Source organism: Neodiprion pinetum, chromosome 2, assembly GCF_021155775.2.
Source record: "Neodiprion pinetum isolate iyNeoPine1 chromosome 2, iyNeoPine1.2, whole genome shotgun sequence".
NCBI lineage: Eukaryota > Metazoa > Arthropoda > Insecta > Hymenoptera > Diprionidae > Neodiprion > Neodiprion pinetum.
The window spans coordinates 13,204,754-13,720,124 of NC_060233.1; the positions used below are offsets into that span (position 1 = coordinate 13,204,754).

Consider the following 515,371-nt stretch of genomic DNA (forward strand, 5'->3'; position numbering starts at 1 on the left):
ACATATTTCCGACTTTTTTCTTTCCGTCAGAGATAAAAATTAGGCTACAGTCCAATGTTTGATTTCATTGGTCAGACTGAGATAGAAGTATGAAAAACAACTTGTCGGTAAGTCAGAAAGGTTTGTACTCCCTTAATCTTGTCAAACTACATACGTATGTACTTCATAGTTTCACCTCCAACTTTCATCGGCTTGTACGCAAACAGAGAAATCTCAACGCATACGGAAACAGCTTACATTTATGCATCTTTCAAATATCGGATAATTACTTTTGAGAAAACTTCAATGTTCGGAAGATGATCATGCTGCAACAATAATTCTGATGAGATCACAACAGTTTTTTTTTTTTTTTCTGCAATTGAAATTAAATACACCGTTATTACAATCATGTGTAATATTCGATAATTTTTCGTAAATAGTTTCCGGGTACCGTGAGTGGATAAGACGAAGATTTAAGGATTTACGCCTGTTGGTGGAAGAACCTGAAACACATCCGGACAGGTAGGGCCGAGCGCGAGTATGAGCAGCGCCACGAGTGGCCAAATTTGTCCCTATCAATGGGACTTGCACCAACGTTATTGACTCTTCAGCCAACGCCAACGTTGACAAGCGGTCTAGTGGTGACTTTCACCATTTTTCCATTAATATGAGTTTAGCCGACAAACCATCACGATAATATAATATAATATAATTAATGATATCGTTTGCAGTTCGTCTGTAGATGATCGTAATGCAGTTAGAATTGTTTGATAGTGAACGGATTTTCTTCAGAAAATAACAAAAAATTCTACTTGTATCTATAGCCGACAATTACATACATAGTTCAATATTTTTAATAAATTCCGTCACATAACGATAGAAAATCGTTTGTAGGGCAATAATTTATTGTTGCAATTGTTTGATAGTTAACCTCTTCTCCTGATTTATTAAAATTATAAAATTGCATTAAAATTGGGCTTATGACGTCATTATTGGTCGTCCGCTACCTGCCGCGTTTTTCGTACGTGATGGTATGTATGGTTCCGGTTATGCCCCTGTCTAACGTGGCCGAACTTATTCTAACCTTTGAGCTGCGCATAATAATGACCATAATGGGCACGGTGTATCCGTAACGCGGAAGGTGGCTGTCGCAGCCCAAAGGTTAGAATAAGTTCGGCCTACGTATAACAGAGACATAATGAAACCATAAAATACCATCCCGTAAAATATCAACAATTGCAGCAATCAAATATTACCCTACGAATAATTCTCTATCGATATGTAACAGAATTTTTTGAAAATATCGAACTTTATATATGATTGTCGGCTAGATACATCTAGACTTTTTTATTATTTTCTTTAAAAAAAAATCGGTTAACCGTGAAACAATTTTAACAGCACTGCAATCATGTACAGAAGAACCGCAAACGATTTCATTAATTATATTGTATTATATTGATGGTTTGAAGGCTAAATTCATACTAATCATTTGCAGAAAAAACAAATATTCGTAATCGGAAAATGCCTTCTTCCGGTGCAAGAAAAGGAAAGGTTAAATTTTGCGCTATAAGTTGTTACAACAAATTGAGATATACTGAGTCGTTGACTGAAGAACGATGGAAGAACATAAAGACGAATACCCCTGGGTAAATTTTTGTGACCAGTTTTCGGCAGGCAAGTGAGCCCAGGTGGGCCAAGGAGCATAGGAGGGTTTTGCTCTATCGACTCTACCTAACGAGCTCGCACCGACATTCGTAGCAGCCAAAGTAGTGTCGGTATGGAAGCTTCAGATTGAGTCCATACAAAGTGAGTACGTAAGACAACTTGTCGACTGCGACTTACAAATATCGATCACCTCGATCATCCCCGGGAGTAGACGGGTAACTGCGTCCACCAACAACCGCCAAGCACCTCCAACGATGGTCAACCACCTCCTCCCACCACCAGCCACCTTCGTCCTCTTCGTTTACCTCGTCGACGTCCTCCTCCTTCGCCCCCACCCTGCGTCATCCTCGTCGTCCTCGTCGTCCTCGTCCTCCTCGACAACCGCCGATCACTTCCAACCACCTCCAAACACCTCCTACCATTTCCGAATACGTCCAACCACCTCCGACTGCCACCGACCACCTTCGTCCTCTTGGTCCCCCTGCTCCACCATGTATTCTATAACATTAATGTTCATAATTATTCCAACAACTTTTCATTTGCTCTCTCGATCTTGAATTTTCGTAGGCATAGAATCGTAACGCTGTTTCAGCTAGTCGCAAGTGAAGTATCGACGTTGGGTAGAGACGGATTGTTTTTCGAAAAGTGTTCGTGTGGAAAAAAATTCAGAGTAACTGTAATACATCACGGATGCGCTAATTTTGATCGAGATGAAATGGATGCTCCATATATGAGACAGTATTTAACGCAATGTCGTGATTTAAAGACCTCAAAAGGTGATTGTCGGCGATTATTTTTTGATAGGGAGAGATAGAACGAAGCTTCTTAAAACTTCAAGTGAATTTTAACACACATCAGAAAGGTACGAGCAAAAATTTTTATCATCCAACTGTCGCAGAACGGCAGCGTTATTAGCGGACCCGTTAACTGAAGAATATATCTTGAGTCAACGGCTGACCATCGAAGGGCCTAGCTTTCTTGTCTGAAGGGTAAAAACTAAAATCATTATACATCATATCATATCATCATACATCATACATCATACATAATCATACATCATACATAGTATGAAAGTTCGAAACCAAAGTTTGGATGTTCGAATCTTCGGATGTTCAGAAAGTGACGTCACCCAAAATTTTTTTCTCCTGACGTCATCGATCTAAAACCAGTTGGCCAAATTCCTCAGTCTGGAAACAACCGCGCAATAGAGCGGACGTATGAGAATCGCGCTCCGCAGATTTCGAGTGCCGGGTTCTCTACCTCCTGGATCCTGCGCTCCGGGTCCGCTTCCTGGTGCAACTCGAGTTCCAGGACAAGCGCTACGTAGTTTTTACGCTCTAGGTCCGCTACCTGGTGAAACTCGACTTCCAGAAGAAGCGTTCCCTAGTTTCTGCGCTCAACGTCCACTAACTGCAGGAACTTGACTTCCAGGACAAGCGCTCGATGGTTCCTGCGCTCCAGGTCCGTTACCTGGAAGGTGAATGCAGCCAGCATCATGTCGAAATGGGTAACTCTCTGATGTTCTGCAATAAGTTCTCAACTCTACCGTTGGAACATCTCAGGGGGCGCAAGCGCACGACGATTTTCGGTTGTCACACCAAAGCCCATTAGGGCAACTGTTTTTATATTCTTCAGTCAACAACTGAGTAAACCGTTGTTTACGGTCCCTAGCGATAGGGTGATTCTCCGTGGGATGATTTAAATCGATTGGTTCATTTCGTGCTATGGCGTAGCCACGGAATCTTATGATAAGCTGAGTCATTGGCGTAGACAAGGGAAAATGCCCATTGGTTGGGGCAAATACGGCCGATTCGGCGCTGTTGTCAGTTTCGCGCCCGGCCAAGCTATGGAGGGGTGAACGGGCTGAGCGATATTGCAGTTTTCGGCAATGACCGGCTTGCCGGTGTTTTATAAAATTTCGTACCAGCGTCGGTAAATGAGATTGACAGTCCTTACCTATCGTTACCCAACGAAGCGATGCTGAACAGGACGCTTATGTTGCCGATGAAGTATATAGGAACTAATTTTAAAATTACTCGCGAGTATGGAGAATTTGAGTTTGAACGAAGCTAGGAAACGAATATAATAACAATTAAGATATCGAAATTACGTCTTATTCACTGAGTTTTTTGTTCGTAAGTTATACAAACAAATTGAAGGGCCATTCATCTTCGGTGCAAGTCGTACAAGTACACTTTCTCACACCAAGCGTAGCTAGCAATTAATCCCTCATCTGATCAATACTTGTATATCAGTGGCTTGAAATTTGTTTAGAAGTACGGGGTATACATATGAGAAAATGTTGATGAGAACTTTGTTTCATTTTGTAGTGTTTAATTTTGGCATTGAAACTATAATAATCCGAGATCGTATCTCTATGTTATTTCGTAATAAAAATTTTAACGAATAAACACTATAATTTTTATACAGAATGTTTCGTTCTTATATTTATCTCACCCAACTATATGTATATACTACCCTAATTAATTCATTTATAGTTTAAACATTTTCTAATTTCTTTCTCCCCTGAAATCCAATCTTGAGCTGCAGAACTCTACGTTATGCGATACAGAATTGGGATTTTAAATTCTCGACTTGCGGGCTTGTTTGTCACATTACGAATAAATTTTTTCCTCTTTGTCTAGTAAACTATTGATGCTGTGTGAATTTAATACAAGTATCAGGAGTTTCTCCAATACACTGTCACAAGTCGCGCGTTTAACATAGATTTAGCAAATTTTGCATCTCTTCGTTGTTTTCCGCTTCTATGAAATTCAGTAAATAGTTTTGGCTAAATAAAATACATATTATAGTGAAACGATTGGCTAAATGTCAACTGTGATAAAAAATTGGTGTAAATAATGAATAACTTCACCATACAATTGATTGTGTAGATCATATCATAATGCGTTTTGTTCAAATAACACAAATGTTTGGCTGTTTACAAATCAAATCCGTTTTAGTAATTTGATATATTACTTTTTTTTCAATATTTTTTGAATATTTTTACTTATTTTATTTAGCAAGCCTTACAAAAGGTAATAATTATATGTAATACATGTACTTGACTTCAATATTTCGGTGTAATTTTGATAAATTATTACCTACTATACAACATTCATTCCATGTTTCATTACTAAACACTATATATGTATGTGTATATATGGGTGTAATTGCATGTATGTGGATAAAATTTTTGTCTTGTTTATACAAAAATTTGAAACGTTTTACGAAATTACAGACGCATCAAAGCTGATTGTGTGATACTTTATTTTTTGTAAAGTTAGTGTCTTCAGAAAATTGCAGTATTTGAATTATACACGCTATTGCGTTTTTTGCCATACAGTTTACATAGCTTACTTTTATTTATTCTATTATTTACAATTCGTGTTTATATGTTAGAGATAATTGAAATTACAATATTATAACATAATTTTTGAATTTCCGTTTTAGTTACTCTGTAAATATTCAATACTTGGATTTCGCAGAATGATTCTTTCTAATACGCAATCAATTAAGGTTTTTCTACAAGTAATATTTGATAAAACGCAATGTATAAGACCGACAAATTTGTCATCCCATTTCATAGGAGTTAAAAATAATAATAATCACCACACCCAAAAAACACCCCTATATATGAAGTAATTATAATATGCTTACAAACTACGATTTGAATTTCATTCATATAATATATGTATATATGTGTATATACATTATACATATACCAGGAATTCTGTTCAGAATTTATATATAAAAATATGTTTACTGTGCAAATAAATTTCCTGTATTTATTATTAACTTTTTTTTATCACACACACACACGCACGCACATATATATATGCATATGTATGTATGTATATTTATAATGTGCGGTAATATTATATGTATGCATAGTGTATGTATATAATTTTTCTGATGTGTCGCATTGTTTTCGGTAGATAATATATACGCAGCATTTATTCATCTGCACATCCATATTAGGTTATGCAACAAACTAAAGTAATAATAACAACAATAATAGTCAAAATAATAATAATAATAATAGTAACAGTAATGATAATAATGACAGTGGAGTTACGTTTTTCTGGCGCATTTAAAATTTCATTCATGTAGTGAGAATTAACGATAATCATGCAATAAAAAATGGTGCAGTAAGCAAGATTGATGTACTAATATTTGAACGGGCTTAATTTAGCTCATATGCTCCGGTTACTCGGTCATGTCTCTTTGTAGGTATCCAAACGTTGTATATCTGTGGTTTTTTTTATACATAACATGCATAGTCCAAACACGTTTATTTGTACATTATAGTTTATAACCATGCGCTGGTGGTAGAAATGTTTCTTTATACCCAACCAATTATTTATAGATTCACACAACATCAAAAATAGATTGTTACACAAGTGTTTTTGTTTGTTTGTTTTTTTTTTGTTTTTTTTTTTTTAGTTTTTTTTTTCTTCAATTACACACCAGTAAACTTATATAATATGTATATTATATTTTAGTACTAAATTCTTACGTATTACATAAATTTTTTTTGTCCAATCTGAATAATGTATCTAATATTTTATGGACGATGCACATTCAATATCATGTATCCAGAGTATTTTTGCATGTCTGATATTTACTTCTAGATCTATTTGCTAATTCGCTCGTTTTCTAGTTCGGAGAATACCTGATCTCAGTGTTCAAATTGCTCGTATCTATTACGCATACCTCCAAAGCTAATAGAATAAATTTATAGACATGTTATCTTGCATGTGTATCGTCTATATTTATATATAAACTATAAACTGTGTATTATGTATAATAGTAATAAAATTAAATGGGTGATGTATTGTTAAACCTACTTTTATGCTCGACTACGCGGCTTCTTGCGTGCCGATGGTTCACTAGTAGTCGACGCCGATGCGATGCCAATAGTACTGGATCCGGCACGTTTCGGACGGCCCAATGTATTCAACGAAGATATGGTCCCAGCAACGTTTGAAGCTGTAGCTGCAAATGGAGAAAGTTGTGAGAAATTATTTACCATTACCTAAATTTCAGCAATATGACTCGATGTGAATATTTTTTTTTTTCTAAACCTCACTTTAAACTTCATGGAATGTATGTATTTGGACATTCCATGCCCAATGAACCAATTCAGGGTGGCCACAATTATTTCTAAAATAAATTTCATGACATTTCTTGATTTCTCAGGACCCAAAATGCAGTTTTTCCATGACATTTTCAATTGACTATTTCGTTCAGATACTTTACTACTCCTACGTTTGATTGAAACACATTACATCTTTCTCTCAGTCTCTTTGTCTCTTTAAAAAAGAATTAATTTAAATAAACATATATTTTTATTTTTTTCCGTGACCACGATTAAAATTTTCTGACATCTCAGGTTTTCCAGGTTTCCCAGATGAGTAGCCACTCTGCAATTTTTACCTTCACCATGTTCAATTTTGCTGACAATTTTTTAGGCGATAAGTCTATTTGAAAATTTGAAACAAGCAGTACTTTGAAAAATTTTGCACCACACTTGTAACTTAATGGTAATTCCATAAAATTTTTTTTAAACAAATACAAGATTTTAGAGATGCATCATCATCTAAACAAATTTCAACCAAATTGAAAAACGTGAAGGAAAAAATTGATTTTTGATATGGAATGCCCCAATATAATAATTATTATCAATATCTTTGAACTTACTGCAGGACTTGGGCTGCTTCCTAGGCAATGTATTCAAGTTATTAATTTCGGATTTAGCTGCAATTTTTTTTGTTTCCGGTTTTTTGTCATCAAGTCTCTTTTTATTGGCACTTAAGGCGGCGGTCGCAATGGTCGTTGGTAATGCGGTTCGCGAACTGCGAGTTGCCGCGCGCTCCGCTCTGTTGTTTGACCCTCCTTTACTAACCGTTTTAGCAACCGCCGCCACTTTTGGGACCGTTAATTTTTTCGCTGCTATGGGTTGTTTTGCAGGCACTTTTTCGTCTTCTTCATCTTCGGGATTATCTTCGGTATCTGTAGACTCTGCTTTGGATGAATACTTTGTTCGACGTTTTAATTTGCTTCCTTTTTTCGTTGTTTTTAGCTGCGATTCGTCTCTGAAGAGAGACAGATCCACTGAAATAAAAATTGCACATTTAAAGTTCAATGTCATATTAAAACTACTATTCCAGTTACACACCAGTTAATTAACCCATTGCTATATTCATAGTTAGGAGTCAAAAATTTTCCTGAAACGTTATTTCGGTATCAAAAGTGGATTAGACCATGATTTAGGATTCTCTGACCACTGACAGAAGAATCTTAAACACAATCAGGCCTGGGGGGTTGACTATTCTATGCTCAGCAAAGGAGGAGTGAAGTGACTGAGTAATATTACTGTTTTCAGTGATTGTTTTTTTTACAGATTACTGAGGTGATTGTCTCAAATGTTAACTCACATCCATCTGGGTGTTCCTCTGTGACTCTGGGCTTCTCGGAAAGACCGGCCTCAACATCTATGGCTCGCTTCAATATGTTCTCCGTTCGTAATAGTTCCATTTTAGTTAATTGATATTTATTCTTATCTACTTTATTCAAATTCAGGTTTGTTAATATACAATCGAATTCTGCAACACAATATAAGACATGTTATGTTTGAAACAGATTAGAACCTGCTATTCGAATGATTTGCGATGGATCATTGTATTATTTGAATCGAAAATTGGGAAAAGAGTAAAAGTAGTTTAACAAAATCTCCAGCAGTGACATTTAGCTATTGATAGTGAACAATCCCTATCATGTCACACACCCGAAATCAAACTGTAACAACTCATTAGTTCTCGTTTTTTCAAAACTGCCATAAAACCTCAGGTAGTACCATTTATACTTTAATTTGAACAGTGTTGATAAGAATTCTTTTTTCCAGATGTTACAGTTTCGTTTTAAGCATGTGACGTGACAGAAGTAAGAGTGGATTTAAATAACACAATCCAATATATCAACAATTTCAGAAAAGGTTTTATAATTAGAACATTCAAAATGAGGGAACTCTGATGTTTTAGATGCGATTCTAATATACGCTTAGACTGATTCATCTTTCAGCTGGCCATCCAATATTCTTAATGAAAGTATCATGCTTTAATTTTCAGTAAAGACATCGACCGTTTCACTTTTCATTTTTTATAGTGAGTATAGTGAAATACTGAGATTATCTCTGAAAAGAAGAAAATCAAATGTTGCATTACCTGTAAAATCATAAAAATCTGGAGAGTAAATCTCTCCGTTATTTTTGTCTTGCGATAACCAACGAATGCGAATCCGCCGGCTCGATTTATAGATATTTTGCATCGCTTGACAAACATAGAAGCTACCTTCGGCATTCCTAACAGCCAGAAATTCATTTCTGAAACACAAAAACAAACTCAAGTTACTATCATTATTCTTTACCAAATATTATAACGTCGTGAATGCATCAACTTACTTATAAAACACAATAAGTTTGTCGTCTGCAGCTTTCGAACTAGGAGATTTGTTGAGCGTTTTAACAATCAGGGCCAATTCTGGTAGTGGACTTTGATAAGGCTGAGTTCTGATGCGATTTCTCTTAGGTTTTCCATGAGCATCCGAGGCTAGCGCAGAACTATTGAGGTCTTTAAGTTCCCGAGGTTTTCTTTTCCTATTTCTGTGCAGTGTCTCAAGTTGCAAATCTGCCTTTGGTGGGCTGTGCGTAATGACTGGAAGTTCTGGCGTTGCCTTAGAACCTTGTGGTGGAACTACGCTACTCGACCGCTGATGGGTTTCTGTGCCACCTTCGATGGTTGTTTTTGATTGTACAGGTGTGTTACTACTTGGCGTGTCTTCGAGCTCTTTCGAACCATTCCGCAAACTCGTCTTCGTCTCTTCAACCTTAACCAGTGGACTCTCTTGTTCACCTGAAATAAAGCAATTGAGTTTTTAAAGATGAATTGGTAGAACTATCTGAATAAAAACTTAGGAAAAGCAAAAAAAAAAAAAAACTGCAGCAATGTTATTTGCACCAATGGTGGTGAACATGATTAAAACAATATACCTTATATGTTACACAAATAATTCTGAATGGATTCAACTAACATAAGCTAGGATATCAAAATTTCAGTAGAAATATTGTAATCAGTTTGTTCAAAATAATTATACTTTGGTGTTTTTTATCCGATTTGAATATTTTTGGGCTTAGTTTGTTCACTGACCAGATCTCTACATGTTGCCTCAAAATCAATCAAAAAATCTTATGTTATAATAAAGTTGTAACATACAAATCTAATTGCTGATGACCATGTGTTATACTGTATCAATAGAAATTTATTTTGATCTAGATCGAAGATAACTATTTGTAGAACTTTTTTTTCGTCAATCCCTGGAAATCTGAACTCTGAGCAAAATACTAAAAATTTCATCATTTTGAACGTTTTTTTGTTACAAAACGTTTTCTCAAATGGTTGATTCTTCAGCTTGAGTTATTTGAATTTTCTTGAATCAATTTCATTGCATAATAGTTGTTTCATTTATGTTGATTATTATTGGCGTAAATAAAATAGCTGGAAATTTGTTCACATAGATTTTAGTTTTAAACTTTCGACTCAGATGGTTCAGCTGATTCATTCTCGATTTTCTGTTACTCCAATGCAAACGGTAAAGAAAACAAAGCTCTTGATCTACGCACTTGGCATGTCGCTGGACGTTACCGCAGATTCAGGAATAGGGTCTGGACACGGTTGTGGCGTAGACTGCGGTGCATTTTCGGTGTTCAGATTATTGTTTTGCTGGTTCGCTTCACTTTGTTTTTTGACAGAGTCACTCTCTTCAGAAATTACAGATTTCTGTGGCTCTGTGCCATTCAGGATAGTCTTTTCTGCGTCTGCCTGTTCCTTTTCACTTATGCGAAGAGGCAGAGTCGGTTGAGGCAAAGGTTTGTGATCCTGAACCAAGCTCAGTGGCTGGCTTGGTGGTGGCTGCAGGTTTGCATAGCTTAGCGTGGCGGTTGGCAGCGGCTTTACCAGATTCGCCTCAGACCCCGTGTTGGTACTGGTTACCACTTTTTGCGCCATCATGTTCATTGGGATGATGGAATGTGTCGACGATGGCGTTGCCTGCATTGACGCTCCTTGCATCGAGGATTTTACTGCCGAAGCACTCATCTTTTCTATTGCACTTTATACGTTCTCCTGTAACACTGTGCAAAAATATAACTTTATCATGTTTTATTCCATGATAACGACGAGTTGCCTTATTATAACGGATGACTTACAATGTTTCAAAATTGGACGCACAATGAGTATGAAATATGCGTTTTATCGTTGCTTTAAAGACCTAAATTGTAAAGTTTATAAGAATAATGATATTTTGTTTTGGTATGGAAGTGGCAATTTAAAAAAATGAATGTAGCAACGGCTTATTTTGAAGAAATTCGATTTTTCTATGCATCTCTTGAGAGTGTTGAAGTGAGTTGATTCTAAGATTACGGGCATGGAGAAAGTTTAATAGAAAAAAAGACGTTTGACGCCGATTGTGCAATGTGGTAAAGATAGTGAAGAGCGTGTCGCATAGCGGGGTTTGATATACGGGTGCTAGATTAACGGATTGGTTGATAGATGTTAATGTAACAGAATGCAGAAGCGGCGGAGAGTCAAGCTTGTGCCGTAAATATAAACATGGGGCTGAGAAAATGGAGTTAACTGTGCATAACAGAAGGAAATAGCGCCTCTTGCCGACATCCGGGAATCTTAAAGGCTGCAGAGTTTGCTTACCGTGCTGTCAGCACAGCAGTAACGGCCGCTTTTCTCGTTATCTATAGTCTTTACGTTCGTGTTTGCATACAACTCTCCATTATAATACAGTTATTATCATTATAAATTAGCGGTGCTGATGATGAGCGGTTACTATTATTGTTTGACACAGCCCAAAACCGTCCAGCACACTTGAATCATATTAACACTTGTAGACTATGCGGTCGGCGTTGTTTCGCGGGAAGGACGATTATAATCCGTTTTGGTGCGATGAAGAAGTATCATAATTATTATTTCACACTACACGAGAAAATGATGGGAAAGAAAAAAATACACACGCACACATGCGCCCGCTAGTCTATAGAACACAAAACACACACGAATCACGTATATAATTGTAAACTATATGCGGAGCTTTAGATGGCGTCGGTTGCATTCAAGGTCGATGAATTTATATACGTGTACGTTAAAAATCATCGCCTGCCCGCCTGCTGCCAAAGTTTACGTAAGATTTGTTGGTCGCCGATATTATGGCATCTCACGTTTGGTAAAGTGCGAAGACTGATATGCTAGACGACGCCAGAGTTGCCATGTAGCGGTGTAGGCGGCGCGTTCCCGTTAGGATAGGTTCAGAGCTCCATAATAATAGTTATGCTTGATCTCCACGCAAGTTTAAACCATGGCTATTTCGGCTCAAGCGTTTACTTTCATTGGCCCCCTGTCCACCTGACTCTTATACCGAAGCAATCTTTCGTTCGAGGCCGCCAATCGCGTTCTGCATTTCAGGAGAAATTCCCCACATATACTTTCCTTACGCTCATTCAACATCCCGCCTCCTCTGCATGCAGAAACTAAACAAAACAAAACACCGCGTGTTCGTAAAGAGTATCGTCAGAGGCATATATGTATCAGAGGGCAGGCACCATGCATCAGATCCTCTCTGCATCAGAGAGAAACATGCATACAGATGTATACCTCCTTAAGCAAGATTCCTACCTACGTTTGCCGTACTGTGCTTCTTTTTGTCTATGACGCAACGGAATTGTCCCTGCAATTGTCCTTACCGGCGCGATACGACGTTTTTCAGTGCCACGGTCTTACATATAGGTCTTGCAACGAACGTGGTGAGGGGTTGTCAGTTCACGTTCGAAACAAAAGTACAACTTGTGGCCACAAGAGCGGCGCTACGAGTTATTCATAAGCTTATTATTATTATTTGGCGGAACCCTAACCAATCTTTTTTATACTCATACACAGATAACCTTACGTTGAATGTCACTCATATGCTATGAATAACTAACAGCGCTGCGTAGTGGCCAGTAGTAGCAAAAAAAAATCTGGACAATAACGCGGCTACCCCCACCACTCAAATTTCAGTTGCTTGCAAGACCTGTATGTAAGACCGTGTCTTCACTGACGCATGAGGTCCCTGGCGGATTTCCGTCGTACTGAGACATAATAATCCAGAGCTCGACACAGGGAGTATGGGGCAGTCGGACCACCTCTTATTAATAAGCCGTAGTCCCATGCCACAATATTTGAAATCGGGATTTCACTGCTGCAGCTAGTCCGTGACTACAGCATTTCATCGTTTCACCGAGGTCTTAGCTCTAGTCTCCATGGTCTTAGCGCACACCACGTGCACTCACTAACCTTACCCGAATCAACGAGATCTCGATCAGACCCGTCCATATATGCTGGTTGACGGCAATGCTGTTAGGTCTAGTAGCTTGTTAATGTGTGAACAAGATTCGTTAATACTGATTAATAATTTTCAAATATAAGTTAAATAAGACGAGACAAGTCAAAGGAAAATGGATAAGAATCATCGACTGTATTTGAGGAATCTTTCCTCAAGTGTGACTAAAAATGTTATAGAGGAACGGTTCAAAAATTATGGAGCCGTTACAAACATTGAGATAAAAGAAAAGGCCAATGCTTTAGGAAACAATGGAAAATTTGCTTTTGTCAATATCGTTACTTCCGATAGAAAGTTGAATGATTGTGCGTATATTTTCCTGTACATTATTACATGTACAATACTTTGCACCATATACTGACATGAAACGCACGATGAAATATGATGAATTTGTCATAGGTTTTCAAGACCTCAAAAATCTCACTATCGACGGTTGCCAGATTCGCATGGAAATGGCCAAAGAGAGCTTTTTAGCTCGATTACAGAGAGAAAGGGAGTCCAGCAAAATGGCTTTACCAGAAAATATTCAGGTTCCGAAACATGTTATTGAACCTATTAACATCGTGCCATTAGGTAAGTCCATCATTCACTATTATCTAGTTTAACTTCTCGAATAGATACAAATATTTGTAGCCCTATTCTATATTCTTATCAAGTTGCCTAATTTATTGTGGGAATATATAGTATTATTATTCGTGACAAATAAACACCAAAAATCATACAGATGTTAAATTAAACCTCAAGAGACAGATTTGACATCTCGTAATCCGTATTAATAATATTGATATAGTAAAGCCAGAGGTTGTCCGTCGCCCCAGCAGAAAGTTCTTCAATATTGATGATCAGGAAGTTTCCAACTTTGACATCACTCACAAATCTATTCCAGAAAAAGTTGTAGATAGTCAACCAAAAGCAATCATGCAACACGAATTTGTAGTACAGAAAAAAATAAACGTATCAGATGAAAAACGTTTAAAATCCCTAGAAGAAAAAAAAAAGGCTTTCAAAATTAAGGAAAATCTTATTCGACAAGCACTGAATTCTGTGGTAATTAATAATCTGAATCATTATTGGTTTAATCTACTTTGGCTAACAGCTACTAAAATAATTAAAAATTTTAATAGGATCAAAAATCAGTTGCTACAAGAAAATTTTTTTCTGACGATTTGGAAAGTTTGAATGAAACCAGTGTAGAACACAAAAAAAAGAAACGTTTATTCAACGATGATGATGAGGATGAAGGAGATGGTGAAATTTTGGAAAACGGTGAATTCAAAATTTCGAAAAATATCAACAAAAAGGTTTGACAGGCATGAAAATAATTATGATAAGTTTATATATACTGTGCATCACTATGTTATTACAAAATTTTTCAGCTTCAAACCCTGCAACAAAATTATGGAAATGATAAACGATTTACTCTAGATGATCGTTTTGTTGAGGTTGAGGATAATGTTGAAGTAAACAACGCAGATTCTTTGTCTGGGCTTAATGGAGAAAGAGACTGGCAATTAGATATTTTGCAAAGTGTTCTAGGGAAACCCATGAGAAGTTCAAGAATTGATGAGACTGCTGATAAAAGGTACGAAAATTGATGTCAACATCTGCATTCAAGCATCTCCCGAAACTGTGATACAGATTTCATATGAATTGAGCTTTCAGAAAAATCGAAACTGAATAAATTTAAATTATTCAGATGAATATTTTCACTAGTATATCAACTATTAAGATCCAAATTTTGTAAGATGCACTTGATTAACCTATATTTTATTTTTGATCAACTTGGCACAAAAAAGAACAGTCTAACCGTTTGAAAGTAGTTTTCGTTCCATTTATATTTCATATGATTAAGCTTACACAAACAGCTGATCACCATTTTACTCGCCATTTTGCTCAGCAACAGCCACACTTTGAATCCCAATAGTATCCGCAATCATTTATGGGTAGCCAGAATCTCTAAAACTGAAATTACTTAAATATTTTAGAAAGAAGGGTATGATCAGATATGATCCAATGAAAAATGAGCATGCTGAGTGTAAAACTCCAATTGTAAAAAGTCGTAATCCCAAGAAAATGAACAAAGCAGACAAAGTTCTGAATGAGAATTTTGACGACCAACAGAAACATCCTGAATTGTCTAAAGACACTTTTTATAATGTGTCTGAAAATTTTGCGGACACACTGAAGCAAGATGAACAGTTTAGCTTGCTGAAAACTTTCCGCGCAGCAAAATCAGGCACAGGTGCGTGGGTAAACTCCTCGGAATGAGATTCGTTTGTGTTGAGACTAGAATTTAGAACTCCTTTCATCTTCAGACGATCCTATAGATGAAGAAATATACGAAGAACGGGAACACAGGTTCAACTTTAGCACGAAAAATCCATTCAAGTATGATTCGTCGGCTGACGAAGGCGAAAATTATGAGGATGAAATTAACAATAAAAGCATTGAGAAAAGTGAAGCGAAAAGCAATTGGAACGATAGATTATTTTTTAACGACAATGATATTCGCTTTGAGGGTGAGTAAAACTCTTCATGAAACATCGAGGGGTTATTGAAAATCTATGTTCCTTTTGACAGTGATGTTGATTGACAATATTCATGTAACTAGAGAATGTATCAGCTTCCATTTCTTTCAGATGCACAAAAATTTTTCGGTAAACAAGCTGAAAAAAATACTGACTTTTCAACTCTTCGAAGAGAACTAAAACAGATCGTACGATCAAAGATTCAAAATAATCTCCGGAAAAAAGTTACGTGGAAGAAAAAAAAGATTAACAAGTCGTAATTGTTACGTTTGATGTGTAAAATATAAACAAAATAGAAATAAAAATTTATGTACTAACAAAATTGAATGTTGTTATTGATGAAAATTATGAATTCAGATTCTATAGAGAAAAATTCGTCGAGGTATTCAGAGATATTCTCTGTGGATTTGTGAGTTTCAAAAGAAACCAAGCGTTCTAAGCTATGTTTCAGTCAGATTGGGCAAACACCTGATCATTTGAGGTGGATTTAATAAGCATCAAGGCACAGGCAATACCGTGCAAAATATTAGACCTCCATTTTCTGACTTTAAATGAGTGTCACATAAAATACGCGATAGAAACCTTTAATTTTCAATTAAAATATGTGATCAAATTAATATAGGATTATCTCAAACCCCGTCACAAATTTCGAGCTATGTTTAAATTCAATTCTACAATTGAATGTTATCGCGAACTGTTTGCATTATATGCTCAGTAGAACGAAATTCATATCGATAATGGAACCAATTATTTAATAATCACAAAGTATGTTCGTGTCGCTCCGCCATCCTCGAAGAAACAGAGTAGCCGAGAACGCGGTAACGACTTTTAAATGAAATATGAGATCGAGGGAGTGTTATTGAAACTAGGGAATAATTACAAGGTTTTAAATTTAGGGTGATTGATGTATTATTTTGCTGTCAGTTACACTTGTATAACTCTTGCTGAAAAAATCCAGACTTGTGATTATTCTCCGGTAAAAACACGGTGACAAGGAAAATTATGTTTGTAAAATAATTAACGGTTGGGACAGGTTTTCTCGGGACATATATTGCCGCTAATGCCGCTAATCCTATTCCCAGTTTTCCTGGTTCACCGATGCACGCGAACGTGACGCATGAAAGGAAGTAGCAAAGCGCAGGAAATCGCGAGGGCAAAGATCAAAAGATTTGAATATTTAATAACCGTGCGTGATCTCGATCATTTATCAAAATTTCATTTTACTTTTCATGCACAACTGGAGAATCTGAGCATCCTTATATATAAAAGATCGATGTTTCAGTCCTCATAGCTTCTAAAGCAACACTTCTCAAAACAGGTATACACCAGTCGTTTCAAGTTGATACGATGAAAAACTTCGCTTACATAATTATTTTAGCCTCATTGGCAACTGCGATCAACGGCAAAGTAAGTTTTTCACACTATTTATTCCTTGCAGTTGTCGAACTGCAAAAGAAATGATCTGATTTTATCCAGAAATGCAGTGCCGTCGCTATTCAACCTCGGAATTTAGATTTGTAATCAAGAAAAAATTGAGATTGAATTATTCGCTATAGTTTCTCCTGCCGAAATCGAGACATTTTGTAAATGTTTTTAATATTTGCCAGACGGATTCAAATCATAAAAATCAACATGGCTTTGTTTTAGCCATATCAGATTTCAAGTCGGCTGAAAAATCACTGTCGGCCCTCGGCAGCTGCCAAGCGGTTAACTTTGCGCCAAAAAAATGATGGCCCGAGTAATTGAAATTTGAAATATCACCTTACAATCAATTGAATTTTAAAAACGGAGAATTTAGCTTGTCTATGAAATTCACTTGCTTCACGCGGCATTGTCGGTTTAAAAACTGAATCTCTCATGGTTCACTCTCATTTCTATAACTGTTAAAATAAATTATAATCATCTATTGCACTACTGAATTGATCCTAAATACAAAATATTCGTTGACATCAGGCAGTTCCTAAGGCTTTGGCTGTGCTTACGAAAGGCTTGCACAGAGAGTGCGCCTCCGAGACAAAAGTTCCAGAAGGTAAAAGTCTCCTATTTCGCTAGTCAGAAACAACGCTGTATCTTTTCAACTTGATGATAATAATATCACTATATGTTACAGCTGTGATTACTAAGGGACAAAACGGAGAATTCTCTGACCAACCGGAGTTCAAGTGCTATCTGAAATGCTTGTTGGCAAAATTAGATTTGGTAGGAATTTTCATTTTCTTCTAGAGTTATAGCCTTCGTAAAAAAAAGAAATCAGTGACCATCGAAGCAAAAAGTGTGTCGGCTAATGTTTGCTGATGCCAAAATTCGGTCGACGGATTTTTCGGTAGTTGGTTCGAATTGCTAAGATTCTTGGTATTCTATTTCAGATATCAGAATCCAGCGAAGTAGATTACGACGGAATGATAAGGATGCTTTCACCAGATATTAAGGAAACTGGCACTAAAATGATCAACGATTGCCGCGGTACAAGTACGTATAGTACGACATTTAATCACAAACCTTGACATCTGTAAATTACTACAATAAAATTCGATTTCTTTTACTTATTTTTTTAAAGCCGGAATGGACAGCTGCGACACTGCTTATAATCTGAACACTTGCTTGTACAACTCAAATCCAGTGGTACGTATGAGACGCAGTTATTTTTAATAGCAAAATCAAATTTCGCTTTATAAAACATTCTATTTTCATTTCAGGAATACTTTCTCGTATAGGAGAAACATATTCGTTTTCGTAGGTATAGAAACTAGATCGTACAGCTGTTGAATAATCTACGATGAGTTCTCGACAATATTGTTCGATTACTTTATGTCAAATAAATATCTGAAATTTCAAGTTTATGTCTTCATTTATATTTGCGCGTCAGGAACACGGATAATTTTTAAACGAATACTCTTTATTCTCGGCAATGAATCATGTATTCGAACCACATTAGTACGGCAAAATGCGGAAAAATTTGCGATGTTCGGGGTTTCCAGTGTATGTGAAACTGCACATTTCACTGATGAACCTCGTTATAAGAATTTCACAAATGTGAGTTAATTTAAAATAACGTTTAATAAAATTTATTTAGACATGGAAAATTTTCAAATACTTGACTAAAATTCGCTCAACAAATTCACAATCAAGTTAGATAATTGCAAAAGAATTCATTTTAGGTAATAAATATTATAAACGTAATATTTGTGAACAGTAATAAGCACTATAGTACATCGTATTTATAAATATAAATATATAATGATTATAATAAATAATTATTAGTATATTTGTATATACTATAGTTTTTGATCTTGTTATATACTTATATATATATAATGTATACGTTAATATTACATAAGTACGTACATGTAAGTACAGAGGGTTAAGTATTAATAGCAGCAATGACACAAAGTGTCTGAAAATCTGAGATGAGGTATATTAAGATAAAAATCGTAATTATATTTATCGATTTGACGAAGAATGAGAAATTAAGAATCGATTTTGAAGACTATAATTTGATTGATCGAACGCCATTTTCGAATCATTTATTGCACTTTCAACGCTGATTACGATCTCAAAAATTGACAAGGAGTTACGCTGTTTCACATCAATACGTTTTCGTCAAGTCAAAATTAAATTTATAGTTAAAATTCAAATTTTGCGGTCAATGCGACACATTTTATCTCTATTTTTCCCGTGATAGTCCCATTACACGTTGGAAGTTTCGCCGGCCATTCAAATATTGCATTGCCTCTGGAAAATGATAGTAAATTTAATAAATATTATGAGTTTATTCCTTTTGACGTACAGAAGAAGATCCAAAAAGGAATATCGATTAATCGTTTGAAACTTACCGTGGTAAGTTCTTGGAAGGACAACTTTACATTTATCATTTATCTGATACGTGTAATGAAACTCGTTTGTGGTAACAACTGCGTCGTTATCGGGTGAATAAACCTCGGCATATACAGCTATCTGCATCAGGTTGTGCTCAGTATATACGACCTGCAAAATAACGTACGATACGGAAAATAATGCGAAAATCAGTTCAATGTCTAGAATGTTCAAGATATTAGGGTATCGATTATTTTGTTCCGAAGATTATACTTACGTTAGAAAACATTTTGATGATAGAACTGACGTCGACAGGCTGATGAAAGACAATGTCACTGATGTGCATCAGTCGTGGCCTTTGTTTGCCGAAAAACAATGCTGATGACCAACTAAGTTCGAGCGCATGTCGCATTAGAAATCCTCCAAATACCTGAGAGATATCATCAGGTTACTCGATATTTTAATTATCTTGATAGTAAAGAATCGAACTGATTCAATGTGCAATGATTATTGGAATCCTCGATACGTGCATGTTTGGATTGTTCAATATGGCGCCGAATTAGGCAATCAGCTGATAGTTTAAGGGCAAATTTTGTAAATACCCCGGCACATAAAACTTTGCGCAAGCTATTGAATACTTATTTTGTGAGTCTGAGTCGATCAAAAGTGAAATATGTGAAAAAAAAACTGGTTCTTAAATTAAATACGACGGCCATGACAGTTGGCGTAGTATGAAGGTAGCTATTAATTTTTTCAAAATAAATTGCATGATATTTCCAAGTTTGCCAGGTCGCAAAACGAAAATTTTCGCACATAATTTACCACAACTTAGTTAGTAGGTGTCCTAATTCGTTCGAATACTTAAGCATCCCTACATTCAAATAAAATTTTTATGTTTTCCTCTTTGGCTCTTCGTCTCTTTGAATAGGAATCAGTTTTTCGTATCAAAAATTTATTTTAATTCGAGTATAAAAAACTTGTTTTTTTCGTGACCACGATTCAAATTCCCTTTAAATTTCAGGTTTTCCATGACCTTTCTGGATGCCATGACATTTACAGGTTTTCCAGGTTAGTACCTTGAGTATGTAATGTGCACCAAATAGCGTTTCCGGAATTTAATGATTCCAGCATATTGGAAAGGAATTGAGTACCTTGTTGTGATAATTTCTATCTTCTGGGTGACTGTAAATCAAATTGCTTATTTCCGAAGATTCCATCCAAACTGAGCCTGGAGGTAAAGTTCGTCTACTGCTCAAATAATGTTTTACATCTATCGTTTTGATGAAAACATCGTGAATAATTTGTTGTTCCTCAACTGTAGGGACCATTTTTATCAATGACTGCGTTTGAACTTCTTGTCTTCGTCTTTTCCTTGCTATTGTTATGACAACATGTCCATTAACGATTAATCCTAATACCTAATCACATCATATCTCTACTTCTGTTCTTTGATAATACCTTCACCACCTTGGAGTATTTGCATTTCATGCTCGGACGCGGGGACCAATTTGTTGACAAACGCTGAACGTGTGTTTAGAGAATTTCTTGCAGCCATTAAAAATAAGGCACGAGTCAATTTGTGCCAATTATTTTGATCCTTTTGCTCCAGCCAGACTACAACTTCCATCGTTGAATTGCCTACCCATGAAACGTGACCAGAAAGTCGAATGTCTCCAGTTGCCTATCATTAATCAATGATAAAGTATAAATTACACAGACTTTGGAAGTCAATATTATCAAGGAAAAAGTAGCAGGATACCTTAGGAATATAGTCTGTAAAGTCAACTTTGTCTACTAGAGCAGTGACCAATACATGAGGTAGAATATCCCCTTCTTTCATCTTTGGATTTAGCAAGTGCTTGCTGGCAATCCAAACTAAAAACACAATCTTAGCATAAAGAGGTTTGATGAAAGATTCCTAATTTGCCTGGAGAAGGAATCAGAAGGCATTGGCGAAGAGATTACCTGCAAACAGGTCCATATCTTCCATGAGCCTCCCTAATCGAACACTCCCCAAAAATGCAACATACTTTTCTTGCAATACTAGATCAGAACTCAATGGTAAAATAGCAGCTGAAAAACTGTCTTGCATTGATCGTGGCGGTAGTTCATCCTGCGACGCTGGTAAAAGTTTCAGCAAGTGTTCACGCGATGGTTGCAATGGTGAATAGCCAACTTTTATTCCCATCAGTTTCATGAGATTCTTTCTCACTGGAATAAAAAGTAATCACTTTGCGAAACTGAGAAAAATTTGATGAGTAGTACAGGGTATGTCTTCAAACAGTGAACTAACGTAGATATCGACTTCACATTGTACTAACCATCTGACATCGTTCCATCGATTGCCTCATGTCCACTAATGTCTGTTTTCCTTTCCTCTAATAAGAACCGGTGAAAACTCGTCAGTGTTTTCCTTCTACAAGGTAAGAAAAGTGGATTGTAGTATTGGATCGCTACTAAACACGACACTAAATTTCTGAACATCTATCGCATAAGCCGTACGAAATGTGCTTTACATTTTTTTTCCACATTAAAATACTCTAAATATATTGAAAAAACTCTTGTGGAATCTAATTTTGTAAGTTGCTACTATTCATATTATATTTATTTTTCAGTGCAAGGGTTATAAAATTGCGAATTCATAATTCTCAGTGATAAAAAAGGAAATGTGACAGATTGGTGCAGAGCCTCATCGCTTTTAACAAATGACGGGAGTATTTGAAGTATATATATATATATATTCTATTGTTTGCAACTATACTATACATATGGGGAGAAGTGTTAAGCCATTCATATTTCGAGTTCAGTACGATTAAAGATGTAGGAGAAGGAATAAAAAAGATTTTAGAACAATATCAGCCTAAATATACTTACAATAATAATGGTTGACGGAGAGTATTTTTCAACAATACACTTAACGCCATGATGGTTCAAGTAACTCTGCAAACAATAATAACCCGATTAACCCTTTTATTGCCAATCTATTTAAATTTGAATTCTGCTCAGCTTGACTATATCAGCATCTTAAAAACAAGTAACGTTGTACACAATTTACAGAAATGTCATGAGCAGAAGTTCAGAATTAATTCATGTGTGTCTGGGGAACGATTCTTTTTTTGGGGTAATTTCAATCAAATTAGTATAAAGAATGTGCATACATGTGCATTAGCTGACATTATATGTTATACAATACAAAATATATGAATGTGAATGCCTACTTATGAAATATGTAGGTTGAACCTCGAGTCAAACAAAATACTACGGCAAAACAAGAATACTGACTTTTACCAGGTATTCTCTGTCATAGATCTAAACTAAGTAATGACATGTATTTCGTTCCATGACGCAACTGATAGCTGTCAATTGCCAAAACCGGTTTTTCGCCCTTGGAGAGCGAAAAACGGAGCTTTGTATACTAATACTTCATCTGAAACCGAGATTTAACTGCAGTAAAATCTTCAACACGCTCTATTGGCTGGTACAACTTGTATTGAGTTAGGAATCGAGTTACCTTGCTACAGGTAATTCCAACGTTTTCCTATGCACTGCGTGCACTGCTGCGTGGCAGACAATCGTACTTTCGAGACCCTAGAATTCCTAACAACTAGACTCCAACAGAATGTTATGGCCACGGTCTTACATACAGGTCTTGCGACTCTGAGTTTCGACGTGGGCCTCTTAACGTGTCAAGCCGCTAGCGTCGCTGCGATCGAGGGATGCCCGGTGCGACAGGGATGACGATTGTCGCGCTCGCGCGTCACATGGGCGTGGAATCCTAACGTCAAAGGCTTATTCAAACATTGTAGGTTATGTTGATGCATCCCTCGATCGCAGCTCCATCTGGATTTTTCTTCAACAGAGGAGCCACTCTCTACCATTGGAATTCTATTGAGTCGCAAGACCCGTATGTAAGACCGTGGTTATGGCTAAGTTCTTTTCTATTTTACTACCGGCAGCGAGGGACGAGTATGGTGGGCACACTGATCAGTGGGTGGGCAGAGGTAAGACGGACTATTGCCGTGTATATAAAGTTTCCGTAGAGTAAATATGAGATAGCGCTGCTGTCGCAAAGGATACATTTGAAAGAAAGAACAAGAATGGTTAAAGCAGGGTAGAATTAAACGGAGAAAGATAGATATCCGCTTTGTCAAGGCGCTATTTTCAAAAAACCTATTAAATGACGTTTTCAACTTAAATAAAGTTATTTGTTCCATTTTTTATAACTATCATTAAAAAATTTGTAATTCAGGATTGGGTATCAATAACGTTTGGTGGCTAGTTTTTAAGTTATATTGAGTATATTTTTATTTCACTATGTTGGCAGTTAACCATGCATTTAGGGTACTTTCATCATCTAATTTACTTATTGCAATTACTTCTATACGTACGTTGCTACTTCCCTTTGACATATTTCACTTCATCTATAACGGCCCACTCAGGTTGAATCCTTATTGTTTATCAGCGCTATTCTGGTGGCTTATTGAACCACTATTTGCTGCTTTGTGGCGGACACTTTTCCAGTTGAAAATCGTCTGATGGTACTGACCTGAATTAGAGCATATACTACTAGACAGCCTTGCGTGTACAGAAAGTGTGGCGGACGAGTGAGATGAAGCACTTATGCCTTGGACAACCTGTCTCTCTCGCCCTACAACCTGGCTGACCGATACGTTTTCTCTTAGCCAATCAAATGCAGAGTAAGAGAGACGGAGTGTCCAGGGTAACCCGGGGATATATATCTCGCTCTTTCATGACTACGGCCACAGTTTTCGCGAGGTTGACGGCATGACTGGCTACCTCCAGTAGTATATGCTCTAAGGTAGTGGCAGCAATGAAAATTGATACATAAAAATAGAAAAAATCGATGAGATTCGTCGCTTCAAAGTATCGATTCTGAATAATCGATGAGCAATTGATTGAAAATATTTTCATTTTGAAAGTAAACATTATTCTAGTTCTATTTACCTGCTTTAAAAGAACTGACAGGAACAAAACACGTTACGACCGAATTAGCGAATGAACATTTTTTGACTGACATTCAACCATGCCAATTCACGCTAACTAATAATTTGATTTTTGCTGAAAGTCTCGTAACTTAAAATTAATATTTAACAAATCCCGATAATCGAAATTTTGAGGTCAGCGTAAGAATCGATTAATTGTACGCGAAAGTGATCGATGCTTTATAAATCGATACAGCATGTCACATCACAATGGCATCACTTAAAACAGTTCAATTGGCAGTGAATGAAATGGAACATGCAAGCTATGCAGTCATGACAGCGTTTATTATATTTAATTATGACTATCTTCCAAGGGCTTTGGTCAACGTCAAAAACAGATACAATAAAACAAGATCTTAAAAAGCATGAATATCGCATTTACAACGTTGACGCCCATGCAAGAAAACAACCAACTTTTAGTAGGCACAGCAAATCAGTCAATTACGAAGAATAAGTCATTCGGATGTTCAGTAATCTCTTAATATTTGGCTAAATTGTCGTTGTTTTTTCTTCGAAATCGTTCTCCGTGGATCAGGTACTTGTAGGAACTATTAAAGTTTGTAGATGGGATTAATCATTTGCAATGACATTAGTGCGTCCAGAATTAATGCTCCTAAATTTCAACGATGATATCAGTGAAGGTGCAATACTATCCAGCTGCATAAATATACCCAAATACTTCTCATCAAGAGCCTTAAACTCGATTGACGCGGAGTTTAGGGTGACGCGAGAAAAGAAATTCGACGGGAAAATCCTGCAATTTGGAGGCTGATCAATGATCGTCTAGTAATAGAATTAGTATACATCAGGATGAAAAAATTAGGCGATAATCGGGGTCGTTCCGAGATTGATTTTTCGCTGACGAGACGAGAAGAAGTCTGCTGGCTAATAAGCTCGGATCGGCTCGGAGCGACTGCACAACTTCCGAAATTACATAAGAGACGGCTGGGAGGCAGCTGCCTTTGGTGGAAGAAAGTCAAACAGATGATTTGAGTCGTCGCCTCTGTCGTCGGGACGGCAACAAAGATGGCGGCCGAGAAGTGATCAGCGATTGTGTTGGGCGCTTTGACGAGTTGCTCGAGCTGTTGGGTAATTGGCTTTCCGTTTTACAATTGTTGGTGCCCCGTCGGATCGAGTCGGCGAATGTAATCACGGTGTTGACGCGAGTTTACGGCCGGAATGAAAGCCATGTGTGTCTTCTATCACCGATAATATGGATCAGGGAGGCAGCAATTCGACCGCGCAAATTTGCGAATCCCCGCCGTCGCCGACCTTGGCCGATTCTGGTCAAACCCCGCTGCATCCACCCGATTCCTCCGCCTCGTCTATCGACGCTGAACCGAAACGGAGGACGAGATCTGGGAACTCTGCCGAAGGGCGGAGATTCGGTGGTGGTTTAGCTGGTCGCCGGAAATGGCCACCGAGAAGGGTGAGCTTTCCCTCCAACGATACGCACCTCGTTACAGGATACCTCGAGCCAGCCAATCCCTGGGAGTGCGGTAAGTGACAATCGTTACTTCACACCTTCGTCCAGGTATCCCCTGATATTGCCAGTTCGAACCGTGTCACTGGTCAAAAATTAATAACAAACCTTCTTTCGACTCCCAGTTGAAAGGAAAGTTTGATAGGGCATGATTGATTCGAATAGAATATTGCAGAATAGAAATCAGAAATCCGATACAGACATCGCTTTGTATCCTGTTTTTGAATCCTCTTCTGCGATATTCTCTAATACCTAATTGTGGTCTATCGAATGCTATTAAACTTTTCCAAGCAGGGACATCCTTTTGTAACATAAAAGTTTTTTAGTACGCTATTGTTTCAAGACACGCATCTAAAAGTAACTACGCTTATCGTCACGAGGATGACTAGTATATTTCCAAATCAATCTTAGCAAATGAATAATGTACATGCAGTTTAAATTGTGTGGTGGGATAGAAAATGTTTCCACTTTGAAAGAGCGTATAATTTACTCACTAGTGGTAATTGTTATTATTGCATCATCAATCGATCATTTTATCGTTGTAAGTAAAATTATTTGTCATTATTATGTGTATAGCATAGCAGAAAATTTGGTTCTATTCAAATCGACAGGAGTTGGAAATTTTTTCAATAGCGATTTTAGCTGCTGAAAGATTACCATAGCCAAACGATTAGCTGTGTAACATTAGAAACCCATTTGGCAAGGCTGCAGCCTATTTATGCGATGTGACATTTGATTTCGATTGTGACATTGCAAGGTGGCCGGAATGGCTCTGCGTACGACATATAAAGATTTTCTTCATCCGCCATTCAAACTCATCCATCACGCCAGATGAACAAATGTGTGTTAGATTCACCTATGAAATAATTTTAATAATATAGTTAATGTAACTCCCAGTATTGTAAGTTTTAATTTATGTCTTTTTAAGTCCTTGATAAAGTTAGTGTGAAATAGGTGTACCTACCTACACATTTTCAACAAAATTCCGAGCGACGAGGCCACTTTTGAAGAAGTTTGAAATATACCTGTCTCCGCTGCACCGATGTGTTCTAATTCGAATCTGTTTCGAGCATTATTACCATTTTTTTCTTTCGCATCAAATCATCGACGACTGTATTAAAGAAAAATTCATTTCACTCACACTGTGTCAGTCAACTGACAAGCTTTTTTATAGCTCGTACTTGCTCGAGGAATGTCTGAGATTTCACAATCAAAATTGTATACTAATTATAAGTCGACACTGCGTCGGTGGTGGTCAGTGCATGTTGCAACCATTATTTATTAGACAAGGCCTTTGAACATTTATCTATTCGCATGATGCTTCACAATTTGTCATAAATTGATACATGTTCTAACTTGTGATGATTTTATTGAACAATGTTTTATATGCATGTTCAGACTTATGTCCAAGTTACACATTTAAAGTAGTTGTCATGTTTACATAAATACATTACGCAGTTATTTTGTACACTATTCAAATTGCATCTATTTTATGCTCTTGTAAAGAACTTCGATCGATCAAGCCTCGTCGAATATTAAACTTGGCACTGACATCAAGTTTCTAGAAAAAATTGGTTCCTAAAGTGTAAACGAATTTTGATGACGTTGAAGTTTATAACGTTAACGTGACGGAAAAAAATTCTTGTAATCAGTATTGTGCAAATTTCAGAATTGTTAAATATATTAAGAACTTGATTTATACAAAAAAAACATACCTACTTAACAATTGTAAAGTATGGCATTTTTCGTCAGCGATTCAGGCATAAATTTCTAAATTTCCAGGTTGACGTAATGAAATTTTTGTTGAAAAAATTGTTATTGCGCAATCTTATGACTTTCAGAAATTCAATAAACTATTAACAAGGATTTGGATCGGGTAAATTACGCTTCTGGTAGCCACAATCCATATATACAAGTCTTGCAGTTGCGAAAATCGTTATTTTTTATTTTATCTGAAAAAACTTGTTTGATGATTTAAACTTCAACTTAGTAAATCAATTCGTGTGAAATTTGTTAGGTTAACACATAGGGAAAATTTTGAAAAAATCGCTATTGCGCAACTTGAATCAAGTCGTTGCGTAGTTTGCACAATTTCTTTTCACGTAATATAAATACAAGTGGCATCCGATTTCGAAGAAAAATAATTGTGTTCGATATGCGGATTTGCAGGTTTGCGAAAACAATTCAAATCCAAAATTGAAAAAAAGAGCGAACGACTGCACAATTAAATGTGACGATCGGTATAAAAAGCTCACAAAATTGGGTAAAAATAACGTGTTTGTGTAAGTTGCTTGTACAGTAAATGTGTGACTCACTGTAAAGTTTATTTATAGTCTCGTTGTGATCTTGCCAAAAGTGATTTTTTGTTTTATGTGCTTATACGAGTTTGTTTTTTACCTGTTTATTAAAAGCCAGTTTGAATTTTTTGCAACAATGCAAACAGTTGTCAAAAAACAAATTCAATAGTATTGTTAACGATAAGCTATCAGAGAGTTAGGTTGTCCCTAATCTGATCAGAAACATTTGTCAATTGAAGGTATGACTAAAGATAGATATTTCAATTTCTTTGCAATGTATTTATAATTTATAGTTCAAACTAACTGGCTAGGATCTTCTATAATTTAAACCAAATTGTGATACTTTAATGACTATGCGAAGTAAATATCGATATCTTGAATGTGCGATTGAACGTCTGACATTGCGAGGAAGCACAAGGAAGTAATGAATAAGCTACGAATTATTCATAAGTTACCAATTTATCGGATTCGTTGAGTGGAACAATATTAGTACGTGGGTGTGAAAGTGACGGCACCGAACATTTTCGACGTACTGTAAGACTGTTTGCATTTCTTGATCAAGAAATACATGTAAATTTTCGAAAATTACTTTTACTCCGCGTAATAAATTTGAGTAGGTATCTGGAAGAATTTTGAAAAAAGAGTTCCGTTCGATAATTGGAATTTGTTTTAAACACAATTCGAAAAATTCACATCTAGTTGCACCGAGTTTCTTGCAGTTCTATGTATACATATATATTTTTCTCACAAAAAAGGTCACTGCTCGTTCTCGCTGATAATGATAATCAGAATGTATCTTGACAACTGCACGGTCCAAAGTTACAAAATCCGACTTCGTAGCATTTCGATAGTCTTGTTATAATATTCTATCCTGTTCGACCTGTTGTTCATATATTGAATAATTAATAAAAGTATCCTAATTGTACTGATAATGAAAAAAGTTATTCGTAAGCTTGAAAAAATTCGAATACATATATTTGGGAATGTATAAACATATATATATATATACGTATACATGTATATATGTATTTATTTATTTATTTATTTATCATAGGAAACAGTTTCAAATAATCTAATACTTTTTAAATTCAGTTAGTCTAAAACTGATCAATCTGGTCAAATTTCATGCCTTATTTCTAGGATCGATCTGTGATTTTTCGAAGCTGTATAGCTGTAAATAGTAATATTAATGTAAGGAAAGATTTATTTGAATTGAAGAAGACTTTTTCAACTATTTTTATGGTATATTATCAACTCTAGTTTAAAAAAATGAAGTGTCTTTGGCATGGATTTGCGTTGAAAAATTTAACGATTCACTGTTCAGTAGGAAAGAAATCATTACATTTATAATATAAACTTGTTTTCGCACTATGAATCAAGTGAGAAGAAATGTTGTAATTTCCAAATATAGTCGCCACACATCTTGGAATTCTATTCTTACATCGATTTACAATGTATATTACATGATTTTCATGATGTAACAATTGCGACGACAAAAGTATAATGCAATCGATATCGGCTATCTCTTTCAATGGGAAATTGTTACACAAGACACTCTTGGAAAGATGGTTGAGGAGATGAAGAGATATTAAACGCGTTGCTGAGAGAAGGAGAGCGAGTAATTTTATTGAATTAAAAAACTGAGGAGATTTTCTCTCTAGCAATAAGCACAGCTGTTCCCTGCCGAGATTGGTAAACATGTTCGACCTCTCTTATCTATGATCGGTAATTTGACTGATATAGTACTAAATGAATGCATACATTATTCGAGTATCGGAGAATAACAACAAACAAACAGGGTTGTTATTGATTAATTTAATCATTCATTTTCTTTCTTTATTTTATGCTTCTTTGCAATGTGTAACTGCTTCAAGACACCAACTTTAATAATATTTTTATATTTGAATCTTTGAACTTGAAAGAAAATGTACTGTATATTTTTCAGATCTTAACAGTCTGATTTGAACCATTCTGCGGATAACGCTTCTGGTGGTTCCGACACAATATATAGACATAAATAATTGTAAATCATCTATGTACGCAATCGGCGCAGGAAGATATAAAAGTTCTAAAGCAGTTGTACAAGAACCGGCGTATCACGTTGATTCATCTCCAACAGTATTTGTGCAATATGATTGAGCTAATCAAGACCGGCTTGCATTCATCTCTAAATTGAAATATTCGTACATGTAATGCTCCGTAAATAAAGTCGAATTATTTTTATGAACTTGAGTTGAATTGAGTTAACACGTTCAATATATTTTACATCCTACTATATTAATCTTATAGCGCATAGTTTAAAAACAATCCTTTACCTCATCAATTTCATTTTAATGTGATATCAACTATAGTAAGTGAATTATCTCCAACGCTGGCGCAATATAATAATGACAACAACAACAACAACAACAATAATAATAATAATAATAATAATAATAATGATGATGAAAATAATCCTAGTCGAAGGACATATGAATAGAAGTTCGTAAGCACATTGATTAATTGGCCACCAGATCAAATTCGTGTAATTATATACGTAGAAAAGAATAAAAATGCAAATGGCTAAAGACAAGAGAACACAAAATAAGCATAATAAAAGTGTACAGTGTACGATGAATGGATTAAAATACATAATTTTTAATTACAGATTCATATTGTGTTTTAATAATCATCCCACTAATCCTTTGACTTATTCCATCATTAATTAAGTTTTATGACATCAATTCCATAAAAGTAGAGGGTTTCTTGAATCTGGTATTTCACACTTATAATTCAGTCTCACTTTTGGAGGGAAAAAAAATTATTTCTCATCTATATTTGGGTACGAAAGACCTGCTTCGAGAGATCCTCACGGTGTGCGAATCATTATGTATGGGTGTAAAATGTATGTAAATTGTAATGCTATCAATGTCATTGAATTTTTCCAATATTCTATTATTTAGGAAAAAAAAAAAAAAAACAAAAAACTGCCCAAATTAGAAAACCTGAAAGTAAGAAAACATACGAAGAACATAACAAATTAGGACGTTTGTATATTTGAATGAGACATGCATAATAATTGTTTACAGCTGAAAATGTGAACCGCGAGGACTTGATATCAACATATAGGAAGTCATGTTTACGGCATAATACGAATCCGCTGGAAAGTGTTTTAGCGCAGCTAGAGGTAATACTATACTCAACAGAAACCATATATTCAATAATTATACGTTACGTCTAACATATTTTGTATTACAATAAGCGAGTCTTACTAAACCTCGAAATACAATTCGACTCTCAAGGCGAGAGTATCGAACATCTGGATTTTTGATTCTTCACAAATTTTTAGGGTCGTTTCCTAGGCTGAAAATACGTAGTTTCATCTAATAAACCTTTCCTCACTCCGCTTGTAATTGATTATATTAGCAGTTTGATGAGTGAAATGGCATAGAAAATTAAACCTGTTATGGTGTTTGCGTTAAATACTAATTTTGATAGTTCTCTATGGATGGAGTATTCCGTAGGATTTCACGGAATCAAGTACAAACAGGTATATTATTTCAGAGTAATAGTGAAATAACTACGAATTTTCGACCGAGCAAAGGAAGGTCCATTAGATGAAACTATGCATCAGGAGCTTCATATTTTGAGGCAAAGAAACACCCCTAGAAGTATTAGTAGAATCCATGATCCGGAAGCCTGGAATTTATGTAATAATTATTGTCGTTTTTGGGAACAGAAGCTGGATATCACAAACGATCGTTGTGAAACGTTGTGCTTACGTGGACAGAAACTTGAACAAAACCAATGCGAATCATTGGAAGAGATTTTGAAAAGGATCCAGTTTAAGAATATAAATTTGGAGGCGACATCGTTGGAGGATGAGGTAAAGTGAAATTGAACAAGGACAAACAACTTGTTTTTTCGTTTTTGCTATGTATCAGATTTAATTTGTACCTTTTATTTCAGAGCGCCGTAGCATTGTTTGATATGATGGAATACTACGAATCGGCAGTCCAACTGAACATTTCGTCTAATAGGTATATAAGTATGCGTGGCTGGCAAGCTTGTTCACATATGATCAAAAAAGTATGTTGTTTAATAAATCATAAGTAGTATTTATAAAGTTTAGTAATAATGAATTCAAGTCGAAGAATATTTCGAAACCAACTGCCAGATATCTCCTCTGGCAAAACTGACATCGTTTTACTCTTTCCGTGTTTAGACCCAATGTCTTGAACAGCTGGAAGCCAAAAATGTTGTTCTGCATGAACACTACATGCCCATACTAAGTAGAGCTTTAAGGATTGCGTCGCACCTGCAAGTTCTCAAATTGGAAAATTGTGCGCTTTCGGGCCGACCGATATGCATTTTAGGTATTTATTTAAAGTATTATTGCCACGTCTGTATTTTGTTTCAAAAACAATTTGTCGATATCAATATGAAATAAAATGTTTATTTCACCGCCGAAAATATGCTGTCGTAATACATTTATATTTTTGTTTCGGCAGTTGCAGCGCTAAAACTGAATACTGGATTGAAGGAATTGTACTTGGCTGATAATGATCTTGAACCACAAGACGCGATGCAGCTAGGATCACTCCTGAGGACCAATAATCACTTACAACTGTTGGACGTTAGGTGTGCATTGTTTTTAAATACGAAAGTGCGAGTGACGGTTGGTAAATACTTACGAGTTTGTGATAATTTAAATTTCTTGCATTATCACAAACGGCCATACTTCATATTTCCGTACACTTGATTCACCGGAGAATTTTAACGTTAATTCATGCGGGTTCGGACTTTAATAAATTGCACAAAATATTTTCTCGACACTGTTTCTGTAATTTTGCGTTACTGTCCCACCAGCAATAACAACATCCAAGATGGCGGTTTGGGCCACATTTCCGATGGTCTAGTCGAACAGCGGCTCGACGACAAGGATGGAAAAGGATTGGGCATTTTGGTACTCTGGAATAATCACATAACCAGAAACGGTTCGCAGCATATTAGTAGAGCAATCGTGAGTACACTCCTATTTTCAATCGACCAGTTTCACTGTTCTTTCCGTGACACGTTAGAAATCTAAAAGTGCCATTTCCTCACTCAGTCGCGGTCCAAAACGCTGGAAATGTTGAACATCGGACAAAACATGCTGACCAACGAATTCCTGCATATAATTAAGGACTCGTTACAACAGAATCGCACTCTTCTAAGATTGGGCATGCAATCCACTCATCTTACCTGCGAGGCTGGTGTCATCTTGTCGGAAATCATCTCCGTGAATCACGTCATACAGGTTCGTTAGCTGTTTCGGAAAATCGGCAATACGTTCGCTTAGACATAAATATTCTTATACTTGTGTGAAAAAAGTCAATCCTTTCCGTCAAGGGGTCGTGCTCAGGCAGATAGCCGCAAAAATGTGATTTTCGGGAACTTTTTTTTTCAACTGTAAGATATTTCTCGGAACATATTCATGTATTTAAACACGTATATTTTAATGAACATGATATGGTCATTCTCTCGGAGATTCTCTGAAAAAGATGTTTTGCAGTGTGCACTGATTTGAAAAAGTATCGAAAAAGATTATATTTTTTGTATTGAATTGTGTACGCCTTGAACGATTATTTTTTCAAAATGTTGATTTGGGACAAAATGGGGGATGCTCCGTGTTGACGTTTCGATTTTCGGTTAAATAAAACCTGGTCTTAGTCAATCGAAAAGAATCTGTGCATCGAAAAAAATCGTTCGCTCAAAAATTGATGTTTCTTAATCTTCTACACGCCTGCAAAATTTAAAGTAAATCGATGCAGTGGTTTCCAAGATATTTGCAAACTGCGATTTGAAAAACATGTTTTAAATTTCACGACTGATATACTGAAATTTTCATGGGATATTCTCCGAATTTTATGGTTTAACAAGAAATGTCAAAATCCAAAAATCGAATTCTTTAACCTTTTGACTCAGCTGACCCCTGATTTGATGGATTATATGGTGAATTTTTTATAGTTTCATAAAACTTGTGTTACAGAGAATCGATTTACGAGATAATCATTTGCAAATCGCTGGACTAATGGCGCTTGCGTTTGCTTTGAAGAAAAATAAAAGTGTAACTCAGATCGACTTGGACGATGAGCCGCGAAAGAAATTGGTAAGTTTATGTGTGAAACTACGAACTGGTCTTTCTCTTTTGCACTCTATTGTCGTTTTGCGAAGCTTCGCGCACATTTTAAGACACTGTTTCAATTAGCGTCTGTAAAGTAAACTTTCGAAGGATTTGAATTTTGTATACTCCAACCTCTTCAGCATAGAAATATGACTTTGAATCAAGCATATCCCTTTAATAAAGTGGGTGGGCTGATAGTTTGTTGTAATATTTGGAATCATCAGAAACTGCGGAACACTGTTTGCTTTTTGACAAAATGTGTCACTTAGAGACGTGTTTATTTCGTAGAAAAAAGTTTCGAATAGCAGTTCACTCGTAAGAGCTAGTATTAAGAATCTGACCTTGCTTACTCGTCTTTCTCATTAGATCGGTCAACTGGACTGAAATTTTTCATTTATAAGAACACACACGCGAATTTTGATGTAACGAAGTGTAAATTTTTTAGCTCTTTCGGGTCTCGTATCTAAACTACCTTAATTAATAGGATTGTGGGATAGGAGTCAAAATGTCAAAAGATTAGAGATTAAAATGGTAACAATATCGAAATTTCAAAAAGGCAAAACTGTTTTACGTAATTTTAAAATGTAGTCATTTGCAATAATATATACAAAAATCAAAGCGCGACAAAGTAAAGTACATACCTAGAAAGCTAAATAAAATACAGAGTCGATAGAATTCCTTCAATAATCCCGACGATTCTATAAGTGCTTTGACTAATTGCAATTTTCTCATTCTTTGTGAGGATCCACACGTTTTGGCCTCCTATAGTTAAAGTCTTCTACATTCTGACTTTTATATATATTTCGACTTTCTACATTTTGATATTCCATGAAATTTATTTTCGCGTCTTTGCAAATTTGATATTGCAACCCTTCCACGCGCATTCTATTTCTACATTTTTACTACCGTCTAGAATAGTGTTTTTGGCTGTAATTTGTGGATAAAACAAACTTTTTCTCCCCAGGACGGAACGGTGGAACAATATCTTGCACTGGTGACTGAGATTCGTGACTACTGCACGCATAACGAGGAGCCTCGGTTAATGGAGGGCAGTATCGAGGAGTCAGAAAGCCCCGAACACCGTGGCCGGCTGTCTAGCATGAGCTCTCGTAAGATCTCGCTGACATGTCAGACCCTGCCGCGGTCACCTCCCCCGATATTCTCCGACGGATCCGGGCCTGGTCGAACCTTGCTAGAGCCAAAACGCACCAGTGGCGGCCGTCTCCGCTCACCCGCACCGAGTCCGATTCCTTCTCCAGTAGCGAGTCCCATTCCCAGTCCGTCCCGGGGCCGTTTCGTGGTCTCGAGGGTATCGGAGAGTTCGCTGAGCTCCACGAACTCTTCGGCGTCCTCTTCCCCCGTGAATCCGCCATCGTCCCGAAGCTCCTCGCCGACCTGTTTCTTCCCCCCCGCGACGCCCGGTGCCTCACGTTTTCGCGTGACGGTCGTCGAAATGGCAAATTCCAAGCCCGCTGCGCCCAAATCCGTGATCACCTCAACTAACACCAACGTTACGGTCGGCTTTCAGTTCAGAGTCGAAACCGGCGTCCGAGCCAATTCCCAGGACAGCGACGATGACGTGTTTAAAACAGACCCAGAAACTAATACGAATAACCCAATTGATACTAAGAACAAACCTGATCTGCATGTCGGTTCCAGTGTCAGTCCCACGTCTGACGATTCAAATCCCGACAATCTCAGCGAGGTAACTGTTAAAATTCAAAAAACTGGAGAGATGCGGTGCGTCGTTAAGGATATCATTCACGACAAGGAACATCCAGACTGCACCGATTCAAATCTTTCGGACATTTCCACGACGCCGAGATGCAAAAACGAAAGTGACGCGTGTGTCTTGGCTGAGGTCAAAAGTGCGGTAAAGGATAACGATGATCATAACGAACTCGATGAGGACAAATCCATTTCGTCGAAAAATGAGAACAACGTTACCTTTTCACGGTCTACAAAAAGTTCGTGCGTTCAAAAGCCGCCGTCCAGTCTGGAAAAATTGTTGGGATTATTCCAACACCCGGGAAGTTTGTTCTCAAGTTCGGCGAACGTTGCGGACAAGCTTGAGATCAAGAATCCGTTACAGAACAAGGTGAACACAGTGATGGCGCTCGGCGATAAATTCCACCAGTATTTGCGGGACGGAAGAGGTAGTAGAGAATGCTCGCCGCAGCCGCCTTTGCAGAGATCGGTTTCCGACGCCCAACAGCCTGCGTCAAAATTGGACCCAGTAAAATCGTCCAGCGTCCCTCAACTCTCCAGTCTCCAGGCATTGACGAGCGTTTTCGCGCCGTCTAATCCCGTGGAGAAGCACGAAAAGGACGGGAGCAAAAACGATATCACGACTTTAGGCAGGAGTGTCGAAAATCCTGAACGATTGGCGCAACAAGTACCTTCGATTGATTTTCAAGATAATTCGTTTAGTAATACAATAATGCCAATGCCCAAGTGCAGGTCCGAAGACAACGAGACATTGAATAGGATAAGTGAACAGCCGTTACCTGAAATTGTGCAATCAAAAGTAATTAACAATATAAATAGAAGTGACGATTTAGGATTATTGAAAGATCTTGCTGTTGAGCCAAATACAATGACAACAATAACAACAACAACAATTTTAGACACTAATGGGATTAATATTGTAAATAGTGTACCAGTGAACATTATGCTGGATAACAAACTGACTATTTGTGTACCTAAGCTAAAAGATATACCTGAGTATTCAGTCCTAGACATAAGTGGAATTGAAGTAGAGCCAGGGGGCGTTAAGGTAGAGCTGGCAGATAACGCCCAGGTTTTAGAGAAAATAATATGTGATAGCAGCACGACAGACAGTATTAACCTGACTAGTGATAGAAATTCTTCTTCTTCTTCACCTCATAATAATATAATATGTGATAAACAGAATGTAGTTAGTGTAGTTAATTTAGGCACGTCGGATGTCCTTGATCATGATGATGACGATGATGGTAACTTACAAGCGCAAATCCAAACATCGCCACCCTCTGAGCACCCACCCACACAAAACATTTCTCCGACACTCTGCAGCGACGCTGATGATGAAGAAATTGCGCTGAATATATGTAAAAATAATGATAGTAGTTATAGTAAGAGTAGCAAAATAGAAGAACCGAAAGACGATCATCGCGTGAACATTAATCTGCTAGAGAATCAAATCGCTAACGCGATTTACACTGATCACAATACAAATACGGGTAGCGAAGATCCTCTAAAAAATACGTCTATTTTACATAATACACGTGCGAACGGTTCGGGGGAAACGAGAAATGCGAATGCTTGCCGTAGGGATGAAGTTATGCATCCTGAGAGTACAATTGTGCACCACGACGAAGACAATAAACTTCGCTCGTCCGCCCCTACGATAAAGACCATAGAGACCATATTCAAAGACAAAGTACACAATATCTCATACGACGACGCGATAAAAAATCTCAACGACATCGTCCTGAATCGAGAGTCATTGAACGCAGTCAGTCGCCTGAAACAGATTCCGGCTTCCCGTTCCGTAGAAAATGACGCTACCAAGCACCAAGTTAGCTCGACCGAAGAGAGCGCCGACGGTTCCGTAGAGTTCGACAGATCGGACGGAGACGAGCTGATATTCAACATGACTGACATTTCCACGGATGTCGCAATGCTTGAAGACCAATTTTTCTCCACGGCGAATCGGTCAAACGACTCGGCGGAAATACGGCAGTCCAATTCCTGCAACGCGAATGCGAACGCGACGGTGAACAAGAACCAACTGAAATCATCAAATTCTTCTCAGGCTGTACAATCGCCGACGAGTTTATTCATCGAAAAATCCAAGGGCGTGCACAGGAACAGCCACGATTCGGGCATCGAGGAGACTAACTTATCCGTGTCAGCCGACAGCATTCCGGAACGCAGCGCGAAGCCACCGTTTCAAGAGAGCACCGAATCCGTGATCGACTCGGAATGGTCTTTCGCTGGCGTCGAATCGGAGGATTCCAGCGCCGATTTGATTAAGGACAAGATGGCGGTATCCGGGGAGATTGATACTGGCAATAACAACAAAGACAGCGGTGATGAAATCAACGAATCGAAGTCTAACGAAGCTTTGATCGGCGGTACTGAGAGCGAGAACGAGTCCATAGAGAAATTGTTGGTCGAAATAAGCTCGGAAGGAAGAGATAATGAGATTTCTGGGTGCTCTGCTGTTGTCTGCTCTATAAGGTGAGTTGATAAGAATTGTCGATCATGACATATGAGCAGTATGCTAAATTCGGGTTTGCAGTGTCAAGGCACAGCCCTCAGAATCAAAAAATTACAATGCACAGCTTTTCATATTTTGTATTCGTACATCCTTTACACCATCTATCAGAACGTATGCATTGACGTCGAAAGGCGCTATCTGGTGGCGGAAAGTATACAAAACTCGGAAACAGTCGTAATTAAATTTCAAAGTCCGTTTCTTTCCTTTTTGTTTTACGGTAAATCATATTATTATGACAAAATAGAAGCTTGACAGCTTGTACCAAGGTTTTTATGCCTTGATATTGGTAGAATTGGCCCAAACGTTCGACTGTTTTTTCGGCGCTATATTACTTAGCCGACTCCATATTTTGGATACCAACGAAACAATTAAAGAAACAGATCTCGAGTTAAGAAATTTCGAAAGTAAACCACATGATCCTAAAACAGTTTTTGAATATCGACTGCTCAAAAATGTTGCTAGATTTTTACGGATTGCCGTAAAAACCCAATACAGGTTAAAATATATCGTCGTTTCCCACTCTTTTTATGATTATAACGCGCGTATTAATGGCGGTATCAATAGGGATTTGTTTAGTCCCGTGAAAAAATTGAAACCAATAATAACAAGAACAAAATATTTTGCTTTGTATATCTTTTATTAATATAATATAGTGTAGTGTTGGAAGCTTATCGTATACATGATATATATAACAAACAGATATTATATTCGGTTTTTTGTTAGCCGTAAGAAAGCTTAAAACTTTTTTTTTTACGCTACCGCTATGTCCCGTTTATTAACACTTATTCCTACTTACTATATTGGCTTATCATTTTTAATAACACCTATGATTGACAATGATGCACGTCCGTTGCAAAATGGAAGTGAAAGTTGTATCTTAAGGTGTTGACATCATTATTATCATTATAAAATAATTTTGCTTTTTCGCTAAAATTAAACATTTGCCATTATCAAATCGTGGAAAAAAATTCGGTCGAATAATTCTACTCATAGTTGCAACTTGTCGATCGTGGGATTGTAAATTTATTCGAAAGAGATCAGATTTAAAAAAAAAAAAACATTACATTACGTTAAACGATAAACGATAACCGATAAAAAACAAAAGATAAAAAATAAAAAATGAAACGCAAAGAAAACAAAAAAGAAAATAATGAATAGATAGAGAAAGAAAGTTAGAGCTAATTTTACGAAAGAAGTGTATTTCAGTGTAGTTATATTAGGGAGGTATTCTAGATATTCGATATTTAATAATTATGAATTTTGTAACGGTTGTTAATAAAGAAGTATTTTAAAGTCTCATATTTTTATTTAATCATCGGTATAATTTTTTTTTTTCTTGAAGTTTTTTTGATTTCCTGTATTACCAACATCGATTTTTTATTGTCCGTGTGTCTTTTTTGACTAATACAAAAATAATAATAACTCTTTCCAATAACCGAGGCTTACTAAAAATCTGTATCAATCTTGCACTGATTCAAATATTCCAACACTACCAATTTACTAAATGTCATAACAAGCAAATCGTTTAATAATTACAAAGAAAGTCTTATGCGGTATAAACAGTCCATTTCATCAAAAAAGTAATACAGTCCAAAGTATTCTCTGTGCGCGATAGTCTTCACAAATTATTATAAATAAAAATATGTATGTCAATAATAAATTCGAAAAATACAGTTTAGTATAGCAAAATAGTTGTAGGCTTGTCACTACTTGATGTGGCAATATAAATATTAGGGTTTTTCACACCTAAAAACATTATTGTATTTCCTAATGGCACATGAAAAAAATGCTTGCTTCTGGTCCAAAAAGAAGCCTCGAAAAGACTGAGCACCGTAGCGCTAGTTTTAGGGTGTGCGAAAACGATCGTTTTAAAAAAGTGAAAAATTGATGTTGGCACCCCTTTAATCAGTTTATCTCTTTCATATTTTACAAAAAAAAAAAACATGCATTTCGGCCCAAAAAGATTGTCTCAATCGCATTGCAAAACCGCTTTTATAGAAGGATCGCAAGAAATGCTGTAATGCCTATATCCGCATTTTTCTGTAATCCGCTTGATAATCTTTCTGTGCCATTATGCATTTTTTTGTAAAATACGAAAGCGATAATGCGTGTTAAGGGGGTACTAATTTCGACTTTGCACTTTTTTAAAAGAATCGCTTTCGCACAACCTAATATTGGTGCTACAGTGCTCAGTTCTTTCGAGCTTCTTTTTAAACCAGAAGCAAGCGTTTTTTTCATGCGCCCGTAGAAGATTCGATAAAATGTTTAATCGTGAAACACTTTAATAAACGTGTAATAAAATTGACCGTTGAAAAGACAAATTTTAGATGACAAAAATTTCCACAGTCACCAATGACGCGGGGAGTGATGATTCCTCGGAGGATACGGAAGAAGTCACAGACGCCGACGATGATATCGAGAATCTGTTCAACTACGACGAGTTTGCGCAAATTAAACGAGAAGTCGAACCCCGTTATCGTCGAGCCGTTAACTGGCGAGTTTGAGCAGCAGCTTTATGTATGTATTGAAAAATCAGCACTATAAATAACAATTTTAAGAATTTGTAATATAGTTTCAATCGTCGGCAGTATAAAGCTATCCAAAATAAATTTTTTCACCAAACTTGCCGACTTAACTGTTTCACCGATTTCGTATTTTTATTTATTTTTTTTGTTATTCACACCGATGTCAATTTCTGACATATACTATATCCTCACCTCTATTGTTGTTATGTACGAGTTATACAAAAATCGCGAGTAGATCTCGTATGTAAAAGTATAATATGTATATAATATAACATTGGAATTAATCATCTTGCCAGAATGTTTTATTTTAATATTTATTACGTTGTATTATGATTATTATTATTATTACGTTGTTGTTTTTCTCTGACAATGGTGGTAGACTGAAATTCACATTATCGAGCCTTTTATATGTACCTACATGGCAACTTCATACAAAGCTACAGATTGAAATTATATTATTTAAAGAATATCTTAATAGGAACGAATGATTTCAGACTAAATACTTTCATCGATGAACTCGAAACACTGTTATGAAATAATCACAAGATAATCTCTTTATCAAAACAAATGAAGATTATGTGCACGTATATGTGACACACAATCCAAGTGAAGTGAGTGAAGAAAAGATCAAATTAAGTCTACCTCGAGTTTTTTATTTTATGGATTTTCGAATTCTTTTTATTTGTTCGAAATTTCGAGAAACCAGTTAAACTTAAAATGTACTTGACTTGTGTATTTTTTTCAGGTTTTGTATATTACCAGTAAAATCTGAGTACTTGCAAAGTTGTTAGACGCATAGAAACTTCAAAAAAATTATTTCCGACAACTTGCATCGAAAGATTATTGAATATGAAATATTTGACCTGAAAAGTTATACTTGAAAAATTCATAATTCGGTTACTTTTCAGATTGAGAAGCTAAAAATTTGTCAGATTTCTTTTATCTTCAGAATTTCTATGAGAAAATTTGATGTGATAAATGTTCCATGTACAAATATGTGCATATGATTAGCTACAATTATGTTTGTAAATACACAAATTGAGTTTCGCAACATTACTTAAGTTTTCATAATATCGAATATAAATTATTCAATTATATAAAACAATGTATATTAAAAAAAAAATAATTAATTCTTAGATCTAAAATTCTTAGTTAATAATTGCAAAAATATTGCGGATAAATCATGCTAGACTAATTATAATTTACAACCCTAATCTGGACCATTTGTTTCATAATGAAATTTCCATTTATACCGCAGCATCTGCTACGTTCGTTTCAGACTGATATTTTCCCTGTCACCCAATACTTTAAGGATTCTTCACGACGATAAAATATCTCAATAGCTGAGAGTGCAAGTTTTGTAAAATATATTAATCATCGCTCTGTCTATAAATCTGAATAATATGTGAACTGTACCTTAGAATAATATGCGGGTCATTAGCGCAATATACCTCGACAATTCGTACGCTTAGCAAATTGGTCATTATGATGTTAGACGGTCAATCATAATATCAACTTGACATTGGTACGTAACATAATTGCTCAATATCTGTGACAACGTAACGGAAGAGAGAATCGATTATTTCACAAGTGAAAAATACATAACATTAGTCATGATTAGTCGTGGTTTTTCATGTACAGTTGAAATCCAACAAATCGACGAACTCCTTCGCGTGGGAAAAATTATGAACCGCGCGAAACGAGCCATATTTAACTTTGAAAGTATTTCTCTTTTCTCTTTTTTTTTTTTTTTTATTTACTGCCAATCAACGCGATGCGTCGAAGTAAGAGCAGCATGCGCGGAATCTTTTGCACTTTGGAATTAGCAAAATTAAACTGAAACGATTAGTCGATGTTCCGACGCCACGCTGCTTAGCCGTGCTGATACGTTGGATTCCGACAATGACTACCGAGGGATCATAAAATTTGTAAAACGAATCTTGAAATAACCGAAATAACCTGTACTTATCCTTGAAAATGTACCTCAAGTTTGCAAATTTGTTGGGTGTATTGCGCTGCGGTACAGGAAATATATTTGGAATAATATAAGAGCTAGTTTAGTGAAAGATATACAAACTGTACCTTACGACTCAACAGTCAAAACAAATAATACTGGTACAATAAAGTACCTCGAAAAAAGTTTATCGAAAATTTCATCAGTTTTAAGTCGGCATTAATTTGTCAGAGTTATAAGTTTACGAAAATTCTATCCGTTGTAAATACTATAATTTTTCAGTATTTCGTTGATACAATTTTAAGAGTTTATTATAGATATTGTTAACATATTTGAAATTGATTTATCTGTACATAATACATAATGATGATAGTAGTAATACATTTACAACAACAATAATAATAACAAAAAAAAAAAAAAAAAGAAAAAAAACCGACAACAACAACAGCAACAATAATAATAGTAGTAGTAGTAGTAGTAGTAGTTGCGGAATGAAAATAATACGTCTTAAAATACTGTAGCATGCAATATTTCTGTAAAAAGTGTAGAAGACAGAACAAATCTCATTATATAGGTATTAAAATATTGACAATTCCAGCATGGAACTATAAATAATGTATGCAGCTATTAGATCGAACACTTATTAGATGTTACATATGTGTTTCAAATGTAATGAAAGAATTTCAAAGGAAGTTTGCAAATTGAAGTAATAGAAAAGTACTATTAAAAAGAAGTGAAAGTAAAAGAGAACCAACATCATCGCGGTAGAAAAAATCCAACTTGGGTGTAAATTCGCACCCCCAACTCATTGATAATGCAAAATTCCCATGAAGAAAAAGTTGAGGGTGCGAATTTACACCTAAGTCGAGGGTTTTTTTTTTTTTTCGTGAAGATGGGGTTTGAGAAATACGAATAATCGACCTGAATTCGAATAAAATAATTACTTGTTAACTAAGCTAAATGAAAAAAAAAAAATAGGACTATTGAAATACATTGGTTGTATAATATTGAGTTTCGGTTTATTTAAATTACAATTCGCCAAACCACTCAGAGTGTAATCGTTGATAGCTCACTTAGGTATGTTAATAAATACCAATTCATGTTACAGCAAGTTCCACGTGTATAAATAGTATTATAAACGTGACGATATTGTTCAATGTTTGAGGAAACTTGAATTTTAGATCAGTGAAAACGTTACTAAAAAATTGACGAGTATAGCATGAAAAATTTCTAGGGAAACGATAAGTATAGTAATAATAATAATAATAATAGTAGTAATAATAACAACAACCACAACAATGATAATATGTTCTAGGAGATACTAATATATACATATATAGCAATCGGTCAATATGTAGAGAAAAAAAAAAAACGTGGGTTATTGGGACGAAATTCACAATTATGCATATATACATTAAATTTGCTGAAAGGAATATTCGCATTACAATTCGTTCTCACGAACTTTCCATGAGACTGACAACGATTGAATTAACGATTTTTTTTTTTTTCATGTGGCTATTGCCAAGGTTTTCTTTGTCCCCTGTTCCGAGCTTGGAAAATTGAGTATATCGATCATTGATCGCTGTCCAGTGAGAAAGGCTGCAGATTGTATGAAATAAGTATAACCCAAACATATGTCGATGATAATTATTCTTGTACACTTGGGCAGATGGATTACTTAATTAATTAATTGGCAAATCAGTTTTCGGAATGATTATCAGGTTATCGTTATTTTTATTATGGTTCTTGACGTGGGAAATTTTTTACCCGAGTCAGACATTCTTCTGGGTATGGAGCATTACACCGCATTGTCTGGTACAACTATTATATATTGTAATTGAGCTCCACCCATTTTGACCTGTGTACGTTTCGTAAGAAACTATTTTATGATATATCATTTTTTTTAAACTTAAAAAAGAATGTCATAAAAACGGTAAAACAATTTTATTGATTAAATACACATGTTATGTGTTAATCGTATTGAGAATATACACTTAAGTTATAAATTCGATGTGTATAAATAACATTATGAAAGAAATTCTATATCATATACTTATACGGTGTTCTAATCCAAAAATTGTACCAATAACGTTATGATATTTGCGTGATTGAATTCGCGGATATGATTAATAAACTTAATTGAATGTTTCATGTGTAATTTTAGACTGAGCGGTGCAAAATCTAATTTATTACAAAGAATATATTAACGTATTTTGCCCTGCTCATTTTTAGTATATAATATCTATTGATAATATATATATATATATACATACACACATACATAAATAGTATATATATACTTATATATATATACACACACACATATATTAGGTACATTTTATACAGTGTACCTCAGATTTTTGGTTATGTATAGCAATTTATATTTCCTATATAAAGAGAATGAATATATAATATTGCCGATGCATTTATTGTCTCAATCATTCGATAAGAACCTTGAAATCTTCATTTTTTACCTTCTTTCGAACTGCTGCTGGTCTTTACGTAATAGGGTAATAAAAACAAAGCTGAATATTTTATGTGACGATTTGTTGATTAGTTGATGTCACCAGTATTCGGGTATAGAAAGCCGTGTGCAAGCTGTTATGTTTTTATTATCCCATATCAAGGTGATTCGTAGTGAAAAAGAGAAGAGAAAAACACTCGCATAATTAAATATGGGTGTTTTCCAGTTTTATATCTTTTCTGCCACCGGATGACGTCTTTCGATAAATTAAATTCCAACATCGCTACTGCCAATTTTGCTACCAAAGTTTATTAACATTTCAAAAGCGCAAAAGAATCTTTTCACAACCAAAGAGCGTACCTGAATTCGTTTAAGAATCAGTTTGTTACTTTTTATTAAGGAATTAGATAAGTGAAACGAACATGATCAACGAAAATTTATTCTACATTTTTAAGCATTAGTAGAATAGTTGATGGTGCGAATATTTGAACCTTCTCTATTCTCCAACTGCTTATTGAACTTGGTGAGCATCTTTTGTTGCTGAAATAATGATATAAATCAAATAGGTATGTAAATTTTGTAAATCTCTAAAATAGCTTTATTTTACATAACTATACAACCCTCGGAACTCACGCACTTCCAAAACATCGTTCTTGAGGTTTTCTCGGCGCTGAGATATGCTGATAGCCTGATCCAATAGTTCTTTATACTGAAATAATCACAAGTTATGAAACTCTAGGACGTGATAGGAAGAAAGCTTGACTAATAATTCAGGCGAATCCGAATTTCACCTCAGACTCTGTCTTCGCTAGGTCGTTCTTCAGCTCCACCATCAGTGTCTGATAGCGATCGCGTATCGATACATTTTTTGTGTCGATGTCACAGAGAATCTTCTCAGCACTCTGTATTCGGCACCTGGACTCCTTAAGCTGTTATTTAGGAAGGTAAAATGTGGCAACCGATCAAAAACTAACAAATTCTGGATTATCAAGGCTTTGATCGGAAAGGAACCCATTCTATCAACTCTTTGTGAGTCCGCGGGATGTTCGACTAAAAAAAAAAAATCCAAACACACTGCCCCGATACTCGGAATATTGAAAGTTTATATTTGACAAATACTGATCCACTGAATCGGCAATACTTACAACATGCTCTTTTTCTGCAAGTGTGTTCGAAAGTTTTTGCAGCGCGTCATCGAAGCTCTTATTCACCTGAAATTTTTCATCATTCAAAGACCAACAACTTCGTACTTGACTCACAAAAGGACAAACGATTAATATGTCGACATGAGAGTATACCAAGAGCGATCGCTAAATCATGTTCTCGACGAAAGGGTCGTTGGTATACATTCTTGTTACATTCTCAGAGACTGGCTGTCTTCGGCCTTTGATCACCGATTCGTAAAAACGGAGAATACCGATTGTGAGTGAATCCGCAGCACGGTAACTGGTGTCGAGAAGGCAATATTTGGTAACGAGGAATAATTGTGCGAAGTGGATTACCTCTCTTTGAACCGATTAACAGTTTTGGAAGATTTGATCAAACGATAGTGGAAACAATACGGCGTGGAAATTAACGAAAAACAAATAGATTTCCAAATAAATCTACATGGATGGCAAGCGTTCGTTGTGAGAGACTTTGACAGTAAAAAATGACTGAATGAAACTGTATTTTCCGCAATTTCCGAACTTGCCAAAGTCCGCCTAATTAACTCATTAATCGGAAATCAAGGTTATTTCAGTGTGTTAGGTTGAATCGAATTCAACGAAATTTCACCGAGTTTCATGTTGTAACTTGGCAGTGACTATAGTCGTAGCGATTTGGAGCTAGACGGAACAGCGTCTGAGTAAATTTATTCCAATATTTTGTAAAAACTTGTTTTGTAACTTTTAAACCGTTGATCCTTTCTTTAAGACCACAAGCATTTGTGTTTCTTTTTACAAAATTGCGTTGATATATTGTATAAATTTACTGATTGAATATTGTCACTGTCCTCGCGAATCCGTGTCCTGTCTGAAGGATCCATTTTCTCTTATATGGCAGTGTACTAACCTCCGGTATAGAGCTCAGATCAGCACTGTCTTCAGGAAGCACCTGAAATTTCGTTGGAAGATTGGTATAAAATGTATTATCGACGAATGGTAATTGCAAGTCAACCCTGATGAAACATCAATTTTCCGTGTTCATATTTTGTTACCTCAATGTCAGCAACATCGACCATGTGACAGTTCAAGGTTAAAGACGTAACCGTGTCAAAACGTGTGGAAGTGGATTATAAAGTCACAAATAAGCAAGACGAACTCAATATCTACAATTATGAAGTAGAAGGTAAAATAACTCACGAATTTTTTCAATTCTTCTTTTTTACTGTTGTACTAAATCATCACAGTGGTTACAGGAATTAATTCATTATTTTCGCACCAATAATCAATTTCTACAATAATTATCTCACCATGACCATAAGGAATGTTGTTATGCAGGAAACTACGAAAACGAAAACCCACAACATTTTGTTGGTTGAAAAAAGTAGGTTAAACTACGTTATAAAAAATTTGAAAAATACTGCTTTAAACTTTGGCGGAATAAAAACAAAAACAAACTGAATTTACGTACGATCGCTATTCAAAATAAAATTTACCATAGAAACAGTCTGTGATCAAAAATACTCAGGAAGGAAAATATTTGCGCCAAGACACGTTCGGTGGTAAGTTAAAATATTTTTAAAAGAACTTGGTAACAGTACATTATGAAACAAGGGAATAGGGTCGAAAATTATTCCTGCTTTCCTGCTCAAGTTGAAGTGGGTGGTTGATTTTTCAATAAATGGTAGAGGAGAAAGGCTTCGGAGTATAATTTTACCCAAGAGAAGCAGCCTCCAATCGACAACCTCGACGACAGTTTCGAAATCGCTTTTACAACATACAGAGAGACGCTACTTAATTTGTACCTGTTTTATCGCGGGCTTGGATTGCTGAGCGACAAGAATCATGTAATGCCAATGAATTTATATTTTGAAAAATAAATTCAGACGCTATTTGATTGAATCAACAGCATTATATGTACATACGTTGACCACACAGACTTTTCAGTTGATTGTACGTTAATGTCGTGATTGCCTATTGCCAGAAACTGATTGTGGAACGATTGGAAACTCCTAACGAGGATGGTCATCGACTACTTGCATGCAGTGCAACGATGCAATTTCGTCAGAATGTGCAAGAATTGACTGATCATTTCTTGAATTCAGGGTTTGTCGATCCTGACACAGCTTGGCCAATTCTAAAGGTAACTTTGCCACGATTTGATTTTCAGAAAATTGACGGAATTAAAGACGAGTTGAAAAGGAAGAATACTTCATAATGTTTAAGGTGACCTATAGATAAAAAATGTATCATGTTGATGGCAAGCCTTTTCGTATCATTTAACGAATAAATTCAACCGAATACATGCTGTTCTGTTTCTTTTTATACCTGCAGGTCATATCATTAATATCCTTAAAATGGTCTCTAAAATTTGAAAAAAAAAAAATCGAAACTTTCAATCCAGTAATCAAATGAGCACATCTCTGATAAGTTGACGTACCTAGTGTTAACGACAGTCCATATCCATCTATGTATTATGTCAAATCGACACATGTCTGCATCTTGTGCATGTGCATTCCATTTTATTGCAATGTTAAGATTATCAAAATCTCCAGACTGTGTGGAAAAAATTAGGTGATTGTTACAGTCTTTATCAAATAACCGGCGTTGGTTATATTCGAGTATATGGTTTTCAGTTACAAACAAACAGAAATTACTTCCTTTCGCCAACGGCCATACCACGTTGAAAGCACCGGTTCTCGTCCGATCACCGAAGTTAAGCAACATTGGGCGCGGTCAGTACTTGGATGGGTGACCGCTTGGGAACACCGCGTGCCGTTGGCATCTTTTTTTCCAAAGTCGCATCCAAGGATTTGCCTAATCTTTTTATCTATTGATTTTTGGAGGTGCATCCATCATTTCGCCAGCTGGCATTTGTTTTTCAATAAACTTCCCAATATGTTATAGGCGTTAAAATTCTTCTTTGTACATACATTAAAGTGTAACCTACCGACAACAATTCACTATGCAACTTAGAAATTACCAGATTTACAATTTACATTCAAACCAATACCAGGAACAATACCCTGACCTACAAAAAATATTAAAATCAACTTCCTTGCTGCCAGGTACATAACTTTTTCGCGAAAAGGAGAAATTAACACGAAGAATATTGAATTACGGACAAAATGAAAAATTCAGAATTGGTTGTAATTGGCGGATCTTTTTAAAAGATGAAGAATGAACCACGGTGGAGGTCGATCTGTATGCTCAAGATAAATAGAGGCGCCTTCGAAGCAAGCAAATATAAATGTTCAGCAATATCGAACCTCTGAGAAAGTCTATTTGATTTAGGGACTTATGTCTTACCATTTCTGAAAGTTTTCCATCCGGCTGCCTGATCAATAATTTTTCCCATAAAACGCGTTAGTACTCAGATTTGATCTTCGCAATGAGAAGAAATCACCGCTGTTAAAGTAATGCAATTATTTGAAATACGGTTCATTAAATATATTCAAAGAAAACTTTCATTGTAAAATTATGCGTTGTTGATTGTTAGGGGTATACAATTCAGTCCAGTTGGCGCAAAAATCTTGTATAAATATACTTTCAGTTGCTGCATAATTGATAATGTTGAATAATTTTGTAACTGTCGTATGTGCTGATTTTCATTAGGACGAGCGACGTTGTATCGTTGACTGAATATACGTAAGGACTGCTAGCTCTATGCGGCTTTTCGTAATCGAAAATGGCCGAAGTTAAAGGTAGAGCATACGGCGCGTTTTTTTTTTACGTGGTATCCCCAGTAGGCCTACTCCACGGAGAATAGTAGCAAGATCGATCTTACGTTCTTCGAAAAATTACAGATAACTTTTTTTCACATGTTGATTATGGTCAATTGCTTTTCCCAGTCAATTTGTACTCGCATATATTCGCAGTTTGTTCGACATTTCTCAGTTCATTTAACCCGCTGACTATTATCGATGAAAGATGATTGTTTCAATTATGGATGAAGGGTGATTGTTTTCATCTTAAAGGCGAACAGCGGTTTGACGTTGGATGTAAAGTAGAGAACCTGGTCAATACGCAAAACAATCAACAACTGAACCAAAATCGAAAGAACGAATCGCTGTAAGACGTTAGCATTTACCTATCGGAAGACGATGCCGAAGTCTTTGAAGAAATGGAAACAAACCGGAGTAGAATAAGGACAACCGTCAAAATATGACAGAACTGTATAATTCTACAGTGAAATACGAACCGAACATGATCTATGGAGCCACTCGAGAAAAAAACTACGACACCAAAACGATCGCAATAAAAGACTGTAAAACCATAAAAAAAAACTACAGCAAAATAACTTTTACCACACTTCGTGATCATGATGATTCTGACCTACATTGCTAAATCTATGTATCGGTGAAATAAGATGAATAACCCTGAACCAGAACTAAACCAGACCTAAGCCTAAAAAATGAAACGTTAATTTTTCAGTATATTCAATGAAACTCGGTTAACTGAAACAGATGAAAATATAATTAGTGAAATATGTTGATACAGACAAAATTAGATAAGTGAGAAATATAAATTTTAACGAAAAAAGAGACGAACAATTAGTTGAAACAGAGAGATGATTTGACTAGCTAAAACAGGTACGAGGTTCGATTCGCTGAAACAGTCAAAAAGTTTGATTAGCGGAACGTACAAAAAGTTTGATTGGCTGAAACAGATAAAAAATTTGTTTAGCTGAAACAGACAAATGTTTTATTAGCTGAAACAGATAAAGATTCGATTAGATGGGTCGGACAAAGGAGTAATTATCTGAAACAAGCAAAAGTTTTATTACCTGAAACAGACGAAGGTATGGTTAACACAATCACATAGATCCATACACTGACAAAAAATGGGTCGAGTCTAACATGATACTCGCTTTAATATTCGTTGTTTCGATTATTAATTGTATTGATGAACGAAAAACATTCTAAATTTTTTGAATCGACGTCTCTTTCTGCTTTGAGTTATCAAAGTGAATATCTTTTTTGACCGAACATTCTATAGCTGTCAAGTGCGTTTGTTAAAAAATTGGTTTCTTTGCCCTGAAACAGAAAATAATACGATCAGTTGAACGAATGTTTCTGTACGTTTCAGATATATTTCATAAATACTTACGCCAAGATTCTCCACTGTCACTATACACTACCGAATTTTTTGTACCTGCGCGTTGAGCTCCGGGTTTCAAATGCCGCGTTTTCTCTCACATCTGAAAAGTATCAAGTCCAGGCGCAAAAGGCGCCGTGGAACTTGAAAACTTTATTATTTGTAAAAAATTGACCGAACAGCTGAAAGATCAGCACATCGAGAGTGCGTAACTCTTTTGTATACCGTTTGCAAAACCGACACGTACAAAAAAGTGTCCGATTCCCGTTATTAATTTACGCGCAAAAGGCTGCGTCCAATTCTCGTGATTAATCTACGCGTAAAAGGCGCGACAGATTAAACTGTAAAAAAATTTTTGTATTATCTGGGATTTGTTCCAAAAATTCTGTAGAAAACCAATCCACATCTGCATCTTTTTGAATCAGATAGATTGCTATGCGGATTGTTGTTCTCAGGTTACAAATCAAATTGAAATCGGGAGGGAGGTTGGAGGGCATGCATTATTGTGTGGCGTGACGGCCGGCGGTCCTCTTCGACGCGAAGTCTTCGAGCTCAGCATCTCTCCACATCTAGCGTACCACGGAACGCGATAGATGGTCCAGAGATGCGTTTTGCCCATTCAGACGATCACAGAGATCAATTGAATAGAATAATGATCGGTAACGATTGAATAATCGAATTGAATAACGATTGAAAAATGGTTGCAGAGTGACAAGAAATGGGAAATTTAATCTCGTTAATATTCAAATGCTTACAAACGGTCCAGAGACTCGAATAAAGAGTCTGTTGGGAAAAAAATGTCTGTGATCGTTTGACGCTGTGGATTACAAAAGTTAGTAACATCACGGTACATCGCGACCTTCCTACCCTTACCTGTTTCCCAACGGAAAAGAGACTCACACATACATGCATAAACCCGGCGACGGATCCCAAAACGTCCACCTACCTACCCGGTTACCTATATTCGATCTAAACGATTCTCCATTTTTTCCAACACACATCATTCATCATCATTTGCGCCGTGGTCGCTGACTTACATTTTCGTTGGTTACCTGTTGGGAGCAAAATGTTTTTGTATCGTAGTCTGCCTACTCGGAATACAGTATCGCGGTTGTATCCCGACAACCCTAATATTGTATGTATTATTTTAATTTTTAATGTTGGCAGACTATCGGTACATTAACCTTTTGTAAAATTGATTAAAAACATCCTGTATGCCAAATAGCATTTTTCTAAACGAGCTAAACCTGCAGTTGATCAATACTTGTTGGCTGTTAAAAGATTGAAAATGATATATATAATAAGATGCAATTTGATTACGTTACGTTATGCCGGACTTTAGAATTTTTTCATTTTAACAGTATTGTGAATAATTGAATACGTTCAAACCTCGGGTGAACCCACCGCTTAAACGACATCATTGGTAAATTCAAGCGTAGATTATTACATCAGTTGCGAAAGACAATTCGATCTCGCGAGTGCCGAGTAAGCGATGGTTACCTGTCGCGATGCTCATTCCACATTTAGCAACGTGCAAAATTTTTGACTTTGAGTAGGCTACGGTGAATTAAATTGCGAAAAGAAATCATTCGACTGGAAGTCAAGCACGTTGTCATAGTGAATGAGCCTATCCATGCAGCTAAGAAATCGAAGATTTGTTCATCAATTGTTACCGCCACGCCACGTGACAGAGGAATCCCAGGGAAATACCCATAACCTTGTTAGATACAACGACTAACAACGACTGTCTTTGTTCGGGAACCCTGGTGGCAGATAGCGAAACTACCTTAGTGTAATTCTGTTACGAGTCTAGTTTCTCAGATGTTAAATCTCTTAACTCTATGGTACTCACTAAGAAAGAAACAAGAAGCCAGAGATTCTCGTTCTCTTCGCCAATTTGTTATTAAGTATTTTGTGTGAAAGACCAAAGATTATAAATAAAGGATTGTTCTGATAAATATATAGAGACCATCATAACCATTACCAATAACAGGTTATGGGCCCAGGTACGAAGAATCATTAAATTTATCCGGATAATAAAACAGACTCACACAAAAATGGCGGAAAGCTCACGTTTTAAGATAGAGAAGCTGAACGGCGAAAATTACGAAGTATGGTGCTATAAATTAGAATTACTTCTCATAAAGGATAAAGTGTGGAACGTAATAAGGGACGATGCACCATCTCCAGTAACAAACGATTGGACAGAACGTGACGATCAAGCTCGTGCAACAATTGGACTTTTAGTCGAAGACAGCCAATTGCACCACGTCAGGAGCGCTACGACAGCGCGTGCAGCTTGGGACTCGTTAAAGAATTATCACCAAAAGGCAACTTTATCCAGCAAAATTTTTCTATTAAAAAGAATTTGTAGATTAACACTAGCGGAAGGTGGTAATATGGAGGACCACATCACCGAAATGTCAAATTTGGTTAATAAGCTGGCCGCGTTGGGAGAAACACTGAAAGATAACCTAGTAGCCGCTATGCTTCTCGGCAGCTTACCAGACTCATACAGTGCATTGATTACAGGCCTGGAGAGCAGATCGGAAAATGAACTCACAATACAGTTGGTAAAAAGTAAACTCATAGATGAATATAAGAGGCGAAAGCAGACAGATACAGATAAAAACAAAAATGAATCGGCAATGAAGATTGACAGCGAACAGCACAAAAGAAAAACCTGTTTTTTCTGTAAAAAGGATGGACATTATAAGAAGGAATGCAGAAAATATAAAGCCTGGAAAGAAAAAAATGAAAAAGCGAAACAAGTCGATGAAAATGAATCATGCTTCATGATGACTACACCCGAAGATCTGGAGATAAATGAGGAATCATGTTTTGGTGCGAGAGGAAGTCAAAAGAAAAATAATACTTGGTTCGTTGATTCAGGTGCAACTAGTCATATGGCAAATTACAAAGAATGTTTCACCGAGTTTAATCCGGGAAGAAAAGGTCATGTGCGCCTGGCTGATGAACAACAGTTATGCGAAATAAAGGGTATCGGAACGAGTATCATAAGATGCAAAACCAATAACAGTAACACATCAAATATGGAAATAAAAAACGTTTTGTACGTACCAGAACTAACGGCAAGTTTATTGTCAGTTAAAAAGTTAGCAGCTGAAGGATATAAATTACTGTTCGAAGACACCGAATGCAACATAATGAAATATGGAAAAATTCAAGCTACAGCTAGTCTATCACCCGAATTATATGAAATCAAGACTGTAGAAAGAACATGCACAACAACAGAAACTGGACACAACGATGACTGCCAACATACTTGGCATAGGCGTTTCGGACACCGAGAAACACGTGCAATTAAGGAACTTGAATCAAAGGGATTAGCAACAAACATAAAAATCAAGGAATGCGGTATACAAGAGATATGCGAGAGCTGCATAAAAGGTAAAATGACTCGGAAACCCTTCCCAAAGGAATCGTACAGTAAAACTGAACAAATATTGGACCTCATACATACCGACGTTTGCGGCCCAATGCAAACTATGACACCAGGTAACAAACGGTATATACTAACAATAATCGATGATTATTCCAGATACACTGAGATATACCTCATGCAATACAAATCAGAAGTAGCCTCGTACCTGAAAGATTTCATCGAAATGACAAAAACAAGGTACCGAGATAAACCGAAGTTTATACGTTCAGATCGAGGAGGAGAATACCTTAACAAAAATTTACAGAACTACCTGAAAAATGAAGGGATTCAAGTGCAATACACAACAGCTTATTCACCCCAACAAAATGGGGTCGCTGAAAGAAAAAACAGAAGTCTTTTGGAAATGGCAAGATGTATGCTGTTTGATGCGAATTTACCAAAGAAATATTGGGGTGAGGCAATTAATACAGCAAATTATTTACAAAACAAGCTGCCATCAAAAGCAATTCACAAGACACCATATGAGTTATGGCACAAGAAAAAACCAGACGTGGGAAACATACATATTTTTGGATGTAAGGCGTATGCACAAGTACCAAAAGAACACAGACAGAAACTAGACGAGAAAGCAGAAGAACTTACATTTGTCGGATACTCTAAGGAGTCTAAAGGTTTTCGTCTACTGGATACAAGAACAGACTGTATAAAAATCAGTCGAGATGTAATATTCTCTGATCATCAATCAAAGATCACTGAAAACAAAACATCGCAAGAAATAATCTTTGCGCCTAAAATATCATCAAATGAAGACAATCAGAGTTGCCTAAAGCTGACACAAAATCAAGGCTTTAGTCACCGGACAAAACACGTAGACACTAAATACCATTACGTAAGGGACTTAAAAGAGAAGGGAATGATGGACTACATTTATTGCCCGACAGAACACATGTTGGCAGATATGTTGACAAAGCCGCTGCAAGCTGTAAAATTAAAAAATATATCTGAAAAATGCGGGTTATCGGATTAGCCAAGACTACATGAAGTATTCGTTGAGGGAGGGTGTTAGATACAACGACTAACAACGACTGTCTTTGTTCGGGAACCCTGGTGGCAGATAGCGAAACTACCTTAGTGTAATTCTGTTACGAGTCTAGTTTCTCAGATGTTAAATCTCTTAACTCTATGGTACTCACTAAGAAAGAAACAAGAAGCCAGAGATTCTCGTTCTCTTCGCCAATTTGTTATTAAGTATTTTGTGTGAAAGACCAAAGATTATAAATAAAGGATTGTTCTGATAAATATATAGAGACCATCATAACCATTACCAATAACAAACCTAACACGTGCAAACTCACCAACGTTGCCGAGAAAAGGTACAGTTACTCGGAAGTCTCTGTTTAATCTGTGAAAAACAAAAAAAAAACACTCGATTAATTTAGCAAATGGCTGTTCAGTTTTCAAATTGATTATTACTGTTGTCCAGTTTCATATTTATGCATTGCATGTTACGCGAGAACAAAAGTTTGGCTTTAAATGCACCACCTTGAATTATCAATTAATAATTAAAATAAGTATTGTTACCCCGACTCTGGCTGCTCCAAACTTGTACATGTAGCACTTCTTGTATCATCTCAGGTTTATTCGTGAAGCGACGCACTTTCACATAATTCAGATCTTCACTAATCTCTTATAATCCAAAAATCCACCCCGCAATAACACTCGATCCTACACTCACTTTTTGTGCTGTAGCTGTCTGTTTGAACTCACTGAATAAACTTGCTAATAATGCAGCTGCGCATTTACCATAAATCAGCCAAAAAAGTAATAATACTGACACACGAAGCACAGAGGCAAAAGTAGACATCACTGAAACCTGAAGTTACACAAAACAGTGGAAAGCCGAGACACGACATTCACCTTCAACGTTCGTAGGATGTTTTCATTTCAATAACTCGGTTTTCTTCACGCTACACGCTGTTCCTCGTGTATTATTCACATAGGTATGAGTATAGCGCAAGTACACTAATTGAATAAGGCGGTCTGAATGTTAAACTGACACATGCTAACGACACGTTGTTCCACTCCGATTGCTCGGAAACGACTGATGGTACGTACGGCGCTCAGAAGAGACTTAAATAAGTTCTGTGAAGGACGGAAGATAACGATACTCCTGCGCTCTCTGTTACTCTTTCCATGGAGTGGGGGTAGCTGCACACGCCTGCCTCGCTGTTTTTCCCCTCTCGTGGCCCCCATTTCATGGGTAGACCGACGGAGAGGGAGGAAAAATTATTATCTTCTGTCCGTAGCTGAAGATATATCCTCAGTCAACGGTTATATCGAATGTGGGCATTTACAGAATAATTTGACAACTTAAAATTGTCGACAAATTTTGCTTTTCATACAGAATTGTTGCACTTGAATCTTCGTATACGTATCGCTACGTTATATATAGTTCAGCTAGAAATTATTAAGACAGTACGAAATATATTTTGAATAATTATAAAATACTAATTAGACCCTCAGGAAAGCAAAAAAGACATCGAAAAGTCCGTCCGACCAAGAGCAGAGGAATTACGAAGGAAATTTTTCGTTTTTCGCCTGTAACTCTTGATCCGTTGCTCGCAGTGTATTCGGACTGCGGGCAATCGATTCCTCTTGCAATATTACGTCGATATAGTGCATGAAAGAATTGATTTCAGCATTTTTCAAAATCGTCAAAATTTTCAGCAAATATCCAAATACGATATCGTATTTCCCACAAATCCCACATTTCCTGCCAATACGTTAAGAGGGAATAATGTGCTACCTTCGTCCCGCTTTTCAGATCAAAAGACTTGACATTATGATTGAGTCGGGAATAATAGATATAATGTGCATAACTTGCAGATGATCGTTCCATAACATCAGACAAATCTTACAAGGAAAAACTGCAATTTGTGAATAAGCAAAACGTGAAATGTTCAAATTTGTTTTTATGGCTAGTTTTTACCTACATACAAATACGCATGTGTGTGAATTCGTCACAATCGTTGCAAAATAATTTATTTTCCAACAAATTCTTAATCCAGTGTTAAAATGTTGAGTCTTGCTGAGAGGTATCTTGAAAATTTCTTATCTTGGGTAGTCGGTCGAAAACAAAAACATCGTAAACATCACGTGTTGATAAGACTTTGATAACTGGCATTCCAGTTATCTAAGAAAATCGTTTCATGGGTTCACTGAATTCCCACGTTCCTGTAAACTCTTCGGCTTCAACCGCTTTATCCCTTCACCAAGAACAAACATACTCGCACCCAAGTAGGGTTGAAAATCGGTAACATTCTGTTGATAAGCTAGAACAAAGTTGCCAGTATCGGCATTCGGGTTCACAGGACGATCTAAAACCACTGAAACGTCAAAGGCATTGTACTAGCAGGTGACAAAAGCCGAAGTTAGAAACATAAGGTACTAATTTTAAATACCTTTGACTAAACTTTCCATGACATCAGGATACAATCTCTCCGTCACTCTAGTACTCGGAGGATGCATTCGTGGATTTGTGTTAATTTCTATTAACCACACTGATAGATCGTTCATTATCATGAAATCTGCACCGTACAGTTCGAAGCTGCACCTACGTTTGTCCATGTGCTTTTGGGCAGCTAACATAGTTGCAATTATTGCCTCGCGTATCTTCGGATAGACTTCATCGTACCAAGGCTCGCCACTGTAGCCAGCTTTCCTGGAATAGATACTATACAAATTGTCCGTATTGCACAAAACATTTCAGAAAAATTTCTATAGTATTTGTGCACTGCTGATGAAACTGCAACGTTACAAGAATATTGCTGGTGTATGTACACAAGCGAATATGAAAACGTTGCTGTAGAGAGTATACGAAAAATTGGAATAATACAGCGCAAGGTATTTGAAATATGAAACTTTGTAAAGTTACGTTACTGCAATGTTTGAGCACTTCCAGTTGCAGAAACATTGCAGCAAAGATTACTGATCGTTCGGTACGATGGTGCCATCCCCTGAATATGGCTTTTAATAACCGGTTTATAGTCATCTGATGTGTATCGCGTTTACTCTTTAGAATTGGTAACATGAATAGGTTGATTTTCTGTCAGGCTAACTTGAGATAGTCGTTGATCTTTTTGCAGTCCCAATCCTTAGCGCGAACGGAGTTCTTCTGTTCTGAGTACTTGCACTGAACAGCGGTATTGCATATATGAACGGCTTCGTGGTAATTCGCAAAACTGAAGGGTCTCGAACTAAAGCGTAAGAAAGACTCCCTAGCAGATGTTAACGATCAAATGTAATATAACTTCAGAGCGAACATAGTAGTGATCTGATTTTTTTTCAAATTACTTGTATATCCAAATGGTCAAAGGGTAACTCTTGGTTACTAAATACCATTGCCGGACATCGAATTTGGTGCATTCGACAAGAAATGGTTTCTCTGAAACGAAGTATGTACTAATTTTTCCAGAAAAATCGTTACCGAAGTAATAGACGATTGAAACAAATAAGATCGCATCGACAATATGAAGACACTGTAGGTACTATTCTAACGTCTGCGATTCCAATGTTCCAGAAGTATTGCCTTGAATCATTACAGGAATACTGCAAGCTTATATGAAAGAGTAGACAACAAAATGTTGCTACAGGGTGTCTGAAACATTGCGAATGCATTGCGCAATATATGTAAAATATTTCAAACAGTGTGAATTTCCTATGGTATAATGTTTCTGTAAGATTGCGTACCGCACACTTATTCTTTTACGAACCAATATATTTCTGCACAACGAAGTAGTCTCTTCCACCGTCGTAAACCCGTTTCATGATATGGCTAAGTTTGTGAGTCATTACAATACCCGTTCCACAACACAAATCACTTGGTTTCAGGATCCAAATATTTCTGTATCCGTTTAGCTCAAATTGTGGATCAATATCTTTGACTTTCTTCAGCACAGCAATTGCAGCTACATACAAAATCTGCAATAAATTGAAAATGATACTCAATCAACCTATTCACCATCATTCGAGCTATGTTGACAAGTTGTATACTGCTTACCTCGATCTCTGGAAAAGGGGGTCCACTCGTCGTTTCAACGAATCCATTTTCCAAATGAACTGCCTTTATGTAATTTTGGATGAATGAATCCCATTCCTGGGACGAAACCGCGGCTTGCGGAACGTCCAAGTACTCGTTGTTAGCCGTAGCAACTAGTTGCTCGCACCGTTTTATGGCGAATTCGATTTGTTGGATAGAAATTGGCGACGAGCCTCGTAAAATGTATTCTACACCCTCTCGAATCTGCTCTACAAACCATTTCAGCAAACTCACCGCTGCCGTCATCCGATAATCTTCGACAAAAGCGTTCTTGTCACGACATGCGTTGTACGTTCTCGGATATTGAACATTTGACACCTTCTCCTCATAATTCCAATGCGTGTCCTCCAATATGGTTGCCATTCCAAGCTGGGCATCGAGAAAAGGATTCAACGTCGTTGAATCTGAATTAGTGATGCTTGCTCTTTCCCATAGTGGTTAGACTTTACGAAGAATGCAGCCACTACGAGTGTTCGATATGTTACTATATTGGTATTACACTTACTTTGGACGTGTAGATGAATGATTTTTGAAATCGATTTAGCAGCGTGCTCTGTTTGATGTTACTATTCCAGTCAGTGAACTCGTTCCGACAGTCCCATATGAAATCGGGTGGTACGTGTCTCAGCATTTGAAAGATTACCATCTTTTCATTGAAACTACCGTCTGGCAGTTGAATACTGCCCAACGAAGGTGCGTCCAAACTAGCGACGCTTCCTACACAATAAGAATGACATCATTGCGTGTTCAACTGATACTGTACCTGCAACTCACCATACGGTACCATTCGTGTCTTCGTAGATTCGTATTTTTGAACCCAACCTCTGGACTTCATTGAAGCTTCCAGATAAGGAATATCACCACGGATTAGGAAAATCTTGTGATTCTAGTGGAAGAATATGCTTCACACGGGTATATTTAGTATAGATAATTATCACGTGCACTGAGTTACCTTGATGGCTTTGGCGACCATTTGCTGAATCTCACTGTAACACTCTTTTCGACTCAGCTCGATTAAGCATGCCGCATTGCACACAATTTTATCACATTGGCTACCAACATTCTGCTCGTAACGCGTGGCAGGGCTGAAAGTATTCGCGGTTTTGGATTTCCCCGGATAGTCGTGGGGATTGAGAATTTTCATCGTATCATCAATCGTCGTTCCAGGATTATTACGAGACATCGTTAATTGAAACGGTTGTTTTAACGGTTTGTTAATGTTCGTGCTGTCCGATCGGTTGGCGGCAGCAGATTTTGGTGTTCTCTTAGGTACTTTTGCAGCCTTCACCAAGCCTTCAATCCCAGAACCGTAGGCAAAAACGTTCGACGTATGAGTTGACGGACCAACCTTGGACTGCCCACGCTGCTTTGTTTCTTTGACTGTTCTTGCATACTTCTGCAAGGGCCGCGGCTGCTTCGTGTTAAAGCCAGAATTCGTTTCCAAGTACCTAGACGAACCGAGGGCCACGTTGGGCTTCAGATCACGAGTTTCTTGCTTCGTTGAGTCTTGTTTAGAAATAGAAATTGGTCGTTTGGTTACGGGCATTGGTGCAGTGAGGTAAAATTCTTTCAGGTTCAGTTTTTTTGGCTGGTTAATCATCGTTGATTCCTGTTCCAAATTTAGATTCGAACGTGTGACATCTTCAGGATAAGTTTTGCGTTCCATGACGGTGAATATATGGGGTCAAGTCTGTTTAATAATTTGAATTTTTATAATTAATACGGAATTTTGGATTCAGGTTACATGACAGAGGTTACGTGTCACCGACATTTTTGAAAACCGTATCGAAAATATTAATCACCCGCAGACAACTTCATCTTCACTCTATGTCTCTGACATCAAAGACTAGTAGATGAAGGTCTGTCGATTTAACTTCATGTCGCATGAATGATATGTGTGTGAGAAAACGCGGGCCATAGAAAAAGTTGAACAAAAGTTGTTTTGTAGATGTTTAAATGATTATTTGTATGCCAAGTAAATAGATTTTTATGTCATGCAAGCAGTTGTATTGATGCGTGAGTTTCCAATGGTTTTGTTCGACTGCAACACAGAGTGTCCTCGAATTCCGAGACATGTCCCTTGACCAAGAACGTTGGTTCCGCGCAGTGGATACCTCTGCTTGTATATGCAAGTGAACTTGCCGTGTGGTGCACGTTTATTTTTACGTCTATCGATGACAACTGTATTGAAAAAACGTGACCTGAATTAGGCAGTGAACAACTTTTCATAAGCGAAAGAAAAATTGAGGTCGTTGTTTCTTTTCGCCTTATAGCAGATCCTTGGTCCTAATTTTTTCTTTCCATCAGCGTGAAATAGAGAAAGTGCTCCTATATTAATGAATTTACCCTTAACAATATCCTCCACAACCTCGGGATATAATTTGCTTGTAACTTCACTACTTGGTGGATAAAGGCGTGGGTTAGTATTAATTTCGATCAGCCAAACCGAAAAATCGTCCATGATTACGAAGTCAGCACCGTAGAGTTGGAAACTATTTTTTTGATTAGCCATATTCTCTTGCGACGCAAGTAATGCTCCAATTAAATTTTGCTTGATTCCTGGTAAAATGATCTTGTCCCAAGCGAACTCTTGACTCGTATCCCTGTGGATGAAATCTGTCAATGTAGTTGTAGCTATAAAAGTAGGCCGTTTCACACCAATCGCGGTAGATGTGTGATGGTAAATTCACGATGACATAAAACTGTGTCTTAACGAAGTAGTACAGATATACTATACTTGAGGTAGTCTTTGAAGTCTTCTAAGTTCCAATGCAACTCTTTAGGAACTCTCGGTTCTTGGTGCTGACATTTTCGATACTTGATTTGAACCATTGTATTGCACAAGTGAATGGATTCATGAAAGTCATCGAGGGTAAAGTCCCGTGATGCAAACCGAATGAGAATATCTCTACAAAATATATATATAATTTGAGAGTAGATAAGATATGAGAGTTCTGCAGCATAATCGCTATACTTTACTGGCTAAGCCAGCTTTCTTTTATTCGTGGAGGCTCGAACGACACTGACGTTCAATCGGTATAGCAGATTTTACTCAATCTGTAAAGCATATCCGATTTAGCCAGCGCTAAAGACCTATCTTGGCCAGTAAGGTAGATGATTAATCAAAAGATATCGCGTATCTTATTAGCTTTCAGTATTAAATATTATCTAGATCGAAAATCTATGATACGTGTTCAAACTCTTACCTGTACATCCAAACGATCAGTGGATGTGTACTTGTAATCAAGAACCATTGTCTGACGTCAATTTTTTTGTTGTAAACTAACAATGGTTTTTCTGAAAACAAGTGATTCTAATGGTTGGGATTTATGATATCACCTTAATCTACTTACCTATATACTTTTGCACGACATACTGCATGCCTTCTCTGGCTGTCAAGCTCAGTTTGTTCAGAATATCTGATAAACGATCTATCAAAACAATTCCTCTCCCTAAACTTTTATCACTTGGTTTTAGTATCCAAATACCTCGCATTCCGTCAAGCTTTTCTTGAAGCCGAAACTTCGACACTGCGGCCAAAATGTTGTCGGCAAACGCTAAGAGTTCCTGCGAAATCATTTTATTATCATCGGATATTGGAGTATCAAGCCTTTGACGGATTCTGAGGAGTTTAATTCACGCATGCATTAATGCTCACATCTATGTCAATTTTTGAATTTTTTTTCAGCATATCGTAACCGTGTATTATCTTGTAATACCAATCTAAAAACTGATCCCAAGTTTCCACTGGCACTTCTCGGTAATCTCGCCTATCGATATCTTCATGTGTATGAACACTATGACGAATCAAGCAACTAAGTTACCGGAGAATAGAAAGTATGCACTTGATTTGGAAGAGTTCGTAGCACCTGATGAATTCGGTACATCGTTCCAGAGCAAAGAGAACAGCCGAGACGGGAACTTTACCATTTTCTATCCAAGCACTCTGAGCCCCAGTAATTTTGGCAATGGATAAGAACCACTTGAGCATTCCTAAGCATGCAGTAATTCGATAATCAGCCATGAAGTCTGACATCTGTGAAGCCTGCTGGAAGTGTGGGGATTGATTTATTTATTCTCGTGCTAATGGACGAAAAGCAAAAAATTTCTTATTACGCGGTATATGTTGTAGCATCGTGGGAACTGTATATTGGAGACGCCAGACTCGTAGAACCAGTAAACATTCTCCAAGTTGCTGCACATGTCAACCTGCGGCGCGCATTGATTGGAGAATAATGATCAAAAGACATTGCATGCATAAAAAGCCTACCTTCGACGTGAAGTAACATCCGGAAAATTTGTTTACCATTGTTCTCTCGTCTACTCTGACTGTAGGCGAGTGTTTACTGGTATACCAAACCAAATTAGTAACGTTATTCCTCAGTAATTTTTCAACTTGTTCCAAGCCACCTTGAAAATGGTGCAAACCCATCTGATGTCAGATGAAATACATTTAAACGTTGATGATATAGACATGAACGCTTTGTTACACTCCTTACCGATGTTGGATTGAGGGGCCATAGACATCATCTTTCGTACAGTTCTTTTTTCCAACCATCCCCTCCCCATCAACGGCTTCCTGAGCAATGGAAAATGTCCGCAAATAACAAACATCTTACGGTCTTGGATGGCCTGGGATAGGAGCCTTGTAATGAAATTCAATCTTGCATCACCATTGGCCAACAACTTCAAGTACTCCTTGAATAAAATACTTCCGTTTCCTGACTTCTCACTGTCTTCTTCACAGCACTCTTGAAAATTCGAATTATGGTAGCTGGTTGTTGTGTGTGCCATGGTACCGGATGTCGTCACACTTTTTCCAGACAGTTGTTCATTTTTCACGCTGCAGAATTCATCTTTGTCGGCGTTGTAGCGTTCGATTTCAGTTTTAGGACATACCTAGAATGAATGTCATTTTCGATCAAGGTCAGTTGAGTAAGTTAGATCTATATCACGTTGTTTACTTTTCCACTCGTCGGTAAGACCCAGCGGTCGTGGTCAGTTTCTAGTTTAGAACTATCGAAAATATACGAAGTCTTTTTTGTAGTAATGCTTTTTGTTGATGAGCATACCTGCCAACCTCGAGAGTGCTGTTTGAGAACGCAGTTGTCTGAAGTTACCGTCACTTGCCATCTACAATTTGTCAATTCCGATAGCGGATTAGTAATACCAGGATCGATTATATATCCACGTTGTGATGTTGATGAAGGAGATGCTTTCACAACCAATTCGTGGCTAATATTTTTTTTGAATAACTGCAATTTGTCGGGATTGTTTCGATTGGTGTTTATCATTTTTAATCAACTTGGAGAAGGTATAAAGAAGCATTGACTATGTGGTAGCAATTTTATGTTCGCATTGACACGAGTTTTTTAAAGTTAATCCAATGACATTTTTTTTTCTTAACCCCTTTCTTACGTCACAAACTTACGCTAAGCCGGAAATGTCGTAGCGGAAGTGATCTCGCATAACGATAATTTACCCACAAGCACAGCTGCTTTCACGTTCATTTAACTCCAACCTCGGTACCGTCAAATGAATACAAGGGTGGCATTGTGATAAAAAAAATGTTAACCGTGAAACAAAAGACAGAAGAAAACAAAGTAATGCTCAGCAGTAATCAGGATCCGTTACCAGTATTAAACGTGACACCCATTTCCAATATCATTTTCGATTAGTTACTTGAAAATTACTGAAATTTTTAGTCTTCTCAGTAAGACACGCACTATCACAAAACGTTTGGGGAGAAATTTTAGGTCAATTTAGATGTTATTATGGAAGAAAATTAAAACGTACACATTCATTTTGGCATTATTCATCTCTTGGAATGGAGTTTCGCGGGCCGCACGAGAATACTGGAAGACATGGAGCTGCAGGCGAAGGTTTTGCCGTTGGAGTGGCCAAGTCCAGCACTCAAGTTCTGAAACGTAGTCCTGAACATGACTTCGAATGCACTTATTTCCGACAGCGATCGAAACGAATTCACACTGCCGTAAGTGTTATGCTCTAAGGAAACTCGGAAGATGGTGAGCGACGTTCATGCCCTGTGTAAATACTACCCACACAAAAATACCCCAGATATCATAACCCCCCAAAAATAACTCACAACAATAACAACCATTGACAAAAAATTAATTAGATTAAATTAAATTTCAAATGCAGTATTAGCAATTAGTAAAAACAATAATTAACAGTAATATTTCTTGTAAATCATATTCTACTTATGATTGTTTAATGCAGAGTTATTTGTGTTCGGATTGTTTTTTTCGAGGGTTATTTTTGGTCAGGTTATTATTGTCATGGGTCATTTCTTTTTGGGGTTATTTTGTTCGGGTTGTTTTTGCTAGGGTCAATTCAGCTCGGGACATTATTTCTGGGGTATTCGGTCCTAGTATCGTCGGAGCCATTTAAAAGAACCTCAAAGCTGTACTTCAATCTTTAACAGGCATCAAATTCTGGTGGGCTCCATCCCGTAGCTATCCGTAAAATATACGAACAATCGGACGAATACACAGACTCGGACAGCGAGCCAGACAACAGTTCAAACGTGGAAAGATGGTTGGAGAGTTTGCCAACGAATGGCTTTGAAGAATCTAGTGCACCAAATTCTGTAGCCTTGGACAGATCGAGGGGGCCGGAGAATGTCGATGAAATCAATGAAGACAGTACGAAAGACCGGGAAGATGATTTGGAGACTTTTTCAAGCATTACTGACAATTCTCGAATAAGCTTAAGGTCAAGAACTGAAGATCCGAAACTTCAAAAACCAGGAGGTACCCTTGAAAAACATTCATTTATCAATCTTGATGAAAGCCCAGCGATGACAGATTGGCTCGTTCAACGAGCACCCAGCCATAAGGTGGGTAAGACTTTACGGATGCGTCGAAAAGTGCCGTTGAATACTGAAGTGGAGGCCGAGGAGACGAGACATTCAACCGCGAAAGGAAAAGGGGATGAAAATATTAGTGCAAATTTACTTCTTAGCGAGATTCGATGCGAGGATAAGCTTAAGCCGAGGAGTTGGAGCAAATTGTCTTTTGAAGAAGAAGACCATGATAAGGTGAGGCTGGAAATTGTTCACGGGACAGAGAAATCAACGCTATGTAAGATAGTTAGGAAATCAGAAATCGTATGGCCGTCTGATGATGCTAAAGACTCGGAAAAACTTCGCAGTAGCAACAGTCTGTTCCGAGTGGGAATAAAGCTCAAAACTATTCCATGCGTGACATTTAAAACGCCATGTTCAAAAATAGTCGAAACGGAAAGTGGCGGCGCTCAATGGTCAAGGCCGAAACAAGTAAGGACTACATGGCGGAATCGTAATCAAAAGCGAGGGAAAAGAATTCTACAAGGACTAAAAAACACTTCCGGTGGAGACCGTCGACAGAATTCATTGCTAAAAACTCGAGAGGTAGTACAGAAAAACCACCGACTTTTCGAAAACATGGTGCAGGTAGGAAATATTACGAACCCTGTGAGACCTCCAAAAAATTTACGAGTCGTGAGATTCCAGGACGAAGTGGCATTCCGAACATCTTCTGAAGTTTGGAAACAAGCGAAAATGCTCAAAGTTGCAAGAAATAAACGGATCTTGCAGACGGTAAAGCAAATCGTAAACAATATTAGAACCGAAGAGCAAAGTCTTAAATCGGCGCCTCGAGATGCATTGGATTTACGAGGAATGAGCGTTGAATGGAAGAAGGATCGTAAAAGATCGATATCGTCAATCGAGAGCAAAACGATCGAAAGAAGGAAGCCAAAATTCACAAATCCCGTTGTCGAGAAATGTTTGGACATAGCAATGGATGTTGCGTTAGACAGATACAAATGTTCTCGAAATACATGGGAAAGCTATATTAAAGAAAAATCGCGCAAAAATACGTCATCAACGGCTTACGAGTCACCACCTGCCAAAAAGCCAAAGCCACAACAGGATTTTTCACTACCGCAAACCTCATGGCAACCTATTTATAATTACTTTTCGTCGTCTCCGTCATATAAATGAACAAAAAAAGGACAACTCTGTAATTTGTAACAAAGCAGATGCAAACCATTTTTAATTATTTACACTCTTGTGAATATTGTAGTCATCATGATTGTGGTCGAAATTTTAAATGTGGAAAAAAAAAATAGAATTAGGTACGAAAATTGGGTGAAATATATAAGACATAATATTCTTTATTGACCAGGGTACATGAATTGAATTAGATAAACTCTGAAATTGGTCAAAGGGAAAGTAATTAGATTGCACATTATTGCTGAAGAGTAGAATAAAGATGATTCTTTCGTCTATTTTGTCAGACCAAGGCCCACGGCGTACATATCAGTGATATTGGACAACACTTTTGTCTTTTTTGAATGACTCTGTTTGCGTTGGCTACTTCTGTTGTGGTTTCTTCCAGATGGTGCTCGTACTATTTTGAGGGGGTGGTTTGGCGCTAACAGGGTAGAGAGAGTCGCTGGTTCCGGTGTATTTGCATTGATTCTCTTGTACTTATTTATCGCACTTTGCATAGCTGCGCTGATAATCTGAGGAGGTTGTAAGTAAAACTCATTACAATGATGCCGGACCTTCCCATTTTACTAACAAGTTCAACAAGTCATACTTCACACTTTCTTCTTCTTTTAAGTGATGAGTTAAGAAATGAGTCTCATCGAACTTCGTGAAATGATAGAATTTACGATCACCATTGTGTAATCGTTGGGAAAAGTTCGGAAATTTGATAAAAACGCTGTAAATATAATGGCAGCAGATTTTCAGTCACTCTGAGGTTATGTAACGCTACTGCATAATTAAATTACATACTTTATGCGTTTTTTCATGAAATTTCTGAATTTTTCATAGCAATCACACAAGCGCGATCATCAACCCTATCATTTTCCAATGCTTGAGGAGATTTTATTTCTGAGGAAAAGTCAAATGTGTAAGATACAATGTTCCGAATTTGTCAGTAAGCCAAGAAGGGCCGACAAGATGCCTGACCTTTTCTTCATGATGTTGTTGCGTCTGTTTTTCCACCCTTGTGGCAGTCGCGACTGTGTTCTGGGGTTGCCTGAGTTCCATTATTGTCGAGATGAGTGTTTGATGGCCGTTTGCAACTGCTTTGGCGGTGTGTTGACTGGACCTTTGCCTTCCAGATTGAGTTGTCGGTGTATTTTTTGTCGCTGATTCCATCTTCGGGTAATTATCCTGAAATTGGTTTGATTAAATCACAACTAGTCATCACATGCAGTCAAACATTTGTCGTGAAAGAGAAATGCAACGACCTGCGGGGGATTTTTGGTCTTAGTGGCTGATGATGATGTCCGGGTGGAACTTTTCGGCCCTGTTTCAGGAATCTTCTGCGGAACGATTGAAGTTTCTGATGCAGTTATGGCCTGTCGCATTTTAGGGGATTCAAGTTTGTAGTAGGCGTAGAATTCTTGATCTAGCTGAATCTCAAGTTCCTCAATGAGGTCTACGATGACTGGACCGATGTAGCTATGAACGGTTGACTTCGAGTGAGTGATACATGTCTGCAAAATATGAAATTTGTCATCAGCCGAGCATTCGAAATTCAAAAAACGAATCGATCGACTTACAGCTGGGGACTTGCTGACAAGACTCAGCTTCGAGTCGTGGCCAGACGTGTTCGGCTTTTTCTCCGTCGAGACGATTCGCGTCCCCTGGAGGGAAAGCGCTGCTCCCAGGTACGGTTGGCAACTGGGCATTCGCTGACGGTAGACCAGTTCGAATTCCCCAGTCTCCGCATTCTTGTCCTCTCGAGTATCTATCACAACTACGTGAAAAATTATTAGGTGCCGACTATTCAACGACAACGTCACTGGAAGTTACCTTTTATGGTGTCCTCCATCACCTGGCGACAAAGCCGCGTCGTCACGCTGGTCGTGTAGCTCATGTCCGGGTGACTGTTGATCTCGATCAGCCAAACTGAGAAGTCCTCCATAACCATGAAATCGGCACCGTAGAGTTCGAAGCTATTTTTCCGCCTGTCCATGGCCTCTTGACTAGCGAGAAGCGACCCCACTAGGCTCTGCTTCATCCCCGGATAGATCAACTCGTCCCACGCGTCGTTGTGACCCTGAGCTCTGTACGGTTAACGTTAATAACTTGCAATTTTACTGACGAAGATCATCAATCGGGGCAAAAAATTAAACGACGGGTTTACTTCAGAAACTGCTTGAATGTCGTTGCATCCCACATGTTGTCCGCTGGCAGGGCAGGATCACGATCAGTGCTGTTCTTGTACTTGCACTGTATCGCATGATTGCAGAGATGGATCGATTCGTGGAAGTCGACAAGGCGAAACTTTTGCGAGCAAAACCGAAGATAGCTTTCCCTGGAAATTTAACTCGACTAACAAATCGTTATGAAAGAAGGTATTACATCCACTCGCACGACAGAATAATTGCTGCTACGCTTATTCTAAGACACGTAAACTACGAGCATGATGTAAACTGGGTTAGAAGATCAACCCGATAAACCGCCACGCTGCACAACTGAGCTTGAAACGGGTAATTTATTGATGGATTGCCGGAAGCCCGACTACTCCATATATATTTCCGTCCTAAATATGTATTCCCAACGCGAATGGATCGAATTTGATGTAGGCTTATACGTATGTGTGCCAGTGGACGAGCGTGCCTACTGGTACTAGGGCGAGTAAGACTATAATTACCCATTGTTTCACAAGAAATCACTAATCGCCGATCTATATTAGGGGATAATGACGCATCTTTAGTTAGGGATGGATTATGTCAAGTTAAATTTCGAGTATAATTGGAGAAACTCTTGTGAAACAGCATGCCGAATACAAAATTACAACCCAACCTGAGAGACAGTCTCACGTAACGGTGCATATTTCGATCGATGAGAATCTGCATGGTGTTTGTATACAATAGTATAGCATTATGAGCGTGTCGTGCACGAATGACATAAAGATACAAGTTCCATAACGTATGGAGATAAACGATACCTGTACATCCATAGGGTGAGGGGTTGAGCACATGTGACGATAAACCATTGCCTGATGTCAAACTTCGTACTGTAGATGAGAAGCGGCCGTTCTGTAACAAGTAGCCAGATATGTTTTGTCAATATTTCATAGTAAAAAATCCAAGGATGGGTAAATATTTTTTCCAAAACCATTACCGATATATTTTTGAACGACGTATCGAGTGTCAGACTTGTTTGCGGGGTTGATCTTGGCCACTACGTCTTCTAATCTGTTCATCAGTGTGATCCCTCGTCCCCGACTTTTGTTTCCCGGTTTCAATATCCAAACGTTCATAATTCCATCCATGTCTAATTGCGGCCAGTATTTACGAATCCGTTTCAATATGTGCCGCGATGCAAGAAAATATTTCTGCAGTTTTACAAAGCATCTTACCTTTATTCTGAATGACTCAATCCACTGACAAAATTTTTCAGTTAATTATAATATATTCCAAACTCACATGAAACGGCACATTGTTACGGACAAAGAGAGCTTGTCCCAAAATAATCTTGTAGTACCAACAGATGAACTGGTCCCATTGATGTGACCAAACGCGTTCGGCCTCTTGGTCAATGTCTTCGTGTGACTGAGCACCTATGTAATTGCTGCATCTTCGGATCGCGAAGTCCAAGGCCTTCAAAGGGATAGTGCCGTTTGGCGATCTCGTTGCGTTTTCTCCCTCGGTATTTATTTTATCTACCAACCATTTCAGAAGGCCGAGACAGGCAGTGAATCTGAACTCAAGTGCGATATTATTAAACCATTATCAGAATTATGTTCAATGAGATTCGAAAGAACTGCCATATGCAATATTGCACAACATTGCAGCAACGTACGTTTTCAAGGTTCAAAGTATTTCAAACACACCACGCAACGTATGCGCAATGTTGCACTCGCAATGAAAAAATATTGTAACAATGTTTCTGCAATATTGCGTGCGCTGTAGACTGGGGGAAAATAAGGTATTAAATTGTTCTAAGACCTGACGGTAAAGCCTCACCTAAAATCCTCGATGAAGGCATGCATTTGATCACCCTGACAAATGTTGTAACATCGTGGAAAGAGGGTGTTTGCCACTCCCGCTTCGTAATACCAGTGCATTTGCCTCACGTTCGAACACAAGCCCACCTGAAGAGTAAATCGTTTAATCCTGAGTCCGAATTTCGTTCGTACATACCGCGGCATTTCCTCTAGCATGCATACCCACCCCAAACCCCCTTTTAAACCTGTCAGAATCGATTAGAACCGCATGCATGCGGCTTGAGGAGGTTTGATTGAATTGTAAAACGCTAATTTCATTATAGCATGAATTTTATCGAGGCTTGAAAGCTCTGAAAAGTCGATTCGAACAAGTGTTAAAGCTATGTATTCTGTCAGTGAAACTTATAACCGAATTTACTTTCGATGTGAAACCGGCGCGACAAAATCTGTTGAAGATTGTCGACTTGTTGTCCTGAGCTGGCCATCCCGGCCATTCTGACCCAGTATTCCAAAGAAAGTCGACCACATGATTGCTCAGCATTTTCGAGATCAGTAGATTCTCACTTTGTTGATCTTTCAAGTCGCCAATCCCTGCTAGAAGCGCAACTGGGTTCGACTCTACACTCAGGTGTTGATCTGCTAAAAGATTTGTTTCGTACGGAATCATTTTAGATTGTAAATTTGTGATGAGTGATTCAACTGCAGGCTCTATTGTTTTGAAAGAGTCATTAGAATATATTCCAACTAATAGTGTTGTTGAAAACAAGGGGCGAGGAGGGTCATAGGGAGGCATACATTATCATACCGAATTCAGGCGTTTTTGAATTTCGATGGACAGTGAGTTACAGTGCCACAAAATTCGAAGAAACAGAATTAGACGCAGTTCTTACCATTACCAGTTTTCCGATAATATTTTTCATACCATCCCCTCTTAAGCATGCACTCACGAATAACCCGCGACCTTCCATAGATCATGAACGTGTGATGCGCCGCAATAGCATCCTTGACAATTTTCTTAATCCGTAAAAATCGTTCCTGAAGTGTCGGGGGAAGGCTGTTAGTCAAATGAACATTGTTTGATGCTGCAGCGCCTTCTGTAAACGAAATTTCAAATACATTAGCCGATGAATAAATATTTCGTAATAGTAAAGCGGCAAAAAGCATTGACAATGAAAAATTCAATACCACTCATGGATTCGGTTCCAGTATTTGGGTCACTAATCGTAGCATCGCTCTTTTCCTGTGTGCTCGAATTTTCATCCTTGTCTTCGCTTTTGGCGTCGCAAGTTTTGTCCGCCGTTTCGATTTGATGCGGATCATCCTTGGCAAATTGCACATCGTAAGCGATCATGTGGCAAATATAGTATTCAGTTTTCTAAGATCAGCAGAAGTCAATCCGCGTCATTGCTCTCCTGTTCTTTTCGAAGAACGCACTCGATATCGAAGGGTAAACTTTTCTATGAATAATTTATGATTCCACGTTTTTCGTCTACTAAAATCTGAATCGGAACCCGCAGAAATTCTTCTGGTTCATGATATTCTAATTCTGGACTGCTCCTGTGTTTGGAAATCTAATTTCGGTTACCCTATAGTGGTTAAAGGTCCTAGTCTAGCATCCCGAAAAAATTACTCATGGCATAGGTACAATTAATACTCCTCGAGCCCAGAATGAAAAATTTTATTCTAAGACTCGAGTTTTTTTCCGACTTAACGTTACTGTAAGCTGCGAGTCATAAATGACTGTTGATTTCATACCCTGAACGATGATCCACTAGCCGCACTTCCGGCTGAACTGATCGCCTCGCCGACCATGTGCTGCAGGGCCGTTGGAATCCAGTAGAATCCCGCAGGCGCGGAAGTACGTTCTTGGCTAGAAATTGAGGACAAGTTGGGTTAGTCGGGTAAGATCGGGTTGGGTGTTTTGTGGGGTGAGGGTAAGGGTCGTCCTTCCACGTACCAGGCGCCTCATGGCTCTCATACATGCCCAGATATCTATGGAAAGACGCTGATTCGAAGGAGGTTAATCAACCCTCTATATACACCTTATCATAGTATACTTTGACCCATTTACTAAAACGAATACCACCTCGGTGCAAATTTCTGGTACTCGAAGCAAATCTATGAAGGTTTCTTTGAAATTCACCGTAAGACTCATTAAAATTCTGTGCATTGGAATTGTTTGGAATGGTCTCAAGGATTTCAGAATTATCAGAAAAACATCAAATACCGCACAGGAAAAATCTAAAATGATTACCTTTCTGGAAAACTCTCGAACATGACCTTAACCTGAATTTTACTTCGAACGGGAAATCTATGCAAAATTCTTTGAACTCGTAGTTTTTGGGATATGTCACAGAATTTTATTCAGAAAAATTTTCATTAGTGTCAAATTTATGTTTCACAAATCACAAACCAGTTTTAGATTTTGTCAATAACACAAAAATTTCAGTGTTCCTAAATAGTTATAAAATAAAATTGTACAATGACTTCTAAGCACAAGTATAACGGTAATAGTCAGAAACTAGTTCATCAATGAATTAAAAAAATCGAAATGAAATGAAGCAAATTTGAAAATTTTGCCAAAGTCAATAACGAATCAGATTTGCGTGAAACTAATTACTAATTCTTGAATAGTCAAAGTCAGATTAGGTCTAATAGAACTTACCATAGAAAATTATTCAATAGGGATGTTAACCACAAAGAGAAGCAGAATGAGAAAATTGCATAAAGCTGCTTTGAGCTGTGTAAAAATTCTTCGAATAAGGATGCCTGTAGTTTGTTTATCATGTATTTAATACTTTGTTTCAATTTTCAAAATATGTGCATGAATAAAAGGAAAAAAAAAGGTTACAAAGAAATCGGTTGATCCAGAAACAGTGGATGGCTTGAATAAACACGTCACGGTCAAATCGCAACATATGAGGAGCCGTGTCAAAAGCATTATCGCGCGCAATTTTGTTTTCACTTTTACAACACTTTGGCAGATAGCAATTTAATGCCTGAGAAAAACGTAATATAAATATTTTCTCCGAGATGTTTTTATTTTCATGTACCTTATATATTGGAGTATGTAATAGTCTAAGCCTTATATACATATACCAAGCATTATCATGCTGTGAAAAATTACCATTAAATAAAATTACGTATATTCCTTCCTTAAATAAAAAAAATGAAAGGTAAATAATTTTAGAATAAGAGTTTAATGTTCAGAAAAAAATGAATAAAAACAACAGTTGGTTGGTAAATAAAAATTAATCAAATCAGCGTGTATCTGAAAGATAATTTTTGCAAGCATATTTTTAATATTTGCTGAGAATATCCAATAAGTGTGGATTTCCTTTTCTTCAGGGGTAGTGAATTCCCCTGTTACGTCAAACAACAATCACTTTCACACCAATCATAATCTCTAAATCTGTTACGTTAGTGAAAATTATACACTTCCAAATACAATGAGCACACTCAATAGCGCGATTTGTATCTTCGCGGCTACAGAGTGCTTTACGCCCCATTCGCTCGCGATGCGCAAATGACGTAACGCACTTGATACCAGCCGTCGGCGGCACCCACTCGCCAAATACAAGGGACGCGCGCCTCTGTTTCGAAATTCTTCGGACAGTGTCATGACATGGTCGGACGTTGTAATTCACACTCTCATGGTGTACAATTTCTCAAGAGTTGTCATGCGATAAACTGGCATTTTCTTTTAGCGCAGGTAAATTACAAGGTTTCTCGAAGGCTCCTCAGGAATCCCTATCCGAAACTGTATACCGCGTTTCTAATTTGAAGTTTTCCCTCGGTTGTTTCTTCTCCTACTTTCTCGAGTAATCATGTATAAGCTAAACTCTCGTTTGCAACAATCTATCATGATTCAATATTTCAAACCGAGTTTTATAAATTGTGGTATGCTACGCTGATAGGACGGCTGATACACACTTCTATCAATGTCACAAGTATGAAACATTATAGGTATGTTGCGTATGTTGAAAACTAGGGAACTTTAATTTGGTGCGCATCACTAGGCACATCTAGTGAAAAACTGTCAGACGTGTTACGAGTGTCACACTCACACCATTCAGCTCGAGGTAATCAAGGCTACAAGAGGCTCTACGGCAGTAAGAAAACATGGCTGAGGCATTTAAGTCAGCCGCGCTGGTTCTTTTTACGGAGAAATGCTTTGAGGAATACTTTGAAGATCTGAATTTTTTCGACCGTAAGTTAAAATAACTGTTTTCTAATTTATTTACGATCTCGCGTTGCCTCACAACGATACTGTAGTATCAATTCAAATCGTGGGATTCTTGGAACTGCTTTGTGACATCGCGCAGCATTGCAGCAGGTCCAACAATCGACACGTGGATGCAAGCTGCGCCTTAATTCATGCGTGAATTTGTAACGTGGTATATTTAAAATGCAGATATAGAAGCATTTGAAACTGCACCTTAATAATCAATTATGTACATCATTTTTCAGCTGAATGCTTCAAATCCACTCTCAGCAGGGGACTGGGCATCGGAATTATAGCAGGATCATTTCTTGGTTAGACTTTTACCACTAGTCTTCTCACTGACAGAGTTATAATAGCTTGAAAATATCATATTTAAGTTAATAACGTTATCGTAACGATTCATTCTGAAGGAAAACCGTTATTTCGCGAGTTTAAAATTGTTTGACATTCAGTAAACCGTAATAAAATAAAAAACTCTTATTTCGTGATCTTTGTTCCATCAAAATCATTGTAAAATTAAGACAATGTGATTTTTCCCCTATGTTTCGTTACGATAATGTTGCTAATTTCAACCTTGTTTAAAAATGGTACCTTTTGCATGCTAATGACTTGGTATTTTTTTTTTTTTTTTTTTGGAAACCACATACACTATTCTTTTACTTATCAGATTGATATTTACAGTTAAATTACCACAGATTGTTAAAATCTCTAACAATAAAAGCGGTCAGGGTATAAACATCTTCAGCGTATTACTAGACCTCTTTGCCATCACCGCTACGGTTGCTTACAGTTTTGTAAACGGATTTCCTTTTAGGTATGGATTTACTTCTCATGCACTTTCACATTAATTCAATCGCACAACCGATGAATTTAACTTTTTTTTTGTCATCCACTTCCACAAAATCACTTGGAACAACTTTCATCTTCCACATTAGTCTCACGATTAATTTTATACTTGCTCTTTGTTGTTCTTATAAGTTATTTACTGCATTGATTCACCTCTAATGTAATAATTTAATATATTCAACATTATATATCACCCACAGTTCTTGGGGAGATGGAGTATCATTGGGTCTACAAACAGCAGCGATTGGTGCTCTGGTGATGCATTATAACGGTGCAACTCAACAAGCGGTTGCATTTGTTATTGGGTATCTAGCAATTGTGTATGCTTTGACAAGTGGCCTAACTTCTGTGAACATTTTGTGGTCCATGCAAGCTGTGAATGTCCCGATCCTCCTTACAAGCAAGGTAATTATTAGGGAGGAATTGTTTGGTAAATCACTTGTGGGAATCTGTAGTCCATGTTAATCAGTGCAGATTGCTCGACAAAATGACTCTATTTTGTTATTCAGTATTGCATGGACAAATCACTTAATATTTTCAGGTGATACAAGCCTATACGAATTACCGTAATGGAAATACAGGACAATTATCTGCGGCCACTTCATTTATGCTGTTCTTCGGTTCTCTCGCTAGAATTTTCACCTCTGTCCAAGAAACCGGCGATTCCATTTTGATTCTCACTTATGTGTGCTCTACAGCTGCCAATGCGCTTATCCTGTCTCAGGTACTTTATTACTGGAACGCTATCATCAAACCAGCTACCAAGAAGAGTAAAAAGACTAAATAAATATGTTACATACAAGAAATGCAGAATGTCAATACTTTTTTTTTTTACATCAGCCAAATGTGTTTAATTAACTGTAATAGTTAATTATCAAATGAACGGTGGTGGTTTATAGTGAATTGTAAAAGCAACAACGCTGGATATGATGAACCATGATTTAGCTGATTATTTTGCTAATGTGATTAAATTAGACTGACTTACGATTAAGCTTAGAATCCATCATGAAAGATTATAATTTGTTAGCCAGATGTCAAACATCATCGAGGCGGGATTTCTTGTTACGCAACAGTTGTATTGATTGATTCACTTATCCTCGATTTCGACGTAGATTTAGATATCTAATTACTTTTGCTATTTCGTAGATTTCATGCCATTTCTTTATTTTTGTGTAAAACCAAATCATTGTAGCATATTTTTATTTAAAACTGCGTATAGGATGTGGCTTTTTTGGCCTTTTTCGGGATTGAGATCGGTAAACTTACGATATTTGGAGATACGAATAAATTTAAGTTTACATCGCAATCGAGTATAGAAAGTTTCCCTTAAAGCTGGCTTAAAGTTACAATAGAAAAAATAATATAATCGAATATTTTGAGTGTGCATAGGAAGCTTTAATATAGACTTTAGATTTTGACAATCGCAATCATTTCACGGCCAAAGGTCAAAGTTCTCAAAGTATTAATCAAATTATCTCATATTTAGATAGGTACGCCGCCGTTAGAACGGTTTTGGGCGCTGAGTCGGGCTTCTCCGCCAGATAAATTAGCGCATTTGTTCAAGTTTGTGTTGATTACTAAAATAATCGACAAAAACAGAGCGATTCAAAATCCTTATGCAAATTCCTGAATATATTCTCCGAAGTATCAAAAGTCGTGTTTGAAGTCAGTTTTCTCGTCGACCATGCACACAACTCCTAACCGCTAGGGCGAATTGGCCAAGAACTATATCTACAAGCTGTATGATTTTGACAGATGTTTTTATCACTCCGGTTCTGGTTGCCAACCCCCTTAATCTTAATTGTATTCTAAACGGCTACCCTGGTCGACTTCGACGTATATATCTCCATACATCAAACAATAAGTCCACGTAGCGTACACGCGAAAAAGGGTTCATTTTACGAATTTATATTACGATTTCGTAGAAAGCATGCCATTTCTTTATTTCTCCGTCAAACGGAAATGTATTGCAGTGTTTCTGTTCAGAATTTCATGCAGAATCGCAACATCAAGCCGCCGTTGACGTTTGCGACACGTCACTTAGATATTTGGAAATATATACGTCAACGTCGAAATGGACCAGGGCATCCCCTTAAATCCAAACGACGCGATTTGGTGGCGGTACATATATTAGATCGTATTTAGTTTAAATAGCGGTTTTTCACGGTACATTTTATTTTACATTAACTTTCATATGACGATGAGAGTCTAATAGCTCATTTGAAGTTTTCTGTGTCTTGATACTTGCTAAATTGACCTAAAACGATCAGCTGATTACACAGTGCGATGCCACATTACAGTAGTCGACCTATTTTAAGAATCCCAATTTACTGGAGTTTACTTCTTAGCTTATCTGCCCCGTAAATCTTAGAACATTCCTTGTTATTAACTATAGAAATATATTGAACTATGACATCACGGTTTCTCCTTTGAATGTACAATAGTAAATAAAGTCCTGCTACAACTTGTAATATATTACTTACCTGAAAATTATTCTTCTAGTCATGACTAATTTTTTTTCTATCGCTACTACACTTTTTCTCGCTTTGTGCAAATTATTCATTTCCATACTTTCCAGGGCTCACGCAGAAATTATAAATAAGTGTAGCACTAATAAAAGGTCCTTAATTGAGTTAGGAGTTAACAAGAGCAAAGAACGTAAATACGGAAAATATTTGATGAAAATGGCAGAATTGAAGTAAGTCCGAATGGTTATTGGGACTAAATATTGCCGGTGTGCAAGAACTTGGTATTACGTGTGATATATATGTTGAGAGGCTTTCAAGTCGTTTTGTTAGATATTTTTTTTAAGTTTTTTTTTTACAATAAATTGTGATTACATAATATGTATATCGTAAATTCTATTCGCCATTTATTATGATAATTGTAATATTACACAGATTTGAATCGTAATTTTGTCAAATGGGTAATTCGACAGGAAAGGAGAAATATACACAAGAAAAAAAATAACGATCAAGTCAGGTTTAGTTGTTTAGTTCTTAAATTCCCGGAAACTCACCATGCTCAATCGGAACTTTTGAAAACTATTTCGATTATTGAAGGGTGTCAATCGATGTGCTAAAAGCTAAAATGACAGAGTTCTAAAATTATTCGAACCGAAGATAAATCCGTGTGATTTCACAAAACTGCCTCGTTTTTGGCAACCTACTCGATAGGTGTATTTGGGTAAAATGACACCGGAATCTCTGCGGAATTAATAAGAAAGATGAAAATCTCAATGACACGAGAAATTGAACAAAATAAAATCACGAACAATGATAGAACCGACAAATAGTGAACGAGTGCAAATTCCAATTAGCCAGGTTAATATTTGATTTCGGTCAAGTTTCGCTGTCTTCGTGTGAAAGGTTCATTCGTCCGTAATGTTTCACTCGAGAAAGCTTCTGAATTGGCGAAACAATATCATTTACCACAAGCAGGCTATTTATCATCGGAATAATCTTGTTGCACTGGAAAAAATTAACGATTCAAAAGAAGAAAAAATAACAATCACAAACAAATCTTTTTCCCGAAAATGAATGACAAGAATAAATCATAAAACTAGAACAGAAAAATGTGATATGACGATTTGGTTACTTTGTTACAATTCGGATTCAATGCAAGGAAATACTTCCTCTATAATAACATAAGAATGTAATATATTTATCGATAATTTACGATTGATATTAAATATCGCAGTAGCGAAAGTGTTTCCCATTCTTTTAGGTATGACGTACAAAATTTAAACAAAATACTTGAGTGTTGAAGAATATGAAATAAGGGAAAAAAATGGACGATGAATGAAGGCAGGAATATTTTCCAGTGTGATTCTGCGTCGTTCGAGTTAAGGTGTGTTTCGCTCACGGTGATTGAACACATGGCAAAGGTGACTAATCGCTTCCTCTGTTGTGTGAGGCTCTCTTGCTCCGCATTGGCAGAATATAGTCAAAAAGAGAGCGAGCGAGAAGGCGGGGTGAGGCGAGGCGGCGGTGGTTACAAGTGTGTCGGTCTGTTGTCTACCAGATCTTGGCTGCAAGGGCTCTCTGCATTAAAACATTCTTGCTTCGTTGCTTCATTCGCTCAATGAAGATATCCTTTCCTTCCAGGCTAGCGTCGCCAGTGGTACCGGGTGGGAAAGCCTCGTCGTCGTCGTCGTCGTTCTGGCAACAAACGATAGTTAGATGATCACTCGGCTGGTAGAGTTCGGATCGCGATGGTAGAGCGCGGAGGCGTTTTTCTCTGCTCTTTACATACTCTGCGAAAGCCTACCTAACCAACCTTGTTGTTAGCTGACTCGCCCCCCTCCCCGTCCCCCCACCTCTCGTAGTCATCATCGTCCCTCTCCTCTCCCTCACTTAGAGGGCCGTCCTGTCTTTTGCTCTGCGGCAAACCAGAGCCCCCGCCACCCTGCTGCTCGCCTCGCTCCCTCTCTCTATCCCGCTGAGAGTCTCTCTCCCGATCCCCGGCCTCGTTCCCGCCCTCGAGCATCTTGTTTATCTTCTCTTTGGCCTCGTCTACCTTTCTCATTGGATCGGGTGAGTAGCTCCTGTCGCTGTATCTATCGCGCGACGATCCTCGCCTGTCCCTGAAGTCTCGTCGGTCCCGGAAGTCCCGGAAGTTTTGTTTACCGTGGAAAAATCGGCCACCCCTGTTTCCTCCACCCCTACCGCGACCACCTCCACGATTGTTGAAGCCCCCGCCTCGCCGGTTTCCGAAACGGTTGTTGTGCTGGTTGTTGTTGTAGAACCTGTTTCTGTTCTGGAAGTTTCCACCACCCCGATGGTTCTGGTTGTTGAAACCCTGGAACCGCGGCTTGTAATAAGTTCCTCTGTTGTTGTACGGCCTGAACTGCCGTTTCCTGTAGTAACCACGGTCGCCCGATCTGCTGCGACTACGACTTCGCGTGTAGGACCGCGAACGCGACCTAGACCTCGATCTGCTGTACGAGCCGGACGGCGAGCGGCTATATTTACGCTCGTAGCTACCGGATCTACGCCCCGAATACGACCTGGACCTCGATCGTCTGCCAGATCGCGACCGCGACGATCCAGAACTTGAACCGCTGCGCGATCGGCTACGTGTGTTCCGCTTGGCGGGGCGGTCGCGGCTTATTCTCTTCGAGTTGTTCCCGTCACCGCCCGTTCCACCACCGCCGCCGCCTCGTCCGAGAGATTCTCGCTTCTTCATGTCGCCGCGCCTCCGGCGGTCGTTTTCACTGTCTGAATCGGTTCTCGGGCCCTTCGCTTGGCTGCTGTGAGTTTTTGCAGCCGGCGGTCGAGGGCCGGGCGGTTCTGGCGGATGGACATTACCGCTGTTTGTTTGACCGATCGGCTGGAACTTACCGCCAAGTGCACCAGAGGAAAATTTACTCGAGGGCAAAGAAGATGGCAGAGTGGACAGTGAGGCCTCTTTATAAGACTGGAATTTGTTTTGGGGCTGGGGCGTCGGGTACTTGACCGGAACCTGTTTGGGCAGTGGCGGTTCCTTTGGCAGCGGAGGCGGCAGTGTTGCCTGAACCAACGGCTGCGTTGTTGCTCTTTTTTCGGCCAATTCACGTTGCATTTGCTTTCTTATGTTCAACGATTTCTCCAGTGCCGCTCTTTGTAACTTTTCTTCGTGCTCGTTATCTCCATCTTCGTCGCTGTCCAGTTTCAGTGGCGGCTTTTTATCCGGCTGAATGTCCTGCCACTTCTGCACGTGCGCCTCTTTTTGTCTGAAAAATACCCCGAAATCTTCACTGTATAGATGCACCAACATTACCATTGGTAAGCAATATTGCTGATACATTGCCGCAATCATAGGAAATTTATCAAACTACGGCTGCACGATATTTGCGATATTGCACGAACTTGTAAAACTCATCTGGAATTCTATTTGAAATTGTGCAAAGTTAAGTTGCGGCAAGGATTCTGCAACAGTGCAGAACATCGCGATATGCATTTAAAATATTTGACACCGTGCAACGTTACGTTGCTGCAATATTCTTGTAATATTGGGTCCCGTGTGGGCGGATCTTTCGAACATTTGACACTCACTTGTTGACGTATCTAGCCGCCTGGGCAGCCTTCCATTTGGCGTTGAGAGCAGCTGTATCCAGCGTTAATTTTGGTTCTGGATGAATCAATTGAGCTTCTTGCTCAAATATATCTGTAATTGGTTTCCTTTGAATATCTGCAACGTCAAAGAGTTCGAAAAAAATGCGGATCAAGTCGATGCTTAATACTGGATTTTCATGAACAGCAAGATACTACGGTTGCATTTTTTTTTTTTTGCGAGTTTTCTACGAATGGGAATGCCCATAAAGCAACGAAGCGTTACTGAGATTCTCTACAAAACGGACTCTAGCACTACCTGGTGCGCGCTAAATGCGAAGTGCCTATTTTCTTGGCATTCGCATTGGCCAAGAACTAAGCAACAAAATACTGAGGCAGCATTTTGTTGCCTCCGAAAATCCAGACCAACGACTATTAAAATGTCTTCACGTTATTTCTATTACCTTTACGTTGTTGCGCAGTCAGCGGAGCCCTTGGCTCTCGTTCATGATAGGCTTTAGCAGCTTCGTCTCTCTCCCTTTCTCGTTCTCTTTCTCTACGAATTTCCTCTTCTCTACGTGTGCTTTCAGCAAGTTTCTCTGCGTTGCTATTGGGAAAAGCTATATCAGTATATCGATTTACACATTCCACCGATTAAAAATTATCAACAATTTTACAAATTCGTTGTGTCGATTTCCGAGTTCCATTCTGTTTGCAGGTAGTAGTAGTAAGTGTACTTCAAAACGTGAATTCTTTGAAATTTGAAGTACAAGTTGTTCCTTTCTTTTGTTTTACGTTTGTGCTCATTTTATACTTTTTTTTTATGCTTTCGAACAAGCCCGTATTTCAATATTGCCTATGAAAAAACAACCGTTTGCAATTGGTGTGGCTGACTTGGATCCATTTTTTGCAGTATTTCTCTTGATAATTGAGAAGACAGAAGCTACTTTTCTCTAAAAACAAAGAGTTTTCACAATAGCTCAATATTGGACGATAGAAACATTATAAAATACAGCATGTAAGGCGGAGAAATAATGTTACCAGATTTCTTGTCGTCACTTTTTACCTTAATCTCAAAATATCGATACCATAAGTTTAGCAAAGTTTTGTCGGACACTTCTTGCATTCATTTCCTCTACCCAAAATTGCACCTCAGTTTATGAGGGAGAAGTTTGGTAAATTCAATTAGCAAAAATCATTCACAAGATCCTGATCAGTTCCTATAAGAAATTATTTGACTGATGCAGATGACATCGAGCTGGAAAATAAAGTGCTCGTAGCGGTGGTGCTGTAAAGTTTTTTTTTAAACCTGCAACTACGTTTTACTACAATATGGTAACCAACGAAATTTGACGAAAAATATTAGTATACTTCACAGTTCCACCATTTTTCACTATCAAAACACAAAACCGCAATATGCGAATTTCTTCAAGATTCATCTGTGAAAGAATATAAAATGCCCCAGATTTCTAGATTAGATTTCCAGATTTTCCAAGACGACGTTGGACAATCATCGGCGATGTTAAGAAGTTAGAGAATTTTGAAACATTTTCTAGCCTAGCACTGTAAAAATAACTGAAAAGGCATGTGTGAATGATCGCGAAAGCCATGCTTCAATAAATCAATAATCAATAATCAATTTCTCACCTCTTCAGTACAGCCGTTTCTTTTTCAACTTTCGCGTAGTAGGCGCTCAGTTTTGATTCAAGTTGTTCTAGATCGGGGAGCGAAGATTTCCGAAGTGCTTCCAAATCGCGTTCGAGTTTATCTTTACTCTTGCGTTTCTTACGCTCTTCCTTCTTCTTTTTCTTTCTAGTTTTCTTATCATCTTTGTCTTTATCCTTTCCCTTCTTCTCTTTCTTCTTCTTTTTCTTCATTTTCTCGCTCTCCGAATGCTTTTTATCTTTCTCCCGTTCTCTCTTCCACCGCGCAGTCTCCTCCAGAAACTTCCGTACCTAATAAAGTAGCATTATTCTCCATGGTTTTTACTACCGAGTTGCATGAAATCCCAGTCAATATCTCAAATTTCATTTATAACTGTACCAATTCCCTCACGGTAAAATATTTCTTAGCATTTTTTGGACAAAATTTGACAAATTCTAGAAACTTCGACTAATTCTAAAACTGATGCAAAACTTTATCAACAGTTTCAGTTATCGGCACACAAGTTTCATGAAAATTTTGGAAGGGTACCTTTTTTTACTTAAATATACATGTAAAATTTTTATTTCTGAAATATTTTTATCATCTACCAAAGTTTATCAAGGTCTCAAGTATCAGTGTCAAAATTAAAGTTTTTCTAGTTTCTCTTAAACTCTTTAAAAAATAGAGTCAGAAGTATTTGTCCACCAAGAAGCATGTGATACTGGTATATTTTATCTTCTGTTAATAATGGCAAACTACAACTTTTTGAATACAAAAATAAGGTTGAGAACTGATTTGAATAAAGTTTTCATGAAATTTGAGGCATACCACTGGAATTTGTACACCTCAAACTACGACATTACCTTGTCTTCGTAGTCAGAGTCATCCTTAGTTTGCTCCAAGAACTTTCGTACTTTGGTTTCATAGTCGTCCGACTTGTCCCGAGAACCTGTATATGGTAAGGTAACTGCGGCATCGTGAGCCGCGGCAATGGCAGCCGGTGGATTATTGTATTGAGCCATGCGTTTGCTAAGCGGCGACAAAGATCCGCGGTGATCTTTCTTGTGCTTTCTTTTGCGACTTGGGGACCTTGATCCAGACCTAGAAGTACCAGACGATGAGGAGCTACTCGAGTCTGAGCTCGAGGAGCTAGACGAGCCACTGGAAGATGAACTGGAGCTTGAACTCCACCTCTGTCTTTTCTTTGACCGGGACTTTCGCTCCTTTTTGCGTTTCTTCTTCTCTTTCGTTTTGTTTTCGGGTACTTCTTCGGTTTCGAAAGTCTTAAACGTGTCCAGAGGATTCAACCCCACTGTCAGTGTTTTGGTTTTTATGTAATCAATGGAATTTCGCGCTTCCTCATGGTAAGGCGCTATTGCCAGACAATTCTCATAGGCCTTTTGAGCTTCTTCGAAATTGTTTTCATCTTCGTAACTCCGACCCAACGCTACGAGTGTTTCGGCCATGTATTTACGGGCGTTCGCATGGGTTTGGTTGAGCTTTAAGGCGGTTTCAAAATCGTCGATTGCTTTCTTAAAGCTTCCACCATTCGCGTACCTGTGGATAAACAAAAAGTGACCATCTGAATTGAGTCAATCCTTTGCAGAAAAGAGTCTAAGCTGTTTGTTCATCAAACTCACAGTGCCCCTCGAGCCACCAGTCCTTCAACGTTTCGGGGATCAACAGTCAAGGCTTTGTTCAAGCATTGGAAAGCTTCGGTGTGACGCCCAGTCTTGAAGTGATCTATGCCTTCAGCGACACTTCGGAATGCCCACTTACTGGCTTGCGTTTGCCGCAACTCATTGGCATATTCAGACTCAGGGAATCTTTCCCTATGTGAAAAAAGCTCGATTGTCAAACTAAATACATCCTGAGGTAGAACCGTTTTTACAAAAGAATAACAATTCGGAATGCTTTTTGAAAATAGTGTCAAAATCACAGGGCTGGTAGCTGTCAAGTCGTTTTAAAAGAGTAAGAAAAAGGACTCTTAGACCTAAAAAAAAGTGACTCAAAAGTGACTGATCAGAATTAATTGTTACACATTAATTGAACGAAGTGTTACCAAAGTGTTATTCATTTCATCAGAAATAGCCCTATTTTCACTTATGTCACTGTACACGGGTGTTCCTTGTTTTTCACGTCTTTTTCTGTTACGAACAAAAATGTATCACTCTACACGATATTTAATAAATGAGTTACAAGTGAACAATAACTCTGATTCATGAACTTATTGTCCTTTCGGGCAAAACATTTCGATATAGAAATAATGAACAATGTGATCATGGTGGATTTTCCTAAATAAAACTGAAACTAATTTTTCTGCTAAAAATACTGTAATACTTAACAAACAGAATCTTGTCTAGTGGATATCGCGTAAGAAGAAAATGGTGCAACCAAATTTTGCCTGCATGAAACTCAATAACGATCGACAAAGTGACTTAAAAGATCATTTATTGGATAAAGTAACAAAAAGTGACTCCGTTGAAAAAAGATGACCAATAGTGAGAAAAGTGACTGGCTACCAGCCCTGAGATCATAGTGTTATGCTCACGCATTCGGTATTATCTACTCAGTAGATAAATTAAACATTGGAATGACGCACATTCATTTAAAATAGTAAGTAAGAAATGAAAATGTAAATTAAAATAAAATAAAAGACAAATTTAAGATTTCAAGAATTCCAGTCTTGAATATTTGAGATTTTGAATGATTTCGTAGTTATGCAAAATATTTCATATATTTTGGGAGACTTTATAAGATGTCACAAATTTGAGGGATTCCATGAAATTCCAAAATTTCCGGAAATTTTAAATGATTTTACAGAATTTCTATATATTCGATCATTCGGGATTCAAGGGTTTCACTGATTTTGATATTTCAAAGATGTCGGGAATTGATGATAATTTGATAGGATTTTAAGGTACTGCAGAAGAGTCGAAAGTGATCTGTTTACACTAGATTTCACGGCTAACCAGCCCCTCGAAAATCTGCGTCTATGGTACAATCTTTTTACTTAATTGAAAGAAATTTTTTTTCGGAAACTTATAAAAACGTTTTACCTGAGTCCAACCATGTTGGAATGATTTTCTTGAGCAAGACCCATCAAGTTGCAAAGATATTTAGTGTTGTTGGGGTTGTTGAAGCCAGTGCTATTCTCCAACATCGCTTCATAACTCTGTCCCTTGTTGTCCATAAATTTCCTAGATCACAAAAACGAGATTCAAAGTTTTATTCGTTTTTGTATGTGTGCGTCAGGAGCCGACCACCAAAGAAAACGGATTTAAATGAAATCTTTCAACAGTTAAACTTCGACATTGGTAACCATATAGACTGAATTGCGTCATCTGCCTCCCAAGGCTCTTGCAATCAACATATCTCCGACCTATTAATCCTTGGTCTTGCATTTTCACAGCCTCCAATTCATTAATTCACTTGCATTTAAGAATCGTTTCGGGTTTTCCGTCCGTTGCTCTTTTTTTTGTATATTCCAGGGCTTGCCCAATAAAATCCAGAGAGTATTTGCACACATGCGAAAGACTTTTCCGTCTTTCTTTCAGTCTATATGCGTTACAAAAATTTTCTATTCCTAACAAACAATAGATTGGTCTCTATTATTGATACGTTACAAATTCCTCAATTACAAATTACAATATATTTCTTCACTTTCTTCAGTTTATTGTATTTTTAACACCTTCCAAACTATGAAGTTCATCGAAAGTACCAAAAAAAGATGCTATTTCTAAATCCGTACCATCAAAAAATCAAAATAGACCGTATAAACACTGAAGGGATTCGATAGAAACATATTACGTTGAAAGTATTAGTGGCTTTTATAATAATCATCATTTCTTAGCTTAGACCTTACAATGGTAGAACCTCATTATAACATGAACTAATGCCTCACCTTTCTCAATGGCTAAGACGATTTATTTATAGGTTTTTGTATCACATTTTTGTAATCATAGTTTTTAATCCTGAACACAAAAGCACACAGCCTATTATCATCAACGATGATATTTGGTTTAGATTTGGTATTTTTTTTTTTTTTTTGTTTCGGTTTGCCTGTTTGTTTGGTGCGATAAAACAAATTGTATAGCCCTATAGGTATAGGAGGTGGTAACCACACCACGAGTATTTTTTGTCGTCCAAGGTTGACCACAAAAAAATTTACTTAGACGTGCAGAACGCTTTTGCCTGTTTTGCGCTTTGTTCAGTGTCAATTTGAATGACATCGGGTTTTTATTTTGTCATTAAAAGCTGTAAGTTTAAATTAGGCATTAATCATTTAAGGTTGTGCGCAGTTTCATTAGGAACTTTTGGAATATAGATGACTAGGGTTCTAGTTGTTTGGTCCCTTTTGGAAATATAATGGACACCTTATTTGTTTTCTTTTGTTTATTTTTACTTCTCTGAAGATAAAAATTAAAATAAATAAATGAATAACGATTTTGTCATAGTCGAAAAATTATGTAGGAGCAGTATAAAAAAAAATGATTTAAACTTGATGTTTTTTCATCATTTTTTTTCCTCTGAGCGAATAATTACCATCAAAAATAGCTGATATTATGAAATTAAACACATAAAAATAAAGCGCGAAAGAATACGAAGAATATTTTGTTTTTCATTTCTACATCAGTCATAATTAATACCTAATCAAAGTTTCTCTTTTAACTCATTGTATATTAATTTATGTAGCGATAATTTAGGTGCAATCAGAAGGTCTACTGCACATAAATTAAGTATAGAATTTTTTTTCAAATACATATAATTGTATATAAATAACTGAAAGTGTGATTATTGAACAAATTAATAAATGTATTTTTTGAAACATGATTGATAGAGTAAAAAACATGTAACAGTGTAATTATAATCAGGGATCAAACAACCACATTTTATGGTTATACCTACCGTATGGTGCTCAGACTATAGCATCTGAGAATCTGCATCTCACACTGGAAATTCAACTTCAAAAGACATTTTGGTGTCATTTGACATAGTCTGGCTGGTGCTTTATCACTTTTTGATAGTAGTAATATATCGCAAACGTAGATAATACAAGTGCGGTAAGACAGAGCCACTTGTCTGAATCATTTGTATCACATTATATATTCATCGTCATACTGACTACCAACACTTTTTATGCAACAGAGAGAGGATCTGGCACCTAGATTCATAAAAACGTGTCAAACGAGTCAAATCTGATTTACCTTCAATGATTAGTTATTTGCAGATTAAGCGCAAGCGGGAATTAATCCCCGCATACATCCTTGTTACATCTCTCAATGCACTCAAAACATCAATTTTTTTTTTTTCACCATCTTTCTTTACATATGTTTATCTGATGAGTATGTTAAGTTAACATGTACCACAGTATTACCTGATAGTATAGTATAAGATTCAGAATATAACGATGGTTTTAATTTGTCTTTGTTTTTCAAAATAAGTATTTTTAGCTACCGAGAACTAAATTATTTTAATCACTCAATGTAAATAGGGAACTGTTGTCAAACTCAAATTTAACTGTGTCGTTATGAAATTTATTCCGAATCAGTTAGGTGGTGATGATTTGGTTGATCCTTGATAAGATTGGCAATAAGGAAATTTTTGTTGCTGCACAAACCCACCATCTTAGTTGAATAATACTTTGTACTAGTATGACATAGAACAAAACTAAATGAAAAGTTCAATTCCACATCTTCATTCTTCATATAATACATTCAGTATCGCATTTTATTATATAAACTCATTGGGATCCTTGAGCGATCTTGCGGTAATGAATGTACAGCAGTAACTGTCACGGCCTTTGTAACGTGGTAGTTGGTAACTTACTTTTTTTTTATCACGGATCAAACTAATTTAAGAAAATGAATGTCCTTGCAGGAATTTTTCTCTACCTTGATATTTGATATATTTGTCTAAAATGATCAGGTAATTTTTCTATCCAACGCCATATTGCCTTGACCAATACCGCATTAAAGATCCCAAATATGGGAGATTCCCAGATTGCCAATCTTGATGGCGAATTCAATGAGTGGATGTGTGATTATTTTGATGGTGAATCGTATTTGTATGACTCAATAGATTGGATAACGTGAATTGTCACAGATGATGTGTGGATCAACAAAACTTTAATTATAAACATATGATGGACAATCAAGAATGGTAGACAAGGTTCAACTCACTTGTAAGCTTCAGGAAGATCATCAGAATGAATAAGGCCCATAGGAGGGTGCGGAGCTTGGGATTCTCGGGCAGGTTCATTCATAACGGCAACGACACGTTCTGCTTCAACGTTAACCTCACTAACTGCGACGCAGACGAGATCGTTGGCCATGTAGCCCCGTGTGACACCTTTCTTGTCCACTGCCGGCACTGTGGCCGTATTCAAAATCAAAGCCTGTCAATAGAGTTTTATCATTAAATATTGAATTGATGGCCATTATAGATGGATGGGCTGGACGGCTGAATCAAGAGCTAAGAAAAAAGAAGAAACAATTATAAAAAATCTCTCGTAATGTTATTAGTACCAAAGATGGTGAACACTAATAAAACAACATCCCTACTATTGTTTCATTTGTGTTCACAATCATTGACATAATAACAATGCTAGAGATGTTTTTTTAATAGTTTTCTCTCTTTTCTTAAATTTTTATAAAGAGACATTAGTCTTTGAAATTTATTTTCCATCCTGTAAAATTTCAACTTCCAGGACTCATTAAAGTTCTTCAGGGTATTCCAGAGAAAATTCAGGGTACATTTCAAAAGAAGATTTCTACCAGGATGAAGGGAAATCCAACATACCTTTACCCCAAGGTCGGTAACCACTCTAGGGCAGTCGCTACAGTTGCAAAGAATTTTAAGCAGAAGACCCGCAGCACTTTTACCCATAACTTGTGAGTAAATAATATCACCGACGGCCAAACTCTAAAAATTGTATAGGAAAAAAAAAAAAAAAATCAATCCATGAAAACATGAATAAGTTACATTTGTAATTTTCTTCCTTAGAGCAAAAATATTTTATTTACCTCTAAAAAATTACGAATCCTCTGCGATTTCTCCATCGTAACGAAAGAATCTAGTCCTGGCATGGTCGCATAATATTCTAAAACAAAAATTTCAACATGTGTCTGACACTAACACGATTCTTCTGTCTTCGTTTGTAATGTATGTATTTATTTATTCATTCGTTCATTATTTATTCATTCAAATATACGAAAAATTCCATTGAACGTATTTTATATTATTCAAACAGTTTTTGTTATTGTCTTAAAACAATTTTAAACTGTTACAACATAAGTTATGAACAATATTAGGCAAAAAAAAAAAAAATTAAATTTGCAACCTGTTTGAAAAAATGAAGTTGTATTCGAGTGAGAAAAATAGCAAAACAATTCAACTATAAATCTGTAACAAGATTTGACTAATTCATCATGCACACATACAGAATGGTTACTTTTATTCTATAAATAGTGATGAAAATTTTCCTACTTTGATATTTACCCTCATCGCCAAAGTCTTGTTTGATTGGTTGAACGGGCTTGTCCAAGTTAGCTTTGTCATAAAGCGCATCCGCCTTCTTAGCAATAAATTGCTGGAGTTTCAATCTTTTACCCCTATCACTAAAACTGTAAACAAAATTTTGGATTTTATAACTCTGAATAGTTAATTGTGTGCTTGTAATTCTTTACTTCCGCATTATTTACCTAAGTGTTTTTTGCCGCTGCTGGTAAATCTCAAAACTAGGTTCCTTAAGATTTAGCAGGGTCAACTCGTTCTCATTCCGCTCTCCTTCCCACACCTTCTGTAACTGCTGCCCATGGTAGTTCAACGCTTGCGCAACTAAGCGCGGCTCCATAGACTCCATAACTGATTCTCAGCCTTGTTGATAAAACCTATAAGACTGCAGTAGAAATAGGTCGAATTTTTTCTTCACCTAGCACCATATTCTTAAGGAAAAAATGTTCATTATAAGTAAGAACTGAAACTATCTCTAGTATTCATACTACTTCTGATAAAAACTACTTGAGAAGTATACGAATGATAAATCTATTGGCCATAATTAATAGTTCTTTGTTTGCCAAAGCGAATTCATCAAACTGGTACTAGTAGCCAAAGCTAGCAACTCCATGACACAAAGTTATACCAGCATCGAATGGTTTAGCTGCTGACTTTGGCTGTTAGTTTCAGCATCGTTAATGTAATATATATTCATTACTCACATTAAGCACAGATTTTTGAAACAATTTTTGAGCCAAAAAACATTGTAACAAGTTATTGTAAAAGCGAGCCCCACAGCTTAATTTTAGTTCTCAATGCTTAATTCTTGAATTTAACAATAGATGGAAATGAAGATAAGAATTGAGCGTACATAATATATACGTAATTATATGCTATGAATATTGTATATGTATAAAACATGTATCATGTTCAGTGAAAGTTATTCGTAAAGGGTCTCAGATACGAGTTAAAATTGAAGTAATTGTGAGAATAGGAGTAATGATGCGTCAATCCATAATTTCGAATCAGTTCATTTGCAAGCCTATGTAGGATGAATGAATTATAAATGAATCAAACGAGTTTAATATCGATTTGTTGATAACAGCAAAATGGTCGTTTCGGTGAGTTTCAGGAACGACGCCATATCGCCTCATGCTGATACTACTTGATGCGGCAACGCGGACAAAAAAAAAAGAAACGGAAACAACCATACGAGATCTTTCACCGATGACTAAAATATCCGAAACATTGCGATTTTGTCTATTTCGTTTTGTTCATAATTAACGTGAAACTCACCTGATGATGAAATATCACTGTACCGGTAGATCAACACTGCGATTAACCACGTACGCTAACGAGCCACCATTTTCATTGGTAGCGAACACATCCACTTGGTCCTCACACACATATACCTCACGTGCAGGCTCCAGTCGGCTGACTACTCGCGTCAAGCCGTGTGTCGGCCCATTTTGTTCACTTTGCAACTGCTAAATAAGGTGCGTTCCGAAACTAGCTGCAGCGTCAAAACTCCCTAGGACAGAGACAGAGCCACCCACGAACTTGGCAGCACAAAAGAGATAAAAGATGGCTGACAACACTGGGAGCTAATTTCGGAACGCATCCGTTAATAGGTTTGTTCGTGCTAGCTACACTTTCTACACTTTCGTGGGGAGTGTACACTTGCGCGTTCGTTTTAGCGGACGTGACGTCGATGGCGCTGTACGTAGCGTGCGCCATTTTCTTGTCCCCACTTCTCTGCACCTTCTACACTATTGCGTTCGCGCTATTTTAGCTACACTCGAGAAGCGAACGTACACTCCCCAGCAATCCCTAGTACACTACCCTAGTTCTTTTTACACTCGTGAGTGTAGAGTGTAGCTAGCACGAACAAACCTAGTGTGTATAACTTGGATCAATTATGATCTGTGGTCTTGCTGCAGTAAACGTATTTGTCGCGTGGTATACATGGTTTTACCCCGTTCATTGGCATACGAGTTTATCGTAATACCGGCGCGGTTGGATCGACTAGAGCACGACTAGAGTGGTTCGAAACTACGCGCACAGCGCTCCGACCTGACATTTTGTACTACAAGTTTTTTGGGGTTAATGGTTCCATGTGTCTTGTGGCAATAATGAGCCTTGTGGTCCGAACTTACATATTTTTATCGATTTGAGTGCACTATAAACAGCAATTCTTTTTTAAATACAGAGAAATAAAATTCGCGCTGCTTAATGTCATAAATTTTTCAATCAATATTCTTATTCATAGTAATTATTGATGTGATAATTGGTAATAATTCATTATGTCTGAGAACACAATGAAAGCCAAACCTGACAAGAGGTGTTCGCCATCGATAAACAGTGACGATGAAACTGAACACGATAAACGTTCGAGGAGAAGTAAACGTAAGAACGATGGTTCAGACTATGAAGATAAGAGTGATCGTCACAGTAGGCGAAAGGAGAAAAGTGATTCTAAATACTACAGGAGCAACAACAGTAGCAGAAATGGCAGAGATAGAGACAGGAGACGACATAGGAATGACAAGGAACGAACTCGTCGAAGTGAAGACGACAGGCAAACAGCCACAGATGAGAATGATAGATCGTATCGAAAGGGTCATGACTCGAATGACAATGGTTCACTACGTAGATATTGGAGCGATCAGTACTGGAACAAGTATCCGACCAATAGACAAGAAAGAATAGGACAGCGTTTTTATGGCGGTCGTCACGAGGAGAGGAATGAATCACCCAAACGTCGCTACGACGATAAAGAAAATGATGAGGATGTCGCATGTGCTGAAAAGAATCAGATCACGGTGGAAAATGAACGAGAAAAAATTACACCAGCGCAAAAGCGAACGGTGGATCTTCTGACATCGAAAACTGGTGGTGCTTACATTCCACCAGCCAAACTCCGCATGATGCAGGCTGAGATCACTGACAAATCGGGAGCTGCATACCAGCGGATATCTTGGGAAGCCTTGAAAAAGTCCATTCATGGATACATTAATAAAGTCAACACCAGCAATATCGGATTAATCACTAGAGAATTGTTACACGAGAACATTGTCAGAGGTCGAGGCCTGTTGGCGAGATCTATTATTCAGGCTCAAGCTGCCTCCCCTACTTTCACACCTATCTATGCAGCACTTACTGCTGTGATCAATTCAAAGGTACATGATTTATATTATTGATGTTGGTTTCCTTTTTTTAATATTATTCTGAAATGCTCACATCATTTCTTTTTCAGTTCCCTAATATTGGTGAATTGTTGCTCAAGCGTCTAGTCATACAGTTCAAGCGTGGATTTCGCCGTAATGATAAAGCTCAGTGCATTTCTTCGGCCACGTTTGTTGCCCATTTGGTCAACCAGCGTGTTGCCCATGAAATCTTAGCTTTGGAAATACTAACTTTACTAGTAGAGACGCCAACTGATGACTCCGTCGAAGTTGCCATCGCATTTTTGAAAGAATGTGGCATGAAACTCACAGAGGTTTCCAAGAAAGGGATCGAGGCAATATTTGAAATGCTTCGCAACATCTTACATGAAGGACAGCTGGATAAAAGAGTAGGTAGAAACACCTGAAATCATAAAACGTTGACATTAGTTTGGTTTCAATATTTTATGATCTATTAAGGATGTTCCATTTTACTTTAATTATGCTGCATAGTTTCTTAATTAAATTTCACCACTGACTTGAACATATTTCAGGTACAATATATGATAGAAGTTATATTCCAAATTAGAAAAGACGGATTTAAAGATCACGAGGCTGTGAATGAAGAGCTTGACCTTGTTGAAGAGGATAACCAGTTTACTCACCTTGTGACTTTGGATGAAGCAACTGACCCTCAAGATGTACTGAGTAAGACTTGCACAAATATATGGCTTGCATTGACTTCATAATTGTCGGCATAGCTATAACATGACATTTCAAAATGTGGCATCTATCAATTTTTTTTTCTCATAGACGTTTTCAAGTTCGATCCGGACTACATTGCAACAGAGGAAAAATATAAAGCATTGAGCAAAGAGATTCTTGATACTGACAGTAGCGGTTCAGATGGTTCTGATGGTGATGAAGAAGATAACTCTTCTGACGAGGAAGATAGTAATATCACAGGTAACTTGTTTTTTCAGATACATGTATTTGTGATGGAATTTGTAATTGTGGAGATGAAGGCGTAATTCCTTCCAAAATATAATATCAGTGACTATTTCCTACCTTATTAAAAGTCCCTCAAATTCTGTAATATTTGATGTAATAAAGTAAAACGGATTCTTTCAGGAGAAGCAAAGGAAGATGTTATAGTCGACAACACTGAAACTAATTTAACAGCGTTGCGCAGAACGATTTATTTAACTATTCATTCTTCTCTCGACTTTGAAGAATGTGCGCACAAATTGATGAAGATGCAGCTGAAGCCTGGGCAAGAAATTGAACTATGTCACATGTTCCTGGACTGTTGCGCAGAGATGAGGACATATGAGAAATTCTTTGGTCTCTTAGCTGGGGTAAGTGCTTCTTAGCGGTTGCTCAATGTTCTGTGAAACATCTGTATTTTGATTGAATGACTTGCTTTTTCAGCGATTTTGCGCGATTAACAAAATCTACGTGACGCCGTTTGAACAAATTTTCATCGATTCGTACGATACAATACATCGTTTGGACACCAACAAACTACGTAACGTGTCCAAATTCTTTGCTCATTTGTTGTTCACTGATTCCATTTCTTGGGAGGTTCTATCTTGCATAAAATTAAATGAAGAAGACACTACCAGCTCTAGTCGTATCTTCATAAAAATTTTATTCCAAGAATTATCCGAGTATATGGGACTTTCAAAATTAAATCAGCGTGTGAAAGATGTGTAAGTAATGTCTTTATTAGATATTGATGTGTTGTACTTCTTCTATTTGAAACTGTTTTTTTGATTCAAAGGACTTTGCAAGGAGCCTTCGAGGGTTTATTTCCACGAGATGATCCAAAGAATACAAGATTTGCTATCAATTTTTTCACTTCCATTGGTCTGGGTGGTCTTACGTAAGTTATATTCATTTTTACTAATTGAAATTCCAACAATATTTTTCTATATGAATGCTGTAATTTCAGGGATGAATTACGAGAACACTTGAAATCGCGTCCGAAACCAGCTGTAGTGCCAGAATTTGTTGAAGACAAAAAAGAGTCGTCTAGTTCCAGCAGTTCATCTTCATCTAGTTCCGAATCCTCGTCGAGTTCATCGTCGTCGTCATCATCATCCGAGACTGCAAGTACGAAATTTTTCATATTTCTAAATAATGATTACAATCGCAAAAATTGCGAATATGTATATTTTTAAAATTTTCCAACTTAAAATTGATTATTTGGGGGATTAGAATTTCATGCCAAAGTCGGTACCTGAAACTGCTAATTTTTTTTTCTGGAAAAACCAGTGGACCACTCGTTTTTTAGTAATTTACAAGTCAGGTAAAGAAATGAAATTTTTTTGTCATTTTTCGTAACTCTTCACTCTTGCTGTAAAAAAGGAAAGAAAAAAAATCTATATTTCCTAGGTTCTTCTGAATCTGACGACCATTGGAAAAAGAAATCTGCGAAAGAAAAAACCCAAAAAAAGAAGAAGAAAAACAAAACGCGAGTGACAAAAAAGAAACTAAAAAACAAATCAATCGTGAAAGATGTTTGGGATATAGAGACTGATAGAAACTGTATTAGCAGCACTCACGAGACAAATGAAGGGCGCAGGAATAGCGATAAAACGCCTAATGATAGATTGAGTCAATCAAAACGATCAACCAAACCAAATCGGCATGGAGAATGGGACAGGGAAAGTGACGATCGGACAAACACGCACAAGGACAAAAATAATAGGCATAGAAGGCATAAGGATTAGTGAATAATGACAGTAATTTTTATAATGTAACAAATAATCACAATATCTCGTTGGCTGTATATTTCGCCTCTAACACATCAACCTACTGGGAATTTATTTGAACAGATATTCTCTATTATGAATAAAAAAAAAAATACCTTGACACTCCTGTTATTTAGTCGATTTCATGGGGTTAATAAACTTTGAATGAATTCAGTTAAATTCAATAAAGGTTAACCCCTCCGGAAATGATCACGTTTCAACTTCTGATTTGTCTCCAAAATCCCAAAATGCAAAAGTTTTAATACACCTCAGGTGTATGGCACACTGAACGACCAAGAGGAGCATGAGTCCTCTTGATAAAGTCTGCTTGGAGGTTACTAACGATTGATGCAACATCTTGCTTGAACCACCTCATCGACTGCTTAACTTGACTACCCTCTTTATCGATTCTATTTTTCTTGCCATACTTGTAATTTTTATTGAATGGCTCAACATATCTGTCGTAAATAACAATTACATGTAAATCATTTAAAGCAAGGAAATCATAAACATATTCAATCTATTTAAAATATCAGTAACGCTATTTTTTGTGGCAATAAAATTCCAACAGAATGCTCACTTTCGATTGATTTGTTCAGAAACATCATAATTATTGTGACTTTTCCTGTAAAGTCGATGGCCAATGCGAGAAGCTAAAATAACTTCAGTCACAGTTTTTCGAGGATTTACCAATTCTGCTGCTGTACCATCTAAAATATTGTGACGCAAATGACTAAATTTTTTTTATTCTAATGTCAGAATTTCCAATAATATATGTAAATGATTTCGAATGCTTATGACTAAAGAAAGTTACTGGACATAGTGCGTTTTCCAAAAATTGTTGTAACAGGGTCAACGCCGTTTGGTAAATTTGATTTTTGGCCTGAAGTTTTACCAACTTCTTTTTTCCAGTAACTGTTCATAGCTGTATCTCTTAGCTCACAGATTAGCAATTGAAACGGTGTCCGTTTAGTCATTTCCAAACAGGTTTTTACCTTGATATAACGGATCAAAAGCTCAGAAAGTTTTCAAAATTCTATAACATATATCACCGATATCAGAGAAAAAGGTCGCTTGGACCAACGTGGTTGGTTTAAATAGAAAAGCTCTCATATCATCGGCGAAGAAGCTGAAGAACATAAATTGCCCTCATACATACTCCAGTGTGAGTGCCGAGGTCAGCAGTACCAATCGGTAATTGATGATTGAAGCCATCGTCTTCTCTTTTATCAGTAATATGCAATTTAGATTTCAACGCATCAATACTGTCTTGGAGTTTGTAATCTTTAAAACACGTTTCCAATCCATCTTCCAAAATCACAGTTCCAGCCTACAGTAAATAAGTATTTAATAAAGCCGCATGACACGTCAAAGATCAGTATTTGAAACGTTGTTTTTTCTTATGGTTATTACAAAATTCCAAGATATTGTTCATGCGGAAAATGAAAAAAGTTCTGCCCTCACAACCAGAATCTGTAATAGGCAATGTCGTTGGCTGAAGATATTTAATTAAGGGCATGTGCATTCGAACATAACTCAGTCGGTAAAAATAGGACTTTATCCGTCTTCAATTGACGGTCATAATGAATATTAAACAAGTGGCAATAAATGTATAAAATTCCAAGAGTTCGTAGTTGACAATACTCGTCACTAATTATCAGGTGAACGTGACACGTTCAATGTTCTGGGCAATAGAACAGGAGTTTTTAGCGAGTTTGAAACAAGGCAAGCAAACGTACAGGCCTTATCTCTGGATGGTAATCCATCTTGGCATAGTGTCCAATCTGCTTTCGCACGTCTTCGTATCGCATCGCTGATATTTCCGTTGCCATTTTCGACTCGGAATCTTATTCCTGTTATTCGGTTATGTTATAAGTTGTTACTGTGCTGAGTAATTTATGTTAACATTTTAATTATTCCACTCTGTGTCATATTATGTATGTTATGCGAGTAGCAATTCGAGTCACATATCCTGGTCGCATCTAATCACCTTACAAACAAAGGAATTCTGGACATTTTCCTAAGGTAATGGTCAAATCCGGTTCATATTAATAATCAACACTGGTTGAAGATATACCGTTGACATTTTAAACCACGTTATAACATGCTTAATTTTATTTCACACCTCATACATAGAGTCCATTCTTACTGTAACACGATCTTACCGTGCAAGTAACAGTTTGATTTATGTCAGATGACGATTGGTAGATTGGCAACGGCCATTTTGACTGAGATGTTCGGGAATAGTAGAGGGTGCGCTGCTCAAGCGAGTGTAAAAGGAAAAGGGAAGTGAAGTTGGAAATATATCACGAAAAATATCCCACAGTTATTAACTCGTTTGCATTCCTTTTTATACGCGGTTTGGAAAAGTATCTTGGGTAATTTGTATGGTTAAAATATTACATTTCTAGTTTGCCCAATATAATAATCACAATCATTATAATCATCTTGTGTCGACGAAATAATAATTATTGTGTGCGTGTGGGTTCTCAGTGTCATTCGTCGTATCCCGTTAACGTAGGTTAGGCCCGAGATAATCTCTCCTACCGTCCGCTCTACGTCGTACATCATTCGCAATTTTTTCCTCTTTTCTTTCCTTTTTTTTTTATTGCACGTATGCGCCAGTTTGCCTGTAAGAATAATAACTCTCCCGTAAGTCAACTGCCAAGCCTGATCGCTAATCAGCGGACTCAAGTCGTTCGCGAAACTATCACGTCAAAGACAACTAGCAACTGTCACGCAATTCCCTACGCGTATTTGTGTGTATTTATCTAGACGGCGAGCATAAACCATACGTCAATCATAGCAAAGGGTACAATGAGCGTGCTTATTTACGTTCATATTATCTATCGCTATCCTGATAGCTGGAATATTAGTCAAGTTGTGCAGTCGGAGACCCGAATATTACATTCGAATGTTTTCCTACTGTCGGTCTGTTGATCCGTTCAGGCAGTGACGCGGCACCGATAACAACACCCATGATTTCGGTCCCTCGCTTGTATCGGCTCGTGTTCTCCTCTCCTCTGGGTAATTGAATATGTGCGTTATATGACGGCAGACCTCTTTTATCATTAACACAGTGGTGACATTCCGCGGGAGGCGGTAACCGTCGCATCAGGCATGTCTGTTGCTCAGTGCTGTATCAATTCGGGTAGTGATCGCAGTGGTTTGAGATCACTCAGTTTTGCGAAATTCGAGGCCAGCTCGCGTGAGTTTAATGTCGCCGGGGAATATGCTCTGACGATATACATGAAAATTAATCACCTCCTCCCTTCTTCCATTGCACACTCTCATTTTACTATCTCTCCTCTTTCTCCCTTCCCCTCTCTCCCTACTTCATTTCCTTTCCACCGTCACTTTTCTCTTCTTTCTTCGTGGCTATTAACTTCCCCCTCTCGCCCTTCTTGAATGGTCGTCATCATGGTAGGTCGTGTATCGTCACCGCGTTCGCGCAATAATACCTTGTTTTCTTCTATTAGTTGTGTTTACTAATGAAATTACAGTATTATGTTATATACTTATATACAATATATACTTGAAGAGTGCGGTTTATATTTAATAATAATAATAATGATAATAATGAACTTACAATCGTTTCTTTTTTTTTCAGTTTCAATTTTTCCATGGTCATTCGATTTCTCCTTTAACAAAAGCGAATATAGTACTCCTGATTTTGGAAGGCTGTTTCCTTTTTTTTTTTTTTGAATGACAGTTCCATATTAGATAAAAGAGATAATGAAATTAATAACAATATTTGTCATCGGATTCATTGCCGTCACCGTCATTGTCTGACGAGTTCAAAGTGCTCTATAAGTAATATTATTATTATTAGGTTGTATTTTTTTCTCTCTTCTGAAAAATTGTTGCTGTTATATTCAGGCCTTGAGTTACTGCTACTCTGTGTATGTTTGTCATAGGTTTACACACTTCACGGTCACTTAATCAGACACATTCTTATCTGGTTTATATTCTGGTATTAATTACGCATCCTTTATTTTTGCAATTCTCCTCTGTCTACACATTTTCAGTTCCTGATAATTGCTAACAAGTGGCGGTGATCGCCTATTGAAGATGCTTTTCATTTCCATTATTCTTCTCACTGATCGGATTAGGCAGAAATAATCTATCCCAGTTTAGAAAAATGTTGATTAAAGCTTCGAATGCTCGATTGAGTTCGACTCTCGTATCAATCCTTCGTCTGCACACCTACGCCACGACTCATCGATTGCATATGGGGCAATCTGACTCCAGACAATATCTGGCTTTGAATATCTCAGTCAGATTTGCATAAATCAAAATGTAACCATCGAAAATCATGCTCGATGTTTATACTACCATTTAGTGCTATTCAAGTACAAAGAAAAAGTTGGGCTCAAATTAACCCCATCTGCAGACGAAAGGTTCAACTGGTATTTTGATTTTAAAAACTTCATTCTTTCCAATTAATATCAATCCACGATTACATTTTTTGCATTGATGAATCTGAATAGTTATCAATTGCGTGATCGATACTGTTTGGAAACTACTATACTTAAGGTTACATCGATCTAACACTATTACAGTAGATGAAATGACAAAGCAATCAATTGATTGACCACTTGAATAATGAAAATCACGTTTAACTTGATGCAGGTCACTATGGCTAGCCGGAGTACGGCCCAAAGGCCAAACGGTTCCACGCAAGGAAAAATTTGTCAGTTTAAATTGGTGTTACTTGGAGAATCTGCAGTAGGCAAATCTAGTCTGGTACTTAGGTTTGTTAAGGGTCAGTTTCATGAATATCAAGAAAGTACGATAGGAGGTGAGTAATAAATCTGGCAGGATTTATATATTGCTTGAAAGTATGACAATGTGCATTTTCAATTTCGGAATTATATGCTTGGACCAATACGTCGATCCGTCGTTTTATCTGGACTTAGGTTATCGTGTTGATTGACCTATGGTGTTTTTGGAATCATGGCTACAGAATGTTTATTTTTTCCGCATAAGCCATTTCACATATTACTACTGCAATAACAAAATATCAATGCGATTTAAATTTTAGGGTGTTTATAATATCCCTAATTTTAACGCTCTGTGACAATTCAAAATGCGTGAAAAATTTCGGAAAAAAGACATTAGGAATTATTTGTTACACCGTTTCGCAAATTATTATTTTTGTTCCGTCAGATCTCAAATGACACGTTTAATTTTCAGCTGCTTTTCTAACACAGACCGTATGTTTGGACGATACGACTGTTAAGTTTGAAATTTGGGACACAGCAGGACAGGAACGCTATCATAGTCTTGCTCCAATGTATTATCGCGGTGCACAGGCAGCTATTGTTGTTTACGATATAACAAATCAGGTATTACTCATGTTTATTAAGAGGATGTCGGACCTTCAAATTCTATCTTTGTTGATAAGATCGCTTCAAACTTTGGAAAACTATATTTGCGCTATGATAACGTGTTCAGTTCTGGAGTCCAGAGTGCTGTAACTGCAAAGCGAGTCACAATCAGCTGCGAGTATATTGACAGTATTTTTTGTCAACTTTCCCCAATCATGAAAGATAATTTTGACCGTATGCGCCATGATTTTCCTAAGTTTAGAGAGATTTTGTAGGTCAGGAGTGGGGAGAACAGTCAAACATGATTTGCTGGATTCGTGGGTAAAACAGGGAGATCTGACATTCTGTTTACTTTTAATTCAATGCGTTTTCAATACAAGATTCGGTATGCCAATTGACTAAATTTTATATCAATATTAGGATACATTCGTACGTGCTACAACGTGGGTGAAGGAACTTCAACGGCAAGCGAGCCCAAACATAGTTATAGCACTCGCAGGTAACAAGTCTGATCTGGGTAACAAAAGAGTCGTCGAGTTCGACGAGGCCCAGACTTACGCAGATGAAAACGGTCTCCTGTTCATGGAGACGTCTGCAAAAACTGCCATGAACGTCAACGATATATTCTTAGCTATCGGTAATTTCATTTCTAATATACCCAAAAATTAGTTGATTTAATCTCCCACCGAGATCGACATTTTTTGACAGTCAACGAAAATTGACGAACCTGCAAGTGACTCTGCTTTGCAAAATGTTTCAGCTAAGAAGCTTCCAAAGAATGAACAAACCGGCAGTGCAGGTACCAGTGGTCAAGGTCGTCGATTAGTTGAAGTAGAAGGACAAAAGACAACCACTAGCAACTGCTGCAAGTGATTTTTCACAAACAGTACGTGTAATGTATGATAATATTAATTTGTTACATATTTTTGTTGTAGCTGTTAGGTTTAATGCCTCTTGGAATCCTACAAAGCAAGCGGAAAATTTATTTGTACATTGCATTTATGTTAACTAGATACATTTTTGTAATATAATTCTTATATTAAGATGGATTTGAACTTGTTCAATCGTGTAACAACAAAGCTTCTTTCTCTCCAATTGAAAAACTTGTAAAATTATCCTCAGTCAAATCTCAATGAATTGCATAGTGAAACAGGTTGTCAAGAATTTATCGCCACAGTGACTATTATTTATAAATGGATAGCGATCAATCTTCAAAAGTAATGAGTGTATTCAAATGGTACTCCTTATATACCATTTATATTGCAGCAGCACCTCGTGAGCTGTCAAGTTTTCATTATTACAAATAAAATTTTAATTCTTCTATGTACAGTTGTTTCAATGGACAATTCCCAGCTTGCTTAAATATTAACATATCTAATCGAGTAAACTTTTTTTTCTTCAAACATCCTATGAACTACTATATAACATGTTTTGCAGAGGGCAAAAACGTTCAAATCCAAATTTTTTTTATCCATTTGCGACGGGGATTTGCGGTAGGCGGAAATATTGTTTTTACTGAAAAATAGATCTATCAGTATATATTACGGTCCTTGTCGGTATTTTCACAAATAAACGGGTACTGTTCAATGTCTCGTAATCGGTAAATTGTTATGGAATACGTGGAATCTACGATTGATGTCTAATTGCAGATATGTACCATATTCAGGAAAGATAAACAAACACACAGCGTGAATGTGTCTGCAAATGAGTGGGATGATAGAAAAAAAAAGAAACAGAAACACGAGGAAATGCTACTAAATTATAAAGAATGGGATGTATAGGCACAGACATTTTTGCTCGAGCGATCAGCGTAGCATGGGTCTCTACTACAACTTTCAGCAACATCCTGCATTGTTGTTTAAGGCTTGAAAGCAGGCGGTGTTTTAATTCCCATTCGTAATACTAGCAGTAATGGGTGGTGTTCGTTATAAATATATAAATATATATAAATAAAATACATTATATAATAATGATAATAAATCATATAGGTGATATGATACATGTAATAAGTAATAGTAATAATAATAATAATATAATTACATAAATGGTAATAACACCGACGACGATTTGGGCACGCAAAATCATGTAAGATAGTGGGGAGCCATTCCTGCTGCTATATAATATATTATTATAAAAAACTTTCTTTATTAGATCGTATCGTATATAACACTTATTATCTATTCTAATATTGATATAAAATATATTGTATATTAATTTGATTGGAAGAAGATAAACATCATGATAAATTATGAATTATTATACGAGGATGAAAATAAACTTGTGAATATAATGATTTTGCAATGCGTGTGTGCTTTTTATCATATACATATATAAAATTATTATTACTATTATATCTATTATGTAGCTCTGAGGATAATTTATTAAAACTTTACACTTAATTATAAACAATATGGTTCTCAGCTAATTACCTTTTTTTCATTTTTCACGTGTTCCAAATTCTTCTTCGAAGCACTCGTTATTTTCACAGTCAAGGTAAAACAAAAAACACTTAGGGCAAATTCTGTCATACTCTAGTTATATAGGCGTCAGCTCTGTAAACATAAGTGTTGTACATGATTGCCATAAAATGCTTACATACAGACGAAATGCGTATATAATTGTATATATTATTCGTAATTTTTCAACATGAGTCGATATATATGCATATAATTCGGCACATATTTACTTCTTTCTTAGATCAGTAAAACGAATATTCGAATTTTTCATTTTTTTCACAATATAAAATACGAAGTTGAATGACACACTGTCGTGTGATATTAAAATACAGGCAGGTACATTTTTTATTACTAATTTTTATTACTAGACTTCAAGCAATATGAAATCGTTTCTTTCCAATACAATAAAGTAGAAATGTATATATTTACATATATAATTATAACTTTCATCTAATAGTTTTTATGTGGAATTATTTTCAACTGTTATGCAAGGTTTAAACCTTCAACGGTTTCTCATTCTTATTCGTCGTTGACTAATACTATAAAAACATGATGTGATCCCAATTCAAAAAATGTTGTAATATATCCAATGTGAATGATGCGTACAGTGGACCATTAAAATGATGGTGTATCCTACAAAGGGACAAATGTATAATATGTATAACGAATTTAATTACATTCACTGATTGATGATTCAATTTGATTGAAAACGAACAAAAATTACATGTATAAAATGGCAGTTTACAGGATCATCACATGATGGGGGTAAATTCATTAGATTAATGTGTAGAAATATGGGAAATTAACAAAGAAAACAGTGTTAAGTTTAGGGAGAATCTGACGTTGATGTGAGTTTTCGTCAAAAAGTTTATAAGTTTGCTTGTCAAAAATGGTTCCCGCTACTTTGGCTCATTGAAGATTATCCAAATTTAATATCACAAATTATAAAATATACGTTGAAGAGCACCAAAACTGTGCAGATGATTATATTAGGATCTTGTTGAATTTATAACACTATTCTATTGGTCACCTACCTTTGCTTGTTCAAAGCATACGATTAGATTTACATTTTTCTTTTAGATTAAAATCTGCGACAAAACAAGTATAAGTTCTCCTAATGATAATATAATATAAATGCTTAGGGTTACATATTTTTTTCCTTTTTTTTTTTTAAATCTTATTATGACAGTTGAATATCACAATGTTGTTTTATTTCTAGGAGCATAAGCTCTTACATATCATATTGGTGGCAGGATGAAGCATGAAGTAAAAGAAAAATTGCTACATAGTTTGCAATGGATGGAAGATTGAAAAGCTGTATAAATGGAGATTCTACACATTCACTTCAGAACGGAATCTAGAGCCGCTGAAAAATGATTAACGAGTTTCAGTCGATATTTCAAATGCAACTTAATCGAATATGCCTATAGGGAATAAATTATACAACCAATTTAGTGCATTTGGGTAGTGGTTCAGGTAACTGGGGTGAAATTGTTACTTGTTCAAAGCAGATTTAACCGCCACAAACGTCGAGAGAGAGAAGGAGAGACAGTTTGAGCATTTTTCCACGTACGCACTTAATTCGTCCAAAGTGTAAGTGTAGAAGCATCATTATATGCCATAATGGTTTTAAGAAAGGATAGCAATGCTACGTCTCGGTCCACCTATACACACATTGTCCAAACTGGACCATTTTTTAATACCCTTACGTAATACTTCTGCCGTTACTTTGTCTTCGTATACCCTGGACATTGCCTCAAGCTTTTGTGCCTTCTCTTTGCTAAGCGGTTCACTAGGGAATGTTAGTTCATTAGCCTCTGCAAGCGTGCGGAGGTCGAAGTAGTATTTTGCGTACACGCTTGAAGGGACATTTATATTAAATTGTAGCATTTCCAGAAACTGCCTTTCCAATTCGTTCCTGCAACAAAATTCAGAAGCTGGTTTTGTTTTGGGAATATATGGACAAATGTTACTCATCGATTTTGTTGAAACTTGTCGTATTTGTAGACTAGTCACAAAGATTCGACATATATTTTTTTATACAGGCAATGGCTCAGTTTAGAGGGTAAAATAAAAAAACAAAATCGCGTACTTATGCATACTCGTGCAAAAACAGATGTTCATTAACCCTTTCGGTACGGACGCATTCTACGTCGCGCCGTCCCCGCTGATCGAGCAGTCGCGGCAGGCGTCCGTACTTGCGGAACAACTGCAAGCACCTGTCAGACGCACAATCCCACGCTATCTTACGCAGAGCTAGTGCAGTCGCTCGTAAAAAAAATGCTTAAAAAATTATAACATAATGTTGGGTTACCATGGTCACCGTTCGTACATAACGAGCGTCAAATGTTGGGTTACCATGGTCACCGCTCGTACAGAGCGAGCGTCAGGCGTTGAGTGACTATAGTCACCCCTCGGACAGAGCGAGCGTCGGGCGTTGGGTGACTACAGTCACCGATAGGGCCGAAAGGGTTAAACGGACGTAAGATTTCACACACTGGTGTGTAAAATTTCATCTTGCGTTCCTGTAACTAAAAATATTATTTCAATTCCTGTAACTAACATATGTAATTCTTTTTCCACCACCTGATTGGAACGTTCGGATTTCAAAGCCTTTGAAGCATGCTGCTTGAAGTGCCTAATTTCCGAATAGTGCGATAAGACAACGGTATATGCACACAACTGAGATGTTCAGTTTTACACACTAGGGTTTTCTTTGGCGCATGTGCTCTTTCAAATAATTCAATATTACACACTGCGTCATTGAGTGTAAATTACCTGATCCCAATTTCACGCACTGTGAGTGGCACCTTTGGTGTTTCTCAAATCTAACTTCCTTTCACAGCTCTTACGAAAGATAACGTATGTCACACGTGCAGATCCGCGATATCTGACTCGTGTTATTACAGCTCTCATACACAGTATCTTGTGTTACAAATGTGAAAACTGGACAATTTCTAAAAAGTGTGAAGTTGGCGGCACGAATCGAAGGCAAGTGCTACGATCGCGTACGTCGAATATTGGAGTGAACATAGCTGCATACAATATACTATCTTTCAATGCCTTAATTTCAAGTTATTCGGCAATTCTTTCACAAGTTGACAAATAATAGGGGCTGTTTCACCCTCAAAGCTGAACCATTGCCAACACGAAAAAATATATACTATATTATTTATAACTGCTCTATTAGTATGCGAAGATTCAGCAAAATCTGCAAGTCACGCTAAGGTAACTTAAGTGGCTCACATCACCTACAGAGTGATTCTAACTTGAAACTTTCAATGTTTTCTTTCAACAATTTGGATTGTAGTGTTTTACTGTGCATTAAATTTAACCACACAAGACTTCGATGAGTTATTAAATGGGAAATATACATCCATGTATTCCATACATGTATGCGTGGGCCAAAACATTAAAGAGAAACTTTCCTGTTATTCCATGTGAAGCAGATCAGTCAACTTCTAGAATTTAATGCATTTTTTCTATTCTATTTCTTAGTGCGAAAAAAATGCCTTTTGCTTCCTTTAAAATTTGATATTATAAACCTTCTATTTTCTGATCCTTCTATATTTTTACCCCTAATATGCACACAAGTATTGTATTTTGCGATGTGATATTTCAGATTTCTAGATTAAACGAATTTATGCATTTAGAATCGAGTAATGTGATGGTATAAGTACGTACATGTCTTCCACAGTGATATCTTTAAGTATTTGACAATAGTCAACGTTCCACACTGCCTGATCATCCCACACCTTGGAAGATAAAAGTATGGCACCAAGTGCGATTCGCTTCCAATTAGCAGGAGTTATGTCAACTTCGGCATAAGTGAGAAGCCGTTCTAGATAAACTAGTGTTATAATAGCACATTCAGCTGTGAGCTGAGCGGCATTAAACAATGTTCTAATAAACTTGTATATTTGCTTATGCTCTGGATTATGTCTGTGATAGTCTTCAGAAACACCATCTCTCTGAAACACAAAATTCAGTTAACACACCTGCAATTTGAATAACCAAATAGATTAGTACTTGTATTAAAAGTACTCATAGCATTGTCTTTCACCGTAAGTGGGTGAAGTTTTTCATCGAATATGTCGATTTGACGTTGCGACGTTCGATTCTTAATGTGATAATATATAGCTAACGCGACACATTTAACGGTATTTTTAAGATTGGGTTGCGAAACGGTACTATCATCAAGATAGATGGTACTACAACTGCTGCTTTTCTTCAACGTCCTTGTGTCAGCAATTTGGTGCTGACTTTTTTTCCTAACCATTCCATCTGCAAAATTGAGAACAATTCAGTGTAGCGACGTACAGATTGACACAGAATTATAGAAAAATAAAACTCACTTTCAATTGCCTGTTTAGATCGCTCCATAAAAATTGTGCCTGCACATGGATGTAGCGATGGGTCCGAGTCCCAATCTTCTGGTTCACGCTCGCTTATATGTTGCAAGTTATTCGCACTGATTTCACCCTCTGGAAGATGTTCCTCTAGCCCTCTGCCTCCGCACTCACGCCCTAATTCCTTCCGCCCTGTTTGAGGGCTTGCGTAAACACAGCAACTATTCTTATTGCCCATAACTTGATAGCTTTCTAATTTTTTAATATCTCACGACGATCTCGACGACCGACGATCTCACGAATATCTCCTTATTCTCTATACCGTTTTCTCTACTCGTTCTTTTCACTCCCTTCACGAAAACATTGAGGAGGTAAATGCTCGTAGCGCACAAGGATTAGACATAATTTGACAAACTAAATCTACATGTCAATTTGACACGATCAGCTGATGCGGGTCGTGGTGATGATGATGGTGACACGGGCGACAAAATACATTCCGTTGATTTTCATCGCGACCACTTACCGAGTCTCGTAATACTTATTTATTCAACGCTCATTGATACTGAGTCCGGTAATTGTCTCAAGACTTCTGTTTGGCACACTTTGGATGAAACGAGCAGAAGTTACAATATAAAAAATATATGTATATATATCGTGTACACACACAGATGTAACCAATTGTAAACGGCTCCAATAACTGTGACACGCCTAACGCTGCTGCGAACACTTGCCGGCAATTTTTGAGGTTGAGTACCTCATCGGATCCTCGCTAGTATCATTTTACTGCGCATAGTAAACACGTTCTCTTAGAACAATATTAAACACCGCTTTTCATGAACCGCGGGGATGCGAATCAGTCTGTATACACAATTTCGACACGGGGGGGAGAGGTTTGTTATCTGCGAAACTTCGACGGCTGTACGAATAGTCTAATAGCATTTTTAACTGGTTGAGTTGAACAGAGTCCGGTCGGTTACTCCCATTTTCGCCGCCATCCTTTATCGAAGTATTGAATAGATGATCTGATTGGATTTGGGCAGCTATTCCGCAGTGAATATATACTTTGTACCAATCAAAACGCTCGGATGAGGGTCATAATCAAGGGTGTATTCCGAAATATACTCGCAGTACTGCAAGTACTAGCAACCGTGTACCGAAATTGCGCGACAGCTTACTGCCGCCTGTCAGTGACGTCATGAAATTTGTGACATTGTTGACTGCGACTGCTGCGGTCTGGGACGTGAGGCAGTTGCAGTACTTGAGAGATAGCCGCGTCCTCGGTGTAGCGTTTATTACATATATGGTAGCGTTCCGATTTTACTGCAACTGGCAACTCGAAGTAAAAATGGAACGCAGTTTGCAGTTGACTGCGTGACGTCACGGTCGGCAGTACTGGAAGTATATTTCGGAATACACCCGAAAGCGAAGAACCGATAAAGCGGACCTGTATCTAACTATCGAGTCTAACTATATGAGTTACTGGAAGTAGTACCTGGTCCACACGCGAAGTTTAACTCGGTAAGTTCAGACAGGCTAAAGTTGTCGTGTAGACGTGCGCACTCATAGCCGCGCGGCGGAGGTTAAACTCATTTCAGAGCCCGATTAAGCCCCCGATATGCTTGGTAATATCGATAGATATGAATAGTATTGGTCGATCATAATTATTTACCAAGGTAAGAAGGTGATAAAAAATAGTGTAAATTTCGATTTGTAAAAAGGTAAGTGATAAAAAAAATTGCCATTTACTTCAAATACATGATTCCATATATTCGTAATCGTATTATAACTTTATTTCGTTTAGCTTTTAGTCGGTCACTAATGATGAATAAGAAATGGTTGCATGGTGCACCGTTATGTTTCTATTATCACTTTAAATCATTTTTTAGATCTACAACAATAAACGACGGCAGAAAGAAAAGGAAGGTTTACGGTAATGATGAAACCCTTTTCTTCTCGGAGTCGATTATTCCGATATCTATCGTTATTTAAGTACAGCGTGTAGACGCAACAAAGTATGCTTGTTGTTTAGTCGGCCAAGTATAGAACAGTTTTGATAAACCGAACTCCTGAGATTTTGGTTACATATAATGTCTATCATATAATATCTTTTTACTGCTTTGAAACTATGTTACTTTATTTTACTGCAATGAGCTGCAATGTTAAACACTCAAGTGGTGAACAGAACGTGACACGCCTTCTACGTATAAGTTATGCAACACTCCTAAATAAACAATAGCATTTCCATTTGATTTAAGGTCGTGTTAGCTATTACAAAGCTTCAAAGAATGCTGTTGATAATCAGACCCTGCCTGTGAATCATGTCAACCTTTGATAAAGCCGTATTTTAGGTGATATAGCGCTTCCTGGAAGCGATGCAAAACAGTACTCATGTCGCATGTCGTACTAAATATATTAAATCATACTATTTTGTACTATAAATTGTTCTATTCCTCGTATTATCAAGAATATTGCTAATAAACCCATAATTGAAACTTACATTTGTTCACGAGTCAGAATTGATGAAGTATATTTTATCCATATAATCATTAATAAATAATTTTCTTTGCATCGATAGTCAATTAATTTCTTTAATTTTTATCATCCTTCTAGTTAAAAAATTTGAAGTAAGGTAAAATCCGTACACTAGAATATTCTGTTTCATTTATGAATCAAATTCCATCAGTTGAATTTACTGGAACATTTTTTCCAAACTGCTTCCATTCAAATATTTTGTGTCAATCTGCAAGGTCTAACTGGTCTAACTTTTCAGTTTGTCCGAAAAAGGTCGGCTCCGCTTCGAAGAGAGAGCTATTGAGTCAGGGATGAAAGCGCATGCGCACTGAGCTTGTTTCTATTAACTTGCCATTGTTAAGCTAACGATAAGAGAGCAAGCAGCATAATCAAAAATTTCTGACGTAGGAGACACAGAGTACCTCCAAGTTGGGCACAATTCAGAACCACAAAAAATTTAAATTAATTTTAAATAAAACTTTATTGTATTTTGAATGGTTTCGAAAATTCTGAGAACTAATTTTTAGTTGAAGATTAAAAGATATGATAATAAGAAACTTCTATAATATCATAACTTTTCGAAATATTTGTGCGAGCTTTCCATAAAATATATATCACTCAGAAAATGGGAAACGTAAATTAAGTTTTAAGTAATTGATATCTCATGATTTTGAATAATCTGTTTGCTTGCATTTTTGTATGAAGCACTAGCGACGTTTATTATGTGTATATTTACGCCCAACCCTACACAGATTCGAAAAATTTCTAAATGACGATTACCTTTTTTGAGCTGCTTACAAGGCATCTCTTTCAGTGATTTCAGTGATCTCTTTCCAACCAGTATAGTGTATGGAGATTTCGACGATGGCTAAGTTAAACGCGGCCTTGGGAACCGTAGTGCCTATTCCAGCATTCAACTCACGCGAAGATTAGATAATTCACCAACGTACAGGATGTTTCAGTAAAATACCGATAACAATCAATAATAAAAGCTTCGAATCTGTTGTTGTTTATTCCTATAGAGATATTTTTGAAACGTACAATTTTTGCTCTTTTAAATAATAGCATCGTGAGATGGATATAGAAAAATTAGTCAACGGGTAGTCCTTACGTAAGTCTTGTCTGTGTAAAATAGATAAATTATAATTTAATGCTGTATTTTCATGAAGACACAATATCATTTTCAATATATATTGTGACATAATATAGTCATACACATAATAAAACCTCACACATTAACGGTAAACCGAAATATGCCAGTAATTCGACAAATATCTAGAGATAGTGACACTTTTGAAACTCGGTGTTTACCTACTCATCGTCAGTCAAAAGTACCTAACTTGTAGTTACGCGTGTGTACATAACATACTATGATGTAGAAAATTAGGCTAATTGTAAAACGGCGTATAACTATAAATATTTATACGTATTAAACTGCAGAGGAGAGATGACCGCCCACAACAATGTAGCCCGATATGAGAATTTCATTGAGCCCACGTGAATGCCTACCAAATAATATGCAATGACGTGATAATAACAATAACAGCGAATTCCAAAATCGTTGATTAATTGAATCGCTCGTTGCTTGTCAATAGTGTACATTTGTTATCTCACAAAGTGGAATAGAATTAATGAAATGGGTTTAAAGTAGATGAAACAAATTTCCACTCAACGTCTTAGTATTATTTCTTTTTTTTTTTTTGTGTTCCGCAAAGACACGATGCTGTGGGTGGGTTTCTTAATGTAAGCACAGCTGCCTGTACGCTTATATTGTACCACCATCGTTGGCCATGAAGTGGCCGGGGGCTCAGCACCAAACGAACTTTCGTATTGGTGCAGAAGGAGAAGAAAATGCTAGGAAACGATTCATTCGTACCTGTGCGACGAGGCCTTAAAGCCGTGTATTACTACCTGAATCACCAACACAAACCGGCAACATCGAGTTACTCGGTATAGTTTGCATTGCGGCAGTCAGTAAAGTCCGAGGCTTCAAGCGATCGACATCAATATGCGGATAATGTCGTAATACGTCGCGTAAAAACTAGTATTTGTACTAATGCGGTGTGACTTCTGATCGGAGGACCAAAAATGGCGTTTTCGTTTACCGCAAATTTGTTATTTTAGTTCGCGCCTTTGTAAATATCTCCTACCGCGGTATAGCGACCTGTTGAATTTGTTATTGTGTGCGGCAGTGTCGTGACAATTATACGCAAGGTGATTATGGTCAAGTTTCACGATGCATCATGCATATTCATGAACATTATACCTACAGCGCATCGAATTAATCTTCCACCTTAAGTCATTTCTATATTGAGTTTATTGTGTACATACTATTATCACCGCCAACCTGCCGATGCTCACTTGTACGTGTATCCGTGTAACCTACGTATTCGTCAGAACACATATGAAAGTCACACCTGGTATGGAGATGAAGAAGCGGAATGACAAGACCGTGTACTGTAAACGGTCCGATACACCCAGTCGGAATGCCGGGGATTTGATATCACAAAAATTAAGCATCGTAGCTTACTCAAAAAATTTGAACAAAAAATTTATTGTACTGGAGAATAATTCGTATTTTGAATCATGCTTGTTTATATTTAGGTACTTGTTTCATTGTGCCATGGGCAATAACAGCTTTGCTAATTTCTATGATTATCAATCGCAATTTTCTCACGGTAATAATAGTGGGGAATAGTAACAATTACAAACGCCCGCAAATTTTCTTCGGGAGAATGCCAAATGAATGAGTGTTGGTTGTTCCGACATATTTTGGTGCGCAGAATACGATTATAGCGTCACGTGTTTTTCGGATTGAAAAATTGCATTTTTTAACTCGTATTATCTTCCAAACCGCTCCACAAAGTAATTTATGTTATGTACCAAGACCTATAGAATGACGTACTGTTTAAAAATAATTTTTATCACGCCTATAAATTTTTTTTATTTTCTATTATAACTCCATCTTTATTTACAATCTGTCTGGGTAGGCAATAGACTGAATTATATATACATCATTAAAGAGTGACATGGAGGTACATCTCCAATGATCAGTACCATTAAACGCTATTTACATATTTTATATTAATCAGACTATTATCAATTAGTTACATTATTGTGCACCTTCGGAATCAATTTATATTTTTATTAAGATGGAGACTTATATTTTTTGAATCTTGAAGCACTAGAGGTTTGTTTTAGTAGTTTTCTAGCATGACGATTTGGATGTTAGTATAATTTATCCTTGTATTTTTTGGAGAAAGTTTGCACTTCTTGTTTCACTGATGATGTATTTGTATCTTTCCTTACGCCTATAAATAGCCATAAAAGCTATTTTTAGCCCGAACATTTGAAATTTTTAACATTAGTCAAGATCTACATATATTTTTTTCCATCTGAGGTAATTCTAACGTGTGGAGGGTATTTTCATTTGACTCAAATAATGGCAAGTGGTGTACTTTGACATAAGAAAACCACATTTTTAACCCCTAGCATTATTGCAATAGATATGCATGCTATTATAATAACATGTCAAAGTATATCACTTAAGCTGCTATTTGAGTCAAATGGAAAATATAAAATTTTCTGCATGAAATATTTTTTTGTGGCTATTTATAGATGTGACAGAATTTAAGAAAAATTGCACGTCATTCTATAGTTCACAACATAAATTATTTTCATCATTCTTTATTAAGCAGTTTTGGATATAATACGAGTAAGACAGTGGAATTTTTGCCAAAAATTTATTTATTTATATATTTTGTATCAATGGGAAAAGCCCAACTACAACGATATAAAAACTATAGTGATCAGCGTGTTTGGTCGCCACTAATAGAAACACAATGAGGAACATAATGCTTTAAATTCTTAGATTCAATTGCGTAAAGCTTCAGTTACATTCCAAATGTATATAGATTTCTTCTTAACATAGTAAAGATTTGGCTTGTAAATATCAAGCCCATCAGCGTGTCTGTTACAAAAATCGGCGAGTCGTATTGATGGTGAAATGAGCAAAAAATTGGTATCCGATAGAGAATGAAAAAATTAATGATTATGATATCTTAAAGATCTATTTGGAATGTGGAAGTTGAATTTTGATAGCACTTTGCTGCAATCGATAAAGTTGTCGAGAAGCTTGCAAGTGAAAATTACATCCTTTCTCTCTGTCTGTTTTATTTGAGGCTAGATATTTTGATAAGTTCCTGGATAATGCTATATTGGCCAATTTTAAAGGCCACATAATGAAGGTATTAGTGGTTAAGTTTCTTTAGATCGTATATGACGTAGTGTAATTTCGGTCTCCAAATCAGAGATCAGAAAGTTAAGACAGGTTAAGTGTATGAGTAATAGAAGCTTCTGAAAGCGTCAAGATTGGTGAATTTCTTTGTAAATCTCTTAATAATGCATATGGTTCTGCAAACTTTAATTTGGATGTGTTCAAAATGAAATTTCAAGGAAAGTTTATTTTGCTTATTGTTATTAAGTTTATTTTTTTATGAAGAAGCATTTTTTACTATTGCACCACAAACCATCACCACAACAAAAATGCAATTTTGTGATGGAAATATTTCGAAAGCCTGACGTGATAAAAAAAAAGCCAACACCATCATATTCACCGTACCAGAATACACTGGAAACACACTAACTCGTCTATTTAGCATTTTCTCAAAACAATATTGCAGGGCTATGTTGTAGATTGATTTTATGATCCGCTATGATGTAAGTCTCCTTCCCATTACAAAACTGCGACAACGTTTAATTGTCTGTAATATCTTTTTTTCTTACCGTGGAAGTAATATGTCAAAGTATTTCAGAAATGGAGTAAAATTTATGTTTTCGATTGATTTTTACAAATTTTGGTAAGATTTTGCCTCACTTAATCACTGCGTTACTATTGTAGTGTCGTATAACTAATGAAACTATCTAAGAACTTCATCATTTTTTCGAATGCACAAGTAGAAACTCGCTTCAATTATTTTTACGACTTATTTGACACCACGAAGACATAGCATTTTGCACATATGAATGTATTTTTAAGATGTCTTTGCATGTGCTGTTGCTATAGAAAATATGCATTCAACGATGGAGCATCTTCGACCGGAACAGCTGGTGGGCCTGGTAGCCCGTTCAGCAGAAGGAACAGCAGCCAAAGGAATGGCAATCAAAGGCCATGAGGATTTGTGGGTTGAAATACAGGCTAATACCTTTAGAAATTGGGTTAACGAACATCTGCGGCATCATCCAGCGACTGCTGACAGCCAGGGAGAAGTCGTCGACCTAGCCGAAGACTTCAGGGATGGAACGCGCCTCTGTGCTCTGGTCGAAATCCTGACTAATAAACGCCTTCCCCGCTGGAATTCACGTCCAGCAAATCAGCACCATCATCTGGAAAACGTTTCTACTGCTTTGCAGGCCATAGAAGCTGACGGCGTCAAGCTCGTTAACATCGGTAATCGGCTTTTGATCTAGCGAAGCGTGTTAGCATCTTTGTTTATGGTCAAAGGAAGTCACTTATGATCATTATTCGTTGTTTATTCATATGACTTTGCACTCTGCATGACGATGTAGCGATGATGGTCATCTCTTAAAAAAGTTCCCTGATGGAACATAATGACAACATTTCGGGTGTATTTTACTGAATTCTTGTTTTGTGCTTCAGGCAACGTCGATATTGTCAATGGAAATTTAAAGCTGATTCTGGGTCTGATATGGTCGCTTATTGTCAGGTACCAAATAGGAAAGTCTAAGTTCCCTCCTAGAAAACTGATGCTGGCTTGGCTCAAGGTCTGTATACATTACTTGCCTACACATTCTAAGTGCAATAATAATGTCATAATCAACTGTGAAATACTTGAATCCACATTGAAAATGATTTGTTGAATCAATCATTGAAAGTTCAAAGACTCGAGTCCAACAATGTCTGATGTTTTGCACGCACAAAAACCTCTTCCAATTATGTCGAAATCTTCTGTACAGCCCATGATCTTTTTAGGCAGTACTACCGGAATGTAGAGTTAACAACTTTACCACTGACTGGAACTCAGGAGTCTATCTCAGCGCCTTGTTGGACTACTGCAAGCCTGGACTATTTCCACACTGGCGACAACTTGATCCGAATGATAAGTAAGCCAATTTTTGGAAAAGCGTATTATTACAAGCCTACATTGAATATATTTGATAGCTGTTTTTAATTTCAACTACTTGTCTTAACTTTCGTCACGGTACGCTAAATTTTTTTGTATTTCAACTAGTGTCTACAACTGCCGAAAAGCAATGGAGATATCAAAACGTGAATTTGGTATTCCAATGGTTTTGGAACCGGAATATCTGGCTTCTCCGTACTTGGACGAACTCTCAGGAATGACGTACTTGTCGTATTTCATGAAAGAAGGTTCACCAGGATTTCATGCCACCTTGAGATGGGTCAATTCTCAGCTACCACATGCTCCTGTCAAGAATTTCACCGTAAGAAATTCATTGAACATGGTTTTATTTTTTGACATGCATCAATTTCTGAAAGCTCATTCATCGATCACTTTCTATAGACCGACTGGAACGACGGTCGAGCGCTTTGCAGTATCGTTAGGAATTTAGGTGGTCCTGTACCAACTTATGACAGACTTGATACTGATCCAAAGTCTTGGGAGCACAATTTACAGCAAGGTAAAATCTTGGTTTTGTTCAATTCTTAAAATCAATGTATTGCGATAGTTCGAAGTAACTTACTATGATTCTTATTACTATATTGACATAGGCATCGAGGGTGGTAAAAAAATAGGTGTGGAGCCCATATTGAAGGCTAAGGACATGGCGGATCAAAATGTCGAACATTTAGGCGTGATGGCATACGCCGCCTACTTCCAATGGGTAAAACCACGTCCCCAAGCAAGTGAGCAAATCGCCGTTCACGTCGACAGCACCTCTGCTAGAGTGCAACAGCCCGTGAGTTAAGAAAATGTGATTGTCGTATGAACACGGTGTTAAGATTTTTCAATTTCAAAATATACGTTACAGGCACATTTTAGATTAGAGTTACTTTCAAAGGAAGTTAACCTCCGCGATGTTCGAGGTGAAATAATCAGTCCTAGTGGACGGTTGGAGTGCAGACTCACATGGAACAATGGTCACGGAAAAGGGACGTTCATTCCAACTGAAGTCGGGATGCACAAGGTATAAGAATATGGAAGATATTGTTCGAATTCGAATACATGGTTTAAATACATTGAATATTCTTGATTACTAATTCACGTATGTTGTGATTCAACTCATTCCTTCCGGTCAGTTGATGGTCTATAACGACGGGGAGTTGGTGAATGGATGTCCGTATTACTTTAGAGTATTGCCTCCCTTGACCAAAATCAAGTCCCCAGGTATGGACCCCTGTGCCATTGGCTCAATAGTAGAAGTTCTGGTGAACAGTTATGGTGAGTTTATTCTGCTTGGTGACGAATATTGGTAATTCATTCCGCGGGTGTTTTACCATTCAACATTCATGAGTGTTCAACGTTTTAAGGTACTAGTCATGATGGCATTGACGTAACTGCTTGGTCTCCAACTGGCCGAGCGCTGCCTTGCCCAGTAAAGGAAAACGACGGTGTTCACACGGCGACTTTTCAACCAGACGAGACTGGAGAATGGAGTATTGCTATTACTCATAAGGGTAATCACATCCAAGGTGGACCATTTACGTGCTTTGTTTTTGACCCAAACGGTGTCAAGGTATGAAGACCTTAGCTAACGATAAGTAAACAATATCAGTTTGAATTATTACATATTTGACCTCTTCACAATTGAAACACAACTTTAATTTCAGCTACTTGACATGGACGGCGCGATGCCAGGTCAACAATTCTCGTTCATCGTGGATGCGCAGGGAACAGGTGGGCTTGGTGACGTCATTATCGATGTGGTCCACGACAAGCAATCAGTTGTATACAGGCTTGAAGAGATCAAACCGATGCAATACAGAGTGACTTTCACTCCACGAGACGCGGGCAAGTACCGGATTTACGTGTACTTCAACGGCACCGATGTTAGAGGGTCGCCGTTTTGTCTACGAGTTGGAACGCAAAGAGGTTCGAGACGCTCAAAGGACTCGACCTCGAGTCTGGAAAAGACAAAGGTATCCTCACTAGAGAGAAGGATGAACGGAATGGGCGTCAACAACGGACAGTCAAGTCCTGTGCAAAAGAATTACTCTCCGAGCCCAACACAAGGCTTTGGCACATTGTTCGGGAAAAACGATTCCAGTAACACTGCATCTTCGGCGTACAAAAGTTCGTCAAATTTCACAAAGGAAAGCAGCAGTTCGATGTATCACACGAGCAGCGCCGCAAATCAGAGCCCAAATTCAACCCTGAGAAATTTGCACAGCCCGTCTTTGCTGAAAGAAGTGAAAGAGGCTTACTCATCAAATTCGATCAATCGATCCCGGTCACCTAATTTCAATTTGACGGTGAATCGGAACTCTCAGAGTCCCAAAGAGTCGAAAGATGTGTTTTCCTTTGGTTCTTTAAATCGATCTCGATCCCCAAAGCCAGCTAGTCCAAATACTACGGCACGGAATTTGCACAGCCCGTTGGTTATCAAAGAGTCCAAGGAGATTTACCAGTCCACTTCTCTCAACCGGTCGGCATCGCCTAATGTCAGTCCCATGACCTTCAGAAATGCAACCCAAAGTCCCGGGAATCGGAGCTTGAGTCCGAGGAATGACAGAGAAATTTATGGCAACCGGAGAGGATCCATGGACAACGGTGTTGTAGATACGACAAGTAATGTTAGAGGTGAGACTTGGTTTAGCTATGGCTTTAGATTTGAAAACCAATCGTTTCGGTGTTTTTTGTTTAGTTTCATCAATGGTGGGTGGAACTTCTCGACGTGACTCGTGGGATGCGATAGCCAAAACAAAATCGTTACTTTCATATGGGAGCCTCGAGTCTTTGGCCAACTTGGCAAATAATTCATCAGCGAATGAGCATACAGTGACCAGTTCGAGGTTCACGAGCAACAACAGCACCAACAATTATAGAACTAAGAATAATTATAGTACCACAAACGTATCGCAAAGCCCGAAGCATTCTGTGAACCACCGCAGCACTCAGCAGCAAAATATACAAACATCCGAATACAACTCGTCTCTCAAATACAACGGTAGTACAAATGGAGGCCAGCAAACACATGGGATTCTCAAAAATAGAGATTACAATGGCTACCAAGGCATCGACACCACCGATGCAACTCACGAACGTCTTGTTGGAAAGAGTGGCTCCGCCTTCAGACCGACCAAGAAAGACAAATTGGTCACTGGTGATGCCCTCAGCATTTTGCCGGTTCGTAGGCCGACGTCTTTCGCTCTGGACTTGAGCATCGATGCTAGTAAAGCAACAGTTCACGTTATTGGTAAGAATTGATTTTTCGCCGTTTTTTGAATCGTTGATTTCTCATTGACTTCGGCTTAATTTCTCATTTCATCCGACAGATCCACACGGCAAAGAGTTGCCGGTGCAGAAATCAGTGCTTCGCGGACAAATTTTCACAATCATTGCCGAGGAAGTGGGCGAACACATTATAGAGGTGCTTGTAAACGGACACCATCTCAATGGTTCTCCTTTTAGGTACATCGATGCGAAGTTACATATTTATTACTCACAGAAAAACTCACTCTTCTGGTATTGACGTAACCAATTGTTCGTTTCCGTTTAGATCTCAAGCGTACAACGCAAGAGCCATTCAAGTTGGGAATATACCTAATGGAGTTGTAGATCAGCCTGTTGAATTCAAAAGTAAGTTTAACAATTTTTCTGTGAAATATTTACATCGTTATAATTCATATATCACTTTAACCTTCTGTGATTTAAATTTTTACGGATTACGCAAGTTCACAATTAAATCGAACACAGCTTGCAATGTTTCCTCAAAAGCAACGTGTTGATTACTTATTTCAGTAAATGGAGCTACAGCTGGTTCTGGAAATCTGGAAATTCTTGTGAACGGTGGCCATGTTACTAGCTTTGTGAGAGCACTTGGTAATCAAAGATTTTTAGCTTCGTTCGTGCCACATGAAGCTGTTACACACTTGGTAGAAATGACGTTCAACGGTGAAACAGTACCTGGTGAGTTTATGCAAATATAATTTTTCTGGATGACTAAATTATATTTAATTACGCAGCCTTGCAAAAATTTTTTGAGAAATTCCTCAATTAATGATTTAGTATATTTTCCACGTATTTTGGTGCACTTAATACGATGGTGTTGCTTGTTTGTTCCAATTACGGTAAGATTTCGAGATATTTCGATCGAAAATTGCACTTCTTGACAAGTATTATCCCCCAAACTGATTTGTAACGTACGGTGAAAAAGAATTATGTTATACGTTATGATCAATAGAATGAGTTACTATTTTTAAAAGAATTTTATCCTGCCCGCAAATGTCCATAAAAAAATTTTTTTAGCCGCATATTTTATATCTTTCGCGTTGGTCAAAATCTCCGTATTTTTCACTATTTTAAACTTTTCATGAAAAACAATTTCAATGTAACAGGTATTTTCATTTGACTCAAATAACAGCTTACAATTAAATGGTATACTGTGACACAAAAAACCTAACTTTTTAACCCTATTATAGCACGCATATCTATTGCAATAATGCTGGGGGTTACCACTCAAACTGTTATTTGAGTCAAATGAAAATATCCGTCTGACATTGAAATTAGCTTGGATGAAACGTTAAGTTTAGGGAATATCGTATATCGAATACGTATATCTCGACAAACGTGAAAAAGTATGAAATTTTAAATATTATTTATGGCTATTTGCAGTGGTGCTAAAATTTTGCTGAAAATCGTATGTAATTCAATAGTATAGGTCATAACACATAGCATACAATTTTTCACTGTACTTTGTGGAACGGTTAGGGAGATAATACAAGTCAATAAGTACAATTATCGTCTAGAGTGCCATTTTTTATTGAAATATCTGATAATACTGATGTGATGAGAAAACGAACAATGCCATTATATTCGGCGCACCAAAATACGTCGGAAATACATTCACTCCCTCATTTAGAAGTTTCGCGAAAATATTTTGCAGAGCTATAGATGGTTGCCTCGTGATTACTTGGTGACAGCTTAACATATTTTTTTTTAAATAATAACATTTACCCAAATGATAAGTGTAAAAAGAAAGAATCTGAGACAAAATGCGCTCTATTTTACACGATGGCATAACAGATTTTTGAAATCTGGCGTGCAACAAGTCAGTGATTCCAGTGATCCTCAAACTGACCGTCCAAGGAGTGTAAAAAACGGCAAACGGAGGGGGGGGGGGGGTCATTTGCCCATTATCTTTACTTGTCGAAGACAGGTATGTATGTATGTACAAACTCGTACCTCCGTTTCCGTCGGGATGCGCTTGCAGCTCATTGACCTCTGATTTCACGCGCGCGCGCAATTGCGTGCTACTGACCCACTCCCAACGAACGAAATCAACCGGCGGACGCCCTAAGTTATTTGTATGTAAGGGATTATTGATTTATCCGGTACGAGGCCTCGAAAGTCAAAGCGTTTTTTTTTCTCGACCTGAAAATCATTTGCCAATGTTCGACGTTCTACAAATCCAATGCGTTTTATCTTCCTGATCATTTCAATTTGAGCGAGCAATTCTAGGAATAACACTTTCGATCAAGCATACCGATTATTTTCTGTGTTATGAAATTGCCTATTTTGTGACATAGATTTATAATAAATTTGTATCTTGTGTTAAAAATCGTTCACAGGGGTTTTCGGTATATGCAGCATTACTTCACGGGGAAAAATCATTCCATCGCATGAAAAAGAAGGGAAAAGCCTGTAATTCAAGATTATATATTTCAAATTTTTCTAAATACCTATAACGTGACTCAGTTAGTTTAACGTATTTCTCACAATTGGTATTTACGTTTTACACAATTTTCCTCCACATAAAATGGATAGGTGTGGCTTTTGCGTTCCTGTGAATATACATGTGTAACTTGATAAACCCGCGAAGAGTGGAGACGTATTTGGTTACGAGTGATGCTAGCTGCGCCTACATCGCCTGCCCACGGTTAGTGATTGCGTACGATACATTTGAATCCTGGTTTAGCGCCGTCAACGCCGTTGCGCCACTGATTGGCCGGCGTGTGCGCGGGTGTATAGCTGCGCCGACGCCGCAGGACACTGAAAAGCCGTGTCGGGGATTTTATCCGCACTGCAGTTGGGCCGTTTAAATTGCGTAATGCATTTTCCTATTCGTGATCCCCCCCTATCACTCGTTCCGGTGTATTTTCATGACTATTTTATGTAATGCTTGTCGAGATCGACGTCACCGGAAACGTTACGATATGTTTGTATATTTGAACATTCCATTTGTCTATGCGATGTAACCGATGTGAATAAGAAAGGGAGCCGATATCGATTCGGATCGATTGAAATGTTTTTTTAAGTAGAAGCTGACGCAGAAAACTGTCAGAGATTACATGCGAATTAATATTCATGCAGTGTTTCATTGGGTGATAATTTTTTATGCTAAATATTTGCAATTCATCATGTCTTATTGTCGGTCATCTTGGTAATCAAAGTACACTCGATATACTAATGAAGTGACCCCGAATTAAAGTTTTTATTGCGAAAGACAGCATAAATTGTAAAAGTAAAATTCATCAAAACAACTATTCTACGCAATAAACAGTTTTCTAGCCAATGCATTGAACCGGTTGTTTTTTTTATCATTTGATTCCACATAAAATATGTATACAGTATGAAATAAAATAAGTTTTCATTCACTCATATATGTTTAATCTAACACCTCGTTCATCTTCAAGCACACATGTAGATTAAATGAATAGCAGGAGATAGCGTATCAGCCATCAACGTTTGTTTTTCTTGAAATCTGTGAATTTCCATAAAGTTTCTGTTCTAACGAGTTTAACCTTGACGGTCCCAGGTAAGTCCGAGAGGTTTGACTTTAATTCTCCTAACGGGGAGCCGAAGCATCTGTTGCCGTCTCAGCTAATTATGACCTGAACAGCCATCGAGTACAGAGAGCTTCAATTTTTGCATTTAACTGTGTCATCCGTACAGTCCAGTCGGAAAACTTCTCGAGACAGAAGAATTTGTGTTAATCAGAAATGGAAATACTGATGTAGTGTAGGAATTTAATCAAAACCGTGTTGCTTCGGTATGTGTGTCATGTGTCTTGATACTTTCAACAGTGTCAAGTCAGTTTGTAGAAAGGAGCCGTATGTGGCGCGATACTAGCTGAGTCAATACTCGTACGAGTCTGAAAGGACTCTCTAAGTACGTACGTCCGCATTTCAATGCCACGTGACTGCAGCGTTTCACAGTGACCATCGCGGTTAGAAATCCTAATCGCACCTTTGTATTCTGACACCAAGATAGTTGATCATCAGTGCAGCTGCAATGCATGAAGAACACAGCGTTTGATGGCAGAAACAAAACATATTAGAATATTATAGCACTTTTCCACAACAGTTGACGGTTCAAATTTCGAATATTTGAATGGTACAACATTCGTGTTTTAAATGACAGTTGAACGATATCTCATCTAAGTAGATTAAAAATGAAGAATATTATCTTTCACGACCTATGCTAAGATTGTTCATCATTTGGCATTCAAGTCACCGTAAAGCAGTGACTTCGACGATTTAGGAATTGCGTCGGCTTTGTCTCGTTAATGAACTTAAACCTAGTTGCATACGATCAATGACAATGAATATCCTCTTTTTTATCCGTGAGCGCCTCACCTAATTTGTATCTCAAGTTGCCAGTTCAGTGGGAAGAAAAGTATCGAAAATTGTACGTCATGAAACAGAATCTATTACTTTCATCGTAAATTACCGTTACCCTAGTCCTGTGGAACGCTGATAATTTTGAATATATAACTCCATTTGAGGGAACCTTCGTCCCTGTGTAACGGTAAAAGATTTTCCAAGAATGTTCTCGAAATGAATTTTCGTACCGGCACTCGGAAGCTTTTGATACGTACGTCAGTGACCGTTATGCGAGGGAATGCCGCGATCGACCAGGGAGCGCCTTAACACTATACGTCCTGTAAGGTCGTTGCAATGCCCACGTGACGCTTGATCAATATACAGTCCTCATATAGATCGACTGGACTGTAGATCTGGTCTACGGCATGTATACAATTACCTCCGATTCTTGAATGCGACAGTCAATTGTTCAACCGTTATAGAACGCGCCTTGCGTAATTATAATAATTACGCCGGAGCCAAGGTTATGATTGTATGCAGGTACGTATACACCTGCGACGATGCCTGTATTCGATTTTTAAACAGTGCTTACTCCACCCGGTCTGTAGCCTATGAAGTCGGCGCTGCTGGAGTCGAGCGCAACACGCGTAAGAAGTTGTTGGAATTCGAAACTCGGCCGCGCCGGCGCGTTCAGGAAAGAATCAACGACTTCTGTACCCACCGGAAAAAGTTTAACCCGAGAGAAAGGAGCCATTTTCATAAAATTTGTTCACCTACCATGACAACCACTTAACGGATACCGGCAGACCTTTACCTAAAATTATAACGTCAAGTTTAAATTCGAGCCGTTTTATCATAATCGGTTGAAAATATGTCATATGCATGTACGCGGAGTGAAAGTTGAAAATGAAAAGGAGTCTTTCTATTACACTTAATATTTCTCGAACGAACAATTGATGTGTCAATAATCGCTCTGGTCCCGAAGTGTGTAGATCGAAATCTAAGCTTGCTTCATATCACTTCGTAAATCGAAAATCCAGCGTTTTTCGAATCTCTCGTAGTTTTGGCACCCCCGATATTGTGCCACTCCTGGTGCAAGACGATCGAGGCAGACGGAGGCTACGCACGACTCGGCAGCGTTTGGTTCGGTTGAGTCCGCCCGAGAATCGTGATCTGCTGACGTTTCCACATCGATACGCGTCTCATTCATTGCTGAATAATATTAACTAATAGGTTCAATCAGTGATAAATTGTTCAATATTATTTTCTGTAGTTTTTTGTAGTTTTTTCATCTTGATTGGAGAAATCTTTCGGTCTTTCCTCGATAGTCTGCGAGTGTTTTAATATTTCAATCATGTTAAGTGACCTGAATTTCATCAATGGATCTAAATGTATGATTAGCACCGTAACCGAATTTGTCACATTATGCTACGCGTAACAGCAAAAACGTATTTATTATTCTGATTTACCATTAGGACTTAATTTATAAAGCGCGGTTCGTAGTATTTGAGTTTCGTTTTTAATAGTTGTATTTTTAGGATTTCCTATAGTGTTTTCAGGATAACTGGCGTCACCGTACAATAAGGTAAGCGTTTCAACTTCAAACGCTCTATAGCTTGCACGTATTCCTGGGTGTTTTTGAATGTTAATTGATAATAACAACGGCAAAAACGAGTACGATAATCATTGCGGAAAACAATTTTCAATACCAACCACTTGACTTGAAGCCTTAAAATTTCAATAGATCTTCTCTCAACGATAAATAATTTATCATTTGAATTATGCACACAGTGATAGGTAAACAAATAATGTTTATGAGCATATCGGCAATCCCAATTGGATTACATAGCCGATTTTTATTCAATTCGTTCGATTATTTCGGTGACCAATTTACATATTTTTCTTAATTGAATAGGAGAATTAAAAGAGGCTGTAAGTTCCATTTTTTTTTTACTAGAAAGTATGTATGTGCCAATGCCGATGTTTTCTAAATAAATTTTTTATCACTTTTGAAACTGGCACTACAGCTTTTTTTTAATTCTCGACTTCAATTATCGATTAAAACCACATTGACCTGATTGTTATTTAATTTAAAAACTTACCATCCGTTTATCGAACTGTTGAAGAATGAGAATCGTTTTATTTTTAACGATTGTAGTGAATAAGTTTTTATGCAATATTTTCTAAAAACAATTTATGATGAATTTTTCACAGTCCTGATTTTCAAATCAATTATGTCGTATAGATTAGTTAGGTAACATAACCTCAGTTCAAAGGACAAGTATCACAATTAGTATTCGATATATTTTTCTAACTTTTTTGGTAGCTCAAAGAATTTTATACATCAATTTCATATCATTTTATATTTTATGTAATATGCCAGTCATAATGATGTCTAAAAATTCAAATAATACGAATTTGACTGGATAAAATTTCTACTTCGTTTGTTGTACAGTGATTCCGTTGCATTTGAATTTGAATTTGAATAACTAAAATTCCATATATTTGAAACTGACACAATAGATCCTTGAAACATCACTTCATCGAAGTAAAACGATAACATTGCACTAATGACTACAACTAATGTTATTGAAAGTATTTAAGTCAGATAATGAATAGATATTCAATTAAGGTTTCAAGAATATACTTACAGAACTCTGATTTATTTTATTTATTAGTCTGCGATTAATTCTTCAACCAAGAATTGATAAATTTAATTTTTTATGTAAACGTTTACCATTAATCTCTATTTTATCTTATATTTCAGGTTCGCCGTGGCGTGTAGGCATCATGTCAGGTCCAAAAATGTCAGTTGTTGGCGACTCAGTGAGATTGGTCCCAGCCGGTTCTCCTGCTCTGTTCGAGTTATCCGCCCTTGGTTTTACGAGCAATGAAATTGATGTGCAAATTCTCAGTGAGTAATAATGACCAGGATCCATCGCATTATTATAATTTGAATGAAATCAGGAACGGTTGAAAGTCTGGTAACTCATTGCACTCGATAAGTTTTGAGAGCTTTACATATTGCAATGAAAAAATTTCAGCTCCGACAAAAAGACACATCGCTGCACACATAGATGAGGAACCGGGCCGCCCAGGGGAATTCAGGGTCGAGTTCACACCAACCGAAGTTGGAAGTCATCTGGTGGAGGTGAGCATCGCGGGTCAAAAGCTACCGGCTGGACCTCTTGTCGCCAAAGTCTACAACAGCAGCTTAATCCAAGTTACTGACGTCCCAAGTGCTGTCGTTGGACACGCCTGCCAATTTCGAGGTAAATTCGATTAGTTGTTATCTTTTTAAAAATCCAACTCATTAAAAGCCTCAATACAAGCCTTCCACATCTATCTGTTTGCGATTGAAACTAAACCTGACCTACCAACTTTCAGAAGAATAACTTTTAACTTTCTCATCGATGCATTCTTTGTAGTTGACGCCAGTGCTGCTGGCGAGGGACAGTTAGAGATTTCAATAAATGAAGGGGAAGTTCCGAACCACGTTCAGGTGGTCGGAGGTGGACGTTGCCTTGTATCGTTTACACCTGACGTAGCGAAACCACATTACATCGACATCAAATTCAATGGTGAAACCGTTGCTGGGTGCCCGTTTGTTTGCAATGTTTCTGACACTAGCAGAGTCACTCTGAGTCTTGGACACTTGGAACTGATCGCCGTCGATCAACCGGCTTCTTTTCACATGGCTGTTGACGGAAGTGGAAGCGCTGAGCTTGCAGTCTCTGTCAGAGGTGCTCACTCAACTTTTATCGATAACTGATCAACTCTTGTCCGCTTTTTTGTTTTAATTTTTAACATATCAATTTTAATTTACTTTTTCTCTAGGGCCGCTCACCGAGCTACCAGTCAAAGTGACGGGCAATATGCACAGTGGTTTCACTGCGGAATTCACACCCCGAGACGTCGGTGTTCACTCAATCAGTGTAGAATATAACGGTCATCCTGTCAACGGAACCCCGTTTTTGGCTAAAGCATTCAATGCCGACAAAGTATTAGTTGGCCCAGTAGCCAGAGGGAGCGTTGGCCAACCTACGCATTTTACGGGTACGTTCGTGTTTCACCTTCAGGTATAGAAAAATTACTCAACCATGGGGCAAAATAGGATAAAAAGTTTGCTACTGATTACTTCGAGCTCAAGGCGCTACGTCTCTCATTTTTTGTGTATTAGAACCAAGTGTTGAGTCATTTGCTGAATGTATTAAATTCAATGTTAATGTTTATTTTCTTTCATATGAATTCAACAGTTGATGCTAGTCAGGCCGGTGAAGGAAATCTCGAAATAACAATATCGGCACGTGGTCATAATATCCCGACTCAGGTAACTCCACAAGGAAATGCTAGATTTTCGGTTAGCTTTGTGCCTTTCGAGGCATGCGAACATGTTATCAGCATTGCTTTTAACAAGAAGACAGTACCGGGATGTCCAATATTAACCAGAGTCGGTGGTGACAGTAATGTGACCGTTAGTGGGCAGGCGTTGAGCAGTGCAGGCTTAGGACGGCAGAGCTATCTTACCGTCAGTAACGTTGCCGGTAGCTTGGAAGACCTTGAAGTTAATGTTGAAGGTAAGTTTATTCGAATAATTGTTATTGACGAAGAATGTTCACGATGTTTTTCATGAATGCTGGTCATATTCACTGAATATTTCTCATTAGCAGAAGTGTGATGCGCAATGCAGGTACATCTGTAAGGATTCTCGAAAATTATCATCCCTCTTCAGTAACTAGTTTATATTTCCACATTGTGTGTATGTCTCATTATTCTCAGCTATGCGAGATAATTAATTTTCACGATTTCGGTATAATATAAACTGATATTCATGACTCATTACAACCTGCATCAACGTCAATCGGTTGGGACGCCTATTTGACGTTTTTGATTGCGGTAGAACGGAAAACTTGACATTAGCGGCGTTTAGCCGTGACAAGAAATCGTTTAATTTTATATGTGGCACAATTTCTATAACCTGGTATCAACGCGAACGGCAAACTCGCAAAATACATTATTGATCTAATCAATAGGGGTCTGATAGGTCTGATAGGAAAAACTTAGAATTTTGAGTATATTCTTTATCCTCGCTATCAGAATTTCATGTTTCATGCTTGATGTATATGGCAATAACGACTTATTGTGATAAAATGGAGATTTAATAACTTGTAAAATATGTTGTGGTGACATGTCAATTGGAAGAAGGTAGGGAATGAACTTGCGAGGTGGTGTTGAATGCACATTAATTACGGATGAAATTTAATTCTAGCAAAGCTGTGATATATGTTAGATATATATAATATATATATATATATGCAACTGCTCAAGTGTATATATATATATTCACAGGAATGAACACATCTTGCATATATGTTCTGTGTCTATTTGTCTGTTTTGTCACCGGTGGCTTGAGCAGTTCTCTCTCTGTTGCAGGTCGGCCAGCTTTCAGACTACGACATTACTAGACTTCTCAAAACAAAACTCATTTAGCTTTAACTTTAGTATATGGATTTTAATCAATCAATCAATCAAATGGTGAAGGCTACCTAACTCCAGTCTCCCGAAGACCCCATGTAAGATGCTCTAATCGTTGCTTGCATCCCATGTACTGCTTTTGTTCTCTAATATTTACATTCCAAACTTGTGTTTATTGTTCTACTAACAAAAACTATTCTGAAATCTGTTGATTTGTGGAATTGTTAACACACACTTTGTGCTACGTTTTTGTATTTACCTATACTCGGTGCAGTGCCTGTTGATCTCATTCAGAGATAACTGTCGTTGAATCGATTTTTCAGTTTATATTTACAGTTTTTTCAACGTATTTTTAAAAAATCAAATTTATGGAACCCCATCCAAGTTTCTAAAATTCTAGAAAAATTCATATGATTTTGGTAAAAGTCTATCAGAAAATTGGTAAAATGAAAACTTGGTGAGACGTTGGAGGCATTTGCGCAATCCAAATAAAATTCTATCGCAGCTTTGAAATTTCTTTCAAAATCTGTCCACACTATTGACACTCATTTTGAGGTTTTGAGAGTTCTGTTTGGAGCTTGGTTATGCTTCACATTTCTATGGTATATATATTAAAAATGATGAAGTATATATTGATTTTATGTTTAAAAAACCATCAGCAACTTTTTACGGTGTTTCGGGATTATGACAATTTTTCTTGCAGAGGTAGAAACGTAGCAGCCATTTAAAAAAATAATAACATTATGCATATTCATAACTTTGCCTGCTGAGCTGCTCATCGTGCTTATCGTAGTTTAAGTCATACAATTTGTAACAAATAAGAAAGACGTCATTGCATAGGAGCATGTAGCGGTTCTCTAATGACCCATTCCCCGTGCCCTCGTAATCCACCCTAGTTGGCTGACTAAATTGGATAAAACGACTAACCGGCGGACTTGATAGGGCCCAACGGACAGGCCGTCCCGGCTCAGGTCACTGACAACAAAGACACAACCTGCAGCGTGGCTTTCACTCCAAGAGTTGTTGGAGAGCACAGAATATCGGTGAGCCATCGCAATGTGCCCGTTGTCGGCAGCCCATTCAGCTGCAAAGTCTACGACGTTGCTGCCATCAAAGTGAAGGATGCTAAACGAGGAGTGATTGGTCAACCTGCTACGTTTTTAGGTAAAATTCCGTCGGGAACGGAAACTTTCACTTTCAATCGGGAATTCAGCCATTAGTTTGAATACATTCTTCCAATCAAGTCTGGAATTCGAATTTTCTGCAGTTGAAACGAGCCAAGCTGGACCTGGGAATCTGGAAGTTACTGTCAATGGCGGGAGAGTTCCAACATCCGCACAGGCCCAGGGTCCACACACGTACGCTATATCATTTACACCTCGTGAACCAATTGTTCACACTATCGATCTGAGATTCAACGGCGAAGATGTTCCTGGAAGTCCGTTTAGTTGTCAGGTGGGCGATTATATGAAAATTCCAGTGACACACACAGTACGCAATATTGCGGATATATTTCAGTAATTTGGATATGTATTAAGGTTTCAAATATCTCACATACATGACTCAATGTTTCCGCAGTGTTCTAGAAAGCCTTAGCAACGGTTCACTGCTCAATGTTTTCCATATATTTGCAACTACCAACATTTTCGCGACAATCTGAAAATATTCCTGCAGTATTTCTTCAATAAGAAAACTACGTTTGGACTATACAAATATTGTAGTTATGTTTCTGTAATATTCTTGAAACATTGCAAAATTTCTGCAACACGTTGCAACATTTTTGAAACATTCTTATAATATTACTGCAACATTACAACCGAATTTACAATATGAAAATATTATTGCAATGTTTCTGCAACATTCCCGAAACATTAGAATTGTATTTGCAATATATAAATATTGCAGCAATGTTTCTATGGTATGTGAAATTAAATGAGAACAGATCGTACAATTTCCAGTACTGGCTGTACGATTATCAAATATTTGAATTTGCAGCTCTATATACATATGAGTACTAAAATTTTTGTTTACTTTTGATTTGCTGAGCAGGTCAGTGACACAGCAAAAGTTTTAATCACTGAAGGATTGGAAAAGGTTTCTGTAAATCGGATGGCGATGTTTACTATCGAAGCAGACACTTCTCTGGGAACTCCGACTGTGGAAGTTCTATCACCAACAAGAGACAGTCTACCAGTACAAATCAAACCTATTAGAACTGGCGCTTATAACGCCAGTTTCACTCCAACTGACGTCGGTTAGTCAAGCGTCAGCCGTTTGACAGTTTTGGAATTGTTAATAATACCATGTCGTGAACGAGAAATAATAATGATACTGTTATGATCACTTCAAAATATACATAAACGTCATTATTTCAGGAGATCACAGTGTCGAGGTAAAGCTGAGCGGTTCGCACATCGAGGGCAGTCCGTTTCTCGTCAAAGCTTACAATGCAGATAAAGTCAAAGTGACTGATATAAACAACGGAGTTGTAGGAAAGCCCGTATTTTTTAGCAGTCAGTATCAATTCTCACACGTAGCATAAGACTTGCATTTTTAAACCATCAGTTATTAACATGTTCAATAATTGACAGTTAATGCTAGTCAAGCAGGCGCTGGTAATCTGGAAATAATAGTAGCGGTCAATGGTAAAAACGTACCGAATTATGTGCAGAGCGAAGGAAATGCTAAATTCAGGGTCAACTTCAAGCCCCAAGAAGCTGCGGTACATAGCTTGAGCGTGCGATTCAATGGAGAGCCTGTTCCTGGTAAGCGACAGAATTTATTTATCACCCTAGAGTTATTGCATAATCTTTTCTGAGTAGCAGAAAAGTTGTATTAGTTGCGACAAGATTGGTTTACACATAAAACCCTAATATAATTATCTCACCTTGACTGTGTTCATAGGATCACCCTTCAACTGCAAGGTGGTTGGTGCAGGTCAGGCAGTTATCACAGGCCATAATCTAAAAATGGCATCCATAAAGCAAGTAACATCTTTCACCGTTGATCCTCAAGCCCCATCAATGAATTGTGATGTGATAGTAACTCCACCGTCCGGAATAGCCTTGCCAATCACTATTGAACCAGTCGACGAAAAGTATAACATAAGTTTTACCCCAACCGAAGTAGGAAGGCATAATATCGGAATACTCGTTGATGGTGAACACATAAAAGGATCGCCACTGGCTTGCAATATTTATGATGTCACAAAGGTGCGATTTACACATGTTCATTCGTCCAATCAATTTGTGGCTTGAAATCAAGATCCCAGAAGCCTTGAGATATATTGCTTTATTTGATCCTAGGTTCACATTTCGGGACTCACTGAGGCGCTTTTAGGCCAAGCAACGACTTTCACAGTCGATGCAGCGGAAGCTGGTGAAGGAACTTTGGAGCTCGTAGTCAGCACAGAGAACAACACTGTGAAGGCCGAGGTAGTTGCTTGTGCTCGCGGGCTTTACGACGTTACGTTTGTGCCTCAAACGACAAGCACTCATTACGTCAATATCAGTTTCAACGATGATAACGTGCCAGGTACATATGACTACTAATAATCAAAATATGAAGACGTCATCTAGTGGCAGTAAATCTGCTGTCCTAAACTTGGATTGAATTATACAAGTAGTTTTTATAGCACATTTTACTCTACACCCGCCTAATAGCACGAAATGAAAGGCCAAGAGGCTGTAAAATTTTTCATAATACTCATCTGAAACAATCATCTGACTACCCACTCCGACACCATTTCAGTATAGCCACGCTTAGAACAATGACTCCAACGTTTGACTACCGATTAACTCGAATCGAAACAATATAAAAATTCATCATATATATCAATGTTCACGCATTTTTCGTCGTACAGGAAGTCCGTTCAAGTGTCCAGTCGTCGGAGGAGGTCTAGAAGGCCCATCTGTGATTAGAGTGGGCAATACAGCTTATATGGATTTAGATATGCCTGGATTGGAGGGACCGATATCAGCTGAAGTCACTGGTATTAGCATTAATCTATTTCCGAATATTACGTTAAAAAAATTTGAAGTTTTTCAATTCCATAGAATATATTGTGGCACACGATACGAACGAAGAGTAGAATTAAAATATCAAACGTCAAATGTTTTAGGTCCAGATGGTCTTATCATTCCATCGACTTTGACAAAACTTTCGTTAACACTATACCGGGTGGAAGTTAGGACACGCCTAGTGGGAATGTATAACGTGACATTCAGCGATGGCCACAAAGTAATCAGCACACAAAGTCTCCAGGCGTTTGATCCGAGTAAGGTTACTATCAAGGAAATATCTGACACGGTCTGCCATCGTCCTGGAACGATAATTGGTTTGTATAGATCTGTAGCATAGATTATTTTCCCCAATGCAATATTGCCTGACCTATCTCACTATATGCATAAACATACACCTTGCAGTTGTGGCATCTAAGGAAGCTGGACCAGGTAAATTATCAGTGAATGTTCGAGCTGGTGGAGCAGATGTGGACAGTTTGATACGGGAAGGAAACAACGGGCATTACGAGGTTGTTTTCCACCCAACTCGTGCGGCACCGCATAGAGTTCATATCAAATACAACGATATGCATATTCAAGGTAAGAAATCTCGCAAAATAATGTTGAAACGAAAGAAAGTACGGGATTAAGAATTAAATTATTTTTCAAGTATTTCATTATTCGTGTTCATTTTCGTACTTATCAAAAAAATGATGAATCATTATTATTTGCTTCACTTAACAATGAAGCAAGAAGGACATTTTACTGAGTGGAATATCTTCCATTTGCAGGAAGTCCATTGGAAGTTGCAGTTCGAGGACCAACTGGTGGACGTGAAGTGACTGCAACTGGACTGGGTTTATATCAGTCTTTGGTTGGGAAAGTTACATTTTTCACCATAGAAACTCTTGGCCATGCCGGCAAAGAGTTTGATGTGGTTATAAGTGGTCCTCAAGGGAACGCGGTTCCTGTTCGTTGTTACCAGCATCGAGACGGAAATTTGCTCGCCGAATTCACAACCAATTCCGTTGGTAAGTATAACGCTAAGTTAGGTACAAGGTAATTTTGCCCAATTCAAATTATTTTGAATACGATGGGATGTAATGAGAACCTTTATGAATGGCGTTGCGTGACATGTAATAGATAGAGAAAGTCTGAACTTAGATAGATAGATAGATAGATAGACAGACAGACAGACAGATGGGAAGATTATTATCCAAACTTGGACTAAAGCTTGTAATCTGAGTAAGTCAAGCCACTGGGTATAAGTATACATTATCTTCGCTTTATATCAAAATAGAACATTAAATTGATAGTCAATAGCTAGGTTGTTAATTAAGAAAGGAAGTGGAGTGCCAGAGAATGCCCTGCCTCACGAAGCACAGAAGATTTTGATTAGGTTTGTATCAAGCCTTTCTGCCTTCCAAAAATATATAAAATGAGACAATAAGTTAGATCATATTAAGATTAGGTTGTAATAGGAAATCAAGAAAGTAATGAGAAAGTAAAGACACTAGCAGAAAAAGTTGCAGAGCATTGTAGCATGGGCGGTGAGACTAGCAGCACTTTGATTAGATTGCTATGCCTATAAGGCGCACTTAGAGGATGCGAAGCAAATCGTTGATCAGAGAGTATTTTTTACGACAAAATATATATTTCAGGAATGTACAAAATTGATGTACTCCAAGGTGCCAAGCCGGTGCTTGGCTCACCATTTTTTTGCCAAGCCTTTGATACTTCTAAGGTGAAACTTCAAGATCTAGGACCATCAGTTGTCTCGGTTCATGACCGCATTGCATTTAAACGTAAGTAGACACCGTTGCAGCGCTCGTGTATTTACTCGATTGATATCCAACCGCTTGTTCAATTTCGATCAGTTGATTTGATTTCAAATTGACTGTGAAAGGATTGACCTCCACCCGAGCTATGACCAGATGATGAAACAAAACTTTTTTCCTGTAACACAACGGCTAACAGTTTATAATTTATGATCACAGTGTTGAGAGCAGATGCTGGAATGGCAGAGTTGGATGTTAGTGCCACTAGTCCACTGGGAGAGGAACTTCCACTCCAAGTTACGACTCTCAATGACGGAACTGAACTCATCGAATTAACGCCGAGCATTCCTGGAAACTATATTGTCAATATAAATTATGGTAAGAAGTATTATCACGTATGTTTAATAGATGAACCAAGTAATTGCGTTTGTTTGAGTCTCATTAATACCAATTTCATTGCTATATTGCATACTTTAGGAGGTTCGCCAATACCTGACAGTCCAATAGTTTATACGGTTGAAGCAGCAGGTCAGGCACGGGCCAAGGGAGAAGGATTAATCAGTGGTCACGTTGGAAAACCTGCCCATTTTATTGTCACTGGCACCAGAAGTCCACCGGCAGTTCAGGTAATCATTGCATTATACCTAAATAGCAAATGGCTATTGAGATGCCAATGTTGACACAACGATTGACCATTGTCTCATAACATTCTGAAACGTGTTTACACGATTTTGAGAGAACCGAGATCAAACTGGTAAAGGGTGATCAGAAACGGTGATTTAAATTGAAGATAAATAGATGGAACAGTTGACACCGGGAAAAAATTCTAGCTATAGTCCGTGTTCATAGAGTTTTATGTGAAACTAGGGAGATTTTGCCATCAATCACACCTCAAATGCAGAATCTGACGAATCATTTACCATATTTGTAAATCTTCTTTCATTACTGTCAATCGTCAATGCAGGTTGACGGCCCAGATAGCGTTTCGAAAGCAATGGTTGAAGCTGGGGCGAATCCTGGAACTTGGAATGTTTCCTACGTACCAACTGAGGTCGGTGTATTCGATATCAGAGTCGTTTGTTCGGGACAGCAGCTACCAGGATCGCCGTGGCATCCAAAAATCATTGACACAAGAAATTTGCGTATTATTGGTAAGTTTCCTTGAGTTGCGTGTGATCTGGAATAACAATCTATCGCGACTTTGTACTCACGGTAACTATTTGCAGCAAGAAAATGTAATATTCATAATATTTTTTAAAGAGTTCTGAGAACTTTGTTTTAAAAACAGTCAGTGCTTCAAATTACAAACAAATTTCAGGTGGGTGGGCAGCTGTCTGCGATGACGCAGGTCGACTGAAAGTTTATCCGTTGAACAAAATCAGTTTTGATACAGCGGAAGCTGGGCCAGGCGAACTTAGTGGAACAATAGGGGATTATCCTCTGAACTTTGAAATGACTTCTAGTAATAGACTGAAGCTTGTTGCTCCTCAAATTGCTGGCGGAGAGCACCAAATGGAAATATTATTCAACGGAGTGCCTTTTCCAGGTGCTCCAAAACTTGCTGTAACACCCGAAGTTGAGGTAATTCTTGAAGTACATTGTAAATAATTTCAGTGGAAACTCTTCAAAGAAGACTAGGGTGAGAATGATTTATAAGAAAAGGATACAGGTCGAATACGCATAACTATTGTATGACTGATTTCAGCCACCAGTCTCTGATACAAGTAGAGTGATTTTAACGGGGCGAGGATTAGCGGCAGCGAAATGCGGGGAGGAAGCTAGTTTTACAATAGATGGATCGCAAGCGGGAAATGGGACGCCAAAAGTTCAATTGCTGTCACCGACGAATGAGATTACCGTGATGCTTCAGCATTTGGGCAAGTGTACTTTCGATTTTTCATTCATAATAATTTCATGATTTTCTAAACTATATGAAACGAAAGTAATTGAGGATCCCGAGCAGTCTGTCTGAAATTTGATGATACAGTTTTGCAAGAATTCTCTGAAACCAATTAAATTTTTTATTCTCTTGAATCATCACACATCAGCTGACAATGAATTTAACAAATCTCAGGTGACAGTGTCTACCGGGCAAGCTACATTCCTCTTACATCAGAATCACTCTTACTAACGGTACTATGGAATGGCAGACAAGTGAAGGGGTGTCCCTTGCAGGTGAATGTTGCCAGTGCTGCTGATGCCGCTCGCGTGATATGCTCCGGCGATGGATTAAAGCAAGGAACAGTAGGCCAAGAGATAAGAAGTTTCATTGATACACGGAGGGCGGGACCAGGTAAATTTTATTATCAAATGCTTTCACTTTCTCTACAGCAGACCGTCTTCACTGGCACACTTTACAGTTGAAAATGCTCCACTTCCAATTGCAATCCGTTATAAACTGAATCTTCGATTTTATGACTCGACTCCAGCCTTTATTGAAACACGTTTTATTATTCAAAACCATCAATGCTAAGCCCCGTGAATTTTTATTCAGGTGAGTTAACGGCGAATTGCGTGGGGCCTCACAAGGTTGCATACTGCGAGTTGTACGATCATGGAGACGCAACGTTCACGCTGAATGTCAAGCCTCAAGAATCAGGCCGACATATCCTCACCATAAAATATGCGGGGGAACACGTACCCGGCTCGCCATTTACTCTGCGAGTTTCCGGTGCTCCTGACGCATCTAAGGTAATGATAAGTTCGGAATAGAATTATTTGCGGCAGAGTTGTTTGCAAATTGCGGTGCTGGAAAGTTACATCTTACAAGTCTGGTGATTTTACCCCTTTTCTAAATATTTAATGCTCTCATTGTTAATATTTTTCATTCCGTGTTACTATCAAGGTGCGTGTCTATGGACCGGGAATCGAACACGGCGTCTTAGCAACATTCCAGTCGCGATTTATTTGCGACACTCGAGGCGCAGGCGCTGGCCAATTGACGGTTAGAGTGCGGGGACCGAAAGGAGCCTTTCGGGTTGAAATGCAACGCGAGAATCAAAAAGATCGCACAATTTTGTGCCGGTATGACCCTACTGAACCCGGAGAATATCGAGTCGAAGTACGATGGGCAGGCGTACTTGTTCCCGGCTCACCGTTTCCAGTAAGGATTGTTGACACACAAGACGAACTGCTGCTCCTTGCGCAGGTACAATCACGACAAAATTAATAACGATACTTGCAGCAAGGAAGAATGTAGACATATATGACTTGTGTCTTAAGTGTATAAAATAATTGATTCGCATCGTACGTTCAATAGAAATCTTAGTGTTCCTTTTTCATGGACTAGAGCATTCAATAATGAATACAATTTTTTTTTTTTTTTTTTAGAGTTACCAGGTACTGATGGAAATGATTGTTGTATAGTTGATGTGTAAATATTTTTCTTTAATTTTCAGAGTACAGATACTTATTCAAGCAGCCATCAGACTATCACCTCGTGGCGTGGATCACAGGCTATTCTATAGACTAACAATCTATAACGTTGTTATTATTATAAGTACTACCATTATGATTATTTAAACTAATAATATATTTTATTATAGTAATATTAATTTAACTTATATAAATGTTTTCGATGAAATCAACACCAACCCTCTTGATTTGTGCAAAAAGTATTAACCCTTTGAGAAATGCTGCTTGGACATATTTTTACCAGAAAAAGCGATTGTGTGTAGTCTTGAGTAGCCTTGAATAATGCTTCGAAATTGACGCATTTTCACAGTTGCTGATCCCATGATATGTTAGAGACCTTTTTTGAGTTTCTGAAGTACCAATCATTCGGAAAAGATACCGTGTCCATGATTTAAAGGGGCACATCTACCTGGCGAAAAAAAGAGTCAAACTTTGGATTTTTTTTCTTATAACCTGTAGGAGGAAATGAACTGATTTTTTTTTTATGTTTGGATATACATAATATTTCGAGCGTCTAAAAAAAAGATCAAAAAATTACAAAAAACAAAAGCAAACGAACGAAAAGAAGAACGTTTTTGTATCGCGTTCGGCGGTGGATACTCCCATCGAAACTATTCATCTGAAACAAGAAAACTGAACGAGTTATTCAAGTCAATAGATTTCACAAGTCGTTGACGATTGCCGATTTTTTAAAAATAATTTTTGTTTGAATGGTGAGCAATTGAAATTCAATTACGAAAAATTCCTGAAAAATTTCACCGATCTTACTAAACTTTGAAAAAATGAAGGTCGATTTTGAAAAATTAAGATCGTAAACGACCTCTAAGTGTGTCATAGCGGATTTTGTGTGAATTTGAAAAGGATCTATAGAGCGGTTATCCACATATCGTTTTCACCGGTTTCGAGAAAAAAGCGCTTCAAGTTTCGGGTATGGTTTTGCTATTGTTGTGAAGATAACGAGTAAAGTGAAGCTGTTGAACTTTACCTTTGGTCGTCAATTCTATGGCCCTCTGTATCAATGGCAACTTCACGAGAGGACAATTTCCGTTGTCTACGAGTGATTTTCCTTGTGATCTCAAGCGCTCGAGCGATCGAACATGTTTCATACAAAATGTCATAACTTTGTCAATTTTGTATATATCATTGCAAAATTTGTAGGGAATATTTTTAGGACATGAAACTTTCAGAAGGTAAAAAAAAACCGATATCTTGAACCTCCACAGGTAGATGTGCCCCTTTAAAGTTCTCTTAGCTGAAGAACCTGCGGTGGAATAATAGTAGCAAAGCTTGCGCGTACGGTACCAAAGAGCGTTAATTTTCGTCTGCTGGAATCGATGACGAATCGGGTCGCTTTGGAGGTGGCTCAGGCAACCAAAACTTATACTCTTCCTAACTCCATTGGTAATGTTTTCTGCGTTGTCCCTCACCTAAGCACCAAATGTCGGTGGTTTAATACCTTAAGTCGGCGACATCTGTAGTACTCTGGCAGGAGTTACCCACCTTTAGCTCAAGCTCACCGAGCTTCCGGGCAGAATTGATGGCATTTACGCAAGCTGTACAGTGAATGCATATGAGGGTGTGTGATACACCGCCTACGTGCTTTTTTAATTTTGTGAGTTAAAGGGGGGGGGGGGGGGGGGGTACAGCTTGGACAGTCTAAAATCATAGAACGTAGGCAATAACGCGAGACGAGTCCCATAATTATACATATACGATGGAAAAATAATGTTTGTTTGTTCAGGAAGTGAACGGTACAGATGGATATACATGTAATTGTAGGAGTTATGGTGTTGGGTGTTTAGCAGGTGGCACAATTTTTAGTGTATATGGGAGAAGAGAGTATGTAGGATAATGCCACTTCCGTTATGGATAGTTATAGACAAGGGTAATCAAAAAACCTCTGTTGTCGGATGGTTATTACAAGTGATTACAAGGATAAATAATAGTAAACCTCCACTGTCGGATGGTTACACACAGGCATACCAGGATAAACTTAAACCTTCATTATCGAATGATTCCTATTATTTTTTACGAGGACCTCCTGACGAACGGTAAATGTTAAATTGAAAACCCGAGGGTAAAGTGACGCTTATACTGACTCTCTGTTAGATACGGCGTGACGAAACGTTTATCGGGTTGTACCTGGAAATTATGTGCTGACTCTACTGGACGGATAACTTGGAGATAAAATATAAATTTAAATACTAAGACCTGTTGTTTTCGAAGTATCGAAAAGGTTTTGTGGGTTTTGACAGGCAGAAAGACGGGGTACGATCCACGATGCGCCATCGCAGTAGCTCCAGGTTATGATTAGATCTGATTCGTCAATTAGACCAATTAACTATGCCAATTAAATATACCCTATTTATTTATAACTAGATGCAGCACGCGCGCTAAAGCGCACGTCTGACAGTCTGCCGACGTTGTAGCGCTCACGACCATTCTATCATAATTCAGTACAACGCCATCAAGGCAATTACGTGAAAAAGCCGTTTTGTTCTTTAATTTGTCTAGTTATACCCATTATCATCTATGGCATCTCAAAACGTGTGATTTCTTTGGAGTTCGTGTATCATTTGCATTTGTTTTCAGTTTGTCAGCTTTCTTCAACTTTTTATGACATCATGATGAACTGTCATTATTATTTTCAATTTTTATACAGATGCATAAGCATAACGGCGCGCCAACTGTCAAATTGACACACCACACACATACCAATTAGAGAACGAATACAATGCCAACAATGTGCTCGATATATTTCGATAACTCCGAAATTCAATCGTCACATCAACGTTTTAACCGAGGAACAAGATGTTAATTTGTTTGCGAGGGAAGCTCGGCACTGCCAGCCGTGATCCGGCAGAGTCCGAGGAGCACGTTTTTGCTATTTTTTTATCCAACGCACTCAACTGTCTGCCGTTCGGTAGAATATAATGTTTCAGTATAATTGAAGAGATGACATGAATGTTTTGAACGAATTCTGACATGTTACAATGCAGTCCCCAGCTGCTTAAACCAAGTTGAACCAATTGCGATAATTTTTTTTCTAAAAAAATCATATATACTTCGAAAGGTAAAAAAATTCATCAAATTCTTCAAAAAGGGAAAAAAATGATTACCTACATGTAAAATAATGTGATGGTCACTCGTGAAGAATTTGAGGATCATGCAGTCTTTGCCAAAACCATAACAATACAGGAATGGAAACAAATTCACAACGCTGCAAAATTTTTTCTGCATTACCATTGTCAATGACTCGACTATTTTGTAGTTTTTGACAGAATGTAGGCACGGAAAATATGAACTTCTTGACTAGTGTGAGTTTCGCACTCGACACGGCTCCGGCGGCACTTTACACTCGTCATGAAATTCCTATTTATGAAAATAAATATTCTATAGAAACAGCTAAATGAATGAGTTAAGGGTTCCCTGGTTGATTTCGACATTGACTTACATATCTCCAAAGATTTAAGTCCGCATGTCGCAAACGTGAAAACGAAAACGCAATTCTGAACAAAAATACTCCAAGCTTGTATTAACCGCACCCAAACACGTTGGGAATACAGTGACTCATTCATTTAGCAGTTTCTCGAGGAAGTTTTGCGAAGCTGTGATTATTAGTCAATGTTGTAATTCCTCGCACGTTGATCAAATGGTAACTCGGAATGGAAATTTGCTGCTGCTGTGAAAGAAAAACATTGGAATAAAAAAAAATCTCCCATCTGCCGATATTGTCATTGAATTAACACTAACCATGAAATCATAAGAATAGATCACGGCCACGGAATTGAAACGTATTAATGTCGAGTAAATTTGCACAGTCTGTTATTTATAAGATGATTGTTAGAACCAGTGTAAAAGCCCTCGGTTGCGCTATCAATGGTTAATAAACTCATAAATTTTTCAATGATAACGTTAGTGGCTGTAGACTGCAGCCGTTGAACCAACAACGTTTAAGGAAACCTTGCTGCGCGTATCACCCTCAAGGTTCTGTTTGCTTCGATATTAGCGAACGAGGTGAAGGCTGGTTTGGGTATTTATTCGTCCCCAGGTGTAACATTAACTAATATAACTTTAATCTTATAATGTTCGAAAAAAAAAAAACTTTCGGATGCCTAAATTGATTCCCGGAAAAACTATTGAATCTTATTGCCATGAATTCTTTTAACAGATCATTCGATTACAGATATATGTCAGATGGAGAATGTTCGAAAGATAACTGTAACTTAAAGAGTATTTGTTAACTGGTTTGTAAATTTTTCCTGGTGAAATGATATGAAATACGGATTCTGTGAGAGTTCGTCTCTGACTAATATTATATTTTTGGTCGGTGTGAACGTGACTGTTCCCAATTAGAAAGTGCAGCTGTTCCTCGAAAATGTTTGACATTTATGAGAATTTATCTTAGGAAGAAAAACCTTTCATTTCAAGGCGAAATGAATCGTGCTGCAAAAATTTTAATCTCTTCGTCGTTGGTTCTATCTTTTTTGATATTCTGATTGTTAATTAGACAAATTTTGAAACAACGTTACGTTAAAGGGTAAAAGTTTGGTACATGGTATGGTTACATACATGCGACTTTTATGAATGGAGTCTCTTCCATTCATTCGGTCGAATGATCGTAGACGTCAAGCATAGTTCGTGAGAATCCTGCCGGATGACGCCACGAAACGATGGAAGACGGTGACGCCATCCAGAGTTGCAATAAGGCTCGTGGGATTCTCCCCGAATAAATACAGTGTGTCGTCACACTTTCTACGTATTGCAGAAGGTTGATACATAAATTTAGTCCACTTCGTCACTACTTAGAATGTTGTAAGATCTCAAGATATTAAGTTCGGATGATCTCTCTGCACCTCGGGTCTTTACCAGTTTTAGAAAAGCGCCGACAGAATTTTTTGATAAATATGTGAATCCATCGTTTCGTATTAAGAATGATTTAAATATAATTAGCATTATTGTCAAATTCATCCGCTGCTGATGAATATAAATATTTTAATCACGGTATAATTCACTCAGAGAATAAAGTTGTTTATCGTAAAACAATATTCTTTTTAACGCAGGCTTGGAAAGTTAAATTTTTTAAACCTGTGGACGACGCTGACGCATGCGCTTAGCTGAAATTCGTAATTTTACACACTGTGGCTTTCTTGGCGCATGCGCACTTTCCGATAATTTAATTTTACGTACGGTGGATCAAAGATCGAAATCTGATCGTTTAAGAATGAAAAATTTTGTAAAAAAAGTACGCACAGACTTTACGCACGGCCAGTAACGTCATTCGGCTGAGTTTAACCTGAAGTTTGCACGTTTAGGTTAGGTTTCGTGAAGCTGGGCCTGTGTCTCTGGGCCTCTTGATTGTCCTTGATCTTCTTCTTTTAAATTATTGTTTGTTTATTATATTTGTTTGCTTCTCAAATCGAACTTCCCCTCTTAGTTGTTGAAAAAAATAGTGTGTGTCACAGCGATTGCCTTAACTTATGCTGCGGCCTTCACACTCGTCACAGATTTGCACTTTTACTGCAATAAACTATTTTTCAAATTTCTTCATTTAATATAAGATGAAAATGTGTTAAAAATAATTGAAGTTTAGTTTCATTTCCCAAAATGCCAAATATCAGCATTCACTTCTATAAAAAAAAGTATATTTTTAAGGAATTGAGTTGGGTTTAAAGAAAAGTTTTCCTTTCGATTCAAATTAAAATGGAGTTCTCTTTTAGAAATTAATATCTTGTTAGGATGCACGCACTTAATAAATGGTAGTGCTGAAACAGAAAGCCGATTTATTTGTGTTAAGAAAAGAAGGGTAGACAGGATATTATTTCAAATTTAGTACGAGTGTGTTCAAATATACCATATACCAATGATAGAATTTGATTCAAGTGACCATCATAGTTATCATTTAATTGCGATTTGAGATGTTTGAAATTTCCATTTAGACATGCTTAATCACCTTTCAACATTACTATAATTACATAATTATCCCTCTGAATTGAATAGTTTGTCGATAACATTCAGGATTTATTGATTCAACTGATTTTTCTAGACTTCGCAAATGAAGGAACGACAAACTAAATTATAACGAAAGAAATGAATTGGAAATAGTTTATTGTTAGTTCCTAATTTTTCTGCAACTTCTTGTCGGAAACAAAGCTATAGTTTTCAGCTTTTGGTAATATATGTAGGTGACATTACCATATCCGTCTTAATCTCCAAACGGTATAATTTCTATTAGCAATCAGAACATATTCATCAGTTGCGCAGCGATGCGTCAGACGGATAAATAGTATCTAATGTTTAAGCGTTATTTTATACGCTCAACTTGCTTATTTCCAGCCTTCGTTTTATCAGGGACGAAACGACCCGGTTCGCGTCATTTCGCATGCGAATGCGCGCGATAATTCGCGGGTATTTAAGCGCTGCTGGAGCGTTCGAACTTCATTCGTTCTTCCGAAAGCCTACTGACAGGAGCCGAAAGAAAACTACTACAGCCATGAGTCCGATTCCAATTTTCGCCGTGTTCCTGGTTCTTGGCGCTGCAGCCATCGTCAACGTTTCTAGTCTTCCGAATTACGGTGGTAAGCTTAAAATCATTCCAGTCTTTGCACTCAATTTTCTTTACCGATCAACCGGAAAGTATGCAATCACTGCGATATTGCAATATTCGTATTCTCCGGTGTGCCAGTTAATTTTTTCGAAAAGAAAAATCTTAGTACTCGTGTCCGTGTATTCCCGTGAAAGCACGTTGTGTAATTTTTGTTTAGGTCTGCTTTCTGTAAATGAAAATACCGAGGGTCATATCCATGTACATATAAGATTGAATGTGCTGCGTATGATCTGAAAATAGAATTAAATCGTGGAAAATACTCGTGAGATTATGTTGTGAGCATTGAGCAAAAACAAGAGAAGCACACTGAAATTCCTTTATACGATCCGTCTGCATTCGTGTTTGGTTATATCATGATCTTTGTTTCCTTTCGGTTGCTCGTATGATAATTTACATCGTTTCGATCACTACGGCGTCAATTGTGTGATGCGATTATTACAATACGCATATTACTGCAGCCGCGTGGGTGCATTCATTGTTGTTCGCGTGGTGTCTACCTGTTTTTTTTTCCTGAAACAATTCTTCACGTTTATTTATACCCAAGTCCACTTTTGTCAAAGTTAACGCAGTATGATAATCGCTGCTGTCATAAAAATGCGGAGATTTATTTCCGTCACTCGCATCATCATCGAAGGCCGGTTGTAACTTAAATTCCATACAATCGTTCACGGGATTGCAAAACGAAAAGATGTCAGCAATATTCAACTATATTATTCCGCAGTTATTTTTAGATTTATTCTAGGAGAACGGCGATTTCATGAATTCTAGTTGAATTGTATTCTTATACAGATAATCGGTGTGTTTTTTGTTCGTACATTTCGGTATGACGAAGTTAATGGTGCCAAGATATATATATATTGAATGGGCAGGTAAAAATTTTCAGACACTGGTAGTCAAAAATGAAAGTATCACTAATTTTAATTATACTTAATTATGAATTACCAAGGAATGTAATATTATATCGCATCCCACTAGGGCCTAAGGTTCGATTTGAACTATTGAAAGTTTCCAGTAAAAAAGTATATTTTGTTAGGTAATACCAATGATCACTTTTTTTTTAAATACAGCATAAACTACGCGCAATAATGTTTTTTTATTCAAATTTTTCTTTCGGAGTGTCTCTGAGAGTCTTCAATAATATAACCAAATTTGTTTCGGTTGTTGAGACACCAATCATTACAGTAATTCAATAACCGCGTGCATATAGCATTTAGTGAAAACTATATCGCGTATTTGTTATGATCTCGTACGGAAAGCTGAATTGAAAAATGTATATCCATTGTCTAAGAAACTAAGATTTGTGAAGGAATATTTTTCACCAAAAGACGAACATTCAAGCTTTATGCTTTCGTCAACTGTTACATGCTCCAACAAGCAAATTTTTTCACGAAAGGTGAAAATTAAGGCTTCATTTTGAGCTCAAGCTGAGGTCTGTGAGTCACTGATAGTCTCATTCCTATGTAGTGAAAACGTTCAGATGTGCACTTTTAAATTTGACAATGCATGAGTTATTTTTTTTTTTACAACAGGTTTTTTTGACCATGATATGACCCTTAAAAAAATTTGTATTTTGCAAACCGGCAAGGAAAAAATTATTTTTGTTGGGCAGTGTGGTTTTTTGTGTATTACTGTAACCGAATTTGTTTGTTTTTTTTATTTTAGGGAGTTCGTGGGCAGTGAGTCCGAAGGATTGTTCCCGAACCGAGGTCTTTTCAAGGTGCGACGGTAACCCAAGTTGCCAAAAGACTTGCGACAACTATAACGAGCCCATTCCTTGCACTCGGAGCAGCGGCCTCGAAGGAAATATGTGTTACCCTGGCTGCGTCTGCAAACCTGGTTTCGTCCGCGTTGCACAAGGCGACCAGTGCATCCCGTTGGACAAGTGCGAAGGCAGAGTCAAACATTAGTCAGTTTTCCCTTTTGCCGACAGCACAGTATTCACGCATCCGGAGTTTTAACTTTCAACGCGATTGATCCTCTAATTGTCACAACATTCACTTGTAACACTTGAAGTTAATTATTAAACTATGCGATATTCACTCTGACATATTTCTGCTTTATAATTTTTTCTGTAATGATCCTCGTTGATATATTTTCTATAAATCCGCGGCTCATGGTTCGAATTATGGATTGTGTAGCGGTACTGGAAAAGTAATTGAAATCCACAGCTATAAACTAAACGTATAGAAGATTTGAGTGTTAAGAACGAATGGGACGTATGGTAAGATCAAAAATGTGTTATGTGGAATTGAAAACATAACAAAACGACAGTTAAATAGGTCAGCAGAAGATGATAGAGTTAAATTGAATTTAAGAAAGTCTCTGTGATCCAGAAAAAAAATAACTCAGTGTCGGATTTTGATTGAAAACACGTTTTTGTAAACCACGTCGAAGAAATCTGTATAGTTCATGTAATTGTATTGAAAAATAACTCCTCGTTAGTTGTCTCGGATGAATTCTTTGAGTTTGTCGGTTGGCGAAAAAAATCCAATGTGTACAATTGCAATAATTTACAGACACTAAACTTTTGATTCAACAAGAAATACGTTAGTTACTCACAATTTGACTTGGGGACGATTTGTGAAGAATTCATTCGCGAATTAAATCAGCTATTGCTCATGAGAATCACACAAGAAATATCGATTTTACGGTGAAAAAAGACTAGAATAATGAAATTTCCATGATGCAGTTAAAATAATGGTGTTTACATAGTTGCATTTTAGTGTTTTAATATTTTCTCCTTCACTGCGGGAAGTTTTATTGCCAAATGCAACTAGATTAGTTTCAGCGACACTATTTAAAACTAGGTTTAATCACGTTTTTGTTTCAACATTTTGTCAATGACGAAGTGCCGATGCGATCAGCAAATTTTATATGACATTTTATGAAGTGAAGTGATTGTGTTTACAATTGCTATAGTGTGGTAATTAAAAAAAATTGGGAAAGTTGACTAAAATGCTGAATGTACTTACAACAGATTCTCACTTGTTTTGAGATAGGTATAATACTGATATTTGAATTCCACGTTTTCCACATTTTTACATCAATTTTCTGCACTTCTCTGAATTACCAGACAAGCCGAATAGGAAATACTGATATTTTTCAATTTCCTCAAAATTTGATATGATTCCATTTCGCATGCTAGAAAGAAAAACATGTAGTACACGAACATCCCCTTAAGTAAGCCTAATCCATTCCTCCTTAACTAATCACATATATAACGTGAAATGAAAAGATCACGTTGCAGCAATTAAATATAGCGATATGCTTTCCAACAACACAAGTCGAAATTGCAATAATATTAATAACATGTACGTGTATCGTGTTAAAAAATAATATATAAAATTTAATTTCATAAAGATATATTCGCTTCTTGAGGCATTCAGTCCCTCGAATTCGATTTAATCGGGTGGAATGGTGAGCAGGTCTTGCATCGTAATCCAAAGGCTGCCCCAATTGACCTAATCTTCGAAAGATCAATGATCTAGAGCCAGGATCAGGACCATCGGGTTCCTGCCGTGGGGTCGGCTGGTTCTCTTAATCGTCATTTTAATAACCATTATGCAAATTATGAATGAAATTGTCAGCGACAGACCTACGAGTCGGCCTTTGGGGCTGATGGGAGACAATTAGCCGAGCATTGTCCGTTGTCCGGTCCACGAGTCACTTCGGTCCTCCAAACGACCGCCCGTCAAGTCGTAATTCCTGCATCCGCTTTAGGCAAACCAAGTCCACCTCTGCCGACATTTTCGTTGCATTTTTCTGGCATTGCATGGTTCATCTTTTCGGTGTCGACTTTCAATGCAGTCGAGTGTGCCGAAAAGACGAACAACATTGCAGACACGGAATTTTTTTTTCGAAGACCCGTTTGCCTTGCCAATCGCGGTACAAAATTGCGAGGTTTTGCCACTGAATGAAAATAGGCTTGGCCTTGGCTGGGAATAATAATTGCGAATTTTCAAAGTTGAGGTTTTCCCTTACACCGTATGTCATTAGTTCGAATAATCGAGCTGCCGAATACTAAGTTATTTCGAAATGCTAAATTCAGAAGGGCTGAAGATCCAAATTGGCATTTGGAAACTCTGAATAATCAGAATTTGACCATTCGCAATTTCGACTTTCGATGCAACAGTCAGTCCGAACTTTGACATTTCGGAATATTTACCTGCATCTGTGCTCTTTCAACTATGGTAGACGTACCTACCGGTTTTTATCATCTTAATACCAGTCACGACTTTATTCGTTACGTGGTCGCGAATCTTACAAAAGTGTTTTGATCTACCTAGCCACTAATTTTAAAACAATAAAGTGTATATCAACTATTAATGAGGTTAAAATTTGTTTGAGTTCAGATTTGAGCCATAAATCGAGTAGTCAAGGAGATTAAAAGATAAATGATTAAATGCACAATCCTACGAAGGTACACACTGAACAGTGACTACACATGGTACACATCTACCCTACTCCGGTTTCCATTGACTGAAAATTTGGTAGAAACCCAAGCCGTACGTTACCCTAATATTCCGGAATTGTATGGCAGCGATTTGAAAAGACAAACAAAATTAAACGGCATCTTGGATTTCCCCCCTTTACTCGATTGTCCGTCGTTCCCCTGTGCAGCCGAGAAGCACAACGTTGGGAAGAATCGCCCCTCTCGCATCCCGGCTCGAAAAGCACGGGAAGAATCGAAAGATTCAAGAACGGCGACGCAGAGATGCGGGGGGTTGGGTCTCATCCCCTGTGGTAGATGGCGAGCGTGGTGGGAGGTGAAAGGCGAGAGGAAGAAGAGATAAGTTTTTACCGTAGGGTTACTAACTTACGGACTCGGCATTGTTGAGTTCCCGGTGACGGGAGGACAATGCGCGTTCGGGACACAATGCTTCACTCTGAAATCTGGAGGCAGTTTCGACTCGTGCCAACGTCGAGCCGTCCTGTGCCGCTGCAAGCCTTCGGCCATATCTTAAGTTTCGTATATGTATTCGATTCTTCGACGTTGATTTCACTGCTCCATTATTCCAAACCAAGTCCTGGCGCGCGAAGAACTTCTCACTGTACGTACATGCGGCTATGATACTGAATCAATAACGTCGATCATGCGATTGAACTTCCTCACAAGTAACGGGAAACTAGCCAACTTCTATACATATACCTTGATAAATATTCACGATTAGTTACCTAGAATTCATAATATCCTTAACAGGCATGGTGAATAATTTTTTATTCGTTTGCAAGGCCTAATTGGCCAGTTAAGGCACTGGTATTTTTTTGTCCTGGATTATTGGAATCTATCACAATTTTATGTGGGAGTCCCTGATGTTTGTTGAATTAACCTCTAACGATCAGCTGTTTCTTTGGCGCCATATTGCTTAACTATGCTCACAGATTGGACACGAAATTGGTAGAGGGAATATCGAAAAAAAAAGATGAAAAGCAAGACAGGTTTTCGGAAAATATCGTCGATATGTGAAATCTTGAATCACGAAATGACTGGTGTCGGTTTTGTCGGGTTGACGTGTAAAATCGTGACAAATCCATTCTCTACACATTCAAGTTTGCTCTTACGATGCCGCCGAATAGACTTTCATGTGACGAAAGACGCGTGTGTGGTAAAAGTAAGGAACCCCGAATGACAGTGGATGAAACGAAGGGGTGGTCTCAGCTCCGCTTCACCCCGTGCCCTCCTGGGCCGTGGGTTTGACTTGTCAGGACGCAACTTTCAAGTATTTCAGTCGCTGGTTCTTGGTTTTTCTGTTTCTCCCTGTTACAAAGGGACATTGTTTCAGCCCCATTTCTATAGACACAAACGTATGCTGAAATACACTCGCGCTGCACGAACACGGATACGAACACGAAAACGAACACGAAGTAAGGGGAGGGTGGGCAGCACACAGATCCGCGATACACCGAGTCGCGTAAAGGATACAATCCCATGCCTGTTCTGCCTTATACACGTGAATACATTATACACGTACACGCATACGGATAAGACCAACACAGCTGGGAACTTCGCTGACAATCCTTTCTTGTACATTCAATGGTCGTCGCCACTCGGCATTCTTTTGTCACTGTTTATTGTAGGCCTAGTGGAGTACTTACGGCGTACTCGGAGAAAAGGTGACGGAGTGGGGGTGGGGGGCACTCAAATACGCAGCAGTGGACCTACGTGAGTCCGATGGAAATTGCTCGATGCGTCTTAGGACCAAACTGAAATTCTCTGGAAATTTGTGACGCAGGGTCGACGCGTTACTCGGGCTGCACTGTATATAAATACATTGCAGCAACGTAACTTTGCAAAGCTTTGAATAATTCGGATGCATTGTAGCAACGGAACTTTGCAAAGTCTCGAATATTTCGGATACATTGCAGCAACGTAACTTTGCAAAGCTTCGAATATTTCGGATACATTGCAACAACGTAACTTTGCAAAGCTTCGAATATTTCGGATACATTGCAGCAACGTAACTTTGCAAAGCTTAGAATATTTCGGATACATTGCAGGAACGCAACTTTGCAAAGTTTCAAATATTTCGGATATATTACAGCAGCGCAACTTTGAAAAGTTTCAAATATTTCGGATATATTACAGCAACGCAACTTTGCAAAGTTTCAAATATTTCGGATACATTGCAGGAACGCAACTTTGCAAAGTTTCGAATATTTCTGATACATTGCAGCAACGTATAAACTTCGCAATATTTAGAACGTTTCCGATACATTGGACAACGTTTTACAACGTAACAGAATCCTTGTGGCAATATTTCAATACCACTTATATATTAGTTTTACGGACATACCAGATATATCACTTGTATGTTGCAGCTGCAATTGAAATACGGTAATATTCTGTGATTATTTCGAAAATGTTGCATTATGCGTGGGTTCTGTAAAAAAATATATAAACAAGTATTATTTCAAACTGAAAGTCTTATTGGTAAACAGTTTTCGGGTTAGCAGAAAAAGTTCTTACGTGTTGGAATCTCAGTTGGCGGATGAAAATGATCGTGCAATGATGTTTGATAGCCGTAGCTTAGATACCAATATTCAGTCGAAAATTCACTCCAAAATACGATCCAGTATTCATGGATTGACTGATTAACCACACGTGACATCAGAGCCCTATACTTTGATTTGTTCCATCCACGAATACCTCTATTACTCGTAGGTAGGTTCACCTCAAAAGTGGTTATCATGAACAAACGTCGATTATCGGCGAAGCTCGGTGATCCAACGTGCATTTGATCGGGGGGTTGGCGTTGATAGGTCGATGATGTAACGTGACGATAAAGGGTCGAAGGAGCGGAGAGGGGAGGAAGGGTGTCGGTTGCGCGGCAGTCACCAGTTCGCCGCGTCGTCGTAAGACCTCTCTTTGTTCTCCAGCAATTTCAGCGGCATTGTTGCTGTCAACAATGTCCACTTGACGTCAGCCCTCTCGCTCCCTCGTATTGTTGACCGACATCTCCGTCCCGCTCGGATTGCACGTAAGTAAAGTCCGCATCAAACGGTACGACATGCAAGAAGAGTTGGCGAATCAACTCCTGAAAGGAAAGAAATTTCTGGAAGACGATTATATTTTATCTCGCAAATAGTGGACTAAGTCGGATGCTGGACGGATGATTGATTAATGAGGCACAGTGTGATGTTGACATCCACCATTACCATTCGTGCTTTTAATCTAATCGTTGTTGGTAACAGAATCGATCTTTTGCCGTTTCAAACTCGGAACTTATAACTCCGTCGACGCTTTTGCAGACCGATACAAAGACTGAGACAGAGAAAATCAGACTCTTATTGCATCGTTATCCGTCTCTTCCTCTTCCTCTTCATCTTCTTCGTCTCTCTCTCTCTCTCTTTCTCTCTCTCTCTCTCTCTCTCTCTCTCTCTCCAACTGTCCGCCCTATTGTCCATGTTGTTACGTCGCGGTGCTCCTCTCCGAGGCGCATTGTTTCCCCAGCATTGTTTGACGCAAGCGCGCGTCTTTCCCTGTCCATCGTTATATGGTCCGTGCATTGTCCCCTTATTGTACCCTTCTGTCGTCTTCTTCTCATCCTCCTCTTGTCCTCTTGGTCTTCCTCGCTCACGGTGGTCCGTCGCTAGTTTACGTCCCCAAAGAAGTTCCGCGCGCGAGTTCACCTTACAGTGACTTTCCTCAAGCTTAGCATAGGTACGTGTGCTTTCTAAAGTTGTCACGGGTGTTTAGGAAGCTGCTGTCATTTGTGCGACTATGAGCATATTTCCTTTTTCAACCCATAACTAGATATACCGATCAGAAAGCAGAAAAAATAATTGCTACAATGTTTGAAGTATCCCAAATACACTGGACAATGTTTCTGCAACGTTTTACACACTCGGCAGCAACATGTCGGTATTAGCTTTTATTGCATTTTCGTTATTCGAATCTGGAGCAAAAAATTGAACGTATCGTTGCAGGGACGGCACGTACGCTGGACAAAAGCTCCGTATCAAATCGCTATACTTGGTACTCCGGTCAATTAATGAACTCGGCAGTGTTCTCACAAGGAGTAAAAAAATACCTAGACGGATCAGAACCGAGTCTACGTTTAATTAGCATGAACAGCCCTCGACCTACCGGCGGATACCCGTTGCTCACCGCGGGGCAGTTGAAGCGTTAAAGTTAAATGACGGTTGGTGGTTGCTTATTCTTCCCAACAAGTGATGCTCGATAATCTGCCGCCCCCCTCCCCGCCCTTCAGACTACCTACCGCGTTCGGCCCTCAACTCTCAATTCTATTCAATAGTTTATCGTTGCCGAGCCAATTCCCCCCCGCCAACAGATCAACGGGGCTAAAGTAGTTTCCGCGTTTTCCTTGCATTCCCAGCAACCATAAAAGATCACCCCGCAACAGTTTTTGCGGTTACCTTGCCACTCTGTACCTTTCATTTTTCACCCATTTACCGAAAAAAGTGACAGTTAATTTCGAAACAATTTATTGAACTGACACTTGAAGTAGTTTTCACCTATAATGAGAGAGCGAGGACGCGCCCGCGCAATTTTTAAAGAATACCCATATTCCTAGTGACATTTCTACCATCCGATAATGCCGCAGCCCAATTTTTCCGTCACATTTGCTTTTGTCTACCGGACAACAATGCCCCCTCGTATAACCGGATGACATAAAAATATGTGGCTGCTGGCGTGCAGCAGTGGGCGCTATCTCTCCGCACCTCCTATTGTCGCGGCTCGGTCAATGTTGACATATTAATTTTATTACGACAAGCCTTAAAACTGTTATTCTGAATTTAGAATCGATCGCATGTGTGATCAGCTCTCGCGCATGTCTTACGTGCAAGATATACGACACGTGCGGGTTTTAGGGTACCTACGTGTGCCTCGTATTCCTGCGGACATATTTCAGCCAACGTAATTCGGGGGGGGGGCGGCAATGCGGGTAGGCGACTAAAGTCACGGGGTGCTATTGTAAAGAAGCATGACCCGCGGTGTGGCTGCTGATGCTGATGCTGCTGTGGCGTAACGAAGCTGTGTTTTCCGTTTAATTAGAATCCCGAAGTGATCCCTCTATTCTTAGGCAAATCTTACGCTAATCCACGTCAGATATATTAAGACGTTGCCACCGAGGCGCCTTGTTCTATCCCATAGCCCCTGGGCCGCCTTTATCTCTTCGGGTTTTCACCCTGCCTCGCACGATATTACAACAGCCGTCTTATGCATGCAATGCACAACGTTGATAGAGTCAACATTTGTATGCAACGGAATTACGGGCATGATTTGGATGAACGTTTAGCTTTTTTTTTTTTTTTATTATTTAACCTTGTGAATTACCGTTCGTCTAATTTTCGGAAGTCAGATAGTGAATTTCGTTTGGTACATACGAATTTGCTGGTCGAATCTACATTTTTTTGTAAGTAAGATGTCACAAAAAAGTACAAAGTAATATTTAACAATAAAAATTTTCGTTTGTGTCGGGGTTGAGTTGGTTATTTTTTTTTTTTATTTGTTATGCATCGAAACAATGAAAAAATATGTACACCCCACTTGAAGTTTGCTTTGTAGTCTTGGAAGAAATGATATAACGATTTAATAATTATGCTAGCACAACCCGTGTTACGTGATATTAAACAGATGAAAATTACAATTTTTCTAAAAAGTTTGATTTTGCAGCCAGAAGAGTGCTGTTTTAAAACTGAACAAAATCTATGATTTCAATTATTCATCTAATAAAAAACCGAAACAATATTATTTTTGAATAATAGTGATTTAAATGCAAAACTGAAGTTTGTTTAATTGTTATTTACAATAAATGTATGAGAAACTATGTAATTTTTCTCAATATCCGAAATATCGATCTGGTTTCTACAAAAGCAAACTTTATTTAATAAAACTATTCTTTCTTTTATGAGTTAGATGGAAGAAATCAAAATCTGACATCTAGAACCCAGACTCAAAATTCGCGTTGACCGGTGCAATCAGGCAATATCACGTGTGTCTCAAATCTCGCAGTCGTTGGGTCGAGATATCAATGTGAGGAACTGGAATGTATTACTACTGAAGCGCCCAACTGGAAAGACGCACGTAGAATCCATGTTGAGACGTCTAGTGCGGATTTGCGAATGTTTGCGAAATGAGGGACAGTCGGAGGTGAACAGAGGCGATTGCAATTTGCAGAATGGACGACGACGTCACGAGGCAGGGTGGGGTGAAAAAGGGCAGCAGAATGCAACGAATTTGTAAGAGCGAGGTCTCAGTTTGCATACGAAATGTTCACCGGCATTGTCAGCCAAAGCTCGAAGCTCTCTTTTGTCTACTGCGGTGCGGAGAAATGAGGCTAGGCAGTATGCAATTCTGATCGCGGCGGCGTTCACCTATTGATCTTCGTCTGATCATTTGCATGCTTATTGTTCGAATATTGAGTGAAATTTTATTGCGCCGCTTCATAGCTAGCTGCATCGGCCATCATGTCCCTCCCTCCTTCTCTCACAGCGCTGCAATTCGTGCAGATTTCACTATAACTGCTCGCCGCCACATGGTATTCGTACTCTCGTGTGTGAACAATGCATTTTTATCTGTGATTATACCGGTCGTTGTGCATAAGTGGTGGAGGTGGAAATTACGACAAGTCTAAATTCGGATTGATAATGTTAATGTAAAATCTCATCAGTCCAGATGCTCCAAACTTTGAGTTCTGCAAATTGGGGGCTGTCCATAAACTATGTAGCTAGTTGAGGGGGGTCTCAGTCTTGAAATACGTGGTTTGATAATTGACGTATTCTGATTCATTTTCATGCGCGGAATCTGCATTCGCAAACATTCGCATCTGTTTTGCAGTTACGGGTTTCATTGACGTGTCTGCGTAATAGTTACACTTGAAATTCAGCTTAATTATCGCGAAAAAGCTGAGAAGAATTCTTTTCCTGTTAATAATGATTTGCATGTGTGGTTAGTCTCATCATTTGTTTCCTTGGATTTTTTAGGGATAATAAAATTTTTTTAAAAACTACTTGGTGACCAACTTTTTAATGTACAACATTTTTTGTTTGAACCATGTGTCTTTCTGATGGCGGCGGGGGGGGTCTGGTAAATATCCACGATACGTGACATGGATGCGGAGGATTGAAAAGTGTTCAATATAGAGCTACGTAGTTTATGGACAGCTCCTTAATGGTAAAACATGTTCAGTGACATCAACTTAATTCAGTTTCTGTTCAGAACTGTTTGAACAAGCGAAGTCGTTTGGAAATTGATGACGTGGGTTTCGCTGATTCGAGGATTCATCAGCATATTTGGATATAACAACCGATCCTAGCGATTTTAAAAAACTTGATTTGTCTTACTGGCATCTATGACCATTGCGAAATGATCAAACTACGAGAGTTCCAATTTCGGTCAGTTATCAGTTGAGATCCATGTCCGTTTTTGGATTATTGTGCTTTCGAAAACCATGAGAGAACCAGGTCTCACTTGTAGAAACTGATATGGCCCGATGGATGGAAGGGCGAATCGCCTTGTGGGGTGGAGAGACCGTAACACGCGTGTGTATTTGTAGCGTAGAGCGAGCGTCGAGTGGTGAACTTGTGCGGTGAACGGGCCGCGGAGGACAAATCGTACATATAGAGAGAATCATGAAGTTGTTCGACAGCGCGGCATAGGTTCATTACGCGTCCATTTGCCGTCAACTGAAAGACACCAATTTATAATTACGTTCAATAGTGCCAACAGCGTAGCAACCCGCGACCCTGCCGTTGACTCTAGCATTCAATTTTACCAGCCATTGTGTTTGGATTCTATGCTGCCACCTCTCCGCTCTTCGCCCTCTCTCACTCTCTTTCCCTCTTCTCCGCCAATCCCTTTTCCTCACGGTTTATTATATACTCACACGTTTAGTATACTCTGAAGTTACTATTTTACAAGTGAAACGTCTCCTGATTTTCTTCTCCACCCTCTCTATCCTCAAGTGCTTGGCGTTGAAAGTCACCGGTGACGAACCGGCAGAATTTTACCTCATCGTGTACAGGTTGTGTATGGTAGGTAAATGCCGGGAATCAAGTTGGCGATGCAGTTCTGATTTCCTTAACAAGTGCAGCACACGAGTAATTGTTATTATGGTTTATCCTTTGAAAAATTATGAGTTTACAACTTTTTATTGGAATATATTATAACCCGCATAGCACGCGATATTGCAGAATCATTGTTACAATATTTTTTTACATTATAATTTCAACTGAACCGTTGCGGGAATTGACACCCTGTGTCGTAAATATTTCAAATATTGCACGGTGTGTCTGAAATATTGCCTACGTTGCAAAGTCATGTTGCTAAAACGCTTATGCAACATTGTAAAATTATTGTGCAACGTATCTGACATATTTCTGAACTTGCAAAGTTATATACTTCGATGCAATTTTTCTGAAATATTGGACAATGTAGCTGAAACATTTCGCAATGTACACGGAGAGAAAAATCTGAGAAAAATTACCCTGCTGTTACTATAATCGTGATGTAAAAGACACCTAATGCAGTTTTTACCGTGCTGCATCAGAAAAATGCGTCGTCACATTTTACATTTTGTGCTGCCGAAATACATAGTTTCTAAGCAAGGTAGTAATTTTTTTCATAAAAACCCATAATTTTTACAACATGCATCAATAAAAACTGCATTAGGTGTCTTTTACATCACGATTATAGACAGCAGGGTAATTTTTCTCAGATTTTTCTCTCCGTGTATAGCTGATATATTGTATAAGGTAACTGAAATGTTGGACAGGGTAACTGAAATATCACAGAATTTGCGAAGGTACGTTGCTGCAATGCTTCTGAAACATAGCTGAAACATTGCACAACGCACATCTGAAATATTTCAAACCTAGAAAACTCACGTTGCTGGAATGTTTCTGTAATATTTCGTGGTGCGTGATAAGCGACATGCCGTACCTGTGAGGGTACTCCATAATAATTCGTCAAAGGCTTATGGACTGAGACAATAAGACGTGACGAAATCGAAGATCTTGCAAGATCGTGTGAAGCTTCGGGTAGAAGAAGCGGATTGTGTGACTGAACGCGTAGCGTCACGGTGTGGCGTCGTCGGCGGCCATGTTGAGGGGCGGCAGTCTTTTATTTCGCAAACAATGGAGGAGTGCTTTGTTTCAGGCATTGTCAGACGGACAGTAACGTGGGGCACGAAAGTTATAATGAAACTCTCTATTTATTTAAATGTATAGGTAGGGCTCCTCCCCACCCCCGTTCCCTACCGCCCCTCTTACACCCACAGCTCCACGAGCCACGATGCGAGTTTTTATTCCATATTCTTTTATCCCGCTATCACATTTACGGAGCCATTCTTTCCGTAACAATTGTCTTCTTAATACGATATACCTCGTGTCTCGCTTGTTTGTTCAAAAGAAAAATCCATCCACCCATATAAGCCAGTCTCTTTCTCCCGCACGAATTACACCTATTCCCTCTATATCGCCATTCATCGGTTCGAATCCCGTCCCGCTTTAAACACCGTGAGATATGTGATCAATCGGAAGAAAGTCCATTTCAATAAGAACCATTTATAAGGTATTTTCAAACTACTTTCTCGGCTTATTGCACTGAAACTTTGCCTTCAATACCTACTTATACATCGTTGAATCGGAGAAGCATACGCAATTCTAGAGGGGGGACTAAATTTCCTTAAGTGGGACCGGAAAGTGCCCTGTATGCTTGTCGAGATGAGAGTGAATGTAATCTGATATCGATGCATACGGGGGTAGCGGCGTTAAATTAAATTCATTTGAATTGGTTAATAGCTTAATGCGTTATGCTGATGACCGCCGTTGCAGCTCGGAACCTAGAACCGTTTAATTCGGTTAACGTACAGCTAAAAGTGTCCGGTTACCAATTATGAATCAATTTTAGTTTTACAATCTCGATGACTCTCGACAAGTGATGTGAGAACAAATGATCCTTAATTGTATGGATCTTCATTCGGTGTACAGTTGTATTTGGGTCGACCATTTTTAAGGGATATTCGAGCTTCTGGGTTACTTTCCAATAAGTTTCTTTTGTAGCGAATTCGGCGTTGACAACGAGACATTACCGAGGCCCGGAGTTGCAACTGACAGTGAAGACAGCCAGTTCTGGGTCCACCGGAAACGATTATTAAGTCTGCGGTCGTGTTGTTCTCTGCTATGGCTAAATGGAACGGTGAACTTTGAGCAAATAATTATTCCCAATTCCACGACTGTCATTGTTATCACATTTTATTATTCTCAATTGTCAAGGGTCCTGCAACTGCTACAGGATTGCCTTATTCTTCGCAGCACCCAGTGTTGCAGAAACATCGTTATACGGTATTTTTCCATTACGACTGTAATTCTGCAAGAATATTATTTATAGCATTATTACTAGTTTACGTAAAAGAAATGGCTTTAAAATCTTTCCGCATGCAACATTGCGAAATGTATCTGAAACAATTCAAACTTTGCAAAGTTAAGTTGCTGCAATGTTCCTACCATATTGCGCAATGTGTTTTACATGTTCCATAACCTGAAATGTTACGTTGCTGCAAAGTTTCGCCCCTTACAGACTTTCGTCGTTGCGGTGTTTCTTAAAAATTGCGCATTGTGTGTGGGACGTGTGACGAGTGTTCCTCACCTAAACGATGAGGTGCTCAAGCAATCGTAACCACGAAATCATTGCGCTCAAGTTAGCTGCCAACAATTCCTTTCGGTCGAATTTCTTTAAAGAAGAGTGTAAAAAGCCGGGGGGAAAAAATGCGAAAGAATGAATGAAAGAAAGAAATAAAGAAGGCGAAAAAAATGATTTTCAACCCCCTTCAGTCGCCCCTTCGCCCGTTGTCACAATCTTTTATCATACATACGTTGTACAAAACCGCGAGCCACGCCACACGCCTGTTACAAACCGCGCATTCAAAGGAATAGATTCTTCGCGGTTGCGGCCATGGAGCAGGGGATGGGAATTGAGGACGCCTTTCAATGCGTTGAATGAGTCAACAACGTAGAGATGATATCGGGGGTGGCGGTAACAATGCTGCGAAGTTGTAGCGGGGTGTGCCACGCACATCCTGCAGGGGCGGAAAGCCCGTCGTGCCTCGTCTGCAGGACGTTCCTCACTTCTAGTGTGCTGGGACGTGTTAAAGGTCGGTAACCAGAGGATGCCTCGCCCATAGAAGTGCTCTACAACGTTTCAATTTCGGCGTACGTCTACATATTTTACATGCATTAGTCGCATCTACACGATTTCCTACAAAATGCAGCTAGTGTTCGCAAGCCCATGGAGAAAGTTAATGGATCAGGGGCGGTCGTGAATCAGACCTCTCATCTCGTTAGACAGAAGTTTCGACGAAGTTATCGAGTTCAAAATTAATAAATTGTCAAATATTCTTCATATCCTTGTTTTATTGCACCGCTCGTGAAGACTCTCTATCATCCAGTTTGAAATGTGATTCCAGTACTCCGTTTTTACATGATTCCACTCATTTTAATTAACAGTCCGCAACGTTAAGGACTCTCACCGTCACGGACCCGTGGACATTGAAAAAATACTTTAGCGTGATGATATGATAACTCATATAAGAGCTATAGCTACCCGTAGTGTAATTGACTGCTACCTTCAGTTCAATCGATAGAATGAAACGCCTGTGATCATCGTATCTTATAATTGATCCAAGAACACAAAATTCATTTTCGGACAGTAAGTCTTGATTAGATTTTTTCACAACGATTACCATAATGTTGTTATTTATGAACTATTTATCTTTTTTATAATTATTCCGCAATTCATATTACTTGGCAATTGAAATATGCACCTATTTATCTAAGAATGCCTTTTGCCCCTTAAATTGGCACGATTTAAGCTAATTTACAACTTGGGATTACGATTCAACTATTCCTACTGTAATATTGTTGTGAGTGAAACGGTGCTCAGTGCTTTTAGAGTGCACAAAATCTTTATATTTAAGCGACTTCGTGTTGGAACATGCCCGTTTAAATTTGGCGGCACTCCGAGTGCACCATACGGAGGCAAGAGAGGCTATTGCGTTTTTGCTTACAAAAGAAAGTATTTTTGTTGCTGTTATCTTGTTTTTTGTTATAGAACTATGTTGGTAGTAACGATTATTTTAATTTCTAATGCAAGAACTTTGGTTATCGAAGTAAAATTCGGCATAATTTTTTTTTTTTATTCTATATGTTTATTTTGGAAGTTATGTGGACAAACGTCTAAAAGATGTGCCGGGGACGGGAGTAACAATTTTTTCGGGGTCGGTTGAAACGTTTCATCCCATGTGGTTCAAAACTGTTAAAGTTGTGTTTTGTTGTAAAAAAGGTAATATTGTTACTTTCGTCAGATTTGATTAGCTTTCAATTTTATTTAAGGTTTTACTATTGAAATACCGAATATATCATAAAATTAGCGCAAATATAATGTAACTAATTTTATTGCTCAGTTGAAGTTCAGTTCTTAATTGAACGAGACTAAATATCAAGTAAGAACGTTAATGTTGCACATTATTCTGTAATTTTTGTCTCAATAAATAAGTATATGACGACATGATATTTTAAATTGCCCCCAGATATTTTTTGCAATGCATATAATGCAACTTGTACATTAGTAGTCAAATAACTAAGGTTCAGTTAAAGCGTATTATCAATTACGCTTGGTTGAAATTGTAGTTGTAAACAGTGATTTTCCGGAAAACGTTTCAACCGACCCCGGTCTCCTCTACATTCGTCTGTCAGTTATTCCGAAGCTATTTTATCAACATGTTATTTCGACTTCAGTCTCATTTGAGGCTAAGCACAATTATTTTATCCGCAACAATTTTATCCAAGTTATCATCTTCACCTAATGAATGCTTGAAACATTTTTTAATTTTCGAGAATCCAAGTGGCGAAAATCACTCGTATGTAGACTCCTTCGCAATTTTCTAAGAATTGAAATATTTCAGATGGGACAACCAATGTTCCGACCATGTTACAGCCGCAGCAATTGCAGTATCGAAATGTCGCAGTGTTTCATCGGCAATATCACAGCTCCGCAAGGTTAAACATAACAACACGACTGGCAGTTAGAGTCAGCGAGGTGACACTCAACGCTTTAGTATAAGACAACCCTATTCGACAACCTATTTCAAAACATTACCATCTGAATCGAGCTGAGCAATGAAGTAAACAAAGGTTAGTAGAACATTTTGAGTTTGTTGATAAGACAATTTTTTCGCAGCGCATTCTCGAGACAGAGAAGCAAACCGATCTCCATTGTTTGTTATTACGATAAACGCTTGCTAGTAAATTTCCTTTTCAACATTTATGTTTGTTGCTGTGATAATAGAATGTCATAATTTCTCAAATAAGAAAGTAGAAGGGGAAACTTGTGTCACCCCGCTGCGCGTTGGTTGGAGTGATAAAGTTGAGTGCGTAACCCAAGTGAACTTATTTCGAACCAGAAAATGGTCCTTCTCATAATTCGACACCCATAAGCGGCCTTCAACAATGAGCGAGGAAACTAAATTCGAAGGTATCAATTACCCGAAACAAAAGACGGACAATGCCGCGAGCACATCATTGATGCACTGGTGTTCAATTGAGTGCCGGCGACTCCGATAACTGTCGGATGGGTCGGAGGGTGTCGGTCGGGGGGAAAAGCAAGGACGCGAGCTTGCGGCTCGAAGCTCCGTTCGTCTCGCAGTCAGTGCCGCGCGTAACGTGACCGAAGTACGACGGAGAGCAAAACGTGCGCGCGCATATCGCTCCGTGCGCCGTCAGGCGGGAGATTCAATTGTCACGTGTGGAAACTGTGCGCCGTAACTTCAAAAGTGTATTTCTTTCGCTTTTACCGTCATCTATTCACCCACTCAGTTGATCACTCATGTCTTCTTTGTTGCCATTGAACTAGTTCTAGGCTTCCTCGTTCGGTTATCATTCTTATCACTGTGTATTCTCGTTTCTTGTCTTCATATTATCCTTATCTTTTCCCCTCGGTGTTCTTCGTGTGCTTTTTCCTCACCGTCGACTGATCATCACCCAAAGGATTACCGGGCTGTGCTAAACGCAATTATCCGTCTTATCAAAACTAATTCCAACACACGAGAACTTGTGTTCTCAAAGTGACAGCGTCTAGTGCAGAGTGGTGTCTTCGCGATCAATCCGCCACGCGATAGCGATCGATCGCTTTAGAAGTCGTTTCGGACATTCCTTTACCGAAGGATTCGGTCCTTCGTTTTCGTGGGTGCGAAAATAAAGAGACGACTGTCGTTCAATCGGAAGTACCAAATACGGTAGCAACCGTAGCTAGTGAGTTTTTTCACCCTGTATCACTGAAGAAAATTTCAAATACATGACGTGAAAAAGTTAAGACCCTTATTGTGCAGTGATGATCGCCAAGGATTGTTGGACAGATTCTCAAAGATTCCTAGACCCTTCGGACTCCACGGGGGTTCGAGAGTGTTCAGTTTTCAGTGATACGCAACGGTATATACTTTCGCCGTGTGAATAACGCGATAGGCGTGAGATGACCGGTGCTCTGTGCATGATCTGTCGGCGAACCTAGAAATGCAGGATTTGACGTATCTGACGGCTGAATAATGCCCGAATATCTAGCGCGAGGCCGCTGGTGATCGTAATTCGTAATTTCGGTTGTGAGTTTTGTGCCGTGACATGCTCGAGTTGTTGGAATATGTAGTGCGCGGGTTGCAGTGACGTTCGGTTTTGACTGAGTGCCCGCTGCCACCCCATCTATCCAACCATCCATTCATCCATCCATCCATCCATCCATCCATCCGTATGCCTATCCATCCGCTGTTTGCTCCGGCGCTCGGTCAGTTGTTTAATCTGTTACCCTGCAGCTCACCGGCGATCTGGAAATACCACAATGCTCCAGCTTCCAGATCCGGACCACAACAACGTGAGTTTCTCTATTGTTATTATTTCTATCTACCCGCCAATATCGAATCAATGCAGAATAAATAGGTATAGCCTTTTTGTGGATTGGAATTTTCCACTTGACGTTAGAAATTTCTAAATTTTGCTACCGAGATTGTTGAAAACCTAGAGTGAACTTTAGCTTGAAATCACTCACATCAGCCTTCTAAATAGGAAAGTTGGATGTGATAAAATTAATGGAAATTATGAGGATCGTTGAAGACCACGGGAAATACCTAATTGCAATCAATTTTACGATAAGTTGACATTTCATCCTTTATTCTTCATTTCGATAAATTTTGGAAACTGAAAGAGTCTTATAAAATCTACCACTGCGTTTCTCATTATGTTTTGAATCTGTTCGCATGTTTTGAATACTTTTAGAAATTTTCTTAATGTTTCAAAAGTTTTTACGAAATGTTTATAAAAAATCAATTTTTCATGAAATTTCTAATATCTTTTTAACACCTCCGGCCTTGACGACTGGTTTTGAAAAAGTTCGTGGAATAAGTTTTAATTTTGATATCTTCAGCAAAATTTTTCCCGAACCACAATTTCATGATTGAAACTCCAAGACCGAAATCTATCTCAAGAGTGTACGAATTACATGAGAGTTATCAGAATAAAATCGGAAACAATCAGATTTTACAAAAATATTATTCAGAATATATTTCTCAGTTCAAGAATAATCAAAGTATTTTCTGACGATTGGAACATTTGAATAATCCTGATTTGTCAGAATTCAGGGTGGCCGCAAAAAGAAAACAATAAAAATATTAGTTTTTATATCCCAATTTGAGACAAATCTTTGATCGAATTGATTCATGTTTAAAGAGCGGAAGAGACAAAGTGATAAATCTGCAAATTTTAAACGAATGTAACGCTAATAAAGTATCTCAACGAATTAGCACACTTACTAACTAAGTCTGTGAAAATGTGAAAAAAGCTGTGTTTTGGGTTCTGGAAATCTTCGAAATCTCATGAAATTTATTACGAAAAAATTAGCGCCCATTCTAGAAATATTTTTCGGACAAGACGTCGGTATGGTTATGAAAACCCGCATACACATGCACGTATGTGCACATTTGCCTGCCTGTGTACGTTATTCCTATTCGGGTTATTGATAACCGTATTTGAGAAATGGAAGTCCTTATGGATTGGGCGTTTGAAAGCATGCGAAACGCATAAAAGACTCGTCAGGGTGATCGCTTCAATCCTCATTTGAAACTGAGGAGCGGCGAATAACGCGGGCACGGGGTGGCGGCGGAGGGAAGAAGGTGGGGGTGGTATAAGGGGAAGGCAACATAAAAGGCCAGCAACCCCTATACCACGCATAGCAGGCCTCAATTGTTTCGGGCAGGCAGCGTTCATTTGTTTTTCTTTGCGTGTGCGCTTTTGCACGCCTCTTCCTCGCCGCCGCTCTTCTCTTCTCTCCACCTCCTCTCACCGCTCTTTCTCTTCTATTCCTCATCCTCCTACGCCACGCGAATGACTTTTGTTTCACGCACGTGAAATCTACCTCCCGCGCGTACGAGCTGTATTAAAATCGGCCATTGTTGTGTTCGTCCGGTCTTCAATGCGGCTGCGGGAATTACTCTCAAAGCTTTTGAAATAATATCCCCTTGGTTGAAATACATGCATATATATGTGTATGTATGTATATATCTATATATATATGCATAAATGTATATACATAATATCAGAAAACTTTGGCATGTAGTATGTATGTATGTACATCATATACATATATAGTACAATAGAAATGGCGTAGTGTTCGGTACCGCAGGTTTCATTTGTTCGCATAGAAATGAATCTAAAAACGAAACAGCGAAAGAATGTAAAGACAAAAGAAATTGGCATTTTTACGTATACATGTAGTAATTTTTTTGAAGGTGCCAGCTAGTTTTGTTTCTTTTTTTTTTTTCTTCTTCAAATTTTGCAAACATTTGAGCCTAAAACGTGAATTCTTTTTGGACATTGATTTGGGGGTGCGTACGGTGAAATTTATCCGCAAAGTACGTGTGTGTCTTACTTGGGCTTGAAGATACGATTTGCTTTGTTGAAAGGGAGAATTCGGAAAAAGTTGTTGCGGCGGTTGACGTTTCATTTAAGCGAGTTGAATCATGATCCGCTAATTAAAACGGGCTCGTGTGATATCGCGGTCAACCCGACCGTCATACCCACCTCGACGAACCCGGATTACAAGCGAGCCCAACCCTCTTCTCCATTAAAAACGTCACTTACCAACCACCGATTAAAATAAACATGCGGGCTGCACGCATTTTGCGCCAACGTAAACCTGCACGCTCTGTTCGATTCTATTGTTAAAACGAAGGGAGGACGAGGCAACGGTGAAGGTGGTCGGAGGTCGGAGGATGAGGACTTCGAAACGCCTGCCGTGGCACGTGCCCTAGGCTTCGGAGGTCTGAAGCTAATCCCTTTGGGTTCGTTTGATATCCGAACGAATGGTTGTGCGGCTTGTTGGAACAATCGCAAAGAATATACGGGTCGGTACGTAGGTACTACATTATAGTAATTATATGAATGTCAGGCTAGTTGAAGTGTAACGTCATAAAAACAAACGTACAGAACGATTTGTAAAGGGTTCCCTGGCTAACTCGTCGACTTGTTTCCAAACATTGCAGCATAGCAATTTCGCAAGCTTCGAAATATTTCATATACTCAGCGTATTGTTTCACAAAAATTGAAGCATTCTTAAGGTCATGTGGTACTCCTACCTTTATTGACCGAGTAAGCTCATCCTTTTTCTTCCTGTATTGAATAAACAAACGACCGGAAAGGGTTCGAATTTCGATGGTGCATCAGTCTTTCTTCGAGGAATTTGGGAAGCTGGGTTCCTCAAAGAGAGATGTGCCGTCGCAGTTCGAACCCTTTCCATTCGTTTGTTAATTAATGAATAGGAAGAAAAAAGGTGAGTTTGCTCAGTCGGTAAAGGTAGGAGTACTACATGACCTTAAATAATAGGCGTACCGCTACAGTTTGAATTTCGAAGGACCGCAAGTGAGTGTATTGATCACAGATCATCGTACCGGAACAACCGCCAGCTGCACGTGATGAAAAAACGTTGATACGATGATTCGACACACGATCATCATCCGTGTGGAAGCGTAAAAAATAAACGGGCATAGCATATCGTATGGGCAATTATATCGGTAATTAGCTACGGCTTGGCCGTGTTCAAAATTTTTTCTTAATAAATGTGACGGCCGGCTGACAGCGATTGCCACAACAGGCCCGAACAACCAACCCCTCGTCCACGGCGCCAACCTGACCCACTACCGTCGATTTTCACCCGTCGTTCCGTCGACACCTACCTACCTTGTCATGGGAGCTCCGACACCCTTAGTGTGCATATGGTAATACGTGTTCCCCAAACGCAAAACACAAACTCATCGGGGCAAGGGGAAAGAATTTACGACGTGCTTTGAATGTGCTTCGAACATTGATGCTCAATAATCCAAAGCTGAAATTGATATTCCTTATCTCTTCTTGTAAAATCTTTGCATCGAGTCTATAACTGAAGTGACGCAGAGAAAATGGGTGTAGCGGTTTTATTTCTCTGTCGTCGTAATGAAAGGAAACTTCGGGATGTAGTTGATAACTTCCGTTGATATGCATAAAGGCTGACAAGATGTTCAGCCGATTTGCCACCTGCTGCGAGGACACTTTTCTCTGCATTAGCTAAAAAGCATTCAGTCGTTCATGGTTATGGCTCGATTTGTATGCAGACGTCTAAGATGTTATACACACCCTACCCATGCCCAATGGCAGGGATAGTAGCACCCATTAATTTGACGGGAAAACTTGCGATGGAATGATATTTCCTGAAAGAGAAATGATTTGGTGTTTTTTTTTTTAGGAAGGTATCAACTATGTATACAACGAAAGGGAAATCGAATATCAGTGAATCTTTCGATTTCTGACATCATTTCAAGTTGGAGTTAGGACTGAAAATGAATGAAGATGCGTTGATTTTATCATGATTTTATCAGGTTGTAATTCAAGTTACGAAAAAACACCACGAATCATTTCAAATCATAATCCAAGGGGTTCGGACTGTGTCATTTTCATCATTCATATAAGAATAGTCTTCGTCTTCTTCTTCTCCTTTTTTTTCTTCTTCTTCATATTGTAGCTGCGCAATGTTCGTCTCCTTGACAGAACGGGGGCATTGTCTTACTTTACTTAATGCAAAAGAGGTTCGTGCACGCGCACAGCGAAGCGGGTGCGCGTCATTCATTGAAGGCTTCTATGAAATCAAAGCTCGGATTGTCGGCGGAATTACCTCCATTTGAAAACGGCGTATTCAGAATTACTCGCACATGAAATTAACCTTACTTGTTCGCTCCTTTCAGTTACAGAGCTTCAAATATACAGGCTTATACTGTACACCTTGCTTATAACTCACCCTATAACGTGTGCAACAATCGTAATGACAGAACGAGAAATCCATATCAACCTTCATGTGTTTTATACCTTCTTTCATCCGTAATACCAAAATATATACGCCGACTCATTTCAGCCTATATTAAAACAAGTTTCGTGAAATCATTGTTATACACATTGAGAGAAATGAATTGTCGGAGTCACAAAGTTTTTCTCAGACTGAAACAATCTTTTTCTTATCGCTAAGGTGTCGTAATCACAGTTCGCCACTGGCTTGGTTGATAATGATCGTGAATAGTGTGTGGAATCTTTGTTAATTCCAATGTTTGACACGCGATAGTTTTTCTCAGTGCAATTAAGAGGGGTTCAAAATATTCAGACATTCTTCGCAGAAGGATGAATACGACTAAATTGTAGCCACAATGCTGTCTCACAGCCGTATTCTGAATAGCCTTAATAAACTTGCTAACGCCACGGAAATACTGCGCCGAAAGACCCGGGCCAGAGCCAGTAGCAGCAGTTACCCGAACAAATATGAAAGAGGAAGTTTTCTCTCCTATTTCATCATTCACACGTTTATCTGCCTTCCTTCCGTCCTCAAATTTGAACTTAAGGACTAAGTTTTTGTGAAGTTGAGCTTTTTTGGCCTGTTATACATAATTTGTAGTGCGCGCTTTGCTACGTGAAAACTGCGTCTTTATCTGTACGTACGTTGCATGGCTTTCTGTAAGTTTACGTGGAAAGGGGATATGTAAAAAAAAAATGGTTTTGTATGTGGTAATTTGTCGTCAACCGTGGCGGGAGGGTTGTGCTTAATAGCGCTCGACCTGATACTTGACGAGCTTTGGTTGGAAAGAATGATCGTGGGAAGGGGGGAAAGACGGTGATACGTTTGTTCTATTGGTTTTAACGCGTTGTTCAATCGCAGAGGTCCCGCTTCATCGAAGGAACCTTAGGTGAAGAAATTGAGATAATTATGAAATTGAAGAACTTTGGACTGAAACTTTGACTATCTTCAATTCTGTTGACTTAACGTTAGATATTATCTCAGCCCGAGAAGACCATTGAACCCGTCATTAGAAATCAATCCATTGAGTTAAATTTCGGATCATTCAAAAACTTGGATATTTAAAGCTTAGATCGTTCCGAAACATCATCATACAAAGTCAGGTTAACATTCTGACTGTTCAGAAACTTGTCCATCCAAAGGTTTGACCATTTCAAAATTTGACCCGTCGCAGTTTAGGCCATCGGACAACTGGACAATTCAAAGTTTAGACTATCATTGAATCCATCATTCTAAATCAATCCATTGAGTTAAACTTCAAATCACTAAAAAACTTGGATATTTAAAGTTTAGATCATTCCAAACCATTATCACACAAAGTCAGGTTAGTTCAGAACCAGAAACTTGATCATTCAACGTTTAGACTTCAGAAACTTGACCATTCACTGTTTCATCATTGATCATTTCGAAACTTGACCATTTGAAATTCAGACTGTTCAGAAACTTGTCCATCCAAACTTTGGACCATTCCAAAACTTGACTTGCTGAAGATTAGACCGTCAGACAACTGGACATTTCAAAGTTTAGATCACTCTGAAACTCGACTATTTAAAATTGTCTTGAACTGAGATCCAGGCATCTTATGAACTTCCCGATAGCCTGTGGAACTAGATCTACGCTTCCTTTTTGAGCCGCAGTTGTCGGCTGATGCGCCCCGGCAGGACGAGTTGTTTACAGAGTGATGAGTCTTCACACTGAGTTCGTTTTTTCTTAGCTCCGTCTTTCCATGTTCTATGTCTTTCGCGTTCCAACCCCACTCCATGTTCCAACCATTGTTCGGCCGTTCCTTTATACAGAGTAAAGTATCTACAGGCGTGACACAATACCAGGGTGGCTGGGACGCGCGGCTGAGAATCCCTCGCACTCTCGTTTCTCTTTCCGTGCCTTCTTTACCTATAGAGAAAGGTACCTGCCTCGTTTCATTTCTTCTTTCATCATGCTTTTCCCGCAGTTTCATCGGCTAAGATCAGCAGGTTCTATCACGAGATAGGTATGCATGCGAGCAGCTGTCCTTTTTGCTGGTATTCCGAGTATCACCGCCACCTCTTTACTGGCGAGTCATTCAAATCTCGCTTACCCTAAATGAGAATCCATATTGAATGATGTCTGAGTATGCAAAAGGGATCCTTGTAGAATAAAACGGGCCATCACTTACGTAGAATCAAATTAATTTATTCGGTTTTAGTCGGAACCTTGGGGGATTTAAGTTGAAGTAATTCTTCCTCAAAAAAGACATATTCACGTTGTCGAATTAATGTAATCATTTTGTAAATAACTGTTGTTCATTTTGTATTTTTTCTTTTTTTGGTAATGGTGGTGGTGGCGGTGGTTGAGTCTTTAGCGGAGACTAGGCTTCTTCGTCAAGTGACAAGGCAAGCACAGTTTGAAATCAGTCACGCCTGAAGCCAGTGTTTCTAATTATTGTACAGTCGGGCAGCCAGCAGCGATAGGCTTTCTTTATGCTGGCAACGTGCTATTTGCTAATAAGAATCTTTTCAAAACATCTACCTTTGAACACTACACATTCAATCTGTGTAATTTAATATGAACTGAATGGTGGCATTAATTAACAGAAGGCATTCATGCAAAGTCGACGGTATTCTTATCTGGAGGCTCCTTAGAAACCGTCTGCGAGCTTTTCACGAGGCGTATAATATGACGTGTGCATATTATAAAGCCTTTCATATTATCCTGACAAAAACAGGCTATATAAACTATTAGAACGTATTGTGTGCGGTTTTGGTGGTGCCTCGCTTTGTAGGCGTACCTCCGTTATCTCTGCCTATTGACAGAATTTTTGTATTCCACTTGCGGAGTTTGCCTTCAAGGTCCACTTGACAATATCCACCAGTTTTTACAGTTGCTACAGTTAATAACAATCTCTGATAAAGCCAGGTTATCAGATATAAATTCACCGACAATACAGAACATGGAGTGAAAGTCAAACGTCGGTTCTTCGATCGGTCCTAAAGAGCGATGACGAGAGTACGACATTTTTTTTTTTTTTCGCGTTTGCCGATATCTTCGAGTCCCAAAGACCATCAGGCCGCGTCGGTATATCAGTATTATAGCATAGAAGTACGAAAAGAGTCCACCTTCCCGTTCTTCTCACGTGGTGAGCACTTCCATCAACCTATTCTCTATTCACTAGCAGACAAAGCTTGTCCTCCACCCTGCCGCGGGGGTCGGTCAAGTCACCCTCCGGAGGCTCAAAAGGGCTGGAAAGACCCCTGGTCGGTGTATTATTCTATAGCCGTGCGTGGTTACCAAACTTATTAACTGGGATGACCAGCAGGACGTGCCTACATTTTACGATTGCGTTATTTATACCGCGGAGCCATGGTCATTATCACCTGACAGTGAGACTTGACACTCTTCGGTTCGCGGACGGTGCGCAACCAATTGCTCAATTATTTTGTAAGAAGTACAAGCGTATCTATAACTGTAACCATTTCTGTTTGCAATCTTCAAATGCAGCCAGATTATCGATCGTGCTGCCTATACTTACGTTCTCGGTTTATGTTCAAGGGATGTTGGTCATTTTTTATTCGTAACCGTCAGGTTCGGCAAATCATACTTTTAATCCTTTTTATCCCCTGATTAATTTCTTCAAACTATTGGGGCAATGATTATCTTGCTGATTTTTACCCAGTTTGCAGATTCAGACATGCCACTTTATAATAATGAAATTTACAGAGTTCTTGTGGAATACGATTTACTGAATTTTTAGGTAATACTAAAAAGCAGGTCCGGCAACCCTTTCAGTTGCGGGTGAGGTCGTTGCTCCGGGAAAGTCCTCACGAAGAAAGCCGGACGACTTTTGGATCTTTCGAGCGTTTTCGCTTCTTCTCTGAAGAAATTGCACATATTGCGGCTGAAACTTGTCGTTTTCGGTAGTTTGTTTCTGTTTGTTTTTTTTTTTCTTTTTTTCTTATAACTTCCCCGATAAACGGTACACGTGGTTTGTTGTACGTGCATTGATGTCGCGACACCCGGTGTATATGTGCACATATAATATATGGGACAAAGGGAAGAATCCGTGAGCATACATCGCGCGAAGTCCATCTCGCGGAAAAGATGGGAGAAGAGGAGAGCCACGTTTGGTGCGGATATGGGGGAGTGGGACGGGGGTGGGAGGGGAGGAGGTCCTGGCGCACACGACGCCGGGCGTCGTCGCGGCACATTCACGTACGTGCTTCGGCGTGACGTCACCGCATTGTTAGACGAGCGAGCATTGTAGTCACTATTGTGAGTCTCGCCATTATTCTAAGACAATCGTCCGACACAATGAGATGAGAGGACGAGTAGAATGGACGGACGATTCAGCGTGCGCCCAACGACGACGACGACTACGATGATGACGATGACGACGACGATGACGACAATAACGATGACACCGGAATTCTCTCAAGAAGAATATCAAATGCTTCAGCCTCCTCGTAACCGCCACACTATCGTAGATCACGTTATAATATGATTTCTCGACATTCTTGTTGGCCTTGTGATTTGTCCAATCGATATTTTGACCATATTGTCTTTTACAAACTTTCATTGTAATTAAAGGGATAAACGCAATTAATTTTGATGTGAAAACTTGCTATGCGGGACTTTATAGAAATGGTTTGCACGCGGTAGTGAATTCCAGAGTTCGGTATTAGTGTGACATTTTCGATAGAACGAAAATCGTCACGAAGGGATTCCCTGTCCTCAGTTTCCTCTTTGTACCGATCTTGCTACCTTCGCTTCTTTATGCGTGAACACAGGTAGTAGAGGGCTCTAGTGGTATGGGTTGTACGCATAGTATATAATTTTACAACATATGTATGATCACTTTATTAGTTAATCCTATCCCAAATACATGCATAAAGACTTAACGATCGAGGGAGAGAGAGAGAGAGAGAGAGAGAGAGAGAGAGAGAGAGAGAGAGAGAGAGAGAGAGAGAGAGAGAGAGAGAGAGAGAGAGAGAGAGAGAGAGAGAGAGAGAGAGAGAGAGAGAGAGAGAGAGAGAGAGAGAGAGAGAGATAAATAGACAGACGGACAGACAGATAAATAGATAAATAGTTGATATAAAAAATTTATTGACGCACACTTCGTTGTACGTTATAAAAAAAAAAATATTGAAATAGTAGTAACAATAGCAATGATGCAGCATATTTAGCATGACATACAAGACAGAGGAAGAGAGAGAGGGAGAGAAACAGATAGACGACAACGCCACCGAAAGTTTTCACTTCTGTTGTGCGTTCCACGACGCTCACCTTTTTTGTCGTACAAATGTCATCTAGGTAATTTGTGGTTATTCGCAGAATCCTTTAGCCCGAAACTTGATCTAATTTTGCCCCCCCCCCCCCCCCCCCCCAACGCCTCCAGAACGGTGAAATTGCAAAATTTGAATACATGTACGTGTATAATTGAACCGGAGGGGTGTCTGATCCGCCAGGCCAGCGAACGATCCAAATATGCATACCCATGCATACGTAGTATTCGGAAAACTTAAGAAGCTCGTGCGGTAGACGCCACATGATCGTCGTAAACTCCTGGGTAGCAGAGTTGTGTGAGTGGCGCCCCGATGCCGAGGATGAAAGGGGGGAAGGAGGGGTGCTCAACGCAAGAGTAGGTGTACGTACAATAGATTTGGAGGTCGTATAAGCTGTGTTGGTGCCGCTGCTGCATTGTTACATCACCAAGCATTGTTGCTGGGGGTAGTTATTGTGTTGCGAACCTGTTTTGTGACCGATCGAACCGGATCGCACACCCGTTCGTACGTCATTCGCCATAATGGATACCACAGCCACAGGAACTAAGCCTTGGAACTGACGGTGGTTCGATGATCATCTAGATACTGAACTTTGACCGTATACCAGTAATTTCTCAACACGCGCTTATTAGCCTTTCGAGCCAATTGTATACGCTTTCGTCACTTTTGAGATGTCATGTCGCCTCAGGGGTATTGCAAATTGGTCGATTTAATAATTCTCGGCTTTATAAGGAGAGAAGAATTGATTAATTATCTTTATTCATATACAGGAGCAGAAAAAATGTCATAAACGAAGCATGTTACATAATAGCTTCTTTATCCGTTGCGTAAAGACAGGAAACTAAAAGGACCATTGTTCTTAACGTATTCAGGAATAACCCAGTCTCTGTATGAACTAGGTTGTGCAAAGGTGGCGTCTTTGTATCGTCGCGGACAGTAGAATTTCGCGTTGAAGAACATTTGTACCAGAGAAGCTGCGATGCTGCAAAGTACGGCGCATGCGTGCTGCGTGTGTCGGTATGGATACACAACAGCGCATACATGCATACGACAAACGCATGCTGCAGGCCATAGAAATTCCCTCGTAGGAATACACACAGAGTTATAGTGCACGTTGTTATTTAAGCCGTGCATAATAGAAACTCTTTTATGCCTCTTGTGTTTTACATTTGAGACCGTGTCGCTGCAGAGGTTCCTCGAGAGGGCGCATTCATCGCGTTGAATGCCTCCGTGTGCGCACAATACTTTCTATAGCGCCAGGCTGCGTCGAAAAATTACGCTCTAAGGATACTCGCTGGTTGTCTTATCTCGCTGCGTTCACCTCGAGACGCGGCCAACGTAGCTTCTGAGTTCTGAGAGACACGCTAACGACAGGGTGGATTCATCCTCGATGAATCCTGACTCGGAAGTTATGCTCCGTACACTCGCTTGTGCACAACCTCGACGAAGCCGCTCGAGCATGGCTGGTGGGTGGGAACAACAGGTGTATGCTGAGACAAATCACCCCGGCCGGATCCCTCGAGGAGTTTTCTCGCGGTTATCGCAGGGTGGCAGGAGGGGAGGAGGGAGCGTGCTGTTGCGGTAGGTTTAGATCTTTTTGCCAAGGGTCGTGGGTGAGAGGCTGGACCATATTTGGATGTTTGATTCAAGCGTGCCCGAGGGATGAAGGAAACGGGACGGAAATTAATTCACTGCCCGAAGGCTTGTTCTGTTCATGAGGTTGCATCGCATCTTCTAGTTTTACTGAAAAATTCAGTATACAATATGTGGATGGATTGGAGATAGATAGATATGTTTGTCGTTAGAATTATGTTGGGAAAGGAGAGTTAGCACAGAAATTTGAAATAAAGAGAGTATCTTACAATTAGCCTGAATTGAGAACTAGATTAACTTTATAGAAACAGAGAAATACCAGAGCAAGTGTAACAAGAGAGACAGGAAGCAAGAAAGGTAAAGGAGAAAGAAAAACACTGCTAGCATGGCAAGACATGCAGTTGATCGATATCTAACTGTCCCCATCCTTCAGCTCAAGCATGTGCTGGATGAAGGGTGTACTAGAAAGCTGCAAGATTTTTGGACGTGTTGATGTGTGCTGAAAGTGCATTCCAATTACGGACTCCCACTGCCGCAAAGGAGTTTGTGAAACGCTCTTTGCGGGGTCACGGTGGAACAAGATCCACAGACACACGCCGAAATAGACCAGACTCGTCAAGAATACGGTCATGAATCAATTCAGCGAGGTAGGCAGGCTGACCTGATCAATAATAGAATGAACGAAGATTCCATTACCTGAGAAAAAACAATGTCAAATATAATTCGTTACATTTGTCGGTAAAACAGGAAGGTCCGACATCCCTTAAACGCGAATATCTTCTGTGGAAACTTTCGAGTCTCCGTGTAAAACGGGTGTTATAATTTTTGGATCGTTGCACGTGGTGGGTGGCAGAGGCAAAGGGTATTGTCGGTAATGTAGGTACCTAGCCTTCCGCCGTGCGAACGTGCCTATACGTCTACACTACATAGCCTGTGTATGCGCCCTTATTCAACTCTTTTGTCTAGGCAGCCATTCTCTCGCACATTATCAGGCCTATTGTCTCTCACATTGTTACCCCTTCCCCGTCGTTTCATTGTTTTGCAATTTCCCCCACTTAACCGATATGCCCGGTACCCCAATGCCACCCTCGAGCTAAAACTACCCCCTGACGCCGTTGCGGCGCGAGGTTCGCGTGCCATTGGTTTCCCTCTGCTTTTCGCCACGATTGCTCTCTCATATCTGGTACATCTGCCTTCCGTGCATGATCAAAGCTTACGCACAAGTGTACAAGGGTAAGAAATCAACGCGTATCCAGCATTAGCGCAACTTTGTACACAACGTTAACAGCCATCGCGACGATGACATATTTACTGGGGAGTCTGACTCTCTCCCCCGGATAACTTGCGTCGCTACATGCACACAACCGTCACAGATATATGTACAACACACAAGAGGAACCTGTTAAGAGTTCGAAACTGTCGTCAGCGCAGTCCGCACGATCTCCACACGCACGAAATGATAAAGGGTGGATTTTACTGTGCAGTTCGGCAGGGGGCGGAGAATTACGGAAGCACCGCGCGAATAAGCTGGCTTCTATCTTCCTCTTTCGCTTTTCCTCGTTCGTTCCCTCGCTCTCCGGTTCGCCGGTAGCCGAGGAGAATAGACGAATTGTTCAGCTACGGCTTTTGTCTATTTTACCGACGTGATTTCCGAGGGCTTCTATTCAAATCATTTCGAAATATTCTGAACTGAATATGTTGTACGGATTCGTGCACCGCCATTCCTCATTATTGTGTCCAATTTCGTATGCTCGTGAAGCCGAAGCATGGAGACTGATTTCAAAAGTTTTCCTACACACAGTCTCTCTCTTCATGGGTTCACAATTATTACCACTCTCTTGCATATTATGCAGAGCGTATGAAACGGTACTCCAGAGGCATTGTCAGTTGTCGGATAATTGTACATAGGTGAACCGATTTTTTTTTTTTATTTTTTCAACACCTTAAGAACACGCTTCTGCCATGTTCATACGCAATTGGAAACATAGCTGACTGTCAACCACCGAATCTGCCGTTCTGGGTACCCATTGTAATCAAAATGGTTACTATATACTTTCGAAAAAATGTCGGTACGGTCATGAACACGCGACGTCGAATAGCGGGGAACGAGGAATATCACGGTGAAACGGAATGGAGATGATCAGCAGAACAACCGAGATAACTGGTATCTGTGTCAGGGGAAGGGCATATGGGCGTAGGGTGGATGGGTCGGCAGACTCGATCGGTGGTAGAAATGTCTGCACGTTTACCGCGATCATTGTGAAACGGATCCGTACATGGAAGGCGGGCTTGTGCGGGGAATAGAATTATAGATAATGCACCCTGATCCATTCAATTCGTGCAAAGCCGACGCGCCAACACGCCGACGACTAGATGCTGGCCCAGCTCGCGGACCCCGAAGCTACAGAGCCGAGCACAATAGTCAATGCCGCGGCGGTGTGGAGCATCATGCATGCTTGTGAAACGGGCACAATAAAGGAACCGCGTATGATAATGCAAGGTATGCGCTGTTCCCGCGCTGCGCTATTCGGTATTCCGTCGAACGGGATACAGGAAATACTTGGTACCACGACCGGCACCAATACACCTAGGATGGATGCGGGAGCCACGAAAAGCTGGCTAACCCACCGGGTGAATACCTCCGACAGAATTGTTGGAGTGACGCGTTTCCCCCCTCTCGGTCAAACGACGCGGCGCTTATGTGCAGGTGCTGACTTTACCGCCGGGTGACGTCCACCTATCGCTATGACATCGAAAGTCAGCAGACTCTGGCTTCTATACCCAAACCTAAAAGCCTCATTGTCGTCTTCTCATCAGAGTCAGAATGCACCGGCAAAGGAGAGACATGAAAAACGGCTTCAAAGTCAGTCTGGATTTGAATTCGTGCAAGTACTGATATGTTGCGCGCATCTCGATGCTATAGACAAAAATACTGATCGTTCGCAGAGCTTATTTTCAGTTCAACGATTGCACTGCTGAACTCTCTGGACTACGATATTTATACTGAAAAAATTTGTACTACGAAGTAGATTTTGAATAATTGGCTATGGTAGGTATTGAAAATTGCTCCGATTAATGAATCCTGAAGATGCAGATCAAGGTGCTCGGATGAACATTTTGAGCGCGACCGATGCCAAGGTGCCATACTTACTTACAGTGATACCGTGAGCGATGAATGGCGAGTATCAAATCCTGAGCTGTCGACACATCGTAACCTGCAACTATAATAGTACTTTAGATGAGGCGACCCGAGGGAATAAGAAAAAAGGGGCTTCAGCTTGGGACGCACGGGAGAAAAAAAGTTATGGTGTATTGGTGGCGTAACAAAAGGTATATGGGGCGGCAGCCGCCACAATGCTGCGGCTTGGCTGACTTCTTTGCGTGTCAAATGACTGAAAAGCTGGTGGGCGGAGGGGAGGTGTGCCTCGGCATGAAAGGCGTGCGCTTTGTTTGGAAACAATGCCGATACTCCGAGCTACATCCTCATCTCCATTCTTCGTCTTGACGCTGGTAGCAGTGCTCGGAAAAGGGTTGTTTTATATTCTTGTGATTAAAGTTATGGGTTACTTTCGCTCTATTTACTCATCCGGTGACACAGCCAACTCTTTCTCCAGACGCTCGCAGTGTGAAAGGTTTCAGTTTTCTTTCCCAGCTGGGGATCCGCAAGGTAAAAGAGTCCTCCGAATCTAATCATCATGGATCAGTGATCCGCACCGATTGAGTTTACGTCGATTAGAGGAGTCATCGAGCATTATAACCGAGCCTCCCTCGAGCTAACGAGAAGCTGACTTGTGCCGCTGGATTCTTTGGCGCTGCGGTGAAGGGCAGGTGGGGAAATATGGGGATCCAGCACGCGTCGTGATCCCCTTCCACCAGGCACCAACCACCAACGCCATCTCGATCGACCAGCCATCCATGCCAGCGTCCCCTGCGATCATGACCAATCTCAAACAATATGCTACTCCCTGGTAATCACCCGGGACGGACCACGTGCGGTGAACTGTTGAAAACTGTGGCTGCACCCTCGTCATTTCAAGAACTTTTCACTCCACCTACTGCTGGCTTAGATATGTGTGATTGTAAGTGTAATCGGAAGGTACACGTGTGTGGCTGTGAAAATCACTGGAATTATATTCCGCCGTGGCTTCCTCAACTCTTGATCCAGTGAGATAGAAGAAGAAGAATTAGCAGATGGTACGAAGATTTCGACACGAATTCACCAATTAACGGGTCGTTTTAATCAATTCTTACGAACTTGTGTACTGCAAATTAAAAATGCTTTGCCGCGAATAAATTTTGCGTCTATGTATATTTGATATTTAGGTGCTCGAACAGGTTTTTTTCTTCCCTTATCAGAAGTGATCGGCTTTGGCGCAACCCGAATGGTTCTGTCATGCTTGGGAAATTATACAGTGAGTCAAATTGTGATACTTGTGATTTTGTATTGAAAAAGCTGTTGAGCGTCATGATTAGAACAATGAAGGCAGGGTGTTTTATTCAGCGAAGGCGAGAATTACACGGAGATTAAACTATGACGCCCACCTCCGCGGGGGCTTAAGATAGCAGATGGTAGCGGAAAGTGTAAATCAAATCTAGTCCGCAAACAGAACGTTCGAAACGTCATGGAAGTTATCTTCATTGGGTTATCGGGATGATTATAAATCACGGCACCCTCATCGAGTCAAGTTATAACTGCCCCAATGAAGGGGTTGATGACTATATAATGCAACAAACCATCATCCCATCAATATTGCACCCAGACTTTCTCGTCGTCGCGTTTGAGGGCGCAGACGAGGACCGGCTCGCCTCGGATTTCTTCATGCCCTTCCGAGGGTCTCGATTTGGGGATGGAAGGTCACAGCACTCGTTGCACTGCAGTCGTCCGTGACATTTATTTTAGTCATAAAACATCGACGTAGAATCCCCCCTGTCTACTGATAATTAAATTCCTTTATTAGACTCTTTCCTCCGTTAACCAGCTGCTGCGAATGCATGATGCCATACAGCGAGCACAATTGCAGCAAGATGAATTCAAGAAATTCCCAAACTTCTCACGCAGATACATCGCGCACTGTTTCCGAAGTCTCGCAGTGATTGCTGGAACATTGAGGCAAAGTATCTTTGCAAGTTTTGCGACCCTTCAGCGACGTTTCGATGGCAGCTCTTTTACATGTGAGTGCAATATTCTTGTAATGATTCAATGGCTGTGTGGCATCGGAACTTTGTTTTCAGTGCTAAGGTTATATACAGAGGCAGGTCACCATAGCTAATTTACACATAAGTCGGTTTTTGTTCAAAATTTAACGGTTCAATAATCGAAGGTTGGACCTTGTCGACGAACAAATATCCGATGTTAAAGAATCTTTGCACTGTCGAACATCACGCGAAAATAGACCCAGTGACGTGTCTTTCGCTTGGTACACTTCAGCTCTTGGGGCATATGTAATTAAGTCGGTAGGAAACATTGGGTGCTGGGTAATACGGAAGACGGTAGTAAAACAGTTTCCCGGGCTACTTTACCGCATCCGTCTCGCCTTTACCGTAGCATGGGATGTTACTCGTCATTCCTCGGTATAAATCCTTTGTTCTCCTGCGTCGCATGACACAATCGCCGCGGTAATATACAAGTCATAGAAGCCGATGCAGGTTTCTACGTTGTACAGAAACGTCAGAGTATGCGCCAATTAATTCAAGCGACTTGTAAAGCGGATTGGATACCTTATACATCCCGCAGACTGCAAAGAGGTCCCAAGGTTTTCGAAGCCGCGGAAAGAGATTGAGGATTGTATCGGCGTGAGCGATAAACGAAGATGTCGCGATTGCTGGAAGGTTAAGGAGGAGAAGAGGGAATGAGGAGGGCGGGGTTGAACAGAAACGACGCCAAAAGGACAGCTCATAACAAACTATTGAAAAGCTGCCGAATGAAAAATCAATGACGTCGCGCGAGCCGGGGGTCGATGAATGGAATATTATTGGGCCATCCTTTCACGTGCTGCGAAGCGCCAGGGCGGTGCTGCGGAAGCTAGAAGACCTCATCTGGCGGTTTGTATAGATCGCGGGAGCGTTCGCGTGCTGCGGGAATGGTCGCTATTGAATCTATAGGTTATGCCGGTATGGATGTATGCGTCTATGTGTCTGTGTATGAGTTCTTACATTTCATGATTTATCACGTGGCTTTCAGCGCGCTCAAAGCTCTGAAAGCGTGCAGATTGATAAAAGGAATAATAAAGGACGTGAAATAGAGGGACTGCTATGGCTCCATCTGATAAAGCGCGGAAATCCCACCGCTGTCACCGTAGCGGTTCGCATCATCGCTACCAGTTTCATTTCCGCGCATATCGGCTGCACCCAACCTTGCCAACCTTCTTGAGACACGGTAGTTTTATAGTCAAAGAGCGCAACTCTTCTGGTCAAAAACGATGAAGGAAGCGAACTCGATGGACCATCCGCGAGGTTCCGCTCGAACCAACGTGTACGTCTTCATTGATCTATACGAAAGTTGGGTACCTGGAACGATGGAACGGTCGATTAAAATCCGGAAATAAACGTTATTCGAGGACTGGAGAGAGTCATAACAGTTGGAAACGATGAGGGAAGGACACAAGAAAAGGTAGAAAGGGAAAGGGTCGCGATGGTGATGGAGTTGGAGTTGGGGGGACGAACGGGGGCGGCGCACGTCTCTCTTCGGTCACTTGACCTCTCGTCTTTTGCGAATCTCCGTTAAAGCCTTGCTACGGCTCGGCGTTATCGGCAGTTATCGGTCCGTGACGTCACACAATGGGGCAGACAATGCTCGGGACAATACACCCTCCGTTCCGCCTCCCCCTCCTTGCCAACTTAATAAACATAATAGCTGACTCCGCCACCCCCGCGGTTGGTCACAATGAGATCTGCCGAAGAGATACCGGAGATATGACGGCAGCTATATCAACCATTGTACGCGATCCAAGTTTTAGTTTCGAATGGATAATCCTCTCCCCTTCCTGCCTCCCCGTTTCATCCTTTTCCTCCTCTTTGCCGCTCACTGCTCGCCCGCATTTCACTTTACTGACAAAATCAAGTTCATTTTTCGCGTTTTGACGTATTTCTTTATTCAAGGAAACCGTACAGTCGAAAATCAATACCTATTTTGATAATTTCATTACGAGATGGTCGCACGACGAGTTTTTATCGAATTAATGAAATAAAAAAAAAAAAAAGAATCTAAAATTATGAACCAGCTTTTTGATAAGGATTTTTTATTTCGTATTGCATTCAAAATGTGAAAAATTTAGCAAACTCTTTCAAGTTCGGTTCACGATGGTTCATTTCGTATGGAAAACTTTTCCTTTTAAATTTACCGAAATATATTGTTATTTTTTTTGTCCCCAGTCAATTCAATACTGCTAATCTCTGTTTAGCATCACTACCAGTGAAATCTTGAAATATTGAATATACAACAATACCAACTTGATAAAATAATAAACGACGGTGGTGAGATTGTAGAGAATTGCCTTTTAGATAATATGACTTGTCGCAGAGTGAAATTGAATGAATATACCAGGTTTCAACGTTCTAAAACGATTCGGGTTGAAAAACCTTTTCTGAGATGTTGTTTATAACTTTTAATCATTTATTTCTCGGAAGAATCACAGTAGCTTGTAAATGTATGACTTTTATAAACACTCAACTGGCTATTATCTCGTAATAAAATTACGAACAAAGTGTACATTTTGGACTGAAAAACCTTTTGGAAACTCTTCGGTAAATTAATGTAGGTACGCATAAGCAGTGATAGAAGTATTTGGATATAAATAATTAAGATTACAACGAGTCGTTTGGATAGTAATAAACTCAATTCCAATCAGCCACGAAATTATCGGTTTTTTTTCTCTTTTTTGGGGGTAGGACCTCGATTTTCTTTAGGGCCCCATTTTGCCCCGTGGCCCGGAAAATATATAACGTCACGATCAGGGTGGGAAAAAACCACATTTTTTATATCAACAAATTGATTCTAGTACCTATACCTATATCCTCGACTGAACGGGAAAAAGAAGTAAATCAAGATTGGTTATTTCATGGACCACGTGTTTATTAAAAAAAAAAAAAAGATTAGTTAGATGGGTATACAGATTACATATATATATATATTATCGTGGGTGGAAATGTATACGGTTAATGAGAACCGATCTGATAGTTTCCATAGTGTATTTATATTTTATTATTTTCAGGAAACGGGAAATTGTGGTGATTATCAATAAGGCGGACGCAAAAAGATGAGAAAACTGAAAAAACTAGGAAACGCGGGGATAAAAATTGGCCAATAAACTACCGTGAGACGTTGTATTTAGCAAACATTCGGAATATTTGAAGGCATCGCGATATAAAGGAAACGACCGGATACATCTAATATATGTATGTATACATAGGTACGGTACGGGGGCGCGGAGTTTACACGTGGCAGGCAACTCCATAAAATATGAATAACAATTGAACCCTGTCGCTCCTCTATATACGTAATATTAGCGTCTTTTTTTTATGACCGACAGGATTTTTATGCTAATGTGCAGGACGAGGGTAGGAGCGTCTGTTCGGGCAAACGAAAAATTGTCACTTGAATTTGTCTGGCAAAAAAAGTCGTCTCGTAAAAATAAGCAGGGTATCCAAGGAGGGTGCATATATATCAACGCTGTACGCAGTATTTCGTGCCAAAGTCTCATGAAAACTCAACGAAATAGGAAAAGGCGGGGGATCAATTGTTCGATTGTAATATAAAAATTCCCGGCTGGTCACGCGGTTCGGGAACGAGGGGCTAGCTATTCAATTGTGGGAAATAAACTGTTTCACGGTTTCGAATTGCATAATGTAATCAGATGGTGCAAATATTGAAAATGAACGTCGAAATGGACGGTATGAATTTGATTTCGGTTTAGCCGACGGCACCGCGCGAATAATTCTCAATGTACGACTGGACGAGCTGAAGAAGAAAAAAAAAAAAAGATACGAGTCGAAATATACACTCGCATGCATACGACGTACGTTTTTTTTTTTGTTTTTTTTTTACTTTTTTTTTCTTTTTCAGTACACGTATACTCGGAAGGTTGCAAAGATGCCTTTGAATCCTTAATTCCCTTTTGAAACTTTGCATTCTGTGAGGAAAATAGCGAGCGCGAGAGAACGAGCCGGTATTCTTCGGCTGAATGAAGTATTGAGAGGAGGCGCGTCGAGTTTTGTATGGGTAACGTCTTGTGCTCATCTTCTCTTCCCGCTGATGTCGCAGATGACCTGCAGAGACGGGCGAACGAATTACTGTACGACGGTAGGTACACTGAGGATTTTCTGCGCAAGTGTGACAAAATTTTGTCATGCCGGCCGAGGAGAAGAAGAAGGCGGTGAGAGGCAAGTGTGCGAGGGTTGGTCCTTGCAGGACGACGCGTGCCGCATGCGCAATTCCCTTCAGACCCCGTGTCGTCTCGTCCTGTTCGGATAAAATTTGACGATACAATTTTCTTTTTAACGTACGCACACATGCAAGCCTATGTACCTGCCTGTCTGCCCTGCCCCATGAATTCATAGCGAGGAAAGCACCGGCCCCATATTCCTCCGGCTCCTGCATTGTGCCACGTTCCATCGCGTTCTCAACTGAACTGAACTCGACTCAACTCAACAGTGGAGACACAATGGGTGGCATGAATAAGTATAACAGACAGACACCGCTACAGACAGACACAGGTAGCACCGGGACCAGTATGTGAATGAGGAACCCATTTGATAATACTCCTCCACAGCCACCCTGGTCCATTGTGTCGCTTCCTATTCAGCTGCTCTATGCGCCCCCATCCAACTTCTCTCTCTCTCTCTCTCTCTCTCTTTCTCTCACCCCTTACCTTCCCCGCGATGCCAGTATCACCGCGAAAATCTTGTCCCATCCAATCGCGAATAAGATTGAAAAAAAAACGGAGAATAACAGGTGGGAAAATAATCTGCGGTTAGAAATACCTTCTATAGTGTAGGTATGGAAAATTGTCAGAAATTAGCAATTCGATTACTCGTGATTACTACGTTCGTAGGTAAGTTTTTGTATTCACCTTACAAATCAACTTGTTCGGCGATGTGAACGAACAATTTTCGGATAATTGTACTTCAGATACCGTAACGCTGTCGATTTTGAGGGACGGCCCCGGATTTTGACGCTCAAATAGCGGAGCCTCGGGTGCAGGTGGGGGCTTTGATAGCGTGCACTGACAACAATGAGGCAGAGACAAAAGGCAGGCAGGTACAATAGTGATGTTAAACTCGAATGATTTTTTGCGATTTTTGATATTCCTCCGGCGGTATTCCGGCCCTCATATTCGGCCGGTTCCAGAGTTTCTTCTCATTTTTTATTTCACTCCCTTTGGGCAGAGTTTTAATTTGAAAAAAAAAGACCCCGCTCGTCCAGAGAGTTTAACATATTGATGTTCGTGTCTCAAAATCCAAATATGATCACACCCGTCCTGCCAACACCCGGTGAGCCGATGAATGGATCGCATAATGCCGTCATTCATGCACATGCGATGAGCACACACGAACCTACACCCGTGTCCGTAGAGCTAGTCACATCTGGGCAACGTGTCGCGAGCGGAAAGCTCGTATTTACACGGGTATTCAGGGAGACGGAACGATAACGATAATAATAATAATGATAATAATAACAACAACGACTGCAATAATAAAACTTTTGCCGCAGTCAGTGATGCCTCCGGTTCTTTCGACTCATTTGCTACGAAATCTTCGTGAAAATTAGCCCAAGTCTCGAGTGAGAGCTTTTTTCGTTCGCTTGATATAATTGAAAAATTATTCTAGGTAATTCGATTATTGAGATTTTTTTTCGAAGGTTTGAAATGTATCCGAGGTGAAATTTCATCGTAGAAGAATTCTTGAAGTTGTTTGATGAGCTGTAAAAGCGTAATTTATCCCAAGACTTTTAAAGTCTTGATTTCAATTTCCTGCGAAAAATCGGAAGACTGACTGCAGCTATTGTGCAACAAGTTAATGCCGACGGTACAAAATTTGAAACTATTGAAATACGTACTTTTTTCAATTCGTCAAGCTCGTTTCGTGAATTACCATTAAGATTCGAAAATCGTTGATTTGCCATCTGGCGTCATATAGCTGGTAACATCGGCTGCTTGACATCTAATTAACAACGTTATTTTACGTCAGGTGTTTCCTTCCATTTCTACAATGTTTCTCGTGTATCGACGTAACAGTTAAGCCACAGAATTTGCATAGAATTTTCCTTCTTCCTGTGGTTAAGAAGTGATCCCTAACCTCAATTTTATGGTATAAATGAACATGTCTCTGTCTGATCTATCTTATTGCTCTATTGATGATTAAGGAAGTATTAGGAAACTCTCTCACAATGAGTACCTATTGAACTGCAGCGTTGACGGTTGAGCACCTCGAATTGCAGCAGGGTCGGAATATATCTCTAGACGTACGTTCATTGTGTCGTGGCGGCCTATTGACGGAGCGATTGTTCCCTTAACAATAACATCAATATCCGAATAGCCAAGCACATTTCACGCACATAACAATCAAGAAGCGTGAAGATAACCGGACTACTACCTGTAGTGACGACATCTTTGCTCCGCGGAAGTTTCGAACGATTCCCCGGAATAAGTGTCAAAGTACCTACCCCTGACTGTTTTTTCGTCACGTTTCGAACACTTCTGACAGCTCTGATTACTTGACATTTAACGTAGAATATTCTCACGTAATACGAATATCTTCAGAGGTCTGATTGAATTTCAGGATATTAGTAACTTTTTTCAATACTTTGGAACTTTATCGAAAATCTTGAAAATGTATTCATCGTCTATAATCTATTTCGAATGATTTCTGTTACATCTAACTGTTTTTTAGTCACGTTTCGAACACTTCTGATAGCTCTGATTACTTCACATTTAACGTAGAAGCTTCTCACGTAATACAAATATCTTCAGAGGTCTAATTGAATTTCAGGAAATTAGTAACTTTTTTCAATACTTCCGAACTTGATCGAAAATCTTGAAAATGCGTTTATCGTTATACTTATAAACTATTTCGAATGATTTGGCAGAAATTTTTATTTGTATTTGGATACATCGATTGGAAACAAATCTACATATTACACATAATTAAAATAAAATCAGAGTTCGTGAGAAATTCGTCTGAATTTTTGAAATACTCGTTCGAAAGTGGTTGCAGGAATCCTTTTTCGCCGGGTTATTTTTGGAATGTAGAACAACTCACGCGGCTGGGACGAAACGGTGGGTACGATGATATTTTAAAAGCGCGGTATTGGCGGTCACGTGATTCGGTGAGAGCACGGTACTGGTGGTCGGTGGATGCGCGGGGGTGGCGTGTAGGTGGGTCGGCGGTCTTTTGTCTTTGCCATTATTCGCAACAATGGCCGTCCATTGTTAGAGAGAATAAAACCTTTATCACTATTGTTGCCCGATTGTAAATGCCTCCCGTGCCGCTTTGGATGGTTTAAATGGTAGTTTCATTTTAAAAATAACCACGGTCATATTTCTCGAGAACATTTATCTTCGCAACGGTCAGCCGTCTCTGGACGATCCTTCTCAACTACATCATTTTACGCAAAAGGCACGGAATACCTGTCGCAACAACGGCAATCGGCCATCAACCGAGTTTTCATCACGCGTGAATCGTTTTAGCCTAACTTCGCAAGCATCCAAGTGCGATAAACTTTACGCAAATTGTCATGTAGGTAATTCTATTTTGTCACGTTGAGTTGATTGAATTATAAATAAATTTAATATTAAATACGATTGTTAGCATCTATACACTCGTTTAATTTTTTGCGGTTTTGTTTTTTTCTCGAGATAAAATTGTTCTTAATTTTAGTAAGAACAATGGTCAACGTTGTACGTTGTGATTGATCATTTGTAAAATGGTGAGGCATGCGTAACATAATACAATAATTTGGACAGTACATCACTTGTTACTTATGATAAACATTTCACACAAGTAAAGAAAAGATATATGCAGCGTTACTTGCATGTAAGTAGGTACGTACAATTTCTATAGTAAATCATGAATCGGATAGTGCGCGCAGAGTTATTTTCCTCCGTAACGTATAATCTACCAAAAATGCACTCCTCCGAAGATTACAAAAGTATTAGAGATTATAATGTATTCTTATACGTGTAATAAAAATAATGCGATCATCTGATATTATATTCTTTTGAGTCTTAACGTTGAACAAGTATAATATAATACAATATAATATAGTAGTATAATATATAATGTATAATGGATTTCGAGACACGTCAATATTGCACATTGTTGCAGCCCGTAACCAGCATAGGAACTATTTTTCGTCAGTAAAGAATATAAAAAAATTCTTTTCAGTCATCAATAAAAGAGCGCTACGTAATTTTCGGCTAAATCGTACACCGTGTTCGTGTATACTGTATATATAAAGTCACCGATTCAGTTTTTTCATCTCATACTCATTCTCTCATGCGCAGTGCTAATAAATAAAATCTTTGGTCTATCATAAAACTATTAATCATACTTAATATATTTGTACTTCGTAGCGCGTTAATCGAAATTCCGTTATTATTGCTGGCTGCCGCGTAATTTATCACAGGTTAGTTAGTTACGTCGTTCGCCTGTTGTGTAGACGACGTTAAAACGAGAGAATTGGCGATGGCTCGCAGAAGCTGCAGTCCTGACACTGTCTCTGGAACAAACGTTGAATCAACAAGATTATTCAAAATTAATGTGCATTGCAGCATCAACAGTTTCACGTGACTTTAGTGGAGAAGTGTTATAAAATATTTTTCAAAAAAATTCTGAAAAATTCTTTTCAGCTTTCATTTACTTGCCTGATTATTTTTTCGCAAGTTAAACTGTTTCAATTTTTATGAAAATAATTATTTTTTTTTATTATTCTTTCAAACACCAATAATTCTCTTGTCGTACGGCTTCGAATTTGATCAGATCGAATGTTGCCTGGCGACGGAATACGAATGAAAGTGTACGAGACTTGCAATTGTCTTCACGAAACAGAAAAAGAAGAAGAAGAAGAAGAAGTGTCATCGGTATAATTGCATACGTGAATTGATTTTAGAATTTTCTTAAATAATTTCGATTATAGTACGCAATTGTGAATGATTAACATCATGTCGACGATTTCCCAGTACAAAAGTGACGTCCAAAATTTTTTTAAAACAGTCGGGCGTGAGGCGACGTCTTTGGCAAAGAAGCAAAAAATGCCCCATTTTTCCGACTTGGCGAAAGTGAGCTGATTTGTGTACTTGTTGTGCGTCAGCATTATACCTTAAAAGCACTTGGCCAAAAAAACAGTTTTAGTTATAGAAATTCACGGTTTATTGAAGTATCGATCCAGAAAATTACAATAATTTTTTAGTCAGCTCGTGTCCCGTAAATTTATCATCCTTACCGTGAAATCGTAGAGTGAAAGGAAAAATTTAATGTTTTCATTTGCCCAATTGACGTTGAAGAGGATGAAAAATTTTGTAAAAATTTCGATCGGTTGAATTTCTTCTTTATTCACCCACGCAGGAAGGTCTGAGGTTATCAAAAATCTGGACCAGATCGGCAAAGTTGACGAATATAAGCTTGCCGAGTTCGTCTTCGAAGTTCGCGAACGTCGGGATGCCCAGCAAACAGTTTTTTCTGGGACAACGGCCGATAACGTATCCCTACAGTCTTGTAGAGAAAGCGGTTCACTTCCCTGTTGCTCGTTATTGTAAAATCACCTGGAGTCTCAGGTACTGGATGATATCTTGCGTAGCCTGTTTGCCAATTTTTGCCACCCTCAATTCAAAACGGAAAGCACAAACGCAGGCCGATTTGTGTCGAGTTGATACTGACAATGTTTCGAAAAAGTGAATATACCGACCACCAAAGGATGCAGGAAGAAGACACAATAATCGTTTATTCGATCGAGTCTCTCTTTTTGAACGATTTAGAACCGGATGCACGCTCGAGGAGTTTTTATACGAACAAATCAGATCGATTATTAAAATATATATTAAGATGTAAACGATGTTGTTGAAAATACCATATTTTTATACTTCGGTACCCTAATCGTGTTTTTTTCCTGTAAAATTGCCATATTTGGCAGTAACACTTGAAGACAAAAAACAATTTATTCATAGTCTAAAAGTGGTGAAAAATGGTATAGTGTATATTCTCATTACCGTTGGATAATCTTCGATGAGGCCGTGTTCACCTAGACGATGGTACGAGGAACTGTTCGCCATGAAAATTGAGTGGTCATTCCGTTGAAGATTCGGGTGTAGTATAGGCCACCCGGGGCCACGGATGTTTCCCGCCAAATCTAACAAATCTCTGCTTCCGTAGGCGATCGTAGTAGGCGGTGGACTAACCACGAGGCATTGGAGAGGGCGGAGGAGATTTAACAGGGGCTGCAGACGAAAAACTGAAGTTGAGCCTTTATACGTATAAGTTTAATTCCTGCTTGTCGAGAAAAGATGGAAAAGTTTAAACTACACAGCTCATAATATCGCGGAAAGATTGCAGTAACGTAAATTGTCAAGATATAAAATAATATTTCAGATGCGTTGCGCAATTTTTTAATTTTTCAGCAGTTTCGCAATTTCTCAAATCTTTCGTATCGGATATACTGTGCAAAATTTCGGTGAAAGGCTTGAGTAAGTGAATAAAAAAAATTTCATTAACGTTTCAACGGTTGAAATATTGTTAAGATATTCGATTCTACAGTGTGGGAATGGATATTGATTCGACTGTAAGAAACGAGGGGCTGGTCACGTAAGGAATCATTGAAACATTTCATCCAAAATCAGACAGGGAATCGCTATAAGTTGTTAGAAATCGCTCGAATCGCATGATTCCTGATTTCCTCGCAATTTCTGAAAATGTATAGGAAATCATGGGGAATCGACAAAAAAAAAAAATCATATGATTTCGGAAATCACTCGTCCACTTTCCAACCAAGCAAGCATTCGTCTTCTTTTATAAGTGAAAAACGTTCAAGTATTCATGAAAATGTTTATAAGAGAATAAAGAAATTATTTCAATTTCTTTAGTAACCTATGTTATTGATTGAATACCCATGTATCCCTAATCGTAATTTAATTATTGTTAATCTATGATAATTAATCAATGTTCACTTATTGACAGTCTAGAAGTCAATGATTTCTGAGAAATCACCCTCGTAATCGTTGTAATCAGCGAATATCACACGAAATCGCTGGTAATCTCATTGATTCGGAAATCACAGAATTCGCAGTCGAAATCACAAGAAATCGATTCCTTTTAGAAATCGTTGCGTCACCGAATTTGCGAATGACCAACTCCTCGGTAAGAAATTATTCGATTACGAATGTTCTCCAAACTTTGGGGGGGGGGGGGGGGATACGGACCTGAATGTCCTCGGGAGTGGTTGGTCTGGATTCGGCGGGAGTTGAGAATCCTGTTGAAGTTGCTAAGCTGCTGAAGCCGCTGCTGAAGCCGCTGCTCTCGCTTCCGCTGCTCGGTGATATTGGCGCCGGGGCCACCCCCGCCAACGCCCTGACACCTAGATCGTACAGGAGGCGTACACCCAGGGCGTAGAAATGATCCGGCTCCAAATCCGAGAGCGGCAAGGCTATCGTCAGCGCCATTGCCAATTCTCCTGGGAAAAGTAAAAAAGTTTTTTTTTTTTGTCTCGCTTGTTTTAAACCATTCGATTTATTGCACACCGTAATAGCGTAGAATCTTGATTTAAGTTTTTTACGATTTTCTCGAGGCATATTGAGAAAAATTTCATTTGTTACAGTTACTAGAAAAATTCAGTAAAACAGGTATCGTTAAAAAAACTGTTTGAATATTGTTGGGATTAACATTTTGCGCTATTGTCGATATTTTTTTGGTAATTACGACCCAAAATCAATTTGTTCGGTTTACTGTACTTTTTTTTTGTTAAATAAGGCTTTAACGTCAATTTATTGTTGCACGAGTATTAAATTTTCGCAACAGTTACAAGAAAATATAGCAACAGCGATCGTAATGAGAAAGAATAGTAATTTTCATTTTCTACGTAGAACCATACTTTTCGATTGTGGTAAAAAATGAAAATAGTTAAGGACTGAGCGGTAACCGGAACTAAAAATTTCTCTCAGTGTTATGCTGCATAGGGGTAAAATTTTCCGACGAATCGAATTCTTGTTATTTATTTTACAGAATTATTCTGACACTGCGAGAAAAACGCTAATTTTGAAGAAAAAATAACCCAATTTCTGAAACATGTCCAAAACATGTCAAAACCTTCCAAAAACTGTGTCTTTACTCAAACAAAGGTAATTTGAGTCAATATTTGCATTTTAAAGTGAATGGCTTAATTCTCCATCAGTATTCATCTTGATTAGAAACTATCGGGTCCAAGAATTTCAGATGAATCGATTGATTTTAGTATGGCATAATTGTGGTGCAAGAAGTGATGAAAAATGATAATATAATTTTTTCCAAAACAACACATATTTTGTACATTTATTCCCGTTATCGTGCATGTAAACGAAATAGATAACTGTCATGCTCAAGCAGGGTGTTTACATTGGATGTATGTATATTCCGTAATGGTCGTGTATGTAAATTAGCTAGTGTTAGGAAATTTAACAAGGAATAACGACAACATAATACATCGGGAACGAGATGGTGTTATTCACTGTTATTTTGTTTTGAACGCCGAATTAACTTGCGCGGCAAACCTTATATGACATCAAGTAGAGTTTCAACTTTCACAACAAAAAAAGGGGAAAAGAAAAATCACAATAAATAGACAGAATAAATAATAATTTCGAGCATCGGCAATTTCACGAGGTCTATGCTCTGCACCGGCTAAGAATTGAATTATTTTATTCATCGCTGATAAAAGCACGAGGTGTAGCTCGTAATCTCGCCGATATCGTATCACGATCAGGCGTTAACCTTCCGTGGATGAAATTTTTCACATTATTTTAACAGAGCAATTTATTTTCCCGTTTATCTTTATTTCTAGAACTTCTTTAGATCATTCACTTCTGTTTTATACTGTGTACAGTACCTGTACATCCTATTAATTTAACAGACGCGACCACTTTACAAAAATCAAGCTACAATCAAATTATAGAATAATTTAAATACACAATTTCTGAGGTTTCAATTGCCATATTCATTGTAAGCATCGTTGACGTTGTTTTAGACATTCACACAGCAATGATCGTTGGCCTTGGCTTAAGCCTGGGACGTGGCTTTCGTTATCAAGAAATTTATTTTACAGTACATTATCCATCCGTAGATTATGCTACCTGTATTAAAAATATACGTCCAGATAGATTCAAATCTAAATTATTCGATATCGTTAATGGGATGAGGCCAAACTAATAGACTTTGGTAAAATCATTTATTCACAACACTACCGTCGAGTTTCAATTGATGCTTTTCCAGCTGTGACAATGCTTTACAGAATTCGAAAATCAAAACAAAAATGGTAGCAATTGCCGGCTTGAAACTTGTTAATCACGTACAGATTGCGAGTAAGTTTTTAAATTCTGATCGTTTCATTATTTTCTAATCTACTCACTTATTTCTCTGTGAATTTCAATGAGTGTCTTTATTGCGGCGCCGCGAATTCTCAGATGATCTTGTTTACGTTTCGCGTCGTTCACTGGTCGCCTATTATACTGTGGCTTTGTAATACTGTATGACCAATATTATCGAAGACACCTGTCGCCCCCGCGTCAGCTGACCTTTTGACTAAAATCGCCGGCTCATATCATTCGATTTTCATCTTCGTCTATGCTCGAAACTGAATTCTGCCAGTTCAGAATCGACAGATTGGCAATCAAAGCATTAGGAAAAAGAGAAAATATTTGTATAGAGTTTAAAGAATCATCGAAACAAAAATTAATTAACAAAACTTTTCTCACGCATTTTATCTATTATTACATAGATAAAACTGAGCAGTCCACGAAAATAGTAATACTACATGATTACGATAGCGATTTTTATATTGGATCAGCGGTATTATATAAATTTCAATACCGAAGTCGCCGCTACTCATCGAAAAAAGATACATTTTAGTAAAGAACAATTTTGTGATAACAACTCGATGTGTAAAACCGAAAGAAATCACGTTTTGAGAACGGCCGTCGACAAGGCACCAGACCGGAAGAAGCTCTTATATCTCTAGATTCAAGTTTAAAACTACGCTTCATTCCATTTCATTTGCCGTGTTTTTGCACAGGCATATAAAATATCGCGCGTCGAACTAATAGAAAAATTGTTCGCTCTTTTCTCGACGATATTCTCAGTTCCACTTACCGGCGAAAGCCGCAAAGCCTTCTTCTTTATCAATCTACCAGCAAAAACTCTTCTACCGACACTGGTGATTCGGTTACTCGACGCCATTACCGACGTCTGTTACCGACTGATGCGCAACCTTCGTGCTCTGCAGGTATTATCTACGGCGTTGAGAGAATCGTATCAACCACGGTCCAATTGCTCGTCGAGCTCGTGTTTTCACGGGCCGCCGCCGCGCGGCTTTGATTTGGGAGAAAGTTGGAAACTTCTCTCACTAGTGCTGGTATCAAATACTGATTTCTATATAACGATCGAATCTCTGCCGATATGACGGGGTGGTCCGAAACTTCTCGGTTGAAGAACCGTATACGTCTGTGGCGGCCAACGACGTGAGTAGCTCTGCGACGAATTAATACACTGGGACAGAGAAATGTGCAAGGAATTTGCGAGGGGGAGGAATACGGTTTTATACATGAGTCACACTTAGCAGTTTATACGTCTATTTATTTATAATAATTATTCTGTAAGGTAATAACTACCCTATACGCTGTGATATCCGATCTCTAGGGTTGACACAACTTCTCTCAATTCTGCTTTTCCAAAAGTCCGCCGGACTTTATTGAGCAGGATTTTCCCAATGAAGCGCTGATACCAATGCGTAAGAGGGGCCCCCGCCACGCCTCCCAATGCGTTAGTACCAGCGCATTGGGGCGCAGACACAAAGTGTTCGAACAACAAAAAAAGGGCCCTCTCTTCCCTCATCACACTATCCTCGCACCACAGCTGCCGAATTAAATCTTGCCAAAACAACCGCATTATATGAAGATTTGCCATAGGAGAGCGGTCGTGATTCAATCTACGGGATTCAAAACCACCAACGACGTTTCGTATGCGACACTCCCGCTCGAGTGCTTGTTGACCGTAGCTCCCCCAGCACGATATCACAGTCAGCGAGTTCTCACAAACCTGGAAGCCATCGTCGTATGCGGTACTTTCTAACAATACCGTAGCAGTGACTATGACCACCCTAATTTTTGTATTTGAACGGAATTTTTCATGTTTCTATATCCTAAGATTCCGAAACTGCAGCGTTGTCAGCTCGATGTCGCTCGATATTCGTTGGGATCATATAATTATAAAATATACTTGTGCAATTCTCTGTACTTTCGTGTATAAAATTGAAAATAGCCAATATTCAGTCCTTGTAATGCGTGCAGTTCAAAATGAAATTAATGGGTGAAATTTATTTCAATTATTAATTTTCACCCCAAGTTAACTTTGAAGCACCGAGATTAATTGATTTTCAGTGAATAATTGTCAATCTCAGGCGTTTAATTGCTACATTAATTCCACTACAGTAATTGCTATACCTGCCGTTTATATCCAAAGTAGTTTACAAAGATTTAGTTCAATATCAATTAGTTTTAGGGTCTAAAATTGAGGCCGAAACCTAGCGAAAATGACAGAGATTTCACGGAAAGTTCTTAAATATTTTCAGATTCCCAATTAAGGAATGAAAATTCGAGGCCAAACCACAATGCCGGGGGATGTTCAAAATACTCGAGAGATATTTTAGGATAAGTTCTGAATTACGAAAAAAGTTACTATTTCCTTAAAATTTTCGTGAATCCCGAGTAGACCAATGTGTTTGAAAATTCTTTGCATAAAATCTTTGAAGGTGTTCGAGAATTGCGTCAGAATAATCCAGGATGGAAATGAACTCGCGTTGAACTTTTAAAATCCAACTCATCCGGATTTTCATACAATTGCTCACGAAATTTGAGCATTTTCGGCATGTTTGAACATCCAATCGGTAACTAATGTGATGTCTCAACAGCCCACTTTATCAATTCTTATTTTAGCAATACCTGTATTTTTCAATGTGCAGATTTTTTCGAAGTATTATTCCCTGCTTGGCATTTAGAATAATTTAACTATTATTACTATATATTGATGCAGAGAGTTACATATTTATTCTAAAACATCTTAACGAACAACTTCGCGTGTACAACTCCACACTGATGTAATATTCAGGTCCTTTTTTTATTCGGCTGTCACGTTCATCTGATAAAAAAACGAAAAGTAACATCATTATTTTTATCTTGAAAACTTAAAAATGAAACAATCGTATTCGGAATACGAAATGCATATTTCTTATTGAACGTCATCAATTTGCAGCCTTGATCTAACATGACCGATCACGTTCCTTCAATTTGCAAAGTGTTTCGATTGCGTCTTCAATATATTACGAATGAATAATCTTTTCCTTCTGAGACGTGAACAGTTACATTTTTTCTTGTTAAAAACGCCCAAATTATTAAATATCAATTTTTTTCCTACTTTATCTGCTTTACTTTTTTCTCAAATCTTTTTTCATAGAAAAAAAAAAAAATGGATAGGGTTTACACTAAATATTTTTTTTTTATTTTTAAATATTTTTACATCTCGGGGTCAAGTTAGAGATGGTTAGAACATGTGGTGACGGAATTTCGGCGATGCCAGGTGACCCGCGAGCAGTCGCGCGTCGATTCGATTCTGACCGACGAGGAAGGGATCCGCGGAGGACGTCAGCGACCTCGCCGTGGCCACCGGGACGTCCGCGACGACCCATCCGGCTGCCCTGGCAACGCACATGCGCCCCTTTTTCACCCCGCGAGGAGGATGGTCGGGGATTGGCCCGGAGTAACACCCCCTCATAATGGGCTCGCCCGTCCGGCAGGCTCACGGGCACGGAAGCCATATTGATTTCCCTATGTTTCCCTCGTGTTGTTACTATAGCGCCCGACTCGACGCCACCCGACGTCCTCCTCAGGAGGCTGCAGCCAGTGGTGGGTGCTGCTTTCCGTTCTTCGCCCCGCATGCTGGACATTTTCTTTTAACGAATCCCGTTAAAACTCATCGAGTAATATGTGAAATTTTTCGAAGAACTCGGAAAAAATCCTGTCATTTGTACAAATACAAAAAATTTTTCAATCACGGTCACAGAATTTTACCGAAAATTTTTGCGGAAATCAGAATAGGTTTGGGATTCGTGAAGAATTTCAGCGATATTATGTATTTTCCAAAGCATAATTTGAAATAATTATCAAATAAACAGAGAAAATTATTTTTCATTCGAAAATTTCTGACGTCGAATTTATTTTCAATTTCATTTCAAACCGTTAATCTTCAAAATATTCTGTGAATTGGGGCACTGTTCATAGAGAATTTTTGAATCTCGGTGAAATTTTTTGAAAAAATCTTGGGGTGCATTGCACGAAATATCGCAGAGTTGAAAATATCAAGAATGGAAAATTAACTTTACAAAGGGGTTGTAGATGGGCGTTGACTATCTTTCAACAGAAATTTCATTTACTCTCAGTTCAAATATGCTCGCTTTTGTATTTTATTGATACGTGTATGAGACGAGCTGTTCCCTCTTTCGAAGGCTCGACACATTATTGACGTCTATAAGTAAGGCTAATATTGAATCGACCGTTGTAGGTATATATAATTTGTAACTGATAGTACGATGGCGTGAAAAGATACCATACATCACCGAGCATGTCACCTGCCTGGAATTCCCGTCCTACTTGTCTTTCCGCATCTGGAAATTCATATCTCGTGTATCGTGCAGTGGCGATGTTGGCGCTCGCTGTTTCTAGATGCACTTCAGCTTGACGTGCCGTGCAGTTTCATACAAGAGCTTCATGTGCGACGATCAATACATAGATCAAATGTATTGATAAATTTTTTGAAGGTTTCTCAACTGAGTATTTGATTCGTTAAATGTAACCGCGTTCGAATGCCGCTATATTAAGACTAAAGTTTGAAAATTCTGGTGCGGTGTGAATTGCTCGAAATTGACAAATGACTGCGGAAAATTTCTCGAGAATACCCTAAAATTCGTGTTTCAAAATTTGTCTAATCTCCATAAATAAACCTTGACGACCGCGTGCAGTCGTTAATTTGATTAAAACAACAATCTGCGCCGGTCACGAACTGCAGTATTTGTTGGATAGGGTGGCAAGGTGTGTTCGCGGGGTAAAAACAGGGGTGCGTTCTCCATGAATTATTACGAATTAATGTAACAGACTGGGGCGTTTATTGTCTCGTATACTGTATACCCATCTACTTATTCGTTCAGCGAATGGTGTTCAGGACTCGCAGCTCGAGCGCGGTTCCGTCTGTGCAGTATTATTTTTTCGTTATCAATTACAGAATATGGAACTGTGATTTATGTAACGATCCACTGTTGTTTAAAGTAGTATATGTCGTCCTAATGATCTATCTCCGCATTCGATCGATGTTCAGCGAAATTAAATGACTAATTTTTTTTTAAACCTTGTGTGTTTTTGAATTTGTGACATCGCCCCTCGGACGATAACCAAGATTTTCGATAAATTTTCATTTTCCAATTATTGTTTGAAACCTTTCTGACCGAGTTATGGCAAGGGGAAAATTAGTTACTGAAAAAAAAACATTACGCTCGAACTGCGCTTTTGAACGCAAAGAAACCGATAACGCTGATTAAAAATTGCGTGGAACGAATGCAGAAAAATATAAACTATATAATGTTGCTTCTGTCTATATTCTAGCGTCTGCTGCCTTCCGAGTTGTCATACCTGAAACCGAAATAGCGATAGTCATTTACGTTATAATCGTTGTAATTTAAATGTTAAAAATTGATCTTTGGATTGATTTATCGTTTGCGTGAGGCGACAAATGACTGCACTGATCTTGGCTTTCGATGGTTATAGAAAATTGTGATGCGGCAAACTGCTGCTGCACGCGTTTCCGCGTGTCTTAGACCCTCCGAAGGGTGATTAACGCGGACAAATCGTCCGATGAGTAATACTCGGTACCTAGAAGCTCCCCAGTTTCACCGTGCGTCAACGCATTCGGCTAATGTTCGAAACGATGCTAATACCGTAGGGATGGGATCTGGTTCGTCTCGTCCGCACCTGGGTGGTCCTAGATGGTTGGCCCGTAGCACGCCATCATCAGGTGCTCCGTTTCCCAGGCGCAACCCCCTGTAACCTTTTGCGCTCTGCACCCTGGTCATTGCGTGGCCATGCAGCATCTCCTCGGCTTCTCTGCAGCGCCGCTGTCGAGCTGTAGCACAGGCGCCGGGAGCAGAAATCGTGCGGTTGTTACCAATGATGCATGGCTTGGTAATAGCTACAATACAACCAGCTTATGCGAGGGCGCGCCCACCCTCGAATCGCTAACGCTCTGCACCAACCTTCGCCGCGAGAGTCTAGGCTCTGAGATTTATTGCCTTCACTGGGATAGCGGATTTTATAAGAGATTCTCGGTCTTGCCTCAAACGGCTTATAATAATTGGTGAAAGGGCTTTTCACACATGGAAAATTACATGCAAATCCAACCGACGTCTGAACCTCAACGTTTTTGATTTGGTTAAAAAAAATTTCTGCGATTCTCTTAATTTTGAAACTGTGCCCTGATTTTTTTTTAGATTTTCTTATACAACTGATTAATTACTTATAAGTATTGAAAAACTGTATTTTCTTTTCCAAACTTTTCAAGACCGGGCATATGATGGACTGATTTTTTTCTATTTTCTTTCAGGACTTTTTTAAAATTTTTTTGATGAACTGAAACATTGTTTAAACGGTCTGTGAATGACCAAAAAATTGTCAAAACTTCTGTTTTTCAATTAGAACATTTCTGGACTGGTTTCATTACGAACTTTTTACACATTTCTAAAAACTCCCGTTTCAAAATTGCTTTCAATATTTATAAATAATTAACCAGTTGAATAAGAAATCTAAAAAAATTCAGGGTGCTGTTTCAGAGTTAGTACAATTGGAGAATTTTTTTTAACGAAATTAAAAATTCTGAGGGTTAGACATTTGGTGAGTTTGCATGGAATTCCGCATATATTTCATGACATGCCTGCAAAAATTTTATCGTCGAAACATTCTAGCGACGTGATTTTAAAAGGTTTGATATATTTGAAATAGAGTGCGCTATATTTTTACATACTTTTAATTATGTTTCGCGATACTTGTACAACGTTTTAGCCACATTGCACGATAATGCTTTCGCAATATTGCAAAAACATTGCAGAAATGTAATTTTGAAAGGTTTAAAATAATTGAAATAGATTGTGCAATACTGTTGTAATTTCTCAATTACATCGCATGTTCTGATATATTTAAAATATTTCGAAAGCATCGCGCAATATAATTATAATCTTTTAGTTACATTGTGCAAAATTTCTACAACCTTGCAGAAATATTGTGGGAACGTAACGCTGGCAATTTTTCAAACATTTCGATCACATTGCACAATATTCCTGAAACATTGCAAATTCAATTGCAATACATAGGTATCTTCAAATTTTTGCAGCGTACTGCGTGAGATTCACAGTAGAGACATCATAGTCGAAAAGAAATATCGAATGAGCAACAAAAAAAAAAAGAAGAAACTGCTAATTCAATAATTCAGAATCCAATTCGTACGCATGTATCGAGACACGGGATTCTCATGGGTAACTCGCAACTCGGTCTTAAACGCGTGTTAATATCGTTAATAGTGCGTTGGCGTGCGACCTGCGTGCATGCGTGCGGAGCGTGCGTGGGCGGGGTTCACGTCACAACTGCACGCGTCACGCGTCACGCGACCCGCAGCCGCCCTGGACCACCGCGGCTAGCCGACGAACCTCGAGGGGCGCGAATCAATTATGTTACTCAAATATGTATAATAGGTGGAATGTAGTGCCTGCTTCCAAAGCCTTAGTCGACCTGGTTTTTTTTTATTTTTTCTCCTTTTGTTCTTTCTAGTGTCTCAAATGAAAGATCAAACGGAATATTGTCACGTTGGGTAGGGTTTTTGAATTCATAATTATATTGTGAAATTCCAGGTTCAACGGTACGATATCAAATTAGATTGTGGGTTACCCAATACTGATTGACTCTTGCCACATGTTTCACGCTATCCGAATTAGAAAAAAAAAATTTCCCAACAGAGTGTGAAAAATTCGATTTTACGTACCCAAACGCAGTAGTGTGGGAATATTCTATTTTGCGCACTCGTTGGAGTACGAGAAATCGAATTTAGCGCATTCGGTTGCGAGAAATACTACGCGCAACACGTGTGCGCACTAGTTGCGGAATCTAGTATTTCCTGTAAGTAAGTAAATCAGCGAGTCTTGATAACAGGTGCAGCCTATGAAATGAAATGAAATTTATGTAAAATCAGTCGGATGTTACGGGGTAGAAATTGGGCGTGTGTGACCGGAGCAATAACGCAAGATTGAAGTCCGAAGGTTACGAGCCATTCTGGGCGTCCTCATAACATGTAAAACACTGGGATTAGGGCATAATAACGAGTGTGTGGCCGGGCGTCGCGGTTGTTCGAGGAATAACGGTTAGGGCTGATAATGAAACACCGGGCAGCACGGATCAGCGGACAATCTAACTCTGGGTCGCACTGACCAGTAGAAGCTGGACGAGGACCCCTGGGATCTGAGACCACCCGGGGCTTTAATATCACGTTATTATCCCAGTTTGGCTATCCAGGGATGTGTCGGCGCATCTTCCCGCATTTTTGGCAACTATTCGACTCGGACTTTCCGACAATATCCAATATATCCGGCGACGCTTTGTCACCCTGTTCGAATAAGTAAAACAATACATGCGAGGGTGGAAGCGAATCGAATTGTTCAAGTGTAAAGGAAAAGTTCCTGAAGGTTATATTGCTTTCAAGTCCAAGTGTTGAGCTGTTTTTCAAAATACTTCAAGGTATTTGGAGTTTTTGGAACCCGAAATTCTCTTGCAAATCTCGCACAGTTGGTGTCATCGATTTATGTAGTTCGCTGCGTGATTACTGAGAGCATAATTGCACATGAAATTTTCCACAAAGCGCGGAATATTGTGTGTAAATTGCTATGATATTTTTATACTGCAACATTGTAGAACTATTGCGCATTCGCCTGAAAACTTTGCAATGTTCGCGCAATGTAACAGAAATATTCAAAACTTTGAAAAGTTCTGTTGCTGCAATGTTTTGGCAATATTACTGTGAGTGATCACTGAATATTGCGCAGCAAAGTTAGAGGTTTTTTCATATGCTAATTGGTGGCTCTTTGTTCTCTCTCTCTCTCTCTCTCTCTCTCTCTCTCTCTCTCTCTCTGGTACCGTAATATCTTCAAAGACAGGGAGCAAAGAGCATATAACGGCAAGAAGTTTAAGAACCAGGCAAGTCACAGATGCTTGTTAAGCCGTTAGAAAATTCGGAAATGGATCGAATCCGCGCAATATCGACTGCGCGTTGCAGGGGATATCCCACGAAACAAGGTCCTCGACTATATACTCTCTCTCCAATCCTCCCAGTCCGCCTGACTTGCGCCGAAGCCGGCTTAACGGAAACAAGTTTGCACAAACGATGCACCAGATGTCGAGCCGAATATTTTTTATCGTCAGCGGAGCTCCGGGGGGTCCACGAAGAAATCAATTAAATATCGCATGTCTACTTCTTATTTCACCAGATCAAACATTTCAAGCATTTCATCTTTTCTATACAATTTTTTTTTTTGATTGAATATACCTACATGGTTCGCAGGATGGTATTGAAAAATTGCCGACTTACCGTCAACATTTCAATTCGTATTTTCATTCACAATTACGTCAGGTGAGACCGATAACGATGAATTGTTTGTGTTAATAGCCCAGAAAATAAAAGTTCAGCGTGAATGAGGGTTGGTTTTCTTGGTCTACTCGTAGCACTAAGGATCCGGAGATGAAAAGAGGGTTTCCCTAGGTGAAGGAAGTAGGTAGTTGGTTACCACGCCATGCGACGTCGGCACCCTTCCTAGGGCAACGGCTAGAAGTGAGGAGTGGAGCGGAGAGGCGATGGAGGAGGCGGGGGGATTATCACGGAATATCGTGCAGTGTTCGTCGTGCCTCTCCAAAAGCCCCCGATCCCGAGGGCCCGTGGTGGGTATCCAAAGTGGGGCTCCGGGCAAGCACCCACTGGGAAGGTACCTATATACTCGTATACCACCGCCGAATCCACCGCAAATGCCCTCAAGTACTTCTTGCTTGCCCGTGAGTGAGAAGGGGGCCAGACCACGCACGTGGTACTTCGCCTCAACTTCAACTTCAACTTCAGCCGCGTAGTTTGTCGGCGGGGGATAGAGGGAAGGGACGAGGGCTGGATTGTGAAGAGAGAGAGAGAGAGAGCGAGCGTGAGCGTCTGATGTAGTTGTCAATTTTGCGTCGAGTCAGGTTCTAGTAGAAAAACTTTGCCGCTTAGGATCAAATATTATCACACAGCAAGCAATATTTCAGAAATATTGCCGCAAAGTAAATGAAGCTAAAGCTAGGAACCAAAGTTAGCAACCAAAACCGTTAAACTTTTTGGAAATAGAAAAATGCAGTTCAGTTTTATCCTCATAATTTCATAGAAGTATCGGGGGTTCAAGGTATTTCACAAAATTTTGATTGTCGGTCTTCGCTACCTTATTAGAATAAACATTAGAACGTTTGGCTACTATTGCTGGTTGCTAGCGTCAACTTCGTGCATAGTAACTCTGCAAAGTTGAAAACATTTTATACGCATTGCACCAACGTAACTTTGCAATGATTCGAAACGTAACTCTGCCGAATTAAAATTATTTCAGATCTAAGTTGTGTAATACTTCTGCTACATTGTTCAAACATATTTGCTGCAACGTAATTTTGCAAAGTATCAAATATTTTAGATATATTGCGCAATATTTCACATATTTTGCTGGAACGTTTCGACGTCTGCTCGTCAGTGTTTCTGAAAGACCTATCAAAATGGTCGCACTTATCTATGCTGTGACATGACATTTCCGATGCATTCTTTTTCATTTTACTCATCCATTACGTCAGTAGATGATATCCATTAACAATGAAACATCCGCTGCTTGCCGAATGTGCTAAATATGGTTGATAAATTTACAGTGTAGCGCGTGATAAGATGTGGATAACGGTTTATCGTCAATACAGTATTTGGTTACCAGCATTTGGCGACAGTAGGGAAAGTGTTTCAAATCAGAAATTTTCACGGTCAGGTGGGCAATGCTTTTGCATAGATTGGCAATGCTCTGTAGTTTCAGCATAGAATGGCACAAGGGCGTCGCGCCGGTTCATGGAATGACAGACAGAGACTAAAGTTTGCTGAATCAAGTCGGGTGCGCGTGCGCGACGTAAAGGCTTACGGGAACACAACCGAGTAATTGCCAAGTTACGCCTACGGCCGTACGGCACGTCCCAACGCTACAAACATGCGCGAAATTCTTACGGCTTGGTGAGCGCAGGTGTGTATATAGACTACGGAGTCCGTCGGGTAGGCGTAGCTACCGCACGTTACGACGGTAACTAATACCGCAATTTGCCCGAGGAAATTGCAAATTCTCCAAGAGCGGCTCGCTTCTCGACGTCGAAGATTCCTCCGCACCCTTCAACCCAGCGACAGTCGGCCGCGTTTCCGGTCTCTCATAATCGATTTCGAAAAGTGGCCAGAGAATAATTGCGGGGAATACACGAGCTGTTTCCGCTTATATGCATCGGCGCGCGTCTCTGTTCTCCGCTAGGGGTCGTTGAGGGCGGCTGTGGGGGACGTGGAGGACCCGCCGACCGACGGGCACGATGTTACAAAATCAATAGAGGGGAGGCTCGCGGGGGAGCGCGCGCGCAGTCGCCTCCACCCAGAAGGCGACGGACTGCGATGGAGAGCCTCCTCCTCCTCCTCCTCCTCCTCCTCCTCCTCCTCCTCCTCCTCCTCCTCCTCCTCCTCCTCCTCCTCCTCCTCCTCCTCCTCCTCCTCCTCCTCCTCCTCCTCCTCCTCCTCCTCCTCCTCCTCCTCCTCCTCCTCCTCCTCCTCCTCCTCCTCCTCCTCCTCCTCCTCCTCCTCCTCCTCCTCCTCCTCCTCCTCCTCCTCCTCCTCCTCCTCCTCCTCCTCCTCCTCCTCCTCCTCCTCCTCCTCTTCCTCCTCTTACTCCTCCTCGTCTTGCTCCTCCAGCTTCTCTGCCACCCCTTTCACTCCTCCGTTTCCTGTCGTCGTCCACGCGTCCACAGCATCCGAGACCTCTACCGCCAGAATGGATGATGCTGCCACCAAGATTGGACGACTCTGTTCTCACAGGTCCGAAATTATAACTTATCGCAAGCTTCTCTCGATATCTACAATATTATACAACATATGTTGGTCAATTCTTTTCTTTAATAACTTTGAAGTCATCCGTTTCCTGACTAGAATCACGTGTTTGGGCTCCATTACACGTAGAGCTTTGACATTTTTAATTAGAAATGGCGCCAGGACCATTCGTGTTTTGATCACGTGTAGTTATGACATAAGACTAGTTACTCATACTCCACCGCGTCTCTGTGTTTCCATATAGTTTTCATTTGCATACATAACTCTGTAGTCCTGATGAGTTGAAACGGTATATTACTTGCAGCGAGGTCAGTGACGCAAGCTTTCACATTCAACGAAGATATATTGAGAGCGGCTTTTGCGGTCCACGAAGTAGTTTAAGCGTTTCAAGAAGTGTCTCCGAGTTCGCGGATGCTTTTACCGTTAAAACAACAAAGGCGGTAAAGCCAGAAAAAAAAACTTTTCAACGAATACCGATGATTCAGCGGTGAACGATTTCAGAAATGTTTAACGAAAACATTTAGCTTGAACCCCGAACAAATGTTATTCCAACACGAAGCCGTAACGTTAAAGGCACTGGGACGGATATAACTTCCATATTTCGACCTTACATAGTTATACAACATATAAGTTATATTGTGTAAATGTATACGTATCGGTGTATACCCCCTGTGAATGACACCGGAACCGGTCAATAACCGCTATTTGGAATGATAAAGGATATTCACACAACCAGGAAATGGACAGTAGTGGAAAAATGCACGTCACTGTAGGTGCTGCATGAACCTTATATACGAGTATACCTCGTTTTGGTAAATGGTGCTCGATTGTTCATCAGCATATTTTTCCCCGTTCTTTCTACTCAGTGGTCGTGGATTATACTCGTAGCTAATATATAATGTATTCGTGTGCGTGTAATACATAGAAATCGAAGGTGACTGAACGTCCCATGCCAGCGCGTGCACGTTTGTAGATATTATTTCGGTGGGGTGCGTAACGCACTTACGAACGGGACAAATGCGTTGATTTGTCCAAGAGTCAGGGGAATCAAGGGTTAGATGCCTCGCTTATGTCTCCCCCCATTAGATTACACTACGTTAGGACGGCTTGGCTTGGGTTAGGTTGGAATTCCACCAACCGGATAAGAACATTAGCTGTGAAAATGTTTTCCCAACAACCTCCTCAATTCATGCTTCTTCCATAACTGCCTAATTCCCCGTCCCTATGTACTGATATTCCCCTTTCCCAACACTTAACATAACGTTTTCTCATTTGCTCGTATTACCTTAAACATCTGTTCTGCATTCGGGAATTAAAAATTCCATCATTTCTCATTTCTTACAGATTGAAAGCGTGAATCTCTTACTTTGAGACTCACGTCTCTGCATAGGTGGAGAAGGGCGGTGATGGCGGAGGCCAAGGGTGAGCAAGCCAGGGAAAGATTGCGACTAGCACCCGACGTCCTGTGGGACCAGCAATAAAAGGTCATTTAGTCCCCGCGCTGGCCGGTCGTTGATTGACTTGAATGTCACCGCCTTTTGCCCCGTCTGATGTCATTCCCCTAGCAAGCGCGATGGCGTCAGTTCCAGAGTCTGGAGTCGGTCTAGCATAGTCCCACTGAAATTTTGTACCTGTCTAGACAACAACGTGATCAGCATACATGATCGTTGATTCGTCCAGGATTCGGGCAGCTCTAACAAAATGTCCCGCATTTTGTTGAAACTGACCTCTAATTCTTGTGACGATACTTCGGAGGGGAGAAAAAAGAGTCGATGAACGTCCTGCGGTACGTTCAAATGGGTGAACCAATCACGTTACGTCAAATAACAGTAATCTCGACAACGGAAAGCAATTTTGGAGACACTCAGTTACCTAGTGAACCACGATGTTGGGCGTTTCGTCGCGTCGGGATTCGGGGCAACGCGTCGGTTTCGTCAATGGATGCAAATCACTCCCTTATTATTCCGCGCCCACCTCATCCCCCTTTCTGCTATACATTAGGTATACACTTTCCCGGCATGATCCAGAACCGCGGTGAGAGACTGGCGCACAAAGAGGTACGAAATCTCTTTGTTCTCTGGGGCTCAACGGCTCCACCTTTCTCCCCACAATAAACCGATGCTTCGTCAAGGTCACTCATTCATTTCATTCGATAACCTCCAGCGAATATCACCACCTCTGGTTTGCCCACTCTGTACGAAAGTTTTGCCGAATCTCGGTGTGCGTGGTTTGGTGAAAGATATGGAATCTACCGTGTGTCGCGATCGTTGGCGACACGTGACAGATAAAATCAAGCGTGATTTGATTCAGCGGTATCGGACCTCTTTGACCGCAGCACCGAAGTAGAGCTTTGACTCCTCCCGAGAATATTCTTAGTGAAAAGGAACAGCCCCCGAGAAATCCGCGACAAAAGAATCGAGGGACACCTGCCGGGTGGCTCAGCATGGTTTGATCGCGGTACGAGCTTGGTGCAATCTTACAGCGAGTCCTTTGACCCTTGAGTGTTATTCGCGGACGCGTGGCTCGCACCTGGTGAACTCGGAACGTCCCGATCGCCCGGAGCTGAAAGGACACAGATTCAGGGTCGAAGATGGCTCTAAATCCTCTGAGGAAAAGGAGTCGACCCGAGAAAGCACAACCCTCAACCTCTTAGCCGAGGCTCTGGCTACGCACGAAGTCCTTTGTCCGTTTTCTCAGCGCCGAATAGCTGCTGATCTTTGTCCTCTTCTTCGAAGGAAAAGCCACGCGACCGACTTCAAGGAATTTTACAATTGAGCGATCCTCCCCTCAGGATTCTAATGTCGCAATATCCGCATCACGATCTCGTTGTACTGTGCAGTTGTGAGTACCATTGATGTCACGGCTCGATTAGCCGCTACTAAACTCCACGCATATTTTCACGTATTTTCCACTCAGGCTGATCTTTGGATTATTTTAGTTCAGAACTCTGAACCGTCAGTATGAAAATGTATCTTACGACGGTGAACGGATCACGTTTTTAAGAATGAATAACTTTTCCCTTCGATTTATGTTTCTGTTTCGGTTTCTGGTGGTGTTGTCAACTCGCATTTGACTCTAGTGCCCTTCTGCCCTTTGATAGAGGGGAAAAGATTGCCGGTGGTCAGTGACAATTGAAAGCCACTTTGCAACTGGTCGGTAGTAAATTGGCATCCTGAGGCCAGCAGGAATATAAATTCACTTCGTTACCTGTCACTCGTTACCTCTCATTCACATTCGAGCTTCGGGAGAAGGCCAAAAGGCATTCAAGGTTAAGAGCCGCCCACAACGCGAAACATCCCGTGTCCTCGGAAGCTTCACACTTTGCTGACTCCCATGGAAGGAGGATGAAAAACAATCCAGTGTCTCAAGACTTCAAAACGACTGTGTGCGAATAAAAAACTTCGTTGACATCATTGGCATATATGGGAGGGAAATGTTTGATAGTGTACTATACGAGATGATGCCACGAGGAGTATCAGTTCAAGTCGTCAAGGGACACGGAGATAACGACTTCTGGTCGTCGTGGTGAGCGACACGACACGTGAGGTGGCGAGGGAAGCTGCTGCTAGACATCCATCACCTCTTTGTGTTCCCGCCGATTTTTGGGATGGGACAGGGTGGTAGAGGAGGGAGACACCTGGTTCAGCCCGAACCACACCCCCTCTTTCCTTGTGGCGCATAGAAGCAAAGCCGACAGAACGGGCGGACGCAAAAATAAACAAGTAGAGTTTAAGATACGTCTCTTGGCTGGCACGGGGATTCCGGTAATCGTCCTTCTAATCCTTGATGATTTTTATTGATGACCTAGAGATCCTGTCATCCATGCCTCGGGTACGAGCAAGATTTAGGAGTACATACATTTTTCCTGTTCTAAGCGATGCGGTTTTCTGAGAAATAAGTGGTTCTAGAAATCAATTTCGTTTCAAAAATATTTCTCTTCGAACTCCGAGCTGAGGTCAAGTGAATTGTAATTTTCTGTATGTTCCATCGAGCTAATCGGTAATATGATAAGATACCGACACACGACAGCTAGAGAGTTCAGGAGAGAGAGAGAGAGAGTGAGTTTCGTCTCCTAAATCGGAGAGGAAAAGAGAGAGAGAGAGAGAGAACGCGCCTTGCGAGTGTCGAGGATATCCGATCGATTATTGGCATTGTGAAACGTCAGCATTGTGACGTTACCAAGCGGAATTATTGGAATCTTCTGTGTACGTACGCCAGGGTTACCGTTCCACCGTTCCGCCGTTCGACGGCAGTCTGCGGGCTGCACGCTGCGCCTTGGGGGACATTTTCCTGTGGATTACCTGCAGCATATTTTCCGCGCGTTTGCCTCCGAGGCTTATTAAAATATCATGTATTTGTCGATGAGTTCACGCTTTATGCGACTGGATGACAAGGTTTGGTCGACTCTGCAGGGCCTCAAAGGATTCCAGTCACTGGTCGTGGCATTGTGTACTGATAGTCAACGCGATTTTTACCCCACACGCTTCGCCTCCTCCAATGTGCTTACCTAACTTGCATGGAACGTTGACGGTGCTTGTATTTTCCTTGGCGATCATCTTGTATCCCACACAGCACGAAATACTGCGGAAATATTGCAGCATCGTAATTTTGCGAGGCTTGAAATGTTTCCGTCACATTGCCGCAATACTTGTGCAACATTCCAGTTCCAATCGCGATGTAGCAATGTTTCTATCCTATTAGGTACGTGTTGTGTGAGGTTCTTCAATTCCAGGAACAACAAGATAGGCGTCCAGGTCTACCTTTGAACTAGAAGTTTCAGGAATTTTCTCATTTCGGAAAGATTTGCAACATCAGCTGCTGGGGAGGGGGTTGAAAAATGTTCGAAACCTACGAAGCTGTGAAAATTTCATGAGCTGCTTGGTCCTCTGGACGGTTAAAAATCAAGCCAAGGGGTCGAGAGAGCGGAACTTCTGACCCAAGAGCCGAGGCCCCATTGAAGTCTTGTTGAAACCAGGTGCGCCGGATACCTTGCAAGCTGCGATTATCCTTGGGGACCTTCATATTTCAACCCGCCCGTCAATGACGCTGCTACGCGGGGGTGTCAGCGGCAGCAGGTGTCCCAAGATCGTAAAAATATTCTCGAGGGATGGGAAGGAGACCGCCTGCCTTCCTTATTCATCCTGTTACTGCAGAAACGTCACCAGCCGAGACGAGAGTTGAAAATTACACAGGAACCGCCGTCGTTTCGCTAACCGGATTTTGAGACGACTAGTGCAGCTCCCACACAAGTCCAGCGAGAAATTCATCCCTGAACTTTTTCCTTGCAGCCGGAGAAAAACTCGATGCGGGCATTTTTGCCGAGACTAAGAAGCGGTGTCGAGTCTTTTCTCAACATGGATTTCGCGACTATCGCTCTTATCTTCGCCGGACTCGAGGATGAAAATTTGAAGAATGGCTGAACTCGGACCCGGTCATCACCTCGCGCTGCAGGCGGCTTCTCATTAATAACTGGTGACTCGGCAGTTGTGTACTAAATAAAACGGCTCGGAGCCGTCGCACTTACCTGTGATTCCCTCGATCGCTCATAACCTGACGTGAAAGAGCACCTCCATATTCATCCACACCCTGGAGCCAAATTCCGAAAGCCCCGCGCACATTTTTTTTTTTTTTTCTTTCTCTTCTCGGATTTTTTTTTTTTTGTTGTTGGTATACATGCGTATACCTGTATTATACGTGAATTCACAGCTACTACACCTGAAACGGGTGTACAATGGACTGCCATTTATTTCGAAAGCCACACTTCGGATACACTTACGCATCGCACTGATTAGACGCAGGGTTATAATTTCTTCCACTTGCAATCGTACCGCCGTTCCGGTTTTAGGTTAAAATTAGGTTGAGGGCTGCCTGGTTTGAAGTTTGATCTTATTTCTCGTCGATAAATGTTTGTAACCTAATTAATTTTTCACTTTTGGGTTACGTAATTTTTCTAATATAAGCTGCAGTTATACTATATAATAAGTCATTGACCCGGTAATTCTTGAAATTGCTTATTTGGAATCAAAAGTATTGTTATTCAGTGATTTGCAAAAGAAAAATGGATTCCGAAAAAAGAAAATGATAGTTTGTTCTATGACGCTATTTCAGACAATGATCGAAAATTCGTCAACTTGGAGGGCTCAAAACTGTCTTAATGCGGGGAAAATACAACTTTTTATGTTCACAACACATGTTTTCAAAAATAAGTATTCAACTCAGACGCCCAAAAACATTCAATTACTTTATGACGCTATTCCGTATATTTTTGGCAGTTATGCGATTTTTGGCACGGATGCGCTTGACGTCGCTATGACACCTTGACAGTTAAGTGGTTATGCTTCCATTGAAATGTGAAGTAGTTGTACATATGATTTAATTCTTAATGTAAGCTATTCAGCTTGAAACATTTTACAAGTATGTATAATGATCAAATATTTCTAAGCCGCTTTTTCACGCTTTCGAACATTTCAAGAATATTTCCTGGACATGTTCCGAACGCAATGCTTTGAATATTGTTGTATAATATATAGGCATATAATACAATTTCAAAATATTATCCAACAATCCTCCCCTGCTCTTAATTTTATCAGCCCGCAGTCTCCTGAGCTAGCAATAAAGACGCCCGACTGTTGGAGGATAACACGGATAATTTTACGTAATGCCATAGACATAACGATTAATTTTAATGTCTTCTCTCCTACCGACGACGTTCCGGATTCCCATATTGCATCCGCCTTCTAGTGAAAACTGCTTCACCCATTTCCTGACGTGATATTATCTCCATTGTTTCAGGTGGATTATACCCGACTTGTTGCAGCTGTTGGAAGCGAAGAAGCCCCTGCAGTGTAACAAATTCGGTGAGTCAAATAATTGCCATGCTTAACTACATTCAGTTAAGTCTTTGATATTGATGCTAAGGTTGATTGCAAAAATTCATTGAAAATCATTGTGCAGATTTTGTAATTCTGACAACTGTGGCGAATTGTTTGACGTTCAAGAAACGTGCTTATCAAGAAAGGAGATTCAGGTTACTAAATTACTGCGGAATCTTTCGAAATATTCTTTACGTGAATGATAAATTCCATACCAAGCACACGAAATATTTCCAGTTCTGTTTGATGTAGCACTTCATAGAGAAGAAAATGCAATATGTAATATGAGGTGGATGTGCTTGTGTATTTATTTTGCCATGGCTCCCAGAGTAAATAAAAAGGTAAAATCTTGATTGACAGCTGTACACCGAAAGCTAGCCTACTCGGAGAAGTCCTGCCCGGGGTTCTTAATTCCGAAAGGATATGATCCACTTCTTGAATGCAAAAAATATATACCTTCTTCGACGAACCCTGCGGTGCCCGGTCCATGTGTAGGTATATACATATCCACACATTTGTACATACCTACCAAGATTCTTTGTCGCGCCGAGAAATGTATATATAAAGGATTATCCGCGCATTGTGTGCGACGCTCATATCGTGGGGCTTTCCTCTGCTTGCAGAAGAATGTTACTAGGAATATAACAAGCCTATATATATATGATATATAATACCTAGGTCTGAACGTACACAGCAAGTGCGAATAAGTGTCTCAGGCACACGGGGGAAAACGGCGATGGCTTGTAATTCGGACTATCTGGCTGGGATTACCGAGGGCGAAGAAGTCTCGGGGTCGCGAGATAAAGGGTGCGAGGCATGTGTCAAAACTGTTCTACCCGTCATCGGTCCGTTTTGATATATATTCATTGCATCCTATTTTAAATAGCTCTGCGGAACATCGTACACGTGGGGACTTGTTTCTTTTTTTTACGATCAAAGCTACGTTTCAGGCATGTACTGCCATTTCTGAAAAGATATCCCTAACCGAATTACGGAGTTCGTGACAACTGCCAAGCCAGATATATTCAGAAATGGTTGTACAGACGTGAAGTGTAACTTTGGTTGCCTATCTCCTGGCGTTGAATGAGTAGTGTCACCGAAAAGTCCCGGTATATTATTCTGCGTGGATGTACGAGCCGTTGAGACTAAAGGAAAAGACCGTGAATATCGATCCCCTACAGGAATTCGAACCAGAATAACGAGAATGAAGATTTTGTGGATGAGGAGTAATCCGTGAATAGCCAAATTTTTATGCAATTAAACTGATTTACAGTGTCAGGTTTCCGAAATCTCGATTACGAGTCCAAAAGTACATATATCAATAATCGAAAATTCATTAAAATTTACTGGAGGTAGATTAGAATTCACAAAATTTAAGTGATTGAAACAAGATGATGAAAACAATATTCGACACACCGATGGAGATTAGATGCACATCCGTATATAATCAAATAGCAAGTAAAATTGAAAAAATATTTCGGTATCGTAATTTTGCAAAGTTTTAAATATTTCAGATACACTGCGCAATGTTCCTCGAATATTGGTGAAAAATTCGATGAAAGTTATAATCTGCAGAGTTTGAGATATTTTAGATACATCGGGAATTGTTTTTGCATTAATATTGCAACTTGAATGGCTATACAGAAATATTGCAATATTATTACTTCAATTTTGCGTACTATCCAGAGTTCTCTCAGGGAACAGTTATTTGCGCGAATTATTATGGTTGCGTAGAGTGAGATTTTCATCTTGGTGTAACTGATGTAATTTAATAAAGAATTTCTACCCCCTTTCCATTGAAAGCTCCGTACAACGCACAGAGCATATTGTGTCCACCGAGGCCGAGTGCGCTTGGTGGCTGTAATGAAGCCGCATGAAAATTATTGCGAATATATAATGAAATTGGCTGAAGTCTCTCACGTCTCGTGGGTGGGTATAAGTAGTTCCGCAGCTGTATGTGTGCAGGTACTCTGTCCCTGTGCGTCAGCGAAGTGGTTATTTTATTTTTTCGCAATTAGGGGAGTCGCCGGGACGCTACGTCGCCCTTTTGCCTGTTATTTAATTGGGATATGCAATTGAATAACACTTCGCAACGCGCTCAAACTTCCACCGGAGAAATAATTGTCATCCAACCCCTTCCAACGTCTGGCTTTGCTATACATATAACCCAAGAATATACCGCTTGCGGCAGCCATCCTGTAACATGCGATGATCGATATTCGTTTCGCGAGATTAATAATATACGTCAAAAGCATTGTACAACTCCGTATTGGGCGTTGAAAAATTCATCGGATCACCCGAAGGCGAAATTCTGTGTCGGGTTCAGGGGTTGAAACTCTTCGGGACAATGAAAAATTCAACCTGTTACGACCAATGAATTTTCACATTTTTTCTCAAATTCTCTTGCCCGTCTCGATTGCGATTCTCTACATACGAGCGTGGCTGAACAATATGGCGTAGAATTAGCAGTCGATGGTTTAAGGTTAACTCGACAAATATCAATGCATAAAAGAATACCTTGCACAGGCTAGGTTAAAAGCTTCTGTTTTGTCATATTCAGTTCGTTGGTAGCAAAGAGAAGAAATACTTGCCGATTTAAATACGATTATTTCGAGTTCTATATTTCCTGCCACTATGACAGATCGCCACTTTCCATATATTGTATCCCAACGTTTTTCTTTGTTTGTCAAAACAGATATACAGAAGGTAATGAAACCGAAAAGTTCCCCAAAAAATTCCTCTCCAACCATCATTGGGCAGTGACAAAAATCAGAGAAATCGAGAATCCATTAATTATTGGTTGTATAGTGATCGCTTAATTCAGATTCGCAAATTCAGAAATACACGCAATGCAGGTTTTCCGCAGTGTTGAAATTCTGAATGAAACAATAAACGACAAATCACGATGTGAAAATTTCTCATCCCCTCATTATAACTGCCTGCAGGCTGCGGAGTCAATAAATTATGCACAGGGCGCGGTGAAAAGGAATATAGCATTCAAGATAAAAAAAAAAAAGTTTACTGGCATTGAAAAAATTGAGTACGCGGATGTACGTATTTCCAGTATCTTTTTTCCTTTAATGCTCATTGTGCGCGCCCACGTGACCGCGTCATAACTTTATCGGCGCGGAAGGGTGCAGCCGCTGGGGACGGAGGCGTGCACCCGGTAAGATTTAATGCGATCTCTCACCCCCGGACGGCCACCCACGCCACCCGCCGACGCAGGAGCATCCTCGCTCCTGAACGTCACCTCGAGGGCCCAATTAGTACCGCCACGAGTGTCATCTCGCTGCGGTTTCTGCATTTGCGCGTGTGACTGACATTTTCCTCGGCGGCGCGGCGAGAGAATCGAGGGAGATGAGGATGAGGATGAGGATGAAGATGAGGAACGAGGATGAGGAAAAGGTTCCGCCGACTGCGGCGACGCCATCCTCGCACCACATTTGTCTCCATTATCCAAATTTCATATATCATATCTGTGTACGTATATATTTATATATACACACATACATATCATTGTATACTTATGTATATGACAGATATTTTTCAGTATAATAATTGGGCATTCAAGGCGGTTCGCAATTCTCAATCGGGATTTCAATCATATGTATCGTTACCTTCGGGCTGTGCAGTTAGGAAAGGCAAATGCGAATATAATATGCTACCTAGCACAATAGTTGCTCGCCATTGTCGGTTCATGATAAGTGAAGCATTTTCTCTCTGCGACAAAATAGTACCGTTTACGCAATACATTTACGTATCGGTTGCTAATATTTATAGATATTAGACACTTTCATCACCATGATCCGCCCGATGAATTTTGCAGATGGTATTTTTTTTTTTAAACACTTTTTTACCTCTCCTTATCGATCAAATCGGTTCAAACTTTTGCAAATGACTGAGTTCACGGTATCATGCTACTGTGAGAGAAATCTAAGAAGTCTATCAATCACTGGGTATTCTGAAGTGTACAAACCCCATGCAGGAACCAATCGAGCTGTTTTCTTTGGACTGAAAATAATGATATACAACATAGTCTGAACAAAGTCGCGAACATTATGCAAAAGCATTAATCTCGTCCCAATTAATGAGATGCGTACATATACAGCATGAAAAAGACACATACGCGCGTGTATATCAAAGTGAGGTAATTAGTGGAGACGACGCGAATAGACTAATTACCATAATAGCAACAAGAAGAACAAAAGGTCACATCTACCGTGACAACATTGCTCGGATCTTCGCCGAGATAAAAAGTACGATGCTCAGACATACGGCATGGTGTTACCGCATGGGTTTGGGGAAAGCTCTCATATACACGTAGGTACGTACGTTTCAAAGTTTTGCAGATCCTGCCCCGGAACCGTTTGTGCAGTTTGCGCACGTGTATTTACCTCTACGTGCGTGGATTATGTACATAGATGGGTCGTTCCGTTTCGTTCAGTTTAATTTTCCTGCAGACGACGTGTGGCCCGGAGATAGGAGTGTAAAAAGTACAAATGCATATCCTCGTCTCTCGGCAAGCAGGTGGCGAGAATCGAAATGCTAATTAACGACACGGAGCTGCTGCAGCAGGAAAAAGAATCCCAGAGTCAAAGTGAACGCGCGATGCGTGCAGTTTCTGCAGCTTCCGCATCTTTCGCGAATATATGTACACGTATAACCTGACTCCCAGCGCCCGGGAGACTTTCCAATTATCGGCGAAAGCAGCGCCGCAGCCTCCCGAGTTCCTTCCTCTCCTCCGACTAAAGAGCCGAGGAGATTCGCCCCTTCCCGCCGCCACTGCCGCCGCCGCCGCCGCCGCCGCCGCCGCCGGATCTTCTCTTCCTTTTAACGAGAGCGAGAGAGAAGTCGAGATTTTGCTTACCCCGTAATTAGTTTGCGTGATGCACGCAAGTGTGCGTTGCACGCCTCGATTCCGCTCCCGGAGTGTTGCAATTCGCACTTATGTCGCTGACGGTGGTCTGAGTAATATCACTTGCACACCGGTTCCCGCCTCTGTGCGCATTTCACGCGAGTGCGTGAGTGCGTGAACGCGTTACACCACGCACCGTGAACACGGCGTCGCGACGCCTGCACGTCAAGCGAGAAGTGTCGACGTTCGCACTCGTAAAAACAGAAACGTGTGCTGCCTGCAGTCCGTGTTTTTATACAAATAATTTGAACGGCGAGAAAAATAGGGGAGGCGGAATAAAGGGTGAAACCTCAACACGGGCGAATAATATTCATACATAAGTACAATATCATTATCATTCGTAAACCTGCATGACAAATTTTCTATAAGCTATTCTTAGGACATGGAGACACAACATGTCGACAGTGTCACTTCAGTTGTAGGTGGCGCTACCATATAGATATTAAAATTCCTACCGTTCCATTACGTAAAAAAAATATCGCTGCCCCATCGTTCCAGTACCTAATCGGCCATTGACTGTCTATAATCTAGTCGAGATTAAATCTCGCAGACGTTGACGGGCTTCAATGTTAGCAGGATCGCTGCAGAAAGAGGTTACGTGCGGCGGAGGAGGCATGGCGGGTCACATGTGCGGGCGGGAATTTGAATGGGTATGTGCACTGATAATTGGTGGTGTGTATGCGGGCAGCCTCGCAGTTGTCAGGGATTACAGTGGCTAATTACTTTGAAAAATATACAGCGTATACCCACTCGGAGTCTAATATACACGTTAAATCGAAGCTAATTTTCGCGAATATAAGCCATCTTTTCATCGTTTCAAACCTGCCACTCAACTGGGGGGCGGGTTGAGCACGTAAACGGAAAATCCGGCTTACGTGGATCAAACGAATGTCGCTTATTATTATGCGCGTACCCGCCTCGTTTCGCATCTTCTGTGCGATGCTTGTGTTTGCACGTATGCGGAAACCGCTGCACGCACAGCTTGTTATACAACCTTTAAGCATACATTCACGTTTCACATATGCATGGCATGCAAGAAAAGTAACTCGCTATTCACTGACGGTTGGTAAGTACGCTTTGGTGTGCGTTGTGTTTCACGTCCCTGTACACAGGTACATATACGTATGTATAATACACATGCCCGATCCGTTCCCTGCCTTGACTCCATGTTTAGTTATTTTATTTGCAGTCCTGTATCCTGAAATAGGAAGTGCAATTCCAAATATCGAATTCAAAGGATATCGTTGGATTATTAAGTCGATGCGTGGTATTTCTGGCAATCTTGAAACGTATGATATCCGCTAAGTCGCAGAAATGGAATTATTTCCATCGATCGGAAATGCCTAAAACCTTCTGGGAACATTTTATGCGAAACGTTTCAGCGATATTGCTTTTACTTTTCTTTTACTCTTCTAGGACAAAAAACGGTGTAGCTTTCATTGAACGTGGGTACAAAATTACAAGTTGAGATGGTGAGTATCGAACAACGCGAAATGAATTTGGTAACCGTAGAAATCGTGTTCAGCAATCCTGCACCACTTGATGTGGACTAAAGCATGATAGATTTTTTTTTTCCAGTGGAAAATAAAACAGCATTGTCACGTCACGTGCTTGTTCTCTCGTTCAGAGTATTACGCGTATGTTTTACTCCCGGGGCTACCCTGTGCTACACCGTAAAATATCGTGTGATGGTGAAAAAGCCCGACGTTACGATAATATCGATATACGGACAGCATACATCAGTTTTATCGATTACACAAACTTTTCACTCCATCTGCAGCCCTCAAATAAGTCGCATGACGAGCGAAGGCAACGGGAACGGAATAAAAAAAAAAAAGAGAGACCGAGAGAGGAAAAGAACAGAGGGGGTGGGTTGAGTTTTCGTGTGCGGAAAGTATTATGAGAGGAGTGGAAGAAGAAGCACTGCGAGTCCCCTTCGCGGCTCGAAAAACTTCCTGGGTGACGGGGAAAGGTGATTAAAATTTTAATTCGTCAACGCGATATTCCAAATGGGCAGTGACCCGCGGTTTCTTCAACAGAGGAACACGGAGGCCACCTACATCACAGTGCTTACAGACCCTGCATACGCTTACTCCCATCTCATTTTCCTCTCCTCTGGCAATTAGCGGAGGAAATTTTCGGAGATCAGGTATATTAGCAGGTTAACGGGTAATATAATTTTTAGTCATTCTTGATTTATTTCAATCACGACAATGAATTCGCTAGCGCTCACCTATGACTTAAAATTTACCGGATGTATTCGGAAATGGAAATGCATACATGATAAGACTTGCACAGATGAACCCGTTCCGCATTAACGCGTTCAATGCATGACCTGTGGAGGAATATCATGGTTTTGCGAGTTGTGAGAAAAAAAAAGAGAAAATTGTTTATAAAAAGGAAAAACCCCGTCATTATCTTTCACCAGCAAGGTAGAATTTCACCGCAATATTTCGCCACAATTCCTTCGCCTCTTTTCAATGCTCGTTATAATAAGCTCGCGCACGCGGGGAAAACGTTCGCGCGTAGTGATGTGTTGCCCTGGCTCGCTTGTATGTATTCACACAGTTGGAGGTTGGACGTGGAGTGGAGAGAGATTCGCACGTAAAACTAAAGGAAAGAAAGTAATAAGACCAACAAACAGCAGAAAAAGAAGAGAAAAAAAAGGAAAAAAAAACTAAGAGAGAGAGAGAGAAAGAGAAATAAAGAAGGCAGGTGAAAAAAAGAGCAGAGGAAAAGAGAAATGGAAGGTGACGTGAAGAGGCGCGGGAAGCTGCCGCTACCGCTGAGGCGGAGGTGGAAGACGAAGAGGAGGAGGAGGAGGTGGTCGCTATTCATCGCGAATACGAAGACTAGTCGAAGTGCTTCGGCTCGTATCAGATGGCGGCTTCACAACCCGGCAGTCGCATTATCTCGACTCTTCGAGGCTGCACAGGTGATATTTTTCCTTTCGTATGATAGAGGTACCTGTACCGCGACGACGCCATTGCTGCTCAGCCAGCACTTCAAGCCCTGGTTCGAAATTGCCAGCAGTGCGTTGTTGCTAATGCACTGCATCGGAGTACAAAACAACGGTGCATCATGGGGTGACAGACGTGACACGCACGAAAACTCGCAAAAAGCGTTGAAATTCGACTGAAAGGGCGCAGTCATCCGATCCAAGCTACCTCAGAATACCGCGAATTCATGTACTCTAAATATTCATTTGTGGGTTTTTATTTTTGCTCGTAGTGTGCTAATGTTGCTATTGATTCAGGTTAACAGCCAATATTGAAGAAATATAACCCCCAACGAAACTTTCTAACTTTCGGTTTACATAAATCCCACTTCTGAACCCAATCAGTGTTACGTTGAGATTGAAATTGCAGTTTTATTTCAGTTGAACGAAGATGGAAGTATGTTTTGACTGTGGGATGAACTTGAAATGACGTAGGTTCTTGAAAAAGAATTGAATTCGTGAGGGTATGATGAATTCAGTTTTGATTCAAATAATATTCGCAGGAATAGCTGCACAGATAGGATGAAGATTGAATTTGGTAAATTCGTGAACATATTCCCCCGCGCAGAGAACGAAAGTACTAAAAGAATTGTATTTTTTCACAAATCTTTACGTTTCGCGTACACATGGAATTGCAACTGTCATTTTGCGGTTAGGTTGCAGTCACTCGGTTAAAGAAGAACTAATTAACTACTTGTGCTCACTAATTACTCGAGTAATTACACGAATTACAATATCGCATAATTGCTACAATTAACGTTGCGGTGCCTGAAGAGCGCTTTTGAACAAAATCCTTCGCGTTTTATTTCCGACGTATACTCATACGTGTAGCCCATGTGGAGTGTCCAAAGTTGTGGAAAATTCGTGATTACAGTGAAATTCACTGAAAATATTTCAGAATGCAAAATTCCGTTAAGGAAATAGTCTGCGAATAACATCCCCATCATCAGCTCTTTATTCGCGTAACTTATCTGTCTGTCCTTTGCTTACCTTGAGTACAAATTCTCGTTCGAGACGAAACGTTTGAACATGAATATAACGAAGATATGAAAGACAAAGCAGTGTAATCGAAATAGTCTAGCTGTAGACAATTGTATAGATCATCTTATAAGCTGGGATAACAAAGTCAGGGGTTAAATGGGGACCAGTATAATTCACCCTGGCGAATTACTGCCGAATTAATTCGCTGAATCAAACGGTATTGTGCTATATCGATAATGATTTCCTGGGAATCTTGGCTACAAACTCGGGATCGTCTTTCGCTCCACGTCCTAGGGCTGCGACTTGCCTCGTCTCTCATCGTCTTTCCCTACCTTTCCTTTCCTTTCCCTTCCTTTCCCTTCCTTTCCTTGCCTTTCCTTTCCTTGTGAAGCGCCAGGGTTTTCTGGGGCATGTTGAGAGAAGGAGAGCGAAACGAGGCAAGGGTGAGAGCGATGCCGGGGGTTGAGGCGCTGAGGCCAAGCCCAAAGGGGTTTACGAACACAATAGTTTGAAATATTCGAGCCTTGGCAAGAAGTTACCCTTGCGCTGGTAATTAACGAGTTAAAGTTTGGCGTCGCGACGCTCTCTCCGCAGCCATAAGACTCTCTAGCATCCATTAGTCGAGTGCCCACCTCCGACCGGGGCTTGTATTGACCGCGGAGGAAACCCTTTCCAAGATTTCAAACCCAAAATATATTCTCCTCAGTCGCGGTGGTATGCCTCTTGTATTATTACACGTCGTTTCCATCTCACTCTGCTTTTATACAATGGCGGAAGACTTCCTCTTTCAAAGAACTACCAAAATTAGTGTTGACTTGTTTTAACTGGTCGGTATATTGTTTGATCAAATATAGAGGAATCGCAAAGTTTCATCTCGCAAGTAGACAATCTTGAGATGCGTCGACTTGGAAGAAAATACAAGCCAAAAGTACACTGATTACTGCGATAGTATTTGCAAAATGTTGCAAAATGATGACGAAAACCAAATATAACGATCTTGTTAAATCAGATGAAAGATTGCTAATGCACTGTGAAATTTATCCGAGAGAATACAGCGAGAGTTTTTGTTTTAAAAGTAACGTTTTGTAGTTGACGGAGGCATCCGAGCGAATCATCAGAAATGGTATTAAACTCGAGAAAAACTCGAACAGTTGGGGGGGAGTTGGAGGCGGAAGGACTGAGCAAACTGGAGGGTGAAGTAAAAATGTTGCGGTGGTAGCTGGTAATAATCGTCAGATGGACTGGAAGTAACGAGTCGAAAATCTTGGAGGGTTTATTGTTTGTTCCCCGAGGGTATCCCACCTTAAAATTCCAATCGTTTTTTGTTTGTTTCCCCGGTGATCAATTTTGCATAAGAATGCGAATTTACACACTTATTCATACCCAATATTCTTCGTACTAGTAAAAGGTCTGTGGATATTTCTTGTGACGTCTTAATCTCGGTATATCCAGCTAATTTAGCTCGGCCAATCACTGCAGGTATCATTCTTTTGTTCGACGAGCCCCAAGGCACTCTCAACTACAGTCTCGATGCGACGCGGTGGTTCTAGGTCCTTAAGATGAATTGATAAAGTTAGCTGGTGTTATACAAACTGGTCTTCGCAAGCCGCGGGAGACTAAGAGGGAGTCACCACGGTTGCCAAGATACAACGAAGAGACTTTGGATTCCATTTCAACGGGAGCCTGATGCGCCTGGCTCTCTCTGGTGTGCAGGAATTCACTCTAATCATTTTCAAGCGAATCGAAATCAATCATTACTTTGCATAAACTACGCTCTATGGGTCCCGAAAGATTCTCCTAAGTCTTATACACTTCTTCGCATCATTCCATCACCATATCAGTCACTCTAGTTAAGGACGTTTCAACAGAAGCTTGTTTCCACGAGAAGCTTGTTTCCATTAGTGATTGTTTGTGAAACACCTTATACAAAATTTCTTTAGTTTCTTCCTACCGGATTCAAATTAAGGAAATGTAATCTCATCAGCGATGTCATGTCTTCGAACAAGTGTCGATAAGAACTTGCCGGTGACTTTAACATTTAGCGCTAATTTAGGTGCACAAACCAATGCATTGAAAACAACGGACTGGTGGGAACGGCAACTAAAGGTAGTCAGTAGTTTCAGTAATAAGATAGCATCATTTGTATGAATGGTCAATCAGGTTATCTAACTCTAAGCGGAATGCGATATGGGAATCAGAGAAGATCGTACAAAGAAAGAGAAAGGACAAAATGATGCTGGCTAGAAGCTCGTGGTGGAAGAATGACACTTGGAGAAAGAAGACTAAAGGTACGCGCTAAGTGAGAACTCAGCACGGATGGTCAATGATTCGATAAATTTCAACAAAAGGATTCGATGGCCTGGCACAAAAGAGCACCGCGGTATCGCATTTGTGTACCGAGCCTAGCGAGTACCGATGAGCCAGAGCAATTGAATATTATAAAGACGTCAATAGTGTCACCGAAACTCAAAGATGACCTTACGACCTCCGGTTGAGGTTATCTTCATATCTGGAGTGTCTGTGTAGCCGTTTCGAGAGAAACTCTTTGTCGTACCATATAATCTCGATCTATGCCACAGAGCCGTATTAACCGATCCTGCTTCACGCGTATCGAAGTGATTCAAATCCTTTCCGGCGGACGATTAACGCCGATATTCAAACCCAGAAATCGTGGTACCTACAGCTTGTCAATATCATGCAATATTTTCATATTTTATGTTTACAACTGTAGAGTGAGAAAGATATATGGTGCATACATGGTTTTGCAAGGGCCTCCACTATGATTTATCGTTGGACTTGCCCACGATATGACAGTTTTTACCGTTTCTACGATCACAATGACATTTCTAACGTCTAATACCTTGACATTATCAATTTTAACCATAATTTTCTTTCGTAGTGACATGCATCATCACGTGATGCATAAAGTATAATATCATATCTAAAGTACTCGATACATGCCTGTCGTTATTTTGATATCGCCGACATCGGCACAAGACACTCCTTGGCCAGACCACACGACGTTCCCCGTGTGTTTCTGTGCGTGCGTGTGTGTGTGTGTGTGTATATTCCGTTCGGTATTATCCAGACTATACGCCGCTATCTGATGACCCGCCCGAGGGCTGCGTCTGACAGCGACCGGGGGAACGGGGACTTCTAGGAGAAGGCTCAACAAGGCGAGTGGTGTGGGTGTGGCTGTGCTGCGGGCAGTCTTCGCGTTATGCACTTAAATATGTACGGAGGTAATACCCTCGAGTGGAGTACGAGAAGGTGCCAGACGTGGTTTCGTCTAGTGTGTGATACCGACAGCTTGTTTACCGCCCGGATTTCTCGAGTACGTATATCTTCGACGGCTGCCGGTGCCGCGTACCGTATCAACAACGAGAATCGCGCAATATGGAACGATCCCAAACTGTTTCAGGTGAGCAACCTCTCTGATCAGATTATTCGCATGTTTCAGACGATATCGGACACATCTCTGATTCACTGACGGAACTCGCCGAATCGTGGCTCACACTTTTTTATTCTGACGAGTAAACGGGATCTCATCAAACTCTGGGAAACGTTAGCGATACAGACGGAATTATTTAAACACTAGGTAGTTATAGCGGTTTTTAATTCGCTTTTAGGTTACGACACGCTATTGCTGAGTCAATTTTTCGAATTCTTTCTAGCGACCACAGAAGCGCGATAGAGCCAACACCGACATTCCCAAATTTTGTGGCGGTTTTATCGACTACTTGTCATCCATTAACCACGTTACCAGTTTTGAGCTTTTTTTGACCTCCCCTTCCCCCAACCAGCCCCTAAACTGGTAACCTCGTTTATGTCTGACCCCGTATCAGCAGAAGAAAAAAAAGTGAAAAGCGATTTGGTTAGTCTGTCGATAAAACAGAAAGGTCCTTCCATTGGTAATGCTGATCGATGTGACGTGAAGACAAGCGGCGAAGGATTCTCGACTCCCGTTTCAATTGGGTTTCTCCCAGGGTCCTAGTAAATTCCTTTTCCGGTGCCTGCGACATTCTCCTTGGGAATAGCTCCAGTCTGGGGAAGAATTCTCGACGTAAGGAGTGGCGCAATCTTTGAAGTACCGCTACAGGAACGGAGAAGCGGGTCTCAATGTCGATTCACCGATTCATCGAACCGTCGATATTCTGTATGGATCCGCTCGTTTACCATTACCATTCCATCCTTGAAATTCACAATGCGAGCGTCGGAATATCGGGGTGAAAGTAAGAGTTTGACTTTTCGACGTTATGTTCCTGATCGTCAGCTGACTGTCGATCGGTTCTAACTTTGCAATTTCCAGGTGTCGAATCATAAAACTCTCTGACGCTAACATATGTTTACTGACAACCTAGAGGCTTCCCAAGTGACTCGTTATTGGGAAACACAAGATATCTAGAAATGCCCGGAAATTCCATACTGTCGTCGACTGTAAAAAGATGGCGATAAACCTTATTGAATTTAGAAAAGCAATTTCTCACGCCAGATTTCGGGGATATGGTAAGAAAAACAAAACATACAAAAAGATAACAAAAAAAAAAATTACCAAAAAAAAGAAAAAAAACAGGAAAAGAAAGCGGCGTCGTGAAAAAATGTGGAAGAAAAAAACGTCTCTCGGCAATTTCTCGCCCCTTTTGGCACGTGGTCGCGATAAAGTTCTTTCTCGCTCTCGCCTCCTTCTTTTCTACCATCTTCCTCTCTCTCTCTCGAACAACCGTGCGCTGTCATCGTGTAGGAATACGATATACGTACCACTATATATGCAGGGTACGAAGTGCCGCGAAAGGGGCGTCGGTCTATCAGCATATTTCAAAGATAAGCTCGCCCTTCCCTCAGCGAGCTTCGCCGTATCCCGCTGCACCGTAGGTTTACAGCGCCTCCCGCGGAACCATCAGCCATAATAACAATCCGATATGATTACGCCATAATCGTAAGTCGTAAGGTGAACGCGAGTGCGATAGAGAGAGGGAGAACGATGGGAAGATAGCTGAGACCGAGGGAAAGGGAAAGGGAATGGGGAGGCGACGTCGTCGGGAAAATTACACCAAGGAATTGAGATACCGTGTTTACGTCTTCTAAAGTGCGCCGCTGCGTCTAAACAAAATTAAACACCCCTTCGTCGCTTCAGGATCCAGATCAGCCTTTCGGCTCAGGGTGAGGCGAAGGAAATATTTTCGTCAGGTTAAGGGACTGCGAAGGAAATCTCCGTCACCACATCCTCCAAGAAAAAAAAAATCATCTTCTAGACACAGGGCATCACTGGATAGCGGAACGATGTCGCGATCAGACATTAGACTACCAAATAAGTGCAGTTGGACCGAGGGCAGGGGTGAAATGCGAAGAAGCCGACGGGGTGCCGACGAGAGAGCGGAAACTCCGACAGACGAACCCCGTCGCGGGTTCGTTCCGAGCCTTTCGGTCACCCCAGTGACACCCGCATACCGCCGCCCCCAAGGGATGCAATCAGAACGTTTCAATCAACAGTCTCTGGGGCGGTTCGCAGGAGGTGGGATGGAGGCGGAGGTTCGGGGACCGCGATTACTCTGATAACCAACAGGCATTAAGCCGCGGACGGGCGCCGAGGGCGGAAACCCCTTTCTGCGCTTTGTCCTCGAGTGGTTTTAAGGCGGTGAGTCACGGCCATCGAGTTTAAAGTATGGGATGCCAGATCCAAGATTACACGCTTCGAGCACCCGGCATATTAAACCCAAGAGTATATGCGATAAACGGGGCACGTTTCTTGTTCACGGTCCAGCCGACTCTGAAATTATTGAGAAGGTATAACGCGGCGGTTGTACGCCACCCTTGAACTACAGACAACAATAAGGTATATTTGTATATTAGTGTTTTCAAGGAGAAATCTTGTCATCATCAACCGAAAAACTGTCTTATTCGTTGCGCAAGTTTAACCGCAACGTTTCAGTTTTAACTTGACAATATTTGTGATATTTCTACAGTACAAATTCATGCTCAATTATCTTTTGATCAATCGCATATTCCCGCACAGCGTACCGTGTGGGTGAAATGGTACGAGAATGAAAGTTAGTTAGCAGAGAAAGAGAGATAGAGAGAGAGAAAAACTAGTTTATTTTCGTATTTGATGACTAAATAATACAAGCATTATTGCTGATTGTGAGCCGGGAAAATTTCTAAATGATCCATCTGCCGCAGGATGCGATAGAAATATATAATATGTATGACAAGGAGTCGGTAAATTTCGTGACCGTTTTCGGTGAAAACCCTCGTGTTCTAGTCAGTGAATATTTGTGAAAACGCAGAGCAATTATTCCAACAATTCCCGTACCGTTCTTCAATCGGGGAAATATAGTTCCCCAGTTGAAGTACACGCTGCTGCTGCTGCTGCTGCAGAGTGTTCCCCTGACTCGAAGCTCGATTTCCATGTGCGACGTAATCCACGTGGACCTGAATGAATGCCAAACGAATGGGGCGTGGCTGTATGGTGAAAAGTTAATCACGGTTTGCCGTGTTGGCGATGGCAGGGAACGGAGGGGCCATGCAGGGTCCCAGAATCCCTTGATTACATGGGCGTCCCGGACTTCGCGACTCCCGGTGACCGTCGAGCCCGGCCATATGGTCGTGTTTAGGTCGCTCGTGCCCCGCGAAACCGTTGAAAAACAATCACCTACGTTCGCCGTGAAAGTAGTCGACGTCAATTGTCGAAACCTTCCGCCTAAATTATCATTGTTTGTCCTTTATCCCCCCCCCCCCCCCCCCCCCCCTCCTTGTAGCCCGAGTATCAGGTTTCACAAAAAAAAAAAAATAAACAAATAAAACACCCAGTTATGGTTGTCGCAGCAGCGACGCGATGCAGGTTTTCCCCTTGTGCCGTGGTTCCACCTTCGAGACATCCATTAAACGCCGGTCCTCTTCGGCTCCTCCTTGACTCCTTTCTCGAAACGGTCTCACCCCTCATACTGCTCCTCTTTTCACCCCCGACTCTTCCGCGGAAAGAGGTAATCTTACACGAGGACCGCGCAGCACTGGCACGATCCGCGGGGCCGACAGTCAATCACTGTAATGGCTGGATGCCTGCGTCATCTGTGTTCCACTAGCCTCGAACGACAACCGTACTGTCGCCGATTCGACCAGTCCGTGTAGAGGCGAGTATCTCAGTCTGGCAGAACGGTTCGAAAACCATTTTCCGTTGCGTTGGAAGACTGTCAGATCCGAAATGTAGTCGCAAAGCTCCAAGCGAGGCTCGTTTGGTCTCTCGTTCTCCACACTCGAACAAACTGGAACAGATATTCGAGTTTCGGGGGTTAGGTTGGGTTGACTGGTTGGCTGGATAGCATGGGATGTGTGCTCTCACGGATGCCCTGCGTCTCCATTCTCCGGCCCGCTGAGGAGGACGCTGCCGCTGCTGCTTCCTCCTCTTCTTGATGAAATGGCGCCGCTCGACGACCCGCACAGATACCCCGGGGATTCCAATTGTCTAGGATTGTCTTGTACTTTTCAATAACCAAGATTGGATCGGGGACCTATCGAGATATTGTTATACACTTCTTCGCCCTTCGGTGGAACCCCGAATTTTTCCAATTAGGACTTCTCCTCATCGGCACATCCCGAAAAGCGGAACTAGACTAGTATAAATCATCGAATCTTGCTGACCAAGTGAAAACACATGATGTTCTACGTAAAGTTCGATCAAAAGTCTGGCCTAGCACTAAATAATTTCAACGTTAACGTTCGATTATATGTAATTGCAAAAGCGATAACAGCTTAAAATTCCTCAGGAGTACAGTCACGGGGTAATCATTGATTGAAATGCAGAACTCCAATACCATTATCTGCATCTGTACCTACAAACACATAATTGAGTATGCCTAATTGATCACCCTGCAAAGTATAAGGTATACACGGGATGTGTATACATAAATTGGTACAAAACAAATTGTAAAGTAATTGCATAGCGTTAGTGGTTCAACGCTCAGGGCACTCTGTCAGTTACTTCCACTTCACCGATTCTCAACGACTTTACTTTGATTCGCCCTTACCCCAAGCCCTTCGCCCTTTCGCACTCTTTTCATCCCTCCGCCTCGTCCTTCTCCTCTCTCCTTCAATTCGTGGCGGTACCACCCATTGGGTGTTCAGTTTGCTATACCCACTTTGCTCTCCATCTGCGTTACGTCGAGCTAATTCGTTGAGATGTACCGTTTCGCGGTGGTTTATTATCTTCTGCGGGAATGCCGAGTACGGTGGTTCGTCCAAGTTTGCGAATCAGTGAGATGTCTGGCCGTTGTTTTCAACGAGGTGAATGCCTACCGTGAAAAATATAACAGGGCTTCAAAGATATCCTGCAGTGTGTGACCCAGTCAACACTTCGATGTTCTGTTCTTTTCAATGAACATAGTGTGAATTAGGCGTCTGGGAAATTGTAATCCAATCGTGTTCGAGATCCTCTGGCGATTCGGCGATTCTGCTCTATTTTACCGCATCGAACTGAAGATATCGAAGCGGACCTGAGAGCATTTCAATTCCACAGTCGTACGTTGTGGAAATTTCTCTGAACTCGGTGAGTGGATTTGAGACAAGATGTCTTCCAGCTCGAGAGCAGAATGCCGATAAGGGTGTTCCCGGAGGTCGCGGAGTGCTTTGGAGTGCCTTCGAGGCGACGCGGACAATGTCCGGTTAATGGCTACCCTAGTGCCGGTTCTATACGTGTCGTAGCCGTCTGCGTTGAAAGCTAATATATGTTCCTGATAACACCTCGATCGCCTCAAGCCACTGTTGGAGCTATCCGATGCACTAACTTTTCTCTCGGTGCTCCGGTAAATTTTTCACAAAATCAAGGTGTCCCACACAGCACGCTTATTGCAGAAAGATTGCCAGAATATTTCCGTATTCCGGTTGCACGCAGTGTTGGAGGAATATTGCACAAACACACGCGTCATATTTCGGAAATATTGCAAATTTTTCAAAGTTAGATTGCTGCAATGGCTTTGCAAAGTTATATAAACATTGCGCCATTCGCTTGACATATTGTAAGCTTTGCATATTTATGATCATTCCCGTGTTTTTGTATCGTTGCAGAAATGATGCAGAATATTTCTCAGGTATTTCAAACTTTACAGTAATCCGATGCTGCGATGTTTTTGCAATTGTTAAATCTTGCAAAGTTTGGTTGATGTAATATTTTAAGCCTTGCAAAATTTTATTAGTGCAATATTTCTGACTGACTCATTAACGGAGAAAGATTGTTACACACTATATATGCTCACTTAGTTGTGAAATTCCGACATTTCAACATGTGTGAATTTTCTATGGATGTACAATCTAACTCGTTTTCCATACATTTTGTCCCGGTGCCAAAACGGTTTTCTCAAGCATTGCGAAGGGTTCGCGGAGCGTAGAAACACGCGCCGACGAGCCAAACAAGATATATATTTGTTGTGTCAACAATTTAGCCCGGGGCTCTTGACTTAATGTGGCGGGCGCCCTCAGTTTTAAGTCACCCCCACCGTCGGCCCAGACGGCTATGTCGCAGGGGTCGTAGGGTCGTCCGGGGGGTGGCTAATGAAATATCCGTGCCGCTTTAACCGAGTTACAGACCCCGACGAGGTTGGGACCCTCCTTCCCACCGCCTCGACGAACCCGAGTAAACATATTGTCGAGGAATCTGCGATGCCTGATTTCATTTGTCCCTGCGATTTTTATACGAGCCGCAAGTGCCGTTCTATGGACCAAGTCGAATCCCCCTATCAATCGGTCGCGGGCAATACCTCGGTTACTAATTCTGCAATCAGTTTATTGTGCCTTTCGCCTCTTAAGATATATGCACAATGTCACATCTTGGGTGATTCTTCACTGTCAGCAGTATGTTGGATACCTTGCGTTACTTGTTTTATACTAAAGTATGAAGTATGATATATCTTATCTTAAGAATAAGTTCACGAATTGTTACGGATGATGTTGAGGGTGCTGGATAAGGTGTATTAGGTACAAATGTAACGTGAGGATGAAGTTGATGACGTTATTGCAACGATTCATTTTTAGGAAAAATCGTGATTTTGCACTTTTAGGAATGTATGAAATTTAGTAAAGCATGACAAACAAAACAGACTCTTATTTTGAGAAGTCGACTCCTTCAAAGTCATTCAAAAATTGCGCAATAATGATTATTTCCCGCTGTTTCGTTAAGTTAACGTTATTAACGTTAGCCTTATGGAATAATGTAATGTTATCTTGAAAAAATATGAAAATCAACTGAGATTGCGCGCCGAAGAAGTTTCAGTGATTATTGTGCCATCATGCGATTAGCGGTGGTAGTTCTGCCTCCGTCTGTACCAAATCAAGCAGCCTCGCACCTCTTGCGATGGCTCCCACGCTCTTCTTCTCTCTGAGGGGTCCTCGCCGTGTCTGAAGTTGGGGATTACGCTGCGGTCGGGATACGTCGCTTGCAAGCTACATTACCTCGGCCTATATCATCTGATAGGGACTTACTTAGCGGCCCTAAGTACACACGCTCGAGTACCGCGCACGCATACTTTCGGCTAAGACGATTTCGCAGTAGCTAACGGTTGGAATGACGAGTTGATCGGTAGATTTCGGTTACTTCTTTTTGTGATTTAATCCTATATATATATATATATATATATATATATATATATATATATATATATATATATATATATATGTAAAAATTCATTTACTATACACGTTTCACATACACCTTGAAAGAAAATATTTGCGATCATTTTTGAGTTTAGTTACCATCACTCAGTTGGATGGTAATAAGTAATGACGTCTTAACCAACTTTTAAAGAAAAATCGAGTTATTATGATGAATGTATCCAGTGAATGATACTCGAGTATATTTTATTCAATTTTCCCGCTACATCGATACTCGCGCCATCTCTTGGACGATTGTCGTAATTGCCTACAGCGTAACTTGGATATCGTATTTCGCAATAACGACGTATCTACTATACGTATAGCTTTCATGTTTAAATCCAGTAAATATTTTGAAAAATACCAAAGGATTCAAAGTTTCATAGTTTTTATTGACATAATTATAAGTTAACATCGTGATAAGTTAGATTTTACCTAACTATATCTAAACTTAAATAGTCCCGTAATAAAAAAATACATCTTCGTCTCAGTTTCGCTGTTGACGTATATATTTCCAAATATCAAAGTCCACGTATCTCAAAATCCAAACAGTGCTCAACAGCCATATTCTATACACAATTCTAACCAAAAACACTTCGATACAATTTCATTTGATGCAGAAATAAATAAATCACTTTATTTGTAATAAAAAAAATTTTGATAATGATTCATTTTATTATTGCTGATAAGCGATAGTCAGTCCGTATTTTTTAATTAAAATAGCAAATTTGTTTTTTGTTGGTTAAGACATCATTTCATTCAATTTAAGTTCATTACGCAAAAACGTATTAACTATTTTTATAGTTCGTCATTTATATTTTTTCGCATTTTGTTATGTTGTGCATTTCATTATAGAAAAAAAATTGCATATAAAAGATAAAATATTCGGTTTCAGTTAAGTTTATTGTTGTGGAAGACAAAAATCAATGAAAAAATATGACGGTCAGAATCTCGAATTTTTATTTTTATCGCTCAAGATGTTATTGTTTAATACCATCCAGTTATCCTTTACGCAATGTCAAAGTATGTAGATAAAAAAATTTGTTGATCTTTCGCTAGGTTTCCGGGTTTTCATTAGTCAGTCCGCAGCATATAACGGCGAGGCTTGTATTTGTGTCCGAAAACTGGCTGTAATCCTTTCGGAATGCTTCGTGTTAATACTATCTAATACTACCCCACGCGTACTGCATTAAATTTAAATAAAAATGCCCGACTGCCATGTTCACAACAGTGCCTATAAATCAGGGCGAGGGGGAGCCGGAATGACCGGCCGAATGACCGGCTCCTGGTATAATGCGCGATATTTATGCTCCCGCGGGTACAGTCCGCACCTCCCTAACCTGACCTAACTTATCGTCGAAAACTTGTACCGTTGTTATACTCGCGGAAATTGGTACAGAGCATTTTTAACGAGTAAAAATTATGCCGTCGAAAGAGTTATTCGGTTCCGGAGATTAGCAGTGTTGCAAAAACATTACAACAACTCAACTCTACAGCTTCTGAAATATTTTAGATCACAATATTTCTGCATCATTGCAGCTACAATTGGAATGTGGAAATATGGAAAGAATATTTTTGCAACATTGTAGCTGCAATTGCAACGTGAAAATATTGAGGCAATATTTCTGCATCATTGCAGCTACAATTGTAATGTGAAAATATTGAAAGAATATTTTTGCAACATTGTAGCTGCAATTGCAACGTGAAAATATTGAGGCAACATTTCTGCATCATTACAGCTACAATTCTAATGTGGAAATATTGAAAGAATATTTTTGCAACATTATAGTTGCAATTGCAACGTGAAAATATTGAGGCAACATTTCTGCATCATTACAGCTACAATTCTAATGTGGAAATATTGAAAGAATATTTTTGCAACATTATAGTTGCAATTGCAACGTGAAAATATTGAGGCAACATTTCTGCATCATTACAGCTACAATTCTAATGTGGAAATATTGAAAGAATATTTTTGCAACATTATAGCTGCAATTGCAACGTGAAAATATTGAGGCAACATTTCTGCATCATTGCAGCTACAATTGGAATGTGGAAATATTGAAAGGATATTTTTACAACATTGTAGCTGCAATTGCAACGTGAAAATATTGAGGCAACATTTCTGCATCATTGCAGCTACAATTGGAATATGGAAATATTGAGACAATATTTCTGCAACATTGCATCCGCATTTGCAATGTGGAGATATTGAGGCAATATTTCGACAACATTGTGCAATATTTCTGCAGCATTGCAACTGCAATAGCGATGCTTAAATATTGTAGCGATATTTCTGTTACCTATGTAGCAAAAATATTGCAGAACGTAATATGCAATATTTGAAATATTTCAGACAAATTGTGCGATGTTTCAGTAATGTTGTCAAAAAGATAATTTAATTCGAACGTTCTCAGAGAAATTAACGGATCTTTATATAGAACATAGTCCGTCTGTTTTTTTTTCTGTTAACTTAACAGTTCTTCCAGTTTCATCGTGAAAGACCGTCCTCGATATTTTTTATCTCATTTTCTTCCTTTCGAGGTTATAATGTCACCCTTGACACGAAATCAGGATCCCTTAGTAGCCGTGGATGCAGAGTCGGCGCTACCGTGGGTATAACAGCAGTCTTCCGCCTCGACAGGACATGCAACCGCTTATAATCTATGCAGGGTGCGGCCCAGTTATGGGGCCCGCAGTAATGAGGCTGCGTGGCGACGGGATAAATCACTCCTTCGTACTCCTACCGGAGGATGATCGTAATCCGGTGTTCCTCGCCTGCAGCCTCGATGCGTTCTCGGGGTGCCATGAAATTATCCCGAAACGGCACGCTCGTTTGCGTTGGCTGTCCTGCGTGTCGTTTGAATTCGGCCGTTTCGTATCGTTTACCTTTTTCTTCTGCGGGAAGGATCTTCTTGATAAAATGGCACGTCTTTCAAGATGACCAAGCCTAGACCTTGGCCTTTATTCCAAGCATCGCCCGTATTCCAGTAGTGGAAAAGCTACTTTCCTCCAAACGTCTCGCCGGAGAGCCTTGGATCAGACGTCCACGTCGCGTGGGCGTTGAGGAGGGTAAATTTACTGGTAACGTCCCGGTAGTTACTGCCGTACCATTGCCACACATTGTGTCAAACTACTTAACGAACTGTGCACACGTCGTGCCTACCGATGGTGCGTTCGGAACATCTTCTCTTGCGGCTGGAGAATCAGGCTTCGCAATGCGGCGCCCTGGATGCGTGGGCAACAACCGGCTGGCTGTCACCCGATGCACCCTGAGTAATCCTATTAACACGTGCCGCTATTGTAAAATCCTTCCGTTTAGAGATTTAAATATTTTGATCCAGTCTGACACCGAATCCTGTTTATTCTTAAGCCTTCTACCTCCTCGACTCTCGAGACACAAGAGACCCTGAACGGCGATTGTGACGAGCGATTTATCTCGCATCACCATTTTTTGCAAACTATCGTAAAGCGTTTTACCTCAAGTGTGCAATCCAACATGCGAGTGGCTTGCATCGTTTGAAAAAGTTCGCAGTGTGTCTTTAATAAAACTAGCAGATGAATGAACTTTGATAAATGGAAGAAACATACATTTTTGGCTCATTGTCATTTAAAGCATATCGATCTTTTGAGTTCTGCAGAGGCTATGAATCGACACTGAAATAAGCGCGTTTCAATATTGTAGGTATTCGCAATATTCCACGAGACTGTTTTAGTATATACATTGCGTAATATTTCTGCAATATTGGATGTTACGCGAAGTAGATTTATATCTGAATTCCTTGATCGTTGCAGGTTAAAAAATAATCTGAAAGAACGAGTAATGGGTTCGCCGAGAAGAAATGCGATGACAAAGACCAAGCGATGAGGTTTAAATAGTAACATCTTTCCACTTCATTTCCAGGGTCTCGTTTCACGAAGGACCGAAGGGCGTAGAGCGAGGCGCAGCGGCCCATTTTTGCCCCCATAATTCTCGTTTATTGGGCAATTAACATTCCCCCTCAGTAGCTTCGCGCCTCCCTCTTTCCTTTCGCCTTATTCTCGCAAGGAACTGAGATAAGTCTAATTTCATTATTTTTTTCCCTTGTTTATTTATTTCTTGTTTTTATTATTATTATTATTATTATTATTATTATTATTATTATTATTATTATTATTATTATTATTATTATTATTATTATTATTATTATTATTATTATTATTATGTTTTTTTCGTCGTCCCCGTGCGTAGGCCTTACAGACCTGAACCAAGGTGAGATACTTCGAAATAATAAGCGTCATGGGTGTGACACCGGATAAACTGTATTTATGCCTCTTGCCCACCTCGCTTTGCCGCGCTTTCGTCCAAGCTTTTACTTCCTCATTTATTTTTCTCATTTCTTTTCGTATTTTTTCTTCTTTTACTCTCGGTATCGTAAAGTTTTTTCACCTATAGACGCTGGGCCTTGACCGATATACTTTAACACTAACTGTTACCACATTTTATTCGAAAGAACATGCTGAATTGCAGCGTTTGCGAAAACGACTTGGTCCGCGGTCGATGAATAATTTTACAAAACGGGCTTAAGCTCACGGAGTGCAGAAACTTTAAAGTATGGAGAAAAATAGAAGAATTTATATTTGTTAAGGGAAGGCGGTAAGAATGGGATAATGTGAGAATATGAAAAATAAAGGAAGAATTCTGGCAGAAAGGAGTAAGAAGTGAAAAAAACTGACTGACTACACGGGCGGGTAAATACCAACGTAGGAACTTCATAATTCGCATTGTAGCGAAAGAGCGAAGAATGTGGCGCCGGCAACAAAGTGCACTGTACACGTGTATATATAATATACCTACAATATGTATTCCTTGCCGCCGAGTCGGGTGTTTGTAGCCCGTTTTGCACTTTTTTCACCTAACTATGCACCCTGCCATGCACCGGCGGAGCGTTTGTCGAAGCGAAAGGGAGCATTGAAAACTCATGCCAGCTGAAAATAATATCCCCGTTAGTGTCCCAGGTATGGGACACGATGTAAATGGGGCCGCGCGTGCCCCGCACCTCGAGAGTGTCGAAGTGTCGTCGACGCTCTGGAGGGAAGAGTGGAAAGAGCTGTCGAGGGCTGCGGACAGGCGCGAGAAGGCGTGTTAAACGCGGCTGCCGTGTCGTCTGTATGCAGCCTGCCAATTGTTGGCCGTTAACAATCCCGGAGTTTGTTATTTTCTCCAATTAAAACATTCCCAGTTCATGCTTCGCTCGACTCGACGAGCGTGTTGATCCCGTCCCGCTGCACCACCTGCTGTTGGAATCGGTTGTGCGAATGAAACTGCGTTCGTTGCACAATCGTCTCGGTGGTGGGAAAAATATTCATGATTTTTCTTTCGAAAGGAACTCCGATCATCCCCGATATCATCTTGATTACCTACTTTGACGCAACATGAATTTTGGAAGTTTCATACAGGTTTTAGAGAACTTGTCAGATGTTTACAAGATACCAATTAGGAAATCGTAATTCAAATCGAGTTTTGCTTTGCCATTTGAAAGTTTGTCAGAGTTGTTGGAATCTCTTCGAATACCGTTGCAAAATGGTGAAACATAGTTTTCCCCTATTTTTTGTATGGTCTACCAAAATGAGTTTAGGAATTTCTGAATTAACCCCTAACCGATAAAATATTCCGACTTTCAGCTGGGGGAACATTCGGAACTCCGAATCGAAGGACAGTGGGTCAGAATGTCCGAGATCAAGCACACTGTAGGGTACACCGACAAATGTGTTTGACTAACTAAAAGTTTGAAACTTTGGTAGTTTCGAATGTCCCGTCAGCGTTTGAACTGCGACGTCGGGTTTCGAGGAGGGTGAATATTACCCCCGAGCCTTGCTTGGTCAGGGCTGCGGTTAAAAACTGGAGTACGGTTTCGGTTAGCTGGAAACACGTGCCGATTCGCACGGAATCACCGACCGCGTGCACTTCCAAAGGTTCCCTCCGGAGTCTCAAACCGATTTCTGAATTCATTATACAACTGATTTTCGTCGCGTTTAACAAGCGATCATAGCGATGCTCGTTTCGTGTCTGGAATTGATTGTACTTAAAAAAAAGTAGATAAATAACATTTTCCTCCGATTGATGAACGTTTCTTTAAAGTCTTGTCTAGTATGTTAAGCTAAAAAATCTACACGGTGATGATACTTAAATTTTTTCTATTCGGATCCATCAGTTTGCTGATATTGATTCGCATGTCATGGTGTAAAGTTTAAGTCACCCATCATTCGAAAGGCAAAATGACTCGGTCAGTGTCCTAACCATCAAGCTCATGTGCCAAAAGAATCTTCCACGAGTTTCAGTCAAGTTGTCTCATACTCGGAGATGTGATTATTAAAGGCAAAGCGTTTCACAGCACGTTGAATTTTGGAGATGTTCGATACTGTCCTTTTCGTCCCGCATTAAAAGTTGGAGGTGATCCGGACGATAACAACGTGATATAATAACGGTAACAATCGAGTTTCTGCAAGGGTAAGTATGCCCAACTACTGCGGGTACCAACACGTCGATCATAGACCTGGAAACTACGGAGAGATCGACGAACGTGTACCAACACGTGTAGGTACATGGAGCGAGCGCTCGCGGCGGCGGTCCCGCAACTCAATCAATTATCTCTGCACCAACTAGCGACTAATCCAACTAATTCGGTACGGGGGCAGTCAGGCAGGCATCCAGTAGAGCGAAACCGTACCCATACCCCGTGCAATTACCACGTGCGGTTAACAAGGAGATCACCTCTCCTCGATGGATGGCGGCTTGGCGCTCTGCGGGTCGGGTCAGGTTAGGTCGAGTTGGGTGAGGCTAGGGTACAGCGGCTGCTCGGGCTAACGGGCACATTCACTTGGCTCGCGCGATAATCGGCTTACGGATTGCTAATCATGATCCGACGGTGATGGGGTGCAACCCACTGGCTATATCCAGGTAGGTACCTACGAGCCAGGTTCATAACGGGGGTTGCGGGCGTACCGCATTGGGCAGAGTCGATGTTATCCACCTACGCATCCGAGGTGCCATACCGGGGTGCCGATGCGTGCGAACTTGCGGCAAGGGACGCGGACGGGCAGGGGTCAAGGGGTTGCGGTCGCGTACTTCGTTAGGGGGCGGGATAAACGCGAAATTATGCAAGTTGGGAGTAAAAGGCGAGAAGTCGTATTTTTCGTACAGCATGCAATATTGCGAAAATATGTCAGATATCCACAAATTTATACGACTAATTCCGGAATATTTCAGATTTATTGATATATCGCTGCGATATTTTTCCGTTGGTCTGAGTGCACGCGTAAGATTGCAGCATTCGTGAAATGTTTCTGCACCATTTCTGCAACATTTTTTAAATGTTTCAACGATACTCGGATAATATTTATGCATCATTCTTACAATACGTCGGTAACATTCTTCAAATATTCCACCAGAATTCTTTTAACTTTCTTGCAATATTTTCCAGATGTTCATGCAATATTCATACAAAAATCTTTCAATATTATCACGGTAATCTTGAATTACTCTAATTGTTATTTTAATTTTTCTGCAACATTCCTGCAATATGCTTACAATATTCCTTTAATCCTACTGTGGAAGGGGCTGAAGCCACCACCCCTGAGAGCTCGCGGTGTTGAACCGCGTTGACCGCGAAGTGGTGCAAAGCTGGTTTGTCAAAAGTTCTCGCAGGTGGTTTCTTACGGCAATTTACTTATTTACTAATCAGCAATTAAAATCAGCTGCACGTTGGGGCTCCTATACACGGGAGCAGAATAAGGGCTTGTTCTCGGAAAGAGAGGAGAAAGAGAGAGAGAGAGAGAGAGAGAGAAAGACATAGTGCCTTTAATTAATTAACACCTAGCAGGTAGTCACTAATTAGAACGGCGCTGCTAGTAATTAGTGGTTCATGCTGTAAGGGATAATTGGCGATTGATTCGATAAATCAATTAGGTACTGAAATATTGGCCCACACACTGCAGCACGTTCGCGGTCCTCTTTGTTTCGGGTGAGTAAAATTTTTCTATACTAATTTCTGTTTGACCCGGGTCGATGGGGGGCTTCCCATCCCTTCGCAACGTTATCCATGCACCCGACTCTGTCCGGAGATGAGGGTTGCAGTTGTGAAATTGTGAGAGTAAATATTCGGCTGCGAGGCGAGGCGAGTTCGCGGGCCGCAGTGAAGGAAAAACGCAACGATAATAATTTTTCTCCAATTAACGAAATGGAATACATAGCAGAAAAAATTCATCCTTGTTATTACCCTTCTTTTATCATCGCCGCTCTTCGTCATCCCCGGTCTCTTTTCAGCTCTATCCTCACCGCGTCGAAATTCGTAGAGCGACGAGCTGTAACTCCCAACTCGACGTTTGTAAATTTGGCTCACGTTGTCCATCGAATGGGCAAATAATTAGCGAGTTTCACAGCAGGAGGTTGAGGCTAGATGCGGAATGTAACACTGTTTCGTATGGCAGAACGTAATGGCGGTACGGGTATGAGCTTGAATGTTGGCATGATTGCGGCCTCGCGCGACACCGTCCGTCCTACGCGACAAGAATCTCTGATTAGTATCGCTCACATCCGTACAGCTGAGCTACGTGTGTTCAGCACACCTCTTTCAATTCCCTTGTTCGCTTTCCACCGTTCCATCTTCTTCCTTCCACCCTCGACCGCACTTAGTGTCCTTACACAGAGTCCACTTTTTGGAAACTAGATTAAATTTGTTATATGTTTGGAAAATCAGGACCTTGAGCTACGGCTTTTACAGCTCGGTAAAAGCCGATCTATTTTTTTTCATTCATTTTTATTCCGTTTCTCAGATTTTTCTAGATTTACTCTCATAGCTGTTATCCTGCGGATGTAAAATTATCAATTTTCCTACGATAATTGTTGTTTCAAGACAATTGAAATTTCTATGCGAAATACTGATTCAAGGCATCGCGTGAGGCTCAAAGTTTCGAATTGTCAAAGTTCAGACTGACGAAATTTCTAATGGACAAACCTCTGAACGTTAGCAAACTTCGCATGTGCCGTGAAGCGTAGATCGCATATGTGAAGGTCGGTAACGTTTGTAGTGTTGAGAAGCCAGAATTTTTACCATTCGGTGAAATTGTTTGTCTCAACTTTGTCAATTTGGAACTTCGCTCTGGACCCGAGATATCGACTTGCCTATCATCGGAAGAAACATACGTACTTGAAAACGTAGAGGACACAGGAATGTCGAATTCAATCTGATTCCTTCGCAATTATACACTTTTAGTTCATCTTAAAGAAAAACTAATTTCATCCCGTGAACCTAATTGAAATTTGTATTCAAGATGTCGTTTAGCGACATCGCCTTGCGTTTTTAATTCGAGATCTCTGTGAAGAAAATAATGTGGGCACTCAGGAATACGCAGCATGAGCACGGAATTGGATCAAAATGGTGGCGGGAATCGGTTTCCGCTTTTTCGTGCACGCGTCACGGAGAGCTGAGAGCGCGCATGAGAAATGAGACGTCGAAGCAAAGCGGGGCGGCATGGCACCCGGGTGTCGGTCGTGTAAGCGTCAATCACACGCCGCGCATATATTCAGAAGCATTTCATTCCAACCCCCTATCCCCCTATCCCCCATCCCGCACCCCTTCCGCCCCCCTACAGCCGAAACACACCCCCGCGGCAGGCCGCCGTTAGCTAAATAATAGCCGGGGGGTTGGCGCGACTTGTCAACTGCCTTGACGCGGCCAACACGCTTGCAGAGCCTCCCGTTCTTACGCCTTGCGAAGAACAATTATACTCTACGTTCCGCGTATTACGTATTTGCTTGTGCATATAGCTACGTAATAACACCCCAGGCTCGCTTTCTCCATCGCCTGAATCGCCCCCAAAATCATGTATCAGATTTTTTGCGAAAGGGCAGCTGAACGTCTTTTTGGAAGCTATGTTTCGCTGCGCTGAATAATATTCAACGAAATAAATACAGCCGATGAATGAAAATAGAAGACACTTAACTGCACGCGGAATCACAACACTTCGACGTACTCTTGGGGACAATGAATCTGAGACGGCTAATTTTTTAAACTGGACGGTTACGTTAGCAACGCAGAGAAACCTACAGCGCCATAGTCGGCCGAGAGCGAAACAAACTCAATCTTAATAAACATAACATAACCCATGACCGTTGAATCTAACCTAAGAATTGACGTGTCAATCCAACGAGTCATTATCCCCGTGGTACTTTTAGGTTAGATTCGACGGTCATGGCTTATGTTATGTTTATTGAGATTGAGTTTGTTTCGTGCTCTGCTGACTACGGCGCTGTAGGTTTCTCTGTGTTGCTAACATAACTTTCGAGTGTAAAAAATTATTGGGTTAACAAGGTGAAGCGGTGCAACTGAAGATCTATCCTGTTGAATTTTGTGTTTCTTGTTGCAGCAGGGTAGAAATCTTTATCACCAACCAAGGTGAGGGGGAAGAGGCGGGAATATTTAAAGACTCGTAAACTGGAAGTCAGAGCTTGAGATTAAATCGGAAATGGCGGCAATTTTAAAGGCTCGCCGGTGGCCGCGCCTCTCGGGAACGATACTTCAGGCTTAGTTTAGCTATGCTCACTTGTTATTGATAGTCCTAACGGTGTTATCGCTAAAATTGACCCGGTCCTCGGCGAGCTGCAGCCCCGCGAAACTGGCTTCTGAAATAACTCGCTATAGGGGGTGCCGACGGTACGTGTGTGTCGATATTTTAAACTTTGAAGAAGGGTGAACCTGCCTTCCTTCCTTCCTTCGATAATGGCGTCCCTCCCCTCTGTCCCCAGCTTTTTTATACCTCGACCCCTCACTATTTATCTACGTTTTCAGCTCCTTTTCTAGATGTACATCAGCGTGAAAATTACCGTAAAAGTTTCAGCATATGCTGTTACAGTGAATGTTTGGGTCTTCTAGATACGAATTATAATAGATTAAAAGTGTTTTTGGTTTCAAACTGTAATATTATTAGATCGAAAAGCATTGCTCGATTGATAACTTCCACTGTCGAATTAAACGCCATTCGTTTGATTGGAATTGAAATTACGTTCTTATTGTTAGCTGAAGGTGAAAAAGATCACGATCTGTCATAAATTATACAGAATGTAGAGGCAGGAAGTTGGAAAAAGCTCAGATCAGTCAAAAATTTGATATCATGGAACGGAAAGGATCGAAATAGCGGCAGCCTAATCCTCTCAATCCGAAAGTTCAGGGGTTATAAATTTGAACGTTTGGGCGTGGAGTGTGGCGAGATGGGAGTGTGAATACGGGTGTTCCGGAGCTCAGGGTTGAGGTTACGACCGAAGGGAGGCTGAGGGGTGGCTACAGTGCCACTTGGTGACGTCAAGTAACTCGGGGAGCAAGGCTGCAGGGGTCTCGTGTTAACCGGTGCTAAGTGAATTTCTGGTTGTGTTTCGCAGACCGAGGACGATGAGGGTCCCGTGACTCGACGAACGAGACACCCGATGCGATTTGGTTACGAGTCTCCGCCCTTTCGCTTGATAATTTTCCTTTCAGCAATGCCGTTTGTTTCACCATCGTACCTCACATTGCTGCATCGAGTCTTCTCCAAACTCCAATCGCATATTCGTCGCTTTAGTTCTTAAATATGTTGTCACATCTCTTCCATTTGATACATCAGTTTCGTAAATTGCCACGACCCCTAACATCCTCGTCTTCTGATTAAGTTGTGAACGGTTTCTTATTTATGATAATGGTTATTAGGGGGAATAGTCAAACCGTACCTGTGCCTTGTTATTTGCAATTAAAATTGAAGTGTACCTGACCGGAGACATAAGCAACATTCGAAGTTGATGGAATCATTCAAAATTTAAATGTTTGAAGTCAGATAAAATCTCCTAACACCTTTGAGATCTTATTAAATTTTCTCGAACCTTTGAAATTTCATCAAACGATGTGAAATCCTATGGAATTATGTACGCGGTCTGCGAAATCTTCAAAATCCTTCCCGAGTCGAAGTTTAGCGTTGACTTTAAATCCTACGTAGAGTTTAAAAATAGTAAAGTAGGTTCTATTTCAATGCATTATCGGATCCTACTTTGACGAGAAAACTGTCTGAAATTTCCCGATTTACCAAGTTTATGCTCAAAGTAGGGTTTGTTTACAACCTCCTTTAACCCTCTAGAGGTAGGGTTAAACCTGCTTGTTCGAAACCCTCCTTGGACGCTGAAAATGCTACCCCGCTGATAAAGGTCCATCGATTCTGATTGATTATGGTTGAAATACAAGAAATACGACTAAAATGTATGAAATTAAAATAAAATCCCATTAAATAGGATTGGTTTACACATACGTTTAATCGCATTTTTTGTACATATCAGTTAAGAGGGTTTTGATAATTCGTAAGAACGTTGATTAAATGTAATTGAAATGCAATAATTAATTTTCAAATGTCATTGAAACTTATTAAAATTATGTCAAAATAGCTCTTGGATTACTTATAGTGAACATCTGAATATCGCTGTAATAATATATCTACAGAGGAGGAGTTACAGGTCTAACGGAGGAGCTGTAGATTGAATAGCGTCAAAATAAGGTTTTTTATTTAAATTTTTTAGGAGTTAGAGAGTCAATATAGGATTTCTAGGTTTAGTTTTCCTTCAAAGTAGATTTATTATATGAGCCTTGGTAGCGTCAAATGTAGACCCTAAATTTCGACCCGGGTTAATATCCCATAATGAAGATACTTTAAATGCTTTAAAACCCTTATAGTACAATATAGAATTTCCGAAATCGTAAAAATGTAAATCTGGCGCAAACATAAACTGATGAGCAGGGCAACATGCCAAATAAACCGTGACTCCCAAAAATCGCAGAACGGAGTCATAAAGTAATTTCTCTAATGTACGCTATAAATATTCTGTATAATAAATCACATTGACTCGGTAATTCTTGGAATTGCATATTTGGACTCAAAGATATTATTATTTAATGAATAGAAAGTTCTCGTCTCTGGAGCACCTGATGTAAGAATGTATGTAGATGAATGTTTACATGTTGGAATCTTACGCTTCTGATAGGAAGCACGCAAGACGGTCAAAGCCGTTTAATAAATGATATGCGGATGTGCAGTATCATTAGTTAGGAGAAAATTCATTGTTGGAGATATAAATTTGAACAACTGGTGATTTCGAAAAATTAACGACGGAGCCAGGAATCGAACCTGGTATCTAGAGATGCTTGACCGGAGCCTTACTCCACTAGACCACCTAGCCGCCCTGACTCTGTTGTCGTAAATTCCTCAAATTTGAACTTACTGGTGATAAGAGGAATTAACCTAATTAATTAAATTAAAAATCACCAGTTGTTCAAATTTATATCTCCATTATTATTTAATGTTTTTCAAAAGAACAATTCATCCCGAAGAAAGAAGACAATAGTAGTACAAACTTTTTATTGTCATAATCGGATTCCTTGACCTCGAAATACGTAATACACGTGCTTTCAAAAGTAAACATTCACCTGAGACACCCAAAAAGTCGAATTACTTTACGACGCCTTGACAGTTAAGTGTTTAAGCTGCAGTGCCAAGTGTATTGAAAGTTAATGTCTACAGAGTGAATGAGACGGGTGAATAGCGGTGGATTTGTACCTCAATTCTGCGACCTCATTGGACCACGAAAGGCAGTATGAAAATAAGGGGGGAGTTTCGATGTAATCAATGCGTTCCGGGATTGCTGCACCCCTTATTAAAACGATTCGCTTACAGTTCGCGTTCGTCTCGCTTATCTAACCGATGAGCATCACATCGGGTAAAACAAGACCGTTAATTTATCCCGCTCTGGATCGGATATGCCGAGCTTCGTGCCAATGGCACCGTATCGATAACTGCATCCCGATAAAATCTCGACCTACTGTGTACATGTATACACACACACACAAACACGTGTGGCGATAAATCGGATTACGCAAGGGATGCTAGCTACGGCATATGCTCGTGGAAGCATATTGAGCCACCCTTGGTAGGATGAGCACCCTGTGCCTAGGGTTGCCTAGAGCATGTCCAGGGGTGGGCTGAATCGACCACTCCACTTCAGTCGGCCCGACATCGAGAACGACTTGGACGACGTGCACGAGGCGATGGCAGTGGCAGAGCTCCAGCTCTCAGGGTAGTTGGAACATTATAACGGGGGTTGCCCACCCTCAAAACTTCACCCAACTGTCACCCCGCGTTTCATTGTGCCCCGTGTATTCATAATGTGGACTTAAGTTTGGGCCAGGCTCAAAACTGGAAATAATGAAGAGCGCAGGCGACGCCAGCGGTCGGTTACCTCCACACGTTACCCTGAAGAAATGTGGAGAGTGCCGGTCCATGATCCGTCTCTTCGACGCAGCAGAGCCTGAGAGAGCCTACTTTGGGGCTTGTCCATCGTCCTTTCCAAAATGAATATCAAAATTGTATGTGCAACGCCAGAGCACCTATAAACATTTATTGTTAGCTGGATGACCGAAGTTCCTGACACTAGCTGGTCACAGGGTACATAAGTCAATGGTTCTGAAGATCTAGGAAAACCTCTGATTCCCAAAGATGAATTTTTTCAAGTGGTCGATGCTATCTTTCGTTATTACACTTTATTACTTAGCTCGTGATAATCAACTGTCGTTAGGCTACTAAATTATTCTCCTACTCTGGGGCAGAAATTTCATCTTTGAAACAAAACTCAGCTTGTTTATAAAATATTCCACACCTCTCCCCATCTTCTGTAGAAAAAACTTTTTTTATAAACGAAGAACGTTGTGTCATGGCAAGCTTGTGGATCACATGTATGAAGACTTGGGGGGATACAGTATCTGAAAATCACAGATGACCTCCGGTTCCCTCTACTCTTGGGCTCCCCGGATGGGAGAATATCCGTCATCAGTAATTACAATCATCCATACGACTGTCCGAGGAAACGATTTGATGGGTAACTGCGACTGGAGGAGTCGGACCCTCGGGCGAAAAGTATCATGGACTGCTGCTCAGCCGCATGTCTTGCCTGGCGTGGGTCAATCGCGAATCGCTAATAATTCTTCCAGCAATAATCACCGTCCGTGTTCCCCGATGGGATGGCAGCCACCACCATCTCGATCACATAGTTGGCCACTGATACCGCCCCACGATTTCGCACCCGACTAATCGGTAGCCGTACAGTAATGATTTATACCCAGCGTAGGTCTCTGCCCCCCTATTGGTCCCCAGGATCCCCGTCGCGCACCGTGGGACCAATTTTAATTCTAACGCGTGCGAACCATCACCGGACCATGTGTGCGAAAGTTCGAAAACCGTTCCTGTATAGTTCCTTGGCTGCTCTCTGGAATTTTGGAAAATTAATCCTAGTAGGTCACAATCAATTTTGGAATGAAAAAGATCTTTATTTCGCATGAAGAATGGCGCCACGAGGCCCATTTACACTACTAAGGAATCGTACGAGTAGTTTGAAAAATGTTGACCTATTAGGATCAAGTACTCCAGATACTAATAATCAGTGAAAATGTGGTGGGGAATACCTGATCTTTCATTCTGACTAGGGCATTGGCGAAAGAACGGATACTATCAAAAAATGGTACTACGTTATGTTTGGTAATTAACTATAATTAACCTGCTATACTATACATTTTTGTTCATCATTCGGCTCATGTGATGGCCATTTAACGTTCATGTCATTTTGCTTGAGAAGATATTTTTTTTAGCTGTCGTCTTGGTTTCGCTGTTATCCTCTTGGATAAATCAATACATGATCACTCGATTGTTGTGTTAGAAATGTTGAACGTTGGTTTTATTAACCCAAGATTTAAGTTTGCTCGTTTGTTTCTGCGTGCGGGCTGGAGACTTATACGTATATAAATTTATCAGCCTGTGGGCTCAGGCTAACAAGCTCTGAGGCTAGACAAACAGTCGCTGAACGAAGTGTGTGAATAGATGATGGACAGTGATAGCCTGGCTCCGTGGGGTGCGAAAATCACGTAGAGCAGAGATGTACGTACCGGTGAATTGTCATAAATGGTAAGGACCAGTTGAGTTGCATTCTAGTGTGACCAACAATCGTCTCATTGCTAACCCATAAAATTGTGTAAAGCCTCGTATTTAGCATCTGATAATGGGGAAAAAAAGAAAAAAAACGCAATAATTTAAAACATATATGGATATAAATAACAGTGGAAATGAATGGCTGTATTTACATTTCATCGTTATTCTTGATTGTACTTGACTTGAAAAAGTGAGGATGAACCTAGGAAAATCATTTTAAAAGTTATGGCTCATCAAGTTTGAGACACAGTATCGATACCTCCACTTTGTGGCAAGTCTAGACTAAGAAAGTCTGAATCACGTCATTTGACACACAACATCAGGCGTTTCTTCGCATTTCGCACCCCTGCTAACGGGGCTAGGAACCGTAGCACCGGTTATTCCTGGTCAAGAAGGGGTCGAGGCCTTGATCGTTAGTGTCAGTACAACGCGCACGCAGTTCAAGTCAATGCGCGCAGGTGTGGGTCCGGTAAATCAAGACATACATTGGTCATGGGTAGTCCGGTGGTTTGCTTACCAGTTACCTTTGGTTACGAAACATTGATTTCACGGCTCACCTTATTCCGGACTGTACCGCAGTATAATGAGATAAAAATCGGTTCACAGCTGGGTTGACACCAGTTCACCAATGACCAAAAGAAACGTATTCGTATCGATGGCAACGGTAATTGTTCGTCGAAATCAGTGAATGTAGTCAAGAGCGGTGAGGAAAATCCACTAGAATCTAAAAAGAAAAGTAATAAAATAATGGATGCAATCAAATTTTCCTTAAACGATACCGGTAATCGAAAAGAGTTTCGGTGTACCATATTCGTCATTGAGTTCAGCACGTCCGAATGTTAACGAAAAGTTGGAGTTTTCTAGCTTGACAGCTTCTCGGTTACACTTGGAGAGAGTTTATTTTTTTGTATAAACAATGAAAATCCAGCGGGTTCGGGTGATGATAAGACTCTAGCGCAAAGCCTAGGACATACCATATAAGTTTTCTTGCCCTTTCAGTTTTTGTATAATCATAATCGTTGTTGTGGAGAGGCTTTAAGAGAAGCACGTTATAATAATATATTCGCCTTGTTCGGTGGAAAGTTATTCTTTCTTTTTTTTCTTTTGACTCGACAAATTATACTTGAAAAGTTGAGTGGTACGTAAATTTTTAACGACACTGTACCCGTACCCCCCGTGACGGTCGTATCAAAGCTACATACACAAATACGCACACCGTTCGTCGCGTAGCCTGCACAAGCCTATTTTAATACTCGCTAAACTTGTCGGCGTGAAATACGTCCCTCGAGTTTTACCGAGACCAGTAAGTCCTCTGCCGACTGGTTTGTCCGCAAATTTTTTTTAAACTTGTTAAAATAACGGGAAGTTCTCATCGGGCTTGGTGCGTCGGTGACTGCATGCCTGCGCTTATGCGTTCTTCAATGACATTAACCTCCATGATGTCGTCCAATTTAGGATACCATTGGGTACTCTTCTCATAGAGATGATCTGTTTTCGTTCCGATCACCTCACCTTCACCAACAACGAAACAATTTCAAATACTATATCTGGAATAACCCGTAATGACCGGCCAAACTGGTACGCGGTACTAACCAGGGTTTAACCGGTTTTACCACGTGGCTAACACTTGGATATTGAATTAACGGGACGCGTATAGTTCGTTTGCGGGGGTTATCGTCTAACCCACGGATCATTACCCAGACGAGGCTGAGTCCCGCTGAGCTAAGATTAATCACTCTGTTCACCGAGTGACAATACCGGCCACTGTGTCAGCGGACATGATAGCGTCACGTCTACCACCGATAAGACGCGCCATTCTGATGTCGTAGGAGACGCTGGTCATCAGGCTTCAACCCTTGTTCTTCGACCGCTGTTCAGCTGACCGAGGGTTAAAGGTCAGGTGCAATTCCGGAGCTCGATGAGAGTTGACAACCCTCCAAAAATTTCTCACCTTTTCAAACAAACCATCGTCAATTATTCTATTCCGCCGACATGACACCGGAGGGACAACTTTGACCATAGAAAATTTATAGAAATGTTGAAATTGTCTGCCAATGTTAATCCAAAAAAAAAAAAAGAAAAGAATAAGGCAATTGAACGCATCAGGGTTTTAATTCTACAAACATCCGAATCCGGGATTTCTCCCAAACAAGATCGATTTTGATGTAGGGTCCAAAATGACTGGCCTGTTTGCATTTTTTCGTCGGAAACAGGTATACCACGATGTTTTTGAACTTGATTTTTCCTGTCCCACTATTAAAATAATAATAGACTGAGAATGAGAATACTGGGAGGAAGAGGATCGACGATAGAGCAGCAGCAACAGCAGTGGGGGACGCACAATGGATTAGTATACCTCAAATCGAGGAAGGCAGCGAAGGAGAAAATCTCCCGTGACATTTCTTGCGAGTTTAAACGCGGCCACCACAATGCGTAACAACGGGGCGGTTGTTGGGCAGGCAGGTAGGCATGGAGGACAAGGCAGGAGTGCGGACTCGCGGTGCTCCGCAGACATAAAGGCGATATTTATTTTGTGTTATTGACTTTGGTAAATATTACACGACTACAGCCATTGTCGAGCCCTTAATATTAGCATAGCTTGCCCGGCATTGTTGTCCCTGTATCGATATACTTTTGAGAGCGCAAACAATGCTTTGTGGTTTATTGTGATGCAGGCTCCGTTGCACACTCCACTCATAACCTATAATACTTGTCTGGATGCGGTTGGCAAATATTGGAAAGAAATTGTCTTAAACCTGTATCAAGAAAGTTTTCAAGGTCAACACACCCAAACTTCATCATGCTCCGATGGCTCAAGTTCACAGAAAAAATTATACTCACAGCTTATAACAGTAAAATAGTTGGCAGACAATGATCTCTGTATAATAGATATATGTATGCGTGAAAGAATTGTGAAAGAACCTAATTGTTATATGAATCACGGCAGGGTGAAGTTTTTGAAAACAATTTAACCGCTCAATTTTACTTGGCTAATCATAAGCTGCGTTTTCAGTTTTCCTGAACGTTTATCCTGTCTCCACTACAATGTGACCCACTTGTCTAGTTGTGTATTTTCTTTGAATGTCTCACATTTTAAAACAAACGTGAAATGAATTAAGACAAAGAGCGAAGAAAGCTCTGAACTTATATTCATCCGTGAAACCTTTATGAATGCGGCTTTGAGACTCCACAATCCGACCAAGCTTTCTTCAACCTTGGCTGTCTTTGATATCGGCGTGTCTTTGAAGTTAAAAAGTTGATACCGCGAACCGTTGTAGAAAGAAACAAAACCGTGATATGAGATTACTGTTTTCTGCTTTGTAAAATAGGATGCACTGCAAGTTTCGATTGTTTAAGTTTGACTGAAAAAATTTTGGTAATGAGTGAATAACACATTGCAATATTTAGCCACATTTTACTATTTTATACCTGCAATTACTAAACCAGTTTTTATTACCGTCTCAATGATTTATTACCGCCACTCAATGTTACTATTGTCGACTCGAGTTTTCATTCAAGCTGGTTCGATACAAACTTCGGACTCATGAAACAGGAGAGACAACACAGGTCTGCAAAAAAAAAAAAGAATAAAAATATATTTCATTTCAGCTGCATGGGACATTCTTGATAAGTGTTATGTTTTCGAGTGTGCCAGATTCAAAAACGACTGAAAATGACTGAAAATATAAGGTGTTTGCATAAAAAAAAGCATAACAATAATGAAAAATCCACCGTTTTATTACAATGAACTGAACAACATTTTTAAACAAACAATTCCTTTATGAAATGTACGTAATATTGCATATTCTCCATTTCTTTGATACTTCTCCAAACGCTTCCGCTTTTCATTTTCTATTTCCCGCTTGAAACTAAGAAATCACTTTTTCATAGAATTTTCATCATCAAGACTAGGATACCAGATTTAGAGTTGAACGGGAGGTTCACTCTAAAGGAAACTGCAAACACGAGTTCAAAAAAAAACCCTAACACGATGGAATGTTTTGATTATTTTTCCCCGTTTCAGTGGGTAAAAATCTCTAAGAAGTAGTATAAAAAACCTCTGCAATTTTTGGGTTACAGACCTGTGTAATCGACGCGTGAACGCTTTTTGGTGTAATAATTGGGGAAAATGAAAGTCAGGTTTTTTTGAATGCTTCATAGCCTGCGACAGTGTTCTAAAAGTCCGTAATGAAAATACTCGAAGGAATTCTACGATGCGAAAAAACCGCGTCGTTCTCACATCTCTTACATCGCCCTCGCGCGAACACGGGCAATGATTTATTCCCGGTTGAGACGAAATCGCGCAGTAAAGAACACCTGGTGACGATGATAGGGCCTTCCAGGTACACGCGTGTCCCCGCATCGTCACACCTCCTTAAGGCCCAACCTCGTCGGCGAGTCTGGGCCCGCGGACGGCGTCATCGCCCACTAAATCAGAGACCGACCACGGACAACGTGTGTGAGGGCATGCTGAGAACTCGGCTTAACGTCCGAGACGCGGCACGCGTGAACCTCCACGTCTACCGGGAATTAGGAGTGCGGCCAAGCAGTGTTTCTAGCCGAGGAGGAAGTCGAGGAGAATTAATCTTCACGTGTATAGAATATGTAGTATCCGCGATTCCTTCCTCCCCCCCCCCCTCCCCCTTCTTTGCGCAGCATCCTAACGACACGTTCTTCGACTTCGTTACTACGACCGTTCCAAGTGTGCAGACTGACGTGAATGTCTTCGGTTGAAATCGAAAATTTTGCCAAGCGAACATTGTGTCGGCTATTCGGTACTTGGTTGAAATTCGTGATCAGGCAGATTCATACGATGCGAACTGTTTTTCAAAATAAGTCTAACCCTTCGTACAATATTGCAAATATATTGCAGCGACGTGACTTTTTGAGGTTTTGAATATTACAGTACTGGATAATAGAAACTCGGTATTGAATAGTTTTTAATTTTCAAAATATATATTGCACAATATTGTAGAACATTGCAGCACATTATCTTTACAACGTTAGAATATTGGAAATTTGTTTTGCAATATTAAGCATAAACATTGCAGCAATGAAACTATGCACGGTCCATGCACTTTTCACATTGCAGAACCGTGACTTTGCAAAATTTCGAATATTTTGAATTTATTGCGAAATATTACAGAAAACCTATTTATATAATAATAAATATTCATTGCGTCCATAAAATATTTCAGATACTTTTACAAAACTGCAAATTTTTCAGTTTTCGGCCACGGTTTGTAATTTGTAATTTTAAATAATTGCACAAGTAATGAATGAAGTAATATGCCTCAATTCAAGTCTCCCTGCATATAAACAAGAGTGTAAACTGACTGACGGAACGGAATGAGATAAGATTCGGACAGACTGTGCAACAACGCGTGAGGCAAGTAATACGCATAGATGTGCATGAAACACTCGCCTTGGCAGAGTGCTTGAAAGGCTTGTTTCTCGCGTTCAAACTGAGTAGAGTAAAAAAAAAAAGAAGCGAGAAAGGGAGGAGGAGTGAGGGACTGGAAGCTCAGATCGAGTAGCAAGCGAATGAGAGTGAAGAAAAAATGAATGAACGAATGAATGACAGTCCCGTGACAGTCCCGTGACAGGGGCAGCGGCGGGGGAGTTCCCTTGCGGCCCTCCCGCCAGTGACTACCGGGCCCTTCGTCCTAGCGCACGGTCCCACGCACCTGGGGCCTTACCGGGCCTTACAGAACCCTCCATTGTCATGGTAATACCCCCCCCCCCCCCCCCCCTCCACCGAGGCGACCAGGTGTTCAGCCCTTGTGTAAAGCGGAGCTCCCTCGCCTGCAGTGACATTGGACCGAAGGGATGTTGGTTGCTCTGCATGTCATACCTTGGATAGAAGAGTATTGCGAGGAAGCAGGAGAAAATAGAACAAGAAACGGAGTAAAGGTTGGGGACAGGTAGGCGCCTTCGTTCCGAATTCAGTAATTTCCGTGTAAAGATGGCCTCGTCGTATTTACTTGCTCCCGCATATATCTGATCAATAATGGTGTTACAATGTTGAATAAGATGTTTTTTTTCTGTTTCAGGTAAGTATCTTGAAATCAAGTACCGATACCTATACCTGTTTACGTAAAGGGGTCGTCGAATGAAAAATTGTTGGTAAGTAATCATGTGTGTAAAACTTGGAAAATTTTTCTGTGAAAATTATTAATCCTCTTCCGGACATGTTCGTCGTGGTGAGAAAATTCAACATTTTTTAACTCATCAATCGAACACGTGTATCATCCGTATTTCTATATACAAGTAACAGAAACGGTGCTGCAACTTCAATAAAAATATTTTTAACCCGTTGTGGTTACACTTCGGTTTTTTAGACTGTAACTTTTGATAGATTGATAGAACCGGCTAAAAACTGTCCGCAATTATTCTCTCTTGTAAAATTACGCCGGAATGATCTCCAAATTAATTTATTCTACTGTTTTTTAATATCCGCCAACATTTTTTAAATATGGATGAAGGAGTTAGTTCGGTTTAGTTTATTTGTATGCCTTAAATCTCGTACATGTTTTATCGATGTGTGAGTTGTTGTGTAAAGGAATATCGTGTCGTTAGTGTGTTACATATCGCTCTAGTCTTTTTGTGAACCAATAACATATAGTTACGTGATTTGTCTTATGGTATCAAGTCTACTTGTTCGTTAAATTATTTTCTCTGAGTCAACTGATACATTCTACTTTTAATATCTCATAATTATTCTTTTGACATAATTATATATGCGTATTGTTTCGGTTGTGTATAACATACTTATATTCGTTGTGACAAGTTTTATTTTTGTTTTTTCGTTATTTTTGTGCAGGGAATCGGGGGGTAGTTTAATCCGGGACTGAGACTTTTTCTATAATGAAGTATATATCGTTAGCACAATCTTTTTATTTATCTTCTTCATTGTTCGGTTAACTTGGTCGTAGTAGTATTGCATCTTCCTTTCGATAATTCAGTTCATTGAACTTTCATCTTTTCTCAGATATGATTTGTATGAGAACTTTTTGCACTTATCCGAACCTCAGGAATTCAAGAAAGGCATCTGGAACATCGTGGGACAATAGTTGAGAAAATTTACATGAAACCTCTCACATTTTCGGCTATATAACTGGTTGCTCCTCACCTTTATACCAATTTGTCAGCCGTCAAGGAAGTCCTTGAATTCGCAAGCTGAGCCTCAGATTTCACAACGTATTATCGGTGCAAGATGAAGGAATGCGCAACCTGTTGATGTCCTCAAAAGCAGTAATGGTAGCAGCAGCAACCAGCCAATTTGCGGTGTATTGACAGTTTCCGGTGTGTCAGATCGACGGATACGTTTGATTCCTGAATCAAAGCCCATTTCGTCGACATCGTCATTAATACCGGAAAGGCCTCTGCCAGAGTTTGGTGTTAGACTTTGCACTATTTGTTCCAATCCCGTTTTAAGGACTCGGTGACAAGAAGTAGGAATACGTAAAAATGGGCACCTTATCGTCGATGGCAAATCATCCACTCGAATATCGAAAAAGACAAGTCCATGCCTCAGCCCTTTGTAATATAAATCACTATTTGTCAACGGGACCCATCGAGTATCCAATCGAGACAATTTGGCCAAATTGAAACGGTGCTTCGACTAACTGCTTCTGGTCGCAGTCCTTCTTGGTGTAAAATCTCCACCCATCCCCTAGTCGCAACCTTCGTTTCCCTCGAGTTCCTACCGCTCCCGCACTTATTTGCATTCTTATCGAGTTCCTTCGAGCTACCGGTCGCACGTAATCTCAGCCTGTTACAATTATTCACCCCTTTCGACGAAAAGAAACCCGAGAAAGAAGCTCCTCCTACTGCCCTTCAACCCTCTTACAATTTGTCACGATAAAGAGCCTCACCTTCCCGACGAATCAAGCAGCGAAAGGGACGAAGAGTGAACCCGACGAATCGAACAGAATTAAAGCATCTAATATTTATGTCCTGTGCTGACTCGGTTCTTATTTGAACTCTGCGTTCCATTTTTTTTTCCCTCCTCGTAGACAACATTTCTTTTGTCAATACGCGTTATGCTGTAAAACTCAATAGTGTATTTAAATTGTTGTCGATACAATTGGAAACCGTTTGTTCAAAGTATGATTCTGAATGATAATCGTGACTCGATCAAAGAAGTTGCTGCTCATTGTTTTAACGATACCGTTCATTTTTTATGAAAAAGAGATAAACGAAGGGATGAACGAATGTATAACAGAGACTAACGGTCGATGCGAAAACCGAGTTGTAGCTGTTTACTGGTTCATAGTTCTTCCAGGCTTCGAATGGGCAATGAAATGAGACCGGGACGAATCGCTGCGATAACCGTTGTGTGTGAAGTTAATGGATCGAAAATAACCGCTAGCTCGTAACGTCTCATCTGTCCCGAGATGTCCTCTGTGCCTACGGAAAAAGACCTCGTATAACGATTCGAATACTGCTGCGAAATACCTCAAAGACTCGCAAAATTCAAGATATCGTATGCCTGAAACAAATCCGTAACATCTGAAAACAGTTTTATGAATTTGTGTTAAAATTAGAGTATAAATGGTACTGCATGAGATTTTATGGCAGTTTTGAAGAAACGAGGTATTTTGATTTATTACAGTTCGATTTTGGGCCTGCGATACATCAAATAATGGAAATAATTAACCGATTAAATACAACTATTGTGTCGAATTTCGACGCAAACGGAAAGCGAAACATATTTTAAAAAGATACTGCTAATGTCGATAAAGTTGTACGATAGTTTCAGTTCACTGAAGTACAGCAAGGTTTGCGTCAGCGAATAGATTTTTAGCACATTTGAGTTTAATGCACTGACTGACTGTTTTATCAACAAAATGACAAAGAGCTGCGAACAAGAATCTACGGAAATTCTGAATACTGATTCACAGTTGGTGGTCTATACCTGTTAACTGGATTCAGCATTATACCGCAGAGGCAGGAAGCGAGCCGGATTAACGTTTTAAAAACTTTTTGTCAAGCGAGCAACATCTTACTCTGAAGTTGTTCAAAAGTACAGCCGGTTAGGGATCCAGATGGACGCAAATCCTCGCTCGGAGTCAATTTCGGGGGCAAAAATATCCAGGACTTGTTCCTGGCATGGCTCCCGCCTCCTAATTGGAAGACTGGCAACTAACTCTCTTAATTACCGACTCGACTTCCTCCCGCCTCGACCCATTCCCCTGGCGCCCGACTCGCACTCACGGCGTAGCGAGCCTTGAAAGCTCTGAGAAAAGTTCCGCGGACTTAATTACACGGAACAATCGCCCGCTCCCGGGGCTAACCACAACCGCACTAGCTGCCGCCTTCTCTGAGCGCGAATTCGAAAATTTTCAGCCGTGCTACAAAAGGTGGTCGTTCTTTGCGCGTCACGGCCGCGGAAGACTGGCTGCGATTCTTAAACCAGCCTCCGCGCAAACGTAGCCCAAAGGACTTTTTCACCACCGTTAAGACTGTACGCAATACGATCTCGGTTACAAAACGTTCAAAGTTCAAGGGAAGGTGTGTATTTCTACATTTCATTTCACTTTTCGCCTCTGGTTTTCCCAAAATAAAGAAAAACACCCCGTCATGTCAGTGGTTTGACAATACGGTCGCAGTTTAGGGCTGTCATCGAGTTTGAATTATCCACAGGATCTAGATCCCATCTGCCGTCTTTTTCGGCTCCTGCAGATCCGGGCCGCAGGACCAGCGTGAACGACCGCTAAACGCTCCTCGTGCAGTTCTTGTCTTTGGTCCGGATCTGGATCACGTAGGGCGTCGAGATCACGTCCCATACTCAGGGAGATAGATGTTCCGTCGATAGCGTTTCTCCCTCTAAATTCTTTGTCCGTTTCTCGCCGAGCGAGTATACCGTATACGTCCGTCTATTGACTGCCGGTCTGTCGCAAGGAGACGACTTGTGAATCGCTTTCACTTCTAACTTGAGTCAATTCGACCGGGTGACGAAAGCTGGGGGCCTCTTCAATCAGCTCTGCTTTCTTGTCTCTCGCTTCTTTTAATCGCCGAGTAAACGCTGCAGCTTTTGTCGCGGACTCGAAGACCCCGGACTCTGAAGCTTTCGACACCTTCGGACTGAATGCCGTTTACTCGTCGTCAGCGAGAAGACCCTCGTTTTCCGGCACTGGATACCCGGTTCATCATTCGCGTGACTTGAATCTTCAGATATCTATAAGGTATAATGTGCTTCGTACCCTTCTTGAGAGTTTCGCGGCCGATTGAACAGCCGCACATTGCAGCGCAGTTTTCAAGTTTGCGGTTATTTAAAAGTTTCAACTTCGCTTACTGTTGCTCAAGCTGAAGCTGCTCGCTTTCATCGTACTTGATCGCGCCTGGTTGACCACCATCTGGCTTCACGAGCACTTTGCCTGATTGCGGTCAACGGTGGAATACAAAATATTCGCTTCGTTTCTACCCTACACTTTGAAATTCAATTCTGATTCCACACACACAGCACGTAATATTGCAGCAAAGTAACTTCCCAAGGTTTGTAATATTTCAGATAACACATCTACTTCCAATACGGATTACAATGACACAAATGGAATGATGATGTAGAATTATTGTACAAGCAGAGTTCCTGCAATATCGCGTGCTGTGCGGATGCACTCATAAGCATTTCCATAATTGCACTAATTCCAATTATTATCACAACGGGTTGTCGATTATTTCAATACCTCAGTATTCCAATTCTCTACCGTGAGCTAGAATGTGGTATTACATAGCAACTGTGGCAAAAATGATTACCGGACACACATTGTCACATTAAGGGAGCCAAAATCCTTTTTCTGTCGATCCACCCCCCACGGTTTCAGGTTGAAGTGCAACCTATCGCTGCACGTACTTGCCACTGTGTAAGCACGTGTCCCTGAGCATCCACACGTACTTCAGGGTTGATAAAACGAAATCGGGTCAAGTCTAAGAAGTTTCTGTCTGGAGCGGGCTATGTAGCCACCTAAGCCGACGTGTACTACAGTGTATATACGTCGAGGTATTTACTCGCGCACCTAAGTCACACAACCGTAGGCCCATGTCCCAGTGTTTCTAGGTGTGTGCGCGGGGGTGTACGTATATAGATGCGTATTCATCGAGTGAGGTCTCTGGCTCTCTTAAGCTTGGTCGATACGCGAAGGAGAGACTCTCCTCTCCTCTCCTCTCCTCTCCTCTCCTCTCCTCTCCTCTTCTCTCCTCTTCTCTCATCTCCTCTCCTCTCCTCTCTCCTTTCCTTCCTCTCCTCTCTCCTCTTGCTCTGTGGGACGACGGTATCCCTCTCAGAGCCCCTGCCAACGGCCGACAATAGATCGCAGTGGTTCTCATATGATTAATAACCTTGCCACAATGAGCGTTTCCAGTGGCTCTCAGTTGATTAACGATTCCGCGTGCATCGCAGTCGTGACGGCTGCCGTGTGCGAGAGCCTCGCTTGATCTTCTCGATGGCAGCTCTGGCTACTCATCCCTTGATCTCTCGATCCACCGATCAACCAGCTGATTTCCTCCGCTTCTTACAGCCATTGAAGCAAATGGTTACACGGATACTAGTTGTCCCATTTCTTTACCAAATTCATGTTTCTTTTTGTGTCAATATTGTTCGGCGAAGAAGAAAACGGGCGAAACGTTACAGCAATCAAATGTCATCGTCTTCATTGCTTGAGCATTTTTATGGCAAACTTTACCAATGGTGCTCGATTGCTCTGAGTATAAGCAGCAATGATCGTTGGAAATGGATAAAAAATTTCTACGGCTCAAAACGAGTAATGTTTTTAGTTACTTTGTCAATATTTTCGTTATATCATGTTGTATTAAAAAAACTTTGAAAATAAGGTTGAGAATAAGTTTTCAAAAATGACACAAAATGAATTATGCAAAACGAAAACACTGCGTCTTGTCGTTGGAGAACTGTTTGTGAAACTTCGAAGAAAAAGGGGAAATGGCAGTAAGAATCTAGCGATTCCTGCACGTTTTTGACGGTATTGCAGGTTCAAAAACACGTGCGCAAACGTCTTGCTTGTCCCGGGGATACAGAAATATTTGGGATAATCTCAGAGGGAAGCCCCTCCCTCGGTTGTATAACCAACATGGCGACTGCAGAGGCACAGATCTCGTGTCGTGGGAACCTTTTTTGCCAACTAGAGCACAACGCCCTGCCCTGCCCTACCCTGCTCTGTGCTACGCTGCTCTGCTTTGCCCTGGTCGCCCGCCTCGCCCAGGTAGACTCTCACATGGCCTGATGCATGCCTGCCCGCGTTGCGTTGTGAGAAAATTTGTTCCACCAAGCGCGAAAAGGATCGCTGGGAATTAATCCCGATCCCCATCGTCGTCATCTTCCATATTTTCACAGGGTCCTCCTTCCAATTTCGTCCCTATCACCGGGAAAACAGAAGGGAGAAGAAAAAAAAAAATAGTGAAAGAAGGTGGAAGAAGAAATGTTATGGAACGATGCGTCTCCACCCGATGGCCAGGAATTTGTGGAATAACAAGCTTGACCTTTGATTTTATTTTATTCTGTGCCCCTTTAATTTCCGAATTTCCGATAGTTCACCGCCTGCTCATACTTAGCATGCATCCCATTACACATAAATGCATAGCTTTGAGCATCGCAAGTTTCTTACTACGGTTGCGACGCTGTAAAAGTATTGTGCTACAACGGAAGCGAATGCAACAAGTCTTTTTCCTTCTTTGGCTCCGAATACTTGGCTGTAAGTATAATTTCGACTTTCCGCATCCATCCGTTCCATCCCGAATTTTTATTTCTGTTTTATTTTCTTCCATTCTTCACCGCTGCGCACAGACTTGGGTATCCATTTACGTATTCATATAACAAAAACACTCGTGCGCACGTGATTTTTTGCTCATTTCATTCCCGCCGAGCGATGCGGCGATTCGAATTGAAACTCGCGCTAGGCTGTCCAACTAAATAAAATACTTGACGCGATGATTGGTTACGATTTTCCACGGTTCTCCTTTCAAGTTACGAATTCTCGCCTCGTTCCTGTAAGGTGAGACCGTCGGAGGCCCAACTACTTATCGCTGTTTCCTGTTACTGTACTCGTCTCTTCCAGCAATTTGAAACAACAAGTCCGCATCGAGTACGGAAACTTACGTAAATGCTTTACCCTAGCTTTCAATTGATTATTGAAATGATAAAATAAACAAGTATAAGTTGTGGGGTTTGAATGTTAAGGCATGCAGTCTAGGCGCATCTATGTATCGTTAGGGGGGCAGTAAGCAATCTGGTTAATTCGAAATCAATCAAGCAACCGGATAGGAACGATAATAATGGGCCATTGATAAATTGGCACGGGGCTGTCAAGACTGGGCCACAATGTAGGGGAAAGGTGTGTGTACATGTAGAGGTGTGCAGAGGATAAAAAATCTGGGCATTTGTCAAAATCACCGGGCATTGTGTCTGTACCACGGGCGCGTGCCAAATCCATCAAATCGCTCGGAGAGGCTCGAGTGAAGCAAGAGAGTGTCACTGAATATTAATGTCCCCGTGGTCCACATTGGCGCGCAAACGGGTCACCCTCTTCGATTCATGGGTTATTAATGTTTATTATTTATTCCCGCTACTTGATTATCGATTCTGAAAATGATATTTAGTTATTACCATCACGCGGATTCAAAGGGTACCAGTTCAGATGGCATGTAGTTGAAAGAACTATAGCTGGTTTTTTTGTATGTTAAAACGTTATTGCTCTCCAAAGACCCTAGCTCTGAACTAGCCCCCTTTTCAGCGGATCGATTCAGGTTTCTCAGTTTCCTGTTATACTTTCGTTTACGATATTTCGGTGTAAAATCGATATTCCCGAGTCTCCTTGTGAGGTATAGATATTTTTGTTGCCCTTTGATAAAAACACTTTGAATATTACAGGTATTTATGCACCTGTGCACTTACATCACCACCATTTCACGATTGCATGAATTATTTACATTACGTCTGTGAATATCCGAATCGCTTGAATATGATCGTACGACTTGCAAGAAGCACTGTAGTGGTGCCTCTGAGCGATGCCGTGTCTTTTAACCCCCTTGGGGGCTTTTTAACTGACACCGTTGAGCAACCCTTAATCCGTGGTGGTCCTCAAGAACTCACCATTAGCCGGGGTACCGAGCTGTAGTGCCTCCGTAGTTGGCGGGCTGCGTCATCTACTCCAGAGTTTCGAGTACTCGCCTATAGGTATACCTATACCCACGTGCGCAAAAACCTACACGCGCCCTCCGCTGGACACATATGGCGTGGTCCAGACTTTTGCTGGTGGGTCCAATTATCGCCAAAGATCGTCGCATCTGTTCCCGGCTCAGGACTCGTGCAAATTTCCACCTCAGGTGAGGTTCGTTTTAAATCAAGAGGTCGAACAGTAATTAGTAGAGTAGATCTGGAGACAATTTCTTGAGCAACATTATTTATAGACAGAGTCCTCGCACAGTCCTCGCTAAAAATTAACCAGATTCAAACCATGGAGGTCCATTCCCCATCACGCGAAATGTACGTGTGCAGATCTACATTATGCCGCAGACTTGGGAATGGGCAATGGCTGTCCAGTTTGCTCCCGTTGGAATAGCGACCTGGCCAACCACTCGAGGAGGCCACGGCTCGACTCATGCAGGAGCGCAAACGTTTACCCACGTTAATCAGGCCGACATAATAACCGCTATGCCTCGATATACATTCAGGCGGGAGCAAACAGCCTTTGGCATACAGTACTTGCCTCCCTCTTACCTCCTGGCTCACTCCCTTTGGCTGGCCGGTTGCAGGAGCCAGCCTAGTCCGAGCCGAGGGCACATCTACAGGGTGGTTTCGCCAATATTTTGCCAAGTTATGTTTGACCTGGCTGATGCAGTGCCAAGATTAGGTTTCAGGCTCATGGAGCGGAACTCTCCTGAGACCACGCACTAAACGGAAACTATAACAGCGAAGGATCGCAAGCATTCCGCGGCGGTTCGAATTAAGTCGATCTTTGTGCCATGCCTATACATTTCTGAACGCATCAAAAATGTATGTAAGTGACGATGACTCACGATTACAGAAGTCTGCGTTGTCCCCACAGAGCTTACCAACCAATCATCGTTGACCACTGAAAACCACTTTGTTACTGAAATATGAAATACCTAATATGAAATAATAATAGAATAATAATATCAAAATTGATGATTAGGTGTAAAAAATCACCTTTCATAGAGCTCAAACGCACAGATATAGTTCGCACGGCGACTCATATTCAATAGGCTTTTGATAGACACACGTGAATTCTCCGCTCCAAGACCTGAAGAGTTTTTTGAATTTTCTCAGACAAAAACACTTGCCACTTGGACAAGTTGGCAAACACATTTTTCATTCAGAAACTGGCAAGTGAGCTACTTCATCATACCATTGTTTGAAATCCTGGCTTCAAAGTAAGGAGTCAGATGATGAATTCTTGGACTTCTCTCGACTGGCAAGATCCAAAGTATCCAGGCTAGAACTCGATGCTCCTGGATTACTTTTGGATCCATCGGTCAGAGGGTTCTTCTCAACTTGCCCCTTAAAGACAATCTTTTGCCTGCAATTTGCAATTCGTTAATTGATTAATAGGAATAGATTAACAAACGTGTTCGTAGACACTACATGGCACAGGCACTTAGGCCTTACTTACAATTAGACACATCGATCCGAAAGTACCGTTCGAGACCATGTAATACCGCGCTCAGGAGTGGCACTCATTAACATGCGTAGTCGGTGCTGCTGAGGTGATAGATGGAAGACGATGTAATTGGGCCCGGGTGTGCGTAGATCGCGTTACGTGGATGGACGTGTGCATCATCAATAATTCCTTGGGTTCAAGGGCGCAAAAGAGCACCAGTTTACGCCCACAAACCTGGACTCGAGCCTCCATGTAGTTTTACCTTTAACACCTTCGCATTGTGCTCTCTGTTGCCCGGCAAAAGGGCTGAAGTCCCGCCTCTGTCGCGAGGAGCTCACGTTAGCCATCTTCGGAAGCGTTCACCGAACGAGAGAGAGAGAGAGAGAGAGAGAGAGAGAGAGAGAGAGAGAGAGAGAGAGAGAGAGAGAGAGAGAGAGAGAGAGAGAGAGAGAGAGAGAGAGAGAGAGAGAGAGAAGGAGAAGGTGCGAGGGGCTTCCTTCCTTCATTGTCTATTTGTATCCGTCAGTTTGACCGACTGTGGGTAGGTAGTACACAGCGGACGTGCCTAATGATGCCTACACTGATTACGAAGTAATGAGAACTAAACTCTCATCCTTCGCTGGACCTGTTTCAACGCCGTCAGCGCGATAGCCACCGTCGTCACCGTGCGACTTGTCCCTCGCCCGACTCCCCAGGCGGAAACTGGTAATGGCGACGACGAATCGTCCCCATTAAGTATACCCAACGGTCTTCGAGCCTGGGTTATACGCTGATACGATATCTTGGAAAAATATCTAGCACCGAATTCAAGCTTCACAATCCGTCAACGTCATCTCCGAGGTACACGACTTGAAGAGGAAAAGTCAGGTCTCGGAGTCAATACCAATGGCGTATATGAAAGTGTAATCTATCGGTAATTACGTAAGCAAAATATTTCTTATAACGAATTAATGCAGCATTATTTCATCTACTGTGCTGACAGTTTAAGCATCGCCGCACGATTCCACGAAGCAAGACGTACGATTAACCTGCACCAGCCACCTCTCGAGCTATCCATCTCTCTTCCCTCTTGGAGCGGACTGCATATAATCGTCGAGGAATCGCGAGGTATTCGGTGGGCGCGAACAGCCGTTGATTATTAATCACACGAGGTATAGCGGCGTGAGGAGGGCGAGAGGCACTATAGACATTAGCGTTGATTTGTGGACAGCGCCAGGAAGATAATCCGGCCGACGGGTGAGGTGAATACCTACACAGTCTCCGTCTCTCAGTGATGGACACCCACACCCATGCATGTATTCTGATCGTGAAGGTGAGGCATGTAGCTCATCGTCTATTCAACGGGCACGGTGCCGCCCATATCACGGTTTTGGACTCTCGAACATTATACACATATTTTTTCTTGAAAACCTCAGGAATGGATGTGTTCTTTTCCTCGCCTAAGGTCTTCGCGACAATGAGGTGAACGGCGTCTCTCTGAAGAGGACTGGCTCACGCCGACACGCTAGTCGAGGACAACGAAGCCCTTAAGGCTTCTTCAAAGTCTGCAAGTCGTCACGGAGTAACGAACGTCATTTCGATACTCGTTACTCGGATACCTAGTCCGAAGTACTGTCATGTCGTTATAACGGTGGCTTCGCTAACGACTAGAGTAAGATATCAAAAATTCTGGCACTGAACCATGACCGTTTGTTTTTCTGCCACACTCTTTAAAAACGACGAGTGACTCGAGACACTTCCTAAAAAATTAACTTATATAATAGGTATAGATAAATTCAGGGCTATTTAAAAATAAATTGAATGAGACAATTTGTCGTCATTTGTGCTTAGAATTTCATAAGTGCCAGTATGATTGATCGCGCAGAATGAAGTTGCGTTATTGAACCGGCGAACGAACCCAAAAGTCTCGGAAAAAAGACCAATGGCACAAACTATTAACACACTTCATCGACAGCCCGATAGCTGCGTGTGATGCTTCGGCATTGTTGTTCTCAGCTCTGTAGTGTATACCCAGTATGCGGGTGGTAGCACTCGTCGGTTGACAGTCGACGTGGGCGTGGTTACACGATAACTCACTGCTGATTGCGTGTCTGTTACATACCTATGACCGCAGCAGTAAGCCTGCTTTTTTCCCTTTCTTTTCACCTCTTTCCAATTCTGACTCTGTCACTCTCGTCCGGTTAATATACATGTCAGTCCCTGAGAGTTTCGAACTCGTACTCGTCCAACAGTGTTACTTCAAAACTTATGAAAATCTCTCCGTTAGAGGGGTAGCTAGAAAATTACATTTTCACGTGGTTCGAAAATTGTTTTACTGTCGCAGGCGATTGCTGAACTGAATTACATCAATCAGTGGATCTAATTACAAGAGGATCATATAAGATAGGGTCTGATAAGGTTGCTGATCTGGATGTAACCGTCCTTAGGCGTGGACTGGTGTACATAAATGGCAGAATAACTCCTGGTGCCCCTTTCAACTCGGCCTCTGATCCCCAATCCCTGGGACCTCAGGGCTGGGCCGGGACCTGGGGGACTTGGCCGTAGGACGACAATATCGAGCGAGTAATAAATTCGCAATTTCCTTATTACGGGTAATGCTCCGGTTGCAGGGTATGGGCGCGCATAAATATCCCGGGTTCCGGTGATCCCGTGACTTCCGGTCAGCCGCAATGACTTACGCTCGGGGATTCCCCCTCGCCCTAGGCTCTGATAGTCGGCCACTAAGAGGGCGACGCTGGCGATAGAATTTGTCCAGTGGTTCCGCCCCCGGATGACCGCTGATAAATTTACTGGATTTCTCCTGCGGGCATTACCAGCGTCGGCGTCTTCTGCGCCGAGAAGGAAAAGAAGGACGCTCTAGGGACCCTCGGAGTGGAAACTTGCAAAGTAGAAAAAGTGCAGATGTTTTTTTGTTGCTGGTGTTTTTTTTCTCGTTCCTCTTGCGCTCGCACTTTTTACTTTTTGCTCTCTATTCGACTTCATCATTCTTTTTTTTTCTCCCCATAGCTACGAGGCAAACTTTTCCATCTAAAAGATTGCGCGCGCGTTTGTGAGAGCACATCGCATCTATACATGCTTCGTTTCACCGAGATTGTGCCTCGCTCGATAACGTAGATAACGCGGATTAAATAGTATCGGAGTGTACACCTAGAATCGTACATTTTTCGTTGAATCTTGGAAAGCGCGGAAGAGTAAAAGCAGACACTTGACGCATTCCACTATGACGAAGTTTCCGCATCGAAGCGAATCGTCATGGTGTTTCGCTTTCTGATTTTCCGATTCTTCAATCGCGTACCAAATAATAGCTGGAAGCCATTTAATTACTAGCGTCCGGGATTACAAATATCAGGGGACTCTACGGAGTGACAATCATCACGACGGGGAGCAAAGAAAAGGAAACGTGACAAATATGCCCCTTCTCGAAAAGCTGAGAGATATCCTCCTGCAGCTCGTCGCCGGGCAAAATAATTTTCGCAAAATCTCAGATCTCCCCTATCTTGTGGCAAGAAAAAAAAAAGCGAGCCCAGAAACGAGTGGAGTGAAGGGAAGCAGAAGAAGAAAAAAATGGGCGTCACGCTCCAATAAAACAAGCAATATCGCGGTATCCCGGGGCCAAAGAAGGCCAAAGAGGACTCGTGCCCGGGTCTCGCCCGGGTCTCTGGGCTATATTGCTCCTGGATCATCGCGTCTGCATCGCATTACTGGGGATCATATCACCCTTTCTCCCCCGTACCTTTGCAGCTGAACCCCCCTATCCACACATACGTGATCATACACGGAAGTCGGCGCACGCGCACGCGCATGTATCATAACCGGCCTCAAAGAACACACGTTTCACTATTCTTGTCCTTTCGCTAGTTGCAGAGGTCTTAACTTAAGAGAATCTTAACCAGATCTAAGCATACATCGGTAAAATAGTACAACTTTAGAACACTGAAATGTATGTCAGTGTTTGACCGTGTAAGTTTTTTACTACAATAACTTTTGGGCAAAAAAAGTGGATCGTTATTGAATGACTCGTTGGTGCTGACTGCAGATGCGAGCCAGCATCAATGAGACTTGCCGTTTTCAGATACCGGTGTACCCGTCCATTATAGGTAATTGCGAATGAGGCAGGCGATGGCAATGAGGCCGTCACAGTCAGTGATCAATGTAGCAGCGGAGCGTCTAACGCGTGGCAGGGTGAACTCGCCCCGTGTTGTAATATACAGTGGATATAGGCGAGCGTCGCGAGGATCATCGAGGAAAGCTGCGGCCCCGATAAGGGCCCGATCACGCGTGTAATACGGAGATTATTAATCGCGGAATAATTTTCGCCCTTCCAGCCAACCCAACCAAGTTATTGGCTTCACAGATTTGAGCTAATATGTCTTCCGATAGTTCATAAGCGGGCCGAACGAGCCCACGTAACCGTGAATGCCCGAGTGGTTGCCGCACAGCTTTTGTAAGGACCCCGTTGATCACGTGAACACAGTAGGATTAATCAGTGTTCGTCCAGTTCTGCGAATGCCAACCATTCTTGCAGATTGATACCATTTTTTTCCTGGTTTCACATGGTCCCATCAAAGGTATGCAAGTTGGACTAAAAGGCCAAGAAAGTTTTCATCGAATTCTGATAGTGCGGTGGCATTTCACCTCGACCGCCTAAGTTCGTCGGTTTGGACTTGGTACCGGAAAGAAAGATGAAGAGACGGAGAGAGGACGTTCGGTGGTGCGAGGAAAATTTGGCCAAGCTTAGAGCGGGTTATGTTATGTTTAATGGACGCCCCGCGCTGCCTCCTCGAAAGTGCGGGTAACGCTGACGTCGGTGGCGGCCGCGACGCTGCTAGGACGCGGAGGGTTGGGTCTTGGACACGTCATTTATCTTTTACCCTTCCACCTCAGCGTTCCTCCGGGTCCCTCCGCACCGCCTGACTCCACGTGGCGCCATCTTGGGTAACTCTCCTCCCTCCCGCCCACACTCTCCGCCTCGTAACTCAACACATTCACATCCACATCCACGGGCTCTCCACCGTCTTCACAACCACCTCCATCCACCGCCTCTACTACCTCCTTATATTCCACCTCCATCTTAGTTGCGTGCTCGGAATAGTTAGCAATTATTCTATGCCAGTTCTGATCCCGCACTGGGAGAGGGTGACGAAGAGGAGGGTAAAGACGGTGGAACAGCACCAGCAGAAACACTCAATGAATATTCATCAATGGCAGTCGATGTTTGTCGTCCCGTTTTCTTTTATTCAATTGGTAATGATACCGTGTATTATACATACCAAACTTCTTACAGGTCTCTTAGCCGGTCACCTTAGCTTCTCCTTTTTTGCTTCCAAGTTGCATGCATGTCCTTAAGATTGGCCTACACAAGTTTCTTTCATGATTAATACGAGAGCGCCAGTATTCACCTCGCTCCATTAATCGCATGTCATTGCTATGTCTCACCGTTCGTCAGGCGTTAAAATCATGATCTACAAATAACATTACAGCTTCGGCAAGTTACACAGAGCATTGCAATTATTGTTTCTCCGTGGCATGAAAATGAAAGTGATACCTCATCTGGGGTTGCCGCAAAGTGAGCACTGTGAAGTTAGTACTATTGATCCAAGATTACAGGTTTCACATGGTTGTGGAATTCAAATAGACGTCTGTTGTTTCTTTGATAAATCCTCTATGCTTTTGGAAATTGACCGTTTCACCCAGAACTCGACTGAATTAACGATTCAATTTGCTCTGTTCAACGTCTGACCGAGACGGCATGACGTGACTTGCCTCTGGAATAGTTGACACTAGTCGAGAATCGCTATGCGAACACTGTACGCAGCGTTTTAGTGTAACAGACTCATTGAGCCTCGGTGTAAACTCGACGCACACACATGCACCGCCACTGTAAGTAATTGCGCAATACAACCAAGTACGTTGCTCGAGCTCAGGGCTGTTCTCCGCACTTTCGGCTTTCCCGTGTACCGAAATATGCCCAGGGAATCGCTGCAGCTTACTCTCCTTGCCCGTTGACCTCCGTCAACGGTTTCACGGGTCTCATTTTTACGGAGCGGTATTCTGGAGTGCAGCAGTCACGGATGATTAAGACTTACAGCCAGAAATTAATATACCATCTGAAAGTCCAGTCAACATTCTCTGTCTTGAATACATAGTACCCATTTCTCATCGTCCAGTTCACAGTTTTATTATTTCACTTTTTAACTCGTCACACTGGACAAACTGCGTCGCCTCTATGAAAATTGAGACAGGACAGCGGGAAGAGAGACTCTCGGCATTCTGGACAACGCGTGGTTGTCAGCCAACACATTGGTAGACAACGAACATTTGATGACCAACGAATGGGTCTAGGCTCATACATCAACTGGAAATTCGAACTCTTTAGTACAGATGCACCGTTTTCTGTATATGGTATCAACAGTGGGTCAGTCAGATGGGTTTTCTGGTTTCATGCTTTAAGAAAGCTACTACTTATGTTTCATTCGCAAACACTTTTGAGTTGTCAAAAGCGACCTGTACACTGCCATTGGCTGCAACAACTACAATGGACAAGCGGAAGATAGGGTGAACTTTAATTTCCCCTCACAGTTCCTGGTAATTATAGCGTCGTGAACTCCGATAGCCATCTCTCGATCTCCGACCACAAAGCTCCGAGCATCGCAACTTGCTATGCCTACGCAGAATCTCAGGTACTTGGGAATGCAGTTATCATCGATGGAAAAAACTATTTCTGAAAATAAAAATTGCGTATTTACAGAGGTGGTATGAAGACCTTGTAAAAAGATAGAGCGTTGACGCAAGATGACTGAAGTTCACCGTTCCCCGTGGATCGCGTTGGCGGATTAGTGGGTGTACGACTCGTTTGCAACAAAGACGAAAAACAATTTTAGTGCACAGTAACAAATTTATTCTTCATTATAACTCGGAAGGCAAACAAGCTTATTGAAAGTCTGAGTCTCTGAGGGTGGGAGGGAAACGGCGAATGGTTTGCCGTGTCATTATCTCAAGTGATGTAGAACACTCGAACTGCCTGGCAGCAATATATCGGAAGATCTCCTTGGAGATTCCACTTCGGTATCTGAAATCTTCTCAAAGGTACGCTCTCCCCGTTCTCTCTGGAAGAGAGTGTAGAGTTGAGCAGACATTGTAGGCGTGGGCCAATTATTTCGCTTTAGAGAGGAACAGTCTCCACGGTGCTGCCTGTCGACGTCTCATTCAGGCCAAAGTCTAATTAAAGTCTAGCAGCAAGTTAAATTAAAACACGATAATGTTACCGAGTCGAAGTCAGTTCTCCACCATTCCGAACCACCGCGCCACGGATGTTTCCATGCAGAGTCAGACATCCCGGTATCCATCCACCACTCCATTCCACCACTCTATCTTTCTGTTATACACTAATACATGTATATTATGCATGTCACATACCGTTCTCCACCCCTTTCCACTTTCTACTCGCTAGATTCATCCGCTTCGAAGAAACGCGTTTGCGGCGTACCTACAACTTGGTGTCTCTTGACTCATACTCGGCAAGTCACGTATAGTTATCATATTTACCGGTACACAGGGCAGTCGCGGAATCGCAGAGACAAGCGTCGTGACACGGGTCTTCCAGCCATCGAGTGAGCTAATTGAGTACTTCGTTGGTAACTAAATGGGGACTTTGAAGATCATCGTTCACATCGTTTGAATAAAGACGTGACGCAAAATATCAAAAGAATTTTCCGTCAGGGTAAATTTGCATCTAGTATATCAATAACTTGATAAAATGTGTAAAAAAGAAGCGAAAGTTTGGTATTCACTTCTGAATTACCGAACGAAGATGCCGGGTCGGGTAATAACTGCGCGAACAAAGTTTTTTATGATCAGTATCGGTACTCAAGAGACAATGATTTGACGTTTGAGAACCGCTATATAAAATCGAGAGCACTTACTCGACCCGTAACCTCTCTGTTCCGGTCCTCCTCCTCTTCGTTTTGGCGAAAGCCCGTGCTCCTGTACCTTCGCAAATATAGGTATATAATACGAGAGACGGTGAATATATACTTATAAACCTGCCAGAGACCGGGAATCCAGGGACTTTAAAACAAATATATCGCGCTTAAATCCGTGCTCGTTGACTGCAGGGATGAAGGGAGACTCGCAGAGCCTCGAAAAGAAGATGTTCAGGACTTTGGAGGCATGTAGGACTTCGGGAAGTGGGAAGCCTGGAGCGTCTACAAATCGTTTCTTCACTACTTAGCATATTCTCTGTTACGGTGCGGGGAATGCATTTTTCTTTTTCGTTATCCGAAGGGACAACTGTTTAGGGGATAAAAGACACCACGATTTGTTCAGCTAGTGTAACACCTTGTGTAATTTGATTGAAGAAATATATTTATGCACCTTTATACGCTTTTTGAACATTTTATTTATTTTTTTTATATGCAATGAACCGTTCTTTAGGAGGTCGACATTCTTGTTATGTTTTTTCCCCTGCCATCAGCAGGGTTATTTTCATCGTGTTTTATTATGTTATTTTATAATAAGAAAAACCGCAATATTTTTTCCATTTCTTGCGAGCAGAAAAACAAATTACTTGAGAATTACTCGTCTGGGATTGACGTTTGATTGCGCCAGCTACTGCATCCCCAACCCCCGAGACCCCACCTCCAGCCACTCTTTGCTTTTTCCTCTCTCAGCGCTATTTCGCTCGCAGTAGCACCAGTAGCAGCAGGAGAGCAGACATTTTCTCCATTTATTTCGCTTTTCGTATTATCGCCCTTTTCGCCCTGTCGAGCATTCAATTCAGTGAGAATCATTCCCTCAACTAATTGCTACTTATTAACCTTTCCTTGTTTCACAAGTGCGAAACGCACTCCAGAAAAAAAAAAAAAAAACACAACTCATTTGTAACAAACTTTGTACGACATTTCATTCATAACCGGAGAAAAATATTCTGAACATTACTTACCTCATGCGGTGTGGTTCTTACTAACGTTCGAAGAATTCATTTACAACCATAAAAACAGTGCAATACGCCGCAACTTTTTATCTCGTCGACCGTAAAATGGGTTTCTGGACGTCAGCCACGCGACCCTCCCTCCAATTCCGAGAGGAAATCGGCGTTCCTAATATCGCGATGACTCTGGATTCCAGCATTCCAGAAGTGTAGAGAATGCTGGGGTTGTGGCTGTCACGAACACTCCACCCCTGGCTTTCTTAATCTTTACCTCTGTACACTCTATTCACTTCTCTTATTCTTGGTATAGAGATCAGTCATATTCAGTTTCAATCATGTAAATACTAACAACACGAACGACGTGAAATGAACGTTCTTTATTTCAACGACTTGTTGTAAAAATTCCTAGCAGTGTATGGAGCATAAATAATTTGGAAAAACGATTTGCTGACTGTCGTATCGGCGACACTTCGGAGCGAAATGTGTATGAATAAATTGGCACGACTCGTAGGTTCGACTTCCACGATCGAAGCGATGCAGAGGCCCGGAACTTTTGGCGGCTCGCTGTACACGCCATGAATTTACTTGCGAGTTTCCCTGGGATGTTGCTGCGAAGTGGAATGGGAAACGAAGCGAGAATAAGGGTGAGGAGGGATATGAAAGGGGAGAGAGAAGGGTTAAGGATGCGTATCATAACAGTTGATTAATGTACTCCGTCCCTCGCCTCCCCCGCCCTCGTCACTTAAGAAAGGGTAGCTCGGACACGCGTGTCATTTGTCAACCACCTCTACGTCCCACTCCCAGTCGAGCCCGAGTTACCGCCAATGTCCTAATGACCATGAATTTGTAACGAGACCCCGCAGCCCGTTCGATTCAACTTACACCCCAATTCCGCGGTTTCATTCAAAACGTAACCAAGACACCACCGTATCACTGATTCCCCATTGTACCGGTACACGATTTAGTCTTAAGCATTTGTACACATGATACGTTGGACATTGGATTTTTTGATTATTAAATTGAACACTATCGGTATAGAATCACGATTGAATGAAGATGCAGGTACGATTATGGAACCACAATCGAATCGACCGTTTCTTACACTGTGTTCGGAATTCTCCTCTGTATGTTGAACTTAAACGGCTTCTCTTGAATGATCCATTATACCAGATGAACTGAGCACCGAGTACCATGAGCAGTCCATCCCTCTTTCTGCAAAGTCACATGTTTTCCGTGAGCATATTCCGGTTCAATTTTTTCCCCACAATACCTGCACACAGACATGTACCGCGTGATTACGCCGCGCTGCTGCAGTGCAGGCGGAACCCCCGTGACCAGGTATATCTGCAGTAGCTCGCAGAGTCGCGGAAGCCCGAGTTGCCGGGAGCTGAAAAAAGAGAAAAATCGGAAACGCGGAACGGCAGAGTGAGAGAAGAGAGGCATACGTGAGGTGGATTACGGATAATTCAGGCAATCAGCGTAATGTTGCGGCCTCGAGGGTCCTCAAGCTTTCGCGGTATAGTGCCTACAACCACGTCCAAGGTCGCGTATGCTACGTCCGCTGGGCTGGCGTTCCGGAGTTGTGGCGCATGGGGGACAATGCATCGAGCACTCTTCAAATGTACCCACTATTCAGAGACTCGGTGGTGCCTCTTTCGTATCCCGACATTTTCGTACCTCCTCTTTCTCTCTATCTCTCTCAGTTAATTCACTCTTCCTCTCTCTCTCTCTCTCTCTCTCTCTCTCTCTCTCTCTCTTTTCAAGATATTATTCACATTTTATACTGCAATTCATTCCTGATCATATTTTATCTTCCTTTTTCACTTTTCTTTAGAAGTGAAGTTGAGGGGAACGGCTCTCGTTCTAGGCTATCACCCTTGCTCAGTACAGGGTTGATGTAATCTGATCTTGGCGGGTATCTCGTCGAGCTGACCGTCCAAGGTAATATATGATTCTGTAAGTACTCCAGTCGGCAAGGAGCCCCGTCCCATTTCAGTCACAATCCGGGTGCTCCTAATCCCGAAGGATCCGCCTCTGGAGGCGCTGCGCGTTTTCTTTCATTTTCCTCCATCTTTAACCATTCTCCAACACACTGCGGCGGGTCGTACAAAATTGTCAGATCAAGCAGCCTGAGTTTGAACCTAATCAGTGCTGATGTCAATGAATTTTTGGGAAAGTGTATTCGGTTTAAAATTGTGGAGAGCAGAAATTAATTCCTCAAACTCAGCGCCTTCTGGATTTCTTCTTCTTTCCTACAGAGAGAATATATAGCGGACAATTTCCCTCGACGGAAGAGAAGCCGGGGAGTAAAAAAGAAAAACCCACCTTATTTTTCGTCGCTAATTTCCCCGGCAAAGATTGAGAAAAACAACTGGCCCCTGCTGATAGCGGAGCGCCAACGAGGGTTCGTCGCGAGGGCCGAGATAGAAAGGTGAATAAGAGAGGGTGGACTGAAGAAAGAGAAGGAACGAGCGCTGGGTCCTTCCTGGCGACTTAAAACCCCGCTGGCTCTGAGTGCGACGCGCTCCGAGGGGAGAGCGAGCTGCTTTGAAAAGACTCAAAATTACTTTCTGGATAAGCTGGATTAGGTTCGCTCCCGTGCTGCGTCCCAGATTAGACCAGTGACACTCTCGACACCTAGGTCGACGAGATCCGAGTTTCCGTTTTCCGCCAAAACCACAGCCAGTCTGCAACGATCGCTTTGTCTCTGGCAGTCAACTCTGTTTCCACGCTCTCGTCTCCATATCAATCTATCGAACAGGTTACAATTTACATCCAATACCAAACTCAAACTCTACTCGACGCGCGGATGTATTGCTGTGAGGATTTGGCATTCAGTCTGCACGAAGAAAGGTATAAGATACAACCACGCAAAAAGAGCAACTTTTCAAATATTGTTCGAAAGATGTTAATAGTGAAGTTCGCGCGCCAAGTTCTTCACTTTACTTATCCACATAGATAAAATTGGGACCGATATTAACTAGTCCTGCAGAGTTCTGTGAGAATGAAGTTAGGTCAGGTCAGGTTGGGTTAGCCAAGATTAGCAAAGCTTTTATTCCTTCAACAATCGACCCTCATGAAGATTTCATTACGGCATGAAGAACTCGCGGAGGGCAAAAATTACGCCTGTTCGAACCCAGACTGTAGGTTTCAAGACAATGAAAAGCTAACGTGCGACGGTTATAAAAAATGTTTGTAGACAATGGACAGAGTACATCCGATCACACCGCACTTGTACTCTGTAAAGTACGTCCTGGTCAAATTTTGACGATACCATTATTGTCTTGATGGTGACAAAAGCAGTTTCTTCCGCAGTCATAACCCTTGGCGTATTTCCAAGTAACGTCAGTTTCGCTTTCGCAGTGTACCATTCGCCGTTCAACTTCTTTTTTTGCTTCTTGTTTTTCTCGTCCCGTAAACGGACTAACCTTTTCTGCTCTTACTTAGCCGAGGGTATGGAAGTGGAGTGAGGGTAGTAGAAGCATGTGGTACAGTAGCTCAGCAAGTACATACCCACCTATCCAGCTACACCGTGAGTAGATCGAGCGCATTTGTAGGCAGAGCGCGAAGCCAACTTTAAGAGGGTTCGAATCCTTTTGTCAAGGCGTTCGCTGCCCTTTAAAACCGCCTCCATCTCGCCGTCAGTGCCGCCCGCCAGTCAGCCCACCCATCCACCCCCGGCGTGCTCGCAGGGGCGAAACCAAGGAGACCAGATTAGAACGGGCTAAAGGGGGTGGCCCAACCTCCGCGAGACGCCGCGGGATCTGGAGAGGAGCTCGAGAGATTTTACTCTCAGCCATCAATTCTCGCTCAGAGGAATGAAAGAAGGGAAAAATGGGTACACAGATTATTAGCTGCGAACGGTGAAATAATTACACGGATAAACGGAGACAGCTGTGCAATTTATCTGCGCCATACTTCGGAAACAATGCGTTTGTTCGTTGCCCGCGAACTGTTGGACCCACGGTTTGTATTTTTTTCCCGTTCTTTGCGTTTTGTCTTCTGTGTGACAGCATTTTGCGTAATTGAGCAACGCCGATCATAAATCGCCGTTGAATTATGTCCGTCCTGTGAACGTGTACCACCGAAGCCGAAAAACTGTTCAACTGGCCACCCCGTCGGCACTTTATTTACATCGTTTAACAAATTTTACTGCAGTGTTCCCCTCACCATCCTGGCTATCATCGGCTGGTTGGTACGCGAGTCGCTATCTACACAATCGCGTAACGCGAACCGGAAACCCGATCCCGACTTTATGACGAATTTATGATTTCATCGAATTTATCGTGCAATGGTTCATCCCTCTCATGTCAACTCGCTCGTTTTACATTCACCATTTTTTCCTTCCATTTTTTATGAACCATTTTACTATTTATGCATTGACACGATGCATCGGACGACTATTGTAAACATAACTGATTTGCGTAGATGCTTTTCCTCGTTAGTATGAACTCTCGGGAAAAGTACTTTCACCTTGGAAACCTTGGACAGATCTCCTGGAATTAAAAAAAATATAGATCATCGAAAGAACTTCACAAAATTATGTCACCTTATTTACAGTTTCGGCTCAACGAATTTCAATTACTCGCACGTTTCTTTATTCTGTGGACACTTTAGATGTCCCCGCAATATACTGTAACCTAAACTCAGATGCATATCAACTTGACAAGGCCCGACTATTGTGTTTACGTCATTCCTCAGGAGTAGTGACGTGCAAAGTCTGCATGGACGAGAAATTGAGGCCAGTGTTTCTGTGGCTAAAGTCAAAGCAGAATTACATGGTTACATGGATCAGTTAAAAATATCCTCAACACCGGTGTGAGCGACATTCGAACATGAATTTTTCTCAACCCACGCCAAAATCAGAAGACTAACAAAACACTGCAATATGGTACTAAATTGAAAAATTTCGCTTGTCAGCAGAACGCTGCAACAGATTTCATACACAGGCCAGCTTTTTAAACAATATTAATGTCTAAGTGGTCCCGGATGAATAATCGGGACTGGAACAAGGGGTAAAGCAGTCGGTAAGACAGTATCATTACCAGCAGAAGGTTACGGCGGATAAAATGCCGGCTCAAAAATCGGTGATCAGTTTTGTAAATAATGCCAGTGATCAATAAATACGCAAGTTGCGTGTCTTCGAATGTCATTGGCGTTGTCCGGTGTAAGAAACAGCAGTGTATGACAGGCCACGAAACTTTGTCGCGCACCATTCTGATCGTATAATCGCTGCCATGTATTTAGTTTTTTCACGATGGCCTCTCACCTAAGTCAAACGCTGAGAAGGTAGTTTGCGCATCTAGTTGCACAGACAGAGAGAGTGAGAGAGAGAGAGAGAGACAGAGAGAGAGAGAGAGAGAGAGAGAGAGAGAGAGAGAGAGAGAGAGAGAAGGAGCCAAGACTCGAAGAGGAGAGTAGCGCGCGGTGAGAGAGAGAGAGAGGAGAGCCGGCGGGGTCCGCGCAGCGTTGGACAGTGCGTATCGATCTGGCTGTGTTGCGTGCCTGGTGTAGGATGGGGCTGTGGAGCGGACCAATCAGAGTCCCACGCACACACTGCCAGGGTACGCACGAACATTCGTACCTGCCTGATTACGAGGTCTGATAACCGGCTGCTTACCGCGATGACAATATTGAAACAATGAAATGGCGTCGCCGAGCGTGCAAAATGCACTCTCCGTTAACCGCGAGTTTCACCGAAGACGACGGAGACGGTATGAACTTCAGCGGTAATCCACTTAAGCTGACAATCGTGTCATCGGGGTTCATTATGTGGTCCACAATGTCACCGGAGGCAAGAAAGCCCGGCGAAGGAACTGGCGAACAATCGGGCGCAGCTTATAAAGAGTATAATAAGCGTTATACGTCGGATATGAGGTAGATCTGCGCGTACTAGGATTACACATGTTTCCTCAATTGAGCCCCAATGTAACTTTTTCTTTCCGAAAAAACCCCGGGCATGGACAGTATTCCCGCATTACCAATTCCGGTGGTTATTGTCTTGGCCCCTCGATAGCCGGCGACAATATTAGCGGCTATTATGTAACTGTGCTTGTTGAATGCAAGAGATATCTCGTTGGAATTGATCTTGTAATTAATCGCTCTGGGGTGAGATTCCTACTGCATCAGGATCTCGACCCGCGGGGTGACCGGGGTCACTCCTCAGCAGGGTACTTTCGTGAGAATATATTTATTCCCTGCCATGGTTTCTATGCCCTGCGGTTGGCGCGAAATCGCTCGACCATCTGTCTGAGATTCTGGGATTCACGAAATTGGCGTTATTACTGACATATGCGTGTCCGCATGATGCCAATACCTCGTTACCGAACGATTTACAAAAGTCAACCATGCCTAACTTGGCTCTCATGTTGGCGTATTAAGAGAGATAGGCATGGCATCAATATTTTGAAACCTACATTGTGATACCATGATATTTCTTAGTAACATTCGAAATGTACCTATTAACTTCGGTTGCACTCCGGAAACCCTTCGTTTCTGGATATCGGTGAAACCTTTTGTTGATTTCTCATGCAACAATACGTGAATCTTTGGATTGGGTGATCAATAATAACACCTGAACGAATTCAAATCCTGAAACTTAGCAAGCGTCGCATCCTCCGACCGATACATTTTGGTCCTCTTATGTCTAAAGGCATATCATTATACAGTGCCGCGAGAACGAGGCAAAATCGCGAAGAGGGGATGAAAAAGAGGAATAAAAGGAAGGGAAAAACTGCTTAAAAAAAAAGGTAAAAAATGATACAAAAAAGAAGCGGAAGGTGGGAGGACCGGGGCCCTCCTCCGCGACGCGTATAACTGGATAAGCTGGCGGTTTGTCCTTCGCAGAGGTTTTCACTTACTTTTTACTCCCGAGGCTCGTTTCATCCAACTCTGGGGCTGCTGCTGCCGCTGCTAGGCGGAAGGATGATGTATGCGTACCTACCAGGGTGATTTATACTCGTATAGAACGCTTCGCCGTGTTTTTGCGTATATACGCACGTGTCAGCGTGAGTCGGCGGGGGATGCAAAGCGATCCCCAACCACCAAACCCAGTGCGCAAGAGTGCCTCCGGGTGAACGGTTATGTTTTCGGACACCGCAAAGATCATGTACTACCACAATCAGACTCAAATTCTTATCCATGGTTCAGAGGGTCACGAAATTTCAAATTTAGCAACGTAAACTCTGATATTTTCCAGCGTTGAATCGGAGCGAGTCAAATAGTTGAACGACCACACGACACAAGGGTCGAAATATCGAATTTTCAAAGTACTGAAGTACAGAAAACTGAAAGGTTTTTAATGCGTTTTCTGGTTTGCTTGGGGTCCAATTAGTCTAGGAAGCGTTATCCGAATCGATTTCAAGACAAAACTTATTCGCCTCCACAATTGCAAAAAATGGAAGGCTTTGGATTGTTTCGGTCGAAAATTTGCCGATTTTGAATAATGATAGATTTGATTTCTCGATACCCTATGTCGACGTAATTTTGCGAACGAAATTGATTGCGCATAGCTCGGAGTCGCTGCGAGTAGCAGCTCAAAAGTTGGAACCGTACCAGTTTTACGGAAGTTTCAAATGTACGAGCAAGAAAAAGTTTGTGAATTTAGCAAAAATGACAAATAAATATGGCGAGAGACTTTTTTTTTTGATTCCAATCAATGTTGTTCTACTTATTACTTGAAATCGTTATTCTAATCACTTTTTGTGGAATTAAATAAAATTTCTCCGATTGAAAGGAAAACATTTTTTTTGCCTAATTTGGTAAATTCTACAAATCCCTTCTATATACGGAGAAGCTTGAAATGATACAGAGAAGTCAACATGCAGAAAGCTAAAGTATAGATTGTCAAAATGTAGAATCATCAGAACGGGTGAGAATTCATCAAGCCGAAACATATAATCGGCAGTATTTTGACGATTATATACTATGACTTTCTACATTTTTAATTATTTACGCATCTAAACAACCATTTATCGAATTCATCACACTATACTAATCAAGTAAATGTGGTTTCACTTGATAAATATAACTTTTTGTTGAATTAAATGACGATTGTTTGAATTACAAAACATTTCGTCCAGACTCTTCATTGATTGCGGCTCAATTCTGTGAAGTAAAGTAAACAAAGAGTTACAAAAATGGTCCACGCGATGTTTTCCATGTAACTCCACGCCGTCCGAGATTCAGATAATCTTCTGTAATAGCAACCTTTAAATGCGACGTCACAAAATTCGCACGGTGGTTCCTCTGGAACGTGATAAGGCCGCGTGGCATTATCTGAGAGAGAGTTTTTGCGAAGGAGATCTCGGCAGTCTTCGGGTTTTACGAGCTCGCCTACACGTCGCATGTACATCGTGCGATCACACGTGTAGCCGAGGCTGGAAGAGGGAGGATTCAAGCCCGGATCGGCGCCGTATCCTGGATCTTCTCGACCATTAACAATATATATTTACCGTAGCGCTCGTTCGCTGGTAGGGGAAGAATCTCGGCTCTTCTGTATTCCTCGGGAAGAGGGTTGAAAGAAGAAAGATGGAACCGCGGGTCTTGCCTACGAAGCGATGCATGTGATTCGCCGGAGGGACGAGGAGGAATTTCAGCCGACGCACTGCTGCACCCGGAAGTCACGACGATGTCGTTATCACGCCGTTTTGAACCCTCCTTGAGAGAACAACGTCATAGTCAGCGCTGTCAAACGGCAATTAAGCCCACCTGTAGTCCGATTTAAGGTCACACTGATCGACTTTGCTGCCTTTCAACTTCGCAGGTGCAGCCTTTCGGAAAATTCTGCAAATTCTTCGGCCTTCGCCGTTTATTCTTCTCATACTTTCACCTTACTGGAGAGAATTTCAAATCACGAGATCAAATTGCTTCCATGAGTCAAGACGAAAACCAGTAATCCGGGAAGTTGGTTATTGGCAACGGACGCCAAATAATGTTCTTGACTCATTCAATGATGGGAAATTTCGAAAATTAAACAAAACGTACAGTCACTGTTCTGGGTATTCCATGCGGCATTGTTGAATTTTTCTTTGACACAGTATGATTCACAAGTTTTCTAGCATTAGTCAGTCTGCGTGCATTTCTAATTTCAGTCCTTCAATGATAGATACGAAAAGACAAAAACAAACCATCTCAACGTTAGGAGTTTGAATATATTCTCAGAACCAAGCCTGACGGATGTTTGATTTATTCTTAAGAATTTTGGAATATGATGTAATTCAAACTGAAACTGAACGGTCGCGAGTCATGGAATAAAATATTCACTTACGGATAAAAATTACCCTAGATTTGATCGAAGTTGGATATAATTAATTTTGACTGTCAGATTTACAAGCCTTGTCGGATACTTCAGAAATTGCTTGATTCTTCAGCGCAGTGCAGTTTTCGAATGAGCTTACAGCGTGCTTTATACTCTCAAATCAGATTTGGCATAATTTAGAAACTCGAGCGAGACCGAGAAGCAGACGGTGGGTCACAGAGTACGTAATTAGCATGAGAATAATGGGCGTTCCTTTTCCTAATCAAACTTTTAACCAGGTTTTTCCACAGCGAGTAATACAGCAGCCATCGCCAAGATTTTTAATACGAAATGCTAATAAACTAATACTATTTTTCTCACTCGACATTTCGATTCAACGTTACGTTCAACCGTTTTGCAATTCCGTCCGCCTATATCAAAAAAAATGAGACGTTTCTCAAGAAGCCAATCCGTCAGTGATACGACTGAAGACGCGATACCGAAAAGAACCGAGACAGTGCTGCCAACTCTACAAACTGTGCGACGACCGTAGCCAACTTGCAACTCGGACGCCTGCCTCTAGCGAAAATAGAGTAACGCGTAGAATCCGCGAGTCGATGCAAGTCGGACGGCTCGATTTAGGAGCTCGTAAAAGAACAATAACCTGAAACACGCGAGAATAACCATTGCACGAGCCGCTCTCGAACCAACGCGCTCAACGCTCGTTCGCTGAGTGCAAATGAGAAATATATTTATTAGCAAAGCTCATTCCCCGCGCTCCCCACCCCGGCAGACGTCGTTAATTCCACGTATGAATAATGTACCGAACGCTAAGCGCGAACCGCAGTGGACGCGCGCCCTTCCTCTCTTCATCGGCTCCCCCCCCCCCCCCCCGCCCCAACCACACCACCACCACGACCCCCGATGCCCAACGAAACGTCGCCGTCCGCCTCTCTCTTCCTCGCTCTGTCTCTCTTTATCTCGTTCGTCGTGAACGGCGCTACGGTATAATTCGATTGTCATTCGATTCTCCACGCTCCGTCTGTCCGGTTCGCCCTCTTGCCCCCCCGTGCAATGCCGTTCGTTTGGTCACGGCCCCCGTGTATCACCCTTTACTCTGGGGCGATGTTTGATTTTCATCATATATACTATACGCAAAGTCATGTTATACCGACACTGCGGTAGACCCTGACAAAACAAAATAAAAGAAACTAGCACAAAAACGGAATGCCAATCTTCGCGTCAATCATTTCGTATTTACACCGTGACAGAGTCAGGAAACTGAACACCCAAATACGCTTGCGCCAAATCTTGTTATTTCACTGCCAGATTCAACTAATTCAAGCTGAGTTTTTTCTACAACTTGTTGGATTGACCAAAGTTATAATCGGAATTCGCAGGATATTATGGGTTATGTGGTGTTGAAAATTTGAGATGGCAAAAATGTTACGGGTCTGCATTTGAATCGACATAACCTCGAAATGCTTACGCGCATAGACAGTTCGCATGCCAGGGCTCACAACCTGACAAAGTTCGCCAGCCGTTCTAATTGGACGCAAAACTTGACTCATGCACACTTGAATGTTCAGTTTCCTGAAAATTTCATGATATTGCATCTTTGTCTGATAAACATACAGCTGAGGTGGAACTCTACAAATGCATATGATGATTCTTTTCAGCGTCTTTACGTAATTCACTGTCAAGGCAAAGTTTGCCAGTCCACATATCCGATTTTGATATATTTTTCAATAAGGAGGCTAAATTATTCTCGGACGTAGGAAAATTTTTTTAATTTTGGAAGAATAATAAACAATTGCCGACAAGCCGACGTTCATCACGTATTCATAAAATTTACTCACCGGCAAAATTGCTCACAGTGTCAATCGCTTTTGAAAATCAAATAAGTTTCCAATTCATCTGTACGTCGAAATTGTACTCTGAAAATTAAAAATTTTTGAATATTTCGGATCAATGATCATGGAGAATAAATGACAAGTTGATAAGTGAACAATGTTTCGATTCTGAACAACGTTCGGAATTTAAAAAAAAAACGTACGCCTTACATATTTTTCCAGCCAGACAAATATGTGATAGAAGAGCTATTGGGAATCATAATCGAGGATTAGAATGTGCAAAAACCGAAATTAATTATATGACGTGACGTGACATACACGGAAAGTAAATGCGATGGCCTCTTTTTATGAACGTGGATTTCGAGCGGCCAAGGCTTAGACCGATCGAAAAGGTGTGTGGCTGGGTTGTAGGACCATGCGGTACGTCGCACCGTGCCCGTAGTGATTAGGCTATTGTGACGGGAATAATTGTCTGCGACGTGCCCCGGACGTACAGCCAAACTTCGTACAGCAGGTTGCGTACCGTACCTGGCTGGGTCATTCTTTGTCAGTTCAACAAGAGGATTTCAACAACTGACCTCACGTGGATGTCGCAGCAACTTGCGGCGCATGTGACACTTATCCACCTTTCCAGGAATTTCTGATGTAGCGTGTTTTCAACGGAATTTGAAATTAGCTTTGAACAACAATTCGAACAACTTCGATCGATATTTCGATTCGAACGACGTAGCAATACTGAAAAGGCAAAAAAGATCCTCGCTAATTGCGGGATGAACGGGCTCCACCGTTTGAATCGGAAGTTAGGAAAAGAGAAACAAGCTGTTGGAAAATCTCCAGCATTGTTGCTTGCGCCAATGATGGTGAACACGAATGGAATGGAAAATCCCTACAGTAAGAAATAATTATGAGCAAATTAGAATAACACGAGTTAAAATATCAACAATTTCAGAAACCGTTTTAGGTATATTATTTTATACGGACATAAGTAGACCTCTTTGGCGAACAAAACGAACACAAAACGTTCGAACTAGATGAAATGCTAGACTTCATCCATTTTGAATGTTCTAATTGTAAACCTAATCATAAATTGAATTGTTATCCGAGCTCATATTGTCCGAATCGGTTCGTATTCGTTTCTTTTACATTGCAGGGTTTCTGTTTTATTTCTACTCACTATCGAAGGTGCAAATAATACCACTGGAGTGTTATTAACGGTGATTCTCGTTTTCTCTAATTTCTGATTCAGACGACGGAGCTTATTCCTCCTTAGTATCGAACTGAAACTCCTTTTCAGGCAACTCCTCAGATCCTGGGCTTCACTGCACTCGACAGGATTCAACTTGGCAATTGTTTCATTAACCAAATATCTAAAAGGGCGTTTCTGACTTTGCTCCAGAACCAATTATCTCAAGTACGTGTTACGATAAGACTCGCGGTACTCGGCATTTAAAATACTTCACGAGCCAGATTTGGTCAAGTTTGTAATACAAAATGAAGTGTAGGAAAGCAGGTATTTCAATTTGAGCACCGATCATTCCGAGAACTTTTTTCTTTTCTCAGATAAATTGCGTACCGCATGTAGTGTAAGATAGAAAACATGCAGAAGTTCAGTCGCAATGTGGTGTGATTATTATTACAACTATATATTAGCCGGTGTACCTAATTGAAATGAGAAATGAAAACAACGTCATCGGGGTATTAATCACCTTCGGTGAGAATTCCGTTCGAGATATGCGTGACACATCGAGGCGACGTCGTCGCAGCACCGTCGGAATACCATTATCAGATAATGGCGGCAATTAACTGGTGTGTCGTACATAAATCTTCGCGTGAAAGGACAGGATGCCATATTTAAATAAATAAATAGTCGCATTGTCGAGCTCCGGCCGTACGGCGGCGTCATCGGGTCGGGGCCATCTTGCGGTCCTTCTCGCTGCCGCCGTTGCCGCACCGAAATATGATAATAAGCGTCTGAAACGCAGACGAGACGCACGTCGAGCCCCGTGAAAGACGCGAGCGTCCGAGGAGGTGAGGACTGCCTGCCTAAATACCCGTAATGTATGCGACGTCGTCGGCCACGGCTGCCAACGTTCAAAGCGGCGCTTAACGAGGACAAATTTCTCGAAAACATGGAACTCTACGCGATACGTGATATATACGTAGAACGCTACGCCAACCGAGACACGGTAGGAAATAGAGAACTCGAGTTATCTGGAGTCCCTCGGGAGTCGCGAGACGAAGAGCTTTGACCTTCGATCTTGTCCAGTATTTTCGTCTTTTTTTTTCAACTTTATTCACCTTCTTATGCTACTTCTACTCTTCTTCTATCTGCGAGGCATTCTCAGTGAAATTTTGATCAAAAACGCTTAGAATATTGTAAATTAATTTACAATCAAGCTAGACTGTGACGAAGAGACAGTAAAAAAATTGTAACCTACTTGGATTGACACGTTTTTCATACCACTCATGGTGTGCATGGTGCCCTCCCGAAAAGGTTGATATTGAAAGTACCGTTGAAATTTGTAAAAATTCCGTCGGTTTGAGCAATAGTGGAATGAAGAAAAAAATTTTAACACGAGTAACTGTTATTCGTGATTATCGTTGTTCATTAAATCTGTTATTCAGTTTACTTTATTTTCTTAGTTAAATAGGACCTTAACATCATTAATCCAACGGTCACGAAAATAAATATAGCACAAGAAACCATAATCAAAACGAATATCAACACGTCACATTAAATTTTTCATTTACAGCTACAAAACTGTTTTTCACTCTGTACTCAGAATCGTATTTTTCGCTTATGATAAAAGACGAAAATAGTCAAGGACTGTCCAGTAACAACAATTATGAGAAATCTCTTTCCGTGCGAGTTGTGGTATCATAATTTCCGAATTTTTTTTTGCAAAAACTGGCCCGATACACCGAAAATACTATCTCTACGCTTCTTGTCCTCATTCTGCACCCTCGACGCTCTGGAACGAGTTGCTTTTTCTGGGGCTCGTATTTTGATCGGCGACCGTCGACGACGACCACACGTGTGACGCGTGGCTGCACATCGTAGGCGTCGCCCGACGCATCACCAATGTCGTCGACGTCGTCGTCTCGTTGGGGATGTGCAATGTATCGAAAGATATTCATGGGGCCGGCCGCTGTCCCCCCGCGTCGCGAATGCCTTATTGATTGCGTCTCGCCCCCGTGGAACCCCGTTGGAGACCCCGGTTGAACCACCGTGAACACCCCTTCCAGCGAACGATACGAACAGGAAAGTCAGCCCGGAAGTGGGGAATATGGATTTTGGATCGGAGAACGCGGCCACGCAGAGGGACGGGATCTGCATGCCTGCCCACCCCGCAGCCTCAAAACTATATTTGCCTTTTTCATTTATCAGGATTCTCCGGCTTGACCCTTGCCGGCCTCTCGATGACCATTAAGATTCCACTCCCGAGCCCCGGATGTTACGAATCGGGAGTGAAATGATCGTCGTTTCTGACATATGGGAGGAAAACTGCTTTGATAGATGCTCGTAACGCCGTGCAAACAGACAGACGACAACTTTGAATGCTACATTTCAAGTGACTGAGTTGGGTACATGAATTGTAACTTTTTGGTTACTTTCAAGGAGTCGATATAAAATAAACGCGGTAGCAAGACTGGCTTTATTGTAAAAAAAACATTTAATGTCAAATACATAAGTGACGCTATTTCGTATTTTCGTTTTAGTCCCAGTGTAACAATACCTGTTTGACTCACATGTTCCTCCATGCCAAGAGTGGATGGTTTAATTTTGTTCATTATTTCAACTTGAAGAGCACTAGTTCGCCTAGGCAACGATAACCTCCTAATCCTATGATACCCTTACAACTGCACAGTGCCAAGCCTGGAGATTGGGCAATGACATTATATTTAGAGGTCGTTCGCACAGGTAATAACTTTGCGACGAGCTATATTCGTAAAAATGTCATGCAAGTACACAAAAAGCGGTAACAACCCATATCAGCCTTATTGACATAACCGAACGACGTGAGGAATGAACTTGAAAAAAACTCCGATCGTCGAAAGCCAGTTTTTGCGTAGCTGGATTCCAGCGAGATGTCAAGTGTCACCCTTGAAAATATCCGGTCACGACCTACAAGAATTTAAGGTCGTGATCACGCTGGCCACTTCGAGAACCTCGGTTATTCGGTTCTGGTTCTTTTTCTCCAACCCCTGGTCCCGGTTTATAGGTACCCCGAATGCAAAGGCTTGACTGTATCATGGGAGCCTACGACGCCTCGAAAAACCATGAGGCATTTGAGGCACCATAGTATTCAATAGTACCGCGCGGGCCCCGATGCTGGGTCCTTATTGTGCCCCACTTGACTTTGTTGTTGGGGCTTTTGTCCGAGATTTTTTTCCCGCGAATGGCGCTCTTTGTCGAGTTAATTATTCGTGTTGTTGCTTAACAGCCGGGAGATTTCTCAAACGGGGTTTGGTGGTTAAGTAGCTCGCTCCTTCTCTTTCATTCGTGATTCCGTTCTCTCTTCTGTTTTCTCGTTGAACTGTTTTACACGTCTTGAGGCAGGTCAGTATCGCTCTGAAAAGACTTCGATACTTCGAAGCGACCCGGAGTATTTCGTATCACGATCATTATTATCACGTACCAGTTATCAAAGCTTTTACAAGTTTAGAACAATTGTTCAACAACATTCGCACAAAGTACGACCAAACCTCGAAGCACTAAAATTTACTGCGACGTTATTTGACCTTAGAAAGAGCGCGTCGAAGCGACGGAATCTTGATCTCTGTATCGGCGTTGACGGAGTCTATGACATGCATGGATTACGCGAGTCGTATTTACAAATCAAAGCTTGCACGAGGTTTGAACCATTGTTCGCGAATTCGCGAAAGGTTGGCAATAAACTGCGACCAAGATTCGAAGCCCTAGAAGTCACCGCAAGGTCATTTAACTTGGAAGAAGCCCGTCAGAACGACGGAGTCGTGGTCTCTGTATTGACGTTGACAGGGTGTATGATGGGCATAAGTTACGCGAGTCGTGATGCAACGACGGGCGGAGCCACCCCTGCAGTCTATGCGTGGCTAACCCCTGTTTCGCCGTGTGGCTAATCCGACGCATAGTTTATACGTCATTAAACCTCCGCCGGGGGTGGCCGTTGGGGTGGCACGCGCGGAATCCGCGGACGTCACGCCGTATATTGCCGCCTCCGGGCCGAAGGGGCGACGGGGCAGGGGGCGGAGTGTGGTGCGACGCGGCAACCCTCCCGAGAGCTGTCAGGTTGAATCATCCCCCGGAGATATGACAGCCGCCTCCAGGGGCGTCTCATCGCCTCCGACGACCGCGGGGGTCCGGACCTTGCCGGCCACCCATACCAAAATCGAGATTAAATACCCATCGCTCGGATGCGTTCCTCGCTCTTACGCTGTTTCAGTCACTTTCATCCCGCCGGAGATCGCGATAGCTTGCCTTTCGGTGTCTTGGAGCTTTGCGACTTTTTACTTTTTCCCGGGTCTGAAAGCTCGTACGTATAGGTACTCAGCATGAAAAGCTGCGATAAAATTTTGAGTACCCGGTGCAAGGACTCGCGGGAGGAAAGGAAAGTTGGCGCGCATAATTTCTCGCTGACTTCCGGACGAAAAACAGGAGCGGGTCACGACCTCTAAGAGATCATATCGCGGGACGCGAACCCACCCATCCACCCCACCTGGCACGGGCGGCGAAGGGCGAAGGGCATCATTCTAATTGCCCCGGACTTCCTTTCATTCCCTTTGTGCGAGCCGGCTGGGTGCGCTTCCTCGTCCTCCCTGCACCTCCTTTCAGCCCAACCCCCGTCCCCGGGAGCACTAAGTCATTTCTGCGATTAATTTTTCCTTGCAATTTGCACGCGGCAGTAATTAAGGGGACTACGCCAATTCGTCATCCTCCTCCTGGCTACGGCAAAAGGACGAGACTCTCCACCCTTCGCGAGTTGCACGGCGTTAGGCGAAGAGTTCGTGTCTTCTTCAGGGTCGCGGGAGCGAACGGCATCACGCGGCAGATTTACAAGCAGCGCGTTATCGCACAAGGATACTTTTCCGCGTATAACGAACCGCGGAAACGAGGTTCCTCGATGCAGCGATCGCGGTCCGAGCTCCAACCCAGTCTGCGCGAGGCCTTCGAGGTGTTTAATAAAGATAATGTGCCCCGGTCGGGACCTGGCTCATTCATCCACTAGCTCGAGCTCTCGCGTTCCCGAGTTCTTCCCGGTGAATACCCTGAATGCCTTTCTCTGCACACTACTTTGTAGCCAGGCACAGATTCACGGATTCGCACGCTCATGCATGCACACACGAGTCGAACAACCAGCCTGCAGTTTCGCTCAAGTGTAACAAGGTCTCGAATCTCCCTGCTCGTCCGACGAAAAAGCTTCGCTCTGGCAAAAAGTCGGCGGTCGTTGCTTGGGAATCATCGGAGCGCCCAAGACTGCGGCTTGGATCTGTTCCTCGGAATCTTGTCCTCGCGGTACCTGACTTGATCGGATTTCTTGCATCGGGACACGCGAGTCCTGCACGGGGCAATAATGCCACGTGAGCTTTTCAGAGGTCTGGGGTATGGCGGCGGGCGGATCTGGGGGTGGGAGGAGACGTCGGAGCTGGAAGGAAGGGATCGGCGAGGCAGGGAATGGAGCGGCTCATCAACTAATGGCCCGCACCGGAACTGAACTACTACGGTGCTCGCGGTACCTGCTGCGCGGCGTTCGACACGAGCAGGTATTATATGCCTGTACCGCAACCGTCGACCAGATCCGCCAATATCCCGCACCATCTGGGTCGGGCTGAGTTTTTTCCGCATATGGTGGTCCTGGAGCAGGAGATAACACGTGGCGAGGCGGAGCCTCGTTTCTGACATTTTGTTCATCGCGCACGTTTCTTATCGACTCATCGCTCCAGGTGGCCGATCCTCGGCGACGGGACCCGCGGCGATGTCATTCAACGTGCGGTTCAACGTCCACGAGACCCGGACCGTCCGGTGAGACAATGAAAACCACAGGCACCCTAGCGATGTGCTACTTTTTCGAAACGCTGGGGTGAAGTGAAGTCAAACTCCGGCAAGATCGGCACGACGAAATCGACGTGACACGCATCTCGGTGCTACAGGAAATGAAGGAAGGAATAATCGATATACTGCACACATTTCACGACGCGTGCCAGGCAGCCTGTTCCTGCTGCTCCTCCTTACATTTCCGGTATAGCAGCTGCCTGTGAATCGAGCACGTGTGAACATTTTTTCAACATCCCAAGTCTGGAGAAGTTCAACGGGCAGTTATCGCGCTTGCTTCAACAAATCTATCATATTAGAAGAAAAAATATATAAAATACAACAATTAAAGACTGTTACAGCTATGCTTACTTTTTATGTGCACAAAACTGTTAATTTATATACCATTTCCTGAAACAACGTCCTACATCAAGCGAGGAAAATTCATTGTTGTTGAAATAACTTTGGAACGAAATCTTGTCAAACCCTTAAATCGAATGACGAACGTACCTGCCATAAAAAAAAATCTACGTATTCAATGGAACGGTAAAAAATTTACCAACGTGGTCTTAACAAAGTCTCGCCCAATTTTTGGTGATACGTTCTGAGGAGTCTTGATACATATCGTAAGATTCTTATTGTAGGTTCAAGTGGTCCACTGAAGTTCAATGGAAACCACGCTGTGGATGAATTGAAAATCCGTAATATTTTTTTTTTTTTTGGTCAAGATAAGCCCGTATTTCGAGTATTTCTCTCTTCTCGTAGGTAGCGATTCTTTGATTTAACGCTCGCTTGGCACACAAGCGCGTTTTTAACGCTTCCAGGGTTGCCATGGCGACGACGTAGGCCGTTATTAATCCCCACGGGAGGGAGCAGAATAGCGCGGGTAGAGGAAAGAGGAGGCTTCTGGCGCTGCCAGCTCTCCCGCTGCTTCTGATTCCGATTCTCGCGCTCTCTTAGCATAGCGACGACGACGACCCCCCCCCCCCCTCTGCCCCTCCTCCTCCGCCCCCCCCCCTCCCCCCACCATTCGAGGAAGGCCGGGAAAGGCCGGGGAATTAGGAGAGAGGGACATCGTCATTATACTCCCATCAGTCACTCTCTCGCTCTCTTCGCCCCTTCTCCGTTTCCTTCTTTACCTCCACACCCCCCCCCCCCCGCCCCCTCCCTCATCGCAGCTCGAGAGTTGCGTATATTGCACATCTTGGATATCGTACATCTCTCTAAATCTCGGTTTCAATCGTACGTCCGTTGCGAATTTTGCACATATAGTAGATACATGTGTAAAAAGTTGACAAGAATATTCTTGCAAATCGACGGTGAGAAATTTTTTACTTTAGCGTGACACAGTCGTCAAGTGGCGAAAGAAAAGTAATAATAATATTTAAAAAAAAAAAAAAAAAAAAGAAAAACATTATGGGACCACATCAGTCAAACTTCAAAGTTTTACTATAACGGACGTGAAATCTTAACGGTTTGTAGAGTTTCGTAAAACAAGTACTGAATTCGATGAGTTTCTAGATTCTGATTCAAATCATGTTTAAAGTTTAGAATAATTTCACACGTTCGCAATTTTCGTGAATATAATCAATCGAAACAGGCGGGAAAATATTTGTATTAAGAAACTTGACTCATAGTTTAAATTTCGTGGCCATAAAAAAATCTGGAGTTACGCTAACCCTTGCCCTTAACAGAATGCTATAGACAGTCTTTACCGGTCGCGTTTAAATATCGCTTATTTTGACTATTATCAGAACCTACGTATCACTGATGTGAAAATACCGCAGTCAGTGCAATTCTACATGCAATGTTGACTATAAAAACATTTATAAATAATTACGGAACAAATTTTCGGCGTACGGAATTTATTACCGGTTTGAATAGTTTGGATAATCAAACAATTGATTTTTGGAGCTTTTTTTCCATCTCGATTGATTATTCGGAAAATTCATTTGTAAGTTTTTCCCACGCTCAGTCTTTCTTGACGAATAATTTTTCAACCATGATCGAGACACCTACTAGCACTGTAAAGGATCAGGATTTTCAAAAGTTGTTTTTTACCATTTTAAGAGCTCAGATCTACCGGTACCTAAACGTAGAAACGGACTCATTCGTTTCCGAGAATACGAGTATTATTGCACTGGGAAAAATTTCGTTTGTTGTAGTAACTAGAAAAATTGAGTAAAACAGGTATCGTTAAAAAAACTGTTTGAATATCCTTGCGATTACGAAAGACGAGGTACGCGTAATCATTTTGCGCTATTGTCGATCCTTTTTTGGCAATTGCAACGCGAAATCAGTTTGTTCGGTTTACCGTACTTTTTTAGTTTAATAAGGCTTTAACGTCAATTTATTTTTGCAAAAGCATTAAATTTTCGCAACAGTTACAAGAAAATATAGCAACAGCGATCGTAATGAGAAAGAACAGTAACGGATACTAGACTCTCTGGTAACGGCTAGAAAACTAATTTTCATTTTGTAGCTAGAACTATATTTTTCGATTGTGGTAAAAAATAAAAATAGTTAAGGACCGAGCGGTAACCGGAACTAAAACTTTCTCTCAGTGTATCACTCTGGGCTGCATCGAACCGCATATAATTCATCATTGACGCAGCGGATCGACACGGGAGCTCGTAGAGCATAAAATCGGTAGAAATATTCACGAGGTGCGTTCTTGCAGCACGCGCGGGTTACATTGGTTACGGTGACCTCGTCAACGGGCGTGACGTGTTTCCGGTATCGATACATCGTTTCCCTCTTCGAGAGGAGCGACCGACCGATGGACGACTGGACGGGACGTCCGTGGAGACGGCCTTTGTTCATCGGCCGAGATGAAAACGCCTCTGCACCGTGTTTGTTTGTTTGTATATTTACAAACGACGAGGGGATGGGGTGGCGATGGAAAGTTGAAAGTTGTCCAACTCTCTCTCCACGTTATTCATTTACCGCCGTTCGCTTGCCGTGTATTAACCATTGATGCGACCCATCAATCGTCCTCCTCGTTTTGCTCCCGTATTGATCTGGTATTCGTGATTTTACTCAAGTGTAGCTGTAACACCCCATTATTATTTACCAGAAGCATGTGATACGGAATATGAGATCAGAGACCGCTTATTTCTTTTTCTAAATTCCTTAGTCTACATGCTATCGAAGAATTGACGCTGAAATTTTGTCACTGCGGAGAAGGTATTCCGAAAGGTTTACAGTTATGAGTTAAGTTTATGTGGACTTTAAGGTCAGCCATTATAACGAATAGATTTTCAGTCGTGCGAATAATGGATGGTTCGTATCATTAATTACGAGTACCTACCTGCATGATTCGATTATATCTTCAACAACACCAACATCTCTAGAGGATCGTATCAGAAGAGTGTCTTTTTTTCTGAAATTGTATGAAAATCTGATACGACTTTTTGACTTTTTATCAGACTTGCATAAAAGAATTGTTAACGACGCCTGTGGAATCTGAACCGAATGATACCTGAAATATTCGGTGATCGAGGTGTACCTGAAGCTTCGATAAATCAAGCATGATCGTGGAGTCAACTTTTCACTAAATCAAATTCCGCTAAAAACGAATTATAATATACGTCTGTGAAATATTTGACCGTCTTACAAACTTATATCAAATAAAGTTTCATTCAGCTTTGGTGAACATTTTTTCAGAAGTCGTGCTGCAAAACAGTGATCGTAATGATAAAGAATAGTAACGGATACCAGACTTTCGGGTAACAGAAACAAAACAAATTTTGATTTTGTACCTAAAACTATATATTTCGATCGTGGAAAAAAAATGAAAATAGTTGCAGACTGAGCGGTAACCGGAACTAAAAATTTCTCTCAGTGTATCATCATCACACAGTGTTATTATAGATTGACGTAGGATAGTGTTACATGAACGAAGCCGAGACCGAAATGTTTTTTACAATATGTATACGACTTTGTTGTACGGGTTAATCCACTTTGGAGACACGATTCGGCACTGAATGATGTATCTTCTGCTTAAGGTTCTTAAATCGTCAGCGTCATTTCATCGGACCAGACTCGGTTCGTTCTGGAGAATTTCAAATGCCGAGAGCATCGGTGCCGATAGGTTGAAACTCTGAAGCTGGCACTCGACGAGAGGAGAGTTACGCAGATCTAATAACGGGACAAACGTCGCGCGAGCGTGTCCCAAACGGGATTTCATTTCCTCTCCCTCGGGAAACTCTCGGCACCGTTTGTATACCTATATCGTCGCCGCCTCTCTGACGTCCTCCCCGTTCCCGAGCCGCATAGTGAATATCAATCTCGCTCGAAGCCGCGCGCGATTCTCTCCGAGAACCGTAGACGGGCCTGTTATACCCAAGCCTCGTAGCCTTGAAGTCTCGAAGCCTCGAAGCCCGGAGAAGTTGCGCCGAACCGAGAGGAACCTACCAATATTTCGATCGTGCTCAGCTTTCAAATGTTCCGCCTTCAACCACGCGATCCACGCACTCCGTCCACTTGCCGGGGGAGACATCGAATTGAACCGCTTAAAACGAATTAGTCTTAATCGGTTTCAAATCATCAGAGAAATTCGAGTCTGGCGGAAGGAATTGATAATTTTTCGACGTCTGTGCCCGCTCCGGGAAATTTAAGTTTCTCAGATTTACAAAAAATTGTGTTCTGTGTTCTCGGCCATTTTTCAAATATAAAATATACTCGAAAATGAACTTCAAGGTTTCGGAATTTGCGATGTGAAGTTTAACACGCTGTAGCTTCCGAACAATCGTTTTGAGAACAAACTTTTGTTGATCTTTTTTCTTTTCTTCTTTTTCAGTCAGTTATAGTTTTGTAACCACATATCACTCGTTCACGGGGTGCTGGTATAGAATTCAGTTATACGTGTTCAACGGTTGCGTAAAAGTAATGCATCTTCAAAAAGAAACTAAGCGAACTTGTTAAATTCTTTTGAAGACTGCGTGTAGGTGGGAAAAAAAGAAAAATAATACTTCCTCACTGAAAAATCGGATAAGGAATAGAACATTTTCATGCAATTGTGCTCTCGAAATAATCATTCTGAAGTCCCGGTTTGCCAAACTACCAATTAAAAGAAAAAGCAAATATACAGCCACTAGATCTTTCCAGATTGAGAAAGGAAAAAGTTCCCGACAATTATCCTCCCAGATTAATCGCAATTCGGAAGCTACAGCTTGTTAAAGTAAATTTTTACAGACGCAGAAGCCTTGAAAATTGGTAAAATGACGAACAAACTGTTTGATGTATTCCGCCATCCCCCTCCTCACGACACTTTTTCTTACACGATTGCGCGCATAAATGATTAATGAATTGAGAAAGAATTTTTAGACGATCCTTTGTTTTCGATTACGAGATGTGAAAATCTAGGCAGCATAAAATCCCAATGTCTGCAGAATATATCGCATGTAGGGCGAACAAACAAACATATAAGTGGGGTAACTCGCTCTCTGGTCGGTGCGGACACGGCCACAGAGAAGATACACCCACATATACAGAATTCGTTCCCCTATAATCCGCGATGCCTTTTCCTCCTCGTCCTCTTCTCTCCTCTCGATATCTCCTGCACTGCGCTGAATCCATGTTCCCTGTTCCCCGTTCGCCGCTCTCTGCGTTCTGCTTTCGTAATGGCCGTACCGGAAACGAGACGACACGTGACCCCAGACGGATGCATTAGACGCACTTCCGGCAGAACGACGCCCGGCGCCCTACCTCGCCCCTTCCTCTCGCAAAGCTCTATCCGTTCCTCGGCAGCCTTGCCAATCCGAATCATCGACGTTCGCTCCAATTATGGACCAATGTCGTTGATTATGCTCCCAAGATTCCAGCCATCGTGGAGGACTGATTATACGCATGCTTTTGAGGGTTAGCTTCATAGCACGTGGTGCAATTAATTCCCCGCTTTGTAGGTGTAGATATTATAGTATAATGCTTGCAATTAGAATTCAGCTGATTCTCGTTAAAAAAAAAAATGAAAAACCAAAAAAACCAAAAAAAAAAAAAAAAAAAACTGAGTGCATTTGTTTGGAAAGAAAAAAATATTCACCGAATGTCAGATATGATGGTCTTTTAAATTGATTATTAATTTTTGACTAGATTGAAATCAAGCGTCTGACAATGAAATTCTGTACAATCAGTGGGTGCTATTGTTTGCGCGATGAAAAAAATTTCACACCAGCTTGCATGAGAAAAATCTCATTTGCCGAAGTTACTTTAAAATTCTAGTTAAATGGGTATCGTTACAATAATGATTTACAAATTGTTGGTACAATAAACAGATGCGTTACAGGTAACTGTTAGCTGTGATTATAGTTGTCAATACGACACCATTTGCTTATATTGTACCGCAATTCCGTCTGTTTGATTTATCACATTTTTTAGCCACTGCAGATCTTAACTTCAACTTATTGGTGCACCAACATCAAATTATTGCAACATTTAGAAGAAAATATTTAGTACGAGTAAACATGATCGAAAAGAATAATAATACATACTAGATTGTCCGGTTACAGTCATAAAACATATTTTCATTTTGTACCCAGAACAGTATTTTTCGATTACGGTGAAAGATGAAAACAGTGGATTAATTTTTATATCGAACATTCGGCCACTGTCAATTTTATCATTTTCGCAAAGTATTCAGTAAATTCCGCAAAATTCTTAACCTGCAGTTCATCACTTGCACAACTTTTCACGGTGAAATATAATCGAGAAAACTCTGTTTTTTTTTTTTTTTATCTTTTCGGAGTCACTCCGATCACTGTTAAGCAAAGTACTGCGTACACGATATTTGGAACATCCATCGTGGGTTATTTATTCAGCGTTTTTCAAGCCTTCTTTGTGTTTTTCACTCCGTGTTTTTATTTTACTTTTCATTTTTCGCACCGTTATTATTGTGTTTTTCCAGTATCTGGCCCACCCTTCGAAATCTGTCTTCAAAATTCACTGGCTAATGCAGAGTTCCGATACATCGCAAGCACTTTGCCGCTTTGAAGCACCTCCTTCCGCATCGGGATCCCGCCCCCTCACCCCCGCTTTCGACGTCGTTCTCCCTCTCGCCTTCTCTTTCTCTCTCTCTCTCTCTCTCTCTCTCTCTCTCTCTCTCTCTCTCTTCTTCTCTCGATCCTCGTCCCTTCCATTACTAGGAATAACAAACAGTTCTGTTTATATATTCCGAGTCGACAGGGAGAAATTAAAATTCATTGCGCACCACCCGCTGCCGCCGCCGAATCTCCACTCCACTTTCCCTTGTGAATACAAAATATATATACATATATACAGGTACAGCATCGCTGCGATACGAATGGATCTCGGTGCCAAACCCTATCTCGGATATTTTTCACCACATGCTGTGTGTATTGGATGTGGTGAAAAAAAAATTATCGGCACTCAAAAATTTTACCGTGGATTCGATCATTCTTACAGGGTTTATACGTATTAGCAAGAACTGCAGATTGTTTTTACTGCATTTACTTACAGCTTTTACAAATAATTCGATAGTTTGTTTTAAAGTATTGATAAAGTCATACCTCGAACTATATAGCAATTAATTCTGCTAAAATAGTTTTATTGGCATCCTACGGTATTCTGATTTGTACTGAATTACGACGATATAAAATTTAATTGGAACCCTCAGAATTGGATCACTCTGAATAGTCCTAATTCGAAATAATGTTTACAAGATCTGTTGGGAGTTTCAATTAAGACATGAAGGGTTTTTATCGAATTTTGTAATACAATTTTTACCGTAACCAATGAGCTGTCACTTATTTTTGATTGTAAGATTCGTGATAGTTTCCAGGCTTTCCAGATTCAATAGTCCAATTACAAATACATTTCATGATTGTTAAAAATCGAATAAATTATCGGGATTGTCGTATTTGACAAGTTCAAAGAGATTAACTCTCTTGAATGTACCGCGCTGTGCGTGTAATTACCGTCACGAATGTAAATCCAGCAGGTTTTTTTCACCTCGCTTTTAACTGACATAGAACAAAATTTTCCCAACCCAAAATTGAATCACGAATGCACCAATTATGCTACAGTATTTCGTGGCGCAATTTTAGTATTTGTAATATTAAAAAAGTATCGAATTAGCAATTTTTCCTCGAAATCCGACGAAATTTTCTGGCTAATCAATGATTCTTCCAGGTGAATCAAAAGCCCCCGACCATTCCAAGTTTTCCCGCAGCTTCGGAGGTATCGTAAAGTTTCGATACTGCCATAACCTGCACGCGGCATCTCCGACGTAGAGCGAGCGCAGTGGTTAGGTAGAAAACGAGAAGTTTGGAAAGACGAGGCGAGTGCAGCTCGGGGTAAAAAGATTGGCCCTCGACGAGAAGTCCCACGAGCCGTAATGGGCCAATAGGGATCGCCGTCCTTTGTCTTACCAGATTGGTCGGCGCATTGTTTCAAGGGTGGCCCGGCGCATGCGCGATTCACTCGCGTGGGAGGAACACGCATCTACTGGTGAGAAGCCCTGCTGCGCGGAGCGACTTCGCTATGAGCTCGGCTAGGCTCACCAACGAAGAGGAAGGGCTCTGCGCCTCGAGGACTTAGGTCAACAGCTCCCTTCGCAGGGCGGGAGAAACGAGGCCGCAAGTCTGAAGTGAGAAGTCGCGGTCTGATTCAAATTACCCGAAACATTCGCGCGTCGTCGATCTACGCCCACTCAACGACACAAGTCGAGTGTCATATCATGTCTGATTATTCATCGCATTGAGATCTCTGCGTAGGTAAGAAGCTTTCCCGCAACCTCACTTGCTCGCTTTATTTCGCTATTTGACGATCGGCGGTTTTCGTTCAAGTCACATTTTTCTTCATCTACCCGCTTATCTTTCCAGTAAAATTATATGCATTTTAAACATCGACTGTTTAGTGAATTTAGATGTTTCAGCAACACGGGGACGAGTATTAAAGTTGCGAATTATGGATCGAAATTTCCCGATACTGATCATTCGTTTGGCTTCAGACTCTGATTTATTTACAGTTACCTGTAAATTTTTAAATCCAACAACTATTCACCCCGTGAAACTTTTTTGAGTTTGTCTGAGAAAAATTCGCTTCATTAACGTGGAATAAAAAAAAAAAGAAAAAGGAAAACACATTCGTAATTGCAGAGCAACAAATGATTGGGCGAAATTTCTCAAGGTATATGTGTACAGAGATAATGTGAGATGGGATTCGGACGAGAATAGAGGACCACGGGACGAAAATATATACGTAAGTGGCCAATTGGCGAGAAAATTTATCGTAAGGTATAAAATACTGCTCTCCAGGCGAACGTCCTTCGTCGACGACAAGCGTAGAAAGACCAAAGAAGAATAATAGAATCGGCACAGTCGCAACGTGGGGCGTGACGTAGAATGCTGCAGGTGGATGAGTGAAGAATTACACGGGTCGAGACGCAGGAGAAGAACTGGAACAATAAGAGAATTTCGTATACACTATATATACACATATATATATATGCACATATATAGCTATATTATACACACTAACAAGCGCGAAGCGGGTAAAGGCGCGGAGGATTTCTGACGTAGGTTCTGTCGTCGTCTGTGTTATATCGAATATGCAATTAGTCTCGGGCGCGGTGACGTTTCTCTGCCGCGTCTTGCGTAAGTCGTGAAATATGTAACCTGCAGCACGAGATTTCCATGATTGAACGTCGGACGGACGGAACGCCGACGTCGTCAATGGTGTGGCCACGGAATGCGACGCGGTCCCCGTTGGGGCCCGAACGGGATGCCCGGATAAGGGCGAGGCGCAGGAGGGAGGGAGGTGGGCCCAGGAATCCCAGAAACCACTTAACGGTCTCACCGCGACGCGGTTTTGTCTCGTTCGTCTCGTTTTGTCTCGTTCTCCTCCTCCTCCTTCTCCCCCCCCTCCCCCCCCCGCCCTTACCCCGCCTCCCTCCCCGCGCCGCAACGACATTTGTCAGCGGTCCGCGGCCGGTTTTTGAATATCCTCCGCACGCAGCGAGACGACGCGACGCGTCTTGACGATGTGACGTGCCGTTGAAAGACGGACGCGAGCCACTGACAAAGGAGGCCCTAACATATTACGCTTATTAATGCGGCCGCGCCGGAGTCAAGAGGAAATATATTAGTTATGCTCGATGCTAAAATGCGCGCGGAAGGGTGAAATTTGAAGGATGCTAAAGGGGGAGAAGAGGAAACCCATGGGTAGGAGTGAGAAAAAAATAAATAAAATTAGTAAAGGCCTGCATCGGGAGAAAAATTTCTGACGCGAGAGAGGGCGTTAGTTTTTTTTAGTCTCCAGGGACGTGTACAAATGGGGGGCATAAAAGCGGCGAACCCTGACACAGGGCCTCTCTCCCTCTCTCTCTCTTTCTCTATCTCTATCTATCTATCTCTCTCTTTCCTTTTTTCTTATATGAACGTTGCCTCCTTGCCAATGGGTGGTCCATTCATAGTCGAGTGAAACTGGTAGGTTATGTACACCCAATAGCCGAGAGAATTTTGTGAGAAACAACGCTGATTCCTGCGCGTTCAATTCAATTTAATACCTCGGCAATCGAGGGACCCTACGCGATTGTAGGTGCGCCATTTGGAAATCGGCCGCGGCAATACCCGGCAATATGCGTTCGATTCAATGACTTGTACCAATTAAATAAACCACTACCGCTTAACACCGCAATTACATCAGTTCCGGTATAATACATATCGATGAATTATTTTTGTGGACGTTATGGTGGCACAGCTTCTCGACAACCTCTCGGAATTCTTAATTCTTATTGCGAATTAGCACCGACGCCGCCGCGGTACTTTCAGAGGCTTGTATTATTTCTGGTTCACCTCGTTAACAACTCGATCGGCGTTGGTACGAGTGCTGCAGATTAAGTGATCCGGTGAATATGGGTACTTTATACGCGGTGGACTCGACTGGCTCGAAAGAAAACACCGTTTAATCTATGCACTCTCTGCCTCTTGCTCCCCTTATTCGAGCCTCCGTACAGTCTTCAGACCATACTATCCACCATAGTCTGCTGCACACGGGCTCCATGCCTATGTAAATGAATACCTGCGCGCGGAACATCCGCATACCGACGTATGCGCGTAAATATCGCATTATGGAACTATGCGGAATTCATTGAAAAGTCAAGCACCCGGCTTTTCATCATTTCTCCGATTATGGTGCACACCTTACGGTGAAAGAGTCGCGTGGTCTTACTATGAAATTTCTCTTCGGTAGCTCATTGAATGGGATCTCTCTGACTGTTTTCCCCCAACTTTTTTCCCTTGCGAAACAAAACCGATTTCCACCAGACCGTGAACTATGGAGTTTCACTAACATGGCTGCGACTGCTTGTCTTCGAACACTTCCTCGTGTCGGTGATGTTTGAAATACCGGTACTTTATTTTTATTCTTGCCCTCCGACGATCTTCCCAGCCCGGTAGTACATTCGTGACTTGACATCACGGCTGAAAGCACCTGTTGGGTAATTAATAATTCCGTTTGCTTTCGGAAATTCATTAAAGGCGTGCAGCGGTACGCACCAAAGTATGACGTCGTGCACCCTTCGTTTTGCCTTAATTGGCGTGAGCCTCAATAACGCGAAAGGTCCCTCCGAAAAGATCTGGTAGAGGCACGGGGCGAGTATTGGTCCCGTGTAAGCAGCAGACGCGGAGGATAATCTTTGAAAATAATTAGCTAATGCCTTCGTGTCCACAATGCGCGAGAACAGGAGTTATAAGGCGGCTTCAACTATGACACCAGCGGGGGTCGCCGCTTGTTTTGTACCGAGGGCACAACAATGGGAAAGAGGAACTCTGCGGCAGCTTTGAAGGCAGGTGCCACAGTTCTGCTTCGCAGCGTCGGGGGATTTCAACTAATAACCAAGCCCATAATAGACCCGCTTAACCAGAGATATGGTCACCGATTTCGCACAACGCCAGCTTGGATCCTTGCACTTGGTCTTTGATCCAACCAAGAGACCGTAAGCTTTCGTTTCATTTGATCTTGGTCAGGCCAAACCATCGCGTACCAGCCGTACATCCAATGAGGTCTTGATGAGACCTTGACGAAACGTTGATCAGACAGTCAAGTCTCAATTACGCGATACTTGTCTCAACATCTCGGCATCGTAGCGTCTCACGGAAATGCGATTTTCATCGTTTAACATCGGTGTCATCCCTGAGCCGAGGCTAGGCTCAAGTTGAAACAGAACGTGTGGACACGGCGAAGCGGGTGAACGGAGTGCCTGTGGAGCAGATAAACGGATTAAGGCCGCTTTGTGTCAACGTGATCCTCTTCTGGTGCTACCGAATTCAAACGCGGGACGAACCTGGACCATCCCGGTCCAACTCCCGTCAATGGGATATTATGCGCTTCAGTGATGGCTACACGTTGGTGCCGGAGTCTGCAGGCCGCGTTCCGACTGATAACTGAATTTCATTTGTTATTAAACTAACGAAATCTGCTCACGATCTGAACATAATTACGAAACACTGTCTGATGTCTGATTGGATAATTACTCTAAAACCGCACATTGACATTGACCTCGTCTACCATGATCACTCACTTGTAATTCATTATCATTGAATCATTGTTTGACCGTTGAAAAGAAATGAAATTTCGGTTCCCCCATAATGGATTGTAGGAATCTATGGTGACGGTCGATCGGGAGTTCATTGAGAGGCGACCTGATGTAAAGTGGGAACAGTCCAATTGAAACGAGGTTCAAAGTGCTCAATGACCGGGCGGGATTTCAGGAGATGCGTAGGAGACAGAATCCGTCGAGTCTCTGCCTTCGCCTTTTCACTTTTATTAAAAACGCAATATCTTTCGGTTAATCCCGGCTGGTATGTGGCGCCGGCTAATTACCCAGTTCGAATCACGGGGCTGCAGCAGCCCCGTTGTGATGCAAATGCGCGACCGAACGAGGGCTCTGAGTTATATCAATACATATCGAATACTTGTTCGCCCCTCCTGCCACCCGCTGCCAAAGGGATCCTTGATTGCGCGGGGGAATCAGAAAAAGAGACCTTACAATGTACCACCAACACTCCCGTAGTGAGCACACACCGACGTTCTCGAAAGAAGAGAGCGCCCACTAATACGGAAAGTGGAATGTCGTTTCAATTGGCGCAGTGTTTCGGGGTGTTTGCCCACCTCTCGGATAGTCGGTCCGAGGACCATGCAAACACGAAAAGAGGATCGAGAGAAAAACACTAAGAGTACGAAGCAAGTAAAATGTCCAACGTCATTTTGCACGTGTGATTTTCGAAATTGATTAACACCAAACTTGCTTCTTGAACAAGATTGAGCTAGCGACCAGTTCCAAAGAAGTTCTACACGTTGGAAGCAAAAACTGTGGATTAGCATTCGTCGATTCGCAGATCGAAATCACGGTCTTCGTGTGTTCGGTATTACATTTCGAACCATGTTACATACTCGAAAGTGTCGTTTGCAGCAGGAAGTTGAAGGACTTGATCTCGTCTTGCGTATGGCTCGGTCGATTTACAAATGCAAAGAGCGGTGCAGGTCCCAGGGGCATAGCGAACTACGAGCACTGAGCTTGGCTGGGTCGCTTGCCTGCTGACTAGCTCGCTGATTGCTGCTGCATCTTTGATGACCTTGGCCAGACAGGAGCGCTCGCGCTGCAGGAGAGAAAGAGCACTGTGCAAAGAGTGCCATGGCGAAATTGATATTCTACCAGATGGGTTTCGTAACGAGGCTTGTGTTTCGAGTTCCCCGAAAATAAAACCGACGGGAAAAGAAATGAAAATAACATTAAAATTGTAGCACGGATGTCTCAAAAACTGACTTGGTTCTTCGGATTGGAAAAAATCCTAGAAATCGTCTTAATTCTTCGTTAAGCCATTTTTTCAACGAAGTGACCGCGAAACAAATGTCCTTGATCATCTATTCATGAAAGTCAAATTCACGTGTCTACTGTGAAAACTTATTTTGGGACACGACTGAAGGTTACACACAGTTGCCACTGAGCTATTTCCTTACGGACTGATGTACATCGACCAGAAACTTGACACCTAGTAACAACGGCCGATGGATTTGACACGAGATCATGACGAATCTCGTCAGTGGTTATGCGTTAGCCGATGGTGATGATGATAGCCCAAGTAATAGCGGCAACCCCGTAAGTAGGCGGTGAAATCAAAGAACTTTTTTTACTCGCAAGCGGATCGACCAGCGCGTAGGTGTAGATTCTCGTGTTTGGACAAGGCAGCCGTTATTAATCAAGTCATTGCCGCCAGAGTGACCAAGAAATCCTTCCACTTTTTATGCTTCTGCCGCTGCATGATACCCTGAACAGTTATGATCATCCAATAATTTGATGCGCTTCCATCCATATTCGACTCGTCTATACAATTTTTCTTCACTTCACCTGCCACTCCATTTTTAGCATGTTTGTTATTTTTTTGTGTCGCTCATTGACCCCCGACACTACTTGGATCGGCATAATCGATGAAATATGACATGTTGATTATAGGATTAGGGCTTCGAAAACAAGTTTTTTTTCGACAAACAACAACACCCTTGCTGAAACAATAACTAAGCGTTTAAAATGTCAACAGTGTCAACATTCGTTATGTTGAAATATTAAGGCAATGTTGCGGAACAGAGAGAACAATCACTTTATACGGCTGTTTTTGAATTGAGAAAGTTTCTATCAATTACAGTTTAATCACACGTTTTAATGAACAGAAATCTCAATTTTCTCATTATATGTAGATAACTTGATTGCTACTAATATAGCATCAGACAGTCTAGAGCTTCAAAATATGGTGAAAACTGCAGGCTGAAATTCTTCGTTTACAATTTGCGGAGGTGAGTGATGGTTCAGGATGTTTCGAAATGTGTATAATACCGTACACTTTAATTATTGAAATCGGAATTCTGTCTGGCACAGTCCGCTGCTCAGTAGGACGCAATCTTCTTAAAATTAACGAGAGAGATTGATTGATTGATTGATTTTAATATTATGCCATGGCAAGCCTCTGGCAAAAAATAAGTACAGGGAAACTAATACAAAAATTAACAATTTAACATAACATTGATGTAAAGCAGATAATTATCCAGGTGTAATAAGAATCACACGAAAACTAAACCAATTAGAGCCGAAAAAAATGTTACAGTAACGACTTAATTAACATTACATAATTATAAACATTAATTCATCAAAACGGCAGTAAAGTGAACTATTAAGTATTAATCGGAGATTAACCGGATTACGACTCAATTGTGTCTACATGATTAATCATGTTTAAACAAATGAGCGTTGAGACGAGTCTTAAAAATTTCTAGGCTATGACCAGAAGTAAACTGCAGCCGTAAGGTGCGCCAAAAATAAATGCCGGATAGAGAGAAAGCATCGTGGTAAGTAGTTATGCGATGGGTTGGTATTGCAAAAATCAATCGCGGTCTCCTCAAGAGACGCTCTGTGGTACTGTCCTCACGCCTGAATAATTCAAGAATGTAGTTCGGTGCTCTCTGACCTGTAATTATTAAACATTGAAATACCCAGAAAATAGAGATGCCTAGATTTAATTGTAAGCCAGCTAAGTTTCCGCCTGAATGGTGTGATATGGGAATCACGTCGAAGATAAAAAATGAAACGGATGCAACAAATTATGAAACACTCAAGCATCGAGTTCAGTTCGTCGGCAAGATTATGGTGGACTAAACAACAATAGTCGGGAAGCGGAAAAATCAGCGAAACAACTAGCGATGACAGCAATTCTTGAGAGAGCACATTCTGATGGAATTTTAATCGATACAGGGCAAAATGAATCCTTTCTGAAATATGGTGAACATGCGATCTCCAGGACAGATTGGAGTGCATAATCATTTCTGAATTTCGAGCTTCGTTAACAAACGGGATATTCACTCCATTAAAAAGAAATCGGTGGTAAAGCAGAAAATTCAATTTCGCGTGTGGAAGAATTACTGCCAAGTGTAAGGTCCTTGGATTTACTAATATTGAGTTGAGGACCGTCAGAGGTTGCAAAGTTGGAAATCGCATGAACATCCTAGGTTATTAATCGTAGGCTGTGGTTCAGTTGAGATGATAGACAGCTAAGATAGATAGTGAGAGCAAGATGAGAGAATAAAAGACAGACATTACCGTGACGGATTCCAAAAGACTACCGACGAATTCCCTGAATTGTCTGGCAATCCATTGCCGATGCAGGGTTTCAGACGGAGTTTATCAATGATGCAGACGAAATTGACGGCCTGAAAAAACACGTCCGCGAAACGAAAGAACTCAAAATTCACCTATCGCTCGTCTCGCACGTGGCGACTGTCAACCGTCATGTGCGACCGTCCGCCCGATCGGGGCTCCCGCTGTGTTGACACAAGATGGTTGTAGATATCTCCCTTGCCAAGTCCTGCACGTTCACCAAAGATATCTACCATCAGGATTAGTGGAATCAATCAACAGCCGAGCCTTAAGCCCTCTCCATTCAATCAGACTGCTTAAATAACAGACAACCTTATATAATATTATCGATAGTTTGATCCCCGCCTAGCTTCCAACGGGCTTCCCTAATACCAGCACGAAAATCCATCACTGAGACCAAAGACACTGACATGAAAACATGCAGCTACTCGTTTTATCTAAAATAACTGCTGAATTCCCGCAGGCACTCAATTTTTGTGATGTTTTATCGACAAATATCGACCTAATTCCACATGGCCAAGAATCTTTTGCACATCTTCCACTTGGCCTGATAACCAGAAATTTCTAAGCAACTTTTGAAACACTTCATTCAACCTACAAGGTTATTCAATTAGCATTCGATCTAAGATGCTGATTGAATAAAGCTTGAGGAAATTATGACTACAAGAAACGAAATAAAGGTGACTATAGTGGTCGTGTGGCGTCTTCTAGTTACAAGTGAGCTTCTCGACTCATACGTTGACTAAATTTGTTGGTAATTAGAGACAGTCTTGACACTTGCGGTGTGCCGCTATTATTAACCTATTATGCCTATTATGACTATTCTTCGTACGGGTGTCATATTGTCTGCTTGTCACAGAATTCGCTCACTGAATGCTTTTTCACTTACATTAGACCAATCGGCGATGGAGTTGCAAATTGAGAAAGAATTCATGAATCGTCACGCTGCTACGATTAGATGCTTTGATATGAAATAAGAATTTTCTTCGCAGACTTGGTTTCTCAGCTAATCAGTTGCTCACAATTGGATGTTCGGGTGCAGAAAACTACCAGCGAGATATTCGTTCGCACGTTCACTCGTGGTTATATTTCAGGATCTGCAGACGCGGGACATTTTGACATTTTCTCCATCGGCTTGTCCTCCCTGAATAATGCAACGCGCGTCCAGCCGCCTGTCCATGTGTACATTTGCTCATGGACGAGGACGCATAGTTTTCACTATGGCTGCCATTGCACACGTGCTTATGACGCGAGATGTGATTATCATGATGTGATACGATATGGCCAGCGACACCCGACTACGTCACGAGCTATACCTACAACTGGGAGATCATTAGGCAGGATCCATCACCCTCGCACCATGATCCTTGCTGATCCTCATGACTGATCTACGCCGAAGGCAGCGGTTATCAAACGAGCTTGGCGCTGATCTACCCTGATGAAAATTTATTCCCGCCACCCAGTTTTCGGTGACGGTGTCACTGCTCGCGCGAGCACATTGTTGGAAAACGTCGCGTCCACTCCGAAGCTGCTGATGAATTCCCGCGAGCCGCGTGAATGGATGGCCACGACGCAGGGATTTCGTCTCAGAAAGCTTTGAAAGTTGGGTGAGAACCGCGAAAAGAGAAAAGGCGGTGGCAGGCAATCAAAAACACATTACCGGCAGGTTGCCACGAGTTGAATCGAAAACGGGCTGAATTCCTTAATTCTCGCATGTTACGTTGCCACAACTGCAAAGAGCTTGCGTCGAGCCTCGATCACTGTTTCTGATCTAGCAAGGTTTTTACCCGCGCAAATGTACAGATAGTTCAAAGTGGTTTTGCACAAATTACGCAAACTGCAGTTACAGAAATTATTTATGAAACTGAATAAAGAAAATCGAGTTTCACGCGAGATTCGAGGATATACATGACGGCCAGACTCATCAATTGACTCCGAAGCTCTTGTTGATCCGTCCATTTCACGATTCAGTAGCGCGAACCTGCACCGGGAATTAACAGTTCTTTGATGTCAGAGTCTCTTGAATAGTCGGGGTCAGAAAACACGCGTACATGCCGTTCACCGTGTGATGTTCGCAAACAAATTTTCGACCCACTCGTGCAAATACCTATAGCAAAGATAAAGAGGTTTGCAAACTTTTCATCACGTATGGGTTCAAACTGGTCCTCCCAAAAGAGAAGAAAAAGAAGATGGATCTTGCGCCACTGAATTAATAAGTATTGTAAATCTCCTAAGCTGCTTCTGATTTTGTTTAGCAATATATTGTTGTAGTAATTCCGTCACACATGATATAGGCAGAATCAATCGTGAGAATAAAATAATCTCCGCGGTGCTTAACTATATTGTTTCGGTACCCCCCTTTTTAATCGTACCCAGCGGAACCTTTATCTTTTCCTTATATACCGAGTCATGTTGCATTCGGTTCATTGAACCATTTCGCCTTTATAGAATCGACGAATGATTATCACCGTTGACTTGAAGCCGACTAAAACTTTTTCTCTGAAGTCGAAACGGCGAAACAACGCATTTCGGAATTCATCCCGAGGGTAACGATGGCATGGAAAAACCGATTTCGAGGCAACACTGTAGAATCTTTTTCGGCTTTGCCTGGTAACGAAGTTCCACGCAATATGCGTCAAGTAACCGGCTCTTGGGCTGAACCGACACCATCTTCAATTACACGACCCACCTTTCATCTCGAAACAGTGGGATTTGCCGTACCGTACGGCGAAGCAGGAGCAGCTTCAGCAGCCTCAGCAGCTTCAGCGGAGTATCTCAAGGTGAGCGCGACGCCCTCCTCCTCAACTCTTTCGCCTCTCGCCTCTTCCCTTTCCCGGGCTGGACCGACCCGTTCTCGTCACTCCCTCGTAATTAATCATTTTCCCTTTTCCCCGCTGCCGCCGCCGCCTCCGCCTCCCTCTCCGCCACCTCATCTGGGCGTCAAACGGAGGCAACATGGCCGCTGGAGGCAGAGGGCAGTCACTTACACGGCCTACCTTCGCGCTCGCTCCCGACGCACTCACGCGCCACACGGTGCGTGCGGCGTGAAGAGTTAAGACTTTGACGAATGGTCGCACGTCCTGATTCTTCCCTCCGTCCCTCTGCCCTTCGGCCCTGCCTTCGCTCCCGAAGGAAAGACTGATCACCCCGCTGCACTCTGCCGAACGGACGATTGACGGTACAAAGAATGGGAGCCGCTCGCGCTTTTTTCCAAGGGGTTGGTAAATCTAAGAACTGCGGAAAACGCTTCCGCCAACCGGGATGAAGCACAAGCCGCGCTCAGTGTGATCAGAAAAATATCTAGTCGGAACAACTTCAACGTACGAATGATTAAAAAAAAACTCTGCAATCTAACCTATCACCAGGTTTTCATATTTTTCTCTTTTTCCGAAATCATCGCAATAGCTAAACAAGATTAATCGTGCGTCATAATAACGTGAGCTTGTACCTGCCAGACAATGTTAACATTTGCTAGTTCACTTTCTATTGCATATAAGATTTTTTCTTTACATATACTTTGGATCGTTAAGACGAGTATGAAAAACAGTAAATAACAAGTGAAATATCCTAACTATAAGCCTGCGTGGCCTGGAATACGGCCAAAGGACGACAGGATTTCATTTTAATCTTCTTTTTTTTTTTATTATTACAAAACTTGCCTTCTGCTCGCGGCGGGTGGTACGTTTTTTAATTTCCCAGTCTCCCCTTAATCGTGGCACAATTCCATCTCAACGTTTTAATGAATCCGTCAACAGCCTCCGGGGGTGGCTGTGACCACAATCTTCCCGCAGTTCCAGCGATAAGAAGACTTCCTACGTAGAGAAAAAAAAGTAAAAGGAATAATAATAACAACAATAATAATGATAATAACAACAACAACAACGATAATAATGATAATAATAATAATAATAATAATAATAATAATAATACCGATAAACATAAAGACCTGCAGGAATATCGTAAGATATATACGGTTGTTTGTCCTTTCCTGCTCTTCCTTACCCGTCCCTTCTGCAACCTGCCTTTTCCTCAACTCGACCCTCCTTCTTTCACTCGGCACCAATCCTTCGGTAGTACCTACGTGTAGACAAGATTCATATAAAGAAGAAATCTGATCACTGGTTTAATTGATCGTACTGTAAGAAATAATGACTAATTAAGTATCAAACGAGAACTTCGAACGATAGAATAACGCCTCGGTAATTCGACGTTATCTGCCGTGTAGTTTCCGGTTGGGTACCAAAAGCTGTACGGCCACGTTTACGTATAAGAGGAGCAGTAAAAAGAGACGATGTTATCGACAACGGTAGCCAAGATCTATCAGATAAGCATAATTAAAAGGCCGTTGCGTGGCTAATTGGACAATAAGCGGGTCAGGAACGGCCGATCAACAGTTGTTGAAAAGACATCCCACTCCAGTCCAAGTCTGAAGCCGACTCACGGACTTTCCAGGATTCACCTACCAGGTAAGATCGATCTGACTGATTCCAAACCCATGGACTAGTGGCGCAGCGATGTAACATGAAAGACAGAGGAAGTGACTGTTACGCATTCTATACCCAACGACGCTATGATATTGGCATGAGTGGATATCAGAAGCAATGACGACGCGGCGGGACTTGAGAATCAGGGGGCGAGAGGCGACGGTCGTCGGGTCCAGAACTCCATTCAGAGTTCCCAGGAGGCAACAAAGGGCCAGCAACGAGCTGATCAAATTATCCAATTCATTTGGATTAGCGAGTGCAGGCGAGCAAATAAGTACTGCTACCCGGTTCGTTCCAAGAGGCTCTCCATACCGAGTCCGAGGCTCGAGAGTCTTTTCTCGCCGCTTCTCTTACCGACTTCATGCCTCACCGGCCGATGTAACCCTTGCACAATACACCCTGTACGGATTCATACCTCAACCCCCTTTAACAAACCTTATGCTTCTCGACCTTTGTTCTTCAAGGTTTCCTTTACCCCTACAGAATTGAGATTCTAGACCTTTACCGCTAATCGTGAACGTGTTTATGATACGCCAAGGAGCCTATACGTGATCATTTCCAAAAGTATTGGCATAAGACTTAAAGGATTAAGTTGAACTGTCACAGGAGAGAAAAGGTTCGTGCTCACACTGTCTCAGCAGTCAGTCAAATATTGCAGTTTTATTGCATACTAGGACGACCCAAACCCTTGTCGCAGTTTTAAAGCAGTTAACGCGCTTAATCTCCTCACAGTGAAATGTGAGAATGAACCGAGCGATACTATTTCCTGGGTCAGATTACGATAGTACAAGAGGTTCTACGTCGGTTCTGACTGTTCAAAATGATCGCGTGAATGGAACTCGATGCGTGGAATACGACTTGGGTAAAAAAATGACACAAAAGGAATCCGGTGTGTTCCAAATGTCGGTAAGGTCTTACGCACCTAGAATACCTATCTGAGATATCGAAGTTCGTAGATGTTACTAACTGATTATACGAATGACTGGAGTTGGTCCCGATGCGAAGATTTGTTTCCCCGTCCTTTAACAGGGTCTTACCGCCTATAGATTTATCTCGGTGACGACTATCCGACCAATCCTCGCGTCGCCTTGCCTCCCCTGCACCATCCAGCCCACTGCAGAGCGCTTCGCCCCAGTGTCAAGACAATCATTTATATTCATTTATATTCATTTACCTTTGCTCACTCGTCAGGCTTTTAGGGGATGACGGGCGGGGCTGATAATGTCACCGCGAGATGTCTAAATACCGGGGGACGCGCGAACACATTTGTTTGCAAACTTCTCGTCGACGGGTAGTTCGCTTATCTCACCGTTTGTCTAATGACGTTTGACCGCCGACGACTAAGATTTATGCTTCACAGAAACTCCTCCGAAGATCCTTCTCCGACTATCACCATTACCCTACAGAGTGTACATTCACCCCCGGGGTTAAAAATTTGACAATTTTACATACTAACCGATCAAGGCGCAATTCTATCTTCTCACAGAATGGAAATCAGCTCCTTTCACCTGAGCAATTATTACTCAATAAATTCTTCATCTTTGAATCAGCCCGCGATGCTGATTTTCTCTCTGTATCAGAAGCTGTATGATTCGGAGAAAAAAACAAAATTCAACAGACATTTCTCAACCATTTTCCTACGTGGCTTCCGGCGATGGTCTGACTTACGTACGAGTATTGTGTTGGCAGCGAGTCGTAATAGGATTCAAAATTCACTTCACTATAGCCGTATCGTTACGGTGACTTTTAGCTATAAATTCGCAGGTCTATCTTCATTCATATGTCGTACGAAGCTTCCTGTTTTGGAAGGTAAAAGGAGACCGATATCAATCCACTCAATCAATGTGTATTGTGCAACCCAGGCTTATACTTACGACATGGCTCCTTCGGGTGAGGTCAAACCGATCAAGTGCCATCACTGATGACGGGTGTCTTCAATGGCTATAAGCCTGTTTGCGTTTCCAGACTATTCGTACTGGCTTGACGGATCTAAATGGATTCAAAACGTGTCACACGGCGTTTTTAGGGAGAAGTTCTTCCAACTTGGAACGGGGCTCCAAGTCGCGCATAATACGGGATGTGGGAAAACGTGCAGTCGAGTTATCATAGAATTCCGTTGGCGCGTAGGGAGCGTATATCAGCAGGTACAATTTCAATTTCAGTATCTCCCCTTCCGTGATGGTCGTGGTAGGAGCGATAGGAGTTCCGTCACTCCGTGCAGGAGCCAACGCGGGCCTACGCTAGCGAGAGTTTAGGCCCAACGCGTTTCCTCGCACCCGGCTGTCACTCAAACACCTCCCCGCTTTCCTTCACCCCCGCCTCTCTGCCTCCCGCCCTTCCGTAGACTTGATAATTGAATTTCAGAAGTTGGTTACCCGGCGTTCCCCTCCCATACACATACTTCTGCATGTCCCGACGACCGACGGGGGTGTCGAGCAGTTGGGACACGAACCCTCGACGCTGCTCTTAAGACCGTATCATAACATTCGTTCTGATTTCTGAGCAAACGAAATTTGAATCATTGTCTTGGGGCGAAAGGCGCTATTGTAGTTTCCAAAAATTCGTTTTCCATTAATCGTTCGATTTTCACATTGTTAACTTTTATTGAGCAACCTTGCACCATATCTTTTATAACTTTTTTTTACATCGTACCGGGTCTTCCTTTATGTGCGAATATTCATGCAGGGTACGTTTCGGATGAGAAGGGAACTTATTGTAACAATAACGGAAATGAGAAGCTGTACGTTTTCACTATAGGTATGTTTACGTTTCGAGATCTATGAAATCACCTTCAACCATTTTTAGATGTAGATGGATTTTTCCCCGTCTGATTTTGCTTCAAAAACGAATGAACAGATTTCGATAATATTGTGTTCGATCAATTCGGTTCATCTTAATTTAGAACTGATTAGATTTTGTGGAAAATTTGTCCAGCTATTTCCGAATTATTTATGGAAATGAGAATCTCTTTGCGCGTGAGCTTTATTTTGGCACTTAACAGGAAAAGCGAGAATTTTGGGACTGTACCGGTCCTTTCAGGCCAGTCGATCTTTTCTGCCTGTTTTGTGAGTAATTGAACAGAGCGTAGGAGGTGAGCTGCATACTCAGGGCATCAGCCTAGTCCCATATTAAAAATGATGGGGAGAGGATATTGATCTACACAGAATCAACACCCTTTCTCTCTTTTCCTTGTAAGTTTTTTTTTTTTTTTACTACATTTTTAATCCTCTCTCTCTCTCTCTCTCACTCTCCCTCTTTATCTCGCTTCCTGCGTTGTGACGTAGGGAAGAGCGGCAACGGGGAGTATAAAAATCCCTGGGATCGGAGGTTAATTAATAGGTGCGGAGGCGCTGCTGTATCTCTCCGACTGGCGGACTCGCAGCATCACCGCTGGACCATCCATCTACCTCGCCCTTCGTGTGCTATCCATACGTTTGAGCAAGTATACGTCTGTGTGTGCCTTTATACAATAGGTATACATAAATGTAATCCTGATCGAGGAACCGCGTATAAAAAATGCTGCATCGCATCAGTTACAAATTCATATTTTGCCCCCGTCAAAGATAATCCTGAACCAAATGCCGAGGGCATAATATCACATAATATCACGTTGTGTTGACCGTCTAGCCCAAAGCCAAAAGTTATTTTTTTTTTCTCTTCTTTTTTTCCCTCGAATTACCTTTACCCAGGGAAAATATCTATCATCGCTTTGAGAACTTTGACCCTTCCGGTCGTAAAAGTAAAAGCACACCCACACCCTTGGCAATTCTGGATCGATTGGCTTACACTTGGTATTCATAAATATTTACCGCAGGCGTAGGGCGCAATGGACGTCTGCTATTCTCTGAGATTTAATGAACCACAATGATTTTTTTCACGGGTTGAACTTTCGAGGGGTTGGATGGCTGCATTTGGGGACGGAATTGTACGCGGAGAGAGATACAGTCAGAGTTCATGATAAAAGAGAGAAAGATAGAGGCATGGCAGAGGAGATCAGACTAAGATAGAAGCAACCCAGCGAATTCCGCTCCTTACATCCATCTTCGACTTGGATTGAAGCCAAGATTTTTACCGGCAATCATTATAAATGGGGATCCTGAAGCCCGGATGAATTGCTGACGAATGGTGCAACCTCCTTCAGCGCAACGGAAATATCGCGGTTTGTTCATTCCCCCTCGACGCTGCTAACGCGTTCCAAACTCTGAATACAGCTTAGCTTCTCCCTGAGAACATCGAGACTGAGAATTCTCAGCCCAGCGAAAACTTAAGGGGATATCGGACCGTCAATAGTTTTACCAACAAATTAAGCAAATTGTACGTAACAGTTCTTTCTTCTCTTGAACGACGAAAGGGCTGAAAAGTTTCAGGAAATGATAGGCTTCATTATTGTAGAATTGATGTGGGATAACCTCAAAACAATATCTGAGAATCAGCTAACGCAAGTGTATAATTTACAGTATTTTCGTCAATGTTTTCTGACTGACCAACCATAAAATGTGATCATAAACCTTACTATGTCCCAAAGTTTGGAAAGACGTTTCAGAGGAGAAAAAGATGCGGGAAATACGATTTGCTAAATATATGTCGATAAAACGGATACGTCAGCCATTATCCCAAATGCGGAAACATTCAGCGTTGAATCACCTCAAGGTCAACGTCGACGACCTCGATGGAAGACTTGACGGAGGCATCGGGTCCTGTAGGCTGCAGCCGAAACTGAGCCCTGACTCGTGATCCGTGACTCGTTCGACTCGCGGATGATGATGATGATGATGATCGCCGTGATGGCGGATGCCCGGGCGAGACTCCATCTCCACGTTCATTAGCCGCTATTCAGTGCAGCGCGAGGGTGGCTCTGCCTTGCTTCGGCTGCTGCTGGAATGTCCGACGCGTGACGGCCCCTCGCCGCGGTAGTGGTATTTAATTATACGCGCTCTGACTACAGACGCGTTTGTAACACGGAATACGAGGTGTGCGCGCAACCTCCGAACGCAGGCGTAAGCGCATCCGAAGTAGGCACATGTATCCGCGTCCAACGCCGTCCTTTCCCCGGTTTCCTCAAGATGGCGGCTGAATATATGATCTTTCGATACTGCTTGAGAAAATAGAGTCTGCTCGATTCACGACGCGTGTAACCGAAGTACGCCATCTGGTGATTGTTACAAGAACGGACAAGAAGTTCGAACACAGTCTCAATATGACACTTGTCAGTTACAGTGCTGTCACCGAGATAGAAAATTTATCGTGCTTACTTGGACACATTTTTGTGTACACTTGGGTAAATGGATTCTGAGATGGCTAACTTTTTCGCCAAGCTAGTTACGTTAGCAATGCGGAATCGACACGCAGCGCCAACGCCGGCCTGCCGAAAAGCAGACTCAATCTTTCTAAACACGATATAATCCATTTGAATTTTGCATTGTTAGGTTATGTTATGTTTACAAAGATAGGCTAACTTTTTCGACTGGTCACTTACATTGGCCATGCAGAATCAGCGCGCAATAACAGGCACAAAACAGACTCAATTTTTGTAAACACGACATAATCCATTTGAACTTTGCATCGTTAGGTTAGGTTTACAGAGATTGAGCTTGTTTCGCGATTGGCGGGCGGTGGCGCTGCGCGCTGATTCTGCATTGTCAGTGTAACTGACTTGTCGAAAAGTTGGCTATCTCAGATTCCATTACTCGAAGTGAACACACATCCATACGTACATAGATGCAAAACATTGTGTAATAGGTGATGTTTGAAATGAAGAGATATTGCATTTTGAAACATTTAAATTTTGAGGTGTACTGATTATAAGCTATACTTGACAAGCACGATTGCTACACTACCGTCAGTCACAAGTGTTGCAAATCACCGCCATTAAATTCTGAGTTATTGCGGAAAGTTTGAAAACTTGATAAGGTGCAGATAATCAATCTGCATCCCAGTATCTGGTTACATATACGTGCAAGTTTTATTATTCAGATACTTCAAATGTAATGTATTTTATATTACATACCTTTTTTACCTGCACAACTGAAATCTTCAAAAGTCAACAACAATTAAAACTATCGGTTCAATAAAATAACTTGAATAGAGATAGTTACCTCCGCAGTCTCTTGTATATTTGTCCGATGTATGTGCTTTCTTCATGACATTCGCATTCGAAATGCAATAAACTTGTCTACTTAATAACGTGACCTTATATTATGGCAGGTTGATATGATTCACAAGTGCGTTAAATTGACAGCAGGAAACAAATTTTAGACCACCGATGTTCCGTGAAAATGAATAACCTGTATAAGTATAATGGTTACAATGGTATTGTTACGTTTACATTTGTCACTGAATACATGTAAATGATAACAATGCATGCATGTTCAAACTCAATTTCTTATCCTCAGAATACCGAACAATGTATCTTGCAATCTTATACTTTAGATAATGTTTATTGATCATCAATTGAACAATCGTGCCACTTAAATGAAGCACCGATGTTCTTCAAGACTCTTTTACCGGGACTCTTATAAGTACTCCGGCTGTTGGGTTTACTTTCGACGCCAGTATCGGAAAGATTTTTTATGAATCTGACATCTAGATTCGTTTTTGTAAATTTTTTCATTCCTCCCACCTGATGGCATGATAAATAATTGTTTCTTTCCAGAACGAACAATAGTACCTCAGCGATACTTTCAGCGTCAAATTCCCACTGTGACTGTTTTTGTGAATAACACAATGACAAATACGTTACAAGAAACTTACCCTCCGTAGTTTCAATCAACCCTGTTCCTCGCATGGTTGTTCTACCGGTGAATGAGTATAATAAAACCTCAATTTCAACACTCGGTTGGTAGAAGTCTGTGGCAATCCACAAGAAAATCTTTCATTCGTGAAGGTCGTGCCTTGTTCGGTTATAAATATATTATACTTATACATTAATGTGCTACATGGGGTTCATAAAAAGACATCTGGCGTACATTTCGAGGTTTTATAGCGTCGCGGGCAAATCGGTGAGACACGGAGATATCGGCCAAAAGTGGCTTACCGGCAAGAATTTCCGACCACCGGTCTCAACCTGGGGAATTGCAATTATTTCCACCACTTCAGAACAAGAGCTTCTCCACGAGGAACGTCAGGATACATGGTTATTTCAAGACACGCAGAATCTTTTGACTTTTTACGACGTTTTTTTTTTCACTGACGAGGGTGCCGGGATATAAGGGAAGCGGAACGAATTGCCAGTGTACCCTGTTTATGTTAATAATACACACTTGTGGTTTTTTTCTCATCTTCACTGGGCTGAAATGCCATCAACGCGTTCTTGGCATAAATATTCATCCAGGAAATACCAGGATGTCGCGCATGGACGCTTATTCCCATACGTAGCAGGCATTAAACACACACCTTAAACGGCACAGCGTCAGTTTCATTGCTCTGACCCTAGCAACGAGGTGAGATCTAAACAGGGACCATAAAGACCTCGTGCAGTTTGAACGAAAGGAGAAGATGCATTGCCATTCAGCTTCCGTCTGATGCATGGAAACATAAAAAGGTACACTTGCAGTGACACTGATCATGCAATTGCCAATTCACCGCATTCGGCGCGCGATCTGCAATATATATATATATATATATATATATATATATATATTTATACATGTATGTACATATACGTATGTCAGGATGACCATGATCAATCCCCGGCAATTAATTACGAAAGTCGTCATTAATTTTGATCCGTCCGTCCAGGTGGTCCAGAAACTGCGGTCTTCTCTCCTCTCTGCTTCTCGGAAGACCGAGCCTTGGATAGAGCGCTGCATCGTGCCTCCGAGTTATGGCAGGTATATCAGTAGTTCGGTCTCGCCCGGCTTCGAACCTGAGAGTGAGGGAGAGAGAGAGAGAGGAGGAAAATTCGGCTCTGGAGGCCGAGAGTCTGGAGCTGATTCAATGCGACTAGTCATCCCCGGTAGGATCGCCAGACAATGTGGCGTCCGGCGTCCTCCTAAAGTCCGGATTCCCTGCGTCCCTGAGGATCTCTTCGTTCACTTATGGAATTCACCTTAGTTATGCTGGATAGATCAAGGCTGACTTCGATCAGTTCTTCAAACCCTGCGACAGTCTTTTACGAACGTCAATATCAGGGCGCATTACAATCGAGATTCAGGACCAAGTCAAGTTGCCCTAAATGGTGATAACTGATTGGTAGTCTTCAAGGTTCGAATGGTTTTACTTTTGGCCTTGAGTACGCACAGACTGAATACCCTGACGATGTCCTCGTGGTATCTGCAAACATTTAGCTTTGACTGATCTCGTTATTGCGAACGATCTATTACAGTCTATAAAAATACAAGGGTTTACGCAAGGTTAATTGTATTCTTGTTCATGAGTAACGAAATCCGTAGAGTTTAGACGATTCTGTTGAAAACACATCCCATGATTCCCCTCAGAAGATGGTCGTGCTGTCATTCGATTATAAACTTGAGGTAGGGGAGACCAGGGCTAGAAGTTACAGGGGTAGGTTGTTACAACGGTTATTATTTCTAAACTATGGAAGATGGTGCCACGGTTTAAACTAAAAAAGCTATGTTCTAACGTAAGAAACAAATTTTGCGCCGCGGCAGTGAGTACGTGGAGTACTATTGTAGTGTAGTATTATTATTCATAATCACACTTATTGCGTTTTGTTGCGAAGGTAAGAATAGGTTTAACTTCCTCTTAAACCACAGAAAAAAAACTATCTAACAACTTACGCCATGGCCGTAACTTCTTGCCCCAGATTGGGGTAAGATGCGACAGTCTTTTCAGGTTTAAAGAAAAATGTATATCTCAAGAACGATTTTCGATATCCAATTAGTTCTGTCGCAGAAATATTATTTGATAGTAAACCCAACGCCACGTCAATTAGAGATGAATTCGTATTTATACATTGGGCAAAATTTCATTTTTTTAAAAAGTGTAACTTCGAGCCCCCGGCTCCTCTACTTGGAACCATTTTGCGTAACCTCTTGTTGTCAGTTCAATAGACTAAGGATATACCGAGCCGTCAATGTACCCGTACAATCGTTCTTGTTGCTGGTTGCTGCCCAGATAAACAATTATATCAGCTTATGACGAGTATGCTCCCGTAACATGGGGAGGAAAATCAGTGTAGCAGATAGCTAATCACAGGGCAAGCATTCCATGCCATTGATGAGCTCCTCTGGAAATTGCGTACCGTAGCTAGTTATCCCAATTCCATTGATAAAGCACGTAAACAATGAGTATTTGAACCGTTACGTTCATACTGCCCATGCGGTTATGAGGATACCGCTCATAACTATTATCAAGCCCGAACCACCCTCAGCAGGAATACGTAACCTTGACGCAATATCTGCAACTTTCATGGAAATAATTTCAAATACCTGCGTATGTTGTTATACCGATAATTTTCTCCCAACGGAATATGTAACATGTACGTATGCGTGGTTTACCGGCACGCAGCAGCCATTTACGTAATTCTTCAAGCCGGAAAGGGAATTCTGCCAGCGTGAGACGCACACGTATTAAAAGGTGCGCGTTACGTGGCCGCGTAGAATTTCCATCCAAGTGAGCTGGTGACGTAAGATCCGACATAGTTAGATCGGAGAGAGAGCTTATAGGTGGTGGTTGAACCGGACAATGCGGTAGCGAAACTGTCCCCTTGGGATGAATTAAGCTCGCAAAATACCAAAAATTCGTATTTCATAATTCTCTTCTTAAATATTATGGTCACTGCAAAAGTGCAAAGTTGCAAAGGTGCAAAGATGAACGTTTAAATTCTTTACGTTTTTGTTTTGTTTTTTTGTCTGCGGGGTATTCGATGTCCCCTGTCGTTTGCATGCTGAAATTCAACTCGTTTGTCGATTACGTCGAAGCTTCGTTGGTTTTGCGACTCCTTGTGCAACTCCCTCTTACCCGTGCGTCCAATTATTGACGATCCTACGTCAGTAAGTTTGGACACTCATTCTCTTCCAAACAATGAGAAAATCTGTTTCCATATTAACGCAATTATCCAATGGACGAAATAGATGGTTGCAAGTTTAGTGGAAAAATGGAAAAACAAATGTGAAAAAGGAAAGATATTAGCTTCTTTCTGTTGTACTGCCAAGCGGTGGGTGAAAGTTAATGGGAGAAAAGGAAAAATGGCAACCGGTAGCTCGTCTTATCTTTCCTCGAGCCGCGAAGAAAAGGAACAAACCAAAAAGAAAAGATGAAAAATTGAAACGAAACAATAAAAAGAAAACGCAAGAAATGTCGGTGAAAAAAATAGAACCTTGAGTGAAGAAATTGGAAGTCTCAATTATGACAGGCGTAAAAAGGACTTAGCCTGCGGAACGCATGGCTGCAGCAGCACCCTCTAGACCAAAGGAGGAAGGAACGAACCAGGTCGAAGAAAACCTGCAGGACGCAGGGGTGAAGAATTCCTCCGAAGAACGTTATAATCAAGGCGTGATCGAGAAAGCCGCCACCAGCCACACGAGATTGGAATGTAGGTAAAAAGTCGAGCGCATCTAATAGCGGCCCATGACGACGCGGTATTTCTCTCTCCGCCGTTTCTGGGCCCCGTTTGCTCCCGGGCCCAGAGCCGTCGACATCCTCGCCCGACGCGTTTCCCCGCGGACATCGGCGTCGTCGTCGTCATCCTCGACGTCCACCCTCGCTGCCTCGTGACGAGCAAAATCCGACGGAGGAGTGACCGAGGACCACTCCTTCCGATCCGCCGCTTATAACCACCCTGTAATTAATTTGTCGGCTCACTTTGTCGAGGTTTTAAACCTTCTTTTATTTTATTACCATTATTTCACCATCACGGCTCGGTCAAAATGCCCGGAAATATTTCAACGCCGGCTGGGTACTGCGTTGCAGAACGATCAACCAAAATATCAAACAACTCATACGTACTCGGTACGGACATTTTTGAACAACGGTTGTTTCACTCGAAGAATCGTGGTGTCGATATCTGTAGAAGCAATTTCGTAATCTTCGAAATTACACTCTAATCAGTAATATTGAAATAAAACTCTGCGTTAGTAATCATTGGTAGTTGTGAGAAATCATTTAAGATTACACAAATCTTTTTTGTAATCCTAAGAAATCATATAAAATCGTAGAAATTACCTAATCATGGTAAAATTATTTGTCAAGTAATCTCTTGTAATCACTCCAAAAAATGCTCGTAATCATGAAATATTCTAAACGTGATGTCACTTGATGAATCATGACCGAGAAAACATTCGCTTGAGGGAATTATAAATTTAACACTCGAAATCGAAAGAACTTGAATGACTCACATATTTTTTGAAATGACGAGGAATCAATCGAGATTATTCAAATTGTTAGAAATCATTCCCAATCGTTTGAAATCACATGGGTGAAGAAGCCCCACGAAAGATATTGACAATCATCGTAATCGTTATGAATCTTGCGGGAAATTTACACGTTTTTTCAATTCATTAACATGATTTCGAATGATTCGTTTACATTTCATGCGATTTTATCCAATCCGGAAATCACCGAAAACCGCTCATTCCGAGGGGGCTCGGAAATCAATGGAAATCACTTGGACGACTGAAAAACATCGAGAATCGCATGATGAGGTCGCAATTAATACAAATCACTAATTTGATTTCCAAATGAATGGCCACTTGACTCTGGCATTGCTTTCCGCCCTCATTCACGCTTCTCTCTGCTCATCCCAAAACTGTGAATTGCTTCTCTGTCTATATCGGAATTCAAATCGACACTAAGAAAATAATGAACCTCAGTCTGAACGAAGAAAGCTCCTTCGAATCGGATCCATGCAATAAGCTTCAAACCGATGTTCTGTCAATAATACTCGATCATCTTGATGTTAGTAACGTTGTCATAACGATTCATTCCGAGGAAAAACCGTTCATTTGCGATTTCGGAACTGTTTGAAATTCAGCAAAACGCAATAAAACAAAACATACTCGTATCTTCAAATCTCAGTTCCTTCAAAATCATTGTAAAAATAAGAAAACAGTGATTTTTTCCCAATTTTGTCGTTACGAAAACGTTACTAATTTCAACCTCATGATACTAGTTGTTTATTCGAACCGTACGTCTCGACTATTCCGGATACCAAACCAGAGTACACTCGATCCGAAGATCATTACTCTGCAGCTTAGGCCATTACCGTGCAACATATTCGCAAAGGGATGAACAATTGGCGTGAGAAAAGTCCGTTGCCTGGTAGAGATTTTCGCGGAAAATGGTTCAGAGAAAGAAGAAACAGGCCGCTGGACTAGGCCGACGAAGACGACGAAGGTGCAGAAGCAGAGTACGAGAGAAGGAGGAATAAGGAGAGAAACTGCCGGCGATGTTGTTACGGTGTTGTGCCGCCCCCATGTCCCCCGATTCCCCCCCCCGTTTTCTGGATGATTCCGGAGGAGCAGTGCTCTGCGAACCGAAAGGAATGCCCACAAAAGAACCGCGCGCCGCTCCGCTCATTCATTCACCATCGACTCAATGTAGATTTTCCCATAGGTACCGAAGGCAGGTTAGGCTGGTGGGTACCAGCGTTTTGAAGGGGCGGATGGGGGAGGGCATCCAGGTAAAAAGACACCCCCGCGGCGCAGGACCCAGCCTCCGGAAATCTCCACTTACGCGCGTGGGTGAATAGTTTCTCGACTTCTCTCTCCGTCCCTCCCTTCCTCCCTCTCTCTCGCTCTCTCTTTCTTCTCCTCCTCCTTTTTTTTTTTTTTTTTTTATTTTTTTTTTTTTTTTTTCTCCATGTCGTTATTACGGGCGCGCACCGAGTTTGCCAGCGGTGAATCGGCCCGACTGCAGATCCGATCTCCTTCCCCTCCTCGCCGCCTCTCTTCTTCCTCAAGACCCCAAGCTCCCGGCTATTTCGGTCCTTTGGTTTCCTCCGTTTCCAAGTAAGAAGGGCCCTTTCTCTTCCTCTAACCATCGAGTGGAATGCCAAAATCGGCATTCAAACATCGGGCATGCAATGAAATCGGCACTTGTGGCCTTAAGTGAGCCCGAAGGAGTGATACTACACAAAGAAGAACTTGTGCAGAGAATGTTCACTAATTTTTTACTTTGTCAAGTAAAGCCGTCCTAATGTATCTCGTCGATTTTTTTGATTCTTCGCTTATACTTAGACCAGTCAAAAATAACGGGGACGTATTTCTTCATGTCGGGAATGTAGTTCAGTTCCAACGATGAAAACCACCTTCGCTTTACCTTCATTTGACCTTGCTACCTCCGACAAAGGTCAGTCAAGTATCACGACTTTATGCATTTCCTGATTTCTACAATATTCGTGTTAAATATTCTTTTCTTGGAATTCCTTCTTTTCGAGCTGTTCCAATATTCTCCTACGATCGAGTGACGAGTTTTTATCGTACAAATTTGAAACGTTGCTGGCATAAATAAACATGCGTGCCGAATATTTTTTATTGCTCTACAATTATGGCAGGTTTCAACAAAATCGACGAGTCTCACTACAGGGTGACTCTACTTGTAAGAGAATCTTGAATCGTGCTCTAAGCACTTGTATTACCGGATTAATTAAAACCTCGTTCAAATTTCGAAAACGATTGAGCTTATTATCTTGTTTATGTGGTTACCAAGTTAAAAAATTAACGGAAGTGCATACTTTGAGAACATGAAACACCACTTTACGGCCAAATTCCGTATTTTCCATAAACTTTCCCAAGTTTCTTCACTTTGTACATGGATGTATAAAACATTGTCAAAAGTTAAAGTTTGTCGTATTTTCAACTGGATATGCCCACCTACATGGGGCAGAGTATAAATATAAATATGAATGCGGGTAAAAATGGGAGCCACGTGCTGTGGAGGTGCCCAGAATAAGACCGAGGGGAGGACAAATTCCTGAGTTTATTTTTTGTAGCCGCATTTCTCAAATTTTTCACACGCTGCCCCCCGAGGCGATGAAAAGGTCGGTTGGTCGGTCGGTCAGTCAGTCAGTCAGTCGGTATTCCGGGCTAATACGAGGAGTTTGTTAATGGCCGGGTATAATTGGTCTATTTCGGGTAATTAATGGCCTGTTAATTAGTCTTGACACGATGGACAATACATCACAACCCGCGTGCACAGGTGCAACCGCCGCTTGCCTCCCAGCTCGCCGCTTCACGACTACGGATACGACGAAGGAAACCCCTTCTAGGGTACCGAAATTCTATAGTAATTTTTGCCATTTCGTAGCGCTCTTGTTCCTGCTATGATTCCTGAATCGAGATATTCTCGCACCCCAAATGCCGATCCCGTAAGATTGAGATTGAGGAGGCACGCGACACGTGTAAAAATTGTCGATCAGGGTGAATGACGAAAATCGGTTTACCGAGCGTCGCTTGGTTGTTGGGAAAGGTGAGGAGGACACATTGTGCGGGGTGAGTGACTTGTTGTACATCGTGCAGTGTGTCAAAAGCGACTTAATTTCGTTGCTTTTGCCGTTGATTCGTGCGTAAATATATAACAATTGGGGAGCAATGCCCTCCGTTCTTATATGTTCACAATTGCCGTGCCGCACGGACTTCGCTCCTCTCTCTCTCTCTCTCTCTCTCTCTCTCTCGTTGGCTTTCTCTCGTTGCTGAATGGAATTTGCGATCAAAAGACGACGCGGCGAGAGCTTTTTGAATCGGGACCACCACAGGCACCTCTCCCGATTCTACGCCGCGCCTACATTCACCCTGGCGTATTTCAGAATTTACAATATCGGCAGGGAACCCCGATACCTATACCTCCGCTGTACCTACCCAACACCATAAATGCAACAGGTGAAATATACGCCGACGTAAGATCACGCCTGACGAATAACTTCTTCGACTCATCCAGGTACGGAAATACACTGTAAGAAACGATATTCCATGAGGTCCAGGCTGTCGTAAACGGATATTTCAGCGACTCGATCACCGGATTAAGGACGTTGCTCAGCCAGGAATGGAGAATCACGAGATGGTCGTACGTTGAGTATTTATGAAAGTATTATATCTTTAAGCTACAAAGGTCCTTTTAAAGTTACGAAATACTAAGATTATAAGCAAAAGCGTAGATTTGAAATGGTTCGAAATCGAGTGGATTTATTCGATTTCACGGTACACTGGTTCACTTTATTCGGTAAACTACTGATTCACTGAAACAAATTCAAAGTACTTTCTACAAAGTCAACTCAATATTGTAATTTTTTGATTACAATCGATGCCCGTGACATGTTCTAAAATCGAATATTCAACGATGCCGACATGATGGAAGAAAAAAGTGTGTCACTGACTTCGTAGAAAATAGTCTCTTGAACGAAACGAGCCCTCGTAAAGCGAAGTCCAACGAATCTATTATATTTTTAACTATTCTAAACAAATTTGAAACGAAGCATAGACATTCAATCTTTTTTTATAACCTCCAGTATTTTCTATATTGAAATTGAATAATTTGACAAACACGTAATGTAAGCTTTCCAGGTAAAATATTTATTTGAATGAAATCTTTTTGTTTCAGACAAAATCAGAATATTATTTTCATAGTCTGTTCTGTTAGTTTTCTGTTCGTAGTAAGATTAATGGAAAATACTGACTTTTGGCCAATCGACGACTTTAATCCCATTCCGAAATGAAATCGACAAAATTTGGCTATTCGCAAGACTTGCAATTAGACTTCCGTATATTTACACTTGAGGATTACTAGCAACCTGTTGTGAAGTACATTTAGTAACCGAAACACTTTGTCGGGTCGAACCTGCAGCGCTTAGAAAGAGTATTTTCCGAGGTATGCGTCCCCTTCAATGATGCACAGAATAGGATAAGCCTGCAATCCGTGAAGCTGCACAAATGACGCAGGCCTTTGTCGATTGCACGCAGTGAGAATGAAGAATGCAGAACTGCAGCAGCACGCGCGTGTCGTGCACAGGATTGTAAATTTCGTTCGAGTGACGGTTTAACCTTAGAATTGAGGTGGAAGGGGGTTTACCCTTCTGGTATATCGGCGCACCCTTTCCTCGACTGCCGCTGTTGATCGTTCTCGATTCTTGCCTTGCCTCCTCGAGATCTCGACAGGTTTCCCCCGGCAATTGCTTCCCGTTTTACAGTTGATTTAGCAAATAACGTGAAATGATCCCGGCCTCCCGACCCAGGAGAGCCGAGGCAAGGCGTCAATGCCGTTATTGTGCGGTGCGGTGTGCCTCTCGATGAATTATTTCAGGAGGGAGAGAAGAAGAAGAAAAAGAACAAGAAGAAGAAGAAGAAGAAGAAAGTTTTCAAGAATCCAGAAGAAAAGCCAAGTCGACTTTGAGGAAATTCACTCAGCGACGCTCAACTCGCGAATCTACTCAATTCCATCTCTGTAGGACTCCACATTTCTTCTCAATCTAATCGTCGTGCTGATAATTTTCGAAACAAAATTACAAAGTTTCCATCATCAGACAAATAATATTGAACGAAATTATCAGTCACAGGTATTGTTTAAGGTAGTTCCTAAGACTGGAAATGAATTATATCACATTTTGGTTTTCTGCATATTAATGTAGTCGGGTTCATTATCTTTATTTTGATTGTTTGCCTAACCCGAAATTCTCAAAATTAAAGAAGTTACGAGCAGAAATATCGAACCTCGTAAGGAACGGATTTAGTACCCGTCTGTCCGTTGAAAATATAAGGCTGAAGGCAATGGTGAAAATTCAGATAACGTGACTCACCAGTAAAAACAATTCACAACTCTACTAAATTCCACTCAATTGAAAATCGGTTTCACAGAAAGATTGAGGGTACTTTAGCCTTTAAAGTGACCTTTGGTTTTGGTTTTTCGAACACTCCATTTGGCTGAAAACATAATTACCGTTTTCAACGCTGCTTTTTGCACACCGTGACTTCAGTCACCATAACAGCCACAATTTTCATTTTACGAAACAATTTTTTGTGTCAAATTAAAGCTGAAATTGCGTACTTCTAACCTTGATTTGCTCATTTTTTATCTTCCTTTACTCCCGAATCCATGCAATTTGGAAAATCGTGAACGTTGTACAAGGCTCTTGGGTTAGGAACCCCTTTAAGGAGAAATTGTGACTGATAAAAATACGAATAAGAGCTCCGCTGTTGCATTTTGATTTCGAATCACTATAAATCGTCGTACAATTCGGTGAAGATTTTGCATCGATTTCAAGCGATTTGAGATGAAAAATCGTTGTCCAAGCTGTTTACGATGTCGTTTCGTTTTTCTTTCTTTCATTTTCAGAAAAGTCACCGGTAGCCTACAAATGTATCAATTTACGAAAAATGCGATCACTCCGTAACGAAATTTCCAAAAAAGTGTCATCTTCAACGTGACGAATCGATTCAAACTTGATGACTATGCTTCTCTGAACCAACGAAACACCGCTTTGCGGTATAATCTGTTCGAATATAGCAAAATCGCTTGGTTCCCTTCGATCTTGGATCCGAACGCGGCGCCGCTGCCTCGGAAACGGATAAAACAACATCACAATGATAATTATTGGCGGTCAACTCTGCAGACGCGTCGACGCCTTCCCACAGCTTCGGGTCCAAATTCCTAAAAAAAAAAGAAAAGATGGCCGCCTACGGTGTAACAATGGACGGGGTGGCGCAACGCAGTCTGGGCTAAAACCAGGTATCGTCCCGCTGAGTTGGGGCCAGGTGCACCTCAACCCCCGGATAGATATATGCATTAGTCGGGCATTTCCAAGAACCTTCCGGGTGATAATTTATGAGCAGATTAATTGCAATATCGAAAACTTCTCGACCATAAACTTGCCCCCCTTTTACACTCACGAGAAGCAAAAAGTCTCTGCAGCAATCCACAGACGCCTCGTTATGCGGATTATGTTACCTACATTCCGCGAACTTCGTACAACTTTTCTGATCTTCTAACAAGTTTCAAAAATCTTGACAGATTCCTTCCTTATCTTGTTTCAGAGGGCTGCAGGGAGGAGCTCGTTTACCGGATGTCCAAAAACAGCATGCAAGTGAGTTGTCTGATCAAATCGTAGAATCAATGCACTAAAAGACTTGGATCTTTCAGCTACTCCAGTTTAGAACATACATTTACAATCACTCGACTCGCGAGGTTTATACAGTAGGTACTGTGTAGTAAATCAAAGTGAAACTAGATCAAATATGACGGTCTGTCACCGCTGTAATTAGCTTTGTGAATTACAGAAATTGTCCAGAAACGGAGAGGCGGTGATTTCTGCAAGTAAAACAAACCGATACTGATCGCGAAGTCATCGGCAACCGATTTATTGCTTTTACGATGATCCTGAAGGATTTCTGATAGTTCTCGTTACCGAGCAATGGATCGCAGGTCAAAACATCACGTACAGAAACGCTTTGAGAATTATTATATATTACATTGAAATGAAACTGTTTCGAAGACACCTGCGGTGGCTGATTCGAAACTCAGAGGTACCGGGTTCTCGGATGATTTATGCTTCCAGCAGGTGAAAATCCCGGGATGAACGAGATAGCTGGAAGCTTCTCCAACTTCTTCTTTCTCCAGTCTTTGTGGCGGGATTTGCCGATTCGCTAAGCCAAGTAGGATCAACTCTCCCCACCGCAATACGTTATTGGCAAGGTTCTGCCTAATAGGCTTTCCGAACGAAAGATCATCCGGAGAAAAATTTCACCATTATACCCATGCCTCCGCGGTCTCTTCGCCTCGAAGCGAACTTGTTCGTGCTCTCGCAAACACTGAGTGAGTCTTCGAAATTCATCCACCGAGATTTAGCCCCGCTTCTTTATCAGCATCCTCACCCCGGGCGACAGCAGCGGAGAGTATCGGGCGTTCCAGGATCGGCAGGATCAGATGTTTCCTGAAATTTTTGAGAATAGTGGAAGATGGATCGGGGACGAGGTCAGGGAGAAGGAGGCGGATGGACGCGTGGGAACCCGCGCCAGGACTAACGAGTCTAATCCTTCGCCGGGGTTCCCTCGGCCGGTCCTTCTGCTCCTGCGCTCCTGGAGGAAGATTAGCCGATCTCTACCCAGACTCGACGGTGTCCCGAACCCGCGCACCTGTGTTTCATCCAAGATTTTTCTTGCGCCCTGCCCCCTTACAACTCTCCTAAGGACCTCGGCAACAGGACATCCCTGGGATAATACTTTGCGGCACATGCTGCGTCGATAGTGAACTCTCCTCTTTGTGGATCCGCCGATCCTTAAACTCGTTTTCAAATCAGAGAAGTATAATGTCAAAATGGTCGTAATTATCGAGTGTCTATCTGTGTAGCAAGTGCAGGTTCACAAATAATCTGTAAGCAACCTAAGACCAAAGATGTCTATTTTTCTGCAATTTTGATATTCTGTCATGTGAACTGACAATGATACGCAAGAAACCTTCGAGTATCAACCCTGTGACTCTTACCATTTAGGACGAAAGTTTTGTTTGATTTTTGAACTTTGAACAGATGCCTTGTTACATTTAAATTCTTATCGTATCTTTATCGCGAGAAAAAAATATGCGCCGAGGTGTTTTCAATGTAGAAAAGTCTGGCATTCCCGACTGTGGAATTCGTCTCGGACTAGATTTCGGAAATTGGTAAAGAATAAACATGTTTGTCAACAACAATTTTCTCCAACTCTTGAAGCATAAATTCTACATTTTAGTCTGATGGTTCGCAGTTTTTTACGTGATAAACTAACTTTCTTTCAAGATTCTGGAGACGTTATCATGCCGCGGTTTGCAATTGATTTTATAAAGCGAAACGTTTTGTCGTCGCAGCAAAACATTTCCATTCTAGTTACATTTGCAAAAAAAAAATTAAAAATATCTTCATCCTACTTACACTTTTAGAACTATATTTCCAAAAGGTATGGCGGGTTCGGAAGTTTTATTATTATTATGATTATAGACTCTGTCGTGAAAAATAATCTGTTTAGAGTTAAAAGAATTTATAAACATGTATTATCTAAGTTGTAAGAGGTAGAGATCTGAAACTAGAACGGAAAAAATCTCAGTTGCATTTACTACTTTGGGAAGTGACACGCTTTTGATATTGACGTAATTTTCTTGACTATAACTTTTCTTCGTGGTAAGTCGGACCATCGATCTAGTAACTCGGAGCATTTCCGCAGTAATTTTAACAGGAAACTGTGGTAATTTAAAAAAAAAAAAAAAAAAACTGATAGTTGACCTCATTTTACCGGATACGTGGTAACTCCGACGGTAATGTTTTTCGCTAGTTGCAGGATTTTCGCATTCTAGTACATATCGGCATAGAAAAAAGTGGTGTGTTCAACGATAGCCCGTCTGGTTGTTGAAAAATTAGAAAATCCCTAGTTGAGGCATTCGAAGGAAGTCTTTGTCCGCATTTCGGCGAGTAGAATCTCTCGCCTTCATCCCTGAAAACGGAAGCTCGAGCATTCCTTGTCGCTTATATTCTCGTCAGAGTAGATCACGGCTGTACGATAAGACACACGTCGTTGAAGATGTCCGGACGCGGTGGTGGACCATGCCGAATAATGCGGCAAGCTCAGGTCGCAGAGCGTCATTCAGCTCTGCGAGCGGTTAAACATTTTCCTCCTTCCAGGCCGAGATACGATCGCCAAGATGCATTGATGAAATCGGTGCGAGGTGTATTTAAGTTCAGGCCGCCCACTTCCTTTCACGACATCCCGAAGCGCGTCCCATCGTCCGTAGGCATGTACAAGGACACGCCGAACGGCAAATCCTCCTCACTTTTCTTCAATCCCGAAGGGATGCTGGATACGCCATTTGTCACTAATAGTAAAACCCCGTGATATTTCATCGAACGAAAATACCGGTAGTCCGGAGGGTCGCGGGGTGGGAGGTGGTACAATGGCTTCCAGAAGTCAGGGTGCATCCATCGAGTCCCAGAAACTCCTGACTCGTTCCTCGCTGCGCCCCCGTTATTGCCAATTTATCAACCGTCCCACCGCACCGCTCTGGCTCTCCAGGTACCGCGAGGCTTTTTCTGCCCGAAGAATAGGGGACTATAAAATTTGCCCAAAATATTCGTGTCCTTTTTCCCCGATGTAGGCTAGATGACCAGCGTGCACAAAAAAAAAAAAAAAATAATAAAAAATTCCTAATATACGTAATAGTGGCAGCAGCAAAAACCGGGGGACTTCATTTTGGTATCTAAAAAATTCAGCCCATCTTCGAGACATCGGGAACTGGTTCGCTTCGAGGTCAAACTTACCTGCGGTCAAATATATCAAATATAAATTTAACCTTTGGCGCTAACAAGTTTTGAAAAACTATAATGTCGATTCACAGATTTTGCACACTTCTTTTTGGAACTTGACTATATCACTGTATGAATTATTGGTAGCTTGTTTTACAAAGAAAGTACCCTAGATGTATCTCGCTGTTTTTTTTCATTCTGTCATAACATCAGAAAAGATCAGACACGTAATTTTCTTACGTTCGTGGATAATGAAAACCACCCCCTAAAGCTTACCCGCCAAAATTATGGGTAAAAACACAATGAATAATGTCCAATTGGCTTCGTCTGACCACAAAAACTTGTTTTTTAACGAGTTTTTAGGGTAAACCTAAGGGATGGTGTTACCCCTCAAGCGGCTAAATTTGTGCATAAAAAAATGTGCTTCATGCTTTTTGACGTATTCCAACGTATCACAAAATTAAGAAAATCAATCAGGTACGCCTCGGGTGCTTTCCTTGTAACCGATGAACTTATTGTCGAGTCGTTAAGTTTTGCCACGGATACTGCGACGTGATGTTTTTTTTTTTCCTTTATTTTTCTACCCAAACCGAAGATTCCCGATGAATTCTGGTGAATTCTGACGGTCCTGAAAAGGTCCGCAGCGTAGTCGGCGTTCATTCATGGTTTGCGGGAACATTGGAATGCCATAAATTCTTATGAGACCTTCTTGACGGCGAAAAGTGAGATAAGGAGACGCGCTTTGAGAAAGAGAGAGAGAGAGAGGGGGAGAGGAAAAAAGAAATGAGTAAAAAAAATATCAGCATGAAGCATCCAAGCAAACCAATCACCGCCATTCATAGAACTGTAGACCGTCATAGAGAGAGAGACCCACTCGTCTTCCGATCCGTGTGAAGAGGCGCTACGAAAACTTGAAACCGGATCATTTTCAGGAAGACGGTTCCATGCAGCCAGATCCGAGTGACAGGTCGGCGAATGCGACTAAAGACGATGTTTCGGCTCTTTGAAGATAGAGGGGGAAAGGGGATAAAAAAAAAGAGAAGAGGCACCCTCCGCCTCTGGGTATATAATACATAAATCGGTTGGAAATTATGAGATATATAGTATCGGGTTTCACCGCGTTGAACTCCGAGATAGTCAGCTACCGAATTCAAACGCGGAAGAGAAGAACTTTCTTTATTGCGACAGTTGGTAGAACTGTGGTTTAAGGTACGAATGTCATTTGATAGCCCGTTGAGGAAGATGCGACTTACCCGTAGAAACGAAGGGCATGTAAGGGAGTCTTTTCACCCAATTGTAACTCGTTAGTCTCCCTATTATTGAGAATCGAAACTCAACTGCCGTTCTTTGCCGACCGCAAACCTCGGTCTTGAATCTCACAATAAATTGACGGAATGGAAAAAAATAAAAATAAAAAAAAAAATAACGCTTCGTTCTCTTAGAATCGAAACTTTGTCGATCAAGTCGCGTCCCGTTTGCACGATGAACTGGACATCTTTTTTTTTTTTGTTTCTTGTACGACGTCACGTTTATCGCGTGAAGTAAACAATTTTCCTTGTAAAATTTGGAATACGTTTTCGTAAAGGTATTAATTGTCACGGGATAATTTCGTCGATTGAAATAGACGAAAGCATTATTGCATTCTCTATAAATTGAGGCGAAAATGGGAAATGGCACTAAATGGATTTAAACAGCGGGTAATTGCCACGCTAAGCGGTTCTGATTACTGCGGTACATTGACGCATGTGCGTCGAAGCCGGAAGGAACCATACATCCATTCGATTCAGTTTCAATAGTATTCGGAGCTTTTATCATAACTCAGCGCCAGCGATGCTTTCGTCTTGGAAAAAAATCTACGTCGAGGGCAAAGCTGAGAATAAATTCAAACATAAACCAAAACTCGCTATATTTATAAAATTCTAAGGATGACAGCACGAAGTGAACGTTTATAAGTAGCGTAAAGTGAAATTTATTAGCCTCTTTCATGCAACCGGTTTTACTTGTAAAACTGTTTGATTTTGCACCAGCAGATCTTAATATTCAAATTTATGCGTTAGCTTGATAAAAATTTGCTCAGCTAAAGTCACCATTTCTCGGGAATAGCCCAATATTCGTTCTGAATGTGTCGTTTAATTAACCGAGAAATAATATCAATATTATAACATGATATTTCATTCGTGAATTTTCAATATGACACGTTAGCAGGTTCACATTAAAGAAATCGGGAAAAAACCAAGAGCGAAATCGTTATTCACCCTTGTATATTTACGATTATCTCCGATGACGGAAATCTTATTATTTAACCTGTTAGTAGAAATCCTAAAGCGGATTTATCCTAATCTTACTTTTCATATATGTATATATTTCCAGATCGAATCAAATTCGTAATCACCCACAAATATCCAACATAATTACACTATTTACAAAATTAATTACAATTCACGCTTAAATATACAGGCAACGGCGAAAATCGTCGATTAGAATATACTAGAATTAGAAAGATAATCGTGGAGTTCTACGGTGAACGCGAAATAGTTAGAATTCATTGGCAATTCAAATTCTAACACATGTGCTTTCAGTGATTGCCAGTAACTTGTTGTAATTCATCGTGATGCAATCTAATTCGACTTCCGAAAATTTAATGTCAATAAATTGAAATTTTGGGATTCATTTCAAAGAAAATAGCTCTTTGCGTTAACTTGCATATTCTGGGCCGCTCTCAACTCATCGGCTGCCTCAGTTTGCTTATCAGTTGAATACTTCATTATTGCGTTGACTTTCACAATTTCTGACTAGCTACGTTCCTTGATACCAATGAACAACGAAAATTCGAGTGACGGTGCAAATGTAGAAAAATCACTGAATATAAGGTCACAATATCGAATTTTCAAATATGCAAAAATCTATTTCACAGAACATGAAAATATAGAAGGTATAACTTAGTAGTCAAAATGTAGGAACGTGTGAGTATAAGAAACAAAAATATATTAGAATCTTCGGCAATTTACTCTTCGTGTAAATTTTCATGCGTCCGGGTGCAAAACAAGCAGTTTTCTCGATTCAATTTAAGTTCACATGAATTCATTAAAAATTTGCACCAAGTCGTGTAAGATTCGCGAAAATTTGTTCATTGGAGTTAAATTCCGTTTACATTTTTCTGAGCTTGAGTACAATTTGTACGTGCTCGAGTAAAACTTATACTGGTCCGTACAGACTTAGAATCCCGCCAATTCTTCCCAAAAAAATGTCACAGCGTACATTTAGATATTCTGTCGAATAAATGGCGCATTTTAGTAAATTTCGATAAACTGACCCTTTAATTTTCTAATTGTTCTGCATCTTTACTACGGGAGTTTCGGTATTTCGGTACATTGAAAATGTTTTCCTAATTTTTTTGCAAAATACCGAAGTATCAAAGACCTCAGTATTCTTGATCGTAAAATTAACGGGCTTTGTGTGCGTGGATTTTCTTGATGGGATTAAAATATTTGATCAACAATATAGACACACATTTCTGTTTTAATCATGCATCTAAGTTCAAGTTTTTTTCTGGTTACATAGATTTGTTTTAGGTGGAATTATGGGTTTTACAAATTTAAAAATTTAATTTGTTACAGTAACTAAAAAAATTGAGTAAAACAGATATCGTTAAAAAAACTGTTTGAATATTGTTGTAATTACGAAAAACGAGGTACGCGTAACCATTTTGCGCTATCGTCGATCCTTTTTTGTTAATTGCAACGCAAAATCAGTTTCTTCGGTAAACTCTACTTTTTTAGCTAAACAAGGCTTTAACGTCAATTCATTCTTGCACAAGCGTTAAATTTTCGCAACAGTTACAAGAAAATCTACCAACAGTGATCGTAATGATAAAGAATAGTAACGGATAGCAGACTTTCCGGTAACAGCTATAAAACTAATTTTCATTTTCTACCCAGAGCCATATTATTCGATGGTGGTGAAAAATGAAAACATTTAACGACTGAGCGGTAACCGGAATCAAAAATTTCTCTAATCGTGGAATTTCTAAACGTGCAAAGACCCGGTTCGGAGCAGCGCGCGTTGCCTCATCCGAAAGACTATGTCGTGGTTAGACGCGTGCAAGATCAGCAACGTGAGGGGTAAGCAGAGTAGCCAGGGGTTCTTTGTCTCGAGGATCGTTCCGAAATTATCCCACCAAGCCAAATTACACGTCCTCGCTTCTCGGGCCGGAGACGCGGGGCGGCGTCCCGCAGTTTTGATTATCGCGGCAGCGGCGAGCGGTGGCAGGTAAAGGGGTCCTCCACGCCTCCCCCCCCCCCCCCCCCCCTCCGCCCCCTTTCCCGAGGGGCCCTCGTTGGGCCAGCTGCGCCCCGATTCCTGCCGACGTTGCTGACTGACAGTTGAATGCGCGGGGCCCGGCGAACCTTCGCTACCTGCGATCCCGCGTGCGGGACGACGCGTAACCGTATCCAGGCGCGCCCTGGCGGCCCGACCGACCAGCGCCAACCCCGCAGGACCTCGAGTCCTGCCCCGCTGACGGGAGTCGAGTTACCGGGACGCGCGCACCGCGTGGGCGCATTGTGGACCCGGAGGACGCGGCTTTGTACCATTTTCACCCGCTGCAACCGCCGCGTCGCGTCGCGGCGCTACGTTCTGACGGCGTCGGGACACCCTGTAATTGAATGGTCAAATGCCGCGACGCGATGGAATAAATTGTTTTATCCCGTCGCCGAGGTTCACCGGAAAGCCACCGAGTCTTTAAGGTAAGGGAAGGGAATCGTTAACTCGTTGAAAAAAAAAAACAAAAAAATACTTTTTTAAAATTTGTTTTACAACATGCAGGCAATGTATTTTGTATTGACTGATTACAGTGTTGTAGAGTAACATTTCGTTATGTGTTTTATGAAAATTTCAGTCGAAGATATTAAAAACCAAGCCGTTGGCAGCAAATCTTCGGAGACGTCTCGAAATGGAGTTGTTTCGCGGTGACGGTTGGAACTCATCACTGGGTCATCTGAAATCAAAAAATCAAATTGATATTGTTAGTTTATGAGTTTCGCCAGGTAACGCTGTCGATTATTTTTTTTTTTTCTTTTTTTAATTGTTTTTTCAACTTTTGGTAACACTGGAAAGTTAAATAAGCGATTTTCGCTAAAAAAAATCGGCTAACTTGTTATTGTACAATAAAAAATACCAGCACATTTTAAAACAAACTCGACAGCGTTACTTGGGGAAACTCGTCTTTCCGATTAATCGATTAATCGCACAGCACCAGTTCTATCACGTCTCGTCACTGAAAACAACAGCATTGTAAACACTTGGCTTTCATACAATTTTTTCATTTCAGCAGATATCGAAACAAATTCATGTAATAAAAACGTTTAATTTTCGTGTGTATTTCGTAGCAATCTAATAACTTATGCTGTCAACAATAGCACGCGTTTTGATGTTCAGCATTAGCACTTTTTACAACACCAGTGAAGTGCGACGTTTACAGTAAATTTCGCCGGATTTTATATGAATTATCTCGTGTAACACATGGACTACCTACAATTTTTTTCTATACGTTAGAATTCTGCGTGAATTGAAGAATGTATTTATTGGTTTTTGGTCGAGATACGCTCGATCTAAGTAATGAAATTTTTCCGTCGTTCAACTGCACGCACAGGCGTGTCATAAGACCATATGCTAAAAAGTGATATTTTAAAATGAATCTTGGTTTATATGTCATCAGGAATCGACCCCTAAATTTTGAAAATTGATTCTGGAAAATATTATTATCATTAACCCATTCCAAACTGAGCTCATTTTTTCTTAAAATGCTCTAATGAAAGAACGACCTTAAGTGGATGGAAGATAATTCTTTACCGACCGCGTTAAATGTCACTTAATTTGACTTATGTTATCAAAGTCTACGCGTCACTGATTTTGAAAATGACGGGGTCGGAGCAATTCATCCTGCAATGTCGGATAAAATTATCCACAAAGTTTTTTCTAACGCAACAATGAAGCCAAAAAATCTAGTCCTGCCATTTGTAATTACTACTTACCGTAACAATTCCTATATTTCCTACAGAGCCTACTTCTTGCAAGAACCAAAAAAGTTTTTCAATATTTTCGTTCGACTAAAGAAATATAGCGTCGAAACTGGATTGACAAATGATCATTTCAACTATAAAATACTCGAATATTAAAGAGACAAAACACTTTTTGAGATTTATTCAACTTCTGATTATTTACGTTGAGAAACGACTTGAAATATTAGAACCTTACGGTCAAGTTTTCACCGACCGAGTAATATGTCACTTACTTCTACTATTACCGAAGCCTGCGACGCAATACTAAAGTGAAAATTCCACAAGTAGCACCATTCAATCAGAACATATGAAAAATATTTTTGTTACGTTAGAATAAATCCGGGAAATTTATCGCTGTAGTTGAATTGCCATTAATTGCAGGGGCCGTTATTCGTAAGGTACGAAACAAAAAATTTGCTGCTTACGTGATATCTATATTTTATATATATATACAATAATAACGCAAAATTCTGATCCTCGAAGCCGCCATTTTAATTCGAGCCCCCTTGTGTCGCCACCTGTTGGCAAGTCTTCTACTCTTCTTACATCACGGAATTTTGTACACTTTACCAGGCCGCATGTGTTTCTACCCGAATTGAGGCAATTCCTTGATTTTTATAGCCAAACACTAATGCAAATCAACGTTGTGGCGTTTTATACGTTTCATTATTAAGACTTTAACTTCTCACCTGTCCGAGATTAGCAAACTACACGTTTATCCATATTTTCTTAAAAATTTGTTCACCTTTAAGTCAAGCTTTTTGCAATTTCTATGTTAATATTAACTGTTTACATTGGTTGTTTGAAAAAATGAATGTAACTTACCTGACGACTTCCACAATTAATATTGAAAAATTTGCATTCATAGGTAGCTTGCGACGGTCAAGCACAGATGGCAGCATACGGGGGCTCCAAAAACATGGCACCTTCCGAGTTTCCAATGGACCCACGCTGCAACCATGCCAGTTATACCCAATCGGCTATCCAGTCAGGGATAGGTATCTTCGTTTGCAGTACTTTCAAGTGACGGTACTTAGGCGGTAATAACGGTCGAAATAAGTGTCATTTTTTTCGATCGGTAAAGACTGACTACAGCATTCTCGTTAAGACGGTTTTGGCAAACTTGGGTCGAACTTTTACTTGACTTCCCTTTTTAATAACTCGTGTCGTTTCTTTGACGTGAAAAAATAAATGGTAGCTAGATTTAAAGTACCGTTTGCGAGAAAAGAAACCAAATTATACATTGATATATTTTTCTCTCATCGATCCGAATTGTACATCAGAGAATTGCGAAAGAATAAAAATAACCAATACTCACTAGGATAGTCTCTGTTTAAGGCTTGGGCGGATTATTAATCATTCCCCCCCCCCAAATCGGCTCCAAATAATTCAAAAACAATTTCCAACATTTTTGACGAATTGCAAACCCACTAAATCTGACTTTTTTTTTCATTTAGTGAATGCGCTATTCGTCTAGATTGCCTAGTATGATGATGCGAATGTTTTATCAGATAGTAGCACCAACGCCCACTAAAGTCTCACTGTTATAGATTTTTTTGAAAATTATTACTCTTGCAATAAAATATATATTCCATGACATCTCGATCAATCTCGTTACACATCGATGTCTCAGATTGGCTTTATAATTTTTTATATGATAATACGTGACGATAAACGCAATCGCAACTTTTTCAGAAGTATCTGAAGTATGATTTAAAAACATAAAACGAAAAACCCCACTTTCTAAAGGCTTCAAAAATTCAGAAAAATCACATGAAATATAACAAAATTTTTGACACCCATCGGAAGATGGAGATTTCACAAGTTCAAAAGAGAAATGAGAAAAATGATTTAAAGTTATATTATTATTATTAAGAATTATCATTTTTGTGTGCATTCTTACGTCAAAAATGCAACCGAATAATAATAATTTTTAATCTTTTTATTTTTCTTATTTATCTTTTGAAGTTATGAAATCTCCATCTTCTGGTAGGTGATAAAAATATTGTCATATTTCACAAGATATTTCTGAATTTTTGCAGATTTTAGAAAGTCGGGGTACCTATTTGTTTCAACTTTTTAAATGCTACTGCAGACACCCTGGGTGGAAAAAATTTTGGAAAAAAATGGGATGGCGTTTTTCTTCATGTAATCTTATACAAAAAATTATAAAGCCAATCTGAGACATTGACGTAGAATCTTGATCAAAATATCATGGAATGTCCCATACTGAGAATTTATCCGAAACACGTATATTTTAAATCGGAAAATCTCTTGCGAGGATTAGATAGAGTTGAGATAAAAATCTGAAAAAAATTAGGGAATTGCGTTTGAATAATTTGGAGCCGATTTAGCGGGCGAATGAAGAAAAATTCATCCGAGCCCTAAACAAGAACCACCCTAAATTACTCACTGTTATTGCAAGAAGTCTTTGACGAAGGGCGCGAATCCTGCGAGACTTCTGATTTTCAGAGTATCCAGCCTCTTCGACATCCGCGAGTCTTCGACCCAGTAACCCGATTATCGTTACCTTGCGATAATGGCAACGAAGACATAAGCGGTATAAATTCTCCAGCATTAAACCCCCGGAGCAGGCATCTGAGAACCGATAAGGTCGTAGGTATAAGGCGGGTGGTCGTTGGGTGTCGCGGACATCGATCAGGGTTGTTCCCTTCGTCCGTCGCCGGGAGGTTGATGGATGCGAGATTACTGCTGTAGGGACACTCGTTGACACCCGGTGATGTATCACCACCTTCGCTTACACCCAGAAGCGACTACTTATCCCGAAAATAGTCGGGAGTGTCGGCATGTTGGAAAAGAAAACTTCACGTATTTTACTCGCTGAATTAACCCCGGACACTTTGGTACAAAATCATTTTTTATCGTCCTTCTAAAATCTCTAGAAAAAAATCAAAGTCAGTCGACGGCAAAAACAATGATCGTACGGGCTGAAATATGTAACGAAAAATGGAAGAAGATGTGCGGGAAATAATAAAAGATAATTAACCAAATTGTACGATAATTGATTAAATTCTAATGGCAAAGTGAGCAAATCGTATTAAAACCTTTTTGCTCGCTAAAATAATTGAGTCGTTTTAAACGTTGAGAAATGATAATCTTTGTAATTGTGCTTATATGGTGAATGAAAAGTAGTTCGAACATTGTACGAAAGGACTGAACAGTCTTGAAGTCATGGTACGCTAGGTGTATACCGATATCTAAAACCCACGATGTTTTACGTGCTGTTACATACATTTTTTCGAACTTTGGTCAATTACCACCCGAAGCATGTCGGCAAACAGTACAATGATGATCCAGAATAGAAAACGATTTGATACCGGTAAATTTAAAAAGCTAAAAAAAAAAAGTTAAAATACGATTTGTTCATTTCGACGGAACTCCGACATCCGCTTAATTCGGAGATTTACCTTGTACGCAATAACCTAAGTTAGGTTAGTTATAACCTGATATTAAAAAACGCGAAGTTAAGCTTGTTGAATATTTTCGCCAGCAGGTAGGTATAAACGTATAATCCTTACGTTATATGTACGTATAGTATCTGGCTTCCGCAGGGGTATAAAAATATATATAGAAGAATTCGAGGAGGCTGTTTGGTTGAAAAACCCCGCTATACAGAGCGGGAGATAAGTTGATGTTGTCTACGTTTTTTGCGTTTACTGCGGCCATCTTCCACCACTTTTAAACTTCTTTTTCAGGGTGGGTTGGTTGGTCCATTTTCGTTGACACGATGTATCGCATACAAGGTACTCTCTGCGAGGTAAAGCAGTATATAAGGAATAAGAAGAAGAAGAAGAAGAAAAAGAAGGCGAAAAATGAGAGAAAGAATAAGAAGAAGAAGAAGAAGAAGAAGAAGAAAAGGAGATCGAAGAAGAGGGTCAGAGGTGGCGCGAAGCTCCGGGTAGCGTATAGGTGGTGAACGGGGCTGGGGGTGAAGATGGGGGTGGGTGAAGGGCGAGACGGTGAATAGAAGATTGGAACTCTTTCTGCGGTGACGGGACTCCTTCCGGCGAAGAGGCCGATAGTGCCGGCTATTTCCGGTGCCCACCGCCATGACATTGCTATCGCGCAAAGTCCACCCTCGGGGCTTCCCGGCGAACACGATGCTCGTTCGGTAGGCGGCAGTTGTCCGTGTATCAAACCACCCTAGCTGCAAATCTGAGCATCGTTTCTAAAATTTTTGGAATTACCGACGCTACGAAATACACACTTTCGCGACCTTTCCTGTATATCGAAAAGAATGTCTCGGGTCTCGGAAATTTACCCGTACTTTGACCGTATTTCGTTATTCAATTCCGTTAGAAGGGTATTATCCGGGGATGAGTGCTGAACGTTGTTTCAATATTATTAGGAATTTGGAACACCTGCAATGACTGTCTTCGCGATTATACGAGGAAGTATCCGGTGAAAGTGCGGACTCTGCGCCGAGAGATTAAAAGAGCGGATTTTACTCAAAACCGTGGGAAAAGAGAGACACGTCAGATTTTTTTTTTTTTTTTATGTAAAACATATTTGGTAAAATGCAGAATTTATTCTAGGAACAGTGAAAACCACTGTGTGCAGAATAAAATCTACTAAATTTATGCTAAAAAATATACGACGTGGCTATTTTTCACAAATAAACTTTGATGCGTCCCTCTTTTCCTTTAGTTTGGAGTAAGATCTGCTACTTTTCTTCTCTCCGTGCGAGCTACGTGAAAACCTGTGCATCTGTTTACGCCGGCGGTGTGCGTGTGGCTCGAAGTGGTCAGTTTCGCCAGAAACTTTCGGTATTATTAGAAACAGAGACAACTGGGAGGTATTATACCCTTTTTGGGCGTAAATACTTATTCCTGTTAATTTTCACGAACGAACTACCTTAAGGTTGACTGCGACCAATAAAAGGATTAACTTTTGGGTACGAGAAAGAAAAATGGGAGGAGCTTAGATACCGACAGGGTTTGAACACCGGCGTTGAACCTGCACTCACCCAAACTTGGCTTAATAAATTTACTAATCCGTTTACCTGAACTATACACGGCAATAATCTGCCCGCTTCACTTAGACTTACACAGTGTGAATCGACTTATGCTATTCTTCGAGATATAAATAGTAGGAACTAGCAAATAGGGAAAATTAGGAACTCCATTTTAGAGTTAGAATACTTTTGTTCGAATCGCGAGGCGCGAGGTTTTGATTTATTGTAAGGTTGTCGACGGGGCGGTAATTGCGTATTCGAATGAAATTTTTTTTTCTCCATTTTTAGGGGTGCACAATGCAGTGCAAGCCAAAATAATGAGGACGTATTTTTTGTTTTTCGTTAAGAATGATAATTTTTCACGTTATAGGTGATTGAATTTCAATGATTTTAATATGTATAGATATATCTTAACATGGGTGACGTCACAATGTTATAGTTTTCAATCTGTTATATCAATGACAATTTTTATTCGATCGAAAAAATAAAAAATACGTCCAAAATATTTTTTTTCCAATCTACAAGAATATGAAATAAAAAAATTTCAATCAAATACTCAATTCTCGGAAAATTCTAATAATTTCAATTCGTTAGTATTGATTTCGAACGATCGCTATTAAGATCTACCTTATCGTGTGATTTTCGCTGATTTCCTGTGTTACGATATTTCGAATTATTGCGGAGATTTCATATTCCACTGTCGGTGATTTCCGAGAAATCACAATAAATCCATATATACTGTAAATTCTTGAAAATCACCTAGAAGGGTGGGAAATCATTTGAAATCGATGATAATCGCGAGCAACGAAAGCATATCAGACAGAAATCATTAACAGGTTTATGAATTGAAACCGATGTGTATTGAGAAAAATTTCATTTGTTACAGTAACTAGAAAGATTGAGTAAAACAGGTATCGTTAAAAAAAAAACTGTTTAAATATTGTTAGGATTACGAAAAACGAGTCACGCGTAACCATTTTACGCTACTGTCGATCCTTTTTTCGTAATTGCAACGCAAAATCAGTTTCCGAGGTTTACCGTACTTTTTTAGGTAAATAAGGCTTAAACGTCAGTTTATTGTTGCACAACAACAGTTACAAGAAAATCTAGTAACAGTGATCGTAATGAGAAAGAATAGTAACGGATACTAGACTTTCCGGTAACAGGCTATAAAACTAATTTTCATTTTCTACCTAGAACTGTAATATTATTTGATTACGTTAAAAAACGAAAATATTTAAAGACTGAACGGTAAGCGGAACTAAAAATTTCTCTCAGTGTACGTTTACCATAAGATTCACAACAATATCGACGATTTCCATAGCTTCTCCGATGATTTCAAAAGCACTGTCATATGATTTCGAGTGAATTGCAATGATTTCCGATGACTTCGGTATTATCTCGATCGATTCATCGTTATCGCAAAGAATATATTTCACTTGATAACTTTTATTTGATTTCCAATTGCCGAACGTGTAACCTTCGTTGAATGGCTCCTGAAATCCGTAAAACGATCATCATCCTCACGAGATTCGTTGTACGTCGGGATTCTTTCACGATTTTTCGAGAATCGCTACAGACTCCGTTACGTGTACTCGCAATACCAACGTACGCTTAGTGAAAGGTAGGTACGTGTGCATAGACGCGGGTGTAGGCGCACAGTACACTTTTAACCGTTAATTATTCAACGGCTCAAGGGAGAGACGTACGTCGACGAGCACGCCATCATCTCGTCAATGTTGCATGGCCCGTGATTGCCGCGGTCCGCGACATCGTCGCTTCAATGTTTCCACACCCAACCTTACATGCATGGTCAAACGTAAGGCTAAGCTACGCTGACAAGCGAAGTTTTTAGTTCCGGTTACCGCTCAGTCCTTGACTATTTTCATTTTTTAAAACAATCGATAAAATATAGTTTTAGGTAGAAAATGAAAATTAGTTTTCTAGCTGTTACCGGAAAGTCTAGTATCCGTTACTATTATTTCTCATTACGATCGCTGTTGCTGTATTTTCTTGTAACTATTGCGAAAATTTAATGCTCGTGCAACGATAAATTGACGTTAAAGCCTTGTTTGACTAAAAAAGTAGAGTAAACCTCAGAAACTGATTTTGCGTTGCAATTACCAAAAAAGGATCGACGGTAGCGCAAAATGGTTACGCGTACCTCGTTTTTCGTAATTCCAACGATATTCAAACAGTTTTTTTTAACGATACCTGTTTAACTCATTTTTTCTAATTACTGTAAGAAATGAAATTTTTCTCAGTGTAGGCTGCGGATAACCTCGGATGGAATATTCAAGCAAATGACGTCACAACGAGTTAATTCTTAGATGACTCGATCTGATTAGCGGAAAAATGAGAGCCCTTTATCGCCTGGCACATAGGAATATCAAGCGTCGCGGATCCCGTCGATTCATTGCCGGGTTATTCAATTACTACGAATGGTCGATGAGATTCCGAGGTGAATCGGGCCTTCGGGACGACGGGTCGCTGAAAAAAGACCTAGGACAGAAAAAAAAAAGACCACCCGAAAGGCGAGAACTCGATTCCGAGTTGTGGCACCGAGCTCGTGGCGTTGCGCACGGTTAGCCGTTTCAGTCTTCGACGATCATTACAGGCCCGGTTTTTTCACGCGATCCATGGATCTTGGATCTGTGCAGGCGGACGTGATCGCGACTGTTGTACCGGTTTCGGAAGTGATTAATACCACGTCGCCTTGTACCGTATTGTACACGTCATTCCCAAGAACCATAAAATCCAACGCGACACTTTAAAAGTCATCGAGCATAGCTTCGGCATGTTGATCGTCAAGAAATGTTATGAAAAACGGCATTTCGACGCGGTCTGCACCGCCAGTTTTATCAAGTATAATAAAACTTGAGTTTGACCGAAGAAAGGAAAGAAACCACTGTTCCGAGTAAATTGCTAACGACTGAATGATCCGTTTTCTGTCTTGTTAAAAACCAACGGTTGTCATAATTTTAAAGTTCGCATACGCAGCGGCAAACCGTCGTCTAAATTTATGACGGTTGGTCACCTTGGCAAATAAATACTCTCGAATTATAACGGACGCGCATTAAATCTTAGCAGACGACGGACTATTCGGTCCCTAGATGTTCACCCTGTACACATACTTCGTAAGTGTGGGTACACAATTTTTTGGATCCGGATTGGCAGTCCATCTGTATCTAAACGAATACTCTTCGAATCAAAGGAATACGAGGGAAAAAGTTGGAAAAAAGGATTCACCAACAACTACTAAAATCCGGCAAAGCTACCGTCGTTATACCTACTTAACCAGAATCTGTTCGCTGATTGTGCTAACCATGTTCCGCAAACAAATTATGTCATACCGTACCCCGTACGAACGTTCTGCATGACGTCCGAATTCGATGATTAGATAATCGTTGGAGGCGGTCTCGATTGGGCTTGGATGTTTTTTCGCCGAAAACAAAGTCGCGTGCGCAAAAGCTTCGTAACTTTCCGCAAGTAGGTTCCGCAACGCTTCGCAGAGAGGACGCTAATATTTCCAGGAATCCACCAACCGATACTCTACGTTTACATTTGGCTTACTCAACACTCTACGCAACCTCCCCGCAGGCTACCAATTCGCATAATCGATCAGGTCCGGCGCGTCTAAAGGGTGTTCGAATGATGTTCGGGTGGGGGTGGGCAATTCGTAACAGTCGGTAACGCGGTGTAGACGTAATGTGGAAACCGTGTCGCGTGAATCCGGAACCCGCGACCCAACGCTCATGGCGCGAAATTTTGAAGCCCCCTTCCCCTAGACCCTTTTTTAAATTCAACCGCGGATGCGGGACGGCTGGTCCATATTACAGCCGCCCGGGTACTCACATGGGTCAGTTTCAGGTCATTATTCCGAAAAAATTCATCCTCGCGCAAGCTTTCTACCCATGCAACGAATTTCGTTCCGTTTTATGGTGTCCTTTTTTGGCCACGTTTCAAGATCTTGAAATTCGACGAACACGGAGATTAGAGTCGTTGTACGGGTACACGCGAAAAAAAAATTCCAGTAATCGTTACAATAAAGGTTTAAATGTTGATTGAATTATGAAGTACAAGTGATTATTTTTAGAGTGATTTTAGCTGTGAATTGTATATTTTCCGAGTACAGCAAGGTTGCATCTATACGTCTAAGGTTATGCCTGGATTAACATGTGAAAAGTAACTTATCGAGAATTCGGTCCGGCTCTATTCCATATCAGTTGTCAACAAGAAAAAGTAATGTTGCTCGACTTTTAGGTCTGTAAGTCACTCCTGCTAATCCCGATCCCGAAAATCGTGTCATCCGATTCCGATTTCTCGATTTTCTCGATTCTGACATCGGATAGACATGCTTCAAAAACGAGGTTGAATATGGCGATGAAGTACATTGGATTTCTTGGGTTCCAGATATTGTGGCAAAAATTCGAGTTTTGTGAGCATTTTCAAAATTACAATTGGCTTTTTTGAGCCTTTATGAAGCTCGCACCATTCTAGATGTACTAGATGAAATTGATAGGTCTCTAAACTGATCATAGAAAACTGATTCAAACATTTTTTTAATGGTCCATCGATGTCAAAAATCAAAGTTTTCAATTATTTATTTTTTCTAATTTCTATTCTGCTCCGAACCGGAAACGGTTCCTTAAATTTCGATAATTCGATTCTTTGATCATTATGAGGACAATCACTTGGTGAACTTGAATATTTCGTATGGTGTTCAATTTGTGAATACCGGCTTTTAAAGTTGAATATATGGTTTTTGACCAGCTTTATCGACACGATGTACAAATTATAACAATCCTCAAATTAGGATTTGTTCAACTCACGCGCATTCGGGGTCACCGAAAAAGTTTCCCTGCGGCCCGGATGCCATTCTCCGTATCTTTACATCCTTCAGTTATTCTACTCTAATAGCACCGCGGTTGCCACGGGTACGTAAGGTAAACACGCCAGGAACACGAGCGAGTGCGCATAGCAGGCTGGGGGCGATGATTTGCGAAACGAGCCCTTCCCGTCGAGGACGTTTATCGAGTGCATGAATTAAATTACCGTTTTATTACCCTCGTAAGGAGCGTACATCTACCTATACATCCGAGCCGTGTCGGTACAGCTCGCTTTCCGCACGCATACACGTGTGTATAATATAAAGCCGTATCGTCGCGCTCGGAGAAGCTGGTTTCAAATTGAAGATTAATTACTCGCGCGTAGATATGCAGGACGAGCAGTGCGCGCCTACCTTCCTCCTCGTTTCGAAGCATAAGCTCGGTCAGGATTGTATTTTTTTGTCGTCGAAAAGCGCAGCGCAAGACACGTCCCTGTTTTATCGTTCATAATAATCACATTATAAAATATTGTAACGAACTAGGCGTTACAGAATAAATAGAACAGGTTTGGTGAGCTCGTGAAGCGAACAAACAGGCAGCAAAATTAACGGATGAGAAAAAATGCTTCAATGACAATGCGTGTCTACAGTTTAAAGTCTGGAACAGGACTGTTTTTACAACAATATTGGTTGACGCAGAAACCTTGTTCACTTGTGACATACGAAAGTTTTTATACGTATTTTATCTGCAACGATTATACTAGATGAGAAACGGGGGCAAGAAGGGTGATTTCACCCTTTGTAACAATATATTCATACCATGTTTGGTGAACTCAATTATTCACGATAGCATTTTACACTTTTTTTCGCACTTGGAGTATTGGAATTTTTTCAAACTTTGAGTTATGATTGTAGTGGTTGCAATTGTCTTTTCGTGGTCATTGAATTAAAAGTTTGGAAAATTTACGAAAATACTGAACTTACAACAGATGTTCACTCGTTTTGACTTCATTGTACGCCCTACTGATATCTAAATTTTCCGACCTTCTACCAATATTACCACATAAGCGTGTTATATCAATTCCCGAATTTTTTATCAGAATTCATTAAACTCCAGAAGAGTGTGAAATACAATTTGCTCGCTTTGTCGGCACTCCGACATCCACTCGAATGGAAATATTTTCACCCTCAATTCCTCTGTTACAACTTTACCGAGATTTTCAATCTGGACATCCCAAGGTTTTCATATCACAAAACGCAATCACGATACAACATCACGATTAATCATAAACTGTATAATACACCGCTTGTATGAAAAAAAAAAATCTTTTCATCTACAGATACGCGAATTTCGATGACTTGATCGAAAACTGAGCGCAGGTGAGAAAGCACTCTTCAACATCGCTACCTACAAGTATGTATGAATTTGTTTCTAAAACAATCCTAAATCATGACAATTAACGGTACAATATACCCGTTGCATTGAAAACCTGACTTCATCTACACGTATCTTAATTCCGTAGACAAACATTTTCAAGAGCCTGGTTCTCCTAAATTTCCCTAATTCAAGAATCCCATTTCCCTCAATATTCAAACTCACCAATCATTAAATCGATCGAACTCAATCTGCAATTGAGCACAAGTGAGAACCACCTACATAATCCTCCACTTACCTACCCAAAACCATAATTTTTCCCCATGTTAATCGTTGTCCCGTGAGAGCCACGTCGATCCAGCGAAGCGCGGAACGCACCGCGGCTCAGGTATTTCTGATCGTCAACGGAAAGTTAGTTGAGAGCCACTGCTCGCGTCCGGCTGCCCTGCGTCAGGGGATGTAGCCGGAATGGTGGGGTGAGAGAGGGGCGGGTGGGGGGTGGGGGGAGGGTAAGCATTCATCGCGATGCAGATGGCTTCCAACCCTCGCGCGACCCTACCGATGCGATGCTGCGTGTAACGCGTCGCTTCTGTGTGCGTGCGCCTCATACTGCGAGCACCACTGCGAGCGAACGGCGCGACGTCGCTGATGCGATGCGCGTGGGCATATGAGTGTACAGAGGTACACAGCTCGTAGTGCCTATGCGCGCCGATTGCGCTCGTGTGCGCCTAGGTATAGGCACGTATCCACGCTCTCGCGCTCTTCTGCGAGGCCGTCGCCTCGCCATCAGCTATTTGCCACCGGTATTGGGTACATACATACTGGCCGTACTCTGTACGTTCGGGTATGTTTGTACATAGGCGCAGCGCTACTCGCTGCGGGCATCGCCGAGCCTCATCTATACGCACGGTAGGTTCGTTGGTACTTGGGTCTACGTTTTGCATACATGTACCTTGCACTTATATTGTATAACTGCTGGGCGCGATGGGGTGCCTGGGATTTTCCGTAATCGACAATGTTGTTGCAAATAGGTAGTGAACATCGTATTTCCAATTTTAAGGAGAATAATGAGACGCTTTCTTAGTTTAAAGTCAATGGTGTTGTATCGCGGTATACCTTATTCAGCTTGTTATAGGTGTACTCTGTGACTTACGACGTGGTATTAGGTGACGGTACCGAAACATCGAATAAGAGCACTCGTGCGTGTTACAATCGTTGGAACAATCGATTTCAAGGCCTTTCAATTATCTAACAGGTTCGAAGAAAGACCCGTGAAATTTAATTCGCATATTTGAATGTACTTTTCACACTGGTAGAAGTATAAAACAACTGCGAACAAATGATCTTGAAAAATATTTCCGTGGTATCCATTTCTATCAAGTTTACAAACTTCTGTAATGAATATAAATATATGGCAAGTATATATCCACTACAATCGATAGTATATTGTATAACGAGGAGGCAAACTCGGTTTTTTCGTGCCGCGCGTAAGTTTGCAATATGAGTCGTAGGTCAGCATGTATACGAGCCGAAGACGAACATTGCAAGTATACGAGGTAAAAAGACCGTTGCCTACTTGTTGTACAGGATTCTCTATGTAACAAGAGTATATTACGCATTTTTTCACGAAGCACGAAATTGAGGTTAGGGTCGCGCAATGTCAGATTTCTTTACGACAGCGGATCTACTTTTAACTTCCAGGAGTTAAAAGCGGTCTTTTTTGTACTCCGAGCATGCGCATTCGCACGCAAACTCGCTCAATCGTCATAGAAATGGGTAATTCGTGTACGGAAAACACGATCGCATTATATAAATATTAATTTCAAGTCTTTTTGGGGTATAAATGCTGGTCAAGAATGTGTTTTAAAAATTGATTAGCAATTTTCGAGCTTATAGAACCGACTTGGATTTTGTTTTCATTCCAATTTTTCGCGTGCAAGGCCGCTTGAGTACTTTACAAGAGACTCTAAGTCACCTTTGCACAGTCGGACTTTAACTTGCTCGTGCATGGTTATGTTTACAATTCACACAGTTTCGCGAGCAAGAAAATTACATTATATGCTCGGACGAATTATCAGAGTACTCGTATAAATTTGTTTAATGCAACTGCCTGTCATCCCAAATCATAGATACTACGAATGCTCGTAACCTTCGCCGTTTTTAGGCTGAACGTAGTGCAGACAGTGCGGAAACAACGGTAAAAGTTCCTGTGCACGGTATAAACGAATACTAACAATTTTCCAAGTGGCTCCGCGACCGTACCCAATCGTGTTACCAATCATTCGGACACGTTGCCAAACGGCATAGTCATTGTTATATAAAATAGTCGCAAGTAAATCGTTGCTAAGCACCATGCTTCGTATATGTTGTAAAAAATTTGCGATATATTTTCTTCAACATCAAATCAATCGCAGTTCATACATACCTATATATAACATACTGACCTCTGCCGAATTGCAATTATTACCAAAAAAGTCGCATCGCACGTACGATCGATTTTACCTGCAACGCTCAAAAGCCAATGATAACGAGCGCGCGTCGTTACGATGTAATTTTGCGGCATGCTCCGCACGCTGCAGCGTCCCGTGACCACCTCTCAAATTGAAAGTACTCAACTTTGGCGCCTCACCTCCTCTCTCCTCGAATTATAATTCGTCGTGGGGATTAACGAACGCTGAATGAACATACGCGCTGTATACATATGTATATTATTCATCCGTTGCGTGGGCATAACGTACACGCGTGCGCACACGTCTAATATACCTATATCAGCTATACGAATGTGTAGTTAGTTTTATTCGAGTTTATTCCAGGTCACAGAGACTGCGTATACGTATACAAATCATACATACTATACATATGTGTACATGCACGTATACACGTATACGTACCCGCTCTCAGCCCTTACAAAGAGAAATAGTCCCACATGCAGGGCACGCTATGTGCACATAGAGACGCACATAAAATTCGGCGGAACGGATACTCGAGGACTCGGTTTCGCTCGGTTTCGTGCACCCCGTAGCGCCCCGCCATCGTCCTTACCTGTCGGAGCGATCCGCAGTGACGAGGGTCTCCCCAACTCCAAGCAAAGGCACCGGATTCGAGCTGAGGATCTCTCCCTCACGGATCATCCGCCACTCTTTTGCTTCGAGGATCAGTGCTGCGTTTCCGAGAAATCAATCGACGCGCACTGCGCACCGAATCACATTCCCTACGCACCTCGGCTTCCGTTGATTATGTAAGGTATGCTTATCGCTAGCCGCATATATGCAGGGGGACCAGCTTCCGGAAAGTCCATACGAGACTTGTGAAACTCTCGATCCTGCAACATGGCGTCCGGTGGTCCTGGAAATGTCCTTGAACTTTGCTTGTCCTTCAAAAGTCCTGGAAACTACCCTCGAATTTTTCTTGTCGCGTGGAAATATTCTGGAAATGTTGTTCATGAATTTGTTACGGATTTTTTACTGGACACCGTTTGCAGGGTCAATTTGAGTATGTATGTTTTCCACTTTCTTCCTTCCTTCAACCCTTCTTCGATGCACAACCCTTTTATTTTTTGTTTTCCTGATACAATATTCCATGCATGGATAAGCATCGTGTTTTTTTCTAATAGAAAAATTAAAATTAGCGAAATACTGTGAAAATCAATATCGGCACACATCCGGGTAATAATCAGGACAGTTTACTCAAGGATGTCATAAATTTATAACAGTACGAAAATCAAAATGGTTGTAATCAAGGGATCTCGTAAGTGACTGAAATACTCTTTGAAGTAATAATTTGAATCGAGATATCTGAAATCTTTGGATAGATCATCGCGGATCACTAATTATAATCACACGATGGTGCTGAAAAAATGGTGTTACAAGTGCCGGAAATCATGAAAAATCTTGTAAGTCTTGCGGTGAAAGTCAAATGGTTCTAATTCATCAAAATTCCACTGACTTCTTTTTTTTTTCATCAAACTTCTATCTTATCGCGTGCTTTCGATGATTTACAAGTGATTTTCATCGATAACCAATGATTTCCCGGAATTCCAGTATTCGAATCTAGTAAATCCAATATAATGTTTGGACCTGTTTGGAAATCAATGTAAACAACTTGGTAACCTGAAAATTAACGACAATCACGGTTTAACGTGATGGAAATCAATAGGAAGCAGTCGAAATCGAGGTTAATTGATCGAACTAATTCGTTTGATTTCGAAGTGAATGGCCCCTCGCGTCAAAGGTGTTACAGTTAATGATGAGAATTGCGAATGAATATATATAGTGAACGCGCTTAAAAGCCAGTCCGTGTCGGAATAGTGAATACAGCAATAGAAAGAACCCCAAGAGACGCGTAGCGATTGTTATGAAAATGTAAATAGCCGGGTGATCAGACCTGCAGGCGACGAGAGTGATGCGAGTAAAGAAAAGAAGAGAAAAGAAGGACCCGGCATAAGCAGAGCTACTTGAAATTGGCATAAATGAGATTGATACGAGTTTAACTTACTGGGGTGAGGGGAGAGTGGTCGCGACTCGCACGCCCGGTCCTTCAAGAATTTTTGCTGCAATGATTCCGGTCCCTGGATCCCTGGATCCCTGGATCCCTGAACATTGTCCGCGGAACGTGGACGCGTCAGCGTCGCGTCAATCTCACGATTAACTTGGCATTAAGTGCTGAAGAGTGTGGGGGGAAAAAAACAAGTCGGGTGCACGCCTTTCGATTATCCAGAGAGCGACCGTTAGCCAAGCCAAGACAAACTTATTTTGGTACAGTGCTTTCCTCGTTATAAGAGAGCGTCGGGGGATCAAGTTCCGAAAACGCCTGATTCCGAATTATTTGGTGGCAAAACTTGAAGCGAAGAAATCAAATTTTCTAGAAACAACACAGTTTCGAACGGTCGAAAATCCGGCGGCTCAACGTTTCGAAATGCAAGTGTCAGAAAATTCAAGTTTCGATCAAGTAAAATTCCGAAAATCAGAATACATTCAGTAATATTCACACAGCTCAATTTACTCGACGAGTGGGTGTGAAAAAATCAGAAAAACCGAAAGTCAGTATTATCAGGATTCCGAACGTAAAAATATAGAAAATTCAAAACAGAGAAAGCGCTAAGTGGTGAAATTTTACCAAGCCAGATATTCACAGAACTGAAAACCTTTGATCATTCGTTGTCGCATTTTCGGAACTTTGAGCGTCAAGTTTCGGACAATTCGAAACTTTGATGTTCCGTCAGAGTTTTATTTCTTTACTTTAAGTTTCACCACGAAAAAATTCGGAATTTGACGCATTCGAAACTCTTCAAATTCGAGATTTCAACACCACCCCTGTCAACGCGTTTGGGGGAATAAAATTCCAAGAAATTCGTCGCCGAATCGTTTCCCCACAACTGACCGGAGACCTCGGGGATCACAGTCATGTATGTATAAAGTTAATACTGTAATTAGCCCGGCGACAATTTGAGTATCCGAAGGAAATTGCGAACACCTTACGCAGAACGAGTAACAAAATAAATTTAACGACCAGGTTAAATTATGCGCGGTACGAATACTTCCAATTAGTAATGTCTGGCGAGCACGCATCCCTGCAATAAATATCGGGCCCCTCCGGCGCCACCTTCCCGGCTCGCCTGACCCCCCTGCAGGTATATCACGGTTAACTGGGCCCCTCTTACGCAACCGAGTTTCGAACCGACTGCTCCATCACTCGATGATCGCGAACTAAACCGGGCCGTTCCCACCTTGCTACTCGATCGACGCAGGCTCTCAACTTGAAAACTGTTCACTCTCTCGAACACGGAGAAAAAAAGTTCGCTGGATCAGGATATGTTAGTATTGTGTAGTCACAGGGAGAATTTACTATCTGCTTCATTATTTTCGTATAACGCGAGCATTTTTTACGCGTTTTTTTACGCCTCTTTTCCGTACGCAAAGTATCCGTTTCTATGACGGTAGAGTGAGGCTGCGATTGCGCAAGCGCGCGGACTAGAAAAACGCCGCGCGTGCGCTGTCGCGAACGGATTTGACATTACGCGAACCCAACCTCACTTTCGTGATTCGTGAAAAAACGCGTAACATACTCTTGGTATACATAAGCAAACGTGTGCAAAATATATTATTTATCGTGAATATGTTCTCCATTTTTCGTTGTTGATGATCTTGCACCGCGAAGCTGAGCCATTTACTTGGCAATCGAACGAATGATTTCAATTCGTTAGCATTAAGTTTCAATGACTTCTATCTTGTCGTGTGAGTTTCCTTTGTTTATCATTGGTATTCAAAGTTAGATCTGATTTTGAATGACGTCAGAACTCGTTAGATGATTCTTACCTTTATAGGAATCGAATAGAATTGGACAGTGTTACAGAAAATCACAACAAATCACTGTAAATTGTCTTTAACGCTGGGGAATCATTAAATATGGATGAAAATTTTAACTAACGCAATCGCGCGATAAGATAGAAATCAATAAAATGTTAATGAATTTTAAATCATTAATTTGCGCGTTTACCGCCAGACTTGAAACCATTTCCATGATAGACAAAACAATTGCCAAGCATTTTCTTCACCGTTATATTAAGTGATTAAAAATATGTTCCGTAATGATTCCGACTAGTATCTCGATTAATTCGTACGTTATTCCAAAGAACATCCAGGAAATCAAATAATTCCTTCATTTTAGATTTTATTTCCAACTCGTTAACTTATGACTGTCTCAAGTAAGCGGCCCCTCGTAACAATGCTAGTTTGAAACTTTAAAAAGTTAATTCAATCCTGAACATCTCTTCGGATAATACATATCCGAAAATAATTCTGAAATGCGACATTTCTGAACGAATCATAGACTTTCCGTAAAATTAAACTTCACAGGATTTTCAGAAAAATATTCAGCATAAAATTTTCTCTGCATCGTTAACTTGCAACTGCAGCTTAACTCACTGCTCGAGTTATCAAGGGCCCTCAGCATTCGCGCGTGCAAATTACATCGTCACGACTTTGCACGCGACGGTTGAACCCAGTCGAGAGAATCCATGACGGAAGAGGTGTGGACAGGCTATCATGTTACGACTTTCATACGGCGTTTAGCAATCAGCTGTAATGATGCAGCAGCCGATTCGGACAGCTCGACGTATGCCTGCCGCTGCTGTTGCTGCTACAAGAATTATCGACGTTAGAAATTTATACGGCTGCATTTTTAAAACACGTGTCTAATGGTACAAGGACGTATCCGCCAAAAGGGTGAATTTGGTGCAGGTAAACGGGCTATAATTTTAATGAAAAACACTCGAAACGCATATTTATATGCTAAAATTAGCCGAAAAAATTAATAAAAGTGAAAGACCTTATGTTCGATGGATACGTCCGTTCGGGACCAAATTATAGTTTTATTTAACAAATTTATAAATGGAAAAAATTTATACGAGTACTTACGTGAATATTTTCTAAAATATGTCAAAAATGACATTATGGATTATCGCTGAGTAATTTTTCACGCAGTTATTGATTAGATGAAATGAAATAAAATACCTGACAGATCGAAAATGAGTATCATCAGTTTTTTCGACTCTTGTTCTTCTTTTTTTTTTTTTAATTTTATGGGGCAACCGGACATATTGTCCCAAATGACGTGAAAAAATCTGTGTAAAACGTGGATCCGAGCAACAAATACTCAGAAAGAAAAATTTTTAAAAAAAGTAGAATTTACGTAGCTGAGCTATGCATTTTTCTTACTGACAATGCATGATAAAAATATCGAATGAAAAACAGAATTATTTCAAATACAGCGAGAACAGCACCATTTAATCTTTTCTGACCATTATTGATACTAATAATTAACCCCGGTACAACTGAAATATTTTTCTACGTCATCTAATCTTTTCAAAATGTATTATCAGTACAGAAATGCAAGTCTGAAACAACGAAGATTAATATTTTATTTTTCCATGTACACTAGCTGCCTCTAAATATTTTCCGAACGGATTCAAATTTCAAGATGATTTTTTTGACATAATTTGGAACAATATTTTCGGTTGCTCCGTGAAATTGAAAGAAAAGGTGGAAAATACCATTCAAAAATACGTATCCACCTACTTCAATGATTTATCCTTTCATCACGCTGCCGATTTCGTATTTGAAAAAAACTAGTCAATCTAAAATATAAGAAATATGTGTATTGCATACACGAATGTTTTCAGTCGATCAATTAGTTTTTAGGAATAATTTTATGACATAAGCTTAAAAATTTCCCTGATTTTTCAAAAAACTCTGTCAAATGCATTTCAATTCGTGTGCCGCTCAGCTATTTCCCTGAACCAATTTACTCGTTATTTGAAACAAAAATGTCGCTTCTAAATTTTACTGCCCTAGGCTATAGCTTACTCACCCTATTTGCTCATTCGTTTCTGTACAGAGATTGTCTAACCATTCGTAAGTAGAAAATAACGGAAAAGGGGTTCCAGCCAGGTTTAAGAAAACAGTCATATTTGGAGGGATTACTGCAACGCAGTAAAATGCTCCAGCTCTATATTGAGCAAGGTACGATAATTGCCCGTTTTCGACTTGTATAATTTAGCAAGTCGGGTAGGTTATACGAGTGATGAAGGAATTTAAATTGCCATCGTCTTCGAGCCCAATTAGGACAAACTCTGTGGGTGGTGGAAAGCGTGACTCATACGCCGAGACAGCGTAATTACCCGAAGATAAGGAAACTGTACGAACGGTCATGTTTTGGCCAAATCAACACCTCTGAAATTCGCCCAAAAACAAGTGTGATATACTTTTACTTGCGGTCAATACTACAGAGCAGGATAGATCGACCCCAAGGATCAAGCAACAAACATATCCATGCGGATGACTAGGCAATTACTAGGAATTACAACTTTACCTATTGCAAGGTTTCGAACAATACTAAGAATAATTGTAACTGTTTGAAATTGAAAATGTATTGAAAAAATGATTTTTTTCAACGGGGAAGAGACTTGGCCGTTGAAGGGTTAGAAAAGTCTGATAAATATCTTCGCATTCTCATCGCATCTCACTTTTATAATACTACCAATATTTTTCAATATTTATTTTGAATTTTTTTGCCCTTGTCTATTCTTTGATTATACATTAATTTCCGAAAATTCGAAGATGCTCGATACTTTCGGGCAAATTGAAATTGTTTCGGATTGATCAGACTCGCTAACTCTCTAAATTTGAATCAGTGAAACTTCGCTGATTCCCAGTTACAAGTATACCACTCATGGAAAACACCAGTGTATACAGGGTGTCCTGAGAAAGATGTACATTTTCGAACAAGGAATATTTTAATTGAAACAAAAATGTATGATTCCACTTTAAAATACTAAAAATTCTTCATGTGTCCCCCTCTGAACCATACAACTTTTGTTCAATAGGACAGGCCCGATATAGCCATACCGGGTTTTCAAATTTCCGAAAAATTCAGTTCTCCTGATTTTAGAAGGGGTGGACAGGTGGTCTGGGACACCCGGTATATCTTGGAGATCCCAGCCTTTGGTTCTGGAAAGGTCCTAGAAAAATTCTAAAGGCTTATGCTTTGATTATAATATTGCACATCGCGAAGTTGTTCGAATTCAAATCTCCGGCACAGTCGATCAGCTGCGATCGCTTTCCGTCCAAAATCAGATGCGTAACGAATTTGAGTTTGTGCGGGAGGGTTCAAACGGGAGTCTCTTCAACCCTTCAGAGCACCGGCGAATCACAGCTTCACAAACCACGAGAGAGAGAGAGAGAGAGAAAGAGAGAGACGAGGAGCGCAGGTTTGCCGGGCGGGAGGGATAAAGGGCAGAAGGGAAGGAAGGGAAGGACGATATAGAGGACATCGATCGCAGTGTCGACGCTGAGCAACGCGATTGCGACTGTTCTCCAGTGCGATGGAAACGGTGAAAAAAGACTTTTTTCAACGAGCTTCAGTGCCGGGCTGCGGGATGCCAGGGCGATGTTTTTTCGCGGAGGTTTTTTTCAAGTCGCTCGATCGTTTCCAAGCACCGCGTAAACGGATTACAAAGTCTCTGCATATAAAAGCCGCAGTCGAACGACGGTTCAATGCTCAATACGTATTATACTATCATCCAACACTGACGTCATTGTGTCCATTCAGCGATTCACGCGCCAAAGAATCTCGACTGTACCCTGTTGGGCATGCCTTGTGCGCCCCGTGCGTTGTAGGAAAACCGACCGACCTTCCTTCCTCCTCACTTTTTCGTACACGATCACCTCAATCCTCTCGCCATCTACTCTCTCCGTATTCCATTGTGTAACCCGCTATACATAGATACACGCGTTTCTAAACGGTCCGTTTGAACCAACCTGCGATCGTGTATACACACCTTCATTATGTGTTTTTATCCCTGACCTACAAGAAATAATGAAGAAAAAATTCACCCTCGAACATCGCTTCTTCTGTTCATCATCCTTTTCACTTTTTATTATACTAGCACGATATTCTTCACGGATTGATCATCTCTCAATTCTTACGAACGACCATCAGCGGTTAAGTATGTTATACGTTCTATAGTCCCGTTCCCACACAGGTACCGTCGAACTATACGCAATCATAACTGGCAATTTTCCGTCCGAAAATCAGTTCTCACCGCCTGCACCTCGAATCTCGTTACAAAGTTTCTGTCCCTCTTAATTCCATCTGTATTTTGCTTCTCCGACTACAACCTTCAACAATCTAAATCCCTTCACAAAATCTGGGTGAAACGGAGTTATCGTCTTGTTCACCGGAGGATAAAACCACCACGGCATATCACAAGCCGCGAAATATCATCGATTTGGCTAAAAGTCTAGTAATCGAAACCTGCATAGTGTATCCGTTACGTCGAGGGGATGCAGGGGTGGAGGTGATGCGAGGTCGCATCGCGAGGACTACCGTATAGCTTGTAGAGGGATTATTTGGATCCCGGTGAATGACAACAATCAGGCATTGTAATCGGGCCTCCTCAATAAAGATATTGTTGGCCACCCTTCGAGCCACCACCACCCCCCTGGTTCTTCGGCCTCGTTATTTGAGCTAATAGAGCAATGCGATAGAGTCACCTGTTGGCCCGCCGATCTTTTTGTTCTTCAAAGTCGATCTGTACCTTTGCGATTGTATTATTACATCGCGCTCCCTTCGCCAAGGCAGCATCGGATCTCTCGACCGCCTTCATCAGTCTCGGGCACGTACCTATTATCATATACGTAATATACCTCGAGGTATACAATCTTCGCGCGCTTCTTTCAGGCCGGAATACCTCACGGCCAAGATTCAGAAAACTTCGGCAATATGGGTGATGCACCGCGCGCACGTGGTATATCACACAAACATTGATTTGAATCACAAAGCCCGCCCGCGGCCGCCTTTTGTCAGTCCGCGGAGCTTATTGTACCTCTCTCTTTCTCTCTTTCTCTCTCTCTGTCTCTGTCTCTTTCTCTTTCTCTTTCTCCATCTTTTTCTGGCATGCCACGGTTATGTGCCACTTGTAGCACTCGCTCTCAATCGTGCAATTGGCAACGAATTTTCCAACGGTTCATTTATACTTTATATACCTTTCCGATCGCCGCAGTCCGTGACACGTTTGCAAGTAAATTCGTTTAATTTGAAGATTTTCGGCGCCTTGAATCAATAAGGTGATCGGTACGGCTACTGCTGTTCATCCGTAACCGATGATTTCTCATTTGGTATCATCGTCATGGATGTACTGTATAATAAAATTGACTTTGTTTCCGGATCATAATAATTGGTGCTGACAATGAGACTAGAATTAGCGGTTCTTTATCGGACTTGCAAAAGGTTTTATTGCTCTAACCAAATTACTCGTCGCTAGCTTTCAAGCAATTTAAATATTTCTGCCTAACCTAAAATAAAATTATAACGGTGTAACTGTACTCTGTACAATTACTTCAACCGCAGACCGTGTTTTTACAACACATTAAACATTTGGTTGCAGTTTGAACTATTCGTATATTTTACAATATTATACTTATTGTTAAACAAGTAAAGTGTGTGCTCGAGTATAGGTATAAATCTCAGGCGATAGACCGTAAATTGCATCGTTTGATGGGTAATAGTTCCTCTTTAGCCTCAATCGGCTCTATAACGCACTTCTATATGGGTGCCTATAATGCGCGTGTACTTATACCCGGCGTGTATAATGCCAGTGTATTTAAGCACGATCTATTATCCGCTATGACCTAAACACGTGAAAACATTCTATTGAGAGGCGATAAACGTGCGGCGAGCCACGGTGCATCGCCGCGGTTTCGTCAACACACAAGAGAAGAGAACCTGTTGCCCGCCACACCAGATGTATAAGTACGTATATAATGGAAGAATGCGTCTCGTAGATAATCATAGGCGGACTCTCTATACGGACAAACGGCGGAGGCAGGAAGGGAAACCCGGGGCTGGGGGCGAGGGAGGAAAGGCGACTCTTTCTCTCTCACCCGTTACCGCGCGTCAGACTCTCGGTCCTCCCGCTGCACATGCAGAGGATGAATCCCATACATTCATGTAGGTACACCATTACGCCATACGTCCTTTGTTCTCTCGGCTTCTCGTCGACGACGACGGCGGTTTTTGCCTAAGCGTTCTTGGCTACGCCGTAACGCCGATCGTCTTTTTTTTCATTTTATAACCTCCAAGTTACGAAGTCGATGGATCAATTTGACCGAAGAGAATTCTACTAACCCCGGGGTGTGAAAATGCATGATACGGCGTTCTGGAAGGTGGCGGCGATTCCTCGCGGGAAGTCGGAACGGCTTGCCTGAATTTGATCGCGGCTTTAGGAATTGGCCAGCGCCTAGGCGCAGAACGTTTCGCGTCGCCGCGAGAGGACTCATTCGGCTGCAGTGACGTCACTGTGAATTGGCCCCGCCCACCGACCGACGCCGACGCTTCCCATTGGCTGGAGGGAATGATGGCAGGCGTGCGTCGGAATCGATAGCCACTGGTAGGTTAGACGACTCCGGTCTACGCGTCAGCGTCATAGCCGGTGTGGCGGGTGGAGAGGGGGTAGAACTCGGCAGGAAACAGGCGAACCGAGGGATCGTCAGGCGCTAGAGTTTGTACGTACGTTCAGACCGGACTGTTGCTCCGAAGCGAGTGGAGGTCGTCTCTTCAGCACGTTCGGCAGTTTACAAAAAAAAAAAAGAGACTGCGCGAATAGAGGAGGGCGTACGAGTGTGCGGCGACGAGGAGGGTTCGTTGTATCGAATAAATCCAACTGGCCGTTGTTTACGGCAACACGTTGTCACTCGTAACCGTCACCTTCGCTTCTCGGGAATAATAAACATCTTGTTACATTCTCATCAATCGAGTTTTGCGATTTGTAGTTGAACCGTCGTGCGGAAACTATCGTTTATTTTGTATTAAAATTTTTGCGTGCTGTGATTAAGGCGGTTTGTTTTTAAAACGTACTACGCGTTTTTGTACTTACATGCAAACTTCGCTTAAAGTGTTTCGCAGTTTATGGGGAAAACATTCGTCGACAAGGAGAAGCTGATTGTTTTAAAACTTATATGTTCTTAAAACCGTTCTACGTCGCTCTCGATAACTTGATATCGTGATCTTTAACATAAACATACATGTATAAAATATAAACCCTCAGTGAAGTGTATTATTATTGATTATTGATTATCGGTGCAGCGTTGTTTTTACTGTAAAAACTGTACTTGGATTCAGCTGCAGTGTTTATTGTTGTTTTTGTGAGGCGGGTTAGTTCTTTCTCCGCAGACGCAGAGTCACGACCGCATGTATAAACACAAGTGAGAATAAGCGAGTAAGGAGAGATAGGAGAAGAAGAACACGAGTGGTATTGCTACTCTTGAAAGTTGCATTGGTGCGCGATAAATCGTTGTACAAACTGATTCGCGAGACGTTCAGTCCTTGTAATTACTACTCGTCGACGCTGTGCGGTCGTTAAAAACATTCGAAGATACGCCGATCAAGTTACTTCTCTCTGTCGGAAGAATCACCGAGAGACGGTCGTTGCGCCGTCTCAAATTCAAAACAAAGAAAAATACACACCGATGACCGTTACGGATTGCAGATTACAACCTGTATGGTAAATAGGAAAGAAAATTGACCGAAGACTTGACGGTTTTCCAAACGCGTGTAAACGTGTCGCTGGCGTTAAAACGAAACTATATCAGTAGTGCGCCGATGTTTCGATTTTGGACAGTGATCGCGGGATCCGGCGCGTAGCGCAACGAGCGCGTCGCTAATCGTTTGCGGGTTCGAACCGCGCGGGGCTTAGGAGGCACAACGATAATTGACCCCCGCTAGTTGACACAAAAGGCGGCAAGCTGTACGGGCACAGGGAGGACGACATGCTGACGATGGAGACGGACCTCAAGGGCGGCAGCCTCCACGGGCAAATGCCTCCGCACCCACACCAGGGCGTCTCGCCCATGGGTCACCACACCGGGGTGTCGCCCTACGGAGCCCTCGGCTCTATCGTCCACAGTCCAGCGCTGTCGGGCAGCCCTCCAACCGCCGGAGGCCTCGGGGGCCTAGGTCTACAGCATCATCATCAGGCCTCGTCGCACCACTACGCGGCGATGCAGTCCCAGCAACAACAGCAGCAGCAGCAACAGCAGCAGCAACAACAGCAGCAGCAACAGCAGAGCATGCACGCGCTGGCGAGTCAGCAATCGGCGGCTCAGCAACAGCAGCAGCAGCAGGCGGCTCAGCATCACGCGCATCAGCAACAAGCGCCGCAGCACCAGCCGCCCAATAACAACAATAATACAAGCAAAAACAACAACATCGATCGAGTCAAGAGACCGATGAACGCGTTCATGGTCTGGTCGAGGGGTCAGCGGAGAAAAATGGCCCAGGAAAATCCGAAGATGCACAATTCGGAGATATCGAAGCGGCTCGGGGCCGAGTGGAAGCTGCTTAGCGAGACCGAAAAGCGACCGTTCATCGACGAGGCGAAACGGCTGAGGGCCGTCCACATGAAGGAACATCCGGACTACAAGTACCGACCCCGCAGGAAGACAAAGACCCTTATTAAGAAGGACAAGTTCCCGATGGGCGGTGGCGTCCCAGGGGTAGGCGGCATGCTAGGCGTCGATCAGAGGAACGTGGCCGCCGGTGCCGGGCAGCAGACCCAGTTACCACGAGATGTTTATCAAATGCCCAATGGATACATGCCGAACGGATACATGATGCATGATCCGGCGGTCACGTACCAGCAGCATCCGTACGGTGGACACATGGGCGCCGCTGCCGGCTACCCGAGGTACGACATGGGACATCACATGGGGGGCGGAAGTCCCAGTCCCATAAACAGCTACATGAACGGTTACGGAGGATACGGCGGGACCACCGTTCCCGGGGGCTCGCCTTCGCCCTATCACCAGCCCCAACCTGGATCGCAAATGTCGAGCCACAGTCCGTCGGGCAGTAGTATCAAATCCGAGCCGACAAGCCCGGCGAGCGGCGGCATCCACACGCCGACGCCGACCGGACCCTCGTCCACCGGGGCCCCGGTAAAGCGGGAGTACATGGGCCAGCAGCAGGCCCCTCAGCCCCAGGGTGACCTACGGCAGATGATATCGATGTATCTGCCACAGAGCGCGGAACAGGGTGTTCCTCAGCACGGTGGCAGCGTGTATTCACCCGGGCCATCGCCCGATCCCCTGGCCCAGCACCATTCGGGCGTACCGCCGCTAACTCACATGTAAGCACCCTTGCCACGTAAAATAATTATAGAGATTATTGCATTCGTTTGTGTGAACTGTGATGTGTGTCATGTTAGGGTGGTTCACCTGCAATTTCGCATTTGTGTAAATTTATTATTTTTTTATTTTTATTTTTATTTATTTATTTTTTCTACCATTATCTTTCAGGCAGCAGGATCGTTTGTATTATAACGGCTATTGAACTCTTTTCGATCGAGTGATTTTCAAATGCTCTGTGTCGTTCCGAAAACTTTATTAATTTGCGTAGCCTTTGACTACAAGTTTCACAATATTTACAACTAAGTATTGTACTATTGTCACGATTATCTAGAATTGTATTCATATGTATGTATATATATAAATATATACACGTAAGCGGATAATCTACTTGATGTAATTATGTAAGTTTTGTACATATGTCCAGTTTGGTATGGAAAACTTGACGACAACCTGATGCTGTCAGGAAGAGGTCTCTTTAAGTTTTTTTATAAAAGCAAAAGATTATTTATATCTTTTCAATACCTAATCTCAACTTTATAGATTTAATTGTAATTTTTCATTGTTCATATTATAGTTTAAGGTATCGAAAAAGACTTGTGTATAATTATCAATACTGTGAAGCTTGTAAATAAGCAAGTTCGTATTCTGTGACAAATGGTAAAGTACGAAATAAATTGTATATTTTAAACAGAGATGTCTGTATATTACTCTACATCGATCTCATACAGGTATAACATTTCGAAAACCGTGGTTTTTATCGTTTAATTGTAATGTTGAACCACCCCAACATACCTTTATTATGTAGCAAATAATATGTTTATTTTGTTAAATTTGCGTTTACGCTGCTACTACTGACGCCGCTGCCGTGTATAATTCGCGTGTTGAATACATTAACTTTTATTATAAATCGATGGTTATTCTTCATTCTTACGTTGCATTCGTATGTGATATTCGTATATATGGGCTCTTTTTTCCTTCTTCTTTATTTTTCAATTCCTTTTGTCAATTCACTTTCTCGATAATACGTCAAACGACTTACTATACGTGTACGTGCATAAATATATTCCGAATATTCTATAACTTGATGCACGTGTAAATTCATCATCGATGAAGTTCGAAGTTTTCATATATAATGAATATACGTTTTCATCCGACTTCTTTCGCAACCCTCGCGACGAGGCGAAAGCTGAAGTGTATACTGTGTGTGTATCTCTCTCTCTCTTTTTCTCTCTCTCTCTCTCTCTCTCTCTCTCTCTCTGTGGATCTTGAATTTGTCCTGTTGTGTACCTTTGCTATATGATTCCAACCCTGCACGCCTCTGCTAGATATAACGCCGTGAAACTAGACGAGACGTATCAGAGCCGAGTCCGATTCTTCCGATTGACGAATACTTACGAAGACGAACGGGTACGTCGTGGACAGACGACGGCGAGCGGTCCAGAGTAGGAGCTAATTATCTCACGAAGCACAACCAATGAGCTAACCACAGAAAAACTACCCTCGTAGGTTAGCTTAGAGAGGATGGATGAGCTAGCGAGCGAGCGAGTGAGGCCGAAGCGCAGAGACAAGGTGTGGGGGCTGCGGGACCAAAGACGAAATGACCAAAAATCGAGGCGACGAGGTCAGAAGCGTTTCCACGAACCACCTTCTTCGGAGAAGATAACCATTAAGAGTGTTGCGTTGTTTTCGAGGAATGCCGGCCGCACTTGGGTCGAAAACACGGTTCGACAGGCATGACGACATGACTGGCCCCTTCGGGGCGGGGGGGGGGAGGGGGGAGGAGGAAGGGGACGCTTGTGATCTTGTAAACGAAAATGCTCCCTCGGCCCCCACATTTTACCTTTTTCCATAAACATACTTACATCAGTCCGAATCACAAACAGCCGTTCAACATACCTGTATAAAAACAACAACAATGAGAACAAGAACACAAACGTTGAACAAAAAACCGTGTCGAAATTTCACTGGAATGCAAGGATGTAACGTTTACATAACTTCGTACGTGTCGTTGTTATTTATATATAATATATATATGTGTATATACGACGCCTCGGTGTTACCCGGAGACCAATTTTACGTCTGCAGGGGAATGCATGGTGTTGGAAAGACTTTGAAAAACGTGGCGCGATTGTCGTTGTATTCGAGAAATTTTGACACTCTCTGCCGTAAAAACGCTCGACGTTCCGAATGATTTTCGTATGTCTAAAGTAAGAGAGAAGAAGAGGGGGAAAAAAAATAAAGATACGAAGAAGAAACTACTGACGGAGGTATGCGATCGATCGATCTGTCGAGGAGTGAAGAACCGCACGTTTCCGTTAGGATTTTTAATTCGCTCCTCGAACGATTATCCTTACATATACTCCTCTATAGTTTGTATGACAGATGAAATATAATTTTAAGTTATACAATCTATATATTGGAAAGTGATAAAAATTAATAACGTTTTCGAAATTTCAATTTTTATCGTAATATCGCTATGTATACATATATGCATGTAAAATAGAAATTTCGAAAACCGTTTAACAATCATCGATGTGATTTTGATATATATAATGCGAAATTTGTTGACTAGCGTTTTTACAGTTATCGACGTGAACTCCCAAAGTTTGTGTTTTCCTTCTCGTAGATCATACATAATATACCAAACATACGTCCCAATTCCCATATCTCTCGCTCTTTCTCTCTCCCTCTTTCTCTCCGTACATACGTATATAAAAAATTTTCTGCTCATCTTCTGGCAAACTGATAAGAGATATACATGCCCAGATGCGTTAATATCTATATACTATACATGTAATATATGGGGAGGAAAAAAAAATATAGAAATAAAATGATACAAAAACATCATCACTATACCAGTCACAGTATTTATGTATACAAAACTATTGTTTATTAGTTTTTAGATCGTCATTATTATATATTGTTAACTATATTAATATTGGTATATAATAAAACATACACGAAATGAGAGAAAACAAAAATAGATAGATATCATGTGTAAGTGTACGGCTGTCGCGCGTCAGGGATCCGTGGGTCTAGCTTTCGCCCCGTGTCGCTAACAACACGCCTAACCTTCCCCCCCACCCCTTCCCACCCCCTTAAATCTGTGAAAATCACCCCTTATGTAAATAATGTCCCGCAGAAAAAAAAAAGGTAAATAGACCAGATCCGCGTCATTATGATTTATTATTATCGCATTATTAATAATAATATTATTATTATTATTATTATCATTATTATTACTACTATTATTATTGTATTATTTTTGTCATTATTAATATTCTTATTGCTATTATGATTACCGCTATTACTATTATTAATTCTTTAATCATCGTCGTATATAGATTAATATTTATCAGTATAATACGCCATTTAGTAGCGAACGCAAGATAATTATTTCATTTTCTTTCAAACTTCTATCATATTTCTACGCATATATATATATGTGTGAAAAGTAAGAGAACAATCGAAAGATCGTGTTTGGGGGGCACGATAATGTCGTCGAGCGGCGCCGTTCCATAGGGTAATAATAATGATAAAATATGTATAAATAAATACCGGATGGAGAATATCATACCTTATAGGTATTAGTGTTGAAATGAAACTCACCTAATCATTTTACGTAGATTACGAAATGTTTGAAAAACCAAAAAATACACCAGAAAATGGATTATAATAATACTATAATTGGCATCATCGACTTTGTGTAGCTATACAGACGGAAAAACAAAAAGAAGCACGTATGTCAACTTCGTTTACCTATTTATAATTAGAAAAGAAAATCGAATTATATAATTTAGTTTGAACATTCATCTTCTTTCCATTAATGTTTATTAGGTGTCATTCCTTATTCTGAACAAAGAATTTGTACAAACTTTCGCATATAATATAAAAAAAGAAAAAGAAAAAAAAGAAAAAAAAAGATAACGTAATGATAACTAGGTGAAACAAAAACAAAAACGTTGTAGGATGAAACATTTCTGTACAGATGTTTATTTTAATTTGTGTTTTTTTTTTTTTTTTTTTTTTTTTATAATTATTGTTTCGCATGCGGCGAGTATTATTGCCGCAAAACAAAAATGTGAATATATATTCATTAAGTCGAGTTTACATTGTGTTTCTGTTCCATAAACCTGATCACCAAACATCCACAATATCCCAAATTGCCACAACTTCAGCGATGTTATATACTATCGATTTTGAGTCGCGGCGTTTACATTTTTCCTTGAATTAATTGATTTATCATTCTGACTTCACTTCCAACGTACCATACATTATTAATATCACGTGTCATTTTTGCTTCGTTACCGCTTCATTATACGCGGAGAGTCTTTTAGTGCGAATATTTCTACTATTGCCTACGCAAAATTGACATAAAATATAAGAATTTACGAATAATCGAGGTACTGTTGCAAAAATTCGCATAACTCGTAAGAATATTAGAATCTTACATTAGAAGAATTAAAGTGTATGTAAGTTTTCGTAGTAAAATCTGCAATGGACTCGACTAACAAACATTAATATAGAGCTTTGCAGAGAGCGAGATTAAATGTTGTACGTTTCCAGTATAAACGCGTTGCGATTTCTCTAAATCACTGTACGAAAAAAGAAGCTCACATATATATCTTTATATACTCAGACACCCCGGCTTTCGACTTTTATTTTATCCATATTACACTTGTTGCACGTAGGATTATAAAAATAACAAATCACATCCAATTTTTATTTATATAGTACTTTCTATCGCTCAGTTGGTTCACGTATGAAAGAAAAGTATTTTTTTATGTCTTCTCTTGTGAGGATTTCCCAAATGAAACTCTGAGTATCGTATATTTTATACGATATAATTTTTTTTAAACACCTGTTTTTGCAAATAAAAAAACAAAATATAGAAGACTTAAATTTTTTTTAAATTTCATCGCCGTCCCCCCTTTAAATTTTAAATGTTGGAAATCATTTATCCTTTCTGATAATTACAGTATTCGAAATAAATTGAAATAATGAATATCGTTGTACGAATGTACTGTACTGAAAACTTTTAACAGGATTTCAAATTTTGTAATTCACTGACTTTTAGCGGGGATTGAGACAGCCTTTGAGTAAGCTGTAGTTGTTTATTTGGATTTCTTATTTCTCCCGAATCTAAGCTCTGAAGGACGTAATTCTGTAACATAAAATTTTTGGTAGAACGCCAAATCATTCAATTCACTTTATTCTCAATACCTACCGGAAATCTGTAATCTTAATATTAGAGTTTACTTGTTCCAATGGAGGCTATTTGCGACTTATTACACGTTGAAACTGCAAGTCGCTGTAACGACGCTTACCTGGACCTCAGATTCGAAGTCAACGACTAGATCGTCGAACATTTTTTACATACATATAAATTATTAATACGGCAATGTACTTTTCCATATTTAAAAACCAATAATACCTTCAACATTCGATGTAACAATCGTCAGAATTTGTTTTAGATTTTAAAAACCCGGTGCTTGATGCGACGTTCCTAACCTCAAAAACTACACGCGTTATAGTAGAGGAATACGCTTTCAAATCACATACTTTCGTAATCCGTTAATTATACTTATACTTATACTTCTTTCATCGGAATAATTGCGACGAAATCCAGTTAGCCGAAACAGCTCAGAAATATTCGGCCGTTTTTCGTAGGTATAAAGTTTTAGAATTTTTCTGAACCCCAGTAGCAAAGATTATAAGTGTTACTCATTTCTTAGCGCCTTCTTACAGAGAATACCAACTCTAAATTTTAGTGTATTGTTTGCAACTTCTGCTACATCGAATACTTATATTCAGAATAATTTTTACTAAATCTCTTATTTATTGTCATCACTTTTTTTAACACTTCTAAATTTCCAACAGTAGATATTAATGTTTCTAAACGTACTTTACTAATTCTTGCTCATAAATATTGGGATAATGCATCAAAAAATATCATGATTTCAAATTATTGTTATAGGAAGGATTATAACAGTGTACCGATTATCTCTAAATTCTTATATTTCATATCAATTTTGCGTACGCGATAAAACAAAGATTCATACTAAAAGTCTCTCCGCGTATCGACAAATTTTTTTATCATAACTTGCGGCAATCAGTTACGAAAATAAATGCGGATTCTTCTCTACTTTAATATCAAGGATCGAAAATTCGAACTGTACATTTCTGGGCTTGAAACATTAACCGTGTTGATGAATACATGTTATTATTTCTCAATTTCTTCAATCGAATCTTATTTCTATCGTATTTACTTATTTATTTATTTTTTGCTCTACCTTTTCTCTATTCTAGTACAACGAGTTTCGAACAAAAGCGACTCACTCGGGAGAATAAGGTAATTATATAAAAGAATCCAAATTTTATTTCACTATCGCACTTTTTATACAAAACTCATCGACGTTTGTTCCGGTAAGACTGAAACACGATTTTACACAAATCTAAGCCATGCTTATCCAACTCACATTCGCTCATCAACGTTATCTTCGCCCCCTCCTAAAATCCTGCGGATCTCATTTTCACGTCTCCGAGAAGTTGATTGTCAAAAAATAAACGATATTACATCCAGCATATGAGTTACGACTGTTGAAAAAAAAATGATCATTTAGTGGAAATGTAATTGTTTACACTTCATTGTCTCGCCAGTACGATGATAATTTGTTCACCCAGTCTTAATATTTCTCTACGGATGAAACACATCGTAAACACATTATCTTTATCGTTTATATATGTTATTTCACCAATGTTTTTTAATTATTGACACATCCGCGCGTACAAAACACAAATATACACGCGCCAAGTATCTTGTGTATGCATATTCGTATGACATTTTTACTTGTGTAAACATGTTTTTCAACGGTGAAACAAATTTCTTATATTTAATCGTGATCCACCGCGTATAATCAAATGATGTTTATTATATGTATATTTTCGCAGCCGCGTTTATCCGCGAATAATAGCAATAGATCATGGAACGAATGAATATTCAAGTTATCAAAAAGAGATTAAAACAAGCTTTACAATATCTAAACAAACCGTTCAAGTCATGGCGAGAAAATTTTACAACGAATAAGTACGTCGCTAAATATAACTGATGCAAAATAGGACACGGAGTGAAGTTTGACGGAATGAAAATTTCATTGCGTGCAGGGATGCCTATACGTAGGTACATACATATAGGGCATTCCACACCAACTCAGTAAACGGTTGACCGTAACATTTTCTAATTTCATCAAGTACTTTTCCTACGTTAGTATAGCTCCTGAAAAGCTTCCAAAATATTTTCATATCTTTTTTAATCACTCGTCTTTACCGTATGATTTCTTAATCCCATCTCGAAAACACCCAAATTGATGTTAATGAAACGTAAAAAAAAAAAAAAAAAACGTGGTTTCCGCAATGAAACATTTTCACGCAAGATTCAGAGTGAGACCTAGTTTTCTTTCCACTTTTGTTAGTCAGTTTTTCTATTTTTTCGATCGTTGTTTCTATTTTCATACCTGTTCAAAATCTACTGTAAAATTTTGTGCGTTTGTCTAACTGGAGAAACAATTTTAAAAATCCGTAAAAAAGCCCGAGATGCGGTACGTATTGTCATAGATTTCTAACAGGTACGAAAGTAGAAAAAAACGATTAGAAAAATAGAAAAAAATTGTAATGAGAAAAAAAAAACAAAAACCACCAGGTCCCATCCCGAATCTTGGGGTGAGAATGTTTCACATCGGAAATCGAACGAATTTTTTCTCTTGTTTCACTAGAATCAACGTAGGTGTTTTAGAGATGTTTGAAAAAATCGTAGGGTAATAAAGAGCGAATGAAAAAATGTGAAAAATTTTGTTTCGGAAACTTTTCAGGGATCGTACCAACGTAGGAAATATCCTTGGCGAGATGAAGAAATGTCACGGTCATGTATGTATGTACGTACAAATAAATGCAAATTCAGGTACACGTGGATAGAGACATTAATTCGACGCAGTAAATATCATATCGAGTGAAGTAAACGGGGCATTTGTCACATATATACATACATATATATATATTTATATAAAATATTCATGCATGTAACGTACAAGTCGTTTCGAGTTAAAAGGCAAGGTTTGGGGGTGGGGGTGGGGGTGGATAAGGGAGAGAAGGAGGGGTACCCTCGCCACTAAATGCAAATGCGGACGAGGCAGGCAAAGTGTAGAGCATAAGCGGGGTTCTGGCCAAAGTGCTTTCAATTACCTATATATATATATGTATATGCATGTATGCATATGCGTGTATTCTCGATGTCGTGTGTCACGGTTTGGGCCCGACAATCGAGGGTTAGTCGGCTTCTCGCCTTATAAATACGCCTACTTTTCCCCTGTTTAAACGAATCGTCGCGACACGGTGAAAATAATTGGCAAACTCTTTACCTCTTACCGATGATTATTGTTGTTATTATTATTAGGGCCCGGATTAATACGTAAATACACATTTTTTTTTTATTGAAATCATTTTCATTCCGTAGTTGGTTTTTTACATAAAGTATGATGCTTAGAGCCGGAAAATGTAGTTTCTATTTTCCATGTTTTAGTTTTTTAAGTATATATTATACGCACATATTTTGTAATTTTTCAATATATATTCATTTTGGCTCTAATTATTATTGTATAGAGAAAATAGTCCGATAATTCTCGTATACACGTGTAGGTACCATACACTGAGAAAAATTTCTACTACTTTTCTACTTTTTAATTAGAAAAATTCAGTAAAACAGGTATCGTTAAAAAAAAAAAAAAAAAACCGTTCGAATATTGTTGGAATTACGAAAATCGAAGTACGCGTAATAATTTTGCGCTATTGTCGATCCTTTTTTAGTAATTGTAACGCGAAATCAGTTTGTTCGGTTTGCTCTACTTTTTTTAGTTAAACAAGGCTTTAACGTCGATTTTTTCGTTTCACAAGCATTAAATTTTCGCAACAGTTAGAAGAAAATCTAGCAACAGCGATCGTAATGAGAAAGAATAGTAACGGATACCAGACTTTCCGGTAACAGCTAGAAAACTAATTTTCATTTTGTACCTAGAACTATATTTTTCGATTGTGGTAAAAAATGGAAATAGTCAAGGACTGAGCGGTAATCGGAATTAAAAATTTCTCCCAGTGCACGTATCTTCTCTTCCAACTTTCCAGCGCTTCGATGTACGATGTGTTTAATGTAAACGCCTCTTGTAGGTGTCATGCAACAATCAATATTTGATGAAAAAACATAAATTTTTCACTGAAATTAAATACATCTGTATGCAGAGTGCGTTTAGCATTTTATACATTTATATTTAGTACGTACCAAATGGAAGCGAAAACTCGTCTAAAATATGATTAATAATTATCTTACATATAATTCTATAACTTTTACGAAACTCAAAATAAGCAACTCAAATTCCTTGAACAGTGTTCACAGCGACTTTGCAGTACAGATATTTCTTTTCGTGAAAAGATCAAACATCCGAAGAGTTCGCAAGTCTTTTTTTCGAAATTTAGTTAGAAAATAAAAGCATTTCTCGGATTTCTCGGATTTCTCCACTATTTTGCGGATAAAAGTAACACGCCCATTCTCAAATACATTATCGGGGGTGTTTATTTGCCAGGCTTGTTTTGGTCCAAGCGTAAACAGACTAGAACTCAACGTCCTCCCTCAGCTCTGTTCCATTCGCATCATTCAGAGTTGGATGCTTTGGGTTTATGCTCGGTTATACAAGTAGATTCAGAGATTCAGCGTGCGCGTGTGTTTTTAGCACAGATGCGCGTATGTAACTTCTATCGTGAATAGTTTTTCTTTCCTTCATTATCATTATTTTGGTATTTCGTCATCGCAACCGAGTGCCGAAATTTATCACATCATATAATGACGTTGGTAATAAATTGCGTGAAAGAGGTGCTAAGTGTTTCTTATTCTACATTATACACGAGCGGCGGAAACTATCGTTCACTACTCAACGCCGCTAACAAGGTACTTGTGCCATTATTCCTGTAAGATTTATTTATACTTGGATTTTAGTGTAATTTTATATGCGGGCTCGTTGAAAACCGCTCAATGGGCTTGAGAGGTGATAATGAATGATTTACACAGTTGTCGGGATTTTACGTAATTGAATAATTTACGAGGTCTCGCGCTCTCCGCGCGCTATATTTATATCGTCCATGCGCTGGCATAGCCACACACACACACTTATAACAAGCATTTACTTTATACATCAACGAGATAAATAATTTTTTCACGGCAACCTGTTTAAGCGTCGTTATTACATAGTTGTGAGACTTTTAGAAAAAAGATTATTCGAGGGGAAAAGAAACGTTTAATTTTCGTAAATGGAAACATTTTTCGCGGGGATGATAACAAAAAAAAACAATTATTTATATCGAGCGATGAAACATCGCATGTCTAACGGCGTAAGGTCATAAGCACCACCTTTTACGACTTTTTTATTTTTTTTTTTCTGATCGTATCCAGGTTTGGAATATGAAAATGAGAGAAATTTCCAAAGGCTATCTCTCTCCTAGACTTTTACTTCAATTGGTTCGAAACTTTGGGAAAATATTCTTGATATGTTGTACTATGAGTGAAAAGAGATTTTTTTCAACTGATTTTTTTACATTTCCAAACCCATGTAACCCCTTATGAGCGAAAGGTCGTATATACCGGCAGATACGACCTTCCGCTATTGATTCAACGATAAAAACCTATGTCGATTCATTCCATAATGTCTTATGTGCCAGGAATATATATTTTTTTTTTTTTTTTTTCCTTTTTGGTTTTCAGTATAAATTCATCAAATAAAAGCAAAAGGTTGTATTCGGTGGTAGGTACGACTTTTTCGTCCTGATGAGAATTGAAAAAGTGATCTACGACGATAATTGCGCAAGGGTGTAACTCCCAAAAATTATTATTTTTATTCCTAAATTCCGATAATTGGTGATTTGTTCGCTGATTCCTCACCGTATAACTTTGCTACTTTCAATTGTTTATGCGTTTCAGTAGTCTTTGGAGCGTTTGGATTAAAAATATGAAACTGGTGCTTACGAGCTTCTTTTTTTTTTTTTATCTTCGAGAACTTTTTTTTATAACATTTCTGGATTTTTGCAGATTTCGATTCATCTATACGTTTCAATCGTTTTCAGAACGATTGCAGAAAGAAAACAAAAACATGGTTGTTACGACCTTCTGTTTTGATGTTTTTTTTTTTTTTTCACGTACTTATCAATGGAAAAAGGTCGTATCTACCCAACGTACGACCGTTTGCCTTTATATTTTCAAACGTTTGATTTCGATCGAATTACACGTTCGGATCATTTTCGGAACGAACGGTTGAATGAAAAAATTATACGCCATTTTTCCGCTAAAATTACATTTTTGGCGCTTACGACCTTATGCCGTTAGACACGCGACATGTTTTGTCGGCGAAAATTCACCGGTAAATATGTCCGAATTTAATAACGGATACAACGACAATATATAATACTTGTTATAGTATCTTCAAGCGTGCAAATATACTTCGCACAGGTTTTTCAAGTTTCTTCGCAAACTTGTTTCTGCACAAGCGCTACGCAGTGGCGCTCGATTAGGCTTTGGAAGAAGACCGCTCGATTATATAGGCTATTAATATTATGCTTCAGACGGCGGCTAGGCAAGCGAGAAAGAAAAGTCACAGTATCAATGACTTCGTGACTAGTAGAAATTACTATTCGATTAACTCATACGTAAGTTTTGACGCGAGGAGTATACGTATACGTTTTTTGGTAACTTGGATGAAAATATTGACGTTGATAAAATTAATGGCGTATAAACCAAACAAGAAAGTTAGAACCACGTCGATACCCAATTTTTTTTCTATTTTCTTTTACTTACGAGTGAAAACCTGTTTGCTTATGTGAATTATCGTCCATTCGAATAAAACAATTCTTTCCTCGCAGTTAAATCAGTCGTGTATAATTATACGATTTTCGATTATTTTCTATAACTTAGGTATGAAAATCCTCCAATTTTTAGGCCCTAGATTTCATCATTTACGAGGAAGACGTTAATCCGTTTCATCACGTTTTTGTGATTGAATTTTTCTCTTCGAAAATTTAGCACTTTTTTTTATTAGAAAATATGTTTGAGCTGACGTGGTTTTGTGTAAAAAAAATCGGATCTTTCCGAATATGAAATCTATTTTAATGTGGATACTCAAGATTTGCCAAAAACACGTTTTTCCGAAATCTTCAGTTCCGCGCATGCGAAGGGGGGGGGGGGGGGGGGAGTGAATAATTTTTTCTTATTTGTGCGACAAAGTAAACCTTTTGAAGTGGATTCTGAAATTATAGAGTTGATAAAAATGAATATATTATACATCTTTGGAACATTTGTATAAATTTAATTGTGATCACATTTTCAACCCATTATATAAATTTCAGGATTTACTTCAGTATTTATACTTTTTTGCGCGAAAAAATGAAAACCACGGATTTTTTTATCTATTGCACACGCGAGACTGGGAATTTCGAAAAAAATGTGTTTTTGAGCAGTTCTTAAAAACCATCCTCGAAATGGATTTCATATTCGAAAAGATCAGAATTTTTTTCAACAAAAACATATTAAGGCATATTTGTTATCCAACGACAAGAAATACTCAAAATCTGTAGGTAATGGAGCATTTTAAAAACGTGATAAAATTGATTACCGTGTTTTTTGTAATCGGAAAGATCTGAAAGTCAAAAAATTAGAGGATTATCATATCTTACTGTATACTATATACAGCCAAATTGCAGCCATATCAAAATTTTCACACTAAAAAGTTGACCGAAACTTGGTTCATTGGTCAATAAGTTATTATAGTGAACTCCGACCAAGAGAGAAACCGTTTTCAAGTTTAGGGGATGTCGGAACCGAATGAGAAATAACTCTAGATTAGAGTGACACAATAATTGTTTGAGTTGAATTAATTTAAGGTAATTCGTGTAATTTAAATTGATGTTTTTCTCAAATTAATTTTTTCAATTCAAGTAAATTTCTCTAGCTTAACTTAATTAATTTCAATTCACGTATATCAATTTCTTTTATACATATAATTCAATAATTCATTCAAGAGAGTTTCAAAAAATTTCGTTACATTTTTTTGTATTACCTGTTAATTCGAACAAATTTTAATTCAACTTAATTTTATTATTTCAATTAAATTTTTTTCTCTCTGTAAACTCTGAAAATAATTCTGCCACGAATCCAAACTGATTCAAAAGAACTTGATTTAATCTTCCGTAATTCAGTTGCTTCTCATTATTTGAGTTAATTTTTAATAAATCAATTAACTCAGGTAAATTATAATGACTATGAATAACATACCTATCGACACATCAATTCAGTGACGACTCGTTCGAATTTTCAAATTCAACATGGCCGATCTAACACAACGGTGACTTTATAGATCCATAAATTTCAGTAACCCTTTGATGTAAACATACACCTTTTATACATATAAAATCATGACAAAAATCACGAGAGAGAGAGTGATAAAAATGCGCATAAATTACAGATAAGCATCCGCCGGTTAATCGTAACGCCAACGAATTTCCTTATCGGTATATTAGATTACAGTTACGATTAGAGCGATCCCCGCGACTTTGCGGTTACCGCGAAAGCCGCTAAAAATTTATAACATATCGCGTGCCGTTTATATTTTTATGAAAAAATATAAATCGGAGAAAAACGTCGGGTTACATCAAAACTGCAACTCGACTCGACGTTGAGCACACCTCGCGGTTTCTCCGTTGCCAAAGCGTAAAACTTCCCGGTAACGGGCCGCAAATCTGCGGCTAAATTCACGGCGATGGTTGCGCGTCGTAACTAGAGGCGGAAAACCAACGGTTTGTGAGGTAAAACTGACGCTGATACAGGAGGATGGAGGGTGGGGGTGGGGGTGGGGGTGGGGGATCCCGGTTATAACTTACCCTGTTAACTTTAATCGGCTGCGCGTCGCTGCGCTCCCAAACTGCATGCGCTTCTCCTTCTCCGCTGATCGTGAGCGAGTGGTCCCGGAACTCGTGCAGCATCGCGTTCACAGCCAATTACCTAAAAATATCCACTCCTTCCTCGAGTTGTGTACATATACCTTAGACCTGTCCTTAAGAAGGGCAAAATCGAATTTTAATGGTCTTACCCCCCAAATTGGTTCGAAATAATTAGAAAAAAAAAATGTCCGAATTTTTAAAAATTCTTTCCTCCATATTTACCCACGCCTAGGAAGCCTTACTTTTTGCCATAAGAAAAGCATCGGTTTTTCGGGATTTTTAATCGTTTTTTTTACCGCTGCCGTAATTATCAGCTAAAAAATCGCAAATTCTCAGAAAATGTTGACAGTTATGTTACCTTTTTGTCCAATTTTTTGGAATTCGATACAACCAATTTTTGGGCTAGATCGATCGACTTTTTTCCGCGTTTTTCGCAACATACAGAGAATGAAGATGTGATTGATCTAGCCCAAAAATGTTTGTATCGAATTTCAAAAAGTTTCAACCATTTATTTACGCGCGTATGAGAAGGTCAAGGTCGGATTGTTACACGGGGTTAGTACAAGGTCTCACAAAGTTTCGATTTTTTTTTTTTCTTTTTTTTTCAACTATCAACTGACAACGAACTTGTTGTTAATACAAAAAACTATGTTCAAAACTCAAAATCTATTTCCACCGATCGCGTGAGTTGAAAGTGGTAATTTTTTGTACCACGCGCATGCGCTGTTGCAAACAAATCTGAGATTACGCGATCATAACCTCAATTTCGTATCTTGCGCAGAAACGCGTAGCGTACTCTTGTTACTTCAGCCTCGCCTATACGACTCATGTTGCAAACTTACTCTCGGCCCGAAAAGACCGAGTCTGCCTCTTTCTTACACGATATATATTATTTTCTGGTTCACAGAGACTTTCTTGACTCAAATTCAACTCGAACAGCCTGTTCAACCATCGTTTTGACATGACTTTTTTATTTTCAACACGGCACGTTTTTGGCGTTAGTATACATCCCACACATCCTTAATCGTAAGCTCACTGTAAGAATCTTGTATCGCGTGCGCCTAGATTCTTCGCGTGCATTGTGCGTGCAGTAACACCCTTGACCATAGACGGTCAGTTTCAATTAACAAATTAGTTTACCCGCAGGTATATCAGTGGAACGGCCATTTGTCGCCGTAAACGTCGGGCGGGCCGTACGTTCAAGTCCCAAAATCCCGGGCCAGGAACGGCATCGGCTGCACGAAATCTAGATTTCAGTGGCCTCGGGCGTGCCTAAGTACCAACTTCGGATGGCCCTAAATCGTAACATATATCAAGTTGCCGGTGAGGGTGGGCTACCGGCACCAGGTGTTCTTCCTCATCCCCATTCCCGTATACCTTATAGTTCTCATACCTTCCCTCCGATGTACGGGGAGCTGTTCCGACACCTTGCGGGCCCTGCGAAGGGGGGAGAGAGCCGAGGACTTCATAGCCGCCTCCACCCTACCAGGAATGCCACCAAACTCCATCTGATAAAATCGCCCGGTATCCAGTTCGGATCTGATCGTAGGGTTCGTCAGAGATTCAACAGGGGACTTTGGTGGAATTCCGTGAAAAGTGGCTAAACATCGGTTTCGTTAACTGCCCTGAATTTAAGCTTGGTGAATAGTTGACCGAATTAGAATTAGATTCAACAATCGCTTCTCACCCTTGAAAAATGGTCTTTAAATTTAATATATATGGGGAATCACATGCGATCTTATACTTAGCATTGGGTAGTAATTTCAGTATGTGGCAGTACTTTGAAACACTACCGTCCGCATTTTTTTTTTTTTTTTGTTGGCATAATCAACTCTTCAAATTTTGTGGAGTAAAATTTCAGTCCTGTCGAGGTGGTTCGGTTTTTACTTTGAAAGAGCAACATTTGATTCTACAAAATTTGAAGAAGCCGTTTCGAAGTTAGGATCAATTTAACGTCGTATTTTCGGACCAGTCTTAAAAATTTGAAAAAAAGTTGCAGAAAATTCTAGTCAAAAGTACCAAGATTTTGAAAATCTACCGGAAATATTTTTCCTATTCATTTCTAAGATTTTTGGAAATTTTTTTCACTCTTCTTAGACCATCCCAAAAATTGTGCTAGGTACAATAAACTGTGTGATCGTGAAGGTAGTAAATAATTCGTAACTTCGAAGCCAGTAAAGATACGTCTTTTTGCAAGGTATGAAAATTTTTGCGATTCCGAGTAGAACTGTCTTTTTTTATTTATGGATTTTCAACAATGCCCTAAAAATTCAATGTTCATAATAACGACTTTCAACTTTGGCACGGTGACTGATAACGAGAAATGAATGGAAAAAAAAACACTGTTACGCCTTTATTTGAGAATAATACCGTACCTACACTGAAGCTAGAAGTAAATCGACGCTAGATAAAACCGTATGAAAATCCGCATACATGGTGTCTTGAATATTTTTTACTCTCGGCAAATCCCGAAAGGTTTCATCTAGTTTTTTTTTCATGGAGAGAGGGAGCAGTACCTTCAAATGAACACAATCCAATGACTGGTTTTGGAATACCGCAACTGTAATTTGAGCAACTCTGCAGTATATATATGTGCCTCTAAATACCTACCTATGGGATTCTGAGGGGGTAAAAATTATTCATTGCGCCAGACTCTGGACAGGAAGGGGGGCGAGAAGGGGTATTCCATTTTTTTTTTTTTTCATGAGCTAGCGATCCCACCTTGAATAGTAGGCATAAGGGCGTGACGAGGTTACCTGGCGGGTAAGCTGAGTTCTCTTTCCCGTTCAATGTTGCGCAAGAAAAATTGTTTCAAAATAGTACGTTGCGCCGTTTAGGTACTCGATCCGCGATATCGAAGATAGTGTGAAGATATTTTCTCTGCGAATGTGGTCTCAACTTTTCACCTGACACATTGGTCCAGAAGACGACTTTTAACAAAGCTCGTGTCGTCTATTTTGACCCACGAGAAGCCTCTTCGAGACGTCTCAAGTCCAAAATATGGTTTTCCTGTACCGCGTGAAGTCGCAAGATTTTTCTTCCACGTCTCTTCCTTTGTTCTTACCTCGAATTTTCTCATTCTTCTACCGTTATTGTCAGCTGCAGTTCTCTCCGTTTACGAAATCAGGCTCATCGTCAGCGACGGATTACGTCTGCGCAAGAGGTATTAAATTGCTCCCTTGAGCAACGCTATTTGCGCATGCGTGCATTGTCCCGCGTTATGAAATGGCGTGGAATCAGTGACGTTTTCACGTTCCTAAGTAAATCGTTTCCCTTGGAGCGTCAATTCTAACCTTCTGTGGATCGGCACTACATGCGCAATCTGTGCGCATAGCCGAGTACAAAGTTCTGCGTTTGCAAGGGCCAGATAATCCAAGAGACGTAAGACGAATAAGAGGAAGGAGAGCTAATGACCAATTCGCATGCTCGGGTTAGCCGCGACAAAACTCGGTACTTCGTCATCGGTACCCTGACTCTGTTTCTTTCTCTCTCTCTCTCTCTCTCTCTCTCTCTCCCTGCTTCTAATTTACCGCGATGCTAATCTTCCGATTTGTCTTAATTCATCCGCGGTGGCGCTCGAGTCGCACCTTCTATTCCTGGTAATAATTCTCATCAACCCTCTTCTGGGTAATTTCATTTCTCTCTCTATATATGTATGTATATATATATGCGTGTGTGTGTGTAGATTGTTTGTTCCGTCCGGTTCCGTGTTCCAAGATTTCCTTCCCGGATTCAAACGCTAATCTACCCGCCAATTTCTACACCCCTGTGCATGCTCACATGCCTCCTGGGGGTTCAACTTATCGTACCTGCAACATATCCTGCCTTGTTTTTCATACTTCTGATCTGATCATGTCACGGCGAAAGACGAATGCTTCGGAACGGATTGCCGATGGTTACTAAGTGCATGCGATGCTTTTGTAAAAGCAAAAAAAAAGAAACGAAAACAACCGTTAAACAAAATGGTACGTTGAAATTTGTGGAGACGAACGTAAAGTCGGAGAATTTCGATTAACGCGTACTTTTATTTTTGTTAGCGATCGATCGGTACCTGCCAAAATTATTAGCGAAACTTGACTATTCATAACGAACTTTCGCGTAGGTATAATTAATTAGTACGATATAAAGTAAAGACAAAAGTTTCGATTCCATTGAAGAATATCATGAACGAAAATCACGCGATCAGGATCAGATAAGATCGTACAGTTATATCTCTAGCACAAGGTAAGCGGTACTTTTTTATTCTATCAAACGGAGGTCGTAATGCGACGTAGTAGGCGAACAGAGGCGAGACTGTGCCGAGATTGCCGGTTACCAACTTTCCGGTCGCCACAGTTTCTTCGGCTTTGCGAGCGCGACGCCGACAGCCTTGGTTACGGCAAAATAATTAATTTTCGAGCCGCCGTCGACGGTGTGTAGATCCAATATGCATGTACAGTTATATTCCAGCCACACGGAGCGTACAAGGTACGTAACTAGTGGGCATTACACGCGTGGTAGGTACATACCTGGTTGGAAAGTGCCCAGGCTGTGTTATTGCTTTATACGTGTTGCTCATAAAAAACAATGACTGCGCTAAAGGTTCCGGTATTATGCAAAACATTTTTCAAAGAACTCGCAAGACGCGCGTGAAACATGAATTAATAAATAAGGACGGCCCTACGAAATGTTCGATTAAACGTGACATTTGAAATCCGCGCAATCGTCGTTTGTCTGTAAATTGTCTTTTGTCTCTGGGTTTGGTCAAAATATTGTTTACCATGTTTGCAAACGGGAGGGACGGACTATTTTTTATGATATTGTTCTTATTATGACCGAGCATAGAGTGGTCACGTGACCCAGAAAGGGTCGGTATCGCGAGTGACTCAGTTAGGGTTGCTTCAAGCACTGCCAAATAAAAGCGAAACCTTCGGCGCTCCTCATACCTAATGAGTACAAAACTTAAAGCTCATTGTCCGTGTGTCTGACAAACAGTCTCGACGCAGACCCTCGAGAATTTCGTGATGAGATAAGTACTTATGTTGACCGATTTTCACAAGGAATAATAATAACAATCTTATATCCACAAATTCACTCTCGACAAAAACTGACGTACGAATAAGCTCGGATGAGGTGAATGTTTTTCGTCATTCAGAGACGGAGATAGAGAGAGAGAGAGAGAGAGAGAGAGAGAGTTGCGTATGATGCATTGTGTATTCGTTGTTATTTTTGAGAATTTCAGGCGAAGTGTACAAGTGCTCATGTAGGTGCAAATGTTGTGAGTATCGAGTATGTTTTTCACCGACGAGGCGCAGCAGCATATTGATTAGCGGAATTGGGATACGTCGGATAATATTGGCAGACCGTTTGTTTTTCATTATTCTCGTCTCTGTTTTTTGGCACTTTCTCGCTTTCCTTACGCCGTGGGCGTGTGCACGCATATATGCATCCGTAATACCTGCGCATTCGGTTTATACCTGCTAAGGTACGGCGATTACGACGCGTCAGCGGTCGTTGACTCTTGCGGGGGCCCCAACCGCGTCACGTTAAACAAACATATCGGACCCCGGGGGTACCGGTTCAAAAACAAAACCCTGCCGCCGCTGCAACGCCTGCTCACTAATTTCTATATCGTGCCGTTTCACACCTGAGGACAGCTATTAGTCATTCCGGGATAAAAATAAATCCTTTCAAGGCTTCGCCATCGCCAACGTTTCTGTAAAAAGATGTTGCCGCCTCGTCTCAACCGCGAATACGAAACATATAGCTAATAAATTCCTCGACTACGAGTTTATCAACTGACAAATCCGATCGTAGTTTCGTTCATTTTTATTCTACGACGATCTACCGTTATCGCAGAAGTGGGTACAGCCAATTTTCACCTCGTGTGATTATAGTTAGTCGCACATTCAGACCTTGACCCAATTCGCTGTTCGTTTGATGCAAAGACGAAACGGTCAAACTCATTCTTAGCAGTCCGAGTGACAGACTGCGCATCCGCGAAATAATCGAACTCTACCGGTCGGAAATATTTTCTTCTGCAAGGCAGGGGAGCCAACTTACTCGAAAGGTGGCGTAAGATTTCGAACTCTTCGCTTCGAGTGGTAAAAAGAAATTATGTCACTAGGATCACTCGTAACTGTTATCGGTCATCAGTCAGTTAACCGTAAAAGTTTGTCCAGCTTTTCCGGATCTTTGAATCGAGTGTTTAAGATCTGTTTAACCTAAAGAAATTCGCATTACCTGCCTAACTTCCGTAAGCCGAGTTTGCAGGTTATGATGCTTGAGTTGGCCAGCCTGCATGAAAATCCGACAAAGCTCGCGCATGCGCAGTCGGACCGTCAATCTCACAAGTTCACCGTTGCCTCTCGGTTTAACAATGAACCAAAATTACTCTCATCGCCATGAAACAGAATCGTATTCGTTGGAGAAAAAAAACTATTTAGAAACAAATATTCGTTTCTGTTGTGAATAAAAAATCACTTTCCAGCCACGTGTGCAGGTTTGATACTTTTATTGGAACGAACTAACGAAGGTTAGAGGAAATCAGCAGTTCTCACGAAACGTGTGACCCTTACCCCATGTTGAGAAATAACTTTGCGAAAAAAAAAGAGAAAAAATTGTGAGTTCGTGTCCAACCATGAACTGCAGGCAGTGGCGAAATATCGTACCACAACGAATTGAATTATTCGACGGTCTGCAACGTTTGCTCACTTCACCTCGAGTCCTGGAAATATTTTGAGCCGTGCTGCACGTGACCCGGTCATTCGGTCCTTCAGCTGTACACTTTAAGTGTTTTGCTTCTGCCGGCACGGTCGTCGGTGTCATGGTCAAACCGTCGAACAAATCGAAAGTTGGGACAACATCATTTTCGCGCTTTTTATTTTTCCTCCAGATTCAGAAGTTGGCATATTACACACACACGCACACAAACACACACACACACACGGCCACGGCAAAAGCTACACGTTTGTTTAATTAAACATACACACAATCGTCGATCCGCAGATCAAATATTGCCTGGGTTGATGAATTTTCATTTACATATTCGGTTATAAACGTCGTGGCTGTAAACACGCTATGCAAATTAAAATTTATACACGTGATATTTACATTGCACAGGATATGTAGAAAAATTTGTTTTTTTTTTCTTTTATACTTTGGTTCTGGCTGCGGCGTTACATTCGATATTGCAACTCTTGGGACAACAGCGTATGGTGCGTTGATGTACCGAGAGAAATTTGTAACATAATGTTCTGTACGGGTGTACGATTTTTATTCTCACTGCCAATCGCTCCGTAGACTTATTTTCATCCTAAATATTGAAAAATAAGAAAAAAAATTACAATCGGAAGACAGAAGTACGTATATCAAAGTTCAAAGCCAGAAGGGCTTATACATTTTTTCAATATTTAGCTTGAAAATAAGTCTGCGCTACGATTGGCAATGAAAAAAAAAAAAATTATACACCCTTTGGCATCAGCACCGCGAATTGATGTAATGAGTTGATATCAAACCTTGTTTAGCTACAAAAACAAAAAACTAATTGTATAAGTCAGCTAATATACGAAAATCGTAGTATTGATTACTGTAATTGCACCAAATAATTACTTGTATCAAATTTTTTTTTTTTATAACTCAAACTGGTATCATTTTTCTGGAACTTTATTCATAACCTGTTTTAAAAGACCCAAGAAACTCGAGTTTCCTTACTGTTGCAGCAGCGTTAGTTCAAGTGGACAACCGGCACAATTGCCACGGAGAAAAGTAACCGAGACAGGAAAAACAATTTGTTGAAATAAATGCACGCGTATAATATACCTAAATATTATACAATCAGCAAAGCGCGTCATCGTATATTAATTCAGTGAATTCGTCCTGCGCTTATCCGTTTCAAATTCGATAAGTCAGCGAATGGGATGAGTTGAGAGGGTAGGAAAAGGGAAGGGCTCAGTCGCTGCCGAGCGTCTAATTACGTAATTACGTAATTAAGACATAACGACGTACCGCTTCGCTTACACAAACTCGATACGCGGATGCACCTCGCTCTACTATAATTACTAATTACTCATTAGCATGCGCCACTTGGTGTTGATGTTACACCACACATCGCGTGTTGGTATGTAATACACTCTGCGTACGAATTTGCGATTGGTACTTATGTATGTACGTACTTGTTCGTATCCATAGGTATTAACGTATCCGCATCCGCATCTCACTGTTGTATTTTGCTCATCGATGGCAAGTAGCGTTCAAGGATACGCAGACTCATTTTGCGGCGGCTCTCTTATAATGCCTACGTGATATTATCGTCGACACGGATGTGCGATGCTTGGTTTAAAAAATTTTGCGACCAATTGGAATTCCGGTGAAGACGTTTAACTGAAAATTTCACACAATGTTGAGGAATTCTTCAGAGATGTACAGTTTTCTGTTACGAAATTTGGGGTAAAATGTACTTCGGGGCGATCAATATTTCTATTTGACATAGCCGTATGTGTAATCGAAAATGAACGAAGAGTGAACGTTCGCTGGTGTGATTAGTATAGTATATATGTAAATTGAGAGAAAAAAGTCATTGAATCAAACTAAATGTGTGGTCATCGGTGGCGAAGTAAATATTTATTTTTGTCAATTCAAGATCTGTTGGTCTAATAAAATTTAGTTAAAATCAGTCAAACATTAATAAAATTATTGTACATATATATTAACATATTGTGATATTATACTAACGATATTTATTTGTGTCAATTCAAGATCTGTTGGTCTAACAAATATTTACTTTGACGCCCGTGGCCAAACATTTAGTCGATTCAATGACTTTTTTTCTCTCAGTGGATGTTTGAAATTCAGACTCTCTCATTTTCAGCGCCGAAGCTCAAGGGTGCCTGTGTAGTTACGTATTACACGCTCCGACGATATTATAGTTTGGTTGCATCAATGCAGGCAGCGTTAGTTATCCTTATAAACGACTGACAGTCTCACAGCAGGATTTTGTTATTAATTGATACGCATCTCATATATAGCCCCGGGTCTGCCGCGCCATATTAAACCGATAATGAGATTAATTAACGCGAGCTAAAAATGGATGATCCCAATTCTGAGCTGCCCGGTGAACGGTGTTTCCAACATCCGTTTACATCGACGTGTATGCTTCGTAGGAGGACGTTATATGAGTCGAATGTATCAAGCGACAAAATTCCTTTCATGTAAACCAACACCAGAGTATGAAAATTAGGGGTGTGCGAATAAATCAAACGTCACAAATAACTCACCACGAAGCAAACAGTAATTCGATAATTGATGTTTGGATAATTCGGATTTCTCAAATTATTCGGTCGGCATCTCAAATGTGCAATTTATTATCATTATTTTTGCTCTGATCAGTTGACTCTTACTGATGAATTGAAATTGTTATCCGTTCGATATCACGTGCAAAAATCTTATGCCAAGTAGGTACATCAAAGTGGAAACTGCCAACAAAAATTTACTTTGAGACTTAGAAACCATGAAAACGATAATTAATTCAAACAAGTTATCTCAATGTCAGTTTCGCATGAGTCAAGCCAATTTTTACATCATTTTCATACTCGATGAATATTTTTGAGCGAACTGACAATTTCAACGAGGTTAGAAATGCATCAAGTTACATATCTCAGCTCTCTGTTCGCTATTTGCATTCAAATAGAGCTCAATGAAAGTTCTTCAAACCCACATTCTAATTAAAATTCTCTAATGTCGGAGTTAACCAAAACTCAGGGGCGAAATATCTGATACTATTTTCGCCTTATAGACCGTTGATTTTTTCTTCGCGGTAAAAGGACTGCGTGCGTGAATGTCATTTATTTATTTATTTTTTCTTGTTTTTGTTATGCACTTGGCGCGAGACTCCACCGAGTCTCTTGATTCGATTCGGCCACTATAGTCTAGACAAATTAGACCAAAAAGGGGCTCGCACAGAAAAAAAAGACAGCAGCGATTCGCACCCGCTGGTTTCAGCCGCCATCTTGAATTTAAGGGTCAATTTGTATTTATTGAATAACTCCTTTATTTTGAATTTCACACAAAAAATGGTAGGGACCAAAGTTGCTTGGATGTAATTAAAGTTTCTACAATTCTAGTACCCATCCTTTTTACCCTAGGATCGATATTTTTCGATCAAAACCCGAAAGAGGGGGTGTAATTCAATTATTGCATCGCGATTGTCTCGTTTATTATTGATTCTTATTGAAAATTAAATTTGTTACAACTTTGGTCGTTATTGGTTTTCCCTAGGATAGATATTTTTTTTAATTCACACCCGAAAACAGGTACGGGGTGAACCTAAATATTTTACCATCACGTTTACTGTTGATTTTTTGCGTAAAAACGACGATAAACAAGTTTGTTACAAATTAAATTTTCTGCAACATTGTTTATATTCTCGCAGCCCTAATGAAAAAGAAAAAAATTAATATCGAATTGCTCAAGCGTGTGGTTAAAAACCGAGAATGATGAACATTTTTTGAAATTGTCCGTAGAATTCGACTGCAGATTTTGCTTTCACAAAGAATCTGAGAATCAAGTTGATCGAGCATCGTTAAACAAACGTATATACGTAATACAACAACGTACCTACGCGAATGCCTCGCAAGAGAGAGAGAGAGAGAGAGACCTTCGTATGCGTAAACGTGCGGAAATTGATACTCACGAGAAAGAGGCTAGGAGGGAGAGAATGATAAACGTGCTCGAGTGAGCGTAAGCCATTTTGCGAAGGCGCAACGGCATGCGAGCGGCGTCGCCGGTGCGTCGGGATTCGTGGATGGCCTGGCATTCAGGATCGTTGCGGTGCGTTGCGTTGCGCTACGTCGCGTTGCGTCGCGTTGCGTCGCGCTGCGGCCTTCCTTGCGCGATGCGTCGCGTCGCGCAGCGTTGTAACGCAAACTCGTCGCGCGTAGCTGCAGCGGCCAAGGGTGTCAGCGCGCGTATTTCGCCGCGTTGCGAGGCGTCGCGAAGCCTCGCCGCGTATCTTGTCCTCCCCCTCCCCCCCCCACCCTCCCTCCCTCCCCCCCTCCCTCCCGCCCTCCCTCCCTCCCTTCCTTCCTTCCTACCTCCCCGACACGGTTCACGCTGCGTTACGTTCGCGATGGCTTCCGTATGCCCTGCCTCGCCGCGATCTGCCCTCGGCGCGTGTCCCTCTCGCTAATTAATTGCCAGAGGCATTAAAGCAGACGCAGTCAGCGCCCTCTGTGCTTATAGTTGCAAGGATATTGGCTGGAACGAAAATACCTCCGAGATATATAAGCTTTTATTAATTATAATATATTGTGCCAGATTGAATCGTATTTGTAAGTTGTATTGCCACGAATTTTTTTAAACATAGGAATGTGGAATTTTGTGGAAAATTTTTATTTTTTTTTAATTCTTCACGCATTTGTGCAAGACTAAGAAACGTTACATTTCAATATTAAGCGAGGAAAATTTGTTTTATTGTAGCGAAGTTTATTCGAATACAATAAATCTTTGTGACGAAGATGCAAGTTTTTTAACAGGTTTATATTGAAATGAATTTTTCTTCTGGGTGTATTATTGAAATTGATCCAAATTTGGATATCGATGCTTTGATTCAAATCGCTTGGTAATTATTGAAAATTTAATAAATTCGTTTGATTTCACTCTGCGAAGATACATTTTATTTAAAACACTACTTTAAACTTTAAACTATTACTAAAAGATTTTGTATATATCAGTGGTTCAGTTCAATGTTGCTATTTGTTGATCGTAATCAATATCGGTGCGATTTTGTAAAGTTAATCACATAACTATGCGAACATGGTGAAAAACAAGTGTCTCAGTGAATTTGTATACAAAATAGCTTTCTGAATAAAATGAACCATCGTCCAGTGAAACCGAACGAGTCTACTAGATTTTTAACCTGCATTTCGAAGCGATTTGAAGTATAACATCCCTATCCAAGCCTGTATTTATAATAAATTCCAGCATATTGTATTCTTTTAGACTTACCTTCGACGACTGTAAATATAATAATTTAATAAATACTCAAGACACTGTTGAGAGAGTGCACTGTAATTGTAATAAGTACATACCTGCCTAGAGGTGGCTTCTGAATGTGATTCCCTCCGGTTAGTTATTGTAATAATAGACCTTCATCCTCCCCTTTCTTTTCACTTTTGCTATTGTGAGTATGCATGATTATATTTCTTAGCGAAAATATGCATATGAAAGGTATATTGTAGAACGCAGCTCATGGAAAATTTGTTAAAGCTGATCTCACTTTCAGTTATAGCAAGAATTCTCGAAAATATTATTTCAACAGTGTACATGCAATTAGTAAATTTTTCAACCCACCTAAAAAACGAAAAATGAAATCCTACGAGCAAAAAAATCATTTGAGGCATATGACGAACGTAGGTACTATAAAGTTCGTCTGCCGTATAGTATAAACGTTTCCTCGAATCATCAGAGGAAAAGTATTTTTACTATTAACAAATTTATCTTTCGTTGGTAAAAGTTTTGCTTAATTCTTCCCGAAGCAAACAACTGCTTAAAATTCAATCGAAACAGTTTAGTATCACCGAGTTTTGAGTACAATATATTCGTATCATGAAAATAAAAATTCAATTATTGCCTCGAGCACTGAATTTTTCTAGGTATAAAGAAGTCATTGTATTCAGACTATGATACTTCTAAGTACAGCCCCGCTGTTACGCGAATCGGAGAAAATAAATTCGTCGTATTTTCTCGATCGCAAATTAGCGTAGTAGGTAAGGATATATACCGAGATAGTTCCCTTCGAATGTAATAATTCCTCCGTGAAGTTTCCTCGGGTGACATTATCCTCCGTGGCTAGGTGGGTTTCTTACGCATAGGGGGGGCGGGGGGGGGGGGGACGCGCTGCGTAAATCATCAGCGAAACTTGATTTACGGCCCCCCGCGTGAATTTCGGGGCCGGGAGCTCGGCAGCTCCGGGGGCAGACAATGCGATCAAGTCCTGTAGCGGCATCTGGAATCGTGGGAATTAGTCAGAAATCGCGCGAAAGCCGGATTGAAAATTCCACCGCGCGTCGCAGCTCCGATTCCTCCTCCGATTTTTTCTAAGCGAGACGAGCGTGTAAAAATGACGCAACGCGCCGCGACGCCTCTGAATTATGTCCCTGGTCCGAGCTGACCTGCCCGAATGATCGGACTCTCGCACCTGTGGGCGGATGGTAGCTCCTCTGGTAGCCCTTAGTGCCCGGGTTCTCCTAATATGACACGTCCAGGCGGACCCGGTCAGCCTCCCGTCGTGGCCGGGATCCAGGAGTTAAAATGCCCGAGTACCGCCCGCGGGGCGTCCGGTTCCCAGTTACAGGACCGCATTTTTCACCATCAAGTTTTCTTCTTCTTTCGGTCATCTCTCCTTTTTCTTTTAACCTCCGATGTGCTATTAATAGGCCCGTTGCTGTGACTTTTGGAATTTTTATTTTCGTTTCCGTTTTTCTCATTCCCTTTTATTTTTTGGCACTACGGGTACCTGTTTTTAGTTTTTCCCTTTTTTTTTTTTTTCTTTGTCACTGTCGTCAAGTCGTTGAAACGAACCTATCTACTTGCTGTGCAACGAAATGCTGGGAAACTCGATGAATCTGGACTTTATTCATTATTGTGAACAATTACACTGATTAACGGAAAAATTGTAACGGAACCGAATTTTTTCACGATAGTTACGGATTTTCAATAAATTTTTACGGTCTTATCAAAAATTCAGACGATTATACCTGTGTAATATTTTCCAACGTTTGAATATCAGAGACTTATAAAGAAAGGAAACATTCCGAATATATTCAAGTGTACGCAATTTATTCTTATTTGAACAAAAATATTGTTGTCATACCGGGAGTGATGACAGCAAATTTTTTCAGCTTGAATCGATCGCAACACTTTGATCACCTTTTGAATACCCACGTCTCATCCTAACATTGTTCTCGATGTTGGAATAGTATCGAGTACAGTGTATTCCGACAACTGTATATCAATCTAGTGTACTTCTTTTGATGCACGAGTCGATAAAAAAATGTCGAATTCTGTACTTCACGTTTTTAGACTTATTAGTGACAAGTTGACGAGTTCTAAAAATTTTACCACACTCATTTCGTGGGAAAATTATAATTATTGTCCGTAATTTTATCAAAATATCGTACCTACGTGTCGTCGAATCAACGCGACGCGGTGTTCACGAATTATGCAAGACAAAAAAAAGAAAAAAAAAAGAAAAATCGGGTGCAAACGTAGGAGAGATTTCGTATTTCGTATTATATACATACATACGCTTCGAAGAAGAGTAGCGGCTTGCTTCAATATGTTGCAGAAAATTCATTGAAAAGCGACTCGGTAGAGGTAACATTCCAATTCAATATTCACTCTGCAGTAGCTGATACTTCACAGAGATTGGTATTACAATGATGAAGTGGTATGTAACGTGGCGAGGTTTGACCTCTGCAGTCTGCCGCATGGCGAGCATTACAAGACGTACCTACAAAAGTGAATTATGAGTAGGCCACACCCACGTCGAAACTGTACATACACATATTACGTATATACATATGTATATATATATGTATATATATATTGCACACCATGTAAATATGGTATAAAAATCAAACCTAAGAGGGACAAAAATCGCGATTGTTGTCTCCTTCGCGGCTGTATTTTCGCAGAGCTAAGTTATAATACGCGTACATTATGATAATTTATGTAAGCCGTACGAGGTCACTTTGAAGGCAGAGGCAACGCGTGTTGCAAAGTTATAACGCGGAATATTTCGAAATGCCGCGTCGTCGCGCCGTCCGTGATGTACACGGGTAAAAAAAACCCGTACGAACGCCTTTCCGTCTCTCACAATTAGGCGATATTTCTATCGATAGGTTTAAAGCAAGCCTCGGTACCAACCGTCAGAGAATTCGGCCATCGACAACATCTCGCAGACCGGTGCGTCAGCCGTCGTGAGTCACGTTTCGTGTTTGTCTTCTTCCTCGGCTTCTCCTGTTTTCGCATTATGCATCTGATTATATTTGCAATTACTGGCCGCGCCGACTCCTCAAAATTCGAACTGATTATCTCTCTCTCTCTCTCTCTCTCTCTCTCTCTCTTTCTTTCTTTCTTTACCTAAGACACGTTGTGCCAATGTTGGTATTCCTTCTCGCAGGAGCCGTCCTGGCTGTAAATCATCCAGACCGAGGTGGGTGTCTGTTGCTGGTACTGCCGCCACGCCATATGTTCCTCTGACGCGAAGTTTATTGCGAAGAATACTTCGTACTACTAGTTTTGCCACAGCTACTTCGTCTTCCTTCTCGACTTCTTCTTGTACTCTTTTTTCTTCCTCTTCTTATTATTTTTCTTCTTCTTCTTCTTCTTCTTCTTCTTCTTCCTCCTGGCGCGGAACCTGCAGCAATCGTAAAAAAAACCGGTCTTGGAATTCCGATTGTAAACTTCACAAAATTGTTCAGGCAGGTAAAGGTTTTGCTTAAAGAACCGAGCTAAAAGAAACTGTATTCGATGTTGTTTTTTTTATTATAAATCTCGAGCGGATAAAAATATAAATGCATCGCGTGGGGTTTGTTTTTTTTTCTTTCGACCGTCGTAATTATACCCTGATTCGGTCTCGAGAAACTGGTCGCAACAAACGCGCATGCGCCAAATCAGGCTTGCCAACTGACGTTGAGGACAACTCGATTGGCGCCAAACGCTAACTATTTTCAAAATTCGTAGAGGTCTCGAGGTAATGTTACGTTGCGAATTTTAGGAAGTCATAACGTGACGGGTTTGAATTGAAGTCAACCTAACCTCGAAAGGCATGCTTGCATTCACGGTTCGCGCTTGCAGGCCGAAAGAGACAGAGTTGGCCAGCCTGCTTGAGCCGACGACAAACTTGACGCACGCATAATTGGGTTTTCTGTTTCCCGACACTGTCACGGTATTGCATCTTTGCCCGATAAGCATACAGCTAAGGTTAAACTCTACAAATGCATGCAATAATCCTTCCAAACGTCTTCACGTAATTCACTGTCAATGCGAAGTTTGCCAGTGAAATTCGACTCCGTATACCGAGAGATGTTCAGCAAATTTGATATTATGCTGTATGCAGTATTAACTGTTTATGCCGCAATCAAGCCTTGACTTGTGTAATTGCACAGTGACTCGAGCCACCGTTTAACGCATCAGTGCAATGTTTATGCGTGCGACCTGGCCCCCATAAAATAAATCAAAATGTTAGATATTAGAATGACAATAGGCCACGTAGGCATGTTCGTTCTCCGCGGACGGAATCCGATGACACGGTTATGCCGTGGTGGGGATCTATAGATACGTTCTTACTCACGGTACACAAAATACACCAGAGAGAGGCCCTAGAGAATGACGTAGCGAAGTATTTGAAACTTTCAGGAACGCGATGCAACTTCTCGTTTGGGTCCCGTTTTGTCCCACAGTCCCATTCGACTCACATTTTACCCCAGAGGAGTTTCGCTTTTCCTCTGCTCGAATATATCGGAAAACAGTAAAGACAATCTGGAAAATGAAAAATTGGTATACGAAAACGGGTTTGTTTGAACTTGAAAGTTACTTGTATCATCGACGTCTTTGTTTTTCAATTTTCGCGAGTCTGATACAGTGAATCACTCGAATGAGCTTGCTCAGTGTTCGTTTATATCCGTCGCTAGAGGCACAGGTGGAACGACGTCGAAAGAATTTCGTTGTATTTGATACACGTGCCAGGGATTTGAATTTGTAATTCGATGCTTTTGTTAATCCTATACGGAAATTGAATGAGCCTGTTAATAGGTCCGGATTTGTGTCGGTTGTCCGTTTAAGCGAGAGATGACGAGGACGAGATCGAGGTGCTGGACCCGGGTTGCAGTAGCGCACCGCTTCGTGTTGACGGCAGTATTTTCAACTGAAGAAAATCGTTACGCGATAAAAAATATTGGCAGTTAAGATTATCATAAAAATTTTGACCACCTGGCAACGCGATAAAGGAAATTGTTTCACCTCGAAACACTCATTCGATATTTCGTTGTAAAATGGAAAGTTTTAAATATTTAGGTATAAAATTTTAATCCTATCCGTGACAAAACACCCTAAAATTTATTAGTCCACAGGTAAGTGTAAGAAGGTCAAAGTAGGATTTACAACAGACTATTATTTGTGTATTCAGTGACTCATTCGAACGTTTGTCTATCACTTGGTTTGAGATAAAACGGTGATGAGAATTAATTCTTTTAGGACCACAGTATGAATATTGTATACCCTTAAATAATTGAATCTCCGAAAATACGAAAATTATTTATGAATATCTCTTCTGCATTATTTTATAAAACGACATAACGGAATACTTTCTACTGCATTAAAAGGAGCTCTGTTTTTTTATTTTTATTTGCGTTTCACGCAATGATCTGTAACAGAAAGCAAAAAAAAAAAAAACTGTTGTGAATAGGAACAGCGTTTAAAGGTACGCTCATGCCCATTATCTTACATAAAATAACTAACGCCATAAATGAATAATGAAAAAATTTACAAAAATTGAGAACGACATCCTGAAATAGTTACTTTAAGACGCTGAAATCTTAAAATATCTACAAACTTTAACTGCATATAGTAGATCAATCGAATTGAGCTCATTGACAAGAATTCATTGTACGTTGATATCGACGACAAACCGCTGCGTCTTTCCTGCATATACTTCTGCACCCCAAAAATATAAGGGACGTGTTTCGAGCTACATTATATACACTAAGGGTACAGCGGTCTTCCCTACGATAAAGATATGCGGGAAAGTTAGCAACAACTTTCCCGGACTCTGCAGAATCTCGAGGATCGAGGGACATTTGCCGTGAACCGAATGCTGCGAGGTTTGCTCGAGCGGACCGGCGAATCTCTGCGGACCCCGTTTGCTTGGAGCACTCGAGCCGGTCGAGTACTTTTCGTGCAGGCCAAGGAGGGTGGTAACAGTGTTTGCTTTTAATTTATGCCGATGCATAATTAGCCACCCGAAAGCGAAAGCTTTTGTCGAGTCGGTCAGCTCGATTCCCGGAGCACTCGCAACCCTCGACAAGTTAGCTCTCCGTTCCAAATCTCAGACCTAATTTTTGGGTCATGCAGAATTCACACCTCACTCCGTGCACTTCCCGTCGTCCCGCAGGCATTCCCGACATCCTCTTGGATCCAAGCAACTTAGAACGGTATCGCCGCAAGGCAGCGTGGCGCGGAGCTTTCGAGGAGGACACACCTGCCCAAGATTTATGGGGGTTCATTGTTTTGAACAGGATCGTTAGCAGGTCGCTCAGTTCCCGGGAATCTACGGTCCCCTATCGCCGTTCCGATCCTCATCCTTCGCAGATGTTCGACTCGCGGAGTTCCCCAAACATCTTTATTTCCTAATTACAGGCTTCTGTTCGCGGCGCGCGAACTCTGACTGCCTGCCTTACATGTATTTCCCTGTGCGGACGGAGTTGGGCTTCTTGGGTGGTGCAGGTTCGACTTCGCCGTAGGTCTTACGCCGACGAGGACTTCGGGAAGGGTTGAGCCCAGTCTTCTTCCCGATAATTAATCGCAAGATCGCGTGAACGCTTAATGGCCCGTTACTCAACAAAGCCGCACGCCAGTTTTCATTCGAGGATATTCACGTCGCCTACCAAATGTCATATAAGTCGCTGAGAAACGACATTAGAGCAGACGAATATCAAGCAGAAACTTTGAACAATTAAACGCAGCGCGTTAATGCGTTTCCACCAAGACGCAAAATAACGCTCTCTCGGCACCATTACACCCTTCGAATCTCGAAACCAGGGATATACTCGTACACATTACGTCACGGTGCAACCTGATACTCGTCACCGCCGCCGGAGGATGAGACGGGATGAGATATGTCATTGGTACTAATGGGTCTCTCATATTGTCTATAAACTAACATCACCGCAGTGGTTCTCAAAGCTTACGTCTTATTTTTCCAGCCAAACGTGTACCGGCTGTTAGATTCTAAGATTGAGGTGTTCGTATCTGCCAGCTTTCCCGCTTTGACGTTGCTCTCATTGATCATGTCTGGGCTCTCAAACGACGGTCCGTCTTGTCCTACAACTGTAAAACTCTAATGGTATTGAAATTGCGGTTAATCGAGTCGTTCAGGAGTCGCCCCGACGTTTCAGAAGCGCATGAGCGTAAACTGGTTGATGATACTCCGATAGTCTCGGATGTCACTTGTGGTCGTCGTCTTCAGGACCCTCGCCTCCCGGGTGTCGTGTGTCGCATGCGGGCGCCAGGCGGCTTCCTCAGACTTCCTCTCTCCGCGACAATCGGACAGCACTCTCTTTTTATTTTCATCTCTCTTCTCTTCTCGCCTCTCCTCCTTTTTTCCTTATCTCTCGCGTGCGTATTGCATTAACCTGTCACGTGCAGCATCCTCGATTTTGCAGAAATGATCCTGAGATGAAACTGGTAAACGTAGCTGTTTTCAGCTCCGGTATATAACAGGGATCAAGAATACATTAAAAAAAAAAGAGGTTTAAAACAGGTCAAATTTTGTCACGGGAAAAAACTTGAGGTTCATTGATTTATTGAGTGTAGAGGACGAATGACCCAGTTACAACTTTGCATACATGGGAACAAGCTTGTTGAAATTATTTTCAAACCCAGCGACAGGTGCAAGAGTGACCACGAGTATCAAAATATACTCACACGCTATTACCGTGACGTAGACATCAGTATCGGATACTTCCGACTATCGTTCACCGGGAATACGAAACGACGATACCGCGGCTTATGTGACCACAACAGTCTCCGAAAGCTGGACGCGTTCTTATTCGTTGCACTTCAGTATTAAATCCCTTCGAAATAACGATCACAACAAATTCAGCAAGTATCGTTGAACCAAAAACATTGCTTCGCCAACGAGGCGATCATCATAGGTACCCACGAGACCATGACCTTCCAATGCAGGACGCTCAGTGATAATCATGACGTTCAAATGGAACGGTGGCTCGAATGCTTGTCCCGATTTTCTCCGGGTCCTCCTGCCACCTTCCACCGTGCGAATTTTGTCCGGATGGATACGTTTGCCCATGGAAAACCTGTTGGCACGTACCGGAGCTTGCGAAAGAGGGCTGGGGGAGACGAGTGGGCGACACCAAACGCTAGACAGGAAACACGGTGGGTGCCTCGGCGAGTCGGAGTGTCGTGGACGCCGTCGAGAACCGTGACTGAGCTCGATTTGCTCGTGACCACTGACACCGTAGCTGAAAAGTAGTTCCCCAGTTAACCTACACCGTCGTAAAGGTACTGCCGAGGTGTCGGGTGTAGCTCCAGGGTACTCCTGTTTCGTGTGTGAATCACGGATACGTAGGAGACGGGAAGCGGACTGTTATGAAAAGGCCCAGATATCCTTGCGCGAGGCGGGCTGATCGTAAGGAAAGCAAAAGTTTTCAGGATTTTGGATCACTGGCCGATTTTGGTAATTTTGGTAACGGTTGTGGACGTCGTTTCATACGCTTGTAAACATATATATTCGTTAGGTTAATCGCAGACTATGAACGTGATAGTGAGTGGTACAGAGGTGATTTTGACCTATGCGAATACTAATATTTAAACAATAAAGTATGACAAGTATTAAAACTTTTGTCCGAAACTTACTCAATGGCGCATCTTATTGTTAGTTGGAAATTGCGTAATTCAAGAGATCAAAAGTCTGGAAGGTAACTTAATAGTTGGTTAATTAGTTGCTTAATACAGACTGAATCAATTCGTGACTTCTGCTCGTAATATGTGGCTCGTGAGTATTTTATTTAATCTTTTTTCAATTACACCTCATCAATTTCCCAATTCGGTGAGACACGCTAAGACAAATTTGTAGTTCCAATTACCGCTCAGTCCTTAACTATTTTCGTTTTTTACGACAGTCGAAAAATATAGTTCCAATATAATAAAATATACCAGAAAGTCTATTATCTGTTTTTATATTCTTTCTCATTATGCTCACTGTAATTATATTTTCTTGTAACTGTTGCGATAATTTAATGCTTGTGCAACAATAAATTAATGTTAAAGCTTTATTTAACTAAAAACGTACGGTAAACCGAACAAACTGATCTTGCGTTGCAATTACCAAAAAAGTATCGACAATAGTGCAAAATGGTTACGCGTACCTCGTTTTTCGTAATTCCAAAAATATTCAAACAGTTTTTTCAACGATACCTGTTTTACTGAATTTTTCTAGTTACTATAACAAATGAAATTTCTCTCAGTTCACATTTTTATGTAACAAATTCTAACTTTTTCGACAAAGAATATGAAATTGGGAAAAACGTAGATAGCACATAATGATAAAGCGATTTTTTCTACTTCAGAGCCAACGTCCCATATATTTTCAAAATTCGTAATTTCTCCTACACAAAATCGAAGTCACGATACTGACGAAAGGAGCGTTCCCTTCTGTCGTACGTATCTCTGTCTAAATAAAAAAAAATCACAATAAAATTTGTGGAAGCGAGGCACAAAAGTGTTTCCAAAATTCGTCGAATCACCCGGCTTAAAGACCGACAAAAATTTTCTTCCGGTTGCTGTGCGGAAAATTCGTTGCGTTAAAACAGGCAGGCCTGTGAGATTCAGTGAAATTTCTCAGCAAAGTATAATTTTTCAGGAAGCAACGCGACACCCGGACTGAATACCTCGAGTGTTAACGAATTCTTTCTTTCTTTCTTTTGTTTCAGGTAAGTGCGCCCGCTCGATTATAATACCGCACACATGAGTAATTTGCAGCCCGTAAGTACTCCGGGGTACGGAGTTCCACTGCTCGCGGGTGTTTGTGAGTATTTATCAGCGAACGGTGAACACTGACGCACAACACACGCGTGCACGGAAGCTGGTATTGTGTTGTACCAACGTTCGTCTATGTCGCGTCTGCAGGCTTGAAGTGTTTCTCTTCGGGATGCGGCGACGCAGCGCGGAACGGGACGTGCCTGTTTGCCGGTTATTATTCATAATTACTAATTAATACAACCGGCCAACTACCACGTGACCTTACTACGTTCCACCGTCACGTTCGTTCCTACCGCGCGCGTTACGTCCAGTCTTTTTCACATTCTAATCGCCTCGACACCGCCCGCTTAATATTCCGTATTCGAATCCACTCACTTTCATCTTTCTCGATGCTCCTGCGATCAGATTTTGTCGCGTTTTTTTGTGTTACTTCTGTTTCAAATCAAACAAAAATCGAAAAGAACCCGATTCAACCTGATCTCGAGCCTGCCCTCGAACTTCACGTTATCACACTGCAGAGATTTCAAGTTCACGGAAAATAAATACAAATTTGGATTCGTGATTAACGATTTACAAGACCTCGGGTTTTTTTTTTTTTTTTATCTTAAACCACTATAACGAATCCAATATTACCAAATTTGGAAGTCTGATCTTGGATTTGTTACAAGTGAACCAAAGAAACCACCGCCTACTAATTTCTACCAAAATCCGAATATTTTTAGATTTTCTTCACCGTATTAGATCCGCCATTTTGGATTTCTCAAATCTGACCTCAGATTCGTGATCGACCACCCAAAAAAACTTCACCACACCAATTTTCATTCAAATCCGTTCATCCGTTCTCAAAGTATCATCATTTTTATTTTATTCTTCGGAATTCCCTTATTTAAGTAATTCGAAAATTACTCTACGGATCAAACCCAATATCTAATCAGTTCTAAGAAACGTCGAGATCTAGCGAAAACTCATCTTTTCATTTTCGAGGTGATCAAAATAACTTCTTTTTTTTCCTGAAAACATAGAAACGGGAAAAAACTTGGTAAACACAAGAAAACCGCGTGCATTTGGTCAGTCATAAAGCAAAGACAGTTGTTGAGATATCGGAGGGCTGGCCGCATCGTTACGCGATAATGGGAGACGCAATTTCGCTGGATCGGCAGACAAAAGATTTTCCACGGAATCTAACTAGTCGTGAATAAATGAAGCGTCGGTGTATGAGGTACACGCATGGTTGCATGTATATATTCTACTTACACATATACCTACAAGTAGGTCCATGTAAGTTGAATTTCTCGCTCTGTTCTCAGCTACTGCGGTAGTTGGAGAAAGTTACGCCCTGCGAAGTTTCCAACTTCTAGTTTATGAATTTATAGCGTTAGACGTTATACCGACGGCTGGAGCTCCGCAGGCAAACTGTTCACTGGAGCCCCGCAAAGGGATCCGCGTTTAGTATGCACAACGTTTGTTCGTTTCATTAACTCCCGAAGCGGGGACCACTTCCACAATCATCTAAATTCCAAAATATATCCCCAAATATACATTATACATGTATATCGTACGTATATTCGAGTCCGTCCATGAAACTGCAATATTCCTGCAACGTCGCAGGTGCAATAACAGTAGCAATCTTTCTGCAATATTGCATCCCGTATGAGTTTAAGCCCTTCGCACTGCATACCCAGTATTTTCTACCTTTTTTTTTTTTTTTTTTTCATCCAACGAATTGGTCCACCGACATAAAGCACTCGGCAAGACAGGTCGACTTTAACAATAACTTATGACGATTTCTGTTTTTCAAGCATCTGTTAATGCAAAATCAAAAATTTCATAACCTCTAGGTCAAGTATTACAGTTTGTAAAGTTGCATTGGCTTGAATATATGTTACATGGGGTCTCAAATAGTTGGAAAATATATCGTAGTTAAAAAAAAAAAAGATAAACTATCAGGATCTTTTGCAAAAACATTCTCTAAAGTTTACCTACAACGTTTTTCAATAATTATTACAAAGAAGTTTCCAATACTTTTTATTTCGCAAATAAATGCTTATTTATGGGTCTCTATTGTGGACAAAGAGTGTGTTAAATACATTATTTGTTTTTTTTTTTTGTCGAAATAAGCTTCCATTCCGTAAATTCTTCTTGCGAGTGAAAAATGCACACGCAACTGAAATTCTTATTCTGCATGTCATACACGATATATCGAGGGCACGCTGGCCGCAACAAAAAAACGATTTCACCGTCAGTAGGTGCGGATGGTTGACGTCGTCCAAAATGTATTAAAAACCAAAAAAAAAATGAAAGAAGTATCACGAAAGGAAACAAAAGAGTCCCGGGAACTTCGTCTCTCGCGTTGTAGGGCTTAGGGCGAGCTTGATTAGCATGTCCTCGGCGAAGGCACACTCGTCGCATGCACGTGGAGATTTTCACTCCACCCTTGGAACTACTGCCAGGTTAAACTAGCATTTCTCAAACGTGTGTGGATAATTCGCACTGGCTCGCGGTCCCTGCAATCACGTGATTCTTGTAAGAAATTTTTGATACTCACACGCAACCGGTTCTTCTCCGTCTTCAATTGCCTGTGGAAAATGTTATCTTAGGGCCTTAATTGTTTAATTTTTTCTACATTTCTACTGTGAACGGACGACGGTAAGGTTGCATCGATAACACCGTCGAAACACAGAAAAGGGTCGTTTTTTCATTTCCGTTATTTTCCGAGTCTTGTTCTTTTTCACGAAAAAAAAGTGCGCTCGGAAGGGCGAGGCTGAAAAAAAATTTGTACTACTGCGTCACTGACGTTGAAATTTAGAAAAAGGCTATTTTCGGGAATTTCAAAGTTGAAATATACTTAAATTCATCGGTGGTTATGTTTTGTACGACGAAACAAAAATTTTTGTAAAACCTTAGATGCGTGGGATTTTTTTTAGTACCGAAAAATATATGTTGATACTTGTAAAAACTAATTTTTTTTTAACTCAAGTCTTGAAAAGAAACAATTAATAATTTAATGAGGCGGTACTCAATATTGGCTCACACTGCTCCAGTTTCGTTTGAGCTTTTGTTTGCTATGAATCAACGAGGAAAACAAAGAGCAGTGAAATATTTTCATGTTTAAAAGCTGAAAAAATTAATTTTCACGAATGTCAACATAGATTTTTAGTACTGAAAAAATTTCACGCATCTCAGGTTTTACAAAAACTTTTGTTTCGTTGTACAAAACATAGCCATCAAAGGATTTAAGAATATCTCAATTTTCAAATACCCGAAAACAGACTTTTTTCGAAATTTCAACGTCGTTGAGACAGTAGTAAAATTTTTTAGTGAAAAAGTAAAAGAATTTCGGAGAACAGCGAAATATAAAAAAGGCCATTATCTAGGCCGTCCTAATGCACGTAAACAAAAAGGCCGAGGAAAAAAAACTTAGAATAATCTAACGTAAGGCGGAGCCGATATTATAATAATTAACTACTTGTTGATTCTCGGATTTACTTTGTTCAATTCATCAAACACGGTATAAAACTTGATTCAAATTTGTTTCGAAGCGTAAGATCAATATGTGGAATTCAATTATATCGAAGTTAGTTACTCGGCTCGGCTTAGCTCACGAGCCGACAAGTGCGCTGTAGCGAGAAGTCAGACTCTTAGTAAGCATCGCGCTGCAGAAAGACGATAATATGTTGTTACAAACTCGTTCAATGCATTTAATTTAATTAAATGTTTTCCAGTCTCGATCGCGTTTCAAGGAACTTTGAAAGTTAAGCTAAGAGCTTTACCGTCAATGTACCCACTATACGTACAGGTACTTGATGCGAAATGTTCGTACCATAGAATAAAGCACATCGGTACCCACCACCTGGAAATACCGAAAAATTTCGCAAAAGTGTAATCTAGGAAACCCTAGATTCTCATTACTGTCCTCCATTCGTGTAAATATCGTTCTCGTATCGATTCCCGTGAAACGTGATAACGAGCTATTCGTCTTTTGATCTTCCGCCACGTCTGCGAAGTATTCTAAACAAGATCTTGGCCTGGTTACAGCGTCACTTCGCCAAGCGGGCCCCGCAAAACCAGTCGTCCAGTTTCTCGGCCAAAATGCGAATCGACATTGGCTTACGAGAAATCGGTTGGTTTGTAGTCGCGGTTTGTTAGGATCAAAGTAGACACCGGGAACGAGAGAGGATTCGTATTAGTCGTTCGTGAAGAGTCTTCGGGGTGGAGGAACAGTCGACTGATCTTCGGCTCGCGGTCGGCGGTGGAAGTCCGTCCTCTCCAGCAGCTACCGAATTTTTTACCCCTCGCTTAACTCCCGCCAAGAATTATCCGGCTCGCCGCTATTTGATCCGTGAGACCCGGACAGCTCGGTTCGAATACCTCGAGTGTGCTGGACTTGCCCCCGCTGAAGAGCGGCTTGTGCAAAGAGAAAAACTAAGCGGAAAGGACAAGCTGGAGAGGGAGAGAGAGGGAAGGAGAAAGAGAAAGAGAAAGAGAAAGAGAAAGAGAGAGAAGCTGCCAGTCGTCCAAAGTCCTTGCACGGTTAAGGAACCCGACAGCGAAGCTCCAAACTTCTTCGATCCGTGTGAAATTTCAAGTCAGTAAAGTTTCTATCAAGTCGTTGATTCAAGTAACGTCGAAAATTCATTATCCACAATAAGTTCCTTACTGGAGCGTTACAATTTTTCTTATAAAAATTTGAAATAATTCGCAGCTTCCGCGGAGAGCAAAAGTTGGTTTCATATTTTTAACGTCTAGTTGTTAACGCTCAAATTATGCCGTTTCATTGCAAACTAAAAATTGAAATGAAAATTAATAGATATGTAATGAACACGTGGAATTGATTGATAAATTATTTCTGAAATTTTTATTTTTCAATTGAATAGCAATCTAAATATCGTCAATTGTGAATAAAATCATAATTTGACCGTTAATCGTCAGATTTCAAATTGGATACCAACCTTATGCTTTGTAACTCTTTATGCTACCTGCAGGATAATTGTAGAATTATTTCAAATTTTCACAAGGAAAACCGTGGCCAGGGTGTATCTTTGAGAAATTCTTATTTTTTCTGTTACTTAAACCAATACCAAAGAAGCTACCGAATACCAATAATTCAAAATGACGTTAATATACTCGTTTCGTAAAACTCTATTGATCATTAGAATTTCACGTGTATCGTAAACGTTTGGCGTTTCACCGACGTGTCTCCTTGAGCAGGTGTCAGGCTTTCAAGTTTTACCGCAAAATTTAGCTATTCTTGTTTCGCACTACAGTCTTGCCGCCATAAATTCGCGGAACTACCGTCTGAATAACTGACCGATAAAGCCTGACGTCCAAAGAACTCAACCGCGCACCGGCTGGTCAAAGTGTGACGTATACTCGCAGAATCGGCTCGGATAACCAATTTGAAGTTCACCGTGTTCGAATACGTTTAACAACAACACCGCGATGCTGGACAAAAGACTAGACAGACACCGAATACAGTAGATTTAGGAACCCTCAAATTCGCGCATAATAAGCATCGCAGCTACTCGCTGCATTGCGCTTTTTGGATTAGAGAACTTGTGAGCGAACTCTAAACTGTGAGCGCGAGCTGATTTAGCCGAGGCTCTTTTCAGCCACTGCATGGTAATTCATTTTTCTGATGTGACCGAACACTTCCTTTGGGATGCAGGGATGTGAACGTGACTGGTACGGCACTGTCTAGGCACGGTTGAATCACTAGATCGGAATGATCTATTAAATATCTATGATAGTTTGTGACCAACGTGGTCTGATCTTAATTCCATCTTTATATTATTCCGTGGTTATTCAAATGGAAGATGATACCGGTGCGATTGGAGACTGACTTGGAGTATAGCGTTAATAAACAAGCTACAAGTGTTGCTAGTTATTTCTTTTCATCGGATAATCATAGATGTCCAAATTCCTTCCGTGCGAGTAAAGCCGACCAGCACAATTCGATTTGATCTTTTCACTTTTTAATTGTAGAACGGGTTTACTTGCAGATTGTTTTGATCGGTGACGTAAATTGGTGAGTTGATCGCAGAACTTTGAGTAAATGTTCGGAAAAGTCGGAATTTTTGTTGAAGACTTGAGACTGGATTTTAGTACTTTTATTCCCAAGGGATTTAGGCCGGCTCGCGTGTCGTGCGATTCGCCTTGATTACAAACCGTGCGATACGATCTAACACTTGCCTATCCGCATTGCTATCACGACACGCCAGCTTACTTAACGCCAACGAAATTGAGCTGCTGTACCTATTCATTTATGCAATTAAAATGAGTGACCAACTTTTCCAGTGATTTACGGTTTTCGACTCACTGAAAGGTGGGCGACACCTCTGGGTCAGGGTACTTTTTCTTGAAAATGGAAAGTTAAGTACAATTTCGAGTGTAATACATAAAAGTTAATACCGGTTGAAAAGACTTACCAAGCTGCCAGGTAGGGAATTGCAATTCACAAAAATACAGGTAAAGTTGAATAAACTGCGGTCCAATGTACTGTGCAGGTCATAAAAGTGACAATCACCGAAAGAGAACTCGGAGCATTAATTGTCATTGTGAAGTATGTAGGTGACCGTCTGCCTTGTATCGGGAACCTGCCGGGTTGTTCGAAGCCTCCGTAAGCTCTTTTGAAGCTTGAACTCGACGTTGGCATATAATTAGCATGACAAGTAAATAGTGGAACTGATCTTGCCGGGTGGACGACCCGTATTTCTTTCCCCGTGTTGCGGAGGGCTCGGGTAGTTATGAATTGGAATAAGATTTTTTCTTTTTCTTTTTCTTTTTATCTCTCTCATTCACGCTCGATTCGCACAATAGTTATACGCTACTGAATGCGGCATTTGTGTAGTACACAACCGACAATACGGTACTTGTAGCAAACGCGCAGGGTGAACCATTATATGTCGCTGATGTAGCGGTGCGGCCTTTATGGAGGAAGACAGGTTTCGGTTTTTGAAGTCAATGCGATTGATCCGGACTCACCCTCCACGTACTCCGTTATACACCTCATTTTCTGCCGTAAGTGTCATGAATATACCGCAAGGTGGTGCTCTGACGAAGAAAAACAGAACTGCGAAAAAGGCAAAGTGTATCCGCCGAGTATTACAATGTAATTACGAGTGATTACGGAAAGCTTGGTTGGTCAAAAATCGATGTAATATCTACGCTGGCTTCTTTATTTTATTCATTGTCAGCGGACAGTTTTATACGAAGTTATTGTAACTGGTTATCTTTACTTTCCCCTTCCAGCGGTCATTTCGATATTACCATTTCTTGATCATAATCAATACACAATCAATCGGCTACAATTGTATGAGGTCGACTACAGTTGATTATTTATTCCTTTATTATAACGTAGAACTGTAATCGCATATGCTATTCCGTGCCAATTTCAAATTATTCAACCCAGACCACTTTGTTTCTCAAATTTTTGGATAATATAATTTGTCAAGTCGGAAAAAGTTGGATATATCTAAATGATGTGTAATTGGCATAGAATGTTGACTCAATGATGAATTAATATTTTCACGAAATACTAGCATGAATTTTAACAGAGGTAAGGAGAAGTATCTCATACGGGTTTCAACAAGTCACCAGAATGGCGCTCATAAGGAATAAGGGTTGCAATCTGATCGGCGCTTAGCAATCAGGGATCAATCGAGTTCAACGTGATTGATGCTTTGTGGAACTTTTGCTGCAGCAGCGCCATCTTAATCTGCCTCTACTTTACGGACACTTTATATACACGAAGATAGTCCTCCTTACCTCTACCCTCCATAGACCAGTATAAACATCACTGGATCACAAGCCGTTCTCCGTTGCCATATTTCCCATCGTTCCGCGATTCCAGTCCGATTCCATCGTTCTTGGCAAGCCCGCGCCGTTTGAATCGCCTTGAATTCCATATCAGTAAATTGTCGCGTTATCATCCTCGCGTCGTGCGCACATTCGTGGATATCAATGCACGCGGGGACGGTCCAGTAACGAGGACGTCTCTGAAGGGTCCGTTTGTGGCTGGACAAGTTCCTCGTACCTCGCATATATACGAGGGTTTGATTTCATTCGTAGATTGCCCCGGACAAGTTTCCAGACTAGTATATCTAGCGCCCGCGCGACGATGATTTCCATACAGGAAACTCTCCGTAACAAGAACCTATTTCTCTCTTCCTCCCTCCCTCCCTCCCTCCCTCCCTCCCTCTCACCCTACCCTGCACCTCCATCCATACTACCGGTATATATTCACCACCGTAGAGAACCGTGCTCGCTAGCTGCAGAGAAGAGCCGACAGCTTAGTCTTAGCTTATCCCGGTGTATTATTACCTTTGCCTGGTTGTTGCCAGGTATATTTGTATATGTACTGCGTTTGTAAACCCGCGTCCCATACGCGTGTATTTCTACGTTCCTGAACGTATTTTATATTACACATGCATTTATAGGTTAGGTAGCATCGTTGCGGGGTCGGTTGGTACTACCGGCATTATTATGATTATTGCTAGTTATAGCCCTGTACATGTTGTGCGCAGTTGCTGCTGGTACTTCGGACTAGTCTGTTCGGTTTTCCAACCCCGAAAACCCCGTTTGGGGGAGCTTCGCAGGGGTTCTCAAACCGTTTCATTATACGCCTCGCATATTTCTCTCTTACACCAGTTTCGCTATCTATATTCGCACAACGTAATTTCACATCCGGTTGCAGTTAGTTACTGTTCGAGCTCCGGGATGATTCCCATCCCTCCCCCCTCACCACTGGCTTCATCGTCCAAATTTATCGTCACATCCCCTGCACCACCCTGCAGCTTGCGAATCACCCCGTTAATCACCTCGTTCGCGGACTCGCCGAATGGATCCTTCGTGGCTAAAACTGTTATATCCATACTCGTACGGAGCGTTAATTAAATTTCAGACGATGGTTTATACGTGTCGATGTATACGGGTATACATATTGTATACACGTGATACCCGGACTGGAGAATTTATTCGACGGGGTCGCTTGATTCACGAACGTTTGATATTTCGCAAAGTCTTTCGTAATGGGGTTGGAAAAAATTAATGAACGCCCGTTCGAACATCATTTCTCCTCGATCGCGTTGTTCTCCGCATTTACACAACGGCGAACAAAACAAGTAAGGAAATTGTTTTATCGCGAGAGAATTTCGGCACGAAATTCGCCGAGTTCTAGTAGCGGGAAAGTGAGAATCGCTGGGCGTAATCCCGGCAGGACGGGAGAAGCAGGAGCTGCAGGCAGGATCAGGGTGGGGCTGGGCTGGGACCAGTATACCCATCTTGCGTCCTACGGTGGATCGCCCAGGTGCGCTTGGGGCCCAAACGAGGGGGGAGGGGGTCCGCGGTCGCTACCTGAGCGGACCGAACTAACCTCTCTTCGCACGGGGCTCGTGATCCTTGTCCTAGGCGCCCGACTGTCTGCCCTGGTCCATGTTCCTTCGACTCGAACGCCGCCGACGCAACCCGCGTTTGAAATACCGTTTTCCAAACTTCTTCGAAACAGGGTGGGAAAATCGTAACGAAACGGTTGGAGATTCTCGGTGGTAAAATAATTTTTACTATTTTCGAGAATTTTGTTTAACGATTCTATATATATATATAAAATAAAATAAAACTATGAAAGACTTCTGTATACTCTCAAAGATTCTATAGACATTTATAGTTACACAACAAGTTAACAGGTATTGGCACAGAGTTTCTTTCATGAAAGTATTAGAGAAATAGGAAACGATTGTTTTTAAAAATATTTTTGAAATTTTACAAAATGTTTCTCTTAGGGATGTTAGTTGGTCAAAAATCGATAGTTTTTATTAATTTCATTTTGAGATGATCGTGCATTCAATTATTTCTAAATTAACTTATTCGTAAGCTACGAAGATCTTTGTGCAAATGAAAAAGTCAAAAGTATTGGAATTCGAAACAAAAGTTTAGATATTTATGTTACCTTTAACCTCGTTTTGAAATCGTTCAAAGTTCATTAGATTCGTTCGAAAGCGCATTTTATTCAAAAGACTATTTTCTAAAAATTCACTGTACAGTCAATTCAACGTTGCCATTTGTTTATCATTATAGCTAGTATCGGTGAAATTTTTTAAAATTAAGTACACAACGACGTTTTGGCCAATTCGTACAAGAAAATAGTCTTCTGGATAAAACGAGCCATCGCAGAGTAAGATCAGCCGAATCTAGTACATATCATTACCATTTTAAAGCAGTTTGAAGCGAAGCATCAATAATATCAATATCTAGGCTTTTGTTTAGAATTCCGTTGTTTTCGATCTTTGTATTTTTAAACAGCTAGGATCACAGCTCACGTATACAATAATTCGAGAAATACTCAATGCACGATCATCTCGCAATAAAGTCAATTAAAAGTACCGATTTTTGGCCAAACAACCTTTCTAATCTTTTTCACAAAATCTCGCAAACGTCTTCCAACCAACGGTAATAATTTACAGTCAAAATTATCCTCGGAGTTGAATAAGCGCCGGTAGCTCAGCTATATTGGCACCGGACTTACGAAACTAACTTACGGAATCCCTCCTTCGCTGTTTTCTAAGTTAATATTTGAACAGAGCCTCTCGCTCCGTGGCGGCACGCTGGCTCTCTTTCCCGATTTTCGTGTAGGTACCTAAGCTTCTGCACCTTTTCCGGCCAACTGGCAACCGTAACGCAAAGGATACGCCCCTCTTTGGCATTATATTGTCTTTCTGGGTTTACCGTCATGTTCACAAAGACGCGTGTCGGAATCTTTCCAGTAACAATAAACGACCGTGGCTGCAACAAGATCCCGAAAGTGCATCGCACTTCCGATACAGACTAATATTCGCAGTTACTTCATAGCAAATGCGTTCCCTTCAATCTTTTCTGCCGTTGAGAAAAGAAGAAATAATTTTTTAATATCGTTCTATCGTTGAAAATAATTACCATAATAGCATTATTATTAACCTGTTACATCTTCCGTGTGCAAGAAAATTAGCACATTTTTACGTATAAACGCAACGGCGAAATTCTTTTTCGTATAAAACTGTTAAACTCACCTCTTAACACGTTTTACGGAATTGGAAAGAAAAAAAAAAAACAACTCGTCGAACGCAAAATCAATTTGCAAAAACATGCGACTTTTTGGGAGAAAAATAATTTAACGTTTGTGTGAATTATTTTCTACAGTGTGAATCCTAAGTGAACGTGTACACAACGAACGTACCGGCTAATACAAACGCGAGTTTTACTGAAATTTGGTGAAAAAAAAAAAAAATGTTCAATTTTGTACTCAGTAGCAAGCCGTTTTCCTTTAATTTTATTTCGATAATTTTTTGCACTTCCGTGTACTTGACAGAAAATTTGACCAGGTATACATCCTGCTGCGTAATATTATGTATTTACATAGTTTAATATTTACCGATGCAAGCTAGGCAGCGTGTGCATGCATTTATACGTGTATCAAGTCTCTCTCTCGGTAAACATTCCTCCGGCTCATTTAAAGATCTTGTAACATAATACGCGTATACATAGTTATGTGGACACAGGTATGTGTATACAGGCTCGTCAGCTCACAGCGTGTCTAATTCGACGACGAGGCAGTGTCACAAGCTGGAATATAAAAAACACGCCTCGGACTGTGTGCTCCAGCTAAATAAATAAGGTAAATAAAATTTGTACCTATTCCTCATTTTCTTCTAATTCATGTCAACATTGAATAAATACTGTAACCGAATGACACGTGCAGCATTGGCCAAAAGTATATAGAACGCTGTTACAATGGTCAGTAAAACTCGTAGAAATTCCAATATTAGGATGTATGGGACGTGAAAAGTGGTTGAAACAAAAACGTGATATAACAAGCCGGGAAAAACAATTTTTTTCGCGATACGTTTCATCATCGTGAAAGGGGAATAGTTTGTCGGTCAGTTCGACAAACTTCCGCGATGATATCGAAATCGGCCAATTGAAAAAGCTGAGACTGAGAAATGAAAAAAAATATATATAAATGTATATACGAACAGGGAAAAAAATAATTGTGTGTTTAGAAGAAGTGATAAGGGGGAAAAAGTATATGTTTGTCGGTAAAACATTGAAAATCGTGTTATTTCCGATAGAACCGGAAGTTGAAATTAAACGGAAGTTTTTCATGCCCATCATTTGACTGTAAAATCAGATAAGTTTAAAATTTTACCATCGAGCCGTTTCCGAGATCGTCGCGGGTGTTTTGTCGGACAGATCGACGAACCAACATTTTTCGAAGCACCTATTTTTCGGATTACAGGGGTTCGAAAACGTAAAGATTCGTTGAAATTAGGAAAAGTGATATTCGACCAAAGGTGATGAAAAGTAAGAAATGCTTAGAAAGTCACATTCAAGCTAATCTGATTACGTATAACTAAAAAAGTTTCCCTGAAACAGGAAAAGTTTTTCAAACGCTGAATCTTAAATGTAAACACGTTATCATGTTAACGACCAATTCAGAGAAATAACGTTATTGTATAATTTTTCACTTAAAAATCACATTGCTTGTCCAATTTTGATCAACAATAGCTTATCTTATTCGCGAATGAATCATCCATACATCTTCAGAGATAGATTTTCGGAAACAATTATGTATTTTTTTTTAAATCACAAATTCATCATCTCCGTATTAGAATTTTTCACTAACCGACGAGCTCAAGAAAAAATGTATCTGATTTGGTACTGCATTAATTTATGACTAAAATGAACTGTTGTTCACTAAAATCAATCAAACTGCTTGGATCGCGGTAAAAACATAGTTAAATATTTTCCGACGTTCTTAATAACAGGTAACTTATCGCTGAGATTCAGTGTTTAAACAAAAAAAAAAAATAAAAAATTTCAAACGCAAATACTTTAATCATATTCCTCTTAATAAGGTTTAATTAAATTTTTCAATTAAACCCTGTTCTAGTCATGTTATTGTATTCACGAATTTTTGAGCTCACCGTACTTCCCATACATTCTCACTTTTAAAAAATCAAGACATATCTCCGAAATAACAGTGTCGAAAAAGCAAATGAAGATTTCAGAAAGACCGATAGAAATTATTCCGTCTTCGATTTTTACCATTAACATTTTCTCATCGATAATCCGTCGGTTAAAAGATGCATATTTTCCGCCGCGATGGTTTGGTACGTCCCACGTTCGATTAACCAAAAGGAAATGACGCGACATGGGCGGTTGGATGGACCGATATAACGTTCACAGCTGGAACGGATGGTTACGTCCAATAAATACCATGCCGCAACAAACTTTGTACGCGCCTTATCTAAATAATGGTTGGATTACGCACGCGAGGCGTTACGGCATGGATGTCCGAACTTCCGTCCGCGACGTTTGAGCGTGGTGTAGAATTATTTCATTCGACTCGAGTCGGTGGGATAAGATCGTAAATGTCCATTAGCGAGGTTCATTTGAATTCTCACGCGTCGAAATATCAAACGCTTCGATTTCACAAAGTGGTTTTTGAATTTGGACCCGCAAGACTGGGCCGAGAATATCAAGTGCAGTTCAAGCATCCTGACGTGAATTTTGAAATTTGTCAGTGCGGGTGACGTGCTTCAACGATATTAATACTAATTAAACGTATCGTTTTGGTTCGCTTCGCTGCGGTGACGTTCGGACGCGTGATAAATAAAGTCTAAGGAGATTCTTCGTAAATATTAATATACGCGGGTGTGTGAATATATAACGGAGAACGTGAGAAGCGTGAAACCATATCTATAAAGGAAAGACGTTTCGGATACTCTCGAGAGATATGGAGGGGAAGAGAAAATATCGTATATATATTCCTAATTTATGATAATTTGCGGTGAAAAAGGGGCGGACTCGCGTCACGGTTACCGAAACAACAACAAAGCTGATTTCGAGTTTACCTGGACCTAGGAGATTGAGCCGAAGAGCGCGAACGAATGCGAGAAGGTGTAAGCGAATATTGTCAAATATCTCGATGCAAAGTTATTCAGCGGCTGGTGCAGGAGCGGAAATATAATATGCATTTTGAGATTATACACGCGGTTAAACGGACGTATAAGCGTCGAGACAATTAAACCGATGAATATTTATCACGCGGCGCGCGGAGGAGATTTTTCTTCGCTCTTTTCTGCTCTCCTTCGGCGTGTCTCACGGATTTCTACATGATACATGATAATTCTCGATAAGCGGAACGACCGTCACACCGCGGCGCGTATTGCGAGAAACGCAGCGACATCCCGTCGACAATAAAAGAAAAAAAAAAAAAAAAACCCGGGGTGAAACTCGGAGGAGACTCGTCTTTTCCAATACTCTAACAAAGAAAGCACCCGAAGTGTGCTTTACCGAATTCTGTCATTCCGCGATGTCTTGTGTAATGCATAAAAATGGATACTCAAAGATTTTTTGACAAATTCAATTTGATGTTATCCACTGTCAACAAACGATAATGACGTGCGCAGTGTTTTTAACTTCAGAGGTCGTCCGCCTTAGTTTTTTCGGGTAAATTTCAAGGGTGGTTTTCACTCCTTGAAAATCACGTCTGTAACGTCTTTCGACGCACCGTAACATATCACAGAATGAATAAAATCAACGAGGTACACCTAAGGTCCTTTCCTTGCAAGTATCTGCTCCGCAACTAGGTTCAGTATTCATTATCATGCATGTGGCGATCCTTCGATGATCGTCACATCAAGATCCGTCCTTCTGGTCCTCTGGCACTTCATGAAAACGGACAACCTGTCCGGCTAGTTCGCCCTTCTCCAGTGCTGCTGCATCGTATTTCGTAAAAAGGAATTTTACACCTCGCGTGGCGACCCTTGAAGGGTTGCCGTTCTCTCTGGACTGTCGCTTAGAGTTTGAATGGGAATGCGGGTATTTATAAACAAATTAGGCGATCGTTGATCACGACTATTGTCCGCCTCGCTCGACAGTCCCGCGCGGTTGTTATACCTGCAGGGAGCTGTATGGGCAAGGATCAGAATGCACAATGGAAACTGAGAGAGAAAGATAGATGCTCGTCTAGTGCAGCACGTTTATACATTGTCAATGAATCAACCGCGACCTTCGCGTCCATTGACGTTCATGAATAAATTCACCTGTTACATCCATTCGGCAGGTTACGGGGATTTGTTCTTTTTTTTTTTTTTTTTTATCTTCAGTCCTTTCGTTGCAATTTATCCCAAGTGCAAAATGTCAATTTCATTATACGGTACATTTATTTCATCCAGAATTTTCGTACGATCGTGCACGCACGTCGTGAAACGGTGAAATAAAAACATAACGCGCTCAATCAGAAAGGGTGCGGACAACGAATTTCCGGTCTCATACGAAACCCTCGTATTACGCAACGCAAACGAGACAAGGTGTATATATATATATACACATAAAGGTATATGTATATATATATAGTAAAGGTATACGTGACCGTGCGGAGGAACGTATTTGCCGCGGTGCAGGAATTTCCCATCGCGTTATCTCGCGCAATGAAAGAGAAGGAGGATCGTGATCACGGATATCTGGTCTGGTCGTTGTTATTATTATCGTTATTATCGAAAGGTCGGGGGTTGGGGAGTTTAAAGGTGCGCGCGAGGATTTTACTACTGCTTTTTTCTCTTCCCTTGCTTTTCGGAAATATCTCTCCCGAGTCATTAGGAGCGATCTGCCGGGGTAGCCAAGCGCAATGCGAACCGGAGGAGGATCAGGAACTCTTTGTCTCCCCCCGGAGTGGCACACAGAGCTGCAGTGATTCACCGTTGTGTGGTGGTAGTAGCTCTTCTGGCTCTCCCGAGAGCTTCCTACCACGAGAGGAGAGAGAGAGAGAGAGAGAAAGACTGGGGGGGTGGGGGTGGGGGGCGAAGTCGGGAAGAGGGTCCTTCAGAGCCCTCCGATCGTTCTACGGAGCCGACCAGCTTCGCGTATTCAAGGTTTATAGATTTCTTTCGATATCCGGCTGCAGTAGCTTCGCCCGCATACCTGCAGCAGTCATCGCCAACGTTCGCATCCCGGAAGGCTGCACAGCATCCTTGTCCGAATTCGAAACTGGGGAGTTCATAACGCGCAGTCTACCCGCTGCACCTAGATCATCCGGCCAGTGCCAGGGGTGGCGACTGGCGTAACTGAAATCTCAGCATCCCTCCTGCAGGCATCGAGACTCTACGAACCCCAGAAACGTCGAAGGGTGCCAGCTGCGCGTGCAGGCCAGGTGTGTTCCCCTATGCCACGTTGCCACAGAGGGGAGGGATGCGAGGCGTCGGGAAGCCTCGAATTGCACCGATTTGCCAAGATCGTACTTTCACCACGGTCAAATTCGACGCGACCGTGGTATACGGTTGTCATTTTTATTCCAGACTACAAAAATCATCGCGGTACGTTCTCACAGTTATCTATAACACCGCGTGGTCCGATCGTTTGGTCTGTAATTCTTGATTTCTATAGGAAAAACCATTAGCATTGTTCGTAACAAAAAAGATTTAGGGTGGATTTGTCCGTTCTGGTTACCTTAGTCGTTACCAGTTATGGCCATCGTTCGAACCACTTGTGGCTCTATTTATAACATGTCAACTGAGGTCATTTGCACGAATGATACACATCGGTGTTTTGGTCTACCTGAACACTAATTAGTCAATGAATGTACTTTGTCTGTTCAAAGTTCGATTTTAGTCGTTGATCGAGTTATCGAAGAAACTGAATGTCAAACCATCGAATATATATACAATATGAAAAATTTCTCCATAAATAGTACAGTAACCGTAATCGGTGCATCCACCTTAGTCCTTCATATTGAGATTCGAGCATGCGATACCCGGTAGATTCGAAACGAAACTTCTGTACGTACTAACAATGCCCAACGAACGCAAACAATTTGCCTTACCCTCGTACCGAGTGCACATCCGTATGATGAAATGTGCGGTAAAACCTGCAAGCGACAATAATGAGGAGTGTGTAAACCTTTTTTTTTTGTACCTTAACCCTCGAAATAGCCAATTTCACCAACGGAAATGACTTCGATGATATTTGATAAGCGTGCTGTTAGCGGTAGTGTACAACGACGAAGACTAGCTACTTCCACTTCCGTAATGAATTTTCCCGTCCGTCGAACCTAAAAAATCAAACCTAACCTGACCTAAAACCGTGTGTAAACTACGCTGCATGACTTGTACCTAGTTGGTACGGCGCCGACTGACAGGAAGAATCCGTTCACCTACGCAGTTACCGTCAATTGGCTGAGGGCCTAAAAGCTGCGAGTCCATCGCGCGGATCATCGGTGCTTTTACATATTTCAGCTGATTCTCGAGGCACGTGAAAATTCGGAGGTCGGCTAAAATGTCTGAAAAATAAAAATGGTCATTCAGCTTTTCATTTGTGTGATCTCGAATCACCAAGGTCAATCTTCGACCTTGGTACAGTGTAAAATGAAATTGTAGTTCCCATATCGAATAGTTTTATACTCGGACTTGCGACCCTCTGATCATGAGGTAAACGGACACCGAGTTACGCGTGAATCGTGCGAGAATCATGTCGCGCGGCTGAGCGTGTATCCCACTGTAGGCGGAAGTCGGTGTTCCCCCAGCGGAACCAAGTCTACCGGAACACCGGAACCGGACGGGCGCGGAACCGCCGCCAGGCACCCGCGAGCCCGCGGACTCCGGGACTTTGAGCACAGCCGATTCCCTCACGACGATGTCACGCAGCCTGTGCATGCATCGACATTCGACGCCGCGTTACTCTGCAGCAATGGTGCTGATCTGTGAAGCTTGTCGGGTCATGAAAAACAAAAGTTTTTCAACGATCATCCATCTCCCCGCAGGTGGCCATTGTCAGGAGTTATGAGGAGTCCTTTGGTTTGATATGTGTAACCATGTTCGGCAAATCGAGATGTTGCACAGTGTGGTAAGTGCTTAAATTTACGTGAAATCGAACAGGAACCTTCGAATTGAGTTACGTGGCAAAACAGAAGCACAACAAATATTTTATTTATGTCGATTTAGAGTGAAGGGAGTTTTCATTCTTCTTTGATCTGGTTGACGCTGGTGAAACATCGCTGCTGATTAAAAGTACAACTCCGATAACGCGGAGGGTAATTATTCTTTCACCAATTTGCATAATGAGCAAGTTATACCCAGGTATGAAGTGCGTGGCGTTCTGCGTATAGCCGTTTCCCATGCGTCCGGTAGACATGCCGCTGGTCTGTGTGCAGGTATTTTTAGTTTCGGAACCCCCGCAACACTGCAAGCTTACCCTAACCATGGGAATCTCAGCTTGACCAACGTCCATTTGCGGCAGCAGGTGCAATGGAGTCCCTAATTAACGCGACGAAACCTCACGACTCCATGGGAAATCTAACCACCACCTGCAACCAAAACTCGACCACTTCGCACCGCGTACAGAGTGTCTACTAATAGGATGCTTTTTGGATCTTGTATTTTACGCCGATGCGTGCATAGAGATGACAGTAGGAACAGGTTCTCTTTAGGGAATTCGTCGCTTTCGACAGGACTTGGTTCATTTGAAAAAGTAACGAAAAGAAGAACGACTAGACCGCACTAATTCACATGGTCTTGAAAAATCGATGTAGGCCCTTAAGCTGCTCGCACTGGAGGAGTCGATAAACCGATTCTCAGGTCCTTCAATTGGCGGGTTCATGGCAAGGATTGGTGACCCTTTTGAAGCAGCAGGCAGTACGGTTGGCGATATATATCCGGGGGTTTATTCCGCCGTTTATCAAACTTTGAATGGACAGTCGCGAGTTCGTAATTATTCCCGAACCAATTTATTTAACACCTTCGGTTCGGAGGGGTCGATTTGCACTCCGATATTAACTCGGAGCAGCGCGGGTGTACGCATACACACATCCGAGGCTATAACCATTTCGCTACCAATTCCCAATTTTAAAACAGCTTTGATCGATTCTCCGTTGACAGGGGGTGGATGGTTGGCTGGCTGGCTGGCTGGCTGGTTGGTTCGTTGGCTGGTGCGCTGGTCCGCCGGTTTCGTTTCGTTCGTTTCATTTCGTGGGTATAGAACGGGGCTCTGCACGCCGACGGGAATAACGCAGAGCGTGGCGGCACGGGGGTGAGATTGCCTTGTCACCTTGACAAATGGTCCGAAGGTACGCCGCTACCCCAGACACCTTCTACTGCGTGTAAAATTCACTCTACGTACATCGTCAACCACGTGGCGCGTCTCCCACGACGTCCCCGAGGCGTACCACCTTCGACCCTTGGCTCCTGATGTCCCGGTTCCCCCGAGGTGCCGGGATTACGCGTATACTATGCCCCGGATTATTAGTCATTACCGATTGACAGTCCCTCGCCAATGACGCGCTAACACATACAGTCCAGAATTACACTCACCGTCGACCTACCGTTTCGCGGTTATACATTCTTTGGCCCAGGTACGCTCAAGGCGCTCGGAAATTCGCGAGAATTACAGAAAACGTCGATATAGAACTTGGTCGTTATCCTTGAATAGTTTGCCCGCACGGTTTTTGAGCAAAATTAACTCAAAATAGAACTCTGATACGTAAACTCTCATGGAATCCGTGACGAGAGCTAGCGTTTCAATCCAAACTATACTCTTGAACGGAAAACTATTGGAATCCTTGTGTCTATGTTCAAATTCAAACCAAACTGTCACGCATAAACTTTTACGGAACCTGCGATGAAATGTATTGTTCTGATCAAAATTACCTTGTTCAAAAGGTTACATAGATCGACAGAATAATTCTACTATAAAAAGTTTCATGTGAACTTGGCTCACTTTGCCTGCATTACTATAGGAAATGATTAATATAAATATGTATAATATAATATGTAGGTACAGTAGTGGGTAGGTTTACTGGATTTTCATGAAATGTAGTCGAAAGTTGAAGCAAAATTCTTCTCATCGTTCAAGAACATGTGACAGAGAAGGTGCAGGAATTGGTTTTGACACAAATGGAGCGTGTACCCTGGGCTAGACTCGGTTGATCTAGGGGTTAAATAATGCGGCTAAGTAGTCACAAATTGACCGAGGTTAAACGTTAAGTGAAGAGAGGAGACGACTGTAACACTATAAGGCACGCTACGCTGCCTCTGACGCTGTAAAGTAATCGCTCCTCCGCGTTACGCAGGTGAATCATTTTCCTTTCGTTTTTACTCAGCGCACGCTATGGGCCATGACATTGCGCAAGGAGTGTTAAATGCTACCAGTCATCGCTGAAATCCACACCCACGATCCTGCGCTGTTGAAAATTCCGCTTTTGTAGAAGACCACAATGTTTCATGGATGTGACATTCGGATGAAACCCGATCGATTTACACGAACATAAGTCTGGATTCAGCAGTGGAAGGCGGCAATTATAACTAAAATTAGCACTCAAAATTTTGGCACAAAAGCTGTCAATCTCTTGGATTAACTTCAAATGATGGCACGTCGTTAAGCATCAAATGGTGTCGCTTTCGGTCTTCAGCACCAAACAATGTTGAGTTGGTGGTGGTGGTGGTGGTGGTGGTGGTGGTTCGGCATCGAAAGGTGTCCTTCTCTGGCACTGAACAACAATCTGTATCGGATTGCATTGCTGGTTGAACGTCAAAGGCTGTTTCGACTTTCATAAAATCCTAAACGGGATCAAATTCAGAATCTAATTTTAACAGTGATAAGCGTTAAACTCTATACACTGGAATCTAAGGTCGATCGATGTAGGAATGAACGGCTAAAAACATCACGCGACTAATATTTGGTGCGAATAATAAGTTTCAAGTGTCGTTGTGAATAGATTTTTGCAACGATAAAGATAAACCAAGTTCCAAGTAACGGATAATTTCATGCCGTGCGAATGATTACGATATAAGGTGGAATATCACGAGGTGTGTAGGAACGAAATGAGTAAATGAGCCATGGCAAGCGCGACTTCCTGAACCAGCTGGCACGGCGGGACTCTTCGAGGCTTTTTCACCGACTCGTTAACACGATCAGCGAACCGTAAAAATCCATCTTATTATCCATTAGTGGAAGTAGAGGTCCATTCGCCCGGCCCGAGTCCCAATATACGCGATCGAGCAATTCGAAGTGGATTCGTAGAAGCCCCGCCGACACCGTTCGTTCACGACTTATTCAATTATTCCTGACAAACCCATTTTGTCGATAACAACCTGCAACGCGACTATCTCCTCTGGTAGCATTAACGCCGAGAAATGAAATAAGGAACAGTACGTTCGTGAATAAAAAGAAAAGATTATAGTGACTCGAGTGCAGGTAGGCAAAAAAATATAGTCTCTTGAATTGGTGAGGCGGTAACGAACCAGAACAGCCAGGAAATCGCGTTCAATAAATTTCCAACGCAATATCTCGGTTACGAGAGCAGGTATGATAGGACACTTACTGGCCTGGAGGACTGGGGGCGAAAGTCAGGGGAAAAACACCACCTCGGTAATTTTCGAATCAGAATTAGCACGCGCATTCCCACAAAGTCGGGGCACGCAACTCCCTCAACGCATGACCGAGCAATGGGACCCGCGTTCCTCACGGACAGTGATTTGCCACCCTCGCCCTTTGGGGCATATGGGGTTCTCACGACCCGCTTTCCTTTCCCGCCCAACTCGACTCACTAATGTCACTTGTAACCATACGCAATAACCCGACTGTCACAACAACCCGAGCATTTCATTATTTTATGTACTCGCATCACGCGGTGATTTATTCATAGTCGCGAGGATGAAGTTAGTAACGTTATAGGAACGACGCGTGTTCAGGAGAAATTGTTACTTCGCAGATTTTGGATTCGCGGAAATTTAGTGAACCACGATGATGATCAAACTTCTTGAAGGTCATTCAGAAATTGTACAATAATGATTTTTTCCCCCGAGGGTTCGTTACTTTGACGTTACTAACTTCAGCCTCTTTCATAGTCTGGTATTATTTTTACGTTAACGAGATTGGATAGCCAAAAATCGATACTTTTCATTCGTTTTATCGAGACATAGTCGTACTTTTAGTATTTATCTAATCATTATATTCGTAAGCTGCGCAGATCCTGTTTTAAAGATACAGGAAAACGAAATATTGAAATTGTCCACAAAGGCTTAGATAGCGATGATTCATTTCTAATGATGTCGCTTCAAAAGGTTTACAAATCTAGTTAAATATTTCGATTTTACTCTACGATGGCTCGTTTTATTCACCCGACTATTTTATAAAAATTCACTGAAACACTTTTTTTTTTATCACGTTGACATCATTGAATATTTAATTATAGCACGTTGCACCGATTTTGATTACAAAGAACAAATCGCAATACTGAATTGAAACTACTGAAAATAAGACCCGTTCTAAACAATTTCTAGAAAAATCGTTTCATTGCGAATATAAAAAATCTATAAATACTCAACGTCCAATTATCTCTTAATAAAATTGTTAAAAATTAGCGATGTTTGGTTACCCAGACTCCGTTAAAAGACAGATTCGACTCTATAAAATATACTGATAGTTTAGGAAGCCGGCTATGAGATATATTTTGAAAGTTCCCTACGAAAAATCGTTCCGAAGAGCCCGCGAAGTTTATATTTATTTATTTGATGACAAGTAAAGGAGTATTCGTGTATTTTTTTTTTTACCTGCAATGAAAGATTTATAAGCTATTGTCTCGGGTGTGACTCGGTGGCATCGTAGCTCCTAGTTTTCGTTGAACAGCGTTTGAGAATGGCTCAACGACACCTGGGCCAAAGAGTGTTTCCTATCCCGTTACCCTAGGCACGTGAATCGCATACACGGTTATGCGCTGGAGGCATAAAGGCGTCATATACCAACAAAAACGATTATGTACACGGATATCTCCAAGATTTATTTATAAACACGCACGCGCCCAAGACGCGGTGGAAGTTGTACTTTCACTTATTGAAATCGTCGGGACCCTCGGCGTGGCGTTGTTTTCGATTTAATGACAACTACGCGACCACGAAGACGACTCGCGCATATCGATTGACCGCACCGCACATGTAGAAGCAATTCGAAACCGTGAGCATGGGTTCTGTGAAGAAAGGGGGGCGTGAAATGTACAGGGGTATAATCGCCCGGAATGGCGAGAAGGCGAGACAATTAAAATCCTGAAATTAAACGTTGCCATTTGCAATTCAATTGCCGCCTGCAGTCCTTTTACGCCTCCCATGAATAAATTAAACGAATTTCGCATGAAATATGGACTAGGATCTTGAATTTATACACTGCTTCGCGGGCTCACCTGCTTCTCCGTCGAAAGTATCATCATCATCATCATTTTCACCCTGACGTGAATGCGATTACACAAGGGATACCTACTCTACACCTTCTTCTGTAATTTGATTCCCCACTTTCGTGAATCTCGAGGTCATCATACCCACGCCGTACGTCATACGGTGATTTCTCGATCCCTCGGCTCGACGTCTGAAATTGCTATTCTCGAAGATATCGCTCGTTATCCGCCTTGGCGAATATGCGAAATTCCCATATTATTTTTCAACCTTTCAACTAGTTGGACCTGTCAGCGCCATGTTTGTTTCCCTAGAATTTTAGTTCATAACATCGAGTTACAATCAACAAAATGGTTAGGCGTACCTCGTTTTTCGTAATTCCAACAATATTCAAACAGTTTTTTTTTAACGGTACCTGTTTTGCTGAAATTTTCTACTTACTATACCAAATGAGATTTTTCTCAGTGTGCATTCTCTTGCTATCTCTACCGACATTCCTCCAACAAAATAACACGCATTTTCTCGTTTCGCATTTATATATAATCTGCAGCTTCTGTTTCGAGATTATTCGTAGGTGGGTGTGTAAAAAAATTCCTCGATAACGTGACGTTGTAGCGACGGCAACGTTTAATGACCACGTGTTTATACCTCGATACGTTACGGCGGTTTGTACGAAGGGATATTTTATCGGGTATCGGGGCCGATTCGAAGCGTAGCGTCCCTCGCACGTGTGTTTGGTGTGTCCCATATTCCATAGTTAATTCAGTAGTACTAGCCGTTGAAACGGTAATGACGGGTTGCCCGCGTGGCGACGCCCGACGTCGTTATTAACAAATCGACGGGGCAACCGGATCGTTAAGACTGGTAGGCACGACACGGTGTCTAGCAGAGAAAAACCGTCGTTCCCAGTTCGGATCAAGCGGCCTACGTATCGCCGTAATTACATGTCATTTCATTAGTTTGCCACTCTTGCGGTGATTATCTCTTCTGGATTGCACTCGCGTTTAACTGTAGGTATACTTTCACATTAAGGTGAACATGAAAGCATTATCCCTGTGGTAAATTTGTGTGTGTGTGTGTTTTTTTTCGGGCTCGCAAGATTTTCTGAAACCGTAATAAACTGAGTTTGAATAAGAAAATTTGAAAAAAGTCTTTCTCTCGGGTATTTTACAATTAGTATCTCACACAATGTCTTTCACTTATTTCACAGGTCTGAAAACGAGCGAAAAATGCTGAATCCGGAGAATGGATGTTATGCCGAGTCTGTTCGTGCATGGTGAGTAATTGTTGATGGACTAATTTATCCAGTGTGCATAAACGTCGTTTGGATTCAATAGCCCAGAGCAGTCGCTCTCTCACGTGATCAGGCTGAATAATTTGAAATAATGAAATTACCGATGCACGTAAGAATCGCGAGTGTGACATTCGTTCGTGTTGTCACAAGTTGCCGACTTTGTAGTAAAAAGAAACTGTCAAGGCTGAATAAATTCGAATCAAGTAAACAGGAATAGGAATATCAGAGCCTCAGACAATTGAAAAATATTTTCTTCTTAACCGGTGTATAAGTGAATGTTATTCGATAAAATATCGACACGCTGTGCACATACAAACGTCTGTCATAATTCTTCGGTCCTATTGCCGCGGTATAATCGAATTCGTAAATCTTGCTGATCCCGTAGCAGTTTGCAAAGAATTCAAAAAGATATAACGACCAGGCAGATCATTTGTCAGGAGCCAAGACGCATTTTATTTTGACCATTAACTGTCGTGTTCTTTTTGCCGAATGGCGTGGAACCGTTCTAATAGCGACTTAGTATACAAGCAATCGCCTCTTCGATCGGCAAATTGTTAACAAATACCGTGTAATTGGGACGGAGGAGAAAAAAAGCTTTGGTGTCGAAACGAGCGGAGAGTTCGCGTTGCCATTACGACAAGAGCTTCTGTAAACTCGAGACTGCTGCGGGGAAGGAAAAGCTTTTCGTTCTAGTAACTCTACCGTCTCTTTGTCAACAATCGAGGAGAACCGGGGCTTTCGAGATTCTCGTAACGATAGAAGCAAGGGTCGGGGTCCCGATGCCATCTTGATTACTACATCGAATCATTGCCTGTTATTACAAGCCACAATTATTCGACGCCCAGGCCCTGACGACTGGCTTATTGCAATTTGTGCTCATGGCTATACGCGTGTAGAATTAGCCGCCAAGTTTTGACCCTAATCTCTAAATGATCGCGCGAGGACATGCATCACTTATTACTGTACCTGAAAGCAAAAGCTTGCACAAGTATTCGGTGTTTTACAAAATGGATTTAAACTCGTTCACGTCCGAAGGTGAATCATTACGGTTTTCATTTTGATTTATTGCTTGTTACACTTCACCGTTCATTGAATACAGTATTCGAGTAATTAATCCTCACCGCATATCGTGAGTACAGTGAAAACGTAGTTTTTTTTTTTTTTTATCTGTAATCTTGTCGATTATCTGGACACCCTTAACACCCGCTCGTTTTGTGCCTAATTAAGATTCCATGTTAATGAGCGACGCGTGGAGGTACAAGACGTGGCCGGGCCGGCTGAAGATTGAAGTCAGATTAAAGGTGCGAACTATCCAATGAACATGGTCGTTATGCCGCAGCTCGCGTTTAATTTATTCAGTTTAATGGCGTCGATTAACAGCAACGCCTCCTCGGCTCGGGAATCTCCACCGTTTAATCTCTCATCTTTTAGGCGGAAATGGTAATCCGGTATCCACCACTCGAAACGGACTAACGAAAACGTTGTCAATTTTTTAAAATAAATTTCACGCTTTCACTACTTTTCGTCAATCATCCGATTTACATGCTTAAGTTGGAATTGTGACTCGGTTGTAGCTTTTATTGGTAATGACTTTGAACGGAGCACAGAGTAAAATACTTGAAATACTATTTCAATGAAATATTGTGTATTTTCGCCGCGGGTGCTTACGTATATGTAGAAAAGGAAAAATTACCGCTAATACGAACTGCAATAATACCCGCTAGAACCCAGCCTTGCCACGGTTATATAACTTCGCGTTCCCCTCTCCCAAGGGATCCGAGTTCAATAACAATTTCCAAGCTTTTCACAGCTTCCGATCGATTACTCGTATTATTTTATAATTATACTTTCGTATAACACATGTTTTCCGCTGTATTTCATTCGAATACTGCTGTCACTTATTGTTAGTTGAGCTTGTTCCGTTTATTCCCAGTCACGGATCTTCCGATACTCTACATTCCGAAATTTTTCAAACCTTCTAATTTTTTCAATAACGTTGTCGCGTTGCCCATCAAGGTGTAAAATAAAAAAAAAATCGAAACCAAACGTAATGAGATGTGCTTAAAAGTAGTATAATAAACAGGTTACTTAATCTTTCAACGTACTTGCTTTTTCTCTTCTTCTTTTTCTTCTTCTTCTACTTCTTACAATCCGTGTGGCAGCAATTCCGACGAACGTCGACGCGAGAATTTCGTGACGATATTTTGTAAGGTGCAATTTCACGGGAAGTTCACGGGTCTGTATTACACGGTGCTAATATAAAATCTACAATTACAGGTTGATATCCATATACCTGCGGGTCAATTTGCATTGCAAATACGTTCTTTTGTACCAGGCCAGCTATGAGTCGAGTTGCGGGGCTGCATATAAGGTGGATAATTTGAATGGTTGTTAATGCGATTAAAGTTTATCAGATCCGCGTCGCGACGCCCGCGATTGTACATAATATAGCCTCTCGCGTGATGATCGCGGCGATCATTTGTCATCACGTGACACCGGCGGGGGCGTTATGATTTACACACAACCCCCCCCCCCCCCCTCGACCTCCGCAGAAAAAGCCGAGGTTTCGCCACCAGGACTTTTTTTCATCCTCCACGTGTTCCTCTCAAAAAAATAGTAGACTGATGTCGAATCACCGGAAGTTTCTTATTTCGAAAATTTACGTGGTTGATCGAAGAAATAGTAGTAAAAAGATATCGGTGGAATTTTCTCTCGAAAAGCGCTTAAACAAATGAATCGGAGAACTTTGGCATTGCGCAAAGCGATTAGCGCGGTTTGCGTGCGTCGTGCCGTCACGCACCCTCGACGTAACGACAGACATTCGTTTCTGGTTCCGTTAACGGGGGCCGTTAACGCGTCTTGACGTGGAAGGGCGGCTCCTTAATGCCGGGGATTCAAGGCTGCATTAACACTACCGACGCTGGTTCGCTCTTCTTTTTTCCTTCGCCCCCAGAAGAAGAGAGAGAGCCAGTGGGACTGGAACAAACCCGTGTGGATGTCCCTAGTCGCACGAAAACACGCGTGATTTGCCATTGCACCCCCGAATGGGGTGCCATCACGCGTCGGGAAGTTACTTCCTTTACCTACTCATGTCTTATAGCTGAGCTATACGGTGTAGGGGATGCAGGCAACCTTCCAATTTCGTTACGACGATTCCAGCTAATCCCATTTTATTCTCTCTTCGAGAAGCGATCCGGTTCATCGTAGCACTTCACACTTGTATGATCGTTGAGAAGAGATTGAAATACCTATGTTGATATGAGAATAGAAAAGTATGGTATTCAGATGAGGATTAGCATGTCATAACCTAAAACCGTGCGAGTAGATTATTCACACTGTTTTCGTTAATATTTCGAACTTTCCATAATTACCACACAAACTTGATCAGTAACCGTATCGCTTCACAACGTTCAAATTCGAGAGTTCTCTCAGGGGAAGATTAACGTGTAAAATAAGATTCGATGAATTTGTCGATAAAACAGAAAGGTCCGAAATCATCGTCAATTCGGTTAGGTCGATGAAATCGATTTCGCTTTGAAACAACTTGGGAATCGTTGATAATTTTCAAGTGACTTCTTCTGTTGACGGATATAGCCTGACTTTAATTGATTTTCAAGTGATTTTCACCGATTCCCAGATTGAACAGCTTGTCACCTGAAAAATAATCATAACATATTTAGTTGGAATAACAATTGCAAATTTTAAATATTGAAAAATGATAGAATCATAGCCTTTCCATTTTGAATTTCTTTGGAAAATCAACAGCTATGACTCCCGCATAGGCGTGACCTGCAGGGTGACCCCTGACCGCACACTGATTTCAGGCGAGATAAATCACAGTCGCGCTATGCGCTTCGGGGATATAGTCAGGCTTCGGGAGAGAAACACGTCACAGGAGGACGTCGACTAGGAAATCCATTAGATAGTTTAACACCTATATTAACCCACCGTCATCCATCCACCTACCGACGGCCTCGCACGCCCGAAAGGAGCAGTCTAACTGTCATCGTGGACCGCGATCGGATTCGCCTTTTTTTTTAACGAGTCAATCGTTCGTCGACTTTCATCATTAGAGGCCCGATGCAGCGGTAGAATCAAGGACAAAGCTGATCACATCAATTCAACATGGAACAAGCATCACTGGGAAACGATCGTGTCTTGTGAAAAAATATCTCATCACGTGAATGCGGGAGACCGTTGTGAGGTGGAAAACAATGTCCTGGATGTGGGAGCTTTCAATCTGGATACACAGCAGGAGACTTCCCCGTAAGAATTACGAAGGACGTCTAATGGTGGGATCATAATCTTGCATGAGGGAAAAATTGACCAAGCCAACGTGCTAAGTGTTCCTCTGCCTGCGGTATCACCCTCGCACTTCCGTCTTTCCCTCTGGCGGTGTTTTTACCCCCCCCCCCCCCCCTTCTTTATCTTTCTCATTTTGGTTTATACCGTTTTCCATGGTCTTTCAAAGTGTGCTGGTAAATCAATTCGGTACCTCTTGTCAGATACACGCCACGAGTTCAACCCTTGTATCGTTACTGTCCAGACATAACTATGAAATCCTCGTTTTTGTTAAACCCATCGGTGCCTTTCGATGTCATTACCGTGCACGGATGATTACCGTACTAAACATCGAGCAAGTTTTTTGACGGAATAACCGTGACTCCAATAGCTCACGAGCTAGCTGACTGCAGTATATAAGTGACAATGGAAATGCGCCACCTGCGACGGTACTCGACGTATATCGAATGGGTGAACAAATACTGTTGCACCTTTCGGTGCACGTGCACGTGCGAGCATAGAGAAGGTATAACATGCCTATCGTGTTACGTGGTCTTGAGTGGATGGACACTGCGCAGAGACGTGTAACTAGGTACATGGAGAGAGCGAGGTGATCCCCATCGTCGGACGGCGGTGAGGGCGGCAGCAGCTCCTCGAGCAGACATTTGTTTTCCTCGTCGAAGACAAATTTGCTGTCGGGTAAGCGATATTCCGAAGGGTCGTTTGACAAACTGGCCCTGTGGTTCGCCCGGCGCCCTGTCTGCCTGGGAGGAGAGAATTCTGACCGGTGTTTTTCCTCCATCGGACCCTCGTAGAACTGACCAACTTTTTCGCCTCTCCCCAATCACGTACCGCAGAGTTTTCCTTCGTTTTTTTTTTTTGACTTACCCTGCGCCCCGTCACATACACATGTTTTCTGTCCCGGCTAACAAACATTCCAAATCTCTTTCCTCTGCGGTTATTTATGTTGTTTTACCGAAAGCCTTATATCTTCTCTTGACCTCGTGCACGGATTCTTCCACGATTTTAGGAATCGAATATATTCGCATCAGCGATCGGGTGAATATTTGACGTAGGTTTGAGTTACCGTCGGAATTCAGATTAAAGAGACCAATATTGGTAGGTAATACCAACCATGGAGTGTATACTCTATTGCTCAAGATAATCCTTCGATATATTCATACTGCGAGGCTCGTTATCGATACTGGTATAGTGATTTACTTTTTTCGTAGACCATAATCGTACGTCTAGATAGGATATCTATAGCATGAACTTTGAAGAGTGGTTATTAGTTTTGTACTGTTCAGCTATAATAAACCGGTTAGGTACGACGTGTCCAACAAGTTTCACGTTGCGCCCGCGTCTTCGCATTATATAGTAGACAGTCTCTACTCCGGGTGAATTTCTTTCTTTCTTTTTCTCTTTTTATCTTACTTCCAAGACTGAAATCGCATGCCCATTAAACTCCATCGCTGGGTATAGGACCCGAAAGCCCAACACGTCCCGAGTTCGTTGACTCGCGTCAGGTTGCAATTTCTTCGCGATAGAGGGAGAGGGAAAGAGACAATTATCTCGTTCTCTTTTCATCCGAAAGGTCTAAACGAAGTCCTACCATACACATGTGCCGTGTATAATACACGAGATATGCGGAGGGAAATTCGTTCCGGGCGTGACGATCGAGGAGGTGATCGTAACGAGTTTTTCATACACTTTTTCGCACCGGTTCGATCACACACGCCACTAGACCTCGCCTCGTCGAAGAACCACTCCAATTGAGCCGTGACCAATTCAATCGACAACCGCGAAAGGATTGGGCCCGATATCGCAGCGCCCTCTCCGAGGGGGAAGAACGAGCGGCGACGAGGCCAAAACGACGACTTCTCGTATCGGGGGAAGGGGGCGGGGAGATCCGCCCGAGGCCGATTTAGGGCCTGACTTCCCCTCCCCGGTAGAACCTTCCGACTTGCTCGCTGAAAATCGTGCTGAATTCGATGCAGCTGCACGCGGCTGCAGAAAAGCCCCCAACTGTTTTTGGGACGCTCCGAGGGTGACGCTTAGGCCTGTTTCCCGATGACGCTCAATCTCCGACGCATTGCCCCAGCACCGGATCCTTCGACTGGATGGACTTGACGGATCGACGGACGCCAGCGCGTGTCCAATTTGGGCACCGTGTTCCCCTGCTGCGGCGATTCGATACGGTGAACCTCCCTCGAGCTTCGCGCCACTTTTCGCCGAAGTTCTCCTGGTTTCAGGATCGGCGGATGTCCTGCCTAATCCTGTATATTTGTGTGACAAATCGCCAATTCATTTATTTTTGTACAACGATCTTCAGTGCCGATCATGTAAAATCTACGGGGCGTTTAATTAAACCACTGGAAACCACCTAGGACGCTTTGAAATCATCGGAAATCAACGAAAGCACATGATAAAATGAAAATCAATAGTATCTTAACGAAACTTAATCATTTGGTATTAAATGCAAGAATTAAAATGATTTCAATGATTTCAGACGCTTATTACCGCGTGATTTTTTCATCGCGATAGTGTGATTTCAAACGATGCGTAATGATTTCGAATAATTTCAACGATTCTAATCGATTTCTCATTATTTTAAAGAATATTTCAGTCATTCAAATTTCTTAGATTAAAAATTTTATTTCCAACTGTTTTTATACATTCTTTGAGCGAACAGTGCCTTGTGAAAAATATTTCTACATTCTAAATACTGATACAGATACTCCGAGTAAATCCTGAACATTTAGAAATCAGCCAGAGGATGATTCTACCGAACTTGATCGCGAGAAGCTAGAAACGATTTGTGTAAATATCGACGCGTTATACCGATGAAGCGCTTTTATTTGCAAGGTAGCATATGCTAGACACGGAGAGCTCGGGGGTGCGTTTAACGTGCGTGGTGGACGAGGAAGCCTTGGGGACCTCGAGGGTAAACAGCGAATAACCGCTGGGGACGAAGCCTGCAAGTTACAGGGGGAGGGTGAACCCGAAGCCGACGTATGTACGCGGCGTAAACGATTCTATAAATATTTTATTGCTTAGTGATTTGATTTTATTACGGAGGTAATCGAATCGAGCCACATTGAAGACGGATAATTCCTGTCCCAACGTCGAGTCGTCAAGAGACGGAGGATAAACCAAGTCGGTTCAATCACACGTTTTCGGGAAGTAAAACCTAGACTTGTGGTGAGAAAAAAATCAACCTGAGGTTTTTGAAGATACTCCTTTGATTGGCAGACGTTTTTTTCCGACTGTCGGGTGAATCGCGAAACAAAGTTTTATTGCCGATCGAGAATTGGCCATTTAGGAAAAATTGATAAATTACCACTTCCTACGTCATTTTGGTTGCCGACTATGTAATTTCCTGTGGAGTACCGCGATAGCGTTGACGACCTGCCCGACTCCCGTCGAGGGGGAGGATGAAGGGGAAATGGGGCGTCGAGGATGGGACGCAGTCGAGGCCAACGGAGGCCAACAGAGGCTAGCGGTGAACGGAAATTGGCCCGATGACATTGATTAAAGCGTTTAGCGGTGCGGCGACAATGCCGTTAATTAATCGGATGTGATGCTCGGTTAAGATTTCAAGTTTGTATGATTCTGGATGAATTTCACGTTCCTAAACCCGCAGTCCATTGTCCAGATGTCGACTATCGGTTTAGCTCTCATCGTTGCTATCTACTTCTCATCGAAATTGACCACCCCGCCTTGTTTCGCTCTAAGATAGATGATTTCATTTTTTGCAAAATTTAATTTTCGAACTTGTCTTCTGAAATGTTACGCGTATGGGTAATCTGTAAACTGTTACGAACGTGGGTACGTTTAAGGTTATACTTTTACCAAACAACCGACAATCAGCACTACCGCGATAATTTTTTTTACAAGTTCCGCAGCTAAACTTTGCGTTGGCGTTTGCTCACCGACGCCTCCGCGTTGTTGTTAACCGTCTGAAAAAACCTTTTGAAAAAAGAGGAAAAAAAAAAGGCGAGGGGGAGAAGTAAGAAATATACAAGAATAAAAAGTGCAAATTCATCGGACAAATGAGCATCACACCTCGAAGCGGAGGGTCGACAGTCGACAGGCTGGCTACCTGAAGCGATTTATTGGCAAGTTTAAAAGATGCGGCCCCTTCGGCATAAGTCAGTCGGATGCTGACCGAACGAGTCGCGTTACCAATCAGCAACCATTCATCCGCTCGAGCGTAACCCCCGCGTATGTACGTAATTAAGTAAGCAAAGTACTTTTGCCAATCTACTTGAACTGTAGACGTCGTTCGTGCGTCTTTTTTCTTTTTTTTTTTTTTGTTCGTACCTTCTTTCACCTTGTGCGGCAGCCTCACACTTAAGCGATGCTTTACCATTTTCACTCCGGCTACTCGAAGCAACTAATTTAAAAAATTGTGAAAACAGTTCCTAAATTTCTCTCAAAACAGCCAATGAAAACCTAAGAAAAAATTGCAAATTTTCGAGCATGAATGGTGTCGAAAATTTATCCGGATCAACTCTCACGATTTTGTGACAATATAAATTGTGTACTTACGTACATGCCGCAAGACGTTTTTTCTCACCATGTCATAATGAAGATGAAGTGGAAGTCAGAGAGTGCATATGACGATTCACGATGTAAATCCTGATAGTTACCTGTTAAACAGGATCCTAATAAAGTATCAGCTGACGTTTTAACGATGGAGTCATTAAACGGCGTTAGAGTCGGACAAATTTAAACAACGAATAGGATCGCTTTGCTATCGGAAATTAGTTGGGCAGTATGGAGTGGGCGGTGTTGTTCATTCTTGATATGAGGTGAGCGGATTAGAAGAAACGAAATAGGTAAGTAGGTATATGCCTACCCACCTCTGTTCGTACCGTTTGAAATAAGGATGCTAATCGCTTACTTCGTCAGTAATAAGATTTACACTCGACCCAACGAGATGCCACGTGGGCGTCGAATAATTACTACGGCTTTGGTCGCGCCACCTGACTCTTACTCAATAACTCTGCTGTTCGGTTAGACCCCTCGCGTGTTTGTTCAAGAATTTCAAAAATCTGCTAAAAATTGTATTCCCTTCGTATTAGCGACTCTCGCGTCTCCTAACACTCTTTAGAGACTTTTAAATTCACTGGCTTTAACCAATTACCGGAAGAAGAAAACTGAGAGAAAACAAACCAACCACTAACCAACGGTCGCGGTCAGCCCACGTCATTTCGCACAAGATATACGAGGTCATTCTGTAGATGCGTGAGTAAGCCAGTTTGACTCTAGATTGCGGCACTGTAGTATACATAAATAACTTTAACGAATTAGGAAATACATATTCAGTGACGTCATGATTGTTCTTGACAAGAGAAAAAGAAAGAAATGTCGATCAGTTAAAACGATCAACAGGTGAAAAACGGTACTAAGTTTGGAATGCTCACACGTAATTTCATTGCGTTTGTATCAGTACTCACTAAGGAATCTTATTTTCATTGAAACCGTGTAAACAAATGCGTAAAGTTATGTTTTCTCGTTGATTTTTTTACTGCCTATCATAAAGTCACAGCTGTGCATTGCATTGCAATTCTGCATGACAGTTGTATTATTGTTTAATTCAACCTTTCCAATAGCAATACGGCAGTATAAACGAGGATGACCGAGAACGCGGTACGGTCAAACGAATATTCTTGTTGTTAAATCAGCAACTTCCACACGTCGAACCTCTCTCGTGAGTTCAACACGGCTGTAAGGAAATGCCGACGCACGCTGACTGCATTAGCACGGTGCACTGGCAGACGACTTATGCCCCAGTCAAAATCCGAAGCTCCTGCATCGCCTGAATCACGAAACCCAGTTTTTGCCAAAGTGCAAAGATATTTCACAGAATCTCACGCTACGTTAGCCCGAAACTGCTCGCAGCCCGGCTGAACGTTCGTTCGCTGTCTGGATGTTGAGCGAGCCGCCACTCGCCGTCTGTACACCTGAGCAAATCAAGAAAGCCGTCGTCCTGGGTCCGAACCGTAGAAAGTACTCAGACAATACCCACTCGCCACGGGGTATCGCTCCAACAATTACCGCAAACGATTATTGCAGAAGCTTGCTAGCTCGGAACACAATTCGAAAACTCTTTACTTTAGCCACTTTCGTTATAGATAAGCCGGTAAACCTGAATCCTATTTTATTTGCTCGGTACCGTATAACTTATCTATTTTGGCATTTGCTTCCCTGGCTTGGGTATGTTCAGTCTGACACAGAGTTAGGATTACCGTTCACGGTCACTTGATTCGCATTTTCAGTTGAAGATACTTGGATTTAGTCAATTCACGCATGAAACATGTGACGCTGAAATTTGCTGAAACATTTTTATGGAAAAATTTCATCTACTACTCTGGGGTCTAGCAAGTTATGCATAATAATTTTCGGTGTACCGTAACGATGGAGCTCAACGATTAGCTGCACCTGTAATCTCGAGGCGTGCCTATGGCCACCCCTAAGACCAGGCCTTAGTCAAAATTGACAAGTTTGGCCACCTTCTTAACAGCGGGGTATCTTCGCTGACAGGTAGCGGCTCTCCAGACACCTTCGCCTTCTTCCACTTCGCGTTGTCTTGTCTAGATATTTCAAAATCTTGCCACAGAAATGTCGAAGCTCCAGAAGTGACACGGTTGTGAGAAGGAGATACTACAGGGGAGAAGAGAGAAGGTCGTCGCGTCATGCGGACCTAAGACAGGGGAGTCTTCTTCTAATCTTTCGGTGCTGATCGAATCCCCATATCGACGATGAAGTCTGGACACTTTGAAGTCCGACCGCCGCACAACGGGGGAGCCCATCGCTCCAATCCTCATCTCCGATGGGGCCACTCCGTCTGCCAAGACCCGTACCGGCAGTCCGTCTCTTAATGTCTGTCAGGAATTGAAGCGCCTCAAAATAATGGTGCGGATCAAGGATGGGTCCGCTAATGATACGTCGGAAATAACACCGAATCAGACAGGTCATCGTTTAGCTTACAATGAAATGTGCTGGTGCGGGGGAGTGACAAGGACTTCTCACCCGCCTTTCTTTCTTAACGCAAACTGACCGAATGCCATTGAAACTTCATCTTGTGGTCAATACTAGATTGTGTAGTTTATTAATTGGAGTTGCCCGTATTTTCATGTAACATTTTCGCGTCGCGCTATATTGGAGATAATGCAAGAAATGCGGAATAGCAAGAAAAGACCTTATGTTGAGAATATGCTGCCAGTAGAATTGCGGAACATTCGAACCAGCCAGCTAGCTAACCATGCCTTTTATGGCGGGCTGATTTTCACGGAAGGACCGAAGGCAGTGGGTACCTCGATCGGTGCAATCCTGTGCACCTATATCCTTGACGGGTTTCCTGCCGTCAGGGACCGTGGTCGTAGCCGAGGGGAGCTCCTGACATGCGTTAGACAAAGGGTCCGAAGCCGCCATAAAACTGTCCTTCGTCCGGATCGGTCCTTCTCGGCACCCCGGGATGGTTTATGGTCCCCGAGTCCCGAGTCCCGAGTACCGTGGGTCACATCGACTTTAGGATGAGATGATGGCAAGGAAGGTCATCGTGGCTTCGTAGTGTCGACGAAACTTTCTCGTCCTACACGACCAGGTGATTTTGGTTCCCGAATGGTAATCGTCAGTAATTCTCTAGTAATCCAGTAACGCGTCTATTCGGGTGTACAAATCCTGGAGTTACGTTGCTCAACGGAGATAGAAGATCTTCTCTCATCGCCACCGGTCACTCAGCCGCGGATCTTGTCGACCGCATTATGCCGCTAATTGGTTTGGTAATTCTCCATCGAGAGTTTGACAAAGTTTAGGTAGGAGAGGGGTAGAGACTGACCGTGGTGTGTTTTCAGGCCACAACACCTAGAAACTTTAAGACAATGAAGGGGTCGAAGAGCCCCGCTGTTCTACCAAGACAATGAGCCTATTTGGTGTAACTCTCACCTACCCGATATAGAACAATAGAAGATGGTTAGCCGGTAAACCTTCCAAAAAAAGATAATACTTTCTGGTTTTAGCAGGTAAACGATGACAAACTCACTCGACGGTTGTAAATTTTTACTGGATATCGATACCGGCTCACAATACTCAATGTTTTCCTCCTTATTCTTCGCAATCTGTTCTCACAAGTCAAGACCTAGCTGTCACAACTTTCTACGAAGCTGAAGACAATATTTACCAATTTTCAGAATGCGAGTACATGCAGTTGTCAAAGAGACAGAACGCGGATTTGACATCTAGTGCGATGTATATGCAGCCGGGGCGGAGTATAGCGTTACATTTATGTTAACCAAGGTAAGACGTCCGGGACGCCTGGCTCACGTTCCAAGAGACGACGAAACTCGACGCTTGCACGCCGTTCGCATTACTTGGCACACGTAAATACGGTCAGCCACATATAGCTGAACTGCACCTACGTGGCTGCAGTCGCGTATAATTGCATTTCGGAACACCTTGACGTTGAGAGATTTACTAAAGGTGCTCGCGGCCGGAGTTCCTCGAAATGACTGCGGAATCGGAGAACGAAGCACTTTGTCGCCCCGTAAAGAATTTCTCCTCGCGGAGCAATTAGACAAGCCACGCTTGTAACGAGATAAGGTTTCGTTCCATGCTTGTTAACAAGCCAAACGAATTCAATACTGTTACCTAATGCCCTGCCTATTAATCAGATAGGAACGGCTCGGTGTAAGTACACCTTCGAGGAATAGGTCGAAGACAGATCCACTCGTCACGTGACAATTATTTCGCCACTTTCCTTATATCAACTGCCATACGATCACACCTTATGCGAACTTAAAGTCACCAACATGTAAGATATATTTTGTTATTGTAATTACACTACGTATAATAATCTTTTTGTTGCTTGCTTGTTCGATTCTATCACACGCATTCGTGACATTAGGACCTTATGCCGAAAATTTTCTGTAAAAATTTCGAAACTCTATGCATACTTACTTGAAACAATCATAACCTAACCTAAATATTCGGCAGTCGAGCGGATGTCAATGTCACCGTGCATATTGTATATATTATTACATTTACTTGGTATGCTAGTACCTCAGACTAAGTTCATTACATATAAATTGGATAAAAAATTTTCAATTGATAGAATCCGTCGTTCTCTGGCGATTTGACTTAACTTTAGTTTGGGTGCCTTTCTAATGAATAACTGAATCTATCCTAGATCTGAATATGACCGCAACTACGTCCCACAACGCTGTTCCAAGTGGAAACATCATAGAATGAATAATGTTATCATTTAACCGATACACAAGAATGATTTTTTCGTCACATCACCTTCGGTTATATCATATGGCTGTATCGTGTCATGTGAAATACTGTTTGTGCAAATACAAATAATTGTCTACTAAAACCGCCGCGTGCACAATATGTATCAGATGGATGTTTCACTGTTTGAGGTTAGGATAAAAATTGTAGGGAGTGGAACTGCGAGAATGTGCACTGAAACTAAAGCCGTACTCAACGGTGGACTTTTTACGGTTCGCAGGGTGCACAGCACTCGCATTTTCTACGCCTATCTTCAGCTTTTACGCACCTCGAACGTGTACCACGTATGTTACAAGAGCTGGTCAATGGAGGGGATCGGCTACCAACGAGGCTTCCACCACCCGGCTACACGATCCTTCCCGAGGTCCTTTGGTCGCCTGGATAGCGGGAACGCCGCTGGTCGCCATCCCCTCCAGACTGTCTCGTGGACGCGGCGCACATTGGCACTGGGTTTGTTTACAGGGCGGAAAACGATGGAATTCGGCAAAAACTTACACTATCCGTGAAATATAATGTGACTCGTCCCGTTTATCCCACATGCCTCCGGCTCTTTCCCATTTGCTTCGCTCTCGCTTGCTCGTCACTTTCTCTAGGCACGTGCCATGCTTTGCGTTTCTACCGGTCACCTGGAACAGACATTGAAGTGTCATTTCGACAAACTGTGCTAATGCGAAACTCAAGTATTTAAATTTTTTTTAAATCAGATAGTACGTATTTTTTAATTGAGCCTCAGAAATTTTCTGATGAGCACACGAATAAGTAGATAATAGTAGTTTGCACAAGGATTTGTACTCAAATCGAAATGATTGGCAATAAAATGGTGCCACTGAAAGCAGATTATTATACCACATAAACCTGAAATTCAATTACTTGTTTATAATTCTAAGATCTTATTACTTCTCATTTTGAAGGACATGCCATGTATATACTTGCACAAAACACATGATTTTCTATTTGCAGAGCCGCACATGCACTAGGTAATTATTTACAATTTGATTCATAACTCGTACATATAATTCCCCCGTCGTTTCAACTCTGAACGATTGCGGCTCCGCGTGGCCCTCGTATACCGAAAAGGCCCCGGAGGGCCAGAGTTCGCAGAGGGGCCGTTCGTCAGTGGTAACTTGTCACGCCGCTGGGCATCGCGCATAAATTTAACCGCGTAATGTGACAGGTCCTCGAACCGCCACCTTCTTTCCCGCCTCTCATTCCTCCGGTCCTAAACGACTCGAGAGTCTTTTCCAAGGTCATTTAGCCCGGCACACGGATAGCTGCCTGAGCTGTAAGGAAGAAATCGCATCTGCCTGGCCCGGGGCCAATTCCGTGATATCCTCCAACACCTGATGATGTAAAAGTTCTCCATTTTCATTTCGTCGTAACATAACGCTTTGCTCGGATGAATTATCAACCAGAAACCTAGTTCTGGTTCTCTGCGTTCAACCAGCGACGAAAGGACGTGGAGGAAATCCGCGAGCACGGAAAATATAGAGAGAGGAAACGAGAGAGGATTCAGACCGGGCAGCTCAACACGCGTTGCATCCTTTCTTCCGGCGGAACTCGATAGCCATCGGATGGCTATCCGGTTTGTGGTCACAACTCTCCTGGCTTGCAGGGGACGGAATTAGAGTCGTCCTCTCTTACGAGGCCCTTTCCCCCCCGCTTCCTCTATCTATCCTCCAGTCCAGAGGTCAGTGGAAGGAACGTGAGGCGATATTGCACCGGCACCAACTTAATGTCCCCATTTGTCCCTCCTGGCTACCGGAAACGATACATCTCACCTTTATGCCCCGCGGTCGTAGGTGGTACAACAACGCGTGTAACGTGATGCTACGGAGAAGTTTCTGCTACGGTTAATTGTTAACGGCCAATCGTTCGTTACTTATGAAGCTTTATACACGGTAGCTCACTAATGGAGATTAAGTGCAGATACCTGTCGCCGATAGTTTACTCGCACTTTTTTGAGGTCGTGTTTAGCAGTGAGCTAGGATTTCTGGCTACAGATCAGTCAGAAATGATCGGTTGTTATGGATCATAGTTGAGGTTTTACTGCGAAGGGGATAACTTTCAACCCACTGTATGTTATTTGATCGGATACAGTATTGTAAGGTGCATTAGAGAACATTGAAGTCTTTTACCTTAAATGGATAACAGGAGAAGACCGATGGAGTGTGAAACTCGACGAAACGGAGTACAGAATTTTTCTACCGTGACAGTTCGTTTGAAACGGCTACGCGCCGTCGCCCGAGGACGCGCGAGTATTAAAAACGTTCAGCACGTGCTCTCTTCCGATGGCGTAGTCTCTATCTGCCTGAAGCGAGCCTCGGGTCACTCCGGGCTAATGATGACGTGGTGAACGGTTGACGGCTCATCCCTAATTACGTCGTACGGCTGTTCAGGCGCGTTTCTACGCGGTCAACTTTTCGACACCGTGCTGTCAGGGCTCTTCTGAAGATCCGAGGACTGGATACGTGCCCGTGTGTACGGACAGGTACGTACACCTCCTCACCTCTTTACTCGGACCAAAGCACATCTGTGTATATCTACAGACACCCTCGCGGTGGCCGCTCGTCGCACATTAATCTTGGCACAATGCTCGATCGTCCGTCCGTCGCGGCTCAAGTTAACGCGACGCTGTCCATCGGGATGCTCATCACCGGGCAATGCCGAGCCGTGACCAATCCGAAATAAATATTGGCGATTATTAACCGCCGGGATGCAGATGGAGATGGAGGACCTGAGCCCGCCGACTCAGAAGGGATGGTAAGTAGATCCATTAGTGATCCTAGAACGATTGAGGGACGTGCGTCGAATTCCTGTCTAATTATGCCATCCTCGTCGACCCCGGCTGAGATCACCAAGATGAAGATTTTCGCGGAAATCATCTCTGGCTTTGGAGGTAGACGGGAATAAATTGACAACATAGTCAAAATTGTATGGAAGCCCGGTTGGGTTTTTAAGTTTGCGTACATGTTCGACTGGTTCAGGCAACAGGGAAAGCGTGACGGTGAAGAAAAAGAAAACGCACCAGAGAAATAAAGCATTAAAATCGTCCACGAGGGTTGGAGGCAGTAAGCAGGGGTGTTAATTCGAGCTAACCCCAAAGGCCAACACGAAAGGTATCCAAGTATTTATGCCGGCGGTACTAAATGCCAGAGGATCGTGCGTCGATAGGCAGACACCTCTTGCTGTCTATTTCTGGCATGATGGAATCCACAGCCTCCCCGGTCCGATCTAGACGTCGAAGGCGGCGCGATGTCAGGTAATGTCCAGGTGTCCATCCCAGGGGCCCGGCTCTTGATAAGCCGACAAAGGATCGAGAGGCGGCAGTTAAGCACGCACAGTGACCGGGCATGTAGGAGACGAGAAAAAAGGGGGGAGAGCAAGGATACTTTCGGGGTACTGATGAGAGATGAAGATGTCACCGGGATGAACCACGGGGTTGACCCCATCGCGACGAGTCAGCAAATTCCCCACGATACTGGGCTCAGTCGTGATCAGCGAGTCGATGTGATGCCGGGACACCTGCGCGCGTGACACGCAACTGATCCCACATCGCTCGCCTCCAGCTCTCTTGGCAGTTGCAACTCAATGCCGCTGTAAGAATAAGAAGAAGAAACAAGATATGACTGAAAGTTGAAGTGGATGCGGAGCGCTCGAGAGAAAGAATTTTGCCTGTTCTTGGATCGAAGTCGTCATACATACGAGATAAACTTCTTTTAAAGTAGTTCCGTCTTTCGCTGACACATGGTTCTGTTGGTCTGCACCAAGTAAATAGTGGAGAGTCCCTCCAGCGCAAGTGAGAAAGAGTGAGACAATGTTATCTCTCTTTATTGACTCCAACAATTTCTACTGAATGCTCTATCTATCTTCAAGTCTACGATATATATGCACTGGAAATCCCTCGGAAATCACTAATTTTCAACTATCATACTTCATATTCTCGTAAGTATATATTTGAAACTCATTCAGATTTGGAGAATACTTGGTATTATTGACAAGCAGAATTAGTTCTTGCTTCTGCAACCGGCGTCCCCGATCCATATCCTTATCCCAGTGAACGAATTTTGAAACTAAACATAGACAAACGCTGATATGCAGATGCCTAGGCTCGAGTTGAAGCGTTGTCCACCAACTTTGTCTACACTTTTATAATATATTATACACATTATAGGGAGAGCATCGTAGGGAGATTAAATTTACACATAGTAGCGCGGGTGAACAATAGACTAGCGTGTGTTCTTGATGGGGTAAATATTTGACGTGTGCTCCCTCCTCTTCTCCTACGTCGTCGCCGTCACCCTTGGAGCCCCTGCAGTTCAAACTTTGGTACCCGGCACTCTTCCTGATCGCTGTTTGCTTTGACCACTTCAGTTTAATTGCCACCAAATCACGTATTAACAACGATCCTTGTCGGTGTTGTTGAAGTAAAAGAAGAAAGAGGGTAAAAAAGAGAGAGAAAAAAATCAACCCCTCTGCTGAGAAGAGACATAAAACCAACGCGATGGAATCTTTATGTTTGCCTACGTATTTTCTCGGGAGGAGGTTTTGTGTAGGGAAATCAAAGTCAGTCGGACGTCATGAATCGCTGTGCGCATATCGTCCAATTCACGTTGCGAAATTTCACCGCTCGAGAAATCGTGCCCAGGAAACGGAAGTCCATCTCGCTTGTGCTGCAACGGGACAGTGAGAGGCGTACACTAGACCGTCCCCCGGAACTTTCGTCGGCCGGCGAAATCCATAAAAACTGCGCCGCTGGTTCGCCCGGGGACAAATACAGGTCAACGACGTTCCGCCGACTGGAACCCGCAATTAATCAGTCCCGTCTGTGTAACTGGCGAAAGTGCAACGTTTGACGAGCTCGTGAATTGGACCAGCGTACTCGACAATGATGGGTTCACGATTCAGGAGGAACCCAACCCAATCACCCAATCAGTGTCGCGAGTAAAGTATTTTCGAGGCTGTCACGTATTTCACTACCTTTTGCGCCGTGACGCTGCGGAGCTGATCATTCGCTACAGATTGAAGATAATCCCGGCAGTGCTGCACATTGGTGATTTGAATTTGAGCGTAATGGGATTGTGACGTCGGTATGCTACGTTAACCAACAACGAGCGCCCGTCCTTTTGGTTCCTGTTTTACCCCATTTTGCCCAGCGGCCGTTGGTACGAAAATTGCGCTCTCCCAAGAGATGAAAGAGTGATCTACCGGCTCCCTCCCACTAAGCGGTATTCCGTTCATCCTCGCTCCCAGTTCCCATTGTTCGCATCAATTAACGATAATTGTCAGTTTCCATTCCCAGATTAGCCGCGATATGAAATTAGTCAGGATCGCTGAACCCGCAAAGAATCCGAGTCTGAATACATCGGACACTGTTGATCTATCCTTACACCGATCTTGGAAAATGACGGTGGCTCAAAATGTTCTCTACCCTGAATATTTATATCTTCGTCCAGGTGTTTAACCATGTGTACATGGTATACATGTGATGCAGCAAAATGAATGCGTGTGCGCATGGAGAGAATGATAATACATTGTGGATTGGAAGGAAAGCTGGCAGGTAATTAGGGGAAGCAGATTTTTCATTTGTTGGGCATCATTGAAGTTCCGCTCATTACTCGTTGGCTATACTATACAAGCGTCGCGACGCCTGGTATGAACCAACGCATCCTCTTTTTGTTTCTGCCCCACACCCCCTTCACCTTTCTCTTTTCCTCCGCTGAAAATCTGTATTGATCGGTCTCGTACCAAAAGTTGGCATTATATAATGATACCTGTATAATGGGCGCAAAAGCGTGATGTGCTTCGGTGAATTTATCCCAGAGCGCGAGTAAGTCTAACTCTGACTCTGACTCTTAATTCCAGTTTTTTTTTCACCTCGCGTTTCCTCCTCTCCCGCCTTGCGGATGGCAGTGCAGCCGCAGGCAGACCGCTCCTCTAATGAACTGTGTAATAACTAACGTCGTGACGCCCTGCTTCCCATCCACCATTTTCCGCGTCTCGCTGTGCCGACCTGCTATTCCCTTTCCAGATAATTACCTCCCGCTTAACCTATACCTACGCTGAACCTAAATATCTACAAACTCGAAATTCCATTTTTCACAGTCCTTGGGGTCCCGTCGTTACTCGGTAGAACTCTAACAGCTTAATTGCAAAGTTTTTTTTGCACTAATTATCTCATTGTCAGTGTTCAGAACAGAGAAATGTGTGTAAAGTAAAAGCATTTTGGATTTCTGGGCCTGGGAGACTTTGTCAACAACTTGCGTATAAGTAGTTTGACCCGTTGTTCAATTAAAAAGTGTTAAGCGTGCAATGAGGTGTCTGGCGATTCGAAGTTTCTTCTTGGTTAGAGGGAATTCCTTTTTTGCTCGTTTCTTTTATCTGTCCTTCTTTTAATTTCCTGTTGAACCCTCCACTGCCTAACCAGATCTAGATTGCGGACCTGTTTGTTATTTCCTCTCGGAGGAAATGGATTATGATAATTGAGATCCACCGCAGTCTTCTACGTGAACAACTCTTTCATTTATTTTAATTTGTATAACGTTATCTGATGCATACAATCTGGTATTTTTCACCCTCACGTTATACAGTCCTACTGCTACTCCTGAAGGAAAATGTAATCTAATAATTTTTTATTCTATAAAATGGTTTTAGAAAATCCGCCGACACTTGCTCTATAGAAAAGAAAACAGATTTGCATCGCTGGTGGTTTTAACACTGACAGCTTAGGTCAAAGCTGATACCCTCCTTAGTTGTGAATGATTATATTCGACTGACCGGGCCTAAAGTGATGCCGATTATCCGAGGCCTAATCCAGTCACCGGGGTCAACTTGTTTCTTGTACATCAATGTTCTAAGGTAGTGAGTTATCCACTGGGCATTGTTGCGTTATTAGTAAATTGGTGGCATTAATAAAAGCGGCGAGATCCAAACGGACCCCGTAGTTCACTCTTCTCTTGGTCATAAATCCTGCGGTTTTCTAGCTCGGATTTATCATCGGGTCAAACTCGAAGGTGCGCCGATTCTCCGTGGCCGAGACCAGGTACCAGGAGATGGGCAAAGCCGAGGTCGAGTCAGGCTTGATGTATGTGACTTCGGGAGTGAAGTCGCCGGGTTCGAGTCATGGTGATATTAAGATATATGCGTCGACGCGTCCCCATGCATAGATAGAGACGTCTGATTCAGGCCTTCAGACAATCATTCCTAAAAGCTTACGGGGACTATTTCGTATCCTGCCTTCTCCACCTCTCGCACTCTCTTTCAGTCTATACCCCACTTTTATTTAAGAGACTATATCTGAAAGTTTGTTGGAAGGTTGTTTCTGATCCTATTCCTGTAACATAGCCATTTCATTGATTTTTTCCCTCCCCTTCTCCCGATACGGAGGACCTGTTGCGAATAATTATCAGCTCAGATACTAAACTTCGCTCGGTGCTCGTAAATTTTCCGGCGGGTGCTCCGTCTGGCGGCCAGTTTGGAATCGGCTTCAGATTGTAAGCAACGGTGTGAACGTGACGAATGGTGACAAGACACCGACCGATATTGCTGGAACCCTTTGAGTCTTGCTACCTTTTCGTTTTTCGGGTCCCCAGGCGACTTTGGCAGTGTGTTTATAATCCAACCATTTCTACACTACTAAGCCTTGCTTCAGTCTGCAGGTTTGTTTGCAAGAAGTTTCCAAACTTTGAATCAGTTTCTTCATACTTTTACAAGTTCCACTTGCAAATCGTACCACAGATATTACAATAAGAGCAGCAATTCGTGGATGGGGTAAAAGAATGATAGGAGAGAAAGAATATAGGTCAATTGACGATGAAGTAAGAGACCACTCAACCGAGTTTATGGTCTGTGTTGCAGGGACTGGACGGCCACGAGCAGCGCGCGCGTCCCGGAGTCCTGGCCGACGTGAACGCTAAGTCCTGTAAGCTTCGCCTTGGCCTTTTCGCGCCTCATGGTGAGTCTGAGACTGGGTTAATTTTATGAGGAGGGTGAAATATCTGCTAATAGTTGGCACCAACGTGCTTGTGTGTAGGACTCTTAGACGTAGATTTTCGTAGCACGATCGCGACGGCCAGTGTCCTGAGTAGGTATCAAGAGAAGGCAAGACGTAGGTGCCTGATTAAACCCGATGCTACAGAGTGGCGTGTCAACGGGTCGTTAATTCGCGCCACTAAATCACCAAAAGGCGCAAGGCGCAGCTGCGGACTCAGCACAAGTCTGATGTGTCGATATCGGGAAAGGATAAAGAATAATGCTCAAGGTACATGAACAAGTCAGTTCTCCGATTATCCGTGCAGTAGCAGTCCGTAAATAGAGAGTCGAGTTTGCCGAAAGTTGGGAGTCTATTAGGAGTCTGGATGAATGAATGAAACAAAATGGGATTTGTCCTGGTCCGAACAATTTTCAAAATGATTGATAGTACAAGCTAGTTCATTGGTCCTTTCATGTTTTTCTACGCGCCGGAGTCTTGGGAATTCAAGTTTCAGTACTGAATTTAATTCGCATCTATCTATGTCGTTTTGCATTATAAGAAGTAGGTATTTGCTTTTTCACTTACAGCGTCAGCGGCCAGAATGAAATATCACTCATATTGGGAACCGGTTTTTACCTGCGGGGGTATATCGTCGAAATTTTTATTTATCGACGTCACATAAGTCATAACCCTCTCGATTCAGTAATTGCGAGGACCGGCTGGGCGCCCCAATATTGCGACAACGAGTCTGCAGTCGATATCCGGGGGAGCAGATAATTTCACATCGTCCCTGCATACCCGTCCTCAGTGTCCATGCAGCAGCTTCATTTACTTGTTCACTCGTGGCAACTACCTGAACAATTTGACAGTGAGTGAAAGCACCACCAAAATCACACAGGGTTACACTGACTTTATTGTTTGAAGAAACAAAATCCTTGAGCTGGAAGTGAAACCGAAAGGCGCGGGTGTAATGATTTGAATTTCGTGGAAACTCTAGGATAACCGATGACGATGCTGGAATGCGCAACCTCATCCTTCCAACCCCACTTTCGACGCACACTTTCCACCCGAACTTGACGGCTATGAAATCGCTCCTGATTGCCTCGGTGAACCTCGAGTCACCCTGCTCCAGGTGACGGTGATGCGATCGACGATCATTGCGTCGTCAGGATTCCACCGCAGGATATCCGGATTCCTCATTATCAGACAGGGATTTTATTTCGCGTTATTTTTTACCAATAAGACGAACTTGCGGCGAAACTTACACCGCAGTGGCTCGACTTCGCCGATCATCATTTGTGACGGTGCTGCGAGATATCGCTGATTCATGGAAAGAACTCCGCCTCCGACGATCCCTTTCTGGTTCTAGGAGGTGAGATTGACTCGTCAAAGTTAACGGAGGCTACATCCAGCATCCTGAAAGACTTCGGCTACCTGTACCGAAATTTTCGTCATCACCCGAAAACCAACCGAGACTAATTGACCTCCGGTTGAAGAGTAATTAAGGGAACACGAAACACACCTGATACGGATTATGAAGATCGCGTAACCCTATGGAGCAGATGCAGTCTCTTAACCTGTACAGAATTTTTTCATTTTTTCTCCTGTGTTCCTGTATTGAAAATTCATTGTTTTATTGAACTGAATTTGCGCTTTACACGTTTTTGGTATTTCACTTTGAACATGTCTGAATGTACGTGCAGATTAAAGTGTATCAGTCTACGCGTTTCAATTGGGACTTTGATGAAGAAATGCCGCAGAAAGTTACTTTGTCCGTTATACCGGCGCACAAATTGCTACTTTAAATCTTCCATTGAACGGGTTAAGTCCCTGCCGGCTATCAGTTAATGATTAGAAAGTGTTACAATATTAGTTTGATTCCTTTTTTTGATCTCAACCATTTGCTCGTTTATTATCGTTAATAAATACTTCCGGGTATTTATGATAGGCGTGGAGTATAATTTTATTCGCAGAATGAGCGACGCGGAGTTAGCACCATTTCTTATCTCACGTTTGACTAATTCACTTATCCATTTTTTTCATTCCTTCTGCATAATTTACTAGTTAAGGCGTCCTAGAATTCCTTTCCCTGTTCTATACATCCCAATGAATCGTTGCCTTTCTAGGGATCGCGAATTTATATTAATTTGTATGTGACGCCATTTTTCTGAAACGGAATTGCGGATGGATTAAATACCTACGACTAGATTGTTTCGTTTCACCAAAATCAAATTGAACTAGCTTTTGAAACTAGTCGATCAGACATCACGCCTAGAGGACATATTGAAGAAAGGCAATTTTCGTACCTATTAGATAAAAACAGCAATGGTATCGAGGTACCCATGGATCATGCTAGACCCACTTACTTTTTCTTTAGAAAATAATAATGAAATGAGACAAGTATTTAATGAATTTGTAACGGTTCAAAGTTATTTTATACGCGCTAATGTCAGATTTACCGTAGCTGAGAAGACAATTATAATGTGATAGTGCCGTATGTATCACGAGAAGCGCACATCATGACAAGTTGAATTATGTATTTCGGGAATTCAGACTCTGCGTCACCAGTAGAGGATATTTTCCAAACGAATTCTTTGTTCCGCCTAGTGACAGATGAACATTGTATCGCCAGTAAATTTTGATTACGTTCGTTACATCCGTAGAGTTCTCCAAGTATCTGGATATTTTATCAACAAAGGTCAATCAAAGTCTCAAAATTTTTGTTCACTCTGAGTTCTGATAATCAACGAATATATATCAGTAGAATATCTGATCTCAAATTCAACTTTCATCGTGCTTTTTAATCGCTCAACAAGTTTAATTTACTCCAAGACCTTAAGTTACTAGACTTTTCGATCAAGCTTGATCGATTGGAATTTGTTTCAGATACGTACCCTGGAGCGTTCATCGTATCAAACGTGAAAACATTTCAATTTGTTTCATGCTCTTCAATAATTCTTCGCTTGAATTAGTCTCGACTTTAGCGGTTCTGCGAGGAGTGAAATTTTATTTGTACAAATCCGGCTCGGATTAGAGTTTGCGGTTTGGAATTTGAGAAACCGGAATATCTGCGAAGTAATGCTTCTCCCTGGGCGGCGATTGACGTTCTACCAATGCCGATCCTGCGACTCGCTGCGCGACCAATTATGTGTCCTCTACCGATACGCAGAGCTTCCAAGAACCTCCGTCCCGCCACCTTCCCTGAGACTGCTTCCCGGGTTTGCCGCCACACTGCGGGGGGCTAAATGCGACCGCCGCCACGTCTGAGTTTAATCGAAAATTACACTGGACCCTGTCGCTCTTCGTTAAACTATATCCGACTGTGGTGAATCGCTGGTACATAAGTAATCATTGCTGTGGCTGAGAAAGGAACCCGGTAGCTCAATATATACCGTTGTCAGGTACAGGTAATGAAATACCCGCTAGCCGAACGACTCGATTCGTTCCCACCTATTTTACAACTATCGACTTACAGTTTCATAAACTGTTCTAATGTGTCGGAGCAATTTGAAAACCTCGTGCAAGAAAGAGCAAGTCTAGACCCGGAGTGGATAACCATTCGAAAAGCCTGGGTTGCATTGTAAGAAAAGTCATGTAAAGTCACGTGAAGTCACAAAGTCAATCAAAGGTGAAGTCACGAGGTCCTGAAGTCAGGTGTTCACCGATCTTCAGGAGCGGTCACCAACCCTTAAATCCTAGTGTACACCGCTCATGAGTACCGATGAAATCTCATGTGAATTTCTTCCATCGTTGATGAGCATTCAATGTACTAAAAAGAGTGTACACCAAGAAAGTCATTTTGTGAAGTGTTAGCTTTCGTAACGCATCGGCGTTTGAACGGGCCATACTTACAACAATTTTTATCCATCTCGGTTCGTCTGTGTTGACATTGATGTAAACGTTCCGATCCTTGGTGAAAGTACATGATCCCGTATCCTGTTCTGGGGGCCCCCCCGACGTGGCGCTGCCTCGCTAATCAAATAAACCGCAGAGAATAACTGTAATGAGGGGCGCGAAGCAAAGCGGGCCATCCACCGAGCTCCCAGTCACACGCAGGGATATCCGCGTGTCTTCGCGCCACGTGATTACGCGGTTAAATGATTGCGCGGTGGGTATGTAACCGTGTATTTAGTAATTAAGGTCGGTTCTTGCCTGGTGCTAATGACGGTGCAGAGAAGTCTGTCCATCCGAGGCTCTGCTGGAAGAGGAAGATGCTGCCGCGGACGACCGATTCTCGGCTAGTAGAAACCGCGGCTCTGCCAAGTCACTCCTCGTAACGAGCTTTCGAGCTTGAGGGCGAAGGAGGCGAGCCCCGTACTTCTCTTCGGCCCTCCGAACGCTTTGTGCAGGACCGAATCGCTCGCTCTGTGTACCAGGGATCAGGCTGACCTCGCGCCTCGCCTCCATAATCTCTAATCTTTCATCCGATCCTTAATCCGACTGACCGCTATGAGATGTTTCACCATGTATTCGATTTTTATTTCGAAACTCGAAAGCAAATATTTTGGTGAAACTTTGTGGGGAATAAACGTTCACAAAGTGCAACTGATGCTAACTAAATTCAAGTTGGCATAAACAAAAAACCCTTTTTGAGAGATAAGCCTGAATAACTAGAAATAAGATCTGAGTTTTTTGCAACAAGGAATTGATGAACTTAAAATCAGTATTCACCTTTATATGCAATGATTGTTTAAATAATGATAATCAGTCGAAAACGAGAAGCTGCACATCGCAACAACCCCATGGTTTAGATAATTATCCATTTTCCTCGCTTCGTGTCAGTTTTTAATTGATGCCAGAAATTGAACCCACACAAAGTTCAACTGCCACTACAGCCCAGTTCTAGCACAGTCATCGCGTGCCCGTAGAACCATTAACGACCTCGTAGGTATTTATGTGTAAGTTCTATAGGAGTAATAGTTGCCCCCATCTTGAAATAATTAAGATCATTTTCTGTGGATCGGTTACTTATGAAACCATTTCGATGATTAGGCTGCAGGCCGTTTGGTTAAGGCCCTGATGAAACTCCGAATTAGGGTAAAACATTGGTAAAAGGATATATATTGGGATATTTGCACGTCCTTCCCGTCTTCTGCTTTTTTCGCTGCAACGAGTTTCTTCAGATTAGATTATTATTATTTATTTTATTCCTGCGCTTAGATCTACGATCGTTTTTCACAAAATGGATGAATGCGAACCTCTGCCTGTTTTTCGAGAGCCAGTTACGTCGAACCACGTTGATTTTATAGTTTGTTTCAAAGAACCGCATGGTCGTAAGGCTGTCTATTCGAGAAGAAAGAATATACAAATAACAATAATAAATAAAAATAGCTGTGCCTTAACTTTTGTATTAATTTCGGTAATATTTCATCGCTGCCCGGGGCAACTTCGTATATCTGAGGTCAACGGTACGGAGAATGGTTGTTTTATATTTCATGTATGTCCACGCGAGTCCCTGATCACGCTGCTGCAGCTCTGAACGAACGATAAAAAGTAGATTGATTTTCGTCAGCAGCCACGAGAGGAACTTGAAATATCATAGCACTGACTTCTTGTAACGGCCCAGACGATGCTCGGTCTAATTTATTGCTAAAATTAGTTGGGACATTTGCCCTGCCCGACGTACTTTATATAATCAAATATTGATGGGAGAAATTTTTGTACCTGCTCCTAGTGAAAGGCTGAACGGCCAAATAAACTCGTAACAGTATCGCGAATAACCATAATGCAAGGAGCGTGCGCCGCTGAGTTTTTGCTGTCTCTGATACCTTTCTTGACCCTACTTCTTACGGCGGTAATTATCCGGATGATTAAAATACAGCGAAGAAAAAGATCGGGGCACTTTACGAAGGATTTGATACACTGCAGGATTTATTCATTTTCTCTCGCATCGTTCTGTCGGTAAAGAAGCAATTTATTCTTGGAAGAGACACATTCGTCTGTGACTAAAGCGGTTTGGATTCCATGGTTAAATTTATGTATAACTACTCTGTGATATAAAGTAGAGCGGACCCCGAGATCAAACGGTCAACTGGAAACGCTGCTAGCCAGTGGTCAGAAAAAGCCCAGCCGAAGAGGCTGGCTAATCGAGCAGCGGATTACGCAGCTCAAATTATCGAATCACTCCCCTTTCCTTTCGTCTCATCCCCATCGTCGTGATGCAGTCAGAGTTTATTCGATATCAAAGCACCCCTCGAAGTCAACCGGGTGAAAGTAATATCGGTACTCATATACGCAATTTTGAGAAGACCGTGCATGGATGGAACCTCATTCAGCGAGTCTTTACAGTGAGGCAGCGTCTGAATTATGTTTTAATACCTAATGAACGTTATAAAAGTACAGGGTATATAATATAGGTGTAACGATTTTGGTCAACTTAGTACCAGATGTGGCCATTATTTTATTCATTGTGTAGCCATATTTATTACGTGTAATCTGAGGTTGTGGCTACGAACGATACGGAGATCTTGATCGTTAGATCTACGTGAACACAACAGATTAAACGGTGAACTATGAAAAATTTCTCGCAAAAACTTACTCAACGTCGGACAGTTTAGTCATACATCGAGTAATTTTACAAAGACGACCATAAACGGTGCAGTGACTACAAATGATGAAATCTACCCTACTATTAACGAAGACATCCTGCCAATGGATGAAAATCGTGTAATTTGCAGGAGTAAGGAAACGGTTCACACAATCGACAAGACTGAAAATTGTCGCCGAGAGTACATGACGGGCTGCCAGTAAATCCTATTTCCGGATGGTCTTACGCAAATTGAGATTGAGCAACGTTGCGGTATTGGTGATGCCTCGCGCAGGTTCGCCCGATGAAGCGGAACGAAACGAGACGAAACGTAACGAAACGGAACGGAATGAGAGGATCGACGCACGAGTGGAATAATTCTGGCATGAAACGAAGGACATCGGCACGCCCCGAAGACCATATCCGGTTGTCGGGCTCGGTCGACCGGACCAGCCAACGGATTGAGATGCTTGCCAGTGACGTTTGTCTTTGTCTCCGGGGGAGCCCTCGACGACTGGAAACGCGGAGTGCCTCGTCTCCGTCAGGTCGAGCTCGGGAGGCGGAGCTGTCAGAGACAGAAGTTCTCACCCTCGGAAAAATAATTACCTACCACGGGTGCCGGTGGAGAACCTTCCTCTTCCCCGTTCGACCGCCCCCAAGCCTCCCCCGCGGAACGCCTCCTCTTCTCCCCAGAATTCATCGATGACGGCTATTGTGCCAATCAGACGCCCGAGCGCGTTGATAACTTAGCGAGTCATGCAATTCGTTATTTCAAATTCATTTGTTTCTCCGACCGGCGCTGCAGGTAGATGTATGTCGACAAACAGAATAGGCAGAGGAACGAACGACCCGCCCCCGCGGAAAACATATATTATATATATGTTGTATGCGTAATCTCACATTCAGGCGCGTAGGGATTATTCGCTGATACGTACGAACGTGTTATTTGAAAATTTGAAGGCGGGTATTAAAACGAGACTAATTGCTACGGGAAGGCAATTCCCCGAAGCGTTACGTACCTAGGTAGGTATACACTTAATTATGGCTGTAACGGATCGAGGGGATTTTCACAGCGTAAGATCTTCCGCGATAACAAAATCGCGTATTATGATTGAATTCCCGGTGGAATACTCGGGTGGAGGCCAAGCATCCAGGGTCTTGTTTGTTACGATAATTATACTCGCAGTTGTCGTCGACTCTTCGGAGGATTATAGCAAGTCTCGTTGTTTTTGCTAGTGACTGTTCAGGCGAACGGGCGCATCGAACATCCCCAGGGATTTATGCCACATGGGGTCGCTGCTGCACCGAATGCAGCGAATCGTTCTGGGCTGACGCCTTCGCACACTGGGCTATGCTGCAGGGGATGCGCTCGTTGACGTGTAAAATCCCGATGTAGAAATATGAATTTTTCATACGCCTTACTCTCTGCCGCAGATTTTCACCCCTGGTCTCGGTATAAGGTGGATGCGTGATAGATGACTACCTACGTGACTAATTTGTTTACAACATTTCACATGTTCTCCTGAAATTTCAATGCTTGTGCGATGTTTTGATGGATGATGTTCAAAGGAAATTTCTCAAGTACCTTATCTTCAAGACTGTGGGCCAGTCTTTATTTCGACCAGACTAGAGACAATAATCTACTTTGCGCGAGCGTTTCTCTGTCTATTTCTTAGCTAGTTGACCTCCTCTCTTTAATTTTTGCATAAGCTAGTCAAGAGTAAGGTTGATTACCTTTCCGGTGTCTGAAACCTTCTGCCTTCGTAATATTAACACTATAACTGTTGCTAACGAAGGCTTTTTCGGCTTGTATTTGATTTATAACGTTACTTGTCACCTTTCCGAAATTTTTTATGGAAGTTTCGCGGTGTTTTAATCTTTTTGAAGCCAGTATTATAATTAACTGTCTTTAGTCTACGCGCCCTTCGTTGCTGATTTATATTACCAGACCTGTAAGTATACAGGCGTTACGTAACACGCGACTTATATAAGCCTGGAGCGACGTTGTGCATGAAAAATGAGGTTCGTATAGTATAAGTGATATTTCTCTATCGCGCATATTAACAAACCTATAATACGTAACTAAGATGGCTTTTACTCATTTAATTGGAGCAAACATTTTCGTTACCTTCGATTTACTTTAAATATGGAAATTTGTGGTTTCTGAGGTAGCTGATTACGAGTCTGAACTAAAGTTTAAGAATCCAAAATGGTGGATCCAGTACAGTGAAAAAAATCGCAAGTACGTTGTGCGGATTTAATGAAACTCGGTATCTGGAGGTTAAACTCTTTGGATCCGTGAGGTCAAATTTTTTGATTTTCGATTTTAAACAGGTATTTCCAGTGTCCTCAAAACCCCCAATTCTTAAATTTTATTTCACTTTGTTCACACAGGTTCATACTTGTATGTTCTATGTTCACTCAAAGATAACTTTTTTTTTTTTTTATTAATCAACTTTTAGACGCATTTTTGTAGAAAATTTTCTCGTGAGAACAAAATATTTGGTTGTAAATACCAAAATCAATTGAATATTTGTTTGAAAATTGTAAAAAAAAATTCAATCGAGTAAAATATACTTTTACATACGAAATATCGATTTTAATTCTTTCAGTTTAATGAAATAATACGTTTTTCATGCTATTATGAAAATATTGAATACCCTCTGGTAGATTTGAGTAAATTTTTTCATGCAATTCGCTAAATCTGTTCGGTGGATGAAGATTACTCAAATTTACGAAATCACGAGAGCTAGTAATTGATTACCACTATCAAATAATATGTTACATCGTAAATCTACAAAAAAAAAAAATGTTGTTCTACTGGCAAAATACTCTCTGTGACAAGTCGAAAATCCTTTCTCGCAAGAGAAGTGAAACGAACAGTTATTAGTAGGCGCTCCAGGCATCTGTCTAATACAATCAGCAGAACTAAATCATTCGTGGTCTGATAACGTTGAATCAGCTTGTCAATTCACATTGAAATATTTCTCTGTCGTTGTTTGAACTGACTCCTAATTAATGTATCATAAATTACAATCAAACGATAATTCTTTCAGTTACAACAATTAAACAATCATTTTTCAATCCTTGCAAAATGATTTCGCTGCGTATCGCTACAGAATCTATGAGATTGTGATGTCAAACCTGTTCTTAGACATTAAAAAAAAAACACTTTCTTGCCCGCACAGTATAAAATGATCCAAGCCTCTTGGTTGAAAATGACGCTTGGTCGGATTTATATTAACCCTGAAATTTCATTGCCAGGACCAAATTTAAGTCAACACAACCAAATTTATATATATATATATATATGTATATATATGTCGGTGCACGATATTCTGGACGCGCTTTCTCGCGCTGTGATGTTTATAATATTGAAAAACATTTCGTTCATATTCAGTCTAAGCATATTTGTCAGTATTTAGATTAGTCATAGACCCTTTTCTTGAACGGACACTGTTAAAAATGATTGTGAATTTACTACACATTTACTGTACAAAAGAGGTGTAAATTTACAAATTCAGCGCAGCAACGTAAATTACTACGCACTTGCCTGAAATTTACAATGAAAATTTTTGATTTTACTAAAATTTGTAGGGAAAAACACAAAAAAAGTAATTTGATTTCACTAAATTTTGTAGTAAATTTATTGCGTTCGTAAATTGAATACACAGTAAATGTATGGTGAATTCACCGTTCCGTATCCGAATAAATCTTCTAATACATTGTAAGAAGTTCCGTACAGAAATTTTTAACAGTGTAGCCACAGCCCTAGAATATGCCGTTTTTAAATGGCAGTTGCATTGGAACCGAGCTATAAATCGGTAAAGAAACTCAGAGGCAGGATGGACTCGTTTTCGCATCTCCGTGTACGCGATAGTTAATTGTTAGTGGAACAGATACAGACTATATATACATATTACAGATAGAGGCATTGTTAGTGGATCAAGACTATTATTTTTGTTATTATTATCATTGATTAGATTGAGTGTAAACAAGTCTGCTAGTGAGAGTAAAACCATGGACGCCCCCGAGCCACCTTACCCCGAAATATATATGTATTTTTTTTTCTAACGTTCCGTGCGAAACCTATATCTACGATCCGAGAAGCTCTGTCAATGCTAATTTCATCATCAATGTTCAACTGGCGACAAGTGAAGAAATCAACGAATTCCCTACGACTTGACGGAATCACTGTAAAATTCCAAGAGGTCGTTAATCGAGAGTTTTCCCGCTGGCCCAGCGACTTCCGGTCCCGAAATTGACAGAGGTCGTCGTAGGCGCAGCTGACGAGGCTGCAGCCCTCGCCGCGGCCGTCGCCCTGGATACGCGGGGGCCGCTCGACGCGCGTCTCTCGGATTCTGGGGTAGTTCGGGACGTCGCGAGGGCGGCTTGCTCCAGGTCTCGCCTGATTGGCGGCTACAGACTATCGACCATCCTGGGACCGGCCCTTTGTTTTAGCCAACACCCCCGACCCTCCTTCCTTCTCTCCTTCTCTCGTTCTCCGCGCGTCGACCAGCTCCAGCTGTTACAGCGATGGAGGAGCTCTCTCGACGACGCTCGTTCTTTTCTTTTTTTCTTTGTTTTTTTTTTTGTTTTTTTCTTTTACCGACGTCTGGACCTCACCTTGAATTTCACGCCGTTGCGAAGTTGTAAGCCGCACCTTCGATAACGGACAAGTTTGACAATTCTGACTATCAATTGCGGTAGCGATTTTCAACACTTTCAACGATCGTCGTAACGGATAAGCGTGGGAAAATAATCGCCTTTGCGAATTTCAAGGATCTTGAAGAAGTGTGAGACTGCAATCGTGGCAGCATGCGTATTATATATACTTTATTCACGCATCTAAAAATCTGATGGATCCAGCTTGCATAAAGACTCGAGTTGTCAATGATATCGAAGACCAATCGTTAATATTTGAGAAGCCAACATTGAATTTTGGTTTATTATTTGAGGGTATGGAACTGTGAAATCTAAGCTAAATATAGTATTGATCTGTTAATTTATTATCAAGATTTTCTTCAATCAAGCTTTATCGATCAACGCTTCAAGTACACAAATATGCGAATTCAATCCTTTGGTTACGCATTTGACAATTTTGTCGTTAATCGCGAAAGAAAAAAAGAAATCGAAAGATTCACGGTATGAAACGAATAGCGAAGAAAGTATGTGCTTGTCCGTGAAATACGCGACGAAACTTTTATGTGTTTAGTAAACGTTGTATACTTGTACCGATTTTATATAACGAGTACGCGAAGCCCTCGAGGGTGAAAAACTTGTTATTTAATAACCGCGATCCCTAACGAGGGTGCAAATAAGAACATATTAAATGAATCCGCGTCATTAGCTTCGTCGAATTCTGTTCTTCGTCTCCCCCGCCGCCGCTGACCAGTATTTTGCCGGGGAATGCGCTCCTCGTTTTTAATTAATAGAGCGTGCTACTGCAGCTCGGCAATGGAGATACTTGGCGTAGGGTAGAAGCAGAACGAAAAGAAGTAGAAGAAGACGATGAAGCAGAGAATGAGGAAGTGTGGGGAGCACGCGAAGCCAGAAGAAAACGCTGAAGAGGAACGAAGAGAGGATGATGAGGAAAGAGGGGAAGGTAACGGGCAGAGGCAGTAGTACGGAAAGACAGGGGGAGGGTTTGAAGGGGGCGGTTTTAATGAGGATGAGCGCGATAAACCTCCCTCGAATCTCCCTCGCGGCCCTTGAGCATCCAGCGGATGCCCAACGAACAGCACCCGGTGAGAGCGGCACCCACTGCCGAGCGCGAGATACCGAAATACAAAAGAGAAAGTAATTTCTTTTCCCAGCAATTTTTACTCAAGGATTTGTTTTATTTTCCCCGAGATGGATGAAAAGTGAAAAAAAAAATAAAAAAAAAAAATAAAAATAAAACGAAAAAATAATAATACTAGGGAGAAAGAAGAGAGAGGCGAAGAGAAAGATGGAAAAGAAGTAAAATTATTACGGTTTAGGAACTAGGATCATGAATCTTACGCGAGAAGATTTCTCTTCCTGGATTTCGGTTTGGATCGGATCAGCTGCGAAAACTGACTTTTAGCTGTTTAGAATATTGGGCAATTGTGTGTTCAACATTGTTTATCTAGTATACCAGACGACTACTTTTCTTCTCATCGGGAGTCTTTAGGGAAAATCTAAGTTCAACGCTGGTAGATAGGAAACTGAAACTACAATCCGAATATCCAACATTACAAAATGTAGTTTCGCTTGCCGATAATTTGCTGGCGTGTAGTGGAGAGTGTCAAGGACAACCTCCGATATAATTCCAGTATAAGAGCGTGAAGAGCAATACTGCTCCGAGGTTTAACCCAAGTTGGAAGATCTCGGAGGGGTTTGAGACGGGCAATCGAGGCGTACCGTCGGCATCGGGACGATGCTGCAGTAGGGTGTGATTTAGGTGATTTTTTTTCCTCCCGGGTTGCCGAAATAATTCACCCCTAATGCCTCCGCTAACTGCGCCCAGGGTCGGGTTCGAGACCGTTCTCGGCGACTGTTTATTGCCAAAAAATGTCATCTTATATATCACACACGCGTTTCTAAAGAAGACATTCCGAGGGAGAACGAACTGTCGGGTACGTTCGCATAATGGCTTGTGCTTAGAACAAACTCACCGCTATAGGTGTAATAGATGCGAAGGACCTTCTGACTAATGAAGGAGTAAGTTGTTACGATCACTGTGAAAATGAAAATTTTAATTTTTACGTACCTACCCATCTGTAACGATATACCGACATCTGTTTAATTTTGGCTCATGTTCGTGGACCGATCTTTTACGAATTCAACGAGATGCATTACAGATTATAGCTCGAGGCGGATTTCCGTCGCGTCTAATTGTGTTCGACGTTAATTCGAACGAAGGCTCGGTGATTGACGGGAAAGAAAAGCGCAGTTTGGTGTATTTGTCCATGTAGCCGGTGAAACGAGGCAAAATTGTCTGACGTTCGATCGAACAATGTCCGCGACCGCAATCTCAAATTAGCTATTGTGTACAAACCCTCTTCTCCCAACCAAACTCGATACTCACTCGGTGATATCTGATATCCCTGATCAATTATATAACATGAAAATTCTTCAGAAGCTCGCGCTTCGTCCGCATCATCATCGTCATCATCGTCATCATCGTCATCAACAGCATCGTCATCATTCCACGCGCCGTCGGCCAATCAGCGTTGGATACGTATGCGCACCGTTGTCTTTGAAAACCGAACAAAGCGAACCCGGCATCGTTAATTTAATTTAATTAAAATCAATCGCTCCAAATCCTTGCCATAACGACGTCAAAGCTAAATCCTGGTGGGTGCGGGGTGTATAGGCATATCGATTGTATTATTGTAATCAAATTAATTAACCAGCTATTAACTTGTCGCAAAAGCTTCGCCTCGCTTCGACTTGCCTTCCACCATCCCTCGCCCCCCAATTCCTGTTGATTACCGATCGCTAATTATACCAAACTGACAAGACCCGCCCCGCCAAAGCCTGTTTCTGCATGCTTGTACGATATCGCTGACCCCTCCCATTATGTCGTCGTAGAGGCAATAACTCGGCACCTGTCAGCCGACTCTGTCGCCGAATAACCCGCAGCTTTGCTGTGACGCAATGGCGTGGAGGAAATAGCCATAACCTCCTCGTAGTCAATTATAAGATGGCGAGAACTTGCCGTAATCCTCTCATCACTTGAAATAATTCTCATCGTTTTCAACCTATCACAAGTCTCGCAGTCATTCGCTACTCGAAGTCCGATATGAGGGTTTGGATTAGCAATATGACGAAACAGCCGATTGTTTTAAGTTAATTTAACAAACATGAAGGCATTAAAAAGTTTTTCCATGCTGTTCAGCCTCTATTCTTCGTAAGAAGATGATTGGCAGTAAATAGTGGGATCAAAAAATATTTGTAAAGTCGATGAAGACTGTTTTCACGTAGCGTGTGCTGAGTTGAATCTGTGAAACTTAGCAGATTTAACTTTGTCGGATTTTCATGCTGGCTGCTGACCTCGACTAGCTTCATATCTTTCAATCTCATCTCGTGAAAATCATGTGAATTAAGCAAAGCAAACTTTTTCAAATCAAGCATATCGTGATTCGGTAAGGCTAGGTGAATATGAGTGATGACTGCTCCGCGTCATCGCAACAAAATAAAATAATTTCTATTCGCCCGTGAACTTGACGCGGGTGAGTTTGACATCTCACGCCCCGTTTGGATTAAGTTGGCTCCCCTGTGTTGCAGACGAAAATATTACCGCGGCACGATCACGCCGGCCAATAGATCTCGATCGTTTCGCGCATGCGCGGTCATTCAAACGGCCAAGCGTTTCACCGTGCGATCTTCTCATCTATATCTTCATCCTCCGACATCGAGTAATTGATCCCTGATGCACGCGTGTAGCGCGAGAAGGAAAAAGATTCGTGGGTGGGCTCGTTTGATATTTTCATACTCGACGTAGAGCTCCGGACGATTAACGTGCGTTGGGTTCCAACAAGGAAGGAAATTGAGCCGTAACATCGAGCCGCGTGGGCCTCGGATGAAAAGCTCGGATTGGGGCCTGGTGGCTGAGATTGAAGAGCCAAGATAACGTTCGGGGATTTTCATTACCGTAATACCTACTATGCTGCATTTTTACGTCCCTCGTTGTCGTATCCGGGTTGAATGCACATCGAGTGACGTAACAACGCACCGCGTGCGGTTTATACGTTGACGTAGGATGGCGCAAGGACCGGCCGGGCCATCTAATCACGAGGCTCGTGTAATCATCTCCCCCAACTCGCCACAGCGGACGATCCAACCCCCGGCGCGGTCAGGGCGTCCTTTATTCGCCGAGCTAGAGACGCGGCGACATTCTCTTTTTGTCCAGCCGCCCCCGACCTGCACCCTCCTCAATCGGACGAGTTACGGCTTAGCCTCCCACATAATTAAGTCGCAATTGAAAATTAATCATTGAAATTGACGTCGAGATCGAGTCGGATAAAAAAGAAGATTCGCTTTGATGTGGCGCCCGGTTCCCGCGGAAGCTTCTTACGCCAATTATTTCCCGGATTATTATTTTGCATCGCGTACCCCTCCTGCTCCTTCTTTCCCTCTTTCTCTCTCTCTCTCTCCTCGTCACAGAAGCGGAATACGTTTTTTTTTTATGGATTCTCTAAGAGGATTAGACCACTAGAGTGCCGCGTCTTGCCTCTCTTCCGATGCAACCGTCATCTCTTTGACGCACATCTGCAATCTCTCGAATTTCTCGAATTGGAAATAAACGTAACACGGCGCACAAATCACTCCCAGTACCTCTTCTCATCTGTGTTTTATCCACTGCTGCACACTTGTTGTCCGGCTACACTGAATCCTTGAAACAAATCGTCCGTGTGAAATAGATTTGAAAACCGGATGCGGTACCAATTGTCGACCGCCCGAAGAGCCGGCAAGTTCCGATGCCGAGTGTTGCGTCGCCGTTGGGGGAAAGTCAAATTGCATTATTATCTTTTAACGTTAGATCGTTCATTGTAGAGCACCGATTCAGGGATGAAACCCGAAAGTGCTTTGATGTCGGTGAGACCTAGCGTTTGTAGGGTTTGCCTTTGGAGGAGGGCGCGCGTACACGTGTCGCGGCTTACCCATACCTTCGTTCGTACCTCCAACGACACGGCATTTTCCCGGCCTAGTGTTGTTCAGCTTGATTTTATTGCGCAGAAGCCCCGTGCGTGGTAACTGGCCGTCAAACCTCGCCGAAGCCCCTCTTCAGCGCGTGTCGCTCCACCTCAATCGTTATATTAGGACCTTTTCTCGCTGATTGATTCAGAGCGGATTTAGTTAGGCACTCTCTGTGCTACGATCAGAACGAATTTCCAATAGCACGCGGATTTGTTCGGCGAGTTAAGCGGAAAGAGAAAGAAAGAGATAGATAGAACCTTTTCATTTTACGGCTCATCGCCGTCCGACAACGACCGAAAAAATCCGCCAACCAACTCTTTTGGCCATCGTCCAGTCTGCCTTTTCCATCTTCCAGAGCAATTTTACAGTTTCAAAGCTGGAGGTGGCCAAGCTCATCACGGAAAAACACCTCTTCGTCATCGAGTAAATAATTCCTCGACAACTGCGCTACTTTCTATGATTATTACGCTGAAAACTAAGCTGTCAAAGGGTGCAAAAATGCGACACCGGATTCAATTATTACGAGCTCGCAGTGTCAGCTGTAACGGATATTAGGTTATTTTCTTTGAGAAGCATGAGAATAAAGTCCGAGGATGAAGAGGAGAAAAGAAATCTGGATAGAGGCCATTTTATTGAAGGGATCTTGGCAGGCACTCCCACTTCCTCGACCGCGCCGCCCCGTTCTTGAAATCCTGGTAATCCGCGATGAGACATAGATTGAGTTCTGCCCGCCTGGCGGAAAAAAGGAAAGGGAGGAAAGGAAAGAAAATTGGAAACCCAAGCTGCCGCCCTCTCCACCACCCACCTGGTTAGCTGGATAATAAAATTGCAGCCGAACTGCCGCTGGTGTTACCGTAAGCCGGGTTCGACCGACAAGCAGACCAGAACTGAGACAGGCGAGCCTCTCCTTTTCCTCATTCTCATTTTCTCAGCTTCGCAAACCTTTTTCGAGAGCTCCTCTCGAATCATTGCTGTCCCGAGAATGTCTTATACGGCAAGAGAAGTGAGGAGTAAAAATAAAAGATGTACAAAACGTGTCGTGATACGAAACTTCTTTTAAATCGTTTTTACTTCTCCGTTTTCGGATAATTTTTATGAACGTATTTCTTCTTCGGTGCAATGTTCGGTTTTAATGATACTATTAAAGTTTTCACCTGGTTTCAACGATCTCAAAAATTTCAAATGATTTCAATGGATTTTGCCAAATTTTATAGGGTTTCAAAAATTTCAGAGGTTTCAGATCATTTGGCAAGATTTCAAGGATAGTCCCCCCCTCCCTCGCGGGTACCAGTTTCGATACCCAGATAATCCTTTTCCACGGAAAGGAAGATATTAGATACGTTTTTCATCAAGAGTTCAGGCTATCAATTCTGAAAAGCTTTTACTACGATTTAGGAAAAACATAACATCCGACAACTTTTTCGCTGCCGGATTTGCGAGATCCTTTATTACACATTTCACAATTATTCACCTTATCAGCTGCGAAAACCCGCGATTTTGTAACAGCCAGAACTCTGACAGATCCATTAGGGTAATTGGCAATTTGTTAAAAAAAAAAAAAAAATAAATAAACAAGATCGTTCTCCCCTAGGTTGCGCAGATGGCGCGTGTTTCGATCGAGTTTTCTCGAGCTTGCGAAGAAAAAGGCTTTGCCGCCCTCGCTAACGCGGTGAAGAGAGTCTGTGCAACGCACTGTGGATCCGAACTGAAAGTCATCAACACTTTTATCTCGCTGGACGAGCGTCTCTCCCCTCGCCTTCCTTCCCTTTGATTCGCCGATAAGAGGTTGTTGGTATTAATTTAAAACACAACTTCAACGAATCTCTCCTCGCCCCTCCCCCCCCCCCTCCCCCCTCCTCCCAAACCTCCCGCCTTATCCTATCCACCTCTTCGCTAACGGGTAGTGATTATTTTAATACAACTGTTGGCAAGGAGAAGGCGGAGCTGCAGAGGAGCAGAGCGACGGAAAAAGGACTTGTAATTTGTTTCGAGATCGTATCTTCAAAGTGGCTCTTTTATCTGCGGCCAAAGGGACACCGGCAACGCGCTTGAATCTCGCTCGGCACGGGGGAGGACCTTGCCTTTCTGTGTATATCGCTTTCCGAGACCAACACTGACCAGGGGGCAGAGCCGATATTTCACTACACTAGTTTCACTCGCAGTAATTGATAGTTCCAGATCCCCTCCATAATTTCTGATTTTCCTAATTCTTTGTACAAGCCATTCATTTTTCAGAGAAGTTGTTTGCCTGCTGCCGTTCGATTTATTTTTTACGTACGTGCATTCGCTCGATGAACGTATAACTATTTTGCCACTTGACAAGATCGTTACATTAATTTAGTCAGGGACAATGGCATAAAACACAACTATAATAGACACAAATTTGATAAGCCCAGCTCAAGCATCACTGTTCACGTTCACTAGATCCAGAAACTATTTGTGCACTAATCAAAATCGTATCATGGATTTAATCAGGAAGGATGACGTGAAATACTATGAGACACGAGTTTGATAAGTCCAGCTTGAAAAAAATGCAGTATAGCAACAATGTAGTCGAACAATATTGGCTGTCTGCTTACTTCGAATTCTTATCCAAACAGATCAAACCCTGAAAAACACTGTTCGATTCACAGAACAATATTTTTCATCACTTTGCGTAGGAGTTGAGCGGGGCGAAAGTAACCAATTTCATCTCAGTGTTGTACAGATAGGTTTGCGCATGCGCAGTCCAAATTGCTTCGCTTTAATCCCTTTTGAGATCAATTCTGTCCCTAGGGAGAAGAAGTTAACAACTCGCATCCCGCAAAACTATTACGCAAAGCTCCCACCACTTTTCAGTTCTCTTTTTATAAAAACTATCGTGCGTGACTCGGGCCAAAATTTGGCGCGACAACTTTCATTCCTTGTAGCACGATATCACTTATCTCTATACTAACTGCATGCCTGACTAGCGTCTTCAGCCTGAATCGATTGGAAGCAGACAAAATCGACACCAGAGCGCTACAATACCCTAAATGGAACTAACGAATCACGTGGTTCACTGCGTGTGTGATTTGTTAAAGCGACTAGATCTGTTTCCGATTGGCTATCATCCAGGTGACCCGTTAGTTTAACTTTGGCTATTGCAGCGCTAGTGTCGGTTTTTCGGGCTTCTATTCGCCACAAGCTACCTAGTGCTGAAAGCATACGAGTCAGCTATCCAGTTAGTGCAGAAATCAGCTCACACGCGGCACTATGTACCGAACGTAAAATGTAAATTCACACTTCCCCGGAAAGAAACGAGGATGAAACGGCATCGTCCACGGGATTGATGAAGAAAAACGTGCGAAGGGGGGGATACGAGTTTCACAGGTGCGCGTGGCGCACGGGCTGCTGTAGGTAAGAAATAAATAAAAGTTGGTCCCGGTTGTATACCTACCTTAGGCTCGTATCGCGACGGGCGTATCTTTTCCTTATATCGCCCCGGAGGATCGGGGTAAGTCGGTAGCACCGTGCAACACACGATGCGCACAATTAATATCGCGCCACTATCTACGATCTCTCATTATTACTTGGTCCGGCATACCGGCGTTCGTGTGTTGAGCCCCCTACTCGAGGGCTATGTGTGAGCGAGGGGGCGACCAGAGACCGGCTACCGGACGCCCCAGGACATCGCACGACGAGCCATGCATCATCGTGCAGTAACGAGCCGGGACGCATCGCGTGTCGATTCGTATTTAAAATTTGTATAATTCTCCCCTCTACCGCGCTTTTTTCACATCGCGAAACCGAGTACCGATTATCTAGCACGCGTTCCGAGGCTCTGCACTCACTTAGCTACAATCACTGCAGCGTTAAAGAGACGATCGTACGGTGCGAAATCGATTTTTTTAAATTTTTTTCGTTTTTTTTTTTTTTTGTTTGTTTTTTTCTTCTCCATACAAATCTGCCACTCAATTGCTGTCCACTTTTCTGGGCGTGGGTTCGAATCTCTCACTGTTATATACTGACGCAAAATGTAACGGAATTACCGGGTGAGGTTCAAGGATTATAAGATGTCTTGTACGAGCAGATTTTCTCCGAGAACTGTTATTACGTACCACGATAACTCGTCGTAGGAAATCAATCTTTGATCGTTTTGTATACAGCTGGTAGTAAACTATAGCCTGTAGCTCCACTTTCCGTAACAATATAATTCATACATACATATATATATATGTGTGTTATAAAAGGGTGAACACGATACCACAAGTGGTATGTAAAAGAGCACGTCTGAAAAAGCGTTATTCGTGATACGTATAGCTTAAAATTCCACTAGCGTACAGGATTTTATTCGAAGATGACGATGAGGTGAAAAAAAAAATAAATAAAAAATAAAAAAAATTCAACGTCATAAAAACGACAGATCCCGTCGACCGTACTTTCCTTCGTCTATCACCTCGTCCCAAGAGGCTCTTAATTTTTCCTCCCACACACGAACGAACGGATGTACGAGAGGAGGGTGGTGTAAAAAGGGTGAAACCTACGGCTGTTAAAGACAGGGGTTGAATCGTCGTGGGCTTCTCTCGGTGCGTTACTCGGTCAATCGCTGCAAGGGATGCCTATACCTCATTAATATTAACCACAACCCTTCCCCGGGCGTCTAGACGGTCCGCGGGTGTGTGACGGGGTGGCGATACCTCCTCCACAAAGGCTGCCCAGAGACCAGGGTACCCGGCTATATTCCGTCGACGACGTTTCTACGCAGTATTCGCCACGTCCACCACCCGCGCTGCATTCCACCCTAAACACATATTAATTAGCCACCGGTCGACAGGAAGACATAACTCCGTCGGTGAGAGGCGCCCCCCTCCTCGTCCTGCAGTTCGAGTGTCGCGTTACGTGCCCCGGGTGGCCATCCACCGACCAGCGGTAGCGTCCCCGACGTAGCTGGACCTGGACCTCTGCGCCAGTCAGGCCCACGGCGTCGGAACCCGAGGCCGACACTCCTGGGGCATTAATAATCCGGGTAGCTACCCATATGTTAAACGTCTGGCCAGGCGCTCCCCGATGCGGACTGAGGCGGTAGCTACCTACAGCGTAGAGATGTTCTCTCCTTCCCACTCCCCCTCCCCGTTCATGTCCTTACGCCCTTATCACCACGCGCGTGTCCTCCTTCCAAAATTTCTCCGTTCAAACGGGAGTTCGGCGTTACTGTTACCCTCAAAAATCTGATTACACAGCGCAACGAAATAAAAAAGAAAAAAAAAAAGAAAACAAAAAAAAAGAAAAAAAACGAAGAGAGGAAAATAAAAGAAAACTTCTCTTGTTGCCCCGATTTTTTCCGCGAGTTTCGGCGTTTGAGAACATGGAATTTACGATTAAAATCATGATTATATTTGATTTTACGGGATGGTCTCTGATATAATTATGATTTCACTCGGAAACTTTTCGTTCCCAAACACCAAACATTTACGGAAATAAATCAGGGCGACAGAATTTTTTTATTTTTTTTTTGTTTACTTTGTAAAGTTATCTAGTACTTTTTTTTAATAGATATATTTAGGTATAAAAAAAAAAAAATCGAATTTTTTCATCAAAATACTACTTTTTTGAGTCATGTATGAAAGTGTCGATAAAATAACTAACTGCAGCTAATTTTGGAAAACGACGCTTATTCCTAGGGTCGTTGACATCAAATCTTGCTAAGACCGCTCAAATATCAAGGGCGACGAAACCACTGTTGACCGGTGTTATGAGACAAGTTTCTGCCTGGAAACTTTTTAGTCGGGAATCTCATTCCACTGTGAAAAATGGTGGTGTTAAAATTGACAAAAATTGACCGGTGTGAACTGCTGTAAAACAACTTTTGTAATCATTTCGGAAATTAAATATCGCATAGTGTTAAATTAATGGATAATTATAGCCTGTAGAAGTCCACAGTGCGTTTTTCTTTTTACTCATGGGGAGAAGAAAATAGATTTTACTCAAAACTGTTGGAAAAGAAAGACAGGTGAAGGTTTTTGATAAATAATAACCATGTTGACTGTAATTTTTACTATAAATATAACAGATTTTAGTCTGCACACAGTAGTATTCACTGTGTTTAAAGTAAATTTTGTATTCTACGAAGTATATTTTACCAAAAAACCTGATGTGTTCTCCTCATTTTCTACCGTCTTGAGTAAAATCAACTCTTTTATTCTCTCCGTGCATTCAAACAATTTTTTTTTTTTTTATCTATGAAATCTATGAAATTTCAGGGTTCTTCTGACAATTTTCTTACAAAAGATTGAGATCGCAATCGGAGAATCCGATTTGAACAAAAATTGTTTAATACACTTTTGAGCCAAAATCAAGAGACCCGTGTATCGGTGTTTCATTAAATGCCCATTTATTTGAAAGAAAAAAAATATAACCACCAGTAAAAAATCTCCGGGAAATATTATTATATCTATTTCTCTGAAAATTTACTTAAAATGCGATATTGATGTTTTTCCAACTACCTCATGTTTGCAGAATATTCTACACCCAACATATCCTAGATATTCTAGAGATTGCAACTTTATACAAGTTACGATACTTTACCTATTGGTAACGAAATATTAATTTTATCAATGTATTAAAAATAAGTTTCGAGTATTATCTTTCTCGTCAGTAAATATCCATTCGGTGAAACGTCCAAGCACGGTTTGTTAAAATCTGCGTATCCTCTGCGTAATTTCTCCTTGCTAGCAGGCATTGTTCTGATGACATATTTTGAACCTTTTTCAGGTACCATTACCCGGAGGAAGCTTGGAGACCACCGCCAAGACGGTATTCCTCGATGCCACCGTCGCCGTGAAGACTTCGGAACGCATATACTAGATTGTAGAAAAAGTAGCACTGTATTCTTCCGATCAACCCCCCGTCATAATGTAAATAAAAGCGCATATCTCCTCCCCCCCCCCCCTCCCCCCCACACACACCTATGGTAATCTCTCGGAATATCGCCCAGCCTCCCAAATACTGCCACATCACATGAGTAACAAAATCATCGTTTATTAATAGCACATGTTATATATAGTATACATATATATATATCATACATAAAATAAATTTAGAGATATCGGTAGGAAGAGAATAATGAATATACATATAGGTAAATATCGAAAGTGCACAAATTGTCGTTGATCAAATCAAATATTATTGATATAATAGCATTCATATTGTATACATATTGTACAAATGTTTCAATTAGCCCCTCGAATCTTCCTCAAGTTCAACATTGTGGCATAAAGAAAAAAAAAAAAAAAACGAAAAAAAAAAGAAATCATCAGGCACGCGAGAAGTTATACATTCCCAAAGTACCTAATTTGTATATACTTATATAATACACATTAATAATTAATTATCTATACATTATATATAAACACATACAAACACGATAGTTGCAAATAATTCTTGAACTATTATCATTTTGATAAACATTACACGTACGTTAGTTTTACCGATATACAGACATTTATTGATTAACATCAAATCACTATTACTATTATTTCTTATTTTATTATTTAGTCAATCGTAATACATGGGAGAATGTGTGGTGAATTGTAAGACATTTTCCTATTTTCGTTGTCAGACGTTGTTATAAGAAAATATGAATAAGGAAGATTACAATTGGCCGTAGAATCCTTCGCAATTATCATTGCTCGTTATCGATTACGTTAGTTATTGTCAGTAAATATTATTATTATGAAATATTATTATTATAAAATATTATACCCTACGATTGTATTAGAATTCTTTTTGTTTTTTGGAAATATTTCTGTAGCATTTACGACACATCTCGTAGTTCTGTGTATGAGCGAGTGAACCGTTGCGTCAACGGGGGAGCGTGAAATCGGTGAGAGAAAAACAATTGTTATTAAGCTCAGGAAATTGAAGGAAAATAACGACGGTTGAGCGAAAACAAGCTGCCGCAACTAACTCAGTTTTCACTAAAAATCGGCCCAGATTCTTCTTCTTCCGACACTCGGCGCCTCCGCTTATAGAATCCCGGATTCAAGATGTCTTGTGCTCACGGTTGCGTGTCCGGTTGGTACCTCATCCGATAACCAGACCCGGAGCTTATGAAATATCATTTTTTCGCGGAGTAATCGGCCGTCCCAAACGCAGCGGGTGTCGGAGCCCCGCGGCAGTTTCGTCGTTGGTCCCAGTTTACGACTGGTTCCAGTTAGTATCTCATCCTTTAACGACAAGTTTAACATAACCGGAGAACACTCGATTTTTGACCTACGAAACGCTGTCGCGAGCTCGAGGACGTCCACGCTGCATGGCTGGTGCTGCGGTTAAAGGCGAGTGGAATGTTGTCGAACTTAACGAGCTTACTGCTTAAGTAATCGCTACCACTCTTCCTCCGGACCCGGGGCATCGCCGCTACTTGACAAATCTTAGGGACACGAGGAATCCGTGTTGTCTCCAAGTAAACGGGCCTCCGGGTGCCACCCGCGTTCCTTTAACCCTCGACTCTCGAAGATAATCCGTTCCATTCCTTCTTCCGCTATTAAGGTCGGGTCTTCACGAGTATAAAATTCATCTCCACGATCAGTCCACATACAGAGAACGCTATGAAAACGGAACGAAATTGGGTCAGTTGATAAGTAAAACTTAAGATTCTCGTTATTTCCAAAGTTGTTGTAAAAGCTTGGACTCGTTGAAACTGTTCAACATCAATTTGCAGTGAATAAAATGAAACTATACTCAACCGGGTGTTCTTCGAAATCATTTACTGACAATTTAGTGTTCAAGCTTCATTTACGGCCGACTGTAATACGCACGAAATGCCCATTTTAGGTGGATAACGCAGATTTACGCCATTTCTTAGATGCCCTCTCTAAAACCGCTAATTATGAAAGATTTCTATCACGCGGACGGTTTGAACGTCGATATACCAAATGACCTCTCTCAAGTCGGATCCAAATTAAGTTTAACAGCAGTTTAGTAAGTGAAATACCTTAATAAAAGAAATCTGCTGTGTATTTCTACCACTTATAGAACAATAGTTATCATTGTCCTCTGATGAAATTTCAATTATAAGATTCAGTAGGTTGAAGTTTGAATGGATAAAGTATCATTTCGTAGCAACAGTGAAGTAACTGCGAATTCTCTGGCCCTAGATCTATTCTAGTTTGAGAAAAGGACTCCTCATTGGATGAAACTACGCATTAGTAGCTCCATATTTTGGACGAAGAAACTCTTTCCTTGTTAGTGGAAAGTCCTGCGCGCTTCAGCAATGGTGTTGGGGGAAGGATGAAAGGTCCATCCGGTAGCTTGTCCGAGCGCTTTCGGAACACATTGGTGGTCCAAGCCCGAGGTAAACCGTTGGAGGTCCAGACACGACGCAGTGGCACCTGACTCGACCTATTAGTCAAGAACCCCCGCCCTGCGAGGCTGCGTTGTAGCCGTGTACCTATAACACTATACGTTGGCCGGACCGACGGTGGGCCTGAACACCCGGTATAAACCTGGCATTACTTATTCCGGCGATCGGTGCCGTGGATGTATGTATTTGTGTATATTCGTCAGTCGCGCATATACGAACCCGGGAGGTACGTGCATGCGAGTGCGATGGAAGATAGGGCCCAGCGTGAGGCCCATTCATGAACGCCCACGCGCGGCCACGCATGTCTCGGGCCACTAAATGTTGGAAAATATTATTCGAAGTTCCGATGTGACAGCGCCGATAGACACCGATACGCAATAATTGAGTGCTCAATTTGTACTTCATTCCCGGTGGTTAGACTCAGGAATTCTCATAGAGCAGTCTTTCACATCGCGTGCTTCTTCTCAAGGGATTCTCTGATACTAGCCAATAAATTTGTTTAATCTGTTGTGGTTGAATTCACAAGTTTCGCCAATGCACTGGACCAATTTACTAATAGATAACTGCGTCACACAAATAAACGGAAACGAAGGATGCGGGTCAAAAGGTTAAATGGCCAAACAGTAGAAGAGTCATAGTATCGGGTTTTCATAAGTCCGAAAATTTATTTCATTGAATTTCAAAGAGTAGGAAGTTGAAAAAAAATCAAAATGTCGGAAGGTAAAGTATAGAAAGCGTAAATATGTAGAATCGTCATAATTTTGATGATTCTATGTTTCTGGATTCTTATTTATTCTGATGATCCTATATTCTTCCTTTCTACCGCGACAGTCTCAACAAATTGAACATTCAAACGCGCATGCGCCAAATCATGTGACCCTGTTGATAGATTTAATTGATTCGCACCGCGTTTTTCAATTGTTTGCCAGGTTGACCAACTCAGTTGTGGCCGGACGGTAGCTATCAAAATCCATAGACATCCGACAGTTACGTTGCGTTGAGAATTTGAGATGGCAAAAACATAACGGGTTTACATTTAAACCGATATAACCACGAAACGTTTCCGCATATTATTGTGAAGTTGGCACGAGGACCTAACCAAGCAGAGTTGGCCAGCCTGTCTAAACGGACGAAAAAGTGTTCAGTATCCTGACAATATCACGGTGTAATGGATAATTCTATGAGAATTAAATTTTCATACCTTTTAAAAAATTCGATATCTTGATTAATCTATCGTGTGAGGCCATTTCACTTTTTAACAACGACCAAAAACATGCAATACAACCATCAAATATCACACCAACAACATGGCTCTGCGTGAAGTTGCCCGGCGCTCAAAAGAACTAGTTTAGTCTAGTCATCGAAGAGCGTGTCGTCGGTGATTCTATAATTACCCTCCAGAGGCGCCACACTCTGACGCGAAGCTTATAGTCCGTACATAAGGCTGAATAGAGTCAGTCGGCGCAAAAATCTCGAAGGGTTTTCCGTCGCTTACGGATATCGGATGGGTGCATAAATAGGTACGAGGGACTAATTAACTACGAGAGGCACGTCGAGCGCATGACTAGGCTTATTCAACTTTCATACTTGGGTCGGTTTAGCCGGGGCCTCACGAGGCGGGACGCGAACCTCGTTGGCTCGCGAGTCCCGCGCATGGGGGCATATAATTTATACCTTCGGGTCGTCGGAACTCGGGAGGTCCGGAGCATCGTTCGGGTTTATGGACGCAATTCAGCCGCAACAATTAGTTATTTATGGGGTGTTCACGCCTGCAACCAGCCACGCAGCCTTCTTAAATTGACTGCCGCTCGCCGGTCCGAAATATTTTTTAAACACGGGAATTGAAATCGTTCCTTCAGCTTCTTTCTTACAACGATAATTTCGCACATGACGTATTTTTATTAAATTCACCAAAAATGTGACGGCCACTGTTTTACCGGCAGCTTGTGATCAACGAAGCACGAAGTTTTGAGAACAAACCTAAATAACAGTGACACGCAATTGCGCAGGAGCTATTTACCGAAATAAACGGAACAAGTGAACAAAAAATTGTTGATTTTTCACCCGTTGATCACGCGTGCGTGAACTAGCCTACGAGCACGTGCAGAGCGCACGCGTGGGTGCGTCTGGTGAATAAATTGTCTGACGAATAAACGATGGATGTAGTTAATAAACCACGCTGTTGTGCACGTGATTTATGCCCTACCTCCACGCATCTTCCTTCCTCGTCGACTTCTGCGTCCGCGCTTCTTTGCTGCGTGGCGTATATTGCGCTAGGAGATCCCTACTGCTGCTGAAGATCAACGGGTCACGTGCAGACCGATCTTCACGTGAGTCGAATTATTCACAGGGAATATTGAAGATATCAACCAGCTCGTGACGACTACACGGGTTTGATTTACGCGGTAAGTTACCGAACGACTGTCAACTCGTACGTTTAGTACTTTCTTTGTTCATTGGTTTCCTTCTGTTTTTATGCTTCGGGAACCGCCACTTTGAACAAATACTTTCTTACTTAAAAACAGAAAAGTAACGTGAATCGAGTTACAAGTTATCGAAAACGTTCCTAATTATTTCACCAAAAATTAGCTATCAATTGCGTCAGAAGAAGAAAAAATGATAATCCTTCATCTTCCCAACTTCCAAAGTTGAAAGTTTCTGAAAATGAAATTTGACATTATTGCATCCCGTGCCAGAGCTCGTAACTAGTTATTTCTACCTGATAAGATCATCGATTGAACTTCCAAGCACCAGGTACAGTTGCTGGGCATCTGTTTTAAACTAGTTTCTAATTTTTTTTCTAATCTGAGAATAATTCCGTGCTCTGGCACCGCGTACAGTTGGTCGTGTTTCGGTTTATAGCTGGCTGCAGGTACAGGTTGGCTCGAGTGCCGAAAACATCGAATTCGTTGGGTCCTCGGTCGATAGTTCACTGCGATTAATGAGAAATGAGATTGGTGAGAGATTATCTCAGTGGGGTTCCTCTCGCCTCTGGAGTCCTGACTGTCGGCAAAGCACGTCGATATGACTTAAAGCTAATTCATCATAGTTTGGCGAGCCCGACGGGGTTCCACAGCTTCTCTCAGCATACGGTTCAGCACCGCGACTATTTCTCGACCTTGTATCTTTCTCCTTATGCGGGTGCGAATTAGATGCAACAGCGGATATAGAATTGGCGTAAAGGTTACCTGGAACTGTTCTCACAATACTTATACATATAATTCCTTATTGTATTTAACATTTTCGAAACACCTTTCGTGCTCTCGTTAATTTCCATATCTTGCAAAACCCATGCCATTCATGCAATGATAATCGTTTCAAAAATAACTCCACTTATGCGGTGCTTGGCTAGGTATTATACGTGCAAGTGGAAAGTAATGAATTCGCGGGATCACAACGGCAGTCGTAGGTTTATAATACCTTGGAGAGGAGGAGAGTTTGGGGGCAATCAGCGAGGCACTGCCCCCCCGGGGGGCAACAATAATTAAAATTTCTGTCGCATCATCGCGTTCTGTTTGTCGGCGGAGCCTTTGTTTTCTCTAATCAAGTGTTGACTGCAACCTTAAGCCGAGTTCACGGCACGCTTACAGCAGCATCGGACTTGTTTCTCCACCTTTCACTGCATTCGAGGTTTCTCAGATACCTACTGCAAAAGTGGCGAGTAGCAAAAATTCATCTATATATATATATATATATACATCCCCGCGTAGCTATTCACCACAATTCCTATACACGTTGATGTGTAAGGCACGTACATCGAGTTCTTTTCGATTGCGTGCTGCTTTGGGCGCCGTCAAAATGCTGTCAGAACCGATTCCCGGAGCTACCATTTCCGGTTGCCAGTTGGTCGATTTCGTAAACAGTCCTTCCGACGCCTTGACTTTATCGTTGGGGTCTTCCCCCGGTCGGATACCTAGATGGTGGGCCCAAAGACGACCACAACTGGACTGCTGCACGCTTCGGTTTCACGTATTATACACGCATCCGTGGTGATAATACCAGTGGTATAGAGACACCGCAATCCGCAGGGTACAATTGTCTCAAATTTCACTTTCCGAACGATATACGGAGATTCCGTGTCGGGATCACGCCTTCAGCGTTCTCCAAAATTAGCGAATTTCCTGCGTTCTTTATCCTCTGCTCTTGGAGTTTTCATTATTACTCTTTACTAAGATTCTTCTGTGCAATGCTTTCCACTAAACTTTGGAAGAATACAGTGACGTAAGTTAGTAGAGAAGTTTCCACTTCTATTGTTATTATTCCGTCATTTCAGACATATGGTTTGAACATTTTAGGTGGGAAATGATTGTCAACACGCTTATTAATTTATTGCGTGAATGAAATTGGCGGCAGTAGTTTGAATAATGTCCTATAGGAAAATTCCCTTTTCAATGGGAGCACTGAAAGAAATTGGATTTGCTATAGTCGCTACAGACATTTCTAGTTAAACGTGTATCGGTACAATAACGATTTAAATATTCTTGGAGTTACAAGGAAATATGGTACAAGTTGTAAATACTGCATTTTTTGGTTATTGCAACTCTTGTCTTTTTTGTTCGATTTGGTAAATTTTTTCAATGGAACAAGGCCTCGACATCTAATTACTCGTGTACAAACATCAAATTATCGCAACAGTTACAAGCAAATATGGTATGCGTGACCATAGTAAAAAAGATTGATAAAAAATGCTAGATTTTCTGGTTTTCACCACAGAGCTAATTTTCATTGAATACCCAATACAAAATCCTTCTTTTGTGATGAAGAATGAAAATAGTTAAGACTGTACAATAACCATAACTGAAAATTTCTCTGGGTACGAACTTCATATCTTGCATCCCACAAAGCTCTATACATAAAAACAACCATCCAATTAACGTTGGAAACGTATAATCATAGTTAATATACAGTACATGATTAATTATTTTCATTTTTCCCGCAATCGAAAAATACAGTTCCGGGTACAACATGAAAATGGATTTTCTAGCTGTAATCAAAGAATGTATTATTGACATTGACAGCTATAATCACACTCGATAATAAGTGTATTCATATTTTCTTCTATTGCTTAAAATTTTAAATTTTTCATAAAAATTTTCTAGTAGCCATAACAAATGAAATTTGTTTTACTGCGAGCGTCAATCGGTGGAACAGGCATACAGCACAATCGTGATTACGGAATAGAGAATCACTATATGATGGAACTATGGCGAAGAATGCGTACGATAGATCAGAGAGGCTTTCCTTGGTCTTTGGAAAATGCCCTCTCTTTATGGCTCCGGTCCTAGTACGGGGCTCTAGGCGTTCTTAGGCGAGATCTTAGCATCTTAGCGAGGGATTTTGAAGGGGTAGCTGTTTGTGCCTCTCGACAAATGAGGGGAAGTCGTTACGCCGGCCTGCAGGGGATGAGTAATTAACTACCCCCGTTCCAGTTCACTCCCCGCTGGTTCCTTCCTTCTCCTTCATCCCCCGACACCGCCACCTTCGCTCCCCCTTTCCATCGGTACATAGTCTTGAAGGGGTTCGCTTAGACTTTCGCGGGTCATGTCTTCATTATTCACGCTAATCTCTCTTTGCCGCGCCTCACTCTCTTCCGCTCGGCTCCTGGCTCTCCGCAGCTTAAAGTCGGAGTTTAATCGATCGCTTTCAATGGCGCACTCGTGAGGTATTTTTCGAAGTACTCATTATTACGTAATTAACGATCAGGGCATAAAGCGCGGTTTTACATTTGAGGGTGAGGTTTTACATATAGTCAGTTCGAAAAAGTGGCTGAAACAAAAAAGTGATGACACGAGGGCTTAGACAGTTTTGCTCGAACTAATCTATAAGTTACGTATTATTAAAAAAAACTTCCCCGTGATTCAGGAAACATGTGAAACACTGAATTTTAAATGTAAAGACCTCAGTATGTTAACAACATCATTCTATAAATTGGTACTGAAAAATTCATACTGCTTGTCCGATTTTGGTTTAGAACAGCTCATTTTATTCGTGAACGAATCCGCCATAGATCGTCTAAGTCGGATTGGTGGTAACAACGATACATTTATTTCTAAATTATAAGTATATCCATTTCTCAATTATAATGATTTCCGGCAACGGATTTTTTATTTTTTTTATTTACTAACCAGCAGGCTGAAGAACCAAATATCTTAGATTAAGATTAGTAGTGTATTCATTAACGAATAACGTAAGTTATTGTTTATCAAAATCGGGCAAATTGTATGTATTTCTTGGTAAAACGTACAAACAATAGAATTTAACTAACGATGTTGATAACAGAGTCTTTCCGTGTGAAATTCAGAGCTGCAAATCTTGTTTAAAATCACAGGGACATTTTTAATTACATTTATTTTGAGATTTAGTTAAACTTTTAAAACCTTTGTTTAGTCATGTTTTTTATTTCATATGTGGTATACGTCGTTCGAATTGTTTTCAACATTTGCACACAGCTTGTGAGATATCGAATGCACAGAACGTCGAAGAAAGTTGGATTAAAGTAACGAAATGTTGGAGAAAAAATTGCTACCGATCCTACAATTTTAGAGTTACTTTGAAGCAATTTGGTTTTCAAAATATTCATAAATATATTTTGGTCTATTATGGTAAACTGAAATTCATAAATTCGTAAAGTTGACAAAATAACGATCTCTCCTAAACACGCATCGTTACAATAACGTTACCGCAACTTCAACCTCACGATTGCACGTGGGGAGTTATAATTATGATAAGAATCGTTAAGATTCAAGTTCCAAGCTCCCGATCGAGATTATATTTTCGCGGTCTTGATAATGTGATTGTATTTCGTCTATGACGCATTGATTGGGTAATATCATTAGCGAAGCGGTGTTCACCTGTCCCGCGTTGGAAAGTACAATCCATAATTTTCATCCAAAAGATGGCGAGCGTAGAGTGGGCGTCGCGTGATTTGTGGGTGCGTTGAGCCCGAAGGCCGAGGGTTGTGACAACCATCCAGCAACCGAGTTCACCAGCCGACTAGAATCGCTTCGGGGGGGGATTAGCATCCCCGTAACAAACCATCGCTGAGGAGTCGAGACCCCTGCCGCGTCTTAATCACTCATTGTTTGCCTAATACCCGAGGAAACTGGCACCCTCGCTACCGGGACTCCTGACTTTGCTCATGCAACTATTCCACCGACGGGTTACGTGGCTTCGAGTCACGCAGTTGTGATTCAAAGCGAAGGAGCCGGGGCCACGAAATTGTACCGACGATACGCACGTGGCGGTGGTAGAGGTAATAGCGTAAGCGGCGGGATTCGGTCTAATTACACAAAAATCATAATATCAACATATAATAACGAACTTTAATGACCGCGTTCGCCATCCTGCACCGCGATGTGTAGGACCTGCCTGGCACCTGTTGGCTCTGCCGCGCACGCAAGCCACATATGCCGTCACGCCGATCGCAGAGGTCTTCCAACTTTCCGGTTGGATTGGAGCATACTTGCGCCCTTTGTTGGAAACACTCGAGACTCAGGATTAACGCTCGCCCCTTGTCAAGTATGGATTGCGGAGGGTGTTACTCGTTATTAATCGCGGAAAAATTGGATTCAATATCGTTGTATTGACACAAGTAGGCTGCACCTAGCTGTCAAAATGTACGCAATGTGAGAGCAGACTTTTGAATGAACGGTATAATAACGCGTGCCGGAGAATTAAGTGGGATGGACAGGCCAGTGAATGAACTCGATTCTGTAAATGAATATTCAAGGCTCACGATTATTATGAAAAGTTGTATTCGTTTATTTTTACTTCTCGTGTCTGTCCAATCGTTGATCACTCGTTTACTGGAGTAGGCGTTTCTATTGCGAAGGCTATCTCGATTTCAGAACTGCGTTATAGTGTATAGTTTTGACCAAAAATGTTTCAACGAAATGCAAGCACAGGCAAAGCGATTGTCGCAGTGTGGTCGCTGGAAGGAAATGGATTATGGTGAAAATTGGGTTGATGTGGCGGTCTGCAAAGAGTGGAAAACCCCTCGTATCGAAGCCCTCAGGCCCAAAGGTATTTTACTCGGCTAACTGACCACCAATCTCGTGTCGTTGTACCCTTGATTAAAAGGCGGAAAATTGGATGGCGCCAATTTCATAGTTGCGTGAAGCCTCGACTTGACCGGACGAACGTATGACGTCCCTTTACGGAGCACAAAAAAGGCTGCATTGATGGTATAACTGTTTGAAAAGGATAGAATACCGACACTAGCCGAATTTCTGAATCGACGCATGATGCAACTGAGCTTTCCAGAGCTTCCACACCAGCTTTGGCGTCGATATCTGCATTGACGTCACTTCTAACAGCAGGCTGGGCAAGGCAGACAGGGCTTTTGTCGCCACAATGTGCTTTTTTTCACCCCTCAACCCACCGTAATGAAGATTTATTACGTCATCTTCATTTCCATCTTCGCGGTTAATCTCATTGTCACTCGTGAACGTAGCAATATAAATAGGCTCACAGTGTCTCCTCCCCTGTTTTGGACGATCGATGATGTGCTGTGGTCTCCGTAATTTTTTCTCAGCTTTTTTTCATCCTTAGAACAACTCAAACAGCGGTGATCGGTATATTTGTACCGCAAGGAAACGGTGAAACTTAGCAAGCTGAATGACCGACTACGCATGCAAGAAATAATAGAACTTCATTAGCCGGTGAGATCGCACCTCGGCAAGATTTTCATCTACAAGGCAGGGTAGCCAACTCACTTGAACGAAACATGAGATGTCAAACACTCCCGCGTCAAATGGTGAATTGAAATTACGTTGTTTATACAGTATCTCGTAGCAGTAATCAGTCATCAGTCACTTAACAATAGAAGTTTGCCTGGTCTTCCCAAATCACTGTATCAACTATTTGTGATCTGTTGATTAACCGAAAAAAATCTCATCGCGCACATAACCTTAATAAGCCGCGTTTTATATTCACAGTTGAAGCCTGAATTGGCCAGCCTGCACGAACGGGCGACAAAGCTCGCGCATGCGCGGTCGAATGTTGAATCTGCTTAGTCTCACCCAATACTCACAGATGGCGGAAGCTTCGTTTTCATTTCCCGTCTTTGGTACATACAGTATAGAAATATTTTGTCCAAATTTGACATCATCCGCTTAAAGGGGTTGACATTCATCAGGGGAAAACATTCGACGGACATATTTCTAATGACTTGAACGGAAGGGGTGTAAGTCCCGGTGTGAGTAAGAGTGGACTCTCGGCGCATCATGAGACCGAAAATGAGAGGCCGAGCGAAACACGCGCGTCAGTGGCAAACAGCACCTCGCTGGAAGAGTAGCAGCTCGCGTGACGGAAGCCGTCCGGCCCTTTCGTCAGGAAAACCGTGGCGATGGAGTTCGGTTCGGTCAATTGGGGTGGCATCGGAGGATGTGGTAATTACCCCTCAGCTCCCGGCCACAGCCGAACGATGGACAGTCGGACCGCATCCACGAAACAGGTACACGCCCATCGTATTGCACACATGTTACACGCGTACCCGCCGCAACCTCCGCGCCCCCCTTGACCGCATTATTCTTATCAAGCTGAAGACTGCTTGTGGGAATCCTTCGGGCCTCTGATTCCCCCGGATCAGATCACGAGTATAAAAATCTCGATATTATACGAATTTTTAATGGTTATTTGATGTAATCGTCACGAGTCAAGGGCTAGGTAGATGATATTTGAAATTGGGTTTGCATTTTCCATTTAGAATACACTTGAAGATACATTGTCAATTGGAAATTGAAAGATGTAAGAATTTATCGATTTGGCAAATGTCTTTTTTCAAACGGATTTCACACTTTTTTTTTAAATTTAGTAGCAAATATGCAGAGGTATCGGTACCTCAAGTAATTGGAAGAATATAAATATTTACAGTATACATGTAAGGAAAAGGTATTTCTCTTTCTACATTTGAATTGAATTTGCCGCTCACTCGAAACCCGGCAAGGATGCGGAGACGCCCACTTACCTGCCGTATGAGTAGAAACTTGCCTAGACGGAAAGAAAGATGGGAGGGTAGGAACAACCACGTGAAAAAGATTAATCGTGAGAGATTTGAAAAGTGAAGAGTACTAAGTAATTAGTTTTTTATAAAAAGCGGAAAAACTCGACGAAAGGAATAAACATTAATGTCCTTTCTTGTTTGTTACAAGTAGGAACGGGGAATAGTATGATAAGTATAATTAGAATTTAGAAGCTTCTAAAGTAAGAAATAAAAATCTTGTTTGTCACAAAAACTCAGTTATGTTTATACGCCATTTTATGTTTTACGACTTGTTTGAAGTGTATATTATAAATTTATCTGGAACCTTGTATTTTGAAATTGAATCAGGAGAAGATTTTCGAATTTTTTATTTAAATAACGGTGTTCCAAGCATCGGTCAACACGGATGTGCCAGCAATAAAAGCGAACAATGCTTTATGGCGATCTAAGTGAAAATTTGCATAGCCACTGATGATGGAAAAGAAATTGACAGTCCATTACGCCTCAGATTCGAATATCGCGGAGGCAACGAAAAGGGATCATTCAAGTATTAACTAACGTCTTTTTTGCAAATTTTTGCATCCCTCCCCTAACGATAACGATTGGTAACGTTTGCTTGTTTTGCCCACTACTGTTCCTTAACGTTAGCTAACGGTTTTTGAAAAATTTGTAAGCAAATTGGTTCATTACCTGAGAATGGCAAAAATGCCATTTACAGTCACATCTTGATCAATTTATTCTTACATTATTAAATATTAATTATTATTAATTATTAATACACGTTAAAATGATCATTGAAACGTGAATTCATTATTCATTGAATATTAAATACATCATGTATTGTTTTTCTTCTTGAATGCATGAGATAAACATTTTATTTGCTATGTTATTATTATTGAGAACATCGTGCATCATTAACACATCCATTAAAGCAATTGTTTTGTTATTCTCAAGCAGGCGGTGTGTTAGTTTTAAGCACGCACCTCGAATTTCAAATGTTAGCTAACGCTTACCTGGAATGCCTACCACTATAGGGTAACATTTGATAACATTTGTCTGAATGGCCTCCCCCTGTTTTAGCCTTAGCTAATACTTGAATGGCCCCAAAGTCATCAGCACAGAAGTTCAACAGCCACAGTGAATGTTTATCACTGACCCGCGTTGAATATTTCAAATTTAGGTATTTAGACAACTTGGAAAATGAGTGGGACATTTCTATCATTATTTTGACAATTTGGATCGCCAAGTTGTCCTGTAACGTTTTAGTTGCTACCTCGATTCGAGAGGTTTCATGGACCCAAGCCGAGGCGAGTTTAGAGACGATACCGACGGTCTGAGGTACCCGCATCTGGTTGACAATAGCATGCCCTGCCTGTAAAGACACACGCGATGACCCTGTGACATCCTGGGAATGACCCTGAGGTACTTCTGGTTGTACATCGCGGCCGGAGGGGGCGAATCTTTGCCCAAGGATCGTTGGGCACCGGATTTCCTGAGCCGCGACACAGATAATACATACTGTCATAATAAAGTACACAGGGGGCATTCCACGCAAAAATACCACGCGGTCCGTGGTACTGTTTACAATTTGTTCAAAGACAATTTTCAGGGTTATAGCCGTCAATTTTCGTAAAGTTGGTTAACTTCAACCGAACAACATTGCGTATGGTATAGAAATCAACCTGTCAAAACGTCAAACAAACTAGAAAAAATAATCTTATAACGAGAAGTACCCCAATTGGGCAAAACAATTTCAACAAAAACATTTTGATATACTTTTGGACCAAAATAAGGAGGCCCGTGTTTCTATTTTTCACTGAGTCGGTATTTTTCGAGAGAAATAATCTGTAAACTTGTTTTCTATGTCTTTTGAAAAAGTTCTATTTTTTCGTGAATTTCTCAAAATATGATTATTTTTTTTCAGTTTTACACATGTCATATTTCCCAAATATTTAACTATATACACCGAATGTAACTTGGATATGAAACGAAATGTGACTGCATACAAGCTGCAATACTTGACTTAGAGCCTACAAAATTTTTATTTTTCATAATAGTGATATTGTAAAACAGCCCTATCAGAATCGATTTTGTTAAATACAGGTTGTCTGAAAAAAAATTAACATTACCTGCATGTTTTGAGAAAATTCTCAGAACATATCGCACCTTGGCGACAATGGTGACACAACGGAAAAATTGGCGTTTGTCAGTTGGTACTACATTTCGATTGCCGAGATTCAAATCTATAACTATGCGAAGTGACATTTGTGTAGTTGCAAAATTTGCCACCAGAGAGCAAAAGCGTTGCTATCGTAGGGACTCATTTGTCATAAACAGTATTCTTTCAGAGTTCTTACGGCCAATTTCAACTTTGATTCACGTCATTCTATTGCAATGGGTGTGAATGAACTTTTTGACAGTAATAGTTTCCTTCAAAGATCAATGGATTATCCCTTTAAGCTTTCGAAGGTTTCATTTTTCTGCCTGTGCTCGTACTCAAAATACCTATTTTTTTTTTTCAGTATTGCCACCTTTGTCACCAAGATGCGAAATCGAAAACAAGTTTTCAATATTTATTTCTCGCAAAGTGCAAGTGCTCATCCAGTGAAACGCCGGAACACAGGCCCCTTTATTATGGACCAAAAGGCGTGTTCAAAATGCTCTTTGTTGAAATTGGCCTGACCTATAATGTGACTCCTCCTTGTTAGTTTTTCATCCCTTAGCGCGTCCCATGCATAGGATTTTCCCTAGTTTTTTTTTTTTATTAAGAGAACCCGCGTGAAATATGAGCGTGCGAAAAACAATTATCGAACGAATTTCACCTGCAGCCCCGTTCCTCGACCCCTATTTAGGAATTTAAAGTGCCACCAGGCAATGCCGACGCAGCATCGGCCACTGATCCTGACTTATGTTAGAACAATTACTACCCCAAGCCTCTCCGGCGATGTTCATGCACCGCGAAACCAATGCCCCGGGTCTGTTGAGCCAGGTCGCGTGCACCGGTATAGTTGGCTAATCACAGGGCTAGGCTTGATCTAAATCAATCGTTTTGCCCGAGAGCGATGGGAGCCACCGACCCTCGAGGCGAACGACAACCTCCGCGCAATTATCCAAATGAAAATTGGAGGTCTGGTGTGAAAATTCGAAAACATCCCAACAGGATTTCGGAAATTCGATTCCAGCCTTGAGGCTCAAGCGACGTCTTCGACCCCTGGGACCAAATTTCTCGTTCAACTGTACTTAAGTTTTAGTTGCGGTTCGGCATCCTGTAGCCCAGGAAACGACGTGCTGCAAGTGCAAAGAAACATGGGTAAATAAACAAAATAGAACATTCCAACAGCAAGCAGGCAGGCGAACTTTTCAGGGTCCTGGACGCACGCCAAGCTTGGAGCACGCATTCTACAGATATAGTCGGAGTCTGAATCCGACCACAAATTGCCACCAGAAAATCATCTTGATTATCGACCCTGCACTTTACGTCGCTGGAACTCGATGTAAGGACAGAATGAAGTGCAATGAATCCACGAAGTATATAAAATATTCTTATTTGCATTATACCGTGTGAAAAAAATTTCACGAACTTGTCTATGAAGAATTGCTTGTTGACGAAATTGGAAATACAACCTTTCTTTTTTTTTGTTACATTATTATATACGATTCGGCCGCACGTTGAGTGTCGAGTGTTTATGAAATTATCACATTAGTAAACTGGGGTGATACTTCTAAAAAAAATAGTTAATAACAAGAGTTTCAAAGTCAATTTTTCATATGATGCCGTTTTAAAACGGTGAAGAATTTAGTATACTCGCTCAATTCACTCTACGATTGCTTATTTTCTTTGAAACACTGTTTTTCACACGTTCATCTAACAAAGCCTCAATAGTGAATTCAACACAGTTATTTCTTGATGAAAATCAATATCAGTGCAGTCGCGAAAATTTAATATTTGACGATACCAGGGTGATGAAACAGACTTGTCGTCTTGGGATTGTATAAGCGGATTGTCTCCTGAATAAAATGGCTCAACACAAAGTTAATGGAATGTATATATGAGATTTATCCCCACTTATTTAAAAAACAATCGTTATCTCAACTCGTATTTTTCGATTACTTTTTATTTTTTTGATATTTAGTAAGATCACCGTAGATTACGAATATATTAATTTGATAAACACTCAAGATACTACCGTCTCGTAATAAAATCACTCAGAAAGCATTGATTCTAAAAATTTTTAACACGTTTTAAGAATAATCGCTTACTTGGCAAAAGAAAGGAAAGTTGCGAAAAGACAACGGCTACGGTATTTCTTCGGCTGATCTTAATCATTCCTTCGCAGCTTCCTGAAATAATTTTCATAAATCCAAGGCGTCATTCGTATGACGATATTTCGTTTCATATGAACACCTGCATCGATCGTGCTGAGTAAAGAAAAATATGGGGCTGAGTCTTACGATGTGCAAGAAGCTGAAACCGGATAGCGTCCGCACAGAATGGAAAAAGTAAGGAGAAATTGGTTACACGTATATGGGAAGAGGCGGATCATCGCGTAGTCCGGAAGTCCGTTATTTTGTCGTTTCCCGAACAAATAAAGAATCGAGGAGTTCCCCTGGCTGAGTAAAGTGTTTTTAAATGAAGGGTTGCAGCTCTGAACAGTAGGTTAACAAAGTTTCGGCCGTGGAGCTCGTCAAACACTGTGATCTAATTCAATTTGGGACTCGGCCGACCCGAAATCAGTTGCCCGTTAGGGTCGAGATCCCATCAGACAACGGGACCCACCCATCATCTGGCGAACCCTTGAGAATTTTCTACCGTGCCTACGAGATCCGGCTAGAACTCCGAAATCTGTTCAGCTATCAATCCACGTCAATGATTTTCATAGTTCGGTCACGATTAAGGTAACGGTACACGGATAACAAAAATTCGTGAATCAAATTTCCAGTTCAACCAAATTTTTGGTTTTATTTTCTGCGTTAATTTGAAACCAAAATTCGGCTCAATCGAGTGTTCAATTAACCTACGATTTCTTACACTTTTGCAAATATCGCAGGTATAGACGATAGACTTTTCTATATTTAAAGTTTCGAAAATACACGCGCGAATCTTTGATAAAAAGTTTCTCTCGGTCATTCAATTTCACGTGCTTCTCTTGCCACTCGCAAGGATATGCTTCATTTTTATCCAGTGCGCAGCAATCAGCGAAGTAATAACAGTGCTGTGCTGCCCCCCGAGGTCAAGGTGGCCCCCAGGTTTCAGTTTCGCAACGGTTCGCAAACGTTCTTGAGTGACGCAGATATCCCGCACTTGTACGAAAGTTCATAAAATGCGCAGGAAGCAAGACAATATAGGACTTCTCACTAATATCAGCAATTGTAAGTATTTCAGTGGGACGAAAACTGCTCATGCACTTACTTGACCAAAACTGCGCTTCCTTTACTCTATATTCACAGAAGTCACAGCCGCAAGTATAGTTATATTTTTCTAATTGCAGATATAGGATTTTAAACTTTTTAGATTCACGGCAATGAAACGTTTGAAAAACAGTGCAAGCTTTGGAAAGACTGCTCATCGAATGTTTTTATGGTTGTTGATCCCCATTGGATCTAGTGTTGACTGAATCGGGTGAGTCTCGTCGTTTTTTTTTTTTTTCACGTTTCTTTTCGACTTCCTATAACGTCTTTCAAACTGACATCAAATGGGTCAGTTCACATCGACGGTAAGTTGATGCAGACTTTGCAATATCAGGTATATCTTGTTCAAACTTTTAACTTTCGGAGATGTGCGACTTATATTCCGAATAAGTATTACGCTGCCGAATTACGAGACACACCCTGTGTTTACCTCAATAATAACACCCGAATACCTGACCGTGAATTTAGATCTACATTTTGTGTAAGCTGGTGGCGTGATGCAGAGCTCTGAAATTACCGAACGGCTCGAGACTGCTGCCCCGCGGAAATAAAAAAACAAAAGCAAACACAGAAAAACCAGCTGCGATAAGAATTGAAGCAAATTTTTACGGTCCATTACGTTTTTCAAACTATCGTCACTGATCGTCATGACGGTAATATTTTTAAGTTATGAGTATAACAAGATACGCAGTTTGTAAATTTTAAATTAATAATTTTTTTTTTTCTCCTACCTTGCAGTACAAATATTTTCCCCTCAAATTTCCTAAGGACACATTGTCACCGAGAAATTGAAAATTTGTCCATTGTTTGTGTATTTCTGTGGTCCAAATGACATGTAATACGGAATGAAACGATACATTCATAGTCAAACGAATCGATTTCTCGTGTAATGCATAATGTACTAACGATCTCTTTTGACGAAAATCTATAGCTTTGAAAAAGGTGTATTAAATTGAATGCGCAGTGGGCTTCTACCCCATTGTACACCGCATTACAACTTATATAACGTACGAGGTGGTATCGATCGAACAAAACGTGCGGGTGTGACGACTTCTCACCGTATCAATGGATTCGAGCGGAACTTGTAACTGGGGAATTGTTTCTTTTCATTCCATTCATTTCTTCTCGCATATCTTCAAGAATTTCAGTACGTGCATCATGATAAGAAAATACGATGCGTGCGTCCAGAGAGCAAAGCCATCACAGTCTGGAGTTCAATTGCGATGTGAGCTTTCTTCAACCAAAAGCAGCCGCGTGTGCCCCGGTTATTGAAGCATCGCTATATTTATTGGTCCTGCAAATTTACACCCCGTGCATTTTCAGTGCGACCTACTATTCGTAGTTTATACTTCAGTGTCCAGCAAATAGCTTTATATAACGCGAACATAATGTATTGCAAGTTTTTTCATGCGTATTTTCCATACGCAAAGTACCCGTTTTTACGACGGTAGAGTGAGACTGCGAATGCGCATGCGCAAAAAGACTCCTAGGAGTTACAAGTGGTCTTTTCTGTACTACGCGCATGCGCCGACGTAAAGAAAACTGATATTACGCGACCCTAACCTCAATTTCGCGCTTTGTGAAAAATTGCGTAACATACTCTTGTCACGTAAAGAATCGTGTGCAATCGAAAGTATCTCAAAGACTCTAGGCAAGGGATTCGAAACACGCCCAAGATCGGTACGAGGCGTAGCTTCCCTCGACAGAATTCGAGGCCCTGATAATAATCTCGAATAACAGAAATTGCTGGAAATTGAATAATATTATGCTTGGTGTACGAGAGACGGGGGCTCGGCTAAACTCTGTATAAACCCTCGAGTTCGGCTGAACGCAGCTTACCACCAACCGACTGACAATATTGAGTAGAAGATTGCTCCAAACTCGGGCATAATGATGACCGTCCAGAATAATTTTTAGGCAGTGCGGCGTCTTTGACTGTCACGCTATCGGCCCAGCAGCATCACGATGCGCAAGAATAAATATCCTGGACCATCTCGACTGGCAGGATCCGCCGAGATGATCCTTGGAGAAATAAACCCCCTGGGCTTGTAGTCATCTCGCACTCTTTGAACGCTCTTGGGACGTAATTGAAGAGCCTAACGCCAAGTTCAACCGGGGAGCATCTTCTGTTTTCGGGAAATAACGATTCTGTAATTTTCACTAGCCACGAGAAGATAATATCAAAGAGAAGAAAAATAAGACAAACGCTGCAAGCGCTTCTTCCTTTCCATTCTCCACCGTAAAACCGATCACGATATCACTACCCATCATCTCCGAGGGGGTTCAACGCGTTCATAAGGGACGGTTAATTTGACTCGGGGAAAAGATAGTTTGTCGAAAATCTGCGGTTTACACGTATCGCATCTTTACACTGACTGTCGTCTTTCACGCTGGCATACTTAGACAGTATAACGGCTTTTCCTTGATTACACTTCAAAAGAGTGATAAACTTCAGTCATAAGTCGAGCCCCTCAAAGGTTCCACCACTTAGGTTGTGTGTACCCCGGTTTGATAATAAATAACCAGTCGTTGAAGAGCAGCCCGGAGCCAGAGGCCTGGTCGATCTGATAGCGAAGCAGCGGCGGGGCGACGTGCCACCCAGCCTAGAAGGTGACAGTGATAACTCGAAATTACTTCCGCTTTGTCGCATTAAACGACTCTCTTATCAGATCGTAGCAGGTGGTTGGCCGTTGTTTCGGGCAGGGCGATACAGGAGACAATTTCGACGATTAATTAACCACTTCTTTGTTGATTAGCCAAACGTGATAACAGGCTGCGGGGACGACGAACTTTCGAAAGAAATCACCGTCGACATCACAATTCTAATTCAAGTGGGCAATAGCCTTGCAGTTTCTGTCGCTTGCGATATACACTCGGACACCTCAACTATAGACTTCTATATTCGATCCTAATTCCCGATCTGATCCTATCTAGGGTATCTCAAACAACAACTTATTCTATGATATATAAGTATCTGTGACGTCTCTTAGATATTCATCGATGATAAAGTGCTCGAGCACTTGATGAAACGGCATCTGATTTTGAGTGCCCCAATCTACAGATGAGTCAATACAGAACCTAATTGTCTTTGAAGGAATAATCACAGTTTCCATCTCCTCTTCTTGCCGAGAAACGTTGGACGTTCAGTAAAACCGAATGATTGTATCAACCCTGTACCACTAGTCAATCGTAACTAAAGTAGATGTACCACTTTTGGTCACCTTAGTGCCAATATTTGTCACCATAGTTTGATCTAGTAATTTCGGCTATATTCATCACATCTGATCTGAAATTACGGCCACAAATGGTACAGAGTTTGGCCTAACAATGGATCATGGTGCATCTACCCTATATTTCGTGTCGTTCCATTGAAACAAAACAGAATATATATGACACACGACGTATTGAAAAGTCAGTTTATAGTGAATATCGGTTGAACAATGATCCAGAAATAATTTCCAAGAGTGTACTTGCTGGCTGTGGATGATGGGTGATCGGTACATCTTACTTTCGCTGAGGCTGCGATCGGATCACGTCGTATCGGAAGGTTATCTGGGTCCGATCGCCCCCACATGACGTCGTCCTGGAATCTCTATCGTGTGGAGACGCACAAAACCCGGTTAAATCCAGACGTTTTAGGCTCGCACGCGTTGTCCCAGCTCCCGTTTACTGTGTGCGGGTCGGTTGATACGGCGGGACTTGTAAATTCAAATGTATATCTGTACATATTATGTGTATATACATATATATATTTTGTATATATATATGTACAATGTATATATATATATATATATATTATGTAAGTTTGCGTCTCTCACTTACCATCTGAATGACCGTTCTTGCTTCTCTGAATCCGAGCTGATAACCTTTATTGTAATTACAATGAGCCTTTATACTCCTGCGGGACGAGAGGTCACGGGTCATCCGGCGGTGAGGTCTCACTCTGCTCGACGTTATATGTATGTACGCATCGTATATATCTATATACAGTGTGTATCATCGCAGTATCCTCTATTCTCCTTTCTCTTTGCGTTCCGTTCTCATCTTTTCTCTCTCCTTCTCTCTTTCCCTCTCTCTCTCTCTCTCTCTCTCGCTCTTTCTCTGATTATGAGAAAACCATTCTAGTCCGTCTGTTCTATGTACTTATTATACTCACGTCGATGAACAATGATTAATAACAATCACGTTTTGAAAAACTTAGATGCTGACGATTTGATTAAAAATAGTCACTATAATCCTTCTTGGCCTGATCAATGCTAGTCGTGTTCGTAAGAAATTCGGATTCAACTTTTTTCAAAGCAGATGTGTGACGCTGGAATTGTTTACGCATGCTGTAATAATTCTTACTGTTAGCCGAGGAATAAGGAGCAGAATATTTTTCTTCGTTACTGATTATACCGGGGCTGTATCAATTACAAATAAATGGGATATGTGAATCCAGTTTTTGGCCCATGGGTCAACCGTGCCTAACTTAAGAACGGCAAACGCGTTTCAATGAGATTCGGTGACGGAGGAAATTTAATAGGTTCGATCGGTTTCTCCCTGGTTTCGTGCGGTTGGTTTGCCTTGAATTGATAAGTAATTAACTAGGTAACTTCGTGCTGAGCCAAGTATGGCAATTTTTTAGAGCTCCAGTCACGAAACCGCGTACAGAGGGTGGAGCAGCTGCTGCCCACTCGGTTGCGCATCACATCAGCAGGCAATAAGGAAGCATGAGATTGTATTTCAAAGTGGTATAATCACGGAAAAATTTATAATTTAATCATTTATGATTAACAGGTGGTGCGCACGCGGCGACGTTCGCGTGGGTTGGAGGCGGTTTGGTCGACGACCACACAAGGCGCCGCTAACAATTACGTCTCTGGACTCTGATGGGATTCGATAAGAAGGTGCGCGCGCATACAGTGGTCCAAAAACAAAGAAATAACTAATACGTATACAAATTTGTGATAAACTTTTCAGACCACGTGTAAAAAACTAACTACAATCCGCTTTTCACGAGTTAGCGTTCTTCTGACATCGACTTTTAGGTTAATAATTTATATTCACTCAAGTTATTCAGGCATCCCCGTTAATCGGTAAGCGAGTAAAGAGTAAGCTTGCAGGTAAAACCAACAAACATTTTCGTACGAAACAACGCACGGAATAAATGTTTCGAATTATAATTGGGATCCAAAGTGTGGGCGTGGCCAAACAATATGGCGACGTAACTCGGGATCAGCTGAGAATATTTAATAAATCATCCGATTATGAACAGACTGAAAACGTCTTGCAAGCGATTAAACTTTTGTTTTCTCAGATCAAGTCGATATGGAGAGAAACGTGTGTTGAGAAATGACCTTTATAGTTAAATACGGCGCACGTAGCGTAGTAGTGGCTGTGCCTTCATGTGGGAAGAATAGAAATCACGCCGGGAATGAGATTCGCTGTCGCGTCGTTGATTTGGTCGAATTAATCGATCGTTCTACTGCCCTGTCATATTAATAATTGATAACCAATCATCATGACTGTAAGCAGCTCGAAGGGCTCAAAGACTTTTGTAACGCTCTCAAATGAATGAAGACATTCTGGTACAAATCGATTGTGCAACGGCCACCCGTTAGCCTGTCCCTCGATGTATTGGCTGTGATTTACGTGTCCCCTGATTTACACTGATTACGGGCCCCGCCGCGCCGCGGCCGCAAAGCAAACACACACCCTTTGGGCCCGAGGCTCCCCTCGGGGTCGGGCGTTCCGTTTCCTCGGAGGCTCTTCCCCCTGCGTGCTTTACGAGCTTGCAGCTAGGCAGCGTTAAATTCCATTGATTGATTTTACTCAGGTATTAAATTAATCTACTGCCAAGGGTTATGGAGATTGGCGTCAAAGGATCCGCGGCCCGCACAACTCGTCGCTTATTAACCCTCATTACGAACGATTGTAATTCGTGTTTCGTTGCTGCTTTCAGTGCGGTATTCCTATACTCACTCAATCTTTCTGTACGTTAACCGATTCTCGTGCACGGTGTGTAACTAGTAAACTGATCATGAATATCAAATTCATATCAGGTATACAGGTCATGAAGATACTGAGAATATTGAAAAGTTAAGAGAAAATCATCGAAGGGGTATTGAGAAACCGAATGGTCGAAAATAAATGGAAGTATAACAATTCGATGAACTCTGCAACGTAGGGTAAGGGAAGTGAAGTAAGTGCGAGATTGGACGCAAAACGAAAGGATATAAACCTATCTTTTATTTTACTTCCAACCTGGTGACCTTTGACTGGTCTCATGATCCGTCAACCCTCTCAAATTTCAAAATACCGGCAGATCAGTTCCTAGACTCAATTTATCAGTACGTCGACTTCACTTCTGACTAATTGAGCATTCGAAGGATGTCGAAGAGGCTGTTCACAGCGGGCCAGTGGCGACTGGCCAAGACATTAGACAGGGATGGCTAGGGACCATTTACGAGATATTTATCACCTAACGAACGGAGCGTGGCAAATTGGCCCGCGTGCCGTTTTAGTAGGCCTGGATCGAGCCCCATCGTCTCTCCTCTTTCTACTCGTCAGAGAAGGGCAGCCCTCGGGCCTGCAGACAGAGCCAAGGAACGTAACACGAATTCCAGGCATAAATTCAACGCCTGACGCGAACATTTAACGATACTTACTTCGCATAACCTTACTCTGGAGAGACTTGATGCTTCGAGCTGTTTATTGGTTTCATCCAACGAATTCCTTCCCTGGAATACAGCTTATCGTCTAATCCAATTTGACACTAATATAATTACGATTTCGTGCAGAATGAGGGTTGGTACGTAATTTGAAAAAAATAACTCGGCGTCTCGCAGGATTGAAGCGGGGAAAATCGGGAGTGTTCCTTGGTCCAAACCCGCTCTGTGTAAAATCTTTTCGCTGCTAATTACGCCAGGCGAAAGTAAATGGCAGCTTTGACAATGGATGTGGTTTTGAATGTCGGGGCAGCAGCTCAGTCTTACCCTCGATCTGCGGGACTTCTGGCGCTGCCTGCAGGACCTCCTTTCAGCTCGTTGTTGGGAATAAGATGGTGGGAAACTGCTCAAATTCCGTAATAATTTACTAGCATTGAGAATAGAAAGAAGAAGCTTAGGAGTGCTGCCGCTTCGGCCGCCGCAACAGGCAACTTTCTCGCCAAGTAATGCAATAATTACTCATCCGGAAGTAATGAAATTAATCTCTTCCTCCCCCCGGCGGTTCCTTCTTCCGTTCGAGCGAGACCCCTGCCGTCAGAGAGCGCCCAGGTTGGCGCTGCTCTCTTATATAAATCAAACACAGTTTAGCTTTTAATAATTTTCGGGCTTGCTTCGCGCAGTAATTTACGCCTCAACTTCATCTTTTATGTTCCAGGAGAACTGCCTAATAATGATAACAACTTCCAAGAGGATCCCCCCTCCAGTCCCACATCTAAGGAGCTGCGCCGGGTCTCCTGCTGGATTTTCCCGCTGCTTCCTTCCGCCTCTCATTTCCGCGATAATTCAACCGCCAACCGAGTAATTTCTGATTCGCAAGAGCCCCTTAGAGTCTGCGCTGCGGTATTATAATAATAACATAGGAAAATCGCGCAGGTATGGAGAGAAAAAGAATTTACTCGGCACGATCGCGGTAAACTGTGCGTACACAATTAAATTAATGTGAAGGAGCCACGCAAGTAAGTATTTTCACATTCATTTTTCCTCCTCAAACTCGCAGGTTCTTTTCACAACCAAGGAGATCAGCTGCACTCGCGGAATGTTACAGGCTGTGACAAGAGGGCGAGCCAGGATGAAAAGGTAAGGGATGTTACACCGCGTGGTGGAGAATCGGCACCGCAGCGAGCGAAGACTCTCTTGCGATTAATGAGCGGTGTTTGTTGTTAATTGCTGGCACCATTAGGTTGGCATCTCTGCGACCGCGTGCAGAGGCAGCCAGGTACCCCTGCACACATCCACTCTTCTCTCTTTCCACGAGTCCTCTCCAAAGCGGAGCGTGCATGTTAATGATCGCTCGGTATGGCCTTTATCTTTTCCACCTCATTTGCGCGCCGCGCGACACGACGTCGTTGCATAGCTCTTCAGGGGGAAACCCAATCCCACCCACCCAGCTGTCGCCGAGATATATATTATGACATCATAGCCGGAAATCATTCCGACAATTCTCCTACGCAACTTCCATCCTCAGGAAGGACTCACAAGGCTGAAACTCCTATAGGGCTGTTACTTTGCCCCAAAATATGGAACTTTTGATGTGTAGTTTCATCCATTGGGGCCCGTTCTTCTCTCCAGTTCAAATTGATTCTGTTCGCAGTTCAATGAGTGGAATTACCTAATAAGCGAAACCTGCTGGATGTCTTTACCTGAAATATTGATTCTCATTGTCCTCTCTTAAAATTTCGATGACAGGTGCTTATATATTCAAATGTAAACAGATCTGTCGTTATTTCAGAGCCCTGGCAAATATATAAATTTCGAAATTTCAGTAATCTGATGTATCGTAAATCAAGCGAAGATAGACTCAATGAGTGGAGCTACACATCAGAAGCTCCATATTTTGAGCCAAAGAAACATCCCTAGACGTTTCAGTAGGATCTGTGATCCGATGGTCTGATACTCTCCATGTCAGAGAGTCGCTGCGAATCGGGATGTTTCGGAGTGATGAGAGAGTCTCAGTGATGTTCGTATTAGTAGTGGATTCTTCGAATTAAGAAACCGTTCCGTGATCACTTCGTGTTGGGACTCGTGAGGAACAGTCTGTATAACTACCTCGGAGACTGACTTTCAATGGATTTTCAATCGCCATTGCAAAACGTATAGCAATGAATCGGGAATGACAGTCCAAAGATATAAGACTCATCGTTAACCGGAAACTCGAGTGCCTTTTGCTTCACCGCCAATTTTATATTGCATATCGTGATTTTTCGTCACTGGCACGTAGTTCGGTAACAGTAAAAAGGTTTCACTCGGTCGACCCTGATTGTGAGTGCCGGCAGGTCGCACTGCTCTGCAACATCCTCCTCGACGAACTCATTAGAGAAGGTTGCGTCATGACATCCCTAACGCAGTCAACCGTCTTTCACGCTTGTGGCTTGGTGAATGTTCCAACTTTTCAGTGTTCTAGAAGTTGTAGCTCCGAAGCGAGCAAACGGTGCCAAATCCTTTTACGCGTTTTCGCATAATTCAACCGCGAGTCCTATGCTCACTTGATTCGAACGTGTGACTAGATCCAAGCACATTTTATCACGTTTTATGGAAAAGCTCTACCGCCTGATGCTGGAATCCGTGGATGAACATTCCCAGCTTTTATTCTTGGAATTATAACAGCAGAGACTGTTGTCTATAGTGTACCTTGAAACACATTCCCTGTTTAGATATGTAGTGCAATAAAAGGAACAAACGCGGTATATCCTCATCAATTGTAGTCGTGTACAGTGAAGTACGGGCTTAATTTTGGTTCATTTAGTCTATGAGTAGTGCAAATCAACGTTGATCTTATTCTTAAGGTTCTAGCATCCCGAAGTAGCTGCTTTAGGATTTCGTTTTCGATTTTTCACCATCTAATGAACGGTTTTTTTTTTGGAAATTCATTTATGGAATGAAATACATATGTTTGTAAAAACTTAACAAGTATATACCGTAATATTTATGTGAGATATCAACATAACGTCATCATATGCACATCTTGCTTTTGATAAGTTGTACCTACTCTCTTTGTGCCTTGGGACGCATGAGCATCGTGTATCTTGTAACATTGTTCCAATAACCAATGATTGTGTGATTGATTTTGATTGTCTTCCTTTTTTTTTTTCTTCTTTTGTTATAGATCACTACGCAAGATAGGAAAAACAGAGCTCATTTTGAAGACAATAACCCAGTATATAATCGCTTTTGAATCATATTCAGTATAATTATTCATGAATAATCTACACATTGTCAGAGATTCAACTATTGAAAATACAACACTGGTATTGCAATCTAAAAAAAATTTATATGCATTACCATCCCACCTTGAAACAAGTTACAGACTAATATTACAATGAATCACTGATTATACAAATAAATAGTCTGTTGTAAATCTTAATTTGGTACCGTGGTGCAAATCGTAAGGGAATTTTGAAACTGTATCCGGGATTAGGAATTATCTCTGAAAAAATGTAAATTATTCACGCAAGGCTGCGTAACTTCTTTTGAACAAATAAGTGCTGACTTGATCAATAGTCATGGAAAGGCTGATGTTTAAAATCATACCAAAATCACTGCAAAATGTTAAAAAAAAGTCCTGAGGTACAAGAATCTCGCCTAATCCTACCATCTTCGTCGATGATCCTCAATTACTGTTCCCGGATCCAACCATCCCGAGTTTCCATTTTCCGCGCATCGTCTGTATCCCGACACATTTCTCAGCTTCTCCGCTGAGGCCGACGCCAATCCTGACCGATGTCCCTCGCGTGTTTGAATATTCTCTCAATTACCTTAGGTGCGATGTGGCTCGCCTTGCGTGCCGGATCGACTTGCGTGTTTCGTTCGAGGGCCCCTGCATCCCTCCCCCCAGGAGTCCATTGGACCCCCTGGCCGTCGTTTTCGCCGTCGTTCGGGTTGCACGGGCCCCGGGCAGCCGGTAGCCGACACCTTGTAAGACGCCGACCCAGGGTCTCGAACTCGGCGCAGGGCTGTCGGCTCCCTGATTTCCGTGCGAAATTACACGCCCGGCTTACCCCCACCCTTCGGTATATTAGGAAGCGCAAGGAGAGATGTTTGATCAGCCAAGTAATAGAGACGTATGGTGGTGTTATTTATATCGAATAGAGAGATGGAAGTACCTACAGCTGGGGACGATGCTGAATCGGGTGTTGGATTCTTTGAGGAGTTATGTAGGACACACTTTGGAAAGGGGGGGGGGGGGGGGGGGGGGGGAGTTTTTAAAGGATTTTTATGTCTAGATGAGAGTGCAATTTCATGGTCCAGAGTTGTGCTAAACCAATTTGCGAAACTGTCTGAATACGTGTCACCAGGTAAAAATCACCTGCAGCTGCACCTTCGAAACATTGCCTCTTATCGTCAGAGTCAAAAGGCTCTCAGACCTTTCTGTTTCGAAGACAATTTCAAGTCCGATCAAACTGAACGTTCAGGTGATCGTACAAAACGCAAATTCCATTTCAATGTACGTAGTATAGGTCAGATAAACCAAAACGTGGTTACCGAATTGTAAGCGTCTTGCCGACCAAATCAGGTCCTCCAGGCAAAAACTTTCAATACTACAATTGAAGACAATTCGAAGAGATATTTCGAACGGTGATCAAGCTGTCTACGTAATTTAGTCCAGTATCATCAAATCTTCCGCGAAGTGCTGGTGATCCTGGCACCTTCGTGCACCTATCGAATTCCCCGATCAAATTGTAACCGAGTACCTACCTACCCCACGACAAAACGAGCCGGCGAGATGTCGAACTTCTGGAATAAGACAGAGGAGATGAAGAGAGTGGTAGGCCTAGCCGAAACCCGGCGCAGGCTGGATCCGCGGGCGCGAGATATCGTGCGTCGTTCGCGCGTAAATGAGCGGCTATATATACGCGAGAACGCGCGCGCGTAGGGGTTGCGCACAATGCGTGTCTCCTGGGAGACGCTTATCTGAAATTACAATGTTACCCTCGGTGGCAGGCGGCGTGTTGAGAAGGCGGCCCAGCTGGTTCAAATCCCCGTTTCCATTCCCATCCCGCCTGCCGCTGTCGTCATCCATACTTACGTGAAGACGTGTGTCTGTGTGTATGATCACCATGAAAGAAGAGAGGAAGGCTGCGGGGGTGTCGATTAAAACTGTGCCGACGCAACGTCAGCCAGCCAGCCAGCCAGAAAGTGTAATGTGTGAGGTACTGATGAAGATGTCGCATAATTATCACGTAGCGGAGATTCTGATATGTTTGGCGGGAAGGGAGGGCATTGAAGTATGAACGAGTAACGACTCAGTCAGGATTTTCCACGCCGCTTATACAAATTGGTGTTCTTCAGAAAACGTATTGGATCCCACTTTTTCTCATATTTAAATCGGAAATAATTATACTCCGTGTCCTGGTCGCCTGGAGAACGAAAGCTGGTATCCAGTTTGTAATTCTGTGAATAACTGTATCAAACCACATCGTTTATTTGCTAGAGAAAGTTAAGATGGTGAAATCTTTGAAAGTATTTGGGAAATTAAATTTTTCGACTTCATGAAACTTTTTTAATCAAACATTTTCCGGACAATTGTCACTTGTAAATAAGTGATAAAATTCGATGCTTATTATCATTCGCATTACATCGCGAATTGGATAGGAACTTTTGTTCTCTATGCTCCCACCAGGATAGTTGGCAAATTGTTTTAAATTTTCATAAAGCAACGCGCTCGTTGAAGATTATCAATCTTCGACATCATCCGAACCAACATCCAGGAACATACTGAGTGCAATCAATCCGATTAGTCAGGAAAATCTTTGTTTCCTGAAAATTTATTGACGAGGTGAAATTTCATGTCAAGCAAAAAATTTCGCAGTTTCACTGACGTGTCCCCTTAAGGTCGAAGCCAATTACGTACTGCCCATGTTGTATAACAATCGGATAATACATTTTACGCATCGAATCACGTAACATATTCAAATATGGAAATTGATTTTTGTAAAAACTGACCTCCGTAGACTGAATATCACGAAACGGCGACGAGATCTGCGAAAGACAATTGAGAAACAGTCGATAATAGGTTCGGGATACGGAGTATACACTGAGAAAAATTTCATTTGTTACAGTAACTATAAAAATTCAGTGAAACAGGTATCGTTAAAAAAACTGTTTGAATATTGTTGGAATTACGAAAAACCAGGTACACGTAACCATTTTGCGCTATCGTCGATCCTTTTTTAGTAATTGCAACGCAAAATCAGTTTGTTCGGTTTACTCTACATTTTTAGTTAAACAAGGCTTTAACGTCAATTTATCGTTGCACAAGCATTAAATATTCGCATCAGTTGCAAGAAAATATAGTAACAGTGATAGTAATGAGAAAGAGAAGTAACGGATATTAGACTTTTTGGTAACAGCTAGAAAACTAATTTTCATTTTCTACCTAGAGGTAGTGGTAAAAAATGAAAATAGTTAAAGACCGAGCGGTAACCGGAACTAAAAATTTCTCTCAGTGTAGACATACCCATAATTAATTCCATCAATATTGTCAGCTTAGCAGGAGCACCCTTGCGGCTCCAGAGACCGGGACGTTCGGGGATGCGCTAGGTTGGGCAGGGGATGATCGGTTTAAACGTTGCCCCGCATTCTCATTATCGCTCCGGCAGTGGGTGCCTCGAGTGTAGGAGCATCATCGGTGACCGCGGGATAACGGCACCAACGTAAATAGTATATGATACACACAGAAGCAGTGCACAAAAGCAATAGTTAACGCTTTACTTGTGGTGGTAGGTGGTCAGCTTTACGTTGGCAGGCCTGACTCCCTCGGGGCACGTCGCTGACGCGTGTGAAGCAAGCTGTGGGGGTTTCGCGCGTAAATAGGACACTTAATTAATCTTTGGATTTCTATTAGGATTTGCGATATTGGTTTCGAGATTCTGTGACGCTCGCGTTTGCTGCTTCTATTCAACTCGGGTCACTCATCGTTGGGAATGAGTAAGAAAGTCATTTTAGAAACACCGGTGTACGAGCTTTCATGTAACACGAAAACAGCACGTCTGTTTAACGAAATGATATCACATATATCTGTCTTCCTGCTTTTCAAGCTGTAAAGTTTTAGCTTTTGAAATATTTAAGAATATTTTATGTAAATATTGAAAGACTATCTGAGAAATTTTTACATCGCACAAGAACTCTTGCATCTTTGAATAATAATCGGAACGGTGGTCAAAAGTTGAACAGTGTTGCTTCAAAGAGAAACTAACCTGGCGTCGTCGTAATCGCAGGCTCAGAGGAGACTACGTAAGTTTGCAAATTCTTTAACTTAAAATAGTCACACCTCCAGCTACATTTAATGATCCACTGTCTACTGCAATAATGTGACGATGAGTACTATTAACCAATAGTTCAACTTTTATTTATAATTGCGTCTACTTACCGAAAAATACTTGTAAATGAAATATTGCGATTGATTGAAATTGACTAAAATTACGTTTTAATGAAGATTAATAAATAATGTCAATAAATTATACTGGTAATTAATCGTTTCAGTGATTCTTCAATCATTTCGTCGATATTCAAAAGCATTTTCGTGCATAAATGTTTGACATAGAAAGCAGCGTAGCAAATAATATTAGCTAGAATTGTTCTCGTATAAGGTCGCAACACTTCATTTAATAGTCACTTATACGTTCCAGAAATTGTATCCTTGCGTGCGTAGGCTTGCAGCGACTAAATTTTTATATAACCGCCCATGATCACCCAATTAGTTGATTCAAATTGATTCTCCTCGCATTCAAAAATATAATACGAGAATCTTGATAAAATACGTTTGGTCTGATATTCGATGAATTTGGACCACTGTGAGTGTCGGGTGCGAGCTGGAAGGGTTCAAAGTTGAAAGTTTTTTATTGTTCTAAGCTTTTGGTTTATTTACAATGGGTTCTACATAATTTCGGTGCCTGTCCTTCGGACTTGACTCAATTTTTGTAAGTATGGTGATACATGTTGAAGTACGTATTATTCATTTTGTTTATAATATTCGGCATAACGTAACTAACAGTATAAATATGTATAATTTCTCCGGCAGCATTGGCTGCGAGAAAGGCTCGCAAAGAAGCAGAGTGCAGATACCTACGTTACCCTCTGCTCCATCTAGCGATGCAGCATCGAACCCACTAGCCGCTAGTTCTTTATCTTGTAAACGACAGTTACGTCATCCGATTCCTTGCTCGTTGGAATAAGTGTTCGGAATATCCTTTGCTCAGCGCAGCAGCTTAGTCAAGCAATGGCACGTTCAAGAATCGTTCCAACTTGAATGATATCATGCTACAATTCCCAGCTGAATTAGCTGTAACTCTTACAAATCCCAGAAGCTTACCCTCAACATAGATAACGGCCGTAGATCAGGCATGGCTCACAGTGGACGACGTCGATTTGCCTCAAATCGTAGTGGGTGTATGTTTATGAATAAGCTACGATTCACAACAAACCGATAGAAGGACCAATATACACCCCGGATGTTAAAAGGAACGCAGATCTAATTAGCCATAAGTTAGTGTTATTCTAAGCCTTCTTATCCCGGCACCCGGAGTACGGCTTTATATTACTTGTACTTACCCCGTGATACCGGGTCGATGGGTCCGCAATAACGAGCCCATTACATCGAAATAAATTTTATTCGACAAAAATAAGTATTAAATAAGTAAATTACATCCCTAGCTGATATTTCTGAATAAATTTCATGTTCCCGCATGTGGTTATACGTACCTACGTGCGCATCGAAAATAAGAACCCTTTGGGCGACTAGCTCCGGCACCGAACACGTCCTATCACGTGGATCAAAAGACTGTCTGCTTTGCATACGCGTCGCGCGTTCCCTGCAGGTACACGCATACATTCACACCTTCGCGTAAATCATCGAGACGAAGGTATACACACAGTCAGTCGCTTAGGACACGTTTTTACGTGAAGAGGTGAGCCGACCGCTCGTCTTCCTCGAGAAGCGAACGACGTTGCTGCAGCAGCACATTAGGACGGAAATACGTACATACAAAAAATGCGCGGAAAATATTATGCATTTTATGAGAAGATTGAACCCTGTTTCCATATCGTTATCGTAATATGGAAACTGCGGTTAAAGGGACATTTCGAAGAGACAGAAATGTTTGTTTATATGATACTTAATTATGCTTCTTTCCCGCGATGATCACGATCTTGTCTGGTATAAAGGGTTATATTTTTTTGAACTGCCCTTTCATCTCTATAATAGCTAAATATCCCACTTCTTTATTTTTAGAAATCGAAATACCGTAGTTTTTATCAAAATATTCTAACATCGCGAAAATATACATATATGTACATATATGCCACATTTCGTTGTACGGCTACTAGAAGGTAACTGATATATTTCTTCGCTCCGTTGTAGCAGTATGAACCCATATTGAATGCCAAACTTTCAACGTCTACTCGAACCGCATGCTTTGAAAAAAATAGAGAATATATTCGTGGTAAACATCAGTATACTAGTATTATAAGCGGCCACTAGGCGGTGAACTTTCTCGCTACGAAAGTAGCTTCAGACGTAGTCATATAACCGGGTAGTCTGATAGTTATGAGTTAGATACGGATAACGTATTGTCCGTGTCAGAAACGAAGAGAGCATAATTTAATGTACCTAGTTTCGTGTCGTCGATATTGATATTTTGAGTACAAATAAACAATTATTATGGATACATGTCCGGCTTGTACTTCTACATATGCTACAATAAGTATTCGGATTATACCCAATAAATATCGGCCCAAACCCACGAAGTTTTGATTCAACAGAATTACATACATGACATCATTCGGAGAATACATTTTGTGCGATTTAAGAAACTTTAATGTTCAGTCAATGCAAAAGATTTGTTACAACAAATTTCATTGCCTGTTTCCACCATTGAACTCTCGAATCAACTAAACATGAATTAAAATAGCTCAATTTGTTTCGATATAATTTCATATTTTTAAAACAAAACGATTAACATACGTTCAATCAAGTTTTTAGTCATTTCAATCACACATATTATTGATACAAAATTTGCATTATTGCAAGGAACTCGCGCCGTGTTATCTTAAATAAATTGACACTCAGTATAATCATTCAAGTCTTGATTCGATTCTGTATTAAGTTGTCACAAGTATTTCGTCCAACTAAAGTATTTTGTTGAATTAAGTAAGTATTCTGTTCACCGCATTTGACTATACCATTTAATTGAATCAAACGAAAATCATTTGACTCAAATAATCCTTTCCCTCCGTGCAGTATAAGGCGATGCAGAATTACGAATGTCACAGGTATTATACCCGGATATTATTATGTAGGGCGCCGACGAGCGTCGAGAGGTTGTTCCATAGGGCTCGTAAATCGGTGACTCTGGTGCAGATACATTCTGAGGAGGGGTGAAGTGGGGGTAGGATGAGGTAGGGGCGGTAAGGGTAGGAAACAACCACCCTTCCGACGATCCGCCGATCCCACAATCCGAGGACCCAACGACCCGACCCATCCAACCGCTCTTTCGTGGCTCCCCGCGCTTTACCCTCAAGAGGAATTTGGCCTCAAATTAAAAGATCTCGGTCCAACCCCAAAGCCCTTCAGTCCCTCCCCCAACGGCTCGCCCTGCAGCCGGGGGAGTCCAACCTCAAGCTGAACCGTTAACAACTACCATGCGAACACGAATTCCCCGCAAGGTGCCGTCCGGGTGCTGCAGGAGTTCCGCGGACCAAAGTAGCTACACCCGCCCCTCTGTCAGAGTTACGAGCCCTTCCCCAACGGTAATGTTGCCAATATCGCAAAATTAAAACTCACCAGGGTCGACAACGGGTCACAAATCATCGCCGAGTACCTTCCAGGACAATGCCAGTTCTCTGCGGGATATGTGCGTAAACTCGATGCCGCATGGCTCCTGGCGTAAAAACAAGTTATAATACCGCCGTTTTATGATTGACGTCACGAGTGTTTGTCTGTATACGCATTCTCGAATATTTCCTACAGGACAGCCTGCGTTTGTTTGGCCAGGTACTCGGCGAAGGACCCATGCGGATATCACAGGGTTATAATTTGCAAGATTATACAGAATTGAATTCTCAATGGAAGATGTTAAAACGGTGTCAAAAATCCGGCCCCCAAGTGTGAAGTGAATGGATCTTGAAAAACACCGGTCAACAAATTAAAATATTTCGTTTTGGTTCTGGGCTAGGAATGCGTGGATTTCTAAATTTTTGACGTTTGCGTGTAAAAATCGAGAAAAGCTACCTATATTTTTCTTAATCTTTGTTATTACGATCATAACATAAACATTACGCTAACAAGAAAGCGTGTATTTCCTGTCATCTGCAGAGGACCCTAACAACGATTTTTCGAGGTCCATTCGCTTTATACATGGGGGCAAAAATCTACACTTGTTTAACATCCTCTCTCGATTCTTATTGATTTTTTCATACTTTTTTTCAAGTCCTTAGTGCATGCAAGAGGTCGCGAGAGAAGGAAACATTCGCCAAGAGCCAAAACGCATTCCAGTGTCACCACAGGGTGATTGATGAGGTGGATGCAGTTCCGATTAAAATAATGAAATCGGGGGTGGGACCCCTGTGCGGTATAACTATGAATTTCAATCCGCGGTCAGGGGTGCCACTCGATAGAGGGGTCGTCGAAGAATTACAGCTCTCAAGCCCGGAGAGTTGGGGTGTGCGTGGCATGATTGCCGTAATCCCCGCAGATGAACCTAAAAAATGATCCTGACTCTGAGGCGAGGGAGCCAGGAATTCAATCTGTTTCTGTTTCTGCTCTATTCGAGCGCTTCTTGTCACCCTGATGCGCGATCCCGTCGTCATGGAAAATGTTGTTTTCCATTTCTCTTCTCTTCGCTCAAATCTGCGTCAACGATTCCTTCTGATAGATGAGTCAATTGTCTGATGATCGTAGATACTTATCCAGATATCTGCATGATTTTGGTGAAGCGAATCGATTAAAGGTGGAAAAAAATGCCAAGTGTATACTGTGCGGTCAGTTCCCTCCTGCCCACTACGTACAGCCAATAATTTCCATTAGTGGTTTTTCAGCCTGTTACTATCACTTCCGTGCAGTCTTTGCACCAAAGCGCATACAAATGGCAGTTCAATAAATTGAAAATAATGGATTTATCGTGTATTAGTATTTTGGCGATTCGGTGTCTCGATACCGGGCTGCCATTATTGGAATATATACTAGGGGTGGCCTGAGAGATAAACTTTATACCTTTCTGCGCAGGGTGCGTGTCATCCAGAGTTTCAGGGCTCATGAGCACCTTTTCCAGGAACACTTTATGTGTACATTACAAAAAGCCTCGACTGAAGTATCCGTATTGATTCTGTAACATCATTCATGATGGATTTGACAGCATTTGTGCCAATAATGCCGTAAATCCAATTCTGCCTTATACTCGAACATAAAAAAGTAAAAGAGTCACGGCAAGTGACTGACCTTTCTATAATATGGGGAAACTTTTGTAACTTAAATATAGTCTACCTGGAAATACGTGCTCTTCTTTTTATGGGTGTAGTAACATGTATGGGGATAACGCGGTATGTTGTTGATAAATAGTAACTTCCAGTAAACTACTAATTTAAATTTGATTCATTCGGTCCGTGCAATTGATAATTATCGTAATTTTTAAATTTTAGCATCCAAAACTACTAGCTATTTCAGGATTTTGCTCTCGATTTTCGATTAGTTAGTGAACGTCATTTCGAAAATTTATTTACGACACGAGACAAATGTACACCCAGTAAATACATCGTGAAATTCACTTGAGATATAATCATACCGTCTAAATATACACTCTCTGCTTTTGAGACATTGTACCGTGTTGTGTCTGGCAACGAATGAGCATCGTATACCTTGGAGCACTGTTCTCATGTATGACAAGCTATTTTTTCAACATATCTTTCTTGTCATCACGCTAGAGAGGAGGAAAGAGCTGAAGAAGCTATTGATTCAGTTATAAATGGTAAGTCGGCGTATGTATTTCTGATTTAACCCAGCACAGATATTCAAAGAAAATTGTCTTATTCTTGGGAATTTAACTGTTTAAAACAACAGATTCGCATTGTAATTCTAAAATAAATTCTTCTTCATTATCGTCTTATACCGAATAAACAAATAATAATACGTTGTAAATTATACTTGACATGCAGGGATTTAAAGATACAAATAAGAGTGTTGCGCGTGTGTACCTTGATACAAATTATAAAAAAATTCAAAAATCACTTTTCAAAAAGCCGGATTATTTGAACAATTGAATGGACGTGTGTTTTATTACGGAGGGACTATCACTTGGGTTAACACCAGTTTCATGCTAAAATCTTGAATACTATTCATTTTATAACCAAAAAACATAGAAAACTAACATAGCCCTAAGCGACATTTATCTTCAGGTGTGCCTGCATGACTGGTGGAACAAAAGTGTTCGTCGGAATACGGAAAAACATGGCTGCAACATCCTCCATCTTCTAACGTTCCTACGTAAAGACAGAGGCAGAAGCGGTAGCCGGTGCGGGGTGGAAACCCTCACTCGTCGTGATGTACGGGGCCGCAGGGTGCACGATCTGCCTTAATTAATGAGTTTATCGGGTAGTAGAGGCGCTCCGTGGAGTTTAGTGTTAGTCCTCCGCAGTTGGGGTTCGGCAGGAAATACGAAGGGGCCGCGGGAGGACCGCGGAGAAGTTCCACAGAGTTGAGCTCGTCACTCACTCACTCGCCCGCCATTTTAATTTTCGCCCAAGAAACTTTCTAATTACGAACTTTTCTGATTAATCACAGTAATTAATTAGTACCCCCGGAGGGTAAAGGGAGGGGGGGGGGGATACGCGAACCGCGAGAAGAGCGCGAGCAGGACTCAAAAGCCAGGCCCAACTCACCCTGTGCACCCCCATTCCTTTCCTCTTGCGGACCCCGAAGCGTTCAACCTCGGGCTATGGCTACCCAATCGCTAACAAGTTTCCTTCGGGCTTTCCGAGTACTCTGCATAGCGCCGTAGATAGGGTCGGGGGAGCGGGGTGCTTACCCAGAGCGCCCTTCTGCAGTAGGCGCCATTTCGTGGAAAACAAAAGAAAAAAAATCTGCGATAACAGCCCCTTTGCCAAGGGCAGATAAAAGTGTGTCTACCGTTTGTACAGAATATTGGTATGAAGTCGAAGTACCTAACCGAATGCACGCCACAATATTTTTGGTTGCCTACCGCTGAGGAGAAGAAATAACTGTACTAGGTACTGATAGATAACACGATTCAAGTTCTCGCGAATGAGCTGGAACTGCCCATCTTGCCAAGTTGTGTGAATTTGGCCAAGCAGTCGTTTCGTTGTTGATAGTCTACGCCGAAGCGTTCAGTGATCGCGGCCCAGAGTCACGAAAGGATTATATGACATGATTGAAGTTATTATGACACGGTAGGTCTGTTTTACCGATACTTGTTCTCCTCAGTGATAGGCAACCCGATATACTGTGGCAATTTGTTGAAAACACTCTGTATACTAACCTAATGTGGGACCACATTACATATACGACCGGATGGTATCGTTAATATTAGTTGGATTTTTTTTTAGCGGCTGTCTTAAAATTCGAAGTGAAAAAGATTATGTGGTGTCACTAGTGCGGAAAGTGCGTGGTTTCCGATGAGTCTGAAGTTATCAGAGTGAGCCACAAATATGAGAATTGTGATCATACGAGTCAGATGTCGCCCATCCGTAGGTGAGTCACGGGCTATTCTTTTCAATACTTAGAAAGGAAAGTTTGATTCGAGAAGCAACTATCGTACCGCTGACAACGCGTAATATTGGGGTTAAGTAACTTACGCACACTGAAACAAAGCGTAAAATTGAGTTATTCAAAAATGCGCATGCACCGTAGAACACCCTGTAGTATAAAATAAAGCACTTCAGTTGTGCGCATGCGCCAAAGTCGTGTTACCGCAACTTCAGAAATAGGGCGCCCTGTGCAAGCTGTACAATCTTCGAGAACTGAACCTTTTAAGGAGATGTTGGAAAAAAGTATTAACAAAATAAGAATAAATTGGTGATGGATTCTAATTCTTATATCACTGATTATTCACATTAAATTCCAAAACAAATGTTCGAGTAATTGGGCGATTTTTGTTTCATATAGTTGACCCGTCATCAAGTGCGCGTGATTAAATACATATCTATACACAATACGGTCGTTTCGATAGTTTGTTGTTTTGTATTACGATACGTGTAATCTGAATCTAAGAGTTATCTTCTCCGTAAATGGCCCACTTCTTTGTTTTGAATAGTTTAATCGTTTATACTACTATGGTGGCTAAACTGTGAGTGGTGTCGAGAAAAATTCCAAATTAACAAGTTTTATACAAGGTTCGATTTTTGATAAGAATTATCTCATACACTTATCTCTAATTTTCATTCTATCTACCAATATAAATAATTACGAAATATTCAGTGGCAGTTTGATAGGCTAAATGAAGAAGTAAAAGATTATAGAGATATAAATTTCGATATCAAACATTTCGGTAACTATTGGGGTAAAAATAAATGTATAAACAAATTTTACGGAAGTTGCAAGTCGAACATTATTGTCTCAAACTTTTTTCGATATTACTTATATGTTCTCTGCTATAGTAATATAAACCATGTAATTGTCCCTAATAAAAAAGCGGGCCATTTAGAATTATATTATAAATATAGCTTTTTGGTATCAAAAAACGTTCTCAAAAAACACAAACTTATTGACGAAACCTCATTCTGCATACTCAAGTGTAGATGGTGTATGGACAATTCTTTATCGTCATCTTCAGAATTGGGGGTTCTGGTCTTCTAACCAGCTCAGGGCACTATAATCCGTAGGTACGGCGCTGACTCTGCGGAATATTGATGATTAATTTTTGTAATTTTTAGTCAACTCAGCACCGGCCTTCATATCGCTGACACAACTTGTGAAACTTGGGAACACCGCTTCTCCTTCAACCCTGATTCCCCTTCTACCAACGTACCTACAGGTTCATTATACAGTTTTATAATTATACATTACTATCATATAAATTTTGAGTACAACTGTTATTCCGTTTTCTGAAAGGGTTATCTAGCTTATACCGCATTTCTTCCCAATTCCGCGATAAAAAATTCCAGATCCTGATGAGGCGCGAAGTATTGCGCACGGGTATTGCAACATTACTTGGACAATGTAAGAGAAACTTCTAGTTTGGTTAATGTAACACAGTTTTTAACTATATTTTCATTTTTTAATCACATCCGAAAAATATGTAGTCCTACAACATTCGGACAACGTTAGTTTACAACTATAATCACAGCTTGAGCAGAGACTCGCGAAACAGAAAAAATTGCTATTCCTATCTCTGACATGGAGCTGATCGAGGTCCGCCTACGGTACAAACCGCAGATTCAGGGTCGGCGACCTGCACTGAAAGAAATTTTTAGTTTCGGTTACCGCTCAGTTCTTAACTATTTTTATTTTTTACCACAATCGAAAATATGGTGCTAGGTACAAATTGAAAATTAGTTTTGTAGCTGTTCCCGGAAAGTCTGGTATCCGTTACTATTCTTTCTCATTACGATCTCTGTTGCTATATATTCTTGTAACTGTTGCGAAAATTTAATGCTTGGGCAACAATAAATTGACGTTAAAGCCTTGTTTAACTAAAAAAGTACAGTGAACCGAACAACTGATTTCGCGTTGCAATTACCAAAAAAGGATCGACGATAGCGCAAAATGGTTACGCGTGCCTCGTTTTTCGTAATTCCAACAATATTAAAAAAGTTTTTTAAACGACACCTGTTTTACTAGAATTTTTCTAGTTACTATAACAAATGAAATTTTTTTCAGTATGACCCGGTGAAAAAATCAAAGTTTACGAGACAATTT

At 41.0% G+C, this 515,371-nt stretch overlaps 17 protein-coding genes, 1 long non-coding RNA gene and 1 other non-coding gene across 49 annotated transcripts; 9 read left to right on the forward strand and 10 right to left on the reverse strand.

Annotated features, from left to right (window-relative positions):
- Positions 1–6,049: 6,049 nt before the first annotated feature.
- LOC124211718 (titin homolog) lies at positions 6,050–12,076 on the reverse strand. Of its 2 annotated transcripts, none has more exons than XM_046611071.2 (7): positions 11,409–12,076; positions 10,325–10,834; positions 9,107–9,557; positions 8,871–9,028; positions 8,085–8,252; positions 7,348–7,761; positions 6,050–6,642 (listed from the first exon to the last, which is right to left on the reverse strand). In XM_046611071.2, the coding sequence occupies exons 2-7, from the start codon at positions 10,797–10,799 to the stop codon at positions 6,497–6,499; spliced, it is 1,812 nt and encodes a 603-aa protein (XP_046467027.1). In that variant the 5' UTR covers positions 10,800–10,834; positions 11,409–12,076; the 3' UTR covers positions 6,050–6,496. The 2 variants fall into 2 exon arrangements, with proteins under 2 accessions (XP_046467027.1, XP_046467028.1); XM_046611072.2 differs by lacking the exon at positions 11,409–12,076 and adding an exon at positions 10,910–11,308.
- An 843-nt stretch (positions 12,077–12,919) lies between these two features.
- LOC124213436 (probable RNA-binding protein CG14230) lies at positions 12,920–15,933 on the forward strand. 2 transcript variants are annotated; one of them, XM_046614792.2, is made up of 8 exons: positions 12,920–13,391; positions 13,486–13,659; positions 13,877–14,133; positions 14,211–14,387; positions 14,463–14,668; positions 15,072–15,328; positions 15,414–15,605; positions 15,726–15,933. In XM_046614792.2, the coding sequence occupies exons 1-8, from the start codon at positions 13,202–13,204 to the stop codon at positions 15,872–15,874; spliced, it is 1,602 nt and encodes a 533-aa protein (XP_046470748.1). In that variant the 5' UTR covers positions 12,920–13,201; the 3' UTR covers positions 15,875–15,933. The 2 variants fall into 2 exon arrangements, with proteins under 2 accessions (XP_046470748.1, XP_046470747.1); XM_046614791.2 differs by having other exon boundaries at positions 12,924–13,391; positions 15,402–15,605; positions 15,726–15,932.
- A 929-nt stretch (positions 15,934–16,862) lies between these two features.
- Positions 16,863–18,449, forward strand: LOC124213438 (B2 protein-like). The gene is made up of 6 exons (XM_046614797.2): positions 16,863–17,021; positions 17,568–17,643; positions 17,725–17,813; positions 17,981–18,083; positions 18,172–18,236; positions 18,311–18,449. Exons 1-6 carry the CDS (start codon positions 16,962–16,964, stop codon positions 18,326–18,328), a joined length of 411 nt encoding a protein of 136 aa, XP_046470753.1. The 5' UTR covers positions 16,863–16,961; the 3' UTR covers positions 18,329–18,449.
- A 58-nt stretch (positions 18,450–18,507) lies between these two features.
- LOC124213437 (acyl-coenzyme A thioesterase 9, mitochondrial-like) lies at positions 18,508–23,018 on the reverse strand. 4 transcript variants are annotated; one of them, XM_046614796.1, is made up of 10 exons: positions 22,646–22,918; positions 22,302–22,367; positions 21,749–21,843; positions 21,393–21,638; positions 21,187–21,302; positions 20,886–21,108; positions 20,579–20,802; positions 19,705–19,857; positions 19,448–19,598; positions 18,508–19,346 (listed from the first exon to the last, which is right to left on the reverse strand). In XM_046614796.1, exons 2-10 carry the CDS (start codon positions 22,349–22,351, stop codon positions 19,279–19,281), a joined length of 1,326 nt encoding a protein of 441 aa, XP_046470752.1. In that variant the 5' UTR covers positions 22,352–22,367; positions 22,646–22,918; the 3' UTR covers positions 18,508–19,278. The 4 variants fall into 4 exon arrangements, with proteins under 4 accessions (XP_046470752.1, XP_046470750.1, XP_046470751.1 ...); XM_046614794.2 differs by lacking the exon at positions 22,646–22,918 and adding an exon at positions 22,939–23,018 and having other exon boundaries at positions 18,508–19,598; XM_046614795.2 differs by having other exon boundaries at positions 18,508–19,598; positions 22,710–22,922.
- A 1,656-nt stretch (positions 23,019–24,674) lies between these two features.
- LOC124213435 (uncharacterized) lies at positions 24,675–41,108 on the forward strand. Of its 2 annotated transcripts, XM_046614789.2 has the most exons (11): positions 24,676–25,929; positions 31,279–31,376; positions 31,929–32,075; positions 32,159–32,278; positions 32,415–32,565; positions 32,701–32,830; positions 33,059–33,212; positions 33,300–33,488; positions 34,221–34,340; positions 35,320–38,579; positions 40,966–41,108. In XM_046614789.2, exons 1-11 carry the CDS (start codon positions 25,644–25,646, stop codon positions 40,973–40,975), a joined length of 4,665 nt encoding a protein of 1,554 aa, XP_046470745.1. In that variant the 5' UTR covers positions 24,676–25,643; the 3' UTR covers positions 40,976–41,108. The 2 variants fall into 2 exon arrangements, with proteins under 2 accessions (XP_068990124.1, XP_046470745.1); XM_069134023.1 differs by lacking the exon at positions 40,966–41,108 and having other exon boundaries at positions 24,675–25,929; positions 35,320–39,770.
- Positions 41,109–49,369: 8,261 nt separating this feature from the next.
- LOC124213468 (5S ribosomal RNA) lies at positions 49,370–49,488 on the forward strand. Its single transcript, XR_006881881.1, has one exon. It is a non-coding gene; the product is annotated as a 5S ribosomal RNA (ribosomal RNA).
- Positions 49,489–58,323: 8,835 nt separating this feature from the next.
- Positions 58,324–61,971, reverse strand: LOC124211325 (tubulin glycylase 3A-like). Its single transcript, XM_046610281.2, has 9 exons — positions 61,258–61,971; positions 61,080–61,191; positions 60,811–61,022; positions 60,249–60,674; positions 59,980–60,154; positions 59,561–59,651; positions 59,326–59,484; positions 58,669–58,928; positions 58,324–58,593 (listed from the first exon to the last, which is right to left on the reverse strand). Exons 1-9 carry the CDS (start codon positions 61,969–61,971, stop codon positions 58,415–58,417), a joined length of 2,328 nt encoding a protein of 775 aa, XP_046466237.1. The 3' UTR covers positions 58,324–58,414.
- Positions 61,972–63,507: 1,536 nt separating this feature from the next.
- LOC138190499 (tubulin glycylase 3A-like) lies at positions 63,508–65,599 on the reverse strand. Its single transcript, XM_069133871.1, has 7 exons — positions 65,378–65,599; positions 64,845–65,204; positions 64,576–64,737; positions 64,175–64,353; positions 63,964–64,102; positions 63,659–63,872; positions 63,508–63,602 (listed from the first exon to the last, which is right to left on the reverse strand). Exons 1-7 carry the CDS (start codon positions 65,597–65,599, stop codon positions 63,508–63,510), a joined length of 1,371 nt encoding a protein of 456 aa, XP_068989972.1.
- A 2,868-nt stretch (positions 65,600–68,467) lies between these two features.
- LOC124213415 (tubulin glycylase 3A-like) lies at positions 68,468–74,560 on the reverse strand. Its single transcript, XM_046614753.2, has 15 exons — positions 74,538–74,560; positions 74,039–74,153; positions 73,469–73,604; positions 73,174–73,377; positions 72,702–72,922; positions 72,303–72,430; positions 71,763–72,036; positions 71,458–71,671; positions 71,282–71,372; positions 70,475–70,645; positions 70,141–70,394; positions 69,888–70,084; positions 69,573–69,821; positions 69,289–69,495; positions 68,468–68,834 (listed from the first exon to the last, which is right to left on the reverse strand). Exons 1-15 carry the CDS (start codon positions 74,558–74,560, stop codon positions 68,595–68,597), a joined length of 2,724 nt encoding a protein of 907 aa, XP_046470709.2. The 3' UTR covers positions 68,468–68,594.
- A 1,780-nt stretch (positions 74,561–76,340) lies between these two features.
- Positions 76,341–78,289, forward strand: LOC124213416 (mannose-P-dolichol utilization defect 1 protein homolog). Its single transcript, XM_046614754.2, has 5 exons — positions 76,341–76,493; positions 76,754–76,819; positions 77,190–77,322; positions 77,555–77,759; positions 77,896–78,289. The coding sequence occupies exons 1-5, from the start codon at positions 76,406–76,408 to the stop codon at positions 78,139–78,141; spliced, it is 738 nt and encodes a 245-aa protein (XP_046470710.1). The 5' UTR covers positions 76,341–76,405; the 3' UTR covers positions 78,142–78,289.
- LOC124213413 (tetratricopeptide repeat protein 14 homolog) lies at positions 77,189–93,971 on the reverse strand. 10 transcript variants are annotated; one of them, XM_046614744.2, is made up of 14 exons: positions 93,824–93,971; positions 92,734–92,922; positions 92,519–92,655; positions 92,056–92,132; positions 91,832–91,954; positions 91,213–91,427; positions 88,090–88,230; positions 86,671–86,862; positions 85,894–86,587; positions 85,034–85,341; positions 83,851–83,993; positions 83,390–83,525; positions 81,633–83,067; positions 77,189–81,514 (listed from the first exon to the last, which is right to left on the reverse strand). In XM_046614744.2, exons 2-14 carry the CDS (start codon positions 92,892–92,894, stop codon positions 81,371–81,373), a joined length of 3,906 nt encoding a protein of 1,301 aa, XP_046470700.1. In that variant the 5' UTR covers positions 92,895–92,922; positions 93,824–93,971; the 3' UTR covers positions 77,189–81,370. The 10 variants fall into 10 exon arrangements, with proteins under 10 accessions (XP_046470700.1, XP_046470703.1, XP_046470702.1 ...); XM_046614747.2 differs by having other exon boundaries at positions 92,531–92,655; positions 92,734–92,930; XM_046614746.2 differs by having other exon boundaries at positions 85,034–85,332; positions 92,734–92,930.
- A 469-nt stretch (positions 93,972–94,440) lies between these two features.
- ncm (pre-mRNA-splicing factor nucampholin) lies at positions 94,441–98,580 on the forward strand. 2 transcript variants are annotated; one of them, XM_046612317.2, is made up of 9 exons: positions 94,441–95,706; positions 95,784–96,101; positions 96,246–96,399; positions 96,505–96,657; positions 96,823–97,049; positions 97,123–97,403; positions 97,475–97,576; positions 97,646–97,802; positions 98,089–98,250. In XM_046612317.2, the coding sequence occupies exons 1-9, from the start codon at positions 94,831–94,833 to the stop codon at positions 98,173–98,175; spliced, it is 2,355 nt and encodes a 784-aa protein (XP_046468273.1). In that variant the 5' UTR covers positions 94,441–94,830; the 3' UTR covers positions 98,176–98,250. The 2 variants fall into 2 exon arrangements, with proteins under 2 accessions (XP_046468273.1, XP_046468272.1); XM_046612316.2 differs by having other exon boundaries at positions 94,445–95,706; positions 97,646–97,806; positions 98,089–98,580.
- On the reverse strand, positions 97,396–100,326 carry LOC124212386 (EF-hand domain-containing family member B). The gene is made up of 7 exons (XM_046612325.2): positions 100,187–100,326; positions 99,607–99,777; positions 99,262–99,442; positions 99,028–99,157; positions 98,564–98,905; positions 97,934–98,050; positions 97,396–97,800 (listed from the first exon to the last, which is right to left on the reverse strand). The coding sequence occupies exons 1-5, from the start codon at positions 100,277–100,279 to the stop codon at positions 98,707–98,709; spliced, it is 774 nt and encodes a 257-aa protein (XP_046468281.1). The 5' UTR covers positions 100,280–100,326; the 3' UTR covers positions 97,396–97,800; positions 97,934–98,050; positions 98,564–98,706.
- Position 100,327: 1 nt separating this feature from the next.
- On the forward strand, positions 100,328–105,576 carry Rab5 (RAS oncogene family member Rab5). Of its 5 annotated transcripts, none has more exons than XM_046612331.2 (6): positions 100,328–100,472; positions 103,080–103,248; positions 103,644–103,795; positions 104,198–104,414; positions 104,538–104,663; positions 105,427–105,576. In XM_046612331.2, exons 2-5 carry the CDS (start codon positions 103,086–103,088, stop codon positions 104,648–104,650), a joined length of 645 nt encoding a protein of 214 aa, XP_046468287.1. In that variant the 5' UTR covers positions 100,328–100,472; positions 103,080–103,085; the 3' UTR covers positions 104,651–104,663; positions 105,427–105,576. The 5 variants fall into 5 exon arrangements, with proteins under 5 accessions (XP_046468287.1, XP_046468285.1, XP_046468286.1 ...); XM_046612329.2 differs by lacking the exon at positions 100,328–100,472 and adding an exon at positions 100,667–100,825; XM_046612330.2 differs by lacking the exon at positions 100,328–100,472 and adding an exon at positions 101,514–101,655.
- Positions 105,577–105,582: 6 nt separating this feature from the next.
- On the reverse strand, positions 105,583–111,826 carry CycY (cyclin Y). Its single transcript, XM_046612324.2, has 4 exons — positions 110,589–111,826; positions 110,297–110,517; positions 109,918–110,204; positions 105,583–108,151 (listed from the first exon to the last, which is right to left on the reverse strand). The coding sequence occupies exons 1-4, from the start codon at positions 110,818–110,820 to the stop codon at positions 107,863–107,865; spliced, it is 1,029 nt and encodes a 342-aa protein (XP_046468280.1). The 5' UTR covers positions 110,821–111,826; the 3' UTR covers positions 105,583–107,862.
- Positions 111,827–115,064: 3,238 nt separating this feature from the next.
- Positions 115,065–141,681, forward strand: jbug (filamin-type immunoglobulin domains fbug). Its single transcript, XM_046612315.2, has 41 exons — positions 115,065–115,307; positions 118,159–118,542; positions 118,753–118,877; positions 119,086–119,216; positions 119,345–119,558; positions 119,639–119,756; positions 119,848–120,035; positions 120,108–120,263; positions 120,376–120,517; positions 120,607–120,812; positions 120,907–121,876; positions 121,941–122,492; positions 122,572–122,707; positions 122,796–122,875; positions 123,038–123,205; positions 129,608–129,754; positions 129,885–130,112; positions 130,269–130,583; positions 130,678–130,896; positions 131,097–131,417; positions 133,258–133,479; positions 133,583–133,770; positions 134,365–134,569; positions 134,691–134,828; positions 134,907–135,080; positions 135,220–135,527; positions 135,621–135,849; positions 136,178–136,306; positions 136,436–136,651; positions 136,740–136,916; positions 137,108–137,347; positions 137,978–138,121; positions 138,314–138,472; positions 138,572–138,720; positions 139,059–139,245; positions 139,413–139,675; positions 139,800–139,971; positions 140,169–140,387; positions 140,589–140,785; positions 140,940–141,242; positions 141,493–141,681. Exons 2-41 carry the CDS (start codon positions 118,164–118,166, stop codon positions 141,559–141,561), a joined length of 8,883 nt encoding a protein of 2,960 aa, XP_046468271.1. The 5' UTR covers positions 115,065–115,307; positions 118,159–118,163; the 3' UTR covers positions 141,562–141,681.
- A 24,617-nt stretch (positions 141,682–166,298) lies between these two features.
- Positions 166,299–474,357, forward strand: SoxN (SoxNeuro). Of its 11 annotated transcripts, XR_006881623.2 has the most exons (5): positions 166,299–167,496; positions 216,063–216,127; positions 353,367–353,440; positions 429,265–429,330; positions 473,820–473,890. XR_006881623.2 is itself a non-coding variant. In XM_046612321.2 (4 exons), exons 1-3 carry the CDS (start codon positions 367,726–367,728, stop codon positions 450,830–450,832), a joined length of 1,476 nt encoding a protein of 491 aa, XP_046468277.1. In that variant the 5' UTR covers positions 366,473–367,725; the 3' UTR covers positions 450,833–450,877; positions 473,820–474,357. The 11 variants fall into 11 exon arrangements, 5 of the variants coding, with proteins under 5 accessions (XP_046468277.1, XP_046468275.1, XP_046468276.1 ...); XR_006881625.2 differs by lacking the exon at positions 353,367–353,440 and having other exon boundaries at positions 473,820–473,851; XR_006881624.2 differs by lacking the exons at positions 429,265–429,330; positions 473,820–473,890 and adding an exon at positions 375,394–375,437.
- LOC124212388 (uncharacterized) lies at positions 190,910–197,564 on the reverse strand. The gene is made up of 4 exons (XM_046612333.2): positions 197,422–197,564; positions 195,245–195,495; positions 194,039–194,266; positions 190,910–192,552 (listed from the first exon to the last, which is right to left on the reverse strand). Exons 2-4 carry the CDS (start codon positions 195,482–195,484, stop codon positions 192,499–192,501), a joined length of 522 nt encoding a protein of 173 aa, XP_046468289.1. The 5' UTR covers positions 195,485–195,495; positions 197,422–197,564; the 3' UTR covers positions 190,910–192,498.
- An 826-nt stretch (positions 474,358–475,183) lies between the features above and the next one.
- Positions 475,184–477,723, reverse strand: LOC138190430 (uncharacterized). The gene is made up of 2 exons (XR_011176372.1): positions 477,611–477,723; positions 475,184–475,652 (listed from the first exon to the last, which is right to left on the reverse strand). It is a non-coding gene; the product is annotated as an uncharacterized lncRNA (long non-coding RNA).
- Positions 477,724–515,371: the final 37,648 nt, after the last annotated feature.

Bases quoted from the DNA above. Each gene is read 5' to 3' on its own strand.
- LOC124211718 (XM_046611071.2), bottom strand. From the start codon at position 10,799: ATGAGTGCTTCGGCAGTAAAATCCTCGATGCAAGGAGCGTCAATGCAG. The intron at 9,029-9,106 runs GTAAGTTGATGC...TTTGTGTTTCAG, and splicing joins AAACTTATTGTGTTTTATAA to AAATGAATTTCTGGCTGTTA. The intron at 8,253-8,870 runs GTAATGCAACAT...ATTGTGTTGCAG, and splicing joins AGATTTTTATGATTTTACAG to AATTCGATTGTATATTAACA.
- LOC124213436 (XM_046614791.2), top strand. From the start codon at position 13,202: ATGGATAAGAATCATCGACTGTATTTGAGGAATCTTTCCTCAAGTGTG. The intron at 14,134-14,210 runs GTAATTAATAAT...AAATTTTAATAG, and splicing joins GACAAGCACTGAATTCTGTG to GATCAAAAATCAGTTGCTAC. The intron at 15,329-15,401 runs GTGCGTGGGTAA...TTTCATCTTCAG, and splicing joins CGCAGCAAAATCAGGCACAG to ACGATCCTATAGATGAAGAA.
- LOC124213438 (XM_046614797.2), top strand. From the start codon at position 16,962: ATGAAAAACTTCGCTTACATAATTATTTTAGCCTCATTGGCAACTGCG. The intron at 17,022-17,567 runs GTAAGTTTTTCA...CGTTGACATCAG, and splicing joins CAACTGCGATCAACGGCAAA to GCAGTTCCTAAGGCTTTGGC. The intron at 17,814-17,980 runs GTAGGAATTTTC...ATTCTATTTCAG, and splicing joins TGTTGGCAAAATTAGATTTG to ATATCAGAATCCAGCGAAGT.
- LOC124213437 (XM_046614794.2), bottom strand. From the start codon at position 22,351: ATGGCGTTAAGTGTATTGTTGAAAAATACTCTCCGTCAACCATTATTA. The intron at 21,639-21,748 runs GTTAGTACAATG...TTTTTATTCCAG, and splicing joins CGATGGAACGATGTCAGATG to TGAGAAAGAATCTCATGAAA. The intron at 21,303-21,392 runs GTAATCTCTTCG...TTGTGTTTTTAG, and splicing joins AGATATGGACCTGTTTGCAG to TTTGGATTGCCAGCAAGCAC.
- LOC124213435 (XM_046614789.2), top strand. From the start codon at position 25,644: ATGGATCAGGGAGGCAGCAATTCGACCGCGCAAATTTGCGAATCCCCG. The intron at 32,566-32,700 runs GTATTTATTTAA...TTGTTTCGGCAG, and splicing joins CCGACCGATATGCATTTTAG to TTGCAGCGCTAAAACTGAAT. The intron at 33,489-34,220 runs GTTCGTTAGCTG...CTTGTGTTACAG, and splicing joins CCGTGAATCACGTCATACAG to AGAATCGATTTACGAGATAA.
- LOC124211325 (XM_046610281.2), bottom strand. From the start codon at position 61,971: ATGGAACGCAAAACTTATCCTGAAGATGTCACACGTTCGAATCTAAAT. The intron at 61,023-61,079 runs GTGAGTTGCAGG...CTTATTGTGTAG, and splicing joins GACACGAATGGTACCGTATG to GAAGCGTCGCTAGTTTGGAC. The intron at 59,485-59,560 runs GTAATTTGAAAA...AACATCTGCTAG, and splicing joins TTGACCATTTGGATATACAA to GGAGTCTTTCTTACGCTTTA.
- LOC138190499 (XM_069133871.1), bottom strand. From the start codon at position 65,599: ATGATAAACACCAATCGAAACAATCCCGACAAATTGCAGTTATTCAAA. The intron at 64,738-64,844 runs GTACGAAAGATG...ATCTGACATCAG, and splicing joins GATGGTTGGAAAAAAGAACT to ATGGGTTTGCACCATTTTCA. The intron at 63,603-63,658 runs GTAAGTAGATTA...ACTTGTTTTCAG, and splicing joins TGTCGTGCAAAAGTATATAG to AAAAACCATTGTTAGTTTAC.
- LOC124213415 (XM_046614753.2), bottom strand. From the start codon at position 74,560: ATGTTCGAGAGTTTTCCAGAAAG. The intron at 74,154-74,537 runs GTAATCATTTTA...CTCAATTTCTAG, and splicing joins TTCGAGAGTTTTCCAGAAAG to CCAAGAACGTACTTCCGCGC. The intron at 71,373-71,457 runs GTAATGGTTTTG...TACTTGTTACAG, and splicing joins CGTCGTTCAAAAATATATCG to AACGGCCGCTTCTCATCTAC.
- LOC124213416 (XM_046614754.2), top strand. From the start codon at position 76,406: ATGGCTGAGGCATTTAAGTCAGCCGCGCTGGTTCTTTTTACGGAGAAA. The intron at 76,820-77,189 runs GTTAGACTTTTA...TGATATTTACAG, and splicing joins TATAGCAGGATCATTTCTTG to TTAAATTACCACAGATTGTT. The intron at 77,760-77,895 runs GTAATTATTAGG...TAATATTTTCAG, and splicing joins CGATCCTCCTTACAAGCAAG to GTGATACAAGCCTATACGAA.
- LOC124213413 (XM_046614744.2), bottom strand. From the start codon at position 92,894: ATGGAGTCTATGGAGCCGCGCTTAGTTGCGCAAGCGTTGAACTACCAT. The intron at 91,955-92,055 runs GTAAATAAAATA...TACAATTTTTAG, and splicing joins GGATTCGTAATTTTTTAGAG to AGTTTGGCCGTCGGTGATAT. The intron at 83,068-83,389 runs GTGAGTGTCAAA...GGTATTTTTCAG, and splicing joins GCGGCTAGATACGTCAACAA to ACAAAAAGAGGCGCACGTGC.
- ncm (XM_046612316.2), top strand. From the start codon at position 94,831: ATGTCTGAGAACACAATGAAAGCCAAACCTGACAAGAGGTGTTCGCCA. The intron at 95,707-95,783 runs GTACATGATTTA...TTTCTTTTTCAG, and splicing joins CTGCTGTGATCAATTCAAAG to TTCCCTAATATTGGTGAATT. The intron at 96,400-96,504 runs GTAAGACTTGCA...TTTTTCTCATAG, and splicing joins TGACCCTCAAGATGTACTGA to ACGTTTTCAAGTTCGATCCG.
- LOC124212386 (XM_046612325.2), bottom strand. From the start codon at position 100,279: ATGGCAACGGAAATATCAGCGATGCGATACGAAGACGTGCGAAAGCAG. The intron at 99,778-100,186 runs GTACGTTTGCTT...TATTTACTGTAG, and splicing joins ACCATCCAGAGATAAGGCCT to GCTGGAACTGTGATTTTGGA. The intron at 99,158-99,261 runs GTAACTTTCTTT...ACAATATTTTAG, and splicing joins TGGAAAACGCACTATGTCCA to ATGGTACAGCAGCAGAATTG.
- Rab5 (XM_046612326.2), top strand. The intron at 103,249-103,643 runs GTGAGTAATAAA...TTTAATTTTCAG, and splicing joins TCAAGAAAGTACGATAGGAG to CTGCTTTTCTAACACAGACC. The intron at 104,415-104,537 runs GTAATTTCATTT...AAAATGTTTCAG, and splicing joins CGATATATTCTTAGCTATCG to CTAAGAAGCTTCCAAAGAAT.
- CycY (XM_046612324.2), bottom strand. From the start codon at position 110,820: ATGGGCAATAAGAATAGTTGCTGTGTTTACGCAAGCCCTCAAACAGGG. The intron at 110,518-110,588 runs GTGAGTTTTATT...TCAATTTTGCAG, and splicing joins ATCTAAACAGGCAATTGAAA to ATGGAATGGTTAGGAAAAAA. The intron at 110,205-110,296 runs GTGAAAGACAAT...TTTGTGTTTCAG, and splicing joins AAAAACTTCACCCACTTACG to AGAGATGGTGTTTCTGAAGA.
- jbug (XM_046612315.2), top strand. From the start codon at position 118,164: ATGCATTCAACGATGGAGCATCTTCGACCGGAACAGCTGGTGGGCCTG. The intron at 120,813-120,906 runs GTATGAAGACCT...CTTTAATTTCAG, and splicing joins TTGACCCAAACGGTGTCAAG to CTACTTGACATGGACGGCGC. The intron at 130,113-130,268 runs GTAAATTCGATT...CATTCTTTGTAG, and splicing joins ACACGCCTGCCAATTTCGAG to TTGACGCCAGTGCTGCTGGC.
- LOC124212388 (XM_046612333.2), bottom strand. From the start codon at position 195,484: ATGGCGCTGACGATAGCCTTGCCGCTCTCGGATTTGGAGCCGGATCAT. The intron at 194,267-195,244 runs GTCCGTATCCCC...TTTCGTCTGCAG, and splicing joins CCACTCCCGAGGACATTCAG to CCCCTGTTAAATCTCCTCCG. The intron at 192,553-194,038 runs GTAATGAGAATA...CGTTTGTTCCAG, and splicing joins TCATCGAAGATTATCCAACG to AGACAGTGTCAGGACTGCAG.
- SoxN (XM_046612319.2), top strand. From the start codon at position 367,726: ATGCTGACGATGGAGACGGACCTCAAGGGCGGCAGCCTCCACGGGCAA. The intron at 369,084-429,264 runs GTAAGCACCCTT...CTTATTTCACAG, and splicing joins GTACCGCCGCTAACTCACAT to GTCTGAAAACGAGCGAAAAA. The intron at 429,331-473,819 runs GTGAGTAATTGT...AACCTTTTTCAG, and splicing joins GCCGAGTCTGTTCGTGCATG to GTACCATTACCCGGAGGAAG.